The 576,716-nt window shown below is 41.8% G+C and overlaps 10 protein-coding genes and 2 long non-coding RNA genes across 26 annotated transcripts in view; 8 read left to right on the forward strand and 4 right to left on the reverse strand.

The window, feature by feature from the left end:
* Positions 1 to 68,671: 68,671 nt before the first annotated feature.
* On the forward strand, positions 68,672 to 268,306 carry GNAL (G protein subunit alpha L). 2 transcript variants are annotated; one of them, XM_084849862.1, is made up of 12 exons: positions 68,672 to 69,423; positions 143,458 to 143,530; positions 144,357 to 144,411; positions 144,579 to 144,698; positions 224,653 to 224,750; positions 256,800 to 256,854; positions 259,414 to 259,487; positions 260,931 to 260,989; positions 261,241 to 261,361; positions 264,919 to 265,049; positions 267,247 to 267,314; positions 268,101 to 268,306. In XM_084849862.1, exons 1-12 carry the CDS (start codon positions 68,889 to 68,891, stop codon positions 268,245 to 268,247), a joined length of 1,536 nt encoding a protein of 511 aa, XP_084705988.1. In that variant the 5' UTR covers positions 68,672 to 68,888; the 3' UTR covers positions 268,248 to 268,306. The 2 variants fall into 2 exon arrangements, with proteins under 2 accessions (XP_084705988.1, XP_084705989.1); XM_084849863.1 differs by lacking the exon at positions 68,672 to 69,423 and adding an exon at positions 142,678 to 143,172.
* Positions 268,307 to 269,660: 1,354 nt separating this feature from the next.
* MPPE1 (metallophosphoesterase 1) lies at positions 269,661 to 293,312 on the reverse strand. 6 transcript variants are annotated; one of them, XR_014790154.1, is made up of 12 exons: positions 292,984 to 293,073; positions 289,765 to 290,145; positions 289,626 to 289,664; positions 285,037 to 285,145; positions 283,280 to 283,383; positions 281,562 to 281,642; positions 280,248 to 280,356; positions 278,774 to 278,845; positions 278,542 to 278,664; positions 274,214 to 274,266; positions 273,030 to 273,170; positions 271,281 to 271,744 (listed from the first exon to the last, which is right to left on the reverse strand). XR_014790154.1 is itself a non-coding variant. In XM_084849865.1 (11 exons), exons 2-11 carry the CDS (start codon positions 290,037 to 290,039, stop codon positions 271,562 to 271,564), a joined length of 1,236 nt encoding a protein of 411 aa, XP_084705991.1. In that variant the 5' UTR covers positions 290,040 to 290,145; positions 292,984 to 293,281; the 3' UTR covers positions 269,661 to 271,561. The 6 variants fall into 6 exon arrangements, 5 of the variants coding, with proteins under 5 accessions (XP_084705991.1, XP_084705992.1, XP_084705994.1 ...); XM_084849865.1 differs by lacking the exon at positions 274,214 to 274,266 and having other exon boundaries at positions 269,661 to 271,744; positions 292,984 to 293,281; XM_084849866.1 differs by lacking the exons at positions 274,214 to 274,266; positions 289,626 to 289,664 and having other exon boundaries at positions 269,661 to 271,744; positions 292,984 to 293,281.
* Positions 293,313 to 293,395: 83 nt separating this feature from the next.
* LOC146347109 (uncharacterized) lies at positions 293,396 to 300,253 on the forward strand. The gene is made up of 2 exons (XR_014790155.1): positions 293,396 to 293,608; positions 300,022 to 300,253. It is a non-coding gene; the product is annotated as an uncharacterized LOC146347109 (long non-coding RNA).
* Positions 294,417 to 303,762, reverse strand: LOC146347110 (uncharacterized). 3 transcript variants are annotated; one of them, XM_084849872.1, is made up of 7 exons: positions 303,515 to 303,762; positions 302,129 to 302,271; positions 301,108 to 301,194; positions 299,538 to 299,628; positions 297,622 to 297,790; positions 295,937 to 296,034; positions 294,417 to 294,676 (listed from the first exon to the last, which is right to left on the reverse strand). In XM_084849872.1, the coding sequence occupies exons 1-7, from the start codon at positions 303,578 to 303,580 to the stop codon at positions 294,521 to 294,523; spliced, it is 810 nt and encodes a 269-aa protein (XP_084705998.1). In that variant the 5' UTR covers positions 303,581 to 303,762; the 3' UTR covers positions 294,417 to 294,520. The 3 variants fall into 3 exon arrangements, with proteins under 3 accessions (XP_084705998.1, XP_084705997.1, XP_084705999.1); XM_084849871.1 differs by having other exon boundaries at positions 303,505 to 303,762; XM_084849873.1 differs by lacking the exon at positions 302,129 to 302,271.
* On the forward strand, positions 303,624 to 322,766 carry LOC146347111 (zinc finger BED domain-containing protein 5-like). The gene is made up of 2 exons (XM_084849869.1): positions 303,624 to 303,951; positions 320,790 to 322,766. The coding sequence occupies exon 2, from the start codon at positions 320,801 to 320,803 to the stop codon at positions 322,502 to 322,504; it is 1,704 nt and encodes a 567-aa protein (XP_084705995.1). The 5' UTR covers positions 303,624 to 303,951; positions 320,790 to 320,800; the 3' UTR covers positions 322,505 to 322,766.
* An 8,974-nt stretch (positions 322,767 to 331,740) lies between these two features.
* IMPA2 (inositol monophosphatase 2) lies at positions 331,741 to 351,112 on the forward strand. The gene is made up of 8 exons (XM_084849874.1): positions 331,741 to 332,467; positions 339,051 to 339,184; positions 341,233 to 341,337; positions 342,635 to 342,680; positions 346,478 to 346,586; positions 348,231 to 348,339; positions 348,920 to 349,071; positions 350,032 to 351,112. The coding sequence occupies exons 1-8, from the start codon at positions 332,366 to 332,368 to the stop codon at positions 350,145 to 350,147; spliced, it is 873 nt and encodes a 290-aa protein (XP_084706000.1). The 5' UTR covers positions 331,741 to 332,365; the 3' UTR covers positions 350,148 to 351,112.
* A 9,144-nt stretch (positions 351,113 to 360,256) lies between these two features.
* CIDEA (cell death inducing DFFA like effector a) lies at positions 360,257 to 373,940 on the forward strand. Its single transcript, XM_084849875.1, has 5 exons — positions 360,257 to 360,353; positions 364,359 to 364,515; positions 367,256 to 367,402; positions 368,311 to 368,495; positions 373,171 to 373,940. The coding sequence occupies exons 1-5, from the start codon at positions 360,310 to 360,312 to the stop codon at positions 373,295 to 373,297; spliced, it is 660 nt and encodes a 219-aa protein (XP_084706001.1). The 5' UTR covers positions 360,257 to 360,309; the 3' UTR covers positions 373,298 to 373,940.
* A 14,021-nt stretch (positions 373,941 to 387,961) lies between these two features.
* Positions 387,962 to 401,499, forward strand: TUBB6 (tubulin beta 6 class V). Its single transcript, XM_084849883.1, has 4 exons — positions 387,962 to 388,079; positions 388,934 to 389,042; positions 397,899 to 398,009; positions 399,936 to 401,499. Exons 1-4 carry the CDS (start codon positions 388,023 to 388,025, stop codon positions 400,997 to 400,999), a joined length of 1,341 nt encoding a protein of 446 aa, XP_084706009.1. The 5' UTR covers positions 387,962 to 388,022; the 3' UTR covers positions 401,000 to 401,499.
* A 3,068-nt stretch (positions 401,500 to 404,567) lies between these two features.
* Positions 404,568 to 435,666, reverse strand: AFG3L2 (AFG3 like matrix AAA peptidase subunit 2). The gene is made up of 17 exons (XM_084849882.1): positions 435,472 to 435,666; positions 431,760 to 431,859; positions 429,645 to 429,713; positions 427,933 to 428,051; positions 427,044 to 427,196; positions 424,594 to 424,668; positions 422,660 to 422,784; positions 418,624 to 418,897; positions 417,202 to 417,339; positions 414,081 to 414,234; positions 411,927 to 412,034; positions 411,483 to 411,608; positions 408,128 to 408,238; positions 407,707 to 407,822; positions 407,085 to 407,285; positions 406,225 to 406,419; positions 404,568 to 405,378 (listed from the first exon to the last, which is right to left on the reverse strand). The coding sequence occupies exons 1-17, from the start codon at positions 435,592 to 435,594 to the stop codon at positions 405,136 to 405,138; spliced, it is 2,430 nt and encodes an 809-aa protein (XP_084706008.1). The 5' UTR covers positions 435,595 to 435,666; the 3' UTR covers positions 404,568 to 405,135.
* Positions 435,667 to 440,002: 4,336 nt separating this feature from the next.
* PRELID3A (PRELI domain containing 3A) lies at positions 440,003 to 460,204 on the forward strand. 3 transcript variants are annotated; one of them, XM_084849886.1, is made up of 6 exons: positions 440,003 to 440,367; positions 445,663 to 445,831; positions 446,267 to 446,356; positions 447,697 to 447,767; positions 447,859 to 447,961; positions 450,303 to 450,458. In XM_084849886.1, exons 1-6 carry the CDS (start codon positions 440,093 to 440,095, stop codon positions 450,354 to 450,356), a joined length of 762 nt encoding a protein of 253 aa, XP_084706012.1. In that variant the 5' UTR covers positions 440,003 to 440,092; the 3' UTR covers positions 450,357 to 450,458. The 3 variants fall into 3 exon arrangements, with proteins under 3 accessions (XP_084706012.1, XP_084706010.1, XP_084706011.1); XM_084849884.1 differs by lacking the exon at positions 450,303 to 450,458 and adding an exon at positions 456,093 to 460,204 and having other exon boundaries at positions 440,007 to 440,367; XM_084849885.1 differs by lacking the exons at positions 440,003 to 440,367; positions 450,303 to 450,458 and adding exons at positions 441,204 to 441,424; positions 456,093 to 460,204.
* A 10,468-nt stretch (positions 460,205 to 470,672) lies between these two features.
* Positions 470,673 to 576,716, reverse strand: part of SPIRE1 (spire type actin nucleation factor 1) — a 120,276-nt gene continuing 14,232 nt past the window's right edge. Inside the window, exons 2-18 of one of the 5 annotated variants that reach the window (XM_084849876.1) lie at positions 570,728 to 570,762; positions 541,919 to 542,149; positions 521,836 to 521,961; positions 516,988 to 517,071; positions 513,803 to 513,967; positions 512,838 to 512,924; positions 511,653 to 511,782; positions 491,269 to 491,438; positions 488,917 to 489,007; positions 487,762 to 487,904; positions 485,975 to 486,031; positions 483,971 to 484,144; positions 478,460 to 478,597; positions 476,486 to 476,556; positions 475,615 to 475,642; positions 475,039 to 475,175; positions 470,674 to 473,107 (exon numbers count right to left, since the gene is read on the reverse strand). In XM_084849876.1, the coding sequence (XP_084706002.1) occupies positions 472,852 to 473,107; positions 475,039 to 475,175; positions 475,615 to 475,642; positions 476,486 to 476,556; positions 478,460 to 478,597; positions 483,971 to 484,144; positions 485,975 to 486,031; positions 487,762 to 487,904; positions 488,917 to 489,007; positions 491,269 to 491,438; positions 511,653 to 511,782; positions 512,838 to 512,924; positions 513,803 to 513,967; positions 516,988 to 517,071; positions 521,836 to 521,961; positions 541,919 to 542,149; positions 570,728 to 570,762 (2,123 nt within the window). In that variant the 3' untranslated portion in view covers positions 470,674 to 472,851. Of the gene's footprint in view, positions 473,108 to 474,578; positions 474,633 to 475,038; positions 475,176 to 475,614; positions 475,643 to 476,485; positions 476,557 to 478,459; positions 478,598 to 483,970; positions 484,145 to 485,974; positions 486,032 to 487,761; positions 487,905 to 488,916; positions 489,008 to 491,268; positions 491,439 to 511,652; positions 511,783 to 512,837; positions 512,925 to 513,802; positions 513,968 to 516,987; positions 517,072 to 521,835; positions 521,962 to 541,918; positions 542,150 to 570,727; positions 570,763 to 576,716 lie in introns of all 5 variants that reach the window. The other 4 variants (XM_084849877.1, XM_084849879.1, XM_084849880.1 and 1 more) reach the window with 4 other exon arrangements.
* On the forward strand, positions 476,790 to 491,636 carry LOC146347118 (uncharacterized). The gene is made up of 4 exons (XR_014790156.1): positions 476,790 to 476,835; positions 480,481 to 480,586; positions 484,297 to 484,417; positions 491,569 to 491,636. It is a non-coding gene; the product is annotated as an uncharacterized LOC146347118 (long non-coding RNA).

A 576,716-nucleotide genomic window follows, 5' to 3' on the forward strand; every position in this document is an offset into this window, starting at 1 on the left:
GCCTATTGATCTCTGAAGTAATGGAAGGGGAACTTCAGGAATGGCTATCAGTGATAGATGAAAGCTAGAAGATAAGAGTTATGCAAGTAAGGGCTAATGGACAGAAAGCCAACATTTGCTGAAAGGCATAATGGTACCTGATTTCACCTTCTGTTTGACTTCCATGGCAGCTCTGGATCCTGCTCATCTTCAGGAATTAATACAGTTAGGCTACAATCCTGTGCATGTTTAGACAGAAAAAAGTTCTACAACTCCCAGCATTCCCCAGCCAGCCAGAAAGTGTCTTTGAGCACATGCAGGAGGGCTCTCAAATACCAATTTCAATATAGCTATTATGGCTCTACTTAGTAAGATTCATTTCATTTAATGTTGAGGAGTATTTGCAGATATGAAACTGACACACCTCTTCTGTGTTCTAACAGGAAGGTGACAGGAGCTAGCATCCCCTAAGTTCTATAAATGAAAAATAGCTGCCAAAGAAAAATAGTGGGACAATTTGTAATAAACCTGATATTTAATAGAATACAAGGTGTGTGTAATGTTTTGTTCTGTTTTTAAGATGCTGGTCTCAATAAGCTATATGCCATTCCTAATGGTTGGGGACAAGGAGGTATGGGGTAATTTTAACCACTTTCTATATAATAAAAATGCCCTCAACCCAGTCAGACAACCATGTGAGCTCACTGGTATTCCGAGGAGTGGAGGGTGATGAAACGACAGTGTCAATGACAGAGCACAAACGGCAGAAGACTTGTAACAAATATGACTGAGCACCAGAAAGAATCCATTTGCAATCTTATTCTGTGGCAATGATATCAGTGCAGAAACCTTACTTCTCCACCATCATTGAATCTACTCAGTGTCATCCAGCAGAACTTTATTGGGTGGTTAAAAAGCCTCTTGCGTAGGCTCTGGAACACAACAGCTTGGATCTTCAAAGGTCCACTATGACTAATTTTCTGGATACTTCACAGATAAAGTCATTTGTATCAGTGCGGACATGGATGCCATGGTTTTGATAGTGAAAGAGATGGATGGGGTTAGTTCATGATCTAGTTATGTTGTTATGGATACCTTTCAGCTTGTGCAACCTGAGGATGTAGGCAAATTGCTTGGAGCACTGAGGCCTACTACATACTCTTTACATCCTTTCCCATCCTGGCTTGTGAAATCAACCAGAGCTGGGCTGGGTAGTTGGACCTCAGAGGGTGGTTAATGCTTCTTTCAGGGATGATGAGATTCTTGCAGCTTGGAAGAAAGCAGTGGTGAGGCCCCCATTGAAGAAACCAAATTTAGATCCTTTGGTTTACAATAAGGATTGTCCATTATTGTACAGTATACAGAACAATCAGCCTTATGTGCCATGCATTAAAATATTGCTTAAAATTGTTCACAGTTCAATGTATAAGAAATTAGAATTGCACATAAGTGAAACACAGTTTGGATTTAAAAGCGGGATGGGAACAAGGTAAGCGTTATTTGGAGTTAACATCTTAATTCAAACATATCTTGATATGAATAAAGACATACACATGGGATTATTTGATTATGATAAGGCATTCGATAAAGTTCATCAGAAGTGATTGATTGACATACTGAGAAAAATCAATATCAATAGTCAAGAGATTCAGATTATAGAAAATTAGTATTGGAATCAAACAGCCTCAGTTTATATAGATGGAGAGTTATCTGAAGAAATTCATATTCAAAGAGGAGTAAGACAAGGCTGTCTTCTATCACCTATGCTGTTCAATTTATATTCTGAAGCTATATTTAATGAAGCACTCACCGAACAAATGGCTAGCATAAACACCAATGGAAAAATAATTAACACAGTTCGATATGCTGATAACACCATAGTAATGACAGATAATATATCTGACTTACAAAAATTACTAGATCACATTAATAAAGTAAGTAATGAGTATGGCCTTAAAATAAATATCAAGAAAACAAAATATATGGCGATAAGCAAAAAAAACCTTTTACTGCATTTAATATTATGATAAATAATATGCCAATTGAGTCACAAAATACAAATACCTAGGAACTTGGCTCAATGAAAGAAATGAACAAACACAAGAGATAAAAGAGTGGAGATGGCAAGAACAGCATTTGTTAAAATAAAACATTTATTATGTAATTATGTAATTGGGACCTAAATCTTGCAGTAAGGATTCAGATGGTAAGATGCTACGTGTTCTCAATATTATTTTATGGAGTGGAGCTTTGGACACTTAAAAAGAACAATCTGAGGAATATCGAATCGAAAATTGAAGGTTTAGAATAACATCCGCCCAGTGTCAACTTTGCCATTCTTGGGCAAGGTGCTGGAACATGTGGTGGCCTCTCAGCTCCAGGCAGCATTGGATGATACTATTTAGATCCATTCCAATCTAGTGTCACAGCTAGTTATGGCACAGAAACACCTTGGTTGCCCTGGTTATGTTGGGGAATCAACAGAAGGAGTGCAACCATATTGGTTCTTCTAGCCCTCTCAGCATCTTTTGACACCATCAACCATGATATCCTTCTAGACTGCTCACCTGGGTTGGGCTTAGGAGAATGGCGTTAAGGTGGTTTCAGTCCTTCCTCAAAGAGCAGTCTCAGAAGGTGCTACTGGAGGAGTTTTGTTCCACCCATGGCCCTTAGCCTGTGGGGTGCTACAAGGTTCCATCCTGTCCCCCAAGCTTTTTAACATCTACTTGAAACCACTTGGAGAAATCATCTGGAGATTTAGGCTCAAGTGTTGTCAGTATGCAGATGATACTCAGCAGTCTCATTTTCGTCTCCACATCCCAGGGAGGCTGTAGAACTCTTGAACTGTGGAACTCTTAAATCTGGAAGTGGTTCAAGGTGGATGAGGGTGTTGTGGCACCCGTTCTGCTCTCTGGTATACTGGGGAGCTACAGGCAATGAAACAGGCTGGATGTCAGCTAGAGCACAAATGGCGCATGTCTCAAAGTGAAGATGACCGAGCACACTCTGGAGCACATAATAACGCCTAGAGTGTGGTAATGCGGGCAGCAAAGAAAGGTTACTTTGCTGCCTCCATTGCATCCTCAAGTAGCCATCCAGTGGAGCTCTCTCAGGTGGTCTGGGGGCTGTTAACACTCTCTCCAGCGCATGGGGCCCTGGTCCCCTCAAGGACTCACTGTGACCTTTTTGCATCGCACTTTGAGGACAAAATCGCTTGTCTCCACAGCAAACTTGATGCTGTTGTTAGCGCAGTTCCAGCTGAGGTGTCTGATGCCACCATCTGCCCAATTCTGTGGGATCAGTTTCAGTTGTTGTGGCCTGATAACATAGACAAGGTACTTGCAGCAATGTGACCGACCACATGCCCTCTCGATCCTTGCCCCTCCTGGCTAATAAAAGCTAGCTGAGAGGGTATGACTGGGTGGATCCAGGGTGTGGTGAATGCTTCCCTTTGGGAAGGGGTGGTCCCTGCTGTCCTTAAGGAGGCAGTAGTGTGACCACTCCTGAAGAAGCCCACTCTGGACCCAATGGTATTAGACAACTACCACCCAGTTGCAAATACCCCTTTCTTAGGGAAGGTTCTGGAGAGGGTAGCAGCAGAACAACTGCAGGTACTTTTGGAGGATACTGATTAACCAGACCCACTTCAATTTGGGTTTCGTCCAGGTTATGGGACTGAATCAGCCTTGGTCACCCTGAAGGATGACCTTTATTGAGAGAGGGACAAGGGGAGTGCAACCCTCTTAATTCTTCTTGATCTCTCATCAGTTTTCGATACCGTTGACCATGGTATCCTCCTGGATCAGCTCCATGGGATGGGTATCAGATGCACTGTGTTACAGTGGTTCTGGTCCTACCCATAGGGCCGATTTCAGAAAGTAACATTGGGTGACTATTCCTCAGCCCCTTGGCAATTGAGCTAGGGGGTTCCACCGGGTACCATCTTGTCCCCAAAGTTATTTAACATCTATATGAAGCCTTTGGGAGCAGTCATTATGGGATTTGGAGCAAAGTGCCATCAGTATGCTGATGACACACAGCTCTACCTCCCTGTGACATCTGAATCAGGAGAGGCTGTGCAAGTCCTGGACCAGTTCCTGAAGTCAGTAATGGGCTGGATGAGGGCCAATAAACTGACACCGAATCTTAGCAAGATGGAAATCCTGTGGGTGAGTGGTTCCCAAGTCCGGGAGATAGGCTCATTGACAACTACAGCCTCTCCTGTACAGGAATAGCTTGGCCACAGTGGTACAGGCACTAGTAACCTCAAGACTGGATTACTGCAATGTGATCTATGTGGGGCTGCCCTTAAGGCTGCTCCGAAAGCTGGAGCTAGTGCAGAATGCAGCAGCTCAACTATTGTCAGAAGCTGCCCCTTTTCAGCATGGACCAGGATACCTGAGAGAGTGTCTTCTCCCTTATCAACCTGCCTGGTCACTGAGGTTATCAGAAGGCATGCTCCTGGTGGTTCCACATGGACCTATGGCCTGATTGGAGTAGACCAGTAGAAGAGCCTTCAGCGTGGCAGCCCCCTTATTTGGAATTCCCTGTCCCTGGAGGTCAGGCAGGCACCAACACTATACTGTTTCCAGCACATCCTGAAAACAGCACTGTTCCAGGAGGCATTTCTTAATTGATGAGTCACAGTTTTATTGGTATTCTGTTTTTAAAAATAACATAATTTTAATCTGGTGTTTTAATCTTTTTACCTTTTTACTGTTTTATCTCTTGTGTTCACCACTCCAAAATCTATTCTAGATATGGAGCAGAATACAGATATTATAAATAAAAAAACTGAGATTTAATCCATTCAAGACTGAGGTACTACGGGTTGGGAAAATGACTACCCTGGATGGAGGTTTATGACTTGTCTTGATGGGGTTGCACTCCCCCGAAAGAACAAGTGCATAGTTTAGGAGCCCTTCTGGACTCTGTGCTAATGCGGGAAGCTCAGGGAGCTGTGGTAGACTGTGTGCTAACAGCTTAGGCTGGCATGGTAGCTGTGGCCCTATCTGGAGAGGATGGATCTTGCCCTAGTTAACCATGCACCAGTCATGTCCAGGCTGGACTACTATAATGTACTGCCTTTAAGACTGTTCAGAAACTTCAGCTGATGCAGAATGCAGCTGACCAACTGTTGGGGGTGTGGTGGTCAGATCATGTGCAGACCAGGTGCACTGGTTACTGGTGTGTTTCTGAGCCCAATTTCAAGTGCTGGCTTTGATCTTTAAAGCCTTAAATAGTTTTGGGCCAAGTTTCTTGAAGGATCACCTTTATCTGTATCAGCTTGCCCATACTTTAAGATCAGCAACGGAGGCCCTTCTCACATGCCCATGTGTGAGGACAGTTAAGTAGATGAGTGAGGACCTTTTCCACAGTGGCCCCACACCTCTGGAATGGGTTGCCATCGGGAGTCCATTGGACCCCTATCGCTGCAACCTTTTAGGAAGGCCTAAAGGCTTACTTGCATTCTCTGGCCTTCTCCTGAACATTTTTCAATGGGATCTCTGGGGTTTTCCACTGCAATTGTGCTATAGATTCTGTTACCATCTGGGCTAGATGTTTTACTGCTGGTATTTGTTGATTTTATTAATTTTGGCTGTTTTGTCATTGTTGCAGGACTTTATTGTGTAAGTCACTTTGGAAGGGTTTTTGTCCTTGAAGATGGACTAGAAATAGTTTAAATAAATAAAATATGTTCTAAGGCTGTCTTTACGCAAGGCATTTATCGTGGACTTGTGATTGGTCACTCACAGAAGTTTGCTGGTCATTTACATGATACCATCAACCTCCAGGGCACATCCAGCTGTATTTGATCTTTATCCCACTTTTTAAAAAATTAAATAATCCACTATTTAAATGTAAATCCACTTTAATGGCTATGTGTAAATGTGCAGTTCCACTATAACCACAGCCTGGAAAGAAGAAGCCATTGAGAAGAGCAGGAAAATCACAATTGATGTCCCCCCCTCCCTCCTCCAGCATGTCTGCCTGTTGACCTGCCCTAGGAGGAGAGTTTTCATGGCTGGGCTAAGAGAGGCTCAAAGTGAGTGTGGAGCTGCCCAGGGGAGAATATGGCAACTCCCCATGTAAACAGCTGACAGCAACGAAGCCAGCCCCTGTGCACTGCTTTGCAGAGAGAGGGCTCCTTCGGAACTTTTATCCTGCTATTGAGATTGGTTACTCACGGAAGTTTGAGGGTCCTTCAGATGATACTGTTAACCTCCAGGGCATCTCCTGCACTAAATGACCTTTATTCCGTTGTTTAAAAGATCAGAGATAATGAGCTATCAAATTACAGCCTTTGAGTTCCTCTTGAGTTCCCTCATGAAAAGCCGCAATAAGAAGAGCTAGACCACCATGCCATCTAGTGGCTGTATAATGAAACATATGGAAGACTAAGATAAGGGAGGAAAGGAGGGGGGAAGGAAGCACGTGTAAAGGGAGCCCATCATGATCCTGCATTTAAAACGGGAGCAGAAAGCCCAGTTTTAAATGCGGGATTTTAGGCTGGTGTAGAGATGCTCAGAGAGAAAGTGAGTGAGAGATACTTGAATCCCTGCAGAGACCCACTGGTTCACCACTTGCTCAGCTGCAGAGAACCTGTCTGCATAAAGAGCTGATCTTTATCTTGCTTAAAATGCAGAAACAGAAGCCCCAGTAAAATGCGAAATAAACAGCCTTGTGTGATGAACCCCTAAATTGGTATTTTATTTTTCTGGATTAAAAAAAATAATTGTGCTGTGTTTCTTTGCAAGCCCAGGGGATTGTTTGAAATAGAAATAAAAATTTAATATTCCATATTCCACACAGAACTAACTGAGCCTTAATATTCAGCTACTATGCTTCAAGTGTTTTTGTTACTATTCATGGAATGTACTGATGCTCACCAAAGTATGTCCAATGTGACAATTAGGTTGTTAACTTAACAAATGTACCTTGGTGAAAAATATATTTTAAAAATTGAATGTGCTTGTTTTTTGTCCAGTCACCTTACATATCTTACCCCAACTGATATCCTTTCCATAGAAACTACTCTGGCTATTATCAATATTAATGTACAATTATAGGAAACCATTTATTCTGTTTGTTATGGCTAGCTAAATTCTAACAGTATTTTTATCTTTAGAATAGCCTCAGAGTAAAGAGCTAAGAAAATCAGAGAAATGCATCTCCTACTGTCAAATATCAGTGAATTGGTCCACTATTATGTAGTGTCAAAAGTTTAATCAAAACTCATTGGTCTAATACAAAAACCAAATATTAGCTATGTCATCTGAGCTACTGTCTACAGACTCCAGATTAAGAGAAATGGACTTTCTATACCAACTACAAGGCAAATGCAGCTCTGTGTGGGCAAAGGTTTTGCCTTAAGTCCCAGGGTGAATATATGTGTCAGAGAGAGGAGGTATTGGATTATGGCTGGAATACTTTTGTAGGTTTTAGTGAGACCCAGTGGCTGCCAGCAACAGTAACCAGGAATCTACAGTATGCTCTGTGGGTTCTTGCTTAGACCTTGATTTTCATCCAGAACTATAGCATTTGCTTCTGCCAGATGTTCAGTCTTGGGCCAACAATCCCATATAGGCTCACAGGAAAAACAAACCTTTATCCTTATGCGTAACTATGAGACCCTGGCACAGTACTCTATATAGCTCAAAGTTATCCCATGACTGCAGCTGGGTAGTACAGTTCTAAAAAGTTCTTTCTTAAGCCTTCAAACCTGTATTCTTACACAGTAAACAAAGGGGAGCAATTCCTGTTTTTCAAGCTGTGGTTTTAAATGGGATAGTTAAATTACTGTTAACTACTGTAGATCCAGGCCAGAGGACTCAGTCTGTGACAGCAACTTGAAAGGGCAACACATTTGCATTCAATACATAACCCAACTACTGGGCCCCTGTCTATTCATAAGGTAGACTTGGGGCACTACAGACCCTGTAGAAGCCTTGAAGTTCCTTCCCACTTTTTCAGTTCAATGGTATTAAAGCAACTGTTTTCCTTACAATATAATGGGGTTGACAGGGAGACTGGGAAAAGGCAAACCAGCATGTATGCTTTTCATAATTTTGCTTGAATAGTACGTTTCATTTAAAAGATTTTTAGGCTACCCTTCAATAAAACTATCAGAGCAGCACAATAAGAATAAAACATCAGTTAAAAGTAAACACTAAACAGAACACAGCATAGAATTCAGCAGGCGGAAAAGTCAGAATAGATGAAACCATCATTTACTAGTTCATGGTAGGTGATGGAATGCCTGGGGAAATAAAAGTGTCTTTGCCTGGTGTCAAAATGACATCATAGTTGGCACCAGGCAAGCCTACCGGATCAGGGTATTCCATAAACAGAGGGCCACAACTAAGAAGACCTTCTCTCTGGTCGCCACCCACTTAATTTTAATAGCGAGGGGATCTAGAGAACAACCTCAGATGATACACACAGTATACAGGCAAGCCCATGAGGTAGAAGGGGATCCTTTAGGTATACAGGTCCCAAGCTATTTAGAACTTTCTAGATAAGCACCAGCACTTTGAATTGTTCCCAGAAATGGACTAGTGGTCAGTGTAGCTGCTTAAGGCCTGGTATAACCAGTTACAGTTAGTAAAGTAGCTGCTGTCTGTACATTGTAATGAAAGGCTAAATTGGAGGGAAGCTCTTGGGTCAAAATGGCCCCAAAACACATCTATCATCTACTTGCCTGAAAGCATATACTCTCCCAAATTCTTTGCTTATGCCACACCAGAATAATATTCTGTGGCAAGAAAAGCTGGATTCTGTAACCTGAATAAATTAGGTAAATGTGCTTACTTCCTCCAGCATGTGCTGGTTATGAGCAAAAAGCTGTACAATGAAGTGAAGCCACACCTTCCTTCTGACCTGCAGAAATCTTATTTTGCCTGGCAAAGAAACACTCTCTGGGCTTCTTTCACCAGGCATTGCTCATGAACATCCAAGCCTATCTTCGCAACATTAAGGATTAAAAAATTGTTTTAAAAATATATTATATTGTCTGCACCAAGTACCCCATTTAAGGTGCAATCCTATGGGGATTGGTGGCCACCTTTGAACTCAGAGGCAACCACCTATCCAATACAGGTCAAGAAAAGCATGGAGAGGATCATTCCCTCCATGCTTCTCCTGCCCTGCATTTGCAGCTAGACAGTCAATTTTGGCTGTCTAGCTACGGGAAGGTGGACCGGGGATGGAGGGTGCCAGATGACACATAGGATGTGTTGTATCGGCATTTCCGCCTTCGCTGCCCCGGAACACCCCCTGGAATGCCCCGTTTTGGCCGCTCCTCGCTCCTCTTCCAAGTGTGGAGCACGGGGCCTTTCTGTGCTGCTTGCAAGGCAGTGCAGAAGGTGGGGGGACGGTCGGTTCTCCAGGAACCAACCTTGGTGTGTGGGCTCCGAGGTCGGTTCCCGGAAAGCCACATAGCCTATGGCCATCTAGCCGCTGACTAGCGGCCACAGGATTGCTTCCATCTGGCACTTTGAGTAGAATACCCCACAGCCCTGACAATTCTGAGGACCAAGAAAGGATGATGTAAAGAAAAACATGGCTTTATTGTTCAACATCTGGGGGGATTTTTTTCAATGAATGCATACCAAGTGATGATGAACAAACTTCCATCTACCAGAGTCAAGGGATACTGCAGCAGGATATCACAGAACCAGAGGAAATTTCCACTCCAAGTGTTCTCTGGGGCACACTTTAAAAATATTTAACTTCTAGCAAATATCACTAGAAAACAGTCATCACTCCTGTTCCCTTGAGCTGAACATGCTTGTTACACATTTTTTCTTCTTATATGCAAAGACCACAAAAGAAAGCAGTTGACTTCATGAAGGTTGACAGAACACTACTAGGAGAGTTCCAGCATATAAATCCTCTAATGCTGGCTGTGTGCCCTTGGAATTAAGGAAAAAGAGGTGTTTTGAATCCTCCCTCCCCAATACACACTAGATTAACAAAGTATATTGTGCTTTCACAGCTAATGATATGCTGAAACATTTGGCAGTTGTTGGCATCTGAGACAAGGGCTTGCTTTTCTAATCCTTCCTTCTTCTCTTCAAAGCATAAACCAAGTAATACAAGTGCTTGAACAAAAAATAGTAATTGATAACTGTTGACAAAAAATATTTGTGAACACACACTTCTCACCAGTAAAGAGATGCAGATGGATGCTCTGGTGCTGCCAACAAAAAAGGATCTCAGTCTTGGCCAGTTTGCTGCCCGAAGTGATGGCCTCCCCCCACCCCAGTTCCATGTACAGAAGTGGACAACACTGGCAGTTGACTCTAACTTCAACATAGGCAATGGGACAATGTCATCCACTGCACCTGAGGGCAGCAAGCTAGCTAAGGGGCACAGAGCAGACCACATGAAACACACAGCTCTGTCCTCCAGTACTTTTCCACTGCTCCTGCCACGTAAGACAGTTGGCTCACTTCGCCTAATGGTAGGGCCAGCACTCATGACTCTTGGGTTTTTCTCAAAGCAGTCATGGATCTTTGTTTTTAAAACTGTACAGCTCACTTCTTTGAGTTATATTCTACAATGAGTTTGAATATGGTTTCTCACAGGAAACCTATCAGGCTGAGGCCAAAATGGATTTTTTCTCCCCAACATTGTTTTATCTTCCTTCAAAGATGGCCTCCACAACAACTGGAGGTACACCTGTTGTTGGTGTTTTAGTCACAACATTAACCATGTTACTTGCCTTCCATCCCAATTTTACAATAAAGGCAGCAGCTCATCACTTATTACTAGAGGAGTTATGTTATTTATATACGCATTTATAGGACACCTTTTAGGGCATGGCCCTCACAAGGTGGTTTACATAATAAAAATATTTTTAAAAAACATAAAAAGATATATAATACAATTTAAAACCAAAATTATAAACAATTATCTGACAGAAGTGCAAAGTTATTTGAAAACGTACGCTTATTAAAAGTTTTAAAAAGCACCAAAATAAAAATGCAAAAACATTCCAAACAAACTCCATTAATGTTAAACTTGCAACCATTAAATATTCAGGAAAACATGAGCCAGAATTGATGAGTTTTAAAAACTCACTTAAGCATTTGCAAGGGTTGAGGCCACACACACCTCAGTGGCCAAAGAATTTCATAACCCAGGGGCTACTGCTGAGAAATCATGTCTGCCAGCTGGATTGATCTTGCAGGTGGGTCTACAGCCAGGATCTATGAGGCAGATCTTAGCATCTGGGCAGCTTCATGTGGGTGTCGGCAGTTCCTTAAGTCACCTGGTCCCAAGCTATTTATGGCTTTATAGGTCAAAACCAGTACTTTGAATTGGGCCCAGAAATGCAACATTTGCACTCACCAAAGGATCACTACTTGGCCACAACTCGGTACAACTGAAAAGTCTACAGTCTCCGATAACCTCCTTGTTCAGTGTATTTAATTCAGGACAGCTATCAGTTTCATTTCTCAGGCATGCCTTTTAAAGATGCTGTTTAGATTTAGATTTAGAAAAGGGTAGGAAAGTCAAGGAGTACATCATAGTACATATTACATATATTTTGCATAAATTATAAGGAACAGCTCATGATACAATTACATGCATGGGATAATCAGTAGACAAAGTAAGTTCTCTCACAAAACATATTACTCCCATTAAGTTTCTAAACCAGGTTTCACATTTTCCTTCTTGCATGCTTGCTCTATATATTAAAAATCAATCTTGGGTGCAGAGTTTTAAAAATCTAAAAATGTAAAATCAGCATATTATAGTAAACTCAACCCTCATAATTGTTTAAACTGTAGAATGTTTCATTTCCCCCTAGGCTTGTGTTGCATTCCCTTCTCAAAATGATTCTGGCCTTGAATCTATTTTATGCTTTACCGAATGATCATTACATCATTTCAGAAGGTTTCCAAATATTCTTCCCCAATTCTTCATCCTTACTAAAATATGTTACACAGACCAAATTTTCCCCACCTCATTATCATTTTTCCTAGTCAGGTTGTGAACATTGTTAGTGTTCTCTAGTATTCTCCCAAGAATATTGCACTTATCCAACTGACAGGCTGATATCATGAAATTGACTAAATTTGAATATTTGCTTTTAGTACAAAAAAAAATTGCTCTTAACCCTTTTCATCTAGACCAATTCAATCTATTATTTAGCACACCGTCCATTTTTCATTAAACAGAATAGCAGTGCCTGGATTTTAATTTGAATTGTTGGTACATGTATTAAATCACATATCACACATTCATCTTGAAACGATAACTAACTGGGATCACTCCTTTGCTGATGCAGAGAAATTAATTAAAAAAACAAAACACTAGGATACATAGACCCCTCATTTTTCACACTGAACAGCACTATCACAAAAGACAAGTATTTCATTTAAAACAGTTCTTACTGCCTCAAAACTGTACTACAGATTAAGCTTGCAGGGAGAACCAACAAAAAAGGAGATGCAAAACACCCTATGGCACACTAGAGTACATCTACCCAACATTTCTCCCTTTCGAAAGCACAGGAAATTATAAATCTCTTAATGGATCAAGGAAACAGAATTAAACAAAGTAAAGACCCAAAGTGAGTCAGTTGATTTAAGAGGGAGGGAGAGATTTTTCAAGCTTTTTATCAAACTGCCATCTGAAGCCCTATCAACTCATCTGGGGGAGGCTGAGAAATAGACATCTCCAATTCTTCCTCTTACCTTGTCTGTATCTCAGACTTGACAGATGGCTTCCCTTTGAATGTGTTACAAAACATATCACTACAGATGTGAAACTGAGGTGAAGAGTCAGCAGGGGGCCAAAGACCATACAGTTCAAGGTTCATCAATGAAAAGGGATTTGAGCTCATTTGTAACACTCTGTTCATTTGACCATATTGCCTCAAAAGACAAGCCTCGCCTCACCCTCCAAATCATCACTAAAGGAGAGGCTCTGCTACCTACAGTTTGTCATCTAGACCAGAGGTGTTTTATCCTCTTCCTACTAACACCTGGAATTGATAACTAGCCCTGCTTCTCTCTGAAGCTCTTTAAAAGGCCATACTCTACTTCTAGTTTTGCTAACAAGGTCAGAGGATGTTTCACTTTGTTTTTGTTGATAATGAAATTAATTAACTGTTTTGACATTGATGTTTTATTATGTAGTTATGAACTTGTTCTGACTTTCTTTAATATGTATAGGAATGCATTGTTTTTCCATGCTTTGTTGTGAACTGCTTTCAGCATATTGTATGGAAAAGCAGTATACAATGAAAGTGATTGACATCACAACCTCAGCTTTTTCTCATCTCTTTCCCCTTCTCTACTCTGATTTTGGATCTGTTTTCACAGATGGCCACAGGAAGGCTACCCCTTGCTTACTTCCAGCTTCTTCAAACTATGCTGACTGTGCATATATTCAGGCTTATAGCGCATGAGTGTGAACCACCTTAAATGTGGGTAAATGGTAGCATGCCAAAAGTTGAATGCTATATATGGTGACAGATTTGAACAACCAGACTGGCACAAGCTGAAGTGGTTGAAAGCTAGCTGGTACTGGCTTGATTTCTGTGGCAGCTAGAAGCTGAAATGATTATGAGAACAGGCACACTATTCTGCTGGATTGGTTCTGATTTTAAACTGTACTCTGATCCCATATTTAGTCTGTTTGGTCCTAATCCTGCAGAAACTTCCTAATGCAAAAGGGTGATTTTTTTACCAGCACATAGAAACTTATAAATGTAAAATAGAAACTGATTCTTAAAATATACATTTAATTAAGGCCACATTCCTAAAGACTGGATGTAATTAACCTTTTGAAATACATAGAATTAGTTTCTGACTGAATATGCTCCAGAACAGAGTGCTGATATGAAACACATGTTTCTGTCCTGGAAGATTTTAATATTGTGAAGCAAAGCTTGTCTTCAAAAAATCCACTTTGACCCACTTTTTAAACTATTTATCTTAGTGTTTTAGCTGCTCCACATCTAAATCCCTATCTCAGATGTGGGGACCTTCACTAACTATAGTATCCAGTCCAGCCTTCCCCAATCTGGTGCCCTCCAGATGTGTTAGACTACAATTCCCAGCACCCCCAGCTAGCGTAGTCCAACACATCTGGAGAGCACCAGGTTGGGGAAGGCTGATCTAGTCCAACAATACAGCTACTCCTAAAATGAACTTACAGTTTGGTTATAGAATCATAGAACTACAGACTAGTCAGTCTGACATCAATCCCTGGGAAAATTCTGGAGCAGATCATAAAGCAATCCATCTGGAAGCACCTTGACAACAATGCCGTGATTACTCGAAGCCAACATGGATTTGTCAAAAACAAGTCCTGCCAGACAAATCTGATCTCATTTTTTGATCAAGTCACCTCCCTTGTAGACCGTGGGAATGCTGTAGACATCATTCCCTTGGTGGAGGAGGGTGCAGACTTGGAGGAGGAGGTGCAGGGAATGCTGATCAAATTTGCAGATGACACAAAATTGGGAGGGATAGCTAATACTTTGGAAGACAGAAACAAAATTCAAAGTGATCTGGATAGACTGGAGTGCTGGGCAGAAAACAACAGAATGGCATTTAATAGGGACAAATGCCAAGTTCTGCACCTAGGAAAAAGAAACCAAATGCACAGTTACAAGATGGGGGATACGTGGCTCAACCACACTACGAGCGAGAAGGATCTTGGAATTGTCGTCGATCACAAGCTGAATATGAGCCAACAATGTGATGTGGCTGCAAAAAAGGCAAATGCTATTTTGGGCTGCATTCATAGAAGCATCGCTTCCAAATCCCGGGAAGTACTAGTTCCCCTCTACTCAGCACTGGTTAGGCCTCATCTGGAGTACTGTGTCCAGTTCTGGGCACCACACTTTAAGAAGGATGCAGACAAGCTGGAGAGGGTTCAAAGGAGGGCAACAAAGATGATCAGGGGACTGGAAACAAAGCCCTATGAAGAGAGACTGAAAGAACTGGGCATGTTTAGCCTTGAGAAGAGAAGACTGAGGGGAGATATGATAGCACTCTTCAAGTACTTGAAAGGTTGTCACAGAGAAGAAGGCCAGGATCTCTTCTTGATCATCCCAGAGTGCAGGACACGGAATAATGGGCTCAAGTTACAGGAAGCCAGATTCCGACTGAACATCAGGAAAAACTTCCTGAGTGTCAGAGCAATACGGCAATGGAACCAATTACCTGGGGAGGTGGTGGGCTCTCCCACACTGGAGGCCTTCAAGACGAGGCTGGACAGCCATTTGTCAGGGATGCTCTGACTTGGATTCCTGCATTGAGCAGGGGGTTGGACTCGATGGCCTTGTAGGCCCCTTCCAACCCTACTATTCTATGATTCTATGATTCTATGATTCTATGATTCTATTCCCAATTTGGGAATAACTGGTCTCTAACCAGATATTACAGTGCTTAGTACTTCTTCCATTTCAAACTTTATTTTTGGCTTAAATGATATTTGCTATATGATGGTAATGTTTTGTGGGTACCACAAATGGCCCCTCCATCTGTGACACTTGAAAAAAGTAAAGTGAATAAGCTAAAATAATGTTGATTTCCATGGAATTAACCTATTTTGCACCCATGGATGGTCTAGCACTTTAACTTAATTATTTGTATAATATACATTAGTCAACTTTGCAACTTCATATCTAAAGGCATCATTTTTCTGCTACACTGTTGGTTCTGTCGCAGTCCTTGTGTGCAATTCCTCATTCAGCATTTAGCACAGTATATTAGCACCCTCTACTGATGCTTTGGAACTATACCTGTTGAAGCACAGAAATAGCTATTTCAGGAGTAGATTCTGCCATGTAAAAGTGAAAATGACACAAAGGTCAATGGTAGATTTAAAATAGCTTATTGGGAACCCACCACATTGCCTGTAACATGAATTATCGCAATTGACACAACCTCTGTCCTCTCAATCCCCAGCTAATAAGAGCTCAGAACTAGCCATTAAAGGTCACCCTCTCCACCCACAATATTGTCCTGCTATTTCATGAATCTCTCACAAATTATTTTGTGAAGCTTCTATCATTTTCTTTAACTTAAAAAAAACCAATGATAGAAGCTTCACAAAACATTATGTGAACTACTCATCAGAAACACATACAGGGAGTCGTTTTCAAGGGACTGAACAGCAAGCGTAGGTATCCTCCCCGCTGCTATTCCATCTACTATCTGGATTAGAGGGGGTTGAGATTATTGCATATAAAGGTTAGCATATAATAGAGGGTACACATTCACTGAGTATCTGGATAAGTCTTTGGGGAACATATTTTAATCATATTGTATACCTGGCACAGACATTGTTTGTGTCAAGTGTTCTTTAATTTTCAAATGACCTACCTATTTATTAATTTAAGTTGTTGTTTGTTCCACAATGACAGAATGCACCATCAAAATATCTGCATTCAGCAAAAAATGCTGTTGCTTATGGAACTAAATAGAATTGCTCTGACCTTGGGGTCTGAGATTACTAACAACATGCAAGATCAATAAAAGAGTGAGTAGCCGGATATTATAGCTTAGAGAAGCCAATCAATATATCTTAAGTGAAATCTTCATTTATCTGCTCTAAAAACATGTTTTGCTGTAATACCAAAGTGATAAGAATGCAAACATACAATGAAGCTCTAATTCAAAAATACACTGATGCATTGCGTTAAACAATATTACTGAAACAAGAAATCGTTTGTAATAATTGATAATTCCAAACAAAACTTAGCTTCTGATGAATACAGTAAAATACTACATTAATAGAGTGATCATATCATTTAAAGGACATCTCTGGGTGGGATAAGATTGCTCCTAAGCACCCTGGCACTGGCAGACACAAAGCTACGCCAGCCAGAGTGACAGCTGGTGCCCGCTGGGAGAGAGGACAGGGCGGATGCTCAATTCTATGGAGATTGCTGGAGGAGTACAAGAGAAGACCACGTATGGCACTTGGAAACAGTAGAGCAAATGTACCTGGTTGTGGAGGGCTTCTCTCTGCCACAAGTGGGTGGGGGATAGGTAGGGGGTCACTGCCCCTTTTGCCCCAAATATAGAGCTGCCTCTGATGCCAGCAGAAACGATTACACAGGCATAGCAAAAACCTTGGACTGGTAGGATTCCATGGTACAAGGGGGGAAACTAGCCAAAATTAGATGGGTTGTGGAGAAGACTTTCATTAGAATGCAGATCCCTGATGCGGTTTCATGTTATACCTACAAAAGAGAAGGTATATATCAGGGGTAGGCAACCTGGTGCCCTTCAAATGTTTTGGACAGCAACTCCCATCAGCCCTAGCCAGGATAGCCAATCATCAGGAATGATGGGAGTCATCGTCCAAACATTTGGAGGGCACCAGGTTGCCTAACCCGGTATAAGTTATAACACTTCTGCTAGAAGCCTTTCTACATGAGGATTTTATTGTGTGCTCATGGTTGCTCACTCATGGTAGTTTCCGGGTCCTTTACACAATGTTATCATCTTCCTCCGGGGCCTCTCTCGTGCTTTGCAACCATTATCGGGGTGTGTTTTTTTCTTAACAAGGAAAGTCTGGTATTTTTTAGAAATGACAGAATGGGAGTCTCATAAAATTGCATAATTCTGCTATACTGCAGTGCCATCTAGTGGTTGTATTATGAAACATCTAGAAAGGAAGAGAAAGAAAAACCACAGTAGAAGGCGTGTGTAAAAAAGCCGATCTTAATCATGCAAAGAATCCAGAAGCATGGGTAAAGGTGTGGAATAAAAGCCTCATGTAGAACTGCCCTAGGAACAATGGAGAGCCCCCCCCCCCAATGTCCCCCACTTCTTCCCATCCCACATCAGAGCCACAGTGGAGGCAACAGCATTCCAAATAATTCTGCAAGTAGTTGTGGCATAATGGCAGGGGTATTATATAACAGCCAAGCTACATGTGATTCAAGAGATCCATGACTGGATCTTCTGGCATTTTCTTTAATGAAGGGAAATCAGCAAAAACAAAAAATGTATTCCAACCATGGGAACATCCAGTTCAGAATTCCATTCTGCACAACTCTGGATCCAATTAATACTGAAGTAAAAACCATCAGACTCCCCCACCCCACCCCCTTCAGATACTTTATTTCTGCTCAGAGCTTTGACATGTATAAGATGCCCAAATCTGGAAGCCTATTATGCTCTTTCCAAGACAGCTCTGGCCTGGTATATTAAAAAAAAAATGTGTGTCCCATTTCTACCTTGGGCTGAGGTCACTCCTGTGGAGTTCTTACAGCTTAATGGAAGTATTCCACTTCAGATTCATAACTCTACACCTATGATAGACAATGAATTGATCACTAAAGGTTCAGAAGGAGCTCCTTTGCAGCCTTCATACTGTGCTATATAAATATGCAGTAAGACATTTTAAAGCAACCATGCTAATGCGTTATTTACTTCTTTTTTTATTAAGGGAATGTTTTGCTAGCTAAATGTTTTATATGATAGCTAAGTGGACATATCCACATTCATTAGGACTTTACAAACTGTTGAAATTAGGAATGATAACAGTTTATGGTCAGCAAAATATCTACCTTTTCCATGGAGTTATCACAGTTCACAATATGGTAGATCCGTAGAGATACAGAAGTGCATCCTGCCCACCAGTCTACTTCCCTGGCTGTGTAGCAGATTTTACAATAATATTTTCAGGTCAATTAACTTAGCTCAACTACGGCAAAACTAGATGTTATGTGGGAGTTCCATGGTTGGAGTCCTCATCTCTGAAATGCAGCCACATGGACTGCCGATTTCTTCAGTGCAGGAAGGTGTGTGTTGATTGACCCCTTTCCCCCAGGCCATTTAAACCACCTGCCCTGCCACCATTCTGCTGCCTTCCCAGTGGGGTGGGGGGGGGTGGGGTACTTGCACCCTCCCCCTTGTGAGGCAAACAGAAGCTGGGAAAATGGCATGGGGGTTAAGAACCCTCCCTCATCCACTGTTCCATCAAAATTAGCAGCCTCCCATGGCTGCATCTCAATTTAAAAAAAAAACACTCAGGGAATCCAATCACAGATCAAACAACATGTAACATGTTGTTTGGCTTTTTGTTGCAAGTAGGAAAGCACTAAAATTCAGCTGTTGGGTGGTATAGAAATGTAATAAATAAATAAATAATTCATGCCACGCCTCTGAAGACAAACACTAAGCAAAACTAGCTAATCTCACAGTTTGTACATATTTTTTAAATTATTCTGCAAAGGACCCTGTTTCACTTCTTTTTTAAAAAATGAATATGTTACTATTCCTTTTACAATACAAGAAAAACACTTTGAAAATGCCCCACTGAATTATTATAACCTGTAAGCTTTCAAAATTGAAATTAATCCAGAATGCAAGGTAATCACTTGGGGAGGAAACACATGCTGGTTCAGTGTCAGAAAACACTTCCTTTTTGGAAATGTCGCCTTCGAGATTTTAGGACATAGTCCCCCAGGATCTTTGACTCCTTCCTCTCCTTCATCAATAATGGCTTACCTTTTCAGTGGGGGAGTATTTTGTTCATGGGACCTTTCCCATGCTTTGTCTTCCTTGATGGATATATTTTTCATGTTTAACAGAGCCTCCAAGGAAGAGAGACTCTCCATGCATCAGAACATAGCCAAAGTTTCCCCACAAAGATTAGCCAAAACACTCATTATATAAAGGACACTGAGATGTGATTGAGAGAGCTTGGAATACACATATCCCGGGCAGAGGGGGCACACCTCATATAAAGAATGTGAGATGGGGATTTTAAAAGTTCCAGTAATCTCCAAATTATATGTGTTACTATCTTATTACATTACACAATACATAATGATGAAACACTGTGTATGAGCATTTCTATACAAAATAGTTTTTTTGACTCAGCAATGAAGTAAACAGAGGAGCTCAGTGAATGTTGCACCATTGCTGTGGCTGGACAGCTGTGGTCTAGATTGTTCAGCAGTCAGGATGGGAGATCACTTAGAGTTCAATGTTAGTGCAGACTATACATTAAATTTATACTTGAATGTCTAACCAGATGGGACAGCAACAGAACCCCTGTGTTAAAACATGATCCATGCCAAACAGGTATATATTGGAGTGGGGCAATTTAAAGCAGAGCAAATATGGATGGAATCCTTTGCTTGCCCATTTCTTTTCTCTCCAAGCACCTGCTCATCCAGTGTTGTAGCCTGGCCACAGCTGATCTTGTAGGCTAGCAGAAAAGCAACTGAAGGAGCGTTTCAGGAAGGAAATCACAGGTAGGGGGAGGAGTTGAGCACCCTTCTTCCACCTGTCCCATCTCCATATTCTCCAGCTGCACCCTCATCCTGGACAGATAGCCTGACCTCAGTTGTCAGTTGTTTGATAACATCCCACTTGGGTTACTGCCCTGTGTTGCATGTGGGGCTACCTTTGAAAACTGCTTGGGGACCTCAACTGGTGCAAAATACAACAGCTGGATTGCTGACTAGGACCAGATAAATGGAACACTTGCCAGTCTTTAAACAATTGTGTTGGCTACAAATCCATTTCCAGGGCCAATTCAAAGGGCTGGTTTTAAACTTAAAAGCCCTAAATGGCTTGGGACCAGGGTACTTCGTGAACCGGCCTAGACATTAAAATCATCCACATAAGCCCTTCTTCAGGTTTCCCTGTCTTTGAAGGTGAGGTGGGTGGTGATCCAAGGGCCTTTTTCATTGTGGCACCCTAACTGTGGAACTCTCACCAAAGGGAGGCTCACCCAGTGCAGAGTTTCATGTCTTTTCAGCAGCTGGTGAAGACCTTTTCATTTGCCCCAGACTTAAACAAAAACAGATGCTGTTTTAACTTTGACTGGCAGTGCCGTGTTCATTTTTATTATACCAGTATTGTTGGTTTACTGCTTTGAAATCTTTGTTAGCAATTCTGAGACCCCTTTGGTTGAAGATTAGGACAGGAAATGTCCCAGACATACAAAACCACACATATCCAAAGCCTTTCTAAACCTTACGTTGTAATCATGTACATACACATCCTAAAGGGGTACTTGTTGTTCAGTCGTTCAGTCGTGTCCGACTCTTCATGACCCCATGGACCACAGCACACCAGGCCTTCCTGTCCTGCACTCTCTCCCGGAGCATGCTCAAGTCCATATTCATTGCATCGGTGATGCTATCTAGCCATCTCATCCTCTGCCGTCCCCTTCTCCTTTTGCCTTCAGTCTTTCCCAGCATCAGGGTCTTTTCCAGAGAGTTTGCTCTTCGCATTAGGTGGCCAAAATATTTGAGCTTCAGTTTCAGTATCTGTCCTTCCAATGAGCATTCAGGGTTGATTTCCTTTAGGATGGACTGATTTGACCTCCTTGCAGTCCAGGGGACTCGTAAGAGTCTTCTCCAGCACCACAGTTCGAAAGCATCAATTCTTCGGCGCTCAGCCTTCCTTATAGTCCAGCTGTCACAGCCATACATTACTACTGGGAAAACCATAGCTTTGATTAGATGGACCTTTGTACTACAAAGGGGTACTACAGGTAGACAAGCACATGGCTCTCTTCAGGCATTATTGCTCATGTAGGGTGGCAGGATTTGGGAAAGGAGTACGACAAGGCTGCATATTGCCACCCTGCTTATTTAACTTATATGCAGAGTACATCATGAGAAATGCCAGGTTGGATGAATCACAGGTCGGAATTAAGATTGCTGGGAGAATTATCAACCTCCGATATGCAGACAATACCACCCTAATGGCAGAAAGCGAAGAGGATCTAAAGAGCCTCTTGTTGAGGGTGAAAGAGGAGAGTGCAAAAGCTGGTTTGAAACTCAACATTAAAAAAACGAAGATCATGGCATCTGGCCCCATCACTTGCTGGCATATAGAAGGGGAAGAAATGGAAGCAGTGACAGATTTTACTTTCTTGGGCTCCAAGATCACCGCAGACGGTGACTGTAGCCATGAAATTAAAAGACGCTTGCTCCTTGGGAGGAAAGCTATGGCCAACCTAGACAGCATAGTAAGAAGCAGAGACATCACCTTGCCGACAAAGGTCCGTCTAATCAAAGCTATGGTTTTCCCAGTAGTAATGTATGGCTGTGAGAGCTGGACTATAAGGAAGGCTGAGCGCCGAAGAATTGATGCTTTCGAACTGTGGTGCTGGAGAAGACTCTTACGAGTCCCCTGGACTGCAAGGAGGTCAAATCAGTCCATCCGAAAGGAAATCAACCCTGAGTGCTCATTGGAAGGACAGATAATGAAGCTGAAGCTCCAATATTTTGGCCACCTAATGTGAAGAGAAAACTCCCTGGAAAAGACCCTGATGCTGGGAAAGACTGAAGGCAAAAGGAGAAGGGGACGGCAGAGGATGAGATGGCTAGATAGCATCACGGACGCAATGAATATGAACTTGAGCACGCTCCGGGAGAGAGCGCAGGACAGGAAGGCCTGGCGTGCTATGGTCCATGGGGTCATGAAGAGTCGGACACGACTGAACGACTGAACAACAACAACAAAAGGGTGGCAGGGATGTGACCAGGCACTCTCCTCATCACACTGTTGTTAACTGTGTGAGCGATAACCGTGTGAGCGATAAAAGGCCAATTAAGGTTAGTAAGCAATTACCACCACTATAAGATAATGTGATCAGGCCTAGTTTCACTTCTCACCTTTGTTGCTGATGGCATTCCAGTCTTCCCTTGGTCACATTTCAAGATGAAATGGAGATTAAGTATCTTCAATAGGAAAAATATGTTTGGAGCCAAACTTCTTCAGAACTAACCATACAGATTCTGCAAATGGGATGATTTAATGCACGATGAATTATTGCTTGATCAGTCCTTCTCAAATACTCAGATTCCAAAGTATAGTGTTACAGCAGACCTTGCAAGAGTCAATATGCCATAATAATTAAACTAGTCCCTTAGTTTATGAAAAATATTTGTCAGCATCCCATGTATAGACAGTTTTCTTTAAAGCTTATCATATTGATCTGTAATATAGCTTGAAAATGTCTTGCTTTCTGCAGCACAGGAGAATGTAAAACAAAATGGATTTAGGACTTAATGACATATAACAGTCCAAATAAATAATGTATATCCATGGTCAATCTCCAATACCCAGAAGACTATCCATCTAACTTTACTGTTGGAGATAACCATCTATATGTGTTCTTAGATTTATTGCCTGAATCCTAATGCATTTGGCAAAGGCATTAATTTTTAAGTAGCTGAAAAATATTACAGTGAGAGAAAATGAGGCAGATTTACAGTTCTTCCCAGGCAGATGCATACATATAGTATGATGACATGGTAAAGAATGCAGGAAACCAACACAGCCTTTTCTGTAAGCAAATTTGCTTAACCTGCTTTCTTTGTTAAGGTTGCCTTCGATTTACTTTCACATTTTTTCAGTTCAAAACCCCTTTTTTCCTCTCCAAGATCTTCCTGGGTTGTGCTCTGGCTGCCCTTGTGGTGAGGCACTCAAGGGGCAGATAGGAGAGAGTTATGGCTCCTTGGTCCCATCTTGGTGATACCACATGCTCTAGGCAGCCTCCTGAACGCCCCTGTCCCTCCACAATTCCAAGACCTGGCCCAGCAATAAATTCATTCAGGTTAGGCTCAAGCTCTGGCACCTGGCCTTGAGCTCAAGATCCTTAACTGTGTCTGCTGCACCTGACTGGATGCATTGCCTGTGTTTCCAGCTTCCCACTCCCTGCTCTTTGGACAGATTATTGTCGTACCTCCTGACCTTGGCTCCCCTTGACTTAGTTCTAGTTCTGTCTGGTACTGGATGCTATGTTCAGACTGTCTACCTGGCTACTCATGACCTTGGCTTTCTTGTTCCTAGTGCTGGTTGCCCTGATTGGACTGCTTACCCAGTTCCAAACTTTGGCTTGAAACTGATGCTAACACGGTACCTGTCCAGTCCTCCATCCAGGGGGCTGTCTCCACAAGTGATTTAGCGCAAAGTTAGAGCAGTCCAAGTTCCTTTGCAACAGCTGATGTCATCACCAATCCGCTGCCAACCAGCAGCTTTCCTCTTGAAAAGCCACATTTTCTGAAACTCCTTTTACTCCGACTTCTTCATTGAAAGCGGCTCCCTGGCAGTTTTACCACAGTGTGCCATGTCCCCCCACATTAAATCCTGGACGTGCCTCTGTGACCTGGCAGTGACATAGTCAAGGGGGTGGGACACCCCATTCCATCTTGTTTCCCCAACAGAAGTAGTTTTTCCCATTCAGAAAATCCCCAGGAGTGCAGCAGCAACCCCTCACATTGCCGCAGTAGTGGGGCACTCACTCACCTTAGCTAGCCTGCTTTTAATCTTTAGCATATCCCCCCTTCTATCCAAGTTTACTCAGAAGTAAGAAATAAATTTTGCTGCCCTGCAGTGAAAGGGGTAAAGGCTAACTTTAGTAACTCACCCTAAAGCACTCTGCTTCTTTGATGTCCTATAGTTTCTCTGCTGTAAAGTCCTTGCACTGTTGTTATGTAAAGTCCCTTCTCTGTGCAGTAAGGGTCTTTCAGGTTTACGCTGAAAGCAGGGAAAAGGAGAAGAGTGGTGGAAGCAATAACTCCATGGCCGAGTGCTGAAATGGGGCAAAAAATTGGGGGTCTAAGCTGCTCTCAGGGGGAGTCTTCAGAAGTTGCACTGTAGAACTGGGGATTTTGGCTTCTTCAAGGAAATCTGTGCACGTGGGGGAAATTAGTTGCTCTCCATTCATAATAATGTCATAGCGGGGGGGAGCCTGGAGAGGTGCAGGAAACAAGCCTCTCTCATTGGTTGAACAGCTCCTGCCAGGCTGATGACATTCTGTTCTACTCCCCCCCACCTCACCCCAAAGTAGGTTCCTTTCAAGTGCTGTGTGATGCCTGAAAAGCAAATTTTAAAGGTACGGTACACTCGGCTTATCTTGCTTCGTGTGTCCCTGATGGACCAAAGCCGATTCCATGAAAATCCAGGTAATACTCCAAAGCGCTTCTCATTCCATTGTCTGAAGATCCCCCACCCCCACTTGCTGTCTTGCCTCTGATATTTGCATGGCTACTACATTAGTTACATTGGATTGTAACATAAAATGTGTCATTGAAATGTTCAAATTTAATTTGCCATTTAAAATCACATTGTTTTTAAATGGTGAAAAATAAATCGTTTATCCAGCTATTTCTTAATCATTTGTATCAAAATGTTATCTGTGTAGAACACTTTAGCCACTTTTACCTAAACTATCCTTGCAACAGTCGAATTAGGCGGAGAGACAGTAGCTGAAGCAAGTCTAGACCTTCTCGCATGTTATGTAAAGTGAAGGTGCAGAATGACATGCTTAATCTGTGACATGCAAGGGAGGAAAACATGTGTTTCAAAAGATGTGTACCCTGACATGAGACATGATGGACATGACCTTAGCTATTAGTTTAATTACTCATTAATTGCATTTTTATCCCACTCTCCCGCTAAGTAAGTCAGGGTGGCATACAGGGCTCCCTTCTGCCCCCATTTACCCTCACAGCAACTCCAAAAGGTAGGTTAAGCTGAGGGGTGATGACTGAGCCAAGGACACCCAGCAAGCATCATGGCTGAGTGGGAATTTGAACCTGGGTCTCCTCAGTCCTATGGCATGTTTCCACACTATCAGCTTCACTTTGTTTGCAACTTTGTTTCCCCAATCGCATCTTCTCCTTTTCCTGTTTCCATAGCCCTTAAAGACCCGGCTTATCATTGCTGTAGCCTGGGACTCTGTGCTGTTTCCACTGAGCCCTAATCAAATTATTTTCTTGATAACTTGGTGGAGTCTGGGTTGGGTCTGATTACCTCATCAGTGTTCTCGCCTCCTCAGCCATGTTTCCAGGACAACAGAAGGAGAAGCTAATGGAGGAGTATGGGATTTTTAAAAAGGAATCAGTTTTGCTTTGAAGAGAGGCCTCCCCCTTCTCCCTCCCTTTCTCTTTTCCCCTGAAAGTCCAGATGCACGTGCATTTCAGGAGCATGCCTCATTGAGCACAATGGGAGTTACTTCCGAGTGGACACACATATGCTTGTGCTGGGAAAGGGGGGCGGAGAACACAGAGAGGGAAACTAACTCCCATTTTAACCCAGAGGACCTCACTGACCACAGCGGGAGTTACTTCTGACAAGACAGTAACGGGTTTGTTGTGGGAAAGATAGCGAAACCAGCCCCCATTTTAACGCACAGGATTTCTATATGGAAGCTGTGAATGAGTTACGTCCTAAGGCAATGGACTGAAGCCTCGAGATCATGCTTAATCGTATTCAAGGAATTGGACTTCAATATGTGCTGTGTCAGTTGAGGGGCTTCTCTGTTATTTCTGTGGTCATTGAGAGGGCAAACCTCATTCAGCACAATGGGAGAAAACACCCCTTGCCTGGGGTCATGGGCTGTGTTCTAGTGCTTATTTTCAATAATGTTTTAAAAGTTGGTCCCTCGGCATCCTACTCCAAAACAGCGATTAAATTTCTGGAAAACAGGGGAGAAAGGGTTGAGTCACTGGAGTCAGAGCGACACACCCACAAAGGCTGGACTACACACCCCATAGGCAGGACTATGATTCCAGACCTAGTGCGATTGTAGAAACAGGTCAGTAATGGAGGCGTGGTAAGCTGGAAAAGCAGTCTAAGAAGCGTTTTTTCAGCAATAAAATGCGCAGCTCTGCTGAATGGCCACAACATCATGGAAACACGGAGACCTCACTGCGCAGCCAGGTTGGAGTAAATCACTGGTGGAAACACAGCCCTAGTCCTAACCACTACACAACATTTGTCAGTGATGTGTGAAGCTGCCCACAGCTAGCTTTATCCTGAGCAAGGCATTGAGCCTGGATCTCTCACATCCATTTAGCTACCAACTCTCAAATTCTAGAAATTGTATTAAAGATTTTGAATATAGATATCTAAGTTCATATGCAGCCAATTATATTTTCCTAGTTGGATTTTCTTTCTTATACTCTATATATGTTTAGTACTAGCTGAACACTAAATGCGTGTAGACAAACTTGACAGAATATATTGACTGGTGAATACAGTCCTGTAATACCTCTAAAATAGTTACAGAATGGCATTACTGGAATTGACTCCTCTATTCTGTACTGATTCGAATAGACTACCTCTAGTGATTAATTTCAGTCCTGTTCTCTATTTATTTTATTACATTTCTATACTTCCCAATAGCCAAAGCTCTCTGGCTGGTTCACAACAGTTAAACCATAAAATACAGCATGATTAAACATTGAGCAAAGTTAACCATTGGCATCACTCATGTAGTTACTTTTACTACTGTCAACTTCCTCAAATCAGAATCAGACTAGCGTACTGACTAAACCAAAAGTTATAACAATAATATTTTAAAAGAGCAAAGTACAATAAATATATACAATCAATTGTCACAAATCATCAGCAACATGTATGACTAGAAAAAACAGCAGCTCTTTGCAGATGCAGACGCAAAGGAGACAACTATTTCCAAACTGTCTCGCACTGTATTGGCTTACAAAAATTCAGTCCGCCCCACCCACTGAGTGGGTCCTTTCCACTAAGAAAACATTGTACTTATATAGATCTTAACTCTATACATATCCACAAATTCAACAAGTAATATGGTGGAAGATCTTCCACAACCACAAATACATGGACTCAAGCAAACAGGACTCAAGTGTACCAATTATCCAAAACTATATCAACTGGATTTGCAGAGTCAATGCTCTACTAATCTGGTACTTGGAGGCATCTGATAAATAATTTTCACATCCATGAGAACATTTTAACATATCACTCCACTGAGCCACCATTACATCATTTAACTTGGACATATCAGATTCAATTCAGTCTGTTTTTGAGCTGAACCTTAGCCACTGTTGACTCAATAACATTAAAGGATTCCATGGAAAATCTGTACGATTGAACCAAATGTGCTTCCTCTGATGCTAAGTACAACCTCCTTCTGGGGGCTTTGAAAGATGTGCTCTCATTAGCAGAAATGGCTGAACAAAGCAGAATGAATTCAGAAAGTGATGGGCTTGGCAAACTTTACTGAGTCATAAACAGATAGTCCCCTAGCTAAGCAACCAGAAGTACAAAACTCCAGAGCAAATTAGGCCAGGCTTTTAACAGAACGAAACCACTACTACTACAGAACATATTGAATGTGCTTTATACACAATAAACCCAAGCTAAAGAGGAAATTTCTTTCGCTCTATCTGGCTGTTAAGCAACATCCCATCCCACCCCATGACTCCTGCTTGCACACAAGGTTCCCTGACCATCCAGAGTTCTTAATTAGGTCTATTGCACCTACTAACTGCTTTAAAATCTTTAAGAATAAATTAACCCTTAGTTTGCCCCTCGCAACTTATTTTTATTTATTTGCAAATACAGCAATAACAAAACAAAAAAAGGGGGAACCACAAAAAAGAAATGCTTATTTGGATATATGGATTACTTATAGTAACATATATATTTGAAATTGAAGGATTTAACACTGCTTCTGCCCTCTTTTTCTGATTTTTGTTTATGTTAAGGGAGATGTAAATTACTGCTATTCCAGAGAATAGCAAGGAGAGACAAGAAGGCCTTCTTAAATGAAAAATGCAAAGAAATCGAGGAAAACAAATGGGAAAGACTAGAGATCTTTTCAAGAAAATCGGAGATATCAAGGGAACGTTTTGTGCAAAGATGGGCATGATAAAGGACAGAGAAGGCAGGGACCTAACAGAAGCAGATAAGATTAAGAAGAGGTGGAAAGAATACACAGAAGAACTCTACAGGAAAGATCTGAATGTCCCTGATAGCCATGAGAGTGCGGTCACTGAACTTGAGCCGGACATCCTAGAAAGTGAAGTCAAGTGGGCCTTAGGAAGCATTCCTAACAACAAAGTTAGCGGAGATGACAGTATTCCAGCTGAGCTATTTAAGATCCTGAAAGATGATGCTGTTAAAGTGCTGCATTCAATATGCTAACATATTTGGAACACTCAACAGTGGCCACAAGACTGGAAAAGGTCAGTTTACATTCCAATTCCAAAGAAGGGCAACGCCAAAGAGTGTTCAAACTACCATACAATTGTGCTCATTTCACATGCCAGCAAGGTGACGCTCAAAATCCTACAAGCTAGGCTTCAGCAGTATGTGAACCGAGAACTACCGGAAGTACAAGCTGGGTTCCGAAGAGGCAGAGGAACTAGAGATCAAATCGCCAACATTCGCTGCATCATGGAGAAAGCAAGAGAATTCCAGAAAAGCGTCTATTTCTGCTTCATTGACTACGCTAAAGCCTTTGGTTGTGTGGATCACAACAAATTCTGGCAAATTCTGAAAGAGATGGGAGTACCAGACCACCTTACCTGTGTGCTGAGAAACCTGTATGAGGGTCAAGAAGCAACAGTAAGAACCGGACATGGAACAACCGATTGGTTCAAAATTGGGAAAGGAGTATGACAAGGCTGCATATTGTTGCCCTGCTTATTTAACTTATATGCAGAGTACATCATGAGAAATGCCGGGTTGGATGATTCACAGGTTGGAATTAAGATTGCTGGGAGAATTATCAACAACCTCAGATACGTAGACGATACCACCCTAGTGGCAGAAAGTGAAGACGATCTAAAGTGCCTCTTGTTGAGGGTGAAAGTGGAGAGTGCAAAAGCTGGTCTGAAACTCAACATTAAAAAAATGAAGATCATGGCATCTGGCCCCATCACTTCCTGGCATATAGAAGGGGAAGAAATGGAAGCAGTGACAGATTTTACTTTCTTGGGCTCCAAGATCACCGCAGACGGTGACTGTAGCCATGAAATTAAAAGACGCTTGCTCCTTGGAAGGAAAGCTATGGCAAACCTAGAGAGCATAGTAAGAAGCAGAGACATCACCTTGCCGACAAAGGTTTGTATAATCAAAGCTATGGTTTTCCCAGTAGTAAAGTATGGCTGTGAGAGCTGGACTATAAGGAAGGGTGATGCTTTCCAACTGTGGTGCTGGAGAAGACTCTTACGAGTCCCCTGGACTGCAAGGAGGTCAAATCAGTCCATCCGAAAGGAAATCAACCCTGACTGCTCATTGGAAGGACAGATACTGAAGCTCAAATATTTTGGCCACCTAATGTGAAGAGAAAACTCTCTGGAAAAGACCCTGATGCTGGGAAAGTTGAAGGCAAAAGGAGAAGGGGACGGCAGAGGATGAGATGGCTAGATAGCATCACTGATGCAATGAACATGGACTTGAGCACGCTCCGGGAGAGAGCGCAGGACAGGAAGGACCAGCGTGCTATGGTCCATGGGGTCACGAAGAGTCGAACATGACTTAACGACTGAACAACAGCAAATGATTATTGTGTATGGATATATTTTATGATATATTCTTTCTTTTTTCATTCCAACAGTTCTTTAAGACAAAAGCTCTCTTCAGCTACTAGAAAGCCTCTTTCTCTCATAGGAGGGCTGTTTCCAACCCAGCAGAAGAGTGCTGCATGAAAAAAATAACCCCAAATCCAGATGATGTCTTCTTTTACACACACACACACACACACACACACTTGTGCAAGGCCTTCTCACAACCTCTTTCTCGAGCTCTTTTTATGATCCATTAGAGTTTACATGTTGCAGAGACAACAAAAACCAAACCAGAGAATGAGAAACCTTCAAACTATCTATAGCAGCAGGCTGAGTCAGAAAAACAATCACCCAAAGCTCCACCACAGCTCATGAAAAAAGTAGTGTGAAAAAGAAAAAAGCCACAAAATAGCAAGCTGACTCAGGGGACCCAGCAATATAAGGTGTGAGAGGGAGGGAGGGAGGGAGAAATTTTTTTTAAAAGCCACAAGCCTTGATCAAAAACCACAAATCCACTCCCTCTTAGAACAATCCCACACATAGCTCTGTTAGCTCACTCCCAGGAAATAAAGCCTTACTAGAGAGCTCACCTGCTCTGATATCTCCCAGCTGTGGAATGTGGCACCACCCATAAGGGACAGGCCTTATAACAGCAGACTGAGTCAGGTGACCCACCAATCACACATGTGATTGTATGACACAATCATACTCCCCAAGTTTTTGGTGGGTTTTTTTTAAAGCACTCTGAAGATGAGAGAAGTAGTTTGGGGGATGAGGGGGAGAGCAGTTTTGTTGTTGTTGTTTTTAAAAAGCAATTGGGGGAAAGCATGTTGAAAAAGGAAAAAGAGTAGCCACAAAACAGCAAGTTGACTCAAATGATGCAGCACATTCAGCAGAGCGAGAGCACATTTCTACATGAGGCTTTTATTGCGCACTCGTGATTGGTCACTCATGGAAGTTTGCAGGTCCTTTACACAACGTCGTCAACCTCCAGGGAGTCAACTGTGCTTTCTGACCTTTATCCTGCTTTTTTAAAAGATCGCGTTGGTCGGCTATATCAGTGGAGTGTAATTGCACAATTGAGCTATATCCACAGTGTGCCAAGAAAGGACTTGCTTGATTCAAAGCACGTGTCTGCCTGTGTAAAGGAGCCAAGCTTAATCCTGCAAAGAATCTGCAAGCGGAAGCCCCAGTGAGGATGTGAGATTTTAGCCTCATTTAGTGAAGCTCAGAGTGTCAGTTGCCAGTACTGGCAGCATTTTGTTGAGTACTCCCAGCACTGACTGAAGAATGATGTTCTAGTGAGATTCCAATTCAACTTTGATCCCATATTGGACTTGTGGGAGTAAATTTAGCTTGTTAGAGCTTAATGTGTAGGAAGAACCTCTTTCCCCCTTATCAAACTATTTGCTCAATTGAGAATAATCCCTTGCCATTTTTGGATACTAACATGGGTTACCCAGGCTTGGTGTTCTGTAAGAGAATTATTTACATAGAAATTAAAAAGACTTTTTATTATATTTATAGACTTTTCTTCAGCTGGAATTCCAAAAGCAGAGTTGAAGTAAGGGATGATGTCTGGTAATGAAAGGTATGGAGTTCTGTACCGGTGTAGGCAGCCAGTGGCCAAGGATTATCTTTAAAATCTGACCTAACTTTATTACACCAATGCCAGGAAGCTAGGAGGTGCTCTAGCAAAGGCGGCCACTCATTTAAGGGAGCAATAAGACAGAGCAATCCTATGGGGCGGGGGGAGGGAGAGAGAATCCATGGCAAAGGAACTGCCACTTCTGAGCCCTGCCAAGCTCACAGGGCAGAAGGCTGCAGTATGTCAGCTCCGCAGCTGGTATATTTCCCCTCCCTGGTTGCAGGTGGAGGGATGTTGGGGAAATGGGAGGGCTTTGGGTCCTGCATATCAGGGCCCACAGCCACTGTCATTCTGCCCCAATCTGCCTCCAGACATGCTCTTTTGCCCCTATCCCTGGCAGAGCACTAACAGAAAAGGAGAAACTGCTATCAAAACGAGCAAGCCTCCAGGCTGGACCTGCTTTTCCATCTGCAAAGAGGGAGGTCCATAATTTCCTATGGCCCCTGGGATGCCATCCCAGGGATCATAGGACTGTGTCCTAAAGCTCTCCAAGTATTATGAGGTTTGAGAAGCTAAAGATATGTAAAAATGAATACCTTAGTGACTTGCTTCTGTTAACAAGCTTTTAAAAACCATATCTTAAGGAGCGATCTAATATTTGAACATTCACGTGGCCATTCTCTTTTCACCAACAGCTCATAAATAGCAGAGGCAGTATTCTGATACTGTAACTGTTTATATTCTTCAGAAATGCTTCGGCAGCTACATTTCAAACACAAAGAACTTATTGTCAAAGCCACCTGCTTAAGAGGAGTGACCCTAATCAGTGTAACACAAGATGCATTCATAATATGTTGCATTTCCTAGGGGAACTATAAACAACAATTATGGGAGAAACCTCACATTGCCTCATGTTGAGGAGTGCTAAGTTGAAGGCTGACACACAAGGAGGCTTGTGTATGGGTAACACTTTCAGGCACTTGTGCTGAGAAAGATAATCCCTTGCCTACTCCGTATTTTGCATTGCAGAGACTCCTGCTGATGAAAGTACTGGATAAAATGAAAGCTTTTTTCAAGTTCATGCTTTAAAAAATATTAAATTCTGCATCAAGAAAAGCTCAGTTCAGCAGGTTTTGTGTAATAAAGCAAACTGACATTCAGTTGCTTATTTTGCACAGTTTGTTCTGGTTCTGCTAGCTGTGGCAAGAGCCCTAGAGCAACACAGGGCACTGAGGCCTTGCTAGATATCCTACTAAGGCTTCTGAGGTTTCAAAAGCAGTTGCCCAAAGACTTTCAAGCTCAAAAGAATGTTGAGATTGTGAGGATGCGAAATTCTGCATCTGGTACTGAATTCTGTACTTCTGTAGTCCAATCACAAAAGACACATAAGCTATCACTATTTTCAGAAGTCATTCCCTGTGATAATATGGCACTACTTTAAAGATAGCCATGCTGATCCATGGCGGGGCGGGGCGGGGCGGGGCGGGGGATCCAAAATCTACAGCTGGGTAATACCTTTATTAGGACCAACCAAAATGCCACAAAAGATTGTGAAAGCTTTTGGGTTCTCTCGAACTCTTCATCAGGCTAGGTGGTAAACACACACACACGGGACTGAGGAAGAAGAGAAAAGTCCAAAAATTAGGTTGGATGTTGTAGCCATGATGTCTGCAGTTTAGTCCCAGAACACAATGGAGTACGAAATCTCTCCAAGACATTCTGGGCGTTTCTACATGAGGCTTTTATCCTTAACCTTTATTGAGGCTTCTCTTTCAGGATTCTTTGCGGGATTAAGATCAGTTCCTTTAATGTGCTTTTTTTTTCTTTTTCTTTCACTGGCTTTCTACATGGTGCTGTGGCAATCATACGAGATTCTCATTCCGCCATTTCTAAATAATACCAGACTTTTCTCAATACAACAAATGCCATGATAATGGTAGCAAAGCGCAGGAGAGGCCCAGGAGGATGACAACATCATGTAAAGGTCCCGCAAATTACTGTGAGTGAGCAATCACGAGCACACAATAAAAGCTTCGTGTAGAAAGGCTCTCTATTGACTTTATCCATTTTATTCTTGGTGGTTTGTTCATCAAGTAACCTTTTAATCTGTTGCTGGTGTCATAGAAGTCCTGTTCATGTGTTCTTCAGATTGCATGACAGTTCAAAGTGGGGAACAGGAATGGGGCTGCACCTGCTGGCCCCAATGCATACCTCCCTGTGTGTGTTCGGCTCTGCCCCTTCATTCCCCACACAAAGAGGCCTGATGTGGGATTCTGCTCACATTCAGTTGAGTGAGAGTAAAATTTTGTTTCAGATCATGTCATGTCAAGCAGCAAGGTTCAGAGAATAAACGGGCAGGGCTCAGCATGCACAGAAATGTTGGAGTGGGTTTGCCCTCTTTCCACTTTGATCCCTCGCACATTCTGGAGAACATGTGAATAGGGCTAGAGCAGGGGTGCAGAACTTCTTCCAGCCCGGGGGCCAAATTCCATTTCAGAGAAACTCTCAGGGGCCACATTCCAGGTTTGGGCAGGGCGGAAGGCAAAAAGTGTAGCCAAAGGCAAAAGAGGCAGAGACAAAATACCAATAATGCCACCATATTTTAGCTTAAAGCTCTTACAATCAGTAACAAAGCCTTAGGAGAGCCATTCCAGCCTTTTAGAGTGTGGGAAAAACTGCACAAAAGCTGGGAAACCAACAGAAGATTGGTGGTCAGAGGAACCTTGGGGGCCTGGATTGGGACCCCAGGAGGGCCAGATTTGGCCCCCAGGCCTGAGATTCTGCACCTCTGGGCTAGAGAGTGGGCAGCAATTTTTCTAGCAGTGTGCACTGACAGTTGGCTGAGCTAACAGAAGTGGCTGAGGCTGCAACTGAATACTCAGTTTCCTAGCAGAAAGCCCCATTGGACTCAGTGGGACTTAGTTTTAAGTGGTCGTGTTTCGGATTGTACTGTGAGGCACTTGGAAATCTGGACTAAGCCAATGGAGAGAAACTGGGCATCATCCTGCCACACACACCCTACTGACCTACTCATGGATTTAGCTTGAATATACATCTTAAGCCTACTGAAGCTGCTGCTGAGAAAGTCTGTATTAGCTGCTGCTCAATCAGCCAGTTCCAAACGTTCAACATATTCAGCAATCATTTTTGATTTATTTTCCTATCTCATTTATTTAAATGGACAACTCCACATTAATGGTTCTGTCCTGTGCACACTGCGACTATCTTCCTCCATAAATTAAATTCTTATGGGTGCAGCTAATGGACTTTTAGACAATTTCCTGGCTTAAAAAATGGTTTGAATCTGACAGAATACAGCCATCCTAAGCAACACATAAAACTTTCCGAAAATGCCAAACCAATAGCCTGATTAATTATTGAAGCAGCAATCTAATTCTGGTTATAAATTAATGATAGCCCAACTGCACTGGGCTGACACATTGGTAAAAGGGCATTTAAGGCTCAAATGTTAACTGTGTATTACCAGGTGGTAATTGAATAGCTAGCCAATCAAAGTATATAAAGAGCATTCTTATATTTTAGGCTGCAATCCTATATCCACTTACCTGGGAGTGAGCGCCACTGAAGTTAGTGGGAGCTGTTTCTGGGTAGATGCATAAAGGACAGTTGATTGTCTTCAAAATAATTGCCTGAGACATTAAAAACACAATTGTGTCAAAGCTCGATCTCTTCATAGAAGCTTTGCTTGATTTATAGAGCGTCAAGCCTGTCATGAACTCAAGGCTGGAATTTTGTTTTGAATCACCACCTTCTTTACTTTTAAATCTACCCCTGTGTGTTTCAACTGAAAGGACTCAGAAACCTCTTCCATTACCAAAGGCTGAAGGGGAAACCTCAAAATCCTTCCTCAAAGCTAGCCCAATTAAAATTAATGGTTCTTGCTCCATATGGAAGAACCATATGGAGTACTGGGAGGGAGAGAGAGAGAGAGAGAGAGAGAGAGAGATTCTCCTTATGCCCCCACTCCCAGATTTGTCACATCCCATTATAGCTGTCCTTTTTCTATACTCATCACATCTTTGGGGATGATTTTTGATGTCTGAGCTTCCTTAGTTTCAAACAAAGGTTGGTACTTGATCAGCCATGGCAATAATTCTGAAAATAATAAGAATGATTGTCCAGGGGTGGAATCCTACAAATGGTTAGACATGCTGGGAGTGGCAAGACTTTTTCCTGTATAAACATGCATAGGATTGTGCCTTAAACTATTTGATTAGCCATTCTGTGTTTATCAAAGAGAATATAATTTTAGACAGCAGGAAATTAGACCAAAGCAGTTCTCTGTATACCAAGGGGTTGTCAAATATGCTGGTTTTGTGTGGCATGCAACAATAATGGCTACCTTACTAAAAATGCTGCTGGGTACTAGAATATTCATCCTGCACTGAGTATCTGAGATACAGCTGTACAATCAACTCAAGAATGGTTAGCGATTCAGTTTAAGTAGTTGATTAATCAGTTACATTCGCTTATTACAAAAAGGCATGTGTAGATGAGGAGAAATGCTATGCAAGATTATACTTGCTAAAATGCTATTTGGGGGCTGTGAAACAGAGGCATGCGCACACACATCATCCACTTGTACATCAAAAGTCTTCTCAGAATTCCCCTTTCAGTACTTTCCTTACACGAAACAACTCTAGCACCTTCAAATGCCTCCTGAAAATGCGCTTGTTCACCCAGGCTGTCCCCAGGTTGTAATTAAATTAATCATGCTGCTCCATCTTACTGCTCTTTGTATTGCTTTATTGTAATTGGAATTGTTCTTTATGTTGTGTTTTTAATACTGTATTTCAAATGTGATTTTAATATTTGTATGTGAACCGCTTAGGGATTTATTATATTTAGTGGGATATAAATATCACAAATAAATAAATACTGTCAATGCATATATCCCCCATGGGGATATGACCAACCTGTATCCGTATCTTAATGCTGCAGTGCAGGTCAAGCCAAGTCAAACTGATCTGCAGCGTAACATAGATGGAGCTTCAAGTTGATATCTGTGCACATATATAGCACCCCAATGCTGGTGGCATTGCAATACCTTTGGGAGCAGCTGCCATGACTACAACACTACCATGTTGTAGGGGCAATACATGGTCTGTATTGCCCTGCATCAGCAAGAAGTTTGATGTTTTGCCCTGTGTTGCCTCCCAAACTGAGAGTCACCCCATTGCCATCGCCTTGCATGTTTGCAGCATATGGCCAATGGCTAAGCAAATGCTGGCTATCCACACAGTGCGCAAGTAAGTTCTGGCAATGTGAGAGTATCCTTTGTGGCATTTAAAAGTGGCCTTGGTATGCCTGTTTAATGAAGGTAAGCACTTGCATAACGAGCTCGCTGTAATCACTGGTATATACGGTTGGCAATGAGATTTCTGTGTGGAAGAAATCCAGAGCTTGTTTTATAGAGTGTTAGTGTAATCAAATTAATAATATAGCTGCCTGGCTTCTGAATGTCAGCTACATCAGGGGAGGGAGCTATGGCCCAACAGTCTCTGCAATGCTGAGGTCCTAGCTTCTTTCTTGCCAGTCTTCAGTGCAATAATTTCTAGTGGGAACTAGGGAAGATGTGGGGTTTTTTAGTCCTTCAGTTTTCCTGTTAAATGTGTTATTGTGTTCCTAGATTGTTACACTGCTCCAGGCTTTTACTCTGTTTTTTTACATTGATTTTATTCTGTTTTAAACTTTTAGCAGTTTTATATTTTATCATTTGGGATTTGTGGGGGAAGTTAACCCCAAGAATTGCCCTGAGAGCTTTGGCTATTGGGTGGTAGTAAATAAATAAATGTCTCCCTGAGGCTTGAGAGCCACTGCCAATCGGAATAGATAATACTGGGTTGGATGGACCAGTAGTCTGGCTCATTTTAAAACGGTGCCTTATATCCTATACATCTGCTGCACCATCATTATTGAGGATTCTTCACAGTTATTGTAAAATACTGTAGAGCTGGAAAAAGTGCAGAAAAGGGCAACTAAAATGATAGGGGCTGGAGCAACTCACCTATGAGGGAAAATGTCAACAGCTCGGATTGTTTAGCTGGGGAAAAAGGAGGCTAAGGGGAGACATGATGGAGGTGTACAGAATTATGCATGGTGTGGAGAATGTGGATAGGGAGACATTTTTCTCCCTCTCTCATAATACTAGAACCCGGAGTCATCCCATGAAGCTGATTGGTGGGAGATTCAGGACATACAAAAGGAAGTACTTCTTCACACAGCACACAGTTAGTTAAAGTATGGAATTCGCTACCTCAAGATGTAGTGATGGCCACTAATTTGGATGGCCTTAAAAGGCGGTTAAATTCCTGGAGGGAAAGGCTATCAATGGCTACTAGTCCTGATGGCTATGTGCTACTTCCAGTTCCAGAGGCAACGAATCTATGTACACCAGTTGCTGGAGAACATGGGTGGGAGGGTGCTGTTGCACTCATGCCCTGCTTGTGGGTTCCTGGTCAACAGCTGGTTGGCCACTGTGTGAACAGAATGCTGGACTAGATGGACTCTTGGTCTGATCCAGCATGGCTATTCTTATGTTTTTATGTTCTTACAGTTCTGATATACTTAAAAGGAAGTCATTCGTGAAAAGCAGTAATACAGTAAGCACTAACAGTGGGTAGTTATTAAAAATACGGGTACGAGGATCCAGGGTTGCCTCGAAACCATCCCCAATAATTCCAGGGATATACTGATGAACCATGGTGTGGACAGGTTCTGTGGTCAAAATTAAGCCCTACTATAACTGAAGATGTAACATTCAGACTTAGATTATGCAGACCTAGATTGTGGGACCTCCTGATTACTTGATTTGATTGTATGCATCCTTAGGTGTTTACTCAGAAGTGAACCCATGGAGTTCAATGGGGCTTATGCCCTAGTAAGTGTGTTTAGGATTGCCGCCTAAGAGCATTCAAGGGCACAGTCCTATGCATGTTTAGACAGAGAACACTCCTACAACTCCCAGCATTCCCCAGCCAACATTGCTGGCTGGAGAATGCTGGGAGTTGTGGGACTTTTTCTGTCTAATAATGCATAGGATTGCACCTTAAATGTATTTCTACTTTGCATGCTCTTTCAAGCTCCATTAGATATTAGAGATGGTCTCAGATTAAAGCAGCTTTAAAACAATGGAAGGGAAGAGATGAATGTCTTGTCACTTAAGGTGCTTCCAGATGAAGCTTTTTTTCTGCCATCATCCTGCCTCATTCATGGAATTTTTTGGAGGGTCCAAATGATGTCATCTTGGGGGTTTTGTGTGCTGTTTTTATTTATTTTTTCCTAGTTTGTATTTTATGTTTTTAATGTCGTGTACACCACCCAGGGAACTTGAGTTATTGGGCCATTTAAAGGTACAATAATAAACAAAAATCAATAAATGGTGCTAGGGGGCGTCCTTCTGGAAGCGTCCTTACTAACCCCTAAAGCTACAAACTTAAACCTATGTATGTGGAAGTTAATCCAACTGAAATCAATTATCACTTTTAATGATGGTATGGCTTTATTCTGAGCTCTGCAGAGCAAAGGTCAGGATCACAATCCATGTCTATGCATTCCTGTTCTGAAGGACTTTCCCTAGCATATTGGATTTTGTTTCAAAAGAATGGTGGGCAGTCGGGTGTGAATTTACCCAGAATGATATGCGGAATTTAATGAAGTGTTTAAAGGCGTAAGTACACTAATTTGGTAGAGCCGATGGCAATTTTCATGATTTTAGATTGGGTTCTTATAGCTGCATTCAGAAACAGTGAAGGGCACACTTTTTGCTACTAACAGAAGCTAAAACAATGCACAGTAGTCACTCTTCAGACTGCGTACCTTCTAGCTGATAAGGGATGCTTCTTTCCCTATAACGTCCTGAGCAGATTAGCCTGCTACCTGCTGTCATCTGAGAGGGGAAGGTGCGCCACCTGTTCAGATAACCAGCCTTGCGGGACGAGGCCTGTTGCTCCCTTGGGAACCAGAGCAACTGAACTGAGAGTTGAGGGCACATGTAAGCTTTCTTTGCTTTTGCTTTCTCTGCGTCCATTTTCCATTAATAAACTCTGTCATTCTTTCACACAAGTGGACTTGAGTCATATCAGTATCCTTGAATCTGGTTAGTGTGGGTCCTGAGTGCACCCACTTTAAGACACGATTGCTCAATGTCTCCACCAGCTTCATGCATTTGAATAGCTATTCAGAAGGGCAAGCATTGTATATGGCTTTATTCTGAGGCCTACCGAGCAGTGCACAGGATCCCAGCACATTTCAATGCATTGATTTCTTTGGCCGTTCGGAAGAAAACCACTACACCACACTACACCAGTGTGCCGTACTGGTTAAAGTGTTGGACTGGGACTCAGGAGATCTGGTTTCTAGTCCCCAGTTGGCCATGAAGCTCATTGGATGATGTTGGGTTAGCCACTGACTCTCAGCCCAACCTACCCCACAGGGTTTTTGTGAGGATAAAATGGAGAGGAGGACTATGCCTTGCAAGAGGAAATATGGTGGGACATAAATGTTGTTGTAGTAGTAGTAGTAATAAGGCTTTATTCTGAACCCTATAGGGCAATATGCAGAATTATAACCAATCCCATTGCATTTCTATGGTCGTTCAGATGGATGGGGTTTTTTTCTATCTAGGGAAAGCACTATCTGAGGTTCTGTGTGATATGAAGATTCTATCTCTGGTGGCTCATTCACACATGGAAATTATAACTTGAAGCACAAGTCATCAAGTGGTGAATACATACACATAAATGAGCCCATGGAGTAATGTTTACATTCTATTTCAACAGCCCAATCCACAAAGCAGTTAAGGTGGAGTACTTTGATATAAGCTGAGTAGTGTCCATACTCTGTCAACCAGACCAATATTGTACATGGAATTGCATTTCTCAACCAATGAATGGGAAAGGAATTGTGTGAAACTCCTTTCGCATTCATTGCAGGATGCCTGGAGTACAATGACATAGTTAACAGTGCAACTCAGAAGAAAAGTGGGGGGGGGGAGCTCCACTTCTCAGAAACTTGAATTATGTATAGTTTTTAATAGCTTTTGAAAGGAAATCATTTGGTTATAAAAGTTCAGGTTCAAATCATGAAGGAAGTGGTCTAGTCATATTTTTAGGGAAGGGCAAGGATTACATAAACAACTGCGACTAAATTCCCAGGAATTGTAAGATGCAGAAAGATAGAACAAATAGACAGTTCATTGTGAGTTTATAGACACTGTTTATTTGAAAGTGAATCCTCTATTGCATCAGCGAGCAAATCCAGCAGATTTTGATGGTTCCATTTTAATGGAAATGAGAGTAACACAACTCCTCCTAATTGTGGTCCTTGAAAAGTCATGGGAATAATGGGACCTTATTCGTTTTAAAACTATGGTGGGGAACATATGAACTGTAGCTATCATAAATCTGAATCTAAATCCAGTATCTCAAAATGGCCTATTGTTTTGAGTGGAAACAAAAGCCTGGATTAGAGATGGCTTGAAATGCCAGTGACAATTTCAAAGCTGGTTCACTCGCATCAAAATGGGTTGTGATTCATCAGTTTTTCAGCAAAATGACAAAATAAAAACGTCTTGCAAAATTCAAAGGTGCTTTATTCAAAACCTGATCCAAAGACTGAAAAGGTGTCCCATGCCATATTTGGCATGGGAAGTGGGTCAGAGATTAATAGTGCAATCATATGTAAATCTAGTCAGAGGTAAACACTATTGAATTCAGTGGGACTTGGTTCCAAGTAATGTGCTGAAGAATCAGCAAGATATATCAGTGAAACACAGTTGTGGCGAGGCGGGGGGGAGCCATTTCATGAAATAATTTTGCCTTGAATTACTGAGTCAATTAACACATTTTTGATTGAATCACTGTTTCTCACCAGCTCTAGCCTGGATAGGTGTAGGTGTTATGTTATTCCTTTTGTTCAGAGGCCTTGCTACAAGGTTGATGGTACCTTCAGAAGCTGATTGCGTGAACATCTTGGTCTGGGGTTCTTCTCCTTTGCCTTTCCTCAGGGCACACAGGTATTCAAATAGCCCATGGGAAGGTGGGAGAAGGATTGCCCCAAACATTTTCTCAGGCCATTGATGGTCTTCTCGGGAGCTAATGGCATGAGCTCCTTGGCCTGGGTGTCTTCTCTCCTCTCTTCCCTTCCAGTTAGAGAGCTTGCTTCAGAATCCCTTCCAATGTTGCAAAAGATGGTGGAGCACACCTCTTGACTCATGTGTAGCAAAACAACTTGGGCAGGCTATAGTTCTTAAAATATTTCACATGAATGTAAATGAAATGTAAATAAAAACTGTAAGGATTACCTGGTTTGCATGTAACAGCAACCCAGAGCATGAGGTGAGTATGGGTTATTGAATGGATAAAATAAAACAGCCACTCTACATGCCAGTACTACAGTGCTGCAAAGGCATTTGGGATACAGGAAGGGAGCAGGCGAAGGATGAGGGAATCAAACCTTCCAGGAATTGAAAAAATAATCTGCACTTTGGGCAATCATCTGGAACACAAATCATGAGTAACTCTGGGTAGGGCAACAACTCTGGGTTGTCATTACATGAGAACCAGGTCAATGTAAGTTTTTAAATGTAAGAATGTAAGTAAACACTGACTTACTACTAAATAGCTTGCTTAAAAGAGAATTATTGGAAACCATACCATACAAGATGCAAAACATTGTATTATTGACACTAATGCTACAGTCCTAAACTCATTTCCTAGAAAACATATGTTATGAACTCGATGAGACTTACATCTCAGCAAAATGTACCTTTTCCAATAACTATTTCCAAAACTGATTTTAAAAATACAACAGAATGTAAATGTGATTGAGAGGCAGAAATTCTACACCAGCTAGAAGAGTTGGTTAGACATAGCAAGGATTTAATTTTTCCCCTTCTAAGGCCAACAGTGCCACCTTTTGTTACCAAAAGGCCAACACATTTACAGCATGCCTTTATAAAATCAGCACAGTCATTTCTAGTTATTTTAGCTTCATGTGTAATGGTAAACCTTGTCTAATTTCCAAATGCTTTATTTTTCTAATTAACACCTGTATTCCATCAGTTACAAGATCCTCCTAAAAACCAGAAAATGCTATTTTTTAAATGAGTAATAGAAATTTTATAGAAGATGCAAAACATTATTTGATATGCAGCAAATACCCTAACATTAGGCTCTGGTCAGACAGGAATTTCTGAAGAGCTGGCAATAAAGTGGCAAGAGAGTGTTTGTTAAAATTTACAGTTCTTCAATTAGCTTGAGATGCATCAACTTCAAGGCTACCTCAATGGGAAACACAGATACTTTTGATAGTTTTATTAGTAAGTAACTGTAACAAATGAATTCAAACAAGAACAACAACAACAACTTGGAAACACATCACTAACTTCTATTAGACAAAATTCCCTTCTTTGTAGAAGAAGGTTAGACTCTGTCATCTTGGCCTTGAACACGATCATGCTCAGGATAAATGAAGGACTGACCAATGTTTGGAGTCTTTCTGAGTTTTAGCGTACAGGGTGACATCCAACACTGCATGAGTGGAATTCCAGCAAAGCCATGGGATTTCCCCTTCTCCCCCTGCATCCCCATGATGCCCACATTGTATGTGTGTTCTTCTGAATCCCAGCCTAAGAGGTGATTCATACAAATTGCTGTGGCAAGAATGAATCCACATGCTGCAACGATAACATCTGTAACTAAAAATCACATAGCTTGGGTGGATTACATGGTAATTTCCCATGCCACTGACCCCTGGGGAAGATGCAACAGTTTGTATGAATTAGTTTTGCATTTCTAATTTAATTTCTAAATTTCTATGTATCTTATTCTGTTCATTCATCCCAGTTCCAAGCTCAAAACACAATTCAGCATGAGGGGAAACTGTATATTTCTACTGCTCTGTATTCCATGAAAGGGGTATCCATATCATCGGCTATAAGGGCTGTAGTGATTGACTCCTTCACCAGGTACCTGGTTAGGTCTGCTAGTATCTCTGTTCTGCCTATCAGACTCACTCCCTGACCTTACACACATGGTTTCATGCTTCATGCTGATGAGGTCCCCCAACTTCTTTGTATTGAGTGACTTTAACATACATGCTGACACCTCCTTAACACTGCAGCTCAGGACTTCATGGCTGCCATGAAATCATGGGGCTGTTATCAGCCCCAACATACATTGCAGGTCACACACTGGATCTGGTGTTTCATACTAGCTGGGCAGATAGTGCTCTGCAGGTGGGGGATATTCTTGCAACTCAGTTGCCATGGACAGATCACTAACTGGTGAAAGTGGTTATCACTTTGTTTCCAGCCCCTAACTGGAAGTGGATCAGTTAAGACAATCCACCCTTGAATGTTGATGGATCCAAAGGGTTTACAGCCTGCCTTTAGGGGGTCTCCAGCCAACACCAGGAACTGTTATTTTGATGCCCTGGTTGAAATGTAGAATAGGGAAGGCAGTTGACACAGTTGTTTCTTTCCCACATGACAGAGCATATGCGTAGGCCTGATGCTCCAAGGTGCTGTAGGCAATGAAACAGCAAAGACCATGGCTTTAGTGACAGTGGTAGACAGTTCCAACCAAATATAGGCTAGAGCTGGGATGTCTAGCATGGTGCCCATGGGTAACAATGTGCCCGTGGACACCTCTACTGGCACCCGCTAGGCTCCCTGCCCCTCTTGATTTTTATTTTATTTCATAATTTAAAAAAAAATAAAACTTTTTTTTTAATCTGGGAGGCTGGCTTGCTATAAAGGGAAGAGCCACCTTTCAGCACCATCTTTATTTGGGCTCAAAAGAGTGGTTTTGTATTTTAGAGCTCAGACCCCAGCACTGCTTTGTACTGAAGACCTTAGGCTTTTCTTTTAGTCTCACCAGTTTGGCTTCTGGGAAATGAGTGTTCTGTGACCAAGTTTGTCCGCCATGGGAGCCATTTTATGAATGGTCAAGGTGCCCCTATGGCACCATTTTGTAAGAGCACCCGCAACACACTCGCAAAATTCCAGATTTGCCCACTGGCCCAAAAAGGTTGCGGACACCTGGGCCAGAGCACTTTGAAAGCCTATTCTGTGGCAATGATTTCTCCACCAAATCAAAATAATTTGCTATTCCTGTGTTTGTTGTTGTTGTTCAGTCACGTCTGACTCTTCGTGACCCCATGGACCATAGCATGCCAGGCCTTCCTGTCCTGCGCTCTCTCCCGGAGTGTGCTCAAGTCCATATTCATTGCATCGGTGATGCTATCTAGCCATCTCATCCTCTGCCGTCCCCTTCTCCTTTTGCCTTCAGTCTTTCCCAGCATCAGGGTCTTTTCCAGTGACTTTTCTCTTCGCATTAGGTTGTCAAAATATTTGTGCTTCAGCTTCAGTATCTGTCCTTCCAATGACCAGTCAGGGTTGATTTCCTTTAGGATTGACTGATCTGACCTCCTAGCAGCCCAGGGGACTCGTAAGAGTCTTCTCCAGCACCACAGTTCAAAAGCATCAATTATTCGGTGCTCAGCCTTCCTTATAGTCCAGCTCTCACAGCCATTATTTATTTATTTATTTATTTATTGCATTTATACCCCGCCTTTCTCCCTCTCGCAAGGAACTCAAGGCGGCTTACATTATCCTCCTCCTCACCGTTGTATCCTCACAACAACAACCCTGTGAGGTAGGTTGGGCTGAGAGTCTGTGACTGGCCCAAAGTCACCCAGTGAGCTTCCATGGCCAAGTGGGGACTAGAACCCAGATCTCCCGGCTCCCATACGTTGCTACTGGGAAAACCATAGCTTTGATTATACAAACCTTTATCGGCAAGGTGATGTCTCTGCTTCTTACTGTGCTGCCTAGGTTTGCCATAGCTTTCCTCCCAAGGAGCAAGCGTTTTTTAATTTCATGGCTACAGTCACCATCTGCGGTGATCTTGGAGCCCAAGAAAATAAAATCTGTCACTGCTTCCATTTCTTCCCCTTCTATATGCCAGGAAGTGATGGGGCCAGATGCCATGATCTTCGTTTTTTTAATGTGGAGTTTTAGACCAGCTTTTGCACTCTCCTCCTTCACCCTCAACAAGAGGCTCTTTAGATCCTCTTCGCTTTCTGCCATTAGGGTGTATCGTCTGCATATCTGAGGTTGTTGATAATTCTCCCGGCAATTTTAATTCCGACCTGTGATTCATCCAACTCGGCGTTTCTCATGATGTACTCTGCATATAAGTTAAATAAGCAGGGCGACAATATACAGCCTTATCGTACTCCTTTCCCAATTTTAAAGCAATCGGTTGTTCCATGTCCGGTTCTTACTGTTGCTTCTTGACCCTCGTACAGGTTTCTCAGCACACAGGTAAGGTGGTCCGGTACTCCCATCTCTTTCAGAATTTGCGAGAGTTTGTTGTGATCCACACAATCAAAGGCTTTAGCGTAGTCAATGAAGCAGAAATTGACATTTTTCTGGAATTCTCTTGCTTTCTCCATGATCCAGCAAATGTTGGCGATTTGATCTCTAGTTACTCTGCCTCTTCAAAACCCCACTTGTACTTCCGGTAGTTCTTGGTTCACATACTGCTGAAGCCTAGCTTGTAGGATTTTGAGCATAACCTTGCTGGCATGTGAAATGAGTGCAATTGTGCGGTAGTCTGAACACTCTTTGGCATTGTCCTTCTTTGGAATTGGAATGTAAACTGACCTTTTCCAGTCTTGTGGCCACTGTTGAGTGTTCCAAATTTGTTGGCATATTGAGTGCAGCACTTTAACAGCATCATCTTTCAGGATCTTAAATAGCTCAGCTGGAATACTGTCATCTCCGCTAGCTTTGTTGTTAGGAATGCTTCCTAAGGCCCACTTGACTTCACTCTGTAGGATGTCCGGCTCAAGTTCAGTGACCGCACTATCATGGCTATCAGGGACATTAAGATTTTTCCTGTAGAGTTCTTCTGTGTATTCTTTCCACCTCTTCTTAATCTCATCTCCTTCTGTTAGGTCCCTGCCTTCTTTGTCCTTTATCATGGCCATCTTTGCACAAAACGTTCCCTTGATATCTCCGATCTTCTTGAAGAGATCTCTAGTCTTTCCCATTCTATTGTTTTCTTCAATTTCTTTGCATTGTTCATTTAAGAAGGCCTTCTTGTCTCTCCTTGCTATTCTTATTATTCTTATTATTAAATTTATTAATCGCCCATATGGCTGGTCACCCAGCCACTCTGGGCGATGTACAACATACAATAAAACAGTTTAAAACAATAAAATTCTACAATCAAAACATTTTCTAAAATACCCTAACCCACCCCAAATGCCTGCCTGAACAACCACGTTTTTAATGCACGACGGAAGCTCATTAAAGAGGGGGCATGACGGAGTTCCCTAGGGAGGGAGTTCCACAGAATGGGGGCCACCACAGAAAAGGCCCTCTCCCTCGTCCCCACCAGTCTAGCTGTCCTGGCTGATGGGACAGAGAGAAGGTCATCCGAGGCTGATCTTGTTAAGCGGCCTGTCTGGTGCTGCTGGAGGCGCTCCTTAAGATAGGCTGGGCCGGAACCATATAGGGTTTTAAAGGTCAAAACCAACACCTTGAATTTGGCCCGGAAAACAACTGGTAACCAGTGCAACTCCTTCAGCACTGGAGTGATGTGATCTCGCCGGCGGCTGCCTTTAATCAGGCGAGCCGCCGCGTTCTGTACCAGCTGCAGTTTCCGAACCGTCTTCAAGGGTAACCCCACGTACAGCGCATTACAATAATCTAAACGAGAGGAGACCAGGGCATGTACTACCAATGGGAGCAGATGGTCGGGAAGGAAGGGGTGCAGCCGCCGTATCAGATGGAGTTGATACAGCACTGTCCGGCTCACAGCTGACACCTGAGCCTCCATGGACAGCTGGGAGTCCAAAATGACCCCCAGGCTGCGGACCTGGTCTTTCAAGGGTAGCCGTACCCCATTCAGCACCAGGTCAACATCCCCCAACCTCCTCTTGTCTCCCACCAAAAGTACCTCGGTCTTGTCAGGGTTCAGCTTCAGCTTATTCCTCCCCATCCAGCCACTCACCGTCTCCAGACATTTGGACAGGGATTCTACAGCCAACCTTGGTGAAGATTTGAATGAGAGGTAGAGCTGCGTGTCCTCCGCATATTGATGACACTGCACCCCAAACCTCCTGATAGCCCCCAGCAGCTTCACACAGATGTTAAATAGCATCAGGGAGAGGATGGAACCCTGTGGCACCCCACAAGTAAGTGGCCACAGGTCCGAAACCTCCTCTCCCAGAGCTACCCTCTGGTACCTGCCTGAGAGGAAGGACCGGAACCACCGCAATACGGTGTCTCCAATGCCCAACCCCTCCAGGCGGTCCAGGAGGATACCGTGGTCAACGGTATCAAAAGCCGCTGAGAGGTCGAGAAGAACAAGGAAGGAGCATTCACCCCTATCCAGAGCCCTCCTCATATCATCTACCAAGGCGACCAAGGCCGTTTCTGTCCCATGCCCAAGCCTGAAGCCCGACTGAAATTGGTCTAGATAATCAGTTTCTTCCAAGTGTGCCTTCAACTGCACCGCCACCACCCGCTCAATCACCTTGCCCAAAAATGGCAGATTTGAGACTGGGTGAAAGTTGTTCAAAACTTGAGGATCCAAGGAGGGCTTCTTTAAGAGCGGTCTTATCACTGCCTCCTTGAGGGCTGATGGCATCACTCCCTCCTCAAGGGAGGCGTTCACCACCGCCCTGATCCCCTCACCCAGTCTCTCTCTGCAGCCCATAATGAGCCAAGATGGGCAAGGATCAAGTAAGCAGGTGGTCGGCCTTACAGATGAAAGCACCTTGTCCACTTCATCAGGAGGAAGAAGCTGGAACCGATCCCACAAAACCGGTTTGCCACAGGCTGCCTCTTGCTCACTAACTGTATCCACAGCGTTCAGAGTAACACACCTAATCTGATCAATCTTATCTGCAAAGTGCCTTGCCAAGGCCTCACAGGAGGCCTTAGAATGCTCCAGTGGTTCCAGAGCCACAGGACCGACCAGGCTCCGGACCACTTGGAACAGCCTCCTGGGACAGCACTCTGCAGACACAATAGAGGCAGCATAATATTCCTTTTTTGCTGCCTTCACCGCCACGTGATAGGCTGAAGATACAGCTCTAGCCCGTGTCTGATCGTCTTTGGAGCGAGACTTCCGCCACCGGCGCTCTAGCCATCTCACCTCTTGTTTCAGAGCTTGTAACCGCGGATTGAACCATGGTGCAGTCCAAGCCCTGTTCAGGGGGAGAGGGCGTTTTGGAGCCACCCGATCTAATGCCCCAGTGATTGCGGCATTCCAGCCACCCACCAGGGTATCGACCGAGTGGCCGTTGGCGTGCCCCAGAGAATCCCCAAGCGCGTTCAGGAATCCATTTCAATCCATAAGATGCCTGGGGCGGACCATTTTAATGGATCCTCCACCCCTGCGGAGGGGTTGTGGAACCGAGAAGTCCAACGTCACCAGATAGTGATCTGACCATGACAAGGGGGTAGTGGATATACCCCCAACTTCCAGATCACTCCCCACTTCTCCAGAAACAAACACAAGGTCTAGTGCATGACCGGCTACATGGGTGGGCCCAGTTAGAATATGGTGCAGCTCCCAGGAGGCCATGGTCTCCATGAAGTCCCGAGGTGCTCCTGTGAGGATGGCCTCCGAATGTACGTTGAAGTCCCCCAACACCAATAAGTTAGGGGACTGTACACGCACATCAGAGACCACCTCAAGCACCTCAGCCAGGGAGTCAGTCGTGCAGCGGGGTGGACGGTACACGAGCAGAATCCCCAGACTGCCCTTCGGGCCCAACCTCCAGTACATGCACTCAGCAACCTTGGTCTCCTGGAGAGGGGGTCTGGTGAAGACCAAGGACTCTCGGTAGATAACAGCCACTCCCCCTCCCTGATCCCCAGCCCTCGGCTGCTGTGCATACGAAAATCCACTGGACACATGGCTGCAAGGGTTGGAGCAGCAGCCTTGGCCAGCCAGGTCTCCGTAATACATGCCAGGTCTGCACCCGCATCCAGGATCATGTCATGGATGAGGGAGGTTTTCTGGGTAACAGACCTGGCATTGCAGAGCAGCAAACGAAGGCCAGAAGATGGGGTCACGCCTCCCCCAGCCATCCTTTGGCTCTGGACAGGCCCGGAGCAGGGGACAGATACTACACATCTCTCCCTTGTTCCCCTTACCTGGCATGGCCTGCCCCTAGCGCTCTGCCAGCGCCTGCCGCCCAGCCTCGGTATGTTCTGGCCCCCAACACTCCCCCCACTGCCTCCATCAGGTGGACACATGCCCCCTCGCTCCCGCCTATCAGGCAGGGTACCCACCCCTAAAAACACAACAACCCCCCCCCAACAAAATAAAACAAACAAACAAAACAATTAAAATCCCCTTATAAATGCCAGGCAGGAGTCCACAGGGAAGGCCTGGTGGTGGTGGTGGTGGCGGCGGTGGCGGCGGCGGCGGCGGCGGCGGCAGCAGCAGCAGCAGCAGCAGCAGCAGGCCCAGCAGCAGCAAGCACACCTCTTCCCCGGTGGTGGTGGTGGTGGTGGTGGCTTCTCCTGCAGGCCCTGGCTCTCCCAGGCCACCTCAGCCAGCCAGCTTATGTAGCCCCTCCAGGGAGGGGCAGGTGGAGCAGCACAGCTGGCTCAGTACCTGGGGGCCTGGTCCTGCAGGGACTGGCGGTCTGTCAGGCAGAAGTCTACAGGGAAGGCCTGGTGGTAGTGGCGGTGGCGGCAGCAGCAGCACCAGGCCCAGCAGCAGCAGCAGGCCCAGCAGCAGCAGCAGGCCCGCCTCTTCCCTGGTGGTGGTGGTAGCTTCTCCTGCAGGCCCTGGAAATCTGCATTTAGTTGGGTATTTCTTCCCCTTTCTCCCTTGCTTTTTGCTTCCCTTCTTTCCTCAGCTACTTGTAAAGCCTCATCAGACAGCCACTTTGCTTTCTTGCGTTTCTTTTTCTTTGGGATGGATTGAGTTGCTGCCTCCAGAACAATGTTACGGACCTCTGTCCATTGTTCCTCAGGCACTCTGTCTATCAGGTCTAATCCCTTAAATCTATTCCTCACCTCCACTGTATATTTATAAGGGATATGATTGAGGTCATACCTGAATGGTTTAGTGGTTTTCCCTACGTTCTTCAATTTAAGCCGAAATTTTGCAACAAGAAGCTCATGATCTGAGCCACAGTCAGCTCCAGGTCTTGTTTTTACTGACTGTATAGAGCTTCTCCATCTTTGGCTACAAAGTACATAATCAATCTGATTTCGATATTGACCATCTGGTGATGTCCATGTGTAGAGTCGCCTCTTGTGCTGTTGGAAAAGCGTGTTTGCTATGATCAGCATGTTGTCTTGGCAAAACTCTATTAGCCTTTGTCCTGCTTCATTTTACACCAAGGCCATGCTTGCCTGTTATCCCGGTGATTTCTTGACTTCCTACTTTAGCATTCCAATCCCCTATGATGAAGAGGACATCTTTTTTTGGTGTTAGTTCTAGAAGGTGTTGTAGGCCTTCATAGAACTGATCGACCTCAGCTTCTTTGGCCTCAGTGGTTGGGGCAGAGACTTGAATTACTGTGATGTTGAATGGTTTGCCTTGGATTTGTACTGAGATCATTCTATCGTTTTTGAGATTGTACCCCATTACTGCTTTTCCCACCCTTTTGTTGACTATGAATGCTACTCCATTTCTTCTGAGGGATTCTTGCCCACAGTAGTAGATATAATGGTCACCTGAATTAAATTCACCCATGCTTGTCCATTTTTGTCCATCAGACTTTCTTTTCACCACCAGACACATCCACAGGTGAGTGTGCTTTCGGCTTTGGCCCAGCCACTTCACTCTTTCTGGCGCTACTTGGAAATTCCCTCTGCTCTTCCCCAGTAGTATATTGGACACCTTCCGACCTGAGGGGCTCATCTTCTGGCGTCTTATCTTTTAGCCTTGTGATACATTCCATGGGGTTTTCTTGGCAAGAATACTGGAGTGGGTTGCCATTTCCTTCTCCAGTGGACCACATTTTGTCAGAACTCTCCGCCATGACCTGTCCGTCTTGAGTGGCCCTGCACGGCATAGCTTATGGCTTCACTGAGTTACGCAAGCCCCTTCACCACAACAAGGCAGTGATCCATGAAGGGGTTCCTGAGTTTACAGTGTGTTGACTTGCAATATTTTTCAAAACTGTTCCAGACATTCTACATCTGGCTAAAATCAAGATCAATTTCAAACCTTGGTGACACCTAAGCCCTATGCCTAGGGCTGAGGTTCACCTGCTTGCGTATAGGGCTAAAGTGTGGAGCAGGATGTCAGCCCCCAGATAAGCCCTTCCCCCAGTGTCCCTGCATGTCTAGTCCCCAGTTAGACCTTTGTACTTGAGTGTGAACGACTGAAGAGGGCTGTGTAAGTGCGTTCAGCAAAATGCATTTACAGAGTTCCTGCAATCATGAAGTCTGCCTTATCGGGGTTTCCAATCATGGGAACTCTGTAGGTGCGATCAGCTGAACATGCTTACAAGCTGTCTTCAGACCTTCATGCTCAACATGCAAAGGTTTACCTGGAAGCTGGCCATGTGGGAACACTAGGGGCTGGGCTTACATACACGTCCACATCCCCTTCCACTCTTTAGCCCTACAAATGAGCAGGCAATTATGCCTGCATAGGGCTACAGTGACATATTTCTAGGCACTTTATGCAGAGAAATGGCTCACATGCACTCCAGCTTAGACACCACATTAATTGTAGATTTAAGGCAGAAAGTGTCTGAGGCCACCACTGTTCATGTTTCCTTGGATGAGTTGCAGTTGTGATGTCCCTTTCTTTACAAATTGCAGCCACTGCCCTCCTCCTTCAAGCCTCTGAAAATACGGCATTATGTTCTCCTTTAACTCTTTGTGTGCCTCACTCAGTGGCAGCTTTAGAGAAAGACTCAGCACCTATACAACATTGTTCCACTCTAAATCCTGCTTCGTTGCTGCCTGATCCTTCTGAAGCTATCCCTTATGATTGTTTGGAAGTGGCTGAACGCCCAGCAAGCCACATCCAGACCTGACAGATGACCCACTGAGTGATGTAGATTGTGTGTATGTTGTAGATGGGTTTTGTCAAAGAAATACTGAAGAGATATGCTGTCTGCACTTCCCATACTGTCATAGAACAAAATCTGTTGCCTAACTGTACTTCTGCTCAAGTGGCAGAACTTTTTGCTCTCTCGAGGGCTACTGCCTTATTCCTTTAAAGCTTCTGAAGACGTTGCACAACTCCAAAATCAGGCCCAAATGTTGGGGGGGGGAAAGTGGAGACTGACTGGTTACTGATAAGTACTTGTGGACTGTGGGAATGCTGTGGACAAAATATACCTCGACTTCAGCAAAGCTTTTGACAAAGTGCCCCATGATATCCTGATGGGCAAACTAGCTCAAAGTAGGCTGAAACAATGATCCGGTGGATCCACAGTTGGCTACGGAATCAGACTCAAAGAGTGCTTATCAATGGGATCTTCTCAAACTGGTGAGAGGTAACGAGTGGGGTACCACAGGGCTCAGTCCTGGGCCTGGTGCTCTTTAAGATTTTTATTAATGACTTGGATGAGGAGGTGCAGGGAATGCTTATCAGATTTGCAGATGAAACAACATTGGGTGGGATAGCTAATACTTTGGAAGACAGAAACAAAATTCAAAGTGATCTTGACAGGCTGGAGGGTGGGGCAGAAAACAACAGAATGAAATTTAATAGGGATAAATGCCAAGTTCTGCATCTAGGAAAAAAAACCAAATGCACAGTAACAAGATGGGGGATACTTGGCTCAACAACACTACTAGCGAGAATGATTTTGGAATTGTTGTCGACCACAAACTGAATATGAGCGAACAATGTGATGTGGCTGCCAAAAGGGCAAATGCTCTTTTGGGCTGCATTAATAGAAGCATAGCTTCCAAATCCCGGGAAGTACTAGTTCCCCTCTACTCCGCACTGGTTAGGCCTCATCTGGAGTACTGTGTCCAGTTCTGGGCACTGCACTTTAAGAAGGATGCAGACAAGCTGGAGAGGGTTCAGAGGAGGGCAACAAGGATGATCAGGGGAATGGAAACAAAGCCCTATGAAGAGAGACTGAAAGAACTGGGCATGTTTAGCCTTGAGAAGAGAAGACTGAGGGGAGATATGATAGTGCTCTTCAAGTACTTGAAAGGTTGTCACAGAGATGAAGACCAGGATCTCTTCTCGATCATCCCAGAATGGAGGACACGGAATAATGGGCTCAAGTTACAGGAAGGCAGATTCTGGCTGAACATCAGGAAAAACTTCCTGACTGTTAGAGCAATACAACAATGGAACCAATTTCCTAGGGAGGTAGTGGGCTCTCCCAAACTGGAGGCATTCAAGATGAAGCTGGACAGCCACCTGCCAGGGATGCTTTGACTTGGATTCCTGCCTTGAGCAGGGGGTTGGATTCAATGGTCTTATAGGCCCCTTCCAACCCTACTATTCTATGATTCTATGGTTGTCCTCAGTACACTGGCCATTTGAGGCGCTCCCCAGGCAGCCATCTGGTAGCGCCCATGGTCCTTCTTTTCCACCTTGTAGTAGCAGATAAGAAAAGTAGAATCAATTGAGTTATTCCCCCAAGGAGTGAAGGTGCCACAACAATTTAGATCAAGTAAATTGCAAAAATGTGAATAATGTGTTTAATGTACTCAATAACTTTGTTTTTGCTTTGCTTTAGAGAAGTGTTTTTATATCTGTATTTGTTCCTATGGTTCCTGTCATGTGGGGTGTGAGCTTTTTACTCCTCAGAGGGAGAAATCCTATGGCCGCTAGTCAGTGGCTAGACAGCCATAGGATATCTTGTTTTCCAGGAACTGATCTTCTCCCCCGCCCTTCTGCACTGCCTCGCAGGCAGCATGGAGAAGCCCTGTGGTGCTCGCTCGCAAGAGGAGTACAGAGCAGCTGAAACGGGGCATTCCAGGGGGCGTTCTGGGGCGAGGAGGGCGGAAATGCCTGTACAACACATCCTATGTGTCATATGGCAGCCTCCTCCACTGCTCTGCCCTTCTGCAGCTAGACAGCCGAAAGTGGCTGTCTAGCCAAAAAATAAAGGGCAGGAGGAACGCAGAGGGAATGATCCCCTCCGTGCTTCTCCTTCCCTGCATTGGATAGGTGGTCGCCTCCGAGTTCGGAGGCGGCCACCTGTCTGCATAGGTTTGCACCCTTAGTCATCAACTGCCTGTCCTTTGGGTCAGCTAGACAGATTGTCCTATATGCCACCTGAAAGCTACAACAGCAGCAGCTTCTCCCATGTAAAGATCAAGATGGAATGACTATGCGTGACTGGTAATGGAGAGTGAGTGTTGGCTAGCAACCTTCTGTATTGTTATGTATTGGCTAATGTTTTTAAACATGTATTGTAGCTTAGGCTCAGCCTTCTGTGGGTACCAATAAGTGTTACTACACAAAGAAGAAAATGCAAGTGAAAGTGAATGTTTGTTGAAGGATGCTACATGTGCTAGAAGGATGCTGTTGATATTGGAATGAGATTTTAAAGTGTAAACTTTAAAAGCAAGTGTAAACTTTTATTGAAAGTCACTGGCAGAATATATTGGTGCACTGAAGTAACAGTGGATTTGAAATCCCATGTATTATGCTTTATCCCATCATGTTGGTTATTGTTATTTTCTCGCTTTGTCATTTTGCTTTGTATGTAGCCTAGAAAGCTTAATAATATATGATTTGTTTTAACTGTTGATGAAAAACTGCATATGGAATCTGTGAAAATTCAAAGGGTGGAGTGTATTGGATTTGGTTTCAGAAGAATGGCAGGCAGGCGCGAATTTGCCCAGAACCGTATGCAGTATTTAATGCAGTGTTTAATAGCACGAGTACACTGATTTGCTAGAAAATTGGCAATTTTCATGATTTTAGAGTTCATTCTTATAGCTGTATTCACATACAGTGAAGGCCATACTTTTTGCTACCAACTAAAGCTAAAACAATGCACAGTAATTGTTCTTCATATTGTGTACCTTTTAACTGATAAGGGATGCTGAGAAACTTATTTTGCTGCCAAAGGAGAAAGAACTTGGGAAAGGGTTGAACAAGGAGCCCATCCTCCCCTGTGGGGGCTGTTTTTAAATATTCCAATTGATTTTATCCTGATGCCAAAATGCTGCAATTACCAATATGTGCTTGTGATAGTTGACATGTTTTCCAAGTGGGTCAATTTACGGGGCAAGTCATGCAAGAACTGTGTAAAGACCTGAGAATCAAACAGAATCTGCACTGCCCTGACCATCTGCAGTCAGCAGGTAGAGAGGCAGAATGGTATCTCAAAAGAATGAACTGTTAAAGCTGTGTGACGAGCTAGAGCTTAAATGGTCAGATGCACTGTCACTAGCTCTCGTGAGCATGAGAAACACTCCCAACAGGGTTAATGGACTGAGCCCACATGAAATCCTCATGGCAAGGCCAATGAGGCTTCCAGTCTCTTCTCCATGTGCTGAAGAACTTTTTTCTGACAAAACTGTATTAGAATATTACAAAGGACTGATGCAATGTGTCAAAGCCTTTCATTCACAGGCCAAAGAAGCCTTGCTGGCTCCACCAGTACGTGAAGCTTTTCCAAAGGAAGAACACCTTATAACCCCGGTGGAAAGGCCCGTGCCAGGTTATCCTAGTCACCAACACTGCTGTCAAGTGCCAAGTTCTCTCCATGTGGGTCCACACTTCCCACTGCAAGAAGGTGCTGAGATCTATCAACGCCAGTCAAGAGATGACAACAAGGGACAGAGATGCGATCCCCAGGATGATCCAGGGAAACGTCCCCTGAAGCAGACAACTTCAGAAGTGGACTACTGTACCCAAGACTTACCAGGCTCCTGAAAGTACAACCTGAGGTCAAGGAGAAAGGACATGATTGATGGACCCACTTCCTGACCTGTATTAGCAAGGCTGGAGCAGCTGCCCTGCCTGGTTCCTATTTGGACTTTTCCTGTTTGGACTTCTCCTTGTTTGAAAAAGTTACTTTGTAGTTCTTTGGTGCCATCTGAGGACCATAATAATGCCCTGCCACTCCTGAGAAGCCAGTAAAGTTCTGCCTGCTGACAGAGTTGGCAAAGTTCAGCAGTGAGCCTAGTGTCAACTGGTGAACAACTGATCATGAGACCAGAAGATGTCTTAATGATTTTGGACTTTGGGTAATAAAGGAACACTGGGAGGCTGGGATAAGAATCATGTTATAAACATGGGAAATTTAGCAGCAAGGAATGTTAAATTGTCTAAATGTTGGAAATATGTGCACCTCCCAACCCAGTAGATATCCCATAGTGGGGTAATAAGAGTTACACCCTATATAAAGACCACATCGAATGTTTCAGAATAGGTTAAGTCCCTGTTGAGGTATCTTATTGTTGGTATTATTGTTCTCATAATCATATATGTATTCATACAACTTGTGATCTGTGCCTGTAAATGTTGTATCTCAAGGATGAGCAAGTGCTTGCAAACTATGCCTGCCACCAAAATGGAGGTCTTGATAATGAAAGAAATGGAAAGTGAGTGGAAAAGAAAAGAGGAAGTTTTGAAACTTATGCTAATAAACTCTGACGGTTGGCCAGAGGCCTCCCCAATGGAGTAGGCCCTGGCCAAAAGGAGGGACTGAAGTGGGAAAATGCCACTTGGATTGTTAGTATGGGAATGTGTTGCTGAGGCGCCGAGAGTCTCATAGGCAATAGTGATTGAATTAGTGCTAGAGGACGGTGGCTGATTAACTTATTGCACATGAGTCACAATGCCTAGCAGAGCCCTTGTCTCTGGAAACTGAAAACGTCCTTTGAAGGAAGTTTGTAGCCCCTTGATTCAGCGCTGCACCAAATACTGACCAAAATTTATGTTATGTGCCTTGTTTACTTGTTTGTATAAATACCAAAGTTGCCTATTGTTTTGGGTCCAGTCCTGAGGGACCACATTGGAAACTCTTGACTGCACCACACCTTGGTGTTCTGGTAATAAACATCTGCTCAAACAAAAAGTTGGTGTCTGTTCTCTGGCTGAGCCCGGCAGAAGGGTAAAACTTTGAAACACTATGACAAGTGAAAACACAGAACAGATTACTGGGTTCATCACAGAATATATCATCAACCCAAGGCACAGTGAATCACTGAAGATGGAAGCCAAGTATGTTTCTTTAGGGGAAATTGTGTAAAAGGCAAGCTGTGCTGGTACTGTACATCCTAACAAAAACTGTTTCACCTTTTTTACTGCAGGAAAATGGATTTGTAACCACACTTAAGGCTGAGAACCCCTTCCACAATATGAGAGAAAGATGCCTGGCTTTTTTCATTACATGCCACACTCTGACATGGTTATTTTTTCTGGCACAGAAATGTCATCTGTGCCTTTGAATTAAAATATGTATTTTGAATTTATTTAATTCCCAATGTCTTCAGTATAACTAAAATGTAAGGTGGTAGTGCTAAAAAAGGGACTCTAGGTGGTAAAATCACTGGGGATGTGAAATACCTTAAAACAACGGTGGGAATCCCTGGTTAATGTATTAAAAAGGGATTCCCACCCTTGTGGGAGGGATTTCTAATTAAAATACAAAGCACCTATAAGGAAAACCGCAAGTGGTGGCAGCTAGCCCAAGCATAATCACGCAGCCATGCTTAAACACCTCTACATTAACTCTTAGAGAAACAGCCACAGCTGTAGAAGGGCAGTATTTAAAAGACCCATAGCTTAACAGTGTAAAATGTGTGACATTTAAATCAACATATCTGCCTTCTCATACACTCTGTTGAATTCCATCTGTTTCCAGTGAGGTCCTCCACCAGCCAGGATAGCTGCTTCCCCCACCCCTCCCCAAGTGCCCTGGGGAAAAGAAAAGAAGAGTTTCTAGCTCTTTGACAAAATATCACCACCACCACCCCCAATCAAAAATTAAAATGAGCTTGTCTGTAGGTTGTGCTATAATCCATATTTATCTGTGGATAAATAAGCAGAAATAATATTTTTTCTAAAAATGACTTGAAGAAAAAGAGAAAAATCACTGATCGCTTACATGCAGGAGAACTTCTGTCTCCTTCAGAAAGCAAAGGAGCTTTGCAACACATGTCCTTATACACCTTTGGCCTATTGTATGACCCCCAGTTCCAGCAATTGGTTGTCCAAGTTTTACAGTCCCTCATTGGCTGATTTCAAATATTCCTCACCTTCAGGGTCACCTGGTGTACACCTCCATGATGACAGTGCTACCTTGGACAGCCCTCTGAAATGATCACATCCTGTCATCACTCACAACAAGTGATGGGATTATGTCCTAGTATCCTGGAAGAAAATCTCATCAACCTTCTTCCTGCGTACAGCTCTGTGTGGGCCCTGTCTTTTTCTTTTCTTTTTTTAATAAAGGGAAGACCATACTCAGAGTTTTAAAAAATATATTTACAAAACGTAAGAAATGGTTTATAGCATCTATTTTTGAGTGCCACAATTGGATGATTTCCCACCTCCAGAATCTTCTGCGGTGCACCTTCATGATGAAATATTTTGAAGGACCATACAGCCTTGGCCAGCCCCTTTGCCCGCTGCAGTGTCATACCCTGCTATCCTGAGCTGCTGCTGAGAATATGACCTGGGGGGGGGGGGCGGGATCTTCACAACAGTGGAATAAGAAGCGCATTGGAGGATTATCCAGATTTTCATGGAATCGGCTTTGGCCCTTCAGGGACACACGAAGCAAAAAAAAGCCAAGTGTACCATACCGTAACAATCCGCTTTTTGCAGGTCACACAGCACTTGAAAGGAACTTACTTCCAGGTTGGGTCAGGGGAGTAGAACTGAACGTCATCAACTTGGCAGGGGCTGCTCAACCAATGAGAGAGGCTTGTTTCCTGCCCCTGTCCAGGCTCTCCCCTGCTACTACATTATTATGAATGGAGAGCAACTAATGCACAATTCTGAAGGCTAGAAACAGCGCTAAAAAGGCAGGCTAGATAATCGCTCCCCATGAGAGCACCCCAGCAGCACAAATAAGCCCCATTCCAGCAAACAGTTATAGCTGCAACCCCCCTTTCTCCTTCTCTGGCCACTTCTCCCAGCTTGCAATGATAGGCTTCTCTGCTCCTGTGATCCCAAAACCGTGGTAGATTGCTACTGCAATAAAGCCCTTATGTGCATCAAAGAAGCAAAATAATGTAACATCAGAGAAGCAACTTAACACAACATCAGAGAAGCTAAGTATCGCAAACATCAAAGTGCATGATCACGGAGGCTAGTTACCCCCATTGGCAAAAAAGCAGTGCAATGCAATTCTGAAGGCTAGAAAGAGCACTCTAGCACTTTGATGTGTTGGAAAGGCAGGCTAGTTACTCTAGTTACCGGTTACCAAGGTCACCGCTAGGTGAAAAACACACCCCTAGGAATGCCCCAATCATACCAAATTTAAAGCAGAGGGATAGGCCCATAGCAGCTGAACTGCAGGGAAACTGAATTAAAGAAAAACAATGGAATAAAAGTACTCTGCAAAAATGCAGCTTCCCCACAAGTAAACTCTGGGGTGGCTGCAGACTGGCCACAACATCATATGCTGCAAAGGACCTCCGAACAGTCCCAATCCACAGCAAATCACCCATGAAGACAGGCCCCTGGTGGCTTGGGGGGAAATGTAATCAAGCTTCTGCTTGCATGCAGCTCTGCTTTGGTTTGTTTTTTAACAGACAACTGGACAAAACATTTTAAAGGTAAAGGAATTTATTCAGAGTTCTTAAAAATTATATTTGCAGTGGTAAGAAATGACTGATAGTGCCTATCTTTTATTACATGTTGAAGAAAGGCTTGGTCAGATGTCTTCATTATTTTTTCAAGCTGCTTAAGAGCATTTATAGATCCACTAACCTCTGTGGCCAAGATTAAGACCAGGTCCACATTCTCTAGGGTCAAAACAAGACATTTTAGAGAATAAGTGATAAGGGCAAGAACATGCAGCACATGCTGAATACAGATTTTTGCACAGGGGATCTGAAATTTCATGGAAATGTCCATTTCTGTCCATGATGCACATTTGTGGGACCACTGTCCAGGCACTTGCAGGCACTTGCATCCAATACAGCTCTCAGATACTGGTTTAGGCAGTGCTTTAGAAATTAGAATGCCATAAATGGTTGCCCTGACAATGGCACGCATGGCTGCACAGCATTTTCTTGGTAAAACATACTATGTTTTATCAATCTGCAGTCCAAGATTTTTCTGTGCGATATGTGCAGACTGGTCAGTTGCCAGTGCTTTAGGATCCTAAAAGATATTTAAAAAGTATTAGGAAAACCATGTTTATATACAGGCCACAGAAAACGCACACACACGCATACACCCCTGAGTGTGAACGTTCCCTGTAGAAACCATGTTCCAGAGCTCTATAAGTTGGGCATTAGCATCTCAGATCGTTGAGTAGTTACAGCATTTGCAGCTAGAACTTGGAATTTTAAGAACTGTAATTTTTTTTAAAACAACCCTTACAAGTAGTTTTCTCCACAAGTAGTTTCCCAGGAAAAGTTGCTTACCTGCGTTAGAGTTTTCTATTAAAATTGGGTCCAACAAGCTTTACCATATTTGGGAAAATTTGGGAAGTTCTGATGAGTGACAGTGTGAGAGCATCTTTCTTACAGTGATATCTTCTCCTGGGACAGAACTGAGATTTTTTTCCCAAGGGAATGTACGTTATATTTGTGAGCCACCCTGGGGGGCGGGGGAAGGCTTTGCCTTGAAAGGTGGCATACGCATACTTGAGCTAAATAAAAGGAACACATGCAAAAGCAAGAGCAGAAACTACAACAGGAAGTTCACAGAGACTAGACCCATGAACTGCCTGGTAAGTCAGTGGGAAATAGCACTATGATGGGAAACAGGAGGTGGAGATTTGAGTCCTGCTTGGGGGAGCCTGTTGAAGGGACCTGTCAAAGTCAGTAGTTTGGTTATTCTCCCATCCAGAATGATTTAGATGCAAGACTGGGGGCAGGACTAGAATTCAAGCCTCTCAGTTCACAGAGCAAAGCCCTAGTAATCACACAGCCGCAGTCTTTGTATCCTGCCAAGAGGCCCAGCCTATGACAAGCCCCATGAATGGCTCTCGGGGACTGGGTGGTTAACAAATGATGTAGTGGCATACTTACTTTCAGATGTGTACATGTCTACACAACCTATCACATTGCATTATTTGCAACCACAGCAAAGAAAACTCATGCAAGCATTGTGAAGAAAGTGTCAATTGATTACAGAATCACTTTTACAATCTGAGCAAGTTAAGTTAAAGTAATTACGGGAAGATTTTTTGAAGGATATGTTCTACTTATGGTTATGTTAAATGAAAACTAGAAGCCCAGTTATGTTTTATGTCTTTGGTTCAGACATTTTTACTTTTTTATGAACTGCAATGGCCTATAGCTAAAAGCAACAAATATTTTGTATTGTAAATTTGTAAGTGCCAAAGCCTTGTCCGAGGTACAGAGACCCGCAGACTTGATAGGATATTGTGGGGGATAAACCACTGCTTCACTCCCAGTGTGTATGTCCCATCAGAAAGACAACCGAGGTGAGCCACAAGGCAGGGGTTCCTTATCTGCTGCCCCTCAGAAGGACAGAGATACAGATGAAATAATCACAGTGTTTATTGTCCAAGATCAGGTGGTTCTGCCATCCAAAATAGGAACAGGCTCACCAATTTTTCTGTGGAGACAGCTGCGTGGCAAGATGACGAGGTAACAGCTGTCTCTTTCCTCCTCAATGCATCCCCCTGCTGAGTACTACTTGCGCCTGTGATATAGCTTTCTTCCAGGCACCTTGCAAAGCCACACAAGCACACTGAGGACAGAGGTGGCAGCCCCACAAAGACACAGATGGCCTCACACTGGTTACTACTGTATTGCTGAGGGTTTGCGTGGCTCAGGACTATGGGACAGCTTTGTCTCTGTGAGTGTTGGAGGGCTGCCCTGTCCCATTGCCTGTAGAGATACCAAAAAAAACATGCAGAGTGCAATAAGTAAAGGATAGCAGCTGGAAGAGACAGTGGCCGTGAATGGATACTCATTGACAGAGTGATCGAGATAACAGATACTGCCGCCTAGGTGTCCTTTCATTTTGCATGCTCCAGCCCAGCTCCCCTGTTGGCTCTATTCTATGTGCCTTGGCTCTGATCATGCAAGGAAAGATGAGCCATGAGTGTTTGGTGCTCACCATTGCCTTCACGATTGTATGGGGGCGGGGGAAGCTAACAGCCCTCCCCTTTTAAAACCTGCACACCTATTTCTATCACCAGTGGAGTAATGAAGGGTTTTTAAGCCACTAAATATTTTCCCCATATTATAGGGGTAGGGGGAGAGAAGGCAATCTTGCCTTAGGGTGTTCAGACTCTGCTGAATCACAATCTGAAGAAAATTAAACACACTTTAGTCTTGATGAAAGAAATGGAACTTAAGCACAGAATTAGCAGCTTATATTCCACTCAATTTTATGGGAGTTCAATTTGCTTAATTTCCTCTGGATCGTGCTCATGATTGTTTGGGGAGGCCAGGTACAGCATAATCACAAAATATGTGGCAGTTCAGTCCTAAAACATGTGTTTGGTTTTTTTTAATTAAGAACATAAGAAGAGCCATGCTGAATCAGACCCAAAGCCTAGCTAGTCCTGCATTTGGTTCACACAGTGGTCAACCAGATGCCTATAGAAGCCTACAATTAGGCCATGAGTGCAACACCACCTTTTCACTTGTGTTCCCCAGCAACTGGCATACAGAGGCATATTGCTGCTGCCTGGTACATGACTAGTAGCCATTTTATAGCCTTATCCTCCATGTATTTGTCTAATCCCCTTTTAAAGCTATCCAAGTTGATGGGCATAACTATACCTTATGGTAGCAAATTCCATAGTTTAACTATGCACTGTGTGAGGAAATATTTCTTTTATCTGTCCTAAGTCTCCCACCATTCACCTTCATTGGATGACCCTGGGTTCTAATATTATGAGAGATTAGTATTACCTACTTTCTCCATACCATGCTTATTTTTATGTACCTCTATCATGTCTCCCCATTACTTATTCCTTTTTTCTAAGATAAACAGTAAATCCCATACATGCCTACAGAGTTTCCAAATACCAGTGTGCTTAGGACGGCAGTCCAAACCAGTCAGAAGAATGTTAGTAAGATTACTTAGGTACATCTACTGAAAAAGAGAATTATCTATATTTTTGGAAGCTTGAGCATTGGTTCCCACAGGAAACAGAAAAATCAAAAGAAAATTACTGGGAAGCCTGGGAAGCCTATTGTATCTGATGTTTCATTCAGCTATAACATTATTCATGGAAAGAAACCACAAACAGAAGACAACACAAAAAGAGTCATATTTATACATCATGAGTTCAAGCAAATGCAGATGCATGTGGTTTTTAGTTAGTTTCAGTTTTGGGGAGCAGAACTAGTTTTATTTTTATTATTAACAACATTGATTTGGCAGCTCATGTTTGGTTAAATGCTACATTGTTTTTTGAAACACTTGTAATATTACTTGCATTGCTTATTATTTGTGTAACATTATCCTGTCAGCTACCTCTTTCTCTTACATTTATGCCAATTATCATTAATTTCCTGTGCTTTCCCTCCTTTTTCTGCCATTAACTGTTTCCTCATTTTTTAACTGCCATTTTTTAACTGCTGACCTTCATATGACTTAATTTAATTTCCACATAGTGCATTCTGGTGAAAATATATCTGGGCCAATCTTAGATGAATCATCAATTTGTGTAAGATAAACACTCTTTAAAATAAAATTATTTAGCATTCCCAATACATATTAGTATATTTTCTCTTACTGTAACAAATGGACATGTATTTGGATTACTGAGAACTGTCTTTAATAGGAATGAGTAGTCATCCTCTTACGAAATACTGATTGTTGGAGCCACTCACAGAGAAGATCACTGTTATTTTCAATTTAGACTTTATTCAAACATGTGAAGGGTTGTAGAATTTTGCTTTAACTATTATAACTAAAGCATGCAAGCTGGAATATACTCCTTCAAGATCAGTAGGGATTCAACATTTATATAAAATTAACCTTATCTTCTAAATTTAAACATTTTGCCCCAAATAGCATTTCTACTAGATTCCCCTAAGGAAAATTAGCATTAAAGTGCTTTATTTTTTTAGAGTGGAATGTCTGTCTGAACACAGGACACTGTGGAGCCTACCCTGCAGCAGAGATTGCAGTGAAGAAATCATAATTCTTTGGCATCATTGTACCTCACAATGCCAACTGGTAGAGCTTCCTTTGAGTACTTCTGAGCTTTCTCCAAGTTGGGAAAAGAGGACAGGAAATCTCTAGCTCAGGGATGAGGAATGTGCAGCCCTCCAAATGCTGGTGGACTGCAACTCCCATCATCCCTAGCCAGTATAGCCAATGGTTGGGTTGATGAGAGTTGCAAACCAACAACATCCAGAGGACCACATGTTCTCCATCCCTGCTCTAGCTGGACAGCAATTTACCCTTGCTGCATGAGGATAAATTTGGCCCTTCCCAGAGAGAAAACATGATGTGGGCATGTGTTGTCTCCAAAGGAAAAGGTGGTAAGAAGTGACCTAAATATAAACTAAATATGTGTATCTTTGTGTTGGCAGAATAGCAAGTTGCATATATGAGACACATATTTATTTATTATTACATTTATATCTCGTGTTTTTTCCTCCTGCAAGGAAGCCAAGGTGGCCTATGTGGTGGTCCTCCTCTCCATTTTATTCTAACAACAACCCTGTGAGGTAGGTTAGGCTGAGAGTCAGTGAGTGGCCCAAAGTCACCCAGTCACAAAAGATCCCAGCTGCTGCAAGACCTGTGCTTGTTCTTCATGTCTGACTATCCCACCAACGAACATCATCGGGAGATTTCAGGCTGTTTCATGACATGCACTGAAGAATATAGTGTCAAAAGCAGAGGTTATTAATTGATTTAGTATACTTCGATACTTCCCAGTAACCGAAGTTTCGCGACTGACTCCAATGTCCATAGCTAGCTGCTGGTTCTGTTAGACTGCCACCAGTAAGTGCCAATTGCTGAAGCCACGTAAAGGCTGGCACCACATTCAAAAGGTCATGTGCATCGTCTTTTTCAATGCCACTGGGGACTTCTTCACATGGAGCTTTTATCCTGCTATTGAGATTGGTTACTCACGGACGTTTGAGGGTCCTTAGATGATGTTGTTAACCTCCAAGGCATCTATTGCACTAAATGACCTTTATTCCATTTTTTAAAAGATCGGAGATAATGAGCTATCAAATTACAGCCTTTGAGTTCCGCTTGAGTTCCCTCATGAAAAAGAAAAGCTGCAATAAGAGGAGCTAGACCACAGCGCCATCTAGTGGCTATATAATGAAACATATGGAAGACTCAGATAAGGCAGAAAAGTGGGGGGGGAGGGGGAGGGAGGAAGCACATGTAAAGGGAAGCACATGTCATGATCCTGCATTTAAAATGGAAGCAGAAAGCCCCGTTTTAAATGTGGGGTTTTAGGCTGGTGTAGAGATGCTCTGGAAGGCCTCGCGTGCTATGGTCCATGGGGTCACGAAGAGTCGGATACGACTGAATGACTGAACAACAAAGAGATGCTCTAGAAGATAGTGGAGTTCCAAAAAGCCAATACGTGCCAGATGCTGGCCTTCACTCAACAACTTCAGTGGTGTATGGCATCTGTAGCTAAAAGTCACAGCTACAGGTGTACAGCAGTGACCAATCCAGCAGTGTTTGAGAGAATTAACAAAACAAAACAAAGGGCTTCTTCACATGGAGCTTTTATCCTGCTATTGAGATTGGTTGCTCATGGAAGTTTGTAGGTCCTTTAGATGATGTCATTAACTTCCAGGGGGCTGTCTTCACAAGCAATTTAGTGCAAAGTAAGAGCAGTTTGAGTTCCTTCATAACAAATGACATCATCACCAATCCGCTGCCAACCAGTCGCTTCGCTCTTGAAAAGCTGCATTTTCTGAATTGCCTTTTACTCCGACCTTTTCACTGAAAGCGGTTCCCTGGCAATTTTACCACAGTATGCCATGCCCCCCCACACACATAAAATCCTGGATGTGCCTCTGTGATGCAGTAGTGATGTGGTCAAGGGGGTGAGATGCCCCATTCCCTCTTATTTCCCCAATGGAAGTAGTTTTTCCCATTGAGAAAATCTGCAGAAGCATAGCAGCGACCCCTCACATTACCGCAGTAGTGGAGACACTCACTCACCTTAGCTAGCCTGCTTTTAATCTTTAACAGATCCCCCCCTTCTGTGCATGTTTACTCAGAAGTAAGAAATAAATCTCACTCCCCTGCAGTGAAAGGGTTAAAGGCTAACTTTAGTAACTTGCCCTAAACGCTCTTTCACTTCTCTTTTGAGCTCTTAAATCACTATTGCAGTGTTGTGCTTCTTTGATGTTCTGTAGTTTCTCTGATGTTAAGCCGTTTCTCCATGGTTATGTAAAGTCTCTTCTCCGCTTTATCGCAGTAACGATCTTTCGGGTTTACCGGAGCTTCTCATTGCGAGCAGGGAGAAGAAGAAAGAGAGAAAAGGGGGGAGGGGTTGAAGCAATAGGCAAAAGTGCACACATGGGGGAAAATGGGGTGGGAGCAATAACTCTGCGGCAGATTGCTGGAATGTGGAGAAACTAGGGTGGGGGAAGCCTTCATATGCTGCACTGGAGAACTGGGGAACTGGAGATTTTGGCTTTTTCAAGGAAATCTGCACACATGGGGAAAATTAGTTGCTCTCCAGTAGCGGCGGGGGGGGGGAGCCTGGACAGGGGCCAGAAACAAGCCTTTCTCATTGCTTGAGCAGCCCCTGCCAGTCTGAGGACATTCAGTTGTATTCCCCCGACCCCACCCGGAAGTATGTTCCTTTCAAACACTGTGACTGCTGAAAACCAGATTTTAAAGGTGTGCTATGCTCAGCTTATCTTGCTTCATGTGTCCTGACATTTAGTATCTCCCACACTAAATGACCTTTATTCCATTTTTTAAAAGATAGGGAGATAATGAGCTATCAAATTAACACGCTTGAGTTCCCTCTATGAAAAGAGGAAAACTGGCAATAAAAGGAGCTAGACCACACCGCCATCTAGCAGCTGTATAATGAGACACACGGAAGTCTCAGATAAGGGGGGAAAGGAGGTCGTGATCCTGCATTTAAAACAGAAGCAGAAAGCCCTGTATTAAATGCGGAATTTTAGGCTAGTGTAAAGATGCTCAAACTGTTCTATGACAGCGCATGGAGGGTGATTATTGTAGGGATAGTAACTACAGTATGCCAGCACAGTAAAGCCAGATGTGGTTTGTTGGCTAGGGAAGGCTATAGTGTGCCAAGGAGTTTGTATTGGGATGACTATATTTGTAAAGGAGGAGGGAACACCCCAGAGTACAATAGGAAGAGGAAAGACAGGATTGTCTCTGCCTGAGTCTCAAGGAGATTCGTTTTAGAGGGCAGTTCTGCCTCTGTGTGAGCGCAACACCATTTGGGCTGCTTGCCCTGTGTGTGCGGGCGCGCGCGCGCGCATGAGTGAACGTCAGTCCTCCTTGACCAAGGCAGAGAACAGGGCTGTTTGGGCTAAGTACACACATGTGTACACGCGCCTCGGGCACCTTCCAATTCTGCTGTAACGTGGAACTGCGCGGTGGACTCGCTCTGGGGTATTTACGGTAAGGTGGACTCGACGGCGGTGGCGGGTCCGTGTCAGGTGATCTGAGGCGAGGAGCTGCCGCTGCCGCCCAACCGCCGCTTGCCCTGAGGAGGACGAGACGACGACGACGACGACGACGAGAGGGAAGGAAGCAGGGAAAATGCAAAATGGCCCAGCGGCAGCAGCGGGGCTGTGAGGGGGGGCTGCCAGGCGCACCCTCCGCGGCCCTGACGCGCGGGGACGACGGCGAGCGCTGAGCCCTGCCTGCCCTCCCGCCGCCAGCCCAGACGCGCGCCCGGCGGCTCGTCCGTCCCCCGGAGGGGCAGCCAGACATGGGGCTGTGCTACAGCCTGCGCCCGCGGCTCTTCGGCGAGCCCGGCGCAGGCGGCGGCGGCGGCGGCTCCATCTCCAGCGCCGCCGCCGCCACCTCGGAGACCGAGCAGCAGCCGGCGCCGCCGCCCACGGCGGAGCCCTTGGCCCGGGCGCAGCCGCCGCCGCCGCCCGGAGCCCAGGCCGGGGGAGGAAGAGGAAGAAGCGCGGGGAAAGGCTGCAGCGGCGGCAACAGCAGCACCGGCGGCGGCGAGGCGGAAGGCGCCGGCGGGAAGCCCCGCGTGGGGGAGCTGGACGGGCCGCTGGTGCTCCTGCAGAACGGAGGGGGCAACGGGGCGGCTCCCCGGGAGAACGCGCCAACGGAGCCGGCGCCTCAGGCCAAGGCGCAGCCTCTGGCGCTGCAGAGACCCTGGGAGAAGGCGCGCCTGGAGGAGCGGGAGGCGGAGAAGGAGGCGAGGCGGGTCAGCAAGAGCATCGACCGGGCGCTTAAGGAGCAGAAGCGGGAATACAAGCAAACGCACCGCCTGCTGCTGCTGGGTACGTACCACCCCGCCCTGCCTCGCCTCAGAGCACAGGTGGCGCTGGCTGTCTCCAGGGATGGCCACATGACAGTTCAACACACACACACACACACACACACCCGAGCTATGACCAGGTGGGGGTGCTGCCTCATGACAGGGTGGCGTTCAGGAACAAAGGGATGTATGCCGACCCTCGGGCATGCCTTCCCTTGGGCTTCTCCACAGCACCTTTCTGTCACCTCTTCCTGACTCAAACTCCCTTCTCAGTATTTGCACATCTCCTATAAATGTCTTGCATTTGCCCAATCCCTTTAGTCTGATTTTTCCTGTGTTCCTCCAGCTCTGTTCCCCTTCTGTGTGCTCAGCCCTCCATCCCCCTCCCCTTCCTCCAGCTCTCTTCCTTCATGGTCATCCGGTTTCCCCTTGTTCCCCATCTCTTCTCTCCTCCAAATGACCTAGCTTCATCACTTTTCTCCAGTTATGAAAACCATTATTATAAGGTGGAGGTGTTATGTCCAAGCAGCAACAGAGAAATTATGTTGTTTCTCTGATTCTTATTGTATGCATGTATTGTTACTCAAAAAGGAAAGTACTTGTAGTGGCATGTTGAGGATGTAAAAATGTTTGGCTGTTAATGATTTTACAGTTAAAGTTTATTAATAAAGACTATTCTTTTTGCTGCTGGATGCAATTGCTAATGCCCTTGCTGCTGGAGTCAGTGGCTAATGCCCTTTTGAGAAGAGGTAGTATGATTTTATGACTCATAAGTGAGCCAATGGAAATGCAAGACAACGGGCTAGGTAATTTTGGAAAGATGAGGAGTTGATTAATGTTGCATAGAAGGATTACAGTAGTTGTATTTCACCGATAGTGTTTGAAGTGTTATAAGACTGGAGGGGATTGGAAGGGACTTGAGAATCTATGCAAGATGGATTCTTCTATACCATATTGTTCTTCAGAGATTGTATGATCACCTATATAAAGAGCCATACTTCAGTGCAACCTAGTAGAAGTCAAAGTAAGCATCAGGTAGCTTTGTGTCATGTAGGGCAAAATGAAAACCCTTTATAGCTGCCAAGAAACTTGACCTGAAGAAAGATTTTTTTCCCCCCTGATCCTCATGCATTGTGACTAGAATTTAAGCAGTAAGCAAGGACCAATATTTTGTGAATAATTTAAGTTTAGCATTAGATAGGCCTTGGCAGAAGGGAGTAGGGGTGGTAGAGGCTACCAGTGAAGCATCTATCAATCTAGTATTTTAGAATTGTACAAGGTAAGCTATTTTCCCATAAAGTGTAATGTGTGTGTTGGTACTTTTTAATTAATAATTATTAGTTCTCTCTAGGAGCCTCATTATAACTGTTGCTTTTGCAGTGTGAATGCTGTGGGGATAGTTAAGTGAAGCACCAGATTTCCCTGAAGAAATAAACTGTACTCAGGTGTATCTGATTTGTTCTTTTAAATCGTGAATGGGTAGATGTATTCTACAAAGTAAGATTAGAAATCTTTAACTTCTGTTCAAGAGTCACTAGATTGTAGATTACTTTCTTTCATTTATCCAGTATTACATATATGCCAGTGGATTCTCTCATAAATGTTAAGAAGGAAATAGACCAGTTAAAAATACTTTTATTTGTAAAGGTGTCAGAGGTGACTGCCAAAATGGTATCAGTTCTAAAAATAAACCATCGACTGTTATTGGCTGGGTGTTTGTAGTATACACAATAGTATCTATTAGCTGGTAACAAGAAAAATCCTTCCAATGGGTCTTTGAATGGAAATGTTTTTCAGGTGTTATTCTGTATAAGGGTAATATATTCTGTATTGGGTAAGTATGCAGTAAAAGTCAAACAAACTAAACATTGGAATGACTGCTCCATTGTTGCTTTGGAGAGTAGTAAAAGGGTATGTGAGATATCAGTGATGAGGATATATCAGGGTATGTGATATATCCTGTGATGAGGGAATGAATATGAATATATATATATATACACACACACACACACACACACACACAAATACACACACACACATACACATATGAGGATTGCCTCTTCACAGGCAATCAGCTACCCAGCTGATTGCCTGTGGCAAGTAAGAATTGCTCCAAGGTTACCAACCAAATCGTGCAACTGAATCAAATACTAAAGAGTTCATGACTCTTTCAGGCTAGATAGGAGACAAAAGTCAGTATCCTATTTTGCCCCTGCACCAGTTGTGTTGCACCAATGGGACCCACCACTGGTGCACCAGAAAGCTAGCTCTTCCTAGAGCAACCCCAGAAACAAGCTGAAATGCTTGTTTCCAGAATGGGAGAGGTAAGCAGAGCTCCTTTTTGCGAGCTGCACTGAGCTGTGCTGTTCTGGAAATGAGTATTTCAGCTCATTTTCAGTTGCTTTAGGAAATGCTCACTTCCTGTTGCACCAGCGATGGGTCCCCCGGTGCACGGACAACATTAGATACTGCCCAAAGACATCCTAGTGTGCAGAACACAGAATGCATTCTGTGACCACTATGGGTATTTCCAGATGGAGGGTCTCTTAGCCCTACTAATCAAAAGGCATTGTGCAGCTATTCCATCTTTTCTTCCTTAATGGATTTTTTGTGGAAAGAAAAAAGACTGGCGAAGTGGTGGGGAAACACAGGAGGACTACAAGTGGAAGGTGACATTGTCTGGATCCCTCTGTAAAATTCAGTGAATGGAGCAGGTGATTGCGCAGCAAAACCCTCATCTGGAAGCACCCCATGTGTCCCTAACATTTACCCCTTCTTTCAAGGAGAAAAAGGGAGCATACTTGACTGTTTCTTTAGAACAGTCATATTTAGAGGTATGGTTTTTGAAGACTGGATCCAAGGAGAGCATCCCACCTGTACCCTTCATAATGCATCCCTGCTTAACACAGAGACTGTGTCATAGAGACTGCATAAAAAGTAAGAATAGCTCCCATTAGCGCAGTGCTAATATGAACTGTTTCTGCTACCTCTCTCCCTGTCTTCTGAGAGTGGTGTGGCTATGTGGGTGGCCCAGGTGGATCAGCCATTCAGTGGGAGGAAGGGTTGGAGATGGGAAAGGAACTGGGGATGCCACTAGAAAATGGTGGGGGAGCAGTGGATTTAGATGAGTAGGGAATTCCCTAGGTAATTTTATTTGCATGACTGCTATAGAGTCAGATTGTATATGTTGACTTCCTTGTATGATGATGTCGATGATAAATCTAAGGCCTTACAAAAGGCATGCTGCATGCCAGCCTTTAAATAGTATAGTTCAGTATAAATTGCCATCAGAATTCATCATCAAATTTCTCCTATATGTGAGACACATTTGCTGTTACCATCCGGGATATCGTTCAATTAGAGCCTTTTGTTTCTAGTATGTAATCTGCTGGTGGCTAATGTAATACGTTTCTCGCAGGGAAAATGTTTTATGATAAGATGCTTGGAGTTCTACTGATCACTATGCTGACGTTTGGAAAAGTTTTTCTCCCAGATCAGATTGGCTAGTGATCCTATATTCCTAGGAGCCAGACAATGTGTGGTTTAAATAATCTTGAAACATTTGTAGTCATTTGCACTGTAGGAAACTGCCTGGGATGCACTTGTTCTTTGTGATGTATTCTTATTGAGCTTACATGAGATTATCTTTAATAGGCAGGTATGTGGTTCTACCTGTGGAAGAAGTGATGGACACGATGACTTTCTGGCCCAGTGCAACTTTAATTCTAATAGATTCAATTACACTGGAAATAATTGTGTTTTGCATCAATAAATCTTTTGGTATGTCTGTTATAACAACGTGTCCATGCTGACTGGAGATTATGGGAACTGTAGTCCAACACATGTGGAGGGCACCAGGTTGGGGAAGGTTGTGTTATAGGTAATGCCTGACATCTGGTAGATGTTGACATTCACATGTGAATATTGACAATCCCAGAATTTGTGACTGTTGGAAAACTTAAGGTATGTTGGTGAATGTTGGCAGTCACCAAAATGTGATGGTGCATGTCCAAAAATTGGGGAAATGTATACTTTCATACATTTACAAAATTTACTTGAGACTCTCAGCGATAATCAGATATTGGACACTGAGTGGAACACATATTTGCCAATCCAGCTACTTACGTATCCTTCAAGATGAAGGTCACAGTGGCTGCAAACCCTATACATACTTACCTGAGAGTAAGCCCAACTGAAAATTATGGAACTTGCTTAGGTAAACATGCATAGGATTGCTCTGTGTATCGCTAAAAACATTCAGCACCAACATAAGTCGGCTCATTACGTGGCATCAGTCTATTTAGTATCTCACAGGTGGGTCCTGCAAAAAAAAGTTGCAGTGTGAAGTGCTCCTGTTCAGGATCCTTCATTCCATTCCTCCTCGCCCCTGGTTTTCCATGCTCAGTCCTTACTGAGATTTTCTGTTGGATTTCCTCTGTAGCATTTTTGTTTCTAAAGTTTTATTATACTTCTGCAAACCTTGGGGTTCCTCTGAGCCTGCTGATACCTCCCTCTTGTGTGTGGATTGTGCTGTTTTGGCTACATAAGGATCGGCACTCAAAGAATTGAGTTTTCTTTTAGTATATTTGTTGATGTTTATTATCTGAAGGCATGGCAACAGTTATCTTCAGAAAAGCATATTGTAAAGAATTTTCTATATTTTTAGAAAGTAGAATACAAATATATTGTTAACGTGACAGTCTGAGTTTGAGATTATGAATCATTGAAGAAGATATTGGGTAAGAAAATCATTTACATGCAGTGCTTACTATTGTCAGTAATGGTTGTTTTAGTTGCCCTTTGGTCCTGTATATAGGTGGCAAGTCATTTGCTGTTTGAATGATATTGCCTCCCTTCATTGGGTGCCTTTGTAAACACTTCTGCCAGAGCTGGGTCTTGTACAATTTTAATTAACCTTTTTCATGCAGGGAACCGCCTTCTAAAGCCGACGTACAGTTTCCTTATAGAAATGCATTACAGTATATCTCATGGAAAACTTCACTTCCTGAAATAAATACTTTTAATTTATTGTAAAATTGTAATATAAAATTTAAACATTTTATATATTTACTTGTTGCATGTGATACACTACTGTTTTACATAGCGCATGTATAGATTTAAAATCCTCTTAAAAAATCTTAATGTTAAAGGAAAAGAACTGTATTAACAGCATAATGATATTCACGTTTACTCAGAAGCAAGCACCGTTGTTTTCAATGGAGCACATTCATATGAGTAGACATGTACAGGACTGCAGTGTCAGGCTGCAGTCCTAAATAGGGGTGAACGAAAGTCACTTACCTTTTCTCGCAGCTTTTTCGCGGTGGGGGGGAGCGCTTTGCTGCTCCCCCCGCGAAGTTCAGGCCGGGGGGGGAGGCTTCCCGCCTCGCCCAGCCGAAATTCAGGCCGGGGGGGGAGGCTTCCCGCCTCGCCCGGCCGCGAACACGAAAGTAAAAAAAAAAAACACGTCCCCTGATAGGCTATGTGACGATTCACGTAGCCTATCACGGCTAGATCTGGAAAGTCAGCCGTGATAGGCTACGTGAATCGTCACGTAGCCTATCACGGGTGACTTAAAAAAAAAAAGCGCATACGCGAATGGCGGCCCCCATAGGGAGCCGCCATTCGCGTTCCTTATTTAGTTGCTGTAGTCTACGTCAATGTTTACGTAGACTACGGCGAAAATAAGGGCAACGCAAATAGCGTTGCCCTTATTTTCGCCGTAGTCTATGTAAACATTAACGTAGACTACAGCGACCAAATAAGGAACGGGAATGGCGGCTCCCTATGGGGGCCGCCATTATCCGTACACACTTTTTTTTTTTTAAAGTCACCCGTGATAGGCTACGTGACGATTCACGTAGCCTATCACGGCTGACTTTGCAAATCTTGCCGTGATAGGCTACGTGAATCGTCACGTAGCCTATCAGGGGACGTGTTTTTTTTTTTTCTTTCATTGCAATGGCGGGGGCGGCAGCCGGTCGAAAGACCGGCTGCCGCTCCCGCCCCGCTCGAACACCGGACGAACCGCCAGCCGGACCCGCCGCCGGGAGGGACATTCAGGGAAGGTAAGTCCCGTCCCGGGGGGGGGCGGGGGGCGGGGGGGTCGGAGGATTTCTCCCCAAAACTTGTTCAGGGGGCCGAACACGTTGGCGCTCGGCCCCCCGAAGTTTCGGGGAGAAATTCTCCGCCATCCCTAGTCCTAAACACACTTAATAGGAAATATGTCCCATTGAACTTAAGGAGACTTACTTCTGAGTAAACATGCATAAGGATTACATGGTTGGATAACTTTAGAGAGTATTAATACAATAGGTTGGATCCAGGCTTCGTCATCTGCAAATGGAAAGGTCCCTTCTGTCCATGGAAGGCCTTTGATCCATCAGGGATCCTGCTGTGGAAAGTGGGGAAGGTGACTTTTGTTGATTCTCCCCTCCCCCTGCAGCCCCCACTGCCACCTCCCACACAGTTCTGGAGGGTCCCCCAACCCTCTAGAGCCCTTTCAGAAGGGGCTGTGGGGATGGAGGAATCTGCAGAAGTTGCTTCCCCCATTTCCACTGATGGGAAAATGCAATGATTGGTACTGCACTCAGGGAATTTTTTCACCAGCAGGAGCGAAGTCTGAATCTAATCCATTGTTTCTGAGAATACCAAGATTTAACTCTGGATTAAGACTAGAGACATAGTCAGCATGCATAAAACAATGAGAGAGGCAGCTTCAGAACCAGTAGGGTCTACCATCGTTGACACCAAGGGAAGGGGCAGGTGGGTGACACAAGTGATGAAATGATAGAAAATCTGTAAACTACCTTGTGAGGGTAGTCTGTTCTGAAAAGCAGGTTAAAAGTCTTTTAAATAGATAATTATTAAATGTGTATGTTAATGGAACAATATGTTTTGAAAACCGTGGGGTCAGTTATAACACACAAAGTGTTCTTCTGGGTGTTATGTATGTTACATTGTGGGGTACTATTGACCCCAATGACCTCTTAACAATTATATTGTTTTACTGAAAAAGGAAAGTTCTGAATCAAGGTATTTTTTTTACTTGAAATTGGTGTCATGCTTAAGAAGTGTTTTATTTTTATGGACTTCTCGGGGTACTTTTGACCCCGAAACCATATTGATGCAGTAATTTCTTTTGTTGATGGTATATTAAAAGTAGTAGACTCCGTAGCTGTACATTTGTATCTTGTAAAAAATAACCTTTGAGAAGGTCAATTGTATTGCAAATTAAACACTAGAGGAAGCTGTTCGTTAAGCTGGCATAACAACCATAAAAACAGTAACAAAAATAACCAAATGCTGATGTTTACAAGTGCTAGCAATACAGACATATTATTCCAGTGCTGATTTAAATGTTTGGCCAATACATGGTGGCTGCAAAGAAGCACTCGCTGTGTTAGCTCTCCACAGGACCAGCATAATGTTGAAAGGCTTTGAGGCTGCAGTCCAGTACATATGTACTTAAGAGTAAGTCTCATTGAACTCAATGGGGCTTACTTATTAGTAGACATGTATAGCATTATACTTCTAGTTCATGTGTCAGTTCATACATATGCAGTGTCTGTAAGCCAGCATGGCTGCCAGAAACTGGCCTGAAAACATTGCAGTCATTTGGCTCAGTCTTTTACGCTGGTTGTATGGAGTGCCAACATAGGTAAGTGCTTTCAGAGGCCTCTGTAGTGCCACATCACATTTTAATCCGTCATCAGCCTATACTATGATGGCAGACATTGAACAGCACTGACCAAAAAACAAAAAGTAAAAAAAGGGTTGGGTGAGTATTACCAGTCAGAATTACAAGCAAATTCTTTTAATGTGAATAACTTATGTGAATTTTATTGCTTATGTGAATAACTGTAAGCAGAAGGCCTAGATAAGCTTTACTCAAGGATATTGAAGATCATAAACCTTTGTCCCAGAAACACTAGCTCCTCTAAAAGATAATAGAAAATTAGTAGGGCTTAAGAAGAATAGTGAACATTGTGCCTGTTTTAAAAACAGGAGAGGGAGATAACCAAAGGAACTTATAATACCCAAAAGGTGCTGCTGTAATTGCAAACATTTCAGCAGCCTCATATACAAACCTATGTAAAGGAATTGGCACCGCTATGCAAATATATCCTGGTCATAGCCCAATGGCAGTCCATTCATAAGCACACTCAGCATGATCAGGTGGTGGCACAGTGATGTGAGAATTGTTCCTGTGTGTAATTTTTCTCTCTGATGATTCTCCCTGCCCTGTTCCTTAATTAATATTTATTATTGTCCTTCTTCATCTGAGACTGCTTTGCAATCAAGACATTTTGTGACTTTCTCTTTGCTTGCTTTTGTACCTTTCTTTTGACTAATTCCCTTAATAGTTTTTTGCTCCCCTCTACCCCTTTCTGTTGGTCTTACCAAGGATCTTCCCTGTGTAGTCTTCTTTTGGTATTTACCTGTTTTCATTTTTTTAATGTCTTCTGCCATTTCTGTGTTGATTATCTTCAACCTTACTCTTTCCCCCTCTCATTTATATCTTATCTGTCTGCTAATGTCTCTGGTAATGTGCATTGGATGGCCTATAATTTTCTACAGCCAAATCTTCATAGATTTGATTTTGATTTTAATTTTTCTAATGAACTCTTCTATGACCTTCCTTTTGGGGACTGTTTTTGGCTTTAGTGTAGACTGTAGTGTCATTTTTATTGTATTTTACTGACTGCAGCCAGTGTGAGGGATGGCTAAAAATAATAAATTTTGTTTTTGTTCTCTTGCACACAATTGCAGCATCAGTCCGTCTAGTGTAGACTGGCAAAGTATTGAGACTTTAAGGCAGCCTGTAATAAGCCTATAAATAAGGTAAATAAGCCTATAAAAGTTATTAGCCTGCAATATTTTTTAAAGTAGCCTGCTAAGAGGCTAGTATCCTGGGTTTCCATACTGGCCATGGAGAGGAGAAAGTCCTCTCCTTCATGGACAACAATGAAATGCAAGCTAATTACCTATTAGGATAGTAAAAAAAAAAAATGGAGGGACAAAACAGTCCATCCCTTTGCCACCAACCTTCTCACCTGCTTGCATAAAATTCCTGGTCGCCTATGACCACCAAATGAATAGTTAAAATCAAGACTGCTTTAAGGGCTCCTGTGTCTTTAATTAAAAATTACCTGCTTGCAGGTTCAGTTCATTTTATTGCTACTTGATGAGCATGGGTAGATTGAGATGCAATTAATAGGGTATTCATCACTAAACAGCCTCTTAACTGATACAGAGTGAGTTTATGTTACCACAGAGGTGAGGCTTTGAGTCCTGGTTTGCTGTCATTATTTTCTCTTTTGATTATTTTTATAGTAAAGAAATGTTACTATAAATGTACTATAAATATAAATGTACTATATAATATAATATAATTTATATAATATAAATGTACTATAAAAATAAAAAGGGGAAGAAGAAGTAAATCAGTAATTAAAGGAACAGAAACTGCAATTAAGAGAGACTGTCAGTAATCCCTTTAGATTTTGGTTGTGGTGCCCCAGACTTTGCTCATCATAAAGCAATAAAATGGGCTGAACCTACAAGGAGGAAACTTTAATTAACATTGTGGTGAACCTTTGCTTGTGATTAAAAGTATAGCTGTGGGAAAAGGCATTGCTGAATAATATAGCACTGTATGAAATGCTTATGGACAGCCCCTGTTTTAACACTGCTTCCAGTGAATTGTGGAAAAGCAATGCCTCAGCAGCGCTAAAGGACTTTAGAATGGAAGCAATACATGCTTCTTCTTTTTTTATTCCTTACGCAGGCTTTCTCTTGTACTCACTCTAATCTTCTTAAACATAAAGGGCAGTATCCAGTGCTGCCGCTCTGCTTATGCCATTGACTTAGCACTAGCATAAGTGACCCTAGCACAATGCCAATAGTGTCTGCTGGCATTACAGGTTGTGTTAGAGGTCACTTATGCTAGTGGTACATCACCGGCATAAGCGGAGTACAGGAATGGATACTTCCCAAAGCTCTTTATGATTATGCTGTTTCATATCTTTCTCTTTTGCTTTCCCCTCTCAATTCTTCTTGTATTAACCTTCTTACTTTGATTGTTCATGTCTGTCCCTTTTCAGTTTCTGTTTTCTTTCACTTTTTCTCATTAGTTTTCTAACTTGTAATTTTGTTCCTTGTTGTTTTCCGCACCACACCACCCTATAAGTTAAAGAAAGAATCTGTGCATTTGTATGCATTGGTTACAAAATGTTTAAATAAAATTACGTATTTTAAATACTATTTTTGTCCATGAAAGTAAGTTTGTTGGTTTAGGTTTTGTGGATGTAGTTTGCATTATTAGTTAGATCCTTATGGTGGCAGCAGATGTTAGGAGAAAGAAAAAAAATGTTTTCTCTGGGTAGCACCTACACTACAGAAAAAAGTCTTTAAAAAAAAAGCATAGCTAGCTGGGGAATGCTGGGAGTTATAGGACTTTTTCTGTCTAAACTTGCATAGGATTGTATCCTTAATGTACTTAAGTTTATAGAGCCGGTAGGAGATGATCTTTTGAGATAATAGCTGATATTCAGATATAAAACTAGATTATGGAAGACTAGCATTATCTTGGAATTTGGACCCAATGAACCATATCTGAGGTTTTTCCATGAGCATCCTTGATGTCAGATTAAGCAACCATACTTTTAAATATAAATTGATGCACTGCAAAAACCCAGTTCTCTGGAACATACTATTTTCCTCATAAGAGGAACTGTGAAAACAACTTAATCTAAAACCAGTCCTACTTTTTCGCAAACCTTTCTGCAACAGAGATAAACTATCCCACCTGTCCTATATTGTCTTTCAAAACAGAATCAGTAGATATTTTGAACTCCTTGCTTATATTCAGTGACAATTAGCCACCCTTCAAGGTTCACTGGTACCACCTGGAATGTATCTGAATTGAGTTTACATTGTTTGATTCCACAGGCTAGTCAAGGGGTGTGGTGTGGTGTGTTTGCAAGAGATATAGACCTCTGCAAATTAATCAGATACAATTGTGATGGAGTTATTGGTTTGGAGCCCTACCAAACATAAACACAGCTCTGAGGGTTCGTCCTACAGGAAGTCTTACTATTCTAGTTAAATTTAATGAGGTTAAATAGAATTTGATAACTCCTTCTTTGGCTTGAATATTTTCCCCGCATTAGTGTGAATTCTTATATTCCTAAACATTCTAAGTATTATGCAAATAGTGCTTCAAAGAAACTCAGTTCTGGCATTAAATTATTGAAAAGAAATGCCAATATACCCCAATATGCTTCTGATCTCAATGAGATAAAACTATAGCTAAACATTTGGATGTTGAGTTTGAGAATTCGTTATTTAGTTGTCCTAGAAGGTCAAAAGATGTTTGAGTTAATTCCATAGATATTTCTTTTATACCATTTTTAATTTAATTAAATGCAACATCTTTAACAGTTCAGGCACTTTATGAAGGCAATGGAAATTAGATTTATTTATGACAAGGGTAGGCAACTTGTGGCCTTCCAGATATTGTTGGCCTGTAGCTCCCATCAGCCCTAGCCAGTGTAGCCAGTAGTGAGGGATAGTAGGAGCTGCAGGCCAAAGCACCTGGAGGGCCACAAGTTACCCACACCTGATTTACAAGATTGCTGGTATGGTGGAATATATTTTTGTCTCTTTTGGTTCTGCTGATAGATTTTAAAAGAAAACAGTCATTGTATGGATCAAATTATCACTAACATTATTTTACAGATCTGACTAGAAACCTACAGCTGACTAATTGTAGTAAGTTAGATAAATTAAATGATTACATTTTAAAATTATTCTTTGTATTATTCTGTGGTTTGTATTATTACAGAGACATCGTCCTTAGGTATCCCCACCTGCATGTCCCTTAAGTAAGCATGGATGAATGTCAATTTCAGTTTCTCTCCATTTCTTGTTTTTCCGACCTTAAGTTTGTTCAGCCCTACATCAGTTTGCAACTTTGTAAAAACACCTCTGCCTTAAAATTTGTATGCGTTTTCATGAGCATTTCTCCTAATATACACATTTTTGTACACATTTTTCCTTAACACAGCTTTCCCATATCTGGTTCTCTCCAGATGTTTTGGACTGCAACTCCCAGTATTCCTGACCATTAACCATGGTACCTGGGGCTGACGTGAGTTGAAGTCCAAAACATCTGAAAGGCAATACGATGGAGAAGGATGCATACACCTTTTGGAACATGTTTTTTATTGAAAAGCTGCATTGCAAAAGTCATAGAAGTTCAAATACCAAGTGCTTTATGGTTTGTGTATTAGTTTGGGAAGTGTGAATTATGTAGGTTCACATTAAAATGTGAATTGAACAAATTTCTCCCCCTACATACCCATGACCAGGCTCTGAAATGCCTTTTTGAGTTTTATAATGTAAAAATTAAGGCAAACAAATGGATATTCTTCCACATACTTAATTTGGGTTTTTTTTATGGGAACCTCTCCCTATAAATGAAAAAGTTTCCCCAATTTAATTTCATCCGCACCACCACCATTTTACCTTCTGTTGTACTTCCCATGACTGTAAAGCTTCCTCACGTCCCATTGCCTGTGACTTCCTCACCTCCTTGCCTGTCCAGTTACACTGACACAAAATTTCATTCTTCAGACTTGTACGCTTTCCTTCCTCAGATGCTGCTATTGAGGTTTTGGAGAAGGTAGTAGATAATTTTCATTGCAGGACAGGGAGACAGCATGTGTGATGGTAGATGGAAGTCTCTTCTTTAGGGAAGCTCATTACATTTTGGCTGAGGAGCTAACTACTGTTTCAGAAGACTTGTTGCAAATGAGTTTCTCTCACAGGGAATATAGTTTCCTTTTCTGCCACAAGGCAGTGATATGAGTTTTCCAGAAAATGTTGAACTGAAAAATGTTCCAGTCCAAATTTGGAAAATTTTCAGTTTGCATAGGAAAATGATTAGAAAGTGATTTAATTTAGCATGTTTCCTAAATACAAATAAAATAAACAACAAAGCTAAAAATGTATCCCATGTTAATTTCTTGTCCCAATACGTCAGAGATATTTGACCTGAAATATTGGGGGGGGGGGGAATTAAAACACTTTTTAATGTGATTTAAATGTTATATTATGTAGATATTTCTATTGGAATACTTGTAAAAATTCAAACACAATAGTATGCACTTCCTTTACATTGGTTAAATATGAGAAAGAAAGAAAGAAAGAAAGAAAGGAAGGAAGGAAGGAAGGAAGGAACAGAAAATTATTGACACACAAATTCATCCTTCCCCAGACGGGTGCCCTCCAGATATTTTGGATTACAATTCCCAGCATCCTTCAGTCAGGATGGCTGGCCAGGGATGCTAGGAGTTGTAGTCCAACACATCTAGAGGGCACCAGTCTGGGAAAGGCTACTCTTAATTAATTTTAGGACTGTGTATGATATGCTTACAACAACTCATCTATTTCAATAGAGTTCAACTCTCTGCCACTGAGGTTGCCAGTTTTACTGTCACTACTTATTAGTTCCATTTCACACTGAGACATAGATGTATTTCAGTAACATATGTGTGTTTTCTCACATACTTGCTGGGGATAATCACCTGAAAAACATTAATTACAGCTTCGAAACTACCAAGGTTGCCTAATACTACATTTGCAATTGGCATCCATTCATTGTTAGTAATGAACTTATGAAATGGAAAATTTCCTGCAGAAAAATAAAGCACTGCAAAAATGTCCAGAACATTTTTCACCCCATGTCACTGCCACAGGGTTAATTTTGCTACAGTCTGGTTTACAATAGGTGAATCTCTTCTGTAGGAAACAGGTTTCCTTTCTTCCCCAGGGCTAGTAATATATTCAGTTAGCTTCTGCTTTTGGAGGGAAAAGTTGTGTGGCACAAGCAGTCTCTCACAGTTATTGCCGAGTGTAATGATAAATCTCTTGTCTCTTACATTAGGTAGAAATGTCATGGATGAAGGTAGCTAAAGACTACCTGCTGGTTGTCCTAAATGAACTTTAGCCATTTGCTGAGCTGCAGTGATGTTATATACTCTTCACGTTGTCAGTCATAGAACATTGACCGATTATCAGTGCAGCAGTTAGAAGGAAATCAGAAGATCAACCAAATGGTGGGGGAACCACAGCCTGAGGGGGACTGGGTAATGTGATGTTGCTGGGAAGAGGGGAGGAAATGGGCAGAGGTAGGTGGGCCGAGGAGATAGGAAAGAAGCCGAATTTTAATGTTGATTTGAAGTATACATGGACCATGGTGAGCCAGAGACTACAGTAGGCTGTAGTTTTGGGTGCTGTGGCTGCTGCAGAATATCTTAGAGCATCCAAAGTTGCATTTGTGACAAAGGTGAATGAGAGCTCCTTCAGGCTATCCAAAAAAGATTGCTCAAAAGTGAGATTATGTAGTTGGTTAGTGCAGAGGAAGGAAGGTCTTGCAAAATGGAAGCCATTGTAGATGCTTTGCTAGTATTTTCTGAGGCATATCAAGTTCATCCTGAGAGCTACTTTCTCCCTTATGCTATTGTGTTCATTAAGAAATTTATTATAATCTTTCTGTACTGTGGAAGAGGAAGATTAGTATTTGATGCATCTACTTTAGGAATTACAAGGAGATCAGCAACTTCTTTAGGCAAGACATGTAGCTTGTTAATGAGTTTGCTTGTGGCCTTAGTACCTGAGGCACACTGGCATTTAGATTTGACAACCTGTTTAAAGGAGGCCAGAAAGAGAATCTGATGATGTGAAGGGGAGGAGAAGCAAAGGTGTTGGTTACTATGAACGGCCTGAAAGTTGTTGTGGTCTGTTCGTGTGAGGTGCCAAGAGATGCAAGGTGTAATTGCTTTACCAAGGAACTCTCAAAATATCCAGAAAAAGCCTATCTTGCTCAAATACCCCCTATCTCCTTTAGCTTACTTGGGCTTAGGTTCATATACTTCTGAATAAGGAACCAGCTTACTCTTGTCTTGGATAAAAACTTCTAGAGACCCACTCAAAGTATCCATTGGTTTAACAACCAAAGGAAGGAGGAACAATATCTACACATGCAGTTTTTTGTGTTTTTTCCATGTCTTTTGGCATTGATGACATATTTTTTCCTCTTTCCCGAGGAGGAGTGGGTGGAACCCTGAACTAAAATGTTTAGAACAGAGTGCAGAGCGAATACATTTAAAATACTGAAAAGCTATGTGGAAGAAAAATGTTTTAACAACCTACCTAAAACTGAACAAAAGGAGGGGCCAATCTAAAATACTTTTGGAGTGAGTTCCACTGGTGAGATGCTGCCACAGAGAAGGCCCTTTACCATGTTCCCACTAACCTGGCCTCTCTTGGTGACAGGAAACATAAAAGGGCATCTGAACGAGATCTTAAACTATGGGCAGGAGGTGGTCTTTCAGATACCCTGGCCCCGAGCCATTCAGGGCTTTATAGGTAAGCACCAGCATCTTGAATTGTGCTCAGACATATTTTGGCAAACAGTTGATACAAGACCGGTGTAATATGGTCCACAGAGTGTGTGCCAGAAAGCAATCTGGCCATTGCATTTTGGACTAGCTGCAGTTTCCAAACACTCTTCAAGGGCAGCCCCACATATAGTGCATTGCAGTAATCTAAATAGGAGGTGATTAAGGTGTGGATCACTGTGGCCAGATCTGTCTTCTACAGGAAGAGGTGCAACTGGCCCATCAGTTGAAGATGGGCAAAGGTGCTCTTGGCTACAGCACTTACCTAACCCTCCAGAAGCAATGTCAGGACCAGAAGCACCCCAAGCTGCGAACATGACCCTTCAGAGGGAGTGCCACCCCATCCAAAACAGCTGTACCTCCGATCCCAGATTAGCTTTTCTACTGACCAACAGTACCTCTATGTTCTGGATTCAGCCTCAACTTGTTAACCCATATCCAATCCATGACTGCATACAGGCAGTGGTTCAGGACTTCCAGAGCTTTTTTGGCATCAGTTGACAAAAAAAGAGATAGAGCTCCTTTCCTTGTGGTGAGCCTGGGTTTGTTCTGCTTAAAGGGAGACTGATGAGGGACTTTGATTATGCAGTCTGTGCTGCTCTATGGCCAAAGCAGGTAAAATCTGCTGAAGCAGAATGAGAGCCAGTGGCAAGGGGAGGGTACCCTAGCTACCTCTGACAGAATCATACTCACAATTCAGCTTAAAACTACCAGATGTAAAATTTCCCTTAGAAAACCCCGTGAATCCCTCTCCTGGGAATTTTGGTACTCACCCAAACAAAGGTCAGGCTCCCTTGAATGCTGCAGAGGGGATCAAAAAGGTAGATGCATTGGGGAGAGAAAGTGCAGGAAGACTGCCTTCGTTGTCTTCGTGCCCCTCCTGCCCATCTCTTGCAGCTGAGCAGTCCAAGCGCAAAGCTTGCAATGCTGCAGAAGGTGAGAGAACTGCTCTTTAACAAGCCTCATCTCAAGGTGAGGAGTTAGAATTGCAAGCTGCCCCCCTTTGGAGGGAGGCAACAGCTGACCTGTGTTAAATTCTTTTACCAGTTCCTGAACCCTAACGAGAGAGAGAGAGAGAGAGAGAGAGAGAGAGAGAGAGAGAATGAATGAATAGGAACAGGGAAGAAAAATGTAGTAAGGTCATAGAAACGCTGATAATGCCACACTGTCAAACACCTTCCTATGCTTAGGCAGGAACAGACTTGGAACTGGGAGCCCCTCTGCTCTTGGAACATTCCACTTCCATAATGTCCCTTTCCAGAGAAAATTACCACACTGAAAATGTTAATATAATATTGTAAGCATTTACATAATTGGGCAAGCTTTAAGTTGCAGGAAATAGTGCCAAGGTACAGGTTGGGATGAAATCTTACAATCTTCTGATTATAGTCAATAAAATTGATATTATCCATGGGCAGTGATACTTCAGGTGAGTATACTTCAGTAGAGCCAGTGTGGTGTAGTGGTGAGAGTGTTGGACTGGGAGCTGGGAGATCCAGGTTCTAGTCCCCACTCAGCCATGGAAGCTCACTGGGCGACTTTGGGACAGTCATGGACTCTCAGCCCAACCTACCTTACAGGGTTTATGTTGTGAGGATAAAATAGAGAGGAGGAGGAGGAGGAGAAGGATAATGTAAGCTGCCTGGGGTTCCTTGCAAGAGGAAAAAAGGTGGAATATAAATTCAGTAAATAAATAATAAATATATAAGTGTTGCATAACACTGTAGCCTCAAGCAGCAAATAGGTGGTGTTGACATGGATTCCATGCTTTTGACTTACCCATGTCAGTTACACTTTGCATGTTATTAATATGGCTTTTTGATTAAAAATCAATCAAACATCCATTTAGTTCTACCTTTGTTACAAGAGGTCCATAAAATAAAAGTAACTTGGGAAAGGGTTGCATTATTACACAAATACTGATTGCTAGAGGGAGGAGGAGGCTATAGCAGAAACTTCCAATTTGTAGTTAAAGACTTTGCGCACAATTTATCTAGGTTGTCCCTCTGGAAAAGACCAGTTGAATAGTAGCAGAAAGATTAATTGCTTTGAGGATATTTTGAACTGATTTATAAAGCACATAAACTCTTTGTAGCATTAGTAGTATAATTCTTTAGACCAGGGTTTCTCAAACTGCTTCCTCCAACACAGTTTGATTTCCACACACAATGGAAGTGCACACACGACTGGTATGAATTGCTGTGCCAAAGGGATGAAGCCAAGCAAACGAAAGGAAGAGGTAGATGAACTGGTATCTAGCATGATACGATGTCTCTTGAAATCTTTTTATTTCCCCTAGTGGCCAGAGGCGACAAGTCGTATGTAAAATTGGAGATGACTACATTGGTATGCCTATATCTGCCAGTAGAAGAGCGGACACACTTCTGCTTGTAAGCATTCTGCATCCTGGCTGAATCAAAGAGTGCATACAGTTTAGATGGAAGAGTTTAGGGAACACCTTATACCTCCCAGGGAATAGGCTCCTTCCTTTACTTTGTTCTTTGTGGTGTGGCTAGACTACGAGCCAGTGACCTTATATGAAAAATGTTCTTGCAACACTTCACTCACATATGACTATGTCAGCATCTCAGTCCCAGCGACAAACGTTTTAGTGTTAAGCAAGCATAATATGTATATTGGAACAAAAAAATTCCTGATGTAACACACATGCTGATCAGATTTGAACTGGCAGTGAATGAACAAGGAAGGGATCTTGAGGGTTGTGGTGGATAGCTTGATGAAAATGTCGACCCAGTATGTGACTGCTGTGAAAAAGGCAAATTCCATATTGCGGATCATTAAAAAGGAACTGAAAATAAAACTGCCAATACCGTAATGCCCTCATACAAATCTATAGCATGACGATGCTGTGTATAGTTCTGGCCACTGCACTTCAAAAAGGATATTGCGGAGCTAGAAAAGGTATAGAAAAGGGCAACCAAATGATCAAGGGTCTGGAGCACCTCCCCTATGAGGAAAGATTACAACATTTGGGACTCATTTGGCGAGTAAGGGGGGACGTGATAGAGGTGTGTAAAATTATGCATAGTGTGGAGAGGGAGAAAATAACAACAACAACAACAAATACTAGAACCCTGGGTCATCCCATGAAGCTAAATGGTGGAAAATTCTAGATAGGTAAAAGGAAGCACTTCTTTACACAGCACATAGTTAAACTGTGGAAATCGCTACCACAAGATGTAGTGATGGCTATCAGTTTAAATTGGATACATTCATGGAGAATAAGGCTGTCAATGGCTACTAATCATGATGGTACATATTTCCTCCAGTATCAGGCAATGTCCCTCTGTATGCAGGTTGCTGGGGAACATGAGTGGTAGGGTGTTTCTTCCCTTATGTCCTCCTTGTGAGCTTACCATAGGCTTGCCACTGTAGGAACAGAGTGGTGGACTAAATAGGCCTTTGGTCTGATCCAGGGGGACTCTTCTTAAGTTCTTAATGTAATCACTTCTCAAAATATGAGTGTTTATGACTCTTAATAACAGCATGGATGCTTCCTATCCATTTCATGGTGCAGTGATGGGCAACATGTGGTCCTCCAGATGTTTTGGCCTACAAGTCCCATCAGCCCTAGCCAGCCTGGTTGATGATAAGGGATGATGGAAGTTGTAAGCTAAAACTCTGGAGGGCCACAGGTTGCCCACCCTTGTCATGGAGAAACAATGAACTACCTTCTCATTTCTGGAATGCTTTGGACACAACCTGATCCTCTGCTCCTGTGCAACCTGTGAGCCTTACTTGGAATTAAGCCCCACTATGGACTTGTTTTCAGAAAGTGTGCATAGGACTGTAGCTTTAGCCTTCAAGTAAATCGTCTTGGTATCCTTGCATACTGAGAGTCAAACAGAAATCTGTCTGTTATCCCCAAGAAGATATAATTCTACAGTGCAAAAGACATGGGATGCATGACCAAAAGTTTTACATTAGGTTCCTTGATTATATAAATATGTTATTTAGTTGCAAACTAATATGTTTTATTTGCATATGCCAACCAGTAATACGCATGCCTATTTAGGATATATATGCATTTCCGAATGGGTCTTGGTTTAAATCAATGATTTAAATCCATCCTGCTATGACTACATTATCTTCTGTGTCAGGAAGTGGGAGGAAGAGTTACAAATTACAGTCTGATTCTGTTATCAGAAGCGGCTTGCTACAGAACAGCTCAGCATCAACTGCTGCTGTGCAATATGTGCATCTTTGCTAGGCTTTCCTTTTAAAAGCTATATGAATGCTGGTATTTTTGCTGGTACACCCTTTCTCTATCTCCAAAAGAGTTCTGCCCAGCCCAGATATGCAGTGTGTGAACTCATGAATGTATGAGATGTGGCCTAACCAAACAGTATTTTAATAGCACAGCTTGGAGCTCTGGGTGGCACACTTCACTGAGGGATAAAAATTTAAAATAATCTAAATTTCATCTAACCGTATTGTCTCAAGCTACTTGGGAAATGTAAATGGGGCATGGAGGTTGGGACCAAGTTTGCCTGTTCTGGAAGTGTAGCTAAAACATTTTAGACACTTTACAGATTATGTAATGTTTTGCACAATAAATGCAGATGTGCATGTGATACAGATGTCTTTCCTCTGAGAAGTGCTTCTGTTGCAGGTGTATTGCAGTTTCCTAGGACTCAAGCCACAAGGGTTTGTTGCTCAGAACATCTGATTCTGGTCCCTGCTAGTCTGCTCATTTCTATTGTGAATGCTGTGTAGAATGTGGCTGTGTGAAAGGATACCTACTTGATTGTACCTGTGACATTGCTTTTGACCAACCAACCCCCCCTTGTTCCTCCATGCCTGAGCCATTCTTTTAGCTGTTTATAAGTTTAATTTTGTTTTGTTTTTTTAAAAAATATTTTAGTAGCTGAGCTGACCTGACCTCTACTGTATACCACTGTATACCACTTCAGCACAAGAATGCTGTTCTAGTACTTTTTTTTTTTGAAGCAGCAAACCCTGTATTCTCTCCTTTCCAGCACTGTAGCTTATACTTGCCCTGATTAAATGATAATTGTGTGGTGGTTATCAAAATTGTGTAAATGGTTATCCTCCTGCAGCAAGGCAATGTTATGTGCAGACAGGATATCACAATTTGCTACCACTTTTAGGCTTGGTAAAATAGCACTGCGGATAAAATCCAGGGGGAAGGGGTAGTATGGGGGGGATCCTATAGGATGCATTTCTGGAACTTTCTCTCCTGGAAGCTGGTTTGTCAGGGAAGGACAGATAATGAAGCTGAAGCTCCAATATTTTGGCCACCTAATGCGAAGAGAAAACTCCCTGGAAAAGACACTGATGCTGGGAAAGACTGAAGGCAAAAGGAGAAGGGGACGGCAGAGGATGAGATGGCTAGATAGCATCACGGATGCAATGAATATGAACTTGAGCACGCTCCGGGAGAGAGCGCAGGACAGGAAGGCCTGGCGTGCTATGGTCCATGGGGTCACGAAGAGTCGGACACGACTGAACGACTGAACAACAACAAAACTGACATAGCTTGGTATTTTTTGTGGGTACTGGATTGTACTCATATTCAGGCACACATGTATGATTAAATCCACTTAGGCTATAATCCTGTACCCACTTACCCAGGGAGCAAACCCCATTGAACTCAGTGGGACTCACTTCTGACTAGACATATATAGTAAATGTAAATGTAGTCCTTTATGGAGATCATCTCAGTGTAGAGGAAAAGCTGGGGGGAGGGGGGAGTCTTTACGACAATGGAGTGAGAAGTGCATTGGATGATTTTCATGGTATTGGCTTTGGTCCGTCAGGGACACACGAAGCAAGAAAAGCCAAGTGTACACTGCCTTTAAAATCCGCTTGAAAGGAACATACCTCTGGGGTGGGGTGGAGGGAGTAGAACTGAACGTCATCAGACTGACAGGGGCTGCTCAGCCAATGAGACAGGTTTGTTTGCCTCTACTGTCCATGCTCCCCCCACTACTACATTATCACCCCCCCTTTTCCCCAATGTGTGCACTTCTGCCTTGAGAAGCCAAAATCCTCCCTCCTTCTCCTTCCTCCTGCTTGCAATGAGATGAGATGCTCCCGTGATCTCAAAGGATTGGTACTGCGACTTTATGGAGCAACAGAAACTCTTTGAACACCAAAGAAGCACAGCACTGAGACAGCGATTTCATGGAGAAGCGAAAGATTACTTTAGGGCGAGTGTCTAAACCTAGCCTTCAACCCTTTAAACACTTCTTACTTCCAAGTAAACATGCACAGAAGGAGAGGTTGCTCAGGTTTGCTTTACCCCATACAATCTCCCTTCATTTACAATGTATGAAACCTCTGCTGTGTGGAAAGTGCTGCATGAAAGGTGATGAAGCTCTGTTTGCAGCTTGGGAAGGAGACAGTATTTGCAAATGCATTATTTTGAGAGATAGCAATGTTGTCTTAACTGGTGCATACATTGCTTGGTGATACTTTTCTGAATGGGAGGGGAAACCCACCTTGACTTGGCTCAGCAAGGTCACGGACAGGTGAAAGGCTCATCCCTGGGGCTGGGCTACCATGCTGAAGTATATGCAGAGGATTGAGCACACAGCACCAGAAGCGAGGAGAAAGCGAATTAAAGAACTCAATCGGAGTATAACCAGCCTCAGAAACTCCAGTTTTTCCACTGAAAGCTCTGGGGTGGCTGTGGGATGGCCACGATGTCATGTGCTGTGGACAGCTGCGGAGTGCTACAAATTTGCAGCAAAACCTCCAGGAGAACAGTCTCTGCGTGTCCATGCATGTGTGATGTCAGCACATGTTGTTATTTTATTTATTTATTTATTTATTTATTTATTTATTTATTACATTTATATCCCACCTTTTTTCCTCCAAGGAACTCAAGGCAGTGTACATACTCCTCCTCCTCTCCATTTTATCCTCACAACAACAACCCTATGAGGTGGGTTGGGCTGAGAGTCTGTGACTGGCCCAAAGTCACCCAGTGAGCTTCCATGGCCGAGTGGGGACTAGAACCCGGATCTCCCGACTCCCAGTCCAGCACTCTAGCCACTACACCACACTGGCTCTCTTTTGCTGTAAATGCATGTATTGGACACTGATGCAGCCCTTGCAGCACTATGAAGGTGCTTAGTTTTAATGGTTACCAGCAAGAAAGGACAATCCAGCCTTTTTTTTTTTCAACTTGTATGGAATTTTTTCTCTCTTGGTTTATAATTAGTGAAAGCAAAAGTGGCCAGTTACCATTTGCTTTAGCAGTGGTGAGCACTGAGTTCCTCCTTTGTGTTAGTAACCTATTTTCTTGTTTCCTAGTACTGGCTCTTATGAAAACTAGGAAGACCTTTGGTGGTGGAGTGGCAGGAAAGTATTCCTGGGAATGAAGACATTTCAATGGAAAGATTAGTTGGTCTTCCCCCAGAAAATTTGGAACCTAGACAGCTGCACAGGTCTCCCAAAGTACATCACCGCAGCCATCCTAAACAAATATCCAACTGATGGGGGCAAGAGGAATTCTGTATCATCAAATTGATGAGCGTACATAGAAGTAAAGGTGCCATTTTTAGAAAATATTCTGGCTGACTTCCTGAGACTGTAGCCATGTGGTGATGTGCATTTGAATAGGTGGAAGTAGCCTTACAAACCTTACCACACAAATACATTGACTCTCCAAACCATATACATGCAGCAACCAGCTGCTTACAAAAACAGTAGAGGGCATTCTTCCTCTTCTGTAACTCTTATGGTCGTGCTTGATGGCAAAAAGGAGCTGCGGATAATGGAATGCACTTTCTTAACTACATCGTATGTTTCTTTATTCTATAAACCTCTTGTTGCTGTAAACACAGCTTCAGTGGGGAATGCAAGGGATCCTCTCCTCAACCATGCAGTAGGAACATCACTTCCTAATTAAAGTCAGAAGTGCTGTTGGTTTGAAGAGTATGGATGTGGTCCTTCTCCCTCATCTCAGTGCTGTGTAACCCTTTGTTCGTCTCTTCCCTTGATTGGTTTTCTGCATGAACCCCTCCCCACATCCTCTCCTTACTGTCAAACTTTTGCTTCCTCTCAGGATCATGGTGCTTTTACAAGCAGTGCTTCACTTCTGACTGCAAGAAACTATTAGTAGTTGTCTATTAATGGACAACTATTTCTCTTCCAGTGAAATCCCACTATTCCATTAGGCACCCATTTTAGGAAATCTTGATTATGTATAACAAATGCATTGTAGCATTTGATGTTAGACATTTCTGTGGTGCAAAAGAAAATAATAATGTCATGGATTTTATTTAAGAACATAATTTAAGAAGAGCCCTGCTGGATCAGACCAAAGGTCCATCTAGTCCAGCATCCTGTTTCCCACAGTAGCTAGCCAGATCGAGGCTTATAGGAAGCCCTCAGCCAGGGCTCCTGTTGTTTCTGCCCATCAAATGGTGTTCAGATGCATAATGTTTTTGAACCATATACAAGAGCTGTATCCCAAGTAGGGTGGGTCACGATTATAAGACTGTTGTAGGACTCAGTGTCTGAAGGATGCCTCAGTAGAAGCAAACTATAGTGGTGTATGAATGTGTAAGGTGAAGACCAGATAGCTGCCTTACAGATCCCTTCCAGTGGTGCATTGATTTGTAGTTCAGTTCAACTCCAGCCCGTTGATGGGATGTGCTTTCGGCTCCTGTGACCAGGAGCCGAGTGTGAACTGTGTGAGGCAGTGTTCTCCCCAACCCATCAAGCTGACATCTGTCGTCACTTGGAACCAGGGTGGTTTCTTTAGATGATTGCCTTGAGACAAGTTCTTCCAGTGTGACCACCAAGAGAGGGAGCTGGTGACCTCTAGTGGTAGGGTGAGTGTCATATGCTTTCTCAACAATTATTTGGTCCTGAAATTTGAGGAGAAGCCATTGTAGACTCCTCAAGTGGAACCTTGCCCAGGGCACCGAATCAACGGCTGCGATCATCAAGTCCTGGAGGCATATCAAGTCCTGGAGGCTCATCAGGGCTGGGCTGCTAGATGATCTCATGAAGGCCACAGTATCCAAATGTTTGTCATCTGTTCCTGCTCTAGGATTTTTTTCTTCTGTTTAGTGTCCAAAATCACACCTAAGTGTCATACACATTGTGTTGATGGCAGGTGACTCTTGGACATGTTCACTACAAAACCATGGTCTGAGGACAGGTCAAAGTTTTCCTTAGATCCTCCTCTGCCCTCTGGTGCAATATGATGACTGGTCATGTAAATAAGGGTAAAAGTGAACCCTGAACCCTGAGGTGTGCCACAAGGGTCACCAGGATTTTCATGAATAGCCTGGGGGGGGAACCCAGAGGGAAGAGCCTTGTATTGCTATTGTTTAGTGTCATACTAGAAATGTAGATTTCATCTGTGGGCTGGCCTGATTAGCACATGTAGATACACCTCCATTACGTTGATGGACTTGAAGAAGTTTCCAGGTTGCACTGCTTCCGTGATGGCTGAGCATTTCCCTTTTGAATTTTTTCACTGTCAAAAATCAGTTGAGGAGTTTCAGGTCTAAAATTGCTCCCCAGTCTTTGCTTTTTGTTTGTTTGTTTTTGCACACTGAAAAATATTGAGAAATAGCCCAAGGACCTTTTGAAAGAAGGCACGGGTTCTGTGGTGCTGATGTTGAAGAGATTGTGAATTTCACTGCTAACTATTTGATGTTTTCCTTGTTTGTGGGAGTATGGAGAAATCAGGAACTGCTCTCAGGGTTGAGATTTGAATTCTGGCATGTAACTGTGCTGTAGCGTCTGAAGCACTCATTTTTTCGTTGTGGAGAGCAGCCATCCAGGCTTGCAGAAGAGATGCAGTCTGCCCCACACGGGACTGTGTCTGGTGTCAGACGGTAGATGGTTTGTAGTATTGCTTACCTCCATGGCCTCCCTGTTGCTCTATCGACTTGTTAAACTGACAGCCTGACCAGGGGGCTCTGTACTGTTGCTGATACTGATATGGTGCAGTGAAAAGGTGGTTGTGAAAGGACTGCAGAGCTTTCTTTACTTGGCCTCATCCTTCTTTGTCACAGATGGTAACACTTTTTTTCTTTTCCTTCATCTCAATTAGTACAGGATCCAGAGATTTGGGTATTTGGGGCCTGCCCTTTGCCTTTGGCCTGCCCCCTTTGCCCCACCCACTACTAGAATGCAGTCCCTGAAAGCTTCTCTGAAATGTCATTTGGCCGTTGAAAATTCTTCACCCTTGAGCTACACAGTCAAAACGAGGGAGAAAATCTAGAGACATTCACAGCCATGAAATTGTTCTGTATGTCTATATGAGTTTAAGGCTTTCTCTAAGCTGGGTTTTTGCAGCTGGCAGTCTATAGAAAGTTTTAAATCTACTGTAACTATGTTACTAAACACATTTCTCTGCATTGTGCTGTAGAGAGTCTTTATATACAGATGTGCCTGAGAGAGTCTTCTAAATAGCCAAGCCTAGGAAGCCTTTCATTATTTATTGTAATTTGTTCTAGTAGCTGAGAAATCTAAAACAAGCTCTTGAATAAAGTGAATTTGCATTCACACACACACACACACGTTCTATTCATAAAAAAGAGGCAGGGGTATTGGCCAGAATAAGTGTACAGTATTGAATGTGTCAGGGGTGTCTCTGAGCGCAGGGAGTGGGAGAGCACTTCAGATTCTGAAAGAGAACCATCAGACATGGGGGAGTTGTTTTCCCAGGCTAGTCCAGATATGAGTAGGCCAGCTTCTCAGGTTACAAACGTACAGATGGCTGAACTTGAGGGTCCTTCCTCACCCCCCCCCCCATGAGAGGCAGCAAACAGGAGATTGACCTAATAGATGCCAGGCACAGGCGCAGAACAAAGAGAGAGAAGGCAGGGGTGGAACTTAGACGGTCTACCCGATTGGCCTTGCATGAGAAGCTGCACTTAGAGGCCTCATGAGAAGAGAGGGACCTCCCACTCTTAAGTTAGGCTAGCGAGACCACCTCCCTTTTCAAACGGCAGGCAACTCTCATAAATTCCATTTGGATCTCCTGAAGGCATTCCTTGCAGATGGAGACCTTGTAGATGGAGAGTTTCTCTGAGAATTTGCATCTGTATGACCCTGTGAAGTAATGGAATAAAAGCTGCAGACTGAAGCCTCTTGTCTGTGTATGTTTGAGCATTTGAAGTGAAGTGGGGGCCAGGGAATCGTGACAGAATGCCTCTGCAGTGAACTGAGCTGGGTCAGAATAGTCCTGGAAGTTGCCTTTTCAGCTGCATGGACTGTTTCGTGTAAGAGAATTCAGTCCCCAGGGACTGAACACCTATGTGGTTTAATATCTATATGAAGTTACTGGGTGGTATTGTCCAGATCTTTGGAGTACAGTGGCATAAGCTGCCTTGTAAAGTAATTGTTTATTAACCGCTTGTAACAGAGGCCAGCATCCTTATATTGTTTTAGTCCTATTAAAGATTATATCATCAGTGGATAATGCGAGATAACACCAATGGAAAAGAGAAAAAACTGATTGCCACTATGTTTGTGTAAGAAATGGAAAGGAAAGGGGCCAACAGATGTCCTTACCAAACCCTCTCTGGCACAGAATATAATATGTAAATTGACCATTCAGTCCCATTCTTATTTTAAGAGTAGAAACTTTTACTGAAAAATAGTAACCTATGATCAACATTGGTTTCTTGGAGTCTATTCCATAATCTTTTTCTGCTTATGAAAGATCAGCAGTCATCTCAAGTTGTTTCTTTTCATAGGCTGAATGTTTGTAAGTGAAAGCCATTTGCTACAATGTGTTTGTAAACACATATTCAAACATACATGGTTGTTTTGGCAGATCTGCTCCACTGCAGTTGCTAACTTGCTTTTTGAATCAAGGAAGGGTTTTAAAAAAACAATGTGGTGGACATGGTGAAGAGCTGTTAAACACATTGGCCATGAATGTTCTACCTCTATAGACTTTCTGACTGCTGCCATTAGCTGCAAGGCAAAGAAGCAAAATAAGTGGAGGTCAATATCCATATGTGCAATCAGAGCTCTTTTTTTAGTGTTAGCATCTATTATTAAATAAGCCACAGTGGCCTGTTTGATCGTGTGAACCCAGTGTCTCTTAAGCCTCTGTAAACAAATTCCCACAGCTTGTTCCTGTAGATTATAGTTTAACATGCCTTTTTGATCTGACTTCTCATAGCAACATTATTTTTGGTCATCTCAATTTATCTATCCATATGTAAAATTTTAGGATTCTGTCCAAGACCTACAATCAAACCCTGCTCAGCTATGAAACCTGCTGGTTTGTTTTGGATAACGATTTACCCAGCCTCATGGTACTGTTATAAGACTACACTATAAAAGAATTATAGAGCACTGAAATGTTGTAAGTTGCTATAACAAAGCTATTGGTTTTAATGGCCACAAATGATATATGAAGCTACAGGTTTGGATCCAGAGTTCCTGGGAGCAGAACTCCATTCACAGGAGGTTTCCACTGGAGGAAAAGGGAGAGGCATTTTTTGGTGATTCCTCCTGCCCCTTGTGTCCCATAAAAAGCTGCTCTGGTAGGTTGAGGAACGCCCAGAATAGTGTGGAAGGTCGTGCAGAGGGCTGCAGGAAGAAGAGGGAATCGCCAAAAATCACCTCTCATCCCTTCCTCCACATGGAGAATCCGCTGGATTTCAGTCCTGTCTACAAACATAAGAAGCCTGTGGAAGGGACACTGGAGCCAGCTCATAGTGTGTATTGCTCCACATGTTACTACAGTAATGTTTTAATAATATATTAAAATAGTTATAGGTGACTTTTGTTAACTGTGACCAAATACGGACATAGGGTGGGCTCGAATGTAATTTATTGTAGTGTTAATGTGCTGGTCCTGTGAAAATTAGGATGTTACAGCATTCAAACATGCAGCTGCTTTTGAATATTAAACAAAACTAAATAGGTTTTCTTTATAAAGCATTGGAGAGAAGATTGTTCTTAAAAGAGTTAGTTACTATGTGGGTGCCACTGAGCCCCAGGTAGCAGAGAGGTAAAGTTATCTGTAGAGCCTGGCTATGTTGTGAGCTGAGCAATACCATGCTGCCTACTTTCCCTCCATTGTGGAACTATAGTAACAGCTTGCCGTATAGCTGGCAAATATATAGATATTTGTTTCTCCTTGCTCTTAATGCTGTCACGTGAGGTTTTTCTAAGTATGGGATGTGATCTCTTGTTTAGACTCAAACTCTTGGTGTGAATCAAGGAAATTAGTTTTTCATCTAAGGGATGTGTTTTGAATTGCATGTACTTTAAAACTTGTAGTGCGGATTCCAAGATAGGGATCAGGAGGCTGATAAACTTGGCAGTAAGGGACTGCTAAACACTGTATCCTTGCTGGCAGTGGGTGCCAAGAGTCTGGCACCATTTGTTGGAACATCACTGACCTGGTAATTGCAATTACCGTTTGCTGGGCAAAGAGCCTTGGGCTAGATGCAGCCTATCATTTGCTAGGACAAAATGCACTGTTCATTACAATAGCAGTTATTGTATGTAAAAAATATGTGCACAAGTTACTTCTGCAGTATATTAACCTTGTATTTTTTCTCCTGTTGTTAATAATTTGCAATGGTATAACAGGATATTATTTTAAATTTGTAAGGTTTTATTTGTTTTTATTGGCCTCTCTTTCCTTTTACCAAACATCTGTTTCTGGCTTTTGTTTCCTCAGTGCTGGATCAAGCCAAAGATGATGAAATATCCTTCCCTCTTCTTTAGAGGATTTTTGGTTTCAAATTAAACATTTTTCCATTGTAAAGGTTCTTGGGCTTATACCTCTAATACTTCAAAGGGTGGGAACACATGACAGTGTGAGGCAGATGCCACTGCTGTTCCGTTGCCTGGTAACAGGTGCTTAGTTACACAGTTAGTGATTGTCATACATTCTCTCTCTTCTACATTTAAAGCGTTTCACTTCTGGTATGTAAGATTCACAGACATAGTTAACATTATCCCAGTGTTGATTTTCAGACCTATAATTGTTTTAAAACATGGTCTTTGACCGTTCAGGTTAAATATAGCTGTAAGTGATAATGGTCTGGGAGCTGGTGCTGCAACATTGTTGAAATGATGTGGGTGTGGACTTGATCAATGCATTGTAGACAACTGTGATCTCATGTAAGCCACCTTTATCTTTCTAAGGAAAAGAATACAAGTATAGTTAATTTTAAAAATGTAAACAGTAACAGATTGATTGTTCCCTGGGACTATTTTTTTAATTATATGAAGTCCACACAGGTTGTTCAAAATATATTTTAATTCAGCAATGATATTTATCGATACCGAAGAAGGGACATATCTTTTCAAGTGAAAAATTCATGTATGTATCATTTTAGTATTAATTAATATTTATCTACTGCCTTTTGACAAATGTTGTACACCACCTTGGCAACAATTCAAAGAAGAACAATAATACATAAAAAACAAAAAAAGCAATAAAACTGTATTTAAAAACCAGTATTCACAATTTCAAAGTCCACATTAAAGATGTGTGTCTTAACTTCTTTCTGAAAAGCTGAAGGTGGGGACCAGCCTTGGCTCTGAAGGGAGAGAATTCCACAATTTGGAAACGATGCAGGAGAAAGCCCTTTCGTGCATGTCCAACAAATGGGTCTCTGAGAGTGGGCGTGTCCTCAAAAAAAGCCTATCCTGCAGATCTGAATAACTGGACAGGTTCATAAAGAGACAGGTGGTTCTTCAGATAGCTAGGTCTTAAGCTGTTTAAAGCTTTACAGATTGAGACTTTTTGGATTGAGCCCAGAAAATAATTTGGAACCAGTGCAGATTGTTCAATATAGTGGTGATATGATCACAATACTTGGGACCAGTTAGCAGCCTACCTGCTGCATTTTGCACCAATTGAAGCTTCTGGATGGTCTTCAAGGGTAGCCCTAAATAGTGCCAACAATAGTCCAACTGTGATGTAACCAAGACTGTTGCCAGATCAGACTGGTTCAGGCATGGTCAAGTTGGTACATTACACATAGTTGTGCAAACACACTCCTTGCCACCACCACCACCACTTGAAAATCCAGGGACAGTGTAGGATCACGGAGCATTCCCAAACTACAAGCCTGACCTTTCAGGGGGAGTGCAACCCCTTCCAGAAGATTGAATCCCGATCACCACCCCAAGCTTTATATTGATCAATAGCACCTCCATCTTGTCATGCCTCCTCCTCCTATTTGCATTTGTTTAGTCTTTAGGGCACTCCTTTAGGCAACACATTTTAAGAGCCTTTATCATAAGATGCATTTACAGTTAGGGATGATTACATGCTTGTCTGTATCACAGTGAAGATGCACATTCTTGATCAGATTCCAGAAAGATGTTAAGAAGTAGGCATGCACAACTATGTCAATGCATATTTTAAAACAGAGATATAAAAATGGTAGTATTGGAACAATATTACTGTGTGTCTACACTGGATCAGATGAATGCAGTAGAGAGTTCCAAGACGAGAAAATGGCAAAACCTTTGGCTTGAACATTCATAGCTTCCGATTTGAAATCAAAATGAGAATATGTTTATTTTCAACTTCTAAGGGTCAGTTTTACTACTCAGTAGTGCACCTCGGTGTTCAGTCATGCCAGCCACATGACCACGGAAGCGTCTTTGGACAGCGCTGGCTCTTCGGCTTAGAAATGGAGATAAGCACCACCCCGTAGAGTCAGACACAACTGGCTGGGGGACACCTTTACCTTTTAGTGGATATCCCATTATATACAGACACACTGGACTACATCCAGTGTTACACAAGCAGATTTCTGTTCGCACAATGGAATTTTCCCGCCCTGTCCTCTGGAGCAGATGGGGGAATACAGGGGGCTGCAGGGGGAGGGGGAATGTGCTTTGCTGGTGGATGCATTTCTCTTGGGGGATGGACCCAATTGGATGTTTTCCAATATATCATATTCTCATATGTTATACAAGGTTGTTTTTGCATCCTTAATTAAAGATTATTCCTCCCTTATTGCTGTTAATTTTGGTGCTAGTTTTAAGAATTTCCTTGCATCACCTGGGCATGGAACATCTTTTTTCCAGCTTCATGTTCATCAGTTAAAGTTATAGGAGCATAAAGGACTGACCTCCTATTGATGCACATCATTCAGAGTGCAGTGTACCACAGAGTAGGAAGAAACATATGTAATACTTTTGTAGGAATAAATATTTTCTGATGTATTGTGCACATGGGATAAGCATAAAAAACATTTGCTTTTCAAGATAAAATGCCATCTGATTAAAAGGAGGGAAATACTTTCCTGGCCCATTGGAAAGCCATGACATACCAGATATAGCCTGTGAATTTTGCACTGCTCTAGCGTTAAGGAAACATCATTGTCCATTACAAATACATTTTTTAAAATGATCCCATATGTGCTTTCACATGGAATCATTAATATCAATATTCATTTTTCTGGAGCTGCATCTGTGAACAGAGCCAACCATAATCTAGGATCCTGCTCACCAGGAAGGGTTAATGCCCCAGTGCACTATTTCTATACCCAGGTCCTCACTTCTTAAATGTAACATTTTACACTATTAATATAGAAAGTTACATCATCACAGCATGTTACATGTTAACTGGACTTTAGTTTTTATAGTTCCTTTTCCGTTCTGATAATCATATAAAATTGTGTTTATTGTAGTATTCTCATATCCATGTACACAACACTGAAATCCAGTTTTGTGGGTGAAGAACATTAGAACATTTAAAAACAAATATATCCCCCCCCCCCGAAACATTTTCCTATAAAGTTGCTATCACCTGCAATTGAATGCAAGGGGTATTTATATGCTGTAACAGTGTAACGCATCTACCCAATTATTTGTGTGCATATTTATTTGTCCTGCTGCCAAACATTGCAACAGAGGTTACTAGGAATATTGCTAAACATTTTATAAAAACATTGTTACGCATCTGTTATCGTAATCCTTTTCAAGGATCTTTGCATCTTAATGAAATAGCAACATTGGGGGAGGAATTGTGTGTGCAGCACTGAGCTCCGTTATAAGTAGAGTGAAGTCCTGGTACTAAGAGCCAAAAAAATCATGTTTTGCTATTTATTTTTGCTGTTCAGCATGTTGACTCAGAAAGAAAGTCCTCAGACAATTTGTTTGTTGTGCTTGGATCATCACGGGGTCTATTAGATCATCTAATTGAAAAGAAACTACTTTGTTATGCTGGCACCTCTCCAGTAATTGTTCATGTCAAAGCCAAAAAACCCTCTTTTCCTGTAACACAAAAATCTACTGCATGGCATGTAATGCTGTTCCTGGGTTCTGATGTTAGAGTACTTCGGATGTAACACCAAATCATGATTTGGATTATGTGCCCTAGCCTTGGGCTTGCATACTCCCAGGGTTTGATCCTGGTTTCCAATCTTGTTTTGCAAGGCAAAGCATTGTTTGCCTGTTCAGATGAAATATCAAACTATGGTTCTTTTTCATGGTCCCTCTGCAATCCCACATATGGGTCTGCACCTGTGCAGAGCCTATTTCAGGAAGCTTCTATATCTAGACCAGAGTTTTGGTGGGTGCCCTGCTTCCACCCTCTCATCACACATCCAAGGGGGTGTGGCTCCCACCTTCCTTCTCACTTACTTTCTGACACTCACAATGGGAGCATCAGAGAACACACTTTGGTTAGATGCTTTTTAAAAATCGCTGCCTCTTTTTTGCTTTGATTCAGTTATTCTCCCTTCTTTCCTCTTGTATTAATTCTATCCATTTTACACTTTGAATTTTCTGTTTTTTTCTTCAGCGTCTTGGTTCAAGGAATTTGCCAGCACCTTTGTGTGCTCCTACTGCCCAGAAGCTTGCCTTCCTCTGAAAGTACTTTTCATGTGTTGTTAAGTTGCTACTGATAGACAGCCACGGCCTCCTGGGTGAGGTTTACCTCATGGATTCATGCAGGCACTGTCAACTTTTCACGCAGCAGGCTTGAAGAAATAGAGTGTCCTACTTGAGGACTCTTCTTTAGCAGAAGGCACTCAAGGTGGCAGATTCCAGTTTGTCGAAGCCCAAGGCTTTGACCCTTTATTCTTGATTTACTGGTGCTTTCCATTGCTTTATTAATGGATCAGCTAGTTAAGGGGTTATGTGTTGTCTCTATAAAGGCCACTTTGACAGATCCTGCTATGTTGGGACTGTCACTTTCAGTATCAGGCTTGGTATAGCTTCACCGTGTTAGAGCCCTGGTTATACACTCTACACTGAACTCTAAGCTTCTGGTCAAGCTGAAGCTGTCTTCCAAGTGACGCTTGTCACCACCTTCAGAGGTGTCTAAAAAGAAGAAGAAAGAGGGATATATGTTGGCCCCTGCAGATGACACAAAACTGCCTAAGGCAGGACTAAAGATGTTGGTGAGATTAGTGTGTGCCCAATGGGCTCAGCAGCTGTCAATCCCAGAAGCACTTTCTCCTCTGGTATTGGTATTTGGAGAAGTTTGTTACTATGTCCTGTAATATTGCAGTGATAGGGGACCCCACCCACTTTCTTGTTGTATACTGATCAGATGACTAAGGGTCACCCTGGTTCTGACAGAAGATTATTGGCTTCACTCTGAAGGATCCATGGGTGGTAACTTCTGCACCCTCCACCAGATCTTGTCCTCGGTACCATTTTGCAAGAGTGCTTCACTATTCTCTTCTGTCCCCCTGCTCTCCATGTTGGTCACTGTCAGATCAGTACTAACATGAGTATAGTCACTCCTGAGAATATCGGTTCCACTCTCATTTGCCATCTCTGTATTGGAACTGTTATTCTCTGTTTCATTTCTTATCGAATCTTGGAGTTCCACACCCCTAGGGATTAGTACTGAGGGTAAAGTATCACAGTCATTATTGTTCTCATTATTCTCATTGACATCTAAGCAGATCACCATTGCCATGCTATAAGAGGCATTGTTACCCACATTCTGTCATGGTCTCCAAGCTCCCTCTGACACTGCTAGGCTTTTGGAACAGAAAGGCCCTGATCACAATGCTTCCCTCACTTCATAATCCACAGTTCTTACTTTCACAGTGGCTATCCACTGTCAGCTTGCTCATCCCTGTTTCAGTATCAGTGTTGATCCCAACTACTGTGCAACTGAGTGTAACTACCTACCTTGGAGGTTCTGAAGGCTACCTGCAGTATTCATCAGTATCCCCAGTGGTACTACCTTCTACTTCTAGTTTCCACACCTTTTTCCTTGGTTTCAGTCTTGACAATTACTCAGACATTGCCACAATTTCCTTCTGTGTCAGAGGCCCTTGTCCCAAAGCCAGTGGCTGTCTCAGCTATTGTGTCATTCTCAGGGGTGGAGAAGCTGCTGCATTTGTCCTTGGTCACTTCTTCAGTTTCATCACCTGACACGAATGTTGAGGACCAAACCTCCATGTCTCCTACAGCACACACTACGTACATTGAATAGATGTATGCAGCACTGCTTATTCAAGATCCTGTGTTCAAGCTTGTGCATACCAACACATTAGTACTGGCTGCCATCCCTGGGTGACACCCTCCTCTGTACCACCAACCTCAATGAAGACTGAAATGCTCTACCACATTCAACAACAGGACTGTGAATTTCTCTTCCAATGCCCCATGTCCACCTCCCTCATAGTGGAGTTAGCACAGTCCAAGTCTAGGCAGTAAGCGCACTCTGCACCTATGGACAAGAAAGTATGGAAGTGCAGCCCCTGGAATTATCTATTCTACTGCCGCTCTTTGTTTCATGGTGCTAATCCTGCATGTCTCAGTACCTACATTTTTAATGGGAAAAAGCTTCCTTTCATTTTGAGAACTTTCCAGACATCAAGTGGGAACAGGCTCTTGTATTCCATCATGAGGCCTCCTGCTTGGCCAAATTGCTTTATCCCAGCATATGGCCAACTGTAGCTTGAAGTCCATGGTGGCTGCCATAACTTTGGGAGGCATGCTTGGCTATGGTTTACTACTCTTAACACAGGATGCTAAGAATAGCATAGATGATCTCCCCTTTGATGGGAAATATATTTTTAATGAGTCTACTTTGGACTGAAAACAAAGTTCGCATGATTAGTCATTGTATGATTGTTATGGGCGAGCAAGAAACTTATGGTCAGTCCTGTCATTGGCAGAGATCCTCCTCAGGATGAATACCATCAGACTTCCCTTTGCTTCAATATATTATATTATCTGGTGGAGGGCTTCCTGTAATTCAGGTGATGTCAAGGACCTTGCCTTCTTACTGCCAACCATGACCAAGAGACGGAGTGTTCATCATGCAAAACAGAGTTTGATTCATTATAGCAGCTGTAATGATAGTTTTGATGTACTGGTGTAGAGTATCACATGTTGGTAGCAAGTTTGACAAGTTCTGCTGAAGAAATGAGGACAACATTATCCAGAACATCCTATATTGGACATCATTAACATTTGGTGATGAAGCTTAGCCATATAGATGGCACACCAATTTTTAAAACACAAGATAGGTTGATTCTTGTAGTGTGAAGTCTTTCCCATGTTCATTGAAAGTATCAAAGAGTTTATATGCCACAGCAAATGCCTTTTTCTTCCCTTTATTGTAGAAGGCACTTGTTGAATTCCATCCTGTAAATGTGTGAGCTTCAATAAGAGAGAAGCATACCTTGTAGCCCAGACCTGCAGTGAGATTTGCAAATCAACAGCAATATAAGACATCCTAGCACATGGCCAACTAGGGTCAGTCAATGGCTTCATTGACTAACCCTAGTGAAACAATATAAATTGACTGAGAACTGTTACTTTAGACTAATGCTTATGATTGCAACGTCTGTATCTAAGCTCCTGATCATTATGTTCTGCTACTTCTTGACACCATGTTGCACATGAAGAAATATTCTTGTCACATTCTTCATGGTCACAATTTAAATCATCAGTAATTTTGTCTGTGACTGAACCATCTGGAACATTCAAATAATGACAGTCCTTTCCCTGTGCTACATTAAAGTGTGAGCTTTCCTCACAAGAGTCTTTGAAAGGGATCCTTATTCTTGCCATCACAAAGATTCTTTTTTCACAGAGTAGGTTATGGGAGGCGGTTGTTTTTGTTTTGCATCTTCCCAGTGTTTTCTGTAGCTTGTGAACCATGTACTCCTTGGTGGAACTGTTCCACATTCCTTATGCTTACATCAGGATACGGACCTGAGGCAAAATTCAAATGGGTTCATTTGTATTTCGATGCAACTTTAACTCTGTGCCATAAAATGGTATTTGAAAGCTCACCAAATCTTGAGGGAACAGCACACAATTCTTGTATGACAGCCATTTCATCAAATATTAGTGCACCATTTCTTAGAACTTGGTCAATAAGGCAGTCTTTGCTTTAGGACAGAAGATCAAGAAGAGTTGATTTGTTGTTGTTGTTTTTGCAAAGAACCATCATTAGTATCAAGAGGGTATGAAACCATTTCCTCAAAGTATGACAAAATTTCTCTCAGATCAGTTTTCCTACATTGGCCTGTTACTAAAAGTCTTGCTAAGTGTTTCTTCTCACCCTGAATAATTGTGTCTTTGTTAATAACTGTTGTTGTTGTTTTTTACTGTTTTCACGTGATCACTGAATGTTTTCAGATTTTGCCTCATAATGGATAAAAAAGTGTCCTGGGTACTAGAAATCAGTCACTCATTCATGAAGTTCATCAATTAAATCATTTTGTAATGTAAACATATTTCAAATGGATTTATTGTACTTTCACATATTGGTCAAAGACCAAGACTACATGCTCAGGTCCAAGCTGATCTGCTGTGTCAATACTTCACCTTAGAATTGTTTGTGCCATAGACATTTATGTGATGCCTGGAAAGTAATGGATAAGAGTGTAGTTTCTTTGAATATGATTATGAAAACATGTCCATCAAGGAACAGAAGATGATTCATCACTGATAACTGTCAGAAAAATTGTATACCCATGCAGTTGTCAGTCCAGTTCTACAAGATATATTATGTATGCTTCTGTCTGTAGCATAGCATTGTGACTCAGATTTTGGGGACTTTGCTTCTTCTGGTGGTAGTACTTCTCTAAACCCCAACGTTTAGTATTTCTCTAAATTTCAAAATAACTTGAATCAGGTCCTTGTTAGAGCTGATTCAGGGTTGTATCCAATAGGATTGTAACTAGTGAAGTCATTCTGGCAGCAGAAGGGAAACTGCTGGCAGAACAGATTTCCCCTTCCTACCTGCAGCCTCTCATACACCCTGAAATCTGCTCTAGAGGGTTGGGGGACCCTCTCGAACAGATCTGGGCATGTGCAAGGGGGAGGAGACGACAGAGAAGTCCCATTGTATGAGCAGCACTCCCATTGTACAAACAGACTTCTGCTTGTGCAACTGTTGGGTCCAATCCATAGTGGCACAACTTTGCAGCATTATTCCATTCGAATGATGAGTACTGCCCTTTCCAGTTAGCATTTCTTTACCACAACCAATACTGTCCCAGACTAGAATGTCAGTGTTTTATCAGAACCTGCAGTAAGCTGTAATTGAACAAGACTTGTATCATGGCAAACCACTGTATTCTAGATACACAATGACTAACAAGGTTCAATTAATAATGATCTGAGATGATCCTATCAAGTGTCACTTTATCAATCCAAGGCAATGGGGTTTAGCTGTCGGCCTTCAAACTTTTGATGCAAGTAAACAATGTCCTGATAAAGCGATAACACATTAAGATGCACATCTTTTGCAAGAACTTCATGGCCAGTCAATGTAGGTACCTCTGAAGCCCCAGTAACCCAAACTATACAGTTGTAAAGCTCAGCTGGCACAACTGTCTGTGCAGTTACGTTTGTTAAGAAGTGTACATCCGGTTAATGTTTCAGCATACACCATCTCACTAGCATTCCTGTTGCATGATGAGTGAAATATGAGCTGAGGGAAGTCCTGCTTTAGGTGTTTTTTGAGTTGGAAGGTTCTGAAACAAAATAAATTGGAATTATGAAATCAAGATTATAGGTCTTATACAATGCATCTTTCCCCAACCTGGTGCCCTCCAGATACGTTGGACTACAACTCCAGTAATTCCTGCTGTTAGCCAGAGATGATGGAAATTGTAGTCCCAACACATCTAGAAGGCACCTGGTTGGGGGCGGTTGCTATACAAATGTTTCTGGGAACAAGCCTCTTTGACAGTGGGGCTTACTTCTGAGTAGATTTACATAAAGTTGCACTGTAAGACTGGTTAAAGGTATTGGATTCTTCAGGTTAAAATTATTTTTGAAAGAGGTTGGTTGTCAGAATTAAGAGTATAGAAATTACAAGTATATATCTTAATACACATTGATGTGTACACACTAAATACACTGACCCCAATTTCGACATTGCCACCTACCTGTAGAGGAAATGGATCAGGACTGAATGACCAAGGGAAAGGGGGGTTGATGGATTATGCTTTAACCCTTTCCTTAAACTGAAAGTTTTGTTAATGAGGGGGTACTCTGAGGGCTTTACAGGTAAGTAGGGTGTACGGTTGCACCAAGCACTAGCCTTACTACTGTGTCTGGGCATGTGTGTCTGTGTAAGTAACACAGTCACACAACAAACACTAGCAATTTGCCTACAAAAAGGGGAGAAAGTCTTTCTATTCTCTTTGAGAAATCATGGAGGACGGGGGAAGTGCCAGATGACTGGAGGAGGGCTAACATTGTCCCTATCTTCAAAAAGGGTAAAAAGGAGGAACCTGGGAACTACAGACCAGTCAGTCTGACATCAATCCCTGGGAAAATTCTGGAGCAGATGATAAAGCAATCCATCTGGAAGCACCTTGACAACAATGCCGTGATTACTCGAAGCCAACATGGATTTGTCAAAAACAAGTCCTGCCAGACAAATCTGATCTCATTTTTTGATCAAGTCACCTCCCTTGTAGACCATGGGAATGCTGTAGACATCATATACCTCGACTTCAGCAAAGCTTTCGACAAAGTGCCCCATGTTATCCTGATGAGCAAACTAGCTCAAAGTGGGCTAGATGAAACAATGATCCGGTGGATCCACAGTTGGCTACAGAATCGGACACAAAGAGTGCTTATCAATGGGATCTTCTCAAACTGGGGAGAGGTAACGAGTGGGGTACCGCAGGGCTCAGTCCTGGGCCCAGTGCTCTTCAACATTTGTATGAATGACTTGGAGGAGGAGGTGCAGGGAATGCTGATCAAATTTGCAGATGACACCAAATTGGGCAGGATAGCTAATACTTTGGAAGACAGAAACAAAATTCAAAGTGATCTGGATAGACTGGAGCGCTGGGCAGAAAACAACAGAATGACATTTAATAGGTATAAATGCCAAGTTCTGCACCTAGGAAAAAGAAACCAAATGCACAGTTACAAGACGGGGGATACATGGCTCAACCACACTACAAGTGAGAAGGATCTTGGAATTGTCGTCGATCACAAGCTGAATATGAGCCAACAATGTGATGTGGCTGCAAAAAAGGCAAATGTTCTTTTGGGCTGCATTAATAAAAGCATAGCTTCCAAATCCCAGGAAGTACTAGTTTCCCTCTACTCAGCACTGGTTAGGCCTCATCTGGAGTACTGTGTCCAGTTCTGGGCACCACACTTTCAGAAGGATGCAGACAAGCTGGAGAGGGTTCAGAGGAGGGCAACAAAGATGATCAGGGGACTGGAAACAAAGCCCTATGAAGAGAGACTGAAAGAACTGGGCATGTTTAGCCTTGAGAATAGAAGAGTGAGGGGAGATATGATAGCACTCTTCAAGTACTTGAAAGATTGTCACAGAGAAGAAGGCCAGGATCTCTTCTTGATCATCCCAGAGTGCAGGACACGGAATAATGGGCTCAAGTGACAGGAAGCCAGATTCCGGCTGAACATCAGGAAAAACTTCCTGACTGTAAGAGCAATACGACAATGGAACCAATTACCTGGGGAGGTGGTGGGCTCTCCCACACTGGAGGCCTTCAAGACGAGGCTGAACAGCCATTTGTCAGGGATGCTCTGACTTGGATTCCTGCATTGAGCAGGGGGTTGGACTCGATGGCCTTGTAGGCCCCTTCCAACCCTACTATTCTATGATTCTATGACCCCAAACTCTAAAGTGCATTATATCCCTTCCACTGTACAGTGTGCACAATCTGTACAGCAAGAGTGGGCAACTTGTGGCTCTCCAGATGTTGTTGTCATGTTCCTTCGTCCTCCCCCTTCGCAAAACACACTCCAGGATACTGGGCTTCAGGCTCACTACTTTATTAACAACTAGCTTCCTTACAAATGCAAATTCTAGGAAACTCTCAGACTACAATGAAAACAGCTAATCCACACAATTACAGATATCAATAGACAAGCCGGAAGTGGAAGTTAAAGAAGCTGCCAGCAGTCTGAACAAGAAGTGGCTCCCTCCTATGTAGGCTTTCACGCGTAGCCAACCTGGTGGAGCGTCTGAGCTCTGCCTCTAACTTTTCCTGCCTCGCTTGCGACAGACCCTAGCATCCCTCAAGTCATGCCCCTCACTCTCCTCCCCTAAATCCTGGGTTCCCTGGAGGATGAAAGGGGGGGCTGTTCAGGCTGAGCCATCTGTGGGTCTTGGGAAGAAGGGCTTGCCATATCTGAGCTCACTAGGGATGGAGCCTCCCCCTGTTCTGGCCGTTCCCATTCTGAATCTGAGCTGCTAGACATCTCCACATGCTCAGATTCATTCCTGACAGTTGCTGGACCACAACTTTATCAGCCCTAGCCAATATAGCCAATCAGGATGATCAGGGTTGTAGTCCAACATCTGGAGAACCCTATGTTTCCCATCTCTGCTGTATAATTTCATATATTTTCTCAATAAAGTGTCATCCATCCTCTCCATCAAGAATGAAGCACGGTGTTTCTCTGATTTTGGTGCTTTTAATTGAAAAGAAAACAAAACAAACAATCCCCCACCCAAAAAACTGATTTTCATTCATCGTAACTCCCTAACCCCTCTACCTAACCTTCTAAAATTTTGCAGGTTTCTTACCTAGGGATACTATTATGATGTATGCCATTTTCATAAATACATCCTGAAAAATCACAAGGGAGGGGAAGGAAAAGCAAATCTATAAAGACTCCCCTTGTGTACACACACACACACACACTGTATCTATCCTTCTAAAACATTGCAGTTTACCTAACTAGGACTATCTCTGATTTTCATACAAATTGCCCACAAGAAATATTGGGGCGGGGGGGCCCACAGGGAGAAATCAAATTGTTTTTTGATGGCATCCAGACTGTAAAGACTTTGCTTGTACAAACCCCTGTACCTATCTAAATGAAAATGGGCAGACTTTATCCTCATTCAAGGGGCAACTATGGTTGAAAACTTATCCAATTTTGCCAAGAAATAAAAAGTTATACAGGCAGCTTCCTTTTCAAAAGTCAATCATAATTTAAAGGCTATTTGCACACATCTCCTTTCACCTATTTCTCTGAAACTGTATAAGCATCATCCACTTCAAAGGGACCACTATGCCTGCAACTTTCACCTGTCAAAAAGCAAAAACATTAACAGTCAGTTGTTGATTTTCCCATTATAGTCAAAGGGGACATATACAAAGCTTTGGATTTTCAAAAGCAAGGTTCAGATTTGGAACCAAATGTTGCCTTCACGTTGGTTTGAGCCAATTTGGGGTCATTTTTAAAGTGGGTTCCGAACTGGATCTTGTCTTTAGTGGACATCCCTAGTAGTCATATAGCCACCTCTACCATATAAAAGCCAACAAATACCTTTATTAAGAATAACTATTATGTCCACTCTAAAAAATGGTGACAATGGCCAGTCTTTGAAAACTCTCAAGAGAAATATTTTAGCAGCTGTTATACTGTTATATTCCAACAGCACAAGAGACGACTCTACACATGGACATCACCAGATGGTCAATATCGAAATCAGATTGATTCTGTCCTTTGCAGCCAAAGATGGAGAAGCTCTATACAGTCAGTAAAAACAAGACCTGGAGCTGACTGTGGCTCAGATCATGAGCTTCTTGTTGCAAAATTTCAGCTCAAATTGAAGAATGTAGGGAAAACCACTAAACCATTCAGGTATGACCTCAATCATATCCCTTATGAATACACAGTGGAGGTGAGGAATAGATTTCAGGGATTAGACCTGATAGACAGAGTGCCTGAGGAACTATGGACGGAGGTCCGTAACATTGTTCAGGAGGCAGCAACTCAATCCATCCCAAAGAAAAAGAAATGCAAGAAAGCCAAGTGGCTGTCTGATGAGGCTTTACAAGTAGCTGAGGAAAGAAGGGAAGCGAAAAGCAAGGGAGAAAGGGGAAGATCTATCCAACTGAATGCAGAGTTCCAGAGAATAGCAAGGAGAGACAAGAAGGCCTTCTTAAATGAACAATGCAAAGAAATCAAGGAAAACAACAGAATGGGAAAGACTAGAGATCTCTTCAAGAAAATTGGAGATCTCAAGGGAACGTTTTGTGCAAAGACGGGCATGATAAAGGACAAAGAAGGCAGGGACCTAACAGAAGCAGATGAGATTAAGAAGAGGTGGAAAGAATACACAGAAGAACTCTACAGGAAAGATCTGAATGTCCCTGATAGCCATGATAGTGCGGTCACTGAACTTGAGCCGGACATCCTCGAGAGTGAAGTCAAGTGGGCCTTAGGAAGCATTAGTAACAACAAAGCTAGCGGAGATGACAGTATTCCAGCCGAGCTATTTAAAATCCTAAAAGATGATGCTGTTAAAGTGCTGCATTCAATATGCCAACAAATTTGGAACACTCAACAGTGGCCACAAGACTGGAAAAGGTCAGTTTACATTCCAGTTCCAAAGAAGGGCAATGCCAAAGAGTGTTCAAACTACCGCACAATTGCGCTCATTTCACATGCCAGCAAGGTGATGCTCAAAATCCTACAAGCTAGGCTTCAGCAGTATGCGAACCGAGAACTACCGGAAGTACAAGCTGGGTTTAGAAGAGGCAGAGGAACTAGAGATCAAATGGCCAACATTCGCTGGATCATGGAGAAAGCACGAGAATTCCAGAAAAACGTCTATTTCTGCTTCATTGACTACGCTAAAGCCTTTGATTGTGTGGATCACAAACTGTGGCAAATTCTTAAAGTGATGGGAGTACCAGACCACCTTACCTGTCTCCTGAGAAACCTGTACGAGGGTCAAGAAGCAACAGTAAGAACCAGACATGGAACAACCGAGTGGTTCAAAATTGGGAAAGGAGTACAACAAGGCTGCATATTGTCACCCTGCTTATTTAACTTATATGCAGAGTACATCATGAGAAATGCCGGGTTGGATGAATCAGAGGTCGGAATTAAGATTGCTGGGAGAATTATCAACAACCTCCGATATGCAGACGATACCACCCTAATGGCAGAAAGCGAAGAGGATCTCCAGAGCCTCTTGTTGAGGGTGAAAGAGGAGAGTGCAAAAGCTGGTTTGAAACTCAACATTAAAAAAACGAAGATCATGGCATCTGGCCCCATCACTTCCTGGCATATAGAAGGGGAAGAAATGGAAGCAGTGACAGATTTTACTTTCTTGGGCTCCAAGATCACCGCAGACGGTGACTGTAGCCATGAAATTAAAAGACGCTTGCTCCTTGGGAGGAAAGCTATGGCCAACCTAGACAGCATAGTAAGAAGCAGAGACATCACCTTGCCGACAAAGGTCCGTCTAATCAAAGCTATGGTTTTCCCAGTAGTAATGTATGGCTGTGAGAGCTGGACTATAAGGAAGGCTGAGCGCCGAAGAATTGATGCTTTCGAACTGTGGTGCTGGAGAAGCCTCTTATGAGTCCCCTGAACTGCAAGGAGGTCAAATCAGTCCATACTAAAGGAAATCAACCCTGACTGCTCATTGGAAGGACAGATGCTGAAGCTGAAGCTGAAATATTTTGGCCATCTAATGCGAAGAGAAAACTCTCTGGAAAAGACCTTGATGCTGGGAAAGACTGAAGGCAAAAGGAGAAGGGGACGGCAGAGGATGAGATGGCTAGATAGCATCACCGATGCAATGAATATGAACTTGAGCACACTCCGGGAGAGAGCGCAGGACAGGAAGGCCTAGCGTGCTATGGTCCATGGGGTCACGAAGAGTCGGACACGACTGAACAACAACAACATACTGTTATATGCATCTAGATCATGGGTGCCGAACTCCTGGCCTGCCGGCTCTCTAGTCTGGCCTGCAGAGCCTCTTGGGGTTCCCACCTTCTGGAGGGATTTCCCCTAGAAAACATCCCTACTGTTATTATTTCCAATTGGAGATCAGAGTGGGGATGTGGGCACCAGCAGAATACCTTTGCATTGTGTTCACGAGGGTACCGGTGTGGCACCTGAAGCCAAGGACTTGGCCTGTGCCAAGAAGAGCAGTAGCTGTTCCCAGTGCAGGCTAAGTCACTTACATTCAGCCCCTCCGCCTTAAAATGGCTCTACACCCCTTATCTAGATTCAGTAACAAAAGAGCCCTGACAGCAGTTTGCAAATGCCCAGTGTGATAGATTTTGTGAATGTGAATATGGTTACAGTTGGATCATAGAGTCATAGAATAGTAGGGTTGGAAGGGGCCTACAAGACCATCGAGTCCAACCCCCTGCTCAGTGCAGGAATCCACTGATGGACTTAATCAATGCATTGTTATGTCATTTCAACAGTACGTGTTCACTGAATTTGACAGGAGCTCCCTCCAATACATTCGTTCTGCATTTCCTCCCAGAAACCCTGTGAATGGAAGTAATTTCCCAGTTAGAAGCTAGAACTGTTGGTGACAAAAAATATGCTCCCTGCTCTCCCTCTCCCCTATACTGGTGCTTTCCTTATATGGAAAGGTTTGGGGATTTTTCTTAAAAAAACGTTTTTGCAGATGCAGTATGTGTCTTCCCATATTGTGGCTGAAGCTTCAGAAGGAGCCAGCTTCAGTTTAGACAGATTTAGAGAATACCCACTTTACTTCATACAAATCCCAAATCTCTCTGAATTGGTGTCATTCAGTTTGGGATTCATCCAAAGTGTAATATATAGAAATAGTCAAGGATGCATTCTCTCAGACAACCGGAGAGGGCAATAAAGAGTACTACACACTGTTGTAAAGGAAGTACTGGAGGGCTGAATAAAGAGGTTGTTACAAAGACAAGATGTGTCAGCCTGTTTGTGAGACATAGAGATAGAACATGGTGTTAGAAGTAAAACAGAGCTAAAAGATGAACATGCCACAACCGAGAATAAAGATGGCCTCAAGCACCAGGCAAGTACCACCTATGGACTTTGATAATGGGAACAATGCTGAAAATTGGGCCCAGTGGAGGGAGTTCATGGAACTAATTTTGCAGGCCCAGAAGCAGACAAGTGGTCTGAAGAACAAAAGGCTGCATAGTTCCAAATCAGCATTGGGCAGAAAGGCAAAGATATTTGCAGGGCCTGGGGTGGTAGTGGAAAACAATCTGCAGAGGATAGAAAGAAAACTATAATACTATTTGCATTGTTTGAAATGTATTGTACACCTAGAAAATATGACTCTAACACAGACTATTTTATGAAAGGCAGCAAGGGACAACAGAAGTAATGGATGAATGGATCACACAGTTACACCTAATAGCTAAAGATTGTGCTTTTCATGACAGTGATGATATGAGAAAGGACAGAATATTAATGGGATCTAACTCAAAAGAGATCCAGAAGAAATTGCAGGAGGACACCCTGACCCTAGAAGAGGTATTAAAAATAGGAGGAGCACATGAGATGTCCCGAATACAAATGAAAATATTGCAGAGCAAATGCCAAGAAGTGTATGGAATTAAAAGACAAGAAGCAAGTCACAAACAGGCAGGAAGGCAGAGTGCTTGGCAGAGTGCTTGGCCTCACCAGAAAACTATTCCTGGGAAGGTGAGACAACAAACTGTAAAAGTTGTGGAAAGAAACAGAGCAACATGGAGGAATGCCCAGCATGGGGAAAGATTTGCCATAATTGCAAAAAAGAGAAATCATTTTCCACAAGTATGCAGTGCAGGGAATAAAAGACTGAGACAAGTGAATGAGATACAGGGACCTCCAGGAGCAAGAGGCAGCACAAGTTCACGGTTTCTGGCATCAGTACCAAGGTCAGACAAAGAACAAAAAGAAGCCAATGTAGACTTCGTTTAGGCAGAGATAAGAAAATTACTCAGTTTAATTTAGACATAGGAGCTGATGTTAACTGCATACCAGCACAAATATACTATAGAATGCTAGCAGAAGAGGTAGATCTAGAAACTGCTGATATACCGAGCTTAACAGGATATGAAGGACAGTCATTAAATGTGGCTGGCAGATGCACTTTGAGGTGCGATAAACTGAACATCCTTTCGAATTGTATATAGAGGAAACACCCACAAAAGCAGTTCTGGGATATTGCACATGTCACCTACTGAACTTAATAAAGCTTGTGAGACTGGTGAACCCAGAACACATTGAAGTAACAGAAAGTGAACAAATGCTTTGCAGGTGTGTTTACAGGCTTAGACTGTATACCAGGCCAGGGTCAAATAAAGCTGAAACCAGATGCTAAACCAGTTATTCATGCACCAAGAAAGGTTCCTATGCGCTTAAAGAGAGAACTGAGAAAGAACTCAAGCGTATGGAACACATGGGAGTGCTAGTGAAAGTAGATGAACCACCAGAATGCATAAGCTCTATGGTGGCCACCGAGAAGAAAAATTCTGAACAGTAACACATTTGTTTAGATTGAAGAGACTTAAATCAGGTCATCATGAGAGAACACTACAGACTGCCTACACTAGAGGATATTATATATAAACTGTCTAAAGCCAAGTATTTTAGTGTCCCGGATGCACTGGAATTAGATTAGGAAAGCAGCAAAATGACAACTTTTAACTCACCATTTGGTCGCTGGCACTTCACCAGAATACCTTTTGGAATTTCTTCAGTCCAGGATTTTTTTTCCCCAAAAAAGCCCATGAAGGGTTATAGGGTGTGGAAGTCATTACTGATGACATATTAGTGCATGGCTATACCAAAGAAGACCATGATAATAGTCTGAAAGCACTATTGGATAGGTGCAGAGAAAAAAACTTGAAATTAAATCCAAATAAGATGCAGATTGGAATAAACAGTATCACCTACTTTGGCAATCTACTGATTGCTGAAGGAATAAAACCAGATCCAGACAAGATTGCAGCAATAAAGCAGATGGAAACCCCAAAGTCCAGATCAGAGCAAGAAACTATAGTGGAATGTTTACTTAGCCAGATTTGCCCCAGGATTGGGGCAAGTGACTCACCACTGAGGGAGATTCATAAGGACACTGAATGGGTTTGGAATGAGTCCTATGATAAAACCTTCGAAGAGGTCAAAGAACCCATAACAAGAACCCTAGGACCAGTCCTTCAATATTTTGATGCAGAAAAAGAAGTGACATTACAGGTAGATGCATCACAGTCTGAAATAGAAGCAGTATTACTTCAGGAAGGGAAAATCTGCTGCGTATGCATCTTGCTCACTGACTTCAACACAGTGTAATTATGCACAAATTGAAATGTTTGCAATTGTAGCAAGATGTGAGAAATTCCATCAATACACCTATGGCAGAACAGGAACAGTGGAGACAGATGACAAGCCTCTTGAACATATAATGAAGAAGCCTCTACCTGAGGCACCTGCCAGATTGCAAAGAATGATCTTACGTCTACAGAAATATGACCTGAGAATCGTGTATAAACCATGAAGGAGTTTCCCGGTTTATACACCTCAAGGAGAACACCTCCTTGTTGTCCTCAAGGAGAACAACTTGTCATTCCAAAAACGTTAAGATCAAGCATGGTAGAGAAGATTCACACATGCCTTTTTGGCACAGTGTTATGCAAAAGACAAGCATAAGACATACTGTATGTCAGGGTGGAAACTGAGCCCATAGAGCCCCAGAGCAGTTCTGATTCTGAGGAAGAACAGCAATCCATGGGAGAGGAGCTCGCTCATCTCTCACAAGCACAGCAGCTGGCAGAGATTCCTCCTGCCAACATTCCTGAGAGAGATAGTGACCCTGGTAGTGAGGGAGCGGTGGGGGGGCTTGCTGGATGCTCAGCGCAGACACAGGGAGCGCCGACAAATGGAGGGCGCCGAAAGGAGGCGCTCTGCTCATTTGGCACTCAAACAATGGTCGCGTCCCAAGGACCCAAGGGTAAGAGGGAGGATCTCTCCATAGCCCACAAGTTCAGAGTCTTCCTGTACTTCTCCTTCAAACAGGGACCAACTGCCTTCCCTGGAGCTTAGGCTACTCTGCTATCTACCCCAGTGCAGTTCCTTGCTTAGTCACTAGTGATTAGTATCTGTAAGAGTCATTAAGTAATAAAGGAATAAAGCCTTGGAAAGAATCCTCGTAGTCTGTGTCCTGAGTTGGCTATTGGAGGGGACTGTAAGAGGCAGCTAGGGCACTCCTGACACTGTATTGGCCAGACATGACTGCTCAGATAGAAGATATCCAAGTGCTCCACATTTGGAATATCAAAAAGGAAATGCCAAAGAACCAGTGACATTGACATACATATAGCCAATATCCAGAGACTGTACAGTTACCAGATACCAGGGCAAGCACAGTAGTCAATGTTATTAAATCAATTTTAGCACAACATGGAATATGTGATGAAATTATATCTGACAATGGGCCACAGTATACATCAGCTGAATTTGCAACTTTCGCCAAGAAGTGGAGTTTTAAACACAAAGTCACAAGCCCGTACTACCCACAGTCAAATGGATTTAGCAGCAAAGTATGTACAAATTATGAAAAACACGATGCAAAAAGCGAAACAGACCAATCAAGATGTATACATAAGCTTGTTGAACTACAGAAACACACCAACAGTGGGAGATGCAACTCTAGCGCAGCTGTTAATAAGCAGATGACTAAAATCCAATCTTCCAGCTATGAGTAGACAGCAAACATCCAAAAGAGAGATGAGATCAGAAAAAAAAAAACCTCAAGGCTCAAACAGAAAATATATTATGACAGAGGTGCAAAGTTACTCAAACCGCTGAAGGTAGGAAATTCTGTAAGAGTTCAACAACAAGATGGACATTGGGAAGTAGTAATACACGGGAACACCACATTCATACATAGTGCAGACAAAGAAAGGAATATAAGAGAAACAGAAAACAACTGAGGTATAAATGAAGAGAGAAACAAAAGGAATATTATACACATACAGGCAGTTTTGGAGATAGTTTCCAAGAAAAAATCCAAGAGCCACCATCTATTACACAACCTGAAATGATGACTGTACCAAATGAATCAGAAGACAGAGGGGAAGATACAACAAATTCCAACAAAATTATGGCTGAGAAAGTTGCTCAGGGATCAGAAGCAGAATCTATCTCAAATGAGCAGCAAGCAGATCAAAGACAGTATTCCAGATATAGTCAACAACTAAAGCCAAATATTTGGAAGAATTATATACCTACATGAAGGAGGCAGTTACATGGCATTATTTATTTCAGATAAGTAATAAGGGATAGTCTGTTTAAAAAGAGGGGGATGCAATATATAGAAATAGTCAAGGATGCATTCTCTCAGGCTACCAGAGGGGGCAATAAAGAGTACTATGTACTGTTGTAAAGAAGAAAGTACTGGAAGGCTTAATAAAGAGGTTGTTGTTGTTACAAAGGCAAGACGGTGTCAGCCTGTTTGTGAGAGACCAGAGATGGAACACAAAGTAAATACACACCCTACCAGAGGTCCCCAACATTTTGCAGCTGGTGGGCACATTTGGAATTTTGAGAGGAATAATGAGTGCTTTTACAAAATGGCTGACCACCCATTTCCCAGAAGCCAAAGTGTTGAGGCTAAAAGGAAAGCAATTTACCCAAGTAGAAGGCAGAGGTTGAGTCTGAGCTCTGAACCACAAAACCACTCTTTTGAACCCACAGTTTTCTCCTCCAATGCCCATTTTACAGAAGGCAAAGTGATGAGGCTCAGAGGCAAGTAACTTGGCTAAGAAATTGAGTGCAAGGCAGAGTTGAGGTCTTTACCCTAAACACCAGATCTCATATTTGCCCCCACAAAGCACAATCCATTTCACAGAAGGCAAACTGGTGTTGCTTAGAGAAACACACACACACACACACACACACAGAGAGAGAGAGAGAGAGAGAGAGAGAGAGCACACTATGTGGTACCCAGAGACATTATTGGAAATAAAGATATCATTGGAGCTAATGCTTTGCTTTAGAGCATGCCAGCCTCCCTGTTAATTTTTTTTAAATCTAAAATTTTAAAAATCAGGAGGTGCAGGAAGCCTGGTGGGCATCAAAGGAGGTGTCCACTGGCACCTGGTGCCCACAGACAACATGTTGAGGACTCCAGAAATATACAGTTTGCTGGGGCTGGGATCCGAATAGCTCCATGCTCGAGTTGAAAACACTTCTGTGCTTGGAGGATGGTGCTAGATGTTCCCTTCTGGTTGCATCCCTGCATGCTTTATCAAATTTTGCTCTAGAAAGTCTCTAACCTTCAGGAACAGCTTTTTGGGGAGCAGATGATGGATTTTGTAAGAGGATGATATAGAAAAGCCCCAGTGTATGTGCACTAGTCTCTTATATACCCTTGAATCTCAGCCCAAGTCTTAGGCTGACCTTTTGCAGATTTTTGTCTATGAGACAGGTCACATAGAATAAGTACTATTGCCATGGGTTAGGTTACCTGGGGCCCATTAGTGTTTATTTGAATTATAGGCTCTAGAGGAATGGTGATGCAACTCTGATTGGAACATGTATTCATTTGTGTACCTAGGCTTTAGTGGGACTGGAGCATATATCAAACTCTCATAAGATTATGTGCTGTGTTTCTTCATTTGTGTAAAACTGGCCTTGAATACTGTGGTAGTAGAATTTCCCCTGGAAATCGTTATAGATCGTGACATGCCACTTCATGTGTTTGGAGAAGTAGCCTTTAGACTGTGACATTTCAAGAGTAATAAATGTCTTGGTCTTTTAAAAGGTGCTGCAGAACTTTTAGTTTGTTGCAGCAAAAAAACAGCAACAGTCTACTTCCTCTTAGTACTCCCTAGTGTTTGGTCCATTCAATGCTGTACAGTGTACCAATATAATGTTTTGTCACAGTGCTGTTTTTCTCTGAAAGGAAAGAAAACACATGTTCATATTGTGAAACTATATGAGCTATAAATAATCAACTAAAACGTTATTTAAGGGCTCTTGTTACATTGCTTGTTTTTGTAATATTGATCAGCTTTCATTCTTTTCACAAACTAAACGTATTAACAACCCAGTGAACACTTTAGAAAACTAAACATGGAGTTCTAACTGTTTTATTAACAGTTTAAAACAATGCAGAAGAAAAAGGATGAGGAGCAGGACAAGCACTAAGAGATTAAGGGAAGAGGAGAGGCCCAGAATAACTTTAATTTATACAGGAGATGAAGGTAAATAAAAAGCTAGAGTAACTGCTCTTGGGGGCAGGGGGTAGGGAAAGTAAGAGGAAGATTACTGTAGGAAACAGACAATAGGGGGTCTTATTTGGAACAGATTAGCATGAAGAGGTCCACCATATTGCCATGGTCAGAAACCTATCCAGTCTAAAGCTTGATCCCTAGCTCAGATATGTCCTGTTCTGTGTATGTACTGATCATGTATCTCACAGGTCCAGAAAACTGGTCTGGCTGTTGAGAAACACTGTTTCTGGCTTGCCAGTGATTTAAAACAGCCTTTCAAACGTACCTGCTCTCCACCATCTGTAGAGTTGGAAGCTTATTGCAGGGGTCTCTAAGATAATTTTTAGGAGAAGGAGAAAGACTGGAGAATAGAGGTGAGCTTAATTGACTCAGCAACTCATACCCTTTTAAAATGTTGTGCTCCTGTGCAAAATCCTAGTAGCTCCCCCACCCTTCCTCAACTAAGATGTAAAGGGAATCTTTTCCCTGTCTTGTTATAGGGGTCAGCAGCAAACAGCATTTCAGTCTCTGAACAGGAGATTTTTAAAGTGGAGAAGCTGAGAGGCATATTCAAATTCTGAGCAACAGCAGTGTTGTATCTCACAGGCACAAATATCTAGACTTCCATACTTACAACTGTGCTTTACTCTGCAGTTAATCTTTGAAATAGCTGTGTGAAAGGCTCCTACATTTTCTTTCTTTTCCAGCTAGTATTAATTGAAAGCTACAATCACATGCACTTCACGTGCATGCAAATTCCACTGCCTTCAGTAAGACTTAAACATACAGTTCTGTTCAGAAGATTGTAGCACTACTGTGGCACAATGCTCCATCTATTTCAGTGGCACCTGCAAGGTTTGTGTTGAAGTAAGTGGGGAATCTGAAACAGCAGTGCACCTGGATGTGCACTGCAAAGTAACTTGCTGACTCAGAATGAAGACTCCAGCAATCAAGTTTGAACTTGTCTTTTCAGTGTATTTCCATAGTCAACAAAATGTATGTAAATTAGTATTGATAATTGGATAATACAGTTTTCAGTAACGTTTTCAGTCTTTTTGAATTTATTTACCAAACTCCTTAAATTCGGCTGCCATGGAAGTCATTTCTCCTGATTCTGGTGACTGCCCCTTCCCACAGACAGCAGCCCAAAGATTCTTTCCTCAAAGATCACTTCTTCATGAATTGCAGATCACTCACAGGGAATGGGATTTTTCACTTCATGCAGGGCTTTTGCAGAAGTAGCAAAAGCAGCTTGTATTTTTATAATCCACCAAGATAATATTTGTTATTGGGCCAATTAAAAATATAATAAATAATTAAATTGTATTTCTTTAGCCTACTCTAAAAGCACTGTGTAAAGAGCAGGGCCTTGGAGTAGGGGTCTTTTCTTTTACTTCACACTGTGCTTTGGAAAAGGAAAGAAATGACAGCCATCCCTCTTATTGCAGCTCCTTTCCCTGATGCCTGATGTGAAATGAGCCACTTTGCAGTAGGCGTTGGGCAGTGCCAGCCCTACCATTAGGCAGAGTGAGATGGCTGACTCAGGCAGTGGCAGATGCTGAGGGGCAGTGAAGTGTTGAAAGACAGAGCTATGTGCGCCAGTCTGTCTGCCCTCCACCCACTAAGCTAGCCTGTTGCCCTCAGGTGCAGTGGAAGGCATTGTCCCATCATCATTCTGAAGTAAGATTCAACAACCAGTCTGGTCAGCTTCTGTATATGAGGGACACACCATCTTGCCCTTTGCCTCAGGTAGCAAAATGTGTTGGACCATCCCTGGCATTGGGGAAGTGGAAAGGAATGAGAGATACCACTGGTATATGTTTCCTTTTCCAAAGCACAGTTTGAAGTAATAGAAAATGTCCTTTGCCCCCATTCCCTTGGCCTTCTGCTCTTGCTAGAGGACATGAAGGATGGAGGGGTGTTGCCTTCTGCGAAAGCCTTAGATGGAGTGAAAGATCTCTTCCTCTGAGCTCTCTGCAATTGATAGAGACCTTGGGGAAGGGATCTTGGTTTAGCCAGACAGGGGAGAGGTGGTCAGTCTTGCAACCTGGTGATTGAATTGATGGAGTCGTGCTCCTCAACTGGTGAGGCTGAAACCTGGACCTAGAACATGACCTCCATGGCTTCCTTTAGGCAAATCAAGATATTTTGCATCCTATTTGTGTTTGGTCTTTTTTTGTTCTCTTCTGTAGGTTTAATTATTATTCCTAATTTAACAAGTGAGCATTACCTACCACTCACTAAGAAACATGATTTCTTATTCTCCTTCTTTGCTATAAACCTATATTGGCCTATAGCATTCAGTCCTCTGTGCTCTGCTGCAATGTATTGATTTACTGAAAGTGGTGGATTGTTAGTGGACATTCTATTTCAGGTACTGTTCTTTTTATTATTTTTGATAAAGTTATCTTTGCAGCTTCTGCAGAGCCTCAGATTCATTAAATTGCATAACTCTATACCCATACCCAGTCTTGCTTAATTCATCCTCTTTACTAAAAAGTGAGGAAGGGGTGAAGCTGTGGAGGGAATTTGACAGAGGAAGGTGGGGAATAATGCCACCATGGATCCAGGAGCAGGGGAGCAAATGGGTTTTACCACTTTACTATTTTTAGGTATCTGGCATAATTTTTAAAATTTTGTGGGGAAACTTCTCTTCCTGGTTCTTGATTGGCCAACATTTCGGGCCCATTGGGTCTGTCTTAGCTGATTCATTGTTTTAAAGCCCAACAATTTGCTATTAGCTTTAATATGTCAGTCTACAAGTCTGTCATTCAAAAGGCTTTACTTTTTGTACTTTGAGTTTCTACATTTCTGTTTTTCCTCTCAAATGTCTGCTAGTTGTATATCTTCACATGCCTCAATATTTTCTGCAGCTTATTAGATACCAATTGACTAAAAAGCTAATTTAGAGTGAGGTTGGTTCGGGTAGTGAGTAGGGGTCAAAAAGTCATAAGACGAGGAAGTAGTAGTAATATGTCAGTTACATACATGGGTCACCAGTCTTTTTGGGCCATCCCCAAACTTTTTGGGCCCACGGGCACATTTGGAAGTTTGAATGTGTTTTGGGTGCTACCACAACAGGACTGCTGTGGGGGCATGACCAATCACAAAATGGCCACTGTGGAGGTGTGGCCCTTATATAGAGAGGCAGGTTAAAAACGTTCTAAATAAATAAAATATATGGCTCTAAAGACATTAACTGCTGCCCTAGAGCAACAGCTAATATTGTAAAATAGGCTTCCACTGTCAATGTAAAATATTTAGACATGTTTTCCATTGTAGAATAATTAGGGACATTTTCTGAGAAGTAGATGAAAAGGCAGCAAAGTTTCGGAGGGAGCAATCCTATGCCCACTGGTCAGTGGCTAGACGGCCATAGGATATGTGGTTTTCCAAGAACTGACCTCCCCCCCTTCTGCGCTGCCTCGCAGGCAGCGTGGAACAGCCTCGTGCTCCATGCTCAGGGGAGGAGCGTGGAACGGCCAGAATGGGGCATTCTGGGGGTCATTCCAGGGCGGGGAAGGCGGAAATGCCAGTACGACACATTGTATGTGTTGTCGGGCAGCCTCCTCCCCTGCTCTGCCTTCCTGCAGCTAGACAGCCAAAATCAGCTGTCTAGCCACAAATGCAGGGCAGGAAAAGCGTGGAGGGAATGTTCTCCTCCGTGCTTCTCCTCCCCTGCATTGGATAGGCAGTTGCCTCCGAGTTTGGAGGCGGCCGTCTATCCCCATAGGATTGCACCCTAAGAGACTTGAGGGAAGGCTGCAGGCCAGCCAGAGTGGCCCTGTTTCTCACTGGCTTTGTGCCTAGAGATGTGAAGGCCCGGAAAAATTTGGAAAACAGTATTTTCTGATGACCATTTTTGTTTTTTTTCTGAAAAGTTTGAAAAATGAAACAGTTTTGGATTATGAAAACTTTTCTTTTAGAATTGATGACAAACTATTTATATATTGCTTTTGTTGTTGTTGTTCAGTCGTTAAGACGTGTCTGACTCTTCGTGACCCCATGGACCATAGCACACCAGGCCTTCCTGTCCTCCGCTCTGTTACTCCCCCCAAAATGATTTCTAAAAACTATGTAATAAGAACACATTTATAGAAAGGCTAGAGATGTAAATTGTCTGGAAATAAAGAAGCCATGGGGAAAAATGTTTTTTAATACTCTCTGTAAGATTCCCAGCATAGTTAGTTCTTTCATTCCTTATTAAAATTATTGATCTAAAGTATATTTTACTCATAGACATTTATGCTCCGTTACCCAACATGTGAGTAGAGTCACCACTGTGCATTCTTGACAGTAAATGTGCATTCTTGACAGCTTAGGTTTTGTTCTATAGAGTCCTGTGTTTCTGATGCTGTAGCAGTAAATTAATGTTGTTCTAATCTATTCAGACAATAATTCCAAATTTACTAATTGAGTTTACTTTTAAAAGTTTTAAAATATAATGATAATTTTATGAGCGAGAAAAGTTATAATAAAATAATTTTAGCAATAGGAAGACTGCTTTATGTTCCTAAATCAGCCCTCCCCAACCTGGTGCCCTCTGAATGTTTTGGACTATATTGCCCAGCATTCCTGAGCATTGGCCATGCTGCCTGAGGCTGATGGGAGCTGAAGACCAAACTATCTGGAGGGCACCCAGTTTGTTTGTTTGTTCGTTTGTTACATTTCTACACACACACACACACACCCAATAGCTGAAGCTCTCTGGGTGGTTTTAAGACTCATGAACAGGAGGCAACTCTGGCAGTCATAGTGCATGGTGCCCCTGGCAAGGCAAATTCCCTTGTTGACAGTTTCTCACACTGAGGGGGGAAAAGGAGCAAGTGGGAGGGAAGTTTCTGGAGACTATCTGAAGGTACATGGTACAGCAACTTTACTGAATCTAAGTAGATCTGGGACTGGTCAGTCACCTGGATGTGAGACCAGCTGCCTGGGAACTCCCCCATCTACCCCACTGTGAGCTGCACAGAGGACCAGCAGGTTATGACTGAAGTAAGAAAAACAGCGTCCCTTTAACCCAAAGGTTGGGGAAGGCTGTCTTAAGCAACAAAGTTACTTTAGATCTGTAAAGAGCAGTAAAAGATATGTATTACTTATTTTTCAATTTTTCCCAAAATTTCTGTTTTTTTCCAAACCCCCCCAGGAAAAAAATTTTTTTCCATGGCCTCAAAATTTCTGGAAGTGTTACATCTCTATCTGTGCCTGCTGCCTAATACACACAAAACACATCTGGACATTGAATACTGCTAGTGGAGAGAGGCATGTGACTATATCAGCTATTGCTGACTGGACTGCACATCTTGTTCAGTCGTGTCCGACTCTTCGTGACCCCATGGACCATAGCATGCCAGGCCTTCCTGTCCTGCGCTCTCTCCCGGAGCGTGCTCAAGTTCATATTCATTGCATCCGTGATGCTATCTAGCCATCTCATCCTCTGCCGTCCCCTTCTCCTTTTGCCTTCAGTCTTTCCCAGCATCAGGGTCTTTTCCAGGGAGTTTTCTCTTCGCATTAGGTGGCCAAAATATTGGAGCTTCAGCTTCATTATCTGTCTTTCCAATGAGCACTCAGGGTTGATTTCCTTTAGGACGGACTGATTTGACCTCCTTGCAGTCCAGGGGACTCGTAAGAGTCTTCTCCAGCACCACAGTTCGAAAGCATCGATTCTTCGGCGCTCAGCCTTCCTTATAGTCCAGCTCTCACAGCCATACATTACTACTGGGAAAACCATAGCTTTGATTAGACGGACCTTTGTCGGCAAGGTGATGTCTCTGCTTCTTACTATGCTGTCTAGGTTGGCCATAGCTTTCCTCCCAAGGAGCAAGCGTCTTTTAATTTCATGGCTACAGTCACCGTCTGCGGTGATCTTGGAGCCCAAGGAAGTATAATCTGTCACTGCTTCCATTTCTTCCCCTTCTATATGCCAGGAAGTGATGGGGCCAGATGCCATGATCTTCGTTTTTTTAATGTTGAGTTTCAAACCAGCTTTTGCACTCTCCTCTTTCACCCTCAACAAGAGGCTCTTGAGATCCTCTTCGCTTTCTGCCATTAGGGTGGTATCGTCTGCATGTCGGAGGTTGTTGATAATTCTCCCAGCAATCTTAATTCCGACCTCTGATTCATCCAACCCGGCATTTCTCATGATGTACTCTGCATATAAGTTAAATAAGCAGGGTGACAATATGCAGCCTTGTCATACTCCTTTCCCAATTTTGAACCACTCGGTTGTTCCATGTCTGGTTCTTACTGTTGCTTCTTGACCCTCGTACAGGTTTCTCAGGAGACAGGTAAGGTGGTCTGGTACTCCCATCACTTTAAGAATTTGCCACAGTTTGTTGTGATCCACACAATCAAAGGCTTTAGCGTAGTCAATGAAGCAGAAATAGACGTTTTTCTGGAATTCTCTTGCTTTCTCCATGATCCAGCGAATGTTGGCGATTTGATCTCTAGTTCCTCTGCCTCTTCTAAACCCAGCTTGTACTTCCGGTAGTTCTCGGTTCGCATACTGCTGAAGCCTAGCTTGTAGGATTTTGAGCATCACCTTGCTGGCATGTGAAATGAGCGCAATTGTGCGGTAGTTTGAACACTCTTTGGCGTTGCCCTTCTTTGGAATTGGAATGTAAACTGACCTTTTCCAGTCTTGTGGCCACTGTTGAGTGTTCCAGATTTGTTGGCATATTGAATGCAGCACTTTAACAGCATCATCTTTTAGGATTTTAAATAGCTCGGCTGGAATACTGTCATCTCCGCTAGCTTTGTTGTTACTAATGCTTCCTAAGGCCCACTTGACTTCACTCTCTAGGATGTCCGGCTCAAGTTCAGTGACCGCACTATCATGGCTATCAGGGACATTCAGATCTTTCCTGTATAGTTCTTCTGTGTATTCTTGCCACCTCTTCTTAATCTCATCTGCTTCTGTTAGGTCCCTGCCTTCTTTGTCCTTTATCATGCCCGTCTTTGCACAAAACGTTCCCTTGAGATCTCCAATTTTCTTGAAGAGATCTCTAATCTTTCCCATTCTGTTGTTTTCCTCGATTTCTTTGCATTGTTCATTTAAGAAGGACTTCTTGTCTCTCCTTGCTATTCTCTGGAACTCTGCATTCAGTTGGGTATATCTTCCCCTTTCTCCCTTGCTTTTCGCTTCCCTTCTTTCGTGAGCTACTTGTAAAGCCTCATCAGACAGCCACTTGGCTTTCTTGCATTTCTTTTTCTTTGGGATGGATTGAGTTGCTGCCTCCTGAACAATGTTACGGACCTCCGTCCATAGTTCCTCAGGCACTCTGTCTATCAGGTCTAATCCCTGAAATCTATTCCTCACCTCCACTGTATATTCATCAGGGATATGATTTAGGTCATACCTGAACGGTTCAGTGGTTTTCCCGACGTTCTTCAATTTAAGCCGAAATTTTGCAAGAAGCAGCTCATGATCTGAGCCACAGTCAGCTCCAGGTCTTGTTTTGACTGACTGTATGGAGCTTCTCCATCTTTGGCTGCAAAGGACATAATCAATCTGATTTCGATATTGACCATCTGGTGACGTCCATGTGTAGAGTCGCTTCTTGTGCTGTTGGAAAAGAGTGTTTGCTATGATCAGCATGTTCTCTTGGCAAAACTCTATTAGCTTTTGTCCTGCTTCATTTGGTACACCAAGGCCATGCCTGCCTGTTATCCCGGTGATTTCTTGACTTCCTACTTTAGCATTCCAATCCCCTATGATGAAGAGGACATCTTTTTTGGGTGTTAGTTCTAGAAGGTGTTGTAGGTCTTCATAGAACCGATCAACCTCAGCTTCTTCGGCCTCAGTGGTTGGGGCATAGACTTGAATTACTGTGATGTTGAATGGTTTGCCTTGGATTCGTACTGAGATCATTCTATCATTTTTGAGATTGTACCCCAGTACTGCTTTTCCCACCCTTTTGTTGACTATGAGTGCTACTCCATTTCTTCTAAGGGATTCTTGCCCACAATAGTAGATATGATGGTCACCTGAATTAAATTCGCCCATGCCTGTCCATTTGAGTTCGCTGATTCCCAAGATGTCAATGTTCAATCTTGCCAACTCATGTTTGACCACCTCCAGCTTACCTTGATTCATTGATCTGACATTCCAGGTTCCTAAACAATATTGTTCTTTACAGCATCGGATTTTCTTTTCACCGCCAGACACATCCACAGCTGAGTGTCCTTTCGGGTTTGGCCCAGCCGCTTCACTCTTTCTGGCGCTACTTGGAAATTCCCTCTGCTCTTCCCCAGTAGTATATTGGACACCTTCCGACCTGAGGGGCTCATCTTCTGGCGTCTTATCTTTTAGCCTTGTGATACATTCCATGGGGTTTTCTTGGCAAGAATACTGGAGTGGGTTGCCATTTCCTTCTCCAGTGGACCACATTTTGTCAGAACTCTCTGCCATGACCTGTCCGTCTTGGGTGGCCCTGCACGGCATAGCTTATGGCTTCACTGAGTTACGCAAGCCCCTTCGCCACAACAAGGCAGTGATCCATGAAGGGGCTGCACATCTTCCCCTCACCCTTTTTGTGTGTGTATTATAGCTAGTGAGACAACTCAGTGTAAATCAGCCAGTATTAGGAGCTGCCTATCTGACAAATGAGAATTTCAGGAACACTATGGTTATGTGATACATACTCATACGGTACTAGCCCCAGGTGCTACCAGTCATGCTCTGGGAATGATATTCCCTATTTTATATTTTTGCAGTGCACTCCTAGGCGTAATTGCTCAGAAAAAAGTTTAGTTCAATAGGACTTTCAAGTAGGTGTGCTTAGGATTGCAGTAATATCAGATATGTAGCTACCAAGGTTGAGAGGCGTTTTGTATAAAATTATAAAGAGGGAAGTGGTGGCTAATAATTCTTCCCATGAGGTTATGGAGGCATGTAAAGAATTATGAATTGAGGGCAAAGTTGATAACTGTTCCTATTTCCTTGTTCTTTATAGCAAAGTTTGCATTTCTCTGTAAATGGGCATTTGTCGCAAGCGATTAGTTCTAGATGAAACAACCTAGTTAGACGTTTTAAAACTTTCTGACTGATTTCTAGAAATGTATTAATAACAGAGAAGTTTTAAGAAAATGCTGGAGTTTATTATAACATAGAATGCTGTTTACTTAAGCATGGAGCATTTGCATGTTTAAACATTTCACAGTCATGCGGTGATGTTCTGCTTCTTTATATAACTGTATGATTTGATATTCAAATAGAAAAGTAAGCATGTTTTCTCTGAGATATTTGTTATGTGTTTGTTTATTTTAGCTCACCCCGTTCCTAGGGCCCAGGATGCAAAAAAACACACACAATGATATCTTAATCAGGCAAAAATACCCTGGTATGTGTGGAGAGGATGGATTGCTTTGGTTGTGTTTTGCTGATACCTGTTTTCATGCACGTATGAATGTATGTATGCATTTGGGTATTTAAATATCTATCCTGCTTTTCAGACAAATACTGTCTCCCAAAGCAGCTTGCCTCGGTAAAAAATGGGAGACAGGCCTCCCTTCGGGTTTGCAAACTAAATGGGCCTGACACATAAGGGAAGGGAAGTCGAGGGAATGTAGAGTTGTCATAGCAAGCATAGTGAAGTGACGAACAAGGGAATTCCAGCCTTTGCAAGTACACTAAGTCAAGTTAAAGATTACTTTGTTTGAAAAAACATGCAGTCGGACCTATTAATGGGAAAACTGGAGATTATGGTGAACTTTAATAATTATCAAGGGATAGAATCCCTGGTAATTTAAAATCCTCTGCAGAAATCTAAGAAGTTCCCTTAGAGTAGTCCATGGTACCATCTGCCAAAATGATAAGTGCCACAGAGAGGAAGGCCAGGATCTCTTCTCGATCATCCCAGAGTACAAGACATGCAATAATGGGCTCAAGTTACAGGAAGCCAGATTCTGGCTGAACATCAGGAAATCTTCCAGACTGTTAGAGCAAAATGACAATGGAACCAATTACCTAGGGAGGTAGTGGGCTCTCCCACGCTGGAGGCCTTCAAGATGAAGCTGGACAGCCATGTGTCATGGATGCTTTGACTTAGATTCCTGTATTGAGCAGGGGGTTGGACTCGATGGTCTTATAGGCCCCTTCCAACCCTACTGTTCTATGATTCTGTGAAATCAAATAGCCACCTGTGTTAAAATATCAGATAACTCTGTGTTTACTCTGCTTCCTGGCCCAGGTAAAGCAAGTAAAATCTGAGGGCACTGGAAAAAGATGAACACGTTTTTCAGGGGGCTGGAGCATAATGAATACGTATAGATTATTAATGACTTGAACATTATTATCAAAATTGATAGAAAGCCCTAAATAAAACTTTAAAAAATCTGGAGACACTAGCTTCATGAGAACTGAATGGTGCTGGAAAATGAGCTCTACAAAAACCACTGATCTTTTGGGGGCCTTTTTTTTTTGGATTCTAGTATAGATACTAGAGTACAAAATACTTTCATCGCTGTCAACTATGAAAAGTGTGTGCATGCATGCATTTATCAGTGTGTTCCCCTTCAAAATGCATGTGATTGTGTAGTAAGTAGCCCTTATTTAAATTCCCTCAATGAAAGTTACACTTTTTGTTTCTGGGTACTTAAAGGAGTGGGTGAGGAGAGGGAGTAAAATGGTAGAAGCAAAGGGAGGTGGGAGAGGGTTTAGAAATGTTAGAAGAGGCTTGTGGCCAAAAAATAGCAACAGTGGTAACTTTTCTTCATTTTGTTGAGTAGAGATAAGTATGAGTAAGTGCTGATGTAGCAGAAACTGTGAGAGGAGCTTGTTGCAGACAGAAGTGGCAACAGAGATTGCATGTGAAGATTTTAGTGTACAGCTCTTAGGATTAGAAGTTCTGGCCACATGTGGCTTGTAGGAGAGGATTGGAGAGCGTGGGAAGAGGACATAAGAGAGATGTGTTTCATGAATTGCTTGATAAGAACCAGGCCTAGGAAAACAAACTGACCCTATACAAAGTTCACTGTAATTAAACCGAATAGCTAGATTTGCTTCCTCCCATGCTAGTTCTGTGTCTGCCAGTCTTCAGCTGCACTGCTTTGCCACGTTGGCCTGTTTTTCACCTGAAAAGGGGGTTCAGTCTTCAGTTATTTTTTCTTTTAACCATCCTGTTTAATAAATTAGAATACCAAGTATTATATGTAATACATACTTATGGCCTTACATTCCATTTTATAGATGAAAGCAGAAATGCTTAAAAGTGTGGAATTATGTTACAAGTTCTTGAGACCCTTATCTTAAAAGGCATTTCAGTGGGGCTGTTCACATGACACCACAGCCCATCGTGAGTTATTTAACCCATGGTGAGGTTCACCGTGAGGCTCACTGTGGCTTATTTAAACCATGGTGAGGCTATGGTGCCTGCAGGGCATGTGCAGGTGCCATTTTGAATATGCAAACCCTGCTTGGGGTTGTTGTGTCATGCAAACCTGGTGAACATGGTCTGTTTAATCATTAAACAACCCTCGCATAACTCACACTTGTCAGGCTTCCATGACACAACCCCGGAGCAGGGGATACATAATCAATTTGGTGCCCATGGGTGCCATGGCTCATCCGAACCCAGTCATTGTAACCTTTCCGTTCTTAGATACATGTTAATCTGTGCCTATCTTGCACTGAAGAACAGACTTCTAGGTTTTTCTGTGGCTAGAGAGTGTCCAAATAGAGATTTCTCAGTAGTTGTTCAGTCGTGTCCGACTCTTTGTGACCCCATGGACCATAGCATGCCAGGCCTTCCTGTCCTGCGCTCTCTCCCGGAGCGTGCTCAAGTTCATATTCATTGCATCCGTGATGCTATCTAGCCATCTCATCCTCTGCCGTCCCCTTCTCCTTTTGCCTTCAGTCTTTCCCAGCATCAGGGTCTTTTCCAGAGAGTTTTCTCTTCGCATTAGGTGGCCAAAATATTTCAGCTTCACCTTCAGTATCTGTCCTTCCAATGAGCAGTCAGGGTTGATTTCCTTTAGGATTGACTGATTTGACCTCCTTGTAGTCCAGGGGACTCGTAAGAGTCTTCTCCAGCACCACAGTTCGAAAGCATCAATTCTTCAGCGCTCAGCCTTCCTTATAGTCCAGCTCTCACAGCCATACATTACTACTGGGAAAACCATAGCTTTGATTAGACGGACCTTTGTTGGCAAGGTGATGTCTCTGCTTCTTACTATGCTGTCTAGGTTGGCCATAGCTTTCCTCCCAAGGAGCAAGCGTCTTTTAATTTCATGGCTACAGTCACCGTCTGCAGTGATCTTGGAGCCCAAGAAAGTAAAATCTGTCACTGCTTCCATTTCTTCCCCTTCTATATGCCAGCAAGTGATGGGGCCAGATGCCATGATCTTCGTTTTTTTAATGTTGAGTTTTAAACCAGCTTTTGCACTCTCCTCTTTCACCCCCAACAAGAGGCTCTTGAGATCCTCTTCGCTTTCTGCCATTAGGGTGGTATCGTCTGCATGTCGGAGGTTGTTGATCATTCTCCTGGCAATCTTAATTCCGACCTGTGATTCATCCACCCTGGCGTTTCTCATGATGTACTCTGCATATAAGTTAAATAAGCAGGGCGACAATATGCAGCCTTGTCATACTCCTTTCCCAATTTTGAACCACTCGGTTGTTCCATGTCCGGTTCTTACTGTTGCTTCTTGACCCTCGTACAGGTTTCTCAGGAGACAGCTAAGGTGGTCTGGTACTCCCATCTCTTTAAGAATTTGCCACAGTTTGTTGTGATCCACACAATCAAAGGCCTTAGCGTAGTCACTGAAGCAGAAATAGACGTTTTTCTGGAATTCTCTTGCTTTCTCCATGATGCAGCGAACGTTGGCGATTTGATCTCTAGTTCCTCTGCCTCTTCAAAATCCAGCTTGTACTTCCGGTAGTTCTCGGTTCGCATACTGCTGAAGCCTAGCTTGTAGGATTTTGAGCATCACCTTGCTGGCATGTGAAATGAGCGCAATTGTGCGGTAGTTTGAACACTCTTTGGCATTGCCCTTCTTTGGAATTGGAATGTAAACTGACCTTTTCCAGTCTTGTGGCATGAAGGCATATCGTACCTTAATAGAATTGAGGCTTGCTTGATCTTCAGTGCAATTATCAATCAATTCATGTATATTCCTTTACTTATAAAATATACAGTTGGAATTACTAAGGAACTTACTGGAATTATCCTTTCCTAACTAAAAACTACTGTTTCAGTAAAGTCATCAGATTATCCTATTTTCCTAACAGTTTTACTTTGAAAATGTTTTTGTTAGCTCCATCTTTGAATACTTGTTTCTTCACAGCCTTTGTGATGGCCCTTACAACCAAGGTAACACATCAAAAAAGTATTTTTGGTTGCATAGAGGGTTAGAGTACTAATGTTACCCCATATGGTAATAGTTTGCCCATGATTCTCCTTTTCAGACCATATCATCATGGAAACTTTGAAAAAATCCTTGGAAATTTTGGTCAGTTGTGTTCAGAATTAGTCAGGGCTAGGAACACTCCTCCTTTATTGTATAATACATTATCAAACATTTTAACAACTCAGTGGAATGAAAATACAGTTGTCTTCCATCATCGTTGTATGATTGCCTAGAGATGACCTACAGAATTGTACATTCACCACACTTCAGCATTGTACATATTTTTTTTATTTATTTATTAAACTTCTTAATTGCCCATCCGGCCACTCTGGGTGATGTCCAATAATACAAACAGTTTAAAAACAACAAAATTACACATTAAAACGTCATTTTCTAAAATTTCCCTAACCCACCCGAAATCCTGCCTGAACAACCAAATTTTCAATGCGTGGCGGAAGCTCATTAAAGAGGGGGCATGGTGGAGTTCCCTAGGGAGGGGCCACCACAGAGAAGCTGGGAGTCTGAAATGACCCCCAGGCTGTGGACCTGGTCTTTCAAGGGTAGCCATGCCCCATTCAACACCAGGTCAGCATCCCCCAACCTCCTCTTGCCTCCCACCAAAAGTACCTCGGTCTTGTCATGGTTCAGCTTATTCCTCCCCATCCAGCCACTCACTGTCTCCAGACATTTGGACAGGGATTCTACGGCGAACCTTGGTGAAGATTTGAACAAGAGGTAGAGTTGAGTGTCATCCACATATTGATGACACCGCACCCCAAACCTCCTGATGATAACCCCCAGCGGCTTCATATATGTAACAGACTCCAGTTTATCATTGCATATGGGAAAATATACAAGAAAAATCTGCAGGCAGCAAGTACCAATGTTATAATTCTTATTTATGTGGGAAAGGCTTGGGAAACAAAAGAAGCAACTTTAGTACCTAATAGCATTAGTCAGTATTTACAGTTTTAATTTACTGTTTTGAAGATATTTTAAAAATGCAGTAGGGTTAGACTAAAAGTTGGTATTTCAAGGAGTTTCATTTGTGAATGGTCACTGCTAAGATTGGACAAACATTGTAGATATGCTACATTATTGTATGGTTGTATTTTTTTCTCTCTTTTCATATAGCTTACTAGGCATCTACAATTTCTGGCTAGCCATTCTGACCAGCCAAAAATTGTAGTCATCAGTCCCCCACCTGTCAAGGCCCTTCCCTGTTGGTGTTTCTTTTAGTCAGCCAAGCCCAGTGGTCTTCCTCTGGCCTGGATTTTCCCAAGGGGAAAGGCTGGCTGGGAGGGGAGCACGTCTCCTGCCTGCCTTTCTTACTACAGAGCAGGAAAGGCCAGTATGTGTATGTGTGCGTAATACAGTTGCAGTTGTATTTCTGAGCATAAAATAAAACAATGTATATTTCTGTTCCAGAAATAGTATGAACTGGTAGTATTATCTGAGGTAGAAAATGTCACCTTTGATAGTATTTTGGTTGAACATTTAGAGGCTTAAAAAACTTGAACACCTGTTTTGTTAAAAAGCAAAATAAAAAACCAAAGGAGACATTTTTGGGAGTGGTGTGTGTATTGTATGTGTGTGAATGAATGGGTGTATCTGTATGAAAGGGGGGGGAGTGAGAGAGAGAGAGAGAGAGAAGCATAGGGTCAAAATCAGAGGTCTGAGGGATGTGAGCAGAGAGGGGAAAGTAGAGGAAGAGCTTCCCACGATAGAAACAGTGAAAGAAGTGGCAAGATAACCAACCAAGGACAGAATCACAGAGACCTAGGGCAAAAAGGAAGACAAACAAGAGACAGTGACCAACAGCAAAAAAAAAAAAAAGAGGACTACTTAGAGATCTTTGGATTCAGTACTGAGGTCATTATCAGTTACTTTGATGAAGGTGGTTTCAGTGGAGTGCTGGGGTAGAAGCCAAATTCGAGAGGGATAAAAGCAGAGTTAGAAGTGAGAAGACAGCATGAGTAAGCAGCACGTTCCAGGAAGTCAGAGACTAAGGGTAGAAGAGAAATTGGATGGGAATTGGGATAGGATTTTTTTTATTTATTTATTTTAGTATTTGGAGAATAGTGGCATATTTGAATGTAGAAGGGAGAGGCTGATAATGTGGTAGAGAGAAGGGATAATGGGAGGTGACATGGCAATGACACATTGGGAGGGGATAGGATTAAGGACTGTGTGGAGGGGTTAGGTGAGGATAGCAAGAGTAGCGGGATGGGCAAAAGAAGAACAGGTTGAGGATGATATTGGAGAAGAGAGAGCAGAAAGAGAGGAAAAGGTAGAGGGGTCAGAGCAGATGGTTTTAAGTTTAGCACCATGTATAATAGTTATGATTAAACCTCCAGTAAAACTGGATCAAATAAAAATACATTCATAAGAAAGAAAGAAAGAAAGAAAGAAAGAAAGAAAGAAAATCACTAGTAGTACTTTTGTTTGACCAGGTAGTGGCAGACAAGAAGGAAGCGAAGATTAATTTCTACTGGATGAAATCAGTCAATTCATTTGTTCCTCTCTAAAGGTATTCAGCTGCACAAAAACATGACCAAACATATTGAATTGAGGGAGTGAGACCACATCCTGAGCGTGAGAGGGGCAAATAATTAACTGAACAATTAACAAGCAAAAAGAGATGATGAGATAAAGAAATCAGATTTGAACAATTAATTGTTTAGCTAAAAGAGCAGAGCAAATGCAATTGAGCATACACTCTTAGGGAAGAACATCAGAATATGCTCAGGACTTTCTAGACGGGTAGCCATGTTTATTTATTCCAGCAAAAATAACGAGACTTTGTGGCACCTTAAAGACAAACAAATATATTATAGCATAATAGTATTCAGCAGCCGAAGTATACAAATGAAGGAGTAAGCTAGTCTTGAGAAGGACAAGGACAACAAGACTAAAAAGATGCATGAGTGAAGGAATCAATTGAATGAGTGCAATATTAAATCCTGAATATCTCACCACGAAAAGATACAGAAAGAACAGGAGATTATAGAGAAGATAATTAAGGAGAAAAAATGTAGTATGAAGAGCATGAAAATTCCTATGGTCAGACAATGTAGAATCAAAAGGAAGAGAAAAAGGAAAGAAGTTGTGTTCAGACAATGGAAAAGGAGAATTTAAAAAACTGAAATAAGAAAACATTATTATCAAATCCAGACCATGACCACAGAGTGAGTAGAAGTCATAGAAAAAGACCAAAAGAATAAAGAAGATGGAGAAAAGATTGGACCATGAGTCACCAGATTGATTGATATGGATATGAAATCACCCAGAATAAGAAGAGGAGAACTCAACAAGAAGGAAAGCCAAAATTCAAAGCCAGATAAGATTAGCCAAGTGACTAGGGAAATTATAAATCATGGTAAGAAGAATATTAGCAGAACAAACCAGATTGATAACCTGAAAGCAAAATAAATGAATGAATGAATGACAATACAGGAAATGAAAAGATAGAAAATAGCAAATGAATGATAGGACAAAATCCCAAATCACTCTGACCCATTAAATGAGATGATTGTGAAAAAGAGAACTGTAGACAAGAGACAGAGGAGTAACAGAATCAGATGGTGAAATCTGAGTCTCAGTTGGAACAAAATGGGAAAAAAACAGAGAATAAGTCATAAAGAACAATCACCTAATTGGCAGCAAAACAACAGTTCAATAGAATGCAAGGAAAGAAAATAGATGAATAGGGACAGAAATAAAAATAGAGAGACCCCAGGACATAGATTCGAAGAAATATCATGGGCTAGTATCAATAAATGAGACTGATTAGTAGCTAGGACAAGTAGGACCAGCCAATAAGTAAAATGACTCAAAGAGACTCAAAGGACTACTGTCCTCCTTTAAAGACAGTAGTCAGCCATAGTCACAAAAGCCACTTACACTGGAAGCAGAACCCAAATGGATACGACTCCAGTTTGACTGTCCCACTAGAGTCTCAGATAACAGTGTGAATGGCAATGGTAAGATTCTTTCTGGCTCATTTGGTTTATTTATTTATTTATTTATTTCATTTCCAACCCCTTGAATTTGGTTACATTCTTTTAGCAGGGTAATTTGTCTCCTCCACAAAAGTAGGACATCTTGCCCTAAGTATGGTTGTAGAAATGATAGGGTTATCACTGAGTTCCAAGTGATGACCTCCATGATTACATTGATTAAGGCTTTGCTTCAGTGAAGAGAAGCTGTACAGGATCTGTATTCATAAATACTTTGGAGTTGGGTGAGCAATGAGGTAGATAGGTTTGTGAATGACCTCAGATTATTTATAATGGTAAAAGCCCAACCACACTTTGAAGAGCTCCAAAAGGATCTCGCCAAGTGGATAAATAGGTAACAGAATGTCAAATGCAGTTCAGTATGATTAATTTTAAAGCGATGCACATTGGAGAAAAATTCATAACTTCACACATACACAAACAGGGTCCGAACTGGTGGTGGTGACTAACCAGGAAGAGATAGTGGGATCATGTTGGATAGCTCAATAAAAGCATCAACTCAGTATGCAGCACCAGTGAAAAAGTAGAATTCCATGCTTGGAGTTATTAAGAAAGGAAATAAAAATAAATCTGCCAGTATTACAGTGCCTTCATATAACTATAACTCTACAGGGGAGCTACATTTGGAATACTGTGTACAGTTCTGTCACCTCATCTTAAGGATACAGTAGAGCTGGAAAAGATGCAGAAAAGGACAACCAAAATGGTCAAGGGGTTGGAACACTTTTCCTACAAGGACAGGCAAAAGCATTTGGGGCTTTTTAGTTAAGAAAAAGATGTCTATGTAGAAATGTGATAGAATCTAATAATGTATGGTGTGGAGATGGAGGAACGCTTTTGTCCCTTACAGTGCTAGATTTTGTGGACCCTGTTGATCAGCAGTTAAGGACAAACAAAAGAAAGTACTTCATGCAACACACAAAGTAATTTATGGAATTCATTATAACAAGATGTGGTCATAGCTATTGGTTTAGATGGCTTTAAAGTGGGATTAGAGAAATTCATGGAAATAGTTATATCAGTGGTTGTTAGCCATTTTAGTTAAATGGAGCCCCCAGGTTTAGAGGCAGTACTTCCAGGGACCAGTTGCTTGGGCCCAAATAACAGTGAGTGACTGTTGCTCTAAGGCCCTGCCTGTAGGCTTGCCCAAAGTATCTGGATGGCCACTTTGGGAAACAGGATACTGTAGTAGAGAAGCCTTTTTCTGCTCTAGCAGGGATTTTGATGGGGTTGGGCAGAGAATCTTATGCTATCTGCATTGATCAGAGGCAGGGGTGGGCAGAAGGTAGATCAAGATCTACTGATAGATCTCTGAGTGATTTGCAGAAGGTTGGCAACAAGGATTCCTATTGTTTAACAATAGGAGCAAAAAACGACACCCCTCACCTCGCCCTCGATTATACTGCTGAAATGAAGAAAGCTTGTGGTAACTGTTGTGGAATGGATTCTTGTGTTGAAGGATTCTGAGGTGTGTTCAGTTCTGGTACTCAAAAACAAATTCCTGTGCTCAGAATTTTTTCATTCTAAGTGAGTCTTGGACTAGATACTAGCTGGTGGACTTGGGTTCTAGTAAAAAAAACACCAAAAAGTAAAGCCTACAAATCTGAAGTCTTGAATTCTGCCCATTCCTGATCTAAGGGAAAACGGACTGAAATCTCTCTCTCTCTCTCTCTCTCTCTCTCTCTCTCTCAGTAACATATGGGAATTTCAGCTGGCAGTGCCCTCCCCTCATTTTAACAGTTTGTGGGTTTCTGGGGATCCCTTCTCCCAGTTAATCAGAGGGTATTTGAAGGATGATGGCACGCTTACAAAAGGAATGGGGCATTGTACACAGCCTACCTTACAAAGTTGGTGTATGTCCTTCTCCACAATGGTATCAATGAGAGGTCCAGGATAATCAACAAGGTTGCACTCCTTCTGTCTCTGTCCTGGCAAATATCGCCCCACAGGGTGCACAAGGCAGGTTCTGTGACAAAACTAGGCCTGAACCCCAAGTGAAATAAATCCAGAATACAGTTTCATCCAAGAGTACTTGGAAGTGTTGGCTGTCAACCATCCACTTGAGCACCTTCCCCAAGAAGGGAATATTCACATCAGCAGATAGTTGTTCTAATCTTCTGGGTCCAACAGAGGTTTATTCCAGAGCGATCATACCACAGCCTCCTTTAAAGCAGCTGGGAGTAGTTAGAGGATAGAAGAAAGGAGATGATGTACAATCGAGTGATAAAGGTAATTGATGTCGTGTTGTAGTCCTTGTTCTGGTAATACCTAGTAAAGGCGCAATAGTAGCTATAAAATGTGGTGTGTGTTTTTACTGTACGGTCATCAGTTTATAGCTAATAGCAGCAAAAGGTAAATCTCATTTCCCAAGTTATAAGGTATATCAGTACCTTATAACTTATAAATGCCCCCTCTTTAATGAGCTTCCGTCGTGCATTAAAAACGTGGTTGTTCAGGCAGGCATTTGGGGTGGGTTAGGGTATTTAAAAAAAAAAAATTATGGTAAAATTTTATTGTTTTAAATTGTTTTATGGTGGGTTGTACATCGCCCAGAGTGGCTGGGTGACCAGTCAGATGGGCGATTAATAAATTTAATAAATAAATAAATAAATATCAGTGTTGGAAATATTTTGTTGTGCTGTTAAAAATTAGGGTTGGGGCAAATGTTTGAAGCAAAGGTGCTTGACTGTGCACCCCTGCTCTTATTAAAGGAAGCAGAATTGAGATACCACAAGCAGACTGTCCCTGCTTTAGCTCTGCTCACACACCCCACTGCCTGCTACACCATCCCTGTGCTCCAAGAAGCAAAGACCCAAACTTGGGGGCCAGAGATGGAGAAGCAGATGGAAGGCTGTTTGTAAAATGAAGAGGCTGGCAGTGAAGTAATAATGGCATTGTCTTTTTCTGTTGGAGATCATTGGGATTGTATTTACCCTATCTTGGCCTGCAAGATAATGTTTTTCCCTGGAGGATGGGAATAGGATAATAGAAAATGAAGGCAATTTGGCCCTTTAAGCATTATTTTGAATGCTCAAAAATCCCACAAGGGCTTTTGAGTATTTGAATGGAATAGTCAAAGGGCCTGATTCCTTTTTAGGGCGAGCACAAGGCTGCTTGTCAATCTTTATTGAAAATATTGTTCAGTAATCTGAGTGAGGCCGATTGTAACGTGCATGGGCTCTTAAGATCTCATGCTTTGTTTATAAGCTGTGAATGATATATTGTATTCCTGAAGTTCTGATTATTGATACCATCACCATATCCCCAATATTCCTACTCCCACCCGCAAAATAGAAAAGATAGTCTTACAGCTTTCATATGGACTTTACTGATACGGGCTGAAAAATAAATTGTGCTCTCAATGTGCTACTTATTTGACAGTGTGTAAGTGTGCTGTAGCACACATGCATTTGAAACTTAAGAGTCGGATACGACTTAACGACTGAACAACAAGTCTGTTTAACCCAGGTGTTTCTGAAATCTGATAGAATCCGATTGTATATGCGAGCCTCCATCACCAATCATCTAACAGAAAGATAAATAGGCAGGAATTGTCTGCTTTAGCATGGGGAGTCACAGTAAGCTCCTGTAGAAGAAACCATGTTTCTACAAGGACTATTTTTTAGGGACATGAAAATGTATGGTTATTTAGGCTAGGCTGAACTTATTCTTTGCACTGTGTGCATTAACATTTGGGGACGATGGATCAAAATAGAATCCAGACTTTGGAGGATTTACTATGACTAGAATTGATTTTTTAATCAGTAGCTCAGCTAGATTCTCATTTCTCTGTTTTACTTCTCAGTATCCCATTTAAGAATTTATTGTAAAAAAAAAATCATCAGGAGTTGGCACAGCCCATAGAATTCAGCTCTCTTCCCTCCTCCCTCCCCCTTCTGCCTTTACTTCTGCAGCATTTGTACTTCAACTGCTTCCTGGTCTCACAGAAAGAGGCAGTGCTGAGTTAGAAAGACAAAAATAGACCTTTACAGAGAAATATAGGGATTGTAAGTGTGTGTGCGCCTCTCTGTGTGTGTGCGTGTTTGTGTGTGTGTGCGTGCGTGCGTGTGCGTGGTGGTGAGAGGAAGGCAGCATTAGGCTGATTTCCAGGAGGAGCCCTTCTCTCTTTTCACTGTGTGTTAGGCATTTTGTACAGATTTTTGTTCTGTTTAAAAACACTTACCTCTTCCGGAAGCTGTTTGCATCTCTTTGGGGGAGGAAAAAGAAACCAACTGTGATCAGAAAACGACCAGAAACCATTTTATTTGAACAACTGGTGGGGAAGAAAGAGGAGAGATACCATCACAGGGATATAAATATCATCCGTTAAAATTATTTATTTGAATAGAATTATACATAAATAGTGCAATCTGACATCCACCCTAAGGGACAGCAATGGGGTGTTTGGGCAACAGCAAAACGGAGGATCAACGTATTGATGAGAAAGCACAGCGAGAAGCCAACAAAAAAATAGAGAAGCAGTTGCAGAAAGAGCGACTGGCATATAAAGCCACACACCGTTTGCTTCTGCTGGGTAAGGAAGAATGGCTTTTTGGTGGGGGAGGGAGATGAGGGTGCAGTGGTGCAGTTCAGTTTCCCATGGCAGGCAGATAATAGACATACTATGCTATTTATGTGCAAGAGAATATGAGATGAAAAGAATGCAAACCCATTTTATTAAACCGTATCTGTAAAATGCACAGATTGACCTAAGTATGTGTACGAATGTTTTGAGAAGAGAGATGCTTTCAACCTGTCTTCCCCATTTTCCCCTCTCCCAAATGTATACATCACGCATTTTTCTTTTTTTCTCTTTCAGGGGCTGGTGAGTCAGGAAAAAGCACTATTGTCAAGCAAATGAGGATCTTGCATGTAAATGGATTTAATTCAGAGTAAGAATTATTGTTACTTGGGGGTGAATGTGCAAAATAAAAACCCCAAACAACATACATTTAAGAACACATTAACTCAAATTGGAGAATTGATCTTTCTCACCCTTTGTATGTAGTTTACCTGTGATTTACCTTCACCACCCCACCCCACCACAAAGCATGGAAATTACTGCTGATGTATATTAAGAGAAACATGAATTCGTATTTTCCCCCCTCCTGGTCTGGTCCTTCTACTGTATTTTACATTGTTGCTACTGCAGTGCTTAATAGGCCCTTGTGTAGCAACAACATGGCGACTACTTCTTACAACAGTAAATACTAAATATTGTCTATGTATGTACAAGATGTATATCATGAACATATTTGAAATATATATCATGCACATATTTGAAATGCTCCTCTTTTTCAAGCCGATAAAAAAGAAACCAATTGAACAGGAACTGTAATGTATTACAAGGTGTTTTAGGTTATATTATACATCTCAGAAATCTTTTTTTAGAATTTAATATAAGCAGTGTAATAACAACTGTTTATGATTAGATTAATTAGAACATCTGGAATTAAAGTCAACTTGCAGTATAAGTGAGCAGATGACTTGTAGTCCCACCCCTCAAAACCCTTTATACATAGTCATTTGACATGTGTCATGTGACAGTAATATAAATAGTTTATTTTAATTAAACTCATGCTAAATTTTCCATCATGAACTGAGTTGTGAATATTAGGTATAAAATAGCTTTTTAAATTTGAGTTTCGAGGTCTCAACAGCAGGTGAATATTCACTGAACACTTTTTAATGTTGATTTGTGACTTTTGTCTGATACAGAGAAAAGAAGCAGAAAATTTTGGATATTCGGAAAAATGTGAAAGATGCAATTGTGGTAAGAATACATTTTATTATTCTTAAATTGTATATATTTAGCTATTGGATTGGATTGTGCATGCAGAGAAAATCCTATTTTTCAGATGAGGCCAAATCATCTAGCAATCCTGTGTTTGTGATTTATCCACATTAATATGTCCTATTCTTGTGTTTTTCTTATTCTAGACTATAGTTTCAGCAATGAGCACTTTAATACCTCCAGTTCCATTGGCCAACCAAGAAAACCAATTCCGAGCGGACTACATCAAAAGTATAGCCCCACTTTCTGACTTTGACTACACCCAGGTAAGATTTAAAAGTCCTCTTTCACCTTTCTTTGTCCTTACATTTTCAGAATGTATGGAACAACTTGTTTACCATTTGAAGTCTTAAGTTTTGTGATAAATTTATTATCATTGACTTTATCATTGACATTGGAATTGTATAGATTATAGTGCTGCATTTTCTGTTCTTGAAAATCTTTAAAGGAGCATTATAAAAGCAGTCAAGAGCTATGTATAATTTCAGTTTTGTGGATTAACAAATTTTCTGGCAGCTTTCTGGCAGCATTAGTTGGTACAGGATATTGGTGAAAAACGATACGAATAAATAGTGCAATATGTACAGTTTTGAGATGACTTATCTATTTTGCTGGTGATGGTTTGTTCATTGTGGCAAGGTTAGGTGACGGTCAAGTAAGGTACTTTTGGACAATTATCCTTTTATATTTAAAATACTTCGACTGCAGACCTATACCATGTACCTAAGCCCATTGAACTCAATGGGGCTTATTTCTGAGTAGACATGCATAGGATTGTATTGATAGACTTGGATCCTAAGGTATATTAATTGTTAACATTTATATACCACCTTATTTGCTAAAAAGCCATCAAGGTGGTACACAACAATTTAAAACAATAAAACTTTAAAACAATAAGAAACAAGAACATTAAAAACAGTAAAACATTAAAGCAACTACATAATTTAAAAGGTTAAAATAAAAAGTTAACTTAAGGATGTTTCAAGAAGGAAAGTTACCCATCCCCTTCTCCCCTTTCAGTTATCTGCATCCCCTGAAAAGCCTTTCCAAAGCATCAGGGAGGAGCTACTGAATAATTGGGGATAGGACATGGGTGGCTGCTTGGTGATTGAGGGTATGGGAAACTTTTTGTCCATGAACCTCCTTAAGTTAACACATTAGGATCCAAGCTTTAATGGTCATGGCTTGTGAACAACAGCAAAATGCTCATTTCTTGTTTGTGTGTAATGGTATGTTCTTCTGGGACTGGTTCAAAGAGGAAATAGTGAATTTTAAAATAAATTATGAGGTTACATTTCTAATAATGGAGATTTTCATTGGATTGTTTTGAAATTATGTTAAATCATTTGCTTACAGAAAAGTAAACTGAATATATAGTGTTTCTTCATATATGTAAATAACTGTTCCTCTGCTTTTATTGTGAGGTCTGAATGTTTTTTGTTTACCTTTTTTGTTACTAGTATGAAGTGAGCCCCCTCCCTCTTACAATGGAGCATCTTCTTACTTCTGGCAGATAGGGGTTGGACAGAGAACTATTCCTTTAGTTCATGTTTCTAATACTCTGGACTGGTGCATTCCCCATTTGGAGTTTCACTATATTTTTAAAAAAGAAATATGGCTTTGTTGTAGTTATAAATATGCATCAAATGCAGTTATTCAGAATGCTTCTCACATACCACCTGACTGCTCTCTCGATTGATAGAAATTATTAAAAATGATGAACATCTACAAATGGGATCTGATATTCAATTGTATGGCTTTTAAGGTTTCAATCCTATACCAACCTACCTGGGAGTAAGTCCCACTGAACTCAGTGGGACATACTTTTGAGTCAAGATATATAGGGTTGCACTGCTTATTATGTTAAACTTTATTTTGCAAACGTAAATGTTAGTTGCTACTACTTCCTTAACCTTTAGTTGCATCCCCTTGGAACTCAGGCCTAAGAGGCCTCTTCACTTTTTTAATGTGGTAAAATTATACAGGCACTTTGCATTCTTACATATAGAGGCATTTCCATACATAGAAAACTCAATGTTACTGTATCAGAAAATGAAAATTTTGAGTTAGGCCCAAAGGGCCAGATATTATTCCATGTGAAGCTATTGTTTGTTTGTTTGCTTGTTTGATTTATTAGCCGCCCATCTGGCTGGCTACCCAGCCACTCCAGGCGGCGTACAATACTAATAACAAATTTACATAATCAACTGAACAATAATAACAAAAACATAACAAAACAACACTGCTCTAAAAATCCTAACCCACCCCAAATGCCCACCTGAACAGCCTGGTTTTTAAAGCCTGGCGGAAGCTCATCAAAGAGGGGGCATGGTGGAGGTCACTAGGGAGGGAATTCCACAGAGCGGGGGCCACCACAGAAAAGGCCCTCTCCCTAGTCCTCACCAGCCTAGCTGTCCTGGCTGATGGGACAGACAGAAGGCCTACTGAGGCCGATCTTGTTTAGCAGCATCCCTGGTGTTGTTGGAGGCACTCCTTAAGATAGACTCGGCCGGAACCATATAGGGTTTTAAAGGTCAATGCCAACACCTTGAATTGGGCCCGAAAAACAACTGGTAACCAGTGCAACTTCATCATTGGAGTGATGTGGCCTTGCCGACAGCTGCCTTTAATCAGGCGGGCCACTGCATTCTGCACCAGCTGCAACTTCCAAAACATCTTCAAGGGTAACCCCACATAGAGCGCATTGCAGTAGTCTAGGCGAGAGGAGACCAGGGCATTAACTACTGATGGGAGCAGATGTTTAGGGAGATAGGGGTGCAGCCGCCGTATCAGATGGAGTTGGTACAGCGCTGCCTGGCTCATGGCTGACACCTGAGCCTCCATGGACAACTTGGAGTCTAAAATGACCCTCAGATTGCGGGCCTGGTCCTTCAGGGGTAGCCACACCCCATTAAACACCGGGTCAACATCACCCAACCTCCCTTTGTCTCCCACAAAAAGTACTTCGGTTTTGTCGGGGTTCAGTTTCAGCTTAGTCCTTTCCATCCACCCACTCACCGACTCCAGACACTTGGACGGGGTTTCTAAAATGTAAATGAGAGGTAGAGTTGCGTGTCATCCGGATTTTCGTGACACTGCACCCCAAACCTCCTGATGATAGCCCCAGTGGCTTCATATAGATGTTAAATGTTGTATGAGTTTATGAAGCACAGTACGCAAATGCAGCCTTCTTCTATATCGATAATGTACAAAGGTCATTCTTTCCCCCACATTATGTTTGTGTGTGTGTGTGTGTGTGTGTGTGTGTGAATATATGATTTATTTTTTAATCAAGGTGGGCATTAGGTCTTTTCTGGAAGCATGTGAAGCTAGGAGATCAAGGTTGATCTTGGAGTTTCATATTTTGAGCTGGCCTCCCTTTGACAAGAGCAAGGGCACAGAATATGTCATATTCCTGTAAATAAAATGATTTATGGTAGACTTACTTGGATTTATTTATGTGAAATAAATTTGTAAAACATTGTTTTACAGATGAAACTATGCTTATTTTAGGCAAAAGCAAGTCAGTGTTTTGGCTGCAGTTCTGTTGAGTCATGCATGTCTAAGTCTCATTGGAGTGAGCTCTTAGTTGTGATTCTGCACACCATTGCAGCATTTGTTTTCCTATGTGAGATAGTGATTTTTCTTTCACTGTTCTGCTGTTTTTAGTTACTGATTAAAAGGTCTGTCTTGAGAACTAGGTCTGTCTTCGGACCCCAGGCTGCAAGCATACAATTCTTGCAACTAGTTCCATGAGCCAAAGAGGCTTGCAAATGCTTCCTCAAACTGCTGTCCCCTATGCCACATGGCAAGGCATTCTGCAAATGATGTAAGTTTCAAATCCGTTTGGAATAATGGTATGGCGCTCTGATGTTCAAAGAAAAAAAAAAGACAGAATCCTACTGTGCCCTTGCAAGCCCTTTGGCTCACCTAAAGTAGCTCTTGGGATCCTAGCCAATAAATATTTGATACGAACATGATACTGGTCTTTGGAGGAGGAGCTCCAAAATGCCTTAACTTGGATGAAAATGGTGCTTTCTTGTGACACACAGAAATAAAGACAAATACTCAAATATATTATAATATGTAATGTGAAATGTATATAATGAGAAATGTACATAATGTGAAAAGTTACACCATTTCCTCCTATTGCATAATTGTGCTGTCTGTTGGGGGTGGAGGTGGGAGGAAATCCAAGCTCTGAATCTATCAGAAGCTTTTTTACATGTGGGTGAATTGTGCCCACACTGACTAAGAGTGTAATCCTAGGCATGTTTACTCCCAGGTAAGTGTAAATAAAATGTAAATCAGCCTTACTTGGAAATATATCCCATTGAAATCAGTGGGATTTACCTATGAGTAAATACGCTAAAGATTGTGCTACAGGGATCATCATTTAATGTAAAGCTCCTACTAAACTAATGTTAAAATTCATTGAATGTAGAGTCAAATACATTTTATTTACAGGTTACTATGAAAACATTCATATTGTATCTTAGAGATTTTCTGTTTTAATCTTAACAGATTTCAATGTAGTAGTTTTGGCATCTGTAATAGTTATGTCTATTTTGTTTGTATCTTTTTTTTAATGTATGGCTAACAGTTTATCAAATGTATGTAGTTCTGTATGCTGTGCTTAGTCTTGTGAGACGTGTTTTTAGATGAGTGTTTCCTATTTTCAAGTTTTACTAATTTTTATAAAGTTTTATAAAAGTATTGGAAGAATTTTCTTATGTTTACTAACTATATTTTTTAAAATACTGTGCTTTGTACCACAGCTGTAGTATTGTGTTTCTTTGCTGTATGCTTTGCGGATCCATTTTGCATAATGTTGTGTTGTATTGTATTATACTGTTGACAAGTTAGAAAAGAAAATGGCATCGATAATCATTATGTCCATACATTTAAGGACAATGTTTGCAGAAAGATTTATAGTGGAAGTAGGAACACTACTGTTTAAATGGGGCTTTGAGGGCAGAGTGGTGATTGACCTTTTTTTTTTAAGTTAACAGAAATTGACTTGTGCCATTTTTACTCCTATATTGATGGTTGTTTTACCCTTTGTGTGGCAGAGTGAACATATTAAAGACATATTATGCTACTAGCTGTGGACAAGTATAATGTCTCTTTTCTATTTGTAAAAGATTATTAAGCTTAACATATTTGAGTGTTGTATGCAAACATCACTGGCTCAGTATTATCTTTAGACATTTAGAATTTGTAGAAGTACAAAATATTGGCTTGTATATGCCTAAAATAATTATTTGTAATCTGTACGGACATGTACAGCAGGTACTGGGAAAGTTGAACTACATTTAGACTGCAACCCTATACCCACTTACTTAGGAGTAAATACCATTGATCTCAGTGGGATTTATTTTTGAGTACACATTTATAGGACTGCACTGTTAAGAGTTGATCTTGGAAATGTGCAGTGTAGTGCAATACTGTGCATGTTTACTCATAAGTAAAACCCACTGGGCCAGTTCGCACGATCACCGTGGGTTAAACAAACCATGGCGTGTGCCAACCACCATTTGCCTAATCACACACCTGGGAGCAGCCTGTTGTGTCGTCCAAACCCAGGACATGGCTTGTTAGAGGGGGAAACAACCCTCAAATAACCCATGGGCTCTTACTGGGTTATTTGTTTAACACACAGTGATCGTGTGAACCAGATCTCTGTGTTCAATGGGACTTACTCCCAAGTAAGTGGGTATAGAATTATGATCTAAATTACTGATCCGCATATAACATAAAAATGTTAATGGATATATTGTAGAGCAAGTTAAGCATTCTTAGAGTTCTACTCTGAATTGAATGGACTTAGGTGTGCCTAACTCTTCAAAGGATCAGGCTCTTAGCATCTTAACTTTTGCGGGGGGGGTGTACATTAGGGATGTACGAAAGTCACTTACCTTTCCGATGGGGTGATTCGCGGTGGGGGGGAGGCGCTCCGCACCTCCCCCCGAAATCCTAATCCAGCCGGCTCTGCTCCGCAGAGATTCCACAGAGCCGCCGGCTGAGGCCATCCGCAGCCGAACATCGGGCAAGCAAAAAACAAACAAACAAAAAAACAGCATACGCAAATGGCGGCAGTTACGGCAGCCACCATTTGCGTTCCCTTTTCTCGCTGTTTTAGCCTACGTAAATATTTACATAAGCTATTACGATGAAAAAAGGGGAACGCAAATAGCGTAGTGGGCGCTATTTGCATTCCTTTCCCCCCCGCCGTTTTAGCCTACGTAAATATTTACATAGGCTAAAACGGCGGGGGAGGAAAGGAACGCAAATAGCGCCCACTACGCTATTTGCATTCCCCCTTTTTTTCGCCATAATAGCTTACGTAAATATTTACATAGGCTAAAACAGCGACAAAAAGGGAACACAAATGGCAGCCGCTGTAGCCGCCGCCATTTGCGTACGCTGGTTGTTGTTGTTTTTTTTGGCTTGCCGTGATAGGCTACGTAAATACTTACGTAGCCTAACACAGCAAAGAGCAGGACGCAAATGGCGGCCATGGCAGCCGGTCAAAAGACCAGCCGCTGGAGCCGCTGCCACCAGAGCCCCAGGTAAGTTTCATTCCGGGGCTATTCCGCGAGGTGGCGAGGGGTGGGAGGTCGGTCCGCCACGGGTTTCGGGGGACCGAATGCCAGTGCATTCGGCCTCACTGAAATCCGTGGCGGAATTCTCCGCCATCGCTAGTTTACATCATGATTTTACTACGTTTGTGCACTGCCTCCTTGTGGTTTTTCAGAAAATAAATTATTTCCTTGTACATTTATGAATACACACACACTTAAAGGACTTTTGAGCTTCTCTTTCATTGTTGGTGAAAAGTAAAAATCCAATTTTAAATTTACTTGTAATAGGTGTTTTGATTGATGGCCATGCGGGAAAGTGGATTTATATACATTTCAACCTTCCTATGTTTTTGTGACACTTGTGCACCAAAGTATTGTATCTGAAACAAATATTTAGTCCTCCACTTGCTATTTTCCCACAGAGTTCCTCAAAAGGGAATGTCTCTCCTTACCCGTCCACACCCTTTCTAATGTCTCCTTGATTGTATGGAAGTGCCTCCCTGGTCACTTGGATAAATATCTTAAAGGTTAAAAATTGTGCTCCGTGTTTTTCTCAGTAATGTTTACAACCACCTAATAAATACATGTAGTATCAACTGTAAATATTCCTTTCTTTTTCTTGTCATTTTTTGCTTTTTTAAAAAAACTTTTCAAGGATGAGTGCTCCTGTACTCAGCAGTGGTAGCAAAGCAGGTTGCTTGAGGCTAACAGGTTCTTCCACTGAGTTGCAATCAAGGTTCCCCAGTTGGTTCAGTAAGGGGAGACCCAGTGCCCTTATTGGCAAGAAGGGGGCTACTAACTTAACAGTATGCAGGCACATAGCTTCTCAGTAATTACAACACCCAGTGCATGGGGTTGTGGGGAGAATCTTGACTTCAGTTGTTGTTGTTGTTGTTCAGTCGTTCAGTCGTGTCCGACTCTTCGTGACCCCATGGACCATAGCACGCCAGGCCTTCCTGTCCTGCGCTCTCTCCCGGAGCGTGCTCAAGTTCATATTCATTGCATCCGTGATGCTATCTAGCCATCTCATCCTCTGCCGTCCCCTTCTCCTTTTGCCTTCAGTCTTTCCCAGCATCAGGGTCTTTTCCAGGGAGTTTTCTCTTCGCATTAGGTGGCCAAAATATTGGAGCTTCAGCTTCATTATCTGTCCTTCCAATGAGCACTCAGGGCTGATTTCCTTTAGGATGGACTGATTTGACCTCCTTGCAGTCCAGGGCACTCGTAAGAGTCTTCTCCAGCACCACAGTTCGAAAGCATCAATTCTTCGGCGCTCAGCCTTCCTTATAGTCCAGCTCTCACAGCCATACATTACTACTGGGAAAACCATAGCTTTGATTAGACGGACCTTTGTCGGCAAGGTGATGTCTCTGCTTCTTACTATGCTGTCTAGGTTTGCCATAGCTTTCCTCCCAAGGAGCAAGCATCTTTTAATTTCATGGCTACAGTCACCGTCTGCGGTGATCTTGGAGCCCAAGAAAGTAAAATCTGTCACTGCTTCCATTTCTTCCCCTTCTATATGCCAGGAAGTGATAGGGCCAGATGCCATGATCTTAGTTTTTTTAATGTTGAGTTTCAAACCAGCTTTTGCACTCTCCTCTTTCACCCTCAACAAGAGGCTCTTGAGATCCTCTTCGCTTTCTGCCATTAGGGTGGTATCGTCTGCATATCGGAGGTTGTTGATAATTCTCCCGGCAATCTTAATTCCGACCTCTGATTCATCCAACCCGGCATTTCTCATGATGTACTCTGCATATAAGTTAAATAAGCAGGGTGACAATATGCAGCCTTGTCGTACTCCTTTCCCAATTTTGAACCACTCGGTTGTTCCATGTCTGGTTCTTACTGTTGCTTCTTGACCCTCGTACAGGTTTCTCAGGAGACAGGTAAGGTGGTCTGGTACTCCCATCACTTTAAGAATTTGCCACAGTTTGTTGTGATCCACACAATCAAAGGCTTTAGCGTAGTCAATGAAGCAGAAATAGACGTTTTTCTGGAATTCTCTTGCTTTCTCCATGATGCAGCGAATGTTGGCGATTTGATCTCTAGTTCCTCTGCCTCTTCGAAACCCAGCTTGTACTTCCGGTAGTTCTCGGTTCGCATACTGCTGAAGCCTAGCTTGTAGGATTTTGAGCATCACCTTGCTGGCATGTGAAATGAGCGCAATGGTGCGGTAGTTTGAACACTCTTTGGCGTTGCCCTTCTTTGGAATTGGAATGTAAACTGACCTTTTCCAGTCTTGTGGCCACTGTTGAGTGTTCCAGATTTGTTGGCATATTGAGTGCAGCACTTTAACAGCATCATCTTTTAGGATTTTAAATAGCTCGGCTGGAATACTGTCATCTCCGCTAGCTTTGTTGTTACTAATGCTTCCTAAGGCCCACTTGACTTCACTCTCTAGGATGTCCGGCTCAAGTTCAGTGACCGCATTATCATGGCTATCAGGGACATTCAGATCTTTCCTGTATAGTTCTTCTGTGTATTCTTGCCACCTCTTCTTAATCTCCTCTGCTTCTGTTAGGTCCCTGCCTTCTTTGTCCTTTATCATGCCCGTCTTTGCACAAAACGTTCCCTTGAGATCTCCAATTTTCTTGAAGAGATCTCTAGTCTTTCCCATTCTGTTGTTTTCCTCGATTTCTTTGCATTGTTCATTTAAGAAGGCCTTCTTGTCTCTCCTTGCTATTCTCTGGAACTCTGCATTCAGTTGGGTATATCTTCCCCTTTCTCCTTTGCTTTTCGCTTCCCTTCTTTCGTGAGCTACTTGTAAAGCCTCATCAGACAGCCACTTGGCTTTCTTGCATTTCTTTTTCTTTGGGACGGATTGAGTTGCTGCCTCCTGAACAATGTTACGGACCTCCGTCCATAGTTCCTCAGGCACTCTGTCTATCAGGTCTAATCCCTGAAATCTATTCCTCACCTCCACTGTATATTCATCAGGGATATGATTTAGGTCATACCTGAAAGGTTTAGTGGCTTTCCCTACGTTCTTCAATTTAAGCCGAAATTTTGCAAGAAGCAGCTCATGATCTGAGCCACAGTCAGCTCCAGGTCTTGTTTTTACTGACTGTATGGAGCTTCTCCATCTTTGGCTGCAAAGGACATAACCAATCTGATTTCGATATTGACCATCTGGTGACGTCCATGTGTAGAGTCGCCTCTTGTGCTGTTGGAAAAGAGTGTTTGCTATGATCAGCGTGTTCTCTTGGCAAAACTCTATTAGCTTTTGCCCTGCTTCATTTTGTACACCAAGGCCATGCCTGCCTGTTATCCCGGTGATTTCTTGACTTCCTACTTTAGCATTCCAATCCCCTATGATGAAGAGGACATCTTTTTTGGGTGTTAGTTCTAGAAGGTGTTGTAGGTCTTCATAGAACCGATCAACCTCAGCTTCTTCGGCCTCAGTGGTTGGGGCATAGACTTGAATTACTGTGATGTTGAATGGTTTGCCTTGGATTCGTACTGAGATCATTCTATCATTTTTAAGATTGTACCCCAGTACTGCTTTTCCCACCCTTTTGTTGACTATGAATGCTACTCCATTTCTTCTAAGGGATTCTTGCCCACAATAGTAGATATGATGGTCACCTGAATTAAATTCGCCCATGCCTGTCCATTTGAGTTCGCTGATTCCCAAGATGTCGATGTTCAATCTTGCCATCTCATGTTTGACCACCTCCAGCTTACCTTGATTCATTGATCTGACATTCCAGGCTCCTAAACAATATTGTTCTTTACAGCATCGGATTTTCTTTTCACCGCCAGACACATCCACAGCTGAGTGTCCTTTCGGGTTTGGCCCAGCCGCTTCACTCTTTCTGGCGCTACTTGGAAATACCCTCTGCTCTTCCCCAGTAGCATATTGGACACCTTCCGACCTGAGGGGCTCATCTTCCGGCGTCATCTCTTTTAGCCTTGTGATACGTTCCATGGGGTTTTCTTGGCAAGAATACTGGAGTGGGTTGCCATTTCCTTCTCCAGTGGACCACATTTTGTCAGAACTCTCTGCCATGACCTGTCCGTCTTGGGTGGCCCTGCACGGCATAGCTTATGGCTTCACTGAGTTACGCAAGCCCCTTCGCCACAACAAGGCAGTGATCCCATGCTATGTGCTGCTAGCTACTCAGCATCTTTGTGCCTACACTGTGTCTCACAATGGCAGGAGATGGGAGGGAAATACACTGTTTGTATATTAGGCTTGTTAAATGTTTTACATTTTAAAGATAATGTTCTGTTTTTTTTTATCTTGAAAAATTGACTGATCTTTGGATATTAGCCAAAATGAAAATTTTGCCTTATAATGGGTATTTCATGACTGAACATGAAAATTATTTGAAAACACAACCCTTTTCTTTTTCTTTGCTCTGATATCAGAGTTTTCAAAAGGTTGTGTTTTAATATTTTCCCCTTGAGATCATGATGGGATTTAACATTGTTGTAATATTTATTTGGAAACTACATTATTTTTTTACAAACAAAGGGCACAATCCTTCTCACTCACAGGAATTGGCATAGGGCTCAAAGATACCCTCTTTCTTCCCTCCTCACCATCAGCTGATATTTCTTCACCATTGTACACCATGTTGCAGTATGTATAATTTGTGTTCCAGGTCCTGGGGGAGGAGAGGCCAGCTGGATGTGAATATGGGTAGTCTGTCCAGTTCCCCACTGAAAATTAACAGCCAACTCATGGTGCATGATTCCAGAGTAATAGACCAGCTGGAGCATGGGAAGAGAAACTGTGCACACAGCTGTCTCTTGGAGGGGATGGATCATGCCTGTGATTACTAAACGTAGTCTAGTTAAAATGAGAGCTGATGGAATGTTACAGCTAAGACTTTTTCAACTGTGAATCCAGGAATGTCCAGTTCAAACCCTCAGAAATGCGCATACTGTGTAGGTTTTGGTAAGCCATTATTACTCAGACATAGTCCCTCCATCTGCAATCTGGAGATAATAATATTGAAATACTGTATAGGGCTGTTGTAAGGATTCTGAGAGAACATCTATGAAGCATTCTGAATTCTCAAAAAGTGCTAGATAAGTTGTTGTTGTTGTTGTTGTTGTTGTTGTTGTTGTTACTACTACTACTACTGCTACCTAAAAACTCAGAATTAAAAACCAACAAGTGGACCACATTCTCCAATATTCCTATAACTGATGCTTAAATTGAAAAACCCCAGAATTATCTTGATACCATTATATATATGTTTGTTCACATGAGTTCTGTATATTGGGAAAGCAGGAAGGTGTTATAGTTAAAATAAAAAGTTAATAATATACTTAAAGGAAAAAATGGATATTGTTAAGAGATCATTTAGATTTAATTTGATCTGGCACATCCTTAAATCATTATCCTTAAGGGAGGATTCAGGATTAGTGACCAGGATGTTACAATATTTGCTTGAACACATTTCAAGTATTACTATAATAACATAGACTCCTAATCATCACTTTAGCTACAATCCTATACACCAGGGGGAGGCAATTTGTGGCCTTTCTGATGTTGTTGAACTGCAGCTCTCATCAGCCTTAGCCAACAGAGGCAACAGTGAGGGTTGATATGAGTTGTGGTCCTCCAGATATTGTTGGACTGCAAGTTGCCCACCGCAGCTACACACATTTACCTGGAAGTAAGTACCATTGAATTCAATGGGTGGTATCCAATTCCCCCTCCTACTGATGGAATGGCTTCTATCAACAAAATGGGGAAAGGGCAATTCCCCTTTCCCCCACATGCCCTCAGAATCCACTTTGAAGGGTTGGGGGACCTCTAGAGCAGATTTGGGAGGGGCATGGAGGGATGCAGTGGGAGAAGAGGTGGGGGAATTCCTGTTAAGCCTGATGTTGAATTTTGCTTTTGTAATATTACTTTTTGGCCAAAGTGACTTAGTTCCAAGTAAACATATATAGGACTCCTCTGTTAAAAGTCTCAAGATTGTTTTTTTTTTTTTTTAAAGGAAAGAAAGAAAAGAACCAGGAAGGGGGGGGGGGGAAGCTTTTTTTCATGGTTTTAAATGGACCATTGAGGGTTACTTTCCCATGTTAATTTTCCCTATATGAGTTCTTAATATGAATGAGGACATTTTAAGACAAGATCTTCCTAGAGATAGCAATCTCATGTACTTTGTAACATGAACTAGACCTAATACTGAGACATGAGAATAGTGGTTGTGCTCCCAGGAAATTTGCCAGGCACATGTCTTAGATTAACATATGATGAAGCAACAGACATGCCCAGCTACAGTCCTATTCTGGCAGCTGCCCTAGATATGTTAGGATAGTAGCCAATTTGAATCACTGTAAAAATAAATAACACTGTTTTCTAATATACTATTTTTAAAGGAACAGAACCAGCTCAGTAAGATGATTTCAAAAATTACAGTTGAAGCAGGTTATCAAAAATAGCCAATATATAGATGTCAACAGGGAGACTGAAATATTGGCAACATTATTTTATTTTGCCTGAAGATGAACACTGTGAGAAAAACCAAAGTAGAAATCAAATGATTGAGGCTACAATCCTATACCTACTTAGCTAGGAGTGAAACCCATTGAACTCAGTAAACCTGTATAGAATTGCATTGTGAGTATCTGAAAAAGTACAACTTACGTAAATATTGCCATTCGTTCTTTGCCTAGTAGTACTGGTTTTGCAGTACACAGCAAAACAAATAAACAAAATGTGTAATAAATGAACCTTTGGTTCAATTTATTATATCTGAGCAAATTTCAGATGAGAAAGGACATGGCTTGATTTTGCAAAGGCAAATAGGAGATTTTTGCTAGTTCATGTTTATGCGCCAACTCGTGCTCTAAGTTCTTTCTACCAATTTTTACTTAAGAAATTAAAAACATTTGTTGGTTAGGCAATTCTCCTGGGAAGTGACTTTAATGGAGTAATTAATCCAGCAATTGATAGAATGCATAATATAAGAAAAATATATTTGTTTGGGTAAATATAGGCTACTGTAATTTGGAGCAGATAGACAAACACAGTGACTGGGTTTGCATGACACAACACCCCACCATGGGCAGCCAGCCAAGATGAGTTGTTGTGTTGTTCAAACCCTGCACATTCTCTGCAAGGTGGCTTAATTTTCACAAACAAGTCACCCTGAGAACCTATGGCTTATTGTAGGGTTGTTCATACACATGGTGGGTTGCTGCATTGTCCGAACCTAGGGGAGCGATTTATCATGGGTTGTCAGGATTGGCTACGGAAACGCTTGTCACGAGTGGCAAAAAAGACCATGCTGCTCTTTGCAATCTCGCCAGTGCCACTTCCAGCCTTCCCCGCCATTGACTGCCCCTCAAACGGCACTTTGGAGGGACCGTCACTTGTTCTCCACCTTTTAAAAATTATTTTTTCAGTGCTTCAGGAGTATGCAAATGTGTTTGTAACTTTTTAAATTTCCTATTCTTTCACAAGTGTGCAAGAGCACACTTTCACCTGTCCGATATGTGTAGTCTTGCCTTGTCAATGTCTTCCTGTGTTGCAGCTGTCAACAGCACCCAAGTGGAGTACTGGAGTACATACAAGGAAACTGACAAGGCAGAACTGCAGGTATGCTAATTTGCACACAGTTGACAAGGACTTGGGGGTTGGGAATAATACTAAGCGTCAGGAGGATCCCATTTGCGCAGTTGAGAAGCCCTGAAAAAGGGAAAAAAATGCGAGAGGAGTTGATGTACAAAAGGGATGTGGGGACAATATCTCTCACTTGGCAATGTAATCCTCTCACTTTTAAGCATTGAACTGACACTTCTCATTGTCCTCCTCCCATTCAGCACTTCCCCAAGTCTTCAGCAAGTCCAGAAAGGGGGGATATTGTCTCCCCCACCCTTTTGGGGGGTCTTTTTCGGAACAGTTACTGCAGTAACTGCAGCAATAACTGCTCTGTTTGCCAGTCTTTAAAAAAAAAATTACTATGACTCTTGTGCAAGCATGCAGAAGTGACTGACAGCTGCTGGGGACGTCTTGCTAAATCCCCTACATTCTACTGCTCTGCTATGATTTTTGCCTAATTTCCCCGCTCTGTCAATGTCCTGGTCTATGTCAAGTCAAAAACTGATGAATGGAGCAATTCCTGTTGTGGTTACTGCAGTAACTGCTCCGAAATGCAGCTGCGAAAGGCGGGGGAGCCAATATCTCCCCTTTCTAGACTTGCTGGGGACTTGAGGAAGTGTTGAATGGGAGGACACTGACAAGTGTCACTTCAGCACTAAAAAGTGAGAGGACTACATTGCCAAGGGGGAGATACTGTCCTCCCAGCTCCTTTGGTGCACTTACTGCTCTCACATTTTCCCCATTTTCTGGGCTTCTTGACTGCGTGAATGGGTTCCCATCCTCCCTTTTTGTTATTGTTCCCACTGGTTCTTGTCAACTGTGCACAAATTAGCCTATCTGCCATTTCACTTTATCAGTTTCCTTGTATGTTACCTACTGAACTTCAATGCTCCCATTGACAGCTGCGATATACAAAGACATTGACAAGGCAAGTCTAAGCGTATGGGACAGGTGAAAGTGCACTCTTGCAAAAGAATGGGAGGGAAATAATAAAGAAATTAAGAACACTTTTGTATACTCCCAAAGCATCTGGGGGAAAAAGATGGTGAACAAAAAGGGGTAGCAATCGGAGTGAGGAGAGGGCCAGGACAAGGAGACAAGATGGGTTCTGCTGCAAAGGAGCTGGCTAGAGAACTTAAGGGGGAAGGAGGGAGAGAAGAAGCCATGACAAGCCCAATTGTCGGCTGTACCATGGGTTGTTCAAGAACAACCAACTCACCGTGGCTTATTTGCAGGGTAGCTTAGCATGACCTGCAAACCCGCCCAGTATGTATAAGCCATATGAGTCTAAAGGTTATTTGCTTTATTTTTAAATTTTAATATTAATAGAGCTTCATTTGAGGGTGAATTCAAATATAGTACATTTTCTCTAACTTAAAACCACTGGAGACTGTGTGTGTTTGGAAATAAGTATTTTATGAAGTTCTTCTACAAATAAATGCCTTGCATTAATACAGGGGTGGGCAACGTCTGGTCCTCCAACTGTTTTGGCCTACAATTCCCATCAGCCTTTGCCAGCATGGCCAATTCTTGGTGATCATGGGGGTTTTAGGCCAAAACATCTGGAGGACCACAAGTTATCTGTATTAGTAGTTCACATCACTGGAAGAGATGTCAGCATACAATTAATGTTTATTTTTCATGATTACACTTTTTTGTAGGCAGATTTTCTGAGTCTTAGGTATTTGGCTGCCTTGGTAAAATGTTAAAATATGTCCTTCATGCTGGCTCTTGAACTCCAAGACTGCCAGCCACTTTTCATTCACCCTGCTGTATCCTGTGGTATATTAGGCTCTGTTGTGGTGTTCTTCATATAACCCAGTAAAACAACTGCACCATATATCAAGAAAGAAAGTGGATAAAATCATTTCCATTTGCAAGCCCCTGGTTCAGAGTGTGGATGTTCACAACCCATCCCTTGCTCCACTGATTCCTTGTCTCATTCCATTGCTGTCTTGTGCTTCCCTTCATGTTCCCTGCTGTTCATGAGCAACTCTGAAAGGAAAGGCATTTCCATCACTGTCCAAGGCTGCTGTCTAGGATGTCCTAGTAACAAGACTGGCTTGAGTCCAAGCATTAAAGTTTAGCAATATAATAATTATAGAGTGCTTTTTAAATGTGCAAAGTGTTTCTTTAGATTAACTCAGTAATCTTTCCAACAAATGCTGGTAGGTGAGTGTTTTTATCCCCAAACTTAATATTGCGAGGGTTGGGGAGGGGGGCTGAAGCTAACTTGCCTACTGTATTTTGCTGAGATGAGATCTTAATGGAATTTCCCAGCTCATACTATTAGCGTGGACATTACACCAACTCTCAATATGGTTTACTTTATGGGAATATGTTTCTGTACTTCGATCACCCATGTTTGATTGTACAGTGGGGTGGGGGATGATGAGATACATGGCAGTCTGGATAATTTATAGCCTGAATTGAGCTAGTTGGCACACAAAAATCACTCTGCTGTTTTGTTTCGTTTTTAAGTTCAAGGCAAATAGTATCTAGATTACCAAAGAAAAATAAATATTCAGGAAGGAGGCCTTATTGACTTTTGGCTTTGTATTAACCTACAATGACTCCCGTAGAACCTGTGCCTCAGTTACAGGCTTAATTAAATTTCAGCAGAACCTTAGATGCAGTTGAATGGAGATTCACTAGTACGGCTAGCTAACTCCATCACTGCAATTTGATTAGCATCTTTCTTCATGAGGACAAGGTACTTAGCAATGTCGACACTGTAGCTGCATTCAGATGTAACACTAAACTGTAGTTTAATGCTACAGGAACAAATCTAGGCACTCCTCAGACTTACCCACTGATGCAATCATGAGGAGGAGATCAGTAGCTTTTGCTTCTGTTTTTAACTAACCACAGTTACTCAATGGCCCTATTCACAAGTGAAAGGGAAAAAGATATTGGGTAACTATAGAGCAGGGAGGGTTAGGCTAACTATGACACGTGTGCCTGTCACACAATGGGGAACCGTGCAGTGCACCATGGCTTACTTACCCATCCCCGCTCCATGGTTACCACGTCATCCTCTTGCCACCTCTAGTTATCCCAGCAGCTGTCGTGCTGGGAAATAGTGCATGCTGGCCATTCCATTCGTCACTATACGACAGCAACCATAGAGTCTGGCTGCACTGTCTAGAGCGTCATTGGAAGTGGCAGGTGCTCTACGCTACTGTCTCTATGGTCGCCGTGTTTTTGCACGGAGCGGCCATTTTTAACAGCAGAGATCCCACCACATGACACGGTAAACTGCCCTGAGCCCCCTTAACCCCACTGCAGAGGGGTGGTTAGCCGGGGTTGTTACCTAGCCATCGTGGCTGTGGTTTCCTAGCCAAACATGACACACTAAGCCACCATGGTTCACTCAAAAACACGGTGGCTTAGCGTGACATCTGAACAGGCCTATTATGTCTGAACTAAGAACGGTGGTTAGTGTTCATTATGATTTGGGGGAAAGGCAGGATAGTTAAACACAGTTTAACAGCCTAGAGGCTTTTACACACAAGGATAAACCATAGATTAGCATTATGTGTTAACCAGGCCTCAGATTTCCCCACTCTTGATACCCAGGCGAGCAAATCCAGTCTGGATAAGGCTGTGAAGTAATTAGTTGCATCACTGCTCCAGGAGCGCCTTGACTACACTGAATTTCTGTGCTGATATCTATACAACTATGACTGGCAACTAGATTGGCCAATGGGTTATTTTGTTGATGTGACTGGGGAGATGGATGAATCCCCCCTCTTTCATTCTCCACCACTCTTCACATCCTCTCCTCTTCCATATCCAGTTTTCTGAAATCTCTGCTTCTGCGAACGGGAAGAGAAACTGTAAACATGTGGAGCTATTGCATATCAATAACCTTCTGCTTCTGGATAGCCTGGAAGCAGTAGGAGTACATTGGTCTGTTGCCTAGCAACAGCTACACATATCCATACACAGGTGTTTCAGGAAGTGGAGGTGGAGTGGGAAGAGGAGGAGGGAGGGAAGCAAGATTAGGAGGGGCTTCCTCTATATTTTGTTTCAGCTGCCACATGCCAGTCTCCTTCTTTCCTATGCCTACTGCCTGGAATGTTTGCTTACGGAAATGAGGAAAAGAGTAGACATGTGACTGTTGTAGGCAGCAGCCTGGCATGCTCTTAGCCTGACTTGCTCACAAAAGAAGCCCCATGGCTCTGCCTTCTATGGGTCAGCTTTGAATGAAGTCCCCAAAAGCTATTTCCTTGGTGGCTGCTCTCCATCTGTGGGACCTCATTCTTCCAGGAATATGACAGTGCCTTAGCCTGAATATCTTCTTCAAATGATAATACCTGGTGCATAAAAATTTCCCTCTCATCAGCTATTCTAGCAATCTGAGGTGACAAAGGATGTTTGCATTCTAGCTGTACATATCCAGAATCATGAGACAGATTCTTAAATAATATTATTAGTAAAGAAATCAGGAAATTTGAAAATATGAGACATTTGGATTTATACATTTTTTAGCTTTAAGCTCAATACTTTTATAGCTGAAGTGAAAGCTAGTTATATTTTAAGAGGTGTTAGTAAAGCATACTTCTGATCATTAGTAACAAATGCTTTGTGCAATGTGTCTTTCTAAAACATTTGTAATGTTTAGGATTGTCATACTTTCATTGGGTTTATATTTTTAATTGTAGAATATTCTACATTTTCATAATGAATTGTTCAACAAAGAGTTTTGGTATGATAAAATATTGTGAAAATCGACTTCATCTAAAATTAAGAGTGTAACTACATGTTATATGCAAATACTTGTAACACCCCCCCACACACACACACATACACACACACACACACACTGCTGCTTCTATTGGGCCAAAACCTGTTTGGGATGGGCAGTATGGAGCAGAGAAGCTGGGAGGGGCTGTCTGTCAGTCACTTTTCCTCTCAGTTTCTCTCCCCCCCCCCCCCCAGTTGGATCTAAATGCGTGTTTGTGAGATAAACACACATCTGAAAACCCACAATATGGATTGGGGGAGCAGCTGGGAATGTTTTTTACAAGCTTCTGTTGATATACCAGCTTAACCCTTTTCTTGAAGACGAAGCATCTGGCCATTGTCTTGCATGATCTGTTAACCTTTCAACTTGAGTTCTGTAATGCACTTTAGATGGGGATGCTCCTGAAGACAGCCTCAAAGCCTCCAACAGTTTAGAACATGACCAAATTTTTTTTTGTTTCGTGCTAGCCAACAGGATCATGTAACACCTATATAAAATTCTGTGTACTTCACTGGGTACCAGTTCGCTTCTGAGCTAAGTTCAGGTGATGATTTTGACCTTAATGGCCTGGGTCCAAAACACTTTAGGGAGTGCTGTTTCCCACATGGCCCATTAGTTAAGATCTGCTGGGCAGACATTGTCCTCTACTAGAAATATAGCCTTTTAAGTGGCAGTGCTTTTACTGTCGAATTCCCACCCCAGGGCAATGCACTACAGGGATCTATACGGGGTGAGTAACAACATACGTTTCTACCAAGCCTTCTGAGATCTACAAACAGAATGCTTCTGTTTACTGCCATTTTTGTAGTGTGTTCTTAATTATTTGTTTTTATGGTGATCTCTGCTTTGAGGAGCTTGTTGTGGGAAATTGGCTTAGAAATATAAATATAAATAAGAAATGCTGGAGGAAGGGGAAAGTTTAAGCACATCCTACTGCTTCTCTACTCCAAATTGTCCCTTCCTGATGCTGCTTTGGGGTCTGCTGAAGTTTTATTGCATGTGTTTCCATGAAAGGTGCCATTCCATCCTGAAACTCCACTTAAACAGCTATATGACTTTCATGCCTGTTAAGTAATCATGATGCTTGAAAGGAGTCATGTAATTTACATTAGGTTGCTGAGTTTGCCTGGAGCTGTCTGCAACATCTCTTTTTCACAAGGACAGAACTGTGGGGCATTTACTGCACAGCCACCTAGTCAGTTGGCTATTTGCTGGAACAGGTAATTCCCCAATTTCTGAGCTGGCAGAAACAATCTTAGGGTAGTTTTCGCCTCCCAGAGGTCAGTTGTTCTGGGAGGGTTTCAACATCCATGCTGAAAGGCCTCTCAGTCTGCCGCAGTTTAGGATTTCATGGCCTCCATGACAACCATGTGCCTGTGACTTAGTTTCTGGTTCTATCCATTCTGCAGGGCACGCTCTTGATTTTAAGTTTGCTTAGCAGGGGGATGTTGATACGTGTCTCAGAGTGTTTGAGAACTCCCTTGTCATGGACGGATCACTTCTTGAGGGGGTCTAGATTTACTGACCAAACCTCTGCAGGCATGAAGGGCCTATTACATGTGTGGGTGGCCAATGGGCTACATGAGGTCTTCGTCCTGTGACAAACCCCGGCATCAGGCAGTTTAATCAAGCCACTGCCGCAAGAAAAAAGGAAGAGACAGGCTGGAAGACAATGAGGCTAGAAAAGCCTTAGGCGCCACGCTGTCTGGTATGTGCCTCACTATCTTCCTGCTGGTCTCCTTCTTGTCAGGCTCTTTTTTATCATGACAGTGGCTTGATTGAAGGAACATGAAAGAAAATCAGGGGTCACATGGGGAGTGCTTTCACAGAGTTGAGAGCTCCTGGATTGTTAGGTGGCAGCTGTAGTTAGGAGTTCCCTTCTACAGTGTTGGCTAGTGTAATGACTGCATCTTTCCTGGAAACAACAGATCCAGCCACCATTATGCGTGCCTTGGTCACATCTAGATTAGACTACTTCATTGTTCTCTACATGGAGCTGCCTTTGAAAAGTGTTGGGAAACCTCAGCAGGTACAAATTCAGTGGCCAAAATGTTACCTGGGCATAATATTCCAGTTTTGTTCAATCTGCACTGGCTTCCATTTCATTTTAAGGCACAATTAGAATTGCTTGTTATTACCTATAAAGACCTAAGTGATTTGGAACCAGGATATTTGAAGAACTAACCTCTTCCGCTGCAATTTTCATCTGAGGCCTTGTTCCATGTCCTGTTGCCATTGGAGGTTTGGTTGGTTGGGATGCAAGACTAGCCTTTCGTTTGCTGTGCTGAGGTAATGGAACTCCTTCCACCAGGAGGCATGATTGGCTTCATCTTTAGTGGATTTATAATAAAACACAGCACCAGAAGGCCAGGAGTGAGCAGACACATGGCCCTCTCAAGGAAAGGAGTTCCAAAGCCTGGGCGCAGTGGCTGAAAAGGCCCTGTCCAGGTATCCATCTAACTTCTGAAGGCAGGAGGATGTGGACACAGGCCAGCCTTAGCAAAGACTTAAGAGACTGGGCAGACTTATATCGGAGAAGGTGGCCCTTATATCCTGGTCCCAGGCCATTTGCGGTTTTTATGGTAAATACCAGCATTTTGAATAATTGAGTCTAAAAGGCAGGGAATGGATGCAGTTGATATAATATCAGTGTTATATGTTCCCTTACTGCTACAAGTCCCACCGCCCTGTTTTCTACTAGTTGAAGCTTTTCACAAACAGCTGCACATAAATAATGTTAAAGTAATCTAACCTGAATGTTAACAAGGCATGCACAATGGCAGCCTGGTCTGATCTTACCAGAAAAAGTCCATTTTAAGTCAGTTAAGGGTGACTGAAGTGTGGTCAGTTTATGCATCATAAGGCAGTTGTAGCCAATGAAGCCAGAATGGTGGAGAAAGGAAAAAGAACTGGCAACTGTGTGAGAGGAGTTGTGTGCATTTCAAAATGGCAGCTAGGCTCCTTCTACCAGTCTCTGTCTCTGACTTCATTAGCATAATGTGGTAGTGGTGCAGGGAACTGGGAAGAGGCAGCAGTGGTGGGCAACATTTCATCTTTGGCTGGTTTGGTCTAGATAGCCTAACAGGGCATGTCCACTGAGCAATTTCCCCCACCCTGGGAGGATTCTTTGAAAAAGTTACTATGTGGAAGGTCATTGTGGAAGTTCATTGAGGTATAACAGTATGTGGAAGGTCACTGAGGTATAACACCTCCAGAAACTCAGCAGGTGTAACTCTCCCAATCACTTCCCCTTTGGCTCAGTTTCCCTCCCACAGGATCAAGTAGGGGGGCAGTGTCATAATTTAAAGACAACCACATAAGTACAGTAGCATGTGTAGATGCGTAAACCAGGAGGGCAGGAAGCTTGAGTGACCTGGTATTTGTTTATTGTACTAGTAAGTGGTAGGGAAGCATATAGAAATACTGTTTGAGTGGGCTGGTATATAGACGATGGTTACGTAAGTGGTCTGGCTCAGGAGCGTGGAGCTTAATCCAAAATCAAGCTATAGAGAAAATCAGGCAAGAGAGAAAGTTTTCCTATTCAGGCAAGGAGAGGGGAAAAATCTCCTTGGCTGAACAAAAGAATCCATTAGCTCTCTCTTACCTGCTACAGAAAGGCTTCCCATTTAGGCAGAGAGAGGTTAAAATAGCTTTCCCTTGGCTGAATGGGAGAGTACATTCCTTCATTCCAGCTGTGGAGCAAATTGCACAGTTGAGATTGGATGGTTTCCCATTCAGGAAAGGGGAATTGTTGAGGGTCCCCGTCCCCACCAACCTACCCTTGGGTGAATGGTAACGTGCATTCCTTCCCTTCTCTTCTATAGAGTAAATTGTGCTGGTAGGGAAAGAAGATTTCCCATTCATCCAAGAGGAGGTTAAAAAATGGGACACTGTCTCATGGACTTTCTCATTTGTAGTCTGTGCCTAAGTTGCCTCATTACCATAAATGATCCCTTCTGCATAGTTTTTTTCTGTCTGTGCTGCTGATTAAGTCAATTGTAGTCCTTGGCTAAGTGGCCTACCCTATCCTTACGGCGTTGTTATAAAGATTTTGAAGACAATATATTTGGAATGCTCACAGCATCCTAACATGCTGTATAAAGCAAGGTATTTTAGAGCACCAGTGACCTTAGTATTTCCTGACTTCTCTCAAAAATACAGAGAACTTATATATATCAGTGATTTTTCTTTTCAAAAAACATTCTTCTTAAAAAAAAAAAAACAACTTTGATTTAAGAGAAGAGTGACCACTAGGGATGTACGGATTGTGTAAAATACATTCCGTCTGTGTTTCGCGGATTGTCAAGTGCCTTTCTTTCCGTTGTCCACCCGTCAACAAAATGGGATTTTTTTTGTTTCTGAATTTGCGCAAATTCACATCTGTGCAAATTTGCATGTGCAAAAATGCGCAAATTCTCCAAAATGTGCTTTTTCATGTTTTACCCTGTGGGGGAAATGTGCAGTTTTGGCCGTTGTTTTTTTTTAAATTGCTATGATGTATTTTTCTATGATAAAATTTGTGCAAAATATGGGAAAGTTAGAAAATCAGCCCACAAGTCCACAGAATCCTCCCAACAAGGGAAAAGCTGGTCCACTGTGGAATCCATGGGTCAGATTCATGAAAATCTAAACTTACTTGGTTCAATTGCAGATTTCTCCGACACCCCTAGTTACCGCTCCTGCAAATTCATTCATACATGAAAAAACATCAAAATTGTTAATTAAGGCTCCCATTAGCTTCCATGCTCTATAAGCAATAACGGCTACTGGATAAATTTTAGGAAAGGTCTCATATCATGCATTTGTTAGCTGCCTGTGTACTTTCATTTATGGATATATCGGTACCAAATATCAGCAGGGCAGGGTAGGCACTGTGGTGCCCTCCAGATGTTTTGGACTACAGCTCCCATAATTGCTGACCATTGGCTTACCCCTGTGCTAGGAGATAGCTGTACATCACTCCATAACAACATTGGGTGAAATCCAGTGGTGCTCTTCTGTTTGTGGAGTAGCTTTTGATCCAACATGGAAGAAAAGGGAGCAATTTTTTATTATTCCCCCTTACCCCTTTAGCCCCCTCCCCCCGCCAAATTCTGTTCCAGAGGGTTGGGAGACATTCCAGAACAGCGTGGAAGGTGGCATGAGGGGCTGCAGGGGAAGGCAGAATCAACAAAACATAATTCTCCTCCTTTCCATTAGCCGAGGCATCTGCTGAATGAAAAGCTGCTCTGCAACTGGAGTGGTACTTGCAGTGGATTCCAGCCCTTAAATCTAACCCATAACTTTTTTCAGTAAAGGTTTACTTTTAGGAAAGCTGAAATTATTTTTTATTTATTTTTGTCCTTGTCTGTGCTTTCATTTAATATTTGTTTAACATTGGTTTAACTGTACTCTGGTATGAGACTCGTCAGCAGTGGTTTATATTTTCCATATATGAAAGAACTAAGTTAAAGGATAAATTGCCATAGATTAGGGATAATATGAACTGGAATCAAGGGCAGGCTGTACAAGCTTAGTAGCAAGAATCTAAGTTGTAAAAAATGTTCAGTAGTGAGAAAATAGTTATAAAAATTGCATGTGGCTAATTGGTTGTTTCATGTTCTGCAGCACCTCCCTCACGTGTTTGAGGAATGAATACACGATCAGAAGCTGTTAGCTCAGAAGCTGTTTCATATTCTATTTCTTTTTCAGTCATGGAAAACGTATATGTATACACACATGTATGTACCTTGTTTCTTGAAAGTGGTGTAGGAAAGGTTAATTGAAGCAAAAGGTGCTTGGACAGATTTGAGCAACCACTTTTGTATTGGATCCTTGCCCCTTTTGGCCTATAAAAACCAGCAGAGAGGGAACAACCGGCTGGGCCACAGAGGTGATTAATGCCTCCTTGCGAGAGGGCATGGTCCCTGGCTGCCTGAAAGTGGTGGCAGTGAGATCACTCTTGAAGAAATCCTCCCTGGACCTGGAAGATTGTGAACCACCCAGAGAGCTTGTGAACCACCCAGAGAGTTTCGGCTATTGGGTGGTATAGAAATGAAAATAAATAAATAAGTAAGTAAGTAAGGTTTCAACAACTTTTAAGTCGGTGACGGATGTTCCTTTCCTGGGCAAAGTCCTTAAGTGAGTGGTTGCCAACCAGCTCCAGACTGTCTTGGATGAGACCAATTATCTTGATCGATTTCATTTGGGATTGAGACTCAGTTTTGGCATGGAAACAGCCTTCGTCACCCTGTATGATAACTTATGTTGGGAGAGAGACTGGGGTAGTGTGACTCTGTTGATCTTCCCTGATCTCTTGGCAGCTTTCAGTACTATTGACCATGGTATCCTTCATGGCCAATTTTCTTGGGATTGGGAGTTGGGAGTGGGTGGTACTGCATTGCATTGGTTTCGCTTCTACTTGGATGGTTGGCTCCAGAAGGTAGTGCTTGGAAAATATTGCTTGGTCCCATGGATTCTCCAGTATAGGGTTCCACAGGGATCAGTTTTGTCCCCCATGCTATTTAACATCCATGTGAAACCATTGTGTAGAGTCATCCAGAGTCCTTTTCATCTTCATGAGGTAAGGCGATGTGCTAGATTGGTGCCTGGTGCTGACAATGGGCTGGATGAGAATAATAAACTGAAACTCAATACAGACAAGACTGAATTGCTGTTAGTGGGTGGTTCTTCTAAACAGATGGAGGGTGTTCAACCTCTTCTAGATGGGGTTGCACTCCCCCTGAAGGAGCAGGTTTGTAGGGTTTTCCTGGAGTCATCTTTGTCACTTGAGGCTCAGGGGTCCTCAGTAGCACAGAGTGCCTTCTACCAGCTTCAGTTGGTGGCCCAGCTATGCCCCTATTTGGAAAGGGATAAGCTGAATTCAGTAGTCTATGTTTTGGTAACCTCCAAGTTAGATTACTGCAGTGCACTCTTATGTGGGGCTGCCTTTGAAGACTGTTCAGAAGCTGCAGTTTGTGCAAAATGCAGTGGCCTGATCGATAGCAGGAACCAGAAGGTCTGAACCTAAAGCACTGATTCTGACCGACTTGCACAACCTGTCTGAATATTTTCAAGCCCAATTCAAGGTGCAGATTTTGACCGACCTACAAAGCCTTACACAACTTGGGACTGCACTACCTGATGGAAGGTCTCTCCTGGTATGAACCTATCTGTATACTACACTCATGATCTGAGGCCCTCCTCCCAGTGCCTCCTCCAAGGGAGATTCAGAGGATGGCAACAAGGGAGAGGTCTTTCTCAGTGGTGGCTCCCTGTGTGTCCCTCCCCCAGTGAGCTTCGCTTGGAGCCAACATTGTCATCATTTCTGCACCAGGTTAAGACATTCCTTTACTCTCAGGCATTTGACAGTATATGATAAAAGTTTAAATGGGTCCTGGGATTTTTATTGTTGATTGTGTAAAATTGTTCTTTATATAAATGGTTTTATTGTGTTGTTATATTGTATTTTTAGGGTTTTAATCTTTGTAAACCTCCCTGAGTGCTATTGGCTATTGAGCGGTATAAAAATGTAATGAATGAACAAACAAAAGGACACTCTTACTTGTGGTAAGTCGTTTGCAAACCTCAGTGAGTTAAAACTGGATATTTGGAGGTTGGCACTGCATCAGAGTGCCTCAAGTCAAAAGTTGCATCAGAGTTTGCAGAATAAAGGAAGCAGGATTGTGTCAGCAAGCACACAAAACACCTTTCCTACCTTTGGCCAAACATTTGAAAGGTTAAGGGGAAGTGTTAGGACAGAGAGCGGGAGATGCTTTCCTATCACCATCCTTGTTCCTTCCTGCAACACAATATTTTGCAGAACCTCACTTGTCATTAATTAGTAGACTGAATAATATTTATTCCGTAGACCACATTTTTCCTCCTGGCTTAGTAGACTGCCTTTTAAAATTGGTCTATGCTGAATTTTGTTGCTTCCAGTGCTATGGGACCCCCATTCTATCAATAATTGTACTACTTTTGCAGTGTAGGGTAACAGAAACCTAGACTTCTTATAATGTGCAATAGGTGTATAGTTCCCATGTGATGCAGAAATAAGCACAAAACAGATAAAGGGGTGCATGAATTTTGTGCCATAAAAGTTACTGTTAACAATTTTATAATGGAGAGGAACATTTAAAGAACCATAGCTTAATTTTAAAAATACTTGGAATTTTGAGTCACTGTAATACATGAGAACCTGAGTAAATGTGGTTAGGACTGGGCTGTAAATGTCAGTCACACATAGTCACAAATTCAGGTATATTACCAAACCATGGTTTGATTATTAGAAGTAATGGCATGGACATGTGCACCCCTTCTTCCCTCTCGTCCTAGTTTACATGATTCAGATGTAACAGCAAACTAGGGTGTGATCAAACCAGTAAGTGGGGGAGATCAGAGTACATTAGAGGAGGAAGAGGGGAAGCATGGGCACAGACAGATAAACCATGGTTTACTGTTATGTGTGAACCAAGCCATTGTGTTCTCTCTGGAATTTCTTATGCTAGACACTCTGCTGATCAGCTATTAAAATCTTTGGTAGAAAAATAAGTAACCTAGAGCGGCAAATGATACTGGCATATTCTTGGCATAAAACACTGAATTGCTTTTGTTTTTCACAAAAAAGGGATATTTATAAACATTCCCTTGTAGTGTTGGCAGCCCAAATATAGCAGTATTGAGCTGATTCAAGAGTCAGTGAATAGGAGCTTAACTATAAATGAAGAAACGGGGGAAAATAATCAAAAGCATAAGTAATGGAATATATTGTTTTTAATGTGTTAAGGTATTTTTAAGATTGTGGGGTTTTCACTTGAAATTCTTCTAGTTCTGCTAGTAAGTAACTAGGTATCAAAACATTAGCTTTTACTTATGCTAACAATGGCATAATGGAAGAAAAATAGGACTAATCAGTGAGCTAAGACATGTTTAAAATTGCTCTGAAATAGTTTACAAAAGCCCTGTGTGATGCAGAATGCACAATTGGTGCTGCTTTGTTAAAATTCTGTAGGTTATAATATGAAATTACTTGCTTCAGTGCTAGCTTGCTGAATTGCTGTGAAGCACTTCTCCCTTTTCTGTAGTAACTCCTTTTGTGTGATTGTACTGTTCTGTTCCTGTGTAAACCTGTTACTCTTTATGCTGTTGCTGTATAGCTAGTTGTTGCAAAGCAACTGTTCATATCAACAACTTGTTCTGACTTTCTTCCTCATATGCCCTTGGAGCGCTGCCACGGTAACATTGCTAGGGACTCTTCCACCTTAATCCTAGCATAACAGCTGGAGACTATAACTCCCTGACAAATGGTGTTTGCTGGAGGAACAGCACTAACTACTAGTACACTTACATGAGGATCTGGGGGTACATAATACTGTTACATTGTTAAAGCTAAGCAAATCTCAGCATGGTTAGTCCCTGGATAGGAGATTGCTTGGGAGTACCACATATGTTGTTCTGAAACCCCCAGAGGAAGCATGAAATAGAAGTGTAATAAATGACATAGAAGTGTATTTAAGTGCTAGCCTGGTCTCCACAGGTGACCAGGAATTGCATGTAGGTGTCTCTGCAACAGTTATCCATGTGCTAGTTATATCCAGACTGGACTACTATAACTCATTCTACTTGGCACTGCCTCTGAAAACAGTTTTAAAGCTTCAGCTGGTGTAGAATGCAGCTACCCAGTTGAATTGTGGATTCTGATTATATATTTCATTTTATGATTATTTTAACAGGTAAACTGCCTTGAGAGGGCTGTATAGCTTTTAACAGCAGTATATAAATACCTAAAATAAGCAAACAAATAAATAGGTGAGTGAGTGGATTGGTGGAGGAGGGGCAGAGTATTCCATCCCTCCTCTGCACCCAGCGTAGAAACCAAGTCCAGCTTCTAGAGGAGGAAACCCCTCTCTTCCACACCCAGCATAGAAATGCAGCTCTCCATCCCGCCTCTGCCAGTCCCCAGCAGGGTTAGTAACTTGTGGTGGGCTTATTTACAAAACTGAAATGACATAATAATTTTGTCTCTGGATAAGATTCTGCTTCAAGGATAAATGATAGTTATGGGAGAGGCCAATATTTGCTCTTTTACAAATTCCCACTTCGGCCTGCTTTCCTCATGCCAGAAATGTCACCTTTGCTGCTGTTCTGGGATTGTCGTGTGATTGGAAATCCTGATTCGAAGGAGCTGGTGATTTACACACATAGTTTATGTTGCACTTCCTCTTAGAGCAAAGTGCTTTGGGAGAATGGCTTTGAAATGTAGTCCATTTGTGTAAACTCAGCATCAGTTCATTTTGACATCAGTGTGAAACCTGTTTACCCCAGATTTTGGGAATAGTCACTTAACCACACTGATCAGATAATACTAATTATCTGAGTATTAAGTAGAGATGAGATTGTCAGCACAGAAGGATGTAAACAATGCTACTTTCCTGAAAATCTTCTGAAGCCATGGGCAATCAGGGAAGTGCACATGCTTGTTCTGAATAGGATCATACTTCTCCTAAAGGAGCATGTTCTCAGCTGAGAATGCTCCTGGATCAAAGTCCAGAATGCAGCAGCCAGGTTAGTGCCTAGCATGAATGGAGCATTAACACAAATATTACAAATGCCACTGGTTACCTATTTGTTTCTGGACTAAAATCAAGGTGCTTGTTTTAAAAGCCATATATGGCCTAGGTCCAGGATATCTGAGGAAGTACCTACTGCCATATATACCTACTACCATATCTACTTCCTCAGTACACTGAAGTCAAGCAGTGAGACGTTGTTATGGGTGCCACATCCATCAGACTGAAATTTACAGCCAATTGAGTATTTTGGGCAGTGTCCATGTTTATAGAGGGTTCTTCCATCTGATAATAATCAGATCTTATTGCCTGGGTCATTCAAGCAAGCAGTAAAGACCTTTCTTTTAAGAAGGCATTTAAGTTTTACTGTACTAGTGATTAACTCTCCTGTGATGTTTTACTAATTGAAACTATTGTCTTAATACTATTTTTAAATTGTCTACTGTATGGTTGTTCTCCACTTTAAGTTGTAAAAACTGAAAGGCAGATTATACATCTTTCAATATATTAACTTAACAAGATAGGAAATCAACAGAACCCATTGAAGTATATTTCTTCATATTTTTATATGGAAATTAATTTTTGTCCATTTAGACAAATTGTTTATGGCTTATAAAAAGTGGTTTTAAAAAAATGAAAAGAGAAGAAAATTCCTCACCACCAGCTAGAAGCTGCTTGGTAGGCCTGAGAAAAAAATATGAAACTCAATTGCTTTTTTATTTTTATTTTGTCTTATATTTGAAAGGCTCATTGATGTGTTTCTTTTCCATGGTAATGACTCTGTAATCCTTACATTGTAAGGTGCTTCTAATAGTTTTCTTCAGTATTTAATGGTTTTGGGGTACTTTATAACATATAGATAATAGAGAGCAGTTACCATGCATGCATTGAGGGGAGTAAATTGGCTCGAGACACCCATATGTATGAATGCCAGGGAACAATAGGGCTCTTTAGTCTCACCAGCTCCTAGCTGAGAAATTATTGTGTTGTGATAAATCACATCACTTTCTCCCCCCTTGTGGATGCAATTGTTACTGGAGTGGTAGTAAGAGAAACCACGTGGAAGGGGCTTCTATGCCAATGTCAGGAGCATTTGAATTGGCCCTATGTAATTAGCTCATTTTCTGTGTTCAGTTTCACTGTAATTTACCTATTGACGGTATGCACGCGAGAGGAACAAACATGTATATTTTGTAATTACTAAAGCCCTTTCCTAGCTTAGTAGAAAAGCCCACTATTGAAAAGATATATAGTAAATTAAACTATGGGCAAGGTTAATTCTTTGAACAGATGGACAGGAGCCTGTATATATGCAGCCTGTTTGTGCTATTAGCATTTCTGTTTATATGACTTAAAGCTCAATGTCACATGAATTTCTATATTGTGTTGCAAGATCCTGGAAAGTAATAAGCCTCATTTTAACATTTCATTAAACAAGATAATACATTTCCCCATAGAATAAATTGTTATTCAAAGCAAGCTCTTCAGGGAAGGAAGTTCATATAAGTTGGTAGCTGTTCCTGTGGATACCAAAGAACTTTGTACAATACACAGTACATTGCACTACATCATGTTTAGAAACTATAGTTGTAACAGGAGTTTGTTAAGCTTGGTCAGAATGTCAGTGTCAGGTAACAGGTTGATCTTCAAAGCTAGAGTGCTGGTAAAAGTTAATTGAATTTGATGGGATACTTGCCAGTAGAAGTGCTTTGAGATTTGAATGTAAGTTTTGGGATGTGGGCAGTCCTAGGTATTTTGTATCCTTTGACTTTGAAGGGAGCTTTGAAACCTTTTTATGACAAATGGATTACACAGCCCTTGGTATGGCTGAATCCTATAATCACATAGCTGCTCTTGGATTCTGTAGTTCAGTGTCAGAACATGAATTGTTGCCTAGAGTTCAGTCCATAGATCTTTACCAAGCTTTCTGCACTCTCAGCAGTGTACCGTCATACTACCATTGAGGTTTTTGTACAACATTTAATCTTTGGACTCTGCTACCCATACTGATCTACTGCTAGTCCCTGTCTGCTGTTTTTACTAGGAGGAATCAGTACAATCCCATGTGACTAGAAGTATAAGGAGTACTGAATTAGTGTGCCTGACTCCTGGGCCTTGTTTGTGTAAAAGGAAAGTGAGTTTCTAGCTTAGGTGCACCCACCCTGCCCCACTTTTCCCTGACCCATTCTTCCTGGGTAGAAAGCAACATACGATTTGGTGCATGCAAGGCTTTTAAATACTCAAGTCACTTTGAATTTGCTGTCTGCAGTGTACCCCTCTTTCTATCCAGAAAACATCTGTAGGTCTTCATCATTGAATCTTACACAGGTAGTTTATGCACATGTCAGTAACAATATTCCCATAACAAAGTGACCAGTAGTTACAATGTGCTGTCCTAAAAATTAAAGATTCCCTCCAATATATAGTGGAGGTTTTAAGTAATCAGTTTGAGAAACCTTTGGAATATAATTTTTTTAAATGAAAATGGTTTTATGAGAAAAGGTTTGAATGCTTAGATCAAGTTTTTACAAATAATTACAAATAAACAGGTCCTCTGTAAAATTAATAGCTTATTATAGGCTGTATTCAGACCTACTTTATGAGAACCATTTGTTGATTATCTCAAATTAAAAGTGAAAATACTTGCGATTTTCTATTCATTTAGGAAAAATTAGATGAGGAATGTCACAATCTGAATCAAGAGAAGTTATCTACTGAAATGATCGTAGGGTTCCTTTTTATAATTAAAAATTACTCATATCCATTTAGGATGAAATCCTATACAAATGTACCAGGGAGTAAGCCCCATTGAACTCAGTGGGGCTTAAGTCTGAGTAGACACGTATAGGATTGCATTGTCCCCAAATTAAGCACTTTTAAGTATGCTTGGTTAGAAAATGAGAGATTGAAGGCGCAATCCTATGCATGTTTAGACAGAAAGAAGTCCTACAACTCCCAATATTCCGCGGTCCTACAACCCCCAGCATGGCTGGCTGGGGAATACTGGGAGTTGTAGGGCTTTTTTCTGTGTAAACATGCATAACATTGTGCCCTACAGTATATATTTAACTCTAGTTGAAATCAATGAAACTTGAAAGTGCTTATCATAATAACTATCACAATGTTTTAAATTAATTCCAATTATGTTTAATCTTAAAACTTTCACAATGAAATCTTTATTAAATAATCTTTGGATCAGTCTTGGTAGAATAGGTATGTTGAATTTAGGTTCAAAATGAGGGCCTCTGTAAGTAAATGCAGAGAGAAACTTTTTACAGTGCAACTGGAAATGTCCTAATTTAGCAACTAAGGACATGTTGTACCAATTGGTTTGTGTGTTTCAAGCTTCTGAACACTGTTTTTCATAAGAGTTAAGTGTGCATTTGTTGTTGTTGTTCAGTCGTTCAGTCGTGTCCGACTCTTCGTGACCCCATGGACCATAGCACACCAGGCCTTCCTGTCCTGCGCTCTCTCCCGGAGTGTGCTCAAGCATATGAAATATTAACCTGAGGATACCGTTAAGAGAGACCAAACCTTAGTTGTGTAGTGAATCGAAAGAGGAGGAACTGTATTCAATTGCAATTTTCTTAAACTAAAGCTATCAAACATTTTGTCTAGAAATAATTCTGTCTGTTTCAGTTAAATTACCCCAAACCAGGGGTAGGCAACTTTGAGATGTTTTGGACTACAACTCCCACACTCCATGATCATTGGCCATGTTGAATGGGGCTGATGGGAGTTGTAGTTCAAAACATCTGGAGGGCAGTAGGTTGCCCATCTATGCTCCAGACAAAGTGGTTTGAAGACTAGTTTGGGGAGGCTAAGTTCTTATTTTGAGAACCAATCCATAAAACATGTTTTGGAGATCAGCTATAGAGCAAGACAGCAGATACTGCAAAAAATAATGGTCCTGTGAAGTTCCTGCTGTTGCAAGGCCTCTGCACTCTGCAGTCTCTCAGTGTTGGATGGCTGGTCGTTTGCTGGAGGGCAACTTTTCTTCTTCCTGCCCTGCCCCACTTGTGTAAAACAAGTTTTCTACCACTTCAGTTGTTACGGTTTTCTCCAAGGAACCCTAATAACTGAGAGTTCGCTTATCTCTACAGAACTACATTTTCCAACGTTTTCAGGGCAGGGGGTGTTACCGAGGGTGGGAGCGGGAGGAGAGAAGCCAGAATTGCTTATCAGGTTTATCTTGATTGGAATAACACACATTAAAGTTCATCTGTTCAGCCTTCATATCCAGTACATTTGTATATTATAGATAATGTGAATTTTCATTTATGAAAATTATGCCGTATCCCAGGATAATGGAGTCTTTCAGAAGGAGAATTTGTTTTTTGAGAACCTTATTGTTGCCAAAGAAATATCTTACACCACTAAAAATCTGCAGATCCCCCATCGATACAGCAGTGGTTTGAAAGCTTACTACAATTCATGGCAAGAGAAGTTCTCTGTAGAAAAGGATATAAACTGGATTTAGGTGATGGTGTTTATTTACCACTACTTCTTTGGAAGTAACTGTCTTCCTACATTTTGGGGTGTGGATGTGGATATATGAAGATGTTTGTGGTTCAAGGACCTGGAGAAAAGGAGGGTAGGAGAGTATGAAAGAAAAACCAACTGCCACATTGAAGTAGAAAACTGAAGTGCCTCTCCCAGAGGAGATAGCCCCTCCTTTATAGAACTCTACCTCTCCTTCTTATTCTCCCTTTAATCCATAAAGAACCATCACATGTCAGGCCACATCTCCCTTTCTTTAGGACCATTTAACGGTACCATCCCTTCTGTATGGGAGACTCTCCTGTGCTGTGGGTACTTTGGTCCTTGACTTTCTGCTACATTAGGTGGGAGGGATCACTGCCTTGTTGTGGCGAAGGGGCTTGCGTAACTCAGTGAAGCCATAAGCTATGCCGTGCAGGGCCACCCAAGACGGACAGGTCATGGCAGAGAGTTCTGACAAAATGTGGTCCACTGGAGAAGGAAATGGCAACCCACTCCAGTATTCTTGCCAAGAAAACCCCATGGAACGTATCACAAGGCTAAAAGAGATGACGCCGGAAGATGAGCCCCTCAGGTCGGAAGGTGTCCGATATACTACTGGGGAAGAGCAGAGGGTATTTCCAGGTAGCGCTAGAAAGAGTGAAGCGGCTGGGCCAAAGCCAAAAGGACACTCAGCTGTGGATGTGTCTGGTGGTGAAAAGAAAATCTGATGCTGTAAGGAACAATATTGTTTAGCAACCTGGAGTGTAAGATCAATGAATCAAGGTAAGCTGGAGGTGGTCAAACATGAGATGGCAAGATTGAACATCGACATCTTGGGAATCAGCGAACTAAAATGGACAGGCATGGGCGAATTTAATTCAGGTGACCATCATATCTACTACTGTGGGCAAGAATCCCTTAGAAGAAATGGAGTAGCACTCATAGTCAACAAAAGGGAGGGAAAAGCAGTACTGGGGTACAATCTCAAAAATGATAGAATGATCTCAGTACGAATCCAAGGCAAACCATTCAACATCACAAGAATTCAAGTCTCTGCCCCAACCACTGAGGCCAAAGAAGCTGAGGTTGATCGGTTCTATGAAGACCTACAACACCTTCTAAAACTAACACCAAAAAAAGATGTCCTCTTCATCATAGGGGATTGGAATGCTAAAGTAGGAAGTCAAGAAATCACCAGGATAACAGGTAGGCATGGCCTTGGTGTACAAAATGAAGCAGGACAGAAGCTAATAGAGTTTTGCCAAGAGAACACGCTGATCATAGCAAACACTCTTTTCCAACAGCACAAGAGGCGACTCTACACATGGACATCACCAGATGGCCAATATCGAAATCAGATTGATTATGTCCTTTGCAGCCAAAGATGGAGAAGCTCCATACAGTCATTAAAAACAAGACCAGGAGCTGACTGTGGCTCAGATCATGAGCTGCTTCTTGCAAAATTTCGGCTTCAATTGAAGAACGTAGGGAAAACCACTAAACCATTCAGGTATGGCCTAAATCATATCCCTTATGAATATAGAGTGGAGGTGAGGAATAGATTTCAGGGATTAGACCTGATAGACAGAGTGCCTGAGGAACTATGGACGGAGGTCCATAACATTGTTCAGGAGGCAGCAACTCAATCCATCCCAAAGAAAAAGAAATGCAAGAAAGCCAAGTGGCTGTCTGATGAGGCTTTACAAGTAGCTGAGGAAAGAAGGGAAGCGAAAAGCAAGGGAGAAAGGGGAAGATCTATCCAACTGAATGCAGAGTTCCAGAGAATAGCAAGGAGAGACAAGAAGGCCTTCTTAAATGAACAGTGCAAAGAAATCGAGGAAAACAACAGAATGGGAAAGACTAGAGATCTCTTCAAGAAAATCGGAGATCTCAAGGGAACGTTTTGTGCAAAGACGGGCATGATAAAGGACAAAGAAGGCAGGGACCTAACAGAAGCAGATGAGATTAAGAAGAGGTGGAAAGAATACACAGAAGAACTATACAGGAAAGATCTGAATGTCCCTGATAGCCATGAGAGTGCAGTCACTGAACTTGAGCCGGACATCCTCGAGGGTGAAGTCAAGTGGGCCTTAGGAAGCATTAGTAACAACAAAGCTAGCGGAGATGACAGTATTCCAGCTGAGCTATTTAAAATCCTAAAAGATGATGCTGTTAAAGTGCTGCACTCAATATGCCAACAAATTTGGAACACTCAACAGTGGCCACAAGACTGGAAAAGGTCAGTTTACATTCCAATTCCAAAGAAGGGCAACGCCAAAGAGTGTTCAAACTACCGCACAATTGCGCTCATTTCACATGCCAGCAAGGTGATGCTCAAAATCCTACAAGCTAGGCTTCAGCAGTATGCGAACCGAGAACTACCGGAAGTAACAGCTGGATTTTGAAGAGGCAGAGGAACTAGAGATCAAATCTCCAGTATTCGTTGGATCATGGAGAAAGCAAGAGAATTCCAGAAAAACGTCTATTTCTGCTTCAGTGACTACGCTAAAGCCTTTGATTATGTGGATCACAACAAACTGTGGCAAATTCTTAAAGTGATGGGAGTACCAGACCACCTTACCTGTCTCCTGAGAAACTTGTACGAGGGTCAAGAAGCAACAGTAAGAACCAGACATAGAACAACCGATTGGTTCAAAATTGGGAAAGGAGTACGACAAGGCTGCGTATTGTCACCCTGCTTATTTAACATATAGGCAGAGTACATCATGAGAAACGCCGGGTTGGATGACTCACAGGTCGGAATTAAGATTGCCGGGAGAATTATCAACAACTTCAGATACGCAGATGATACCACCCTAATGGCAGAAAGTGAAGAGGATCTCAAGAGCCTCTTGTTGAGGGTGAAAGAGGAGAGTGCAAAAGCTGGTTTGAAACTCAACATTAAAAAAATGAAGATCATGGCCTCTGTCCCCATCACTGCCTGGCATATGGAAGGGGAAGAAATGGAAGCAGTGACAGATTTTATTTTCTTGGGCTCCAAGATCACCACAGACGGTGACTGTAGCCATGAAATTAAAAGGCGTTTGCTCCTTTGGAGGAAAGCTATGGCCAACCTAGACAGCATAGTAAGAAGCAGAGACATCACCTTGCCAACAAAGGTCCGTCTAATCAAAGCTATGGTTTTCCCAGTAGTAATGTATGGCTCCCCTTCATGGATCACTGCCTTGTTGTGGCGAAGGGGCTTGCGTAACTCAGTGAAGCCATAAGCTATGCCATGCAGGGCCACCCAAGACGGACAGGTCATGGCAGAGGGTTCTGACAAAATGTGGTCCACTGGAGAAGGAAATGGCAACCCACTCCAGTATTCTTGCCAAGAAAACCCCATGGGACGTATCACAAGGCTAAAAGATATGACGCCGGAAGATGAGCCCCTCAGGTCGGAAGGTGTCCAATATGCTACTGGGGAAGAGCAGAGGGTATTTCCAAGTAGCGCCAGAAAAAGTGAAGCGGCTGGGCCAAACCCGAAAGGACACTCAGCTGTGGATGTGTCTGGCGGTGAAAAGAAAATCCGATGCTGTAAAGAACAATATTGTTTAGGAACCTGGAATGTCAGATCAATGAATCAAGGTAAGCTGGAGGTGGTCAAACATGAGATGGCAAGATTGAACATCGACATCTTGGGAATCAGCGAACTCAAATGGACAGGCATGGGCGAATTTAATTCAGGTGACCATCATATCTACTATTGTGGGCAAGAATCCCTTAGAAGAAATGGAGTAGCACTCATAGTCAACAAAAGGGTGGGAAAAGCAGTACTGGGGTACAATCTTAAAAATGATAGAATGATCTCAGTACGAATCCAAGGCAAACCATTCAACATCACAGTAATTCAAGTCTATGCCCCAACCACTGAGGCCGAAGAAGCTGAGGTTGATCGGTTCTATGAAGACCTACAACACCTTCTAGAACTAACACCCAAAAAAGATGTCCTCTTCATCATAGGGGATTGGAATGCTAAAGTAGGAAGTCAAGAAATCACCGGGATAACAGGCAGGCATGGCCTTGGTGTACCAAATGAAGCAGGACAAAAGCTAATAGAGTTTTGCCAAGAGAACATGCTGATCATAGCAAACACTCTTTTCCAACAGCATAAGAGGCGACTCTACACATGGACGTCACCAGATGGTCAATATCGAAATCAGATTGATTATGTCCTTTGCAGCCAAAGATGGAGAAGCTCCATACAGTCAGTAAAAACAAGACCTGGAGCTGACTGTGGCTCAGATCATGAGCTGCTTCTTGCAAAATTTCGGCTTCAATTGAAGAACGTAGGGAAAACCACTAAACCGTTCAGGTATGACCTCAGTCATATCCCTTCTGAATATACAGTGGAGGTGAGGAATAGATTTCAGGGATTAGACCTGGTAGACAGAGTGCCTGAGGAACTATGGACGGAGGTCCGTAACATTGTTCAGGAGGCAGCAACAAAATCCGTCCCAAAGAAAAAGAAATGCAAGAAAGCCAAGTGGCTGTCTGATGAGGCTTTACAAGTAGCTCACGAAAGAAGGGAAGCGAAAAACAAGGGAGAAAGGGGAAGATATACCCAACTGAATGCAGAGTTCCAGAAAATAGCAAGGAGAGACAAGAAGGCCTTCTTAAATGAACAATGCAAAGAAATCGAGGAAAACAACAGAATGGGAAAGACTAGAGATCTCTTCAAGAAAATTGGAGATCTCAAGGGAACGTTTTGTGCAAAGACGGGCATGATCAAGGACAAAGAAGGCAGGGACCTAACAGAAGCAGATGAGATTAAGAAGAGGTGGCTAGAATACACAGAAGAACTATATAGGAAAGATCTGAATGTCCCTGATAGCCATGAGAGTGCAGTCACTGAACTTGAGCCGGACATCCTAGAGAGTGAAGTCAAGTGGGCCTTAGGAAGCATTAGTAACAACAAAGCTAGCGGAGATGACAGTATTCCAGCCGAGCTATTTAAAATCCTAAAAGATGATGCTGTTAAAGTGCTGCACTCAATATGCCAACAAATCTGGAACACTCAACAGTGGCCACAAGACTGGAAAAGGTCAGTTTACATTCCAATTCCAAAGAAGGGCAATGCCAAAGAGTGTTCAAACTACTGCACAATTGCGCTCATTTCACATGCCAGCAAGGTGATGCTCAAAATCCTACAAGCTAGGCTTCAGCAGTATGCGAAGTACAAGCTGGGTTTAGAAGAGGCAGAGGAACTAGAGATCAAATCGCCAACATTCGCTGGATCATGGAGAAAGCACGAGAATTCCAGAAAAACGTCTATTTCTGCTTCATTGACTACGCTAAAGCCTTTGATTGTGTGGATCACAACAAACTGTGGCAAATTCTTAAAGTGATGGGAGTACCAGACCACCTTACCTGTCTCCTGAGAAACCTGTACGAGGATCAAGAAGCAACAGTAAGAACCAGACATGGAACAACCGAGTGGTTCAAAATTGGGAAAGGAGTACGACAAGGCTGCATATTGTCACCCTGCTTATTTAACTTATATGCAGAGTACATCATGAGAAATGCCGGGTTGGATGAATCAGAGGTCGGAATTAAGATTGCCGGGAGAATTATCAACAACCTCCGATATGCAGACGATACCACCCTAATGGCAGAAAGCGAAGAGGATCTCCAGAGCCTCTTGTTGAGGGTGAAAGAGGAGAGTGCAAAAGCTGGTTTGAAACTCAACATTAAAAAAACGAAGATCATGGCATCTGGCCCCATCACTTCCTGGCATATAGAAGGGGAAGAAATGGAAGCAGTGACAGATTTTACTTTCTTGGGCTCCAAGATCACCGCAGACAGTGACTGTAGCCATGAAATTAAAAGACGCTTGCTCCTTGGGAGGAAAGCTATGGCCAACCTAGACGGCATAGTAAGAAGCAGAGACATCACCTTGCCGACAAAGGTCCGTCTAATCAAAGCTATGGTTTTCCCAGTAGTAATGTATGGCTGTGAGAGCTGGACTATAAGGAAGGCTGAGCGCCGAAGAATTGATGCTTTCGAACTGTGGTGCTGGAGAAGACTCTTACGAGTCCCCTGGACTGCAAGGAGGTCAAATCAGTCCATCCTAAAGGAAATCAACCCTGAGTGCTCATTGGAAGGACAGATACTGAAGCTGAAGCTGAAATATTTTGGCCACCTAATGCGAAGAGAAAACTCTGGAAAAGACCCTGATGCTGGGAAAGACTGAAGGCAAAAGGAGAAGGGGACGGCAGAGGATGAGATGGCTAGATAGCATCACGGATGCAATGAATATGAACTTGAGCACGCTCCGGGAGAGAGCGCAGGACAGGAAGGCCTGGCGTGCTATGGTCCATGGGGTCACGAAGAGTCGGACACGACTGAACGACTGAACAACAACAAAAATGTATGGCTGTGAGAGCTGGACTACAAGGAAGGCTGAGCGCCGAAGAATTGATGCTTTCGAACTGTGGTGCTGGAGAAGACTCTTACGAGTCCCCTGGACTGCAAGGAGGTCAAATCAGTCAGTCCGAAAGGAAATCAACCCTGAGTGCTCATTGGAAGGACAGACACTGAAGCTGAAGCTGAAATATTTTGGCCACCTAATTCGAAGAGGAAACTCTCTGGAAAAGACCCTGATGCTGGGAAAGACTGAAGGCAAAAGGAGAAGGGGACGGCAGAGGATGAGATGGCTAGATAGCATCACCGTTGCAATGTATATGGACTTGAGCACGCTCCGGGAGACAGCGCAGGACAGGAAGGCCTGGCGTGCTATGGTCTATGGGGTCACGAAGAGTCGGACACGACTGAACGACTGAACAACAACCAAAGATGGACCTGGTTTCTTTGAAGAAATCATTGTAGGATTTTTACAATATAAGTCTTGTGGGGTTTGCCTCTTCTTGCACAGTTCCATCTTCTTTAGAGCTTTTTATCCAAAGGATATCATCTGGAGACAGTTTTGATCATGGTTTTGCTCTGTGCCTATCACTGAAGTTAGACTGCTGTTGTCGCTTCCTTTTCTCATCCTGTCTTTGAAATTCCTTCAGCTCAGGCCACTTGGGTTTTAGCTGAGAGGAGGTTATTGGTAATGGTGTCCATAGCTGATGTCCCATAAGTAGTTCACTTGAAGAGAGTCCTGAAGCCAGATTAATGGATCTGTATGTGAGATATGGATCATCTGTCTTTTTTAGGATGGTTTCTAAGTGGTTAACAAACAGTTCTGAGGAAACTGTGCCAGGTTTGGATATCATGACAAGCCACCCTGAAACAAACAAGGGTGACAACTAGAGAAGTGAAGACCCTGAAAAAACCTGGAAAAATTGGGAAAAAACTGTTTTTTTCCGAGGATCGTTTTTGTTTTTTTCTGAAAAATTGGAAAAATTGAACAGCTTTGGATTATGAAATGCTTTCTTTTACAATTTATGACAATGTATTTATATATTGTTACCTAGCCTTTACTCCCCCCAAAATGATTTCTAAATACTATGTAATAAGACTTTTATAGAAAGGCCAGAGATGTAAAGTATCTGGAAATAATGAAGCCACGAGGGAAAATATTTTTTAATCCTCTCTGTAAGATTCCCAGCATAGTTAGTTCTTTCATTCCTTATTAAAATTATTGATCTAAAGTATATTTTACTCATAGACATTTATGCTCAGTTTCCCAACATGTGAGTAGAGTCACCATTGTTCATTCTTGACAGTAAATGTGCATTCTTGACAGCTTGGGTTTTGTTCTATAGAGTCCTGTGATTCTGGTGTTGGAGAAGTCATTTAATGTAGTTCTAATCTATTCAGACATTAATTACAAATGCACCAACTGAGTTTACTTTTAAAAGTTTTAAAATATAATGATATTTTTATGAGCAAACTAAGTCATACATAAAATAACTTTAGGAACAGAAAGGCTGCTTTATGTTCCTAAAGCAGCCCTCCCCAACCTGGTGCCCTCCGGATGTTAAGTATTGCTAATTTTTCAGTTTTTCCAAACTTCACAATTTTTCCAGGAAAAAAAAAGTTTTTTTCATGGCCTCAAAATTTCCAGAAATTTTACATCTCTAGTGACTACAGTGGGTTGTTGTGTCATGCAAACCAGGTCTCTGATTATTACTGTCCCTTTGGCTTCCCTCTCTAGGAGCTCTTGTTTCCTTTTATTTCACTTTGCAGTGGTTCTTCCCTGCTGTTTTTCTGATTTTAAAAATTTGCTCCTCTTGTTCCCTTTTCATTGAGTTCTCCACTCACCCTTGCAGCTTAGAATTCTTGTTCTTTTTTCCCCTCCTCAGGTCTCCTCTGCTGGGTCAAGAAATGGGCCCACTCTGACACCAGATAGAGCAGGCATCCCCAACGGTACCCATAAAGCTCTCCATTCCCTGCCCCCTTCAAAAATTCATTTTTAATTTTTAAAAACTTGAAAAATGTTAGGGCACCAAGTTCTCCTTCCTGTTCCTGAATCTGCCGCTAATCAGCTGTTCAGCAGGCAGGAAGAGAAGGAAAGAGTTGCTTCCTGACCCCGCCCAGTCTTTTTCTGCCATTACAAACCTTTCCCCTTTGATGTCTCACTGGATTTTCCTGACATGTATATCTTTCTGAGAATAAGAATACATACTTTTAAGTTAAACCATTAGCATGTGCTGGAGCATCAGTTCTGAATGATAGGAGAGGAACTACCAAGTGAACTACCACAGATAACAGTTTTAATTTCGATAGGTTTACATAAAATTTGCAATATTTTTAATACTGTAAATTTACATTACAAGGATTTTTTAAATGTCTTTTCACTTATATGAAATCCTCTGCCATCATTGTGTGCCGTTAGCAAGTCCACTGAAATAAAATATGCGCTTCTTTGCTTATCTGTATCAGTATAATACCCTTCATAAGATATAGGCAGGTACTGCATTATTATAGGGCTGGTGCGTGTGAGTGTGTGTGCACGTGCATGTGAGTGTGTGTAAAATGTACAGTGATTCATAACATTTTATGCAAGCATTTAAAGAGACCCAGCAATTAATGAATTTATTTATACATTACATTTAGAAAGATTATTTCCCCCTCCTGTTTATCCTCATCACAACCCTTTGAGGTAGGTTAGCCTGAGAGAGAGTGACTGGACCTAGGTCACACATTGAGCTTCATGGCTGAATTTGAACTTGAACTTGGATTTCCCCAATCCTAGCCCAACATGCTAACATAATGGCATTCTGAAGAAGATGTAGCCTGTCACACATTTTTTAAGGGTGGAGGTGGAGCCGACAAGTTGGCCTGAAATATTATTTTGTTATATCAGACTAGGAGTTGGAAAATAGTAGCAGTAATCAGATTTTAAAGTACTTCTTCAGTTCTGGTACACTGAAAAGTTATCTTAAACATTGTAGATAATAATAGCAAGTAAGATTGTATAATTGTTATAATACGAAAAGTTTATTTAGGAGAATACATACAGCATGCTTTTAGTGATGTGGTTTGCATATTATCTATCTGCCACAAAAACTATTAGAAAAGCTGATGTAGTTTACACATTAACTTGAAGCTTTTAAAACTGGATCTCCAAGATAGCATGGTCAAATGTGTAGGTTAATGAAGGAGGAAAATATTATTTACAAACTGGAAAGCTGTCTCAAAATGTTTTGTAATACTAATTGAGAAATACTTCACACATAACAAAACAACAAATCACCAGACTGCTTCCAGTAACTGCTGAAGATGGTTCTGGATCAAGGCTTTAATCAATCTTCTGAAAGGATAATGTTCCCAGGAAAATGTTAGCTCTAACTCAACCTTTGTCTCACCCATTTAAATCATTTGACACTCTTCTTATTCTTTTAAGACATCATCAGAAATTGTTGCCTAGGAGATATTATTTCTAAGAATAGTCTCACAGAATGGTACCAAAACCCTGAAATACTAAAATAATTCTTTTGAAACATGCATTGCTGCCATTACTGCAAATTATATTTTACAGAATATATACAAGACTTTGTTTTAAGATAGTTTATTATTTGCATTTATTTTAATTGTTTTACTTCCTGCCCCTAACCCTTCTTGTCTCCTATAGAAATAATTGTATTATCTTGACTGAAAACTGAGTTGACCCAGATTGCCTAATATCTTCTTTTAATCTGAATGTGTGGTTGTAGGTCAACCAAGGTAATTAGGCCTTGTTCATGCACTTGCCAAGCCAGCCCTCAAATTTGCATGATGGAGGAAGAGTATGCATTACTACTCATAGATGATCACGTAAGAACAAAAGAAGAGCCCTGCTGAATCATACCTGTCTAGTCCAGCATCCAGTTTCCCAGAGTGGCCAACTAGATGCCTATGGGAAGCCCCAAAGTAGGACGTGAAGGCAATAGTCCTTTCACTGTTGTTTCCCAGAAAATGGTATTCAAGGCATGATGCCTCTGATTCTTGAGATAGCATATAACCATTGTAACTAGCAGCCACAGATAGCCTTATCCTCCATAAATTTGTCTAATCTTTTAAAGCCATCTACATCGGCAGCCATCATTACATCATGTAGTGCCAAGTTCCACAGTTTAACTATGCACTGTGTGAAGAAGTACTTCCTTTTATCTTTCCTGAATCTCCCGCCATTTAATTTCATTGGATGACCTGGGTTCTAGTATTATGTGAGAGAGGGAGAAAAACTTATCTCTGTCCAATTTCTCCACGCCTTGCATAATTTTCTACACCTCTAACATGTCTCGCCCTCTGCCCCTTACTCAGGTGTGATATTTCCTGTTATAGGAGAGCTGCTGCAACTCCCTTATCATTTTGGTTGCCTTTTTCTGCACCTTTTTCTGCATTTTCCAATGCTACAATATCCTTTATGAGGTGTGGCAATCAGAACTATTAACAGTATTCCTAGTGTGATCACACCATACATTTGTATAAGGGCATTATAGTATTAGTAGTTCTAGTTTCGATCCCTTTCCTAATGATCCGTAACCAAGAATTCACCTTTTTCACAGCTGCTGCACATTGGATTGACGTTTTCCTTGAACTATCCACCACAACCCCAAGGTCCCTTTCCTGATCAATCATCACCAGCATATATGTGAAGTTAGGATGTCTTGCCCCAACCAATGTGCATCACTTTTCACTTGCTTATGTTGAACCACTTTTTCCATTTTAATGCCCATGTACCTAGTTTGGAGAGATCCTTTTGAAGCTCTTTACAATCCTTTTTGTTTGTTTTTATTACTCTGAATAACTTGGTGGCAAACTTGGTCATCCTGCTGCTCACTTCAGATTCCAGATCATTTACCACTCCATGTGGAGAGACCTATGCATGATGCTCTTAATTGAGGAATCTAATCAGGCCATTGCATATATCGGGCTTTTGTGTGGAACATCCATTTTGCATGGTGGGTGCAAATTTGGATCACTGATCCAGTGAATGTGTGAACTGGTTCTTAATTTTTCCAGCAAACAATTAAAATATGCTAAGGAATAGGAAGATTGTTTGGGTACATGGGATACTACCTCAGATTTCTTTTCAATTGCTATTCTACAATGAAATCACTGAAGGGTTTTTTTCTCTTTTTCTTCTCTTTTTCTTCATCTTTCAGACAATCCAATCTTGTTACATCACTAGGACAATGTCTCTCCCTGCTGGTATTTCCAAAAGAGCATTTTCAAGCAGTGACCTGTCTGAGTTCTTTGTGTTTGAGTCAGCTGCTATTATAGTGCTATGAGAGGGAAATTTTTAGTGCCATTCAATAATAAACTTTCCATATATGACATTGTATTAAACACACATAGGAGACATGGAATCATACTTAATTATTCTCTCCACTCTGGCCCCTCTCACTCAAGCCCTTATGCACCTTATGCACCCATTTATGCACTGTTTTTACCTCGGGAATCTGTGCCAGTGGAGATCAGGAGGGTGGACATTGCTCTCACTCTCCTACACATGGACAAATGTAGTGTGTTTTTGGTAACTCAGTATCATACAAATAGGGAAATGATAGTAAAACAGAGTGGTGAGTGAATGTTGTTTTTGTAATTTGTGTTATCAAGAAAAAGAACATAAACTATGCACATACCTAATATACTATTGAACACCAAAAATATTTTGTGCCAGTGCAGCAATAATTTAAAATTTGTAGTCCTTTCTGCACAATCCTGTGGGTATATATTCCTCATTTTGGCTCTAGCATAGGATTCCACCAACTTTTCTATTTCAGTTATATCAAGTACTTTTCTTAATCCTTCAGAAATAGGTGGCCGTAAGATCAATCCAAGCAATCCTCCAAATGTTTAGGAGGATTGGAAATCACCCACAGACTGATTGTTCCCTCTACTTCCTCTCTTATGCATAGCTTCACTTTCAATTTGAAGTACATACCATGACATCCAAATCCACAAACTATGATTAGAGTTTGCCCTCCAAAGCAGATTTGGAAAACATGGCAAACTACAGTTACTTCTAAACTGAAAGTGAGCTTCAAGAAGAGGGAGGAGGAAGAGATTTTCAGCTCCTTTTCAGTGGTTTAGGGGGCAATTGAAATTGAGACTTTCTAGTATTGAGCCCAGATGATTTTAGGTACCATTAGCATATCTCTAAGCAGTACCTTCTCTGTCACCTTAAAATAGAATCCCCTGTGTATGGGGATTCTCCATGTATGCAGAAACCACTACCTTGACTGTGGGTGGCCCCATTTCAACCAAGAGTATACTATTATAAGGAATGGTAATGGGCACATTCAACCAATGTTAAACACAGTTAAGTGCCATTGATGTTAATAGGAAAATTAAACATGACTTAACTCTCTCCCATTGAAAACAATGAATAATAGCACGTGATTAACTCTGGCTGGATTGTGCACAATGTTTGTTTAGATAGTGATATCTTGGAGTGGTTTAAAAGGCTTGTTGGACAAACCAGCTTGCAAACCCCTTTGCCTGAGCAAATATAATGTATGGGTTTTTAAAATTAATCTTATCTTGAAGGCTCAGAATGAGTAGTATGAAAACAAGTTTAAAGTATTTTTTTAAGGATCAGTTAAAAAAAAAAGTCTGCCGGCATCATCCCCAGCCAAGTATGTGGCTGCGCAGTGATACAAATGTTGTGTGTAATGATAAGAAGGCTAATTGCTTACATAGGTTCAAATTTTATTCAGTGGCATGATGCAGTGGTTTGTCCTACGCTGAATAAAAGATCTTTGCTGTTGATTTGTTGTTAAGCTTTCGTATTTTGCAGCGTGTACCTTCTAATCAACTCGCTATTTTGTTCTTTCTCTCTTTTTAAGTTAATACTATATAACTGGAAAAAGTAGTTGAAATTTATATGCAAAACACAGTTGTTTAATAACTGAATCATTTCATTCTTTAAAATACTAATTTATTCATACATTCCACACTTGCATTGCATTGGTATCTGCTTGCAGATGCTACTGAATAGTTAAACTGAATGTCGGATGTTAGCCTTATCTAGCTTTGAATGGTTTAGGCCTTTCTTTCTTTCTTTCTTTCTTTCTTTCTTTCCAGATGTTACCTATATGTTTTCAAATAAATCACCACCATGTGAGTCAGAGGAATTTACTTTCTTTGGTCAACTACACATCACCAAAAGAGAGGATAAAATATGACACCAATTTCCATAACATCTGCATATGTTAATTTGTGTACATAGATGCAAATTTAGGACACTCAGCTGTGGATGTGTCTGGTGGTGAAAAGAAAATCTGATGCTGTAAAGAACAATATTGTTTAGGAACCTGGAATGTAAGATCAATGAATCAAGGTAAGCTGGAGGTGGTCAAACATGAGATGGCAAGATTGAACATCGACATCTTGGGAATCAACGAACTAAAATGGACAGGCATGGGCGAATTTAATTCAGGTGACCATCATATCTACTACTGTGGGCAAGAATCGCTTAGAAGAAATGGAGTAGCACTCATAGTCAACAAAAGGGAGGGAAAAGCAGTACTGGGGTACAATCTCAAAAATGATAGAATGATCTCAGTACGAATCCAAGGCAAACCATTCAACATCACAGTAATTCAAGGCATCTGGCCCTATCACTTCCTGGAATATAGAAGGGGAAGAAATGGAAGCAGTGACAGATTTTATTTTCTTGGGCTCCAAGATCACCGCAGACGGTGACTGTAGCCATGAAATTAAAAGACGCTTGCTCCTTGGGAGGAAAGCTATGGCCAACCTAGACAGCATAGTAAGAAGCAGAGACATCACCTTGCCGACAAAGGTTTGTCTAATCAAAGCTATGGTTTTCCCAGTAGTAATGTATGGCTGTGAGAGCTGGACTATAAGGAAGGCTGAGCGCCGAAGAATTGATGCTTTCGAACTGTGGTGCTGGAGAAGACTCTTACGAGTCCCCTGGACTGCAAGGAGGTCAAATCAGTCCATCCTAAAGGAAATCAACCCTGAGTGCTCATTGGAAGGACAGATACTGAAGCTGAAGCTGAAATATTTTGGCCACCTAATGCGAAGAGAAAACTCTGGAAAAGACCCTGATGCTGGGAAAGACTGAAGGCAAAAGGAGAAGGGGATGGCAGAGGATGAGATGGCTAGATAGCATCACCGATGCAATGAATATGAACTTGAGCATGCTCCGGGAGAGAGCGCAGGACAGGAAGGCCTGGCGTGCTATGGTCCATGGGGTCACGAAGAGTCGGACACAACTGAACGACTGAACAACAACAACTATAATTTAAGTAGAAATACAATACATCTCACCATAGCAGGGAAGACTGAGTAGGTGATCAGTGTGTCTGCTAGGGTAGCCAAGTAACCTACTTTATAGAGGACAGTTTTCTATTTGAAGGGCTGCCAGAAGACTGTCCTCTGTTTTGAAGGCAACCTCTACTTGAAGGGTTGTCCAGTCCAAGTGCTGGTTAAAGATAACGAACCATTGGGAGGAAAAGCTGGACCTTGAAGTTGCCCATCAACAGCACATGGACAGCAGACTGAGCAACAGGTCACCTGGTCACAGTCTTCCACACTTCGGTGAGATGTACTGTATTTCTATTTAAATTATAATAAGCATTTCTAGTTTGCATCTACACGTATAAACTAGCATATGAAAATTGGTGTCCTCCTTTGTTATATTTTTTAATGATGTATTTCCCTTTTTGGGGTGATTCATAAGTGGCCACCCTACCAGCAATGCTGTTACAGTCTTTTGGACAAATTTAAAGGGGCACAAGAAGGATCAATAAGTGGGCCACTGTCCAATTAAGGTTTAAGTGCATAGTGTTGAGAACAATGTTCAGAAGTGGCATTTTCTTTGGGTATCAAAACTGCTGTGATGTTTCAGAGAGGCAATGTGCTTTTTTAAGTAAATGCAGTTTGCTTCTTTGGCATTTGGAACTGCTACAATGAAAATTTCAAATGACGTTCCACCTGTGCATGTGGTTCTTGCCCTATACACATACTGGCTGCGTTTGACTGTTGTGATAGAATATGGTTTATTGTGAGGTAACTAGCCTTGTGAGCCTTCTGCCTGAGGGGAGGGGAGAACCTCACAGACTCACCCTTCCTCAGGCACAGCCACCAGGAAGAGGTTGGAAGCTGATGCTTCTGTTTTACATTAATTGCAGTTTAGCATTGCGTCCAAACCCTGAACTGTGGTTAATCTTAACTATGATTTGTTCAAACAAGCCACCTTCATAACCCATGGTTTCAAACAAACTATAGTTTATATTAAACAGAGTTTGACAGGTTCAGATGAAACAACAAGCTGTGGTTATTCAAAACCAGAAGCAAAAGCTCCTAAACTATTCCTTGCAGCTGTGCTGGAGGAGGGGATGGGAGAGGAGGGGAGCATGTGCCCGTTATGATAAGCCATGCTTTATTGTGACATTCAAAGACAGCTGTAGTTTCTTTAGATTCCAGCTAAAGTGTTGGTTCTTGAATGAATGACTAGTGTGTTTAATTTATTTCTGGTGAGACTGAGATTTGACTGTGTTGTACAAAAAGGCTTGGTCAGTAGTACAGGTCTGTGAATCTTAGGGTGCAGTCCTATGCATGTTTAGACAGAAAAGGTCCTACAACTCCCAACGTTCCCCAGCCAGCACTGGTGGCTGGGGAATGCTAGGAGTTTAGGACTATTTTCTGTTTAAGTGTGCACAGGATTGTGCCCTTAATGTAGGGAACATGTTCACATAGAGCATGCATAGCTTTCAACTGTGTTTGAAGCCAGAATCATCACTGAAAACAAAGGGTGAAATTGAAACATACAGTTGCTGATACTGTGGGCTGAGCATCTATACACTCCAAGTTTAAAAATACTATAATCAAGGCATTTGGCTGTTGAAAGGATAGAGCATCTTCATAGCATCTTGCAGTCCTTGACTTGAAACACACTTGGGTGTGAATATTTGAGAAGAATTCCTTGAGTTAACTACTTTTTTTTTTCCATGTTTCACAGTCCTGTCAATCTATTACTGTGTAGAGAATTTGTTCTCAGATAGTACAGTCTAGCCATTTATGGCCAAAGCTGATTCATAACTAATGAAGTTGTGTTTTTAACTAAAGCTGACAAAGCAGAACTGTTTCTGAGTAGTTTTTACATTACCTTTAACATGCCCGCAATTATAGTTCATAGTTTTCATTCACAATACAAGTGAATGGGAGCTGAGGATATTTTTGAGCACTTTTATATAGAAGTGTGCATATTGGCCCTGAAATATGAATGTTATGTTATGTTATGAACTTAACATCTATCAAACACAAAGGACGGAGTAGTTAATTACTTGATTATTTATTTTACTAATAGTGTGTGGTTTTTAACACAAGGTAACTAATATGTAAGTTATAGTGGAAAATATGCTAGAGTTAAAAATGATGAAGCAATAATGTACTTATGACATATTTATTAGTTCATAATATAGTTACTTAACAAATGAAATAATAGCCACCTATTGAAGTTCTTCTTGAGAGAAATGGGTAGGTGTCATATGATAGCATTTTGTAAACGTAGTCCATCAGATTTCCCCAGGGTTCATCTGGGGAAATTAAATGACATTAGTGTCCCATTTAGTGAACTAGTAAATTTAGCATTAAAAATACCTTTTTTGAAGGTAGCAGTAGTATGAAGCATTATTTTTATTTATATTGTCTACTCCACAGTGATTTCCATAACATGAAGAAAAAGGAAAGGAAAAGTTCCTCCTGTGCAAGCACCGGGTCATTACTGACCCCTAGAGGGATGCCACTTTTGCTGGCATTTTCCCGGCAGACTATAGCGGGGTGGTTTGCCATTGCCTTTCCCAGTCGTGACTACCTTTCTGGGTACTCATTTTACCAACCTCGGAAGGATGGAGGGCTGAGTTGACCTGATCCAGCTACCTGAAAACCAGTTTCCGCTGGGATCGAACTCAGGTCGTGGGGAGAGTTTCGGTTGAGATACTGCCGCCCACCACCCTGCACCACACGAGGCTCAACATGAAGAAAGGTCCTTAATAAATTGAAGAAACCAACAATTGATAAGATTATCAGACCATGTCTCTCAAATGTTGACATATTTCTCCTTAAATCTTAGGCCATTCTGGGTAAAACTAGTAAAAGAGTGGTATATAAATAAGAGATTTATTGCTGTTATTATTATTATGTATGCAATTCAGTTTTTAACGCCTGGGATCCAAGGGAGCCTCCATATTAAAGTAACTTGTGTTGCTTTGGAGAGCCCCCACCATTACCTTGAAGCCACTCCTGAAGTCCAAAGCTGTGATCATAAAATAAAAAAGGGAGAGAGAGCAATCTTATGGTTCTTTGACAACGTCTGGAGTGCCATAGAACGCTGTGGATCTCTTCCTCTGTGCCCATAGACAGAGCTATGAGCATGGAGGAAGAGATCCAATCATGAATCTTCCTGCCCCCTGCAGCCAGCACAGAAAGCTTCTCTTACAAGGTCGCAGCTGCGACCTCATAAGAGAAGTCAGAGAGGGAGGAAAGGGGGTGTGCTGGTGGGTAAAAGAGGAGAGGAAAGGCCAGGATACACAATATCCTATGGCCTCTCCAGTACCCTCCCTACCCACTGAAACGCAAGTCAGCTAGATAGGCTCAGAGGCCCATCTAGCTACTTTCTGTATTTTAAACATAGGAATGAAGCGAACTCACCTCCATTCTCCTCGCACCCTGCCTGGCTCTTGCCAGCAGGGCATAGGATAGGTGGAGGGCTCCGAACTCAGAACCCTCTGTCTATCAGGAGTGCAACCCATAGGACTGCACCCATTATATATCTTGTCTATGTGTAGCCCTAAAATCTGGTGACAGAAATGTCTTTCACAACTGTCTTAGCAACAAATTATATGTTTTGATTGCTTTATGTTTACACTTGCTTCTGATGGGAAAACCAGCCTTCAGTATTCTCCTGATGGTATGTGCATTCTTTAATTACTAGGATGTACCAATACAAGTAGGGTTAGCAAACCTCTGTGTAATTATATGCTAAGGAATTGTTGATGCTAACTTGTAAGTTAAAAGTGAATAATAAACAAAAAAACAAATGAATTATTGGCAATATAGCAACACGATTTTGTTACAGTATTTATTATAAGATTTGGTTTGAATCCATGGAAAATAGTTTCTATATGGATGGATTCATGCAGAACTACAAGAGCCTGGTTATCACTTAAAATCACTCTGTGTATTTGAGTCTTCATATAACTGTGGAAACATTTTGAATCGTCTTCCCATGTGGCTTGGCCAAATTGGATGGTAAGTATGCATGTCACTGCTGTGCCGACTCCTAGGAAGGCACTCCATTGGAATAAGACCTGATCTTGCCAACTCATGTGATAAGCAGGTTCAATTTCAAAACAGTTCCCAACCATGTGGAGTCCCAACTCTCTGGAAGTGATTTTCAGTGGCAGTCATGTCACCACTGGGCATTTCTGAATCAGTGCCATAACTAGAGATGTACAGATTGTGTAAAATCTGTTCCGTCTGTGTTTCGCAGATTGTCAGGCACCTTTCGTTCTGTCATCCACCCATTGATGGAATCGGATTTTTCCTTGAATTTGCACAAATTTGTATTTGTGCAAATGTGCATTGGCACAAATTCACACAAGCAAAAATGCGCAAATCCCCTCAAAATGCCTATTTTCATATTTTAGCCTGTGGGCGAAATGTGCATTTTTGGCCGGGGTTGTTTTTGTTTTTTTTTAAATTGCGCATTTTTCTACAAAAGAATTAGTGCAAAATAACTGGTCCATCAGTCTGTGGAATCCATCTGGCAGGGCAAAGTTGATCCACTGCAGAATCATGAAAATCCAAACTCATTTGGTTCTGTTGTAGATTTCTTCAACATCCCTAGCCATAACGTACATGCTTTTTCAATGTTCAGCACAGTTTTAAAATCAGATGGAGCAGTGTTGTTTCTAAAATATATAGTGTGAAAATAAGTAAATACATTGCAAAGGATAGCAGTAGTAGTTGATTAAACAGAGCTACACATTGCATACAGATATGAGCTTAGTCACATTGTCCTCTGCTTCTTATGCTCCAGTGCATATTACACACCTACAATCCAAGTTGTAGAGCAGGGGTGCCCAAACATTTTGGACCCGTAGGCACATTTGGGAATTTGAAAAACTGCTGTGGGCACCACCACAAAATGCCTAATCAGTGGATCGCTGCTTTGGCATCTGCCTGTTTTGTCTATGGATCTTAGACTGCGTCTTATTCAGCAAAAACTTTTGTTTCATGTCTCTTGGACACCATAACCTCTTTAATAAGGGTTTATCTAATTCGTCTAATTGCTGGCAGTGCAATAAAGCTTTTTAAAAACATATGTTTTGGCAATGTCCAGTAGTTGCTTCTTTTGGGGAAGAGGTTATTACACAGATACATTTTGTACTGGAACAGTCTTTAATATTCACTGGTGTACACGCTGTTTTAAATTATTGACCTGCTTTGTGGAAATTAATAAATGGTCAGTGTAAATGGATTCTTCACGCCCTTTAGATAGCTAAAAGACTGTTATTACAACATTGGAAGGATAAATGCTCACCTCTCCTATAATGCAATGGTTTGAGGACCTTACAATGCTTTCAATATTTGAACAGGTAGCATATAGACATCATCTTCAAATGGATATTTATTTGGATATTTGGTCTGCTTTTGTGGAAGCCTATGTATAATTGCTAAAAGTTGTATACATTTCATATGTGTTAATTGCTATGGATATATACAATTCCATGTGCCTATATTAAAAAAACAGGGTTTTTTTGTTTGTTTTTTTAAGTTTTGCGGGTGCCCATGAGTGCCACATTAGGGACCTCTTCACGGGCTCCATTGGAGGTGTTCATAAGCAATGCATTGGGAATCCCTGAGATAGGGGATCAGTACACAGTCAACTAATACCAAAATCAGTATGGTTTCTCATGTCATGCTTTCTGTTGTTACTATCTACATTTACTATCTACATGACTCAGTGAGTAGCACGTTGAATTGGCGCCTCTCAGTTTTAAGTAGTTCACAGCCTGGGGAGTTGAAGAAGCACCAGAACCTTAGAGATGCCCCTAGTTTATGCTTTGCCTCTGATTAGAAGCTAGTCAACATTACTTTAATCCAAAACAATTGCTCTGAACTGCACTTAGCACTGAACTGCTAAGACTATAGATGCAAATTATACCTATCTACATAAACCTATGATTTATGTAAATAAACATGCATAATCTGATTAATGATGTACAGTTTTTTTTAAATGATAAAAGCTATGTTTTTTCCAGAGCAAAGAATGTAAGTTAGGACATCTTGTACAAATACTGGAGCTAGTAACTTTGGGTAAATTTAATTCCTACCTGTTTGAGCTATGAATTCTTTATTACAGGTGATAGGCATATTGACAGGTACAGTGAGGCTCTTAATATCACTGAGTTTTCATCATATTATCTGAGCTTTACACTCTGTGTATTGCTTTCTTTTCTATAAACTAAAATACTGCCATCCAGGTTTTGGGTAGTAAGTAAGGTTTCAGTTTGCCAGTGAATCTATCTAGGAATATGCCAGCATTCTGTCAAAGTTTGCAGGTAGTCAGAATATCCTGCTAGCATCCAGTGGCTTTTTAAAAGAAATAGATTTTTCTTTATATGAAAAATATAATTGGATAGATTAATATCTCCCACACTATTTGACCCATGCAGAGTTTTAAAATATACAGTCCTACATAGCTCAAAACTTTGAGCTTACATCTTTGGTAACTCACTTGTGACTTTAACACGATTTAGTATTTAGCAGGAGAGGCCCTTTTGAAGACACCCTTGCCTGCTTGTTGGGCGTGAGGAAAGGGCTTTCTCCTGTGTTGTTCCCAAACACGCTCCCACTGGAACTACAACCAGTCCCCACTCTCTCTGCATCCTGGAAGGGGGTCAAGACTCATCTTTTTAATTTGGCTTTTTTAATCGTTACGGTTTTAAGGTTGTTTTTTATGTTTTATTATGTTTGTATTTGTTTATCATTCTTGGTTTTTAAATTGCTGTAATCCACTTTGGTTCGTTCCAGAAGGGCAGTACAGAAATACAATAAATAAATACTATTATAGAGACAATATACTATTAGGATACCAGCATATGAAAGCTTAGTCTCTATATAGTAGTACTTACATTGGTGCAGCATTGCAAATCAAGTGATCAAAACTGCATCAGCTTTCCAGAGTGCGTGTTTCATTTTAAAATATCATACTGTGGGGGCACATACACCAAAAAGCTTAATTCTCTTCTTTCCCCCAGTAAAGAATCCAATATACAAAGGTTTTTTAAAGAAAGCACTTGGATTGTCATGTATTTGTGTAATTTTTGCCAGTTCCTGACTATAAGCAGAAGCTTGTACTACAGAAGCTTAAAGCCTCATTACTCAGAAGGAAGTTCCATTGTTTTCACTGGAACTTCCTCTAGGGAAAGTAAGCATAGAATTGCTCCTGAAGAATGCAGGACTGAGTTGTTTATAACTAATGAGCAATTAACATAAATAGAGATGCAACATTTCCAGAAATTTGAAGCCATGGAAGAAACAGGGGTTTGTGAGTATGTGTGTGTCCAGGGCTGGGGGGAGGGGGGAATTGGGGGGGAAATTTAAATATATGTAATATTTTCTTTCTTATTAAACTTTAACTTATTTTACTGCTTTAACAACATACAGTATATAAACTTGTACTATTTGGCATATTTATGACATTAACAGAACATATTTATGTATTTTAGCCACCTTTTAAGGTAAAAATCCTCCCATGGTGGCTTACATAAAAGATCATATGCATGTTTTACTCATTAGTAGGACCCACTCTGTTTAATAGAGTTTACTCTTAGTTAAGCGTGCATGAAGTTGCAGCTTCAAAAGTATAAATGCCTTAATTTTGTACAAGCAAAATTGTGATTATACCCAATACTAGAGAGAGAACTGTAAACTGCATCCTATGCTATCTAGTTTTGGCCATCTGGGAGGTAGGAAAAACTAAATGTTGAAATTAGAAAACACACATTTTGTAGTAAACAAAATAATTTAGACAGTATATAATTTAGACAGAAATAGTCTCAGACAGCCATAGTATTAATTCCTACAGAGTAATGGATATGGAATTAAACTTTATAACAATGCTGGAAGCATAGAACTTTTCAGTAGTGTATTATTCTGTAATGCTGGTGTTGTCTTACATAAAAATCTTGATACTACACTTTTTGAGTGAGAGGGATTTTTAATGTCACCCCAGATTTCCAGTTTTCTTGTAGGAAAAATTGGAGGAGAGGATCCTTTGAAAAAAGCAGGGGGGAAATATTTTTTTCTGAAATGTTCCCTTTCCCCCCTAAGACTTCACATCTCTAAACAGAAGAAAAGGAGAGTGCAACTTCCAAAATTAGATAGAAAGTGGGGGAAAATTAAAGTAATTTAGGGCACAATCCTATCTAGATAGGCATCCACCTCCAAACTTGGAGGCGACCACCTATCCAAAGCAAGGCAGGAGAAGAATGGAGGAGATCGTTCCCTCCGCGCCTCTCCTGCCTTGCTTATTCTGCTAGACAGCTGTTTTCATCTGTCTAGCTGCAGGGGGGCCGAGTGGGAGAGGATGTGTCATACATGCAGTTCCGCTCTCCCCGCCTCGAAATGCCCCTAGCTCCACCCCTTTTCACATGCTCCGAGCTTCTCTTGCGAGCACAGAGGACGGGGCTTCTCTGCCCTGCCTCTGAGGCAGCATGGATGTGGGGGAGGTCAGTTTTCCGGGAACCAACCTCAGAGCATGGGCTCTGAGGTCAGTTCCCAGAAAAGCAATGATTCTGATAAATACTGAACACAAGGATACTAGCTCTGTATTTTGATAATGCTCCTCCAAAATAAAATACGGAAAACGTTTCTAGGGGGTAGTCGTGTTAGTCTGTTGCAGCACAAATAACAAGGCCAAACTGGTACCTAGTAATAATCTACTTCCAGGCAAATCTAGAAAAGGAAGTGACAAACATCACTTGGCACCTATAGCTTCCAGCTAAAACCACTCCAGCGTATCAACAATGATCTGCAGTCTATCCTGTACAATGATAATTCCCTCTCACAGGCCTTGGGTGGTAGGCCTGTTCTTGCTTACAAACAGCCTCTGATCTGAAACAGTTGCTCACCAGGAACAACAGGCCACATAACGGAGAGACAGATGCAGGAACCAGACCCAGTGGTGCAGCTAGGGATGTACCCTGAGGCCAAGATCCAGGGCCCTACAACCTAGGGGCCTCCAAATAACCAACCAGAGAGTAGGACTCGATGGGGGCACTGGCAAACAGGCCCAATGTCAGCACCTAAGGTAACATAAGCATGCCCCCAGCACCTGCCAGGGCACCCTGCTCATTACAGCATCTTTTCTTATTTTTAAAAAACATAGTCGGGGTGGCTGGCCAGACACGTACATGGATACAGATGTTCATTTTATTGTTTTTACTTTTATATTATCATTTTCTACAACAAAATGGTGTTTATCCCAAGTATATGTATTTAGCATCAGGGCAGCAGAAGCAAACTCCATTTATGTCTTTAGTCATGATGGCTATGTTTTAAGTGAGTTTAAAATGAGAAACTCCACATGTTCAGAGTACTGCTTTTTTTAAGCAGAGTTTTTGTTGTTGTTTTACTCTTAACAGATCACAAATGTAGAAGCCGTTGTAAAGCATGGAATGGTTGGGAGAGGGGAGAGGGGAGAAATGTTAGCTGTGTATGGCAATATAAAGCCCCCTGCCCCCACCTACCCCAGTAAGACTATTAAGTTCTGGGACCTAAAATTACCTAGCTGTACCACTTACCAGATCCTACTACAAGCCCAGATGCAATTCTTTGTCACCATATCTACTCAGTCATCACTGTTACAGGGCCTAATAATATCAGTCAGAACATCAAGGATTTGTTCACCTGCTCATCTTCCAATGTGAAATATACTATCAACAGCCAGCCATGCCTTTCTGCATTCTAAATAGGACAAACAAGTCTTAAATGCATAAACAGACACAATTCTGACATCAGAAAGGGCAATATTCAAAAACCAGTAAGAAAACATCTCAACCTCTGAGGACATTCTGTAGCTGAGCTTGAGGTGGCTATTCTTTTCTTTCTTTTTTATTGATTTTTTTTTAAAAAAATGGCAATGAACAGTAACAAATTTAAGTATACCATACTCACGTAAATTTCTCTACAGTCTTTCTGAACACTCAGGATCTCTATTTGGTACAAGCAATCACTTTTTGGCCCCTTCTCCGTTTTATAATCAATCCTAAGTTAGATGTTACAGTTTTTATTTCAACCATTATAATTCTTTATCATGAACCTATTTTTCAAACCTTTTTGTTTCTTTATTTTTCCTCCTAATAACTGTAATACAAGAACAAGAACATAAAACAAATTCAAACTTCTTCTCTACATAACCCCTTGCTTTAGGGAATTGTGTCAGGACTATTTGCCTCTGACTGCTGAGACTAATCATATTGGAGGGCATAATAGCCATAACCTATCCCATATACAGCCCCACCACCACCACCACCACCACATATGTTTATTATAGTACTCAGAAACAACAGATAGCCATAATAACATTTAAGGATGTCCACAGTCGCCAAAGCCTATTTGACAGTCCTGAAAACTAGTATAGCCTCTCTGTTTTATTTCTTGGCATACTTATTTTTCCAAAGGGGTTGTTTTTTCATTCTTGTGGACCTTAGGTTCCATCTTCTCAGTTTAGGCATTGTCTTGGCAGCCAGCCACATTAGCTTCATCTTCCTCCTCCTCTTCTTCCAGGCTTGATAATAGTTCTTCTCCAGGATCTAAATTCATGTGGATCAAGAACTCTTTCTCCTCCCAATAGATACAGTGGTGAGAAAAAGTTTATGAACCTTAATGATAATTACGGAAATTCTATAGTTTTACCGCAATAGCCTTCATGAATCAAAAACAAGTCCTTTTCTAAATATCCAATAGGGTTTATATTAACCAATTCCATGTTTTATGAAATAAAACGATGTATAAATTATGCAAACAATGAGTACTTAAGAGCCAGGGCATGTGCAAAAGTAAGTGAACCCTCAGTTTCATCAGCTCAATTAAAGGGAATAATTCAAATCAGGTGTTTAAGTAATTAGGTAGATCTTCAGGCCTACCTAATTTTAGGTCTATCTTTAATTAATTAGGTAGTGTTGTTGTTCAGTTGTTCAGTCGTGTCCGACTCTTCGTGACCCCATGGACCATAGCACGCCAGGCCTTTCTGTCCTGCGCTCTCTCCCGGAGTGTGCTCAAGTTCATATTCATTGCATCGGTGATGCTATCTAGCCATCTCATCCTCTGCCGTCCCCTTCTCCTTTTGCCTTCAGTCTTTCCCAGCATCAGGGTCTTTTCCAGAGAGTTTTCTCTTCGCATTAGGTGGCCAAAATATTTCAGCTTCAGCTTCAGTATCTGTCCTTCCAATGAGCAGTCAGGGTTGATTTCCTTTAGGATGGACTGATTTGACCTCCTTGCAGTCCAGGGGACTCGTAAGAGTCTTCTCCAGCACCACAGTTCGAAAGCATCAATTCTTTGGCGCTCAGCCTTCCTTATAGTCCAGCTCTCACAGCCATACATTACTACTGGGAAAACCATAGCTTTGATTAGACGGACCTTTGTCGGCAAGGTGATGTCTCTGCTTCTTACTATGCTGTCTAGGTTGGCCATAGCTTTCCTCCCAAGGAGCAAGCGTCTTTTAATTTCATGGCTACAGTCACCGTCTGCGGTGATCTTGGAGCCCAAGAAAGTAAAATCTGTCACTGCTTCCATTTCTTCCCCTTCTATATGCCAGGAAGTGATGGGGCCAGATGCCATGATCTTCGTTTTTTTAATGTTGAGTTTCAAACCAGCTTTTGCACTCTCCTCTTTCACCCTCAACAAGAGGCTCTGGAGATCCTCTTCGCTTTCTGCCATTAGGGTGGTATCGTCTGCATATCGGAGGTTGTTGATAATTCTCCCAGCAATCTTAATTCCGACCTCTGATTCATCCAACCCGGCGTTTCTCATGATGTACTCTGCATATAAGTTAAATAAGCAGGATGACAATATGCAGCCTTGTCGTACTCCTTTCCCAATTTTGAACCACTCGGTTGTTCCGTGTCTGGTTCTTACTGTTGCTTCTTGACCCTCATACAAGTTTCTCAGGAGACAGGTAAGGTGGTCTGGTACTCCCATCACTTTAAGAATTTGCCACAGTTTGTTGTGATCCACACAATCAAAGGCTTTAGTGTAGTCACTGAAGCAGAAATAGATGTTTTTCTGGAATTCTCTTGCTTTCTCCATGATGCAGCGAATGTTGGCGATTTGATCTCTAATTCCTCTGCCTCTTCGAAACCCCGCTTGTACTTCCGGTAGTTCTCGGTTCGCATACGGATCAGAAACGTTGTGAGTTTGGTCTTCACCATCTGATTGTGTGGAAACATGTCATGCCATGATCAAAAGACGTCTCTGAGGACCTTAGAAAAGCAGTTATTGCTGCTCATCAGTCTAGAAATGGTTATGAAACCATTTCTAAGGATGTGGGGCTCCCCCAATCCACTGTCGGACAGTCTACAAATGGAGAAGGTTCAAGACCACAAACACTCTATCTAGGAGCGGTCATCCTGCCAAAATCTCTCCAAGAACAAATGAACAAACTTCATCCAGGAAGTCAAAAAGAGTAACATCCAAGGATCTGCAGACCACTCTCACCTTGGCTAATGTGAGTGTGAGTGTTCGTGACTCAACGATCAGAAAAAGACTGAACAAGCATGGTGTTCATGGAAAGATAGGGAGGAGGAGGAAACCACTGCTCTTTAAAAAGAACACTGCTGCCTTTCTGAAGTTTACTAAAGATCACATGGATGATCCCCACAACTTCTGGAACAATGTTCTCTGGACAGATGAGCCAATGGTAGAACTTTCTGGCCTCAATGCGAAACATGTTTGGTGAAAAACAAACACTGAGTTCGAACAGAAGAACCTCATCCCAGCCGTCAAGCATGGTGGTGGGAATGTGATGGTTTGGGCCTGCTTTGCTGCCTCAGGACCTGGATGGCATGCCATCATTGACACAACCATGAATTCTGCACTGTATCAGAAGATTCTAGAGGAGAATGTCAGGCCAACCATCCGTGAGCTGAAGCTGAACCAAAAGTGGGTCATGCAACAAGACAACGATCCTAAATGTACAAACAGATCAACAAAAGAATGGCTGCTGAAGAAGAAATTCCATGTTTTAGATTGGCCTAGTCAAAGTCCAGACCTAAATCCCATCACAATGTTGTGGCAGGACCTGAAGCGAGCTGTTCATATGAGGAAGCCCTCAAATGTCCCTGAGTTGAAGCAGTTCTGTAAGGAGGAATAGGCCAGAATTCCTCAAAATCGATGTGAGAGACTGACCAACAGTTACAGGATACGCTTATTTGAAGACATTGCTGCTCAATGAGGTGCCACCAGGTACTGGATCTAAAGGTTCACATACTTTTTCCACACATGGATATTGAATGTTGACTCAGTTGTAGATAAAGAAATGTTGAAAAAGCATCATGTTTGTGAGTCATTTGTTTACTCAGGTTATTTATTGTTCTTTATCTAGGATTATGGGGTTAGATTAAGATCTATTAACATTTTAGGCTGGAAATATGTGGCAATCTTAAGGGGTTTGCAGACCTTTTCTTGCACCTGTAGTTATTACTGTAGTTCTATCGTCAATTATTTTAAAGGGGTAAACCTTGCAGTATGTTATTCTGCTTTTTCACAGCTGTTTTGTACAGTATCAAAAGGCTCTGCATTTCTGAAGAGTTCCTGGTTGGATATCTTGGAAGAGTACTATGTCAGATTGATCATAATAAAACTTGTGGCCAGTGTGGGCACAAGGTAAGATGGCGTCCTTCATTTTTAGGTTTGCAAAGCTGTAGGCCCCACAGTTTATTGCTGCTCAGTGGGTAATTGCCTGACACCCAGTGTGCCTTCTCTGTATCTGTTTGGGATATTTCGAGCTCAGGTGTTACTTCTGGCAGCCAGGTAACTAGGAAGCTGGCTGTATCTCACCCTTCCACCAATTCTGCTAGCCCTCTGAAACAGATTTTGGGTCTGCAGCTGTAGTTTTCCAAACTCAATACATTGCTGTAGTTCTTCATTAATTTTTCAAGCCTAGTATTAGCCCTCCTGTTTTGCTGGATTCCGCTGCTTCATTAGCTGTGTTCCAAATGCATCAACTTGGGCAGCAACTCTGTTGATTTTTTCTTCAAACGGTTGTATTGCTTTAACCCATTCTTCATGGAGGTTTTGTATTTGAGCAGTTATTATTCACAAGGGGTCCATACCTTCTTTTGTCGTCTTAGGTGCTTTTCACACCATTATAGTCCCTTTTTCTCCTACTTCATCTAGGCCCTAGTCTGGAGCTGCAGTTTTAGGATCAAAATAGGAGGTAAGATCTTTGTTTTTATTCTGTGATGTTCCCTGAGTTTTCCCCTTACAGGGTATGGTCCCTCTGTGCTGTGTACTTTCGTTTGGGGCTAAGGTACGAAGATTCTGTACCATTTTCCATAGGCTCCCTTATCTTCAAGGTCACTTTAATATGAGCCTTTCTAATGGACTGAATTTGATTTTTTCCCTCTTTTTTAAAAAAGTCTAGTGAAAGTTACATACAACTGAGTGTCATGAACAATTTGACCTAAGTTGAAACATTTCCTAAGTTGAAACATTTTCCCACATGTATCATATATGATACCCTAATTCTTAGTTACTGAAGACAAATAACTCTCCGCATAGCATGAAAAGTTTGTTCAGCTTATAACAAGACTAGAAAGTGTGAAATCATAGAGTTGAAAGGGGCTGTTTAGGCCATTGAGTCCAACTCCCTGCTTAGTGCAGAAATCCAATTTAAAGCATCCCTAATAGATGGCTATCCAGTCTCTGCTTGAATCCCTCCAATTTTGAAGAGCCCACCACCTCCCTAGGCAGTTGGTTCCACTGTCTGGTTGTTCTGTCCATTAGGAAGTTTTTCCTGATGTTCAGTTGAAATATGCCTTTCTGTAACTTAAGCCTCTTATTTTGTGTCCTACAGTATTGGATGACAGAGAACAGGTTGTGGCCCTCTTCTGTGTGACAACCTTTAAAAAGTGCTATCATATCCCCCCTTAGTCTTCTCCTCTCAAGACTAAACATACCCAGTTCCTTCAATCTTTCCTTGTAGGGACTCAGTTTCTAGTCCCCTGATCATCTTTGTTGCCCTTCTCTGAACTCGTTCCAATTTATCTGAATCCTTCTGAAAGTGTGGTGTCCAGAACTGAATACAGTATTCAAGGTGAGGTCTGACCAGCACAGAGTAGAATGGAACTATTACTTCCCAAGATTTTGAAACTATACTTCTAACATTGTATTTGCCTGTCTTGCAGCTACATCATGCTGCTGACTCATATTCATCTTGTGATTGACTTTGAAGTTGTGGAAATACTGGCTTACCTTTGACTTTTCTGATTGTTGTACATTGTATGTCAAGGTATACATACATTTCCTTTTCTTGCTTTGGTTCCCCCATCTTATACCTGTGTGTTTGATTTCTTTTTCCTAAATGAAGAACTTTGCACTTACCTGTTAAATTTCATTCAGTTATTTTCTGCCCAGTTTTCTAACATATCAAGACAATTTTGAATTTTGTTTCTGTCTTCTAAGGCATTAGCTATCCTGCCCAATTTTGTGTCAATAAGCAATAAGTGATAAGCATTCCCCCCACCTCTTCCTTCAAGTCATTAATAAAAATGTTGAAGAGTACAGGCCCAGGTACAAGCCCTGCAGCACCCCACTGTATACTTCCCTCCAGTATGATGAGGAACCATTGACGAGTACTCTAAGTATGGTTCTCCAGCCAGCTGTGGATCCACCTAATAGTAGTGCCATCCAGCCCACACTTAACTAACTTTCTAATCAGAATATCATGGGACACTTGGTCAAATGTCTTGCTGAAGTCAAGGTATATTATGTCCACAGCTTTTCCACAATCTACTAAAGAAGTTAACTGGTCAAAAAATGAAATAAGATTACTATGACAGGACTTGTTCTTGACAAATCCATGCCGGCTTCCAGTGATCATTACATAGTGTCATGGTGCCTATAGATCGAGTGCTTTATAATCTGCTCTAGAATTTTCCCAAGTATTGATGTCAAACTGACTAGTCTATAATTCTCCAGATCTTCCTTTTTGCTCTTTTTAAAGATAGGGACAACATTTGCTCTCCTCCTATCCTCCAGTATTTCACCCATTCTCAGGATTTCTTGAAGGTAATAAGATGGAGGTTCCAAGAGTCCATCCTGTAGCTCCTTCAACACCTAGGATGCAATTCATCTGGACCTGGGGACTTGAAACCATTTAAGGTTCTTGAATATTCCCTGGTCATCTCTCTGACAACCTCAAGCTACGCTCCTCCTCCTTCAACCTGTTTGTCACATATGCCAGATGAGACACAGATCCTCTTTTGAGAGAAAACTGAGTCAGAATAGGAGTTTAGCAGTTCCAGCTTTTCTTTGTCACTGGTCAGCCTTTTGGCTAGTAATATGTTGAATATGTTGAACCTGACAACTTTTGAAGAGTCATTTCTCTTAACATTAATCAAGAATTTACTGAAATAGAATGATGCCGTAGAAAAGATTGCCAGAGTATAACTGAATATCTGAATTAAGTTAATTTCTGCAATGCTACACCACTAAGCAACAACAGTACTTTATATGCTTAGGGCTGCAACCTTGAACACACTTACCTGGGAGTAAGCCCATGGAACTCAGTGGGGCTTACTTCTCAGTAGCTATGCATAGGATAGTTCTGTAAAGAATGTTTAAAATGCTGTTTGTTCTTGGACTTTTAATAAAGTTATTTTAAAGTTTACTGACATTATTTGTATACATAAAACTGTATAAGACAGTAACATTTGGAACTGGCAAATAATTAAAGGTTTCTGGCTTCTTAACTGATTAAACTACATTTCAATATAGATTCTCACTCGGGTCCTAAGAACTGCAAGCAGTGTTCCCTTCACAAGATCCGTGCCTCCTCCTTTCTGCTGCAGTCCCCTACTCTTACTCCCCACCAAAATCAGTCGAGAAGGTCAGGCAATCCTCCAGAACAGTATTTGATGCAGCATGGGCAGGGGTGGGGAATTGCTAGAAATCCAAGACCTCTTCTTGTGACAGTAGAAACGCACAAGGGTTCCATTGGATTCAGACCAGTATGCTGCAGTTATTTAATGAAGGCAATTATTTCTCTGGGATTAAATATTACTTCTTAAATGCTTTTAAAACAAATCAATGAGGTTGCCTGGCCTGGCCTTGTCAAGGGACAGTGCCGTTTTTGCTTTAAAACTTTCTAAAATAATGCCATAGGCTGAAACATGGAACAAAATCTTGACTTACCACTCTACAAATCTTCCTACAGCTGAAGTCAAAGTAGGTTAGGTTTCAATCCTCTGCCTTAGGTTTCATTCCTGTATTGGCATCCTCCAGAACTGCGTCCCTCTGTTCATAGTAAACTTTGGCCTTTACCATTATTACAGAGGGCAGAACCTATACCTTAGGGGGAGGGCGCATACAGTCAGGGCCAGAAATATTGGAATAAGGATAACTGTTTTGGCAGTTGGCCTCGTACACCACCACATTGAAATTGAAAGGAAACACACCCAGATGGGAGCAAAGTCAGGACTTTCAGCTGTAATTCAAGGGGTTTGACTAAAGTGGGGCACTAACCATTCAGGAAGTACAACCAGTGGCATACACCCCCCTCCCCATCGTTGGTGGCTTAAAAGTAATGGAACAACCCAACATCATTTCAAATTTAAGGGTTGCCTTTAATACCTGGATGAAAATCCTTTGCAGTCAATGACTGCCTGAAGTCTGGAACCTATGGACATGACCCAATGCTGAGTTTCCTCTCTCGAGATGCTTTGCCAGGCCTTTGACTGTACAGTCTGGCCCTGACTGTAGCTCAGTATAACATATGCTCCAGTTAAGGTCTCAAATAACCTCTCCCTCAGACCTTGAAGAGCTTCTGTTAATCCAAGTAGAGAGTATTGACTTAAGTGGACCATTGGTCTGATGGTATAATTTCCATATCTCTTTATCTATCACATTTGTTTCTGCACTTCCACCAAAGAACCCAAAGTTGCTTATACTGGATTACCCCACTTTTCCTTACAATAGCCTTTTGAGGTACGTTAGGGAGAGGCCAGCCACTGAAATACATGGCTGAGTGGGGATTTCAATATAGCCTTCCACAGTAGCAGCCTAGCTCTCATTGGTTAGTATAGAATGTGGTGCCTGGCCACCAGCTTAGACAAAAACTAGACAAATTTGTGGAGAATAGGTTTGTCAGTGGGCTATTGGATATGGTAGATAAATGTTTAGAGGCAGAATACTTCTGAGTGTTGCCACATGCAGAGGGTAAACAACATCATTGCTTGTGATCTTTGTAGAGGCATATAACTAGCCATAGACATAATGGTAGATTAGATGAACCTTTAATCTGATCCAGCATAGCTGTTCCTAAGTACTTATTACAGACAAACATAAACAGTTTGCATCAGTGGAATGTGTACCATTTCATATGAAGTGCAGCTATGTTTAGTTTGAAGTTTAAATTCTGATTAAGAATATATAATTATGTAGTTTGGTTAATAACGCCGTCCACCAAGAGATAAGTAAAAGTTCTGTCTAAAGAATAGGACAAAGTCACAATCAAATCTGCATGTTTGAAAAGTGCTGTAAAAGGACATAAAGTGAGGTCCTGTTTACAGGCATAGAGAGTCACAAATAAACTTTTTCTAGTTTGTATTGAATATGTAGATAATTTGTTTTATCAGACACTTGCAATGGCATGGCATGAAGTATTCTGTCAGGAGTTGATTACGTCATACTAGTCTCTTGGAACTATACAAATATATCCTGGGGAGAAAGGAGGGAATGCTGTTTACTGATTCTCCATGCTAATGTTCGATTGATTAACCCAGGTTTTCTTACAAGCTCATAGTGCAATCCAACAAGTTATTTTTTAAAAGGAAGATTGAGCTGCAGACAAAATGGCCAGGAGAATAATATGTTTGTAGATACCATTTCCCTTTTTTCTTTAGAAAATGAGAAAAAATACTACTACTGTCAGAGATTATAGCTTTCACTAATCAGTAAGGTAATTGCATGATTATTGCACACCTAGAAATTATGTAGAAAAAATGCCCTTCAGGGGGTTGAGGTTATCTTTTCCCAAGGGTTACCATCTTAATTAAGCGTACACTAAAGCAGGTGTACAAGGAGACTTTGAACATCATGTTAAACAGGTCCCTTGGCTGCCAACTTGGCTATTCCTAAATGGGTTTTAATGAGTGTTGTGCCTTAGGTTGTGTGCTAATGAAACTTTTGTTGTAAGTTGTATTGAAAAATAGAGAGAGAGAGAGACTGAGACTCTGTCCTTGTAAAAGATTTATTTGTATATTACAACCCTCTTTGTTTGTCTTTGTTGCTAGCTTAGTAGAGTGGACAGTAAGCTGCTATGTCCCCATAGCAAAATATCTTCCTTCTTTGAACAAACCTGTACATACAGCACTGAGAGATCATGAAGTCAGACCCATGGGGGACATTTCCTATCTCCTAAACAAAAACATGATTATCATGGGACCAGGATTGTTTGTTTGAAATATAGGTGTGTGGATATTTATTTTAGATTATGTTTATCCTTGTAAAATATTTTAAAAGATCAAATAATATATGACAATAGATATAGCAAGTGAACTCTGAACTATGCATTTAGCACTGACATTTGCGTATATTAAGGATTCCTCTGCTGAGAATGACTCTGGAGGAACCCTGGTCATATTAAGATCCATGGTCAATTTGTCACTTTAAATGTAAAGAAGAACCTATAAGACCTAGTCCATATCAGATGCCCACTTTCTGTGATGCAGGTACCAGCATTACCAGCAAGCTGCCATGCTGTATGTATCTTCTCACTCCTCTCCGTTTATGCTGTTGTAACATTAATCCAGTTAGGCAAAATCCTGTCTATACTAAATATGGCAAGTGCTTGAGACAAATTACCATTGATGATCAACTTTGCACCTAAAAATAGTGATATATATATAAACTGAATAAGCAGAAACATACAACTTTGTCAAATTATAAACTACTTTCCTCTAGCAATTTGGCAATTTGTTGTGCACAGTGGGGTGGGTGGGTCGGGCTTAAAAAACTTTCTGTAGAAGGATTTTTTCTACAAACTGAAAAAAAACCCCAACAGTTTATTCAAAAAGTCTACATGATTGAGGTGGGGGGGGTGTGTTCTACTCCATGTGGAATTCTTTGAATTTGAATAAATTTGTCCTGAGTTATAAGAAGGCAAAGATAATATACTTTCACTTTATTAGTAGTAAGGCAACCAAATACAGGTTGTAGCCAGACGTACATACTTCTGAGAATAAAACATACATAAAATAGAGCCAATAACATACAGAGAATAAAACATACAAAATGTTAAGTCTCGAGGTAGGCCAGATAAGCTTGTCTAAGCTGGGCAGCCTTCGTTGCAAAAGATAATATAGTCTAAAACTATGAACTATACTATGTTGGCATAAATTCCTCTGAGGAACTGTACATTGCTGAAGTCATAATGTTACAGATTCTTGTTGCACACTGAGATGTTTACAGGAAGTACTAAAGCATCTGCTCTGAACTGCTGAAATTCTAAATTAGGAAATGTGAAAGTTTTACCCCCACTATATTTACCAAGTCCTTCAGTTTTCAAACTTATGACTAACATAGCAGCAGAGAGCTAACCCAGTCCACATGATCTGAGGTGTTTTGCCGCATAAGGTTGAAAATACGTACACACACTTACAAGAGGCAATATTATAGCCATTTTCAAATATTTGAAGGTCTGTCACATAGATGATGGAGCAAATTTGTTTTCTGTTGCCCAAGTGGGTAAGATCCAAATGAGTGGGTTCAAATGTTTCAAAAAGGATTTTGACTAAACTTTAGGAAGAACTTATTATTTATTCATTTCATTTCATTTCTATACCGCCCAATAGCCGAAGCTCTCTGGGCGGTTCACAAAAATTAAAACCAAATAGCACACAATAAAGCAATGTAAAACATATAGAACATTAAAACCACAGTATAACAATACAACCAGAATAAAACCTAGTGCAGGGATTTAAAATACAGATTTAAAACAGCAAAGCTAAAAGTCTAGAAAGCTAAAATGCTAAAATGCCTGGGAAAATAAAAGGGTCTTCATCTGGCGCTGGAAAGAATACAGTGTAGGTGCCAGGCGAACCTCACTAGAGAGCTCATTCCACAGCCGGGCTGCCAGAGCAGAAAAAACCCTCCTTCCAGTAGCCACCCGCCTCACTTCCTTTGGCAGGGGCTCACGGAGAAGGGCCGCTGAGGATGATTTTAAGGTCCGGGCAGGCACATATGGGAGGAGGCAATCCTTCAGATAACCTGGCCCCAAGCTGTTAAGGGCTTTGAATGTTAATACCAGCACTTTGAATCGGGCCTGGAAATGGACTGGCATCCAGTGCAGCTGAAAAAATACTGGTGTAATATGAGCTCACTGGCCAGTCCCTGTTAACAATCTTGCTGCCCTATTTCGGACCAGCTGAAGTTTCCGGACCGTTTTCAAAGGCAGCCCCATGTATAACGCATTGCAGTAATCCAGACGAGAAGTCATCAGAGCATGGATAACTGTAGCTAGGCTATCTCTGTCCAGATAAGGGCGTAGTTGGTATACCAGCCTAAGTTGATAAAAAGTGCTCTGTGCCAGTGAGTTTACCTGTGCCTCAAGTGACAGTTCTGGATCCAAGAGCACCCCCAAAGTACGAACGTGATCCTTTAGGGGGAATGCAACCCCCTCCAGAACAGGTTGAATATCACCTAGCCGGGCAGACAAACTACCCACTAACAGTACCTCCGTCTTGTCTGGATTGAGTTTCAGTTTATTGGCCCTCATCCAGCCCATTACCGTGCCCAAGCACTGATTCAGAACAGCCACTGCCTCACCTGGGTTTGATGAGAAAGAGGTAGAGCTGGGTGTCATCTGCATATTGATGGCACCTCAGCCCACACCTTGGGATAACCTCCCCCAGCGGTTTCATGTAGATGTTAAACAGCATGGGGGATAAAATAGAGCCCTGTGGATACCCCATGGCACAATTGCCATGGCATAGAGCAATAATCCCCCAGCACCACCTTCTGGAATCGGCCATCCAAGTAGGAGCAGAACCACTGCAGTGCAGTGCCTCCAACTCCCAACCCAGACAACCTATCCAGAAGGATACCATGGTCGATGGTATCGAAAGCTGCTGAGAGGTCCAGGAGAATCAACAGGGTCACATTCTCCCAGCAGAGGTCATCCCACAGGGCAACCAAGGCAGTTTCTGTTCCAAAGCTAGGCCTGAAGCCTGATTGAAATGGATCTAGATATGGATCAACTTCCTGTTGATATGAGCTGTTAGTTAAGCAGTAGCAGAGACTCCCTTGCAAAGAAGTGGTGGACTCATTAGAGGTTTCTAAGCAGAGACTGAATGGCCACCTAACAGGTGCTGTAGTAGTGTATTTCCTACATTGGCATGGGGTTAGACTAGATGACCTTTGAGATCCCTTCCAATTCTGTGGTTGTAAGAAGGTGACCTGTTAAACTCAGTGAAGCCTATGTTTGAGTAAAAGATGGGTAAGATCAGGCTGTACTTATTTTTCTGAACAGATTTCAAAATTATTCAGCAATCTTGGTTGTATTTTACTGCATCTGTAGTTGCTGTTCTGAAAATGTTTCTGTTGGGTATGTGCATTCCTTGGTTCCAGTGGCAGACTCTTTGAGCCGGCACAGCTTGCAGGTTTTCGCCAGCTGAAGGTTCTTTTTCACCCTGTTTTATCAGCTTTATCCATTTCTCTTCTAATTGGACATTGTTCTTCTGTGCTTGCCTTTGGCTAAATAAAGTGATAGATTTATCACTTCGATACATTTAAATAAAGTGATAGACTTATCACTTTGTACATTGGTGACCCTCCTGAAGTAAAAGGCTTTCAGTTCAAGCCCAATCTTTTACCTAGCTCAGCTCAGGCTCTTATGCTGTGCTCCCAACTTGTGTTCCCTTGTTGCCTGGATCTTCCAGAACTGGGGTGGGCAGAAATTAGATTTCCAGATGTTTTGGACTTCAATTTCCAGCATTCCTGACCATTGGCCATGCTGGCAGGGGCTTCTGGGAGTTGAAATGCAAAACATCTGAAGATCTTCCAGAGGAATAGTGAGGCACTCCTGCCTCTTCTGTGTGTGGCACAAGTGCCAGGAGGTGGAGTGAGCATTTTTCAACTCAGTTCATTTAATAGTCATGAGAGCAGCAGCAAAATGAGCCTTCTTTAAAGAAATCATTGTGAACAGTTTTCCTTAGCATTCTTTGTGACATTCACTGATGTTTTACATTAGGGATACTTATTTTTGTATTTTAGGTGCTTTTGCTTTTCACCTTTGCTTTTGCTTTATCAGTATTGTCTCTTTCTTCATTGCCTGTGACACATTAGGTCACCTTTAAGTGGTGCCTGATTTGTGGGTGTAATTCTAATTTGACATGTTCGTGACAATATCTCATTGGCTTTGGAGACAGGGATTAAAGTAGACACTTGTCCCATTAGCCATATGGTTACAAAATAAGCCAGCCGTAGATTGCTTTGTGGGGGAGAGCCCTTTGTCGCTACTTCAAAGCCTCAGGATCAATAACATCTCCTTGAGCAGCCTCAAAACAGGTAGTAATCAGTCTCATAAATGTAATGGCAGGTCAGCTTACAACAGGCCTAGGAAATCTGATGTTGCACCATGGGGCGAAGGGACTGGTGGCGATTTTATACATTAAGATGTAGCTGGGTGTTCACCATGGTAAACGCATAAAGTGTGCTGGGGAGACCTAGACATGCAGGATACGTACAAGGGAACTGTGAAATTCCATCACCTGAACAGCTTTCCGGTCATTCTGATTTTACCCATTAAATGTGCCTCCAAAACAAGTTCAGTAAGTTTTGCCCAGTGCTTCTTAGACCTTCTCAAAAGCACTTGAGGCCAAATCTGAACCCTGCCTCTGTCCAACCTGTCCGTCCCACCACTATGGGACTTTTGAGTGCCTACCATCCTTGGAAGTAGACTTAACCGGTAATACTGAATCAGATTATTCAGGATCAGAGGGCCCATTGGAACCAAGACCGGGAGGATCTTAAAACCAGATTCCTTAAGATGCTACCTGAGGCTGTACAGTGGAAAACTGCTCCAAATAGCATAGACTTTGGGGAATCCAGATGCAGCAGTGTCTTGCAGAGAAAGCAAAGCCAGTGTTTGACGTCCTTAATTCACAGGCTGCTATACCAGTCTTCCTCCTGATGTTCCCAGGTTTTCTTTAGGACACTGAAGTCTCCTAAAGAAGAGTCTTCAGTCAGTACACCTCTCAGACAGATGAATTCCTAAATAACGTAAAGGAAACTCACTCCACTGGAACTCACTGGGAGCTTCAGAACAACCACATCTTTTTTCATTTTCATTTCATAAAGCGAATGGATCACTATTTTGCAATAGAAATTGCAGGCACAGGGTGTCCAATAGGAACCTAGAAAGTTGCCTTATATGAGGTCAGATTATTGGTCCATCTTGCACAATATTATTAACACTGACTGGCAGCGATTCCCCAGGGGTTTAGGCAGGAGTTTTTCCAGCCCTGTCTGGAGAAGCCAGGGATTGAACCTGGGACTTTCTGCATGCAACACATGTGATCTACCACTAAGCTATGGCCCTTCCAGGCCTGGTTCAGATCAAGTTCATAACGGGGGGCAAGGGTTAAACCCTCCTCTACTCCCCACGCTAGAGTCTTGATCCAGGTGGGGGACCTGCACCTACTCTAAAGTAAAAATTAAAGAAAGATGTAGCTGCTAGCTATATCTAGTTAAGTCTGCTTTGGCCTTCATTTGGGTTCTTGTGAAAGGATTTCTTCAAGACAGAGAAAATTGATCAAAAGTCACACCCTAGCCCTGGGTTCTCCAACATGGCATCCATGGGCACCAGTGTTCCCCCTGCATCCTCCTGATCTATTTTTGATTATTTTTTTTTAACTGGGAGGCTGGCATGCTGCAGAGCAAAGCACCAGCCTCCAGTGCCATCTTTATTTCCTCTGGGCCCCCTTAGAAAATAAAAAATGGCGGGTAACTGCAGCTTACCTTCTAGTTTACCTTCTGTGAAATGGGGGGGTGCTTTACAGGGGAAAATATGGGATTTGGAATTTGGGGATCAGACCCCCCCCCCAACTCTGCCTTCTATGCAGTACCTTGGCCAAGGTACCTAACTTTGAGCCATCAGTTTGCCTTCTGTGAACAGGGTATTGGAGCATAAAACTATGGGTCCAAAAGGAGTGGTTTTGTATTTTGGAGATTATATCCCACCTCTGCCTTGTACTTAGGTTTTTGAGCAAGGTACTTTTCTTTTAGTCTCACCAATTTGCTTTGAGGAAATGGGTGTTTTGTGACCAGCCATGCCCACCCCGGCAGCCATGTGGTGAATGGGTAAGCCCCCACCCGCAGGGCAGCCATTCTCTGACAATGCCCACATTACATTAGTCAAAATTCTAACGTGCCCACTGACTGACCCAAAAGAGTTGGAGACCTCTGCCCTAGCCTGTCTTGAAGGATGACTTTTGACTTATCCACCATAAACTATTACATTTTCATAGTTGAAAGCCGATTAATTGAACACCTGGACATTAAAAAACAAAACAAAACACCCTTTCATTCTAACAGTTTGTAGTATTTTAGGAAGACCTGATAAACAACAATGTTGAATCTGCTTGTTACTCATTTTTGTAAGTGAAAAACTACATTACACAACATAACAGGATTGTGAATATTTCATGCCATGCTTTATCTGGTGTGAAATCACTTTTAGAAGATTAGGCATTCCGAATACTAACATCTCCCAGAATTTTGTATTATTATCGTTCATCCCCCGCCCTTTCCTTTCTCTTACCTTTTTAAGTTATTACAATAATATAACAGCAGAAGAAGCAGTTAAAAACTAGGGATGTACATCGGTTTCATACAAAGTCCAAAGCCCAAGCAGAAATGGTTCACTTCATTCCAGTTCTGTTTGTTCCTGAGGCAAAGTGGGCTACCTTCTGAAGCCAACAGAACTTAATTTGCCCCAGAATGAAGCTTCATTAGCACTTCATGTTTCAGAGGCATGCCAGAAAGTATGTCTCTAAACAGCTGCAGGTGGAAGGAGGAAGTGCAGTTGAGAGATTGGCAGGTCCACCTTCTAATTCTAGGGAACATTTTACCAGGGGCTCCAGTCCTTGTGCTTTGGGGGAGGGCAAGCACTGTTAAAGTTTTGCATTCAATATGCCAACAAATTTGGCACACTCAACAATGGCCGCAAGACTGGAAAAGGTCAGTTTACATTCCAATTCCAAAGAAGGGCAACGCCAAAGAGTGTTCAAACTACTGCACAATTGCGCTCATTTCACATGCCAGCAAGGTGATGTTCAAAATCTTACAAGCTAGGCTTCAGCAGTATGCGAACCGAGAACTACCGGAAGTACAAGCTGGGTTTCGAAGAGGCAGAGGAACTAGAGATCAAATCGCCAACATTCGCCAGATCATGGAGAAAGCAAGAGAATTCCAGAAAAACGTCTATTTCTGCTTCAGTGACTATGCTAAAGCCTTTGATTGTGTGGATCACAACAAACTGTGGCAAATTCTTAAAGTGATGGGAGTACCAGACCACCTTACCTGTCTCCTGAGAAACCTGTACGAGGGTCAAGAAGCAACAGTAAGAACCAGACAAGGAACAACCGAGTGGTTCAAAATTGGGAAAGGAGTACGACAAGGCTGCATATTGTCACCCTGCTTATTTAACTTATATGCAGAGTACATCATGAGAAACGCCGGGTTGGATGAATCAGAGGTCGGAATTAAGATTGCTGGGAGAATTATCAACAACCTCTGATATGCAGACGATACCACCCTAATGGCAGAAAGCGAAGAGGATCTCCAGAGCCTCTTGTTGAGGGTGAAAGAGGAGAGTGCAAAAACTGGTTTGAAACTCAACATTAAAAAAACGAAGATCATGGCATCTGGCCCTATCACTTCCTGGCATATAGAAGGGGAAGAAATAGAAGCAGTGACAGATTTTACTTTCTTGGGCTCCAAGATCACTGCAGACGGTGACTGTAGCCATGAAATTAAAAGATGCTTGCTCCTTGGGAGGAAAGCTATGGCCAACCTAGACAGCATAGTAAGAAGCAGAGACATCACCTTGCCGACAAAGGTCCGTCTAATCAAAGCTATGGTTTTCCCAGTAGTAATGTATGGCTGTGAGAGCTGGACTATAAGGAAGGCTGAGCGCCGAAGAATTGATGCTTTCGAACTGTGGTGCTGGAGAAGTCTCTTACGAGTCCCCTGGACTGCAAGGAGGTCAAATCAGTCCATCCTAAAGGAAATCAACCCTGACTGCTCATTGGAAGGACAGGTACTGAAGCTGAAGCTCAAATATTTTGGCCACCTAATGCGAAGAGAAAACTCTCTGGAAAAGACCCTGATGCTGGGAACGACTGAAGGCAAAAGGAGAAGGGGACGGCAGAGGATGAGATGGCTAGATAGCATCACCGATGCAATGAATATGAACTTGAGCACGCTCCAGGAGGGAGCGGAGGACAGGAAGGCCTGGCGTGCTATGGTCCATGGGGTCACGAAGAGTCGGACACGACTGAACGACTGAACAACAAAGAATGGGACAGCAAGACGGCCATTCTTCCAACACCACCAGACATCAGTATGGAAAACATCTTAAATGGGTTTTCAGTAATCATAACTCCCTAGACCATGCACTTATCCTTCAGAAACTTTGCAGGTTTCTTGCCTGGGGCACCTCTAGGATGTGTGCAATTTTCATACAAATTGAACAAAAAACCCTGAAGCAATTGTTCTGAAATTCGGCTGGCTTGATTCCCTCAGAATGGGCAACTATCCCTGCAGTTGTCATTCAATTCTGCCCAGAAATAAAAAAAGTTATCAGCAGTTCCCTTAAAACAAAATTAAAATATAAAGGCCTTTTTCTGAAGTGCCAAAGCAGGGTCCAAGTCGAAGCAAGGATCCATACACATCCCTATTAAAAAAATTTATACACTTACACACACACACACACACGCGCGCGCGCACGCATATATATATATATATATATATATAATATTTGCAAACATTACTGAAGTTTGATAATGAAGAAGGTTAGTCCAGTTGTCTAGTTAGAGAACATGACATGGCTTTTTCAATATGAGACACTGCTTTAAAAAAAAAGTATCCCTATTTGAATTTACAGCTACTATGTTATTTTTTAAAAAATACTACATTGTACCAGACAGAAGAGAGATGAATATAACTTTCACTTACACACCCACACATGTGCATACACATGTACTCACACACACATAATATATTTATTGCATCATTGCAAATAAGTACACAAAAGCCAACAAACTTTTTAGTAGCCCACCTGCCGACACAACTGATTGATAATACATCAACAAACAGCCTATCACTTGTGACTCAGCAGCAGCCTGATAGCAAATAAAGAACCAACTGTCTTTCAGTTGACAAACATTCCTGCCTGGTCACCTGGAGGCAATTGTACTTGCCACAGGTGAATAGCTGTTTTATAAAAATTACTAATAAAATCAAATTATTTCACTCACATATTTTAAGTCAGGATCAATTTCTCAGTCATTTTTTAAAAATATTAGCCCAATGTATGGATTAATAGAAGTGTTGCAGCTGGAGACTCCTTTTGTTGGAGTCTACTGAGATTGAGACATTCGGCAACTTGGGCAGTTGACATGATTGCCCCCAAGCATCCTTTCCCTCTGAGCAGACCCCAGGCAGCTCATTAGTATACCCCTGAGCTGAAGGGAATAAATCAAGAGGGAGACAACTAGAATGCAGGTGAAGGTAGACTCATGCCAAGTCCAACCAAGTTAGAGCACATTATCAAGCATATTTTGTGGCTTTATTTTCAAAGTAGTTTGCATCCATCATGACATAGACTCCACAGTTAATGGCATTTGATTAGTAGAGGCATTCAGAGCACTGACTGGTCTAGTTTTATTAGATGAATTTGAGTTGTTGAGACTCAAGGATGTAGACAAGATGCTTGGCAAAGTCTGGTCAACCAGTCTTGCCCTTCATGGCTTATTGTGTCTAATAGGGAGGAAATATTCAGCTGGATTCAGGAGGCTGTAAATTCTTCCTTGAGAAAGGGGATGATATCAACCTTTTTAAAGGATGCACTGGTTAAATTTCATTTGAAGTAGGAATGTTGCATACCTCAGAGAAGAGCTATCATCATAACTGGAATGGAGTAAGCCAGCCTTCCCCAACCTGGTGCCCCTCAGATGTGTTGGATTACAACTCCCATAATCTTAACCAGCATTATCATTGGCCATGCTGGCTGGGGATGATGGGAGTTGTACAACACATCTGAAGGGCACCAGGTTGGGGACGGTTGCAGTAAGCAATTTTAAGAGAGCCAGTGTGGTGTAGTGACAAGAGTGCTGGACTGGGAGCTGGGAGATCCAGGTTCTAGTCCCCACTTGGCCATGGAAGCTCACCAGGTGACTTTGGGCCAGTCACAGACTCTCAGCCCAACCTACCTCACAGGGTTGTTGTTGTGAGGCTGAAATGGAGAGGAGGAGGATTACGTACGCCGCCTTGGGTTCCTTAAAGAGGAAAAAAGGCAGGATATAAATGTAATAAGTAATAATAAGTAAAGTTAAGTTTGTAGCGGAATTATCTATGTTGCAACAGTGCCAGACGAAGGGAAGGAGTGTGTCTTCAGAATATTCAGCCTGGTTTTGTATAGACTTTTACATAAAGCTATACAAGATTTGTGACAATAAGCTGCTTGATTGATGATTTGTCCATGAGCATTTATGATTTCATGGTACTCAGCTGAAGAAAGTATTGGCTGGCCATATTGGACTAAGAAAAAAATACTTTACAGACATACTTTATCAATCTAAATTTTACCCTGTAGTGCAAGACAGAAGTCATCTTCATTTCACAGAGTTGGAGAGAGAAAGAGAGAGAAGGAGGAAGATGTAGAGTTCTCTAAAGACTTTTCTAAAGTGGTTAGATTTCAGCTGCTACCTCATTATTTACCGAGGGACTAGTAATGAAATATGTTTGATTATGTTCAACACAGGATAAATCAAAACAAAGCATTGTTAAAAGGGATGCACTTTCTCGCAGTCATAGAATGTGCTAGCAAGTGCAACCAGGCTCACAGGCACATCCAAAGTACCCACTATTCTGGTGGTGTAAAATGCTTATTAATAGAGATCTTCAGCCATCTGAACTTATGCAGATAATATTCTGCTCTTTTGAATAGAGTATTTGATTATTTGATTCTATTTACATTTTTAAAACACTTGTTAACCTCTTAGTGATTAGATTATTTTTCCTTAGAATTTTGTTTGTCACTTGGATGAATTAATTCGATTGCATATTTTCAAAATATTTTAATTTGAACTTTGATTTTGAAAATTAAATTGAATTGATTTTAAATAGCAACATTTATATGTACTGCATGCTTTTATTTTCTTATGCTTTGAAGCAGGCAAAGTAATTTTGGAGATGAGTATAATGAAATTCTTGAACCCTGATCTAATGAGTAATATTTGAAAATAACATTTCCTCAATAAAAAAATCTCACTAGTTCTCTTTTCCCCCTTTCTTTTCCAAAAACCTGTTAACTTTAAAGTAACATTCTACCTTCTCCTAGGGCCTATGTATGACTCAGGGTGAAGTTACATTTTAAATGGAAAATGTGATAGACAGCACCTGTAATTACAGCAATTTTTTATCTGGCTCTTTGAACTGTCAAACTAGTCACTGAGTGCATAAAGTACTAGAAACTGTACAGGAGGTTTAAACATACATTAAATTAATCTCTTGCAGCAACTTGCCTCTTTCTTTAAAGCTGAAATATGTGATTCAGAAACATTTCCAAAGCATTTGTAGAAGGAACCAATAAGTTCTTTCTTTCATATTTAGTTTGGGTTGATTCACACGATCATGTTTATTGCATAATTGTTGATTTTATGAAATCAGTACCATATATTAACTATTGTGGATGGAGCTTATTAATCATGTGAATACAGTACCCATAGAGGTGAGTTGTTCCCTTGATAAGTAACATATCACCTGATAGTATGAATTAGCTCCTTGGAATGATGTATATCATATTTTCCAGATACAGTTTTGCTTATGCAAGAGATCCCATTTTTGGAAAACCAGGGGAATTGCTTTTATGAAAGTGTTTTTATATGATAATCAGTATCCAAACTAAAAATTTAACCCTCATAGAGGATATTAATTTTCCAGTCTTATCACAATTCTTAAGTGGTGTGCTTTGTGAGGCACTTGATGACTCTCCTCCAAACCATTTGAAACTCTGTTGTAAATGAATAAGCAAAATGGTTTGCATCCTCAGATGTAACTAAAGCAAGCCAAAGAGATGAAAATTATATTCTTCACTGTAAAAACAATATTCTTTACAATAAAAACAACAGTCTTGTAGCATCTTAAAGACTAACAAATTTATAATAAGTATTAAAGGTATAACATTCTTCCTTTTTTGAAAGGGTATTAAAATACTCTTTTGGAGAAAAGCAGTATGTTTAGAACCTGCCCCTGAATGTTTTAAGATGTGATTTTAGTTGATTGAACAGAATCCCAAAATGCTGATAAAATTTGAATAATTATTGAAATATTTCATCAAAATTAATGTGCTGTTACATTTCCAATTTTCAGGAATTCTTTGAACATGCAAAAAAGCTCTGGGACGATGAAGGAGTAAAGGCATGCTTCGAGAGATCAAATGAATACCAGTTGATTGATTGTGCACAATAGTAAGTGCTGCTTTCAGAAAAATGTACTTTTGAAAAATAACATTCTAATTTTATAAGTGGAGGCCAGTGGAAACTTTCAGAAGATATTTTTTATTTTGGGGAGATGCTTTTCAGGGGGATGGGAATAACATATCTGTACCTATTTTACCTGGATCATATGCATGCCTAACAAGCCTACCTTACATGTTTCCACCCGTGTTAATAAGTATTAATTTTATTTTATAGGTACCAGAGGGTATAGCAAACATACGTGCTTTTTGGTACTAATTGTCATTTACATTATATGCATTCACTTTTTTCAATAATACACATATTTTAAGAGGATGCAGTTTAAATAAGAATGAAGCTCTGCTGCGTGGATAGTAGATTCAGCTTTTTCCTTTCAGCTCATCTGAATTTTATTTAGGTAACAGTCATGTTCGTATATAATAGAGGATTTATGATAAATGGAAAATCTGCGATGAAGCAGGATATTTTACTTGGTTATGTGTGCTTTAGGTATACCTCTGACAAAAACTTGACACATTTTCCTTCTAACTAAAACAGTTCTGTAATTTGCTTGTATCAAACACTGGAAAAATAATTCCATGCCAGATTTTTTTAAAAAAATGTATACACAGTTCATAAATGCAGCATATCATTATTGTCAGTATTTTCTGGGAAAAGGTTGGGGACTCTCTCCTTTTGGGGAGAGGGTGCTCCATATAATAGTAGCTTGTGATCCATTTTGGTTATATGCTGATAGTTGAAGTGTTCTACAAATGAGAAATCATTCTGTATGTGAAGAAGATCCTTCCTTTCTTCATTTAAAGCCACCTTCTGCCCAGTCAAGTGATAACTAATTTCTTAATTATGCAAGTCACCTTTAGCACCCCTATTTTGCAGGTGGAAAGGCTGGGTATAAATGTCTAAATAAATGTTCTAATGTTGTTGTTGTTATTTAGTACCATAAGATTTATCTGAAGAGTTTAGGTTTTATTTCTGCCCCACTGCAGTGACCTAACGGAGCTGTGTGTATATTTGGGTAGTCTTAACCATAGTCGACCTCACATAATTGTCTCCATGTATTGCTTTTATGATAGAGAAAATGTTATTCCCCACTTGTAATGTAGGCTTCAGTTTAATATTTTAGTCCTCTCTTGATATGCAAGCATAAAAGAAGATTTCTACATGCAGTTATTAATTTGGTGGTTGTTGAGAGAAACATGACGTATATGTTATGAATGTCAGAAATTTGAGATTGCTGACATTCATCAGCAGATGTTAACAATCCTCTACTGGTGATGATCATAAACTTGAAGATCTATAAAAGAAAAATGGGCCACAAGTAAGTTTTGTCCATTTCAATGTGTCAAGCACATGCTTTGGCTGGATCACACCAAGTTTCAATAACCTCCTATCTTTGATATAAAATATAGCAAAAATAATATATATTCTAGGAAAAGCCAAAGATTGAATTCTGGTACATTATAGTTCTCATGTGTTTTGGTGGCTGTTTCAGGAAAAAGCATAATTTGCTAGACCTCAGTTAATTGTTTTTGAGAGCAGTCAACTGTCATAGAACCAGGTTAAGATGTATGAGTGCCAACACACATTTAGGCTCAGGCAGGCTTGTCAATCAGCCTGGCTGGGAAGAAAAGCTGCAGCTACAGCCTATCAAACAAGGTGGTGCCAAGACAGAGTTGAAAAGGCAGAGCCAGAGACATAGCGTGGGGGGTGGGGGGATGGAAGGAGGAAGGAAAGGCTGAGCCAGGAACAATTGGAGAAAGTGAAGGAGGAGGCTGGACAGAAAGGCAAGTGAAAGATACCTTTCCTGTGATCCTGATGACAGTGTTGGAATGTGAGGAAATTCCTGAGGTTGCAGGAAAAGGGAAGCCTTGAGAAAGATGGCACTCAGGTCACATTTCAGCTAGAGTGGGGACCTAGGCAGCCAGAGTGGGTGCTCTGGGAAAAGGGGTCTGATGAGGTTCAGACAGAATCTTGGGTTCTGTAGCTTAGAGTAATTTCAGCAGAGCAGCAAGAGCCAGTGGATGCAATGAGGACAACTGGACTTGTCACACAACCAAAGTGATGTCAGCAAAATGATACCTTGCCTTTGGATGGCTGAGGCCCAAGAGGTTTCCACAGCCAATTGGTTGGGTGACCAGGAAAACTGTACCGGACATCCAGGGTTCTTATAGGGTCCTTTCAGAATCCTGTATATACATTCCCTTACGTAATTACTTAAATAAATGACAAGAATTTTACTATGTGGCCAATGACACAAACCAACAATGCAGTATTAAGGAAAATTACTCTGCCCTAACTTCAGTCCTTATATATGGCTCACATTTGACTAGGTTGGCATATAGTTATTCAGTGCAATTCAGTAACCTATGAAATCCAAAATTTCATAGTCAGAATGCTTTGCCTGTGGTTTATCCTGTATTGAGGGGGCAGGGTGGACTAGATGACCGTCAAGGTATTTTCCAACTCTGTCATTCTACATGGATGGTACTGGTTGCCAGTTGGGTACTTGTAATATGGAATGGTAACTTCAGTTGTATAAACTCCATGTGTCTATTCCAACAAACAGAGAAATCTAGGACTTAGGTCCACCACTGACAGCCATCCAGCTCCAAGGTAGTGGTGAAGTAGGAACTAGCCACAGCCTAGGATACCATATCATATACATATTCCCTAAATAATGCATATTTTCCTGGCATTTTGAGCTTGAATGAATATGGAAAACCCTTAACACAACATGTTAAACCAAAAGTTTTTTTTAATTGAATATACTGATGGATAAAATCAAAAGGTGGTACATTTCAATAGGCTGAAGTAAGAACATTCCAAAGTTGTCTATTGGTCCTTTGTTTGAAACTAGTGGGGGTGGAACTTTATCCACTGAAGAATCGATAGGCTGGAGAATATTTAAGGACAAGTTTGACAGAGGCAGGACAGTCAGGAAGAATCAGAGCTGAGAAAAAGGCAGAAGGCAGTGAGAGAAGAAGCCAGAAGAAACTGCAGGAGTGGCTCAAGGAAAGATGGAAGAAATCTTGACATCAGATGAGGCTAAGAGCTGAGGGAAGACCACAAATAGAAGCTAAAATCATTCAACTTAAGTGTTTAAGAAGGTCTGTGAGTGAGGAGAGAGAAGCTGTTGAGGTAGACTTCAAGATAGAGCTATGAACACAGTGTCAGCAGGAAGTGGTAACCTGAGGAGAAAGCAGTTCCTGGACCACAGTGAAGAGGTCTTAAGAGAAGACCTGTATGTTCTTGAGAATACAGAAACCCTATCTGAAAGAAGACAGTTAGCTAAGTCCTCAAAGGCATTCAGTGAGTTAACTTGGATGGAGCATTATAGGATATTTGGCTAAAAGGTTGGTTAGGGAAAGGAACTATCGCTTTAATATAACCATCTTTTTAGAGCTACTGTAACATCTATATGGCTTATAAGTAATCCCTTAAAAAGAAATAGTAATTTGTTGAAAACAATTTAATATTATGTTTTTTGTCTATTGTATATATTGTATGTATTTCAATAGTTATATATTTAAATTTTTAAATAAATCTACTATCCCTTTGTTTTAATTATTGGAACCTTTGGACTGTTTTGTCCCATAGACTGGATAAAGGGTAACCAGGGAATGAGAGTTCATATGGTGGCAATGGAAAGGGAATAAGGAATAATTAGTAAGGGGGTAGGATCCTCCACTTAAGAAGGGGTAGGCAACCTGTGGCCCTCCAGATGTTTTGGTATACAACTCCCATGATCCCTCACCATTGGCTATACTAGCTATGTCTGATGAGGGTTGTAGGCCAAAACATCTGGAGGGCCACATGTTGCTTACCCCTGATATAGAGAAAGTTACTAGTCCTCAATGAGGAGGTGTTCCCCATGTATCAGTTACTGGCGGTTGAGATCCACAATTTCATTAATAGCGGTAGTATCACCATGGCAAGTTGATGTCTATAGGTGGAATAACTGACATCATCGTGGTTATTCTCCCACAACTTGGGGCAACAGTAGTGGGATACCTGAGAGAAGGGGTGTTCCTTGGGGTTGTATATCTGCTTGGCAGGGAGGTGGGGCACTCCCTACAGTGCAGCATCATGCCCCCTCCTAATGGCTGGTACTTTATGAGGACCATTAGGGTGGGACGCTTCTTACCACCATCCCAAACCATCTTATAACCCAGCGCGTGATATACTTTCTACAACTGGTAAATAGCTAGATGTACTTGAGAATAAGATACTTTGACAGGATATAATATCTCTCCTCTTATTTGACAAAATGACAGAAGTACAATAAAAGCCCAGGATGCTTCCATTAAAGTTCAGAGAGCTACATAAAGTTCTAGAAATCATGCAAAACTGTGGAATTATGTACATGACACCATAGACTGAAGTAAGCAGTAATTTCTATCAGACATAATTTCCTTCATTTGGATGGCAAGCTGACTTCTGGATGGCAAGCTGATTGGCTAATTTTCCATTAATGAACTGCCTGCTTAAGTGCTAATTTGTAGTAATCAGGAATAATGGACTGGCTGTTTATGTACATTTTGGCCCCTTCATTTCTCCCTTAAAGGGCCCAACTCAGCAAAACAGTTCTATAAAATAACAAAGAAACTTGGGGCACCTTAAAGATGAACTATTAAGAAAAGTCCCTTTAACTTACCTCTTAAGCAGGGGAGTGAAGTATCTTTCCCACTGTTCCTGCTAGAGCCACTTTTCTAGGAAGACACACATTTTTGAGCTGTTACATTGTTCCATTTCCCTTTTACCACAGTTAGCCCAAATGTGTTCTTGCAAATGATACACAGTAGCTTCAAGCTGTCAGGAAATAATATATTTAGTGATAAGAGCCGGAGTTCTTGTTTGCATCCTAATTTCCATTCTATGGATGGAATGAAGCTTTCTTGCCTCACCCTTCCCTCTGCACCCTCCAAAATCCACTCTTGAGATTTGGGGGGTCCTCAGGAACAGAATAATACATGGTAGCAGATAGGGGGAATTACCCAAAAATCAGCCATCCCTTTGCTCAAATAGAAGTATCTTTCTGCTCATGCTGAACACCTTTAGATTCAAGCATTTGTGTCCACAGCCTTAGGTGAGAACAGATTGAAATTTAAATTCTGCACCAAATAATAATTTGAAACATATATCAGAAGTAGGATTGAAAGGATAAGACAGTCAACTGCTGTATAGTTCTTAAGTTCTCTTAGTAGATAGTGATTTTAACAAAACAAATGGGGGGGACTTCATTCATAAATGATTTTTCCATTATCAAAAGCCGGAATTAATGCTGATGATAGAATCTTAACTGCAAAAAATATTTGACCATGTGATACATAGGTTTTTCAAGCAGTCTTCTAGCAAGTACCATTTTTCCTAAGATGTCAGTAGTTAGAAATTTTTTTCCAAATATTATCCAAATATTGTGTGTGTGTGTGTGTGTGTGTGTGTGTGTACCTCTGAGCCTTCTTTAATATGCTTCTGATGTGTTCTACTCATTCTGATTTGTAAGTGTGTCACTTTGATAGCAGGGTGGTATTAAGGGATAATTAATCTGGCTTCAGCATGTATCCCTTGGTGTCAGTGTGGTGGGACATTTCTTACACTCCAGGAGAATCTTATAATTCCTCAGGTGATTCTTGTTTATGATTCCTCCTCTCTTCCTCCCTCTTGCCCCCAATTTTTTTCCTTTGTTTAACTTCTCCTCAACAGGAATCTGCAAACAGTTATTACCTTTCCCAAATTATGCAAGCCAAAGAGTCTCCAAAACTGCCTATATTGAGTGACTAAACATGTTAAAGTAGAAGATGAAGCAACCCCCGTATATAATCTAATTCACATGATTATTCCGTTTTCTTCCATCTTCTAAAACAAATTAGGTGAATCCAAAATGTGTTTACAAGAACCAACCCTGGAAACTATGGTCTACCCTGAACTTCTAACCTACTGCCCCTTTCAGACACAGATGCACGATCACACAATCACTGCAGCCCGCCATAGCTTATTTAAGCCACAGTGGGTTGCAGCGTGTGACAGCCACCATACACACTCGTCCCTCACCCCTTCTTCCATCATATGGTTTTGTGATCCTGGTTTGCTTAAATCAGGGCTCCTCATTACATTCAAAAAGAGCTCTGGCTTTATGTCAGTTTACTAACTAGGATCTTAAACCAGAATTAAACTATGGCTTGAGATCCTGGTTAGTAAACTGACATTAATCCAGAGCTCCTTGTCTCAGATGTAACCAGGAACTCTGGTTTAAACAAAACAGGATCACAGCATTGAAACCAGGATGCGACAGGAGGAGGGGAGGGACAAAGGAGGACTGTGCAGGGCCAATGCTCATTCCTGGCTTGTCCTGGAATTGTTACATCAGAACTGGCCTACTGGCTTGCTTCCAAACCTGTAGCACAGATTACAGTCTTCATCATATCTGCCACAGTTGTTTTCTCTTATCACCCCATCATCCTCTTCTTTATCTTCCATTGACAGGAGTCCACTACAGGCAGCTCCTGTTGCTTGATCTCCATTTTCTATGTGTGTCTGGTTTTAGGAGCCACACCAGAGAGGCTTTTCTGACTCGTTCTCACCCAGTTTTCAGGAGAGCAAGAAAGAGATTTTTATTTGAAAAGGCATTTGAAGTGTGGGTTTGATGGATATTTTTGCTGCAATTTCTTTATTTCTGAGTTATGATGTGTGGTATGATAGATTTAGATGATTCTGTACAACTTCATACAAAATTAATGTTGTGATTATAATCTTGTTTTTTGAGCTTTCTTGAAGGTCCCACTGAGACTATGAGAAGAAGAAGAGGAAGATGATGATGATGATTTACATTTCTATACCGCCCAGTAGCCAAAGCTCTCTGGGTGGTTTACAAAGATTAAAAACTTTAAAATATTGTATACAGAACTTAGGCATTTACATAAAAAAAAAACATGAACAGACAATATACACAAGAGAACATATATCTAAAACAACTTCAAGCAAGCAATCTCAAGCAGTCAACCATAACCATACAACAATCCAGGATCAATTAGGTCCCAGGGCATAGTCTGAAGGCACATGAGGCAGCCACCTTGCTGAAGTTAAGCAGGTTTGGGTCTGGTCAGTGCTTAGAGGAGAGACCGTCTGGGAACCACATGTAGCCACCTTGAGTTCCATGATGAAAGAAAGGTGGGATATAAATGTAATAAATAAATAAATAAATAATAAAATAAATAATTAAAACTCATCAAATGCTGCCAAACGCCTGGGAGAAAAGAAAGGGTTGCATCAGGGAGATAATTCCATAATTGGGGGTGGGGGACCACCGAGAAGACCCTCTCTCTTGTTGCTGTCTTCCGAGATTCCCTCGGAGTAGGTAACCAGAGGAGGAGTGTACGGGTAGGTTCATGTTGGGAGAGGCGCTCCATCAGGTATTGGAGTCCTAAGCTGTATAAAAGGCTTTATAGGTTAAAACCAGCGCCTTGAATCGGGCTCAGAAATACACAAGCAACTAGTGCAGGTGGGCCAGAGTTGGTCTTATATGTTTGGACCTTCTAGTCCCCGTTATCAGTCTGGCCGCCGCATTTTCCACGACCTGCATCTTCTGAACTGTCTTCAAAGGCAGCCCCATGTAGAGTGCATTGCAGTAATCTAATTTGGAGATTACCAGAACATAGACAACGGAAGCCAGGTTATCCCTGTCCAGATAGGGGCATAGCTGGGCCACCAACTGAAGTTGGTAGGAGGCACCTCGTGCCACTGAGGCCACCTGAGCCTTAAGTGACAAAGATGGCTCAAGGAGAACCCCCAAGCTACGAACCTGCTCCTTCAGGGGGAGTGCAACCCCATCCAGAACAGGTTGAGCACCCTCCATCTGGTCAGAAGAACCACCCGCCAACAGCATTTCAGTCCTGTCTGGATTGAGTTTCAGTTTATTAGCCTTCATCCAGTCCATTATCACAGCCAGGCACCTATTTAGCACATTCACAGACTCACCTGAAGAAGATTAAAAGGAGAAATACAGCTGCATGTCATCAGCATACTGATGACAACACATTCCAAAACTCCGGATGACCGCAAGCAACGGTTTCATGTAGATGTTAAATAGCATGGGGGACAAAACCAGCCCTTACTGGAGAATCCACAGGGCTGAGCAGCATTCCCCAAGCACCACTTTCTAGAGCCAACCATCCAAGTAGGAGCGAAACCACTTAAATGCAGTGCCTCCCACTCCCAGCTCAGGCATTTGTCCCAGAAGGATACCATGGTCAGTGGAATCAAAAGCCGAGATGTGATATAAATGGATGATGAAGAAGAATTTTTCCTTGGTATGTTTTATTTGGAGGGAGGGAGGAGTCTGGTGTCTGGGTCTTGGCCTGTGTCCACTAATATTGGCTTTGGCCATTTATTTATTTATTATAGAGATTTTTGTCCCACCCATCTAGTACCTACGCAATACTCAGGGCAGCGCACAACAATTTAAAATCATGATGTCCTAATATGCAATAAAAATGCATTAAATGAAAATAGAATATATTTAAGAAAAGATGAATATATTTGCTTTCTCTTTGTGGGCATACTTTGGACATTTATACTTCCTAGAATTTCTCTTGGTTAAATAGTGTGCGGCTCACCTCAGTTTGGGTTGAAAATACATAACACAAATGTTCTCTCAAGGGGGCTGGAACATGTTTTCATTTCATTAAGGCATGGTTTTTGGATCGTATTGCATACACGAAGTACACCACAGTGGAGCCCACCAGCCTCTGTGCATGTCCCATTGAAACTGACAGAGGACATGTAGCAGCACTGCTTGATGCTAAAGTCCCATTAATTTCAATTGAACTAAAGTGTGACTATTATCCTCCAGATCCAACCCAATATAGCTGGTATACATAATGTGGGATAAAAAAAGATATCGATGCCCAAAGCAGTCCTAATTGGCAGGAAGTCTAAAGACAATGGGGAGCTTAGATTATGTATTTCTGGAGCACAAAGAATGGAAGACCCATGTCATTGCTTATTAAAATATTTCTTATAAAGTCCAGACAGTGGAATTTTTTGGTCTTAAATCATAAACAAGATATCATAATAGAATATAGGGCAATATCCGATGAGGTGCAACCTCTAATGTAAATTATATTGCACTAGCATAAACTAGGGAAATTTCCCAATTTCACCACCAAATGTTTACCAGCTAATGCTATTGGCATTGTGCTAGAGTAGTTTACAGTATATAATTTAAGTTAGCCATTGTACCCCATTGGATACTGCCCATAATGTAGAAAAAGAAATATTGAGGGATAAAAGTAGGTTTGTGACCAGCAAAGTGGCCCTTTTTTCAGTGGTTGCTTAGACTATAAGATCAGTTTCTCACTTATAGTGTTGAAGAAACTTGAGCATGTTGTTTTGTTTAAATAAAATGAGCCCAACCCAAACCTGCATGTATGTCATCATGATTTCCATTGGGCAGTGGGAAAAGAGAGTGGGAGAGGCAAAATCCTGCTCCCTAGCCTGAACAACTGGTAGGTGCTCTTTCTAAGCAGGAATTACATTCAGTTTCTAACCAGGAGCTACAACACTCAGCAGCCATTTGCATGCTTGGCTCCTCATCCAACTAGGGATGTGCATGTGGGAGCCTGTTTCCACAAACATATAGCCCCCCGACCAGGGGTGGGCAACCTCTTTTGATCTAGGGACTGGATTACCCCCTTGACCAAGCCTGATTAGCCAGATGGTAGAATCATAGAATCATAGAATAGTAGGGTTGGAAGGGGCCCACAAGGCCATCAAGTCCAACCCCCTGCTCAATGCAGGAATCCAAGTCAGAGCATCCCCGACAGATGGCTGCCCAGCCTTGTCTTGAACGCCTCCAGTGTGGGAAAGTAATTGGTTCCATTGTCGTATTGCTCTAACAGTGAGGAAGTTTTTCCTGATGTTCAGCCGGAATCTGGCTTCCTGTAACTTGAGCCCATTATTCTGTGTCCTGCACTCTGGGATGATCAAGAAGAGATCCTGGCCTTCTTCTCTGTGACAACCTTTCAAGTACTTGAAGAGTGCTATCATATCTCCCCTCAGTCTTCTCTTCTCAAGGCTAAACAGGCCCAGTTCTTTCAGTCTCTCTTCATAGGGCTTTGTTTCCAGTCCTCTGATCATCTTTGTTGCCCTCCTCTGAACCCTCTCCAGTTTGTCTGCATCCTTCTTAAAGTGTGGTGCCCAGAACTGGACACAGTACTCCAGATGAGGCCTAACCAGTGCTGAGTAGAGGGGAACTAGTACTTCCCGGGATTTGGAAGCTATGCTTCTATTAATGTGTCAAGGGGGCAGAGCCCTGCCCTAAACCTTGCCCCTTCCATGACATTGGGGTACCACGCCCACTCAGCCAAGGTTTGCAGGACCCAACCAAATTGGACACCACCTTTCTTATCAGGAAGGGGCCTGCAGAAGGTGCCCAACCCTCCATGGGCTGGATTGGACACCTCCACAGGCTGGATTAGGCCCATGGACTGGAGGTTGCCGTCTCCTGCCCTAGACAGATTAGGGCATAGGTGCTGTTGTACATGGTTGATCGGGGATGAAGTAGCTGTAGTGACCTATGGCTAAAACACTTTTTTTAAAAGCTGGTGCACTTTATTTCCTGTAAAGAAAAGATTGAGGCAAATTGTTTGGAATTTCTGAACTTGTGTAGACAGTCCCTGGTAAAGATAATTTCCTGCCCAGGCTACCTAGCATATAATTTTTAACAGCAGTACTGTTTATAAAAATGTGGTGATGATCCCAGTTCTTAAAAAGTTAACACTAATTGTGCTCCAATTAAAACAGGCTTCTATTCATATCAATGGTTCACCCACAGGAACTTAGTTAAAACCACTGTATAGCTGCCCATTGGTCATTCACTACAAGGGAGCCTTTTCATCTCTCATTTCCTATAAAATTAGATGTGCAGCCAAGGCAAGCTGTGGCTATTTTTAGGTTCAGGGAGTATCCCAGCACTGTGCTATAAACAAAGGCCATCAGTATCAGCTTATGGCATACAAAGCCAATGTAACACTGATTACTATTTTAACGTTGTAGCTTCTGGCATTATGCTACTCAACATTTATGTTAAGGAGCAGCAAGTCTTAAAATTGGGCAGTAAATTACTTAGACAACAGTAATTGTAATTGTACCTACTTTCTTCCATATGAACCGCTGTAAGGGGAATGTAAAATGATGCCTTATAGCTTGATCCTAAATGTTGTTGTGCCAGCAAATTAATACGTATACCTCAACTTTGCTTTTATTTTGCAAGGTGTCACACCAAAGGTTTTGCAAGAAAGACTGCGCCCTAGTTCTCATTAAGGTGGTACGCCTGCGTATGGGCTGTACTACTTCAGAGTGCAGGTGGAATTGAATGTTCCTCAATACAAAAAAATCCTTTTGCATAGAAAATTAGCATGTCACTGAGAAGACTGGCTGATTTAGCACTGTGTCAGTGTGTTTGTCAGCAATTTCATATCTTGATAGTTTGTTCTGTTTAATGCACTGATAACCATATTTCCAGTGCATAATCTTTAGAATATGCTGCATAGCTAATCGTTTTAATCTCTTCCAGAAAAATGCCACTCTGCAAAAGTTTTGTCTGTCTTCTAATAAAGAAACCAATTTTTATAATATTATGTAGTAGTTAAAACATAATGATTATTTTTCATATGTTCTCTGGTTTAAAATTAAAGCACTTCTCTCTCTCTCTCTCTCTCTCTGTTTTCTTGGTGATTTTCTTCCCTCCTCACCCCCCCCCCACCTGGTTTTCCACAAGCCCTTCTTTAGCCACCAAAGTGGCAGTTTTCAAGGATTTCATGTATATCCTTGCTGCTGTAACGTGTTACCTGCTCTTTCTAGTTGTCTCTATACATAGTATTTTCACGTTTCCTCTTGTGCATATGCACATACACCTGATTAAGCTAACCAGATTTTTCTGCTTAAGAGATTTTTCTTTATTGCTAAGTTTTCCTTCTGGATTTTTGTACACAGCCTAGTCATATCTGCAGCACTTCAGTGTGCATCATATCTACAAGGTACCTGAAATACTGCTGGTGTGAAATTCTGTGTCAAATTTTGCTGGAAATGAACATGTTTCATGTTCATTAAATTAAATTTGTAATGTGAAAGAACCTTTGTTAATCTTGTCACTTACTAAAGAGTGCCAGATACAAAGATTATTCCTCATGGAAGAATATATTTTACATATAAGCAAAATTTCACTTTCTTACCTGTTATACACTTATTCTTAGTAAACATTTTTCAAATGCAATTTTAAAACATATCATGGTGCCCCAAGATTTATGGTGTCATAAACCCTCACATGGTTTTTACTAATTATTCCCCCAAAAGCACATAAACAATTTTCTTCCTATTGTTAATGTCATATAAGACTGGTCTTGCACTGTGAATGAATGATTGAGATAGGTGATTATATTCTTGACATCAGTCTTCATTTTAAATTTATCACAGATCTCTAGAATAGCTTCATTGCATGGGTTTCCATGTGCTTCTCTCTCTTGTGGTATCAAGCGGTATAATGCCAGAGGAATTTTACTGATAAATGACCAAAAGGCCATTGCTTTTTCAATAGTATCCCAACCTTTTTTTGCAGATAATCTTACTTCAGGTCAATAAATAAGAATGGGATTTATTCCCATAAATGGGATTCTTTGAGCATGTCCCTTTTTGTCTTTTGACAACATTTTAATATCTCATTTGGGATTTGTAATGGAATTGCTATGAACAAGGAATCTCCATCTTTTATGTAAAATTACTCTTACTTGCGAGGAATCTTTAAGAGAAGATTGGCTATAAATGGAGAACAATTAAGTCATGTATGGCGGTTTTTGATAGATACTCTTCTTGCTTACTGTTGTTCACTGAAAGGAAGCTATACTGCAGTCCTGTTTACACTTACCTTGGAGTAAACCCCATTCATCACAGTGAGTCTTACTACTGAGTAGACATGCACAGACTTGCACTGTTAGTCTAACAGAGAATCCTCCATTCACTTTTTCCCATGTGAACACAACAACCTGTACCAATGGGCTGTCATGCACGAATGGGAAAGAGTGGGTGTGCTGCCTGCAACATGCCCACTCTCAAATCCTGGGTAGGGCAACAAACCATGGGTTAACCATGTGTTAAATGAACCATGGGTAAGCATTATGTGCAAACCAGGTCATTGCAACAGTGAACCTAAGCATTTGAGTCTTTGTAGGATCTGGTATCTGATTGATTGGTATCTGGTAGTTAGTATCTGATTGATTTATAAAAACTGCAATATTCAGAGATGATAAGCGAAAAACTGTAAGGCCTGGTATAAAGATATAAAAGTAAGGCTGAAGATTTGCTGAGAAATCTGAAGGTAAAACTGGTATTTAAGGATCTGGAGATAAATTTATAATGATGTCACATTTAGAAAAATTCACAGTTAAGGTCACACTTATATTGTTGTTGTTTCCAATGTATGATCATTGTAGTTATCATTTGAATGAAATAAACAACATCAAAATAATTCCACGTGTTTATAGCACTGAAGAATCAGTCTGTCACTAACAAGCTTTAAGAAATCTCTTACGAGAACTGTCTTACAGTTCTCATATGCCAGTGGATTATGCTCTCAGAGGGAGAATATTAAACAGAAGCACAGATAAAAGCCAGTTGGAAAATTCCCTTTTTCTGGCCCCAACTGATTTAGTTTTTGTGTTCATTGTGCTTTATTAATGATTCTACCCAGAAGTGACAGATGAAATTTGAACTGAGGGTAGAACAAACTGAGATCCACACATGTAAACACAAAGTTGGAGCCAAATGCTTATTTCAAACTGATATTCAGTATTTATTTATGACATTTTATTTTATTTGAATAACAAAAGTTAACTGTAATCAAATACAGTTAACAGCAACATCCCCATCTTATTCCCCTTGCTGAAAAAACAATGGGCCCTTTCCTGAACTACACCAGTAATTATCTGCTAATCATCAGGCTGTAACTAGACACTGCAAATGAGATCTGCAACAAAATGGGGTGCCCCATTACCCCCCCCCCGTTCATTGTGTATATTCTTTTGTTCGTTTGTTCGTTCTTTCTCTCATGCATTCATTCATTTTTTGTCTCTGCTCACTCTCACTTCACCTTTCTCCTTCCCAACTTCCTTCTGCCATCCTGTTCATTTGCTCCCCCACCCCAACCCTTGCCACCCACTCTCTCTCTCTCTCTCTCTCTCTCTCTTTCTCTCTCTCTCTCACACACACACACACACACACACACACACAGTCTCTCTTACTGCATTTATCCTTGGAAGAAATATTTCTTCTCTGATAGGGACTGGAGGTGATGTGCCTTGTGCTTCTCTCATCCCCAGAGCCTGGAGGGGCATCAGCTGAGGTTCCCCATGCCAGGAAAATTGATGGAGAACAACAACCCCTTCCCTTGTTCAGAAAGCTCTCCAGGCTGCTCTGACTCCTTGAGGGTTTGTTTTTTTTTTTAAGCAACCGATGCCCTCCTTCCTCATGGGAGATTCCAGAACAAAAAGAACAAAAAACATCAAGGAGGACAGTGAGGGTCACACACACAATTGTGCAGTCCTAATCTAACATTTGAGGGGGAGGACTGACCCCTTTGAGTGAGCCAGTATTGCATATCTTATACTACCACCTACTGTGCAGTTGTTGCCAATGTGTAGAAGCATTTCTTTTGTTTGTGGGTGGCCTTTTGCTTCCAAACCAATCAGCACAGGATCCACCCACTTTGGCATTAGAAGGAACAAGTGGGATCTGCAACAAAACATAGCAGTGTATCCTCATCTCCAAACAGAAGTGCACCTATTCAGGCATCCAGCAGCCAGTCATGCCTTCCTCCAGGATACTGTAAGCTGTAAGAAGCTCAAGCAAACCTTTCCATGATCACCCCTGACATACAACATTCCATGACTCCTAGAGACATTGGATTGAGGGGGAGGTGGGGCAGGAATGCTCCGGGGGGGTGGGGGGGGTTAAAAGAACTTTTTTCCTTCTGCAAGCCTTGAGCATTCGGACACCTCCCTCTTGTTTCTCAGTGGCCCTCTTTTTGGCTCCAGTATTGTTGCCATGGGGTCACTGAGTTCAGTATTAGAGGGAGTGATGAGAATGATCCTCCCTGTGTGAACTTCTGTTGGTTCAAGGTCCATCTAAGCCAGTATTGTTGACACTGTCTGGCAACTGCTCTCCAGGATATCAGGCAGTAGTTTTTTGTGCCCTACCTGGATATTTCAGGGATCAAACCTTGGACCTTCTGCATGCAAAGTATGTGCTCTGGATGCCTCCAAAACCATATGTCATTTTGCAGTGGTGAATGCTGCCTTCATATGTTATGTAGGCTAGTTCTCATGATATCCCTGAAGATGTATGACTTGAGACTAGAGATGTGAAGGCCTGGAAAAAACAGAAAAATTCAGGGGAAACTCATTTTTCCAAGGACTGCTTTGTTTTTTTCTGAAAAATTGAACAGCTTTGGATTATAAAATATTTTCTTTTAGGATTTAAGACAAGCTGTTTATATATTGCTGTCCAGCCTTTACATGCCCCAAATTATTTCTAAAAATGATGTAATAAGACTCTTATAGAAAGACTAGAGATGTAAAATGTCTGGAAATAATGAAGTCATGGGGTGGGGGGGGGGGAGGTTTCTTAATCATGTGTAAGATTCCCAGCATAGTTATTTCTCCCATTCCTTATTAAAATTAGTGATCTAATGTATGATTTACTGATAGACATTTAGGGATGCTACAAGTCATGCTCATTTTCCCAACATGTCAGTAGAGTCACCATATCATAATATGGAAGAAAATGTGCATTCTTGATAGTTTGGGTTTTGTTCTACAAAGTCCTGTGTTTCTGGGCTTGTTCTGGTTAGGTGCTCTAGCAGTCAATTAATGGAGTTCTAATCTAAAACCCACATGTGAAAAAACACTGTAGCTTATCCCACCACTGTCACCAGATGTGATGGAACAGCATATAAGTTTTCCCACCTATGTTTCTTTTTTAATATTAACTGTGAAGCTTGGATCTATGAAACTCACTGCCAGAGTTTTTAATAAAGTTCTCAATTAGACCTCACTGGTAGGGAATGCTGCTTCAGCTATAAAACTATTAACTACTGCTATCAGAATAAACAGGAATAATAAACAGGTTTAAGAAGTTCTGTAAACTTCCTCACAAACAGGAACAGATGCAGTATACCTGTCTTCCTCTGCCTCCAGTTCTTCCTGCTTCTTCTGGCTTCTAGGGTGATACAGATGTTTTAGGGACTTTTACTTAAGTTCCCTCTCAGACATGAAATAGGAACCAAAAATATGTTATGTTTGCTCATAAAATTATCATGTTTGATATGTTAAATTTAGAAGTATAGTTTATTCAGACAATAATTACAAATTTACTGAGTTTACTTTTTAAAGTTTTTTAAATATAACAATAACTTTATGAGCAAACCAAGTTATATATAATATAATTTTAGGAACATAAAGGCTGTTTTATGTTCCTAAAGCAGCCTTCCCCAACCTGGTCACCTGCAGATGCTTTGGACTACAATGCCCAGCATTCCTGACCATTGGCCATGCTGCCTGATTCTGATGTGAGCTGAAATTCAAAATATCTGGAGGGCACTCACTTTGGGAAGGCTGCCCTAAAGCAACAAAGTGACTTTAGATCTGTAAAGAGTGCTAAAAAAAATAAGTATTGCTTCTTTTCATTTTTCCCCCAAATTTCCATTTTTTCCCATAGCTTCAAAATTTCCAGAAGTTTTACATCTTTGCTTGGGACATGCATGAGTCCAGCCTTTCAGTGGGGCCGTTACATTAGAAGGCCTCTGGATCCCTTTCAACTCCGTGATTTTATTATACTCAAATTATACAAAATAAAACTAGCAGTGTAGAGTTTTTTCTTTTTAAATACAGAAAGTTATCCTTGAATGGGATCACCATTAATTATTAAATTGTGATTTCTGTTTAATAAGTTACTATACACACACACATGGATTTATATATAGCTAGATTGTTTAATAATTAAACAGTAACTTTTGTTTAATAAATTGCTATAAACACATGGTTTTATATATACTCTGCTAGATTGTAAAACTACACTGATTTTTGTAGTTAAACTTAATTATTTTTATTTAAGCAAATTATGCTTTTGGCAGTTCATTTTGAGAAGTCTCGTTACATGAATAAATTCTCTGGGACAGTATTAGAACTGGATTAACTGATATCCAATTATGGTCATAGCTGGCAATCAGTTGGATTACAAGATTAAGCACTGATATCCTGAGATACAGCTAATTACTTAGATAGCAAATACTAGCAAAGATAAATGATAGCCAGGCATCAAGCTCAAAATACTTAACAATACATGAAGTCTTTCCAAAATTAGGATGCATCGGGGTTGTTTTCTCTCATTTGGGCAACCTCCTATTTCGGACTGTTACTTGACTTCTACCCTGGACTGTATATCAACTTGCTAAACATTCATTTACAAATTTATACTCTGGTCCCAGAGAGAAGCTGCTCCATCCCTGAGAGATGAATCCAAAGTTCCTTGAAATTAAATCATTATCGTAGCGCTACTCCCTTGCTGGTGCAATTGCCTCTAGAATGTTCTAGCAAAAAAGTGTGTTGTTTCATGATATGTTTTTATTAGGGTGAGATTTTTGGTAAAAACATTCTTTATCACACAGAATTATTCACCATGAAGGGCTATTAGTAATAAGGAACCATACTCAGCAATAGGTTGGAAATGGACTGATGTGCCTTGACTTTAGTAGAATGTTTCTGTATAGACTTTGGAGTCCTCCTTATACAAAGCTGCGCTAAAACAGTACAGTTTTCTTTCTGCTTCATATGAACTCATGAAGCAATTTTGGAAAATTCAAATGAAATGGCAATAAGTACTCAAAGAGAGAGGATATACTTTATCACCACAGAGCCTATTTTGCACTTCCTCAACTAATTCTATTAATGTGTGTCTAGACTGTTTCCCATTTTTCAGCTCCAAATCCCACACTAAAAATCAGCTTGAAGAAATTGTAAATGCTGATTGTGGATGATGCACCTTTATTTTTAAATGAATAATTTATTTCATAGTTTTAAGTACATTAGAATCAATTTATCAGAGACGGTATACCTCAAAATATAATTATTTTGGAGTTTAACATTCCTAGACTAGGAAGAGTAATCACTAATCTCAATTCCATAGATTATAACTGGATTTAGGACTAACAGAATTCTCTCAGTGCCTGTTCCCCCTGCACATACTACTTTTGAAGTAAGGCTCATAAGTGAAAAGAGCACAATGCTACAGAGTAATAACAGAAATAACGTTATGGTTCACCTCTGATTTTAGTAACTTTGAATACATGGAATTGGAGCTAGCAATAATAACATAATTCTGGTACTTATATTTCAGTGGTTACAGTTGCTGTTAGCATTAACAATTGATTAATTTATTGATTGATTCAGTACAAACAGAAGTATTCCTCTCTTAAATGGACAAATCAATAATCACTAGCTATTTTTCCTGCTTCCCCTCTCTTCAATATGTAAAATATGTTATGAACAGGCACCCACAAATCCACTCACCAGGGGCAAGTGCATCCTGACCTCTGGTGAGCAGGACACCCAACACCATACATATCCCTGCCCCACAACTGCCTGGGGTTCCTTGCGAGAGGAAAAAAGGTGGGATATAAATGTAATAATAAATAAATAAAATTTCTACTGCAGTCTTCAAGCAGGTAAGAAATAGCAATACAAGAGAGATTCCCACTATTCCAAGCAGCACAAGAGAGGCTTCCACTATTTCTTACAGTGTCTGTAACCCACACAAATAATAAATGACGCTGGCTTTCTCCAGGCTGTATGCATGCCAGAGAACCCAAGGGAGGAGAGGGGATTGGTGGCAACCACAAATAATGGCTAGCTAGTAAGCAAAGCCAACTTTCATGGACTCCTAGTTATTAATGGTTACTTCTAAAATGTGTATAACCACTACTTTGTTGTGAGTTTTATAGTTTTCTTTGATGAGCTTTTGCCGGGCTTTAAAAACCTAGCTGTTCAGGCAGGCATTTGGGGTGAGTTAGGGTTTTTTAGAGCAGTGTTGTTTTCTTCAGTTGATTATGTAAATTCATTGTATTTTGTGTTATTAGTATTGTACACTGCCTAGAATAGCTGGGTAGCTGGCCAGATGGGCGGCTAATAAATCTAATAAATAAATAGTTCTGGCTGTTGCTCTTGCTTCCAGTTTCTAAATTACAGGAAAAGACAAATTGGATGCTCTCTAGCCCTACTTTAATAGATTTGACATTTCTACACTTCCTATATGAACATTGTTTTATTCAAAATATAAGAAAAGAAGCCTATGGTTTTAGAAGTAGGAATTATGTCCAAAATACTGTTTTTTTGCGTACATTCAAATGTCACCATAGCCTTGTAGGATCTACTTTTCCATGAGGGATTCTTGTAGAAAAGAGAAGAAAAGAGACCCAACTATGTAGGCAGGGCCCAATTTCTTAGGGTTTTTCCCATGTAATCAGCAGACACCTTTTTGGAATGCCAGTTTCATTGTCAGGATCCATACAATTGGGTAATTTTAAATGTTGCCCCAGCTGATAAACAGAAAAGCAGCTCCCATACCAGAAGGGTGATTTTTAAAGGGACTCTGTGTCAAGTCTAGTGAGCCTTTTCAGAATTCCTGGGTTGAACTATATTTTATTACATATATTTAAACCCACTCTTCAATCCCAAAAGAGTTTCCAGAGAAGCTAACAATGACATCATCAGTTTTAAAACAACAAATCAACCAATTAAAACAGCAGAACATTAGCAGCAGCTAAAACTACTTAAACCAATACCAGTACGATGAAAACACATATCAACCACTTATAAAAGGCCTGGACAAAGTGAATAATTCACTTTAATATTCTTAGGACTAATATCTCATGCACTGTGGCAGTGTTATTTACATGTACAGTGGTGAGAAAATGTTTGGGAACCCTAATGGTAATTATGGAAAATTCCATAGTTTTACCATGATAGACTTTGTGAATCAAAACCAGTACTTTTCTAAATATCCAACAGGGTTTATGTTAACCAATTCTGTATCTTGTGAAATAAAACGGTGTATAAATTAGACAAACAATGAGTACTTAAGAGCCAGGGCATGTGCAAAAGTAAGTGAACCCCTGGTTGCATCAGCTCAATAAAGGGAATAATTAGGATCAGGTGTTTAACTAATTGGGTAGATCTTCAGGGATGGGTTTGGGAGGCCTCACCCTATAAAAGGATCAGAAATGTTGTGAGTTTGGTCTTCACCATGCAGTTCTGTGGAAACACATCATACCACAATCAAAAGACTTTTCTGAGGACCTCAGAAAAGCAGTTATTGCTGTTCATCAGTCTAGAAATGGTTATGAAAGCATTTCTACGCATTTAGGGCTCCCCCAATCCACTGTCAGACAGTCTACAAATGGAGAAGGTTCAAGACCACAAACACTCCACACTGGAGCGGTTATCCTGCCAAAATCTCTCTAAGAACAAACTTCATCCATGACTCAACAATCAGAAAAAGACTGAACAAGCATGGTGTTCATGGGAAGATAGGAAGGAGGAGGAAACCACTGCTCTTTAAAAAGAACACTGCTGCCTTTCTGAAGTTCACTAAAGATCACATGGATGATCCCCACAACTTCTGGAACAATGTTCTCTGGACAGATGAGCCAGTGGTAGAACTTTCTGGCCTCAATGCGAAACATGTTTGGTGAAAAACAAACACTGAGTTCGAACAGAAGAACCTCATCCCAGCCATCAAGCATGGTGGTGGGAATGTGATGGTTTGGGCCTGCTTTGCTGCCTCAGGACCTGGATGGCATGCCATCATTGACACAACCATGAATTCTGCATTGTATCAGAAGATTCTAGAGGAGAATGTCAGGCCAACCATCCGTGAGCTGAAGCTGAACCAAAAGTGGGTCATGCAACAAGACAACGATCCTAAATGTACAAACAGATCAACAAAAGAATGGCTGCTGAAGAAGAAATTCCATGTTTTAGATTGGCCTAGTCAAAGTCCAGACCTAAATCCCATCACAATGTTGTGGCAGGATCTGAAGTGAGCTGTTCATATGAGGAAGCCCTCAAATGTCCCTGAGTTGAAGCAGTTCTCTAAGGAGGAATAGGCCAGAATTCCTCAAAATCAATGTGAGAGACTGACCAACAGTTACAGGATACGCTTATTTGAAGATGTTGCTGCTCAATGAGGTGCCACCAGGTACTGGATCTAAAGGTTCACATACTTTTTCCACACATGGATATTGAATGTTGATTCAGTTGTGGATAAATAAATGTTGAAAAAGCATCATGTTTGTGAGTCATTTGTTTTCTCACATTATCTATTGTTCTTTATCTAGGATTATGGGGTTAGATTAAGATCTAACAGCATTTTAGGTTGGAAATATGTGGCAATCCTAAGGGGGTTCACAAACTTTCTCACCTCTGTAGACGAGTTTTCTGTATATGTAGCTTTGTGAAATGCTTTTCATTATTTTTTTCTAATTGTTGAGAAGAAAGTTGTACCAAATTGTTTCAAGCATTCAGTTCATGTTTTCTGTGAGTTCCAGACTTACCCTTTAATTAATGTTTTCTGTAACATGTAGATTGGCTCCCAGTGTCATCCTCAGCAAGACTCCAAAGTCTGAGAACATGATGCTTCAAGTGAAACTGACATAAGCCGTCTCCTCTTTTCCCCTTAAGGTTATTTAGTTCCTGTTCCCATCCAGTGTCAGTTGGGTAGATTGAGTCACACACAGCATTTTATGTGGTGCGCAGGAGGAAGGGAGTTTAACAGTTAGTCTCAGTGTATGAAAGGCATTATCCAGTAGATGGCCAAGACACAGGAACACAGGAAGCTTCCTCATACTAATTCAGGCCATTGGTCCATCTAGCCCATTGTCACCACTGACTGGCGGCAGCTTTCCAGGGTTTCAGAGTTTTCCCAGCCCTCCCTGGAGAAATTGAACCTACAACCTTCAACTTGCAAAGTATGTGCTCTACCACTGGGCTACATGTGGTACTACTGCATTCCATAAAGTGGTTCTTGCCTAGCACAATATTGTTGTAATACTGTCCTGTTATACAAAGCAGCCCTCCATTTACTCTTTGGTGTGGCAAGAGATGGAATGAATAGGATGTGTATGGTCCCACATTGCACCCTTCTTACACATAATCTGCCAGGCAAAACTTATTTTGGCCTCCACTGAAAAGTGAACTGAATTGTAAATTCAGTAAATTGTATTTACTTAAAGTGCTTCCAGGTGAGGCTGTTATCACCCTGTTTTATTTAAGGAATTTTACAGGTGGTCCAGATGATTATATCTTTCTTTCCTAACCTTCCTGTGTTTTCCCACCATTTCTTCCATCTTTTTTCTTACCACAGAAAATCCATTAAGGAAAAAAAAAGATGGAATAACCAACCGCACAATGCCTTCTGGTTGTTAGTTCTAGGAGACGTCCATCTGGAAGCACCCTTAATTTCTTGTGTTCTTTGCATAAAGTTGTGTTATGGTGGTAAACAATTTCACTTAAATTATGTGGTTAGTGTGATTCCTACGTGTTGAGATTTAGTATGAATTCATAAAGATCTTCAGAATACAAATGTCTTACACAGAAATATCTATATTGACTTATACTGTAAGGGCTCAATTCAGCATCCATACACAGACTCCTCTCACAGGGCTTAATAGAGCCTTGGTTTCCCACCCCCACCCCCACCACATGAGTTCAGGGTGCACAGCAAGTAGCATGGGCCAGCACTGCAGGAAATGGGAGGTCCATGTATAGCTCCCATATCCCCATCCAGCCTCCTCCCTAAGTACATACAATTTTCTTGCACTCTGGAACATAAGTAACTTGAACTGTGCAGAAATGGAAGGCTGGGTGGAGATATAAGAGACATACAGACCATTCATTCTCTGCAGTGCCCCCTTCATGCTTTGTGTAATGCATCCTGTCATGAGGGGGGCAGTGGGAAAACAGGGCTGTTTTGAGCCCTGTAACAGTTCTTTGTGCACAGCCACTGTGCCTAAATTCAACTGGATGGAGCCTTAGCAGTTTTATTTTACAGAGGTCCATGTAACCTTTAAACTATGGAAATAATACCAATAACAGTGGTGTTGGTTCTATTTTTGTATACAGTCTGAATAATGTATAGTAGATATGAATTGAGTAATTTCAGAGGAGCAGGAGTGAGAGAAAATCTGGTGTAAATGTACATTGGAGGTATTAGTTTTTGCTTTTGTGCTGTGATCAGCTACATTGCACTAACTATCCTGAACTATTCTTTATCACCTGGTATTGCAAAATTGGCCTTTTCCCTTCCTTTCTCTCTTCATGTGTGTGCGTGCCTGGAAATTGTGTGGTAACAACAGCAGAAAACCTGAGTAGTCTATGTGAACGGTATTGCTGTAGATACAGATTTTAACCTTGCTACCGTGGGAGTCTATTAAACTTTCTGTGTAAATGACAGTTTTCCAGATATAAATCTTAATATTGTTTGTATTAGAACAAGGGTTAATTATTTGACTCGGAAGCCAAAAATATCTGTTGAGCTAAAATATGGTTCATACACTGAATTTAGCCGGAAAACAAACTTCCCTCAAAATTACACCACTGTCAGTGACAACTTCTTTATTTTTTAAGAAAAAATAACTTGGGTCAAAGAAAAGTAGTTTTGAACACTATTAAAAGGCAATGTTCCCAAAGTCTAAAATGTGTATTAGCATGTATTTATTAGCTTTTAAAATGTGTGACTGTGAATAATTTAGTATTACAGATAAAACTATGAAGCATCCCCATAGGTGTACTATATTAGATGTGCATATTGATGGTTTGCTTGTGTATTAACTAACAACTGATGAAATGCCAACTGGTAAGTATGTGTATGGAGTAGCTGTGCTCGCTATTGCTCTATATGCCCACATCTATTCTTGACCCATTGCTTTGAGGCCTGTTAGTATAGCAGTCCTTTTGCCAGTTGGTGTGAAGTATATTCATGGCTAAATAGGTTTGAGATGTGAATAGAGTTAGGAGTAATGGCTGCTTATGTCACAAAGGCATTGATTGCTCACTAAAACAGTGGGAAGCATTGCTATTGCCCTATTCAGTTGATACAGGGATGGGGGATTTGCATACAGGGATGGGGGACTCTATTTCACAGATGAAAGGTCCTCTCAGCTTTCTGACAGTTCCTCTCCTGCTCAGGCCAGTAAAGCATTTCAGGAAGAGACACTGGACAGATAAAATACAGAGGTGTGGGAAGTTGTCATAGAAGATAACATTGTCTTTGAATAAAAACTAATTTTGTTTTCATGTTTAAGCTGGCTGCTGTTACACCATGTCCTCAAACTGCCCCAGCACAACCCCCTCATGTGATCCCAGAACATACATGACACTCCCACTTTGCCCAGATTGCAAAAAGGGAAAATATAGGCACTGAAACTGCTTAGAAGAACATTGCCTTGACAGCGAGTCTAGAGTGTCAAAACAAACTCTGAAGACTTGTTGCCAAAGTGAAAAACGAAACATATGAAGTGGTCCTAACTCAAGGAATGCAGTGGAGAATTCGTCTCAATGGACCCCACTGTTTCCTCATGACTTTTGAATCGCCCATTTTTAGCACAATGTGAGTAGGTCAATGAAGTCCATATCAAAAGGAAACTATTAACTGGGTCTATAATAGTATGCTTTAGGGCACAATCCTGTGGGGATAGTCGGCCACCTCCAAACTTGGAGGCAACCAACTATCCAGCGCAGAGCGGGTGGAGCGTGGAGGGGATCTTCTCCAGCTGCCCTGCATTTGCGGCTAGACAGCCAGCTGTCTAACCAGGGCGCCTTGGAGCCAAGAGGGGAGAGGGAAGACTGCACATAGGAAGTGTCATAACGGCACTTCCACTGTTCCCCACCCCAGGAATGCCCCCTTTTCCCACACTCCACGCTGCTCTTACAAGCACAGAATCAGAGACAAATCGAGCCGCCTACGAGGTGGGCGAGGGGGCAGGGAGGTGGTTTTCTGGGAACCAACCTCAGAGTGCTGGCTCCAAGCTCCGTTCCCAGAAAACTAAAAATCCTATGGCTGTCTAGCGGCCACAGGATTGTGCCCTTAATTTGTTACAAACAGATGTTTAAATGCTTTGGTACATGTTAGTGAAGCCTAATAACCTTTATGTGTTTGTCCCAAATTAAGGCATACTAATATAAACCTAGCTTTTGTCCACGCTAAAAACATACTTTATTGATTTCTCTGTTATTGAAATATTTGTATTGCTTAATGAATATGCTCATAATTACTTTAAGCTGGGAGGTTCTACATGAGAAAAAAAACTCTTAACTTCACATTTGAGATGTTAAAACTTATGTCCGTTATGTAACATGAATTGCTCTTTTTAACATTAACATAAATGGGTTATGACAAACTGAATTTATTTTTTAAAAAATTTAGAATGATAAATCCCTTTAAAGGTGTCTGTTAATCTTGTCAGTCTCAAAACCAGAAATATAAACTCTTCAGAATGCTAGATGATTCTTGTTTTTTGCCCAAATGTAATGTGAGCTAGCACATTTCATTTAGTTACTGCTGCCCTCTACAGGCTGCTTAAATTATTTATTTTATTTTTATTTATTACATTTATATCCCGCCTTTTTTCCTCTTGCAAGGAACCCAAGGCGGCTTACATTATCCTCCTCAGTTAAATGCTTAGAAACACAGAGATGTGTTTTAAATAAGCAGCCTTCTGGTGACTGAATGTTCCATCCATGTGTCTAAATTATTTGTTATAATCCAGAATCTCAGCTTTTGACTCCAGCAACGTCTTATAGATGTGGCAGAAGACAAAATCATGGAAACATCTTTGTGGTATCTCACATTTAGCAATAAGTTGGCGCTGACACACCCCACTCAAAGATCATACTTTGAGAAAGGGTAGAAAAGAAACAATGCCCAAATTGCAGATGCAAAAAGACTGATTCATACTGTTTGTTTGCTTGCTGTGTTTATATACCATCTTTCTCCGAAAGCACTCAAGGCAGTTTAGATTTTATAATAATGATTTTCAATGTTAGAAACATGATACGAGAGGGGAAAGCAATGGGGAGGGAAGAGGAAAACTAGCAAATTCAGGTACCAGATCTTTCAAACTGCTACATAATGAAGTTTCATAATGACCAGGAGGAATGGTCGCTGCAAGATTCAGTTCTAGAAGGGGAGGAGCCACATGACAATGTCAGCCAAGCTGATGGAAGTGGCCTTACATCTCCCTCTGATGCACCCCTGGAATGAGGGGATGCTGAAAGAAAGGAAGCAAGTAGAGGCACAGAATGGAGGAGAATAACAAGAAAGTGTCTGGGAGCAATAGCAAGACAAGTGGTAGGCAGAGATTTATGGAGCCTCTGCAGAATTCAGATAGGGACTGGACTTGCTATAAACTCTGCTTAGAACATTATTTAAGGGCACAATCCTATGCATATTTAGACAGAGAAAAAGCCTACAACTTCCAGCATTCCCCAGTGAGCATGGCTGGCTGGGGAATGCTGGGAGTTGTAGGCCTTTTCTCTGTCTAAAGATGCATAGGATTGTGCCCTAAAATAGTCCTAAGAATGCACTGAGGATCTGAAAAAATATTTGTATCTATTTAGTAGCATTGTGAAAGGTGCCATGTCTCCAGTAACAAATAATTGACAAAAGAAGCCATTGTTTAATTGGAAGTTCTGTATATTCTTTGAATAGGAATGATGCTTTTGAGGTAAAAACAACAGCAAGATCCAGACTAAGGGCACAGTCCTATGCCAGGCTGGGGCATGCTGGGAGTTGTAGGCTTTTTTCTGTCTAAACATGCATAGGATTCTGCCTTCAGTTAACCATTTTAAGTCCCTTTGATTTCAGTGGGAGAATTAAGCCCACGCTTCCACAATTTTCAGAACAGGGCAGCACATAACTGGCTACTTTACTCCTTTTTTATTCCAGCAGTTTAGAAAGAGATTCCTCACATAGAATGTAAATATTCACTTTATTTATGAGTTCAAAACCTTTTTGGCACTAAAAAAAGTACAGACTGAAATCTGCATTTTTTAGTTCTCTGCCTACATAAGACAAGATTTAGAGATTGCTTGTCAAAGAAAGTGTCAGCTGGGTTTCCTAGGCAACTTGCTAAAGATACTTACAAATCTAAAGATAGATACAATATTATCAGTTGTTAAAGAATATTTTTCATCTTGGCTTTTTCTGCAACCAACGTGAAATATTTAAGATAGATTCAGAAGCCTTATATCCCTACTGTACTTATTACTGTTATTTTTAGTAATTTTGGGCAACTACTTGTGACCTTGTTCATGCTAGAGTGCAGTGATCAAAGAAAACACCATAGGATGTATATGGAAAGGGTGTTCTCTGTTGGCAGGCAGGATTAACTTGTTTGGCCATCTCATAGTTCTCAGCCATATAACTTGATTAAAAAACCTAACACTGTAAGCTGCAAGGAATATTTGTGAATAGGTGTGGGATAAGCACTATGATCCTAAGCACATTTACTCAAAGTACATTTGACTGAAATCTGTGAGACTTACTGCCAATAAAATATGTTTAGCATTAGAATTGCTGCATCATTGCAGTTAGGATTCTGAGGAAGGCTATATGGAGTCAGTTTATGCTTAAACCTTTTTATATGGCAGCCAACATTAATACTGGTAACACTACTGTAGTTTCACACCTAGTCCAATAAAAATTTGAGAGTGAAACAATCCATTAGAATTCTTGTAGGTATTTGTAAAATACAAATTTGTAGATATTTGTAAAATACAAATTTGTAGATGTTTGTAAAATACAAATATCTACAACCCCAATTACAGAAAACAGCACAAGCAATTAACATGTTACTTATGCAGAACTTCGATAAGGATGCCATGTATATACTGAGAGGATATCTGTATCTGATTGTGTTCATTTAGAAGTTTGGTACACATTTCATGCAACTAGAACTTCAGGGTGATATATAATGTCTTTTTAAAAATTAATCGGGTTTAGGTTCCATCAGCACCAGATTTAAAGGCCTATGTGTAGGGAAATACACTTGCTGCAGGAATGGGCTCAGAGAGTCTACTGTTCTCCCTCTTTTAAAAACCGAGACACAGTGCATTCCTGTGCATGAAAAAAGGACCATCTGTCCTGCAGAGGAGACTCATGTGGAAACTGAAACTGATTAGTCTGTAAGTCAAGTATGAAACCCCTTTTACTTCCTCCATTGTACAGATCTTCAGGCACTGCCTTGTGGAGGGAGAGTTTAACCCTTCTCTCTCTGTACAATATGAGTACATGCCTTGTTTCCCTACTGCAGCTAGCAGGAGTTTTGGTAGGGGTGATTTGTATCAGGGAAACAGCTCAGGTGGAAAGGGTTAAACCGCCCTCCCACAGCATCACAGCCCAGATCCAAACCTTGGGGCCCTGCCGCTGCATCTAGGAAAAGTAAAAGTTACTGGAAGGTGGTATCACAGAGGAGCTTGACTCTTTCACAGTTGATATTTATTTATTTATTTATTACATTTATATTACACCTTTTTTCCTCCTGCGAGGAACCCAAGGCAGCTTACATGGTCCTCCTCCTCTCCATTTTATCCTCACAACAACCCTGTGAGGTAGGTTAGGCTAAGAGTCAGTGACTGGCCCAAAGTCACCCAGTGAGCTGCATGGCTGAGTGGGGACTAGAACCCAGATCTTCCATGTGCTAGTCCAACACTCTAACCAGTACACCACACTGGGTCTCCCGCCTTGTTATGTCACAATATGGCGGGCAGGGGGGAGGGCTGTTTATCTCATTATTAATGACCTCACAAGCGTTATCCAATACATGCCCAAAATCACAGCTATATCCAGTTAGCACTCCATGTTACAATGGTTCCACTACTCTGGGAAAGAAACATGTTTTCCCAGTAATAATACACTGCAGGTTATTCCCAGATCTGAAGCAGTTCTTTGAGGGGAGACATCTGGATCTCACAACTGAGCAGTGATGTCTCATGTTGAAGTGGAAGTCAGGGGTATATCCACCACCCCCTTGTCATGGTCAGATCACTATCTGGTGATGTTAGACTTCTCGGTTCCACAACCCCTCCGCAGGGGTGGAGGACCCATTAAAATGGTCCGCCCCAGGTGTCTTATGGATCCGAATGGATTCCTAAACGTGCTTGGGGATTCTCTGGAGCATGCCAACGGCCACTCGGTTGAGACCCTGGTGGGTGGCTGGAATGCCGCAATCACTGGGGCATTAGATCGAGTGGCTCCGAAACGCCCTGTCCCCCTGAACAGGGTTCGAACTGCACCATGGTTCAATCCGCGGTTACGAGCTCTGAAACAGGAGGTGAGACGGCTAGAGCGCCGGTGGCAGAAGTCTCGCTCCAAAGACGATCAGACACAGGTTAGAGCTGTATCTTCAGCCTATCACATGGCAGTGAAGGCAGCAAAAAAGGAATATTATGCTGCTTCTATCGCATCTGCAGAGTGCTGTCCCAGGAGGCTGTTCCAAGAGGTCCGGAGCCTGGTTGGTCCAGTGGCTCTGGAACTACTGGAGCATTCTAAGGCCTCCTGTGAGGCCTTGGCAAGGCACTTTGCAGATAAAATTGATCGGATTAGGAGTGTTACTCCATGCACTGTGGATACAGTTAGTGAGCAAGAGGCGGCCTGTGGCAAACCGGTTTTGTGGGGTCGGTTCCAGCTTCTTCCTTCTGATGAAGTGGACAAGGTGCTTTCATCTGTAAGGCCGACCACCTGCTTACTTGATCCTTGCCCATCTTGGCTCATTATGGGCTGCAAAGAGAGACTGGGTGAGGGGATCAGGGCGGTGGTGAATGCCTCCCTTGAGGAGGGAGTGATGCCATCAGCCCTCAAGGAGGCAGTGATAAGACCACTCTTAAAGAAGCCCTCCTTGGATCCCCAAGTTCTGAACAACTTTCGCCCAGTCTCGAATCTGCCATTTTGGGGCAAGGTGATTGAGCAGGTGGTGGCGATGCAGTTGAAGGCACACTTAGAAGAAACCGATTATCTAGACCCATTTCAGTCAGGCTTCAGGCTTGGGCATGGGACAGAAACGGCCTTGGTCGCCTTGGTGGATGATATGAGGAGGGCTCTGGATAGGGGTGAATGCTCCTTCCTTGTTCTCCTCGACCTCTCAGCAGCTTTTGATACCGTTGACCATGGTATCCTCCTGGACCACCTGGAGGGGTTGGGCATTGGAGATACCGTATTGCGGTGATTCCAGTCCTTCCTCTCCGTCAGGTACCAGAGGGCAGCACTGGGAGAGGAGGTTTCGGACCCGTAGCCGCTCACTTGTGGGGTGCCACAGTGTTCCATCCTCTCCCCGATGCTATTTAACATCTGTGTGAAGCTGCTGGGGGCTATCATCAGGAGGTTTGGGGTGTGGTGTCATCAATATGTGGATGACACGCAGCTCTACCTCTCGTTCAAATCTTCACCAAGGTTGTCCATAGAATCCCTGTCCAAATGTCTGGAGACGGTGAGTGGCTGGATGGGGAGGAATAAGCTGAAGCTGAACCCTGACAAGACTGAGGTACTTTTGGTGGGAGACAAGAGGAGGCTGGGGGATGTTGACCTGGTGTTGAATGGGGTACGGCTACCCTTGAAAGACCAGGTCCGCAGCCTGGGGGTCATTTTAGACTCCCAGCTGTCCATGGAGGCTCAGGTGTCAGCTGTGAGCCGGACAGCGCTGTATCAACTCCATCTGATACAGCGGCTGTGTCCCTTCCTTCCTGACCATCTGCTCCCATCGGTAGTACATGCCCTGGTCTCCTCTCGTTTAGACTACTGTAATGCACTCTACTTGGGGTTACCCTTGAAGACAGTTCAGAAGCTGCAGCTGGTGCAGAACGCAGCAGCTCACCTGATTAAAGGCAACCGCTGGCGAGATCACATCACTCCAGTGCTGAAGGAGTTGCACTGGTTACCAGTTGTTTTCTGGGCCAAATTCAAGGTGTTGGTTTTGACCTTTAAAACCCTATATGGTTCCGGCCCAGCCTATCTTAAGGAGCGCCTCCAACAATACCAGACAGGCCGCTTAACAAGATCAGCCTCGGATGGCCTTCTCTCTGTCCCATCAGCCAGGACAGCTAGACTGGTGGGGACGAGGGAGAGGGCCTTTTCTGTGGTGGCACCCACTCTGTGGAACTCCCTCCCTAGGGAACTCCGCCATGCCCCCTCTTTAATGAGCTTCCACCGTGCATTAAAAATGTGGTGGTTCAGGCAAGCATTTGGGGTGGGTTAGGGTATTGTAAAAAACGTTTTGATTGTAGAATTTTATTATTTTAAACTGTTTTATTATATATTCTGTACATCGCCCAGAGTGGCTGGGTGACCAGCCAGATGGGTGATTAATAAATATAATAATAATATTAATAATAATAATAGTAAACTGATAATCTAGAAAGGTCCTACCACTCCTCCCTGGTTGGTGCCTTCTCTCCTTTAAGCCTTTCACCCAGCACAGTTATTCCCAGGCAGCTAGCCTATCTAGTTGCCGTGGCAACAGGCATTGCAAAATCAGGTAATCAAATTCAGGGCCAATCCTGCTAGTACTTACATCTTCCCTAGGCAATTCACCTCACTTCTGCTTTTCTCCCTTACACTTAAACCATGTCCTGCTGTATCCCCTGTATCTGTTGTGAGAATAAAACTTTTGGTGGATTTGTAGGATCCCTAAATCTGGAAATAAAGCAGGGAAGATACCTTGTGATGAATAATTAGTCCCAGCATTTGGTCGAATGCCTGGCCCCTGCCCTGCAGCAGCTATTGGGCAAATGGTGTTTTGCAGACAGATGCTGATGTTTGCCCATTTTGGCTGCAGCCTTGATCCTATTCTTTAGATTGCCCTTAGCATATTAAGAATATGAATGGAGCAGCAGTTGTTGGAGTTTTAATATTAGATATTCCGTGCTTAACAGTTATGTTTTCTTTCAGCTTTCTAGAAAGAATAGACAGTGTCAGTTTGCCTGATTACACACCCACAGATCAGGTGAGTAAAACAGGAAGCAGCTGGGAATAGACTACAAACCAACTTTGTAAATTATTTGATTTCAAACAGAGTTTACATTTGAAAAATGTCTGTTAGATGAGGGATGCGTTAATTCAACTGCATACTTCTCATAGTTCAGTGACCACAATTACAGACTTGTCAAAGTGTTGTATTCCTGGATCCAGGATCCAAAGACTTGTGAATGTAGTTATGTGAGCCCACTGGCTTTAAACAACATTTATATTACTAGAGGTGCCTAGAGCACTGTCTGGTTCAGTTTTATTGGATGAGTTCCAGTTGTTGAGGCCTGAGGATGCAGACAAGGTGCTTGGCCAAGTCCAGTCGACCACCCATGTGCTTGATCCTTTGACCTTCATGGCTTATTACATCTAAAAGAGAGGGGATGTCTGGCTGGGTCCAGGAAGTTGTAAATTCCTCCTTGAGAGGGGAGATGGTATGGGCCTCCTTAAAGGAGGCTGTAATTCAGACACTCTTGAAAAAGCCTAACCGGGACCTGGATCAAGTTTGTAGTTTGTGGGTGCTCTTGGATTCAGCATTGTCACTAGAGACACAGATGGACTTGGTGGCACAGAACACCTTTTATCAGCTTATGCTGACATACCAACTATGTCCTTATCTGGGCAGAGATAACCTAGCTACCGTTACACTATCCATGCTCTGGTAACCTCTTACCTGGATCACTGCAATAAGGCTGCCTTTGAAAACAGTCCAGAAACTTCAGCTGGTCCAAAAAGAGGACAGCAAAATTGTTAGTTGTTGACTGGCCAACATGATCATATTATGCCTTTACTTTTCCACCTGCACTGGCTGCCAGTCCATTTCCAGGCCCAATTCAGAGTGCTGGTATTAACATTCAAAACCCTAAATGGCTTGGGGCCAAGTCACTTGAAGGATCATCTTCCATATATACTTGCCCAGACCCTACGATTGTCTTCAGCGATCCTTCTCCTGGAGCCCCTACCAAAGAAAGAGACTTGGGTGGCTACTAAGAAGAGGGCTTTTTCTGTTGTGGCACCCTTGCTGTGGAATGAGCTTCCCAGAGAGGCTCACTTGGTGTCTACATTGTACTCTTTTCTGCGCAAGGTGAAGGCCTTATTTTCCCAGGCATTTTAGTCTTTCTGTTTCTGTTGTTTTAAATCTTTTACTGTATTTTAAACCTTTGCACTGCTGCTAAGTTTTATTTTGGTTTTTATTTTATAGTGTAGTTGTAAACTTTAAAACTTTTATATTGTATTTTATTGTGTTGTATTTTGTAGTTTTAATTGTTGTGAACTGCCCAGAGAACTTCAGCTATTGGGCAGTATAGAAATATAATAAATAAATATGACTGCTTTTGAAACTGAAGGTAGTCTGAAAAACAGTTTGTTGTATGGCATGGGAGTCAGCTGTTTAAAGAACAATAGTGGAATGGACTATGACTCCCTTGCTTGAACCTAAGCAGTTCTTCAGATCCTGGCATATATGTAAAAGCAAATTTCAGTTCTTGGAACATCTGTTTTTCCATTATCTGGTGCCGCCTAGAACCAAAAACATGTTAGTCCTTTTTGCTGTTAACTGAGAGGCAGGCATCACAATGATATTTGGCAGCTATTACATACGAAAATGTACATGTGGGGATAACAAAAGTGCTTACTAACAAATTGAGCACTTTGCAAAGTTACAAAATCAGGTTGATACCAGAGATGTTCCTGATAATCAGGGGCTCTACAGAGGTATGTTTTATTGTCTCTCATCTGAATGCATACAGTGGAGTGGGGTGGGCAGAAGGTAGATTCGAATGTACTGGCAGATCTCTGGGTGATTTGACATAGATCAGCAAGGATTTCTAACTCTCAGTGGTTTAATAGTGGCAATAACAAAATGACTCCCTCCCCCTAGATTAAACTGCAGGAATGAAGAAAAAAGGGGGAGGGGATATAACCAGGAATGGATTTTTTGTGTGGAAAAACTATGAGCTGCATTCAGTTCTGATACTCAAAACAAATTATTGTGGTCAGAATTCTTTAATTCTAAATGTATGTCTTTTGTACCAGGCTCCGGTTTGTGGATCTTAGGGTTCTAATTTAAAAAAACCCTAACATAGTAGATTCCAGAACCCTGAAGTCTGCCTTCTCTGCATTAGAATAATTGGGCCAGTTCGCATGTCTTGACAACCCAGTTGTCAGGCCTGAGTGGGAGCAAGTGAATGTGCTCTCTCTGGTGCACTTGTCACTTCCGCTTTCAGTTAACCTACGATTGCCCCATTTGTTGTTAGCATGACATCCGAATGCAGACAGTATGGGTTGTTTAGCGGTTAAACAACCCAAAGTTAGCCTAACAACAAATAGTGGGTAAAATAACCCACAGATTGCCATTACGTGTGAACCAGTTCATTGTGTCAACCCATGTCATGCATCAATTAATGAAATGTTGATACCATGTCATGCATCAATTAATGAAATGTTGATATATCTATTACACGTTCTTTTAAAGTCCAGGTTTGGTGAATGTTTCTGAAGTTGAACATGTCATACACTTCATTGTGTTTCTTGTTTCCAGGATCTCTTAAGATGCAGGGTTTTGACATCTGGGATTTTTGAGACAAGATTCCAAGTAGATAAAGTAAACTTTCAGTAAGTACATTAGTAATAATCTATACTTTGTGCTCAATATTGTAATCAGTGGTAAAGTGAAGCAATTAAAGTAACTTCTAAAAAATTACGAAGTGTTTTTTTCAAACATTCTTGCCCTTGTAGGACTCAAAAGGAGAAGCTCAAAACGTACAGACCAGCATTATTATCTGTTGTACAGGCCACTGCTGATTATGTACTTCTAAAATATTGCTTATTGTTTGGTAAACAATACAAAAGATTAAGGATGGACCTTGATCTTTCGAACTTTAGTGGACATATTTCATGACCATATACTTACCCTGAAAACTAAAGAAAAGAAGTGTAATATCTTGTCTTTCAAGGGTTCCATAGAATAAGCTCACATATAAATGAAGGCTCCCATATAGCAGATAGAAGGTTTATTCTTTGATCCAAATACAAACCAAACACCAGCGTAACCTCTGTGCTAGGAACAGGCTAAGTGAAAACACTTGGTTAGTTAAATACTCTACAGCTGTGCTGGAAAACAATTAATCTTAAAGAGAGATTTCACACAAGAAGTATGTTATTTTGCTGGACTTAATTCAAATGACATATTACAAATCCAGGTTTTCAGATATTCTCTTCCTACTAAACAAACATTGCTTCCACAGACAGAATGTTAATCAGCATATAGGGTATTCCTGTCATTAATATTTTTACTAATCTGGCTGCAGTAATTTTTCCCCAGTAAACCATTTTAATACTTTCACCCATTTGAGTTTTTGATATATTCTGGAATGTTCTATATCCCGAGCCTTTAAGATATGCTATCTGTCTTCAGCATTATTATTATTATTATTATTATTATTATTATTATTATTATTACTACTATTAATTTTATTTATATCCCACCCTTCCTTGCAAGATGCTCAGGGCAGCTAACAACCCATATAAAACAGTACAACATATGAGCACCAGTAAAATCAGTTACTACATTCTAAATAGTGCGTATATAACTCTAGTAAGCCTGAATAAGTTTCTCACCCCGGTAAAAATTTTACAGGAATTCAGAGATCCATACTTCCTTCCTTTCTGTGAACTGCTATAGACATGTAATCCCTGCACTATTCCCAGTAGGTTTGTTTGGTCTACTTTGTTTAGTTTTTGGATCTAGTAAGTTTGTACTCCCAGCCAGACTTTTTTCCCATTCTGCAACTGACTCCTCCCTCCTCAGTTGACCAACTATCTATTGGCACCTTCTTAATGTGGTCAGAAATGTGTCCTTGCTAGTGGGACTTACTAAAAATTTTGCAGCAAGTACAAGAATGTTGAGAGTATTTGTGCCCTAAGATAATGCCCCCTTTCCTTTCATGCAGTATTTACTGCCATTTCATTTGGAACTGCAAAAGGGGTACAACGTAGCATGTAAATTGTGATTTTCCTTATACACGTGAAAAGATAAACTCTCTGGCTTTTCAACAGCATGTTTGATGTAGGTGGTCAGAGAGATGAAAGAAGAAAATGGATCCAGTGTTTTAATGGCAAGTAATATATTCACATTACATGTTTGGTGTCTTTTTCTTGTTCTTCTTCCAAAAGTACATTATTTAAACTGAGCTGACTTTCTTAGCCTTAGAAAACCTTTATCATTTTGTCTAAATAACAGACTGCATTTGTAAATAACCAGTATAAAACTGGGTTGATCATTCAGCATCATACTTTTTGCAATGTAACATTCCTTAGTTAAAATATTATTCTCTCTTAATTCTGCCCGTTGTATGTTCTTCCCCAGATGTCACAGCTATTATCTTTGTTGTGGCCTGTAGCAGCTACAATATGGTCATAAGGGAAGACAACAACACAAACAGATTACGGGAGTCCCTGGATCTTTTCAAAAGTATCTGGAACAATAGGTAAGATTTCCATGCAGAGAGCATATTCATTTGGTGAAAGCAACAAAAACAGTATCTAGCATTTGAAGGAGATTATTGTGGAATGTGTGGTTAAACAAATTCAATGTTTGTATTGTTTTTAAAATCATTTTTGTACTCTTCAAAATAATGTTTAGTGCCGCTAGCATAATTGTAAAGAATCCAGAGATCCCCATGTACAGCAGTAGGCTACAATCTGTTATGGGTAGGAATTTCTCTGACCAGATAGAGAATAGGTGCTGATCCACTTTTGAGGGGTGACGCATTAAAGGCAGGATATCTGGGATAAGTCCCACCTCAGAAGTGATCACTGCTTTTAGTGCTAACAATTCCAACTATCTTTTTGGCAAGGCACATGCAGGATGACATCCATGTGCAGAAGCTTTTTCCATGTTGCCCTTGCTGGATCCATGTATATATGTTCTTGCCTCATCAAGTAGTGCTTTTAAGCTGATTTTTCCAAATAAATTATTTGTCAGTGCTGTTTCATGGAGAATTATCATCACGGAATCAAGTCTGGCAATGGCACCAGTCTGCCATCCTGCAGTCAGGCTTACAACCCAAAAGACATGACACAAAAGGAAAAGGGATTGCAAGGGAGGAGGAAAAAGCAAACTTAGGTACTAGTTCGTAGTTAAAAGATGACATCACCATTCCATCAGAAATGGACCTGCTGCAGGCTGCGCACAGTTCAAAAACAGGCCTTGGGAGGCCTCCAAGAAAAGGCCTTGCATCCCAGCCCTCTTGTTCTCAGTGTAGCTGGTTCTGATGGTCTCTGTGAGGAGGGGCCAAGCTCACCTGGGGAAAGCCAAAGCAAGTGGAGGTGGGGGTTCACCATCCTTTCTGCTGCTGCTTCCACCCAGATGTTAAACAAAACAAACAAATGGGACAGGGGAGAGATTTCTGGGGACACGATACAAAACCCTTAGTCTGCATCATTCTGCCCATTGTATGTTCTTCCCCAGATGTCACAGATACAGTCAGGGACAGAAATATTGGAACAAGGATAACTGTTTTGGCAGTTGGTCTCTATACACCACCACATTGAAGTTGAAAGGAAACACACCCAGATGGGAGCGAAGTCAGGACATTCAGCTGTAATCCAAGGGGTTTGACAAAAGTGGGGCACTAACCATTCAGGAAGGACAGCCAGTGGCATACCCCCCCTCCATTGTTGGTGGCTCATAAGTAATGGAACGAATGGCTGACAAGCAGCTGCATGGCCAGGTGTGGCCTGTTTCCTGGGTACCCCATGACCAAGCAAACAGATAAAAGGCTTGGAGGTGGTTCTAAGTGTTACATTTGCATTTGGTAGCTGTTCACTGGAACTCCCAACATGAGGTTCAAAGAGGTGTCCATGCAAGTGAAGGAGGCCATCATTAGGCTGAGGAAACAACATAAACCCATCAGAGAGATAGCAAAAACAGTGGGAGTGGCCAACACAACACAGTTTGGAATATCCTGAAAAAGAAGGACTTAACTGGCAAGCTCAGCAACAGCAGAAGGCCTGGCAGACCACGGAAGATAATTAAAGTGGATGACCGCAGAATTCTGCTCAGGGTGAAGAGGAACCCTTTTGCAACATCTAGCCAGGTCAAGAACACTGTTGCGGAGGTAGGCATGTCATTGTCAACATCTACAGTCAAGAGACAGCTTTATGAATGTAAATACAGAGGCTTCACAACAAGGTGCAAACCACTGGTAATGCTCAAGAACCGAAAGGCCAGATTAGCCTTTGCCAGCAAACACCTAAAAAAGCCTGCCCAGCTCTGGAATAAGATTTTTTGGACTAATGAAACCAAGATTAACTTGTACCAGAATGATGGGAAAAGTGTGGAGAAGGAAAGGAACAGCTCCTGATCCAAAGCATACCACATCATCTGTCAAACATGATGGAGGCAATGTTATGGCATGGGCATGTATGGCTGCCAATGGAACCGGGTCACTGGTGTTTATTGACCTGTCTGCTGATGACCTGTCTGCTGATAAAAGCAGCAGGATGAATTCTGAAGTGTATAGGGTTATACTTTCTGCTCAGATTCAGCTGAATGCTGCCAAACCGATAGGACGCTGCTTCATATTGCAGATGGATATTGACCCAAAACATACTGAGAAATCTACCCGAGAGTTTCTCAAGGCAAAGAAGTGGGATGTACTTCAATGGCCAAGTCAGTCACCTGATCTCCACCCAATAGAGCATGCTTTTCACTTCCTGAAGACAAGACTGAAGGCAGAAAGACCCACAGACAAGCAGCAGCTGAAGGCAGCTGCAGTAAAGGCCTGGCAAAGCATCTTGAGGGAGGAAACTCAGCATTGGGTCATGTCCATGGGTTCCAGACTTCAGGCAGTCATTGACTGCAAAGGATTTTCATCCAGGTATTAAAGGCGATCGTTAAGTTTGAAATGATGTTGGCTTGTTTCATTACTTATGAGCCACCAATGATGGGGGTATGTGTATGCCACAGGCTGTACTTCCTGAATGGTCAGTGCCCCACTTTTGTCAAACCGCTTGAATTACAGCTTAAAGTCCTGACTTCGCTCCCATCTGGGTGTGTTTCCTTTCAATTTCCATGTGGTGGTGTACAGAGGCCAACTGCCAAAACAGTTATCCTTGTTCCAATATTTCTGGCCGTAACTGTATTATCTTTGTTGTGGCCTGTAGCAGCTAAAACCATAGTCTTTAAGATGAAGTAGAGGAGGTGTTATGCAGATTTAAATTAGGTTAGTAAAGAGAGATTTCAGGTTACACTACACTGAAGGCTCCTGAGACAAAGAAGCAATAGCTGTGCTTTCTTGGAAAATATAAATGCCAGCAATTACTTGGCTCTGTTTCAGCACAAATTGGAACACACAGGTCTCTTGTAAGGTAGACTGCAGAAGTAAAGAAATATATGGTAGTCCTACACATACAACAAGGATGCTATATGTATATAGGAAGAGGAAGCAAGGTTAACCATGACAGAGGTATGTGCACACATGAATTAGCTTAAGTCCAGATGGCTCCACAAGGAAAGTTGGAAAACACCTAGGATTGCGTAACAATTTTATGGTTGGAGGGAGGCAAGCAGGAGAGAGGCTGTTTCTTCACCCCCAAATATAGTTGTCAGATCTTGTTTGCGGAAGCAAAGATGGTTGTAGAGCCACATGCATTGGTCCATCTTCAGTATAACTAAAGTACTGGTTTAAGTTATCTGCTAATGTAAAATGGGAAGTTACATGCAAGATATTTACCTGGAGATACATCAAAGTACATGCATAATTCTCTTATGGAATTAATAACCACAGGATAGCTTAGATGGCTTTTTTTTAAGGATTGGATAAAATAATAGATCTATCTACAGTTGTGAGCCATAATAGCTGAATGATACCTCTATATTTGGAGGTATTATACCTCTGATTGCCCACCAGCGGAGGCATGAAAGGTCATCATTTCCATGCCCTGCATGTGAGTTCCCAAAAACAACTGGTTGGCCCCTGTTGGAAATCATATTGCTGGACTATGCTTCTTTGAGTCTATACTAAATTCTGGTCCTTTGCAGGTGGTTACGGACAATTTCTATCATTTTGTTCTTGAACAAACAAGACATGCTGGCTGAAAAAGTCTTGGCAGGGAAGTCTAAAATTGAAGATTATTTTCCCGAATTTTCACGTTACACTGTACCTGAAGATGGTGAGTTTCTTAACTACATCGTGTTTAAATAGCTAGAGTAATTCTTGCTGTCCCTTAATACACTAGTATGCCATGCACAAATCCCTTAAATAAAATTACGCCACACAGATATGAAAGCAAATATATCCACACACAACAGAAATTAAGTTTTGAAATAATATTTTGTTACAAGCAGTACTAGAAGCCTGTAGCCAGATAATTGGCTGGTTAGTTCAATATGTGAGATTTAGGCCTCACCCTAAACTGCTTCTTAGCCCTAATCATGTCCTTAGGGTTGCCTGGTCACAATGCTGAAGCAACAGTAGACATAATTGGCCAAACTCTTGTCACTGGGGTGGGGAACATGTGGCCCTCCAGATGATGTTGGACCTCAACTCTCAGCCCTAGCCAGCACAGTCAGTGGTGAGGGGAGTTGCAGTCCAACATCTGAAGGACCACACGTTCCCTTTCCGTGTTCTAAACCTAGTAACCCTATGCCCCTTTTGGCTCTGTAGCCAACTGTCCCCAGACATCCACACATCCTGCCACAGATTCCCCTGTCCCTAGACCCTGTGTCTTGCAACATGGTTGCTCTTTCTTCAGTTCCATGTCTTCTCCACCAGCTCTTCTTATTTTGTTTGGTTCCTTCTCTCTGGCTTTTGTCTTATTTTGTCTGCTTTCTTTAAGAACCAATTTGACAAATGCCCTGGCCAGTGGCAAGTGGCCATTCCACTATGGTGAATGCCCATGCAGAGCCCCATGTGGAGCACTACGGTTGTGAAGGTCTTGTGGCACCTTCTCACTACCCTCTGGTGAAGTAAATCCGAGGCCAGAGTTGCTAGGCTGTGCAGTGGCAGATAAGAAGTGCTTAACTTGGTCCTTATAAAAATATAAGAACCAAGAGAGATGAAAGACAGCAGGATGGGAGGAAGGAGTGGCAGAAACCACAACAATTGGGGTGAGCTACAACCCAGCTTCAGGACTGGCAAAGCCAGTAATAACAGCAGCACCCACTGTTTCTGCAGCAGCAGTTCAAATGGTACAAGTTACACCGTAGCCACAACAGCTGCTACAATAGCTGCCTCAGCCAATGTTTCTGACAAGCCCCTCCGTCTTGGAACCCAGAGAGCCACTGCTGTTCAGTGTAGGCAATACTGAGCTAGATGGATAAACAGTCTGACTCAGAAAAAGGCAGCTTCCCATGTTCAAGTGTGCCTCTGAAGCTCAGTGCACATCAGAAACAAGTCTCAGCCCCTTCCTCAATGGAGAAGTGGGGTCACTGGCAAACACACATTTTGACAGGCTACCAAAGCCAGCCAAGATTGCGGGGCCCTGCGCTGACCAGCTTTCCTAACACTCCTCTCTCCCTCGCCCCATAGCATACAGACCCTCTTGATTTTAAGCACTGTGAAGTTTATTCAGAGCCCCTTCTATGACTACCCTGCCTTTGCCTTATTCCCCGTCTCCTATACCCTTTTCCTCACGTCTTAATTTTTCACCTACATTTTTGTTCATTTTCCTCTTTCTCAGTCTTTTGCCTAATCTGCACTCTTCTTTAGCATCCTTGCCTCTGGACTTCTTGTCTCTTAGCATTCCTAATTCCTGGGATATTTTCCCAAGCTCAGCCATCCTGTAAAGTTTAATTCCATGTAAACTGACAAATTTTCCTTCCCTCACAGAAGTTGGACTGCTCACTATTCAGTTTCTTGAACAACTGAGCATTCCATGCCATTCAGCCAATCAGTGTTGGAGGCTTCACTGCCACAAGCATAAAGTAGATAGCCTGGGAGCAAATTCTATATAGTGTGTTAAGCATCAATGTGTTGCACATATTAAATCTCACTTCAGTGCCAACTTGTCAAACAATGGAGGGGCTGTAGCTCAATGTCAGCACACATGCTTTGCGTGCAGAGGGTCCCAGGTTCTATCCCTATCTGAAACTCCTTTCTTCTCATCACCATAAGGGTTTGTGTTAAGATGATAATAATGACAATTTACACACATGAGAATATTGTGGTTGACGTTATTAGAACTATACCAGTTTAAAATTATAGAAATTTATGTACCTAATGCTACCGTCGTAAAGCATATATGCTGTTCAGAAGCAATAAGTGTGCAAAATGAAGTTAGTTTTATTTAGCAGTATCTACCATAAATGTACCACACATACATAAAAGACAGTAAATATTATTACTCATTTATTTAATGTTTACAACAGCAACACCAGATGCAGGAGAAGACCCCAAAGTTACAAGAGCAAAGTTTTTTATCCGGGATGAATTTTTGGTAAGTATTTTTTTTTAACTGAGAGGTTGCATTGATTTACTGTCCATAAACTTGTTCGACTACAAATGATTTTTACTACAATCTTCAAAAGTTATCCAAAGGTCATTACAGCATGAAACCAGCAGTTATTAAATAATTAACCATTATTGTCCCTATTTTATAAAATGCAAAAACTGTAAATGTGAGTTGTGCAAAAAGAGGTGCTCTTCCTATTGTCCAGTGGGCTGCATGAAGTATACCCAGGGCTGTGTCTAAAGGGCCACCAACTACCAAATGCAGCTGCCACAATTGAACCTCCTTATGTTCTCAGAATATTGCTCTATATGTTTGATTGCCTGCAAGAAATATGACCTTATTGTTCATTTATACATTTGCCTGTGCATTTCCTAGTCTTTAGATGTGGAAATAGGCTGCATGGAAAAAAAATAAAGCTGTACGTATATTGGGAAAGTGAGTAAAAACATGCCAAATCAAGTGCCTATAAGGGGCAGAATTATTTACTGTTCAGTCTGGTACTCCTTTCAATGCCTTTAGACTTTTACCTCTGGCCTACTTGTGCGTCAACTGAGAAAGTAGGATTAATGCATATAACCTTCTGGATTTGGTTTGGGGTTTTCTTTACCTGGCATTGAATCCGATATGCTTGCATTTTGTCATCTCTAGAATTCAGACTTCCATTTCTCTAAACAATGCTGTGTTAGTTTGATAACTGGTCGATGGAAAGTGTAGTTAGTGCCTTTTGACTAAAAGTAGTCTTGAGTGTATGTTTTTTCTTGTCCCCTGCAGAGAATAAGCACGGCAACAGGGGATGGAAAGCATTACTGCTACCCACACTTTACATGCGCAGTTGATACAGAGAACATCCGCAGAGTGTTCAACGACTGTAGAGATATCATTCAGAGAATGCATCTTCGCCAGTATGAACTATTGTAATTAAGAACACCATGGAGCCTGTGGTTTTAAACATCTTCTTTCTAGACTTCCTCACATGAAGTAGAGGAAAATACTATATAGATATGTCTGCCTCCTCAGTTTGTTTACTTTGATTAGCCTTTCAACCCAGTCCATGCTTTAGGGGACAATATGTGTGCTTTATTTTTATATGCCACTTCTTTGTCATTCCACTAAGGCCTTTGGCTACCTCTGTTTCCTTAGATTTTGTTGCATTTGTTTGTCTGTTTCCTTTTTAATTGGACATAGCCTGCTAAATTTTTTCAGCAGGCTTGTTAGTTCAAGCTGGTATCTGCTAGTTGGGTAACACCATGTCATACCTATAGCGTGCGTGGATTCCTTTTCTACCATGACACTGAAGAGTACTTGATAGACGGTGGGAAAATGCACTTTGTTTCAGGGTTATGAAATACTGTTGAGGATGTATACACGCGTGATGTAGCAGCACCACAATATTTATTACACAGTCACAATTTTTAACATAATTGAGTTGCAGGTCAACTGATGAAGTGACCTCCTCTTTTAAGCCATTATTGGCATAGGAAATAGAGTAGATAATGAGGCACAGGGAAGATAAGCAATTTTTCTGGAGGTTTGGAGCTAAGAGTCTCTACACACCTCAGGCATTTGAAATTAAAGCTACTTTTTCAGCCTATTGCACCTAGGCAGAAAATCCACCCTCACTTACATTGTTTCTTCTGTCCACAAATGGTCCAACTAGTTTAGATCATTTTTGGACAACAGTCTTCTCCCTATATATATATATATAATATATATAATATATATATTTTGTTTTACTGCTGGTTTATTATTCTATTGTACAGACTGTAAAGTGTAATATTATTTTGTACAATTTTATTGACGAAAAATACTTGTAGAAGATCTTTGTGCCTTGATTATGGCTGTACCTGTAAAATGAGCTAAGATGTAAGTATGTTTTTGATTGCGCTGTACAGCTTGATGTCAACTTTACCGCAGCAGTGACTGGAGGTAAAAAAAAATTATCTGTAGAGTTTAGAGTTTTTTTCTGGTTTATATAAAAAAGCTCTTTAGTATAAAAAATTATAAATTATGCAAATTTTAGTCATTTACCTTTCCAACTAAATTACTGCTGCTACCAGATATTGCAGCAGCATGCCTTTCTCTCACTCTCAGCTTTAAAACACTGAAATTGATTCAAGTGTCCAAATTGCAACCTGGAGTTGTTTTCATGGGAATCAAGAATCTTGTTTTACCTTTAAAAAACTATGTTCAGTAATTCTTTGGTCATTCACAGAACTTTCACAATTGCACAGATTGTGAATGTGTAAAATCACCAATAGATAAAGGCTCTTCAATCTTTGTTGCAACAGCCGCTTTCATTGTGCACATTGCAAGAAAGAAGGTGTAACCCTTATGTTTGGCCTAAGAGAATTACAAGATGACATTATATTTCTCTTAATAAAGAGACCTTAGAAAATGGGTTTATTTTAAATATTGTAGAATTGCAATGTGTGAATATTTCTCAAACTTGAATAATTTATGCAAATGACATTCACAAAATAAGTTGTGGTACAGTACAATATAAAAGCAAAAATTGCTGTAGCAATAAGGCATGCCCTTCTCCGTAACTATAAGATTGCTTTATATTTTATACATAGGTGTTATGTCAGAGTACATAGTTTCCTGTGTACAAGATAACCTGTACAAGCATTTAAAATTTGTAGTTGCAATAACAAATTTAGAAGTGTTAGCCTACATAACTCCATAGATTAATTATCACTTGCATTATCTTCGTCCTTTGCTTTAATTTGAAAGACAAATTACTCTGAAATATTTTCAACCACACAATGTGAATCAGTTTTTAAATAAGGATAGCATGTTTGTTATTTATATAAGCCCAGACTACTTTTCCTAGTAACTGGGCAGACATGTTGTGGTTATAACTCTGCAGAGGGGTCACATTAGTAATCTTCCTAGGTACTGTAACTTTTAAGACCTCATTTAAAAACCACTTTGAAACTGCTTCTTTGACATACTTTAACAATAAGTAATGCGTATTCTCAGGATGTTTGAAAGACACTTACATGGAAGTGATTGGAGATACCAGTGAAAAAATTCTTACTTCCCCTAAAGACAAAGGAAAAAATGTAAATTGTTGCCTGACAAAAGTGGGAAAATATAATTGGGCGGGAGCAGTTAGAAAAGAGAATGGGGGAGCTGTCATTCTGTCCTATTTTATCTCTTCCCAAATGCAACATGGACTATACCCTGTAAGTCAGTCAGCCAAAGGGCCCAACCTATAATATAACTGCCTACAGTTGTGCGATGTTGCATTGCTTCACCCATAACCTAAACACTTATTTAAGTAAATTAATTCAGCTTCAGGACTTCCTGTGGCTTAGCTTAGTGCCCCTCCTTAAGTTTTATTCCTAAACACATTACTTAAAAATGCCATTGATCTGGATGGGCCTTAAGTGTTTAGGATCTGAGTGTGAAGTTCTCTGGCCAGGACCATCTCCTTTAGAAAAATGCTAATACAACGTGCATCACGCCATTATAACTCTGTATGAACCATGTGGGGGGAAAACAGCAGCTGCTTACATCTTATTCCAGGGAAGAATTTCAGCCAGACTTCTAGACATGTGTCTGTGGAATACCCAGACTGCACACAGCTATTTCAACAGTGCAAAAGTCTTGTCCTCAGTTATTTACCTGGTTTGCCAATACTCTGCAAGCCTGCTACCAAGGGGTTTTGATGACTGTCACATGACTGCCATCGAAAACTATGTCTAACTTTAACCAAGTGACTCATCTAAGGCTAGTAAGTTACTTCTTCCCAATAGCCTTTTGTTTTTGTAATATCTTACTGTAAAATAACTCTACATCTTGTATTGCTGACATCAAGGAAAAAAGTACCACATCAGATGGTCACGCAGCAATAACACTTTAAAATTGTTTCCAATTAGAAAGACAGAGCCTCTAACAGCATAGGACACTAGTGCAGACACAATAGGAGGCTTGTAGGACTTACATAGTGTACAGTTACAAACTTTTAATATACTTATTTGATACAAAAACTTTAGCAAGAAAATGATTCATTTGATTGTAGAATACAATATTTTTGTACAGCATGAAGCATTTGGTTAATTTATCCTGTGTAGTAAAGTCATATCAACTGTATAGGACTTTCTGTATGTAAAGGCAACCTGCCTTTGGGCTAGCAATTCAAGTACGCATTTGCTGGCATGAATGTAGTCTGATGGACTGTTCTTTAGCTTTGGTGTGTCAGTGACTGATTACAAGTGTCTGACTCTTCATAGTGCTTTATACTTAGTGATTAAACGCTGAACAAAATGAAAAGGGGAAATGAGAGGCTGAAAGTGAGCTAGGATGAGGACCACAAGCACAGCTCCTGCAGTACAGTAGATAGTAATAACTGTGTTCTCAAAAGGAAGAAAGCACTTGTAGAGAGAGAAGTCTGTCGACGTTATGCTGCCCTGGGAAATGGAAACAACAACACTTTATAAGGCTGAGGACATGCGGTTGTATGTTTTCAAATTATATTAATGTAGACGAGCTTAGTTCTTACAGCATCAGTGCTTTCAACTGTTCTGGGGAGAAGATTCAGACAGCTTTGAAACTAGTTTTGTTAGATACTTCACTGTTAAGCACTAAGCTGCCCTGGGACAGCCCTGTTCCTGAATAAGAGCACAACAGCTGCTACTTGGCTGGACCTGGGCAGGCTTTTCCTATAGCCATGACTGTCTCAGACCATATAGTAGCTACTGGCCACCTTTAAGAATTAAACACCTTTAAGACCATTGAAATCAATGAGATTAAAGGTGCTTAATTATGTTGGATGATGGCTACTATATGCTTGGGGGACCAAGTGTTTGAGATAGCATCAGATGTGACCAGATTAGTTACACGGTTGTAGTATTTGAGGGGAGAAGGGGTTGCAGGTAATTAGGCAATTAGCCAATCATCATCTATACTTCTGAATGCTGGAAATACGACATTCTGAAGTTAACTGGATTATTTGGTAAGTAACCACTTTGAACGAAATAAAAAGGGAAACAAGATGCCTTTCAAGCAGAATTGTTTAACATCATGTTACTTGTTAAATGGGGAAGAACTTTTATCTATGAACTAAAAATTGTAACTAAACCTGTAACTGCTTTGCCTTTCCCCATGCACAAGAGGCTGAAAAAGTAAAGTTAGGTAGAGCTGGTTTTTGAAGACTGAAGTATTTAAATATGTTTTAGAACTGGGAAACTTGTGTTCCTGGTTAATCTACTGAGAGTTGTAATCTAGTATACCCAAAGTAAGCAAACTGTGAATTAGGTTCATCTGAATAGAACTTTGCTGCCCTACGAGATAGCTTGCACTTCTGAAAGACAAAGAACCAAGATATGGTCTTGTGGAAAAATCAGCCAAGCAAAAACGAGTCTTAAATACTGTTTGTTGCAGACTACTGATGATTGTTGCAGTCAAATTGTTTACACTGTATCCTCTTTATAGAAACATACTAAATAAGCTTGTATTTACAAACTGTTGTAAAACCAACAAAAATACTTTGCACTATACAAGCTGGATGGGTCCCCCAGTATGTGCTTTATAAAGTGGGTGCTTTGTATTCAACTTAAGTGTACTTTTGGAGAGGATGGGAAGAGCTGTTTTGTTTTGCTTTTTTACAGGTAGCATCAGTCTGAGAAAATAGCTGATTGCTATGTTGATTTATATTATGAAAATTATCTGAAAATAAAAATTATTTAAATTTACCATTATGAAACTAGGATTGTTTCTATTCCTCCAACTGAATGATGGAACACTGATTTCTGGAATTTTCCCATTATGCAACACTTCACAGGCACTGTGGGTATGACCACTGAGAATCAAGCGAGGATGAAACCACCATAACAACTATAGTAGAGAGTAAAACATTGTAGACATTTAAATTTCCTGACTTAAGAAAACTTTTCCACATAACTTGTTATTTTTACCTTGCTATCAAATTTCCCCTTTAATTATTTTCGTCACTGGTACTACAGGTTTTATACTGTCAATTCAATCAATACAGGGAATAACCCAGCTCTAATACATAAGGACCAGAAGCACAACTGATACCAAGCTTTTTGCCTAGCACAGCTTTTGACAGGGAGCGGGGATGGAAACTCAGCTCTACCCAGGTTTATTGGACTTCGAGGCAAGGGCTAGATCAACCAGCTACTGTGGGGCCAGCAACCAACATGCAGTTACAAGACCCAGAGAACCACTACAGACTATCAAACCCAGGCTTTGCCTTCTCTTTCTCATCTCCTTGAGCACAAGCTGGTAAGTTTAAAACCCATGGTTAAGGAAAAAACACCAAAATTTCTTAGGAAGTCCCCATCAACCTCTCCCTTAGCAGTCCCTACCCAGTCACAGCCTCAAATTTGCATCCTCTATACATGAGTACCCCCAACCACATGGGAGATGGTGGAAGGCGTTCTTGATTAGCCAAGGCAGGACTCTGTGCGTGGACTGCTCCCACAACCTGACACGGAGTAGACCTGCACAGCTTTTTTGACTCCCAATATGCTTGGCTACATAGGATCAATCAATCAGTTTATTGATCCAGTCAACAGACTTCAAAATGAGACCTAAACGGAAAAATAAAAGCCTTTGCTTCACTTACAGAAGCAAAATCCTAAAACATGAGTTGAATATCTCTATTTGTACAATAAAAAAGAGAAAAATAAAGCAAGCAGAAAAATTAGTCTAGTTCAATAATAGTTTAGACAGTATCCTTCCTCACTGCTCTCAGCAAATATTTGGCTACAATTTCTGTAGAACTCTTTTGTATCAGAAAGAAGAAAAAGAACATAGTATTCGGACAATCTTGCAGGATACAAATCAATTAATGGGTTCGTTAAGTCATCAAAGAGAACTTGATAAAAATTACAGAAATGAAGAACATGGCTTACTGTTTTGATTTCTTCTGAGCCACAAGGACAGTCTGTTGGAATAAGGTATCCCCCTAAATCTCCCAAGAGAGTTGAGGGTATCACATTAACACGTGCCAGAGTAAACACCCTCCTATACTTTGAGATCCTTAATATTTGGAAGTATTTGGCTTGAGGGTTGGCAGAAGCCAGATGAATGCTAAAGGAGAGCACGTCTTATTTGCTGCTGTGCGTGAATCTTGAAAACCTGTCTTTAATGCACTGGATTATACAAGATCTAGCCTTATCAGGGCAATATGAGAACAGCCGCAATGGAGAAAACCCTAGATGTTTTTTAATGTGCTTCATACAAACATTTTACATATGAATATGAAAAACATGGCAGAAAAATCACCATGTATGATACCACAGTTCTGTTATATACCAGGAACTACATCTACATGAATATGGCTTCCTATATTGTTGCAGCATAGCTTTGCGTCAGAAGAACAGCACTTCTCCAGTAGTTCTGGGTGGGGCAGGCTTTACTTTTGGGAAGTACCTCCGCTTGGTTGACAGACAGGGCTCCCAGCAAGTATGACACCAAAGGCTTTCCCTCAGCTCCCACACCAGCCCTGATTGACTAGCAAGTTTCTGGCCCAGCTATTCTCCAAGCTGTTACAATACTGAAATTTACTTCAACAGCTGATTTCTTTTGTGGGAGAAAGACACCCTTTCAGACAGGGACTTGGGTTGTGCTTGGTTGCACCCAGACCCCAAAGCCTGAAGAAAAGAGCATCTCTGAGAAGAGTGTTCCTGAGGAAGCAAAGCTTCCTTCTCCTGGCACAGTTTCCTGTACTTGGCTTGTCCACTTCCCATGCAGAATGGAAAAGCACCTGGCACCAAAGCAGAAGACTGGCAGACACTACTTTTCTGCTGCACCTTTGGGCTGGGAGCAAGGCAAAGCGGTTGCTCGGTCACAGCGACCTTTCCTGCTCAGCAGTTGGCCATACTCCATGGCACCCTGCAGCTCCTCACCATAGGCAGACACCGATTTGAGTGTTGTGGTGAAAGTAAGCGATGGTGACTGCTCTCTTCAATCACAGTTGGGGGGAGGGACACACTCCACTCCTGGCTCATCAGCTCATGCCACTTCAGCAGTCATGAAATAGCATCCCCCCAGCAACTAGAGCCCACAGGTGCCATGAGATCAGATATGGTACTGTTAAGTAATACTCCAGAAGAGGCCTCTCCTGCTTTCCTGTCTCTTTTACCTCAGGATTATTACTATAGCAGCAGTGTGATTGCTCTGGATTGCCTTTTTCCTTCAGTGCTTCAGGAAGCCAGAGAGGGCACATTGGAGAAAGATGGCTGCTCTCAGTCTTCTCTCCCATGAGCTAGCAGCTCCCCCTTCCCCTCATGAAGTACAGGGCTGGAATGTGGAAAGGGCCAAACACTAGTACAGAGATCTGCTAAGAATATACAGACATTATTGTTGGCACACTAAGGGTTAATATTTAGAGGAGGGACCCTCGGTTCTTGATGGACCACCCTCTTGTTGTGGTACTTAAGATGGCTACTGAGGTTAAGTGCAATGAGAGGTTTCTAGTCTTCAGTAGTTTCCTTCGTAGAAGCTACTGTCGCTCCTTTGGTGGAAGCTAGACAATACCACCGGAATGCCACTGTAGCATTCAGTAGTCAATTAACAAGACCCCTAAGCATGGCAACATTCAACGCTTCTTAAGCCAGAAGTTGCTCGATCACTACACAAGAATTAATGATTACAAAGTTTTTCCATCCTGGAGTGAAAGTTTGCTGATACCAGGATTCAGATCACTGGCATCCGTTTATTCTTTGAAAGTGGTCTCCACAAATGTTTCCAAAACAGGAAGCTTCCAGTTATCTCCTGTCAGCCGTGAGGGAGTTTGTCAGTTCTTGTACAGTTTATGGCACCGCTTGGCCTGCAAGGGGTGAGTCTTTCCCTACCTAGATTGTATCATTTTCAGGGGGTCCTTCTATCTTCGAGCTATGCTGCATCTATTCCCAGATCAACATGTTCCTGAGGCCTGATTGTCTTGCCTTCTCTCTGCCTAAATTCCTATCATCCAAAAGGAGAAAGAATGGCACTACATGGATGTTGGGAATCCTCCATTTCTATTTTTCCAGGAGCCAAAGTTTTAGAAAGTCTGAATCTTGTTCGTAGTGTTGAGCCACCTTCTTTGAGTGCGGGTTTCTACCTCCACAGTGGCTAGTTGGATAAGATTTTGCATTAGTCTGATTTATCTGATTTAATGAGCGTCCGTCATGCATTAAAAATGTTGTTGTTCAGGCAGGCATTTGGGATGGGTTAGGGTATTTTAGAAAATGTTTTTATTGTAGAATTTTATTGTTTTAAACTGTTTTATTATACGTTGTACATCGCCCAGAGTGGCTGGGTGACCAGCCAGATGGGCGATTAATAAATTTAATAATAAATAAATAAATTATCAGTCCAAGAGTCATTACCAAAATACATTACAGTTCATTCCTTGAGATGTTTGGCTGCTTCTGCAGTTTATGAAATTTGGCTTTCAGCTGAGTTAAGTGTATAGGGCAGCAATCTCAAGATTGGTCCATACATTAATTAAGCACTACCACATTGATAAATTTGCCCCTTCTGATGGTGCATCCTTTGACTGATGTGTCCTCCAAAACGTTGTGTCTAGCACATGAGAAAATATAATCCCATACTTGGGATGAACTGCTTTTCTACATCACAAACATAAAGACTGACTGTCAGGGTTCCCCTTATTTATTCATTCATTCATTCATTCATTCATTCATTCAATCATTCATTCAATTTATAACCCACATATATACAAAATACTCTAGGCAGCATACAGAGTTATGACCTGGACCCCCTGGGCAACTCCTTAAGGATCTCTTCCCTCCTTAAGAATCCCACCTTCCTTCTTTTACCTTCCCCTTTTCAATAACATGGGGTTTAAGCTGTAGGCGTGGGGTGATTGACACTCTAGACACAGGGTTTAACTACAAGAGTTTACTGGTAAATTAAAGCAAGCAAATTACAACTACAGGTATTTATACAATAGAGCTATGTGATACAAAAGACATTAAGAGAAAATAAGTTGCAAAATGCAAGTTCCCTAGCTGTACTTAAGACTTTTTCAGGCTGCTTCTTCATGCTCCCTCTTCAGGCTCCGGTCTCCCCGACTCTGCTCTTACAGGCTCTCTCGCTCTCTTTATATAGCCTCCTCCCTCAAAACCGAAAATACTGTTTCAAATCTGAAGAAATGAAACTTAACTGGGGAAATGAAACTGAAACTTAACTAGGGAAATGAACTACTCTTCTTAAGGATACCACCTCCCAACAAAGAAACCCAAGCCTCTAGGCTTGACCTTTTTTTGTTTTGCATCTGTAGGCTTCAAACCTTCACAATGACCCACTAAGAAACCATTGGGAAAAGGGAAATTTGACCTTTCCATACATTTCTGTTCTACAGCTTCCAGTGGAGGGCAGTGTTCCCACCCATATTTAGAGACTGAAAACATCTGGCAATCAGAGACAGAAGCATGAGCCAATGGCTCTGGATCATTATTTTTGGATGTGTAAATTTATTAGCATCCAACATAAATATCCTGAACCCAGTGGAATCTCCTACTATTGCTTTTTCTTCAGTGTGTATCTTAGTGCAGTTGTACTACTGAATTTTTTGTGTGTGTGTGTTTATTTTTTTTATTTATTCAATTTGTACCCCGCCATTCTACCAAGAAAAATGGCACTCAAGGCAGCTATATATATTGTTTTCACTTATTAGGACTAAGGGGCCTTCTTCCAGGATTCATTTGGGAGATGAGGAGAAACCCCTTCCCCTTGATGTCATTCTTGCTGAAAGCCCTGTCTGTTGACCAAGAGGAGGGACTTCCCAAAAGTAAAGAATGGCTCACTCTGAAACCTGTGAGAATGGAAATTTCCAGTAAGTTCCTATTTTCCTTTTGATAATGATTCCACAAAGGTAGAGTTACTAAATGTAATGTAGCAAAAGAGCAGCACACAAACCTATGAAACACCTTAGAAACGTGTTGAGTGCACAAGGGTGAAGAGGGACTGATTGGGAAATATGCCATCCTAGAAGTTCTTTGCCCTGTTTGGTGAGAAACTCATACATGAACAATATAAACTGCAGCAGCTGATTATAATTACAACTACAATTTGCCAACAAAATAAGAAGATAGACTTGCTTTGCATAAAATACCACTACCGTTATATATAGGATCAACAACTGTTTGCGAAGGTAGCTTGTATACCTCCAAGAATCAGGACAGAAAGCACAGACATAAAGCATCTGCTTAGAACACACTGAACATACCTTTTGGGAAGCTTCTTGAGAAAGCACATCAACCTTCTCTCTAAAGAGGTCATCCTTTTTATCCAGAGGAGCAGAATCTTCTCCTGTACATTTTGAGTCACTTCTTCTATAAAGAGGATAATGCTGAAAAGTTGAAAAACGAGCACCAAACAGGTCATTAATAAAGTCCTTAATGTACTTATGCTAAATAAAATACAAAGATGCCCCATTCTATCATGGTCTCCCAACGCACCTGTAACAGAATTGGAACTGAAGCTGGGAGCTTGTCAATATCGCCGCACCTTTTCTTGAACTGCATTTGTTCCTATCAACAAAAATCAAAGATTTCTTTTTCACATCCTGTATTGCTTTATAGAGAAGCAAATGGAAGATTAGATCTAGAGAATGACATGACAAGGCAATAGCCACGGCTATGTCCTACTCTCCAGCCTGGAAGTTTTAAAAGAAGATATGCCTACCATGTACAAGGAACTGCTGACTCAGGGCTGAGACAGCAGATGCACAGGAGATAAAGAATGGCTGCTTGTGAAAAACCCCAAGGGCTGGAAGTAAGACTTCCAGGCGGTCTTACAACAGAGTAGTAACACCGAGAGAGACATATACAAAGCAATAACAGATAAAACAGCAGAAAGTAGCAGGAAGACACAAATCATAAGATTCAGCAAACAGATAAAAAGTCTTCATTTGGCACTGAAATGAGTTGGTGCCAGGTAAGCACCACTGAAGAAGACAATCCCCAAATGGGATGCTACAACTAAGAAGCCCCCATCTCTCTAGTCAACCATGCACCTAACATGGTAAGGGACACAGAAAAGAACTTCTGAGGATAACCGCAAGGTTCAGGCAGTAGAAGGCAGTCTCTCTCAAATACCTAGGTCCCAAACCATTGGGCTTTATCAGTATTCAGCACTTTGAATTGTGCCCAGAACACAGGCAAAATATGATCAACAGAGCTGGTGTCACTTAGTAACCTGGCAGCATCACTTTGTACTAACTGGAGTTTCAAAGCCAGACCTATGTACAGTGTATTGCAATAGCCAAATCTGAAGGTTACTAGGGCATAGATCACTCTGGTCAGGCTATCGCTACCCAGGAGAGGACCAAGTGGGGATACCAGCCTAAGCTGCTGGAAGGCACTGCATACCAGAGGCCACTTGAGCCTCAAGTGGTAATACTGGTTATAGCAGTACACCAACAACAAAGCTGATCCATCAGAGGGAATGTAATCCTATCCGAAACAGCAAGAGACACGCTCACAACGTCAGACAGACCACTCTCCAATAGTACCTTCATCTTTTATTGGCCCTCATCCATTACTGATTTCAAACACTGATATAGCACTAGATAGGGAGAGGTGATTCAAGCCCAGGTAGGATGACAGTTCAATGGCCAAGGCAGATACAACAACCTTCGCAACTACCATTATTGTACACATGTTCCAATTCAGTGATTTCAGATTCACTTCAATGGAAGAAGCAGCTTTCCAAGCATTAAGGGAAGCAGAACATCTTTATATGAAGGGAAATGCCTAACAGACATAAGAATTCTGTGTACACATTGAACCAACTGAACTCCACAGTAATAATTTGGAAAACGAATGAGGAAGTTCCTAGGAAAAGTCACAACCTAGAGTCTCAGTTTAGGAAGATTCTTTGAACACCTCAGAGGGCTGAAGAGCCTTCCTAATGAGCTAATGATATCCTTACCTGCAATGAGCAGTTGAGTTTGTGAGAGAGTTCAACGAGCTTTGCTTCCGCTGTTCTGCAGATCATACAGCCATCACCCTCCAGAGCAACACTGTTCACCATAACAAAACTAAGTGTAGAAGAGGAAAAGGACTGTAATTTATAGTGTGTGTGTGTGTGTGTGTGTGTGTGTGTGTATAGAGAGATTCCATGATAAAAGCCAGAAAGAAAACTCAACAAGATAGAAGCACTGTATCCAATCCAGACAGAGCTCTTTGATATGCACTCCAATTGCAGTGCAGTATTTTCCAAAATTACTGGAGCAAATTCAAAGGCTCTGAGGGGTCCAAAAAAGTAGTATTCTACATTATTTTATATGCTTACAACAGGAATGAGCAACCCTGGGCCAAATCAGGGCTTCTTCTCCTTCCCATCTCATCCCCTGCAACAATGTGGTCTCAGTCCTATCTCCATGGGTCTCATCAGGCAGTTGTAGGATTTCTAAAGGGACAAGGAAGGACATGCTGAAAGTAAAATGGGAATTACTCCTAGGGGGCATGCATTCAGTATGGTAAAAAGGTGAAATGTCACATTCCTTCCTCTTTTTAGTTTCAGCTTCTTTACTTGGCACAGGTGCCAATCAAGCTGGTAAATGGGAGAAGACACGTATGCATTGGAAGAGGGAAAAAATGTCATAGGAGAGAGAGAGGGTGTGAGTATACACACACACACACACACACACACACACACACACACATATATACATATATATATATATATATATATATATATACACACACACATACACACATTCTCAGATATGGCCCTCTAATTTAAAACTTAGACTGTGTCTCCCTAAGGATGATTCCCTGTCCTGTGTGTGACTTGGCACAGAATAAAAATGTGTTGCATAACACCGAGAGCCTTAAAGTAGAGCTTACCTCTGTTCAATAGGACTCACTCCCACATTAGTGTGCATAGGATTGCAGCCTAAAGATTTAGTTAGGATACAAATGCCATATACAGAACTCAAAATAGCTTCTACAAGTTGTTCTTAAGCGGTTCTTCAATTTAAACTTGATATTAGGTTATCACAACTACAAAAGGAATATGAGCAGTGGTCCTTATCTTTGTAGCAGGCATATATTAAACAAAAAGCCTTCTCAGAATAGCCAGAATATGATCCTTAGATCAGGAAATATATTCCCAGTTAATTGTTTTAATTACAGTGGGATAGGATACCATCACTGTAAAACTGATAGCTTCCTGTAAATGCCAAGATACATGGTGTTAATAAATATTACAAGGTGTCAGTAAACAATATGCCATACTCACTTTACCCCTTTCCGAGTTACCAGCTTTTCTGAAGTGAAGTTGAAAGCTTTAGAAAAACGTTCCAGTTTGAATGCAGTCATTCTGTGTGTAGTAATAAAAAGAGTACTACATTTAATTTAGAATTAGTACAACCTGCTTGTAAGGACTCTTAAATAGGGATTAAAGATTATTAGATAAAGAGAACTGACTTGGCACAGTTGAGCTGGACTTGATGACTTCTGGGTTTCTTCCAGCCTTACAGTCAGTCTATGGTTCCATGACCACAGAATTTAAGAAAGCTCAATATTAAAACTGCCCAAAAAGAAAAAAGAAAACCTCAGGTGTGAGAAGCTGGCTGGAAATACAAAAACCTATTCTGCAATCCTCATGCCACTTTTGGGGGGAAGCTATTTCACTGTCAATTCACCAAGCAAAGCACTTTGGGTCATTTGGCTGCATTTTAACCCTCAACAACAACAGGACTATTCTTTTAGTATAGACTAAACATAATTGGGCTACCTCTGGCTTTGGCTTTACAACTCAGCCAGCTGCATAGGATCACACGCTGAAATGATGCTAATGTATCATATTTCAAGCAAAGGAGGAATATTTTCACTGAGTGGAGCCCTAATGAAACCTTTTCAATTGTGGTGCACATCAGGTCGAATGATCTCCTGATCAAGACCAGGCGGGCTCCTAGTGTGGAATGTTTTATCCAACAACTAAAGACATACCTGTTGCTCAGGCATCTTCCTGACCACTAGCATTGCCAATTAAATGGGATATGTAACAATTTTAATACTGTTTTATTGATTGGTTCTACTGCATTTTGTTAGGTTTTTATTTTGTGAACAGCTCTGATATTTATTAGGGGGTTTTAAATGAAAAGCAATATATAAATTTTCAGAAATAAAAACATGTCCACAATAAAGGATGTCAAATTTTGGAAACGTTTTCACACCCATCAAAAGGTTCTTTCCCTCATTTTAAAGAATTTTTCAGGGTACCTGAAAGGGGCAGGAAACTGAGTAAGTCCCAATCACCTCAGCAACCAGGCTGATGCTTCCCGTTTTGTCACATTATAGCAATGAAACCACTGCAGAACATCAAAACACAGAGCATCTCTCCAGATGCACTTTTGGATACGCACTGCATAGAAGTGGGTCAGAGCTTGCCGATGTCACTATGTAGCTATTCTTTATGGAGCTCTATGACATCATCACATTCACAACATGATCCCTAATTGACTAGGACCACAGTGAAGGAGACAAAGAGCACTGTTAAAAGGCAACAATTGCTTGCAACAGATGTGGAAAATATAATAAGAGGAAGGTGGCAGATTTTCAGGGTACTCTAGAAAGCACTCTTGCCACAAAACTGGTGATAAAATGACAGCACAGCTGTAACCCACAATGGCTACATGGCACAGGTGTCTAAGCACTTGACCTCAAGCATCTGATAGGGCAAAATGGTACACTTATTTCTTCCAGAATACTGAAGCATGATAGCACTGAAACTGGGACAAGGCTTTCCCAAGCTCGCTGCTTATATTTTAAGATGGCGGGAAAAGGGTCAAAAGCCGCATACATCACCTGCATTTGCCAGAGAATATCCTTCCCTCTCCCCTCCTCCTAGTTCAATATATTACAGGTTTTCGTTTTACTGTGGAATCTGGACACTTACTCTCATTCTGACAATTCTCAGCTTTGCACTGATCCTGTTTTTTAAAAGATACTCACTCATAATGAAAGCCAATGTCATGGTTGCCAACAATAACCATTATCTCAGTTTGGGCTGGATGCCTAAACATTTTCAGATAGCGTCTGACATCATCTGTCCAGGCCTGCAGGAAAATGTATAAAGGTTCTAACACTGTATAATTCACTTTAAATGGCTATTAAATTTTATCACTTTCAATAGATATTACTGTTTGTTCCATATCTCTGCTAATTATCACTGACAGTCAAATGCTAAGAGTCATTACTATTGACTGGTTAAGAAGAGCTACTTGTACAATATTAATATTGCAAGTAAAATTATGGAGAGAATTTAGAACAGGGGTAGGCAACCTGGTGGCCTCCAGAATATAACTCCCATTAACCCCAGCCAGCATGACCAACGGTCAGAGATTAACGGGGATACTCCAAAACATCTGGAAGATACCAGGAATTTACCCACATGGAGCTGTGGCGCATGCTGGCTGCCATAATGAATCTGCAAGCCCCAGCTGGGGATAGCTGTGGCTCGTCGTGTGAACCCAGTCGGCAGGGGTTATTTGAGAGTTAAACAACATAATGTAAACATAATGGCAGACACCCCAAGGGTTAATTAACCCACAGTGGGCTGTCGTGCCATCTGAACCAAGTCATACAGGAGCACAAACACCGGACGTTTCTGTAAATTTTCTTTACAATAATTAGTATCTCAGTAGCATTGATCCACATGTAGCATTACACTTCTTTTAACCCAGCAGGAGTCAGGATTATTCTGCTGTTTCCCACTCTGGGCTGCTGACGCATCTGACGCACAACCATTAACAACTGCTTAAGTCAGCATAAATTGATTTTTCCTGATTTTGTGCATGTTGAATCAGTCATATGACTTGTTCAATATGTTTTCAGCTTGCCCTATTCCACATACACTGGTTCAGGTCTCCGAAGAATATGATGAATGGAAATCTGGCTTTAAACACACAAAAATAATCTATCCAGCACATTCACCTAGTTTTACATTGGTGATTTAAAAAAAACTGATGTAGATATCTTTCCATAGAACCCCTGATAAGAGTTGTCCACACTGTTCTTAGCTATAAAGAAATCTTGGTGCCTAATTCAAGGGTAGCCTAATGCCAGTTGGTGAACTCAAAGGAAGAACCCTGCTGGGTCAGACCAAGGGTCCATCTAGTCCAGCATTCTGTTCACACAGTGGCCAACCAGCTGTCGACCGGGAACCCACAAGCAGGGCATGAGCGCAACAGCACCCTCCCACCCATGCTCCCCAGCAACTGGTGCATGTAAGCTCACTGCCTCTGGTACTGGAGGCAGCACATAGCCATCAGGACTACTAGCCACACTACTAGCCTCCTATTGATATCTCCTTTCCTCTTAAACTGAGCAATAGGAACTGGTGGCAGAACACAGATCAGGGCTCCAGTACCTGAGCTTATCCGTGCTAAGAGAAACCTGCTGTAAGTGCTACAGCAACTACCTGGAACATATTACTTGTCAAATCTATCTGTAAGAATTACACAGTTCGATGCACTACCTAGTAAAGATGAAATGTTAGTATTTAAGGTACATTTGGCCCAATGACTTCAGAGATCTTCAAGTACTTTAGCTTAACAGTGTTATGGGTTAGGATGCTGGTTAGTAAGGGCTACTATGAAAGGAAGCTTTAAAAGAACGTTATTAATTTCATAGCCTCGGTCTGTTGTGCACAAGTTCAATAAAACCCTATTTTGCTTCAAGAACACTTTGGCATTTCACACAATACTAACCTGGGAAGAGCTCCACTTTCCTTCATCAAAGACATCACCAAGGATAAAAACTATTTCTGGCTGCAGAAGCCAGAGAGCAGTTTGGAAGGCTCTCTCCATTTGCCATTCTCTAAGGGAAGAAAAAAGGTGCAAGACCAACATATTCCTATTAATATTACAAAGTGCTTCCCAAGCCTGAGCCAAAAGGAAAGGGATGCCAATGTACAAAGAACTGGCTGCTTCTTTTACATTACTTAGTAATACTTTTTATGGTCTGTTTCCGGGCGGAATTCAAAGTGATGGTTATGACCACTAAAGCTTTATATGGCTTGGGACCAGGCTACCTGAAAGACTGCATTCTCCCGTATGAGCCTGACCAGGTTTTGTTGGGAGACTCCTTTCTTTCAGTACTGCCACCTTCAGAGGCATGTTTGGTTGCAATGCAAGAGAGGTCTGGAAGCTAGGTTGGCTCCCTCTCTGCTGTCCTTCTGCTGACAGCAAAGCCATTTTTATTCAAGCAGGCCTTTGGCATGTAAGCTGGTCTCCTGGGTTGGATGCCGTTTTTATTTACAATTTATTGTTGTGCTTTTAATATATTTGTTTTATTATTGTTTTAATCAAGGTTCTATTTATCTATGACTGCCAGCAGTCTTCTGTGCCATTTTCTTGATAGAAATGCAGGGGACAAGTCAAATAAATAACTCCAAAACTAGAAGTGAGCCAATACATCTCTGTACTTCAAGCACATTAAAATACAGCCTCCTCTCCTACAGGATTCCTACCAGGATTCCATTCCGGCCTTCAGGCGTGATTCATGCTGCTGTCCTACAAAGCACAGCATAACCAAGAGAACTGGATTTTATATAGTCATACAACAAGCAGAATCTTTAAAACAAAAGGATTCTGAAGGTTCCAATACAAAATACAAATTTTGTATTGGAACAAGCCTTATTATTTACTGAGTTACATGCTGTTTTAAATTATCTACCTGCTTCCTGGAAGTTAATGCATGATTAGCACAAATGGATTCTCCATGCCCTTCTGACACTGAAAAGACTGATATTGTAACACCGGAAAGAGAAACACTCACCTCTTATAATGCAATGGATTGAAGACCTTACAACGCTTTAATGGGTGGTGTATAGACACCACCTGTGAATGGATACTTATTTGGATATTTAGGGCTGCTTTTGTTGAAGTTTATGTATAGTTCACAGGAACTGTATTTTCATATATATACACACACACACGCTTCATATGTATGCACTGAAATTGATATATTCAAATCAAATCAACCTTTTGGTTGCTAAAGGACTGATACTATGATACTGGAATGATAAAAGCTCACCACCTATAATGCAATAGATTGAAGACTTAGCAATGCTAGCAACATTTGAAAGACTGGTATATCGGTGTAACTTGGACTTATAAATGGACTTATATTTGGATATCTGGTGTGCTTTTACTGACACTTACATGCAACCTATTATTTCTCTCTTTTTTCCCTCTCGCTAGAATATTGTATATTTGAAACAGAGGAGTTTAGAATATGTTTGTTTGTTTTTGGTTTGGGGTTTTTTTGGTCTGTTTTGTTAAGACTCACAATAAAAAACTAATTAAAAAATATTCAAATCTGAGGGCAGTATCCAAATGTGTCATTCTGTCAGTGTAAATGATGTTGAGCTAGTGGAAACTAGGGTCTGAACTATGCGCAAGAGAAGAATCCAACTAGCTACGTTTGCACAAGTGGTTTTGCATAACTCTTATGCAACCCGTTGTACATTCCCATTGTGCAACTGCTTGCATGGGTTGTGCAACCAGTTGCGCAACTACTGTGCACCCACTGTGAACCAGTTGCACATTCTGCTTGTGTAACCAATTACGCAACTGCTTGCACCCATTGCACAACATGTCATGCAACCAGTTGCACAACTGCTTGCACAGCCAGTTGCACAAGCATGGAAATGGGCAACCGCTTGGGCAAGGGAAAGATTCAGTGGAGCTCCACTAGTGCTATTTGAGTTTGCCAAATGTCACTGTTGGATACTACCCTATATAGCCACAATTTTTTTCTTTCTTTTCTTTTGCTGACATTTTACAATAAAAAATAAATTTGAATACATTTCAACTACGCTTTCTCTAGATGTGAGTCTGAACCTTTATTTCAGCATAAGTTATTTTTAAACCCACTGGCTAAAATTGTGCTATTTAAATTTGTGTCCCAAGACTTTTCTGATTGAAGTATGTAGCCCAATCAATCAGCCAAAGCTTGCACTGCTTTTACAAACTTCCCCTGTACAAATTCACATCTGGAAGTGGAATGCTGAACAACGACAGACCTCAAGTTGTAGCGTATAATGCGCAATCTCCAGTAGAGAACATAATGATCTGTCAAATCTGGCTACATCCACAGTCATGACCCCTCCTCTAATTCACCACATAAATATAACCTATTTATATAAACTCTCAAGGGGAGTCCTTTAGCCTAGCAACAGTCAGAATATTGCTGCCCCTCCACCTGACTAGATGACTAGCTGGCTGAATTCACCAAAAGATACATTAATCAAACATGTAAGTACTTAACCCTCTAGATATTGATCTGGTTTGCACAATCACCACATACCACTGTGGCCCACCTGCCACAGTGAATTGCAGTGCATGACGATGCCAGGCAGCTTTGGAATGTTCAAGCCGCAACTACGGCTTGCTGTGTTGTGCAAACCCAGCAGGGGTGGGTTGTTGATGTAGTTAACAAACCGCCCACAACCCTAAAACAGCCCATGAGTTGTGGATGGTTTGTTAACCATGCCAACAACCCACCCTCACCGGCTTTGCATGACACAATAAGCTGCAGTCACGGCTTGAACAATCAAAATGGCCGCCCGCCCACACCACTAAGCCCCACAGGTTAATTAACCCATAGTGGCTTAGCGTGATGTGTGATCTGGTCCACTGTTTTATTCTCCTCAACTCAAGTCGGATGAGACCAAATAAACCACACACACCAAGTTTTCCACACATACAAAGACCCAACATCAACATATTATTAGTAAAACTTACATGTAAACAGTTTTCAGTAGGGGCCAATTTTAATTGATGGGACTACGAATAAAGGGCATTTTTTTGTTATTGGGGGATTTTCCATTCTTTGTTTTCAACTTTTGTATTATAAGGCCAATTTAATATAGCTATAACTTGATGACAGACTGCAATAATGGAATTCCAATATTATATTTGTGTGTACACACACACACTCATGTATAGTATTAAACTCATTCAAAATATTTCAGAATGTGGGGGGAGGCCTTTCTGACCACCTCACAATCCTGCTTCTCATCACCAGGTCAGGTACTTTAGTCAGTGTCTCTCCTCACACTGCCACCTTCAGGCTCTCACCCACAACCCTGTTTGTGTAATGTGATGCTTCCCCACTCTCTCAACTGCTGCCACCAATAACCCTGTTTGAGCTGCTTTCTTTCTTTTTGGTAGCACAGACCAAGCAGCCAGCGCGTGGGGGTTATTCCACGAAACCTTTCTTAATAACTAAAAAGGAAAGTGTCTTTTAAAATTGAAAACAAAGACAGTTTATTTGGTACAACAGGATTGGAAATAGGAACTGGGTTGGGATGAGGAAAGGATATCAGGAATGATAATTAAAATAAGGCAGCACTACAAACTGCACAATATAACTCTTGCTTTTAGTTCTTTTAGTTCTTTAGTTTTGAACAACCTCTCACACCCTCTCTCACACTATCTGACACACTCTCTAACCCACAGACTATCTCACTAGATGTTCTCACTCTTATCTCCCAATCTAACCTCAGACTTATCTAGCTGTTCCTAATCTGTCTTACTCCCAGACTTATCTGACTCTCTAGAAGCAATCACCCCAGCTTTTCTGCACAAGCGCTCATCAATCACACTGCATTCCATTCTCGCTCAGCCACTCCCCCTTTCTTCCACTTGCCAACCTGTCATTCTTGCCCCCACTCTGCCAAACCCCGCCCCACACTCACCTGTCAATCATTCCAGATGCATGCTAGCCACCGTACATATATACAAACCTTTACTATTTACATATCGCGCATGTGGAATTGCCACAGGGGGGTTAGGCTATTTTGGTTCTGATATGTTACAGTAATATGGAATGAACAAGAAATTACTAAAAATGTTTGTTCCTTCAAACAGTAAGTGGCCACAATAAGTTTGCTTATTACATTATAAAAAATAATAATCACATCCAACATCTTCAGAAAGGCACCTATATGGAGGTTTTGGCAATATTCCAATTAAATTTAAATTAATGGATTACAAAGCAGATGCTCAATCAACATATAGGCTTTTAGCAGGTTCTTTAGCAGTGCTCTGTGGGTCCCAGAAAGGGGGGGGCAGGCAAAGATCACCTCTGGCCCCTGCTCCAGCTGCATTTATTCTACATTACCACTAATGGCCCTGTGGGAAGGATTCCAGGAGAGAGTCCGGCAAGCGCCAGCTGGACTCTCCCTCCCTTCCCCCACGTCTCTGAACCTCAACAACCCTCTGGGACAGATCCTTATGCGTTACTTTTAATATTATTCAAGGTGCTTTTTATTAATTTACTATTACCTTACTTGAAAGGATCTTTATTCTGAACAGCAGGATATAAATAACTGTAATAAATAAACAGCTTGTTTTTAGGCACATAATAGGCTGACTGGTAGTTATATATTTACAATCAATTGCAGCATGTTATTGATGTTTAATTCTTACCTCCTTAGCTTGTCCAACCAGTGTCCATTGATTTCACCAAGCAAATGAGTATCTGCTAAAAACATAGCTTTCAAGACAGAATCTGATGTCTGTTCACTAACCCCTGGAGTCTGAATTTTCAACTGGGGCCAATGACACTGAATTATAACTACATAATAAATTAAAAATTCACAGACAATCAAGACAAAAATAGTAAAACACAAAAGTTTAAGGGCAAAAATGCCTCTTTTCCTCCAAGATAAACTGTTCACCATGCTAAAGCATAGAAATGCCATTTCAGCCTACAGACAGCTCTTTCTCCCCATAGATGGTACGAATATCCACCTATTCAGGCCTAGTCAAGCATGTGTTTCAAATAGTTCTTCATGCCAGCCAGGACCCCTGCAGGAGACATAAAATATAGTATTTTACAGAGTATGTTTTGAATACAGGTTTTGAATGTTCAGTCATGTCTCACATATACCCAAATTCAATAACAGAATAAAGTACTTTAGAAGTTCTATAGTACTGAACTGAGACAACAAAGTCACTGAATAAGAAAGCCGACTTATTGTAAAAGGCAAAATCCAACTTGTATTTAATGTATAAATATAAGAAATCATGTGAGGAATACCCATGTGTTTATAGTGCTTTTAACATTTTCTGGTTTTTAAAAATCAGTGAACCCCGTCAAAACACTTAAAGATAGGGTTCACACGACAAGACAATTCACCATGGGCGAGCAGCCAGCCATGATGGGCTGTCATGTCATCTGGAGTGTTTTCTGCGGGATGGCTTATTTTTCCGAAACAAGCCACACCGAGAACCTAATTTTATTGTGGGTTGTGGCAACTGACTACAGAGCCACTCGGCAAGACCAAGAGGGGCAAAAAAGTCCATGCCACTCACTTTTCGTGATCTCTCCAGTGACTGCCCTTCCACCAATGCCAAATGGCACTTTGAAAGAACTGTCACTCTTTGCCCAGAAGCTTTTTTTTTCAGTTCCTCAAAACTGCGCAGTTGGGGTCATAATTTTTATTATTATTATTGTCGGTCTTTCACAAGTGCGCACTTATGGCTGTCCAATACGTGGCCTTGTCTGATCAACTTCCTTGTATGTTTCAGATGTCAAAGGGAGCACCAAAGTGGAGTAGGTAACCTACAGGGAAACTGAAAAGACGAGGTTGCATATCCGCTAATTTGTGTACCGTTCCAAAGGACCAGGAGAGAAATAATACTAAGAGAAAGGAGGGACCCAGTGCTGCAATTTAGAAGCACTGAAAATGGCCAGCGGGGAGGGGCCAAAGATGTCAGTGCAGCAAAAGGGGGGGAGCAATATCTCCCCATTGGCAATGTGATCCTCTTGCTTTTAAGTGTTGGACTGACACTTCTCAGTGTCCCCCACCTTTTCAACACTTCCCCAACTCATCAGCTACTCCAGAAATGGGAGATATTTACTCCCCCCACCCTTTTCATGGCTCCTTTTCAGAGCACTTACTGCTACAACTACTGTGGGGGGAAAACCCTGAGAAGGCAGCTGCATGGGACAGAGTGAATCGGGCCCCATAAGCAACCTCATCTTGTGAATTTCCTTGTATGGTACCTACTCCATTTCCAGGCTTCCTTTGACAGCTTTGAAGAGTGTACTTGCGAAAGACTGACAATAATAATTTTTAAAAACACAACCCCAATCATGCATTTTTGAAGCACCGAAAAAATAAAAAGCCAGGGAACGAAAAGGTGTAGCAATCAGGGCAGGAAGGGGGAGACAAGACATTTTTTACTGCAAAATCCCCTGGGATACATGCCAGAGCCAGCTGGAGGACTGAAGGGGAAAGAGGGGAGAACAAGCCCGATCATTTGTCAGGTGTATACTGTTCGTTTTTTCTACCATGGCTTATTTGCAGGGTGGCTTAGCGTGACATGCAAACCCACCCCAAATGTACTAAAGTGGTCAGCATTATAACCAACCTCCCTACCCCAGAAAGTCACCTCCAAGAAATGTCTACTTTTCTTTCAGCCATCACAAAATACTAGGCAAGATCAGCTAGAAAATATCACTAGACAAGACATTTTCTTAACTAAGAGCGCCATGTTCTAATGAGCCCCCAGTTCAAATTATCTCTCTGCTATGAACACAGTAATGAGTTTGAGAGGCAAATGGCAAGGGCCCCATTCAGTAGAATGAGCATTCTGAAGCAAGTGAAGCATCATCTAAAGGGGGGGGGGGTTGGGGGGACATAGGACCATTAAGTCCAGAGTCCAGAATTATCAAACTGCACTACTGAATGGGAATGATAATAGGGATTTACCTTACAGGACTGTTGTAAGAATTAGTGAAAAACACTTATACGTGAAGCGGTTTGAACATTTGAAAGCTCTCTATAACGATTATCCTAAATCAACAGTGGCATGGCACCTTCTTTAGGAGAAACCAAAATGTCACGAGGCAGAGGGCAAGCTTCTCAGTTCATCAGAATTCTTCTTCAAGGTGATGTTCCATTCCCTCCCCCCACAAGCCGGGGCAAAAAAAAAAAAAAAGGAAAGACAGCAGCAAAGATGTTGCTGGGCATGAAGAACAAACCTCCTAATTTGCAGTCACCCAACTGCAATTCATCTTAACCAGCAACATCTTTTCCCTCCCCATCCCGCTTTGTGTGTTTGGAAGGTCCAGCCTACAGAAGAGTTCTGCTGATCTGAAAAGCTTGCTCACTACTTCGTGACTTTTAATTGGCCTTAATAAAGGCATTTTGCTACAGTCGTTTTGGGGATTCGTTTCTTTGCTTGTTTTGTCTTTTTACTTAACGGATAGTCAAGGATACCTACAAATACAACTTTGGCCTGCTTGAAAGCATCATCCGATGCGTCTTAGTGTGCAGCCATGCCTAAGTACTTGAAGTAGTGGCACCAGACGGGTCCAACACACTCGCAGAATGCCCCAAGAGCTATCCCAAAGAAAGCGACCCCACCTCCTATGGAGCGTCCAATATTCCCCCGCCCGGGGGGGGGGGGAGCTTTTCAGAAGGACCAAAAAGGGGCACCGCAACGAATGGCCAGGCCATTTCTTGCTGCAGACTTGGAAGAGGGGTTCGCTTTGTTTTGTTTAAAGACCTCAAGAAGCTTCGGCCAACTTTCTTCTGCAGAAGGGAAAGTATTTAGAAAAGGCGGAAGGCAAACCTCTTTTCCTTCATAAGCCGCCTCCCTCCTCCACACCACCCCCGAAGAGGTGCTGCTACTCACCCGCGGGGAGGAAAGAGGCGCCCAAAGCAGAGCGAGGAGCCCCGCGCGAAGGAGCCCCCCGGCGCCTTCCAAGCGCGCAGCAACGAGTTAACTGGCGAGCCACGCCAAGGCGTCCCCGGAAGAAAAGCGCGCGCCTCGGGAGGCCAAGAGGAAGAAGCCGCCTAGTTTGCACGTGTCTCTGCTGCACGTCTGCAACGCTCCCCTCCCCCGCCCGCTCTTCGTGGAGCAACAGAAGCCTCGGCTTGGCGTCCCGGAAGCTACGAACGCCTGGCCGCCGGCTGAACAGCGCAGGGGCCTCGCTGGGCGGGTGGCTCTGCGCGCCGCTCATTGGCCCCGTTGAGGCGGCTGCGGTTTGATTGGGCGCCGCGTGGCTCTTGGAGGCAGAGGGGTGGGTTCGTTGGCAGCTGTCGTCACAGGTTGAGACGGGGAACGGGCGCTGCGGAGCTAGGCTTTGAGGGTGGCGTGACGGGGGGATCCCAGGCTCCTCCAAACATACCTACGTATGCTGCGCCAGGGATCTGCCGGAGGGGCGGTTCAACGGGGTGTGTGAGACCAGTCATCCCCAACCTGGTGCCCTCCAGCTGCACTGTACTACAGCTCCCATCAGCCCCAGTCAGCACACTAGGTATTTATTTTGGTTAATTTAATAAAGTAGTTTCCAGATAGGGAATTTTGCTGGTGTGGAAATAAACAAGGCCTCATAAAATAGAACTATTAAGGGTGCAATCCTATGCATGTTTACACCGTTTTAATGTTGTGCAAACATGCATATCTGAAGCTGAAACTTAAAACATAGCTTAAGCTGAAACTTAAAACATTACCACTGCCCCCCACCCAGTGATTCTGAAATAACTTGGTCCAGCATTGAACAGCTTAGCATGAATCATGCCTTAAAAATATATTATGAAAATATACTATGACAAGTGATAAGGCAACTTATATCCACTGTAACACCCATTGTATGGAGTGTAAATAAGCACAATTATATATGTCCTTTTGCAGTGGAGCCATCACCTGGCTTTGTTGATTTCCCTCTTGCATACTGTCATCCATCTTGTGTTATTCCCCTTATCATCTTCATTCAGAGTTTCCTCTGACTCTTCATAATTTCCACTTACTTTCAGCTCAAGGAGCATTAAAACTCTTTGTATCACAATGGGAGGTCATGATGTGGTTTGAATTGTTGTGGGTGATTATTTTCAGTGGGAAACCCCATCTATAAGCTCTGCCTTCTGCTTGCAATGACTCTGATAAATCAAAAGGATTTCCTTTTCTGTAGGGCTTCATACCACTAGTCCTGGAAAAACTGGATTCTATTGCCTTCATAGTCAATTTCTCTTAGGGCGTAATCCTATGCATGTTCAGCACAAGCCCAAGGCTCATCCAGGCTCATTCATATAATGGAATAAAGACACTACAAATCTTGCAAAATATTAAAAATTGGTCAAAGTCATGATTTTATTGCAAAACACAGAATGTTATCCTGATAGCAATTTTACAGAATGCCCTATCAACAGTTTGGTTAAGCATTTTATTTCTATGAAGCTCCACGATGATCACCAGATGTCAACATTTGTGCAAATGTGACTCCATAAGTTGAACTTAGTTGTTTCATACACTTTTCATACTGAGAATTCAATTTTATGGCTTCTTGAAGAGCATATTTTAAATCTTCTATTTCATCAAAAAAATCCTGAAAAAGTAAATACCATACAGTCTTTTAGTTAAATTGTACTTCCCAATTAAACACTACCCCCAAAGTTTGTCCTTTCTTGGGCTCACCACTGAAATACATATAACAAAACATCTCTAAAAAACCAAACGTTTAAATATAACTCAAACAAGATTTGTAAATGGGAGGGAGGGGCTTTAATTTGGATCCAATATTATTTCATTTAACTTCTAATAGATCCAAGATCCAATATTATTTCATTTAACTTCTAATAGATCCAAGACCTTCTCACTACTGGCAGCTTTTGTCACTTGCAATAGATTTTTTGTTTGTTTTTGAAGAGCAGAAAAGCATCAGTGCCAAATCCTATTTCTAGAGCAATTTATTGAGAAGACTCCTGTTCTGGCCAAATTTAGAGTGTGACATTGAAGGCTTAATTACAGAAATTCTTTTCTTGTATGTATTCATTCATTCATTGCATTTATTGCATTTATATCCTGTCTTGTTTCCTCTTTCAAGGAAACGAAGGCAGCTTACATTATCCTCCTCCTCTCCATTTTATCCTCACAACAACAACCCTGTGAGGTAGGGTGGGCTGAAAGTCTGTGACTGCCCAAAGTCACCCACTGAGCTGCCATGGCCAAGTGGGGACTAAAATCCGGATCTCCCAGCTCCTAGTCCAACACTCTCACCACTATACCACACTGGCTCTCATACCGTAATTTCTATAAACAGTATGTACACTGAAAAAGATCAGGCAAAGGAATGACTTCCAACTACCCATACTTCTTGTCCAAATTTAATCCAAGGAATGTAAAAGCTTGAGACAAAACAAATTTCCTTTCTACATATAAACATATGCACATGGGATAAAATACAGATTGCCCAAGCCAAGATGTATATTTGAAATGCAGTCTCCTGCCCCTGAGTAAAGATATACATAATACTGTTGGAGAAAAATGGTTGTGGGGTTCCAAATGTGTAACACATGTTTTCAGCTTTTTGATTCCCCAGTTACATATTCTGATCTACAGTCTAATTTCAATCTATATTACAAACTAGACTGAAGTTTGCAAATTACTAACTCAATCCATAGAACTGTGAATACAACAGAAGGCTGTATGCCTGCTGCTAAACATGCAGAATCTTCCAGCTGCCAAACAGATGGCCAGCACTGTCAGTTCTGAACTGGATGCAAGAGTATTTTTCCTCCCACAGCAAACGTTTTCCATGTGGTACCGGGATCCCTCTCTACATCACCTTAACCTAAAAATAAATTACCTTGTCTAACACAGCAAGCTCATTTCTCAACATTCTTCTTTCTTTGGATAGTGTTTCATTTTCCATCTTCAGACGTTGAATCTCAAAAAGCAATTGGTCTATGATACAATTAAAAATATTTAAAATCAAGAACTGAGTAAAATATAAAATCACGTTACATATTTATACTTTTTAAGAGATTATTATATCTTAAAGCAAAATTTATTTTTGCTTATAAAATCTTGTTTTGAGAAAGCATTGTTAGTCCTGCTAGCTGGAAACTTGCATGTATATTGTAGATATTGTTTCAATTATGACTTTACTGTCAGCTTACAGTCTGAGTCTATGATCTGCTGAAGAGTTAAAGCACTTTTTAGGATTGGTTTTAAGGATCACGTAACTGGTAGGGGAAGTGGAACTGAGGATAGGCAGCATAACACCTAACAGCTGCAAACACTGGCACAATGCATGAGGTTTTGGAGTAAAAAGTAGATATTGAGGAAGAAAGTTTTACAGCATATAAAGCTGGAATGTAGTTTTGACCCAAGCACAATGATTTGCAAGAACCTGACCTGCACATATCTTTAGCTACTCATGCTTTAGCTGCTCTAGTACAAACCACTATCTACATCAGCTAAAGTAGGTTTATATAAACCATGGAGCCAAAAGAGTAGCAGGGATACAATATGGTAGCAAGAAATTCCTTGCAGAGGGAGAGCTGGGGGAGAGAAGAGTGGCTCCACAAAGTGACAGCACTTCCGCTGGACCCATCCTGCATACAGAACTGAGTAGAATTTACATGGAATGGCTAGATAGTACGCACAGTATTGTTACATTTATTTATTCATATCGAGTACTTCCTCCAAGGAACTCAGAGCAGCATACACAGATATCCTCCTCATCTCCTTTTTATTCTTACCGCAACCCCATGAGATACGTTAGGCTGAAGGATAGCACAGGCCCAACGTCACCCAACAAGCCTCAGAGCAAAGTGAGGGTTTGGCTCTGTCTCCTCCTGATCTTAATCAGATGTTAGCCACTATACCACACTGCTCTCCTTCACAGTAGTTTAAACAGTAATCTTTCATGTCACTTTAATTGTGGTATTATAAAATGCAATTGTGGTCCACTTAATGAATAGCTTCCTTGCCTACGACATGGTTGTGTCTTGACATCTATATCAAGTGTCCTTAAATGGTGTTGCAAGTTTAGATAAAAACATTTTTACATCTTTTACAAATCCAAAACAGTGGCATAAAATTCTGGAACATAATAACCTAATTCAGATGCAACAGCAAACCATGGATTCTTATGAGAATAAGTAGGTGCCACCCTCAGGCTCGCTCCTCTCTTTCCCTGCTCCATATATGTATGGAGGAGATCAGAAGGTTCTGAACTAGTTTCTCATTTCATCCAAATACAGGAAACTCTGGTTCGTGGAAACCATACTTAAGTTGTCAAGCCAGAGTTTGATCCTGTTGCAGTAGCCTGATTTGTTAAGTAACTATGGTTTGCATAAACCAAAATTTCCCATACTCTGGCAAAACAGACTAGTTTATTGCAAACCTGATCAGAAGCTTCCACTCTTCTCCCCTTGAGCAAAGATGAGGGTATGAGAGGAGAGAGCACATATGCACAAGAGCCAGTGTGTCAAAAAAAGAGAGAGAGAGAGAGAGAGAGAGAGAGAGAGCAAAGCATAGTATTACCTAAATATTTGCAGGAACAGGTCCCCCTTTTTTTGCACATGCATTTGTGAGAAGATATTTTTCTCTGTGCTGGAACTATTTTGTCCTTTTGTGACATCTTTTTATTTTCCAACTCTTTTATCTTTTGGTATGCTAACTGAAGTTGGCGTTCCAGATCATTAATTTTAACCTATGATAAAATAGAACAATTTTAATAAGCAAGAAAATGAATACCATATAAAGCATACTTGGAAGCACACTTTGTGCACCAGTTCAGGATTATTCTTTATGTGCATCAGTCATTAGCAACAAAAATAAGACAGAAAGCGTCAGAATCTAATCGAAAGCAAGAAATGAAAGAGTGGGATGGAAAAGAGAAATGTCATTAACTCAATGTAAATGCCCTATGTCATATACTGCATAATATCCATCTTGTCAGTCAATCAGTTTCTGCAAATGTAATAAAGGCACCATTGAGCTAAGCACTTTGGAGAATACTGTGACTACAGTCGGTCCCCCACACACTGCGAAACAGATGGGGAGTGCCATTGAGGATGACAGCAACAACCATCTGTATGGCAGAAGCACATACAACATACTGTGCAAGCAGCTCCCGATATAGAATACAACCAGTTGGATCCAGAGTCTGTCTTACATGAGTGGAAGACATGTTGCACATTGGACAGTGACCTCTTTTCCCATTGTGTAACGTCATTTTGCTAATACTGCAATCCTGATCCAGCATACTGGGTTCCGCGAGTGCTAGGCTCTTGTGCAATACGGCACTATGTATAGTGTATTCTTACATTAAAGCCAGATTTCAATCTGTGCATGCTGTGCTACAGCTCGCTCAACGTTTTCATGGAAATGCACCACTGCAACAACTTTTCCACAAGCACATATTTAGATCCAAGGACTTTTATCCAGGCAGAACTTTAAACATACAGCCAGAAAAAGAACTGCTTGCAGAGTTCTATTTCTGTATGTAGATCACCACTGCTACATAAGATACTGATGTTTGATTTATATCCTGCAATTCCCAAGGGCTTGTCAGATAACCAGTTAAAAATGCAATAAGACACACATAATAAAAACAAAATACTCAAAGTAAAGTTAAATTACCCCACACCTGATTAATCCTGGCCATTAAAATGCCAAACCAAAGCAGAAAGCTTTAGAGCTCTTCCAGAACGTATACAGGCTTAGACTTTGATAGACTTCTAGGAGAAGAGAATATCACAATAACGGGTAGCCAAAGAGAATACCTCTCTACATGCCCTTGTTGTTCAAATTTGATGCATGGATGTTATAGTTAAGGACGCTCTCAATTTACCTTAATAATAATAATACTAAGAAAGATATGTAATATATAACAATAACCTCTTATAATGGAATTGCAACTGACAAATGCACGGCTTCTTCACACAGAACTTTTAACTTGCGATTGAGATTGCTCCTTCACGGAAGTTTGCAGGTTCTTTACATGCCGCTGTGACCCTCCAAGGCATCTCCTGCACTAAATGCCTTGTTGCGTTTTTAAATAGATCGCAGATAATAAGCTGGCAAATTACCCCGTTGTGGTTGTGTTCGGCAAGAAGAGGAGCGAGTTCATTGAAAGATAATGGAATACTCAGATATGGGGAGAAGGAGGGGGAAAGGGGAGGGGGGAAAGGGGAGGGGGGAAAGGACGCGGATGAAAAAGGGAGTTGTGATCCTGCATTTAAAACGGAAGGAGAAAGCCCTGTTTTAAATGCAGGATTTTAGGCTGGTGTAGAGATGCCCACAGGAGGGCTGACAAACCAGATTGCCTTGCAATATGTAGCAATTGCTTTAGCAGTAATAACATGCTAAGTAGCATGCAAGACACATACTACTATTTAAAAATATTTATTTCTTTTTTTTTAGAGTTGACATCAAATTATATGACCAAATCTTACAGAAAGTGTTGCAATCATTTCACTTTGTCCTTGGTTTGCTTTTAATTCCTTATTATACCTTTTCTGCAGATTACTATACATCTGGAGTACTCTGAAAAATAAAATATGCAAGAATCAGAAAGAATCACTCATTTTCCAAATACAGATTCAGAGTGCTTCCAGGCAGAGCTTCTAGCACTAACAAAAGGCACTGCGTAGCTATTCCATTTCCCCCTCAACTGAATTTTTGTGGTAAGAAAAAAATATGGCAGTGGTAGAAAGATACAGGACAGTGACAAATGGAACATGATGTCACCTGGACCACCCACCCACAAAATGTCATGTTTGAGACAGGGCAAATGCACAATAAAAAACCTTGTCAGGAAGCACCCATACGTGTTCTTGTTCAAAGCCCACTGAAAAAGAATAGAAGATGTCTAACAGCAGCACTTTGTGGACTCTGTTCTCTATATGTAAAGCGTGTTTTGTTTTGTTTTTCTTTTAGGAAAACTACAGAGTGTGTGAATAAGGAGATTTATGGAGGTGGGGAGCTGAGGATGACAAAAGTGAGGCTGATAAAACAGCAGACAAGTTGGGAAAGGCCTCAGTAAGAGCCAGAGAAGGACCAGTAAGCCCAGAGCTGCCACTGGTACACCAGCACTGGCCACACTTCCAGGTGGAGCTGGACTCAGATATCTCTGGAGATTACAACACTCCCAGGCTTACAACTCTGCCAGCGTATGGAGGAAAAAGAAGCAAGCTGAGACAGGGAAGTAAGAGGCACAGATAGCAAAGGAGGACACCCTGCTTAGCTTGGAAAATCTGAGGAAGGTTGCTTCAATGACAACAACAGGAGGTGAACACTAACCTAAAGGTGGGCAGAAGGTAGATCTCCAGATGTTTTGGGCTTCAATTCCCAGAACTGCCTGCCAGCATGGTCAGTCATCAGGAATCCTGGGAGTTGAGGTCTAAAACATCTGGAAATCTACTTTCTGCCCACCCCGCTCTAACCTACTACCTTCGCCAATAAGAGCTGGGGTGCTTTCAGACAGAGGGTTCCTAACATTACCGCTTAGAAGACAATGAGCAGCTATTCTGTCTTTTCCTTCTTAACATATTTTTCTGATAAGAAAAGAGAAGTATGGGAAAACATGGGAGGGTTATGAACTGAGGATGACATCATCTGGACTCCGTGTAAAATTCCATGAATGAGGCAGAGCCTCAATAAAAGCCTTATCTGGAAGCACCCCTAGAAAAAAGGCAATGTTAACACAAGACTTTGTGACTCATATTTATAGAATGGCCTAGCTAATGAAAGCAAGATTAGTTCATCTACTTTACCAAATGCTAATTATGAGGAAACATAAGAGTCAAGCAGATATTGGATAAATTCACTGTCAACAACATCAAAACAGAAAAAGCTAGACTTGCATTTTGAAACATGAAAAGTGATTGCTTTTGATATCTTAGGCTGCGATACCATGCACACGTACGAGGGAACATTCCTCACAGAACACATTTAGACTGAGTAAATATGCATAGGATCAGAATGTAATGAACATATATATTCAACTATTCTTGCAAAGCTTACCTAGCATTTTCCTTTACTACTTCATTTTCCTTGTGGTGAATCCCATCACCTCTATGGTATAAATGGTTTTCTGTTTGAACCGGCACACTAAATTAAACAAATATGACTTAAAATCTCCTTGGTATGACCAAATTTGACTAATATAATGGTATATTTTGTCTAATCATCCACAATAATCCAATGAAATTTGAGAAAGGAAACTAAGGTTCATTTGTTATCCTTCTTCAGGACAAAATTAAGTATAAATCATTCATACAGAAAAATATTTGTAAGCGTCACAATGGGAAGATAAGGAAAGTCACCATATGGTGACTTTTCCCCCATCATAAATGGTAGTATATATAGTCTCCCTAAGGTCCAATTTAAATGCTTTGTGCATTGAATCAGATTATGTAACATCATGAGGGTTCTGCCAATGATTCCAAGTGAATGCAAACTACACTGTAACTTCAAACCTGACACTTAAGATATTAGGGCATTTAAGGATGCAATCCTAAACACATTTCCCTGGGAGTAAGCCCTACTGAACACAATGGAACTTATTTCTGAGTAAACATGCATAGGATTGTCCAGCATGTCAAGAGTGCTCACTTCCCATATAAGCATAGCCCTGCAGCCCAACTACCCATAAAGCCCTTTACAGAAATAGTTATGTTAACACACTCCAGCGAAACAGCTGATTACAGCATGCTAAACTAGTCTGGCAAGTGCTGTACCATGTCCTGTTTACAACTATAAATATCTTCTAAACAATTTCAAGACATATTATCTTGGTGTTGCCTTATTATACTGTTTCGTACACTTTTCAAATCCTAAAATAACGTGAGGGACAAGGACTGTGTGGATTGGCCTGCTATTTAAGCTGATGTACATTGATTTGTCGATAGTTCCAAGTCAGTTCAAACCCAGTACCGCTTAGCTGGGTTAGCTGTAAAACAGCATACACAATAACAGTTCTGTAAACAAGCCGACCTCTAGGTGGAGTCTCTAGGACACCTAAGCAGCATATATCCATTCTTACTCTCTCTTTGTGACACAGGCAGGCATTAACTTCTTTTGCTCATGCAGTTCTTCTTGTAACTGTCCCAAGTCATATTGCAACTGCTTGTTTTTTAGGCGTACATGCCTCAGCTTTTTAAGCAGCAGCTGGTTTTCTTGACTGAGCTGAAAAGTGAGATATTTTTTTTTCTAAATTTAGGAACAGATGCAGGTTAGTCACCTAATGCAGTCTAATAACTCTCACTGTGTGAAACAAACTGGCAAAAAATGACTTTATCCATTATAATTGAACAAATTATCCAACAGGCAGGCAATATTATGGGGTGAAGTATAGGGCTATGTTTAACTTGACCATGGTCTGTGGAAGATCCATCCAGATCATACACACCCTGCAAAAAAAAAAAAGCTCCCTAGACAGACAGACCCCATTACCTTATCCTGCAATAGCAGGGATTAATGGTATAATTTTAAAATGTTTTCTAGACTACCTTGCATTGGATATAACATTTACGAGGACTTAGAATTGCTTTAACTTTGCTTTCTTCACTCCACTTCTCTTTTGGGCAAATGGGGAGATTTAAATATATACACAAACTATGTTAGTATGCATAAATGAGCAATGACCATGTGCCTTTTCCCCTAAGGTTACCACATTTTTTCCTTTACAGAGCCTATTTCCTTTTAACAGCTACATTGCAGTCATACACATCCAAGATTTTATGAGCTAGGGGAAAAAATAAACTGAAACATACATTTTCTTTAAGGAATTTATATATTGCACCTTCAACCACAAAGTACCCAGGATAGCTTACGATCATAAACATGACAATAAAAGCAATTAAAAAACAATAAAACCTGATAAAACAGCAAATACAAGCCTCATTTAAATCATTTTTAAAAATTAACTGCCTGGGAAAATAAAGAAGGTCTCTGCCTGGGACCAAAACCAAATACAGCCTCTTCAGGGCATTCTAAGAGGCTTCCATCTCCAGCCACTTGGAGGGGACACTGGTCAGACGAGGCCTTCTATAGATGATCTCAGTGCACAGACAGGTTAATGTCAGTTCTAAATTGTAGAAGTGGCAACCTCAGCTCTGGGTAGGAGGAAATGAGGGGCGCTGGCATTCCTGAGACTCTGGGAGGCACCAAGCAATGATGAGGGACACTCTAGGGCAGCCCTCCCGAACCTGGTGCCCTTCAGATGTCTTGGACTACAACTCCCGACATCCCCCAGCCAGCTGGGAGTTGTAGTCCAACGCATCTGGAGGGCACCTGGTTTGTGAAGGCTGCTTTAAGTGCCACTGTCTTGAGGTGAGCAGGAAGTGTCTATCTGTATAGACGGACAAGAGACGCTTGAAGCTCCGCCAGGGCCCAAATAAGCCGCCTCTCGCCACTCACTTGGAGGCACCTGTGAACTGAGGGCAACGCCATCCGCTTCCCTTCTATAACCCCACACCGAGTAGAAACCAAACATCCGGGGGCAGGTTCAGCGGCTCCCCCCGCCCTCAAAGGACGACACACCCAATGGGGCGGAGGGGCGGAGCCTGACAGGTGACCCGCGACTCGCCCGTTTTCTCGGCTTTCAGGTTCAACGGCTCAAAACCACAAGCCCGAGTTTCTGAGACGAGTTCACCACGAACAACAACAAAAAAGGCCCCGTACGCGGGCTGTCTATTTCAGTGCCTGCTCGGTCTAGCCTGATGTCTGCCCTAGGGGAAGGAAGGTTTAATGGCGGCAGCAGCGAAAGATTCGTAGCACGTATTAACCCCCCTCTGATGTGCCCGAAGAAATATTTTAAAGTTCCGGAACTTCACGGGCGGTCTCCACACCCATAATGCACAAAAGGTAGGGCAGAAAGGAAAACAATTTGCTACCTTCGTTTTATGATTATGGGAAGAATTCCGTGACGTCATTACTACGCGACTCTAGATGCAGGTCCCCTTCAGAACTTCCGCTTCTGAGTTCCCATGGTGACGGGAGACTGGATTAACTATGACTCCTTTATTCCCCTACCCACCGGCGCACGCACGCACGCACGCTGGTGGAGAGTCGTAACAAAGGGTTAGGTGCATTCAGAATGAATGTTCTTTGCGTTCAAAGACGGTTGAGTTCATATGAGAGTTCCCATGGGCGGTACAAGAAGGAGGGGATGGAGGAAGAAATAGTAAAGCCCCAAAATTTGGCCAGATGTGGCTATGAGGTCTGCAGGTTTAGACGGGTCTCAGAATGGAGATTTACAGCCTGAATGAATGAGTCATTGGTTGTAGTCTGATACCTGAAACATGTACCAATGGCTAGTTTATTCAGTCTGCAAATCTCAGTGTTGAGACTGGGTCTAAAACTGCAGGCCTCATGGCCACAACACCTGGCCAAATTGTGAGACTTTACTATCTTTCCTGCCATCCCCTGTTTTTTGTACCAGCTAACCTGGTGAAGAGTTTTGGAGATCTTTAAAGCTTGCATATTTTGGTGGCATATTGGTTAGTCCTAATAAAGGTATACCTCAACAATGGGTCTTGGAGGTTTTTCCCCCTTAGACCAGCATAGCTATCTTTGTGGGAGCATTATCCACATATACATAAACATTTATAGAATTAAATATGCCAAAATACTAAAATCCAAGGGGGGAGGTGAAGTTAATTCCATATTGCCATTCTTTAAGCCTGAATAGCAGATTTAAGTATCTTATGCTTGTGCATCTCCTGCTTATCTTAAAAACTATCGCTGACATCTGTGAAGGAGGATGTCAAGCCCCCTTCAAGGAGAATTTCAACTGCCATCAAGTCAGTTGTCTAAAGGAAGAAGAATAGGTCAGCAGAAGCGGTCTTGCTCTCCTTTCCTGGACATCATCTGTTCCCTACCCAAATTTGGTCTGAGGCAGGGTGGGGGTGAGCAGACAGGTGCTTCTAGGAAGGGGTTGCTCTCCAAGACATCTAAACCTACATAGGCAACCAGACATAAAGTGAAGAAGGCTGTTCCCTTGCTTTAGGGTGGAAGATCAACATGTGAACGCCTGCCCCTGCTGAGACTGTAAACAACCTTATTGAAACTTGTTTGCAAGCTACTTTTTCAGTATGTAAACCACTCAGAACTTTTTCTTAAAAAGTGGTATATAAATTAATGAATAAAATTGCTCTCAAAAGGAACTAATTAAAAGAGGTTGCTAAGCATTTTGTATGGCCTTATGTAAATAAAACTACTACTCACTTTTTTGCAGGCTAACAAAACAGTCTGATTTTTTGCTGGAATAACAACAGAAAGAAAAGTCTACCCCTGGAATCTTGGTCTAGCCCATAATAAATAAATTTAACCTCACAATAGTCAGATTACTGTAAAACCCAAGAAACTGGATATCTCTGATCTAACGCCTAGCAATGCAGACTTTTCAAGACTTTAGCTATTTGAGGCACAATCCTATGCGTGTGTAGACAGAAAACAGTCCTACAACTCCCAGCGTTTCCCAGCTAGCTGGATTGTACCCTTAGCAACATAGATTTAGCAAAGTTGTTCTTAATTTACATATGAGCTGCAAAGGTTACAGGAAACTGATACGTGCCTCACTTTGGTCTCATATGCTCAGCTCATATGCTCTTTATTAATTGACAACGTTGCATAGAAAACCACAATGAAATTGAAACAGATCAGAACACGCTCTAGAACAGCCTTCTCCAATCTGGTACCCTCCAGATGTTTTGGACTTCAACTCCCATCAGTCCCAGCCAGCATGGCCAATAGGCATGCTGGGAGTTGTAGTCAAAAACATCTGGAGGACGCTAGGTTGGAGAGGGCTATTCTGATTTGTTGAAGACAGTGCTCATGGTGATTTGGACATCCGTGATGAAGACATAAAAGGCAGGAAAAATGAAATACATTTAAAAAGCAATAAATTAAAAAATGTTGGAGAAATGTTGCAGACTGGCCTGCCCTATAGGGCAGTTTTGTGCCCCATTATCCACAGTAACATCCAATTTTATATGTGTGTTATAAATAGGACTCTCTATGAAAAATGTCTGGAAACTTCAACAGGTTCAGAACAGGGCAGCCAGCTTAGCTGAGATCCAAAATGTTGATAGTATTTTGCCAGTGTTGAAAGACCAGTGCAGTGTTGCATTCCAGTTTGTTTCTAGATGCAATACTAAGTGCTGATTTTTGCCTAAAAGACCCTGTGTTTGTCATGGGATCTCAACTATCAAATACTCTCCTCCAACTTATTCTCCTAGTGCCCTCTTTAGTATCCTTTAGGACACAGGCAACTTGTCCTATTCTCCCAATGTTTGGCAAAATTATAAAAAAATTGTTTAGTCATTTGTCATAACATATCATATGCTGTTTCTGCTGCTTATTTAAGTCTCTTTTATTTGTATTGTATTCTTGCATTGTATTAATTTTTGTATGTAAGCCACCTTAGGCCCCATCTACACCTGGCTTTTACTCTGGGGCGGGTGTGAGCCAAGGTCCCTCATGATAGATGCCACAGTCGCAACTTCGCAGCCATCTGTGGTTTTCGCCTGGAAAATGTGGAGTTCCAAGAAGTCATTTTGCTGTGATGTTTTTCGTTTGCTACAGGTTTCCCCATGCTTGTGAGCTGTCTGTCTCTTCCCCAAACCGACTTCATATTTTGCAGTGGGCGTGTTGTAGGTGTGCATACTTCCTGTGTCACTCTGTGACACCCCTTTATTCCCCCCATCCCTTCGCAGCTGTGCAGTTACAGAGGCACAGAGGGGCGTTTTAATCACACTTTCGCACATTTTTGCAGCTTCATATCTTCGCAACGGTTGCTTTTGGACTAAGTACCCAAGGGCGGGGGGGGGGGTGTCTTGAGGGAGGACTAACATTGCTCCGGCCACCATTTTGGAGCGATAGCTAGGCACGCAGTGCTCACGCTTGTGAGTGCAAACCATCACGACAGTCTCAGGCTGGGGAACTGACAAACTGATGGTGTGGAAATGAAGGAGCACAAAACACCCATTTTTTACCTAAAAAGGGACGGAAAGACACAGCAGAGCCCCTCAAATATAAAACAGCCACTGAAGTGTCGCACCCCCAGACTCATGGGACTGCACAGCTGCACATTTCAGTATAACAGCAAAAAAAAAAGGGGACAGCAAGTCTGCTAGGGAAGCATGCAGTACATCGCAAGTGTTATCACAGAGCTTGCTGATTTGAAGCCACATTGCTGCGCAGTTGCGACAGGGTGGGGGGTCAAAGCGGTGCCATATAGATGGGGCCTTAGAGAGCATTGGTGGAAAGCTAGGATAGAAATCTTTTAAGTACATAAATAACCTCATGAGAAGCTTTCTGGTGGTTCATAAATCTACTTAGGTCCTAGAGTGGGGCCATTTCACTATTCAAAAAGTGAAAAGAAACGAAGTCATGCAAAGAAACCAACAATTACTTAGCATCATCACCACAAGACAACAGGAGGCAAAAAAGAGAGGCTATTCAAGGAGCAACTAAAGGGCTATTCGTCACTAACACCCCCACCCCCCACTCATCCTCACCAGGGCCCCATCTACATGGCACCGCTTTCACCCTTCACTCCATCACAACTGTGCAGCATTGCTGCTTCGAATTAGCTTCTGCTGCGATAAACTCACGATTTACTGTGGGCTTCCTCAACAGACTCTGCTGTGCCCTCTTTTTTGCCATTATATTTTAATGCGCAGCTGTGCAGGCCCATGAGCATGGGGGTGCAACACCTCAGTGGCTGTTTTGTATTTTAGGGTTTCTGTTGTGTCTGTCCGTCCCTCGTTAGGTAAAATGTGGGTGATCTGTGCTCCTTCATTTTCACGCCAGCTGTTTGGCAGTTCCCCAGCCTGAGACTCTCACAATGGTTTGCACTCACCCAAGGCGTGAGAGGTACATGCCTACTCATCGCTCTGAAATGGTGGCTGGAGCAAAGTTAGTCCACCCCCAAGACCCCTCGGCCCTTGGGCACTGAGTCCAAAAGCAACCATTGTGAAGATACGAAACTGCAAAAATGTGCAGTACTGTGATTAAATAAATGACAACTCTCTGTGCCTCTGTAACTGAGCAGCTGCAAAGGGACGGGGAGTAAAGAGGAGTCACAGAGTGACGCAAGCACTATGCACGCCTACAACACACCCACCACAAAATGCAAAGTTGGTTTGGGGAAGTGACAAAACAGCTCACAACTATGGGAAACCCGCAGCAAACTAAAAACATCGCAGCAAAATGCCTCTTTGGAAATCCTCATTTTCCCGGAGAAAACCATGAATGGCTGCGAAGTGGCAATTGTGTCATATGTCCTGAAGGACCTTGACTCGCAGCCACCCTGGAATAAAAGGCTTGTGTAGATGGGGCCCCAGAAGCAATAAACAGGCTGAACAAGGTGGGAACTTGTACACTGCAATTCTATGCAAGTCTGCTCTGAAGTAAGCCCCACTGAGTTGAATAAGGCTTACTCCCAGGTAAGTGTGTATAAGATTCCAGCCTTAATTACCATTGTTGGGAACCTTTACTTAACGGGGCTTACTTGTGCATAAAAGTTATCTGAGGATCTTCTTGGCCATGGACAAGGGGTTTGCAGGATGATATTGCACTATATTAAGTGCTTGTGAGGAACCACCATTTTAATTCCACTTCAAGATTGTTGTGGAAAAGCAATGGCTCAGCAGTGCTGAAGCAGCCATCAGATCTGGAAAAGCACAGAACAACACAATGGGCTGACAGCAAGTATTCATTAAAAAAAAAATAGTGAACAAAGGAAGTCAATTCCAGAGAAAAGGGCTAGTGTGGAAGCAATCGCTCTGGCTTTGCTCAGGTTCTCCCTATATGGGTTGCTGCTATGTTTGTACTCTCTACACCAGCCTTCTCCACCCTGATACCCTCCAGATGTGTTTAACTACAACTCCCATCATCCCCAGCCAGCATGGTCATCCAACATCTCTGAAGGGCACCAGGTTGGGGAAGGTTGGTCTATACAGCTGAAATCTTGGCTACTTTGACCTTGGCTCCTGTTAGCAATTATTACTCTGATTAGATTACTTCCCTGATTCTGGGTTCTGCTTGCGTATTTATTTACATATTAGATGTACAGTCAGGGCCAGAAATATTGGAACGAGGATAACTGTTTTGGCAGTTGGCGTCTGTACACCACCACATTGAAGTTGAAAGATGGGAGCGAAGTCAGGACTTTGAGCTGTAATTCAAGGGGTTTGACAAAAGTGGGACACTAACCATTCAGGAAGGACAGCCAGTGGCATACATGCACCCCCATCATTGGTGGCTCATAAGTAATGGAACGAATGGCTGACAAGCAGCTGCATGGCCAGGTGTGGCCTGTTTCCTGGGTACCTCATGACCAATCAAGCAGACAAAAGGCCTGGAGGTGGTTCTGAGTGTTACATTTGCATTTGGTAGCTGTTCCCTGGAACTCCCAACATGAGGCCCAAAGAGGTGTCCATGCGAGTGAAGGAGGCCATCATTAGGCTGAGGAAACAACATAAACCCATCAGAGAGATAGCAAAAACAGTGGGAGTGGCCAACACAACAGTTTGGAACATCCTGAAAAAGAAGGAATTAACTGGCAAGCTCAGCAACAGCAAAAGGCCTGGCAGACCACGGAAGACAACTAAAGTGGATGACCGCAGAATTCTGCTCAGGGTGAAGAGGAACCCTTTCACAACATCTAGCCAGGTCAAGAACGCTCTTGAGGAGGTAGGCAAGTCATTGTCAACATCTACAGTCAAGAGACGGCTTTATGAATGTAAATACAGAGGCTTCACAACAAGGTGCAAACCACTGGTAACGCTCAAGAACAGACAGGCCAGATTAGCCTTTGCCAGCAAACACCTAAAAAAGCCTGACCAGTTCTAGAATAAGATTCTTTGGACTGATGAAACCAAGATTAACTTGTACCAGAATGATGGGAAGAGAAAAGTATGGAGAAGGAAAGGAACAGCTCCTGATCCAAAGCATACCACATCATCTGTCAAACATGGTGGAGGCAGTGTTATGGCATGGGCATGTATGGCTGCCAATGGAATCAGGTCACTGGTGTTTATTGATGACCTGACTGCTGATAAAAGCAGCAGGATGAGTTCTGAAGTGCATAGGGCTATACTTTCTGCTTAGATTCTGCCAAATGCTGCCAAACTGATAGGACGCCGCTTCATATTGCAGATGGATAATGACCCAAAACATACAGCAAAAGCTACCTCAGAGTTTCTCAAGGCAAAGAAGTGGGATGTTCTGCAATGGCCAAGTCAGTCACCTGATCTCCACCCAATAGAGCATGCTTTTCACTTCCTGAAGACAAGACTGAAGGCAGAAAGACCCACAAACAAGCAGCAGCTGAAGGCAGCTGCAGTAAAGGCCTGGCAAAGCATCTCGAGGGAGGAAACGCAGCATTTGGTCATGTCCATGGGTTCCAGACTTCAGGCAGTCATTGACTGCAAAGGATTTTCGTCCAAGTATTAAAGGCGATCCTTAAGTTTGAAGTGATGTTGGCCTGTTCCATTACTTATGAGCCACCAACGATGGGGGGGGGGGGTATGCTGTACATCCTGAATGGTTAGCGCCCCACTTTTGCCAAATCCCTTGAATTACAGCTGAAAGTCCTGACTTCGCTCCCATCTGGGTGTGTTTCCTTTCAACTTCAATGTGGTGGTGTACAGAGGCCAACTGCCAAAACAGTTATCCTTGTTCCAATATTTCTGGCCCTGACTGTATATCCAATCTTTCCATTCAAAATAGTGCTCAAGGCAGCTAACAATAACATACAGATAAAATAATAAAGTTATAATTAAAACATTAAAACTCAACATAAAAACACATCGAATAAGACATATCAGATAAAAACACATCAGTAAGAAAGAAATAACACCACCCACCAGTTTAAAACATATTTCAGCTGCAAGTCAGCTTAAACATTTTGAACAGTGTACAATGTTGCAGAATTTTACCCTTCTGCTGGGCTTGGCTGTTCTGGGCTCGAACAGACACCAACTTTTGTTTGAGCAGATGTTTATTACCAGAACACCAAGGTGTGGAGCAATCAAGAGTTGCCAGTGTGGCCCCTCTGGACTGAACCCAGAACAATTGGTGACTTTGGTATTTATACAAACAAGTGAACAAGGCACATGGCATAAGCTTTGGACAGTATTTGATGCAGCGCTGAGTCTAGGGGCTACAAACTTCCTTCAGAGGAAGTTTTCTGTTTTTCAGAGACAAGGGCCCCGCTAGGCATTCTGATGCATGCGCAGTAAGTTAATTGCTAGCCACTGTCCTCTAGAACTAATTCAATCACTACATCCTACGTGACTCTCCTCTCAGCACCTCCGCAACACATTCCCATGCTAACAATGCAAGTGGTATTTTTCCACTTCAACAATTACTGTGAAAGATGTGAATCATTGCCTGAGGATCATCACAGTGATTTCAGCTCACAGTTGCTTTACCTTTCTATGACCCTGGGATTAATTTATGTTTTTGGATGGCTGAGTTGACTGTAATGTACTCCAGATGGCGCAGAAAACACTGGCATTGATTTGTTTGGTGCAGCAGCCTAGTGTAGCACAGGAAATGACTGTGACTATCATGTCAGTTAAAATTAGATGTATGTCAGTTATGGTTTCAGTTCTTTGGAAGCAGAGAAGTTTGTCCTTTCAAGATATTTCTATTTAAATTAGAATGCAACCCACCCCCCCACCCCCATAATGTACATTCATTCTCCAGGTGGTAGAAACTGCAGAGCTTTTAAAGACTCTACATGAGCCTTAAAATATAAAGACACACTTGATGATCAAGTGGATTTCAGCAGTGTCAGCTCCAGATTTTTGGAGGGCCCTTAAGCAAGAAGATTCTGTTAGAGCCACCCCGCTCCAGGAGCAAGCACCTCCTTGCCACTATCATCATTGCCCTTGTCCTAGTCCTCTGTCTCTGGGCCCCATTTACACCACTGCAGAGAGGGAGAAAGGGAGGCTGCTGTCCCTTCTCCTTGCTCTTGTCACTGCTATTACAGATAGCACAGATTTTCTGTGGTAAGAAAAAAGACAGAAGAAGTGGTGGGAAAACATGGGAGTGTTAAAAATAGAAGATGAAGTCATCTGAACCCTCCAGATGACATGTAAATGAGGTGGGGCAATTGCACAGCACACGCCAGCTGTGCAGGAGTGGAGCGCAGATGGACAAGCAGCAACAGTGGGGAAGAGATCAGTGGTTCAGTCCCCTGCTGGGATTTGGCCTCAGCAAGTGCTCTATGATGCTAGCCCTCAACTTCAGTTTAATCAAGCTGAAGCTGTTTTTAGTTCACAGCTTTAAATAAGGAACATGTGCACCGCACTTAGAAGTCAGGTTATGAAAGTCTGTGGTTATGAAAGACTGACTTAGAGATTATGAAAAATAGATTAGGGCACAGTCCAAATGCGCTCATTTCACATGCCAGCAAGGTTATGCTCAAAATCCTACAAGCTAGGCTTCAGCAGTATGTGAACCGAGAACTACTGGAAGTACAAGCAGGGTTTCAAAGAGGCAGAGGAACTAGAGATCAAGTCGCCAACATTCGCTGGATCATGGAGAAAGCAAGAGAATTCCAGAAAAACGTCTATTTCTGCTTCATCGACTACGCTAAAGCCTTTGATTGTGTGGATCACAACAAACTGTGGCAAATTCTTAAAGAGATGGGAGTACCAGACCACCTTACCTGTCTCCTGAGAAACCTGTACGAGGGTCAAGAAGCAACAGTAAGAACCAGACATGGAACAACCGATTAGTTCAAAATTGGGAAAGGAGTACGACAAGACTGCATATTGTCGCCCTGCTTATTTAACTTATATGCAGAGTACATCATGAGAAACGCCAGGTTGGATGAATCACAGGTCGGAATTAAGATTGCCGGGAGAATTATCAACAACCTCAGATACACAGACGATACCACCCTAATGGCAGAAAGCAAGAGGATCTAAAGAGCCTGTTGTTGAGGGTGAAAGAGGAGAGTGCAAAAGCTGGTTTGAAACTCAACATTAAAAAAACGAAGATCATGGCATCTGGCCCCATCACTTCCTGGCATATAGAAGGGGAAGAAATGAAAGCAGTGACAGATTTTATTTTCTTGGGCTCCAAGATCATCACAGATGGTGACTGTAGCCATGAAATTAAAAGACGCTTGCTCTTTGGGAGGAAAGCTATGGCAAACCTAGACAGCATAGTAAGAAGCAGAGACATCACCTTGCCGACAAAGATCCGCATAATCAAAGCTATGGTTTTCCCAGTAGTAACATATGGCTGTGAGAGCTGGACTATAAGGAAGGCTGAGCGCCAAAGAATTGATGCTTTCGAACTGTGTGCTGGAGAAGACTCTTATGAGTCCCCTGGACTACAAGGAGGTCAAATCAGTCAATCCGAAAGGAAATCAACCCTGAGTGCTCATTGGAAGGACAGATACTGAAGCTGAAGCTCAACTATTTTGGCCACCTAATGCGAAGAGAAAAGTCACTGGAAAAGGCTCTGATGCGGGAAGGATTGAAGGCAAAAGGAGAAGGGGACGGCAGAGGATGAGATGGCTAGATAGCATCACGGATGCAATGAATATGAACTTGAGCACACTCCGGGAGAGAGCAGAGGACAGGAAGGCCTGGTGTGCTATGGTGCATGGGGTCATGAAGAGTCGGACACGACTTAACGACTGAACAACAACAGTCCAACAACTGGGAAACACCTGCAGTTCATGCTGAATTAAACTGAGGTGTAGGAATGGCGGGGATAAAAGTAATTTGATATTTATTTATTTATTTATTTCATTTCTATACCGCCCAATAGCTGAAGCTCTGTGGGCGGTTCACAATTGATATGATTATTATTCCAGTGAGCTAGGTTTATTTTTTCAGAATCCTTTAGGCTGTATCCAATGGATTGTATCTAGGGCTAGCTTTGGATACAACCCTTAATCTTTCAGGAGGTTTGTGCAGGAATATTTTGAGTTTCAGTACAACCTTTCAACATGTAGTTTCAAGGTCACCATAAACCGCAGTCCAAAAAATATTGCATTGATATTATTGCTACCAACATTGAAAAAGTTCCTCACTGGGAGAGGAAGTTTACAAATGCTTTGAAAAGGAAGTTCTCAGAAGCTTTTAGAACCCTTCAAAAACCAATGCAAATATAATGTTCATGACTTAGCCATGGCTAGGAGCAGGCCTTCCAACTTCAGAGAAAATCTTCTGTTTCCCTTAACTGTGGCTAAATATTCCACTGTACCAGCATTAACTGAGATTAGGTAAAACTGGGACTCTCCTCACCAGGGGCATTGTTAGGGGAAGGCTCACCTGGACACGGGCCCCGGATCTTTGAGCTGTCCTAATTGCCATTTTTTAAAACATCTTCCCATTGACTTGCATTGGAAAACAAAAATGGCCATAACTTTTTTAATTTGTATGATAAATACATGAAGTTTAGAGGTTTAGTAGCCTCCATGGAACTGATTGAACGTGCCAAATTTCAGTTGGTTAGGTCCAGTGGCTTTTGTGCTAGTCACAGGTAAAATTTGCTATTTTCAAGAAAATCTGTCAAAGCAAAGAGCTGTATTTTTTTTCTGCTTCCACATACATGCATGGAATTTGGGGACCTGCCAGCCCCCACAGAAATGACTGGCCCCACAAATTTCAGACAGTTAGGCATAGTGGCTTTTGTGCTAGCCACAGGTAAAATTTGCTTTTTCCAAGAAAATGTGTCAAAGCAAACAGCTATAATTTCTTTGTTCATCCACATAAGTGTATGGAATTTGGAAACCTGGGAGCCCACATGGAGCTGATGGAACCTGCCCAATTTCAGGCAGTTATGTCCAGTGATTTTTGTGCTAGTCACAGGTAAAGTTTGCTATCTTCAAGAAAATCTGTCAAAGCAAAGAGCTATATTTTTTTTGTGCTTCCACGTTGTTGTTTATTCGGTCAGTCGCTTCCAACTCTTCGTGACTTCATGAACCAGCCCACGCCAGAGCTTCCTGTCGGCCATCACCACCCCCAGCTCCCCCAAGGTCAAGTCCGCCACCTCCGGAATATCATCCATCCATCTTGCCCTTGGTCGGCCCTTCTTCCTTTTGCCTTCCACTTTCCCTAGCATCAGCATCTTCTCCAGGATATCCTGTCTTCTCATGATGTGGCCAAATTACTTCAGTTTTGCCTTTAATATCATTCCCTCAAGTGAGCAGTCTGGCTTTATTTTCTGGAGTATGGACTGGTTTGATTTTCTTGCAGTCCAAGGCACTCCCAGAATTTTCCTCCAGCACCACAGTTCAAAAGCATCTATCTTCCTTCGCTCAGCCTTCCTTATGGTCCAGCTCTCGCAGCTATAGGTTACTACAGGGAATACCATTGCTTTAACTATGCAGACCTTTGTTGTCAGTGTGATGTCTGTGCTCTTCACTATTTTATCAAGATTTGTCATTGCTCTCCTCCCAAGAAGTAAACGTCTTCTGATTTCCTGGCTGCAGTCAGCGTCTGCAGTAATCTTTGCACCTAGAAAGACAAAGTCTGTCACTGCCTCCACATTTTCTCCCTTTATTTGCCAGTTATCAATCAAGCTGGTTGCCATAATCTTGGATTTTTTGAGGTTTAACTGCAATCCAGCTTTTGCACTTTCTTCTTTCACCTTCGTCATCAGGTTCCTCAGCTCCTCCTTGCTTTCAGCCATCAAAGTGGTATCATCTGCATATCTGAGATTGTTAATGTTTCTTCCAGTGATTTTAACTCCAGCGTTGGCTTCATCAAGCCCAGCATGTCGCATGATGTGTTCTGCGTACAAGTTGAATAGGTAGGGTGAGAGTATACAACCCTGCCGTACTCCTTTCCCAATCTTAAACCAGTCCGTTGTTCCGTGGTCTGTTCTTACCGTTGCTACTTGGTCGTTATACAGATTTCTCAGGAGGCAGACAAGATTACTTGGTATCCCCATACCACCCAGAACTTGCCACAATTTGTTATGATGCACACAGTCAAAGGCTTTAGAATAGTCAATAAAACAGAAATACATGTTTTTCTGAAACTCTCTGGCTTTCTCCATTATCCAGCGGATATTGGCAATTTGGTCTCTAGTTCCTCTGCCTTTTCGAAACCCAGCTTGTACATCTGGCAATTCTCGTTCCATGAATTGCTGGAGTCTACCTTGCAAGATCTTGAGCATTACCTTACTGGCATGTGAAATAAGTGCCACTGTTCGATAGTTTGAACATTCTTTGGTGCTTCCCTTTTTTGGTATGGGGATTTAAGTTGATTTTTTCCAATCTGTTGGCCATTGTTTTCCAAATTTGCTGGCATATGGCATGCATCACCTTGACAGCATCATCTTGCAAGATTTGAAACAGTTCAGCTGGGATACCATCATCTCCTGCTGCCTTGTTATTAGCAATACTTCTTAAGGCCCATTCAACCTCACTCTTCAGGATGTCTGGCTCTAACTCACTGACCACACCGTCAAATCTATCCCCGATATTATTATCCTTCCTATACAGATCTTCCATATATTCTTGCCACCTTTTCTTGATTTCTTCTGCTTCTGTTAGGTCCTTGCCATCTTTGTTTTTGATCATACCCATTTTTGCCTGGAATTTTCCTCCGATGATTCTAATTTCCTGGAAGAGGTCTCTTGTCCTTCCTATTCTATTATCTTCTTCCGCTTCCGTGCATTGCTTGTTTAAAAATAATTCCTGATCTCTTCTGGCTAACCTCTGGAATTTTGCATTTAATTGGGCATATCTCCCCCTATCACTGTTGCCTTTTGCTTTCCTTCTTTCTTGGGCTGCTTCCAGTGTCTCAGCAGACAGCCATCTTGCCTTCTTGGTTTTCTTTTTCTTTGGGACGTTTTTTGTTGCCGCCTCCTGAACAATGTTGCGAACTTCTGTCCATAGTTCTTCCTGGACCCTATCTACTAAATCTAGTCCCTTAAATCTATTCTTCACCTCCACTGCATATTCATTAGGAATATTAGTGAGCTCATATCTGTGGGACTTCCCTATTCTCTTTAATCTGATTCTAAATTGTGCAATAAGAAGTTAATGATCTGAACTACAATCAGCTCCAGGTCTTGTTTTTACCAACTGCATAGATGTCTGCCACCTTTGGCTACAAAGGATGTAGTCAATCTGATTTCGGTGTCGACCGTCTGGTGAAGTCCATGTATAAAGTCATCTCTTATGTTGTTGGAAGAGAGTGTTTGTTATGCACAGTGAGTTGTCTTGGCAAAATTCTATCAGCCTATGTCCTGCTTCATTTTGTTCTCCCAGAGCATGCTTGCCTGTAATTCCAGGTGTCGTTTGACTACCCGCCTTAGCATTCCAGTCTCCTGTAATGAAAATAACATCTTTTTTTTTGGCATACTATCCAGTAGGTGCTGCAGATTCTCATAGGACTGATCTACTTCTGCTTCTTCAGAATCTGTGGTTGGGGCATATATCTGGATCACTGTGATGTTAAATAGCTTACCCTGAATTCGAATTGAGATAATTCTGTCATTTTTTGGATTGTATCCAAGCACTGCTTTAGCCACTTTATTATTAATTATGAAGGCTACTCCATTTCTTCTGTGGTCCTCTTGTCCACAGTAGTAGATCTGGTGGTCATTTGATGTGAAGTGGCCCATTCCAGTCCATTTCAGTTCACTGACACCCAAAATGTCTCTATTTAGTCTTGACATCTCCCCAGTAATCACATCCAATTTGCCCTGGCTCATAGATCTTACATTCCAGGTTCCTATGGTGTATTGATCTTTAGAACATCGGATTCGTCGTTCACCACCAGCACCATCGGCTGCTAGCCGTCCTTTCGGCTGTGAGCTAGCTGCGTCATCACATCTGGGGCTAGTTGAACTTATCCTCTGTTCCTCCCCAGTAGCATTTTGACCATCTTCCAACCTGGGAGTCCCATCTTCTGATGGTATACCGACATATCTCTGGTTGTACTGATCCATTTAGTTTTCATGGCAAGAATACTGGGGTGGGTTGGCGTTTCCTTCCCCAGGGATCGTATTTAGTCTGACCTCTCTGCCATGACCTTCCCGTCTTGGGTGTCCCTTCACGGTTTAGTTCATGATGTCATTGAGGTGCTCAAGCTCCAGCACCATGACAAGGTAACGATCTCCTTTGCTGGAGTGTGCTTCCACATATGTGCATGGAATTTGGGGACCTGCAAGCCCCTATAGAGATGATTGAGCCGGCCAAAGTTCAGACAGTTAGGTCTAGTGGCTTTTGTGCTAGCCATGGGTAAACTTTGCTTTTTCCAAGAAAATCTGTCAAAGTAAAGAGCTATAATTTTTTTGTGCTTCCACATAAATTCATGGAATTTGGGGACCTAGCAGCCCCTATGGAGCTGACTGAACCTACCAAATTTCAGACAGTTAGGTCCAGTGGCTTTTGCACTAGCCATGTGTAAAGTTTCTTTTTCTCAAAGTCTAAAACAAAAAGTAACAACTGTGAAGTCACCCAGGGGACTAGTGATCCTAATCAGAAGGTGTTTAAGGTGACCATTAGGAGGTCACTATCCCTAATCTCTGGTGTAGGGTTTTTTTGAGGTGCAAAAAACCTCTCTCCCCCTACTTTTCTTTTCTGCTCTTACATGCCCACTGTTGGGAGCTTGCCTGCAATGAAATTTTGAAGAGGGAGAAGGAAGGGAAGAAAGAGCCCCATGTGAAATACTGGTATTTCACACCGCATCTCATTTTACTGCCCCAAACTGGAATCTTTAGCTTCTGTAGAAGTTTAGTAGCTTCAGTACAGCAAAGGATCCAGTCAGCCTCCACATTCTCCCCCTTCACTTTAATTTCTCCTAAATAGCTGTAGGACTCAAATAATCTCAAAGGGAGGGTTAGGACTATGTGGCTTATGATCGAAAAACTGTTGGGGCTTTTAAATAGGTTCTACAGTTTTAAAAAAGCTAGAAAAAGCCCTCAGCCACCTCACCTCATAAAGTTCATTTAAGTACTTGCAATCCTTACAAACCCTCCACAGCCTCCTAAATTCCTCTGAAGTACTACCTCTCTGAAAGGAGCCACTTGGCTTAGGGGATTCTCTCTACTCCCCACCTCTGCACACATTTCCAATCACCATTCTTCTTTTCTTCTTCTCTCCCCTATCCTGTTCTTTCTTTCTCTTCTTTATTCCACCCAGAGCATATCTTGGGGAATTCTTAAAGAGAATTCTCTTCGGTGGGCAAGAAAAGTTCTGAACTGTATTTGACTTTATACAAACAGACAAGAGGGCTGGTTTTTCTCCTTCTCCTCATTCAAGCCTTTGAGAAAAGTGGGTTCACATTGTTGCGAGAAACAAAACTGGGGCTGTTTTGTTTGTCAGTTGCCATTATGAGTGACGGACTGGGAGCCGGGAGAGCCGGATTCTAGTCCCCACTTGGCCACGGAAGCTCACTGGGTGACTTTGGGCCAGTCACAGTCTCTCAGCCCAACCTACCTCACAGGGTTGTTGTTGTGAGGCTAAAATGGAGAGGAGGAGGAGGAGAATGTAAGCCGCCTTGGGTTCCTTGCAAGAGGAAAAAAGGCGGGATATAAATGCAATAAATAAATTATCCAGCAATAGGAAGGGCTGTAGCGGCAGAGCACATGCTTGGCATGCAGAAGGTCCCAGGTTCAATCCCCAGCGTCTCCAGGTGGGGCTAGGAAAAAATCCTGCCTGAAACCCTGGAGAGGCACTGCTGCCAGTCAGTGTCGACAATACTGGGCTAGATGGACCCAGGGTCTGACTCAGTCCAAGGCAGCTTTCCTATGTTCCTCTGAACAGAAAGCTTTAATAAAAATCGGAGTTTTTGGTTTGTTTTTTAAGTGGAAGGGAGATAAATATTGCTAATTTATGCAATCCTGTGGATGCCCACTGAGAAGTCCCATTATGTTTAATGAGGTTTACCCTCAGGAAAGTGTGCATAGGATTCCAGCACAAGTTACTTTTGTAGGGAGGTTTGCACCTTGATGTTCTGCGCGTTTACTCAGAAATAAGTCCTGAATTGTGAGCATGGTACTGTTGCGTAAACGAGACGCTCTAAATCAGCGGTTCTCAACTTGTGGGTCGCGACCCCTTTGAGGGTCGAACGACCCTTTCACAGGGGTCGCCTAAGACCATCGGAAAACATATTTCCGATGGTCTTAGGAACCGAGACACCGCTCCTCTATCCATCTCCAGGCGGGTCCGCCCACATGCAGATACGCCCACATACGAGTACCCGGCGTGATGACATCATCGCGCCAACCCCATCACATACACCCCGTACAAATACAGGTGTATGTGACAGGGTTGGCGCCATAATGTACTTATGCGGACCAGTCACACACGTGTAGAGAGCAGCTACTGTGTAGAAAGCAGCTGCTGTGTTGAAAGCAGCTACTCTGTTAAAAGCAGCTACTGTGTTGAAAGCAGCAGTATTGGAGGTAAAACGACACTTCATGAATTATAATTACTGGGTAAATTTAAAATCATGTATTGTAAAATCATCAACTACTGCAAAAAAAAATATCTGTACCATGGGAACTTAATCTGGATGCTGATCGGTCTTTTTATATTCAGCTGTGGTTGATGTGAATACTGCCCCCTTGTGAGAGTAACAGGCACATAAAAAAACCCCACAGAGAATGGTAAATCATAGGAAACTTTAATGAACTGTATTGACTGAACTATGCCATGTATCATCTTTTGTATTATTAAAGCTATTGTTATATATTATTTTCATTAGCAAACCATCCCATGACAATGGATCGTGTGGAGAAGAACATTAAGAAAAGAAAATATAGTGAGGATTTTTTACAGTATGGTTTTACATCAATAATTACAGCAGGAACTGAGCAACCGCAATGTGTTATTTGTTGTGAAGTTCTATCAGCCGAATCTATGAAGCCGAACAAACTAAAACGCCATTTTGATAGCAAGCATCCGGGCTTTGCCAGCAAGGATACCAACTATTTTAGAAGCAAAGCTGATGGACTCAAGAAAGCCGGACTTGACACTGGTGGCCAGTACCACAAGCAAAACGTAGCAGCCGCTGAAGCTTCATATTTGGTGGCACTCAGAATCGCCAGAGCTATGAAACCTCACACCATTGCTGAGGGTTTACTGTTGCCAGCGGCCAAAGACATTGTTCGAGTTATGATCGGAAACGAATTTGTTACGAAATTGAGTGCAATTTCCTTATCTAACGACACTGTCCACAGAAGAATAGATGACATGTCTGCTGATATTCTTGATCAGGTAATCCAGGAAATTAAATCTGCTCCACTTCCAATATTTAGTATCCAGCTTGATGAATCTACAGACGTTGCAAACTGTTCACAGTTACTGGTTTACATGAGGTATATTAATGATGGCGACTTTAAAGATGAGTTTCTTTTTTGCAAACCTCTTGAAACGACAACTACTGCACGTGATGTATTTGACACAGTTGGTTCATTTCTGAAAGAGCATAAGATCTCTTGGGAAAAGGTTTGTGGTGTTTGTACAGATGGTGCTCCAGCTATGCTAGGATGTCGATCTGGATTTCAATGTTTGGTACTGAATGAGTCACCAAAAGTCATCGGAACTTACTGTATGATTCATCGGCAAATATTAGCAACGAAGACGCTGCCACAAGAGTTACAAGAAGTAATGAAAAGCGTCATAAGTTCTGTCAATTTTGTAAAGGCGAGCACTTTAAACAGTCGACTGTTTTTGCAACTGTGCAACGAGTTGGATGCGCCGAACAATGCTCTGCTATTTCACACTGAAATGAGATGGTTGTCGAGAGGAAAAGTTTTAAAACATGTTTTTGAACTTCATGGTGAACTCAAAACATTTTTTAATCAGAAAGCAAGACCGCAGTTCGAAGCACTTTTCAGCGATAAAAGGGAACTGCAGAAAATAGCTTACTTGGTTGACATCTTTGCCATCTTGAATGAGTTAAATTTATCACTGCAAGGACCAAATGCAACATGCCTCGATTTGTCTGAAAAGATCCGATCATTCCAAATGAAACTTCAGCTTTGGCAAAAAAAATTGGATGAAAATAAAATTTACATGTTGCCTACATTATCTGCTTTCTTTGAGGAACATGACATTGAACCAGACAAAAGGATTACAATGATAATTTCTGTGAAAGAACACTTGCACATGCTTGCAGACGAAATTTCATCGTACTTTCCAAATCTACCTGACACCCCATTTGCACTTGCCAGAAGCCCATTCACAGTCAAAGTTGAAGATGTTCCTGAGACAGCACAAGAGGAGTTCATTGAACTTATTAACAGTGATGCAACGAGAGCTGATTTCTCTACAATGCCAGTTACAAAATTCTGGATCAAGTGTTTGCAGTCATATCCTGTTCTGTCTGAGACTGTGTTGCGCCTTCTTCTTCCATTTCCAACAACATATCTTTGTGAAACAGGGTTTTCCAGCTTGTTGGTTATCAAGTCTAAATAAAGAAGTAGACTTGTTGTGGAAGATGATCTTCGTCGTGCTCTTGCAAAGACTGCCCCGAGAATTTCTGATCTGGTGAGAAAGAAGCAATCTCAACCTTCACACTGACGTTGGCTTTTTACGCATACTGTCGCAAAATGTAGCAATGTAGTTTACTGTTGTTATATTAAGACTGTTACCCATGCTACACCATGCTTCAAGACAAAATTTCATTTATTTGTAATTAGAAATAAATATTTCACAATATATAATTACATATTGTTTTTGTGATTAATCACTATGCTTTAATTATGTTCAATCTGTAACAATGAAAATACATCCTGCATATCAGATATTTACATTACGATTCATAACAGTAGCAAAATTACAGTTATGAAGTAGCAACAAAAATAATTTTATGGTTGGGGGTCATCACAACATGAGGAACTGTATTAAAGGGTCGCGGCATTAGGAAGGTTGAGAACCACTGCTCTAAATCATTCTTCCTGGAGGACTGGTCAACTCACCTCTCAAGAAGGGAACCAACACAGCACGAAGGGTACATACAACTCAGTTTTATTGTTTCGTGAAACAGATCAGCAGAGGAGCTCCTGCTCTGAACAAAGCTGACAAAGAGCAGTTCTTTATTCAGTACACTTATACTTCTGATTTTCAATTATGTACCTATGTGCTAACTTCTGGTTGGTCAGGCTAGGAGTAGCTGCCCTGTAAGGAGATCCTTTTTCCTTTCCTAGCTAATAACTTGCCCATTAGGCAATGGTCAGGCATTGTGCACGAGGTGCTTAGTTATCTGGTCGTGTACTCTTCACGTGGCTAGGACTTTTCTACTACGGTTGGTTTGCAGGCAAGTATTTTAACACAGTACTGCAGGCTTAACACAGTGCCTACCCAATTCTGTCTAATGAATTGACTACCCTTTCAGCTCAGTCCTATGCATGTTTTGTCATTTGTGGGTTTGGGCGGGGGGGGGGTGCATGAACTCTAGCTTCAGTGGTGAGGGAAAGGCACTAAGTACATGCTCCGAGCTTCTCCATAACTTAGCCCTAGTTTTGAAAACAGACTCATTGGCTGAATCCTGGTGAAGTCTTGGCACAAATGAAGTTATGGGGAGGAAGATACAATGAGAGCTTGTGCATAACAAGGAGGAGGTAGAGAGGAGTTGCACAAAACAAGACATCTGTTTTTATGAAGAGTTGCTAGAGGATGGTAGGATGAGGAGGGATGGTTGCATGGAGGGGAATAGAATTGGTAGGGGGAGAATGTAAGCGCTCAGTGGTGAAAGAAAAACATTCTGCACATGCTCAGAGGCACTCTCTATTTAAGAACATAAGAAGAACCGTGCTGCATCAGACCAAGGTCTATCTAGTCCAGCATTCTGTTCACACAGTGGACAAACAAATGCCCATTGGAAACCCAGAAGCAGGACATGAGTGCAATAGCACCTTCCCACCCATGTTCCCCTGCTGCTAACATTGGTGAAATGTAAATAAATTCTAGTAATTCTAAATTAGAACGCATGTATATCCTTCAGAAACTTTGCAGGTTTCTTGCCTGGGGGACACGTCTAATGACCTGTGCATTTTCTTACAAATTTACCCAAAAACTATTGGGGAAGGGGTAAATGGAAGGGAAAGCAAATCACTCCCTCCCCCAAACTGGAGAACTCCCCTTCCACATGAACTGCTGCACCTATCCTTCTGAAACTTTGCTGGTTTCTTACTTAGGGACAACTGTAGGCTGTCTGTAATTTTCAGAACAATGGTCCACAAGAAACATAGGGAGAGAAGTATGTCTTCTTTTGGAGACCTTAAAATGTCAAGGCCACCCTTGCACAAAAACCCTTGTGGCTATCATTCTGAAATTTGGCAGACATGATCTCCTCTGATGGGGCAATGAATCCTGAAATTGTTATCAATTCTTCCAAGGAATAAACATTATTGGCAATTCCCTTTAAAAGAAAATATAAACCCTGCACCTATTTTTCTGACATTGGGCAGGTATAATCCCCTTCTAGGGGGCTACTATGCCTGAAATTATCCAGTTCTGACCAAGAGAAAAAAGTTACAGGGTTTTTTTTCTAATTTCCCATGGTAGTCAACAGGAAGCATAAAGACTCGTTTTTCCAAACCTTGACTCAGGTTTGGTGCTGAGCTGAAGTGATCTGACTACAAATTGGCCAGAGCAGAAGTGGGATGTTTTCCAAAATGCTGAATCGGGGTCTGAGTTGAAGTGGGGGGGTGTCAGTGCACATTTCTTATGTATGTATGTATGTAATCTATACACACACACAAGCACACTGCATGCACGCACTGCACACACACCCGCACACACACACATATTAGACGTGCGCTTAGACTCGTGTGTGTGTGTGTGCACGCGCGCGCATGCGCGCACAAATTTGTGTTATGGACCTGTGCCCCGGATCTTTTAAGACCCTAGCAATGCCCCTGCTCCTCACCAAGATTTTAAATATGATTATTAATATGATGTCCCAGACCTTAATAGGTTATGTTACCAAGTGGTGGAAGAGGAAAGCTGATACAATGTTCATTTCTGGTGGAGTGGGTGGTTCTCCACGTTAAACCTTGCCATGTGCTCCCTGACAGCACACTGTCGGGAAGTCTAACTGCTCTGTGCAACCATCCCAGGTCAGTACCTCCCTCAGCCACAATCTTTGAGGGGATGTCATTCAGAGGCTGATAGGAAGGGCTACTTTAGTCTGGAGGTGTAATGGCTCCCACCTCAAAGAAATGGCTGTTTTCTCTCTTCTTATGGGTAGGAAGTGATGGAAGAAAGTGGTTCTGGCAATCTAGCAGTTCTAGCGATTACAAGCCCTATGGGAATGGGAGAAATCTGCTATATAAGTGCTGCTCTAGCTCTATGGCAGGGTGACGAACATTATTGGGGTGGGGTGGGCAGATTGCCTCTCCCAGGCCCTCAGTGCGCTGGATGACAACTGTGGGTGGCCACACCTACAGATGTCATCATTCCACCCCCAGCCCATTTTCACTTTCTCCATGGTGAAGAGGAGTTCTCTTCACCACAGAGAAAGGGACTCAGCCTTTGCTAGGAGAAGCAATGGAATCTGGAATCTGTGTATGCCAGAGGAAACATGCAACCATCTCCGCATATGTTGAAAAGCTGATAGGCATTTACACCCTTTGTATATTGAGCAGCGTAACAAGGTAAGAATGAAAGAACAACCCGCCTGTTCTATCCAGTCCAGCATCCTGTTTCCCACAGTAGCTAATGAGATGCCTCTGGAAAGCACACCAGCAGGACATGAGTGCAATAGCCCTCTCCTGCTGTTGTTCCTCAGCAATCGGCATTCAAAGGTATGCAGCCTCTGATCCTGGAAGTAGCATATATAGCCCACATGACAAGAAGCCCGATTTAGGCTTGCTGTATAAGCAGCCTTCCCCAACCTGGTCCCTTCCAGATGTGCGGGACTGCAGCTCCCATAATTCCCCAGCCACCAATACTGGCTAGGGGATTATGGGAGCTGTAATCCAACACATCCAGAGGGTACCAGGTCGAGAAAGGCTGTGTATATTTCAATATCTAAATGTGTGGCAAGGAGTGGGTTTACACACACACACACATACACACACACAGAGTTGAAAGAAAAATATTCTTACAAAAGTCGTTAAAAAAAGATTTGCTACAGCCAAACCTTTATTACTGCACACAGGCTCCCCGTTCTAACTTTGCTCTGTTCACCACAGATATGGAAAGAGAATGGCTCTGTCCTTCTATGTGTATGTTGGTACTTTGGAAATAAAATTGCTATTAATAGTTCCCAAACTGTCTGTGATTCAGCATAGCATAATGAATCAATATTTACTTTTATTATTCAGGAACTGATCCCACAACTTCTGCACTGTGAAGAAAACAGAAGCAGTTTGCTATAAACCCAGCTTTCACGTTCCAGTGAGTGACATGCCATTATGTATAATTCTGGCTCCACACAGAATATCCACAAAGCATGCTCTGACAAGAAAAACTGAGGTGGAAAAATGTGTTGGCTGCAGTAGGATCAGAAAAGCTGAATACTAAATTAATATGTGGAAATCTACTGGAAAAGAATGCTAAATTCACTGATAGCTATATTTTTATTTCACATGTGCATTAGTTTTACTAAAGTGTGCTTTGAATGCTAGTTCCAATACTTTTTTGTTTTGTATTTTGTTATTTATTCATGTTTATCATTTGTATCTCGTCTTTCTGTTAAATATACTCTTCAAAGGTTCCTCTGGGATTAATTATTAATGTAAGCTCATGTAGTCTCACACAGAGAGAGAATGGATGCATCAATATCAGATAAGAATAATGGTAAGAACAGATACTTCAATAGCTCTTTAAAATGTGTGTGTGAGTGTGTGTTTCCTCTCGTAATTTGCTTTATTTCCACACATCAGAGAAGTGAAGCAAGGTCTCCATCCCATGTAAGCATGCTCTTGGAGCTTTGTTCAGGATGTTGTTTCAGAATTGCCAGCAGCATGAGAAATAGCAAAGAGGCTTTGTGTTGCATTTCCACAGGTAGACTCTTGAGAGCTTCTCATATTCAAGAAGTCAAGACGGTTGGGCAACCACCAGCCTTCACCTTCCATCACCTGGGACTCTTCTAAAACACTGGTCCATTTAAAATGGGCTAAACACAACAGTGACCTGCAGGGAGATAGCTGAAAACTGGAAAGCAGGTTCAGGGTATACTGTAAACAGCTGGATAGCATTGGTTTGGCATATAGTTTGGCATATGGCAGACACATCAGCGTCAGGGGCCATCCAAGCAGGACTGCTTCCTAGAGACCTGGTTTCCCTTTATTTCATATGCAGAGGAAGAGCAGATTCAGTTCCTCCATCCTTGCATTCCTCCTTCTGGAAAGACAGTACCCCATAAAACTATTTGTGATAAGAACTTCTAAAACAGAAAGAACAAGCAAATTAACACTCCAAATAAAATTGATGTTACGATGCATTTATTATGTTTGTTATGTTTATTTGTAACAATATAGAATTTTTTTAGTGGCCTAGACGTTTGCCAGGTATTAGTAGAACCCAACCTTGACGTCTCTTTCCCATACAAATTAGTGGTTGGTTAAATGTCCCATATATATATTGCCTGAAGGAACTGGCCAGTGATCCAATTACAGGAGGTCAGAGAGGGCCTAGCCTCCTGTTTTAAAAAGTGGGTTATGATCTGGCTAAAATAGGGGAAATCGGAATGGATTAATGATTAAGAGCCCCACTACCTTTCCTCCTACAATTTGAACACTGGATCATCTGGCAGATTTATCTAACAGTATCCTCAAAAGGGTTGGACCTGAAATCTGAGGTCACCTCTTTGGCTATTAATTGTCCTTAGGCACAGTTTTGCCAAGAGAACACGCTGATCATAGCAAACACTCTTTTCCAACAGCACAAGAGGCGACTCTACACATGGACATCACCAGATGGTCAATATCGAAATCAGATTGATTATGTCCTTTGCAGCCAAAGATGGAGAAGCTCTATACAGTCAGTAAAAACAAGACTTGGAGCTGACTGTGGCTCAGATCATGAGCTTCTTCTTGCCAAATTTTGGCTTAAATTGAAGAACGTAGGGAAAACCACTAAACCATTCAGGTATGACCTAAATCATATCCCTTATGAATATACAGTGGAGGTGAGGAATAGCTTTAAGGGATTAGACCTGTTAGAGTGCTTGAGGAACTATGGACGGAGGTCCATAACATTGTTCAGGGGGCAGCAACTAAATCCATCCCAAAGAAGAAGAAATGCAAGAAAGCAAAGTGGCTGTCTGATGAGGCTTTACAAGTAGCTGAGAAAAGAAGGGAAGTGAAAAGCAAGGGAGAAAGGGGAAGATATATCCAACTGAATGCAGATTTCCAGAGAATAGCAAGGAGAGACAAGAAGGCCTTCTTAAATGAACAATGCAAAGAAATTGAGGAAAACAATAGAATGGGAAAGACTAGAGATCTCTTCAAGAAAATCAGAGATCTCAAGGGAACGTTTTGTGCAAAGATGGGCATGATAAAGGACAAAGAAGGCAGGGACCTAACAGAAGCAGATGAGATTAAGAAGAGGTGGAAAGAATACACAGAAAACTCTACAGGAAAGATCTGAATGTCCCTGATAGCCATGATAGTGCGGTCACTGAACTTGAGCCGGACATCCTAGAGAGTGAAGTCAAGTGGGCCTTAGGAAGCATTCCTAACAACAAAGTTAGCGGAGATGACAGTATTCCAGCTGAGCTATTTAAAATCCTAAAAGATGATGCTGTTAAAGTGCTGCGCTTAATATGCCAACGAATTTGGAACACTCAGCAGTGGCCACAAGACTGGAAAAGGTCAGTTTACATTCCAATTCCAAAGAAGGGCAATGCCAAAGAGTGTTCAAACTACCGTACAATTGCGCTCATTTCACATGCCAGCAATGAACTTGAGCACACTCCGAGAGAGAGCGGAGGACAGGAAGGCCTGGCGTGCTCTGGTCCATGGGGTCATGAAGAGTCGGACACGACTTAACGACTGAACAACAACAACACATGCCAGCAAGGTTATGCTCAAAATCCTACAAGCTAGGCTTCAGCAGTATGGGAAAGGAGTACGACAAGGCTGTATATTATCGCCCTGCTTATATAACTTATATGCAGAGTACATCATGAGAAACGCTGCTGGGTTGGATGAATCACAGGTCGGAATTAAGATCACTGGGAGAATTATAAACAACCTCAGATATGCAGATGATACCACCCTAATGGCAGAAAGCGAAGAGGATCTAAAGAGCCTCTTGTTGAGGGTGAAAGAGGAGAGTGCAAAAGCTGGTTTGAAACTCAACATTAAAAAAACTAAGATCATGGCATCTGACCCCATCACTTCCTGGCATATGGAAGGGGAAGAAATGGAAGCAGTGACAGATTTTATTTTCTTGGGCTCCAAGATCACCACAGACGGTGACTGTAGCCATGAAATTAAAAGACGCTTGCTCCTTGGGAGGAAAGCTATGGCAAACCTAGACAGCATAGTAAGAAGCAGAGACATCACCTTGCCGACAAAGGTCCGTATAATCAAAGCTATGGTTTTCCCAGTAGTAACATATGGCTGTGAGAGCTGGACTATAAGGAAGGCTGAGCGCCAAAGAATTGATGCTTTTGAACTGTGTGCTGGAGAAGACTCTTACGAGTCCCCTAGACTGCAAGGAGGTCAAATCAGTCCATCCTAAAGGAAATCAACCCTGACTGCTCACTGGAAGGACAGTTACTGAAGCTGAAGCTCAAATATTTTGGCCACCTAATGCGAAGAGAAAACTCTCTGGAAAAGACCCTGATGCTGGGAAAGATTGAAGGCAAAAGGAGAAGGGGACGGCAGAGATGAGATGGCTAGATAGCATTACCGATGCAATGAATATGAACTTGAGCACACTCCGCGAGAGAGCGGAGGACAGGAAGGCCTGGCGTGTTATGGTCCATGGGGTCACGAAGAGTCGGATACGACTTAACGACTGAACAACAACAAGGCACAGTAGCAGAGAAAATCTACTTAAAGGATAGGATATAAAGTACTATAAAAAGGTAAAGGTAAAGGTGTCCCCAACCAGCTGTGTCCAACTCTAGGGTGTGGTGCTCATATCCATTTCTAAGCCGAAGAGCCAGCGCTGTCCGAAGACGCTTCCGTGGTCATGTGGCCGGCATGACTGAACACCGAAGTGCACGGAACGCTGTTACCTTTCCCGTTGAAGCGGTACCTATTTATCTACTTGCAATGTCTTGCTTTCGAACTGCTAGGTTGGTAGAAGCTGGGACTGAAGACGGGAGCTCACTCCATCACGCGGCGCTCGGGTCTCGAATTGCTGTCCTGCCGACCTTCCGGTCTGTAGTTCAGCGTCTTAACCACTAAGCCACTGCAGCCTTACTATACTATTAATTAATTAAGTACTATACTATTAATTAATTAGGGCGCAATCCTATGCATGCTTGGACAGAAAAAAGTCCTACAACTCCCAGCATTCCCCAGCCATAGGATTTCACCTTAAAACACACATCTAAAATAATAGCATAAAACCTTTTAAAAATCATTTCCAAAATACAAAGAGAAACAAATAAAAATACATCAACTTTAAATCTAATTATTGATAGAAGGTAATAACACTTTCCTCCTTAGTTTTATAGACAAAAGTATAGGTGGAATCCATTGGCTGCTTGGAGGTTTTCTTTATGGTTCTTCATAATAACGAGTTATATTAAGGCTACAACCCTATACCCATTTACCTGGGAGTAAGTCCCACTGAATTCAATGGGATTACTTCTGAGAAAGCATGCAGAGGATTGAACTTTTAGGGTGCCATCCTATGTGTATTTGAACAGATAAAAGGCCTACAACTCCCAGCATGCTCCAGCCAGCATGCTTGGCTGGGTTATGCTGGGAGTCATAGGACTTTCTTCTGTCTAAACATGCAAAGGATTGTGCCGTTAGGGTGCAATCCTAACTAGATAGGCGGCAGCTCCGAACTCAGAGGTGACTGCCTATCCAAAGCAAGGCAGGAGAGGCACGGGGGGCATGGAGGGGGATCGTTCCCTCTGCACCTCTTCTGCCTTGTTATTTTTCGCTAGACAGCCGTTTTCGTCTGCCTAGTGGCGGAGAAGGGGGGACCAGGAGAGGAAGCTGCCGTAGGCCACATAGGATGCGATGTACGCGCAGCTCCACTCTCCCCGCCCGGAACGCCCCCAGCCCCACCCCGCCCCTCTCAGTCACTCCACACTCCTCTTAGGAGGGATGGGCCTTCCCTGTGCTGCCTCTGAAGCAGTGTGGAGAGGGGCGGTCGGTGGTCGGGGAACCGACCTCGGCACACGAGCTCTGAGGTCGGTTGCCGGAAATGAGCATATCCTATGGCCCTCTAGACAGTGTCTAGCAGGCCATAGGATCGCTCTCTTAGTCTCTTTTCCATAATCTGAGGAAACGCTTTGACAAATATTGCTGCCTATATTCCTAGTTCGTATGTAAAATAAAATCATGCCATATTTTGCGAAAATCAGATATTTTAATTTTGCCTTTAATTTCAGCTGGTAAAAAAATAATAGCTTAATTCCAGTGCTCTGCAGAAACTGCTCTGCAACGTCAAGCGCAAGGAAAGGTTCCTCCTGTGCAAGCACCGGCTCTTACAGGGTTTTTTTTTGGGGGGGGGGGGGTTGAATGAAAGAAGCCAGGCACTTCCTGTGAGCCACATCCTACCTCATACACAAACGCGCGCTCGAGCCCTGACTCGTTATCTGCTGAAGGGCCCAGCCTTTGCGGCCGCCACCAGGAAACAGCCTTGAACCGCGTCCTAAAATTAGCAGCCAGCGAGGGGCGGGTTGCGCGGCGAGGCGGCTGCCGCTCGCTTGGAGGGGTAGGAAGCGCCGCCACTCTGCTGGAGGAGGCGGCGCCCGGGTGGGGCCTGTGTGCCAGTCCGAGCCTCTCCCCGCCTTCCCTCTGTGCCAGGGAGCGAGGCGGGCACGGCAAGCCAGGGAAGGGCAGGGAAGGGAAGGGAAGGGCAGGGCGGAGGGGCAGCGAGCAGCAGCAGCTGCGCAAGAGGGGGTTCTCCGGCGCTGCGCTCCGCGGCCGGGAAGAGACGCCTCGTGCGGCCGAAGTAAACACCTCGCCCGCTCCTCCAGCAGCGGGAGGAGAAGCCCAAGTAGAGCCGGAGAAAGTTAAAGGAGCCACGAACGTCGCGCGCTCTGGACCGGCAGCTGCACCCCGCGCCGAGCCCCCCCCAGTTCACCCCAGAGCGCCTCTTCTGGGCATTGGGAGCCGAGAGGCGTCGTCGCAAGCGCCCCAAAGGAGGCGGAGGCGAAGAGACCGGGGGGGGGGGGCGGCAACGGCTGCCATGAAACCCTGCGGGGAGCAAGAGGCGGGCGCCGGCGGCGCAGACGACCCCTGGAAGGAGTGCGCGGAGGTGGCGGTGCAGCTGGCGCTGCGGGCGGGACAGGTGAGCGGGACCCACGTGTCTTGGCCGCGCTGGGGTTCTCCCACCCAGGCTCCCTCCTCCCTGGGGGCGCAGAGCAGAGCAGAACAAGGCAAGGGGGGGGTTACTTTTCCTCCTCTCCACAGCTCCCCACGGCGTGAGTATACGAGGGGAGGCTCCCAAAATGGATTTTCACGCCCTTCCCCTGTAAGGAGTGCGTGTTCTTGTGCTAAATTGCTACATACCCCGCGCACGGGGTCCTTTGCTGGCAACCAGGGGCCAAAGCTTCTGTCTATGTGAACAGATCCTGAATAAGGCAGACCTTTGGCGCGTAGCGTTGTCAATCCGGCAGCTCGATCTTGTGCACGTTGTTTCGGCTGCGAGTCCTCTTTGATCCAGTATTTATTTTGCCTTTTATTATTACGTTTATATCTCGCCTTTTCCTCTCTTGCAAGGAACCCAAGCTGGCTCACATGGTCCTCGTCCTCTCCATTTTATCCTCACAACAACCCTGTGAGCCAAGTTAAGTGGAGAGTCAGTAACTGGCCCAAAGTCACCCAGTGAGCTTCTGGGTTCTAGTCGCCACTGGATCATGATCTCCCACGCCCCAGTCCAACACCCTAACCACTTCACCGCTCTGGCTCTCAATAGATCATTCTTACTTCCAGGTAAATGTGCATAGTGGTCAAGCTCTGTTGTGTTCTTTTGTGAAAAGAAAGAGAGGAGGAATCTGGGGAAGAAGAGAACATATGGAACACTAGTACTTCTTTCAGAAATGACCTGGGAGATAATCAAGGTTTGGATTAAAAGAGAATGTGAAAGGTTCCAATTGGGTCAGGTCAAATGAAGGAGCAAAGACAAGTTGCCTTACTTTTGGGGGGATGGTTACAGAAATATCCTTTCCTGAGTACCTCACCTACAAGTACCCCACATGAAAATGTTTTAAAATATCAAGGATAGGGTTGTAAGCACACCTACTTTTTCTTTTAGAAAAGACCATTATTTGGTGTGTGTCTTAAACTGGAGTAATCTGCATTGCATTATGTGGGAGTCAGATGCAATGGTTTATTAAATGTAAATATTTTGTTAATGTTCAACAAGAATTTAGGTAATGTTCTGTAGTTCTGACTTCACTTCATTCAATGCCTCCTTTTTCTTTTGCCAGCTTTGGATACTGTTGCCAAGTATCCACAGTGTTAAGACACACCCTTTTTAGTAACAACAAAGTACCCGCTGATATAAATTAAAGTGAACAGAAAGTGATTTCTAGTTACTGGCATTCACAGAAATCATTCATAGTGGGGTTCGTGTATGTGTCATTCAGGTACATGGACAACACTAGTATAAGAAATCCCAGTAAACTGAGCAGAATTACATTCACATGCTCAAAGCAGAATTTTATTTGAAGGGTTGACAGCACAGTCTCTTGCTTTCTCTTTTTTAACCCAAACATGTAGTTAGAATAAGACTGATCCTATGTAGCAGTAATCACTCTCCAGGCCAAGTTTCTGAATTTGTTTTACAGGACGAAGCCCTAACATTCAGTGGAAGGTCATATTAAAGCAGAAGTAATAGGAAAGAAAAGAGTGTCCCTATATTACCTTGTACAAGTCACAGATGTATACAGGTAGAAATGGTCAGTGATTTGGGCAGTGTACTCTGCATATTTTCAGGAGTGTGTTTCTTTCTTTACTGTTATTTCTGCCTTACTCTAACTTTTCACATTGCAGCGCTAAGACCTAACATTTAATAAGAAATGTGGAGGTCAGCCTGACCTGGAAAGCATATCTGATGGTTATTACATACTGGATAAATTCGTATGCTTCCAAGTAAGGGAAAGAAACTTCCTTAGAGTAGTCTTCTATTGCTAGTGTGTGCTAAAATTAACTACGATGGGTTTCCTATTTTAAGTTGTCTTCAGTTTATACACCATGTTTCTGTTGGATAAACATAGTTAATGTTAAGAATTATACAGTAAAATTTAAATGAGAAAATCAACTTAGCTTGTTGCTAAATGCATCACAGTGGAGTAGTGTCTATTCCACAGGAGAGAGGGCCTTCTTGGTGGTGACCCCATGGTTCTGGAATTCCCTTCCAACTAATCTATGCATTACCCCTATGTGGTGGTGTGATTTAGGCCAGGAATGGGCAATCCCCCCCAACCCACCAGGGGGCCACACACATCCCATGTTGAAATAGCTTCTGAGCTGTCAAAATTCGGTGGTGCAGCAGTGGCAAAACGACAGTTTTTTTCCTTTAAAACATGGTGCACGGGGATCACATGGCTTGTTTCAAAGCAAAATCATGCTCATGGGTGCCCTCGGGCAGTGCAATTTTGCTTTAAAACAAAGTGCATGCTCTCTGCACATCATGTTTTAAAGGGAAAATGCTGCCTTTTCCCCCATGCTACTGAATTTGGGGGACAGATGAGATGGCAGGGTCCCCCCAAAAGGCCAGGGGGTGCATGCAGACTGCAAATTGCCCACCCCTAGTTTAGTCCTCTGTTTTAAGCTGCTCTCTTTAAAACTGTGTATTATGATCTGACTATGATTTTAATGTATCGTATTTTGTTGTGTACCTTGTGAGCACTACGCCCTAAAAGGCAAACTAAAAATACTTAAATTCACACAAATATGAAACCTTTCATTTAGACATTTCTCCATAGAATAAACCTAATTCAAAATTGGCTAAAGGTTAATTTATTTTAAATATTTATTAGCTGCCTTTCTGGACCAAGTCCGCCCAGGGTAGCAAACAAAATATAAGTATAAAAATACAACACTATGACTACTTAAAATTAAAAAATGGAAACATTGGCCTTCAAGTAGATTGTTTGTGAGCCTGTCTTGGGCAGGCAGAGCACAGGAGTGAGAGGTTAAATTGTCTCCCCCCCCTACACATACATGCATACATACTTGCTGTAGTGCATACTTAGTAGAAGTATGCACTACAGCTTTTTCAGCTGCTGAAGCTGAAAACCACAGATAACCAGCTAGCTTTCATCAGAAATGATAGGGGGTGATGAAAATGTGAGCTACACATCCTGTGTGTTTCTGACAGTTTCTTTCTCCTCTTGCAGCAAGCTGGCAATGAGGAGTTTGGCTGTGCCTATTATTATTATTATTAATAATAATAATATCCTCCCTTTCTGAAAATGGTGTTCGAGGCAGCTAACAATAATAAAATACGGATTAAGGCAAAATCCTAATTAAAACATAGCATAAATACAAATTAAAATCACAGCAATGAAAGAAATAAACAGCACCCAAACTATTAAAACCCCATGCAGCAACAGACCAGCTTACATGCCAAAGGGCTGCCTGAATAAAAACATCTTCGTCTGCCAACTAAAGGGGCCAACCTAGCCTACCTCAGCAGGGAGCTACAGAGCCTGGGAGCTTCTACCAAGGAGAGGTCTCACAAACCCACTGAATGTACCTTGAATGGTGGTGGGACTGAGAGAAGCCCCCCCCCCCCAATCTTAGCCCTTGGCTTGGCTCCTGTGGGAAAAGATGGTCTTTCAAGTATCTTGACCCCTAGCCATATAGGACTTCCTATGTCAAAACCAGCACTTTGAATTGTGCCCGGAAGCAGACTGGTAGCCAGTGAAGTTGTTGTAACATGTTATTGGGTAGGGGGCAGGCAGTACAGCAGCAGTGTCCCCATTGTGTCCTGAACACCCACTTTAAGGTCTGCACCCTCAAACCTGGAAGACTGTGGGTTGGGACCCCTTGTCAGGGGGATAGAATTGTGGTAGAACACTGCAACTCCACCTCCCCGTCTACCAGGGTTTGGTAGTGCTCAAGCATTTATTTTACAGAGTCATTCATTCATTTATTACATTTCTATACCACCCCATAGCCAAAGCTCTATACCAGAGCTTTCCAAACTTTTCATGTTGGTGACACACTTTTTAGACATGCATCATTTCGTGACACGGTAATTCAGTTTTACTAGCAAACTGGAGGTTAAACTAACCCGTTATAAGAGATACGGACACATACATAAATTGTAATAACGAAATGTATGGGGATAGAACATATCTCATGAAAACCTTTCATTTAAATTTTAAAAAATATATGACTTGGGCTTAGTGGTTAAGACGCTGAACTGCAGACTGGAAGGTCGGCAGGTCAGCAGTTCGAGACCCGAGTGCTGCGTGACGGAGTGAGCTCCCGTCTTCAGTCCCAGCTTCTGCCAACCTAGCAGTTCGAAAGCAAGAAATTGCAAGTAGATAAATAGGTACCGCCTCGGCGGGAAAGGTAACAGCGTTCCGTGCATTTCGGTGTTCAGTCATGCCGGCCACATGACCACGGAAGCGTCTTCGGACAGCGCTGGCTCTTCGGCTTAGAAACGGGGATGAGCACCGCACCCTAGAGTCGGACACGACTGATTGGGGACACCTTTACCTTTTTTAAGATAATAACATACATTGTTGTCATTTATGAGTAACAGCATGTAAATATCTGCAAGAAAATGTGAAAAACAAACAAAATTAACTAAAGTATTTACAATACATATTAGGACACATAGGCCCAGGTAGGAGCTCAGCTGCAAAAACACATGAAGTAGAGAAGCAAAAGTCCAACAAAAATGGTGCAAATATATATGTCTCACTACAAGGCTATATTGCTGTAAATATTTGCAATGCCTATGTCCAGAGTCCAGTTCCAGCACTCTCCGGTGGTACACTGCTGGTGGGTGGTTAATCCACAATTACAGCAGAGTAAAAATAAAAATAAATGGCAGAAATCAAATTATAAGTGCCACGTGGTGGGTGGCTTGCTGTTTGCCACACTGGGTTTGGGACGGTGGCCTCCCTTCAGCCAGCAACAGGTGGGTTGATTGGGTGAGAGCCTGCAGCTGCACTCACCCGGGTGATTGGGAGCACACTGATTCTGAGGCTTCTGGCCTCCACTGAGCTCCGTTCTGACTGGCCAAGATGGCAGACGGCCCGCTTGGTGCAGTCCCAGTCCCAGGTGGCATTTCTACCCGCGTGTTACTCTGGCCTGGCCGCGCAGGAGCGCGGTGCAGAAGTCCACGAAGGGCGCGCTCGAAATCTCGCAGGGCTGGTGGCCGCTGCCACTTCTCCGCGCTGGCGTCGGCCAAGCTCTGCTCCCAGGGCGGCGCCTTCCCTCCCCTCTCTTCGCCCCGCGCCTCTACCTCGCCATGCTGCTCCAACACCACCAATCACGTGCACCCTATGTCAAGACGCCACATGATCCTAAAGCAGCTAATGTTAAAGCAGCTAAGCCTTAGCTGCTTTAACATTAGCTGCTTTAGGAAGTTCTGGGGGAGGGGCCAAGGGAAGCAAACGCGAGTAAGGGAGCTCCGCGGTGCCCTTCTGCACAATTTTCTGCATTTTGGGCGACACACCTACACACTGCCGCCGACACACAAATGTGTCGCGGCACACAGTTGGGAAAGCTCTGCTGTATACCATGGAATAAGAAACACTTTATTCCTGGTTAATTCACATTTGCTTCATAAAAACACATTCTATTTCTTCTGAGTTCACTTAGACAACTATTTCTACCAACAGGCTTTTAGAAAGTACTTCAGTATTATGGGTCGTGTCTGGGTACTCTACATTGTCTTTTTGCTTACATTATTTTTTTAAGCTGGAAGAAAATTAAAAAGGTTAGAATGAAACTCTTTTGGCAGTGTAAGTTAGGGGAGCAGAAAACAAAGGCGGGGGAAGCTTGGCTATTTTTGTTTCACTTTCATCTCCCTTGGCCTCTCAATAACTACTTATCAGTTGCCATTCTTATTTCCCTGTAGCAAATGTCTTATGTAACTCCACATCCAGTTTAAGTGGCAAGCCAAAATGTGAGTTATAAGTGTGTTCAATCATTTAACAATTATTTCCACCGTGTATTCTGCACAAAATTCTAAGGCTTCACTTGCAGTGGTTCATATTTGTTACCACTTCAGGGCCAGATTCTGAAACCGTCTTGAAGGAAAAAGGCCTAATTCAAAAGCAATCCCTTTGATATGAGTTGGAATGATGTGTAAAAATGCCATCTCCTTGAAGAAAGTTCCTCTTTTTTTCATCAAATATGTACGGCTATCAAGATGCTAACGCAGGATCTGGTTTAATGCTATCACAGTATTGGTAAGGGGGAAAGCATTCCATTGCTCAGTGGAAACAATTGTGCATGTTTTAGGCTGCATGCAGAATTTTTTCTCTACCTCAGTGGATGTGTGGCTTTAATGATAAAACGTGTCACCTGCTCACTTGATGCTAATTTTGCTGTGTAAACTTGAAACACTGTGGAAAAAATAATGGTTTTATAATTATTCTGAGGCCAAAAAAAGGTGGCTTCCAATATAGTGATCAAAACGTAACAGAAAATTAAAATCAAAGTTGCACTGAGGTTGACTTTGGCATCCTAATCCTATATGTCAGCACAGAGAGATCTACCTAGTATCATGTTACATCAACACCAGCACAGCGTCACAATTAACTGTGCATAACTGAGAACTAGATTTCTTCCTTATGGTTGTATATTTTTTGTGATTTATTTGAGTCATATGAGAGATTTATGTGCCACTGGCTTTTGAGAGTTTATGGGAATAATTTGTATACTTTATATACTCTTTCTAGATCATTCGGAAAGCTCTTAATGAGGAAAAGCAAGTGTCTACCAAAACCTCTGCAGCGGACCTTGTTACAGAAACTGATCACTTGGTGGAAAATTTAATTGTTTCTGCTCTGAAAGAAAAGTTTCCCTCTCACAGGTATGTCCAATCATGGTATTATTCTAGGCGTGGTATGTTTTGCCTTGGAATTGAAATCTTAACTCTATGAATACAAGACGTCAGGGAGTATCAGTAGTAATAGGGCCGCTTCATGCATCATATATATGAAAGAGACAAACATGTTCTCATACAGGTACACTGCTTGGAGATCTCTGTGCCGCAATGTTACAGGCTGTAGGTCACAGTGCATCCCTGGAAAAGGTGAAAATACAAATACAACAACAACATTGTTCCTCTCCATTTTATCCTCATAAAAATACTGAGAGTAGTGACTGGCCCAAAGTCACCCAGTGAGCTTTTTGGCTAAGTGGGGATTTCAGCTTGGGTCTCCTCGATCCTAGTCTGGCAGCCACTGCGTTACACTGGCTCCGGTTAAGCTGCAAGAGAAAGTAGTTGCATATAATTGCTCATGAACAGGGAGACAACATGCACAGCAAGTCATCAGCTAGTCATGTAGAAGTCAAGCAAATCTGCCACCACAAAGCCCCGGTAATGCAGCTGTGCACTGAAAGAAGATAGTTAATACTCTGCAGGCAAGGAGGGGAGTGGGTCTTAACGTTGGATCTCATTTTGAGAACTTCTATAGGAAACCGTGAGAAGGATACTGTTTTCCAAAAGAGATTAGAATAAGGATCCTAGTGCTTTGAATATTGCTTAAACTTGTAGATTAAAATGAATCTCTTTACAATAATGAACACTGATTTTAGTCTGTGCAAACAGCACAGTAGCTTTCAGACTGATACAGTATGGAGATATGCAAAGGGTTGTTAAATTGTTAGAAGTGTCTGTGTTTAATACTCCTGCCTCTGTCTTCTCAAATCCAGATTAGACCTCCTTTCATGAAATGAATATAGTAATTTTAGACTAGTTTAGTGGACCTCTGTTCACAGAATTAAAGAAAATCTCTGTAAAGTTTGACATGACTGAAATTCTAAGCTAAAATATTTATAAACAGTTGTCCAGATAAAGAATAGAGAGACAATAGCTGTGTTGAGGTGAAAAAATAGTAACTCTTCCAATTCTGGATCACCTTGCAAAGCTTTATGTCTGTGCTGGCTGGAATTGAAGGCTGTTTTAACAAATGAGACAAACTGAATATTGCATTGCCAGCATCTGTAATGCCTGTGTTGATTAGTAGAATGTGCATGTAGTGTAGCAGAAACTGTATTACACTTTCTGTCCCATATTAATAAAATATATGTGTATTCATAGATAATAGAAGACATAATAAAAAATGCTTTCAGTGTCCTATGTAAAATAATGCTTTTACTCTGGGGAGGGGTGTGACCAGCAGTTCTCAGGGCACTTAGAATGGAATAGTTTGTTTGCAACACCTGAAAATAAGCAATATCAATATTGTAGTTTGGCTGTAGTTCAAAATATGAAATGGCCCAAAGTTTAGATAGTGTGAACTGGGAATCCACATTGCTATTTAGAGTCAAATAAGATGTGATGGATATGTTTCTCTTCACGTACCTGCCCTGTTCACATATAAAGTGTGGGGTGGGGTCTTCATTGTTCAATGAAGTAAGCATTGTTCAAAACTGGACTTATGATCTGAGCCTCTGATCACATTTCAGTGATTTGCTGCTTTGTATGTTACCCAAAGAAGAAGCACAAGTGATTGTGCTTCATCATCTATATGTGCTTCCAGGTGTCATCCAAAGGGGCAACTCTCTCACATGGTGAAATAAACAGGCTGTCACTGCATTGGATGCACATCTATCACGCCATGGGTCAGATGTGTAGGCTTCTCTCTGGGGTAAGGCCCTGAAACGTATATAGAGGACCTGTCAGTCACTTGGATAATATGCCAAGCCTCCCTAAGATCCCGTTATCATAATTTTGTTAGGCTTTATATAATGCCTCTTCAAAGTCAGATAAAGCAGGGAATAACTGCAAATGCCATTGCCTAAACTGCCTTCAGGCTGAAAACCTTTTCTTTTAACAGACACAAATATATCTGCCTACAATAAGATTTGACTTTGAATTTTCTCATCCCTGGTGTTACTGCACATTAATGACAGGTTTATTGCGGAAGAAGCTACTGCTGCTGGTTCAAAGTGTATACTCAATGACAGTCCTACTTGGATTATTGATCCTGTTGATGGCACCTGCAATTTTGTACATAGGTAAAAACTTAAATCTGTCTTTCCTCATATCCAGAAAGATATCTTTCTGTGTCCAGCCTGTTCAAGCAAGGCTTCCTTGCATATAAGGTAACCTTCTTGAGCATCTGTCAGTCTCCGTACTTTGCTTATCTAAATGTGCATAGTCTTGCAACTCCCACATTCTTTCAGTATATTTTACATCTATGTGGCTTTTTACTATGCACGTTCTAACACTGCAATAACCTGGGGAAATGTTCTGTAAGGTATTGGGATAGGGAAAACATGCCAAATAATTTGTATGTTCTTCATTGAAGAAGTTCTCGAATGATAGCAGTCCTTAGGATCTGGCACTTGAACTGAACTCTGACCCTCATATTGGAGCAGCAGTTGCCACTCTATCTTAGCCCCTTCATTGCAAAGCTGTGTTGTTCAAAAGATGTACCATTGGGTGGGTGGGATAGGAATAACTCCCAATTATTCCCACACACAGCACTGTGAGATTTAAAGCAAGAGTGGAGAACCAAAATAGGGTGGAGGGCTGGTTGACCCCATCCCCACCTGGCCCTCTGCAGGTCTTATGACATCAGGGTAGATGTGCTGAAGGGACCAGACTTCACTGTGGGAAGTGCTTCTCTGATCGGGGAACGTGCAAAGTGGACTTCACCAAGGCTTCGCCTGCCCTGCCATTGTTGAGGAGGTGGGGTGGGTGAAGCTGAGCCAGCTGTGTTCCCATCCCTCATTCATTGCAACGTCTCCTCTCCTTGCCTCCCTGGGGATTCTGCTGTGCACTGTTTCCCCCTCCCAGTTGGGCGGGGAAGAGGTACACAGGGAAATTCATGCTGTTATCTCCGATCTGTGATCAGAGGTAACAGTAGGGATTCCTCTGCGCACCTCTTCCCCAGACTCTGGTAGAGACAGGGTTTGTGCAGGGAGCAGGGCTTGTAGAGCTGAAGGGGCAGGGCCTGTGGAGGTCGCACAAGCCTCTGAGGGCTGGATTTGGCCCATGGCCTGAAGGTTGTACATCCCTGATTTAAAGGAAGTGAAAGGGACTTATGGAGAATCAGGGCATCGCTATTTCTGCATTGTTTTGTGCTTCACCTACAGTGGAAGAGTCACACTGATTCATAGAATCAGGATGCCACCAATGTGTGTTTTAAAAAGTAAAAAATTATCAATGGAAATTCCTTGACATACAAAAAAGTAAGAATATATCATATTTCTTTGCTGAGGACCGAACACCATCATGTTACTGGTAGCTAGGCTGAAAATCATTGTTTTGAAAGTGTATTAACAGATACAATTTATTTTATTTATACAGGTTTCCGACTGTGGCCGTTAGCATTGGATTTGCTGTTAACCAAGAGGTATAAGATAATGTTCTGTAAGTTGGTATCATAGGCTTTAGCTGCAGCTTTCAAGAATAAATGATGAATGTAACAAATATCTGATGATACTGAGGTTAATAAAATGTCATTTTTATGAACAAAGCTCATGGAAAACCCTTCAGGTTATCTAACCTGCAGTGTTAATTTGTGGAAATCTAGGTTCTGTAACAAGCCCACAAACCAACCCTTCAGTGTTCTGAGCAGTCTTATTATGAGCTGCCTTAAATGGATGCATATCTTTACTGGAAACATTTCTGACAGTTAAAGAATGTATTAAGGTTTTCTAGTTAGGCAGAGCACCTGAGTTGCAGAAAGCCAGTTGTGGAGAGTTATGTTTTTTATTAGTAGTCTTGCATGGTGATTCTAAGCCTATTTTCTTGGATGAAAGGTCCATTGAAATCCATGGAACTTATTGCCAAGTAAATGCATTTAGGAATAGCATAATAGCAACAGAAAAGAGATCTAGATCCAGCCATGCTATTTGCTAGTCTCCTGATGTTACTACACAAGGGAACTGCTGATCAACCAAGTGGCAAAATTGCCAATTCTTTTTTCTACTGGCATCTCCCTGCTCATGTTGCAGGAGAATTTTACATGCTTGTGTGGAAACCTTACAGCCAGTGTTGGCAGCCATCCTATCTCTGCCCTTGATCCTATTCCTTTCAGGGCAGAATAGCTGACCTTCCACTGCACTGTAGTTTGCTAGGAAAACAGAACGGAATGCTCTTTTTTTCCACCCTGAGCCCTCAGGCTAGAACAGAAAGAGTACCCTGTGGGGAAAGCCACCAAAGCTGTGAGTTAGTCAAGATCCACCCCTGCATCTAGATAATAGATGGAAAGGACAAAACTGTTGCATAGCACAAACTCTGGCAGATCCATGCTGGGGAAGGATGATTGCGCTGCATTTCATTCTTACGGACTTCTAAAACCAGATGTTAGTAACCCCTTAAGGTAGAACTACATGTGACAGTGGCAGATTTGTGTTTTTAAATGTAGCTCACTGTCAAACAACTGTAAAGCAGGGAGCAGTGGTGATGTGAAGGGGTTAAACAAGGTAGGGGTACTGAACACTTAGAATCATAGAATAGTAGGGTTGGAAAAGGCCTATAAGACCATCAAGCACTTTGCCTACTGCTTTTCCTCTGCAGCACCTCTTCCTCTTCCCATCCACAGCTCTGCTCATTCTAGTCTCTGCCTCTGATGTGGGTGGGTGGGGGGCAGCAAGGGAATTGAGAAGTGGAATTGGGGAGAAGTTCAACAGCCACCTCCTGCCTGCTGCATTTCCATTTGATATTGGCCTAACTGAGGCTTAGAGGTGATTTGTGTTTATTATTATTTATTTATTATTTATTTGTTGCATTTATACCCCGCCTTTTTTTCTCTTGCACGGAACCCAAGGCGGCTTACATTATCCTCCTCCTCTCCATTTTATCCTCACAACAACAACGCTGTGAGGTGGGTTGGGCTGAGAGTCTGTGACTGGCCCAAAGTCACCCAGTGAGCTTCCATGGCCGAGTGGGGACTAGAACCCAGATCTCCCAGCTCCTAGTCCAACACTCTTGCCACTACACTACACTGGCTACACTGTTTGAAGACATAGGATTACTGTCATCACGCAGTTCTGCCATAACAATGGGGCTCACATGTACTGGCGCAACAGAATGGAATACAGTGTTGTACTGTAAGCAGAATGCATCTGTGGTAATAATGGGGGCAGTACTGTACTATTGCACACTTTCATTGTTAATGAGTATTGCAGCTACAGACCAATTACAGTCAGGGCCAGAAATATTGGAACAGGGATAACTGTTTTGGCAGTTGGCCTCTGTACACCACCACATCGAAGTTGAAAGGAAACACACCTAGATGGGAGCGAAGTCAGAACTTTGAGCTGTAATTCAAGGGGTTAGACAAAAGTGGGGCGCTAACCATTCAGGAAGGACGGCCAGTGGCATACACGCACCCCCATCATTGGTGGCTCATAAGTAATGGAACAAATGGCTGACAAGCAGCTGCATGGCCAGGTAGGGCCTGTTTCCTCGGTACCCCATGACCAAGCAAGCAGATAAAAGGCCTGGAGGTGGTTCTGAGTGTTACATTTGCAATTGGTAGCTGTTCACTGGAACCCCCAACATGAGGCCCAAAGAGGAGTCCATGCGAGTGAAGGAGGCCATCATTAGGCTGAGGAAACAACATAAACCCATCAGAGAGATAGCAAAACCAGTGGGAGCGGCCAATACAACAGTTTGGAATGTCCTGGAAAAGAAGGAATGAACTGGCAAGTTCAGCAATGGCAAAAGGCCTGGCAGACCACGGAAGACAACTAAAGTGGATGACCGCAGAATTCCGCTCATGGTGAAGAAGAACCCTTTCACAACATCTAGCCAGGTCAAGAACGCTCTTGCGGAGGTAGGCATGTCATTGTCAACATCTACAGTGAAGAGATGGCTTTATGAATGTAAATACAGAGGCTTCACAACAAGGTGCAAACCACTGGTAGTGCTCAAGAACAGACAGGCCAGATTAGCCTTTGCCAGCAAACACCTAAAAAAGCCTGCCCAGCTCTGGAATAAGATTCTTTGGACTGATGAAACCGAGATTAACTTGTACCAGAATGATGGGAAGAGAAAAGTATGGAGAAGGAAAGGAACAGCTCCTGATCCAAAGCATACCACATCATCTGTCAAACATGGTGGAGGCAGTGTTATGGCATGGGCATGTATGGCTGCCAGTGGAATCAGGTCACTGGTGTTTATTGATGACCTGACTGCTGATAAAAGCAGCAGGATGAGTTCTGAAGTGTATAGGGCTATACTTTCTGCTCAGATTCAGCCAAATGCTGCCGGACTGATAGGACGCTGCTTCGTATTGCAGATGGATAATGACCCAAAACGTACAGCAAAAGCTACCCGAGAGTTTCTCAAGGCAAAGAAGTGGGATGTTCTTCAATGGCCAAGTCAGTAATCTGATCTCCACCCAATAGAGCATGCTTTTCACTTCCTGAAGACAAGACTGAAGGCAGAAAGACCCACAAACAAGCAGCAGCTGAAGGCAGCTGCAGTAAAGGCCTGGCAAAGCATCTCGAGGGAGGAAATGCAGCATTTGGTCATGTCCATGGGTTCCAGACTTCAGGCAGTCATTGACTGCAAAGGATTTTCATCCAGGTATTAAAGTCGACCCTTAAGTTTGAAATGATGTTGGTTTGTTCCATTACTTATGCGCCACCAACGATGGGGGTGCGTCTATGCCACTGGCTGTCCTTCCTGAATGGTTAGTGCCCCACTTTTGTCAAACCCCTTGAATTACAGCTGAAAGTCCTGACTCCGCTCCCATCTGGGTGTGTTTCCTTTCAACTTCAATGTGGTGGTGTACAGAGGCCAACTGCCAAAATAGTTATCCTTGTTCCAATATTTCTGGCCTTGACTGTATGCTCTTGATAGTAACTGGGTACTGGCTTGGATACTCTACTCCAGGCAATGGTGTGATTCAAAAGCTGCTCTTGTTTGTCGTGGCCAGCACTGTGCAGAAGATATTTCCAGTGGCTTCCCTGTGGGGGCTGTAATGTAAACGTTAGCCCTGATGTCTGTATAAGGAGCTGGAATTATTGAAATTTGATAATAGCAGACAGAGATGAAGGTCTGGAGTAATCAACCATTTTTATTATAAGTATCATAAACTGCTGTTATATGCATTTAAAATAGTGGTAAGCTGTTTATACTGATACATATTATACAAGTTGCATTCATATTCATTTTTCTTTTCTCAAAATCCTAAAGCTTGAATTTGGTGTAATTTATCACTGCACTGAAGAACGATTATACACTGGTAGAAGAGGTCAAGGGGCATATTGTAATGACAAAAGGCTTCAGGTATCAAAAGTGACAGGTTGGTTTAGATTTCTGTAAGCACACTAAAAGAAATATTTTGAATATTATTATTTTAGAGAATTGCTGCTAGTTCTAGATCGACATGGGGTGCAATTCTATTGATTGCGCCCTTGATGACCAGAAGTAGTTCACTGTAGGCTTTATAAATCACTGTAAATTTGGCTACAATAGAACTGATGACTCCCGTTTAATCTTATTGTTGGGCAGCTCTTCAGGGGCAGGTGGGTAAATTATAGTTGACTTTGGGCGGGTTCAAATGTAATGACTGATGCTGACATGAGTTTCTGTACAATTAGGAAAGCAGCTTTCCATACATTGAAAGCTGCTTTCAAATGTTACAGGTTATACTGCAAGGAAACTTTTAAGCAGCCTCCATTCCACTTTGGGATTATAATATATGAAGCAGCCCTTACCTTTAGATAGATTAGCCCTGGTCGACAGAAGAGTTGGTGGCATTCTGGATTAATTTTTTAACACTTGTCTTTTGTTTAAGGAGAGGTCTACTGGATCTATTGGTTACAACTCTTAAGGGTAAAAATACTGTTTTTACGGTGACAATGTGAGGGCTTGAAGAGTTCTTGGTGGGAAATACCAAACTTTTAATAGATATTTGATGTAAAATAGGTATTCAAATGCTAATGAGAAATGTCCCCAAAGCTTCAGTACAATAGGAAGTATGCTGCACTGTCGCTGCACCTCCACTAGTTCTCTTGCGTTAGTGGAACAGACAACCAGCGCAACAGGAATTAATGGTTCCTAAAGTAAGCATCAAAATGAGTAGTGATGTTCAATTCCAGAATGAGGCAGGTCAGTGAAGCTTCCTTCCATGAGCTCCGCAGACCTGCCCCATTCCAGAAACTAGCATTGCCACTTGTTTCCCTTTTTTTCAGGAACTGCTAGTTTCTGTTGCGCTAGCAATCCATTCCACTAGCACTGGAATGCTAATTAGTTAATCAGTTCTAATCAGTTCTAGAATATTAGGACTTTGTAGCTGTTTCTAAACCAGCATTGGAGTAGCTTGCTAAGCTATTACGTTACCTCATGCTTTTTGTTTTCAAAGAATATATAATGTTAATTCACAGTATGACATTAAGATGGTATTTTGCCAACATATGATAGTAGGGAAGTATCTTCACTGCAAGATCTGAAATGCACTTCACCAAAGACTTAGTGTTCATAAGATGTAGAATGCTTTTGATAAAAATAGTTGCAGATTCCGTTGTCATGATTCTAAAAAAATGGAAAAATACTTAAAAAAAAAAAAAGTTTAGAGGTGAAAGTAATATTAAGCAAACCTGTTTCATGCAGTTTCAAGTTATGGAATTTTGCTGGTGTGGAGCTTACTAGGAGTAAACAAGGCCTCATAAAATAGAACTATTGAGGGTGCAATTCTGTGCATGTTTAGACAGAAAAAAGCCCTACAACTCCCAGCATGCGGAGTTATAGGACTTATTTCTGTCTCAAAATGCATAGGATTGCGCCCTAAATTATGTACTTACTTGGAAATGGAATTTTACTGTAAAACTTCAAAAGATGCTTCACAATAGAAATTGGAAAGGGCCTGTTGCAAAAGTACAAACCAAGCATTTACCTTGCAGATATTTCAACCATTTATCAACAAATCAACCATTTTATCTTGCAGATGTTTCAAAGGCCTTGATTTTAACTGAGATTGGTCCAAAACGAGACCCTGACACCTTGAAACTATTTCTCAGTAACATGGAGCAATTGCTCAAGGCCCAAGCGCATGGGTAAGGTTTTTTCCCTCCTATGAAATTCATAAATCTTTGAAAAGAAAAAACTGGCAACCTTACTAACATTTCAATTATGGAGACATCCACTTAAATCCAGTGAACCCAATCAAAAGCTTTGTAAGCATTCTGATGCATGTGCAGGGCTCGTGCTGAGCCAGGCTTGCTCATTTCATGGGGCGCTATCAGGGGAGCTCCTTCTGCACTAAGGGAATTACTTCCTTCATGCTGTCTCCAAGGTTGAAGCCAAGAGGGAGGTCTTTCTCTTGCTTGCATGAGGTTTATGAAGGCAGCCCTACATTGCATTGGGCATCCATGATAACATTGTAAAGAAGGGGAAAAGATGTTAGGTTGAATAGCTGGAAATGTACGGTTGTTTTTCCAAGGTAATCATGTAACGTGTTTTGTATATACCAATTTGTGTGTGCAACAAATCATTGCACAAAAAAAGTGACTTCTTTTCTAACCTTTGCTCATGAGTAGGAAACTCATGGGTTCTCTCTCTTATTTTACGAATAGTGTTTGTTTTCACAAGTTTTGTGCCTCTTTTGCCCCACTCCCTTGCCCTGATTTATTGTAGGGTGCGTGTAATTGGAAGTGCTACTTTGGCGCTCTGTCATCTAGCATCTGGTGCTGCAGATGCATATTACCAGTTTGGCTTGCACTGCTGGGACTTGGCAGCAGCAACTGTTATTATCAGAGAGGCAGGCGGTGTTGTAATGGATACTTCAGGTAAGCAAATATGTTTTCAAGAGGAGGAAGTATGGACTTTGTGTTTAGAAAACACATGAGACTACTTTCTGCCTTCTAGGACATAGGAGGAATGCTTTGTCATACTCTTGATTATAATGTCAGTGGCAGAGTTATCCATTTCTTTCAGCGGATCAGGATTATTTACCTTGATTATTATTTGGGACCGGGGAGGTGCTGGAAGACAAGGGAAAACTAAGATTCAGGAATGAGAAGGAAATATAAGGTTGTATCCATTGTTATATGTGATCATGCAAGTTTCCTCCAACCAATTTTCACTTATTTTCTTCCCCCGCTCCCCAATACTACATCCCAGGCCTTTCTTGAAGGGGCTGCATTGGGGACAGAGCAGAAAAGACCCTTTGCATAAGTTCTTTTCCTGTATTCTGTAGCTCAAATTAACAGTATTAAAAACTTTGCTATTACTATGATTCCTATAATCATAGGAATGATTAACTCTTGCATTGTTAGCTAACAATGCTAACTCTTAGGCTGGGTTCACATGATCAGCAGGGGAAACAACACAGGTCGATTGTTTCCCCTGCCCCACACATGCCGGTTGCATGACCAGGATTGCCCTAATTATCTGCACTGTGTTGTGGTGCTGTGTCGTCTGAACCCAGTGCATGGCATAGTGACGGGTAATTAGATTAATCTTGGTCACATGACCAGCATATGCAGGTGGTGGAAACAACCAACGCTGCACTGTTTTCCCCACGGATCCTCCAAGCCTGACCTTAATTTTGCAGTGGGTTGTTCTTCCTTACCATGGGGGAAAGTGGGTATGCTCCAGTAAATGTTCCTTGTTCATGTATCCCATTGAAATGCGGGAACTGCACCTGATGAATTATACAAGAAATGACTTGAGTCTTTGTAACAGAGGGGGAGGGTCTCACATTACTTTTGAATCTTACATTTTTAAATGAAATTCTTCTTTCATAGGTGGACCTCTAGACCTAATGTCATGCCGTGTGATTGCAGCAGGTACCCAGGAGATGGCTACATTCATAGCTCAGGAAATACAAACTATTCACTATAGAAGAGATGATGAGAATTGACCAGACTTAAATGTTTTTGAAAATAATATGAAACCTGCCCTTTTGGAACTACTTCACTTCCTTCAAGATGGATTGCTTATAGGATAAATGGTTTGGGGGGGGGGGTTGTAAAGTCTATATAGCAAAGGTATTATGAAAAGGTTTTACTTGCATTATAGGAAGGTGAAGGGAAACTTTAATTTTTGTAAGCTTCTTGATCCCTTTTTAATGAGAATTATTTCAGCTATGCTTTTTAATGTCACAGGCATCCCAGAGTGAGTGTGTTTCTTGCCTCTTTGAGGCTGAAACGGGGGGGCATTTTTTGTTAACACATGCAACTAGAAACAAAACTTAATTTATGCAGATCTCAGGTAGTTTTTTTTTTCCACAGCAAGCAACAAGTACTTTTAAATTTTGTGCCTAAAGTATCCTTCTCAAACAGTACTTGAGAAAAATTGTTACTTTTTCTAAATTTCAAAGTACATGCATTGAATACATCTTTAGATATTTACACTCATTTATATGGTACACACAAGTGTGGTAATGGTACATATCCTTGAACTGTGTATTATCCTTGTGTGAGTAGTAATGTAAATTTGTACTATTAGTGCTGATGAAAAGATGAAAAGCTGTATTTTTCCAGCATTCAGAATTATTTAGCTTGATTGAAGCAGCAGAACATAATCTTAGCAGAGTTTTAGAAATGCCCTGAAAGATTCAATAGGGCACTAGTATTCATTATAATACAAGGGTGTGATGGCTTTAGCTTAAATATTAGCAGTGAGCACAAAGCTAGCTTGGTGCCTAGTATATGATCCTGTGTTTTCAGCTGAAGGGTGCAATAGCCATTCTGGTCACTGCTATGCTTGAGTCATTACTGTGGGAGGAAAGAAATCTTATCAGGGTATATTGAACACTAGCAGAGTCGTGCAGTGCCAAGTGCTACTATTATCTGAATAGTACTTTATAGTTCACACTTTGGGAGGTGTATTCAAAGTAAAGAAAGAAGGCATCTAATCAATATACTAAAAATGGTGGCAGAATTTTCTTCCTTGGCAGCACCCATTCAACTGTGGTGAGAACCATAGGATCAAACCCTTGAGTGGAAAAAAGGCATAACTTGGGTTTAGTTCTTACAAGCAGCAGAAAAGCAGGTAACCCTTTCTGTGGACTGTACCAGCTGAGGCTGTAGGTGAGGTCTCACATGACTGAATGCTTCTCCATACCAAAAGAATTAAAATCCGTGAAGTTAAAAAAAACTAGCATTTCAGAAGGACTCTAACTTTGCCTTTTCCTGACACACCAGTTTTCTGTATGCAGGGTTTTTGTTTTGGGGTGTGTGTGTGTGTCAGAGCGTTTAGTCATCTGAACCTGCTCCTTCAGTTTCAACTGATAAAGTCCAGGAAAGGTTTACTTCCTCATCTGCTGTTTGTGAGAGCTAGGCCTTAGAACTGATATAAACCTGCAATTCTCCATTGTAACTGTGGAGATGAAATGCTGATGATTTTTAGTATCCTGTGCAGATACCAGAAATCAGCGTAGTCTGTCTTTCAGGAAGATCCCCCAATCCTAAACACATTGGAGATAAAGTGCCATTCATACTAATTATACTTTTAAGTAAATATATTCTGTCCAGAATTGGGATTTAAGACTGAGCCAGTTGCCCCAATATGTAAATCTCAGGCTAGACATTTCCTTTTCTGTGTGAAATACTTCATTTTTCCAAGTACTGTGACTTGAGTGCTGGGAAAATGTATCTCCAGCAGAAGTGAAATCTTGAAGAAAGACCTGAAGAATGTGCACAACAAGAAAGCATTTATTGTGTAATAGAGGGAGCAATCCTATGGCCACTAGACAGTGGATAGACGGCCATAGGATATGTGGGTTTCATATCAGAGGTCGGTTCCTGGAGAACCGACCTTCCCCCTCTTCTGTGCTCAGAAGAGGAGCGTGGAGCAGCCAAAACAGGGTGTTCTGGGGAGTGTTCCAGGGCGGGGAAGGTGGAAATGCCAGTACGACACATCCTATGTGTCGTCCGGCAGCCTCCTGCCCCGCTCCACCTTCCTGCAACTAGACAGACAAAATCGGCTGTCTAGTCACAAATGCAGGGCAGGAGAAGCGCGGAGGGAATGATCCTCTCCATGCTTCTCCTGCCCTGCATTGGATAGGCAGCCACCTCCAAGTTTGGAAGTTCAGTCCCCATAGGATTGAGCCCTAAGCCAGTTACACAGAAAGGTCCTAAGAGTGCAGAGTCAACAGACTAGAATAATTTTTTGATTTCAAAACAAGTCAAGTTTTTGATTTCAGTGTAGTCTCTTGTGTCTTGGCAAGGTGAGTGGGGACAAAACTCTAAACCTAATTGTGCTGGTGTGTAAAAACTCATGCTCTACTTGAACCCTGTCCTAGTAACTTACCTTCTGGCTCAAAGCACCGCCAGCTTCTCTGCTGATTGATGCTTCTGTTCATTTGCCAGCTGTGGGGGGAAACCCCAACAGGTTATAACCATTCTCATTAATGCAACCTTTATGACTGGAAGATCTCTTGCTGCTTAATTTCTTCCATCTGCAGTCATTAAGATGCAGGCACCTTAGTTAAGAAAGAAGCTGGAGGCCTTGGCAGCTAGAACACTTAAAAGTTCTGAAATAACAAACCGATGTGCCAATAGGCAATTAGGACACAGCCATAAACCATGATAATACACAGCTGTTGCACAAATATTTAAAATTGAGAATTTGTGTATTTTTACACACTGTTGATTTAATAATACTTATATAGCACTTCAGAATGTTCAAAGCACTTCCCATACATCATTTGTAAACATTACAACAATCTACTAAAGTTAGTATTAAAAGTTAGTATTATTGCAGATTGGGGTGTGGGTGGCTGAAGCTGAGAGAGTGTGACTTGCCTAAGGCCAACAAGTAAATTCATGGCAGATGCAAGATTCAAATAGGGTTTTTCCTGATTTGTAGCTCAGTATCTTAAGGTTAAACTGCATGTTTTGTTAAGGCTGTAATCCTATATGTAGTACTTGGAAATATAGGCCAAAGCAGACATTCCCTAAATCTGCAGCATGCAGCTGTGGTCTCGTTTTACTTTTGTTAATTACAGGCATGCTAGGCAATCCTTATCAGAAATGCTGCATGTGTGTGTGGGGGGGAGAGGCTTATATATTTACTCCTCAGTGCAATCGAAGTCTAAAATGCCTTCATGCACATCTAGAAAGTGGAGGGGGGGATCATATTGCCATTAGGACTTACTTCTGAGTAGACATACACAAGATTGTGGTGCACATACATTTTTTCCCCTTTCCATCTCTCTTTTTTTAAATAACAGCGTGGGTGCCAAATCAGGATTGGGACCATGGCACATGGGTACGGGCAGGGATGAATCCTTTTCCTTTGGGGTTTTGGGATACTTGTCAGGATTATGACGCAAGGAGGAAATGGATTAATCTACCCTTGATTTATTTGTAAACGTTGGTTTTTGACTGAAGATAGTTAACGGCACCAAATAACCAAGGAATTTAGACCTACTAAGTGCATTGTTAATTTATTCTTTAAAAATTCTTCCTCTGAAAACAGTAGTAATTTTTTATGGAAGCCAAGTCTCTTAACAACCTTGCTACTGTTTTCTTGTATATACTTTATGGGAAAGTTTTTCACTAGAAAATTCCATATAGCAGAAGGGATCTGGCCATCCTGGCAACCAAAATGCTAAAAATAGCAACAAATTGTGCCATTGTGTAACGCTAAGTATTTTGTATGTATGAAGTGTTCAAGTGCTACATGGTAAGGAGTCTTTATTACAACATAAAGAACTCAAAAGTCTCAAAAGGATATGAATTTCTTTTTAATTGTGTCTTAGTTTACAATATTTAGACACAAGTTACGAACCTCTATTTGACTGTTTAGTTACAAACTGTATCATTAGCTGCCTGCTATTAAACTTGTTCAGATCTGTAAAACACTGTCATAAAATCTGGTGGTCCAGACACTTCTACCTCATAGGGGGCTATGAGGAATAGCTAACATTTGTTGTAGAATTGTGTAAATGCTTTTTACTATGGGTAAAGAAATACACCCTGTTATCCAGAATTCTTAAGAGTATTACTATCTGTGGTGTCAAAATGCTTGCATTCTTCAATGAAACTGATTGGCAGTAGGTTCGAGAAGTGTAGTTTCACATAATGTATACTTAACTTATAGAGGTCACTGCCACCAGATATAATGGTGATGGCCTCTAACTTAAAAATATCCAACAGAGAATTGAATGAATTCATGGAGCGTTAACCCACTGAAACCTACTAGCTGTAACAAGTATCCTCAATTCAGGAATCAGTTCCTTTGGTTTTTGTGAGCTGTGGCCACTTGCTGCCACACAAATTGGTTTCTAACTAACCCCTGCTTCCAAAGTGCAGGGACAAACAAGAAGGGATTATTTGCTGTCATTGCTTTTGAACTTTCATGAGGCATCTGGTCTGCCAGTGTTCAAGGCAGAGTGATGGACTTTTGGTTTGATCCAACAAGACAATTCCTATCAGCAGCTCAAGCCATGTCATTTGTTTTGGTCACTGACTGCAAAACAAAATAGGCCAGACAGATAAATTTAAGTGTTCAAGCTGCAGTTAGCTATATGATCAACAAAAAAAGGTGACAGTTTGTGGCATCCTCAACATAGTGCTAGTACTTATTTTGTTCTCATTTACAACTCAAAATTATAACTTCTGTAATATGGATCAAGTTCCACACTTGGTTTTTCCCAACTCTCAAAATGTTTTGGATTAAAATTTCCAGCTTTCTTGACCGTTGGCCATGCTGGCTGGAGCTAAGGCGAGTGAAGTCCAAAATATCTGGAGGGCACCAGGTTGGAGAAGGTGACCTTAAGGATTGGCCGAACACATCTGGTACACACACTTTTCAGTAACAAAACAAAAATGTGGGAAATGTTTATTGTTTCTTCTCTGCAAATGTTTACTATTTCTTCTCTTAAATTGAATAGCGCACACTGATATCTCCCATCCAGCAGAACAGATAGCACGAGTGGGAATCTTAAATGCCTTCCTTAATGCAAATAGAGCAGATCTTTTTTAAAAATAGCAGCTGTGCAGCTGACATCTATTATGGCATTTTATTAATAAAAAATGCAACGTAATCTGAACATTTACCTAGAAACAAGTTCTGCTGAGATCAGTGGGCTTATTCCTGAGTAACTGTGCAGTTACCTTAAACACTTACTAAACATGTTGGGATGTTGAAAATACTAAATGATCAAATGTTCATAAGTAATTTCCAAGGCTACCTATTCTGGCAGGTCTGTATTCCAACTATGTCTTACTTTCCACATCAGTTGGAGTAAGTTGACCACTCAGTATTTAAATTTAGTGATCGCATCAAATATTTATTTGTCCCTTATGTTTGCAACAAAACAGTGCTAAACTATTATAACTGCATGTAAAACCGTTTACCCTGGGGAACGCTTGTTTTTTCCCCAAAAAAACATTATCTGAAATGACTTGATTTGCTAGCAGGTGTGCTGTTCAACAGAAAGCTTACAAGTGTAATCCTGAACACAGTTGTTTTCTAGTGTCACTTGCTTTAGTAGAGCTGTTGTCTACATCATGTTTTTCGTTTATGGTTATCAGCCCCTTTCAAGTATTCATTGGGACTTTAATTTGTGAGGTAATGTGTGGGGCTTCTGTTCTCTTTGTAAAAATAAATGTGCTATGTACCTGCAGGGGCTCTGTGTCAAGTACTCCCTGCTAAAATGAAAACAGGGAGGCCCCCAACCATAATGTGCATACAGACCTGTATCCCACTGTAGTATGGGTACAGATGTATATAACTTTGAGCAGGAAGACCACTGAAGTCCACTTGTCATGTTTTATTTAGATGTAAAGTCTTCTCTTCTGACACAAGCACAGAAGAAACAGGTTCTTTGTATTTACAGCAGAAGCCAGCTGACCATAGCACTGATTGGCTGGAAACTGCTTACATCACCAGCACTCCTCCCTGACCCACTGCTTTAAAAATAATATTCTAATTTTTAGGAAGAGGGGGAGAATGCACATTTAATTGAATCTGTGTACGTGTTTCACTTCTTAAAAAGGTGAACAGCTGAACTCAAGTACTGGGGGGGGGGGGAATAAAAAAAGACAACCAAATAAGCATTTGATTTCCTGGCCGATACATCTATTCTTCAGTTGTAGAGTAGGGCATCTGGGCTTGAGCTGTAAAGAAAATTGCAATGAATTCTGATCTTGTATCTATTTCCAGAGGATAGCCATGTTAGTCTATTGCAGCAAAAACAATGAAGTGTCTTATGGCACCTTCAAAAGAAAACAAATGTATTCTGGCATAAGCTTTCATGAACTAAAGCCCATTTCTTCAGAAGCAGGGAGTGTTAGAGCGAGTTTCAGATGTATAGCTCATGTATTGGTGGTGGGGGGAGAAATGTAAACAACGAAGTCACAAGGAAATTAAATGCAGAAAGTACTGACAAGTGACAAACACATTATTAACAGTGGTCATTCACATTACAATTGCAATGAAACTTGAATAAACCTAAAACTCTTTAGAACGCTCCATGCATCTGAGGAAGCAGACTATTGTCCATGAAAGCTTATGGCGCAATAGATTTGTTAGTCTTTAAGGTGCCAGAAGACTTTCTCTTGGTTTAGTATGTACATTTATATTGGCCCCCACTGTGTTAAAAGGAATATATTTTTAATGTAAGGATGACTGTCCTTGTTCAAGTGTTCTAGTAAGTAAAGTCAGGTTAAGATATTATTATTGCACACCTATCTGTTTGGTCAGGTATTCTGGCAAACTCTTGCAAACCAGTGTTATCCTTTGTGGGAATCAGCCAGTTGTTTTCTCAGTGAAGATGAACATTGCAACATTTTACTGCCTAATACTTTGAGTATGTACTATATCATGTTATATAGTACAGGGGGATGGGGCAGAGAGATCCAGTGCTAGTCAATTTCTCTGCCAGTGAATTTAAGGTATCGATGGATCCTGTAATTAGTCGTCAAACTTAAGCTCAATTGCTTCGGTCTAAGGGAAAGATAATAATTACATTGATTTCCAGTCTTTCCACTGAACATATTTGTGAATCTGCTACTCATACAGTTTCTAGTAAACATTTTATTTAGCATTCTGTGTCAGTTTTCTTTACTTAAGAGAACATTACTTTGTTCATACAGAAAGGAGGGTGGAAATAATTTTTAAAAGGACATGTTCATAGAATAATTCAATTGTCATTATGTTAGTAATCAGATCGTGTCACTGATACGCTTATGCTTGGCTTTACCTTTTTTGATTTAACCAATTGGGCATCCTAAAAGAACACTATGGGGAAAGTAGATCTCCCTGTATGAGTAGAAAGTAGACCAAGGCACAATTTTAAAAAGGGAAAATGGCTGGAGGGTATGGATTATGTTCCATTTCTCCACATAAACTCACAACTTGATGAGACTGTTTTTAGTTAAACAAATAAAGTGTAAGACCAAGCACTGAAGATTACTAAGAAAGCATAACCCAGCAAGAGAGAGATCATACATAGCTAGAAGAATAAAGAAGCTAGGATATCATATGTAAGTTGTTGAAATATAATATCCAAGTCTTGGATCAGATTTAGATTTAATAAGTCATTTCGCTTTTTTAAAATGTAGAGGCCAACGAACAAACTGCTGGTAAGAGATGGATATCACTTAAAGACATACCCAAGCATTAAAGTTCTGGAAAGTGTGACATTTTATTATAAATCCTCTATAAGGATGGGTAGAAATGAAACCACAAGGTGGTTGTTGGTAGAACAAGTCCAAAATGTTGAAGAGACCATTGAAAGACTGGTTCGCCTTAATCCTTTCATTTTGTGTCCATTTTCAAATGCCATCACTGCACATCACATACCAAGAGATCTGGGTTGTATCAAATGATATGTTCCACTGATGGCCACCAGTTTGGAGAGCTTTAGAAGGAGGTTAGACAAATTCCTGGAGGAGAAAGCTATCAATGGGTACTAGTCCTGAAGGCTCTGTGCTACCTCCGGTATCAGAGGCAGTGAGCCTATGTACACCAGTTGTTGGGGGACATGGGTGGGGGATGCTGTTGCACTCACGTCCAGCTTGTGGGTTTCCCATCAACAGCTGGTTGGCCATTGTGTGAACAGAATGCTGGACTAGATGGATCCTTGGTCTAATCCAGTATGGCCCTTCTTATGTTCAGTTCCTTCAGTGAACCTGAGAGGAGGGCATAAATCTGTTTTGCACTCCTGCTTCTCTGAACAATGGAAGGTTGCAAGGTACTCATTTTCCTTTTGAATATGAGAACACTGGAACTGTATGTTGACTTTTGAGAGGTGTTTATTTGCAAATATACACAGGGGCTGAGACCAATCTTCTCCATTTTTGGTAAGTCACTAGTTATGATTTCAGTGAAGCATTTGACAACATCTCATAATACCCTTGTTGACAAAATAGTAAAATCTGGCCTGAATGACACTACTGCTGGGTGGATCCACAGCTGGTAGAACTACCATAACAAACAAAGGTTCTGCATTATTAATGGTTCTACATCAACCTGGAGGGAAGTCATGAGTAGTGTGCTTCTGGGCTCTGGCCTAAGTCCTGTACTGCTCATCATTTTTATAAATGACTTGAATGAAGGAGTAAAAGTGATGCTTATCAAATCTGCAGATGACACAAAGCAGGGTTGGGTAGCTGAGACCATAGAAGACAATCAAGATTGAAAATACTCTTGACAGGCTGGAACACTGGACTAAAACCAGCAAGGTGAGCAACAGAGATAAATGTAAAATCCTGCATTTAGGTACAAAGAATCAAAGGAATAAGTAAAGGATGGGGGAGACCTGACTTGGCAGCAGCATATATAAAAAAGATCTAGGTGTCTTAGTTGATCATATGCTGAACATGAGCCAGCAGTGTGATATCGCTGCTAAAAAGGTAGTGTAATCTTAGGCTGTGCTAACAGATGTGTAGTGTCCAGAGTATGAGAAGTAGTAGTTCCACTCAATTCTGCATTGGTCATTGCACATCTAGAGTACTGTGTTCAGTTCTAGGCAGCACATTTTAAGAAGAATGGTGACAAATGTGTCCAGAAGAGGGTAACCAAGATGGTGGGAGGCTGCAAACAAAAGTCCTGTGAGGAATTGTTGAAAGCACTGGGTAGTGGAGAAGATCACCTGGAGAAGATCAAGGGGAGACACCAAAGCGGTCTTCAAATATCTGACGGGCTATTATGCACAAGATGGGAGCAGATGTGCTCTGTGTTGCTCCAGGGGACAGGGACCAGAACTGACGGGTGGAAGTTGCAGAGGAGCCACTTTCCCCTAAACATTAGAAGAAACGCCCTAATGGTGAGAGCTTTTTGACAGTGGAACAGACTACCTAGGGAGGTGGTGGGCTCTTTTTCACTGGTATTTAAGCAGAGGCTGGATGGCCACCTGTCAAGGATGCTGCAGCTGCATCATAGATCCTGCATCCAAAAGACCATCCAAAGTCTCCCTCAACTCTTTTGCAGGAGCCAATCAAATCCAAGCAGCATCAGTAGAGCAGAACAAGTAATCCGAACAAGCAAACAAGTATTCATCTTAACCTTCCTCCAAAACCGTTCACGGTCCAGCCCTTCCAGTGGAGTCTGCCCCTATTCTCTCATTTCAAATGTTCTACGGGATCTCTAAAGCTGCAATCCAGTATAATCACTTACCTCAGAATAAGCCCCATTGACCCCAGTTGGATTTACAGCTGAGTAGGAACGTAAGCGATTTCTCCGCAGACCCCCTACCGCCGACTAGAGGATGTACGAGAGCTCCCTCATGCCCATACATGAATAAAAGAAAAATCAGCACATTCAGAATGCAGCGGGGGCGCCGTCTCTGGCCCCACCCCCACCGGCCCCCGAGATTGAGCTGCCCCGAGCTGCCCCCACCCCCGCGAGACCTGCGGCAGCATGCCCTGTCCGCGCGCACAGGCGCCGTATCCCGCTCCCCCAGCTTGGGGGCGGAGGAGCGGGCGCTCCCGCTCGGCGACTCCCCGGGGGGCGGAACTGCCTCGAGGGGCGGTTCCACGGGGCTCGTCTCATAAGGGGGAGTGCCGGGGGGGTTGTGTTGTTGGCTGGGAAGCCGTCAGCGAGAAGCTTTGCAGTCGCTGCGGCGCGCCATGGCCGTGGAGAGCGCCCGCGATTACGCCGTGGTTTTGTTCCGGTGAGTCATCTTCTAGCCGGCGCTAGAACGGCCCAGGGCGCTCCGGGGCAAGTTTACTCGGCGGCGCGTCCCGCAATATCGACCTGGGGTGTAGGAGCAGAAACAGACATCAGTTGAAATACGTGTCTGGTGGCTACGGCGTTGTTCTCGTTTCTGCTCCAGAGTAGGCGCAGCCAGGGCCGGGCCCCCGATCTGGATCGAGACCTTCGTGTCGTATCTAGTGTTAGTCCTACTTAGAGCAGGCCCACTGAGATGAACTGGACATGGCTAACTGAAGTCCCATTTATTTCAATGGGTCTACTCTATAAATAGGACTATGGATACTGCCCTTTGCATGGACGGGGGGGGGCTTTAAGATCGGCATCGAGCCCCCTGCGCCTACTCCAGAGTCAAAACGGAAAGAAGAAATCGCTGCTCGACACACATTTAAAACTGTTCCTGTTTTGGCCCTTATGCATTGCTAAGAAAGTACGCTTAGGGTGAGTCGTGTGGGTGGGTGCTGAGCTCTAGTATCCTCTCGTCTGCCCCCTTTCCCCCTGTAGGGTCTTGAATCCCCTGCCTGGGAAGCCGCCTTCGACTCTAGCCGCCATATGGCATCTCTGTCTTTCCCTCCCCCACGCCGCTCCGGAATCCCGACCGCGCCGCCGCCGCTCCCGGTTAAATCCGGGCGGAACGGCTTTGTCTCCTGTAGGAGAGAGGGCGGCGTTTGTTGCCTAATGAGTAACTGCTACCAGCCGGTGTTGCTATGCCTTCCTCTAGGCAAGAAGTTCGCCCTGTTCTATTGCTTTAAGTAGCACTTTTCCAACATAGGCTCGGCTTTCAAGTGAACAAGCAATTTTACTAGAATACCTTAATTTATTATTAAGGTGGGGGTGAAGGACCCATGTGTGCGTCGCTGAGCTCGAATGATGGGATATGAAGAAAGCTTACTACGTGGTGCTTACGCTTGTAGGATAACGTGACTGCCTGCACGACGAGAAAGGGCAACCCGGCTCGCTGTAGTGTTATTTCTTAACCTAAAACCCCGTATTTCTGTCCGTCCCTCATAGTATGATACTTCCCTATTGCCTTAAAATAGCCTCTTGTCGGAGTAACTGACTTGTGAGTACAGCTGAAGAGGGGTTTGGTGTGAACTAGCCTTTTGAAAAGCTGTTGAGCTCTTGAAATACTTTGGAAACTGTTGAATGTTCGTTTTTTGCATGTTAATCTTGAACTGCTTTTGAGCCTTTGTCCTGTTAGCAGCTTGGTGAAGGTTAATGTGAAAGTGACTGCAATAGGTATTCATTGTAGGATTTTTAAAATAATTGGTATAGTATACTAGATGCAATTAAAAGTTGGGAATACATGTTTCATTTACTTATTTTTATTCATTTTTTAAAAAAAAATTGCATCCTTTTAGTTGAAGACTCTCAAGGCAAAATTTAAAACACTTCAACCCATAGAATTTAAAAACTTAAAAGCAGAGAAACACAACACATATTTGCATAGTACTGAGATAAATGGGACTTATTTCCAAGTAAACATGTTTAATATTAGAGTCCTTAATCTTTGAAAACACTGTATTTAAAGCTAGTTCAGTTACAAGATGTGATGCCATATGGGCTTTAATCTCTGGTTATGACCTCTTCCTGGCTTTTCTCCACTGATAACTCTGGCCACAATCTTCTAATATGTTCATAAAATTACTTTTTGCATAAGGTTGTGAACCCTTCAGGGAAACAAAGCCTTTCTGGAAATAAATGTCACATGAACTAGTCCCAAGGCTAACTGAGTTAGGCAGCCTTTATAGTTTGAACTATAATGAAGTTTATGCAAACCTCTGTTCTGTAAGCCTTGGGTAAATAACCATTAAGTTAGTGGCATTCTGCTGTTGTACATTGTGGAACTCTTCTGAATGTAGTGCTGAAATACAATTTCAGCAACGGAATTTCAACGGAAAGCTACATATCTTTTGGTGGCTGCGGACTAATATGGTTCTCATAGTGAAAGAGTTGCTAACAAGGTTATTGTATTATAGGGCTGCAATCCCAGGCATGTGTGACAGTTTGCCCCATTGAATTCAATGGGCTTGTTTTACGTCTGGGGTCTCCAAGATGGTGCCTACTGAGCCCCCTTGACCCTCCTGATATTTATTTTATTAAGTTTTTTTTAACTGAGAGGCTGGTGTGCAGCGAAGCAAACTGCTACCCTACAGTGCCATCTTTATTTTGGCTCAAAACAGTGGTTTTGTGTTTTGGAGCTCATACCCCAGCTCTGTCTTGTAACTAGGTTCTCAGGCAAGTTACTTTTCTTTTAGTCTCTCACCAGTTTGCCTTCTTTGAAATGAGTGTTCAGTGACCAGCCATTTACACCGTGACAGCCATTTTGTGAATGGGTGAGCCCCCTCCATGGCAGCCATTTTGTGAGATTGTCGATGATATTCACTCAAAATTCCAAATATGCCCACTGACCCAAAAAGATTGGAGACTCTTGTTTTATGTAAACATGTGTATGACTAGGCAAAGTAGCTAGCCCAGTGCTCTAAATGAGGCCTTGACTCTGCCCTGCCAAATTAAAAATTACATAATTAAAAAATGAGAACTACAGATGTACAGAATATGGGGAAATTGTGATACTTAAGGAAGAACTCTTAAGCCTGTGTTTGCCCAATGACTTAATCATGACTGAACTAATCAAAAACATGATGTTGGATGTAGGCCACTAATCTTTAAGTTGTAATGATTCTTCCATTGCGTTGCCTAAACAAAGTTCTTGAATGCATGTGTACAGTGTGATCTACGTCAAGTATCCACTGGCAATCAAAGTGTCTGGCTAACTCTTAAAAATTAATCTGAACCAAGACCTATATAGACAACCTATAGAAAGCACTACAGCAGAAATTACATTGGACAGTGTATGGAATTGGCCAGCTAGCTTCCTATGTAGGATGGGGTTTTTTTTCTTGCCATTAAAACTGATGGGGAAGCTTTTTCAACCTGAGGGCCAAATTACAAAATGGGAGAGGTCTTGGGGGCCACATTCCATCTGTGAGTGGGACCAAAGGCAGAGTGGGCAAGGCCAAATGTGATAATTACTATTTAAAGTCTACTCAAATGTAAGGAGGACCAGGCTTCTGCATGTCTACTCAGAAGTAAGCAGTAGTCAATTACTCCTCAAGCACATTCAAATAGCATCCCAAATATCAAGCCTCTGCATGTCTACTCACAAGTAGGCAGGTCTCCTGCTGACAAGTTTCACACCTCAGTTTTGTGCAGTGGGTCAATTCTTTGTAGGGTATTTCAAGGTTAACTGCCTTTTAAATGCTATCTATTATGATATGTTTTGCCACATAGATAGCTACACTAAGTTTACAGGAGAGAGACAAAAGTATATGGTAGATGCCAGGCAAATCAGCTTAAATGGAAAAAATGTGCCCAGTCAGCAGTAACAAATTATAATTGCCAATTTTTTCAATTGTGGTGGATATTGTACCCAAACTGTTGATATCCCCGTCTCACTATATCCTCATATCCCCTCAAGAGGATGTGACTCTTGTGGATATAGGGAACTGAAGAGCAGGGAGCATCATGCCAGGCCGTTCTAGTCTTGGCATTTAGCAAGCATTAGGTCTAAAGGGTGAAGGCAATACATGAAAACCTGAGGTAAGACTTTCCCTTCTAAACCAAAAAGTGGGTATTGGCAAGAATCTAAAGGTTTGCTAGAGTTTAACTTCTCTTGAATATATAGGCTGTAGATCAAAATAGTTGATACTACAAACCAAAACAGTCTCATGAGCATTGGCTCAAAACACTCCTTCTCTTAAGTTTAATATCACTTACTTTGGAGTAAGTAGCCTGTGGAAGAAGCTGTGCATTTAGCAATGCATCACTTGCTCTACTTCTGAGAAAAACGGTTGACTGGCTTAAACTGTACACATACTGCTACTGAGTATTAAATATGGCTTTCTTAATTTAAAGTTTTGCCATACAGTAGGCATGTTGAATTAAAGAATGCTTTCTCTTCTAGATCTCTACTATCTGTGGGAGCATCTGTAGGATCAGTAACAAGACAGACCCTGTTTGCTCCCCTTCCATCTGCAGCTCGGCCCTTCCGTGTTTGTAACCATGACAGAAGCAGTCGGAGAGGAGTTGTTGCCAGCAGTCTACAGGAGCTTATTAGTAAGGTACGCCTCCCTTCAAAAGCATACACCTGGGTATGCCTGAATTTCTTGTTCCAGACCTGTATGAAAAAAACCTCTCTGCTCTTGAGTCTAGACAAATGGCTGGAAAAGTATCTGCTCAGACTCTCCAGAGAAAGAGTGTACAAACCGTGGCCCAGGGACCTCATGTCGCCCCCATGGGGGGGGGGGGGGCTATGTGCTGCTCCCACAGCTTGCACTGTAGCCCCCAATGCATGCCCCGATGCCCTGCTGCTGCCAAATGCCCTGCTGCAGCAATCCTGATAGAGATCACTCTTTCCTCACTTGTAGCAGTGGCAAGGGAAGAGTGATCTGTATCAGGATAGCTGCTGTGCCCACATGAGGCTCTCAAACCCCAAGCCAGCATCACACGCAGAACCTCTTTTTACTGCAGCATTTCGAATCTAGCTGTACTGTTTGCTTCTTCTGCAGCGATAGGAGTGCTAGATGCTAAATATGCTTCTTCCATTTAGCAAGTAAAGCAGAATTGTGGCGATCCTCCCCACGTGCCCTCTTGCTTGCAGAAAGCAAAGGTTTAGGGCAGATGTGGGCAGAAGGTAGAACTCTGGGTAATTTGCATTAGATCATCAAGGGGTTCTGACTCCCACATGTCAAACGCTGGCAACAGTTAAAATGTTCCCACTTAAATAAATCACCTAAGAAAAAAAGTTTGGTGAAAACCAAGAGTGAATTTTCACATGAAAGGGCTTGTGAGTCTTGTTCTGCTACTGAGCCCAAGTTCTTGGGCTGAGCATGTACTCAGAGGCACCCTGTTTCTTGATTCTTAGTATGTGCCTGAGTCACTATTTTGCCTCTGGCTTGTGTGTGTGGGCCTTGGGGTTCTAAGTAGACAACGTGAATCCCATAGACCTAAAGTCTGCCATCCTGAGGTGTATAGTGGCTCTCGACTGTCATGGCTAGGCAGATTAGGGAAGTAGGGGATGGCACGAAGTCACACCACCAGGTCCCCCAGAGCATAAGGCACATGGGAGGGTCTGTAGCCCAGTTCGTAGAGCGCCTGCTTTGCATGCCAAAGGCCCCAGGTTCAATCCCTGGCATCTCTAGGTGGGGCTGGAAAAAGCCTTGCCTGAAACCCAGTAGAACTGCTGCCAGTCAGTGTCCACGGTACTGGGCTAGATGGACCAATAGTCTAACTTGGTATAAGGCAGCTTCCTATGTATTGAAGCTAAGCAGGTCTGGCTGTGGTCAGTGCCTGGATGGGAGAATACCTGGGAGTTCACTCAGGTTGCTTCACGAGTTCAGTCATGAAATAAAAGCGGGGTATAAATGTAAAACCATTCAGGTACTTTGGGTAATTGGGTAATAGATAGGCTGACCATATTTCCTTGAGACAAAAACGGGATATTGGGATGACAAAAATGGGATGGAGTTTTTATTACAGCGGAGGGTTCCGCTGTAATAAAATAATAGCTAACAGCCTGTTGAACCAAAATATGAGTCTGAAAAGTCCGAATCAAACTGAATGTAGGGCAGAAAGAATCTCTATGGGCAGAATGATGGTAGAAATAACAGTAAGACTCACCCTTCTGGCTCCCACATGCTGAATGGGGCTTACTGACCGCCTCTCGAAGTCCCCGCCATTGCAGACAAGCAAGGGGGTGGCGTCTGATCGTCGCTAGCTCAAGAAGCCTGGCTCTGACTAGATAAAGGAAACGGAACTTCCTCTTCCGTCGCCATAGTAGTTTTACTGCACGCATTGATTAGCGTAGAGCCTTATGATAAACGCGTTCCGTTTTTTACAAAAAATTAAAAATGGGACAAAATTGACATATTAAAACGACGGGACGGTTGGGAAATATGAAAAAATGGTACTGTCACGTTTAAAATGGTACGTATGGTCAGCCTAGTAACAGAGGGCATTTCTCATGTATGTATGGGGGTGGGAGAAAATGCCGACCACAAGTGTCACTAATGGGCCTTTTCCTGGCAGCACAGCTTTAAAATCATTGGGCTTGAGTGCCAACAGGACCAAACTTGATGTGACACTAATGGCATGCAATGAATGTGCACATCCTCGGCCAGCATGGCCAATGATCAAGGATAGTGGGAGTTGTAGTCCAACATCTGGGGACCCAAGGCCTTCCCCAACCTGCTGCCCTCTAGATGTGTTGGGCTTCAACTCCCATCATTCCAGCTCAGTGTGCCCACAGGCAAGAGGATGATGGGAGTTGTAGTCTGGCACATCTGGAGGGCACCTGGTTGGGGAAGGCCAGTCTGCACTGAAAGGCAGTAGGTCTCCAAGGTTTCAGACAGTGGTGTTTCCTGGCTGTAGCTGGAGATGCCAGGGATTCAGAAAGTGCTCTACCACTGTGCAATTGTCCTTCTCCAAAATTGCCCCTTCTCAGAGCTGTTACTTCCTTTGGGAGGAAACCTTCCATTAGCTCCAGTGGATGCTTTCCTCCTGACACAAATAGCAGCTTTGTTAGGGGGATTTTGACTTAGTGTAGGTTTTGGAGCAGATGGAACAACTTGTCCCTAACATTTCAAGAGTCGGGAACACCTAACACCTCTGACTTCCAAAATGGTCTCCTTTCAAAAGCATTTGGCTTCATGTTGGGTGATAATACAGCTTAATCTTTTCTGGCTAAGTTATTTGCAATGCATGAATGGTATAGCTGCTGAATAATGAAGATGCATATGTATGGTATATTATTTCGAGGGGGTGCAAGATGGGACTGCTTTCAACATAGGGCATTTATTGTAGGCCTTGGATGCCTTAATGATTACTGCCGGACTGATAACACTGGTTCTGGAGGAAGATGGCACAGTGGTGGACACAGAAGACTTCTTCCAATCCCTGGGAGACAACACACACTTCATGCTTCTGGAGAGGGGACAGAAATGGAAGCCAGTGAGTGTTGCTTTCTAAAGTAGATCACAGAAAACAACAAGCTGAGTACATCCACCTGCTTCTGGATTGGAATGCAGGTTTAGATCTTACTAGAACCTAATATCTGCCATCGCAAGATACATCCCCACAGAAGGAATTCCTGAGCCAGGCCAAGGTTGCTCCTGGTCTTGCATGCTGCCTGCAGTAGCAGCTTTAACTCTCAGAAGGCTGTATTTCTATTTCTTCCAGCATAGGCTGGGAAGAGAATTAACACCTTGTGTTATGGTGTCAACATAATGGCCTAGAGTTCCACAGAAGAGTTCCCAGAACAATGTAGCACAGTGTCTACCTTGCCTCCTTTCTTAATTCTGGCTTGTTCAGATTGGTTCCTGAAATTCAGTAAAATGTCTTTCATAGGATTGCCAGTTCCGCACCCTGATCCCTTGGCTCACTGGCCCATAGTCCTTCTCTTTCCCAGACTCTGGTTGCCTGTTCCTTTAGCATCTTCTATCCTTAAGACTTGTGAGCTTTTTCGATGTCTCCTCCTTCCAAGACGCTCTATGTAGAAGAGCCACCATTCATCTGATGTTTGGTGAGAACAGTATTTCCCACACAGAAAAACAATCTGTTCCAATAATCATGAACTTCCAAGGACCCTTAAACTTAATTAGAAATATATTTTTGTGGATTGGTCGTAGTTCAATGGCTAGTCAGTGCTATTCTCAATCATGGCAGCCAATTTTTAATAATAAAATTAATGTTTCAGCCATTGAGTATAACATCACACAACTTTCAGTACAGCATCTCTGTACAAAATACCTGCCATCTACATCTATTGGAGTGAATTCTCCAGTATTCCAGGATTACTGGACAAATGCAGGTGGTACAAGGTTAATGTTTCATGCATGTTTTTCTGCCCTCTGATCTAGGGGCCAAACTATGGTATTGCAGCAGTACAGCAGCCAAAGAAAATGGGGGTAGCAAATATCACCTTGGACTTGTACAAACTGAATCCTAAGGACTTCATTGGGTGTCTAAACATCAAAGCTACTTTCTATGAAATCTATTCTGTGTCCTATGACATCAAGTGTATGGGAGCAAAGACTATACTGAGGTAAGAATACATTTCTAGTAACAATGTGATATACAAGCAAAATAAGCTGGGATATTCCAATAGAAACCATTTCTGATTCTCTTTGACTTGCATAGTCAGAAATCTAGCAAATACTAAATATGGCGTACGGAAGGACTTACAGAAGGCAGTAGGTGCCTATAAGTTACATTAAAGTGATTTTGGGTCTTCTTCCTACCTTAAGCAGGCTAAAGTTCTTAAGAGCCCTATTGGATCAGAACAAAGGCCTATCTAGTCCAGTATCTTGTTTCTCACAGTGGTCAACCAGATGCATATGGTGTCAGGAACGCCTTGGCGGCCTCGCTCAGTAGATTCCAATAGCCAACTCAAGACACAGACGAAAGGGAATTCTTTTTAAAGCTTTAATTCCATTACAGCTTAATGTCTCTTTCAGATGCTAATCACCAGCGGCTAAAGCAAGGAACAGCAATGTGGACTAAGCTTCAGGCAGGCAGTTGATCCCCGTTTGAAAGAGAGTCCCTTGAAGACCCAGAACTTATGGACTAGGGAGAGATCCTCCCTCTTTCCCTTGGGTCCATGGGAGGCGGCCGTTGCTTGTGCGCCAAACGGGCGCTACGCCTCCTTTCCACGCTCTCCATCGCTCGTCACTCTTTGCGTCTGCGTTGAGCGTCTAAGAAGCCCCCCTCCCACACTCTCTTACTACCCGGGTCACTAACTATCTCTGGAATACCGGCAGGAGGAATCTCTGCCAGGTGCTGAGCCTGTAAGGGATGAGCTGGCTCCACTCCCACGGATTGCTGTTCCTCCTCAGAATCAGAACTGCTCTGGGGCTCTCTGGGCTCAGTTTCCACCCTGACATATGGGAAGCCCACAAGCTTGACATGAGGGCAATACCCCTCTCTCCAGCTGTTGTTTAGCAACTGGTCTTCAGAAGCTTACTTCCTCTGATCCTGGAGAGTAGTGCTTAGCCATCATAACTTGTAGCCATTGATTGCTTTACCCACTTTTAGAGCCGTCTAGATTGGTGATTGTCACCACATTTTGTGGTAGTTAACTCTATAGTTCACTATGAGCTGTATGAATAAATACTTTTGTATGTCCTGAATCTTCCGCCATTCAGCTTCATTGGATGACCCCAGGTTCCAATATGTTGACAGAAGCTGGGGGGAGTATCTCCCCCCCCCCTCTCTCTCCACACTATGCGATGCATAATTTTATAGAGCTCTATCATGTCCTTTCCATCCCAGCCCTTTTTTTTCTAAACTAAACAATGCTCCAAACATTGTAATATTTTACTATAAGGGAGGAATTCCTCCCGTCGATCATTTTGGTTGCCCTTTTCTATGCTTTTTCCAGCTCTACAATATTCTTTCTAGGCTGTGATCAGAGCTATACACAGTACTCCATGTGGGTGCACCATAGATTTGTATAAAGACCTGACAATATTGGCATTCTTATTTTCAGTCCTTTCTCTAATAACCCCTAGCGTGGTATTTGGCTCTTTCACAACTGATACACACTACGTCAACTCTTTTATTGAGCCCTCTGCTACAACTAAAATCTTGTCAGCCATTGCCAGCTCAGACCCCATCAGCATAAATTTGAAGTTAGAGGATTTAATTATTTTTTTTTGCCCCAGCGTGCATCACTTTACACTAACAGTGAATAGCATTTGCCATTTTATTGTATGTTCCCCCATTTTGGAAATATCGTTTTGGAGCTCTTCACAATCTCTTTGGTTTTACCACTCTGAATAATCTGGTGTTGGCAAACCTGACTACCTCACTACTCACCCCTAACTCAAGATCATTTATAAACAAATTAAATAGCACCAGGCCCAATACCTGTCCTTGAAAGACCCTATACCAATACTACACAGATAATGCAGGATATAACAACTAAATGTCAAAGATGAATTCTTAAATGTTGTGGTATAAAGGAGTTTATCATAGCTGAAATACTAAATCCACCATTTCCATAATGACGAGCAGAAAGTTACTTCAGTAAAGCAATAAGTCTCCTAAAAACACTTCTCAGATTGATGAAATCAAATCTCAGGAGCTCAGTAGTCTTGATCTAGTTTGCAAATGATGCTTGGCAAGCAGCACCTAATGACACTTACATATGGTGTCCTGCCTAAGAGCTTGGATAAGATGAATATGAGGGAACTGGCAAGCTTCCCTATGATGAAACCTGACGGTGTTTGAAGTCTCTGACTCTTTTGAGACACTAGTTGGGGATAGTGCCCACAACTTCTCAAATGAGCGCTGAACGAATATACATTTATTACTGAAGTGCAATGACAACAAATTTCCCGGGACAGTGTGGGACTTACACTGTAAGTGAAGCAGGAAATGCTATTGAAAAAAACCTCTTGTGCATATAGCAACATCTTTGTGTAGTCAACTTGGGATAGTGGCTTTTCTCTAGAAAGAGTAGCTTTGGAGCTATTAAGTCAGGCTACTGGCCTGATCTACTGTGTATTAATCCTAGGTCTAGTAGGAGGGAGCAATTGGACAATTTGTCTTGGACAATAATTTACTTTAACAGTCTTTATAAGCAAACATGAGCCTAGCTGTCTTCAAGAGAACTTGACTATGAAATAAACACACTTAGGACTGCTGCAAAAGGATCACTATCTTGGTATTCAGCATGATAGAAACTTTTTTTAATGCTAGTAAATTTTTATGTTGACATACTTATTGCTCTATATCAAAATTCTGCGACTGTTCAGAACTACACAAGCACAGCAATAGTAAAAGGCAGCAGATAAAAACTAGAGCAAAACTCAAAAACTATCCATCTTAAACCCTTACTTGACACATGAAAGATAACAATGTTGGTGCCAGGCAAGCCTCCTTGGGGAGGGTATTCCATAACTGGGGTGCCACAGCTAAAGAGGCCCCCTCTTGTTGACATCCAACTTGTCTCAGACAGTGGACACACGTGGAGGTCATCAGCAGAGGATCTGGAACGCAGGCAGGATGATGTGGGAACAGATGCTCCTTCAGGTATCTGGAACTCAAGCCTCTTAGGGATTTAAAGGTGATAGCACATTGAATTGGGCTCAGAAGTGAAAAGGGGTGCAGTGCAGCTCTTTCAAAAGTAGCATAATATAGTCAAAATTCTGGCAGCACTACTCTACTAACTGAAGCTTCTGAGCCACCTTCAAGGCAACCCATGTATACCACCTTGCTGTAATCCACGCTCTGGTAGACTTCTGGTTGGACCTATCCCTTTGCAGGAGTGGCTGCAGCTTGAGAACCAGCCGTAACTAATAAATGCATGCCACACCACAGAGGCTGCTTGGTCCTCTAGTGGCAAAGCTGGATCCAGGTGAATCCCCAAGCTGCAAACCTGCTCTTCTCAGGAGGAGTGCAGCCCCATGCCAAACTTTTTAGATCCCATCTCCTTAGACATGAGAACTATCCACCCATAGTCCCTTCATGGACAACACTTCAAAATCCAGTCTTCTGCAGACTGCTAGTATTCAGAAAAGGGGAAGATCAGCCTTTTGTGTGAAACCAGGCTTCTAACATGGTCACCCTAGGAGATGGGCATTTCATTTTTTTTTTCTTCACTCCTGGAGCATTCCTCTTCAGATTCTAAGGGTCAGACAAAACATTCTCCTAATAATGCACGGTGTAACTATGCATGATAGTTTTACTTACTCCTGTGTAAGCATGTTTGGCTCCAATTCAGATTGGGACCACCGTGCTCTGGGAGTGGGGAATTAAACCTGTTCCCTCACCCATTTGTTTTCCTCAAAATTCCACACACACACCCTAGATGATAGAAAAAGAAGAAGAAAAGCATCCATTGACTCCAGTTGAGACTTTTTTCTTTTTTACCTCATCCCTGTGTGTGGAATTTCAGGGGGGAAACGGGGGGGGGGGTTAACTCTCCTACTTCCCGGAGTGTAATGGTCCCAATTTGAATGTCCGTGTGTGGTTAGATGAACATTTAGTTTGGCCTTAAGTGGAAGGAACAAAACCTGAGTGGCTTGTGATGGCCATATGTCTCCAGTTGTGCTGAACTGGAAAGCAAGTAGAGTACAACTGCTACTGTTCTAGGACAGTGTGTTCTAAAACATATCCTAGAACTTCTTGAGATGATGTGAATTTCTGCAAGGCCATGAAATGCTAACCATCAAATTGCTCAAGTAAACTCCTAGTTATTAGGCTCTTCACAAATGCCAGGGAAAGTAATGAATCAAAGGTGGCTTATTGCAGTGCTTATGTCAGTAATCAGGATCTCAATTTATTACTAAAATAGCCCAGTATGGGAATTTCAGGACAGGGGGTGGGATGTTGGTCTCATAAGCACAGAGTAAACATGTACATGATCCTTGCACACACAAAAGTGCGTTGGGCTTCTTAACTAATATAAGATAAAACTTGGGAAGCAGCCCTGATTCAACTAGGAATCCCCCACTGAGGTATTGGCAAGCAGCCCAGTGCATGATGGTAGGGCATAGCATGTGCATTAAGGCTGCTGCTGTATCCCCACAGTTCCTTGTCGATATGTCAGGACTATGCACAATCTGGAAGCAAGTGTACATTGGAAGGAAGCTTTGTTGCTCCAGTGTGTGCTGGCATAAATCATGCATGACCGGAAGGGGTAGAGTGTGTGTGCATGCGTGCTCTTATGCAATGGGTCTGACTTCTGACTAAGTTAAATGTTGTCATCTTTGCAGGAGGATACTTCGATTTCTGTCACATGTTGCACAAATAACAGGACAACTCCTTCTCTACACGGGAACATATGTGCTACAGTTAATGGGCGACTATGAAGAAGATCTGCTTACAGATGCAAAACATTAACTAAAATGAGCAGAAGAGCCTTTTAGTACTGGTTGTCCAGCAGAAACTTGACACATTTGGGGGGTAAACATCATTTCGCGTATTAAATGTCTCAGTTTAGCACTCAAATGATCACTGTATAACTAAACTAGCCTTCCTCTCATGTTCAGGTTTTTATTTAAGATAATGATGTCATTACTGTAAATATGATTGGAGTCTTTTTAATGCAGTGAAAGGTATTTAAGCAGAGTTCTTGTGCCATAAACTTCCAAAACGAAGTGCTGTGCATGGCAAGCAGGCACTTACCGACTTGTATCAACAGATGGCTCTCTTCATTGATCACTGTGTGAACAGCCATGTCGCAAATTCTGATTGGAGTCTGTGACTTTGTGTAGAAGCTTAACACTAACTTCAGCTACCTCTTAAAACTCTTTCACTTTTGCTAACCTGTGAATAAAATACCCAGTTTCCAGTATTTAAAACGACAGTGTTATGCCTTGCTTTTCAGAAATTGCCGCTGTGCCTTGCCTTAGTAGTTCAAGCACACTTGTCATAGTTGTTGGTAGTCTAAAGATTAACCTGCTTTCAATAGGGGAAAGCATTTGTCTTGGTTGGAGTTGGCTTAATGAATAAAAACACAAGCTGCTGGGTCTTGACATGTCTTAACATTTGTATAAGAATTTTCTCCCTCGTGCCTTTTCTCGAACTGCTTTGCCAGGAAGGGAAAAGTAGACTGTGCTGGGGAGCACCATATACCCTCCTCACCTCCCCATCCCTTCCAATTGTATAGGAGAACATCGAAAGGAAGTTGCACTTTAGGCAGATCAGCTAGTGTAACACCAGTCCCCGCCTTCACCTTAGACCTAGCACGCCCTGCACTAAGGAAAGGTGCAATGACTACTATGTTTAACAGGTCTGGCAAAAAAGGATCCAGACTGTCTGTGGGCATACAAAAATGAGAAACAGTTGGTGTAAGTAAAGGGAGTGAGTGGACAGGACCTGGAGTGTCTTCAAAGAACAGAGGGGAGGAGACAGGGCTTAAAGAGGGAGCAAAGCAGGATTGCAAGGGAAACAGGCTAGCGCCCACTGCAGCCTCTTTTTCTGGCCACACTTCTGTAGGTGTTATTGCAACTTGGTATAGGCTGAATGTAGGGAATCCTCCTGTTAGATGCAATGAGCCACTGGCTTATCAGTTCCAGGTGCTTTTGGGTTGGAGCACATCTGATCAGTAGGACTTGCTCAAACTTTTGTGCCCTTTCTCCCCATATTTCTTTAAGAAAGCTTCTCTTAAAACTGGAGTTATGGCAAATCTCCAGGAACAGGCACTGTGGAAAGATGAAATGGCAGTGACAACTGGAAACAAAGGAAGCAATGCTGTTTGTTGTCATCAGCTGACCATGTAACAAATGGAAGTAAGCTTATTATGTAGTCCTGGCAGGAGAGGATAAAAGCATTATGGCTGTTATAAGAGAAAGTGTGCTGGATTCTGAAGCTTGGCCCTAAATTGTCATCACAGTGCTGTCTTGTTAGCTGCATTTATATAGAATCTCTTCATGGAACTCAAGGAGGCGTATATAGTGTTGGCAGAGGATTTCCCACCAAGGCAATGCCCAGATGCAATTCTGCTATATTTTGTGCCATGATCTGGGACCAATTAAGTTTCTTTAAGGGCACAATCCTATGCATGTTTAGAGAGAAAAGGCCTACAATGGTTGTAGGCCTTTTTTGCTGTCTAAACATGCATAGGATTGCACCTTAAATCTAGTCCTGGATGAGGTACAGGAATCTTGCAGTATCCAAGGCCACCCAAGTTCAATCCAACCCCCTTCAGTGCAACTACCCACCCACCTTTATTTTTTCAAAGTGAAACAGTTATGGAAGGAGCAGTGGCTGCACAAATTGCACACTATGAGCTTACTCTGAGTGGTGAAGATGGAATATGTGTCCCCATCCTTTTCTTTAAGCAATCCTTGCATAAAGCTACCTGTTGATCAAGGGCCTAATCTTCTTTAATAAAGTGCCTATTAAACAAATTAGCAGCTGAATAAACAGTGGCCCAGTTTGCACATAACGATATGCCAAAATTGTAAAGAAATCCAGCTTGTCATGAGTGAAGCTGTATGCTCCCTGATCACTCCCATTGCAGGTGGGAGCAGCTAAAATTGCGGATCTTCTGTCCATGGTTTGCTTACCGTGATGTGTGACCCTGGAACTTGGGCCTGTCTCTCCCCTGACAAGCCAGAAAGTTCTAACTTGTGGTTTGTTGTTGGATTAGAACACTGGCTTGCTGGAAGAGAGACTAGCCAGAGTTCTGGGTTCACATATCATTGTAAGCAAACCACAGATGGATGGTCCATGGTTTGTTGAGCTGTTCCCACTTGCAGCAGGAGAAATCAGGCAGCATGCACAAGCACACTGCTGGTAAATGAGAAAATCATTATGTATGAACTTGCCCTGTCTCAAGGCAGCCTACCTCATCTAAAATGATAATTTGAGTGTAAGAATAAAGAATATCATGGTCTAAAAAGTGCAATCATACATGTCTGCTGAGAAGGAAGTCCCATTAAGTTTAATTGGGCTTCCTCTCAGGTGTTGCAGCCTAAAAGACTTAAATCTGAAGGGTTTTTACAAGTAAAATCACCTTTTTGAAATCTTGTTTCGAAAGCACACTTGTTTCAACAGGTAATTCAAACAAAAACCTGTTGCTTTCTTGCTAAGCAGAGACGTTGTCAAGTATATTGTGATATGATGAAAAATGCATGGTAAAGGTAAGCATACATGACTGAACTAATCACCAATGTGTGGCTTCATATTGAACTGCAGGCCTTAATTTGTAGTCTTCAGCCACAGTTTTTTTGCAGAGCCAGTAGGGAGAAGAGAACACAAGGTACTAAGAATCATTTCAAGCATAGTAATCAATTCATTTGCATTGTCATGCTTAAGTCTGCGTGATAAATTGCAAACAGCTTTAGCAAGATTGATTGGATTAAAAAATGGGAATGTACATAAAAGTATAAGAATGGTTCAAACGTTCTGCTGCTCCATAAAACAAAAGTAACAATTATGGTCAAAAAACATCAAAGGGATTTACCTAAAATGAAAACGACAAGAATAAACTGAAGGAGTGCTCTGAGGTAATGACATGGATATAACAAATTGAGTTAGTGACAGGTTGGCACACAGACACACCAGGATTACATTGCCTACCTGTTAGGTTTTGTGGCTTATGGAACCGCCTGTTTTAGCTGTCTTCTTAGGACTGCAAAAATAAGATTGTCAAGACACAGTGGACCAGGCTGTGGTTGAAAAGGTGGATCACAAGTTTTGAAGGCGTCCCTTAAGATCACAGGTGAAGAACTGAGGGAATTGATACCTGCTGTGTCCCTCCCAATAGCATTAAGATGCTTTGTATGTACTGTGTGGTGTCACAGAAATGGCAGCGGTTGGACATGTCTCCGCCATAGTTCTAATTTTTTTTCGTATTGAAAGTAGTCATACTGTAAACTAAGCATTGTCCTGCTTAACACACACATACCCGCATATAATAGCTTCTTAGGGCTAACATTTTTAATGGTGCATGGGGGTGTCCCTTTAATTCAGGTGAGCCACAAAAAAAAAAAAGTTCTGCCATTATAAGCTTCAATATTCTATAGCTTATAGAAATTACAGCTGTTGAGCATTGAAACTTAGCATCTGTGAGCTATCCCATGAGGCCTACAATTGCACAAACTTTTAAACCGATCTGATAAAAATTGCCACAGCTATAGCAAGTTAAAAAGTGCTGAAAATAGACACGCTTGTCCTTTTTTAATTTACAGTATGGCATATCATATATTTCTTTTAAATTTGGGTGAAAAGTACTGGTGCGGTTTATTCTGGCTTGTTGAGCAGGTGTGCCTTTCATTGGTTTGGTGAAGTTCTGAGCAGCGGTTCAAATGTTAAGGTTTTTCTGCCCTATTAAACCCTATGGCAGCAACTGTTGGCAGAGTTATGTTGTGCATGCAACACAACATAAGGGAGGTTTAAGGGGGATTTTAACCCTTTACTTCTTCCCCCACCTGTGCATTCCATAACCACATGCTCCTCCCCTCACAGAATTTCCTGAGAGTAAAACTACATGTTACTTTAAAGATGTAAAGCTCAGCGGGTGGGCAGGCAGCTCAAAAGTAAGTGTATGGGACCCAATATGTATGTGTCAAAAGTAAGTGTATGGGACCTAAAACTAAATGTATGGGACCTAGTATTATATTAGAACAAAAGAGAATACACAGATATGCGTTACCTTTTTTAAAAAGTGGAAACCTTTTATTGATCATTGTAAGAAGAATTTAATATATCCTAATATGATACTACTATCTTCCTTTTGGTTCTTGCTGAAAGGCTTACTAGCCAGCACACCCAAAAGCAATGCCAGATGGGGATGCTAGGAGTTGTAGTCCAACACAACATTGGGGAAAGCTGGTTTATGTTAACAAAGCAATCTGATATGAATGGAAGTATGTGACAGTCTAGTTTCCAAAAAAAGGAATTCTGACTGAAGTACTCCATTTGACTCAGTCACTGCTCATATTCTGCGGACAAAATAACCGTTTCCTGGTTTTATTTTGTCTTTGCTCCTTTTGGGTAAACAATACTAATTTAACAATTATTAAGTATTCTATAGTGTGTACACACTATATATCTGTATACATGCACACATATGCATCAGAACTACAACAAAGGTAGTTGTGTTGACTGTAAGAAAAAATTCAAAATCCATATTAGTATCATACCTTTATTAAGCCAACAAAAGGATCACAAAAGAGATGCAAACTTTCGAGATCTCCGTATCTCTTCATCAGGCAAGATGATACAAAAAGCAGGTGGGAGGCAGTAGGAAATGGAGGTGGGGGAAAATCTGACTTGGTAGTGAAGTCACAGTGTCTGCATGTTCAGAGTCCCAAGATGAAGTGGGGGAGCAGTGGTTTGCAGACATTCAAATTAGGCTCTGCATGACATGTGATGGTTACAGGTTGGACCTGCAGCTGTCACTAGGATTGCTCAGAACCAGAAAGCGGAAAATGTCAGATCCTTTGGAAGTATAAAATCCCACTGTTATTCAGATGTGCATCCATACTGAGTGAAGCACATTGGCCCCTTTTCCCAGTAGATCACAGAGAAAAGCTAGGCAGTCTTTATGTTAACCAAGCTGGAGATAATTTTAGATTCCGTACTAGGTTAAAAAAAAAAAAAAGTCAGTTGCAGCCAAATTGGGTAGCTTTACCTAGTAGCTGGATGGGATGATAAAGGATATATATGTGTGTGTGTGTAGTCACACAAACATATCTACGCATGTGTGGGGTGTGTGTGTGTGTGTGTATAGTATGTATACTCTACAACTACTCTGTTTAAAAAGTGTTGCTTTACCACAACTATGCAGCTGGTAATGTTCCAATGCTAACAGTTCAATTTTATAAAATTATTGGGCCAAACTAGAATTATTATTCAGAAGTAGAAACCTGTGACAGAGGTTTCACACAGGTTTATTCTAAATTCAGAACTTATTTCTTCACACCTTTCCCAGTAAAATCACATAGAATCATCTGTCAGTAGGCCCTATTTGATTCCCCCCCCCCAAGAACATTTTAATAATAGCTTAACTTGTTTAGATTGAGTATTAAGAGGGAAATGTCTGACCACATTTGGATCACTGCCAACCACTGGAATTATGCCCCAGGACTGAATCTGTAGACAGGATGCTTTCATCTAGGGTGACCAGATGCAAAACAGGACAGAGCTCTTACACCTGTAATAGTTATGCAGAAGAAGGAATTTCAGCAGGTGTAGCCTGTCAAACTCCCTCTTCTACACAACTATTAAAGGTCCTGTTTCGAACCTCTGTCCTGTTTGAACCTGGCCACGGGTACAGTAATCTAAAACTTCCAGTTGTCTGCAGCTGTTTATCCTCATTCTCCTGTGAGTTTGAAACATTCTGACAGTACAATCTTATACAAGTCTACTCAGAAGTAAGCCTCACTGAGTTACATACTAAGTAAGTATTATAGGATCGCATCTTAAACCACATAGAATATCTACAAATTAGAGATTTGTTCTGGCATTATAGAATTGCTATGAAGTAATCCTGCCACCACCATTCTAGATTATAGACCAGTTAAGAGCTAAAGATTCCATTTCAGCTGGCTAAAGATCTTTTGTTAAAGTTCAGAGTGTTTTACAAGTTGAGCCTATACAATCAGAAATAAGTATGACTCACTTTAGTGGAACTTACAGGTAACTATGCATAGCATTGCAGTCATGATTTAACTGTAATATTTTATTAGTGGTTTGCTTTGTTTTGGATATCTGTGTTTTATGGTGAAGTTTCTAACTAAGATGTTAGCTTGTTTGAGCATCAATAATAGAAAAGCATGATTTATATGTCTTCTAGGGACGTGGCTGTGAATTCTCCTTATGGTCACAGCTATGGAGACTCTCAGGCCAAGCTCCTGCACTTCCAAATTTGTCACTACACCACTGAGTAAAAGTGATAAAAATAAGTTACTAAGTTCTAAACACTTCAGTAGCTCTAATGCGCAGTTCTCCTTAAGGGGGTCAACCTGCATCTGCACTGTACTACCTCAGATTGTGCGGGGCATGATTGGATGTTCCTCTTACGTTCTCGGCACATGAAAAACTAACATGTCAAGAGAACGCTAAATAGAAAACTTGACATCTACTTTTCTGTATGAAGAAAATCTTTTCCATGGAAGAGCATTGAATTCCATGAGCTCCCACCCATATTGCAAACGACTGAACAACAACAACAACAACAACAGCCCATACATCTCTGGGAGAATAAGGCTTTTGACTGGTAAAACTTTTAGTATCGGCTTCAGTTGCATAATAATTGCTAATCTCGTGGTTTTATGGTGAGGCTTAGCATATGTTTGTGAAGTTCTTTTAAAGAACTCAGATGAAAGATGCTATGTAAGTGAAGGCTAATTGCTCCTTGTGACGTCTGTGGGATAGTTATGGTCTCTTCTTAAAAGTAGAAGGAATCTCAAACATGTATTTAATCTTTAATTGTTGTGCGCAACAGATCTCGTTTAACTATTTCTACCAAATCTCGTTTTCTCCCTGACTCCCCATTTTATATGTTTAGTGCTAAGTAGTATTGCAATACTGGCCTTCATGCCATCAGATATAACATGGGTGCAGAATCTGTTTGACCGTGAGGGCCACATCTGGTGCTGCCAGGGGCCACACATGTGCACATGCATGTGCACACACACGGGTGTCGGGGAAGGCATGTGCGTGCGCCCACACGTACACACACTGGGGTGGGGGCAGGCACCCCTGCAAAGTTTCCCAGATCACTGATTCTGCACCACTGCTAGCGATAAGAAAGGAGCTATGCCTGTGGGGTCCTATGAATGGGAGAAGGCTGAAACAGTGAGCATCGTTGCTTCAATGCTGCCACTAGTAGTGAAGAAGCAGTGATTCTGGCTGCTTCCGGACCTGCCCCAGGGACCCTGATTGCTGCTTTACTTATCCCTTTAGTGGTGGTAATGCAGCAATCCAGGCTGCTTTGTGGTCACTTGGGGAGGGAGGAGGCTGCAGTCCTGTCCGAGGATCGCAGACCTGATTGCTGCCTTACCATTCCCATTAGTGATGGCCGGATTTCTGCAGTGGTGCCAACTTTCACAATTGCAGCTGGGTTTTTTAAGGGGTCAGCAAAAAGGGCTTGCGGGGATGCCTGCAGGCAACAGGTTGTGCCCCCACCCCTATTCACATAGCTTTGAAATGTGTAGCTTACTATGTGTATTGATAGATATTGATCCCGGTGGAAATCTCCAAATATTAAGAACATGGTTAAAAACTAGATCCTTAAGAGCCTATGCAAAATGTTATTTTGGAAAAGGCCAGCCTATTGCTTGTAGGTGAATATTTCTCCAAAGTGACAGCACTCTCTGTGACTTTGTACTCAATTCCTTCTACAGCACCTTTAAAATGTGTGTTTGGAAAGTAAACTGCATGATCATGCTGGATTTCCAAAACTATGAATACTTGCTTCAAATGGGAGTATAACCTCCTGCTATTTTATCCCTTGTTGATCCTTATTGATAGGCTTAGTTGTCATGCATGAGACAGCTATTAATAAATGTTCACTGCTGCTTGCTTGTGTGTTTTTACAAGCTGTAAATCATCATATTTCCCCATTTCTTCATTTTGTCATAAGAAGAGCTTCATGAAGCTCAAAGCTTGCAGACTCTTAGACAATTTGTGCTTCTCATCTGCTTTATTGGCATTCGCTTAGCTTTACATGCTAAAAAATGTGCTGCGTGATGGTTATGTTGAGGCAGTTTGGTCAGCCAAGTTAATTATTAAGTTAGTCTGTAGTTTTGTTTCCAAATAGCTCTTCTTCTCTGTTTTGGTATGTTTGCAACCGTGAAAAATTACACCTTTTGTCACGGTGACAAACTAATTAAAGGGCCCATTTGTTGATAGTTGTTTTGAATCAATATAAAGTGTACTGAAAAGCTGTCCTTGACTTCAAATGGGAGTTTCTGTGTTTATTGCCTCTGATGTTTGCATCATGTATGCTACATTTTACAGGGGGGAAATTGAAGGTGTCATATTTACTCAAGATGTAAGTTGTATTCAAATTTTAGGATGAAGCTGCTCTTTGTTCTCCCTTCAGAAACAGCAACTAGTTGATAAATGCATTGATCTGGTTGCACAACATGACAGCCCACCATGACTTAATTTACCTGTAGGAGCTGTTTTGTCGTGCCAGGCACCTGCAGATGCCATTCTTGCATGGCACCCATAGATGCCCAGCTTGGCATGGCTTGCCATACATGGCTTGTCGTGCATTGTGAACCCAGGTGGCAGGGGTTGTTTGAGGCTTGGAGAATCCTCAAATAACGCATAGCTTGTTTTAGGGTTATTTGACATTCATCTAACCCTCAAACAATCGCTGCTGCTTTGGTTCGCATGACACAACACAAAAATTTGACTCCTGTTTTAAATTTAGATAGGATGCTGCAGGATCTAGCAGTTTAACGGATTCTGGTCCTCAGTAATTGCAGTATCTGCACGAACAACAGTATAATATGTGAGCAGCAGGCACATACATGGTAGCATCCTTCCACCACTTCCAGCCGTGCAACACATAACCCCCCAGAAGAAATACAAGTTCACCAGTCCTCTTCCCAGATGTTGGCATAGTTCGGTCCTGCACAGGGATAGGATGCTCCATCCCACTCCAGAAAGATTTCCCTTTCTATACCAGTGTATGGGGAAATAACAGAGAGGTAGTCCTAATACAAACCCTGTGAATACCAGGTTGCATCTAGCAAGCACTGTTATATGCTAAAACATATAAGTAAGCCTTGAGATTTTGTTCTACTTGAATATTATAAATATGCTTTTTAAGACTTCCAAATTAGTGACGTTTATATTGTAGCAGATCAGAGCAATTTATCAAGTGACAGCAAGGAGAATTAATTTAATACTTTATTTTAACATTAAATCCCATGTGAAACAAGGAAGGGCAGCCATGGTTTTGCAAAAGAAATTACCATCCTCTTTTAATGTTGCCAGCATGGAGATTTCAATTGTGCCTTTGCTCTGCTTTCTCAATGCAGTACATTCTGTTGAGCAAGGAGAATTAATTTAGTACTTTATTTTAACATTAAATCCCATGTGAAACAAGGAAGGGCAGCCATGGTTTTGCAAAAGAAATTACCATCCTCTTTTAATGTTGCCAGCACGGAGATTGCAATTGTGCCTTTGCTCTGCTTTCTCAATGCAGTGCATTCTGTTGAGCAAATAACATGAATGTAACCCCATGTTCTGGGCACACTGTTTAACAAATGGACCTTGAAATTGATTTTTCAGGGTGGGCAGGCTGTAGGATAGGCCCTGGCTAAATAGAAGCCATACTGACCTGTTTAGATTCTCAGCATTCATTTGCCTTTAAATCATGGGTATGGTAACATTGCTAATAGTTTTTGTCTGTGTGTTAACAACTGGTTTCATCTCTGAAGAAAATGTTTCCAAAATAAATCACATGCTAGTATGTGACAATTCCTCCCTGTGTGAACTTTTACCATACTCTTTCAGTGCTCTGCTGAGAGACATGACTTTCATCATCTCTTTATCTGTGGTCAATGCTATCTTGTTTGACAGTGGGGCTGCGGTAATTAGGGTATTATCACTATGATTTCACAAGTCTATATAGTCACTTAAAAAAAATAGTTTTGGAGTTGTAGTTTCTGTTGCTGTGTTTGTCCTGAATCTAGCTGGTTAGGAATTGCACCATTCTTTCTGTGGATGACATATGACCAAATAATTTTTTCAAGAGGCTTCAGAGATATGTTGAAGAAACTGCCTGATGCAGAATGAGGTAGAGATTATCCACTAGATGTTGCAGGAGATGAAGAAAATTATCATGAGAAACAGTTGATTGAATAAGCAGGCCCCATTTAAAGCCATATGAATCTGGAAAACTAAAGCTATAGTGGTGCACTCTCCCTCTAGCTATAGAATACAAGGAGCTTGCATTACGATTAATCCTTTTCCTCTGCAGCCTGCATGAACATTTAATAATTCATATGATAATTGTTCTCTGCCCTGACCCATGAGTTCATTATGTGTTTGTGGGGGGTGGGGGGCTAGGACAGAGTAGTGCCTAATCAAAACAGCGTAAGCAGTTGCATAGGCTTTGTATGTCTGTCCAGATGTTGAATTTAGCTGATAGTTATTAGAGTCAATAGTACAAGCAGATTAAAAAAATAGGCTCCTCCCTTCAGGAACATAAAGGTTATCAACACAACCGTGATCCCCCCCTCCTTTTATGTTTGTTACGCTTCAACTGCTTTGTCTTTGGTTTATCATGGTTAGCCTATGGGTAGCTCAAACTAGGAAGATACAAGGGGAGGGGCAGGGAGAAGATCTCCCTCTTTTATCTTATGGTGAGAGGGTCTGGCTCCTCCAAAATGAACAGTTAGCTACCTGTTCTGCCTTGTACCTCTGCCTCCAATGAAAAATAATGTTAGTGCATCACTGTGGGCCCTAATGCACGGCATCTCAGTAATGCAGCAAAAGAAAAGAAAAAAGAAGCGAAGTGTATTGATTTCTACTGAAGTGGCACTGGAAACGATGCAGAAGTGAAAAAGCTGATGTAAATTTGAGAACTTCCCCACTGGCCTGTGGCCTGTCCCACCACCAAGAGAGGTGAGGTTGTGAGTACACAAGACAGGGCTTTTTCTGTAGCTGCACCTCAACTGTGATCCAACTGGATCCATCCCTATTGACTTTTAGACAAGCAGTAAAAACTGTATTGATTTGCCTGTTCAGGGCCGGCATCAAGGGTAGGCATGGTTGGACACCTGCCAAAGGCCTACAGCCAGCAAGGGCCCACTGACAAGAGCCCCCTGGACTTGCCCTTGCTCTTCATCACTGTGACCTGCCTGTTCACCTGCCCCTTGCTCTGGTTCAGACAACAACGGTAGTGAGAAGGAGGAGCAGTAGATGCTGCTATTTGCTCACTGGCTCTCTGCCTGTGTCAAGCAAAGAAGTGGTAGCAAAGATGAGAAACAGGGGCAGTAATAGCTAGTGGCACTGCGGGTGAGAAGGTAGACTCACCCTGAGGGACGGGGCCCATGAAGGGTGTCTTGCTCAAGGGCACCCAAAAACCCGGAGTCAGCACTGCACCAAGCTTTGGTCTTGTATCTATTTTTAAAATAAGTTTCTGTTTTTGTTTTTATGGTCTTGTGATTTTATTGGATTTTTTTGTACATTGTTTTGCGGGCCCTGTTGGGCAGAAAAGCAATATACAAAAATTTTCAATAAATTAAGTAAATTGAATGACTGCTTTAAAAGTTAGGTGAGGGTTTTACCATGAAGCCAAGTGGATATTATTTTCATCAGCCCCTTCTCCCACCTAAGTTTCCAAGTGCAATTCTGTTGATGGCCTTTCTTCACTAGCTTTGATAAAGTCTGCCAGCAAGCAGGAATGCTCCAAAGAACAATACCGCACAGAATATAAACATATTTCCTGAAAAGCAGGAAAAGTCTTAGCAACACAGATCTCATGACCAGCTAAATAGGGAAGAACTGCAGTACTGTTTTTTTCCAGAACATTAAGCAACATTTTCCATGGGCACTTTTTGTGTGTGTATCCTACAGAGACTGCTTGAAATGAGGTAACTGTGTCTTTGGTTCCCCAGCAATTTACTACTCACCGTTTTTTGTATTTTACCAATACATCAGAATTTTATTTTTTTAATACCAATTATGTATGCCTCATTCTTTAATGTTTAAGATATATATGAGATAGCTCTTGTGTACATTATTCTGTCTCAGGACTATGTGTTTAGGCTGGAATGAAGGGTGCCAGCTGGTGTATTTTTCTGTGCCTTTCCTTCCTTGACATGAGGGAGATTCATACCACCCAACCTCCCACAATACATATTTATTTATAATACTACTTTGCCACTTAATATGAAAAACACACACTAAGCAGTTCACATCACATGTGTATATATAATATATTAGAACAATATAAAATAATAAATAATTTAAAAACTTTACAGCAAGAATGACAATACAACAGGGCAGTGACATAATCCATTACAAGACAGGGAAAGCCTGTGTGACCAAGTATGTTTTCAAGAGGCATTTGAAACTTGCCACAGTTTCTGCCTTTTGAACCACACATGGGACAGTGTTCCAGAGGGTGGGTGCCACTACTGAGAAGGCCTCTCTTATGTGCTGTTACCTGGCCACATTCTATTGGTTGTGGAACAACCAGTAAGGCCTCCTGAGAAGATTTCACGTATACATGGAAAGACTGTGGGAGGGGGCAGCAGAAACACATGAACTGGCTTTGTGAAGAGTCCTTCCCATGCTGGCCAACTTCATGGATGTGGCGCGGAGAGCATTTCTGCTGTGGGTATCAGCACTGGGGTGTGTGGTCATGGCACATGTCAGCTGCAGGGAGCAGGACCAGCCATGTGCCCCCCCTCCAGTCTTTCAATGCATTGTGGGGAGTTGTATAAACTTCCCTGAGTTACTCTAAATTTCCTTTACAGAACAGAGCATTTGAGAATTTAAGGGGACAATCCATTCAAAGTTTAAACATTTTATGTGCAATGGATTTCAATAAGATAATGAAGTGCATGCTTAAACTCTCCCTTTGAAATAAGTGGGACTTTGAGAGATTTAACTTTGGCTGTGTCATGCCCGTAGTGTTCTTGTAATGATCTGCATATTTACATATGTTCAGGTTGGTTGAGCGGGCATTACAGGGATGCAGGAACAGGCACACAGACCAGCAGTGCTAGTCTTATGGCAACATTTGTCCTGCTCCTCCTTCCAAACCTGCGTGATCTCGCTACCAGGCAATGCAACACTCTTGCCTTCAGCTTTTCTCACAATGCTCCGCCGGATGAATCTCTTTCACACCCCACCCTAGCAGGTGGGTATGACTCAGGCTCCAAGTGCTTGGAATAGCCAACCGCCCCTCAGCGTCCACTGCACTTAGACCATAGAATCATAGAACAGTAGGGTTGGAAGGGGCCTACAAGGCCGTACCAAAGCCTAAAGGAAGGGCCCATTTTGCATAGCAGCGTGACTCAAAAGTGTTATGAAATGGACATTTGTCTGTTAAAAAAGAAAAGGAATACGCTGGAGCCATTTCTGACATATGGGAATGTCTGCACTAGCACACAACTGCAGGTGAGTTTTGCAACAGATATGTGTTTATGTGTAAGTAAGAGGACATGGTTGGCTGGGGAATGCTGGGAGTTGTGGGACTTTTTCTCTGTCTAAACATGCGTAGGATTGAGCCCAGGAGTGGCTGATGGCTCCAGTTTCGGTGGGGCGGAGATTCCATTCTGGGTTTTAGTTACAACCAGCTAGAAGTCTGAATGACCTATCCAAGGTACTGGGCCCATATTGGGGATAGGGCTCAGCACCTTGGATAGCTCCTTTAGACTTCTGGCTGGTTGTAACTAAAACCCAAAATGGAATCTCCACTCCACTGAAACTTGAGCCACCAGCCTCCCCTGATTGTGTCTTTATGTGTTTTTTGCTGTAGAGAAGATTTTGCGTTGTTGCTTGCCACACCATTCCCAATTTAAGGTGATAATCCTATGCACACTTACTTGGGAATAAGTCCCATTGGACTCAGTGGAGATTACGTCTGAGTCAGCGCACATGGGGGCATCTGGTTGCATGAGTTAAGTGCATATTACAAACCTTTCTTTGATTCTTCCTCTCTTTGGACCTGCAGGTACCATTAATGCAGGCTAGGCTAAGCACTGAATTACACCCTCCAGATATTTAGTGAAAATATGATATCAGCTACTGGATTTTGGCACAAGTCCACTACAAGTGTGCTGCTAACATTAGGAATGAGAATTTGGGTGGCAATGAAAAATACAGAAACCTGTAGTTTCCAAATGTTAAAATGGGGTTTTTGAAACAATGAGATGAAATGCCATTCACATATAGAGACAGTCCCAGTAAAGGCTGGGCAGGGGGGCAGAGTCAGTTGCTTCTGCTCCCCCCCCACCCCCACTGCCATTCTTCTGTGAAATTGCAGAGTGAGCAGGGCTGGGAGGGTGAATCACAGACCGTGAGCCAATAAAACGTTCCTGAGGCAAGCACACTACACATAGCTGAACTCTACAAAGTATAGTCAGGAAGAGAGAGAGAAGCAGAGGCAGACAGACTGGGAGCTGGTATAAATATCGCCATGAGGGAAATAGTTCACATCCAGGCTGGCCAGTGCGGAAACCAAATTGGAACCAAGGTATGGGGAAATGTCTCCTCCTCCTCCTCCTTCTCGTTGTTGTTACTGATGTATCTAGTACCTGGTAGTTCCAGCTGTAAATCCTGGTGGTTCAAGCACAGGATGTTCTACTTGTAGTACCATGCTTTCTCTCTTAAACATTTAAGGGCAAAACAAGATATTTTTGGAAAGCTATGTTTATTTAATACCTTAATTCAAGAGGAATGTGATAAAGTTTTCTCTAAAAGTTTCACTTCTGTTGGGGAAGGTTCTTCTGCTGCAGCAAACTCTATTTGCGTGTGTGTGTTTGTGCACTCATAGACTAGTGAGCTGGAAACTCGCCAAAACGGGAACTAAATAGCTTGCTGCTTTCATGTTGACCATAAAAGGCTTTGGAAAAACTGAAACCAGGGGAAAAAATACAGAGGCAGCAGAATTTTTTTTTTTAAAGGAAAAGAAAAAGAAAAGACAGAAAAGAAGGGTAACCCAAAATAGAAAGGGCGCTGAGATCTTAACTGTTTTCTCTTTCTTTTGAAATCCTAATGTGAATCTGACTAGTTTTTGTCTCTCTTTCCAACCCCACCCTATATCTTCTCTGCTGTGCAAACCAGGAGCAGGGAGGGGCTCAGAGGAGCAGCTCTCAAATATGTCAAGCATTCTGCAGCTGTTGCTGCAACACATGCCTTGAAGGCCTGATCTGTCCTTGCCAAGGATGGGTGGGTTTGGATGACTTGTAATTAGTGTAGTGGTGGGGAGCATGAGTGAGGGGGGAAATACACACACACTCATACACAGTCTGGTGAGAAGAGAAGAGCTCTCGTGTTTATTCTTTCACACAGATTGTCTCATTTTTTTCCCCCCTTTGCCACTCAAAGTTTTGGGAAGTGATCAGTGATGAACACGGCATTGACCCAGCAGGAGGCTATGTTGGTGACTCACCATTGCAGCTGGAGAGGATCAATGTCTACTACAATGAATCATCCTGTAAGTGTGGAGTTATTGGCCAAGGGCAGTGATGTGATTTCTTTACAGGAGGAGAAATGACAAAGAAAGCAAAGAGGGTGCTCACACGTTTCCTCTACAAACTTTATTAGACAGTGTGTGTGTTGTTTTGTTCCATGAACCAGCCATCTAGTCTTTGTCATTTTGAGCTCATTGTGTTCACTCTGGGCAGAGGGTGGTAGTTTAAAAGAAAAAGAGAGAGAACAGGGTGTGGAATATAACAAGTTGATTCCAAACGGTCTCTTTTCCTTAATATAAGCAAAACATCTGCCTTATTTGTTGGCTGCTGCTTGGCCACATGTCTGCCATGTTAACTGGTTTTGGTTTTCTAGTTTAATTGTGGCTGGAGAGCAGGCCCATGTTTATTCTGCCGTTCTACCATCATGCCACACAAGTGCAGAAATGGGCACTTGGTCACATAATTCAGCGTTCGGAGGATTTCCGCTTTATTTTATTTATGTTAAAAGTTTGAAGTGTCCTGTTTGTAAGGTGATGAAGATTGGGTTGTAAAAGCACATGGGCAACCTGGGGTGAAATCTGAGAAGGAGTAGGAGGAAGAGATAAACTGGATTTTTAGAGACCAGGAGAGGGACCCATGTCCTGTACTGCACTTTGTCTCGCCCCTAACATTAGTGCTAATCTGCATAGTTTTTTTTACTGGTAGAAAAAAAAATCTATTCCTGTCTTTTATTTCTTACACAGAGTATACCCACAGTATGGCTCTACTGGGTTCTCAAAGTAGGTGGCAGGCCTAAAGAAGTATAGTCAGTTTCTAGGGGAGACACTGACTTCTTGTTTGGTTTCGTCCCTCCTTCATTTGCTGTGTGCATTGTCTCTGAGGCAATGGAAGGCTGACCTCATTGCTGCCAATCACTGTGGCCTCCACCTTTGACTGATGTTTGGAGTTAGTATTACAGCCCCTGTTTTTCATAGGCATTTGGCTTTTACACCCACAGGAAGGTTTCTTCTTCTTCTCCTTATAGAAAGCAGTGTGCATTATTTGGCACTCAGTCTTCCATCCCTTTTGTGGCTGGGACCAGTGCTTAATTTCTAAAAAGAGAAGAGCTAGAATTTAAGAGTGCAAGGGTTTGCTCCCAGATGGGTAGGAGCTGACTTGTTATTCAAGGTGCTTCCAGACTGGCAGTGTTTAGTACCATCCAGTCACTGTAATTCTGCTGAAAGCTACAGGTGGAATTGCTAATGGGTTGGACCCAACTAGGCTGGCGGAAGTGGACTTCCTCACCCCCTCTTCTCTACAGCAGCCACTGCAGCCCCCTGAAAATACTACACAGAGGGTCAAGGGACCCATCTGAATGGGGGGAGCTGTGTGGGGGAGCCCATCTTGATGGAGGCATCTTCCATGAGTTGAGCCCTTCTGTCCACGAAAGACAGATCCTGGATCCGACACAATGACTTTCCACACTTTAGGCGATCTAGCACTCTGTGTGTGTGCGTGTGCATGTTCCATCCACACGGGACATGGCAGAGCTGTGTAAGTTGTGGAGGGACGGTAGGGATGTACGAAAGTCACTTACCTTTTCACAACTTGGCTTCGCGGTGGAGGGGAGGCGCTTCACTTTTCCCCCCGAAGTTCAGGCGAGGGGGGGGAGGCGTCCCACCTCGCCCGGCCGAAATTCAGGCCGGGGGGGGAGGCGCCCCGCCTCGCCCGGCCGAAATTCAGGCCGGGGAGAAGCGCCCCGTCTCCCCGGCTGCGAAACAAAAAGTAAAAAAAAAAAAAAAGACCCCGTGATAGGCTACGTGACGATTTACGTAGCCTGTCACGGCTAGATTTCCAAAGTCAGCTGTGATAGGCTACGTAAATCATCACGTAGCCTATCACGGGTGACTTTAGAAAAAAAAAAAGCACGTACGCAAATGGCGGTGCCCATTTGCGTTCCTTATTTTGGCATGTCTAGTCTACGTAAAGATTTACATAGACTACGGTGAAAATAAGTATTTATTTTCGCCATAGTCTACGTAAATCTTTACGTAGACTAGACGTGCCAAAATAAGGAACGCAAATGGTGGCGCCCCATGGACGCCGCCATTTGCGTATGAGCTGTTTTTTTTTTTCCCAAAGTCACCCGTGATAGGCTACGTGACGATTTACGTAGGCTATCACGGCTGACTTTGGAAATCTAGCAGTGATAGGCTACGTAAATCGTTACGTAGTCTATCACGAGTGTTGTTTTTTTTTTTTAGTTTAGTTTTTTTTTTTGCAATGGCGGCAGTGGCAGCCGGTCAGGAGACCGGCCCCCGCCCACGATGAACCGCCGCCAAACTGCTGCTGGGACCCGCCGCCGAGAGGGACATTTGCAGGAGGTAAGTCCCGTCCTGGGGGGCGGGCGGGAGGCCGGCGGAGAATTTCCCAACCAACTTCGGGGTCCGAATGTGTCGGCGCCTGGCCTCCCAAAGATTCGGGGAGAAATTCTCCGCCATCCCTAAGGGACGGACAGTGCACCTGAGCTTGCCATTGTACAGAACGGGGTTTAAAAATAAAAATTTAAATCTGCAGCATAGCACTTTTTCATTTAATTGCTCTTGTGCAGCTAATTTGATTTTTTTTTAATGTAGGGTAATTTATTTTACCACATTTTAAAAGATTAAAAAAAAAGTAGCCATGCTTCTAAAATACCACTGGTTGGAAATGCTGAGGGTGCTTTTTAAAAAATAATGTTTAAAAATGTACACAAAAACACATGTTTCATTTAAGCACTATTGTTCAAATATTTTATTTTTTCATAAATAATTTAAAAGGTATTTCAGTGCATTGTCATGACTAAAAAATAAAAATAAACGTGCTGCTAAAATGGTGCTGATCAGGAAGTTAGTAGTGAAGGTGTGCTGAAATGTAGATGTATGGCAGTAGGCGAGAGAGCACCTTCTTCTTTACCAACCTGCCTGGTCTCTGAGGTCACCAGAGGGCTTGCTCCTGGTGGTTCCACATGGACCTATGGTCCAGTTGGAGTCCATCAGGAAAAGAGCCTTCAGTGTGGTGGCCCCCTTCCTGTGGAACTCCCTGCCTTTGGAGGTCAGGCAGGTGCCAATGTTGTGTTGCTTTTGGCACCTCTTGAAGACATTGTTATTTTGAGAGGCCTTCCCTGAGTGACCAGCTGCGGTTATTAAGTTCAGAATCTGTTCTTTTAAAATGTTTGAATTGTTTTCATTATGGCGTTTTTTTTTTCTTTTATCTCGTTGTTCACCGTTCCAAAATCTTTGATGTGGAGCAGTATATGAAATAAATAAATAAATAAATAATAAATAAATAAAAAAATAGCGGGAGGCTCAGCCACGAAATTTGTCACTACATATCTCAAAACCATATATCTTTTTTATTATAATAGAAGATGGAGATGTAGGGTTAAGGCAGGGGTGGAGAACCTCAGTCATGGGGGCCACATTTGGCCCTCCTGGGTTCCCAGATGGCCCCACCTCCTTGCCTTGGCCCCATCCTTTTCCCCAACATCCAATCATCTGATGTGCAGTTTGTGTCCATTCTAAATGGTTCTAAGGCTTAGTTGCTAGTACTAAGAGCTTTAAGGTACAATGTGCTGATCCTTTTTGTAATTGGGGGGAGGAGTATTTTTGGCACACCCCTTTTTCCCATGGCCCCACCCGCCACTGGAATGCCCCCTGCCCCAGCTTTTCTGGAACTGAATTCGGCCCTCAGGCTGAAAGAAGTTCCCCACTCCTGCACTAAGGGACTGACACCTGTAGAGATTGCGCCGTTATTCTGTTCTTTCCCCAAAAGTAAGATTTTCCAAGATTTGAAAAGAGACAGAAGAACCATGGAGAAAGCACAGAAGAACATATCTGTTACATGATGTCATCTGTCTATGTGGTGCTTGTTAAAGGACAAGTATGAGGGAGTTCCTACACTGAAGAGCTTACCGTCTAAAATAGAACCTGGGAAATAACAGAGGAAGAGGGAAATTTAAATCTCCCCACCTCCTCACACTCAGATGAGGGAGGGTGTCTGGGTGTATTTGTGTTTCTGTGTCCGTGTGTGCTTGCAGCCCCTAACATATCACACATTGTTTATGTGGCCCTCGGGTGCGAAAATAGTTGCCCATCTCTGCTGTAGGGTCTCAGGCAGTGATTCTTTTGATTCAGGCAAGCTTGAGAGGGCAACATTTGCAGCACTTCAGTTGTAGTTAACAGTAGTTCACTAATGGCAGGTCCCTAAATGCCACGAGCCATTGTCCCAATCCAGTAGCATGAAATCCCACTATTCTTTACAAATGTGAGCCTGTTAAGCTTTTGTCCTGGGTGAATTCCAGATTGGGTAGTTCATTCTTTTCCCCCCTAATATAAAGGCTCTCAACATTTTTAGTTGGGTGAGGCCTCCCGCCCTTCCATTCCTGACTCTTCATTGTTATGCAGTGTTGCAGTATCTCTCTGTTCTAATCCCCCCGCAGCTTGATGTGTTGTTAGCAGACAGGAACTGTGAAAAAGATTCCAGTCATGGTGGAGCCTGGTGGAAGGGATGAGGGTGGAGCTATTCCCTCCTTTCTGGGCTAACTTACTCGTTGCTGTTGTTGTTGTTGTCGTTGTTGTTGTTGTCGTTGTTTTTAAGAGCCACAGCTATGGACTCTACTTGCTTGAGTTGCTTTAAGGGACAACAGGGATAGGGAGCTTTGTGGGGGAGCAGAGAAGAGCTAATGGATGCATGCTACTATGCCAATGCCTTCCTTTGCTGTTTTCCCTAGCAGCAGCAGCTTTGCCCATGTCCTACTAGAGGGCCATTCCTGGTGGGAGAGGAGAAGAAAAGGACTCTGGCTCATTAGCAGCCATTACATCAGCTTCCCTAACGTTACCAGGAAATTAATGGCAAGTAGCAAGCAAAAGGGGGTTCTTGAGAGTGCCAAAATGCTGCATAAGAACATAAGAGCCCTGCTGGATCAGACCAAAAGCCTATCTAGTTCATTATTCTGTTCCCACAGCGGCCAGCCAGATGCCCATGGGAAGCTTCCAAGTAGGACATGAGTGAACTAGCCCTCTGCTGTTCATGTTCCCCAGCAGCTGGTGTTGGGAGGCATAGTGCCTCCAGTACTGGAGGTAATATAGCGCCATTATGACTAGTAGCCATTGATAGCATTATCAATAGCCATTTGTCTAATCCCCCATCATTATATTTTACAGTAGCAAGCTCCACAGTTTAACTATGTGCTGTGTGAAAAAGTATTTCCCTTTGCCTCTTCTGAAACTCCCACCGTTCAGCTTCATTAGATGACCCCTGGGTTCTAGTGTTATGAGAGAGGGAGAAAAACTCGCCTTCCACTTTCTTCACACCTCTGCCTTGTCCCCTCTTACCTTTTCTCTAAGCTAAAAAGCCCCAGATGTTGTAAACTTTCCTCATAGGGGAGTTGCTCCAGTCCCTTGATCATTTTGGTTGCCCTTTTCTTCAACGTTTCTACCACTACAATATCCTTTTTGACCAGAACTGTACATGGTATTCCAATTGTGGTTACACCATAGATTTGAATAAAGATATTACGGTGGTGGCAGTTGTATGCTCTGTTCCTTTCCTCATGAGCCCCATCATGGAATTTGCCTTGTTTTTACAGCAGTTGCACATGGGGTTGACGTTTTCATTGACCATGACCCCAAGGTCCGTGGTCAGTCAATGACAGCTAGATTCCATCAGCATATATGTGAAGTTTGGAATTTTTTTTTGCCCCAATGGGCATCACCTAACACTATCTTACACTGAACCGCATTTGCCATTTCAATCCCCATCTTGCCTTGCCAATCACCCCACTCCCTTCCTCTCTTGTCTCCTGGGAGCCCACCTGGATGCCAAGTAACCCCACCACTTTGGGATCATTTATGGTTCCATGAAAGCTGGGAAAGAGAGAGATGGAGGAAGTTGCAAAGCAGTGCTGGGAGGCATGATAATCTAGTCTTCTATGATTAGCGTGTCATCTGAAGTCTAACTAGTAGGAACATTTTAATCAATAAGAAAACATGAGTATCTTCCATAAGATTTAAAAGCAGATGAAACATTAAATGTAATTCATTTTCATTCATTCATTCATTACATTTTTGTACCACCCAATACCTGAAGCTCTCTTGGCAGGTTACAAAGATTAAAAACCATTAAAAATACACAATACATAGTATAAAACCCCATTACATACAAACATATAAACAAACAGCACACACAGATATCTAAACAATTTTTAAACAATAAGAAAAATCCAGGACTTTATTAAAATCTCATCATTTGCTGCCTGAGGCAAGAGGAGCTCCTAATCTGATGCCAAAAAGATAACAATGTTGGCGGGAGATGGGTCTTGTCAGGGAGATCATTCCATAATTGGAGGCCATCACTGAGAAGGCCCTCTCCCTTGTAGCTGCCTTCCGAGCCTCCCTTGGAGGAGGCACCTGGAGGAGGGCCTTAGATGATTAACATAGTGTACGGGTAGGTTCATGCTGGAAGAGGCACTCTTTCATTTTGGATCTTGCAGCTAGGTAGAAAAATTGTACATACAGGAACAAGAAAACTCCATTAACTTTATTATTAGCAAACTAACAGTGCAACCCTATGCATGTTTGTTGTTGTTGTTGTAATAATTATTAACATTTCTATACTGCCCAATAGCCGAAGCTCTCTGGGCGGTTTACAAAGATTAAAAACATTAAAAATACAATATAAAAGATTAAAAACCATTTACATAATAAAACACACAAACAGATAATATACACAAAAGAAACATATATCTAAAACTATTTCAGACAAACAATCTCAAAAGCAAACAACCATAACCATAAGACATTCCAGGATCAATTAAAACTTATCATATGCTGCCGAATGCCTGGGAGAAGAGAAAGGTCTTAACCTGGTGCCAAAAATATAACAATGTTGGTGCCAGACGGGCCTCATCAGAGAGATAATCCCATAATTTGGGGGCCACCACTGAGAAGGCCCTTTCCCTTGTTGCCGTCTTCCGAGTTTCCCTCGGTGTAGGCAGCCGGAGATGTTCAGCTTGGTATATGGGTAGGTTCATATCAGGAGAGGCGTTCCATCAGGTATGTGGTCCCAAGCCGTGTAAGGCTTTATAGGTTAAAACCAGCACCTTGAATTGGGCTCGGAAACATACAGGCAGCCAATGGAAGCGGGCCAGAGTCGGTCTTATATGTTCAGACCTTCTAGTCCCCATTACCAATCTGGCTGCCATATTTCGCACAAGCTGCAGCTTCTGAACTGTCTTCAAAGGCAGCCCCACGTAGAGTGCATTCAGGTAATCTAACTTGGAGATTACCAGAGCATAGACAACTGAAGCCAGGTTATCCCTGTCCAGATAGGGGCGTAGCTGGGCCACCAACCAAAGATGTTAGAAGGCACTCCATGCCACTGAGGCCACCTGAGCCTCAAGTGACAAAGATGGCTCAAGGACAACCCCCAAGCTACGAACCTGCTCTTTCAGGGGGAGTGCATCCCCATCCAAATCAGGTTGAGCACCCTCTATCGGGTCAGAAGAACCACCCACCAACAGCATCTCAATCTTGTCTGGATTGAGCTTCAGTTTATTAGCCCTCACCCAGTCCATGATCACAGCCAGGCACTAATTTAGCACATCCACAGCCTCACCTGAAGGAAAGGAGAAATAGAGCTGCATGTCATCAGCATACTGATGACAATGAGCCCCAAAACTCCGGATGACCACACTCAACGGTTTCATGTAGATGTTAAATAACATGGGGGACAGAACTGACCCCTGCAGAACCCTATACTGGAGAATCCACATGGCCAAGCAATATTCCCCAAGCACCACCTTCTGGAGCCGACCATCCAAGTAAGAGCGAACCCACTGCAATGCAATGCCTCCTGCTCCCAGCTCAGACAATCGTCCCAGAAGGATACCATGGTCGATGGTATCAAAAGCCGCGGAGAGATCAAGGAGAATCAACAAGGTCACACTCCCCCTGTCTCTCTCCTGACATAGGTCATCATACAAGGTGACCAAGGCTGTTTCCATGCGAAAACCTGGCCTGAACCCTGACTGAAATGGATCTAGATAATCAGTCTCATCCAAGAGTGTCTGGAGCTGCTTGGCAACCACCTGCTCAAGAACCTTGCCCAGGAAAGGAACATTTGCGACTGGCCTAAAATTACTAAGATTTTCCGGGTCCAGGGAGGGTTTCTTTAGGAGTGGTCTCACTATTGCTTCTTTGAGGCGGCCCAGGACTACTCCGTCTCGCAAGGTGGCATTAATCACCTCCCTGTTTATGTTTATGTTTATTCAGAAGAAAACCCCACTCTGTTCAATGGGACTTATAAAAGTGTTTAGGATTGAAGCTCTAGGAAATGAATACACCTTTTCATTACATTTTTACTTTATTGTTCCAGTATTAATCTCCACACATTTCCTGTTCATATTTGCTTCTTCTTCTGGATTGTGGGCTCAGAGTTTCTATTGTTTTGTTTTAAAAATAACACAAGTGTGCATGATTATATCGATACACTCACTAAGAACTTTGATATGGTATGTAAAGGGGAGGATATTGAGAGAGGTCTCTGGGATGGTGAAGTTATCAGATATCTGTGGTGACTGTAAGAAAAGTTGCCTCATAAAAAAGGCTTTGATTCTAAAGGAAGGGGCAGGCCAGTGCCCAAGGTTGATGATACTGGTAGTCAGATGTTTTTCTAAACAATTGTGGGAAAGTTAGCACCTGTTTCCTGAGATCATGTAAAAATTGGCTAGTATAGACATAAGTTAAGCTACCTAAAAATAATGATAAATAATGAAACAAATGCACTTGTATGTGATAGAAATGCGATCCATTTTTATAGCCTAAATCCCAAATAAAGATTCATTTTTATTTTTTTTATAGCCCAAACATATGTGCCCAGAGCAATTTTGGTGGACTTGGAACCTGGAACCATGGATAGTGTACGATCTGGCCCATTTGGACAACTCTTTCGGCCTGATAATTTCATATTTGGTATGTTAATGATTTTCTGTTGCAAGCAGTAAACTTGCCAAGTAGATAATGTGTTGAAATGCATGCAAAAGGCTAAGCATGTAACCCCTTGCTTACTGGCAGTTTTGGTGAGTTCCTCTTTCCCATTAAATTAACTCAGGAAATGCAAAATGTTGCCCCAAAACATATAGATTGCCAATACATTTCTGTGTGACCTGCGGAACTATTGCAGAATTTATTGGACTGGGCTCTAGCCCACAACAGCTTATGGCAACCTTCTCCAACTTGATGTCCTCCATTTGTTTTGGACTACAACTCCCAGCATTCCTGACCATTGACCATGCTGGCAGGGGCTGATGGGAGGTAAAGTCCAAAACATCTGAATGGCTTCGGGTTAGGGAAGGCTGGCTAAGTTGTTAGTCTTTAAGGTGCCAGAAGACTCTTGTCTTTTTTGCTGCGACAGACTAATGCAGCCGCCCCTCTGGAAACCTAGAAACTTACTATCTTTTTTTCTTTTGCTTCTTTAAATAAAGAAGTAGTTTCCTGGCCAAATCGCTGCAATGCTTAATTTGAAAAATAAATAAATAGAGCAATGTGTGCTGGGCTAAGAAAGGAGGGGAGGGAGAAAAAGAGATGCTCAAACTAATGTTAGAGAAACGTTTAACGGCGTGTTGCTCAAAAGCAATGTTGAGAGTTTTCCTTAACATTTTTATTTTATGTTTTATAGTAAACCAGAAAAAATACTTGTGCATGAAAATCCACACAGTCCAGTTGCTGGGCCAAGTCTAGATAATGTGAGCTGATTCATTTGGCCATATCTGGAGTGACAGAATCATTGAATCATCGAATCATAGAATAGTAGGGTTGGAAGGGACAATTAAAAGGCTCTCCCCCACCCAATTACACTGCTGAAAAATAACACTTGAGGGGAAACAGGAGTAGATTTTTATGTGGAAGGACTGCTGAGCTTGGTTCTGGTACTGATCACAAGCCTGACGTCTGCCCACACCTGTACTAAGACAAGGGTGGACAGAAGGTACATTGGGATCTACTAGTAGATCTCTGGGTGATTTCAGGAGATCGGCAAGGGTTTCTGACTCCCAATTGCTACTGCAAAGTGACCTTTTCCAACTAAATTAGGCTGTTGAAATGAAGCAAGCTAGGGGTAACGAGGAGTGAGCTTTAATGTGAAAGGACTGTGAACTCACTGCAGTTCTGGTACTGAAAACAAATTCTTAGGTTCAGAATGTGCTCAGAGGTACTCTGTTTTGTTTGGTTTTTAAAATTCTAATACCTGATTAGCAAGATCAAAATAAGCCACTGTGGCTTATCACTGCCCATTTGCGGCTTGTTGTGTCATCTGAACCTGGATGGCATGGCTTGTTGGAGGGGGAAACAACCCTCCAATAACCCAGGTGCGGTGATAACCACAGTGGCTTATTTTGATCATGTGAACCAGGTCTTTGAATTAAAAAAAAAACACAGGGTACCTCTGGGCACATTCTGAGCCTAGGAATTTGTTTTAAATAAGCTTACTTTGATCATGTGAACCGCCCCTAGGTATATGACTTTTGTACCTGGCACTGTTTGGTGGATCTTGTGGTTCTGGTAAAAAACAAAGTAGATCTGACAAGCCTGAAGTCTGCCCACTTCTGCACTAAGGGATGCTGCATGGTGGAGGAGGGGTGCTCTGCAGCCATGGTGCTTCTGTGGTGCCCTCTTGCCTCTAGGTACTTGAGCATAAGTTTACACATGGCATTTGTAGGATGCTTTGGATATTATCTGGCAGTTAACTGAGGTTCTTGAAAAGTATTTGCTCAAATACATAATGCCAAAATGTTAGAGTTTTCAATAGTGAGGAGCAATTGCTACTGATATTTCGAGTCCATTGTTCCGTCCTGTCTTGGTAAACCTATTCTCCTCTCTCCTTTTGTTGTGTTATCTCAGGACAAACGGGTGCTGGAAATAACTGGGCCAAAGGACATTACACAGAAGGAGCAGAGCTTGTAGATTCGGTGCTTGATATAGTAAGAAAAGAATGTGAACACTGTGATTGCTTGCAGGGATTTCAGCTCACTCATTCCCTTGGAGGAGGAACAGGCTCTGGGATGGGAACGCTACTCATCAGCAAAATCCGAGAGGAATATCCTGATAGGATAATGAATACATTCAGTGTCATGCCATCGCCTAAAGTCTCTGACACTGTGGTTGAACCATATAATGCCACACTCTCAGTCCACCAGCTGGTTGAAAATACGGATGAAACTTACTGTATTGATAATGAAGCATTATATGATATTTGCTTCCGCACTCTGAAGCTCACCACTCCAACATATGGCGATCTGAATCACTTGGTGTCCGCTACAATGAGTGGGGTAACAACATCATTGCGTTTTCCGGGCCAACTAAATGCAGATCTACGCAAGCTGGCAGTAAATATGGTTCCATTCCCACGTTTACACTTCTTCATGCCAGGATTTGCACCATTAACTGCCAGAGGCAGCCAGCAATACCGGGCCCTCACAGTCCCAGAGCTCACTCAACAGATGTTTGATGCCAAAAACATGATGGCAGCTTGTGACCCAAGACACGGACGGTATCTGACAGTAGCTACAGTCTTCCGAGGTCCTATGTCCATGAAAGAGGTTGATGAACAGATGCTGGCCATCCAGAACAAGAACAGCAGCTACTTTGTGGAATGGATTCCAAATAATGTCAAAGTGGCAGTTTGCGATATAGCACCCCGTGGCCTAAAGATGGCCTCCACTTTCATTGGCAACAGCACAGCTATTCAAGAGCTCTTCAAAAGAATCTCGGAGCAATTTTCAGCCATGTTCAGGAGGAAAGCATTTCTTCACTGGTTTACAGGTGAAGGAATGGATGAGATGGAATTTACAGAAGCAGAAAGCAACATGAATGACCTTGTGTCTGAGTACCAGCAGTACCAAGAAGCTACAGCCAATGATGGAGAGGAAACGTTTGAAGATGATGAGGAAGAAATTAATGAATAGAGTCTATTTAATGCTGTTCCAGTAATGCTCAAGTCTGAAGAGCTAGCTCTAGTCTTTTCCAGGATAGTAAAGAATATATAGGTAGGGCTTATTTTTCAGGGGCTGGGTCTTCTTCACCGCTACTGACTTTGGATGTTGAATGCTCTGCACCAGATGCTAACTTAAGATTCTGCTCTGGTTGATACAGTAATTTATTCTCTTGGTTTGAGAATTTTGGCTTAAATTTTAGATGCCAAACAAGGCAGGGGATTTTTTTTTTTTTTAAATAGGGCTATATTGAGTTCCGTCAAACTGCGGATCAGAAAAATGATCAGCTCTGAACTTATGCACAGTTACTTGAAAGTAAGCACTGTTGATACCAGTGGGACTTACATCCAAGTAAATGTATTTTAGAATTGCAGTGTTGGTGAGCCTTTTGAGTGCTATTCTGTACTGGGTGTACAGTACTGAGTTGCTGGGAACAAACTCTGTTAATAAAAATAATGGAAAAGGTCTCTTTAATCTTTTGCATATTACATGGTTGTAAACTAATGCTCAAACACATTGGGTTGTATCCAGATTTAGGCATGTGCAACTTGGCTGGCAGAAGCAGACTGCCCTGGCCCCTCCTGCCTGAAAAGGCTACATATAGGGGAGGGGGATCCCTAGAAATCAGGTAGAAGCATTGTCCATGAGCAGACCACTTCCATTCACCGATGGCAGATCCTGGATCTACTCCAACAACTTCAATTAATTCCTTGCCATCTCCATAGAAAAGACCATAAACTGTGGGGGTGAGGATTCTTCACACTGAACTACAGAAATATGTAAGGTGGGTATGGCAAACCAGTCTTTTGACAGTGCCCTTGTGCAGCACTTTTCTGACATTTCAGCATGGCTTTTTCTCTCTCCCTCACCCACCCCAGCTTGCAACATTCATAATACAAATCCCCAAAGAATGTTAAAACAGCCAGCTGCTCCACAGAACAAACAGTTGCTGCTGTCTTGACAGTTATTCAGTTGCTTATTCCCATTCATAAAGAGACAAGAATCACCCTGCTGGATCAGACACCAAAGCTGTATCTAGTCCAGCATTCTGTTCTCACAGTGGCCAACCAGATACCCAAAGCAAGGCATAAGTGCAATAGCACTCTCCTAGCAACTAGTGGTCAGAGGCATAGTGCCTCCAATACTGTAGGCAATCTGTAGCCACTACTACTCTTATCCTCCATGAATTTGGCTAAGCTGTCCAAGTTGGTAGCCACCACTACATCTTGAAGTAATGAGGTCCGCAGTTTAACTGTGTGCTCTGTGAAGAAACAGGAGAGCTGCTCTAGAGCCGTCTTCCCCAACCTGTTGCCCTCCAGATGTGTTGGACTGCAACTCCCGTAATTCCCAGCTAGCATAGCCAATGGCATGATGGAAATTGCAGTCCAACACATCTGGAGGGAACCAGATTGGGGAAGGGTGCTCTAGAGTCTAGCCTGTTGATAATTTTGGTTGCCGTTTCTGCAACTTCTCCAGCCCTACAATATCCTTTATGAGGTGTGTTGACCAGAACTATATGCGGTATTCTAAGTGCGGCCACACCATGGATTTGTATAAGGCCATTATGTTGGCATTTTTTTATTAATTCCTTTCCTAATGACAACTAATGGGGAATTTGCCTTTTTCACAGCAGTCACACACTGCATCAGTGTTTTTCATCAACAAGAAGATTCCTGGTCAGTCATAACCAGCATAGACCCCCTCAGCATATATATGTGCATGACTTAACACTTGCTTACATTGAACTTCCTTACATTCAGCATTTTAATGCCCAGTCCCCACAGTCTGGACACAGAAAAAGCTTTGTGGAGTTCACTTTTAAACCACCTTAACACCAAATTAAGGGGGGGGGGGGGTTGATCAGCAAACTTTACATCCCTAACTCCAGACAATGTACGAACAAGTTAAAAAGTACTGCCTTAATAATCTCCACGAGACTCTACTGTTTACATCCCTCCATTGTCAGAACTGTCCATCTGCTATACTTTCACCAGTTATTAATTCATAAGATGACTTTCATCTCCTTTTCACTCCCTAAGCTAGTATGCCATTTGCTAGTATGAATGCTTTGTGAATGTGAGTAAAGGGAGTCAGTTAGACCAGGGGTGAAGACCTGGTGGCCCACCAGATGCTGTTGGGACTACAACTTCCATCATGCCATGCTGGCTGGGGCTTGCTTGAAGTTGGAATCAGGAGGGCCACAGATTTACTACCCCTGTATCAGGCAGTGTCACCAGTGGTAGAACACCCACTCTTCTCCAACATGTGCGCCATTTTGGTAAACTGGTACCTCCACTCACCCATCCATTCTATATGGGAGAAACACTATTTACACTGAACTGGGAGTACTTCAAATATAGCAATATGGGATCTATATTAACCTCTGGAAAGTTGCTGACACCAAAGGAACCTGAGTATTTACAACTTCATTGGCTTGCTCAGAGCCCCCTCGTGACTTAAGACAGATTGAAATAAATTTGTCTGGAACTAATTGTGCAGACAAATATGTACATATGCACTCTTGTAATGCACCTGCAGGATCAGTTAACCTTTACAAATATTTGCTACCTTTGTGTAGCAAAACGGCAGATTCCCCAACATCCTCCTACTAGGATGCTAATTAATAATAGCAATAACCAAGTACACTGCCTGGGAGGCATTAGGAGGTTATGCTCCCTGAAATTGGCATACCTGTTTGTTCCTTTATTACATTTCACTCTTGATTTATGTCAGCAACTGTGACATTTGGGCTTAAGTCTCGTGGTTTAACAAAAATAAAAGTTTAATGCCCTCCTTCAAAAGTTTAGACAGCCCTGTTGTCTTATGTTGTTCTGCCAGTAAACTGCATTCAGCAGATGACTATATAGAGAGTTCCATGTTTTCCTTCTTAAAAGAAGAACTTGTAATTTTCCCCCTGGAAAATCTTTAACACTATTTACTGCAAACCACATCCTTTTTCTTTGGATGCATATGTATTTGAAGGCAGAACATAAATGGATTAGGCTGATGACTGCGTCCCAAGCACTGTTCGAACAACTGAATATGTGCAGCGAGTTGTATCTTAGCATTGATTTGGGAATAGACAATTTTGGATGATCCTTGAAAGGCATATTTAATGCAAGGAATAAATTCTAGCTCAAACACTGTTAAGACAATGGTTTTCAAACAGTGCTCTGGCAGGCACAGCTAACCTACCTGTGAGAGATATCCATCTGTACATCAGTCTGTCTTCGGGCGTATCAGCATTAAACCAACATTTCTACAGCATTTGCAGATCTAACACATTAGTCTGTAGTGTCTCATACTTGGATGAAGGATACAACAGAATTTGTGCATTCGCACAGCCCAGTGCACTGATTTTATTGAATGTTTCCAAACTGTATTTACAAAATACAATACATTCATATGTTCACTATCTTACAACTGTCTGTAGAAAAAAATTTTTTTTAATTAAAACTGCAATATAATTTAGATTTTACACTTCATCGTAACCACTGACCCATAACTCAATGGAAAAGTTCTTTAGCAAGTTTCCACTTCCATGCCTGACACCTGCACAGGTTTTCATGGTTTTTTTTTGGTTTTTTACAAATGGCAAAGTGATACATTTAAATAGGATGAAAAGTGAGTGTTTCCGTACAGCAGAAGAAGCATCATAAATTACCTGAACTCCTGGTAAATGTCAGCAATGCATTTTTGCATGCTAACTCGCAAGGCGACTTAACACAGGCAATGATTTTTTTGAGTTATCCCTGCTAGATTCAAGTTCTATGTCAGCTTACATATATCTTGTAATGGGCAAGAGTTATGCCACTCAGATATGGATCTGAAGAGCCACAAAGCTAGAAGGGAGCTCAGTATAGGCCCATTGGCTGTAAGATCTCCACTTTTTTGTCAGGAGTTTTAGAATGCAGCATTCAATGGAATTTGAATGCTCCTCTGTTTAAAGAAAAAAAAATCTTTCTGGCTCCACCACTTTTGCAGGCTTGCTTATTTTCATAAAGCGGAGGATTCTTAGACGAGATTAAACCCTTAAGGGTTTTCCCCAATCTTTTTCAGCGCGCAACACAAACACTGTGCCAGTTCAAACACACCATCCTATTTCAACACTAAAAGGGCATGTCTCCTGTAATCTGTCTGGCAGTCTGCTCATCAGTTGTCTCCTCTTTCTCTTTTTCACGATCTTTGTTCCAGTCTTTAAGGCCTTCTGGAAGTGAAGTGTCTTCATCTAAGCTGCCTGTGCCTTCGACAAATTCTTCATAAGTAGATTTTTCAGCAAATGGTCTGGGGCCAAGCATTTCAATCATATCACTCTTATCCAAAACCTCCTTCTCCAGGAGTTGTAAAGCAACCTGAAACAAATTGCACACACACATCACATAATACAATACAGGGTAGAGAATGTATGGTAGCCTGGGCTTTAATATTTCGCTAATCACAGACAGCATACTACGAACAGCTATTATAATAAACTCCAGACCCTTTCTTTTTAGATCCTCTGGTCAAGAATCTAGCAAGCACCTACTAATAAGATTACTACTTCAAGGTCTTCCAATGGTGATGATACAGTTATACTGTTATACCACTGCATTTTGCCTTTAAGCTTCCTAAAGGTCAAATGCATATGTCTTGCAGTATAAGAGCAAAGGCTGCCCCATTAATTTTAGTGTTAGGGAAAGGTCCACACATACATCCCCACTGCATGAATGGGGAAATTTCTGCTTAAGCAGAGCAAGTGTTACAGCTTTTGGACTGTGGTTATGGCTATTATTTCTGTATATCTAATAAAGGGCAAAGAAGAACATAATGTAATAGCTAGTAGATAATGGTGCCACATCACTAACACATATATTGGGTTGGATCCAGAGTTGCATGGAGCGAAACTCCACAACTGGATGATCCTGGGGGAGGCAATTTTGGCTGATTTTCCTCCCCGCTGCAGTTCTTCACAGACCCCAAAATATGTTCTGGAGGGCTGGGGAACCCCTTCCAGAACAGTGTGTGATATGTTGCTGCAGGCTGCAGGAAAAAAGAATAGGAGGCTCTGTGGGAACCTGATCCCCTCTGTGAACAGGAGAAGCCCTTCCATCCTTGGAGGGTCAACTCTGGATCTAACCCAGTATATAAAGCAACAATATTTTAACAACATATTGATTGAAGAACCTTGCAACCATTTCTAGAAGCAAATGAGCACATACCTTTTCCACCTCCATCTTCTTTTCATTTAGGAGAGACAATGTCCGTTCATAAGCTGTATTAATAAGTATTCGCACCTCTTCATCTATCAATCTTGCAGTTGCCTCACTGTATGGTTTTTCTAAGACCATGTCGCCTTGCCGAGGAAGGTCAAATGAGATTTGCCCAACTTTTTCATTCATCCCAAACTGAACAATCTGAAGATTGAATGACACAGGAGATATACTGGTGCAATTTTCTGAATAAAGTCAGGGAAGACACACTTGTAGGAACAACTTCATAGTTCTTATTCTAGCTATAATAATTTCACCTTAGCAGTCAAAACTGATCTAACACTACATTATTGATATGATTTTAATAAAAAGTCAAAATTAGCTCTTGACAATAGTTACATTTATTCCTTCAAAACTCTATAAACTCTTACTGGGCAAGGTTAATTTTACTCATTAAATATGGTCATTACTCATACTAGAAATCTATTGCCTCAATAATCTTGCTCTTTAAGTACATCAAGCATTCAATAAGAGTAATTAGGTATTAATTAATGCTGTAAGAATTGTAAAACACTTCATACAATACAAAACGATAAGATCTGCATGCGATTTATGAATGCTAACTTTTATTTTTTTCTTGAAGAAACACAGTACTCCTAACTCCAGACTCTGAGGCAAAAAGCAAGCTTTCACCCCAAATCTTTAGTATGTAACAGATTTCAGAAGTATCTTTTAGGGGATTTGTGGTATGACTACAGTATAAACTGTATGTTAAAAGCAAAGAAATACCAACAAGTGTTCAACAATAACCTTGTACAGTCATTTCTATTCTACAAAGTTGTTGAGAGGGTCATGCAGGAAATACAAACCTGAGCATATGCACTCTGAGTAACTTTCCTTAGATCGTCTTGAGCCCCTGTAGTAATTCTTCCAAAGAAGATTTGTTCTGACACACGTCCTCCGAGAGTCATGCACATTCTATCAAGCAGCTGCTCTTTGGTGTACAGATACTGTTCTTTTGGTAAGTATTGAGCATAACCCAGTCCTTTGCCACGAGGAATAATAGATACCTTGTGCCAGAAATGAAATGAAGACATTTAACCTAAATAATCTATGTTTGATCACCACAGCAATCTGCACTGCACATGCTCCAATCATTCGTTCAAACATGCCTGTACATATTTCTGCAAGGATGCATGCAAATAAGAAATTGTTAGCCATAGCCACAAACTTTTAACTAGGGAAGCAAATGTGTCAGCTATATTCTAAATAGTTAGAATATAGCTGACACACATTACGGTCTGAAGCTGGTTTAATATTCTGGCTGGTTCCAAAGCCGGTAACCCTAGATTCCCAGTTCAGGAGAAATGGGAAACTATAGTCAGAGGCTTCCTGGTCTGATTCCGTGCACCATGATGGGAGAAGCAATGGGGCCATGTGCACAGGCAAAAGATTGTCCAATTGCATCCACTATACAGCAAGCTAACATACCTTCAGAAGTGGATCAGCATGTTCCAGAAACCATCCAGCAACTGCATGGCCAGCTTCATGATACGCTACTGTCTTTTTCTCCTCTGGCTGCAAAACTTGTGTCTTCTTTTCCAACCCTTTGATTATAAAGCAAACAATCAGGGGCTATTTGATTTTCGTGTGCGTTCCCTTCCACCTTGGGATAGCTACACCCCATACCTAAGAGTCTGTCACAAGGAAGAGGAAAAAAATACTTCCAGGTAGACTGAGCTCCAGCTCCTTAGCATTAATTTCCCCTCTCCACCATATCATGGTAAGACGAGGCAGATTATTGTTGCTGTACAGCAATCAAGTTAAAAGTTGTATGTAAAACAAGCAACCTTAAGAACAAAAGAAGCAACTGACAACATGACAATGTAATCACAATGTTTTGTCCTCTCACCTCCAATCACTCGTTCAATTGCTTGCTCAAAGTGCTTTTCGTTTATGGCATCTGAAAGATGTCTTGCAGCAATTAAGGCAGCTTCATTGCATACATTAGCTATGTCCGCACCTAAAACAAAGAGGGGGTCAGGTCAATGATCAGAACTACTTCCAAATGTAATATTTGTCACCACAATGAGGATGACCAGTTATTTCAAGTTAAAAAGCTAAAGTGCCAGCAAAACTAATGCTCCTCACCAATGGCTGATTAGAATTTCAATAGAAAAATTTGGTGCCATCACAATTTATAAGTTATCTATTAAGAACCATTTGTTTTAGCAATGCCCAATAGTTGCCTCTTTTTGGGAGGAGGTTATTATACGGATAAACCTTGTATCAGAACACTCTTTAATATTTACTGTAAAGTATTTATCTGCTTCCTGGAAGTTAACGCACAGTCAGCACAAATGGATTATCTGCGCCCTTTTGACAGCAAAAAGAATAATGTTACAACACTGGAAAGATAAATGCTCACCTCCCATAATGCAATGGACTGAGGACCTAGCTGTCAGGAGCACCCTAGCTGCCTCTTGCAGTCCCCTCCAATAGCCAACTCAGGACACAGATGACAAGGATTCTTTCCAAGGCTTTATTCCTTTATTACTTTATGACTCTTACAGATACTAATCACTAGTGACTAAGCAAGGAACAGCACTGGGGAAAGATAGCAGAGTAGCCTAAGCTCCAGGTAAGGCAGTTGGACCCATTTGAAGAAGAACCGCGGGAAGACTCTGAACTTATGGGCTATGGAGAGATCTTCCCTCTTACCCTTGGGTCCTTGGGACACGACCGCTGTTTTAGTGCCAAATGAGCAGAGCACCTCCTTTCGGCACCCTCCATCTGTCGCCGCTCCCTGCGTCTGTGCCGAGCGTCCAGCAAGCCCCCCTTCCTGAGAGAGATAGGGTCACTATCTCTCTCAGGAATGCTGGCAGGAGGAATCTCTGCCAGCAGCTGTGCTTGTGAGAGATGAGAGAGCTCCTCTCCCATGGATTGCTGTTCTTCCTCAGAATCAGAACTGCTCTGGGGCTCTGTGGGCTCAGTTTCCACCCTGACATCAGCAATGCTTTCAAAATTTGAACGGGTGGTATATAGATGCCACTTGCAAATAGATACTTATATGGATATTTCTTCTGCTTTTGTTGAAATCTATGTATAATTCTTAGAAAGCCATATTTTCATTCATTCACACACACTACACTGACATTGATATATTCAAATTTATGCAGCTGCAATTTTTCTTTTTCCCCTTTTTGTTTTGTTGAAATTTTACAATAGAAAATTTAAAAAAAGAAAAAAAGAACCATGGATCTGGTTAATGTACTGCTAAAGCAGGGGTTCCCAACCTTTTTGAACCCAGAGCATTTGGGAATTTGAGAAACTGCTGTGGGCACCACCACAAAATGCCTAATCAGTGGATCGCCGCTTTGGCGTCTATCTTTCGTGTCTATGGCTCTTAGGCTGCATCTTATTCAGCAAAAACTGTTGCTTTGTGTCTATTGGACACTGCAGTGTCTCTTTAATAAGGGATTGTCTAATTCAGCTAATTGCTGGCCGTGCAAGATAACTAATGCTTTATTTAAACACATGTTTTGGCAATGTCCTGTAGTTTCTTCTTTATGCAGGGAGGTTATTACCCAGATAAATTTTATACTGGAACAGTCTTTAGTATTCACTGATGTACACGCTTTTAAAAATTATTTTTAAATTATCTGCCTGCTTCATGGAAATTAACAAATGGCCAGTGTAAATGAATTTTCTGCACCCTTTTGACAGCTAAAAGACTGATATTACAACATCGGAAGGATAAACACTAATCTCCTATAATGCAATGGACTGAGGACTTTACAACACTTCAGTATTTGAAAGGTTGGAATATTGATGTCACCTTCAAATGGATACTTATTTGGATATTTGGTCCCTTTTTGTTGCAGCCCATATATAATTCCTAGAAAGTTGTATGCATTTCATACAAATCCATGTATGTATATTTTTAAAAGGGGGGGGGAGGAATTCAGGTGCGTATGGGCACCGTGTTGGGGATCCCTGGGCTAAAGGAATTCATTCTGTATAACTGTCTAACATCTAGGGAAGTTTATTGGCCAGGACCCAGACAGCTATTTTAGGCATGCCCAGTGGTTTGTTAGTCTGGTTTTTATTTTTTTGCTTGAACTAGCAGACCACCCCTATGCCATATCATATAATCTTTATCAAACTCTCTTCAGTTCCAAATGAGATTTGCCATGTGGCATGGGGGAGCGGTGCTATTGTTCAAGAAACTGGTCCAAACCTCCCTTGGGTTGCTGAACAACACAGATTGTTCTTTGGATCTAGACCATTATTCCCGAAGAGAGAGAGAGTGGATTAATAAACCTTACAATAAATAGTCCAAACTGATCAGAGAAATAGTCTGCTGCATCAGACAAGGTCCAGAGTTGGGTGTTTTTGTGCTCCATAAATGCAGACTCACTGGCTTACCAATGGCAAGTGAAGATTGTCCCAGTTGAGTGGCAGCCCTGTGTCCAGGCCAATACAGCAATTTCTCCTAAGCTAGAAAGAGCACCAGTGTACGTCTTTCTACCTGGGGAAAAATATATATGGCCCTATCATATAAGCATGCAACCACTCTTGATCTGCAAGACTAAGAAGGCGAGCTGGAATGGGTCAGATGGGGTGGCGTGCAATCAGTTTCCTTTCCCAAGCTTAAAGGGCCAAGAGAAAATGCTTCAACAGTACACACTATTCCTCTCAACCTGGGAACGGAGCACCAATTAAACCTTAATTGATTTGGGAAGATTGCTGCTTCTTTTTACCGGCATGGATGAAAGGGACAGAATGAAAGAGAAGGTGTGCAGACAGGCATAGAATTATTTGATTGTCATCAAATGCAACCAAACCAAGTCTGTAAAGGTGGACAAAGAACCAAGGAAACATCAAGGCTTGGGCGAGTTCCCTACTGCCATTGACCACAGTCAGTTTGGAGCTCTCAGTTCTGACCGCTCAAGCAGGGGCTGAGTGCAGAATGTTAATGCGGACCTCCCTGATCTGCACGAGAGCCAGTGCAGTGAAAGGGCTGGAGTTAATTCAGTTCCCCTGTGTGCCTAACTTTATAAATCACTGACTTTTTTTAAAGAATTCAAACTGTAAAGCTTAAAGACTATTAAATCTATGGGGGTTGGACTTGATGGTCTTGTAGGCCACTTCCAACCCTACTATTCTATGATAAATCACCATTTTCTCATAAGAACTAAACTATCAGTGAAGAACATTTCTTACACAATGTACCAGTTACACGTTAATTGTTGTTCTACACCTACCTGAAAATCCAGGAGTAAGTGATGCAAGTTTTCGTGCCAAATTGTCCTTACTCATGCTACTATCCAACTTCAGGGGCCTAAGGTGAACTTTGAAAATCGATGCTCTTCCCTTTATATCAGGTGGACCTTGAAGAGTTTAAAGAAAAAGCCATTTATTTTAAAAAATGCTGTTTTAAAATACATTTGAGACATATATGCTTTTTACTAATCCTCAAAACTGTAGTTTGAGCCAAAATTTTAGCCAGGCTCTCTCCAACACACTAGCTTCCTGTGTACATAGACTTTAGTGCAAGCATTCTTTCAAACAAGCAATCTGCTTTGTGTTTTCTAAGGTGTTAGAGGCACATGATGGTTCTACCCAATTTCCTCTCTGGTAGCTCTCATATTTTTGGGCTAACGTCTTGAGGAGGTCAAAGTTGTCTGCCAGGATGGGGAGTAGCTTACCAATAAAGATCTGTCTATCAAAACGTCCTGGCCTCATAAGTGCAGGGTCTAAGATATCTGGTCTGTTGGTGCCTGCCAGAATAACTACGTTTGTTGTAGTATTAAAACCTGTAATCAGAATAAAAAACAAAATGTAAGTATTCAATACTACACTCACTGTTAGCAAATGTATTATTTTCCAGAAAGCCTTCATGAATTTTATGCATGTTAGTTTGGAAATGTTCTAGTGACCAGAGTATTGGCTATTCTTCCTTCTATCCAGTACTTAAACCGGATCAAAATACTCTCAACTTAGTTCGGTTTGTCTCATGTGGACACTGGATGTCCTTGTGCAAATTGTAGTAATTTCACTAAATGAAGAGGAATAGCCCATGTTAAGGAATGATGAAAAGGTGCACAACTGTTACAATATAATCTATGTAATACAAGCACTTACAATGCAGCACCATATGCTTTCAAAATCCTGAATGAACATCACCACAGCTTACAACAGGTGTGGCCAATTTGTAGGCCAAAACTTCTGGAGGGTCACCACTCCCATCAGCCCTAGCCAGAATAGTCAATGATGAAGTATGATGTGAGTTGTAGGCCAAAACATCTGGAAGGCCACACATTGCCCAGCTCTGGCTTACAACATATTTATATGATAGACATTACATTACCCTATGAAATGGGGAAAAGAGTCAAAGAGACTTAGGGGGCAATCCTATGGTCCCTAGACAGAGTCTGGGAGGCCCTAGGATAATTCAGATTCATGGATCCAAAGTCAGTCAGGGCTCTGATCTCAGATCCAGGAATCCCTGCCAGCATGGAGAGAACTGTGCCAGCTGCCTCTCTGACGTCACAAAGGTGACTTTGGGGAGGAGGTAAAGGGGGCGTGCTGGTGGGCAGGAAGAAGACTGGGGAAGCCAGGGTTCGATGTATCCTGAGGCCTTCCCAGTCTCATTCCCTCCTGCTCCAATGTGCCCCAGCTAGATGGGCGAAAAAGCCTGCCTAGCCAAAATGCATAGCAGAAAGAGCGTGGAGGCAAATATCACCTCTGCCACTCCGCCAGCTCTGCACAGGATGCCTGTAAGCCTCCAAGTTAATCTCCATAGGACTGCGCCCTTACTTGCTCAAACCCAAATCTGTGTCAAGGATGACTTTCTACTCCTACTTAAAATTCAGAGTAACTGTATATTAGGGTTTAAACATTGTAATTATTTTGCATAAGGGTTAACACACTAGACTGAAAGTTGTATTGTACTATTAAAGAGCTTTGGTCAGCCATTCCCCCTTCCTGCTGCAGCTCATCATGCACCCTCAAAATTTGTTTTGGAGGGTTGGAGGACCCTCAGATTTTGGGGTGTATGGGGGCAGGGGAGAAGAGAAGTGGGAAGTCCTGTTGTGTAAGCTGACTTTTGCTCACACAACATTGGATTTTGCCCTAGGAAAATTAATTTACTACTTTTTGACATTAGCCTTTGTGATGAACAATAAAGATCACCTGAATGTCCATTCATACACATCTAATCAAAGCTAGCTTCATCTCATTTAAATATACTTTAGAAATAAGGATGCAACACAAAAAGAACAGTGTGGCAGAAATGTAGTTTCGGCTACGTTCATTCACTACCATGAAAAACCCACTATAACCACACTCCTCCCTCACCGCCCAATAGTAATGAAACAGGTTTTTTTGGCTTACTATCCTAAACACCAGCATTTGTATCTTCAAATCAACTTTGAGAGTTAGAAGTTACAATCTTATTTATTCAATTAGCTAAAAAGGAAGAGAACACAGATATCTGAACACAATTTAAGATGTCTTATTTCAAATGTATGGAAAACTAAATAAAGTGATGTGGTTTTGAAGAAGCAATGGAAGTATTCTGGAGTAAAAACTGGTTCTGTTAAACTCTGATCAAGGACATGACTGACTAAATAGTACTGATTGCTCTAACTAGCACCTGCCAAACTTTCACTACTATATAGAATGATTTAACCACTGCTTAATTTGTCATAGTTCTTCATTACAACCTTTGCTCATGTCCTCAAAATAAATTACTTGGTACCACTAGGAGTCTTTTCCAGATAGAATGTTTAAGACAGGAGTGTTACTCTGATACATAAGCTGTGGTATGCACCAAAAGGTTTAAGAAACGAAATAGTTACCATCCATTTCTACTAGTAGTTGATTTAGTGTATTTTCTTGTTCACTTTGCCCTCCAAAGTTACCCCGTCCTCTTTTCCTTCCCACTGCATCTATTTCATCAATGAAGAGAATGCAAGGGGCATTTTTACGAGCCAAAACAAATAAATCACGAACCTTTGCAAGAGAACAGAATATATTTTCAGTCACGTATTGCCACACAGCTTGTTCTCTAATCAATACTACTGAATACACCACACAGCTATATTTATGACATTTTTAAAGGAGTTGTTTTTCAGTAACACTGGTTATGAAACATATTCGATGCTGGAGTTTAACAAGCTCTAGAAAGCAACTCTAGAAAGAATGAAGACAATTATTTTATGAACTTGAAACAAATGTCCTATGCTAGGAGAGCCAGCAAAATGAACAAGAACGGGACCCAGATTGTGTACATCTTAGTTCTATTGCTGCCACAGAGCCAGGGCCATTTCTAACAGAAATGCCCTACACATCTCTTCGAAAAAGAAGTGTGCACAGCCTTCATGTACACTGCCCTGTGCAATTATTATACTTGTCTATTTTGTTTTGTGTATACTCAGTGGGAAGCTGCAGTTGTATTCCTATACAATTCTATATATACAGTGTTAATGGAATATTTTTTTACACTGAAGGTCTACTATGCAAAACTCATCATCTCTGAAGTGACCTTCAGCAAGCCACTGTAGCTCAACCTTCAAGCAGGCCATTTTACGGATGGTGAATTAATACTACACAGGATAACATGGAGGAAAGAGTGCATATAAGAGAGAAAACATTAGTAAATGCAGTGAAGTTACTTACTTACTTACTTACTTATTCATTCATTCATTCATTTCATTTCTATACCGCCCAATAGCCGAAGCTCTCTGGGCAGTTCACAAAAATTAAAACCAAACAACACACAATAGAACAATTTAAAATATACAGAACATTAAAACCACAATATAACAATACAACCACAATAAAACCTAGCAGCAGTGCAGGAGTTTAAAATACAGATTTAAAACAGCAAAGATAAAAATTTAGAAAGCTAAAATGCCAAAATGCCTGGGAAAATAAGAAGGTCTTCACCTGGCGCCGAAAGGAGTACAATGTAGGCTCCAGGCGAACCTCACTAGGGAGCTCATTCCAGAGCCGGGGTGCCACAACAGAAAAAGCCCTCCTCCTAGTAGCCACCCGCCTCACTTCCTTTGGCAGGGGCTCACGGAGAAGGGCCGCTGATGATGATCTTTAGGTCCGGGCAGGCACATATGGGAGGAGGCGATCCTTCAGGTAACCTGGCCCCAAGCTGTTAAGGGCTTTGAATGTTAACACCAGCACTTTGAATCGGGCCCGGAAATGGACTGGCAGCCAGTGCAGCTGGAAAAGTACTGGCATGATATGAGCTTGCAGGCCAGTCCCTGTTAACAATCTTGCTGCCCTATTTTGGACCAGCTGAAGTTTCCGGACCGTTTTCAAAGGCAGCCCCACGTATAACGCATTGCAGTAATCCAGACGAGAAGTTATCAGAGCATGGATAACTGTAGCTAGGCTATCTCTGCCCAGATAAGGACGTAGTTGGTATACCAGCCTAAGCTGATAAAAAGTGCTCCGTGCCACTGAGTTCACCTGTGCCTCAAGTGACAGTTCTGGATCCAAGAGCACCCCCAAACTACAAACCTGATTCTTTAGGGGGAGTGCAACCCCCTCCAGAACAGGTTGAATATCACCTAGCCGGGCAGACGAACCACCCACTAACAGTACCTCCGTCTTGTCTGGATTGAGTTTCAGTTTATTGGCCCTCATCCAGTCCATTACCGTGCCCAGGCACTGATTCAGAACAGCCACTGCCTCACCTGGTTTTGATGAGAAAGAGAGGTAGAGCTGGGTGTCATCCGCATATTGATGGCACCTCAGCCCACACCTCCGGATAACCTCCCCCAGCGGTTTCATGTAGATGTTAAACAGCATGGGGGATAAAATAGAGCCCTGTGGAACTCCATGGCACAATTGCCATGGCACAGAGCAATAATCCCCCAGCACCACCTTCTGGAATCGGCCATCCAAGTAGGAGCAGAACCACTGTAGTGCAGTGCCTCCAACTCCTAACCCAGACAACCTATCCAGAAGGATACCATGGTCGATGGTATCGAAAGCCGCTGAGAGGTCCAGGAGAATCAACAGGGTCGCACTCCCCCTGTCCCTCTCCCGGCAGAGGTCATCCCACAGGCCCACTGTAGCTTATTTAAACCATGGTGGGTTGCAGCATGTGTAGGTGGCCATTTTGAATACTCAACCCCTGGCAGGGAGGTTGCCATGGTTTGTCATGCTGTCTGAACCTGGGTAACAGGGGTTGTTTGAGGGTTAAACAACCCTCAAATAACTCTAAAACAAGGCATGGCTTATTTAAGGCTTGTTTAATCTCAAACAACCTCCGCCGCCTGGATTCACATGACACAACAAGCCATGGCAAGCTGGGCGCCCATAGGCACAATGCAGAAATGCTCCCTGTGGGCGCCTGCCACAATGCGGCAACACCCACAGGTAAATTAAGACATGGTGGGCTGTCATGCTGTGTGATCCAGGTCTCTCTGTAAAAATAACTCTTTACTGGGGTTGCACGGTATGAGGGAATACTTTTTGGAAACATCGAACCATTGTAACTAGCTCTTCCCTAATGCATTGTTAAAATCACACCCTGAACAGTAAATAGCTTTTCCAAAGAGCAGTCTTGTGGAGATGTCAATTAACTGATTGCTTCAGTTTCAGCCCTCAAGTCTTTTTGTTGCTAATATGCGGATAAGAAATACATTTAGACTTCCTGTGACAGTCAGGAAGTTCAGAATATTCTTCAATGCCCTTGTCATGATCAAATATTAGTTATAAAAAACACAAATAATTATGACCCAGAATACAGTCAGAAGTGATAGCTCTGAAGCAACAAAAATTCTTAGCAATGAAGCGGGGTATAATTGATAGTTCTTATTTATAATAGCTTGCAGCCATCTACTTAAGAAGAATTGTAATCTGGATAATTGCTATTATCAAGTTTTGGCCTACCAACCTTGACAGGGTCCTTTTAACAACTGACACGGCAATAACAGAGCAAGGCCATAGACTTACTCTAGCAGGACCCACGCCGACAAACATCTCTAAGAACTCAGAGCCATTGACAGTGATGAAAGGGACATTGGCCTCTCCGGCTGTCGCTTTAGCTAGAAGAGTTTTCCCTGTGCCTGGAGGTCCTGTCAGAATCGCTCCCTGAAATAAGTGAGGTAGGGAAGAAAAAGCTTAACTGTGGTAGTGTAATCATTGTACATTTTCTTTGTAAGATTGAACCATTTTAGGAATATGAATTATAAAGTATTTAGAGCTGTGTTTTGGGGAAGTGTAAAAATGTGCAAAACTTCCAATACAGATTACAATCAGGAGACTTAATTTGAAATAAACCAATTCTAGATTACGTAATTTAAATTTCATGAGCAAGCGAATGAGAGCACAAAATAAACATTATTTTGGAATGAATACATAATTGCTCAATTTATTAAGTTGATTATTTAATAAATAATAATTATTATTTTATCCACTGTTTATTATGATCCACAAGGAAAGATACTCTGAGACAGGGGTGGTTAACTTTTTTGGCCCTAAGGGCCACACGGAATACTGGGTGGTGGAGTGGGGACTGCACACGCACATGCCTCTCGGCATGTAGGGATGGGGAGGTATAAACCTCTCTTCCCTGCCAGCTGAGAGCAGAGGATGCAACTGCTGTTTCCTCATTACTATTCACCGTGAGGAAACAGCAATCCGTACCAGGATCACTGGGAGGAAGTTAAAGCCTCTCCCTACCCCAGTGAACTTAATACAGATTGCTGTTCCCTCATTACTCATAGCAGTGAGGGAACAGCAACCTCTGCATCAGGAGAGAGAGAAGCTTTACCCTGATGCTGATCGCTAATCGCAACAAGGATATAACAATTTGACATGAAGATCAATGGGAATGTTGAGAGGTTTAAACTTCTCCAGGTGATCTGCTTCCCACCCTGCAGTGGAAAGCTGATCTGACTGGAACAGAGAAGCAGGTGGGGCACCCATGTGGATCCATGGGCAAAAGAGAGGGCAGCCCATGGGCTGTCCATATGTGCTCCTAAGTTAATCTTGGCTCTTTTCTAATGTAGTTCTTTTAAAACTTGGCACAAATAGCTTTTGCCTGCAGGTAAATCTCTGGATAAGAACTAGCCACTGTCTTCATTTCACTGAAAGGGAAACAAGGAGATCAAGTGAATTCCAGGATCACACAATGAAGATTGATCCAGTAGGTGCAAAATGAGTTCTAATGATTCCACAAGCTAGTCAGACTTCTTTTTATTCTTGTGGACATTAAAAAAAAAAAAAAATTCTGATGTTAGGTTAGGACGTGGGAAGAGAAGGAAGTGTCAATTTGAAACAACTAACCTGATCCTGAAAAATATGACTACAGCTGAAACAGCTCAATACATGTCACAATCAAGTTAGCATAATAATATTCATGAGATTTCTTACCTTTGGGATCTTTGCCCCAAGATCCTGATACTGTTTGGGGTTTTTCAGAAAGTTAACGAACTCCATTATCTCTAGTTTAGCTTCCTCGCAGCCAGCTACATCTTTGAACTTCACATCTATTTCATCCTTCAGGACTTTGGCTGTCGTTTCACCCACGCTGAAGAGTCCACCCATTCCCCGTCCCGTCCGGCCCATTCCAGAAGGTCCTCTTCTTAACGTGTACAGCAAAAAGCCAACTATGAGGACTGTTGGCAACATACTCAGAAGAAATGAACTAAAACAAGGGCAAATGCTGGAAGTTAGTGAATGGCTTTTTCGTAACAAAATGCTGGGGCGGGGGGAGCAACCTGTAAAAGGCCACTGCATTTGTATTTTATGAACAACGGCCCTTAGCAAAGCATAGTTACAACCAAAGCATGCTGAGGCGCTACAAGCAGTAAGTTCTTCATAGAACCTTTCTGACTTGTAATTCAACGTGCACAAGATTTAATTTAGCTTGTGTTAAGGATTAATTTTCTAGATCCAGCTTTTGTTTTTTTTAAACAATACTTTCCTAGACCTGGCTTTTAAAAAGATAACCATTAGGGTCGGAGGTTATGTGAATAAGTGAGAGTGAGCAGATAGCTGTAAATGAGTGGAAGCAAAGGCGCATGTTGGCTCCTGGCTGCTTGATTGCTCCCTGGGTTGTTTAGCATGATGTCCAAACGTGTAACTCTGGGTTGTTGGGGGAGAAACAACACAGAATTGTAACCCAAGAACAAACAATGGATTACAACTCTGGGTTGTCTCTCCCCCAACAACCCAGAGTTCTGTGTTCGGACATCATGGCAAACAGCCCAGAGATGGGGTGTCCCTGGATTGTTTAGCTCCACCCAGCTGTGGCAGGAGTGACTGGGCAGCAAGAACCAGCACACTTGCTTGCTCCTGCTTCTTTCACAACAACCCAGGGTTTAAAAATAGCTATTACTCTGAGCTCTATACACAACACATTTTTGTGAGCATAAAACTAAAATATGGCCTTTGTTATAAAATTTTTAAAAAACTTTTAAGTTTAGACATCTACAAGTCTCCTTGCAAGGGGCAAGCATCCCTAAAGGATGCTCAGCAGCACACATCCTCTCTTATTTGCCCTGTAGCTTAGAGAAAGAAAGAAACATTGAATCCACTGTTTTTCTCCTCCTACCCTACAAGGTAACATCCTAACTCTCTCTTGAGTTCTCTGGCAGATGCAGTAAGCTCTAGGGAAGAGAGACAAGGTAGTATCTCACATGCCCCAAGATCTGAAGATGAATAGAGAAGATACTCATGCCGTTACATTTTTTGAACTGTTCTCCATACTCCAGTGCAAATGTTCTCCATACTCCAGTGCAAATGAGAGAAATCCCTGCCTCTCCCCAATGCACATGTCACAGGACTTGGGGCAAGGGTGAGCACCGAGGCTGGTCAGTAATAAGCTAGTCAAGAATGTGATGACAAAAAAAAAAGGTGGAGTCATGAACTATCTGCTCAAGGCAATGTGAAGTTATAGTGTGGGGTATAGAGGTGAACCGAGCCTGATCTCATCTGATCTTGGAAGCTAAGCAGGGTCAGCCCTGGTTAGTACTTCGGTGGGAGACCGCCTGGGAATCAGGCTTCCTGCACTGAGCAGGGGGTTGGACTCGATGGTCTTGTAGGCCCCTTCCAACCCTATGATTCTATGAACTCTATCCGGAATCCAATTAACATATCCTGCTTACAGAATGGCTTCTGTCAGCAAAATGGGGAGGGGGCAATCCCCCTTCCCCTGAGATACCTTCAAAATTCGCCCAGAAAATGGGGGGACCCTCTGCAGCCGATCTGGGGAGGATGCAAATGGCTGCAGAGAGGTGGTCGAAGTCTCACTGTGCAAGTGGAAGTCTGCTCATGCGACATTGGAGCCTGCCCATAAGTTTGGAAGTCTATTCAAAGAGACAACTAAAGAATGGTCAGTTTTAGAAATCACTGGCCAGGACCCAAAAAACCATCACACTTGTTCAGTGAGTCAAAAGGGATGTTAGACTTATGTTTTTTGAATTGCAGCATCCCTGTACCTCATAGCAAACTGTATTTTCTTAAAACTAGAGAAGTTTCAGATATGGAATTGGCCTCCATCTGTTCCCCCCACCCCTAAAGTCAAAACATTCCACTGAGCTTGTGCAAGCTCTTTGTGTGAACCTAAATAGTTATTTGGATCCCAGTCAGTATTTCAAATGATTTAAAACAGGAATTTTGGATTTGAACTAGAATGTAATGGTCCATATCAGAGAGTGCATACTACAGCGTGTAATGGCTGTGGAAACATTTCTGAGACTACCTACGGAACACAGCAGCAGCTGCTCAAAGACATCTACTGGAAGTTTATCTTTGCTCTCAGTTATGATGGCTATAATGCCAACATGGGCCTGCTAACACAGTCACTCAGCACCTTTCACGAGCAGCTGCTCTTGCGGGGATATTTATTTATAGTTTCGTTCAAAAAGCTCAGTCTTCTAAAGACCAAGTTCAAAGGTTCTATAGCAAAGGTGAGACATCTCTTTCAGCCCAAGGGTGGAATTCAATTTCAGAGAAGCTCTCAGCGGCCACATTCCAGTGGTGGGCAGGGCTGAAGGCAAAGTGGGGAGGCAGAAGAAGCCACGCCAACAAAACATACAGTACCAGTGTATTTTAGCTGAAAGCTCTTACTGCCAGTAAATAAGTCTTAGGAGGGGCATTTCAACCTCTTAGAATGGGGGGAAAACAAAAGCCGGCAAGCCACCAAGTGACTGGTGGTTGGGAGGAAGGGGGCATGACCTTCTGGGGAACCCCAGAGAGCTGGATTTGGTGCCTAGGTCTGAGGTTCCCCACCCCTATTCCATAGGAATATTGCCATCTAGCTGTTTTAAAGGTAATCTGCAAGAGATTCTGTTATAATGCACCTGCTGACCTCTTTGAAGGTTTTAAGCAGGAATTAAAGACTCTACTATCCCAAAAGGCCTTCCCTTTTTAGAACTCTTGTTCCTTTTTGTTGACTCTTGTATACTGTTTTTATGCTGTGTTGTTTTTTCTGTTGGATTTTTTATTTTATTTTTTGAAATTGAATACTTTTTATTTATTTTGTCTTTATAAATGAAATAATACCAACAACCTGATCAATAACTAGAATTTCCCAGCAATACAATATTCTTATGAGGACACAACAATGACGAAAAGAAAAAGAAAGGAAAAGAAAAGAAAAAGAAAAGAAAGAAAAGAAATTTCTTTTTCTTTCTTCTCTCTTCCCCCTCTCTTTTAAAGGGTTACATTTAAACACCAAAACCCACGGGCCTCAGATGCCATTCTATTTTAAAAACTATACCTATAACTTTAGCAATATTACAGTTTGATAATCAACTTTACATTTCAATATCATATCATCAATCTTATAACAAGGAAATAGGCCTACAATTCATTCCCAGTAACCATATATTGCCCTTAAGTTAAAATAATAGTAATAATAAAGCTTAACAATTCAACCAACCAAAAATCTTACTAAGTAATCTTATAGTAATGATAATAATAATAGTAATAATGATTAAAAAAGGATGAAATTATAATGTTATATAATAATAAAGCTTAAAAGCAACCTTACAACAATCAGTAATATATTTTATACTAGATATATAAATGTGTGTGCACAATACACCCTCAAACAATATATTTAAATACAACATATCATATCTATCTATTTTGAAAACAAGAATTTAAAGAAAAATAAAAAAGAGAAGAAAAATGAAAGAAAATAAAGGAATATATGTTATTCCTTTATAATCAGATATCTTCTCACCTAGCCTGAAACATGTAGACTAAACATAAGCAGTTAACAAAACTTGTTTAAAGATTCCAGTTCATGGGGCTGTAACAGAGATCTCACGCATTGTTGTAAAAAATCTGTGGGATTTTTAAAAAAATTGTTTTTAACTTTGTATGCCTCCTAGAGTATTCGTATATAGGCGGGATATAAACTGAAAAAATAAAACAGTCTAAAATTGAAAACACGTACCCATCACTCTCTGCTGCATATACTACAGGTATCCTGTTCTCCCCTTCTATCCCCAGCTCAAGATGTGCAGTTTCCAAGTTCCGTTCGAAAGTGTCCACACTTCCAATATTAAACCAGACATATTGCTGTCAAAACAAAAATCATTTATAGTGCCTAAGTTTCAGCATTTCTAATTAACCTCTGGCAGACTGATAAAGCATAATTTGAGAGGAACAGAAGGTTTCATCAAGCACTGAGTCAGTCGCAATGTATACTTAGCTTGCCACCTATCAAGAGCCACAGCTTTGACAAGTGGGGCCTAAAAGATAGTTTTAGTTCTACTGAAAAGAATGCCACTGGATGCATTAGGTACATTTGTGAATGCTAGAATGGCCAAATGTATCAATATTAAAGGACTTCTGCCATCGTTAACAAGAATATACAGTACCCTTCCCCAAGCTGGTGCCCTCTAGATGTGTTGGACCACAACTGCCATAATTCCTAGTGAGCATGGCCAATGGTTATGCTGGCTGAGAATTATGGGAGTTGCGGTCCAATACATCTGGAATTGTGGTTAACATCAACTGTGGTTAGTTTCAACAAGCCAGCTTTATAACCCATGGTTTGAAGTTGACTTGCTTGAAACTTACCATAGTTTATATTAACCACAATTCGCCATGCCAGACAACACAGCAACCCATGGTTAACCAAAACTGAATGTAATCACTTCTGAATTTGTCATCCTGGCCATACAGGATGAGCAGAGGGTGGGGGGAGCATGAAAGGCCTGAGGCTTGCTGCTGTTTATTCCCGTGCATGCACGTTGCACTAAACCATGGTTTAGCATGATATGCAAACGCATCTATTGTGTTACATCGACTGCTGTTTATGAAAGTCCATGTGTACTGCAGATGGCTTGCTGAGCAGCTTCGGCGGATACATTTGGAAAGGAGGCCTAAGGCGGCCAGCTGAGCATTTGGAGTTCATCACGGAGCCCTCAATTAATTAATTATTTCTATACAGCCCAATAGCTGAAGTTCTCTGGGCAGGTCATCAAAACTAAAACCACAAAGTGCAGCATAACGGACCCTCTCTAGATTAGGGCTTCTATGCTTAAACATTATCCGGTTGAGAAACAAGGTTTATGGTTAAAGGGCAGGTATCAAAATCGACAGAAAGTCACATTTCATCTCCTGACGAAACAACTGCTATTGATTTCAGCATCCTTAGACTTTCATTGTGTAAGTTTAGACTAGAAAGGAAGCCCTTGGGGCAACATTTTATTTTTGAAAAGCTTAACATAGAAGCATGCCTTCAACAAGTCCAGACTAATGTTTTGTGTTCAGAGATGAAGCCAGCCATATTACATAATACTTCGACAAAAAGTCAACATGATGCCACTGCAACAGATGCTTGCATAACCTTCTTTAAAAGTTGTGATTGAAAACGAGCACATCATCTTTTGAAACACTGTTGGTACTAGAAAGGATGTCATAGTTCAGAAAAAGAATAACAGCTGCCCAGTGGTACGACCTGCACAATTCTCTATAGCTGTATTTTAAAAACAAAACAAAAATGCAGCCACACTTTATCAAGAATCCCTTCCATTTTTGCCAAACCAGATTGTAGTTAGGAACCACTTAAACCAAACAGTTCAACATGCAAATCAGAAAATAAGGACATCTCATGGTATATTACTGAGCTGTTTACCACATGCTGCTGCTCCAAGTTAAAAGCATGTTCAGATTGCTATATTTTCTGGAGATGCACTAGTGACCAGCTTCTGCACAACCACAGTCAACACCAGTTTTGTCATTATTTACAAGGACACAGCCCCCAGCCCCAATACATCACCTAATGTATGAATCAGATGTCAATTTAACTTAAAGAAATGCTCACAAACATAGACGGTTCACCCCCTTGATGCATTTAGCCAAGTGAAAAATGCGATTTACCCCATCAATAGGAGACTTCCCTGAGGTAAACACCACTCGAACAAAGCGCTTGTTCACCACTTCTAACTTGTCCACCTATTAAACACAAAAAGATAAATTATTCCCAATATTATTTGCTTGAATGTCTATTTGTTCCATAATAGCACCAAAGCATTCATGTTAGGACCACCCTCTCCCAAGATGTAGAGCACAAAATTGAGCTTTTTAATTATTTTCCCAAATCACTTTCATCACCCACCCCTGGCTAACTGCAAAAGGTTTTAAAAACTGAAGGGCAAAGCCACACATGATGGCTGCAGATCCATGTCTTTAACCACAGGGCTGCCCCAAACACATGTAAAACTGGGTGGTGGTGGTGATTTAAAGCGCGAAAAGGGGTGTGGAGGTGCTGAACTCCCCCTCTCATTGGGCTGCTATATCTCTTGCAGTTCACCCAGTAAGGTCATGCCACCCCCAGTCAAGTTCCAGTATAAGACAGGCGGAAAAAACAGCTGGGGAGAAAAACAGCCTGGGATAAGGGAGAAGGTCTGCAGGAAGAAAATGAGTCCAGCACTCCCTGCCTTTGTGCTCCTTTTGAGCTTTAAATTGAACCACAGACCCTATTCTTTATGTGCATAATTGGGGAAGAATCCTGAATTTCTGAGCCAGGAGTTGCACTGGCTAAATGGGAGGGTGCCAATTTGATTTTGAGGATCATGCTGTTTCTCTCCCATGTAAAATTGAAACTGGAATACCCCATATTCTCATGTATAATATAATTATTGTTCCCTCCATTTTCCATGTTCAAGGATGAGTGGCGATGCTAATGTAGCCAAAACAGCACCACACACACAAGCGGAAGATATCAGCAGACTTGGAGGATCCCTGAAGTCTGCAGAAGTATATCGATTTTTTTAAAAGAAAGCAAATGGGGCTCAAAAGCCCTGAAAATAGGGGAAACAGGATGTGCATTAACTCATGTAGAGAAGGGTATGAAACAAATGCCTATCAAGCCCATTACCCAATCCGCACCTTCAAGGGCCCCCAGCCTTTCCTTTCATGTATGTGGGCTCTTATGGTAAGCTCCAACATGGTGTCACAACAACAGCAGATAAATGAATCCCTCCACCCATCCCGACTTCCGGTCCTTCTTGTCCCCCAGCCGCTCCGTACCAGCCACCCTTCCAAGCTCACTGCAGCAGAAGGAGGGTATCTGGCTGGGGCCCCACTGGACTAGCTCACTCAGCACCTGGCAACCTGGTCAAAAACCCATGTAGTGCTCATGCAACGTGTGCCAAGACCACTGAGCTGCTGCCAGCCCTCGTCCCCTCAGAATGGTCCACCATCCATTCGTCTCTGTCTCCCTCCAATTGCCTAACATGGTAATGGTGGCAGCAGCACCCCGGTGAGGGGAGGCCAGTATCCTGGTGGAAGGGGCAGAGCACCCACTCCACAAGCCTCTCGGTTGGGGGGTGGGAGGCAAAAGGGAAGTGACAGAGTGAGAGAGGAGGCACATTTCAAATAGTTATTAACAATTTGTTATTCTATTGTATAATGTGCTCTACCACTGAGCTATGGCCCTTCCCTTATGTTGTCTGAATATGTTCTCCTGAGGTATGAATATACTGAATTTGCTGAGAGCTAGGGTTTGAGAAAACATCCAAAAGGTGCTCAAGGAGTCTGGCTCCTTAAGGAGAGATGAGGTTTTGTCTCACTTGCACCAATGCTTATATAGGAAAGAAACAGCAGCAGCAGAATTGCTTGCTGTTGCTTTTCTTATTTAAACTGCAGTACAAGTGACAGCCCTACTTCTGGGAAGGACTCGTCCCCAGCAAGCTGGAAAGCGGAATTATGGAAGTCTGTTCACAGACATACCCATTTTGCAATTCCTTCCTGAGAAAAGAGGTTTTCAAAGCAATAAAAAGAACCTGTCTGCTCTAGAAGGAATTGCAATGTAGACCTGCGATTTGCATTTCAACCCACTACATCAAACTGCTTACTGTTGGACTCTGATCTGTTTTAATGGCTGCTTATCTTTTTTCCTTGTGCTGCTCTTAAAAATATCTGATTTCATCTGTTTTAATCTCTCATTGTTTGCCACCTTGAGCTTTTTAATGGAAAGGCAGGATAGAAATGTTTTAAATAGTAGGAAGTGCTTAAAAAAGAGCTCTGGAGCTCAAAACACCTTGGGCCATCTTCTAACAAGGCCCGCATTCTTCACCATCTTAGTATGTTTTTCTCTTGTTTTTGTCATGGATTGGAGCAGTACTCTGGTTTCTGGAATACACATTCTAACCATAGGTAGTAATGTCTTTGTTCTTTTAATGTAAATTCAGATTAATGCAAATCCAGACCCAAATGTTCTAGCATCCACTAGATCAGCCTTGTCTTTGTCTGAACTCAGCCACAATGATGTTAAAGTTATTCGGTGAAGCTATCTTTCACCTGAAGGTTTCCACAGTGCTACATACCACTCCTTTGGAAAGGTAGTTGTTGACAAAGTCCTTCCATGTGATTTCTCTCCCAGAATTCCTGAAGAAAAAGTAATATGTAACAGCAGCCCAGAAAATAGAACTGCCCATGAAATAAAAACGGAATTCTTTGTCATCCCAAGGAAAGTCACCCTAAATGTGGAGGAAAAAAAAGGAATATTGGATCCAGACAAGTGTTTCACATGTGAAGATCATAAATTTCCTACTTTACACTCACAAAAGCAGGGCCATACCACAAACCTCCCCTATTAACCACAACAGAGAAGACAAATTCACATGTGACACGGGATGTACATGCGGAGCTGCACAGTCTGTTGAAGTGAACGGGGATGTTTGCTCTTACAAGAGCTCACCATGCACATTGAACCACATACAGGGCCCTGGATAAGGGCCACTATAAGCTCAACATGCTAGTGAATAAATTATGTAATCTTTCAGGGTAATTTAAGGATTTCATTTTAGTAATGTTTTGAAGAAGCATCCAAGTCAACAGCATTCCCAGATGAAAATAATCTGACTATCATTTATTGAAGTGATGAATTAGAAAGGTCCTTTATTTGGTGCATTACATAATCATGGGTTGCATCTAAAGCTGGCCATCCACCAGCAGAACAGTAACTACTGGCGGAACAGATTTCCCCTCCTCCCCTGCAGCCCCCACTGTGTGCCACAAATCTGCTCTGGAGGGTTGGGGGACACACAGAGCAGATTTGGGATGCGTGTGGAGGGGTGCAGTGGGGGGAGGGGAGGACAGCAAGCAAGTGGAAGCCTGATTGTGGAATCTACTCATGTGACATTGGCTTTAGCCCCATGATACAGAGTAAAGCAAGCTGACAGCAAATGACACCCAAAAAAGCTGAACAAAGACCTTTTGTAATCTGGACCACCACCTAGTATCTTCTTTCTTGCCTCCTTTTTTTCCTCCACCACCACCTCCTCCGCCACTGCCAGTCTTGGGAGGCTGCTGGGAATTAGCTTGCTTTATATCTACAAAAAATGTACACACATGTGTTTCTACAACAATTAGATATATTTAAAAGCAGGTAAGATAATCATTTGAAGTCCTTTATTTTGTTGGTTCTTTATAAATTCTGTTTACACAACACTAATTCTTTTAAGGGGCTGCGGTGGCTTAGTGGTTAAGACGCTGAACTGCAGACTGGAAGGTCGGCAGGACAGCAGTTCGAGACCCGAGTGCTGCGTGACGGAATAAGCTCCCGTCTTCAGTCCCAGCTTCTGCCAACCTAGCAGTTCAAAAGCAAGACATTGCAAGTAGATAAATAGGTACCGCTTCAGCGGGAAAGGTAACAGCGTTCCGTGCACCTCGGTGTTCAGTCATGCCGGCCACATGACCACGGAAGCGTCTTCGGACAGCGCTGGCTCTTCGGCTTAGAAATGGGGATGAGCACCACACCCTAGAGTCGGACACGACTGGTTGGGGACACCTTTACCTTTAATTCTTTTAAGATGAAGAGCCAGACTAGATGTTACAGCAAACACACAGTTGCCTACGAAATATCCTTTGTACATCTAATCCCACCCCCCACACTATAGCATCTAGTAAAACTTCCCTCACGTCATGACACTAAAATGCTTTGCATGTCCCCACATCATTGGATGCTCGTGGTACAGTGCTGGCAAACCCAGAATGTCAAAATGACACAACAGTCCTACAAGAAGCGCGGGGGGGGGGGGGGTAGAAGTTATTTTCAGTGGAAGCCACATATTTACTATAATGTGTTCTTTAGTTTTAACCATCTGATCCTGGCCTACTTTACAGAGATGTTACCAAGATTACTTATAAAAACATATGTGAGTCCTTTGAGCATCTAGGAAAAGCACTATTAAAGCTATTTATTATTAAAATATACTGTGTTAGCACATAAGCTATTAGGAGGGGGAACAATATTAGCTGTATAAGAAATAAAAAATAGTGACAAATACTCAGGTGTGAACTGGTTATGCTTGGGGTGTCTCAGACAAATGCATTCTGGGCCGTTCAGATACTAATTTATGCTTATTCCAGAATCCAGTTCTCAGTGGCAAGATGTTCCACGCTTAGTTTTTCAACTCATTTCTAGTTTTAATCCTCCTTACCTAGCTCTATTTAGTTATTAAGATATGAATGACTATGTCACTGTAAAGGTATCAAGACAGCTGTGGCTTCAAGGGGCAAGCTCGGTTTATGCCCCTCCATGTCACCCCTCCTGCTCTTTCTGAATGGATACATGGAATGGAAAAGGGGCCAGTCAATGTAGAACTTTCACCAAACTGCCCAAGGTATATAAGCAACTATCCAACAAAGAACTTAGAATGAACATGGTGATTTGAGACCCGAAACACAGCAAGCATAGGATGTAGACACTGAACAGCTAAAATGCCCCAGCAGAAGCTACAAGACAGAAGGAAATCACAGGAAATAATAACGTTTTCAGGGTCACTTCCTCTGGTTCAAGTAATCTGTTAAGGCTCAACAAGAAGAGCTACCAAAGCTTTGGGTTCATGAGTGATCAAAACATATAACCATTACATTATTACTTATTCTACATACAGGCCCCAAATGAAAGAGCTTCTTGGTACCTTTGGTTTCTTCATTTGAACCTTTTGTTTCATTAGGTTTCTTCCCATCAGGAAAATATTTTTCAAATCCTGTTAAAAGGAAGCAGCGACAGCAAAAAATCATCTGCATTGTACTATGCCGGGGGAGTGAAGTCTTGCCATAATTAGCCCATCTGTCAGGGAGGGGGAAAAGAGGTCTCTCTCTCTCAGGGCAGCTGAAGAGGGTGGAAGCCAAAACATTTTGCTTGAAGATTTGAATTTTTCTTTTTTTTAATCACACAGACACACACCAATTTTTTAAATCTTCCCATCTCAGAAAACCATAACCATCTGAAGTTCCTACCAAGTGTGACTGCCCTTCTTCAGAACTCTGTTTTTATTTTGGGAAAAACTTTGCTGCTGAAACTAGGGGAAACAGGGAGGGGCTCATAAACCAGGAGAAAAAAGAAAGGACTGTTTTTAGGGTTCAATAAGACTTGGTATTGAAAACTGATTCCGCAGCTGAGCCCTAGCACAAATATAGCTTGGTATAGGGGCAAAGAAAAGAGAAGACACCTGTTTAGGAAGGACATAGATGGTTGTGGGAAAATGTACTTTTGTAAGAAACTACTAAAAAGGGGGTAGGAAAAAACATGAGTGGATTTGGGTGGTGGATTGTTCTCTGATCACACATTATGCTGGAAAGATAGTGGCGGAATGTTACTTAACTTCTGAACAGAGAAGTGCTGGGGCTCAGGCCTGTAGGAAAGTAAGGCCATGTCCTTATAAGCCTTGACCTTTAATTCTAAGTGGCAGCAGTTGTGCAGTTAAGCTGTTATTGTTCTAAAGTGAGGCAAATGCACAGAAGCATTTTCACATGCACAGAAGCATTTTCCTTCGAACATTCCAGGACTCAGTCCTGGCTTTGAAAAACACCTTCCAGGGTTTATCTCTGGTAAGCCTGGCAGAACTGAAGCTATGGCCAGGGCACCTTTTGCTCTGTGGCTTGGGATAATTTTCCACACACATGACATGTACGTGCAAGATAATTCCTTGGTTCCTGAGAAGCAGCGACTTAAGCTGAGTGTGTGGGTTGAAAGAGATAGAGATACAGGCAATAAATGAATGACATATTCTGATCAACCTAGTGACAGCAATGGCTCTATGGTTTTGGCACAGTGGGGTGGATAAATCAGGGAAATATTTAAGCTGTGGAACCCAAATGGGCAAGCAGAAGGCAGGAGAAGGGGGTGGTTGAAGATAATCAGCCTACACCTGGCTGCAGACCACTAGTTTTCAGTTATATTATTTTATAACTTACAGACTTTCAGAAGGGTAAAACTACTAAACACAATTAGTCTTTTATTTTTATAGCTTTCCCCATCAGACTCCTCCATCATCAGTCACTAGCAGCAACCATCCTAGTGGACTACTGCAGAGGGAGATGAGAAGGCAGGGCCATTCCATCAGCCCTGCTAAAAGCCCACTTGATTTTTTTGCTTCCCTCCTCAACCCTTTTTCCATTTGTGTTGTGTTTTTTTCACTGGCAGGTTTTTTGATTCTAGACAAGCCATTCTGGGAGCCTTTTTGGCTGTGGAGCAGGATAACAATGCATTAAATTAATAATGAATAAATAATATAACTGCACAATATGATAGAAGGCATTTTCCAAAATTACAAAGATTTTCAAAAAAAACATTGAGCCTGTAACAGTTTAACCAAAGATACTACATGGAAATCCAATTGAGTATAGCTCATTAGCATCTAAAGTCTGCTGCATCTCTCTTCTATCAGCCACCTATGAAAAATACAAGGCATACTTTGTGAATTACAACAGTGTAGGCAAAATAAAAGCTCCAAATATATATCACTGCGTTAGATCCAGACTTTGACATACTTAGACTAAACCCACTGAAATCAATGGGATTTAAGCTGGTCATGACAAACTTACGTCCCATTGATTTCAGTGGGTTACTCCAAGTATGTCAAAGTCTGGATCAAACCCATTGTCTTTACAGAGTACGGTCTGCAGATCATTTTCAATTTTCTCTCGCACTATCCGGACTTAGCACTACAATTTATTGTTAACAGGAACTGTAACTCCACAATAAGAACGGCCAGTAGTATGTAAGCTTTGTATTATATAGCAGCAATTACCTTTTGGAGGCTGGGAGAAGAGCCTTCTGTAAGCAGCAATTACATTTACAAGGAAGTTGTTTCTGTTTGTAGGAATTTGGGTGGCTACTTGGTCATGAAGCTGAAAAATTAAGAATGATCAGTTTACTTTTCCAAATACTTTTCCAGTACATTTTTGGCACAATCTATGCATGTTAAGTTGAACACAAGTTCTGCTGATTTCAGTGGGCCTTACTTCCTACTAGGTGTGTAAGACTTGCTGCCTTAGGCTGGATCCTACACACACTTACCCAAGAGTAAGTCTCACTGAAGGCCTATTCCTACAAAGTGAGAGAGAGAGTAAGCATTTGCTGAAAGTAGCTACCCTCCCACTTTCAACACAAACACCTCTGCACATTTTTTGGTAACTTCTTATCTCATTCAAGGATTCCAGTAAAACTAGCAATTGATGGTTTTGATCTTCCAGCAACAACATAATACCAAAGTACAAAGCATATTATTATTATTATTATTATCCCACCTTTTCCCCAATACTGGGACTCAAGGTGGCCTTACAATGTTAAAACTGCTACAATTAAAACCTATAAATAGAAATAGAAATACAACTCTATAAAAGTTAAAAATATAATTCAATCATCAATATTAAAATTGTAAAGATATTAAAACATTAAAAGACAACCAGAACAACAAAAATGGTATCCATACGTCGCATTTTCCCAGGTCCAGACTAGTTATCCCCAAAGGCCTGCTGGAACAAAAATAATTGTGCATGCCTACGAAAACCTATCAAGGAGGGCGCCACTCTCGCCTCCCTGGGAAGGGAGTTCCAGAGCCTTGGGGCAGTCACTGAGAAGGTCCTCTCCCACATTCCCACCAGGCATGCCTGTGATGATGGTGGGATGGCGAGAGGGGCTTCCCCTGAAGATCTCAGGGCACGAGTAGGCTCATAAGGGAGAATACGGTCTTTCAGATAACCTGGACCCGAGCCGTATAGGGCTTTATAGGACATAACCAGCACTTGAATTGTGCCCGGAACAGACTGGGAGCCAGTGAAGCTGTTTTAACAGGGGAGTTGTATGCTCCCTGTAACCAGCCCCAGTCAGCAGTCTGGCCGCAGTTCTTTGAACCAGCTGAAGTTTCCGAACACTCTTCTGAGGCAGCCCGACGTAGGGTGCGTTACAGTAATCCAAACGGGATGTAACTAAGGCATGTGTCACTGTGGTCAAGCATACTCTTAATCTCCAAATCTCCAACAACAACGATCTCTTAATCATTAAGGTAGGCTTATATTTAAAAACTCTCAAGTACGTCTCCTGGGCAGGGATAGCCTGGTTGGGTTCCTTCAGGAGGAAAAAAGGTGCGATATAAACATAATAAATAAATAAATATATTGGCCAAAGTGGTACAGGTGATAGTAACCTCAAGACTGGCTTACTGCAATATGCTCTATGTTGGGCTGCCCTTAAGGCTGCTCCGGAAGCTGGAGTTAGTGCAGAATGCAGCAGCTCTGCTGTTATTGGGAGCTACCCCTTTTCAGCTTGCAACTCCTTTGCTGAGGGAACTGGCCTGGCTGCCTATTTGCTACTGGGCCAGGTTTAAGGTTTTGGTACTGGTATAAAAGCCCTAAACAACTCAGGAACAGGATACCTGAGAGAGCGCATCCTTCTTTACCAACCTGCCCGATCACTGAGTTCATCAGTGAACATGCTCCTGGTGGTTCCACATGGACCTAAGGCCTGACTAGAGTCCACCTGAAGAGTCTTCAGTGTTGTGGCTCCCTTCCTATGGAATTCCCTGCCTCTGGAGGTCAGGCAGGCGCCAACACTGGGTTGTTTTCAGCACCTCCTGAAAACAGCTTTTTTCCAGGAAGCCTTCTTTGGTTAACCAGCCTCGGTTTTATTGGCACTCTGCTTTTTAAAGAATAACTTTAATATCATGTTCCATTCATCTTTTTATCTTTTGTTCATTTTATCTCTTGTTGTTCACTGCTCCAGAATCTGTTTAGATGTGGAGCGGTATACAAATGTTGTAAATAAATAAATAAAGTCACCCAGTAGCCACAGGTGACTAGGAAATCCACACAGGCAAGTGAGTGTCAGAGGACGGAGAATCACTCCATTCTTCCTCTGCTAGCCCACTTTGTTTTTGTGTTAGCCACAATGGAAGGAAAATCTCTTCCTCCACAATCAGCATGTAAATGCAATGCGGGGGGGGGCGGGCAGAGTGATCCATTCCTCTGATGCCAGCTCACTTGGAAGTAAATTTTTTTCACTAGCCTAACAGGCTTCCATACTTGTTGTGCAGAAGGGTGCTTATCTCCTCCACTGCCAGCATGGGAACGCAGGCTACTACCCTCTCAGCAAGCTAGATTTTTTTTTTTTGCAGACTAGTAATTTTTCTGGGCTTTTTTACAAGGCTGGTTTAAAGCAAAACTAGAATGTGTTAAGTGATACTGACTACTCTTGCTTGAGAAGTTCCTTGCATTATCAGATCAATGTCCACCTAGCTCAGTAGCACTCCTTGCAAGAATCAGCTATCCCGGGATAACCACCATTGAAGTAATTTCAGACTCTGTTTTGCTTACACATTCAAAGGGCAAATCAGAAGCTGGAACTGAAAGACAATCAAGAGCCTTGAGCAATATGAGAAACTCAAAACCCATCTGTATGAGGAACGAGGACCTCAAAACCCTACATTGAGCAGGGTGTTGGACTCGATGGTCTTATAGGCCCCTTCCAACCCTACTATTCTATGGTTCTATGATTTTTAGTGTAAGAGACTGAGCTACAAACCAAGTTGTCACCAGTTCAAATCTGACCTCTACCATGACCTCAGTAGGTGGCCTTGAGTAAGCCACTCTCTCTCAGCCTCCTCATCCTAATCTACAACAGGGGAATAATAATGACCTACCTTACAGGGTTATTGCATGAAGATAGTGCACATGAAGCACTCTGAACATTCAGAAATATGATACAAGTGCTTCTGTACATAATAGACAAGTGCAGCTCAGTAGTAAAGCACATGCTTTGTATGCAAAAGCTCCCAGGTTTGTTCCTGTCATCTCTAGGTAGGACACGGAGAAAGACTCTTGTCTGAAACCCTCAAGAGCTGCTGCCAGTCAGTGTAGACCAACCTTCCTCAACCTGGTGCCCTCCAGATGTTTTGGACTACAACTCCCAGCATTCCAGACCATTGGCTATGCTAGCTGGGGGGGCTGATGGGATCTGAAGTCCAAAATGGCTGGGCCACACCAAATTGGATTAGGCTGGTGTAGCCCAGACATCTGGTGTTGACATCTGACTTGATATAAGGCAGCTTCCTATCTTCCTAATGCTAAGGTTGTTATTATTCACATCATGTTGAGATTATTAACATCGTGGCAACCACAGTTTTTAACCTTTGGTGGGTAGGAATGCAAGTTACACAATGACTCAATAGGGCACCCTTCCCCAACCTGGTGCCCCCCCCCAGTTATTCTGGACTTCAACTCTCATCAGCCCCAGCCAGTATGGCCAATGATCAGGAATGCTGGGAGTTGTAGTCCAAAACATCTGGAGGGCACCAGGTCGGGGGAAAGCGCAAGAGGGTTTCCTCGCTGCGGCAGTTGCCGCGCCCGACTGACCGGATTTAGGGAGGCGGGGGCGCAGAGAGCCTACAGCGGGCGCTGCTGGGGAGGGTGGCGGAGCGGGCGTACGAGCTTCCTGCCCTCGCCTTGCCTGTGGCTGTGACTCACCAATCTCAGGTAGCGCGAAGGCACTGCCAGGCCTCGACCCCAAAGCAGCTGCTGAGCTCCGGGGGCCCCAGCAGGGGGACGCCGATAACAGCCCCGCGACAGCCACAGACAACGATGAGCCATGGCCCGCGCCTCCACAGGCCCGGCGCCCCGAAGCGCCGCTCTCGCTTACGCTCGCACGCACGCAGGGGGACTGGGCCACGCCTCCGGCGCCACGCGTGACGCCATCCCGTCGCCCTCCGTGACCCACGCTGCGCGCGCGCGCGGCCTCCGTCCCGCTCTCCTTTGCAAGCCCCGCCTCTCTCCCTCTTTGCCTGCCCCTTCCTCTGGCGCGCCTCGCCGATGCCCCGCCCCCCCACCCCCGATTATCGAAGTCCGGCCACCCGTTGGAAGCGAGTCCGCTGTTTCCCGAGGAATTTCATGCAACGGCGGTGGTGGTGAGGAGTTCACGCCTTCATTCTCCGGCGCACAGATAGAGAGGCTCAAATACAGCCATAGAAAAATCCAAGAGCAACAGCAGCAAAACAGACAGTTGCACAAGTGTGTAATTTTGGATTTTTAAAAGCGGGTATAAATGTGGATTGTATTTCTAGGGATTTTCCCGTTAGGCTCTCCTCGAAACGCGTTGGATACCATAGCTCCTTGTATAGCTGCGTTTTTGTGTTCTTGGCTTCCCAGAAGCATCTCGTTGGCAGCTGTTAGAAACGGGATGCTGTGCCGGACCAGCAGACCTCTTCTTATGGCAAGTATGCCTGCAGCCTGAGCCTATGAATGTTTACTCAGAAGCAGTGGAGGCTGGTGGCTTCCATATTAATGGGGCAGTGAATCCGTGCCAGCTTTCGGTCATGTTAAGGAAATATCCGAGGCAGCTTAGGTTGAACAGTCAGAAATTTATTAAAGCACATCACGGCCGTGGGAGAGACAGACGAAACTGTGTCTCTCCCCACAAAAGAAAACAGGATGCATTTATACAGGCTGGAAGTTGGAGAACAAAGAAAAACACACTACGCATGCTCAGAAACCAATTAGTACTCCGCACAGTCTTATCAGCACAGCAGCCTTCTTATCTTTAGGGATGAGTTACTTAGGTGGATAGGAATTTCTTGCTTATGAGCAAATTATAACTACCTTCTCATGGTCACACACGTGCACACACGCACATACAGACACACTCAATCCCATCATGCACTTCACCTGAACCTAACTACTTACCTAGTCAGGCCTACTTTCACTGTCAGAATGAGTCAGAACTCTAAAGGAGCTATTCAAGGTGCTTCTTCACCTTGGATAACTCCTTTAGAGTTCTGACTGAAACTGGGAATGGATCACTGCCCCACTGACATCGGAGCCACCAGCCTCTCTCAGGTAAGTGTGTATAGCAGGGGTGGGAAATGTGTGGCTTCTGGATAATGTTAGACTGCCATTCTCATCAGCCCTAGTCAGCATAGCCAGTAGTGAGGGATTAGTGGGGTCCCAGGCATGGTCTGATGGCACATGAGGCAGCCACTTTGCTAAAACTAAGCAGGTTTGGGTCTGGTCCATGCTTGGAGGGGAGACCACCTGGAAATCCCATGTAGCCACCTTGAGTTCCATGATGAAAGAAAGTTGGGATAGAAAAGTAATAAGAAATGTAAAAGTATGGGAGGTACAGTCCAACATCTGGAGGGCCACATGTTCCCCATCCTTGGTGTATAGCAGTAAAGACTTTATGTCCATCTGTAACAGCCTTTCCCAGCCAGGTGTCTTCCAGATGTTTTGGACTTCAACTCCTATCAGCCCCAGCCAGCATAGTCAGTGGCCAGTAATGTTGGGAGTTGTAGTCTAAAACATCTGGAGGGCGCCAGCTGGGTGAAGGCTGATGTCTAAAGAAGCTCACTCCATCACTCCAGCTAAGCCATGCCCAAGTTCCAGAAGCCACACCCACTTGGAATTTAGCTCCACCTCCAAGCCCAGAAGAGGGCCCTTTCCCCCACACTTCAGTTTCAGGCTGGCAGGGTGGGTGGATGCGTCTCTTGCTGTGGAGTCAGGTTGATCTGGTGCAGTGGAGGCTGGTGACTCCGATTTCGGTGGAGCAGTGGATCCATTCTGGGTTTCAGTCAGAACCAGCCAGAACTCTGAAGGAGCTACCAGAAGTGCTGAACCCTATCCCCAAAATAGGTTAAACACATTGGATAGCTCCTTTAGAGTTCTGGCTGGTTCTGACTGAAACCCAGAATGGATACACAGCCCCACCAAAACGGGAGCCACCTACCTCCACTGATCAGGCGTCCATGAGCTCGACGGTCACATGGTCTCTAGGACACTTGGACAAGTGCCAAGGGCATGAACAGCTGGCTGTGCCTGGGCCGCTATTTGTCCCATGAGCCACGTGGCTCCACTACAACCTCCAGCCTGGAAAGTAGGACAGAGGTCACTGCTTGTAAGGGTAGAATCTGAAGGTGCTGTTCTTCACTGGGGGGGGGGGGTTATACCAGGTTGACATGGAGGTACTACCGTCAGATTACCCTTTCCTTAGCCCCACAGACCTCAATGAGACTCAGCGATAAGACCGTTTGGTGTGAACTGCAACTCAGGATGTAACCTTACCATCTTCGCCCAATCTGATGCCCTTCAGATGTGTTGGACTACATGCCTGGGGATGCTGGGTATTGTAGTCCACCACATCTGGAGTGCTCCAGGTTGGGGGAGACTACAGGAAGCAACCTCCTCCAGGTTGGGGGAGACTACAGGAGGGCTCCACTGAACTCAATGGAACATACTTGTGAGTTGACATGTGATTGCAGGCAGGGTCAGGCTGTTACAGTCCTAACTTCATTGACAAGGGAGCAAGCTCCATTGAACACAGTAGCTTGTTCTGGATTTTTGAGGACTTTCAGTAATGGAGTTGGTTTACCCCCAAGGATATGAGTTTGGGAATAGAATAACCTTGGAAGAAATTTAGATATTACCATATTGTTGTGTGGAAATCCTGGATTCCCACACAAGTAAGTGCTTGTAAGTAAGTCCCAGATTTGGCAAGTAAGTGGTGTTTCACAGGGCATATTTTCCCAACACTCAACTGCAATATATTGTGTCAAAATGAGTTGTGGTTCCACTTTGTCCTTGGCTAAGAGGACAATATGCACTTACCTGGGAGTAAGTCAGTTTTCGTGAACCGCCCAGAGAGCTTCAGCTGCTGGGCATTATATAAATGAAATAAATAGATAAATAAGTCCCACTGAACTTAGTGGGTCTTATTTCTGAGTAGACATGTATAGGATTGTGCTGTGTAAATCTGTTAGTGTTTTGCTATAGGACTCTCTTCTGTGACTGACAATCCAATCCTATGCATTTTACTGGGAGTAAGCCCCACTGGATACAATGGGACTTACTTCTGAGTAAACATGCATAGGACTGCTCTGTAAATGGAGCTGAATCTGACAACTGAGTTGAGTGAATACCTGAAAAGCAAGGCTGAAATTCTTCCATGGGAGCAGGCCTCTTAAATTCATTCCTAGGATCGGACTATAATTCTAGGGCTCTTTTGTTGATTCCTCAGTGATTTCATCACCATCTGATGGCTGCTGAGTTAAGGCATAATTTCACATCGAATATAATATTTTAAGATCAAAAAAAGCCCAACTCCCAACATTCCCCATGCTGGGAGTTGTAGGATGCTTTTCTGTCTAAAGATGTATAGGATTTCAGCCCACGCAGTTCACAAGTTCAAATGGCTGTTGTTAAACCAGGAGACAGGGAAGTCTCTTTAATGTTGCCATGCTATACCCACTCACCTGGGAGTAAGCCCTATTGAACTAAATATGTTTTACTTCTGAGTAGACATGTATAGGAGTCCACTGTTCGTGAAGGACTGCTGGAGACTTAAGATTCCCACTTTTCTCTTGTAATCCCTGTAAACCGACTTTATTGGGACCCGAAAACCGGTGTGAGATTAACAGCACAATGTCTACTCAGAAGTAAGTCCCACTGAGTTCATAGAATCATAGAATAGTAGGGCTGGAAGGGGCCTACAAGGCCATCGAGTCCAACCCCCTGCTCAATGCAGGAATCCAAGTCAGAGCATCCCAGACAGATGGCTGCCCAGCCTCGTCTTGAAGGCCTCCAGTGTGGGAGAGCCCACCACCTCCCTAGGTAATTGGTTCCATTGTCGTATTGCTCTCACAGTCAGGAAGTTTTTCCTGATGTTCAGCCGGAATCTGGCTTCCTGTCACTTGAGCCCATGATTCCGTGTCCTGCACTCCGGGATGATTGAGAAGAGAGCCGGCCTTCCCCTCTGTGACAATGGGGTTTACTCCCAGATAAAAATAGGGTTGTTGCCGAAACCAACGGGAGACAGGGTCAGGACGCAGATGCATTATTCCGCTTTCTGTTCGGGGAAAGAACGACTTCAAGGGCGACCTCGGAGCTCCGCGCGCGGATCCCTCCCATGGCGGTCGGGGCAAACGCGTACAGGGGAACCAGGAGACGCGAACGGGGCGAGGAGTCACGCGCTCGACAGGGGCGGGGGCGAAAGAGCGGCGCCAGAGGACACCTGGCGCAATGACGTGAGCACACGCCAACGGGGAAGGCGAGCCGGGCACCCCGCTTCAAGGGCCAGGTGAACGTGACGCGTGTCCCGCGCATGCGTCCTTCGCTACTCCCCCGCCCCCCCCCCGGGCTTCGAAGCGGAGCCGCCTCGTCCCCTTGCAGGAGCAGCGAGCGGTTGACGCAGAGGGGCGTCCTGCCGAGGCGGCGAAGAGCGTCGTCGTCGACGTCACCGCCCTCTCTCCCCACCCCCTTTCCCGCGGGAAGGCCCGCCCTTTCCTCTGGGGCCGCGAAGCCGGCTCCCGCCATCGAGCCGCCGTTGTCGCCGCTGCCTGGCAGGATGAAGATCTGGAGCTCCGAGCACGAGTTTGGGTAAGAGGGGGAGCGGGCGGCAGACGCGGGGCTGGAGGGAAGCGTGTGACAGTAACCGGGATGGGGAGTTCGAAGGAGGAGCGGGTTCGCCCGGCCCGCCTCCCTTCTCTTGCCTGCCTCCTAAGCGCTGCCCTTTCGGGGGTCTTGGTCGTGGCTTCGCCTTGTGACGCGCGCAGCCTGTTCCGTTCCGTGCCGGCGCCGGCCCTCGCCCCCTCCCCGCCTGACCTTCGGTGTGGCGGCTGGAGCCTCCTTGGCCTCCGCCTTAGTTCGCTGAGCTCTGGCAGAGAGCTTTAGGCCGCAGTCCTACGCATGTTTAGAGAGAAATAAGCCTTACAACTCCCAGCATCCCCCGTGCAGCCTTCTCGCTCCCGGTTATTATTTAACTTGTCTAAAACATTTGTCCCTTTCCAGGCAAGCCTCGCAAAGTGTTTTGCATAAAAAAAATACCGAAACCATAAGCTTCTATAAAAGCCATAGGAGAAAACGGCAAAGGCAAATGACAAGGAATGTTTTTTGGAAGCTCCATCCCTCCCTGTACTGCATCCTGCTCCCTTGTCTCAAGGCAAGATGGTTTTTTAGTTACCCTTCGGTGGCAGTTGGGGATGGAGAAGCCACCTCATCTAGAGTATTGGGAATGTATCTGGCTATTCTGCCGTCCTTGCCAAGTGTTTATGATCCCTATTGGCTTTATTGCTGGTCTTAGAAATCTCTTACCTCCCCTGAGCCTTTTGGAATGGGGTTCTGATAAGTAAAAGTCCTAAACAAAAAAGCATGACATACCAGTGACAGTAGTCAGTGGAAGCACTCCTATGAGCATAACCAACTGTAGTAAAGTCTCATAAGTCTCTCTTTCCCAGCGTTTCCTAAAACTCCAAATTCTAAACATAAGGAGGCAGGGTCTTTGGTTCATGATTGGTACCAAACACCACCACTCCAATCTGTTTCTTAAATGGAGGGAGGGAAAAAGAGTTTATCTGTTCAGTGAGCTGATCCTGTTTTTTTCTCCCTTGCATGCAAATGCTGGAAATAGCTGGATGAGACAACTTCCTTCTCCAAGGTCAGGTCATTATAATGAGGTTTTGCCACTGGGTAGAACTGGTTTCTGAACATAACTCGGTATAAATAGGGTTAGGCCACCTGGTTCCATCCAGATGTTTTGGACTAAAACTCCCATAAGCCCCAGCCAGCATGGCTAATGGTCACTGATTATGGAGTTGTTAGTCCAAAACAATTGGAGGGCACCAGGTTGCCTGTTCCTGGTGTAAATTATATTGCGGATGCCATTGGCAACAAGTTGGTAGACCTTTACTAGTGCATGCCTTCTTCAAGGGCTGGAGCTCTATCCAGAACCAGATAAATAAATAAATAAATAAATACAGCATATTTTAAGCTACAGCACTTACTGCCTTAGCTTAAGCATTTCAACATTTTAGAATGGGAGGGGGGGAAATGCACAAAAACCATACAACTATCAAGAGATTGGTGGTTGGGGGAAATGAGTGAGGCCAAGAGGAGGAGATGTGGCCATCTGGGGACCCCAGGAGTGCTGGAAGGAGAAACCCCTGCTCCCCTGGAACAGGAGAGGGGGATGGGTAGGGTCCTCATAGTAGGACTGAGGGTTAGAGGGCCTCAGAAGCTCATCATAACTATGGGGATGATCAGTGCTCCTCCCTGCAGCTTCGAGCTGGGACGTCTGTTAACACTGGGCAAATGAGGTGCTAACATGGCCATCTCTAGGCTTCTCTGGAGTGAGAGGGAAAGGCTGGGAGCTGTTTTTCTGATAGGTGGCAGAGGTGCTTGAAGAGCCTTGAGCATCAAAATGGGAAGTGCCAGTCCTCCTTTCTGCTTGGCGCTAGAGCATGGGATGGGATTTATTTTTTTATTTATTTCATTTCTATACCGCCCAATAGCCGAAGCTCTCTGGGCGGTTCACAAAAATTAAAATTCATCTCCTTGGCTGTGTTATACCCTCTAAAAGTTAGTCTGCCTGCAGCAAACAATCCCCGACCCCTCCCCATCTTCAAGCTGTCACCCTTTCCAGAGGGTGATGGAAAGCCATGGTGTTCCCTTTTTTCCTCTAAGAAAGTGAGTTATAGAACATACAGCAACCCTTGAAAAATAATTAGGTTTTGCTGTTGAGGGGCCTGAGGACCATGGTGCAATTCTGTCTAGCAACTTCAACAGGGAACTCTCTTTAGCATTATAGTAGCTGGCAGCGGGAGGAGATGTTGCTCCATCTTGCCTCTATGTGTACAGATACATAGGAAATAATTTCATGACTCGGTTCTCCTGGAATTATGCAATGACAAGCTGAGACACTGCCTGTGAAAGCTTGTTTCATTTAATTGGGAGAAAAGTAGGTTATGATGTATTGGAAAATTCTTGTTTGGTATTACCAGGAAGAACGTATATCATTCTTCCTGAGAAAGACAGGTAAGACCTTATTGTATAAGCACACTAAATCATTACTATGGCTTTGACAGACTTATGAGTAAAAGCTGTAATATGCCTTTTAAGAACTAGCTGTGGCTGTCCAGCAATTAAATATAATGCCAGCTATGGAAGGCAGTCCACAGAAATCATTCCCTTTGAGTAGTATAGCCTACTTGCCAGGCATTCTGCTATAAAATAGCTTTGTGGAGTGCTCATAATTAAGCAACCACAGAACTCTTTTTATACTGATCTTAAAAATGTCCTTGTGTTTCCTGAAAGTGACCGATAGAGACAGAGCTGTGCAGACTGACGAGGAAAATGTGTGCAGTGCTACCTTTGTGTGGTTAACATGGTGGATTTAAGCATGCTACTCTCATCCTCACTAGGTTGTTTCCTACGTGAATCTACAAGGGCAACCAAATGTTAACATGTCCACCTTTGTCACCTTCATGAATATTGACTCTGTCAGGTTGCATAAGCCTTAAGATAACCAGTACTAGCTGGATCAAAATCTTTCAGTACTCAGTTACTGTCACTTTGAGACTAATGAATACTCTCTGAAGAAAAATGAAAGATCTACATTGCTACTTATTCTGTAGTTGTGCATATTATGTAGGCTGCAGTCCTGTGCACACTTTGGAGTGTCCCATTGCCATTGATGGTGATGGGACTCACTTCTGATTAAAAATAGATAGGATCCACCTGAATTGGTTTTTATTGGTGCATTAAGTGATACTTTTTGAGAGGGGAATTTGTGTTAAATAAGTTCTGAAAGTTGAAAGTGGTGTTACTTAGATTTAATAACTGGTGTTATGCCCAGTAATAGCTACCATCAAACCAAAGTTTACCTAGCACCATATTCTGAAACTTTCTAGTTGTGATTATCATTTTGGGGTGTGTGACTTAAGCTATATGAAGCTTGAAGGACTTGTACCACATTTAGCATTTGTATACTTGCATTACAGAAGTTGCTGTTTTTTGTGGCACATCTTTGGTTTCTGGCACACGATTTCAACCTATCTGGAACCAAAGAGTACACTGTAATGTAAACATGTGTGCATTCTTTCCTACAAGAACCTTTAGCTGCACTTAAAATGCTGAGTGCAAGAACAGTATGTCTCTCAAGCTCTTGGCAACACTGAACAAGACTCTGTTGAGGATATCATCTGTGTGAAGGTTTTGCAGAAACTTCACACAGCTGATATCCCTGGCTTGTGGTTGCATAACAGCCATACCAGCATGTCTGCTAGCTGCTTATTTGAACTTTCTAGGCTACATCAGAAATGAGAGAGCATTTAGACTGTAGTACCTTTTCCCTTGGTAAGGCCCCTGAGCTTAACCTCTTCCCCTGGTAAGCAATTATGGTTCTTTGCTCCAGCCAACTGTCATCACAGAGGCATTTGAGCATGTGCAAAGTGCAGCAGGACTACTTGGAGGGAGTATATGGTATTGGTGATCCTGGAGAGCAGTGCTGTGTCCGTCCCCCCCCAACAAATGGAGTGCTTCATTACCCCTCAAAACCAAGGTCTAAGTCACACAGTCAGAATCCCTTACATGTGATGCATGCAAAATCATCTCCACCTGTAAGTAGATGAAGGTTGCCGCTGTAGTTTAGTCCATCTCTGGACACATCCATAGCTACCTGGCAGCAATAGCACTCCTTCAAGCTGAATCATGGTATCTGTCTGTGTTTGCAAATAGACTGGGTCACACATTTCATTTATTCTGTGTGCAAATGTGTTTCTGGCAATATTCAGAACACAGGGTACACAGGAGAATATGACTATGTGAGTAGGCTTCCAGAGTGAAAGTCAGCGGCTGCCTTGGAACAGGAGGCTTCAAAGCTACAGGAAATGTAGTTGTGCTGAATGGCTGAACCAATCAAATTCTTGTAAAATGTTGACAAACGGGCTGTTAGGAGAACATTGGGAGGCATATGGCCAAGACTGATTAGATACAAGGCTAAAAACTGCTTACAAGCTTATAGACATAATTGAGATTGTTCCTAAACACATTACCGGCATTGGCTACTAACGATAACTTCTGCTTTAAGTTGTTTAAGAAGACTGAGTTGGTTTTGCTTACTTCAAGAAAATCTGATAAAGAACAACTTAGTTATAGCATTAAGCTTGTCAACTGAAAGATTTTCTTCCAGGTACAGTGGCCCATTACTGGCTAGTAAGATGTTCCTGAGAAAAATCCTTTGTTGGTTTTTACGAGGGGTAATACTTGCACTAGTTCCCTAATAGCATGAATTTTCTGCAAATGCTACTAATATAATGCTGGAGCTTAGATACAAGTTTTTGATTAGGCCTGTTCTAAGTGAAGAATGCCGGCTTGGCTGATCAGTTTGAGAGAATGTATTCTAAACCAGAATTGGCAGTTCCTGTATTTTGTATAAGGTTATAGGATGATATTTATCCTATAACATCAGCATGTGGTTTGCATGCAGTTTGGTCTGACTTGTGCCCAAAACTTTCAGAATTGCAAGTTTAATATATAACCCCCAGTTTACTACTTGGTAGTTAGAATATTTGTTGTTTATTCATTTTTATTTATGTACTCGATATATACGCGTGTACACACACACACACACGCGTGCGCGCACACACACATACCTTTTTCCCAGTGTACTTAAGGTGGCTAACAATCTAATACAAAAGGAAAGGGTTGGGGAAGGAAGAGAAGAATAAACAACTTCAGGTACCAACTCTTATGTGATATCAAACAGCTGTGTTTTGGAATATATATTTGGTATATGAAAGAGATTCAGTTTGAACTAAACAGTTCTTAAAAAGAACTCGCACGGAGTTTGTAAAAACATGTGTTGATTATTTCTGTTCTGTTACATTTTTTTTCTAGCCATCCATGGGACACTGTAATAAAAGCGGCTATGAGAAAATATCCTAATCCTATGAACCCATCAGTGGTAGGAGTTGATGTCCTAGACCGAAGCCTTGATAATCAGGGAAGGTTGCACAGTCACCGACTACTTAGCACTGAATGGGGCCTGCCAAGTATTGTAAAAGCGGTAAGATATAAATGGAAGGTGGACAGTGGTATGCTGACACAGGAAATGAGTAGCATCTTTATAGGAAATAACATTCTGAAGTATTCTGTGAACTCTTAATGCCTGCCCTGCCCTTGATTGCATTGCATATCATGCAGTAAATTATATACTGCATTAAATGCTCAGGCTGAGTCTCCTTAAGAGTTGCAGCCTCCATTAAAAGCTGCTGCATTTGAGCATGTACAGGGTACAGCACGATGACTTGGAGCGGGTGTTTGGTAGAGGTGATCCTGGAGACTGCTATGTTCCTCACCCTCTCATAGAGAATGTAGCACTATGAGACCCTTAGTTTTGTCTGGGCCTATGACAGTAGTCTTTACAGAAATATATTTATCACGGACCTTCTTGATCTTGTAACTTTGGATTGCTATATTAGTGCTTGCTTTTCTTTTTTAGATTCTGGGAACAAATAGAACTGTTACATACATTAAAGAACATTCTGTGGTTGATCCAGTAGAAAAGAAAATGATACTTAGCTCCACAAATGTAAGTAATGAAGCATAGTGTATTGCATTTGCTGGCAGGACAGAAGAACTGCTGGCTGGTTGTTGTTGTTTTTTACTGACTGACTATTCAAAGCTATTCTTGTATATGAAGGGAAAATGCTGCTGTAAGGCCAAAGCAGATTTCAGGCCTCTGGGATCGATTTTGTTTTTTTACTACAACCTCAATATCTACCAAGTAAGAGCTTAGTGCAGAAGACATACACTCAGAATGAAAGAATTCTAAGCCTGGGAATTTGTTTTGGGTACCAGAACTGAATGAAGCTCACATCCCTTCCACACAAAAATCCACTCCCGGCTACCCCAATCTCTCAGTGACCCAGTTTGCATGTCACAGTGGCAAATCGTGGATTAATTAACCCATGATTTGCTGGGCTGCGTGCTGCAGGTGAGCTGCTTTCACCTTGCATAAATAAGCTATAAATGCCCCTGTTGTATGCTGTTGCAGGACGTCTGGGCAGTCTGAGTTGTTTATGGATTAAACAACCCAGAATTAACCTAAAGTTTGTTGCCATGACTAGTAGATCTTTGAGTGATTTGCAGTAGATCAGCAAGGTTGTCTGACTCGCAAGTGTTTAACAATAGCAATAACACAATGACTCCCAGCTTCCCTCTACATTATACTGTTGAAAGTGACCTGGTTCGCACCTCAGAACAAAAACAAATTGTAGGTTATTTATGAGTTAAACAACCCAGAGTTGTTGCCATGATGTGTAGACTGGATCAGTTTCAGCAGTATAATGTAGAGGGGGGCAAGGAGCCGTTGTGTTATTGTTATTGTATTGTTAGACAATTGGGAGTCAGACAACCTTGCTGGTCAAATGCAAATCACTCACAGATCTACCAGTAGATCCAGATCTACCTTCTGCCTGTCCCTGCACTAGATAGCTTTAGGATTTGTCCTCAAAGGGATTATTAGCATGCCTTTTCTAGTACTAATTCTAGTTTTCTAGTTCTCAAGTACTGCTTGAGAACTACCGTGCAATCCTAAGCATGTGTACTCACTAGGAGACTTAGAATTGCAGCCTTGACCACTAAAAACAAGCACTTAAAGGCAATCTTCCCCAATCTGGTGCCCTCCAGATGTAGCTCACATCATCTCCAGCCAGCATGGGCAATGGCCGTACTGGCTGAGGATGATGGAAGTTGTAGTTCCACACATCTGCAGGGCACCAGGTTGGGGAAGGTTGCTCTAAGGGAAGTTACAGAATCCAATTTTTAGTTTTGCTAGTTAATACCAGCTGTGAATTTCAGATTGCAGTTATGGGTAAAAAATGGGACTTGGCAGTAGGAGGAACTAATTGTTTGTTTTCCTTTTCTAAGATAACACTGACGAATCTTGTATCAGTTGATGAACGCTTGGTCTATACACCTCATCCTGAAAACCCTGAAAAGTAAGTTGGAACATGCTATTTCTTTGTCTTTCAGTTAAAAACCCGAGGACAAGGAATCCTTTCTGTACTGATTTTTCCCCTTCCCTTCCAGAACTCTGCTAACTCAAGAAGCAATTATTACAGTAAAAGGCGTTAGTCTCAGCAGTTACTTGGAAACTTTAATGGCAAGCACAATATCCTCTAATGCTAGAAAGGTACGTGTATAAAGTCCTTATATTGGGTCACTGTTGTTACTGTGAGAAGGCTCACTTAAGACCTAAAGCAAGTACTATCTTGCTTTACTCAACTCATTGCATTATGCCCTTGTAGCTAACTCATTTTCTTTGATAGGTGGAGCCCAAGATGCTCTGGGTTATACACCTTTCACTTAAAACCGAACAGTACCTGAGAAATGCAGCACTATAGAACAGCCTTCCCCAACCTGGTGTCCTCCAGATGTGTTAGACCTACAACTCCCATCATTCCCAGCCAGCATAGCCATTGTCTGCTATAGAACAGTAACTAAGGGTGCAATCCTATGGGGATAGGTAACCGCCTATCCAATGCAGGGCAGGAGAACCACGGAAGGGATCTTTCCCCCCGTGCTTCTCCTGCCTTGCATTTTCAGCTAGTCAGCAAGTTTCGGCTGTCTAGCCATGGGAAAATGGAGTGGGAGAGGAGGCTGCTGGATGACCATAGGATGTGTTATACCAGCATTTCCGCCTTCCCCGCCCCAGAACGCCCCGTTTTAGCCGCTCCGTGCTCCTCTTCCGATAGTGGAGCTGTTCCACACTGCCTGTGAGGCAGCACGGAAGGGGGCAAAGGTTGGTTCTCCGGGAACCAACCTCAGAGTGCAGGCTCTGAGGTTGGTTCCCAGAAAACCACATATCCTATGGTCGTCTAGCCACTGACTAGCGGCCATAGGATTGCTCCCTAAAAGTGTAACATAATTCTATGGAAATTAATCTTTAGGATATAGAATGCTTTTTCTTGCATCTATGGTACAGTTTTGTAGAGCCAGTTATGTACTCTCAGGTATGTAGATTCTATAAGGATCAGAACTGAGCATGGATGCGGGATATGGTGTTCATGTACTGCTGGTGGGAGCATTTTGCCATGCCTTCTTCTTGGTATGGTGGAGAATCACATTTGTGTTTGTGACAAGAGAAGACAGGAAAAGTGACTGATTTGGAGATATATTATATATAAAAATAATGTTTTTGGCCCTGGTTGAAGCAGTAGAAGCTCAGAGGCAGGAGCAGGCGTGATAGAGGCAGGCCATTTGATCAGATTGATCTCTGGAGATGCAACAGTTGGCCTGTTGAAGATGAACCACAGAATAACATCTCAAGTTGATTGTTGGCTTCCACAGTGGGTTGCTTGAGTCTGGTTGGTTTCCAGGTGAACTCGCCCTCTTTAGCACCAAAGCAGGGGTGAGAAGTAAGAACAGTGCATATTTTAAATTTCCTTTATTTATATACAAATGCCTTGTATCTTCTCCCGTGTATACATGTTCTAGTTGCCTGATATGTAGTGTTGGGAAGAGAACATAATCCCACTTCCTGTGTAAAATAGCAAAATGCATACTTTGGGTTGTTAGTCTTAGTAAATTTAGAGTGGGCGGGGGGAGCCTTTCTTCTGTTGAGGGCCACAGGAGGGGGTAATCCCCCAGCACTGGATGGGGCTGCATGCCAGTGCTGGATGGGGCTGAAGCCAAATGTCGGTGGGACCACCCCCTTCTCTCTCTCTCTCTCTCTTTCTCTCTCTGCCCCTTTCCCTCCACACCCAGTGGATTTGTACATTTAGGTGCATCTTCAGAAAGTAATACATTATGAGTGGATTGCCCTAGTCAGCTTCATAGGTGTCCCTGTAATAGGTTGGGGAACAGGCAGAATAAAGATTAGATCTGAGGCTGAAGTCCCCTTCCTGTCCCAGCCACCCCAACCCAATCATTAAAAAAATGATAAAATGCCATAGGATCGGGATCTGTGGTTCCTGCCATAGAAGCTTTTTTTCCTAGAGTGTCCCCAGAGTGTCCTAGGAAGCAGGGAGGAACTTTCGAGCATTGCTTCCTAGGATGCTTCTGTGGGAGCTCTAGGAATGAGGCTTCTATGGCAGAAGAACCATAGAGGCCATTCCTAGAGTGTTTTTTCTTTCCTTTTTTCAGTGGCGTCAGAGACTTGGGGCCTCAGGGGCCACCAGACGGGGCTGGGGGAGGAGGGAGATGTGTCTGTCTATGACCTGTGGGCTGCACGTTTTGCACTCCTGATAACATGAGCTGGCCCTGAGTCAATGATGAAATGAACCTGGCAGAAGTACATATGCTCATTTGAACCTCAGCTTGCCTCTGCAAACCTTATTGTGATGGGATGCATCTTTGTGTGCCATCAGATTCCTGCTTTAGCACACAGTTAAACCTTTTCTAGGGTATAATTGCTTTACACATTTATGCAGTCAGTTAAAATGTTTAATTTTGCTGGAGGCTCTTGAGATTGCAGGACTGATGATGGAATGACCTTTTGCTGTAAGTTGTAAATCTCTTCTGTGTTACTCCAGGGGTGGGATGCTATTGAGTGGACAATTCAACATTCTGAAAGTGTTCTAAGCTAGCAGTCTCTTTCTACAGCTGCATTTTGTACTAACTAGTGGTAATACCAGCATTTATCTTGGTACAGCATTTCAGCTTCTAGCAAATCTCTGCATGTTGTTGTGATGTTACTTTAAAAACTTGCATGCCTTATATACATATATACACACATTGCATATAGAGGAACAGCACTCATATTCGTTAACATTGGAATGTGGGGGGGCATACCTTGATACAGGAAAGTCAAGAGGCTCTTAACATAAGTGTGAACCATTAATAATGCTTATCTTCTGTTCTTCAGTCTTCTGAGTAAGCAGAATGCTGTTAGAACAGGAGCAGAGATATTTTTTGTTGAGGCCTGCATTCCCTTGGGGGTAATTGGTCAGGAGCCATCGACTGGTGATGGCTAGAGCCGAAGTAAAAAGTCCTTTTTCTCTCTGACCAGGTTTGGATGATCAGCAGGGGAAACAATGCAGCTTTGGTTGTTTGCCCCGCCCTGCCTGTGCGGATTGTGTGACCAGAATTACCCTAATTACCCACGCCGCTGTGCTGGCCAAACCTGGCGCAGCACAGCCATGGTGACTTTTCACCCACCTGTGGCTTGCAGTAGGGGTTGTAGGGTGGATCAAGTAACCACAGGCGTGCCGAGTTTGGACAACATGGCAACCCACAGTGTGGATAATTAGGGTAATCCCGATCATGCGATCAGCATGGCGGCGGGTGGGAACAACCAATGCCTCATTGTTTCTCCTGCTGATCGTCTGACACCCCCCCCCCCCCCGTGCCTGTCGTCCCCTTTTGTAGAAGAACTGCTGCAGTTCAGGAGAGAGTATTTTGGGAGCAGGTGAAGCTACTGCTCAGTGAGTCACCTTGACTGAAGACTTGCACTGTTTGGGGGGAAAAACACTTGAGGTTGATGCTGGTTTTAGATACTGTTAGGCTTGGACTGCAATATAGCAGTATAGTGGTTGTTAAATATTGGTGTAGAAATACAGTGCCTCTCCTGCATGGGCAGAAGGATTTTCCTTTAATAGAACATAGTTCTATATCTTGTGTTTAAAAGACATAAACGTGTTGCTTGTACTCAGGTTGTCTTATTAGGCAGGAGCCTGTCAGATGTGTGACTGCTGCTGAAAACAGTCCTGTTATGGGGCAAGCAAACTTTCAACTCAGTAATATCGCACCACATGTTTCATGTTTCCAAACATTATCGCAGTAGAGGAGAGGCGAAGATCTGGGGCTGCTGGGTTTCGGCAGCAGCCATGCATCTCTGGTCATATCTAGGGCTGGCCATATATAGATATGGTTCCTTCACCTGTTTACTCTGCCCTTGTTGGCTGTAGCTTTGCAGGAGGTTTAAAATTTAGGCAGGAACAATCATGTAAAACCTCTTGGCTGCGTTCAAATGCAACAAAGCATTGTTCATTATAAGCATGAGCTGCAGCGACCCTCTGGTTCGTACACACCCTTTCTCTCCTTTCACCCTCCTTTGTATGTGATGGGAAATTGCGAATCGCAGCTGGAAATTTCTAGCAAGATGGAGTTGGCTATTTTGTACGAATCCTGGTTTGAGGACAAATGATGGTTTGAACAAACCGGTTTGTTTCCTCAAACAATGACAAATTGCAGTTGGTTGCAAATTTGAAGTTGAAGCTTATTTACTTCCCCACACCCATGAGTGGACAAGGGGAGGGGGAGTGCATGAACCTCACCATATCTTGTGCTCTTTAGCCACAAATAATGATTTATTACATCTGAATAAGGCCCTTATCTAAATTCCTACCAATGTGTGCTGTAATACATTTACTGCATACAGCTGGTTTTGTTTTTCCTCTAAATGCATTTTCAGAAGCATTTTAGCATCTGATAAATTGCTGTTTATCTGTTTGAATTACGAGGAACTTAAGTGGCCACCTTCTTTATAACTCCTTGACCTTGTCAATGAATGGTATTTCCTACCAATCTTGAGATATACTAGTTTGACTATCAGTTCTGTTCTTAAACCCTCATTTTCCATTTGCAGAATTCAAACACTTATCAGCCTGTCTTAGTGTTGTCATATTTAAATACTCTGAATTTTGGAGTGTGTGTATATATTACAAAATATGGGTAAACTCACACTGTATGCTTTCAGTTTTACCATTCAGTCTGTGAAACTTTTCCAAGTTTTAAAACTTTGTGCTCTTAATAGTTTTTAAAGTAGTAACCACTGATGTCATGTCCAATTTATAGCCTCATTCTGTATGCTCAATGTACTACCACCATAGTCATAAACATATTGAAGATGCATGTTTGGTTGCAAATGTGCTTGCTTAAAGTCATATACTAAGATGATGTCTTAAGGTACATCACAAACTCTGTAAACCAATCCTCTGTCAGATTGTTCTTCGTTCCATACATACTTATGTCATTTAGAACTGGACAAAATCTCCAATTTCTATTTAAAACTATTGATCCTTGCAAGGAATGCTGTCAAGACTCAAGAATCCACAGAATTCTGTTCAGAATGCTGCAACTAGTTCACATTTATCCATGTGATTTTAATTTGGAATCTATTCAAACCAAATTGTCCATTCACTTGCTAGAATATGCTTAGACCAACACTCGCTCTGTTTCAAACCCCAAAGCTTGTGTTTAGTGTGAAGTTTTTCACAGTAGCTGTCAGAATCAGTGTCTAAAATTGCTGAGAATTCCCTTTAACTGTGCAACTGATTGTTGATTGCAAGCATTTGATACTATGAGAATGCAACAGTTCCTGCTCTCTGTTCTACAACAATCCTGTGAATTCCCCCTCTCAGCATGCTATGTTACCATGTTGATGAGTCATTTTTAGTGTTATCTGGCACTTTGATTCTAGATCCAAACTATGCAGTTTCTACTGTTCAAAATGCTATTCAGCTGGAGCATGGGATTGTAAGTGATTGACTTGATTCGTATGTAATGACAATCCATGGCATTAAAAACCAATGGGTTGTCAGGGTGAGTGGGAGATGGGTTGTTGGGGTGAGCGCCTATGGTGCACCCATCTCTTCCACTTTACAACACAACCCATGGTCAGCTCCTTTGTAGGTTGTGCAGCATGACATGTGAACCCACACTGCTAGCTTGTTTAGGGGCTAAACAACCCAGCAGTTAACCCAACAACAAACCATGGGTTAACTGCTGGGTTGTTTAGTCCCCAAACAGCCCAGCGGTCCAGGTTCATACATTAACACTGCACAACCTATGAAGGAGCTGATCTTGGGTTGTGCTGTAAAGCAGAAGATGTGGGCGTGGTGCAGGCAGTGTGCCCACTCGTGCATGACAACTCATTAGTTTTTAAACCAGTGGGTTGTCATTATGTGTGAATAGGGCCATAGACTGGCTTGAGACCAGAAATAAGAAACATGTAAAACTGGATGGTATTTTCAAAAGTATAAAAATATGAAGAAATTCATGTGACTTAGAAGAGGTGCTTTGGGTTTCGAGGCATATCTATAGCAGAGACTTCTCTGTAGGAAGCCCTGTACACTGTAGTTTTGAGTGGCATCAACACCTTCACCCAGTTACTATTACTAGGATTCTTTGGGGAAAGCCATTTCTAGTTATATTACTAGAAACCCAATATAAGGTTGCAGTGTAGATAAGCCCTGCAGCTGGTTCTTTGATCTGTTCTGTTTCCTTAGTGCTTTTTTCTTCATTTCAAAACTTAAGTTTCTGTGAAAAAGGCAATTTTTTGCAGTTTAGAAACAACACGTGCAAATGATACAATAATCTTTCTGTTCAAGGGTGTTACTTGGAAGGCGTTAAATCTACACAAAGTTAGAGTGAGCACATTCCAGTCGCTCTTCCTGTATTTTTAATGTCCTTTAATCAGTCATTAAAATCAACATCTCAAATGTAATGGTATGTAGATAAATGAGTGATAGCGTAGCACAGGTTGGAAATAATAGTTTTAATTAAGCTACTTATATTCTGCACAAGGGCAATCAAAGTACTGTGATTAGACTTGATATGCACATTTCTGCACATGATTATTTTGCATTGTCTATTCAGTTTCTAAGGTCATGTTTCAAAGAGAATTAGCCACAGCTGAGGTAATAACTGGGAATGCAAATGCATTGAGGGAAATACACTGCCACTTCATAAGTATCCCTCTGTATCTGATTTGCCAAGTGGTGAAGAGGATGTTACCACCTTTAGCCTGCAATTCTATGTACACTTCCTTGCAAATAAGTTTATTTGAACTCTCTGAGGCTTACACAGGAATGCCCTGCTATCAAACCTTGGGATGCAGAAGAGTAGTAAACATCTCCTTGCCACTTGGTAGGATGATACTAACAGGCTTATTACGTGGTTGCGTGTTTACACTGTGGTGAGTTCAACTTGGTTAAGTGGCTGGGTTCACCTAGTGTTGGTGTTTAAAAAGACCAATGTTAAGGCAGCCCAGCCATTCATATCTCTCTTATCACTGTAAAGAGGTACAGTACAACATGGATTTCAAACTGTGCTAAGTACTGCTGGCAGAGTAAGTAATTTACAGTGCATTCCTATGCATGTCTACTTGGTAGTAAATCCTGTGGTATTCAATGGGGCTTACTCCCAGGAAAGTGTGCAAAGGATTGCTATCTCAATGTTTCAGGATAGGGAGTAAAACAAAATAGGGAAGCAACCATAAACTGCAAGTTCATTAAAATAACTATAAGGACTAACCAAAAAAATGGTGCTTCAGCAGCTCTTCCTTTGGCACAGTGAAGAAAAAAATCAAAGTGGGGGAAATATGGTTGGTGAGACAAAGCATAGTGATAGGCCTCGTGTGTACTCTGTACAGTCTTAATGTGGTAATGGAAGAAGCCAGAGATTAATTAGGTTAGAAGTGTGCCTTATGAAAAGGCTTTAAGTTACACAGATAAGTTGGGGACAAGAAACAAATGATGCTTCTCACTCTGGAAATAGCTATTAGTCCAATTTGTCTCTAGCACTCATCAGAAATGCACTGGTCCCTTGAAATTCTGTCTTGCTAGGCTGATCTAACAGTTGTACTCTGCAACAGAATTAGGGAGCAATCCTATGGCCGGTAGACAGCAGCTAGACGGCCATAGGATATGCGTGTTTCCGGGAACTGACCTCGGAGCCCGTACTCCAAGGTTGGTTCCCGGAAAACCGACCTCCCCCCATGTCCGCGCTGCCTCAGAGGCAGTGCGGAGAAGCTCTGTCCTCTGCACGGAGCGGCTGAAAAGGGGCAGGGCTGGGGGCATTCCAGGATGGGGGAGCGGATCTGCCTGTATGACACATCCTATGTGTCGTACAGCAGCCTCCTCTCCCACCGCCCCCCTCCTGCAGCTAGACAACTGAAAACAGCTGTCTAGCAGAAAAAGCAGGGCAGGAGAGGCGCGGAGGGAATGATCCCCCCCCCATGCTTCTCCTGCATTGCTTTGGATAGGTGGTCACCTCCGAGTTTGGAGGCAGCTGCCTATCTAGATAGGAGTGCGCCCTTAGTTTGAAGTCTTGTAACTTTGTTGGCATAGTATTACTAATAAAAATGTGCTGTCTGAGCTATGATCAGTTTTCAAGGTTGTCACTGTAAGGAGGAAACGTGGACTATTATAAAATGATCTTGTAGTGGAATTTCAGTACACAAGTCATTAAAAAACTTCATAATGCAAAAGACAACAAAGCTGTTTGCTTTGGAAGCTCTTTTGGTGTCTGACAGAGGAAAGATTTAGAAGTTTAACATTATATTTGGTAAATCGACTTAGCTCTTGTGCCTTTCTTAACAGGGTCGAGAAGCCTTAGAATGGGTGATTGGTGAACTAACATCGACACGAGAGAGCATGAAGTCTGCAATGGCGGCAGCCTCGACAGAGGACTGACGAACTGTGACAAACTTTATTTTTCCATTAGATGATTTTTCTTGCAGAGACAGATACTCCATAATTTTTATATATATATTTGTTTATATAATGAGACTTTTACAGGAGAGGAGCTACATCTTCCCCTAATTTTTGAAGCTTCTGTGGGACCCTGTGTTTGCCTGCACTGCAGATTAACAACTATATTTTTTGTTTTTTTCCATGGCTTCTAAGTGCAACCGCTCAACTTCCCCAGAGTAGAGACCTAACGTCCCACTGAAGTAAATGGATGTCAAACTGCCAGAGTGGCTTGAGGAACAGAGTCTACATAAATACCAAGCCATGCGTTCATAAAAGAGCTGAGGGAATAGACCTATTTTATGTCCCATTTTCTTGTGCTTGCTACTTAATATTTTTTCCTTTAAACGTGCAGCTGCAGTTCTTTTGTAAAGGACACAGGTACAAAAAAGCACTGGAGGTTTTGTCAGTCTCTAATGGCTAATTAAGTGGGGGTTGGGGGCACGACAGCACAGGAGGTTGACAGAGGCTTACTCTGATAATCTACCTAGTTTTGTAGCACAGCCTCGTTTTGTTTAGTGGAGCCTGTATGGGAGAATTGAGCAAGCCTCACTGAAACAGCTTCATTTCTTGGTGGAATGCGCTCTCTGATAAAGGCCTCCTGAAGCTTGATTTTTGTGGGTACTAACATTTCTTGCACTGATCAAATGCAGAGTGTGAATAAGGTATTTAGTATTTACCTCCTAGTATTTAAACTCCAACCACTGACAAGGGCAGAGATGCAGTCATTTTGCTGGGATAAAATGGTTTGAATCTCTCTCTCTCTATGTCATCTCTTGTTTTTTGATCCAGTAGGTAATTTATTTTTATATATATGAATACTTTGGTCACTTATGTGAAGACAACTGATACGTCAATGGGAAGTGTTAGAACTCTTTTCTTCATGCAATTTTTAATTCTAAGAGATTTGCATACATTTGGAGTAACTTTTCTTCGCATAATGGATTACAAGTCTGCAAAGGGAATTTACAGCCCAATCCACGTTTTATGCCCCGCTTTTCGAACTTTGCTTACCAGTTCCATGGTGATACCTCTTTTGTGGCAGGTGGGAGCATGAAGTTGTGAAGCTGAGCTCTCTTGTCCCAGAGAACCAGCAGCCTTCACCAAACCAATTTAAATTCCAGTTCTAACTTCTGATTTCAGTGGAACTCTCTTCCAAGTAACATTTTAAAAGTAGTTCTTTTGAAGCTAATAAGGAGAAATCTGCAAACACTTGCTTAACTAAGTAATGATGGCTGTAGCCCTCGATATTCTACACAGAAGAGAAAAAATAATAGGAAAGGATATTTTTTAAAAAAATTGAATAGTATTCATTTTCAAGCATTTTGGAAGCTTGGTAGGTTTGTGTAGCTTCATAAACAATTAATGGCATTGCATTTTGTATAATTTAAAGTTTAATTGGATTATTTTTTTTAATCAGTCACCACTGATTGGTGAAAACATGGTCTCTGGCAACTTCTGTAGAAGAGGAAGCTGGAAATATCTTAAACCCAATGCATTTCCAAGCATTCTGTTGTTCAAAACTGTAGCAGAAGGAAGGGGGAAAAACGCTGTTGAACCATTAAAAAAGACACATGTCTTCAAGAACCTCGGTTGTCTGCCTACATACAGTAAGATGAAAAAGATGCCTTCGATCTCTGTCTGTCTGCAGTTTTTCCTTTCTAAATTTCTAGCAAGAAATTGAAAAGACTGAAATTCTGTTTCTACGGTGGAGCATCTTGAACTCTGACAAAAGTATGAATAATGCTAAAGTGCCACATGGTAGAACTCTTCATGTGGGCACTTTATGTGATATTATAAGATAATATGGGAAGCAACTAAACTTATATGAAGTGCTTGTGTATGTAAGTGGAATGTTGATTAATGGTTACTGCAGGTTTTTCTCTTTCCCACCCCACCCCAGTAATTTAAGCATTATAGATTTGTAAGGCCTGACATGGTGTCCATCTTAATGAAAGGAAAAGCACACACTTTCTTTCAAGACACATTATACAAAAAATAGTTTAGCATTCAGTTAAAAATGGCCTGCCATCCATGAAGGGTATGTCACTGGAAGTTCAGCATTCTAGTCCATATGCACAGGACTAGCCTTTTTCCACATGTAGATTTTAAACTTTTCTCCTCCCACTTTCTTTCAGTGTTTGTTCATGCATACTTACCAGTTCTTCTACAGCCAGTAATTATTGTAGTTTTATTTCATTCAAGAGACCTCCATTTGCGTACTAAAGGCGATTGCACTTGCTCCTTCAGCTGCCTACTCTTGGCATGAACCTTCGCTGAAGAACTCCCATATGACTGTAGCTCCACAGATCGTGAGCCAGTTTTTTGCTGTGGTCTCTGTAGCTCTTTTCCTATGTCTCTAGTTTTTCTTGTAGCCCTACTGCCATCTTCTCCTGGACAGGCAAGCCATGTATGTGAAAGGTTAGGGGAAATCTGGTTGCTTATGTGCCCTAGGCCAAAAAGGTCTATTTTAAATAGTGGCTTTCATAGTGTTTAGCTACTAAATACTGACCACAGTCCTCCATTCATCTTGCTTTCATAGAACTTTAGTAGGGCATAGAAATGCTACACCTTCATCCCCAAGTAGAGTGGAATATTTATAATAGAGTTTAGTCTATGCTATTTCTAGCATGGTTACCCCCTACCCTTATCTCTTCCCCCTTCACATTTAAGGTACCTTCAGTAAAAACACTCCCATGATTTTCCTTTGTCCTTCGTGCACTTGATGTTCTTGGCTCAGAGTTAAATCAAATAGAATACTGCTCTCCCAGGAAATTCACCTTCCTGTTACTTACCCAACATCCTGCTGTAGAGATTCCCTCTTTAAAGCTGTCTGTTTTGCCATGCCATCTCCCATCTCAACATTATTCATAGCTAGAATTGTGTGTGAATCATTTGCATACATTCCTGATTTGCTGTTTAGCATTAATGTCTATAATTAACAGAAACCGTATCAATAAGTGAAATGTTAATTGTCTTGTTTGTTCCACTGACGGGTGAAACTATCATCCATTATTAGTAATAGGCCAAGATCTCAACCTTCCTCACCTAGCCTCGGTGGGGTGGGGATTCTTTACTAGAATATGCAGTTTGTCATAGTTGACTTTGTGGTTCATGCTAACAAATTGCTATATCTGGAGCCTATATAGGGTACAAAAGGGAAGGGAGAGCAAAAACGTACCTGTCCAGTCTTGCACTCTCTCCCTGTGCTACTGGGATTAACTTGCTTAACTTCAGGAAAAGTTATTTCTGCCAATGACAGCATTCTGAAGAGTTTTGAAGATCATATGGAAATTTGCATTTCCAGTCTCTAAACTGCAGAAAATTAAGACTTCTCCATTCAAAGCTTCAGCTTTCATTATTTTTCACTAGCATATCTGCAGTAGTGGGAAAAATGGGTATTACACCTTCTCTAGTTCTATTATAATGTCTTTATTGCACGGCCACATTGTAACCTCACCACCACCTATTCTTCCTTACATCTATATCCTTTGTGCAAATGAAGACACAACTTCTGTACCTTTAAGAGCTATGTAGCGGAGGGAATTGGAACGGGTGAAATTTGTCATACAGAGATGAGCACTTGTGTAAACTGCATATTCTGTGCAACTGTTAAAGGTGCAGAAGCCCTATTTTCCTTGACACCTGATCATACTTTCTGGGATCATGTCTTAATGTTAATGCAGGCGACCAGATAGTTTGAAAACCATAGGTTCATTTTATTTTGAAACCAATTTTAATACATCGTGATCAATATTGCTTTCTTGTAAGTTTTATTAATATGAAAGGATTGGGGGAAGGTGATCAATTGCTTTCAAAAAGAGAAGTGTATTTCTGCCTGTATGCCTTCATCCACTTGTGTTTAGACTGTAAGCTCTTCAGTGCAGAGAATCTTTATCTGAAATATTAAATACGATGGACATCTGGGGCCTAATTAAACACAACCTAATTAAAATAGCAAACTTCGTCTTGTTTTTCTTTATGGTAAACCAAGCCTGCTTTTGTGCCAATTGTTAAACAGGATGTTTATGTAGTACATAACAGAGTCATGTTTACTGAAAAAAGCACCTAGGAAGGTAGTAGGTGCCATCCTAGAATTAACCAACCTGTAATCTTGAGACCGTTGAGAGCATCTGTGCATTTATTAGTTGTGGCGATTATTGGTTTAAAGCAAATATGCGGAAACACTGCCCCGTGGGCTGGATAGAGCCTGCAGGATTTCTTCATCTGGCCCAGCAGCGTTTTCCAGGATGGGGAAAAGCTGTTCTCTTTTATCAGCTCTGTTGATCAGAGATAACAGCTTTTCGGTGTTTTTGGTGACAAAGGAAGCCACTTACTTACTACACAGCACTGAAAAGCTGTTGTCTCCAATCAGCACTACTGCAGGGCTCTTCTTCCATGGGAAAGTTGTTGCCTTTCCGTGCAGCATAGTGAGAAAGAGCCCCATTTATAAGGTCAGGAGTCTTACAAAAGGCACGTACCCTTTAAGAAAAAACAACCCCTGAACCGTGTTTTTCTGCTCTTCCAAAAGCTAGAAACCTAAGGCTGCACAGTTGCCTGAGAATAAGCAGTATTTAATACAAGGGGATTAGACCTAAATAAATATGCATAGGATTGCACTGTGACTTTGAACCTATGCATTAGCTTTGGGCATAGAGTTGTTTGGTACAGGAAAAATGTGAACTAACGAAGTACAATACAGTGACGGAGGACAAAAGATTAATCTTAATCCTTAAATCATCAGGTGACTTTAGTATAACAATCCTTTAAAACTTAATCCTAACCTTTGGAAAAAGTCATACTCCCACCGATTGAAAAAAAAATATGCTTCAAGGTAAGGATGCCCTGGCTTTCTTCTTTTATGTATATATTTTATGGCAGGGATACACAAGGGGTTCTGCTCACTGTGCTAGCAGAAAATCTTGTTAATCTGATGAATAAAGCACTGAAGGCATCAATAAAACTTCTAGAAGAGCTTTTATTATTAGTAATGGATAAACTGCATGTCAGTATTACATAACAGGAAAACAAGCAGAAAATTTCTATTGCTTTTTTTATTTACAAATGGCTACCCTGGTGCATCAGAAGCCATACAAAAGACATGCACAGTGACATCGCATAGGAAGGGTAAATAACTTTATTTTGTGCTTCCTTTAAAAAACAACACTGATGCTGTTCTTGAATCCTGAAAATATACATAATTAAGGAAACCTTGAAAGATGTAGTATGTCATACTGAGGCAGATTCCCTTTCTAATATGCAATTACACAGTCATATGAGTAACTATACTGAGATGAGATGGGTTGGCATAAAGTGCTATGTGTAAATGAGAAGGAATTCTCTTCCTGAACTTCACTACGTTCACTTGACAAAGCATTGGCTTATGACTCTAAAAAAAATTATAAAATATGTTTAAATTTATTTTAATCACATAGGATAAAAATCAAACTACCTTAGAGTTTCCCATTGGATAGCCTTAAGTTGTTTACTTAATTTAGTTCTGAAAGTATATTATGCTTTAGTATTTAATGAGCCATTGACTGAGCAGGTTCTTCAAAGATAAAAGAAAAATACTGTAGCTAATGTGAGATTTGTCCCGTGACCTGGGCCTAATAAACTTCAGCTTAGTTTACTATTCGCTTATCACATCTGTGTACCAACGTTCCCCAACCTGGTGCCCTCCGGTTGTGTTGGACTGCAGCTCCCATCATATCCAGACAATCTGGAGGGCACCTAGCTGGGGAAGGCTGGTCTATACCACTCACCAAAAAAGGTCCTCATTTTAACAACCCTAACAGTCTATTCGGCTGAGAGATAGTGACATACTCCAGGCTACACACAGCGAGCTTCATGGCTGAGAAGAAATTTGAACACAAACTTCCCTGTCCATGATCCAAACTAGCTTCATCATGCTTTAAAGTTAAAATTATCCACCACTACCACTGAACAGGTATTACTTGATACTATAGAGGCCATATGACAGAGGCCTTACATTTCTTCATACCTGTTTTATTGCTGTAAGAAGTTCACAGATACTTAGGTCTAACATTATGGATCTGTGCTTGTCTTCTAAAGCCAGCTACACAAAATATGGGAATGGAGTCACGCATGGGAATATAAAATGGGACATTGCCCTTTCTTCCCTGAGGCTATTGCTCCTTTAGCAGGGAGAGAAACTTCCTGCTAAAGGAACGCATGGGAAGGCAGTAGATAAGCCTCATCTACTGCCTTTCCATGTACAGTGCAGGATACAGGCTATGTAGAAATCACTGGGGGGACTAATAATTGAAGGAAACAACCATCACTGACCTCACCGTAGCATCTTCTGTAGATGCTCAAACAATGGATACCACTGTCTGAAAGTCTTATTTGAAGGCAGCTGATACTACTTTAGTAGAGATACTTTACCTCAACAATGGGTTTGCTAAATGCCTTAAATATCTACCTGTTATGGACACAACTCCTCAGGAAGCCTAGATCTAATAAGTCCATTCCTCTGCTTTCCATTTTGCCCCTAACTTTGCACCTATGTTTTCCATTTATCCCCTGACTTTGCTCTAGATGGGCTCTCCAGATGGCTTACAGTCCTGTTTCATAATAGATAACACAATAGATAACACAAGACAGAAGATAGAGGAATGCTAGTACAATAATTTCCCTCTCATAACATGCTACTACAAAGTCCTGCAACAAGAAAATGGGCTTCCTTTTTCTGAAAGCCAAAAGAGCCTTATGGAGGTTGCTGGGATGTAAATTCCATGAAGGTGCCTATATAATCACTCTACTCATAGGCTTGGATCCAGGGTTGCAGCTCTGTGAACAGAAGGGCTGCTTCCATTGGTGGAGGGAACTGGGATTGAGAGAAGGCTCCCTGCTGGTCAAGTGGGACAGTGTGGTGATTTTAACTGATTTCTTACCCCTGTAGCCCCTAGCACCACCTTCCATGCTCTTCTGGATGATCCACAACCCTCCAGAGTAGTTTTGCAGGGGCATAGGGAACTATAGGAGAGAGGGAATCTGTTCCCTATGCCCCTGCAAAACTCATGGGATTATCCAGTTCACGGAGTTCTGCTACATGCAATTCTGAATACAGCCCATAGTCTTTGAAGCAAGCCTAGGAGTTCATTATTCCTAGTTTCTTTTAGATAGCAAAAAAAGTTTATAACAGCACAACTCCATGCATGTACTCAAAACTGCCATTCCATTCAATAGGGGCCTTATCTCTATGTAAGTGGAGATAGGATTGTAGCTTAAGGGTGCAATCGTATGCATGTGGAGGGAGCAATCCTTTGGCCGCTAGACAGCGGCTAGACAGTCATAGGATATGGTGTTTTCTGGGAACCGTCCTCAGAGTCCATGCTCCGAGGTCAGTTCCTGAAGATCCGACTCCCCCCCACTCCCGCACTGCTTCGGAGGCAGTGTGAAACAGCCCTATCTGCGCTCACAAGAGCGAGGAGCAGCCAGAAAGGGGCATGGCTGGGGGCATTGGGGGTGGGGAGAGCATAACTGCCTGTAGCCTCCTTCCCCGCTCCGTGCTCCAATGGCTAGACAGCTGCAATGGGCTCTCTAGCCGAAAAAACAGGGCAGGAGAAGTGTGGAGGGAACGATCCCCTCCATGCTTCTCCTGCCCTGCTTTGGATAGGCGGTTGCCTCCAAGTTTGGAGGCGGCTGCCTATCTAGATAAGATTGCTCCCTTAGATAGAAAATAGTCCTACAACTCCCAGTATTCCCCAGCTAGCCATGCTGGCTAAGGAATGCTAGGAATTGTAGGACTTTCTGTTTAAAGAAGTATACGAGTGTACCCTAGGTGTACTGTCCATTTTATATTATAGAAACGTGTAACTTAAATAGTTCACTGTCAGGTACATTCCTCTTTAGCACTGTCATTGGATTATGAAATCATACAGTTCAAATAGCAAATGATGTGACCACATAGTTCTTGCCCACTTCCAGTTTTGTAACACCACAAATCAAATAGACAATATTGTTAAGATAAGTTGGTGCTTTCAAAAATCAATGTGGTGTGTGATTGTGGAAGTTGTTCTTTAACATCCAGTCCCTCAACCCATTTAGGTATGGAGAACTAGTTGCATTTTTTGGCGGGTCCAAGCACACACTCATGTGTGAGTGACCTTGAAAAATCAGCATCACAAACACAAAGCAATATGGTAAATTCAATTTTTGTGTGAAACAGAATGATAAAAACAAAACATTTCCTAAGAAGATCTACACAATGCAAACAAAGTGATTTGGAGTTCTGCAGTCACTGTAGATTATCTGATCAACTTTAGTATATAGTTTGAACTAATTTTCTAACAATATTGAACCTTCAACATTCTGAAAAGCAAGCATTTGAACCTGGGCTAATAAGTTACTTTCAGAAGTAAATAGTGAATACACAAGTTACATGCAACGATATTCATGATTTACTCCAATAAACCAGATATCTTGTGCCTGTGGGCTGGCGGGAGTGACTGCTCACACAATGGGGCTTTCACGCTTCTAAAACTAATCTGAAACTAGTGTTTCTCCTCGTTTGTAGTCATTCTTAGAAATGCGAAAGCCCCGTTGTGCAATTGGTCGCACCCACAAGCACAAGAGAACCAGAGGAAGTGGAGTGACCCTGTTGGATACTAAACACTAAACTAAACTTAAAAAAACCCTAAACACATTTACTAGAGAGTAAAAACAGAAGGATTCACTGAATAAGCATGCATAGGACTATGCTGCACATCTTGCATTTTAGTCTTTTTAATTATCATGTAAGCCACAGTATAAACTGCTTCTCTACAGCTAGCAGCATGGTTGGTAAGTTGTGATCAAGAAAAGAGACTTGTGATTAAAATTGCAAAAATAGTTTTGGAAATGGGGGAGAGAAGGGCGTTGCACAGTTCAAATATTTGTGCAATTAGAATTCAAACATTGTGCTAACACCCAGATGTTGCACCATCTTTTGCCTAATCCCTATGCAATGTCACGGTTTTACAAACAAGTTTTCAATCACAGATGATGTTCCTGAACTAAGTTATGCATGACAGTGGCAATCATGAGACATTCATCTGGAGCTGGTTTTGAATCACACCACATGTGGGTGATAAGTAACCATAGGGGAAGAACTTATGATGGGGAAAGGCAGAGAGAAAAGAAAAAAGGGGTGATGGGAATGTTAAGTTTGAATTGATATTTCTTCTTCTTTTGATAGCCATTTCCACAGTAGAAATCTATTTAATTCCATTAATTCTGACAGCATTTATACTATGAATTCAATGAATGTAGAGTAGTTATTGCAGAGACTGTAAGAATTCAGCACAACTGATATGTATTTAGAAAGGCAGTAAAATTATCTACTGACTTTCAAGCTTGAGGTATGGAAACGTTTTTGGTAAATCAACATTTTTTAACTTCAAATTGGTAATCTTTGCCTACATGAGGACTGTATTCTTCAGTGCTTATTTCAATGAACCAGACAAAGTTTTATTGCTATTCCAGAAACTGCTATTCTATGTTGACATATTTTGTTCCTTTCACGCAGCCCAAGTACTAAAATATTAATTCAGTTCCACAAACAAACCAAAAGGAGTAACTAACCATTTGACCATAGGAAAAACTAAGTATATTAAGCTATTGTAAAAATAGTGTTTAAATAAATCGTTAACACAAACAAAAGCTATGACAAAGGCATTTTTATTTCCCCAGATATTTCATGTTTAAATAGATCATTTCAACAAAAACAAAGCAACATTGCCACCAGGGATGCATAAAAAAATTAACGTTCTGCACATCAAGCCATAGAAAAGGCAGACCTAAGCTGGCTTGGAATTTCCCACAGAAAACTTTCATGTACATAAGACACAAACATTGCACTGGATGCAGGTCTTCTACTATACACTTCAGATACTTTCTTGTTTCTTAATAGTTAGAAAAATAAAAGTCTTAAAATTCTCATGGTGGCAAATTTAATGTGCCAAATATCCTTTCTCCCCTTTAAAACTCAAACATAGCTCTATGAATTGTGAATTTCCATCTTTAAGCATATGATAATTGACAAATACATAACTGTCAGGCTTATTCTTTTTATTATAATTTCTAGTCTTCACAAAAAGCTCGATTCCCACTTTTCACAGAGTGGAAGCTTTCCAAACTTAACATATATTACACATACTTACAAGTTGTTCTGACAGTGAAGATGAACATGTTTAAATTGTAAGGGCACCAAAAGGCTTCAAACCAAGGGCACCTTTCTGAGGTATGGAGAGACACAGGTCATGTCCTTAATACTTGGAACATATTCAGAATGCTAATGGCAAGGTGAAAGCAACGTTATGACACTCAACACAATAGCCAAGTAATCAGCTCCTTCTTAGGCTCCAAAATGAAGAAAAGTAGCAACACAGCAGAACTGACTGAATTGTCCTTTCCCAAACTAAAAGCTGGTATATGTTCTTTTATGTAAGACAAGAATAACCAAGGAGGAAATGAGGAGAAAAGAGAAGAGCACCTGGAAAGTGGCATTAGAAAAAGATGACCAAAGAATATCAGATTGCTAGTGGAAATTTCTAGTACAATCATCATATTGGCCTGGTTTACCCATAACACTAAGCCATAGTGTGATTTGTTGAAATTTGGCTTGTGCCCAAACCTGTCCCTACAAACCAATTATGGTTTGTTAACCAGCTACAAACCATAAACAGAAGCCATGTTTGTCTGTTGGCCAGTGAAGTCTGACTTGGTTAAACCATGGCTTGTCTTGGCTTATCCCTGGCTTATTTGTGCTGCTGTCCTCCTTGAAACAGAGGTCCCAGTAAGAATAGCCTGAAAATGAAACCATTCGGAGGGCTGACAAAATGGGTGGGAGAGAAACAAGCCAGAAATAGGGGAAACAAGCTGCAGTTTCCTCGTCTGCAAGACAATTCATGGCTAAAGCAAAAGACCATGGTTAACATAAGCCATGGCTTAGTATTATGTGCAAATGCACATATAATGTTATATGTTCTTATGAGTGGTTGGACATGGCAGAAAGGAGTGAAAGAGGGAATTGGTTGCCTGGGTGGAGAGTAGGCCTTCTCCAGCAAGGCAGGTAGCTTTCACTAATATGATTATAATATCTATTTATTTTTTATTTAAAATATTTCTTGGCTGCCTTGCAGCGCGGAATCCCTCCCAAGGTGGCTTACAGTAATAAAATACATAAAAACAGTTAAAATATTAAAAGTGATAAAAACATAAAAACAATACAAGCAACAATAAAACCAGCAACAATGTTAACAGCAGTACCAGCAACAATAGCAGTCATATCGCGAGAAGACCAAGGTAAAATAATATGTTTTCAAGGCCTTCTTAACAGTCTGCAATGACAGAGCATGGCGGACCTCCGATGGCAGCTTGTTCCAATGGTGTGGGGCTACTGCAGAGAAGGCACTCTCACGAGTGTTCACCCACCTGACTGCTCTCACAGGTGAGCAAGTGAGAAGGGCCTCTCTTTCTGATCTTAAAGTGCGGGCAGGCTGATATGGGTGAAGGCAGTCCTTCAAATAACTTGGTCCCAAACCATTTAAGGCTTTAAAGGTCAAAACCAGCACTTTGAATTGGGCTTGGAAATGCACTGGTAACTACTGCAGCTGGCACAGTATAGGCATCATGTGATCGAATCTCCTCGCTCCCACCAATATCTGGGCGGCCGTGTTCTGCACAAGCTGGAGTTTCTGAACCGACTTCAAAGGCAGCTCCACATATAGCGCATTACAGTAGCCCAGCCTGGATGTGACTAGTGCATGGATACCTGAGGCAAGGTCCGTCCTCTTCAGATAGGGCCACAGTTGACGTACCAGCCTAAGCTGGTAAAAAGTACTCCTGGACACTGTAAGCTCAGAGTCCAGGAGGACTCCCAGACTGCACACTTGGTCTTTCAGGGGAGCGCGACCCCATCTAAGACCAGTTGTAAACCTCCATCCGAAGTATCTGGTTTCCCAACCCACAGTACCTCCATCTTGTCTGGATTAAGTATCAGCTTGTTCACCCTCATCCATTCCAAAACAGCCTCCAGACACTGGTTCAAGAGTTCCACAACATCCCTGGGATGTGCAGATGGAAACGAGAGGTAGAGCTGAGTATCATCTGCATACTGATGACATTTCAGCCCAAACCTCCTGATGACTTTCACCAGGGGTTTCATGTAGATGTTAAAAAGCATGGAGGACAAGATAGAACCTTGCGGCACCCCACAGGCTAATGGCCATGGGGTGGAACTGAAGTCCCCCAGCACCAATCTTCTGAGACCGCTCCTCCAGAAACGACTGGAACCACTTTAAAACTGTGCCTCCCCAGCCTAATCCAGATAAACGATCCAGAAGGATACCATAGTCAATGGTATTGAAAGCCACTGAGAGGTCCAGAAGAACCAACAGGGTTGCACTTCCCCCATCCATTCCCCACATAAGTCATCAACCAGGGTGACCAAGGCTGTTTCCATTCCATAACCAGGCCTGAAACCAGATTGGAATGGATCTAAATAATCAGTTTCATCCAGAACGGCTTGGAGTTGTGAGGCAACCACACGCTCCAGTACCTTGCCCAAGAATGGCAAATTTGACACAGGGCGGTAATTATCTGGAACTATAGGATCTAAATTTGATTTCTTCAGTGAGGGCCTCACCACAGCTTCTTTCAAAGCTGGGGGGACCTCACCATCCCTCAAGGAGGCATTTACCACCTCAGAGGTCCAGATATCCATCCCAGCTCTGGCAGATTTCACAAGCCAGGAAGGGCAAGGATCTAAAAGGCAAGTAGTAGGCCTCAATCCTCCAAGTAGTTTGTCAACATCCTCAGGTTGCACAAGCAGAAAGGTATCCACAGCATGACTAGATGGTGCACCAGCCCCATCCATATCAAACTCTGTCAAAACAATGGCATCCAAGTCAGCACGAATATGAGCGATTTTATCTGCAAAGTGTCTGGCAAAATGCTCACAGGAGGCCTTTGAGGGTTCAAGTTCTTGTATAAGGCCTATGCCCAAGAGGCCTTTAACCACATGAAAGAGCTCTGCTCGATGACACTGAGCAGATGCAATGATGGTGGAGAGGTAGGATTTTTTCGCTGCTATCACCACCACAGAATACACTCACAAGTGGATTCTTACCTGTGTTCAATCGTATTCATTCCAAGTCTTCTGCCGTTTGCACTCCAATCGTCAACACAGTCGTTTCATCACCTTCAGCTCCTCAGAATACCAAGGAGCTGACACTAGGTTGAGGATGTTTGGGAGCGATCATATCGATAGCTCGGGTCATCCCCTCATTCTGAGCAGTGACTAGGACTTTGGAAGGACCGCTGGCTAAGCCTGCAGGAAAATCCCCAAGAGACCTCAAAAATCCATCCAGATTCATCAGTCTCCAGGGGCGGACCATCAAATTTGGTCCCCCACCCCTGTGGGGGGTTACAGGTGGCCTGAAGGTCAAAACTGGGGTCACTACTGGCTCCCCCACCTGCAGATCATTTTCTCCCAATCCAGCACAGAAAACCAGGTCCAAAGTGTGTCCTGCCACATGTGTTGGGCAAGATATTATTTGAGACAGGCCCATGGTTGACACGGCGGCCATGAAATCCTGAGCCGCTCTTGACAAAGTAGCCTTGGCATGAATAGTAAAGACCCCCAAGACCATAAGCTTTGGGGTCCTCAACATCACGCTCGAGACCACCTCAGTCAGCTCAGGCAGGGAGACGGTTGGGCAGTGGGGTGGGCAGTACACCAACAGAATCCCTATCCTGTCTCAGGTGCCCAACACCAGGTACAGACAAAACTGGTTGACTGTTGGATAGGGAATCTGACCAGGGGAATAGAATCCCTATAGACCAAGGCTACCCCTTTGGTAACTATATCTCTGGTATTCATGGTGGCTCATAACTGTTCCCACTACAACCTAAGAAACTCCTCATCCGAGAATTTCAGGGACTTTTAGCCAGAAAAATTTCCACTCCGCTCCCTATATTCTCCTTGGACTCAGAAAAGCACAAAAGTAAATGTGTACAATAGTCATAAAGCTTATTTAATAAAAGATGGAGAATGAGAGTCCTAGCCTAGGTTTGAAATGCCCTTTGATGATTTCTTTAGAAAATTACTTATATCTCTATTTACATTTTTGCTTGAGCTACAAAGTACCCAGCCTGAAGAACCATAGGAGAGTGGCTGCATGGAAGGAGAACAGACAACACAGAAAGCCTGCAAGGGTGACAAGCTTCTGGCTAATACTTCACCCTATTGCAGGGAAATAATAAGAGCAGTTCCTGACATATTTGTGGGCTATCAGGTGACCCCTTGCTTTCACACCACAATTGTGTGCAGAATTTATAAGTAAAATGTACAAACCAATTTAAGGTATAGGAGTTTTCAGCCCACTTTTTTCAATTGATCAATGAAAAAAGGAGACTCCAGCCCAACTTTTATATTCTTGATATGATAAAGTAATCACAAGTTAATTTTGTCAGGTCAATTCACAACGTGTTTATCATTTCATGGCAAACACTTTAAATCTAGAGTTTGTTGTGCCATGGCCTATGTGAGGGTCCAATCACATCAAATATCACCAGGGAAATTTGACATTATGAAATATGTGATTTTGCAACATCAAGGAAAAAACTGAAAAATTAGGACAAAGTGATTTCGGTTGTGTTCCTTGACTCATTAATATGCCAATAGTTAGGTAGCATAGGAATCAGTATAGATTGAATCAGAACTACATTAGAATGAGTTAGGGGTTCAACAACAGCAACAGTCCTCCCTAGGCTAGGTCTACACTAAAACATTTAAGCTGGTTTTATTTTGATGGAATGTTTATGGCTTTCCCCATGGAACTGTAGTCTTGCTTGAGTACTGAGACATCTCTATGGGTGTTTTCAATCAGTTTCCAAGTACGGACAGAGTTCCAATCAAGGAAAATTTAGGATTGTAGTGCAGATATGTACTGCAGTCCTCTATCTAGTGATACTAGAGTAGTTTCACTGTTGTGGCTGAACTGCTTCAGACTTACTGGGCTGAAGACTGCATCTGAAGACCCCAAACATTAGTGCCAGCATATCTACTTAAACACTTATATGTTAGAGCAGCAAATCTTAAAATCAGGTTATTCATCTTAAAGTAATAATTATTGGCCACTAATGTTTTGGTTTGTTTAAAAGATGTAGATTAGTTTCTCAATAATATTTTCATTAAATAAGTGTGTGGTTAGAGACTACATTTGAGCCGATTCTGCCTATTTTGGAAATGAGCTGAGATGTCACTCATCAGCCTACAATTGGAAAATGAAAATACAAAGAACTTAAGCTTTCCTATCACATAATCTATTCTTATATTAAATATGTGTCTAGCCATTAGAAACTTGGAAGGGTTATTGTTCCTGTCCACCAGATGGTTTGCAAATATTTATAACTGGGCTGTTATAAATACAAAAATAACCCAACTCCATATTCTACACTAAGCTCCAGTTTAATTTAAATTCAAAAATCTGAATATAAAAGAGTGCAAAAAATGTGATGTTGGTAGTATTATTGGAATTTCAAAACAGCTAGACGGCGTTTCTCCAAACCTTTTAAAAAAAGAAGACAAAAAACCTTTCAATCCAAGACACTGCTGTCTCAAATTTTTGCAGGGTATAAAATTTCTTTAGAGCCAAGATACAAACCCCTGTAAAAATGGGGTTTATAATGGATATGCTCAGACTCTTAGTTATAGCAGTACTTATGTATTCCATTATAATACAAATATACATAATATCTATTTTCTCAGGATTGTTTCCCAGAGAACATTCTTTATTTTACAAAAACTCACTAATCTTAAAAGCTTATAATTAGTTGCATCGTCCCCATAAAGAGTATGATTTCACTTATTTCTAAAAGCTACAACTAACAACTACTACAACAACTAACATTCAGAGTACATTCAAGATAGGGAAGAAATTACTACTACTTAGAACACACTGATCGTTATAATGAAACAGCAGCAGCTGAGGGAAAATAGTTATTCATTCAGGCATCCAGCTTATTTAATATTTTATATTAAAATTCAGGACGTATAAAGTCTCTAGCTTGGATTGATAACCATTATAAGCACATCAGCAAATCATTCTGAATGTTGTGCTATCCTATAATCAATAGCCATGGCCTCCATCTATTTTCTGTACAACATGGGCCTGTGTACCTCAAAGACTGAGATTTAGATGACATTACTTGGTGGTAAATTCTAACAGGGTTTAATGATTACAACTGTACTAACACTATCACCTGGTTCTTTAAGTATATATTTTGACACTCTTCCTGAAAATTATCACAGAATGCATATCAGAAAAAAATACAAATAAAGGCTTTCTTCGTATGCTGCAGACATACAAAAAGGCAACAGTCTCTAACTGTTGTTTTCTTCTAGTGCAAACAAATTTATTGGCTGAACTGCTGCAAAGCCCAATTTCTGACTTGTTTTTGTAAATTATATAAAGTGGCAAAACTAGTGACCTAATGCAAATGTAAGCTCTCAAGTAGAACAAAGGAAAGAGAGACATTCTGGTTTCATTGATTTCTCTCAGGACCTCATGAAGACAAAGCAAAGAGAAAGGCACAAGTTTCAGATCTCATTGATAGTCCTCTCAGAAGGACAGTACTCTGAGGTGCCTGGGGACGCCATGTAGAATGACTGGGTTTTCCTTTTTAATCTGGCTCGCTTGTTAGCCAGGGAGAGACTGCGACGGCTTGAATTAATGATTTCTGAAATGAACTTTTTGCAGTCCACACACACCTCCATGGTGCTCCAGTCCTCCATTAGCTCTTTTGGAAATAGCGCTTCATCTGATTTATCTACAGACTTTGACTTTGAGGACAACCTGAAAACAAAGGTACAATTCTGTTCTTATTAGTGTCACATCTTTCCAACTATACTAAAGAGGTAAACTCTGCTTACCCCAAAACAACATTTTCTCTCTCAGGTCTTCCAGTCCTAGTGTAATGGTCTGATTCACAAGTAACAACAACCCATGGGTTGTTTAAACTATGGATTGTCGGGGCCGCATGGGAGCAAGCGAGCTGCCTTCTCCCTGCCTGCTTGCCACTTCCACTTTGCATCTGCTTTCAGCAATGTGCGAACCCAGAACTCTGGGTTGTTGAGGAACAGCAAGCCAGAGTTTGAACCCATGGTTTGTTGTTGGGTTAAAACTCTGGACTGTTGTCCCACAACAACCCAGAATTCTGGCTTTACACATTGCATCAAACAACCCAATGGGGTGTTCCTGGGTTGTTGCTGGAAATGGATGCAAAGCAGAAGCAGTGAGTGTGCAAGAGGCAACGTGCTCACCTGCTCTGCTACAGCCCTGCCAATTAATGGGTTGTTTAACGAATTAGCGTTACGCGAGAACCAGGTCAAAGAGGAGAGAGAAGAAACAAATCAGGTTTGCGTGATCACTCACATGCTGGTCCTAGGCTTGCATGATGGCTTGGGTGGTTTACAAACCACCCTGAAACCCAATAGCTTTTTCTAGGGCCTCAGGGTGGTTTGTAAATGATCCCAGCCAGCCACCCTCACCAGGTTCAGACGTCACAACAACCCATGCCCAGCAAGGGTAATTATGCTAATCAGGCAGCTTACAATTGGCATGCATGGGGAAGGAAAATTAGTCACCATGGTCGGTTTTCCTTCGTGATTATGCAAACCTGGCTTATCAGGGTTTCTTGTAGCCAGTTATAATTCATAAAAGACACAGTTTGAATTGTAAGAAAATTGTTGTGTTATTTGGTTAGCATTTGTGGAGGCATTATGGTCTTAGAGAAAGGACTTGTACAAGCAATATAGAGAAAAGGGAATGTTTGCAACTGGGCTTGCAGAAACAGACTGCCCTGCTCCCTCCAACTTTCTGAAAATGCTACACAGAGGGTCAGGAGATCCTGCTGAATTGGGTGAACTGTGGTGCAGGGAGATCCTCCAAAACCGGGTGGAGACACCTTTGGTGAGCGGAGCCCTTCCATCCACAGAGGGAGGATCCTGGATCCAACCTTAGTTTGTTTGTTTTTAAATCCACCTTAGTGATACGATTTGAATGGCAAACATAAGTTTGGAGAGTGAATTATATCTGTTTCTCCAACACATTATGAAAAATTTTACAGAAAAACACAACTCCTGTAAACCCCAATCTATAACAGATAATTTATAATTTAATTCAGTTCCAAACAAGTAACGTTACTTTCTTGCAGCCAAAGCAAGTAAAAGTTCTTTCGCACTCAAAGACTAACAAATTTATTATGACAAGAACTTTTCACAGGCAAAAATTAGTCAAGATAATTAAAGTATTTCTCTCAACCTACCTGAAGACTGGAAAAATGCAAGATTTTTCTTGCAGATGAAAATTTTGGATGCACCTGTATGGTTGTATAGTTAAAGATAAACATTTTAAATCCAGTTTCATCCAACCTCTTCAGGCCAGGATCTAAAGAAGACCATATGTACACCAAGGTTGCCTTCCAGGTTTTTAGTTTTTGCTGATTTCCCCTTCCAGCACCAACCTCTTATGCTTCATGGAATTCCACTTCCAAAAGTCCACCAACCTTTTCAGGGAGCGCTAGGGTCTGTCACTGAAAAAGGGAGGCTGAAATCCTTCTCTAGATTGCACACGGCCCTTTGACATATGCATGGACATTTGTTGAAAGGGTTATAAATGGCTAAAATACACTTCTAAACATGTAACAAACTATAGAATATAGACTATGAAAGTAGCTGTTTGTAGATAAAATATCTACCCTGATCTTAATCAGAAGCATTACTTACCTTGGCATGCCCTTCAGTGACCGGTGATGGCTAGTGGAAGGTTTATCTGGCCTCATAAAACTCTCTCCTTTCTGTAAAGCAGAAGGTCCCAGAGAAAAGATGGGAAGAGTGGAATATGGTTTTGATGGTAGGCGCATCTGTCACAAGGCAAGAGGACAACAATGAGATACCATTACCCTGAGATCATGTGTGCCATCGCATGGACTTCTGTAGCAACTTAATCCAGCATATCCTCAAAGGTATTAACCCAAAGTAAGTGAATTGTAGACTCAGCAAAGCACTATGGCTACATGGACTCCATCCATTTGTAATGGAGACTTCTATAGGAATACTATAAAAACAAATATTGTAAATGTTACCAGAACAGTAAAAGGAACACATATGTACTAATATGTATATATGACAACTATTAGATTCAAAGGAGGGAATATTGTAAAGATGTGTTGGTGGAGTGTTACAATTTAATTTTTTTTATATATTTTGTTATTTTTGGGTGGATGTAGTGAAGCAGTCATGCCTGGTGGATTACACCATCAACTTTAAGAAGGGAAAGGATTTATAGATTTCTTAACTTACCTTTTTACAGCATTGTGAGCATACAGGCCTGTATAAGAGAAAGGAAATACATGGTTTACTCAGCTGAAAGTAGTATTATTGTGCGTCTCTCTTCAAAAGCTGTATTGCATTTTTCTCATTAAAATGTTTTAAGAACTACATACTACTTTTTAATTTAATTGGCTATTTCACCTTTAAGTTAAATACCACAAACTCAGTAGGAGGCCAGAAAAAGGATCGAGATTGGGAATGGGATCCAAAGGATCCTGTGCACATCACTTGGATCTTGCCCAATTTCCTGTTCCAAATGCAACTTTTGTGCTGCAGAGGTTTGCCTAATGTTTGGGCATGGCTTGGAGGGGACCTGAGAAGCCATGGTGGGTATGCTTCATAAGCAGTCCTACAAATCTTGGCCAGTATCTGGATATCAGAAACCTAAGTGAAATGAATGAAAATTGACTGCATTTCCATTCTCCTAAGAAGAGGAAAATTAACAATAATTTTCCTTTTCTTAGGAGAGCCAGTGTGGTGTAGTGGATAGAGTGTTGGACTGGGAGTTGGGAGATCTGGATTCTAGTCCCCACTTGACCATGGAAGCTCACTGGGTGACTTTGGGCCAGTCACAGACTCTCAGCCCAACCTACCTCACAGGGTTGTTGTTGTGAGGATAAAATGGAGAGGAGGAGGATTATGTATGCTGCCTTGGGATCCTTAAGGAGAAAAAAAAGATGGGATATAAATGTAATAAATTAAAAAACCTGACATGTTTAAATTCTGTTTAACGTCCAAATACCACCACTTTTCCTCTTTCAGTTACATAACCAAATGTGAAAATTATTTTTAAAAAGTCAGTCCTCTATCTAGGACTCTGCTGCTACAGCCAAAGGCTTACCTTTTACAAAACTGACAGGTATAGGACCAGGTGAAGAAAGAAAACCTTCTTGTTCGGCAACAAAAACAGAGCTACAAAAATTAAGAAGAGCATATGGCATTAGGAGGCCTTTCTAGAAATCAATGTATATATGCCCATACAGGGACCTCAGTAAAGATAAACTGTCTGAAGTGGAGATTTAACCACCCTTTTGATTGAATTAATCAGTGAAATCAAATTTGTTAAAAGGGGGAGCTTCCCCACTCTTCATAAAGTGTGTGAAATGTTTCCACAATCTTTTGTTAACTCAAGTGTTTTCTTCCAGATCAAGTAATCTGACTGCACTGTCCTAAAAGCATGCTTACTCAGAGGTAAGTCCCACTGAGTTCAGTGGGTTGGATCCAGTGTTTCACCTAGCAGAATTCTGCTGGTTCTAGAAGGAAGAGGTAGGGTGGCAATTTCCGCAAATCCCTCCTTCCCTCTGCGGTCCCTGTGCCCTTTAAAAGGCTGTTACAGTGGACTGGGAGACCTTACAGAACTGGGAGGTGGTGCTGGGGGGCTGCAGAGGGAAGGGGGAAATGGTAAAAATAACCACCCTGCTCCCTTTCTCCAGCAGGGAGCCTCCATTGGATCCTAGTTCCCTATGTGAATGGAAGCAACCCTTCCATTTGCAGAGCAGCAAATCTGAATCCAACTCAATAAGTCTTTCCTACTTGTACATAGGCTTGCACCCTGAAGCATTTCCATGATTCTCAACAGAACTGAATTACATGTAACACTCTTTTAGGAGGCAAAGTCCACCTTTCCGCAACTTTTAACTACCTGTTTGTATATACAAAAGAATGGTTTAAGTGTGTGAACAAGGTAACTAATTAATTTAGGGTGCAATGCTATGGATGTTTGGACAGAAAGAAGTCCTATAACTCCCAGCTGGCTGGGGGATGCAGGGAGTTGTAGGACTTTTTTTTCTGTCTAAACATCCAGAGCATTGCACCTGGAGGGAGCAATCCTTTGGCCCCTAGACATTGTCTGAGAGGCCATAAGATACTGGGGATTCCCCCCTCAGAGGTCAGAGACAGTGCTCCAACCTCAGAAGGGGGAGTCAGAGATCTGCCCCCCTTCCCCTGCCCCCATGCAGCTGGTGTGGAAAGAACTGCATGGTTGCCCTCCAAGATCAGGAACTCGACCTTGGAATGGGGGAGAAGGGGGTGTTTTGGAGAGTGAGGAGACCAGAGAGGCCAGGATATGAGCTATCCTGAGCCTCTGCCAGCCTCCTTCCTCCCCCTCCAAACTGCTCTTGCTAGATGAGCTAAAAGGCTTGTCTAGCAAAATATGCAGGGTGGGAAGATGAAGATCACTTCTGCTGCTCCTCCTGCCCTGCATTGGATGACCAGAATCCTCTGAGCTGCACCCTAAATTGATTTAATTAGGGTGCAATCCTATGGCTGCTAGACAGCGTCTAGATGGCCATAGGATTTTTCATTTTCTGGGAACTGTGCGCCGGCTCTGAGCTCGGTTCCCAGAAAGCTGACTCCCCTCCTCCTCCCCCACCTTGTAGGCTGCGTGGTTAATCCTCAGCTCCATGCTTGGAAGAGCAGCACAGAATGGCCAAAAAGGGGGTGTTCCTGGGGGAGGGCAGAAGCGCTGTTATGATGCACCATCTGGCCTCCCTCCCCTCCCCCTGCTCCGAGGCGCTCTGGCTAGACAGCAGAAATCAGCCATCTAGCCACAAATGCAGGGCAGCCACAGCACGGAGGAGAAGATCCCCTCTGCACTCTGCCTGCCCTGCACTGGATCGTCGGTTGCCCCCAAGTTCAGAGGCAGCCGACTATCCCCGTAGGATTGCGCCCTTAAACAATGAATTTAAGAAGCATAGTTTTAAGTGCTTTGGGGATATTCTAACTTGGTATTTTAGAGCCTTTAGTAACATTTGACTGAATTTCTTCTCCATACCCACTATCAGTTCTCTGGAAAAATCAGTGGAATTAGTCATACCTTTCCCTTCTTGAGGGCAGTATAGACATCTTTATACTGCTGGTACTTCTCTAGCTCAGCCTTCACCAGGACTTGACGGATATGCATTACTTCTTCCACAGTGAGAGCCAGGCATTCCACTGGGTAACAAAACTCCTCCTGAAAGCCAAAATCCTCTATTAATATGCACCTCATAGTATCTCCCAGCCACCAGCTTAGAGGGTCAGCCACCTGGTTAGTAATTTGAGGGAAAGAGATTTTACCATCCAAACTGGAAGAGCATTTTCTGATCTATAGGCATCACGAGTTTCAAGATGTCTAAGAGTTTGGATGTGTAACCAAAAGCAGCCCAATATCTACTAAAAACTTATTATTATCTGTTAAGCCAACCACTATGTTATAAACATCATAATTGTGATTTGATGCATAAAGATGCAAAACAATGTCACCTGCCTCTGAAAACACAGGTGCTCATTTTTACTGAAATTTCTTTGACACTCTGTGATGCCTAGAGCAGCCTGAGAAATGGTTAGTAGCCCAATCCAAAAGAAATCTTTATTCTGTGGTCTCATATGCAGGTAACATGCAATTCTAAATACCGACACACACAGATTTCAGTTACCCCACAGAATGTAAAAGCAATGACATTTTAAACTTCAAAGATCTTTATAGTTCTGTTAATAGCAGAAATACTAATCCAGAAATGAAGGTTTTGTGACAGAAACTAGTATTAAGTAGAACTATTTTCTGATACTAAAACTCACTAGCACGTTAGACCATCAGTATTGCTGGTACCACAGAATAAAAATGTATATTCCCAATTATAATTTAGCCTATTGATTGCATAAATCTAGCTAAAAGACAGAAATCCTTGGAATATTCGACCATATTATACTTTGCAATCTGGCATGTAATTTATGCAACATGGCATGTTAACCCTATCTTCACCTTGCCATAGGCAGATCACAAGGCTGAGGTTGAGCGACCATGGCTTGTGCACAGGCAACCAGTGATCCATGGCTGAGCTAAGACTTTAATCTAGGTCCCATATTATTAGCTCTCAGGTAAAAATGGTAGGAAATTTCACTGTGAATGCAAGCATAATGATGCAAAATTGCAATTAAACAACCAAAACTTAAAATGTAAATTAATTGCAAGTTATTTCATTTTATATAGTTTTAAGATGATTCTGTCTTTTAGTTAGAAAGGAAAAATCATTTATGATGCACACCTGGTAAAAATGAACATACAGAAGACACCATATTTTTAAGAACTGCTGTCTTACCTATCTAGAAATGGAACATACACAGAAACTTCATCCTGCTTAAGGTGCCCGCAAAAAGTCTAAAATTGAATTAAATCTGCCTTTGCAAGCATTAACTTGTTTGCCCTTATTGAAGATGCCTTGTTTTCTGGAGAGCAAAATTTAATAGAGTTTGCTTTGAACTGTGCTTCAAAGCAAATAGAACACCTTTCCTTATCAACAAGGTTTGTGATGTCTTCCCAGTGCCAGATGAATTTTTGTTTTAAACTTTCCCAGGCTTTTTAGCTTTTGTTGATCTGTTTTATTTGGATGCTGCTGTTATAGAGATATTATTTGTAGCTTAGTTTAATGTATTAGTTACTTTAATTAGTTACTTTTAATATTTTACTGTAAGCTGCCTAATACTGGATTGGATCCTGAGATACCCTTCTATTTGTGAAAGGGGCTGCAATTCAGTGGAGATTTCCTCTGGAGGAAGAGGGTGTGGGCAGTTTTTGGTACTTTCCCCTTCTCCCTGCAGTCCCTACCACTGTCTCAGGGGGTCACCCAACCCTCTAGACCAGATTTTCAGGGGGGCTGCAGGAGGAAGGAAGAATCAGCAAAAATTGCCACCTCCTACTTCCTCCAGCATGAGCTGTCCCATCAGTGGAGTTCCACTCACAAGAACTCTGGATCCAAGGTAATGTATTTGGAGGGTGGGGTATAAATCTAAATAAGAAAATGAATAAATAAATGTGATGGCAGCTGGCCCATTTGTTTAAACTTGTGTTTGCCCCAGCTGTAAATGGTCTAGGACCAAGATATTCAAAAGACCGCTTCCTCCACATGAACCTGCCCACCGTTTTAATCATCGCCTCACTACAACTTCAGCCACACCAGGAGAGGTATGTTTGGCTGTGGTAACACCCTGGCTGTGGAACTCCCTCCCAAGAGATTTGATTGGTCTCATTACTGATGATTTTTACATGGGTGATTATTTTTTTTAAAAAAATCTGCTAAACTTTTGATTTGTTTTACTTCCTACCTGCTTATGGATTTATTTGCTGACTTACTTTAATGCTGATTTCATAACTTTGTCTAATTGGTATTTTAATGTAAAATGCTTGCGGGGAGTCTTTTGAGGACTGAACGGCGGTATTTGTTTTAATTAATGATATAATCTATCAAATGGAGCTTATGGTCCCATTTTTATCACAAAAGTGGTGGATGTGTGGGGACACTAAAACCTCCTCTACCTGTGGTTTACTCCCATACAGTTATGTCCCCATTCCCCAAGAACTATTCTTCATAGAATCATAACATAGGTAGGGTTGGAAGGGGCCTACAATCTACTGGGATTTTCAACCTTTTTCTTTTAACATCAGACTCTTTTGACCCACCTCCTTTTTCAAAAGCAGTTTGCCATGCAGCATAAGAGTGAGAAACACAAGTTTGAGAAGCACAAAACCAGTCTACTTGGACATGCCAAACTAAGTCTACTCGGATGTGCCAAGGTCAGCCTGTGAATATCATAGGTAAATGGAGAGTTGAAGGGTGAAGGGCTGTAGTTCAGTGGCACAGCACATGCTTTGAATACAAACGGTCCCAGGTTCAATCCCTGGCATCTCCAGCTAAGGCCGGAAAAACTCTTGCCTGAAACCTTGGAGAGCCATTGCCAGTCAGTGCTGACAGTACCATGTTCCTAATCTGAATCTCCTAGTCTGACACTCTAAACAATACACCATTCCAGCGCTATAATTTCTTCTGTGCAAGCATGCTTAGAATTACAGCCTCAGTGTTAATTCACGATTTTATTTTTAGGAATACACCCAAGGGTTTTTTTTAAAGTGCACACCTACAATATTAATGAGTGATTGAGAAAATCACATATTTAGAAATATTTGTACCATACAGATCTACTCAAGACCCAGGATAAGCTGCAGCTCACTGTCAGGTGTACACTCAGTGGCAAACCCAGCTTTCTGCCATATAATATGTAGAACAGCCTTAATATTAATACTCAACTGAAACTTTTAGTCTAATAGTATTTACTTAAATTCTTCCCTTGGATGTCATTACTGACTGCAACCAATTAAAATACCAATTAATGTATATGTTATTACATATACATTATTATAACATAATGTATATGTTATAATGTATATGTTATTATACTTTCTAGATATTACACTGAAGTTCTCAAACAGTCTCATTTGACTAACTGATAAGTGGAAATGTGAAATATGCTATGTCTTTTTGTTTGTTTCTTGAATATATTATATTGTTCTGTCATTGTTTTCCACTAGAGTAGGTAGTGAAGAAATATAATTTTGTTCTGTCATAAAAATTAGCTTTCATCAAAAATATGAAACACACATGAGCAAAAAGGGGGGATATATGTTTAAATGCTAATATTTTCATTTTTAATAACTTACACAAGGACAAAGAAACTGTAATGCAACATTAAACAAGTATAATAAATACTGAGTTCTTACTGGAATAAAAATTGAGATGCTGAAATGAGATTCCATGATAGGTAAAAAAACCCACGTTTTATTGAAACCAAGTCATGGAACAATTCCACTAAGGTTTATTAAAAGTAACATTTAGCATTACCAGTTCCATACATAATGGATCCACTGTCATGAGGATTACGTGTAATTGAGGTAATCCTCAACACTGCCTAAGATCTTTTTCAGTTCTCAGATTCAGTGGAATTCAGCAAGCTTAGCAAACTACTGAAACTCCATTATTTGCTGGATTTGAAACTATATTAACGTTGAAGACAATTTGATATAAGCATAAGTAATTATAAGATTAAAATGGCACTGAATCTATTAGAAATGTTTGTATTCTCAGAGCATAACACAACCTGAAGCCCCAGGAGGAAAATGATGTATATTGGGATTTTAACTTGAAAAGGGCCACAAAGTCTTTAGTGCTTGAAAGAGGTTCTTGTATCATGCAATACTCAGTATAGCCCTGTTCACACATTACTTGTTGAAGCCCACCCCTGACCCGGCATCTCTTTCCTCCAAGATCTGCATGTTAAGTGCAGCCATCTGCAAAGGAACCCCATTGCACCAACAGCTACTCATGTGTGATCAAGACACATGTGCAACCGTGTCGACTGGCTGCACGGAGCCCCAGGGATGATTCTACTGATATGTCTACTGCACCAAAGAAAATTAAGCTAGCTGTAATGTTTTCCTAGTGGGCTGGACCTTTGAAGATAATCCTTTAGCACTGCTGTCATGGTGTCATGACTTAATGAACTGGACTGAAAATGTCTTAAATGCCACACTTATATGGCCACCTAATGAAAATTAATATAGGAATAACTTTTATTAAATAAAATATAAATATTATTTATAGATTAATAGATGAAGGTCCCAGTTAAATAAAAGTCTATGGTCATATCCAATGCTAGCGCAAAGCTTCTATTACTTTCAGAAACCCTGTTTTCATCTTTGTGGAATAGTCAAATCCAATACTTTGGTTCTGCTTGCACAGTGCTCTGCAAGCAATCCCACAAGGTGTTCCACAACGCATTACAACATCATTAGGCTAGGTGTTGCTTGTGTTAGTTGTGCAAGTTCCGCTAGTGGTTGTGTAGAAAAATGTGTAATTTTTCTGCTAATATAACACTGCATATAACTCCTGCATTGTAAATGCATTTATGAGAAGTCCAAAGATGTTTATCTTCTGCAACTCAATTCCACTGGAAAAATGCACCAGTTAGTTTCTGGAGAAAAATGACCAAGAGTTCAGATATACTTACATGAACCCCCATAATCAAAGATGCCTCTTAAACATCTTTGATTAATAAACACTGGTTTGTGTTTGATTAAAATTTGCTTTACACATGGTGAGCATGTTTACGCACACACACAATTTATAAATGTCTTAATCTGAGCAAAATGGGCATGTGTCAATTCAAATATAGACGAGGTTAAACAAATTTTTAATTCTTCTGAACTGGCTTATTTTCTAACTGTGGTTCCCTTTTTTAGGCTTCACAGATTCTGAAAACTCCTTCCCTAATAATCTTGTGATGTTGCATTTTTAGTTTGCTGTCCTTTCAAATGTAATCTCTGCTACTCAGCATATTGATTAGAGGATCTACACATGCACAGAAGAGTCCTACAGATGTTTAAATCAATTTCAACCAGAATCCAGAGACAACCTAAGCTGTTAAATCTTGCCACAGGTTAGGAAGCTCTCCCCCTTCTTGATGGGAAAGAAAGACTAATCCATAGGATTTATAAAGCCAGCAGCATGAGGCAAACCTTTGAGGGTTTCCATTTGTTGTTAAATGCTCTCTCACATAGGTAATATATAATTCTCGCCACCCCAAATAGGGCTGCTTCAAAAGGATGGGAGCTAAGATGAGAGGCTGTATGTATGGTTGAAAACAGTGTTTTGAGCATCATCCTTGGAAAGACACCTTTTTTCCTGGGAACCTGAACAACAGACAGGAAGTAGAAAAAGGAATGCTGAACACAAATAAAATGTTTATCTGATACTTTGGATTATGTAACTCTAGCTTCAATATTAATTTCCTCAGCATACTAGGAAGCCAGTTCAATAAAACCATCGTTGGTATGTTCCATAGGACAAATTCCCTGCTAATTCAGCTGAAAAACCAAGCAACTTTCTGTTCATTGGAAATGAGAAGCATTTAAAGATGGGGTTTCTTTCACCTTGGGGACCAATTGCCATCATTGGAGCAGAAGGTAAGCAATGAAATTCCATCAGTCCTGAGGGAAGGGATGAAGAAGTTTGCTGTTAAATTTAAGGTACATAATATTTTGAGCTAATCTGTGTCATTTTCTTCTTATTTTGAGCAGCTCTTGTCATGGAACTGTAGTGTTAGAGACATATTTTAGAAATAGGTAATGCAGTTTTTAACAATGTTAAATGATACTGAAACAGTGTTCAATGACAGTTTGAAGAATCTGCTTTAATAACTTCGGATGTTTCTATCTGGATGGCTCCTAGAGCTACCAATCAAAAGGGATTGTGTAGCCATTCAATTTCCCCCTCCTTAATGGCTTTTTTGTGGTAAGAAAAAATAGAAAAAAACACAGTGAGAAAACATGGGAGGATTACAAATGGAAGACATCAGCTGGACCCCCTGTAAAATTATGTGAATGAAACAGGGAGATTGCACAATAAGCCTCTTCTGGAATACCCTTTCACAGTTTTTCTTGACAACATTTCATAATCATTTATTCAGGCATTTCCCCTAGGAGGCACTGTTGTACAACAGATATTCACACATACACTTATGAACAAAGCACCATAATCTCAATTTGTTTGTTTTTCCCCATCACCTTTTTTGTATTAGCATGACTCATACTCATATACAAAAATGTATGTATAGTGTATAAGGCTGCAAGTATTAAGACACAACTATATTTAAGTGCCAATATATATATATTGTTTTTTGAGGCACATATCAAAGAAACTCATACAGACATTCTTGTATTACATTAGGCATGTTCCCCTCATACAAGAGTATGAATCTCCATATATAAAAAAACATGCACACAAAAATGAAACATGAAAAGAGTCTTTCACTCTATACATGGGGAAGCAAAATATATTTTTGGATTAGTTTGATTACTACAGCTACCTCTACAGGGGCCTGCCCTTGAAAAGCATCCAGAAACTCCAACTGGTACAGAGTGCTGTTGCCAGTTGGAGTGTGTCACTAGGAGCATATCACACTGATCTTTTTTGATTTGCGCTGGTTACCTATTTGTTTCCAGGCTCAATTTAAGGCACTGGTTTTAACTTATAAAGCCCTAAATGGCTTGGGATTTGCATACCTAAAGAGAAGAGCTTCTTCTAGATGAGCTGCTCCCATACATTCTGTCCAGCATCTGTGCCACCACTAAATGGAGGCTTGATCTACTAGACAGATCATTTTCAATTGTACCACTGATTATGTGGATTGCTCTCTTCAGGGAGACCCATCAAGCCCAGACATAATATGAGTTTGGGCACCAGGCTAAATCCTGGACCTTCTAAGAAGCCTTTTGGCTGAGTCGAAACTTGCATTTTTATTTCCCCCTGCTTTCTGTGTTTTGACTAATTGTTATGGACTTGTTATGGGTCCTGCTGGGTTTTTTTGTTGCTCATGCTCATGCTGCTTTGGCTTTTTCTTGTTAGTTTTATTTTTTGTATTTTGATATATTGTAGCTTTGATTATATCTTGTAGCCGCCTTGCATTGTTTTACTAGAAAGGCGGGATATAAAGGTTTAAAATGAATTAAAAAAATACTTACAAGAAGCCTCCTCATTTTCATAAGGCCAAACAACAGAACTAGGGTGTGCTCATTTACCTTTCAATGGTACAAGATATAAAATATGAGATTATTATGGAGAAATATAGGTTTAAGGGTTTTCTTTCTAGCAACCTTTTACCAGTTCACCATATTTGCTGTAATTTTGTTATCAGGTATTATTTTCATACCACTTGTACCAATCTCACCTTAATTTCATTTCAAGGTCTAAAGTAATAATACAGGTGCCAAACAACATCTTTCTTCTAGAGACTGAGTTCTAAAAGCAAAACCAAGCAAGCACCTGATTTCAGCTGGCAGTACCATAAAAAGGCAAGGTATGGTCTCCTTTACTGTTTTGTGTTCCAACAACAGTATAAGAGACTTCACAAATCCATAAACAAATAGTAAAAATACATGAAGAATTTAAAAAATTTTAAAAGTCAAGAATATCTTCAAATTATTTTAAACAAGGGTGAGACAAGATTTTTTGAAGGCACAGTCTCTCATTTTTGAGTAGGATAAGAATAATGTAACACGTTAATCAGAAATACCAAACATTCAAACACCTCAAAGCTATATTTGTCTGTGAAGACTTTAGCGTGCAACAGACTCAATGAAAATAAACATTTTTGTACCGCATGAAAAATAACGGCTGCAGGTTTTCTGTATGCTAATTATTTTCCTCAGCCATACTTTGAATTAACTCTCTCTCTCATATGTGCAAAACAATTACACTCTGAAGTAAATTCTTGGAAAATAATTCCTTTTGTACTGTAGTCTGCATATTGCACTGACAAATGAGCTTAAGGTTGCTGGAATGCTGTTTACCTAGAATCACAAGCTGTACTCAAGTTACAGTCATATGACAAAAGCCATTTTATATCTTCTTGGGGAAAAGGCTGCGCCCTCTCAGTATTAGTGAAGTATATTATTTAATACAAGTTAACCTCAGTACCTTGAAGAATTGGCATCCAAATCACAGCCTCTTGAGCCAAGGAGAAATAAGAAGGGCTCTCTTGAAAGGCAATCAATGCCACTCAATTTACTTGAAGAGCTAGCAAGTGGCCCTTTTCTCTCAAAACCTGAATTCTTTCAGTCTCTTCCAATTCTAAGGGACACGTTAGGGCCCTTTTGGCAAGGAACAAGAAACTAAAAAGTGAACTTGGATCTCTCTTATGAAATTGCAAGGCATTTAAAACACTGTGCTAGCCTCAAAACAGGCATTTTGTTCCCCCATGACACTTATGGGCTGTCGGAAAACTGCTTTCAGTTAAAGCCAATTGACTGAATGTGCTTTACTTCCTTTTCAAGAAGAACCTTTTTTTTTGTCCCCAGTGGATTCAATATTGTAATGTGATCACATACTTCTCAAAGTAACTTTAAATATGTGGGAGGAGAAAAAATCTCAAACTTCAATAATAAATTAAAATGCTGCAAAAACAGAGAAAGCATTCATTTCATTTTCATTTGGAATATGCCTATTAAAGAACTGTTATTTGGAGACATTTGTTTTGTTAGAATATTTAAATAGGAATTTCATCAATGCTTTAGCACAACATTCAAAACCCAAATCAGAAAGTTCAGAGTTATTGCATTTTGGAGCTTCTATTCAGTCCATTGGAGACAAAGCTCAAGTGCTGATCCAAATTCTCAGTTCGAGCTGGTATTGCATCTGGGGTGTCATCACAGCACTATTTTTAAATTTTATTTTTCTCTTCTCATTGCTGTGGAGTTGCTATATCTGTACCCTTGAACCAATGCTGAAAATGATCTACCACAATACTTACAAGTGATCTAGAGCTCTGTTTTGTAGGGGGCAGGAATTGTCGTACATTGGTTGGTGTTTCCTTTTCAATGGAGTGTCGCCTCTGAGGTGGTTGTCTCCTCTCTGGCTGTGGCGTGGATGATATTGGCAAGAATTTTGGAGGCACTATAAATACAATCAGCATTAATCAGATGCTAATAACGAGATGTTTTCCTTTGAAAGCAGGACCAAAGAAATCAAAAGGAAAGAATATAGGTTACTGAACATTATTATTCTAATGAGACTGTTCTGGTGCTCCTACAAATGAGGTGCACCAATTGGTGAATGTAATTTTTGATACTCTGGTAACACAGATTAAACCATTATACACTTATAATGGTGTGAACTATCCTTGTTAAGTAAAATTAGATCATGACACTGCAAGCCAAGATAGATAACCAGATCATCATTCTGTTTATAAAGACAAGGACAAATTCAAGAAAAACAGCTTCCAAGCCAAAATCTAATAACTTTCTACTGTATTCAGTAAAAGGTGTCCCCAACCAGTCGTGTCCGACTCTAGGGTGTGGTGCTCATCTCCATTTCTAAGCCGAAGAGCCAGCACTGTCTGAAGACGCTTCCGTGGTCATGTGGCCGGCATGACTGAACACCGAGGTGCACGGAACGCTGTTACCTTTCCCGCCGAAGCAGTACCGATTTATCTACTTGAAATTTCTTGCTTTTGAACTGCTAGGTTGGCAGAAGCTGGGACTGAAGACGGGAGCTCACTCCGTCACGCAGCACTCAGGTCTCGAACTGCTGTCCTGCCGACCTTCCGGTCTGCAGTTCAGCGTCTTAACCACTAAGCCACCGCGTCCCCTTTTACTGTATTCAGTACATTAAGCTAAATTTTCTTCACAATCCAATACAGCTCTCAATACATGCTTAACTATCAGAAAACTGTAACATCTCCTCACTACGTCTGTATCACTAGATCCAAAATCTCAAGTTCTCACCCTACGATTTCCTGTATCATAGCTATCTTTTCCTTTAGCCTCCTCCAGACCAGACTCCATGGCCATCAGAACTTCCTTTTAACTGAGTAAGTTGGATATACCTTATTTGAACCATCTGCTTCAAAAGTTTTCTTTTACAACATTCAGCACAATCTTTTTCTTTTTGGGTGTTGGACTCTTACCCTTTTTCCCAGATGTAGTCTCTGGAAATGTATCTTCCATTTGGGAAGGAGATATACTACTGCTGCTAGCTGATTTGTGTATAGACTCCTCCTAAACATAAAAAAAAATTAAGGGAATTAGAAATCTTGACAATCTGTTGCCTCTCCCCACTTACAAAAATCATACAGTATTTTATCTAACAACTTAAATGTGGAAATAAATGCTACAGCACTTGTGCCCTTGTTATTTGCAAACAGATCAGTAGTGGGAGAAATTGAAACTTTACGCAAGAGTGAGGTGCCTTCTGCCCCCCCCCCCCGCCACCCTATTTTTTGTATCACCTTTTGTAGGGCAGCAACTCTTCCTTCTGAACTTCTCACTCTCTGCCTCCCTGCTGCCCTTTCTTCTCCATGGCTGGCTGCAAGGCTGCTTCTTCCCAGTGCATGCTGCAAAGTGCTGTGTGGCTCACTTTAAGGCTGTAACCATGTGCCATTTTGATTTAAATAATTTTCCCTAGAGTGAGAGTGGCAACAATCTCAGCCAATCACCCACTATCTTTTAGGGTACAGGGTCAATGAGAGCACTAGAGCAGCAAAAGGTGGGTCAGGTGGCTCAGCTCATGCTGTCATTGGTTGCGTGCATCTAAAGGTGGCTTGTGATTGGCTGAGGTTACTTTCACCTCATTCTGGATAAAAGTGTATCAATTAAAATGGTGCATGGATGCAGCCTCAGCTGGTGCAGTGCTTCTCTTTCTAGTGCACTGTGGTTTTCTGCTGCTGCTGCTTCTCTGGCATTGTTTGGGGGCCCTCTGAGCAGCTACCATACTGCAAGGTCCCAGACTTCCATCTAGTGGTCTAGTGCTAATGGCACTACTGCCTTTACTTCTTTTACCAAGACCCTGAGAGGAATTTCCAGCTACTGCTGTAAAATACTATACTTCAATAAATGCTTAGAAGATGAGGCCCCTCTCAACATGTGAGCAAATAACCACACAATCTCCAACACTGCCCCCTGCATCTTTCCAAGCAGCAGCAGGGTCCCTTCCCCTACACCCGAAGTATTTTTAGCACTTGGCCAGGCATACTTCAAAACAGACGGAGGCATACTCTGGTCATGAACACCTGCCATGTTCACTTCATAAGAATGTATCTGGGCTCCATGGGAAATGATGATGGCAGGCAGTTGGAGGCCAGAGTCTTACTTTGCAGCACATCTAGTCACCTGCATTTTTGGTAATCCAATTTTTTAAAATAAATTCAATAGGGCAGGGAGGTTGAACCTCTGGCCTTTGCTCCAAATTTGGCCACTCCAGTATCCAGGATTCCACAAATGGCCCCACCCCCTTTCCCCTACCTTTGTTTTGTGGTTTCCTGGCTTTTCCCTTCATTCTAAAAGGCTGAAATGCCTCTCCTAAGGGTTAGTTACTTGCAGTAAGAGGTTTAACCTAAATATCCTGGCATTTTTGTATTTTGTCCCCATCCCTTTTGCCTTCGTCCCTGCCCACACTAGAACGCAGCCCCTCCAAAACTGAATTGGCCTTCAAGCTAAAAGATATTTGACCCCTCTGTGATAGGGGCAGGGGTCCTTGCAGGCACCATGTTGGGGGAAGCCAACAAAATGGGAAAAGCAAAAAGTGATGGGGTAGACAAGAGGGATGTTTTATTCAACAAAAATGAGTAGTTTCAAAAAGTTTTGGACTATATATAGATCTTTCTTCAGGGATATTCAGTATGATCCAATCAAATAACGCCTGCTCTTCAAACCCATCTCCTATGCTATACCTGTTGGAGGAGACAGGTCTAAACATCTGCACCGGTACATTTGCCTGCAACATTAGCTTAACAACATAGTTTACAATATCCTGGTAGTGCACGTCTGTCAGACCTGGCTTCTATACAACTGAGAGTGCAGTGAGAGGGAGGTGAATGTACTTTATAGCAAGCCAGCCTGACTTAGACATTTTTATATATATAAGGAGTGTCACCTGGCCTACTAATGCAGGAAGCTTCCTTGCTTGATGCTGCCGGTCTGTCTGCAATTATCTCTGTTAGTGAGACCAGGGTGATGGCACACAGGCTGAATCCCCATTTGACATCCCTTAGGTCACCACTTCAGGGCCTGCATTAGGCTTGCATCCTGACCAAGTTTCTGGGCAGCCTAACTTAAATTAGATTTGGTACACTAAATTTTAGATTTGGGTCGTCAATCTTAAAATAAAATGTGTCCAATGTGGATAATCTCATGTTTTGTCAAGACTGATTCTTTACTTGTTTTATTTAGGGAAGGGATTATAAAATATTATTATAACCAACTTTAGTAAGTTAGTAGTAAAACAGAACGGAACTAAGAGAAAACGCTGCCTGACAACTTACCTCTGAATCTGAGCTATCCAGCTCAGCCAAAGTGGGAGCTTTCAACAGTCTCTTCCGTTGCACTGCCAACTTAGTAGTACCAACACCATTCAACTTTGCGTCAGATGCCAAGCTCCCATTTGCTACACAGCTTTCTGACAGTTTTTTGGAGGCCTCTGGTGTGGATACATCTAAAACAACAACACAGAAATGTTTGTAGTGGCATATTAGAAACAGCACGCGTACTTCATTTATATCTTATTATAATAGGACAATTACTATATAAATTCCACAACTGTAATATTTTTTTTTAAACTGCAGACACTGGTGTATAATACAGATGTGATGAGACAGAAAGGATTAGTGGAACTGAAGTGGTGAGAAACATGGGGCTTTCACAAAGGTACCTTCAAAAATTATCTCATCCAAATTATATATTTATTTGTATTTCTGGCAGATAACACTAAACTCAAAGATCAATAAAACCAATAGAATATTAAGATTTGTGGAGTACCTTAAGTGAATACCTGCTTATTTAAAGAGTCCCCACCCCCGCAAATCTTTGATTGTACAGCTAGATTTAACTGGAATGGCTGATCCTTTAAAAATATATTTTACAGTGGTTTTATTGTATAATACTGTATTGATATATTATAATAAGATGCTCTGAGTTTCCTAGCTCATTAGAAAAACTACAGTTATAATAACCAAAGTCATGATAGCTGGGAGGAGACCCCGTTGTCATAAAGGGTTGATGGACAGGGCCATGATAGAACAAGTTCAACACTTAAATCTGGGTATGCTGTTCAGTAAATATTTGTTGTAGAAAAAATAATATAAGAGCTATAAGATAAATGCAGCTTGAGTGATAAGGCTGTTCTTTAAATATAACGGAAGAAATGGTGTAGTTCAATTTTTAGGCCATTAAGGTCTTTGCAGGTAAATTGTATCCTACTATCCTACTTATTATATGTTGCAGATATGTGGATTTAGAGATCTACTTCTTGTTAAGACTTTACAGAACCAGTTCCTTAAAAACCTTCTTGGTCTTGTCAATGGTACATTCAGCTGCAATATTGAGAGGTAAGGCAGGCTTACCTTTGTTGAAAAGTTAATTCTTTGTTAAAAGTTAATTCTTTTCTGCTGGAGACTGAAAAATCATCCAGAGAGCTGATACAGCACAAAGTATATCTCAGAACACACAGCTAGATGAGAATGGACTATCTAGTGTAAGAAGTTAATGCTGGGATATGATTTATTGCCAGGCCATTAGACTGATAGCCAGTGATCACGCCAAAAAAGAAAATGGTAAAAAATACTCAAAGATAAAACCTTAAAATATGCTGCCAATGTGGGTCTGGCAAAAATACAAAGTTCTGTTTTCTTGCAATGGCCCTATTGTTACACAATTGACCATTACATACAAAGATATTTATCAGAATAATTAACAGATTATTTTTCTATTCCTCTGGCAGATGAGAAATATAGAAATACTCTGTGGATTAAGCCCTTCTGTGAACCAAATTAATACAGGATCTAGTGCATTATCTATTTTACTGCATACTTTATAAAGAGCCAAGGGATTTATGATCCTATAATCAAATTATCTGACTTTAGAAAAGAATAGAAAATTTGCTATCTTCTTGCAGACACAAATTTGTATCTAACATATACGTAAACTCCACTTGCTAAAGCTGCATCCTAGTCTTAAAATTAAGATGATGAGAGAGACTGCTGTTTGTTTTGATGATCTATGTATATAATTCTTATCCCTATAAAATTATTTTACATCTATATGTAATTTTTTTTCCTCAGGGGGAATTGCCATGACATTTGATTGATGAAACAAAATATTTTACTGAATGATAAACCAGAACCTTCACCCAGCCTGCAAAATACAGGTTTCAGTTTTAGAGCTGGATAATAATGTGATGTTTTTATACTGACCCAGAGAACTCCACACACACATACAAAATCAACATTGCCAATATGCACATTAGCAACTGTAAACAGTCAGAAACCTATATTTTAAGGACAATCCTAGATTTGTTATTTTAATTTGTAGTCAAATTAGTGCCTCATCTTCACCACTCTAACTCCAAGCATGCTTAGATCATCTAATGAAGCCCTGTTCTGCACACCCTGATCATCAGAAACTAGGCTGGTGGTCACAAAGAGCATAGCTCTCTCAGTGGTGGCACTATCCCTTGGAATTCCTTTTAAAGAATTCCTTCTTGAAAAATACCTATTTGAGCAAGGTATTTGCAAGATGGTGGCTTTTAGCTGCAGGGCTACTGTGACGGATTTGTGAAAAATCTGTTAACGTTTAATGGGTTTAACATTGTTTTAGAATTGATTTTATTGTTGTATTTTGTTTTTATTGCAGGTAGTCTTGGATCATCTGCCAGACAAAGATGTAGCGTATATTCAGTAAGCCAACTGAACAGAAATAAGCTTAACTAAAGGGAATTGTGCCTGATAAGCCTGAAACTGATCTAAAAGCTGGCTCATACTATAATGGCTGCTTGAGTTCTGCTCTGTGTCATCAAAACAGAAAAGGATTTCAATGCTTTTTCAGAAGAAATGTAGAGAGGGTGAGCAATCATTGTCTTTGTTTTTACTTCAGCTATATAAATATATACAGCTGTATATAAATATTGAGCTCTATATAAATATATAGAAAGTGTGGGGCTTCAAGATGACTAGAATAAAAATCATCATAACTGGTGCGTGCATGTGTGTGCGCACACACACCCATGTGTATTAGGGACAAGGGGAGCATTCAAATTGAAATTATTGATCTGAACTTGTAAACAAAACATTAAAAATACACCAACAAATGTAGGGTACTGGATCCCACCCTAAGGGAAGAATCAGGTCCCTTTTCTTCAGAGGCAAATGCCCAGCTCCAACCAGGGCAGGCCTTACTATTAAATAAATTGAGGAGTTTGGGGTACCATTACAGTACAATAACTGGTCCATTATTTCATTATTATAGTCTTGTTGCTATGGGGAACTTTTCTGTCTCAGGCATCAAAATGTCTTGGGTTGTCCTTGGCCCCAGTAGCAGTAGCATCTTCTTAAACAAAGTGCACAGCATGCCAAACTGCCATCCCGAGGTGGGGAGAAGATAGTAAAAATAAATGCACTTTTATTTTTTACTGAGTGGGGTATTTGCCCACAAAATGGCTCTTGAGAACTTTTTTTTGTAGGTAGAGTCTGAAACAAAAAATACTTATTACTTCATTCAATACATGTTGATTTGGCCAGACAAACAGGGGAGGCAGCAGTTTTTACCTCTGTTGTCAGTCAGTAATTTCAAGCCAAACAGTAGCTTGGCTGTACAATAAACATCTCTCATGTTGCCAAGAAAACGATCAAATACTATAGGCTATCTTCCTTTACAGAAAAGTACTGGGTTTGATAATGTAACAGTGCAATTTTGAACATGTCTATTAAGATGCAAGTCCCATTGCTTTTAATGGGGCTTACTTCAAGTACGTGTTATAGGTTTGCAGCCTTACAATGAAACCCTATGTATGTTTACTCAGAAGTAAGTGCCACTCAGTTCACCTACCATGAAAATGTGTATAAAGTTACAACCTTACGCTCTCTTTTTTTAAAGCGGACTGTGTCACTTTCGTATCAGTGACTACTACTAAGGTATAAAGCAAGAGAATACAAACACAAAATGGAATCCATCTTTTTCCCAAGTTACAAAGGATTAAATCCAACACTGCATGAGTGGACTTCCACCTGTGCAATGGGAATTCCCCTTGCTCTCCTCCCCCTTGCTCTCCTTCCCAATGACCCCAAATCTATTCCAGAGGTTTTCCCAACTTTCTGGAGCTGATTTGGGGACCATATGGGAAGACGAAGAAATCCGTTCCATCAGCAGTTTTCACTCCAGTGGCAGATGGCATGGGTTGGATACAACCCAATTACTGTGCCTACCAAATGAATACAGAACATAAATTATATATGAGAATACAAGCAAGCATGTAACCACGTGCTGTTTGCATTGAATAGCTTCCACTGACACACAATTGGAACAGAAGCTCAGGCATTGTATAGTATGATGTTTGCCTAGAAATATATGCAATCTGGGAAGAACAGAAAATAAGAAGTCTCAGAATTGATGCAGATCTCCCCATTTACACTAAGAGTATAAGGCAGCTTAAAGAAGAATAATGTGAAATCTGTTTTTATTTTCAATATGCTTGCGTGGCTAGTCTGGACAAGAAAAAGTTCCGAATTATATATTGAAGCAAGTCAACCCAATACCTTGCGTTATGAAGCTGACTTGTTTTAAGAAACCATACTTAAGATGAACCACAGTTTAGGGTTTGCGCATAATGCTAAATTGCAGTTAACCAAAACAAAAATGAAAAAATTCCGATATCTTTGCAGCCACACTGGAGCTTGTTTCTATACACAGCTGATTATCTTGGAAGATAGATGTTATGGAGTGCCATGTTCCAGTGTCCTGACTCCTTACAGGAAGTAGTCTGTGCTCTGAATCTAGTGCTTACCAAATTATTTTGTGGAAATTACGTTTGATGGGCCTGTCTAGGCATACATTCACATTATCAACATCTTTGCACTTTAGACTCCTTTTACCTGGAGAAGGCTACTTAACCGAATCAGGAATTTTAACCACAAATGAGAAGGCCTAGAGTTCAATGGGGCTTACTTCTGAGTAGACATGTATAGGATTGCACTGTTAGTCCAGTCATAAATCCCTTCGCCCTAGTTCTAGATCAGGGATGAGGAACTTCAAGCCTGCTGGCCTTTATAAGATTTCAGTAGGTCTCTGCATGTTACTGAGACAACAGTTCTTCCTGAGTGCGTTCCAGCCAGCATAGATCTGTCCAGGGTCCTGAAAGGCCTACTCATCCTGCATAGTCAAACTTGCTTTGCTCTGCTTTGTCATTCTAGTAATTGCAGCTGCTTCACATTGGCTGCCTTGGGAATGTTGAGCCAAGCTAGACAGGGCACACTCCTCCGGCCAGAGCTTTGGCCAGGCATCTGATGATGTCAAGGAATGGGGACCCATCCCTGATATCATGGATGGGGCCTCACCTCACCTCATGATGTCATCTGACCCACAGGAGCCCAGGCAGGTCTGGCCCCTGGACCCAAAAAGGTGCCCCACCCCTGTTCTAGATATCGTTCCTGTTCCCTAATGATCAAGCAGTTGCTTGGAAGATAAATTAGCCTCATCTTTCCGCTGGGCAACATGCTGCAGTGGGTGGTGAGCAGGGGATCCCAGTGCAGGAGTAGATATTCCTAACTGGAGATAACATTTTTTCCTTAACTGATATCCTCAGATTCTTGGATCAAACCCAGTTCCCTAAGGTGGGATTCTAGTTTAGGTATCACCTCCTATCATTGTATCAGTATGAGATTGGAGAATCTATAATAGTGGTTATTCTTTTGGCCTTCAAACCCTTCTCACTGGAAGTTAAAATTCCTAATTGAATTAAGTAGTTTAATTCCAGGAATTGTGCACTGATTATTAGACAATGTTTCCTTAATTTCCATGAACTGCTTCCTCTGCCTTCCCTGTTAGTATACAAAGGGCTCACAGCATAAGAGTTATCATTTCTTCTGAAAATAAGAGTTCCCCTGTGAGGAATTCATTAAATTATTAATTACTGAACCTTCCTTGCTGATCTGAATATCAAGTTAAAGTAGTCTATCTGAAGCATTTGAAGATCAATTGAAGCCTGCAGCTTCAAACTGGGGAAGTATTTCATCTACAAGCTCTATAGGAGTGAATTTCTGATTAGATTGGAGGAAGGGGAAGTTCAATAATAGCTTTGCTAGGGAAGCACTCAACACATATGAAGTATTATTAATTATATATAAGAGAAAATACAATCTTATAGATAATACCACTTAAACCAGTGTTCTTCACTGCAAAGCATGAGGGTCACTGGCAGCTCTCAATCACTTCTAGCATGGCTCTCTGCCTCTCTCCCATTCATTCACTCTCTCTTTTTTTCTTTTTTCTTTGCAGTAGCTGCACAATCTCAGCAGGGGCTCTCTAGCTTTGCCTTGTTGTTTGCTTTGGCGGTGGGCCAGCTGCTGTGATTGTGCTACCAGAAGAGGCTTCAGGGGTGGGGAGTCAAGAGACCTGCTACACCTCAGCTGTAAGGTGGCTGGGGGGCTCTCCAGCCAAGTCTGGTGCACAAGAGTTGCTGCTTTATTAGTGTGGGAAGAGGTGACCACCTCCCCACCCCAGCTTGTGAAAGGTAGCCTTAATGATAGTTCCTGGAGCCAAAGTGGTTCCTGCTTCAAAAATAGTGAAAACCAATGACTTAGACAAACACATACTATTTAAATCAGAAAAAATAGCCCCAATACCTCTGCCTCCCCAGGTGCTAAAACTAGGTGGGAATATCAATTAGGAGCAACTTCTAAAAATAAGGGGCAAAGAAACCACAAGTTGTTGGCAAGCATGACCAATGTACCGACATTTCTTGGGAATTTTAAGGCAATGTCCCCATAAACATTCTCAATGCACCTCTCCCCCCAGTTATGCCCAAATGCACACTTTGGCAATACACTCTGGCAAAAATAAGGTACTCAGCAGCTGTGCGTCAGGTGGTGAAATTGGAATCCAGGCCTTATGGGAGAGAACAAGTATGGTACCAAAGGCTTAAAACTTCATCCTTCTGGTGGGTATTGTCTGTACCTTCATGCAAGACTGCTGCTTGCAGGGTGGTAGCCAGTCGCAGGTGGGGGAACTAGATCAATTCTCTTCCCCTCCTGTTTCAATCACTCACAGGTTCCCACAAATTGAATAATTAGCATCAACTTTTTCTTGCGAGTGAAAGGCAGCTCACTGGAACTGGCTCCTGCTGAAATGTTTGGTAGACCATGAAGAAAGTGAGATTTTACTCCCTCCCACAAATGCATCCTTAAAAGGTTCCATTTTCTATATCTGTGATTAAAAAACCCCCAAGTACAATCAGGTGGCAAAAGTTATGGAACTGCATAGGTTGTTGCCTGGCAACTACAGTGGGCAATATCCAACACTGCCCTTGCACCTCTGCTGATTGCGTTGCACCATCAAAGCCCACCATCGGCACAACAGGAAGCCAACGCTTCCTAGAACAACCCTGGAAATGAGTGGAAATACTAGTTTCCGGAATGGGACAGGTCAGTGGAGCTCTCTTCTGTTCCGTTCTAGGAACAAGTGTTTCAGCTTGCTTCTGATTGCTTTAGGAAGTACTAGCTTCCTGTTGCACTGGCAGTGGTTCCCACTGGCACATAGGCAGTGTTCAATGCTGCCCAGTGTCTTTCATCTGATGTTGAGAGCCTACTGGTGAGTTGAGGTTCTGCAGACAACCAGTGTGGTGTACACAAAACAAAGGCCTCATTGACTCACAAATCGTTCCATCCTGTTGGGCAGAACTCGAATTTGGTCTTTCCAAGTATCAACCTAACGGTTGATACCTCAGTATATCAACTACTGCCCCAAATCCTTATGGTGTCTGAAACAATGGGATTGGGAAGAACAGCTGGAACTCTTTTCAGACCTTGATAGAGGTGTCACCTCCCCTTGCTGGCAGCCTCCTATCAATCCTCTCACCTCTAGAAGTTACAGGATTTACTATCTAAAGTTACAGGAAGGCAATTTTTGGTTGAACATCAGGAAAAACTTCCTAACAGTCAGAGCAGTCATACAATGGAACCAACTGCCTAGGGAGGTGGTGGGCTTTCCATCACTGGAGGTATTCCAGCAAAGACTGAACAACCATCTGTCAGGGGTGCTTTAAACTGGATTCCTACACTGAGCAAGGGGTTGGACTTGATGGCCTAAATTGCCCCTTCCAACTCTATGATTCTAAACACTGCTGCTGAAAGCATTCACATCTACTGTTGCTCAGGCTATAGGAAATGATTCTGTATCCAGCACAACTCATTCATATGTTTAAAGCTCTCCGTGGTCTTGCCCCACTCTGTCTTTCAGCCCTTGTTTCCTGTTATATGCTTTCCTATGACTCCAATTCCTCCAACTCTACTAGCCTCAGCTGACCAAGGTCTCTTACTCTTTCACAATTTCTTTCTTTCTGCCTCTTATGCCTAGAACATCTTTATTGAATTTGTGCCATGTTTCTTTTTTTTCTTCATATTATTCTCCCAAACCCACTTTTCCATGAGGCCTTTGGCTTAACCTGTTAATTCTAATTTCAACACAGTTTAAGAAAGCTCTTGAACACAGCCTATTCTTCCTACATCATAATTCAAGCTTATGCTGATCATATGCTATGCCATTTCTCCCCACAAGACATATTTCATTAAACTCTCTCAATTTGTTTCCAAAAAGGACAACTCAGAAGAAGATTCAGACAATAAAGTACCATCACATTTCTGTGTGAATCACATGTCTGTTATAAAAGTACATTTTTAAGTAGGGAAAAACAAAGAGCTTTTCAGAGATCAGTCAAGCCAAAGTATAGTTTAAATCTGTAAGAGAGCAATATTTTCATCTGCCACCCAGTCAGTTTTTGATCATCTTGCCCCAGCCAGGTCCCAACTGCTCCCGGCATGTGACCCTAGACCTTGGCTTTCTGCAGAGCTTAGGTTAGAGAGGGCACAAGTTCGACGCCTGGAGAGGCAGTATAGGAAAGGAGAGGAACGTGTTGTTACAGAGTATATTGCAGCATGAAAGGACTATTTCAGTCATGTGGAGGCGGCGAAGCAATCATTCTGTCAGGCCACCATCGCTGCTCAGGCTCACGCCCCCTGCCAGCTCTTCAGAACTTTTAAGGGGCTATTGTTCACAGCCTCTTCTTCTGATCCCCCTGGTTCTCCAGTGCTTTCAGCAGCGGAGCTGGGGGAGTCTTTTTGTGAATAAGGTGGCAACGATATCTGCCACTTTTCCAGATGACGCTTTCCCCTCATCCCTCCTTCCTGTCTCTTACCCTCCAGGTGGCGTTGAGTTTGCTGAAGTAACTGAGGATCAAGTTTTCCATATCATCCTCTCCTCCCCACTTACTACCTGTTCATTTGATCCTTTTCCTTCATCTATTTACACTATTCTCTGTCCTCTTCTTCTGACTTTTTTGACTTGTCTAGTTAATTGCTCTCTTTCCACTGGTAGTTTCCCTGGTTCTTTTTGGCATGCTCTTCTTTGTCCCTTGTTGAAGCAGCATTCTTTGGACCCGTCTGTTTGTGCAAGCTATTGTCCTATCTCATTTCTACCTTTTCTATCTAAAATCCTGGAAAGAGTGGTCCTCTCCCAGTTGGCACCTTATCTAGTTCTTCCTAATTTTATTGCCCCTTTTCAGTCATGGTTTTGGGTTGGTCACTCAACAGAGATGGCATTATCTCATGTCTTGAATGATGTTGTTGTTGTTCAGCCATTCAGTCATGTCCCACTCTTCGTGACCCCATGGACCATAGCACGCCAGGCCTTCCTGTCCTCCGCTCTCTCCCGGAGTGTGCTCAAGTCCATATTCATTGCATCGGTGATGCTATCTAGCCATCTCATCCTCTGCTGTCCCCTTCTCCTTTTGCCTTAAATCTTTCCCAGCATCAGGGTCTTTTCCAGGGAGTTTTCTCTTTGCATTAGGTGGCCAAAATATTTGAGCTTCAGCTTCACTATTTGTCCTTCCAATGAGCACTCAGGGTTGATTTCCTTTAGGATTGACTGATTTGACCTCCTTGCAGTCCAGGGGACTCGTAAGAGTCTTCTCCAGCACCACAGTTCGAAAGCATCAATTCTTCGGCGCTCAGCCTTCCTTATAGTCCAGCTCTCACAGCCATACATTACTACTGGGAAAACTACAGCTTTGATTATACGAGCCTTTGTTGACAAGGTGATGTCTCTACTTCTTACTATGCTGTCTAGGTTGGCCATAGCTTTCCTCCCAAAGAGCAAGCGTCTTTTAATTTCATGGCTACAGTCACCGTCTGCAGTGATCTTGGAGCCCAAGAAAGTAAAATCTGTCACTGCTTCCATTTCTTCCCCTTCTATATGCCAGGAAGTGAAGGGGCCAGATGCCATGATCTTCGTTTTTTTAATGTTGAGTTTCAAACCAGCTTTTGCACTCTCCTCTTTCACCCTCAACAAGAGGCTCTTGAGATCCTCTTCGCTTTCTGCCATTAGGGTGGTATCGTCTGCGTATCTGAGGTTGTTGATAATTCTCCTGGCAATCTTAATTCCGACCTGTGATTCATCCAACTTGGTGTTTCTCATGATGTACTCTGCATATAAATTAAATAAGCAGGACGACAATATACAGCCTTGTCGTACTCCTTTCCCAATTTTGTACCAATTGGTTGTTCCATGTCTGGTTCTTACTGTTGCTTCTTGACCCTCGTACAGGTTTCTCAGGAGACAGGGAAGGTGGTCTGGTACTCCCATCTCTTTCAGAATTTGCCACAGTTTGTTGTGATCCACACAATCAAAGGCTTTAGCGTAGTCAATGAAGCAGAAATAGACGTTTTTCTGGAATTCTCTCGCTTCTTCCATGATCCAGCGAATGTTGGCAATTTGATCTCTAGTTTGTCTACCTCTTTGAAACCCCGCTTGTACTTCCGGTAATTCTCGGTTCACATGCTGCTGAAGCCTAGCTTGTAGGATTTTGAGCATAACCTTGCTGGCATGTGAAATGAGCACAATTGTGCGGTAGTTTGAACACTCTTTGGCATTGCCCTTCTTTGGAATTGGAATGTAAACTGACCTTTTCCAGTCTTGTGGCCACTGCTGAGTGTTCCAAATTTGTTGGCATATAGAGTGCAGCACTTTCACAGCATCATCTTGTAGGATTTTAAATAGCTCAGCTGGAATACTGTCATCTCCGCTAGCTTTGTTGGTAGTAATGCTTCCTAAGGCCCACTTGACTTCACTCTCTAGGATGTCCGGCTCAAGCTCAGTGACGTCACTATCATGGCTATCAGAGACATTCAGATCTTCTTCTGTGTATTCTTTCCACCTCTTCTTAATCTCATCTGCTTCTGTTAGGTCCCTGCCTTCTTTGTCCTTTATCATGCCCATCTTTGCACAAAACGTTCCCTTGATTTCTCCGATTTTCTGGAAAAGATCTCTAGTCTTTCCCATTCTGTTGTTTTCCTTGATTTCTTTGCATTGTTCATTTATGAAGGCCTTCTTGTCTCTCCTTGCTGTTCTCTGGAAATCTGCATTCAGTTGGATATATCTTCCCCTTTCTCCCTTGCTTTTCGCTTCCCTTCTTTCCTCAGCTACTTGTAAAGCCTCCTCAGACAGCCACTTGGCTTTCTTGCATTTCTTTTTTTTGGGGATGGATTGAGTTGCTGCCTCCTGAACAATGTTGCGGACCTCCATCCATAGTTCCTCAGGCACTCTGTCTATCAGGTCTAATCCCTTAAATCTATTCCTCACCTCCACTGTATATTCATAAGGGATATGATTGAGGTCATACCTGAATGGTTTAGTGGTTTTCTCTATGTTCTTCAATTGAAGCTGAAATTTTGCAAGAAGCAGCTCATGATCTGAGCCACAGTCAGCTCCAGGTCTTGTTTTTACTGACTGTATAGGGCTGCAAAGTACATAATCAATCTGATTTCGATATTGACCATCTGGTGATGTGCATGTGTAGAGCCACCTCTTGTGCTGTTGGAAAATCATGTTTGCTATGATCAGCGTGTTCTCTTGGCAAAACTCTATTATCCTTTGTCCTGCTTCATTTTGTACACCAAGGCCATGCTTGCCTGTTATCCCGGTGATTTCTTGACTTCCTACTTTAGCATTCCAATCCCCTATGATGAAGAGGACATATTTTTTTGGTGTTAGTTCTAGAAGGTGTTGTAGGTCTTCATAGAACCGATCAACCTCAGCTTCTTCGGCCTCAGCGGTTGGGGCATAGACTTGAATTACTGAGATGTTGAATGGTTTGCCTTGGATTCGTACTGAGATCATTCTATTGTTTTTGAGATTGTACCCCAGTACTGCTTTTCCCACCCTTTTGTTGACTATGAGTGCTACTCCATTTCTTCTAAGGGATTCTTGCCCACAGTAGTAGATACAATGGTCACCTGAATTAAATTCGCCCATGCCTGTCCATTTTAGTTTGCTGATTCCCAAGATGTCAATGTGCAATCTTGCCATCTCATGTTTGACCACCTCCAGCTTACCATGATTCATTGATCTTACATTCCAGGTTCCTAAACAATATTGTTCTTTACAGCATCGGATTTTCTTTTCACCACCAGACACATCCACAGCTGAGTGTCCTTTCGGCTTTGGCCCAGCCACTTCACTCTTTCTGGAGCTACTTGGAAATTCCCTCTGCTCTTCCCCAGTAGTATATTGGACACCTTCTGACCTGAGGGGCTCATCTTCCGGCGTCATATCTTTTAGCCTTGTCATACGTTCCATGGGGTTTTCTTGGCAAGAATACTGGAGTGGGTTGCCATTTCCTTCTCCAGTAGACCACATTTTGTCAGAACTCTCCACCATGACCTGTCCGTCTTGGGTGGCCCTACACGGCATAGCTTATGGCTTCACTGAGTTACACAAGCCCCTTCGCCACAACAAGGCAGTGATCCATGAAGGGGCTTGAATGATGTCCTTGTGGCCAAGTCCCAGCTCCGTACATCGGTGCTTGTACTGCTGGATCTTTCAGCAGCATTTGATACTTTGGACCACGGGATACTCTTGGCTCAATTGGCATCTCTGGGCATTGTGGGCATTGTTCTTTCTTGGTTTACTTCTTTGTCAAATTGTTCTTTTTCCGTTTCTTTTTCTGGCACTGTTTCAGATCCTTTTTTGTTCACAGTTGGAGTGCCTCAAGGGTCTGTCCTTGGACCTCTTCTTTTTTCTCTCTATACCCTTCTCTTGGGCTCCCTTATTTCTGATTGTGGTTTTCAGCATCGTATGTATGCCAATGATACTCAGGTTAACCAGTCCTTTGACCAGCTTGGGGAGAGAGAGTGGGCATCAGTGGGAGACTGTTTGCTACAGATTTCTTTGTGGATATCTGCCCACAGCCTTAAGTTGAACATGGACAAAACTGAAATTTTGATTTTCCACCCTGATCGTCCTTCTTCTTTTCTGTCCTTACCTCCCCTTTGCCTTCAAGATATTCAGCTTGTCCCAGTCCCTGTTGACAGGGACCTAGGGGTCCTGGTGGTCACTGTCTCTCGCTGTGCTCCTTTATTTAGCGAGGACTTGTAATTTCTACTTAATAAATACCTGCTGGATCTGCAGGTGCCTGTCTCAGGCGACTGCAGATATTTTGGTTCAGGCCTTTGTGGTTTCACATCTAGACTATTGCAATAGTCTTCTAGCAGGCCTCCCTCTTTCCTCTCTTCATCCTTTAATCCTGGTTCAGAACAATGCTGTTAGGACTGTTCTCGATCTTTCCCATTTTGTTCATATCACCTGTTATTGTAGTGCCTTGCACTGGCTTCCATTGAAGGCCAGGGCCCTTTACAAGATTTTGGTCCTGGCCTTTAAGGCCCTAAGGTTGCATTACCCAGCCTATCTATCTTCTCTTTTGACCTGGTATGTCCCAGGGAGGTCCACTAGATCCATGGGCCAGGCTCTTCTGACCTGCTCTACTTCACGGATTGCTGTGTCTCATTATCATGCATTCCAGGACCTTGTCCCACAGCTGTGGAACTCCCTCCCCCTACCATTACGGCTGAGAGTTTGGAGGTGTTTAAGAAAGGTTTGAAAACTTATATTTTTGAGTAGAAGGGGAGTGGCTGGTTGTTTCTGAAGTAAAGTATGCTGATTACTTTTATGTATATTTGGGTTATTAAGACTACAGTTATAATATTGTATTTTTGAGTTAAGTTGTACTAGAATCATTGTAATTATGTATTTTAAATTGTTGAGTTATTCTTTTATGTACAGCACTTTGTAACGAAGCGCTTTATTAATAACAATAATAATACTATGGTCCCTGGGCAAGCAATATAGGGACCATAGGATTGTTCAGATTATACCCTCTGAGGTCAGAGACAGCAGTCCGAACTCGGGATGGGATGGGAGTTGAAGATCTGACCCCTCACAGCTGGTGCTGAGAGAACTGCACTGGCTGCCTCTCTGAGTTTAGAAAGTTGACCTTGGAGAGGGGGGAAAAGGGGGTGTTCTAGTGGTGGGGACGAAAGGCTTTATCCTGAGCCTCCTCCAGCCTCTTCCCCTCCCCCTCTGAAGTGCCCTTGCTAGACAGGCTGAAAAGCCCATGTAGGGAAAAAATAAAAGATCAGAGGATGGGGAGGCAAAGATCGCCTCCACTGCTCCTGCTGGCTTCAGCCCGGCAAGACATAGGAATGTCGGAATTCATAGAATTGCACCCTAACTTGTTGAATTCTAATGTACAACAAATTAATGTATTTGTGTAAAAGACTGTTTATATAATACGTTTAAATATATTATTGGAAAGCAAAAAGTATTGAAATTACTGCATAAGTCTGAGATCAGAAAAGGACAGGAGGCACTTTTACTTGTCCCCCCAACCCTCCTTCCCCTCTTGCATGTGATTTCTGCCTCTTTGCTTTCCAGAGATAGACATGGTGCAAGGATTTTGGCTATCTGTTTAGTAAATTGTTGAATGTAAATTTAATGTTGATATTATTGGTATTGGATATTGTTAACTGATCTATTGGTCATTATTTAAATTTTTGATATGTTTTAATGAACTATAATTGAGTTAATGTTATATTGTAATGCCTTATAGTTATGACTATCGTATTTGTTCTTTAAACAACTTTGAGCACAATGAATCATGGAAAATGTGGTAGACTAATAAATTGACCAGGACTAACTCAAACCACAGTTTTGAAATGATGGTTGAGAATGGTGATTTGATGCTAACTACACCTGGATGAAATAACAGTGCAGACTACACCATAGTTAACTCTGAAATGAAAGGAAGGGGGAATTCACATGTGAAAGGGAAAAAGTAACACATTAGAGGGCACCCTTAATCACGGTTAGAAGATCAGGCAGCATTATGTCTACAGTGAGTCCATATATGAAGGGAGTCAGTGCCGGCTCCAGGTTTTTGAGGTCCTTTGGGCAAGACACCCTCAGTGACCCCCTCCTTCAGTGAGGCTACCTTCTCACCACCATTGTCACTAGTTGCTATTGCTCTTCATACTCTTTCTTATCTTTGCTACCACTTGCTTGCTTGACAGGTAGAGAACCAGTGAGAAAGCAGGGAGTGGCATTTACTGCTCCTCCTTCTCACCACCACTGTTGTTTGGGCCAGAGTGACAGGCAGGTTGCAATGGTGAGGAGCAGGAGCAACTCCAGGGGGCCTTTGTCAGTGGGCCCCTGCTGGGGTGTGGGCCCTTGGCAATCGTCCAGCAACGTCTGCTCTTGATTCCAGCCTTGGAGGGAATTGTGGGCCATCACTATTTTTGTCATTGCACTGCTAGTGTTTCAACAGAACTACATTTGTACAAATGTTGAGTGAAGTCAGAAAACATTAGTTTGAGGAATGGGTACTTACTAATATACATTATTCTGTTTCTGCTCTCATCTGAGTGTAAATTTTTGTGATATATATCTCAGATAGTATTTAGATGAACCTAAGTTCTACCAACTAGAATTAGAAGGTGACCTTCAGGTTGCCTTATTACATGAAAGTAAAACAAACAAATGGAATGGAACACATTTTACATTTATCACAATAACCACGTCAGGTGCTGTAGCACTTTTTACCTGACAAGTCAAAACTGTAAGATATGCTAAGAGGCCGGACTGCTGGAAAAAAAGAAAGGAATAGGAAATAAAAAGGACAAAAGAAAAACAATTCTGTTGTTACGGAAACAAAGGAAACATAAACGTTAGTTTTATGAAAGACATTTCAACTTCTAATATACCAACTGATCTAAATATGAAATGTCAGACACTTTTTCTTTACAACTGTAAAGGTGTAAGTGTAAACATTGCAACAGCACCACTGGAGTGCTGGATCCAGACATGCTATTTTCATAAACAGAAGTGCTTCTTCCATTGTCGGAAGTGACTTTGACCCAGCAGAAATTCCGGCTGCAGGAAGGGAAGGGAGACGGTCTTTTTCTATTTCCCCTTCCCGCTGCACCCCCAGTGCCACCTCCAATGCTGCTCTGGAGGATCCCTCATCCCTCCAGAGCAGGTTTTCAAGGTTCACAGATTAGGGGGAAGGGTTAATTGGCAAAGATGGCCTCCCCACCAACACTGGTGGAAGCATCCACTTAGTGGAGTTCCCCTCCATGGACCTCTGAATCCAACCAATTAATACCAGGAAGTAAGGGCCAGTTTAGTTATTATTCATGCAGACCACCTGAAATTCCTTTGTTATGGCATCCTACACATAGGGAATGTAATGTTTAAAAGATCCTTCCTGTGGGTGCACCCTTCACATGTGTATCATACACCTGCCATCACTACACATCCCCATCAGGAGTGGTGCTAGTGCACAGATGCTCTGCACACTGCAGCTGTGCATGAGGTAAAAACTTTTAAATATTACTCTGCTTGCACTTGGTAGTGCTATAAGAAGGGCTTTCTTAAAGCCTTCAAGAAGGATAAGCACCTTCTAATTTGGCCCTAAATCACACTGATTCAAGACAATAAGAGCTGTTTAACACATGACACAATTTCCTATATAAGTATACAAAATTGCACATTCATCTTTATGTACTTTGTCATATATGGAAAATACATGTTTCTGTCGCATCACATGTATAGATGGCAAGGAAGCTTGACTGGTGATAGGTTTCTGTAGCATATACATGAGGCAAAATAGACATGTGTGTATTTATCACCCTTGATTGTGTATAATTTATTTTCTATTTGAAAATTATATTGGGGTAGGAAACTTGTCATGCTTGAAGTGGCACTAAATATACTTTGGATCACTGGTAAAATATTTTTTAAAAACCCAAAGATGTAGCCAAAAAATGTCTACTGTAACCAGAGTACATGCAAACTTACAGTGGGTGTGGGGGTGGACAGTACAGCACTACATTTCTGTGATCTGAAATGCTCATACAATTTTGAAAGCGAAGTCTTTTGTGATGTATAATTACTTTACTAAAGAATGCCATTCAAATCAACTTGAGCCATTCGATGTCTTAGTAATGGTCACATCTTGCTACTCTTTAAAAACTATAATTTAATTTTACCTGAGATGTATGCAAGCATCATAAAACATATTACGTCAATTTCTAAGGCAAGATGTATGTCCAAGGAGTACTAGATATATCTTCCCTCTGTTTCATATAAATTACATTACAAAAGAAACAGCCATTCAGATGTATTGCTTTTCTCTTTACGCAAGTAAAAGACTGCAAGCAGAGGTGGTAGGCATTATTCTTATTATTTATTCAATCTATAACCCGCCTATATATGAATACTCTAGGTGGCGTACAAAGTTAAAAACAATTTAACAAAAAATCCAGCAATAAAAACAACACAGCTTAAAAAAGGGGAAGTCCTGCCAGAATAATAGAATCTTTAATTCCTGCTTAAAAACCTTCAAAAAGGTCAGCAGGTACATTTCAACCAGCAGGTCATTTCACAACTGAGGCATGTGTAATGGGAGTTGAATTTAATCAGTTTAGCTGATTTATCTCAGTACTGACATACAACTCCAGACAACTGTAAATTACCAAATATATAAAGTAAGCCTATTCTTCAAAATTATCTAAGAGATATCCATCGCTCTTCAGAACAAGATGAGATTATCTTGACTGAAAAATAGTAAATTAATATAGCATTTTTCCTAAATGCTTAAAGTGCTTCACGTGCTTCCCTTAATCCTTACAAAACCCCCAGAAGGTAGGCCAGGATTATCCCCAAATTACAGAAAGGGAACTGACTGAGAGTGACTTGCCTAAAGTGAGGTGAGCTAACATTTGAAATGGTAGTTTCCTGACTCACAACTCATGTTTTTAACCACTAGACCTTGGGTGGGGAACTTGTGGCACTCCAGACTGGATTCTATGTCTCATCAGCACTGGCTAGCATGGCCAGTGGTCAGCAATTATAGGAATTCTAGTCCAGCAACATCTGAAGGACCACAGGTTCCCCTCTCATGCACCAGCTCTCAAAAAAGTGAAATTAATAGAGAAAAGTAGTTAATATTATTGAACATTATGATTAATTAACACTACAATAATAATAAACTTTTGAATTAACTTCTAGTTGTTAATTATATCACTTTATATAAAGGTTCTGCAGGAAAAAATCTATTAGCCAATATGTATTTAGATATACTTTAGCAACGAAAACTGTTTTCAAAACTGTTGATAATCAAGGTTATGCACAGCTGGTGCATAATTATGGTTATGCATTCTAAAGGTTGAATGTGAAAACTGATAACTTGAATGAGAAATAGCATTTTTACAGAATATTTTACCTGCCAGTGTAATAGTTTACTATTCTTAACACACAGGAACCTGAGCTTTATATGTAGCCCAATCCTACACACAATTATTTGGAAGTAAATCCTACAAAGCTCAGTGGAACTTACTCGAACTGCACATATATTTGGGAGAAGCTTCACTGAACTCAGTAGGAGTTACTTGTGAGTAAGCATTCATAGGATTGGGTTGCACGTCTAAAGTTTATGTTGCAAAGTGTTAAGAACAGTAAACAATTAGTTACCACTGCAACTCAAAGCCTTAATGCAAAAAATAAAATTAATGAAATATGTACATTAAAATAAAAATCCTCATAAGACAAAATGATTCTCTAAATTTAAATTAGCTGCATCTGTTCATTTTGGTAGTAAACACAACCCTTCAGAGCTCTCATATTTTTCATCTTATCCATACTTTTAACAACTGATTGTCATTATACTGTTTTATTCCAATGCCACTTTTCTGTGCAGTTAGCAGGTCACAGCACAATCAGCCATATTACATTTATTTAAACTCATGTTTATTGCAACTCATGTCAAATTGTGTTATCCATCTAATGTTTGATATGAAAAATCTGGGCATGGATCATGTCAATTCTCTATTGTGTACAGCACTGAGCAAACTGTTTGCATTAATTAACCATTAAATATTTGTAACAACAGTAAATACTTTGCCAAACTATGTGCAAGCATATCTCTCTGTGAACCAGGTCAATCTGTATCTTCTGAATGTGATAGTTTATCTGCTGTTCTTTTCAAGTGCAAATTCTGTTTTAAAAAACATAAATTTAGCTCTGGAAGAGAAGAATGAACTTGAATAAATTATGCCTTTCAATTTGGTGGATGAACCACTTCCTTCATGAGAAACAGATTTCTCTTTTTTTACGTTCCAAAACATTTACCCTTGTTTTAGTCCTTTTCCAGACATCTTCCTGGCTTTACTGCAACCTGTATTTTAAAATCCCTTGTGCAGTGTTGTCATGTTCTCACATCTTGTTTTTGAGACATATAACTTAATGCGGAGTGTCTGACAGACTCCAAAGGAGTTTTTTTGTTGTTGTTTTTTGCTATCCCTCCCTTTGTTATAGGAAACCTTAGCCAATAGAAGTGATACCTGAGCAGATACAAGTTTACCTCAATGAGGGGAAAAATAAGCTCTGAATACAAAACTACTTTCTGAAGCTCAAAATATTTTAATCTTACTCATAGAGTAAAATGAAGTTATGGTGTACTTCATTAATTTTCTGGATAAACCTTAAATAATCTGGTGACAACAAGTTATAGAAATATACAATCAGAGTAAGCGAAAATGAATCTCCAGAATGAGTCCAGTAACTACAAGAAAAAAATCACAGACCAACAAAAAACCAAGAATAAGGTAAAATTGTTAGCTGCAATCCAAAAAAGTTTTAATAAGTTAAATAAAATGCAAAGACTTAAGTATTATGTTATTTTATATGGTAGGACAACTGCTGCTACTTGTCAATAAATTAGTGGAATATTACTCCTTGTGGTCCCACAATCAACGTTATGGCAATTATATTTTCTTAGACTGACATTTATTTATTTATTCATTTCATTTCTATACCGCCCAATAGCCGAAGCTCTCTGGGCGGTTCACAAAAATCAGAAAATTGAAATCATTGTGTTTCATTACAGAATATTTTGCCTTCATCCAGAATGCTATTTGTCTGCCAACATGCAAACAGAGCTGGCAGGGATCTACTTTCACTACAAGGGAGGAAGGAACTCCATTTTGCTTTTCTATGAAGGGAGTTCTGTATACACACTGGAACTGTCACATCTAAAAGAATCATTGCCTTTAGGTGCAATCATCACCAATAAAAATTAGCAGATTTCATGTTGTTTTATTTCAGTAGCTGACTAGTAAGAAATGCATCATTTCTAGAAACTGATTTCATTTAAACTAGAAAAATAGGGGGCATAAGTTCAGCTAAGTAGTAAGGTTTATGAAAGCTTTATGTATAGATTAGCAAGGTGGAATAGCACAATAGTATACAAGTCTAATGTGAAAATCAAAATACTCACCTAGCCTGCTATGCCTAATCTCATCAGGAGAGACAGGTCTCAACTTTCTTTCAGACTTGATTTCTTCCAGTATTCTTTCATGGAGGCTACGTGGTCGTGGTGGGGTAGGTTTCAGTTTTCTTGCAGATGCCTTGAGAATATTAAATACAAAAGTAGAAAATTTATGCCACACACAGATGTCCATCAGTGACATCATGGTGCAGTCATACTTAAACTAAAAAATACACACAACTTAGAGGTTTCTTAACTATGTCAGCAAAACATCTCTCGATTAGAGTCTGGCATTTTATAGTTTTCTATAAGCTTCTTTGTCTATTTAGTTGTTGTTGTTGTTCAGTCGTTCAGTCGTGTCCGACTCTTCGTGACCCCATGGACCATAGCACGCCAGGCCTTCCTGTCCTGCGCTCTCTCCCGGAGCGTGCTCAAGTTATCTATTTAGTATATATTAGCAATTTTGTACACACAAACAATATATCACAATTCGTTGTTTTATATTTAGGCTGAGATTTAGAAAGACCTGTGCACTTGGCTGATGGATCTTTTCGAGTGACAATTCCTTACACCTCTTGGCGTGCTGCTTGGGGGAGCCCTAACCTTAAGGGGTTTTCTGGGGAGCAACCACCAAAGGACAGAGCTGAAAAGCCCCATGTGTGCTTAGACCACAACATGTGGTGGGTTGACATGACATGACAAGCCACAGCAAGCTGGGCACCAAGCAAAAACTGCGCTCATGGGCGGCTGGCACTAAACAACAGCTCCTGCAAGTAAATTAAGCCATGGTGGGATGCAGTGTTATGCAAACCACATCATAAGAGTGTGAGGGGTTAAGAGAAATACTCTGGGTCAGGAACTAGGCACAGAGGAGAGGAAGAGTATAAGACCAGGGAGTGAAAACCTACTGAGAGCAAAATATGAGGAAGGAAAATCAGGTTAGAAAGAAAGCAAAAATACCTGAGGGTTTTCTTTTAAAGGAATTCCTGGAAGCTTTATTAACTTTTCATAAATGCATTTTACAGATTACAGGGGCTAGACTATATGGAAAATATTTGTGTTTCCTTGTATTCGATAGCATTTTACAGGTCAGAAGGGGAGAAGCCTCATTTAAAAAGTGGTTAGTGAAAGTGAAACATATGAATAGCTGTATGTTTACTAGAAGCAGGGGGGAACACATCTTGGATTACATACTGGATTTAATGGAGGTCGAGATCGGATAAAATCCAAGATAATTTCGTGGGCACTCTTTTTTAATCGTGGAGGGATATCTCCATTTACCTGAAAGAGAAAGAAAGCCATTATTTTGTCTGCACATCCAATATCACGTGGCAGTCTGACAATCCAAACAGGGCAATACATCCTAAAATAATCACCATTAACAAAATGTATCAACAATTTTCAGTAACGTAGGAAATGCTGAAGATAAGAGCGTTTTGTCTGAACATAAGAATTAATTTACTGTATCAGATCAGAGTTTCAGCTCTTCTTCTGCTACAATAGTCAATGGAAAGCACTGTCTCCCATTTTGTTTCCATTTCACATGCATGCGCACACAAGCACACACACGCGCAACACACACACACACACAATTGCCAATACACTGCCTGCAAATGGTGAAATGGGTGTGTATATGAAATGGGGGAGCATTTTAGCTTGGCCCTACATGAAATGGATTTCTAAGACTGGAAGGACCACATGAGCAGATACAAATGTATGACACATAAATCAAACAAACACCTCCCAAGACAGTCACTGTAATTTTCAGTGTAGACATATTGAGTAAGTTGGCTTTATTTTGATCTAAATACATATGACAGTATCCAAAAACCTCTGCAAGTAGTCCCATATGCCCACGGGAACATTAAATGTGCCTCTCCCAAACAGCAGACCCCTCTACCACATGGTAACTACTTTTAAAACTGAGGTAAATTTCAAAGGCAGCGATATGATCTGAGGTCCTTCCATCCTAAGAAAAAACATTCAAAACTTTCACAGGGCATGATGCACAAGCTCTGGAGCTTATCTAAAACAGCTCCATGGGTATCAGTTCTATTGTCATGGTTCTATGGCTATGTGTGAAATCATAAAAATGACTTTTATTGAAACACACAGTGAAAGGAGACATTTTCATTTTATCTTGTGTTGTCACAGCTTACCATAACCTTCCGTAAAGTATAGCGTTTGGATCGAATATCATCCATCAGCATCTCATATGGAGTGAGCTGATACTCTATAGGCAGAGGGTTGTACTGGCGTTCTTGAACCTTCTTCAATTTCACACCATTTCGCAGGTCTCGCATGACCTGCACCCAAAATTGGGCCTGAGGAATCAAGAAGAGTAATATTTTTCAGAATCCTTAATAAAACTCTGGCCTATTAAGTAAGATAACTAAGCCAACCCAAAACATAACAATCACTAACCTAAATAAACATACTGTGATAACTTCTTCATGCTTATGTTTTTAAACTACAAAACTTTATGGGAACTTCATTGTCAGGCCCAACTTTCTGACACACTCTGGCAACCTGACACAAATTACAACTCTCTTTATTGTTAGACCTACCAGCTTTCCAGTACACATGACAAAGCTTATAGTGTTTATAGACCCCAATAAATCAGATAGCCTAGGCAGAGGCTATCGGCATAGTGCTTTGTTCAAGAGGAAGTTCCAAGGCTAGAATCCACACACAGTCAAAGTCAGAGTTCAAGTCCAAGCCAGAGTCTTAACGATACAGGATTCAAGACAGACAAGATTCAAGATTCATGAAAAGTCCAAGCAAGAAAGTATTCTGGGTGATTAAGACATTGTTCCCAGCAGAGGCCCTTCAGGCTCTGAACAGGCTTAAATATAGGGAAGGGCTATTAAAGCTCCCATTCTGACAATCTGTCCTAAGAGGGGAATCTGGCCCATAAGCAAGCACCATGTCTAAAAGGGTGTCTCTGATCTGCCCTCTTTAGTCGATACCATAACCTGGGAGACACCCCTGTGCCACCCTCCCCTGTGGAATCCTCCTCCTGCTTGGTTCTCACAAACCCAGCCTGTAAATCAGAGGCCTCACTCAAGGGCGAATCTTGCAGCTGTGGCTGAAAGGGAGTATCATCCTCCTTCTGCCGGCAATCAGATGGGAAGCTAGGCAGAGCTGAGCTCTCAGGCCCGGGCTTCCCATGACTAGATTGGGTTCTGAAACATACTGATCTAACTCTGAATCAGACCCTGGCTCAAAAGTCATAGGGCCTATAGCACTTCGGTTAGGCCCAACATTTGTGGACTTTTATAAATAATTATAGACATATGGTCTGCACAGATTAATTTTGAACATCACACACTTTAATTGTACAATACAGAACCCTGAGGACTAATAACTTAAGAATTTACACAACTAAGTATTTAGTTCCATCATCTTTCTTGGCCATGTCCAGAAGCTTTGAGAAAGTATTCTGAGAGAGTACTCTGAATCCGGGGAATGAGTGTCCCAAATGTATGTGCAATATATCTTTCATCTATAGCACAGTCTATTCTTTATCTACTTTTTTTTGCTTTCCAATCACAAGAAACATGATGAAAACATAATGGTGTCTAATGTGCCCGAAAATGCAAAAATGATCTCTTTTCCCTGACTTTGTTGTCCATTTTCCTGTGTGTTAAACAAATCCAGATTTTGCAGTTTTACATTACCACAAAAAACAGACAACAATGCAATTGTAAAACAAGCCAAAAGGTGAAGATGGTAACAAAATGATGCCAAATTTTAATTACAACAATGACAAAAGTTGGTTTGTATCATTGTTTATATTTTAATTATAAGTCATAAAAGAACTTATATACCTGGACGAGCTGTTTACATCACCCCAAAATATCATAAAAGTGGTGCAATGCTTTGTTACAAAATTGGTTCAGTGGATGTTGGAACAAATACTTCTGTTTTAGAAGTTATTTCTTTACCTCTCCCATTAAGAATGAACTCATTTTTTTAACAGCTAGTAAGAAATCCTACCTAGGATAAGGGCCAAATAGCTCTTTAAAAGTCTGTATGAAGGGCAAGAAAGATGATAGTAACCAAGTTTATTACTCCATACCACATAATGAAAACGTCAATTCCAAGCCTTCATTTCTGGAATTAACTTCTAGAGCGCAGTGTGCAAAGCTCTAAAACCTTTCCTTACTCCTCTCTCTCAGTGCAATCCTAAGCATGTTTATTCAGAAGCACAACCAATTGTGTTCAATGGGACTTACTCCATAAGAACTCAATGGGACTTACTAGTGAGTAAACAAGCAAAAGACTGCAGTCTTAGTTAAATATTCTTCTATCCAGGGCCATGTTTATAATAGCAGAGAAATGGCAAAGGTTCAGAGAATTATACTGCCACAAGAATTTATTTATTTGTTTTATTTATTTATTTATTTATTTATTTCTATACCACCCAATAGCAGAAGTTCTCTGGGCGGTTCACAAAAATTAAAACCAAACAGCACACAATAAAACAATTTAAAATATATAGAACATTAAAACCACAATATAACAATACAACCACAATAAAACCTAGCAGCAGTACAGGAGTTTAACATACAGATTTAAAACAGCAAAGATAAAAGTTTAGAAAGCTAAAATGCCTGGGAAAATAAAAAGGTCTTCACCTGGCGCCGAAAGTAATACAGTGTAGGTGCCAGGCGAACCTCACTAGGGAGCTCATTCCAGAGCTGGGGTGCCACAGCAGAAAAAGCCCTCCTCCTAGTAGCCACCGGCCTCACTTCCTTTGGCAGGTGCTCACAGAGAAGGGCCACTGACGATGATCTTAAGGTCTAGGCAGGCACATATGGGAGGAGGCGATCGTTCAGATAACCTGGCCCCAAGCTGTTAAATGTTAATACCAGCACTTTGAATCGGGCCCTATTTTGGACCAGCTGGAATCAGATTCAAAGGCCCACACAACATTCAGTACACATACCAGAGCTTTTTCAACCTTTCCCAGTACACCTACCCTTTCTCCCCACATAATTGCCCCTGAATTTCTAAGGACACTCCGGAATGGGATTCAGTGCAGTGCATGGGGCTGTAGCTGGAAAGAAAATCAGTACAGTCCCCAAAGACTTGTAAATAAAAATAAAAGTTTATATAAAAATAAAATGCAGGTTTTTTTACAAGCACCAGAAGTTCAATGCATTTTATGTTAAAGTTTTCAAAATGAAATATGCATTTCTCTCTTTCTCCAGGCAAACATACACATGTGTTTAAAACAGCAAGAATATATGTACGGTAAATGTTTCTCCTCACAAGCACACACAGTATTAGCCATTATTCCATCAATAATATGTACTGTATTATTCAAATACAGTCTTACCCAATCAGCATTTTTTAACTCATCAAGATCTGTGTTGGATTCCTCTTTCCCTTCTCTGTCCATTTCCTGCATCTTCTTCAAATTCTGGCAATTAAAAGAATGGATATATTTGTTTAAATGAAGCAACAGCTGTGCAGTGAGTATTAGAAGAAAAACAGAATATTTAATAAAACTCTAACATGTTTCTTCTGATATTTATCACCGTTACTATATGGCTCATATAATTCTAAATAATGTTTGTCAATATACATTGAAAAATTCCAAGATAAATATGTAAATACTGTTAATTTAATATAAACTCTTCAGTGTATATCAAAATGGATTAAAACAAACAATGTCATCATTGAAATGTGCAGCAGCCCAGCAAGCAACATTTATACATAGAAAGCTGTTATGCATGGTTCATCTTGCCAACTTAAGAACCAGGCATGCCAATGGTGCCTAATTCACTGTCTGAGTCCATTGCATATGATAATTCTGTGCACTCAACTTGTATCAATGACTATCATTGGATCAGGGCCATGACCTAAATTATGCTATAGGTTAGACCTGACATTTGGAAACATCTTCTACATTCCAACAGCTCTCTTTCAATATTTACATGATTTATTTATGACATCTGTATGCTGTGCCATAACAAAGTTCTCTGGGAACATTACAATAAACAAACATAACAGTTTAAATACAAATTAGAACATAAACCATACAATCAAAAGCAACATAAAATATGACAACAAAACAAGACTCACAACACTTCAACACTAAACATACAGGGTCAGATCCCATGACGTAATTCTGCTGATAAAACTCCCCCCACAGCCCCCCACACACACTCAAAAACTGCTCTGGAGGGTTGGGAAACCCTTTGGAGCAAATTTTCAGGCAGAGGACTACAGCAAGGAGGAGAGGAGAAAGTCCTGTTGTGTTAGCGGACATCTGTTAGCGCATGTCACAAAGTGTGCCCCCTCTGCCAAGGGGAACATGTCCCTCTGTCCTCTTTCCATCCCAAATGACAAGGACCACATAAATGCAGCAATTATAGACTTTATTAATTCCTGTTATAGCACAGTATCAGTCAGATCAGTAGCTGCAGGATCAGGATCTCCTCTCTGCAACTGTAGTAATGAGTCCCAGGATAAGGCACAGAGTCTCTGGATCAGTAACAGTAAGTATCTGCAGGGCCTGGATACAAGGTCACAGCATGAGGTAAGTAGCTGCCGGACTGAGATAGACAATCTCAAGGCAATACTGGTAAATATCTGCTGGAGCAGGTTGAAGGTCTGCAGTGCAGGTAGCTGTGGGTTTGGAGTGCATAACCCTAGAGCAGTAGCTGTAGAATCTGAGGGACTGCTTATATACTGATGCTTGAGGTTGATGAGTAGCTGCAGAATCAGGATAATCTGTTCCTGAGTTTGCTAGGGAATTAAGCAAGTCTTTTCTCATCCACCTGTTCCTGTAGGCTTCTCACTGCTGCTGAATGCACAGGTAGGTTTCTTCTAGGTTTGCTAACAGCCCCTCCTCTGCTTTAGGTTCCTGGCCTTCAAGGAAGCCCAGCTGCTCTTCTCCCCTTCCTCCTATCCCCTTCTTTACCACTCAGTTCTTGTTCCTTCTAGTTACTCTTTTCAGCCACTCTTCTTGACCCCCTTTAGTTCCACCCCATCTTTCTTCCTTCCCTGAGCTTCTAGCCTTCGGCTTTTATCCTGTGCTTCTGCCCCACCTCTTCCTCCTCCTACAGAGTTTTGGACCCATTTAAAGAGCCCCTGTCCTGGTTTCTTTTTCTTCTGTTTAACCAGCCCTAACTGTGGCTGGCTACTGCTGCTAGGCAACCAGGAATACCTAGAGGATTGTACAGTGACCCCTGATGCCTCCTGATAGCATGGCATTGGAGTTAACTCGCAAATTTTAAAACTGAGAGGCCGAGACTACACGTGTTATTTAAAAGGCCTAGATGAACAAAAAGGTTCATCTGGCACCGAAAACACCACCGTGTTAGTGCCAGGTAAACCCCTCTGGAAAGTTGTTGTTCAGTCGTTAAGTCATGTCCGACTCTTCGTGACCCCATGGACCACAGCACGCCAGGAAAGACTGTTTCATAAATGGAGTGCCACTTAATATATTTCATTACAGTGTGTTTTAAAACTATTACTACTTAGAAAGTCTACTAACTAAATGTCTTAAATTTACATTACAAGATTAAAAGAAGTAGATGGCATTTAGAAAAATGTAAATGCTTCTATTTATGGAATACCTATCTACTCATTTTAATGGGGCTACTCTCATTGAAGCCAAACACTAATTTAAATGAAGGTATTTTTACCTTTCATACACACCCGTACCCCCTTATGGAGAGAGAGTTCCAAAGTTCAAATTATTAAACCAGTATAACATGTTTGGGTGCATTCATTAATGGAATTATTTAAGAGGGGGGAAACCACAGCAGGACTTGCTTTAATGTTTTAATTTCTAGAGAAACTTACAAAGATGTTTTTCACCTATATATGAAGAACTGCTGATCATGGGATCATTTCCTCTTAGGAATGTATGGAAAATAAATATGGATGGGTTTTCTTAATTTTCCTACTATTTAAGCAGTCAGCTGTGCTTAATTGCTCTACTGCCTAAGCGGGTTTAATTGCTCTAATATTTAAGCTCTTCCTATAGGGAAGTGTGCTATGTTGCCCACTTGGAAGATGGAAAGTTATGCAAGATACCTGTCAGAACAACAACAAAATCTAAACATTTTCATATCTTAGGAAGCTGAGCAAAATAACTCTGATTTCTGTCCAAGTCATAATCTGCCACTACAGTGGTTTGCCTTCTCTATTTCTGATGACTTTTACTAATTATTATAATTCTGATTCTAACTCTAATGCATGTACATATATATTTCTGAGTACTCTCTCCTGTTCATCCCACAGAAATAGCTCCAGGTCTCCAAAAGCACAAACATTATTTGCTGTGCCACTGGGTGACAGTTTCCAGGCACAGTTAAATGTGCAGTTTATTACCTTTACAAGCCTTATGTGGGCTAGGTTTTGGGTACAGTAGGGACAGCATTATTCTATATGTATTTCCAGTCCAGACCATTTAAAAAGTATCTTATTTATCTCATGCAGTAAGGCACTTCAACATCATAGCAATTACATTTTTTTTGCAAAATGATAGGAAGATTTGATTAAACCTTGCTCTATGTACACTAGATGTCTCAGTACTATTACCATATTAAAGTTCTGCTTAAATACCTCAATACTTTCCATTATAATTCACCTAAGTGAAACTAAAATGTCAGTCATTGCTTTTTTAAATAAAGAAAAGAAATTCCTATCTCTAACACATACTGTTAATAATAGGTCATAAGTTGTTCCTGAAAAATTAATGACCCTAAAAAGGGTTAACATCCGTTGGGTAAGACAATATAGAAAAATCTCCCTAGAGAGATAATTTGAAAGCCTGCGCCATTGAGAGAGATTGTCTTTCCTTCTTTCTTTTGAAGAACATTTGCACTAGTTCTGCAGTTTTCAATCTTCATGGAAAATGCTTAGTCGGGAAAAATACAACAGGACAGGACATGTAACAGATTGGTTAGAGGCTTGCTGAGCAAAGTCTACTGAATAAGGATTAATTTTTGTATTTCACAGTTGTAGAACCAATTCACTCAGCAGAATTAAAGACAGACATTTCTGCTGGTAGATCAGATAAAGAACTGTGCCTACCCGAGCTCTATTATGATCAGGTCCTAATAGAAGTGAATATCAATGCACTAAGTTTCACAGCAAGTAAAAAGTAATGCCAACTTGGGTCTAAATGAATGGTTTAAAGAACGAAGATCAAGTTTGGCATTACAAATGCAATTATAGGTACAACTCCACATAATAGGCGGGGAAAGCTGAACTATAGTATACATAGGAATATTCCCCCAAAGTATTTCATTCATTCCAAAATAGAAAATATTTATGGGATTTTTTTCATTGTTCCTTGAGGGAAAAAGGTCCCCCCGCCTTTTTTTCTGGGCCTTCACTACTCATCATTTAAACGATGAGTAGTTTGGCTATGAGCTTCGGCTTTTGGGTGGTATAGAAATGAAATAAATAAAAAATAAATAATCAGATTGCCATTTTGAGATCTAACAGAGCAATCTTATGGTCCCTGGGAGAGTGACCCAGGGACCACAGGATATGGCTGATCCCCCACCTCCCAAACTATAGACGCTGCTATGATCTTGGGTGGGGGCATATGAGATCAAATCATTCCCCACACCCCACCCCTACAGAAAGCACTGTGGCAGCTGCTCTTCTGAAGTTGAAACATCGGGGATATCATGATAAACCACAGTTTATCATTACAGGAATGAGCTGCAGCGAGTTTTGAGCTTGCATGCTCTCCACTCCCATCTGCAATAGGGAGATTGGAAGCTTTCTGTTTTGATTATCCTGCGCTTGTAATTTCTTCCAAGCTTAATAAACTGTGGTTATTATTATGGTTTGTTTGAAAGAAGAGTTCAAACCACAGTTTAGGGTTCAGACATAACACTAAACTATGAGGGCAATCAAAAACAGAACTGGAAGTTTCCCATCTCCTCCCCATTGCCGCAGCAGAGGGGAGGAGTGCATGAGCCTGAGGCTCACTCCGATTTGTTCCCATCACAACAAGCCATGGCTTGAAATGATGTCTGAAACAGCTCATAGTGCTGCCCAAGTTAATCGGCATTTTAAACTGTGAAAGCATACTCTTATATACTATAAAAACGATTAAAGAAATAAGTATGTAACACTGTACTAGCGTACAGAAGTCCAAAACAATGCTCAGAAATTAGTAAACCAAACACCAAGTGACATTTGTCCTGCTTACCTCTCTTGCACTTTTAATTCTGGCTAAGAATGTGTACAACTCCATTGTTTCAGCAAAAAGTGCCCGACATACTGCTTGATAGTGATTAGGTGCATCTGATCGTGTTGGTAGATGAGCAGCACAGAGCTAGGAAAAAAGAAATGGCTTTAATGACAAAATATCATTATTCTGTACTAGAGAAAAAACTTAAAATACCTATACTTAGAATATACCAGAGAAATATAATCCCTTTATATACATATGCCATATGTATTGCAATACAGGTTTATCACACATTTTCATTATTCTACCACCCAGTAGAAATGGATGAATGGGTTACAGAACTGTCATCATCCAGGAATGCCTAGAGTTGCAATGCCATAATTTGCTCTATCACCCTGGTCAGGAATGGGATACAAGTTAATAGAAAGATCTCCTTGTCCAAGGTTGTATTTCAACGGTCTTCAGCCAGGGGGTTGAGATTTACAAACAGGTTACAACCTGACCTAAAGTGGGATGAACAAGTAGTGCGATCCTTTATTGTTGTTGCTTTGAAGCACTGAGTTATGGTTAAAGAGGGAGATGCGAAGAAAGGCAAGTTCGGGGCAGTGGGGTGGGGAGAGGAATCTGAACTGGGCGTACTGGAACACTTACACTGCAACAGCTAGTGCAAAAGGCTTGACTAGGCTGGAAGAAGCACAGAAATTTGAGATGACAGATACACAGAAAGAAGAAAGGTAAACAATTAAAAGTCAGCCCACTTTAGAGAGGCACAGCAAGAGAAAAAGTGAGGTCAAAATAATCTACTGACCCCCTTAGGATTGCAGCTGTGCTGACTCCTACCATCATATATAATGGCATTTCTGTCTCCACAGAACCTGATAGAGGTGGAAATTGTAAGCAGATAGGATTGATTTTGATGAGGGACTGAGAGGTGAACAGAAAGGATACCATATAAATCAGCTCTTAGACCAGGTGCTGCAGTGCTGAAGAAGTACACTCCATGATGTGCCATGTGATGCCCTGATTCTAAAGTCAGTTCTGCACTGTTTCACAAGTTATAGTATTTAAGTTTATTAAGCACTTAACTTGCACTAGGCACTTTATAAAGTCAAATAAGTTTAGATTACAGGTAGTTATCTCCTTTTGAGGATGTTGTTAGGTGCCCACCCCATTTGAGTGAAACCACACCCATTGGCACCTGCTACAGTGCACCCCTACAGATCCTTGAGGGAAGGCTCTGTCCACTCCATTCCCCTAAGGGAGGGGGAGCTGACCCACAGCAGGGCAGAAGGGGCAGTCATATAACTCTTTTTAGAACTACTAATTTCTCCTGGCTCAAACTGTATTGAATGCAAAGCTGTGTGCTGGTTAGGGAAGTCTGCCATCTAGTGAATAAAGATGGTACTGTAGGCTTGAAATATACAGACACATTTAAATTAATTAAAATCAATGACTGCATTTAAAACATAAAAGAACTCCAAGGTACACTAGGGTCCCCTTAGTATGCATGCCACGTTTCAGGTGTTTACATTTCATGGTTATTATTTATTATTACTTTTTTTATTGCATTTATACCCCGCCTTTTTTCCTCTTGCAAAGAACCCAAGGCAGCTTACATTATCATCCTCCTCTCCATTTTATCCTCACAACAACAATCCTGTGAGGTGGGTTGGGCTGAGAGTCTGTCAGTCAATCCTAAAGGAAATCAACCCCGAGTGCTCATTGGAAGGACAGATACTGAAGCTGAAGCTCAAATATTTTTAGGCTGGCACTGGCTTATTCTTCTTCTTCACTACTACAGCCTTGCCAAAGCTGACTCTGAAGGGAGAGAATATTTGGAGCATCCAGAGTATTGCTTGTAGTATTTATGTTACTGTGCTACGTATTTCTTGTGCTATTTTTAACAAACATATGAAAAGCGCACATTTGAAAGGAAGGGGGGAAACATTACAGGGTACTAATCAGCACAGAGATGAAGTATGCAAATGGAGGTGCTGTGTAACTGAATTTCTATGTGAAGCTTTATTTTCTGGGCTGCCTAGAAACTAGGTTGCAGTATTCACTTTTTGCATAGATCCCTAAGAAGATTAGAGAATTACCATCTACATTCAGAGGTCACAGAAAAAAGCATTATGTAAACAGAGGAGTCTTGCCAGCTCCTCTCTTTTGTTTCATTCTCATTGAGTAGGGAGCACAGCTCACACGGGCAGCCTGGTGTTAACGGAAATCACAACTATTAGAAGAGATCAAACAAAACTTCTGGGTCCATTGGAATATACTCCATCAAGAGTGAAACCAAATTACAACAAAATATTCACAGCTGACTGACCTGTCAGTCAGAGCTCACTTGGTTTCCACATAAGCATTTTCAAATAAAGACTTGAAATCTGCACCACAACAACTCAGTCTGGCTGGGATCAGAGTTCAAAAGATACACACTTGTTTCCACTTCTATTTGTAATCTGAAAAGAGCTGTATTGCTGTTCTCTTTGCTCTGGAGAATGAAAAATACTTCCCATGGGATCTAAAATACAATTTAACTATTGATGATTCTCTAAGCAATTAAAAAAATGGCCTGAATGCTTATGATGCATTTGCCCTGGAACGGGAAATAAAAGACATTTTACCCAAAATCCTCCTGCAAGAGACAAAGCCAAGCCCTTATGTGAGCCTCTCTCTTCAATTCTTGGGGATGCAATTTTGCCACACACCTGCCATGCTGTGTCCTTTACCACACAGCCCATATTCACAGTTTCTTACCTTTCCTAATTCTAAAACATATCACACTGAGGCATTCAATTACATTGGCATTTGTGAAGGGAAAAGCAGGCAGACATCTGTTAGGGTGGACACTGAGCCCATAGAATCCCAGAGTAGTTCTGATTCTGAGGAAGAGCAGTCGCTCCTGGGAGAGGAGCACACTCCTCTTTCCCAGGGCCCACAGCTGACGGAGATTCCTCCCACCAGCATTCCTAGATTAGAAAGCAGTCCAGGCAGTGACCGAGCAGAGATAGCAGACTTGGTGGATGCGCGACGCAGACGCAGAGAGCGGCGCCAGATGGAGGGCGCGGAAAGGAGGCGCAGTGCCCGGTTGGCGCGCAAACAATGGCTGTGCTCCGAGGATCCAAGGGAAAAGGGGAGGGACTCTCCCTAGTCCTTAAGTTCAGGGGTCTGCCAGTAATTCCCTTTCAAAGTGGGACCAACTGTTTCAACTTAGGGCATAGGTACTCTGCTGCTCAGATCTAGTTGCTACCTGTAGAGTTGTTAAGTTGTAAAAGAAGAATAAAGCTTTGAAAGGAATCCCTTTGTCTGTGTCTGGACTTGGCTACTGGATTAGACTGAGAGAGGCCTCCAAGGAGCCCTTGACAACATCATTTCCCCTAAGCTGCTTTCTTACACACACACACACACACACACACACACTTCCCAAGTGTCCCTCCTGCAGAAGATTTAGATCTCCAGATGTTGAAAATGTTGCACTAAGTACTCACCTAGGGCCAAACTAGATGGGATGCTGGAAGATCCATTATTGGATTTCCTACATTTTTTAAAGTTACAAGCAGCCACCAGTGTGAATTAGGGCCATGGCACTAGGGGAAGGTTATCCTTTCCCTCATGCAGTTTTCCCAATCTAAATTGCCCCACCCCCAGCAGCTGCTATTTGCCCCACAAGGGAAAACATACAGGTATCTCATAGCAGTTAGTAGCATACAACTGTAGTCTGTGAATGCTCAAGAATGTGGCTAATTTCCAGACCTTCCAATTTTTAGAAAATGTCACCACACAGAACAATGGTGGAACTATAACAGGTAGCTGCCAAAAAATGAACAGCTTATTACTGTAGAAACCAGGCACAAAGAGCCTTTGAAATCAGGTAAAAAGCTTACATGTAATAGGAAGTGGAACATCTCAGCTGGAAAGGTAGGGAGGGACAATCCAAGCCCATCTACTGAGTTCATAATTGAATTAAAGCTTGTATCTAGGTCCAAGTCCAATACACGGTCTGCTTAATGGGTCTCATGTTTATATAATAACAGATTCCACATAATCACATAGGCTGAAATGTTCTGTTTTAAAACATTTTCACGTAATTGAAGGAACAAGTCTTTTGGACTTGGAACAAGGGCTCACCTGTATAAAAAGTTATTTTGAAGTCTGCATTATTACTACACTCCCTAACATTGGGCAAGTTTGCATGTAATGGCAAACTGTGGGTTAATTAACCTATGATTTGCTGGGCACAAGCAGGAGTGAGCGAGTGCGCTGCCTCCCATGTGCTCCTCACTTCTGCTTTTAAATCAACAACCTACATTTGGTCAGGTCTTGAGATGTGAGCATGACATGCATACCCAGAGCACTGGGTTTTTAGGGGCTAGACAACCCAGTGGTTAACCAAACAACAAACTATGGGTTAACTGGGCCAGTGATTCCAACATGTAATGGACTTCTTTAAAAAAAAAATGAAGAGACATTTCTTCTCTCTACATTTATGGTTTATATTGGGCCATTTCACATGATCAAAATATGCCATGGTGGTTTATTCAAATCGCAGTGCATGCCAGGCACAATTTCTATAATCACCATCCAGGCGCAGCTTGTCATGTTATCCAAACCTGGGTGGCATGGCTTGTTGGAGGGGAAAACAACCCTCCAATAAGCCATGGACTGTTGGAGGGGGAAACAACCCCCCAATAAGCCATGCACTGTTGTAGGGTTATTGGAGGATTGTTTCCCTCTCCAACAAGCCATGTCACCTGGGTTCAGACAACATGGCAAGCTGCACCTGGGCAGTGATTATGGAAGTCATGCCTGGCATGTGCCGCAATTTAAATAAGCCACCTTGGCTTATTTTGATCGTGAGAACCAGGTTATTGTGTAACCAGGTTATTGCGTAAGGACAATGGGAGGATAAAAAGATACTTCAAACATTCCCACTGATTTCATTCTACAAATATTTAGTCTTCTGGGGAGAGACCAATCATCAGATTATGGTGACTATTATTGATGAATGCCATATAAAAATGAAAATACCAACATAATATTAAATGTGAGAAATATGGACCAGAATGCAGCTATATTCTATCATTTCAGAACTCAAAGTTGCAGTTGGCATATATATCCTTATGTAAGACACTAAAATGCTTCTCAGTACGTAAAACAACCTGCTCTCATGTTTTGTCCTTAGCTTGATTTTTCTCTCAGCCGAAAGACAGATTTCCAATTGCACATCCAGATGTAAGTCATTATTTTGCTTTTATAGGACAACAGAACAACAGAAATCTATTTCTGTATGCACAGGATAACGCCTTACTTGTCTGGAGGGTTAATTTATTCACTCCAATTCTGTTAATAGGGTCCAAAACAAAACACTCAAACTTTGTGAAGCAAACTATAGGGAAAAAACACAGTTGTTATAAATATGAAGCTTCCCATTTTATGACAGTCACAGTAATAATGTGTTGCTACTTATGTGCTGTCTGAAAATGAAATGAAATCTTTAAACTTTGAGTTATAGTACCCTAAACATGCCTTGTAAAGACTGAATGGCTTTACAGAGACAAAGTGACTAAGACAAAGTAGGTCCTGAAGAAAAGACAGACAACACTGGGATCAAATAAAATGACATTTTGTTTCAGACTGGAGTTCAGTGTGATGAATTTTACAGGGCTGATGCATTCTATGTATGGGGGGAAGGGATTCACCTCCTGGGAGATAGCAGATGGTGTACAGAATCCCTGTTAAGAGGGCCATTCCAGCATTAACTCAAGGATATAGCAGTGTAGAAACTACACTGGTAGTAGATGTCAAGTAATAACACTGTGGTTATGGGCTGAAATGACTACCTCTATCCAAGGACTAACATGGGCCCATTATACTGAAGCCACTGACTGCAAACCTGTACAGCTGACTGGCAGTCTCGTAGGAGCGCAATTTGCTGCTGCAGTGAGGCTTGGGCTACACTGAAGTCCTCCGAGGGCTGTGCGACGCTCACATGTGCTGTACAGTTACATGTGCAATGAAATCAGATTTACTCTTTCTTATACAGCATCAACTACTGTCTTCAACTAAAAAGGTAGTACAGTGTAACTAGGAATCTAACAAAGTTTGAGAAGCTTTGGAAAGACCTAAAAAAAACTAAAAGATTGTTACCTATTATACCCAGGTGGCCCAAAAGTAGGTATACAGTTGTTTAGAATGTTGATGGGAGGGGAGAGAATGTATGAGTAGAAGATGTATGGGTGGAGTCAGAATAACAGTTGGGAAGAGTGCGTGACAGGGAGTGACAGTTAAATCAGCTAAATGTAGAGAGTGAGGGGAGTGAGGCCCTTAAGTAGGTATACAGTAGTTTAGTTTTTTAGTTATTTTTTTTACTGATATTGGCAGCGAACTTGAGTCAAGAACAAAGAAAGTGAATTCTAAAGCAGTACTGGAAGACTGAAAATGCCGAGCAGTTGCGCACACCGTGGCAAGAAGCATCTGACACTCCTCAACCGACACGTCTGACAATTTATCATCTTAAGAGACAAATTTGAAACAACAGGTGCAGTGGCTAATGCACTGAAATCTGGACGTCCTAGGACGTCTATGACAGAGGAAAATTAGATGAGAGTCAGGCGTCACAGTGTGGGGTGCACTGTCCAGCAAAGGTGTTGTAGGACTGGTTTTCTTCGATATAACTGTGGATGGTAACAATTACCTAAACGTGTTACGCGATGTAAAAACGTCTATTTCTGCTTCATTGACTACGCTAAAGCCTTTGATTGTGTGGATCACAACAAACTGTGGCAAATTCTTAAAGAGATGGGGGTACCAGACCACCTTACCTGTCTCCTGAGAAACCTGTATGAGGGTCAAGAAGCAACAGTAAGAACCAGACATGGAACAACCGATTGGTTCAAAATTGGGAAAGGAGTACAAGGCTGCATATTGTCGCCCTGCTTATTTAACTTATATGCAGAGTACATCATGAGAAACGCCGGGTTGGATGAATCACAGGTTGGAATTAAGATTGCCTGGAGAATTATCAACAACCTCAGATACTCAGATGATACCACCCTAATGGCAGAAAGCGAAGAGGATCTCAAGAGCCTCTTGTTGAGGGTGAAAGAGGAGAGTGCAAAAGCTGGTTTGAAACTCAACATTAAAAAAACGAAGATCATGGCATCTGGCCCCATCACTTCCTGGCATATGGAAGGGGAAGAAATGGAAGCAGTGACAGATTTTATTTTCTTGGGCTCCAGGATCACTGCAGACAGTGACTGTAGCCATGAAATTAAAAGACGCTTGCTCCTTGGGAGGAAAGCTATGGCAAACCCAGACAGCATAGTAAGAAGCAGAGACATCACCTTGCCGACAAAGGTCCGCATAATCAAAGCTATGGTTTTCCCTGTAGTAACATATGGCTGTGAGAGCTGGACTATAAGGAAGGCTGAGCACCAAAGAATTGATACTTTGGAACTGTGTTGCTGGAGAAGACTCTTACGAGTCCCCTGGACTGCAAGGAGGTCAAATCAGTCCATCCTAAAGGAAATCAACCCCGAGTGCTCATTGGAAGGACAGATACTGAAGCTGAAGCTCAAATATTTTGGCCACCTAATGCGAAGAGAAAACTCTCTGGAAAAGACCCTGATGCTGGGAAAGACTGAAGGCAAAAGGAGAAGGGGACGGCAGAGGATGAGATGGCTAGATAGCATCACTGATGCAATGAATATGGATTTGAGCACGCTCCGGGAGAGAGCGTAGGACAGGAAGGCCTGGCGTGCTATGGTCCATGGGGTCACAAAGAGTCGGACACGACTGAATGGCTGAACAACAACACATAAATTGAATGAGTGAGAGCACAATCTTATGCATGTTTAGACAGAAATAAGTCCTACAACTCCCAGCATTCCCCAGCAAGCATGGCTGGCTGGGCAATGCTGGGAGTTGTAGGAATTCTTTGTGTCTAAATGTGCATAAGATTGTGTCCTAAATCCATTTTTACATAGAAACTAGGTGATATTGAATGGAAAAAGTACACATGACATTAAATATGTCTTTGCATTTAATGTGCACATTTAAAAAAATGTATGATGCTTCCTTGGAGCTGATAATTACTGCTGAAAATTACTGGGATCGCAGCAGGCAGGCAGGGAAAATTTAACCCTTTCCTCCCCTGATGCAGTCCTGAGGAAAACCCTTCCCTGGAAGCGATTGGCATTGGGAGAAAATCCCCCATTAGTGCCAACAAGGGATTTCATCCCAATGTAAGTAGTTGCTTCAGAAGAGTGATCTTCCTCAGGATGCACAGCAAGAGAAGAAAAGGTTAAATACTCTCACCACACTTCCTGCGATAACTATCATTCTCTCCCCCACTTCTAAAACCATAAGAAGAGCCATGCTGGATCAGACCAAGGGTCCATCTAGTCCAGCATTCTGTTCACACAGTGGCCAACCAGCTGTTGACAAGGAAACCACAAGCAGGACACAACTGCAACAGCACCCTCCTGCCCATGTTCCCCAGCAACTGGTATACATAGGCATATAGCCTCTGGTACTGTACTTCTCTCCCCGGCCCCTCCAATGGATGTTATCTGCATTTAAATAAACATGCATGTTAAATGCAAACATGTATTTAATGTCACATCTAGTTTGGTCCTAAGCTTTGAAAATCAGGTATGGGACCTAGGTAGTGCCTGCTGAGCTGGACTTGGTAGTGTAAGATATTTTAATACAGGGGGAACTATCACCCCACAGTTTGCAGTACTGTCTGCAAGCATTGGGACCCCATTCCTCTTATATTTACTTAAGAAATAAGGATAAGAGCAGAAAAGCAGGTTTGCACCTGCAGATTAATAAGTGGAATTTTACACACTATGCGAAATCTTGGACCTCCAAGCTAAGTGCTGCCGCAGAGGCAACCACAAAAGCACCAAAACTCTATGCTGAGAGCTAGAGTTTTCTATGCACTTCTATGGCACACTGATTTCAAATTAATGTTCACATAGAATGGTATTAGCAACAAACAGAAACAGCTTAGGCAATAATGTAGATAATATGAATCAAGCAGCAAAATGTATGACAGAAGATGGCAATGAGCAACAAGCAACCTTTTTTCTAAACAGTCAAATAAATTCTGAAAAAAGTATAACTTGTTTTGATATGTTCTCTTTCTGTGTTTACTAGCAATCATGAAAGCATATCAGATGTAACTAGCTTTACTTCCAGAAAAGATGCTACTATAAAGTTTTCCTAAAGATCTGAGCATGAATCAGGAATATTCAGATAGAAGGGAGTTTCCATGGACAATTATTGCTTTGCTATTCTATGATGCATAGTTGCTCAAGATACATAGATTTCGTGGTCATTGGTACTTTGACAAGAATATTTTTCATTTTGCTGAACATGTTCCATATAATGCCTGGTGACTAGAGACTTTCTAAAAGATGAGGAACCTATTTTCTGTCGACAGCCACATTCCCTCAAGGGTAATCTGTCACGGACTGCATGCTAGCAGTATGCAGTGCTTCTCTCTTTTTCTTTCTGACACCTCCCTTCTCTCTCTCTCTCTGGCATAGCCCCTCTCTCTTTCTGACACTCCTTTCTCCCTATCCCCATTCCTCCCTACCCAGCAGACTGCCAGGAGAGGGGCAGATGGCTCTTGACAGAGGTCTGAATAATAGCTTGCAGAGGCCTGTTGAGGGCCACAGGTTGCCCACCCCTACCTATAGCTGAAGGTGTGAAAAGTATATCCTATTTAACAATGCTGCCAGTCTGCTGCTGATATTATGATTAATAATGTATTGTTCATGTATTATTTTTCATTTCTTGTTGTGAATTACTTTGAGTGTAATGTATACAATGACTATGACCATGAATAATAGAGCAGATAATACAAGCTATTTAAGCACAGCTAAATAATGTACTTTGACTTTATTTTTTTGAGATAAATGGATTAATATACGTATTACAAATAACATGCTCATCCCCTATTTCAGTCATAGTGGTAATCACCAAAAGATTATTGTGTTACTTTTATTGATTTCTGTGATGTTTTTCTCCAGAGCATCCCTTTAATCAGTACAGCTGAATCTTTAAGAACAGTAAAGTCTATGCTCAGGAATTAAAAGATTGACTTGCTGATCCACAGTCCAGATTATTTGCTGTCTTATCCAATTTGCCTAGGTAGATTTAATGCCATCATTATGCTGCTAGTGAAACTGAAAAAAAATACATCACACGACACACTGAACTTATTAGCCTTTATGGCTGGATAGCAGAGGTGTTTGTACCAAGAGATGAAGTCGGACAGATCAGTTTGGCTTTGGAACTGATCTGTCTGATTTGTCTGTCTGAAAGCCAGGCACTTCTGACTGCTTTAGTATTAGAAACAGCTTTCATGTTATATTTTTTTGTTATAATAAATTACTTTAACACTGTTATGTCACAAATGGCCAAACTAGATAAGACAGATATCTGTGAACTCACCCTCCACATTTTTTAAAAACTTAAAAGTGACAGCAGGGAACAAAGAATCAGATTAGGGCAATGATCTGCACTTTCCTCCAAGCCAGTTTTTCAATTTAACCAAAACTGGCATCTTCCCAACACAGGTAAACATACAGGTACAACATAAAACAGACAGCTGCAAAGATTGGTAAGTTCCCAATGCATTTTAATTGTTTCACTTCCATGAAAATTTAAGCAGAGTCTCCTTAAGGTAAATATAGCATACTGCCTTTTTGAGTAGCTTTGATGTTAGACTAAATATGAAATGTTTCCCATGATAAAGATATATTCAAAACATAAACAGAGCACATTATAGTAGTTGAGATGTGAGGTTACCAATGCATGGCATTACTGTGGCTAAGCTATCCCTATCTAGCAATGGCCGTAAATGGCATACCAACCAAAGCTGGTAGAAAGTGTTCCTTGTCGCTACAGCCACTTAAGGGTTCAGGGGCAGTGATGGTTCTATGAGCACCCGCAGAATGCATACCTGCTCCTTCAGTGGGAGTACAACACTATGCAGAATGGGCAACATGCCTAACTCCTGGACTTGAGAACTTCCCAGCCCCAGGAACTCCAGGTTACCAGGATTCAGTCTGAGTTTATTAGCCCCAGTCCAGCCCATCAATGCATCCAGACACTGGTCTATGACCAGCATGGCCTCTCCTGATTCAAATGTAACAGAAAAATATATCTCCTAATGACTGCTCCCAATGGCTTCAAATAGATATTGAATAGCTTTGGGGACAAGGTATTACATTGTGGCACTCCCTGGCATAATTACCAGTGGGACAAAAAATAGTCACCCAATGCTACTTGCTGCAAACAGACCTGCACTTAGTAACAGGATAAAATGGTGCCCCCTACCCCAGCTCACACAGATGGTCCAATAGGATACCATGGTCAATGGTATCAAAAGCTGCTGAGAGAGACTGGGCAAGAGTAACAGGGTTGCACTCCCCCTGTCCCTCTTCCGATAAAGGTCATCCATCAGGGTGACTAAGGGTGACTCTGTCTCAAAACCAGGTCTGAACCCAGACTGAAATGGATCTAGAAAATCAGTTTCCTCCAAGAGTGTCTAGAGCTGGGCCATCACCATTCTCTCAAGTACCATGCTGAGAATGGGGGTGTTGGCAATAGTTGTCCAATACCTCTGAGTCCAGAGTGGGCTTCTTCAGGAGTGACTATATGACATCATCTTTAAGGATGGTCAGCACTACCCCCTCATGCAGTGATGCATTCACATGCTCTGGACCCACCCAGCCAACCATGCTCGGGCCAGCTTTAATTAGTCATGATGGTCAGGGGTTGAGAGAGTAAGTGGTAGTCAGCCTTACGGCTACGAGCATCTCGTCCATGTCCTCAGGCTGCAGCACCTGAAATTGATCCCACAAAACCGATACAGATGGCAGATTGATCACCCCAGTTGTCTGTCTGAAATCTTGCATCTAATGTATAAAATGGCCTTGAAATCCAGACATTACATTGATACAAAGTGTTCAGAAATGCAAATAATTCCTGCAACAGCAATACTAATTTTTGAACCAGGTCAGCTGCATGCCCCTTTTAGTCTAGTTTAGCCCTCAGTTCTCTAAAATGGATTTGAATCTAGTTCCTGGACTAAATTTCTTCCAATGACAGAGAGACCAAGATTCCTCTCATCAAACAATCTCAGTGTTCAGTGCACATTTGGAACCCAGGGATTTACAGTGTCATTTGCTTCTTTGCTGTCAGCAGAAGGTATCTCTGTGAAAAGCATACTGGCAGCAGAGCTCCTAGTTTATGGAATGTCAAATAGCAACTCTTTAAAAATGAAGTTGGATATCTACTTTGCCAACTGAAGATTTCAAGCCACAACCCCACAGGAACTATGATGCAATTTGTTTTAAAAATTTGCCACATTAACTGTTGGAGCTGTATACATTGTAATGAAAGCTTTGATTTCAAGGCCCCTTCATACTGCAGCGGTAGTCTTTGGTTTCTATTAACATGCATGGTTTGCCAATTTTTAGACAACTTTTCCTGACGTGTCTTAAAAGCTACCTGCAAATTTTCCCATTGTAATAAAGGTGAGTCAAGAAATCATATTCTTTTTAGTCAGCAAAATGAATGAATCTCCACTATTCCGAATATCAGCACTGTTCTGAAGAAAGTGGAATAATTATATCTATATCTAGAGGTGGGAGGATATAATGATTAAACTAGGATAAAATCTAATATAATGTTAGAAATCCCATAAGAAGTAGTATTTACTCTCATTCCTTTCAACCCTTACCCATGAAAGATCACATATGAGCTTGAACCATTTTAAAATTTATGAGCCATCAATCTTTAAATCTGACCTTGCTACCTGAAAACACATATCTGAAAGTTAATTGTTAACAACCCAAACTAATAGTGGTTCAAAGGAACTACAGCAGCTTTCCCAATCTGGTGCCCTCCAGATGTTTTGAAATACAACTGACATCAGCTCCAACCAGCATAGGAAATGGTCAGAAATGCTAGGAGTTGTCGTTCAAAACATCTGGAGGGCATGATGTTGGGGAAGTCTGAACTACAACTTGATAGAGTTGAAGGAGAAAACAAATTTTCCTTTGAACAAACATGCAAGCAAATTGGACAATTTAAGCAGATTACTTTACATAACATTATGTAAAATGTCCATAATAGCGCCTTACAATGGCACTATGTTTAAGATATGACTAGATTACATATCCTGAATACACTAAACCTCAGGAAATATTAAAAATAAGGGAAAAGGAAACAATTTTTGCCAAATTTATGGTGCAAGACTATACTTAAGATCTTCTGGCTGAAGGACTTCAGGAAGTGGTGGATATCTTTTGCTGACAGGACTTGAAATACCCTCAGCATGAGGATATGCTGGCAGAATGATCCTGATATGCTAGCAGAACTGTGGCTATCTCTCTCTGTCCTCACGTCACAAACAATTATTACTCACAAGTGGTAGAGCACATGCTTCGCATGCAGATTCAATCCCCAGCATCTCCACGTGGTATAGGAAAAACCCCTGCCTAAAACCCTGGAGTCAGTGTTGATAATAATGGGATAAATGGTCCCCCCAATGGTCTCATTCACTATAAGGCAGCTTGTGATGATGAGAAACTATGGAGAAAGGGCACTTTACACAACAAGGGAGCACTTTGTAAAATGCTTTTCTCTTGAACACACATGGGAACCAGTGCACATTGCTAACACTTCTTCTAGAACCCTAACAGGTAGCCTGCTTCAGAAATCCAAGCACAAACATCACAACTTCCAGTCCAACATCTGAGAATGTCAGAACATAAGAAGAGCCATACTGGATCAGACCAAAGGCCTATCTAGTCCAGCATTCTGTTTGCACAGTAGGCCAAGCAAATGCCCATGGGAAGCCCACACATTATCTGCACAACTGGGAAAGCTATAGGCTGAGGGGAGGGGCAATGTCTGGGGATCTGGGGCTCAATTCCCCTCACACACACACCCAGAACCCACCAGGGGCTGCACCACTGAATTTCAGCACTACAACATCGAGGAGAAAACCCTATTCCCATTTAAAACAAGGCATGCAGAGAATGTGTACCTTGTTTTAAAGCAAAACCACACTCCCCGGACAGGAAGTGTATATACTCCCACTGTACCTTATTTTAAAGGGAAATCTGAGTTTTTACCCTGCTACCACAAGGCAGTAAGAGCTGCAAAATTGGCCAGGGGGTGTATGTGGCCCCTGTGTTGTTCACCCTGGTATATAGGCAATACTGGAATATTTCAGTGGTAAATACAAGTAGAAAACATATGTAGTTTCACAGCTATCTTAGCCAAATCATTCCATTACTGCAAAGTAAATGCTAACATTAACCTACAGATTGATATATTAATCTTTTTCCATCACTGACAATGTAAACACTATCCCCAGACAGAGGAATGCCTGACTGAAAGAAGATACATTTACAGTACTAAATAAATATAGTAGAAAAACAGGTTGCGTACATGTAACTGGTTCATCATGTAGTAATTTGTGCAGTCACACATATGGGTTTTCAAAAACGAGGCTCAGTGTAGAACCCATATGGCCACAGAGACAATGTAGAAGAATTAGCTATATTCACAAGACGTTTTAAGTGTTGTGCATCTTGTTCTATTTAATCTGATGGCATAGCTAACGATATTCAATACTGGCATTCGCCTGGGTACAGTGTAAATGACCACATTTCTTTTCTGCCTCTCACACACTGCCTCCAGTGCATTTACAGATGGCTGATGCAAGTGATAAGCGATTATCCCCAAATGAGATTTGACCGATTGGTGGGCAACTGGTGGCATATGGTCCCCATGCTATTGCTTGCTTACAGTATTTATTCACAACTGTACCAAGTTTGTTAGCACATGTCTTCAATAATAAATCTGTTAAAGTGATAGGACTGAAACAAAAACCACAAGACAAACAAAAAGCAAATACCATCATTCACCACTACAGTGCAAAACTGCATAAATTTACTTGTTTGCTGCCACACAATGCGTATATTTAGGATTTTAATTTGACTCAGATATGCAGATTGCTCTGTTAGAATTTTGTAGGAAAGTGGAATGTGATAGAATTGTGTGGGCTGGGGAAGAATATTACATCAATGCAGTGGTGAAATTCTTGACTTCCATTCGAGTGACTCCATCTGAGCTCCAGACAATAAGCTTTTGAAAACCATAATGGAACCAAAAGAAAGCTCTCTGTCCCTTTAAAAGCAAATATTTGAAGAACAGATGGTTTCAAACCAGCAAACAAATACACTGCAGGAGTCTCTACCAGCAAAGGGGAAAGATCTGATGATGGAAATTACTATAATAGTATGTCACGAGATCACATGCTTCTATGAGATAGTTAGAGAAAGAGAAGATATAGGCAGCTACAATGAGCTAGAACTATGCTTTAGCATCACACACACACTCACAATTTTTTGCTCTCCCTACAAAGCATGTGATAAAATCAGTCTCACACCACTAATTTCTCTGTCTGTCTGTCTATTTGATTTCTATACTGCTCAATAGCGGAACATTTATTTATTTATTTATTTATTTATTTCTATACCGCCCAATAGCCGAAGCTTTCTGGGCGGTTCACAAAAATTAAAACCAAACAACACAATAAAACAATTTAAAATATATAGAACTTTAAAACCACAATATAACAATACAACCACAATAAAACCTGGCAGCAGTACAGGAGTTTAAAATACAGATTTAAAACAGCAAAGATAAAAGTTTAGAAAGCTAAAATGCTAAAATGCCTGGGAAAATAAAAAGGTCTTCACCTGGCGCCGAAAGGAATACAATGTAAGCGCCAGGCGAACCTCACTAGGGAGCTCATTCCAGAGCTGGGGTGCCACAGCAGAAAAAGCCCTCCTCCTAGTAGCCACCCGCCTCACTTCCTTTGGCAGGGGCTCTCGGAGAAGGGCCGCTGATGATGATCTTAAGGTCCGGGCAGGCACATATGGGAGGAGGCGATCCTTCAGGTAACCTGGCCCCAAGCTGTTAAGGGCTTTGAATGTTAACACCAGCACTTTGAATCGGGCCCGGAAATGGACTGGCAGCCAGTGCAGCTGGAAAAGTACTGGCGTAATATGAGCTCGCAGGCCAGTCCCTGTTAACAATCTTGCTGCCCTATTTTGGACCAGCTGAAGTTTCCGGACCGTTTTCAAAGGCAGCCCCACGTATAATACATTGCAGTAATCCAGACGAGAAGTTATCAGAGCATGGATAACTGTAGCTAGGCTATCTCCGTCCAGATAAGGGTGTAGTTGGTATACCAGCCTAAGCTGATAAAAAGTGCTCCGTGCCACTGAGTTCACCTGTGCCTCAAGTGACAGTTCTGGATCCAAGAGCACCCCCAAACTACGAATCTGATCCTTTAGGGGGAGTGCAGCCCCCTCCAGAACAGGTTGAATATCACCTAGCCGGGCAGACGAACCACCCACTAACAGTACCTCCGTCTTGTCTGGATTGAGTTTCAATTTATTAGCCTTCATCCAGTCCATTACCGTGCCCAGGCACTGATTCAGAACAGCCGCTGCCTCACCTGGGTTTGATGAGAAAGAGAGGTAGATCTGGGTATCATCCGCATATTGATGGCACCTCAGCCTGCACCTCCGGATAACCTCCCCCAGCGGTTTCATGTAGATGTTAAACAGCATGGGGGATAAAATAGAGCCCTGTGGAACCCAATGGCACAATTGCCATGGCACAGAGCAATAATCCCCCAGCGCCACCTTCTGGAATCGGCCATCCAAGTAGGAGCGGAACCACTGTAGTGCAGTGCCTCCAACTCCTAACCCAGACAACCTATCCAGAAGAATACCATGGTCGATGGTATCGAAAGCCGCTGAGAGGTCCAGGAGAATCAACAGAGTCGCACTCCCCCTGTCCCTCTCCCGGCAGAGGTCATCCCACAGGGCGACCAAGGCAGTTTCCGTCCCAAAACCAGGCCTGAAGCCTGATTGAAATGGATCTAGATAATCTGTTTCATTCAACAGTGCCTGGAGCTGTCCTACAACCACCTGCTCAAGCACCTTGCCCAGGAAGGGGATGTTGTCCACTGGCCTATAATTGTTAACATCCTCTGGGTCCAGGTTAGGCTTTTTCAGGAGTGGTCTAATTACCGCCTCTTTTAAAGCAGCAGGCACCACTCCCTCTCTCAAGGAGGAATTTACAACCTCCTGGACCCAGCCGGACAACCCCTTCTTGTTTGATTTAATAAGCCATGAAGGGCAAGGGTCAAGCACACAAGTGGTCGATCGGACTTGACCAAGCACCTTGTCCGCATCTTCAGGCCTCAGTAACTGAAACTCATCCAATAAAACTGGACCAGACGGTGCTCTGAACGCCTCTACCAATGGAACTGCATTAATGGTGGTGTCCAATTCATGACGAATCTGAGAGACTTTATCCTCAAAGCGCTGTGCAAACTTGTCACAGCGTGCTACTGAGGGTTCCACCTTCTCTCTCCCTGGCCCAGAATGTAACAGGCCGCGAACCACTCGGAAAAGCTCTGCTGGACGACACTGAGAAGATGCAATGCTGGTGGAAAAGAACTGTCTCTTTGCCACCCTCACCGCCACAGAGTAGGCTCGATAGTGGGCTCTTACCTGTGTTCGGTCAGACTCAGCACGAGTTTTCCTCCACCTGCGTTCTAGCCGTCTCCCCTCTTGCTTCATTGCCCTCAGCTCAGGTGTATACCAAGGAGCTGGCCGGGCTCTGCTCAGAGGGAGAGGGTGCTTGGGCGCGATCGTGTCAACCGCCTGAGTCATCTCTGCATTTCACAGAGCGACCTGGGCTTCGACAGGAGCACCAGCCATACCAGCAGGAAAATCCCCCAGAGCCCTCTGGAATCCATTGGAAGCCATTAATCTCCAGGGGCGAACCATTTTAATAGGTCCCCCACCCTTGCAGAGGGGGAAGGCTGCCAAGAGTCTAAACCTCAGCAGGAAGTGATCTGACCATGACAAAGGGACAGATGTTAATTCCTCCACTTTCAGATCACCATCCTCCTGCCCAGTCGAGAAAACCAGATCAAGCGTGTGTCCTTTTATATGCGTTGGGCCGATGACATGTTGGGACAGCCCCATGGTTGTCATGGCGGCCATGAAGTCCTGAGCCACCCCGGATACAGCGGCCTCGGCATGGAAGTTGAGATCCCCCAGGACCATCATCCTAGGGGTCCTCAACACCAAGTCCGAGACCACCTCCGTCAGCTCAGGCAGGGAGTCTGATGGGCAGCGGACATATCCAGTTCTGTTAGAAGATTGTGGCCAAATACTTTTATAAACAGCAATGCACTCAAATATACTGTAGTACAACATCCTCAAAGAAGACAAATGAACAAATCACAAGACCAAGGTGTTATGTTCAAACTAGATATGACAGTGACAGACTCACAAGTTAAATTGGGTTGCAGTTGAATCGCTATAAAGTTGGGATTCCGGAAGAGACAATTTAAAGTGCAGAATGGGAAGATAGGAAGAGGTTGCTGAACTCCTTCTCCTGCCTGCATTTTCCTTCTGGACCCACTTCTCCCCAGCCATTTTTCTTGCAGGGGTTCTCTGAGATTGAGAGTAACTCTATCCAGAAGAAAAAAGCTGCAAAGGAGGTGTTGGGATGGGTGAACTACAGGCAAGGGAAGGTTTCTTCTCTCACCTGCTCATTCTGTGGTTTAAACCCCACCTCCTCCCACTTTATTTGGCACAACCAGAATTGTAACAGATGGGATGTAGCACCATAGCACCATAATGTGTAATAGGAGACTACGATGGACCTCACAATTTGATATCCACAAGTAATCAGTAAAATATACATTTTTCAGAAATATATGAAGTAACAGTTTTTTTGAAGTTATTTCATATAGTTCATCTGCAGATGTGTAAAAGACCCACCAAACTGTCTTAACTGGATAGTAGTAGTCCTATTATAGCAAGATGATTTCATGGGAATGAATGAAGGTAAGGTAAAATTGTAGCAGGCCAGACAGCACTGCAGAGCATAGCTGCAATCCTTCCTGCCTACCTTTGAGGGGTGGGGAGGCTGTAGAAAGGTGCACTAATGAAATAGATAAGGCAGCACATTAAGTGAAAAGGTGGGAGGAACGGACCATGAATGATGAAATATCCCTGTGATGGAGAGGGATTGCTTTGCTGGCATTTTCCACCTTTTGCAACGGATTGCTCCCTTACCCCGGTAATATATTTGGAACTATCAAACTGCTTTTGCTTTACTTTTGTTCACTGGGTCTAAAGCAAGAGCTACTAACTGCTTACCATAATCTTCTTACTTACTGTCACTTCTGGCTCACATAACAAATCTTTCAAATTACATATCACAGTGAACGCTGTGTTCAAATTATTTTGCAAGGGCAGGAATTCCTATGTTCCCTGTACCTAAACATCTGATTTCATTCAGTAGTATTCATATTTTATTCCTTTGTGTTTTTGTGTTAATCATGCGTATTTTAACAATATAGAGGAACATAAAGTCTTTTTCACACCTAATGGACAAATGACAATAAAGACGGCTTTAGCGAAAGAGATTTCCTCCCTTTCTCTCTGATTCCCCCCCCCTCGCATGCTGAACCCCACTCACTATGACAACTTAAAAACTCAGTGTAAAAACTGAGTTTTTGCTTATATTAGTGAAGGAAACTCTAAAAGGTCTTAATAAATAAATAAAAATTAATAGTGTTTTAATAAGCTGTTATATTATTTTAGAAGAATGATATGATCATATGAAACAGTCGAATCCGGAATGGAGTATTAACGGAATACCATAATATCAAAGGTGTTCATTAGATATTCAAACCTGATCATCTTTGAGGGCAAAAGTATAGAAACCTTCAGCAAATATCATGTAAAGAAAAATGCCAAAATCCATTATCAATGTAATACCTTTATTAGGTCAATCAAAAGATAACAAAAATTGTGCAAGCTCTCACTTTTTTTCTGGTGACATCTAAAGAAAGCTTTATACACATTGGTGTCTATGGTCCAACAAAATGCTAGGCACATGCTAAAGCCTATTGAAATCATCAACTTTTAAATATGATTATCGGATAATCAGATTAATACTGTACCTTCATGACATCTCGATAAGACTGTACAACTTCAACAACTTCTTTATCATTTTCATCGACTACACCTTCATCCAAAGCCTCATAGCCTTCATCTTTGGTCCCATCTGCTTCTATCGTATTGGTCATATGATCAATAAGCTGCTCCAAGGGAGGGCTTAGCTCTCGCTCTTCATTCTCTTTCAAGCCATAATCCAGTGCTTTATAAATTATAATTCCCAATGATTCTATTATCTGAAAAGGAAGAATTATATCACTTTTTAGATAAATGATCTTTTTGTTACTATGAGCTGATAGGCATTGTAATTCAAAGTATCTGAAGGGCACCAGGTTGGGAAAGGCTGGGTTATACAATATCAGCAGCTAACTAAGGAAAGACAGTCCCTGCTAAATCTGTGTTGCAGAAGAAGACGACATCATGTATAGTACAACAATGGAAACATCACAATTAATGAGGTGCTAATATCTAAACCCTGCAAATTCTGCTCCCCATGTCAGTAGTTTTGAAAACACCAGAACAGAAACAGGTGTATGTGTTAAATGTTTATATCCTGAGTAAGACTGCTTCCAGACAGGTGGTTTCTAGTGCTACCCAATCATTGCTCATCCATTGTAACCTACCAGTAGAATTACAATTGATTTTTAACAGTATTTGGAGAACTGTGCTTTTTCTATGTGTATCACAAAGCACACTATGTTCCATCAACACCTGTGGGCATGACATAGCTGCTGTGGACAGGACAATTTGAAGCTCAGCACACATTCACTATAACTTTTGTCGTGGGTGCCTTTTTATAGCCCCATTAATTTTAAAATTATTTTAATTAGCTTTAAAACACTTATCTAGTATTGATTTTTTTAATGAGACAGGCATAGCACTGTATCACCATAATGCTATAATGTTAATATTTGTATTATGATGTTATAGTGCTATAACATTATAACACAATTATCCTCATTTTTAACAAAGTTAAAAAAAACCCAGTCAGGTTACCACCATTTTAGCATTATGCTCTTATAGTGCTATCCCCGCTTTCATTAAAAATATAATTAGAGGAGCATTTTAGTACTACTTTAAAGCTCAATTAGAAGTTATTATGACCATTTATTATTGGGGTCATAAAATGGTACATAATATTTATAATGAATGTGCTAAACTGTGACATGTTAAAACCCTGTTCTTTGAAAAAACTAGGAGTAGCACTAAAGGCATCTACACCCATGGGGATTGTACTCTTCCATTCCCCTAGAAAGAGTTGGAGTTTCTGCAGTCTGAGAAAAGATGGAATAACCACAGGGAAAATACAAGATGACAATGATTGGATGAGACATTGTATAGATGCCCCATAAAAAATGACTCACTGAAACATGCAATTCCACACTAAATGCCTAGTGTGGAAGCATCCTAAGACAATGACCTGGTTTGCACGACACAATAAGCCAGGGTGGGTTGTCACTGTGGGTTGGTTCCAAATAGCTTGTCATGATGTCTGAACCTGGAGTGGTTTTTTCATCATGGGTTGTTTTCCAAAACAAACCACCCGGAGAGCTCATAGCTTGTTGTTGGTTTGTTCAGGGTGACTTGTTTTTTGGGTGGCTTGTTGTGGCGTCCGAACCCAGGAGGGCAACTTTTTCATGGGTTGTCAGGAATGGCTAGAGAGCCACCCAGCAAGAGTGGCAAAAACCACTTGTGATTTCATTAGCGCTGCTGCCATCCTCCCTCATCCCTTGTCAGCGCCCTTCACCCCATGCTCCTAAAAATTAAGAAAGGATAGTGGAGAGTGTCCCGAATGCATTCGCAAACTTTATTTTATTTTGTTTTTTTGGTCTTGCGCAAGTGTGTACATTTAAAAATCCACTGCTATGAAATCTGCATAATTTCCCCCTCTGCTTTACTGCTCTGCCATGAAATCTGTGTATCTTTATTGATCCCCTTCATTCCCTGCTCTGCCTTGAAATTTGCATACTTTTACGGATCCCCATCATGGCTCTGCCTTGAAATTTGCATATCTTTACCAATCCACCTCACTGCTCTGTGTTGAAATGTGTGTATCTTTACTGATCTCCATCACTGCTCTGTAACCCATAAATATGACAGCTAAGAATGGAGACCAATGGACAGAAGTGACAAGCACGAAGGGGTGAGGGGAGCCAAAAGCAGCTGGTGGCTGCAAGAGAAGGAGCTTTTCAGGCTGGTGTAATTACTTCGGTAGTATGTGAAGCAGCCTTTTAAAACAAAGGTGTTCGCTAGCAAGACAAGCTTCAAAGTGGATATTGACAAGAGGGGAATATTGGCTTGCTGGGCTAAATGGCAGACAGGCGGTCTTGCACTCCCACACACTTGCGCAAGATCCCAAAGAAAAAAAGAAAAAGTTTGAGAACATATTATGTTCACGAGGGCTCAGAAATGTACAGTATATGCATTTAGCGATCTAATGCGGGGGGGGGGGAGGTCCCCTTGTGAGCTGGCAACCCCAGCAGACCAATTGCAGAAAGGATGCTGCCATAGGGAACGAGGATTCCAGCCCCAAAGGTGCCTGTGATATGTGCTGGGAGCAAGCGGGAGAGAGAAACAAGCCACAGCAAGCCACAAAACAGGAGCAATGAGCAACCCACCAACCCACCGTGGCTTATTCTCAGGGTGACTTAGCGGGAAATGCAAACACGCCCAACATAACAAAGCTGAGTATTCTGAAATAATAAGGAATAAGATGTAGAGAAAAATTCCTGAGGAAACAAAGGGTAAAAAAATCTGAATATATTAAGCAAATACAGTAATATATACTTTCACATTAAAAAGTGGTATGGCCTTTGTGCCATCTCAGTAACAGTCACTCTTCCCAATACTAAAGCGGGTGTCCTTCTTTGTGCCTTAATGGAAGAAAGGAAATGGTGGGGTCAATTTCTATAGCCAGGGGGGTAGGGCACACAGAGCATACAGAAAATCTTGGGGTTTTTTAAAGCTCCAGGCTTAGTTGCAATCCACTAGTCCCAACAAAACCTGCAAGGACAAGGGATAGTATAAGCTTGCTGCTAGCAAACAAACATTGGCAGAGGAGAGCAGCATGCAATGGCAAGCCTTAAGCCTATCACTGGTAGTTAGCTGAACGGAAACAGGTGGACTGCAGCCTGCTTCTCTTCAACCAAGGTCTGAAAGAGGAGGGGAAGAAATTGGATTTAGAGGACTCTCAAGTACTCATCTTCCAAACCCAATTCCCTGCCCCATCCCACCATACAATAGGAAATGGCTTCAGGGGCTAAGGGGAGCGAGCCCAAACTCACACCTCCAGCATTGAGCACCATGAACTCAGGGATGAACATGTCTTGCTGTGTTCATCTCCTGAGCTTGAGACAAGCCTCTGAAATAGCTGCAAGGCTGAACAGCAGAAGCAAGCTCAGATATACTCTGTTCAGTGCCCAGAGTCATTGCAGGTGCTGAACAGCTGCCATGGCAGCCCCTCTGCTCAAGCCCAGCTTCAGCAGAAGGGTTGTGGTTGCCTTCGCTGGAGACTTCTCTAAGGATAGCTACTACTGCTACAGCCTCTCTACTTATTCTGGGAGCTTCCTTCACAAATGAAGCACAGAGGTTTTTCCTGGAAGCAGTCATTTTTCCTGGGGACAGCTCTGTGAAATTAAGTGCAGAAAGAACTAAAAACGGCCCCCTCTCAAATGAGGCAGTGGCAGCTGTCCCCAACGCCAGTTCTGCAGAGATGAACCCAGGGAGATCAATCACAGTCCCTCTGGTGGAGCCAAGTGCATTCTGGCTCAAGCAGAGAGGCTGCAGCAAAAGGGTGGAAAATGGAGGAAAAACCCTCTTCTTAGCCCTGTTCCTGTACTCCTCCCTCTACAGGAGATTTTTGTGGGGTCCCACTTGTATAATAAAAATTAACATAAGCTGAAAGTTGTAAAATAAACTCCAAAGTGTTAGGTAAAGCATATGTACAGAGTTACATTTTATAATAGGAATGTTTCTTTACATTAAGGAGCATTACTAGACTACATTTTTGTTCTTCACTCCATAATTATGTATAAATTAGAACTACATAATTCAAGGTGGATTAGTCCAAAAGCACTTGAGGAATCTAGGACTGCTTTATGGTCCAAATTAAACATTTAAAAAAGCAGAAGGGAAACATTCAATTAATAGTCAGGGTTAATCCTTTCCCCACCATTTCTTCCATAGTGGATGGAGGAAAGGGTTAAGCACCCCTCCTGCTCCCTTCTCCAAATTACACCGTCCCTTGCTACTTTTTAGATACTTGGAGGCCTAGTCTCCAAGGTCTGAATGATATGTTTACGTTAATGAATTAAATGAAGATTTTAGAAAAAATAATATGGGAAAGCTCTCTATTTTATTATTTTGTTATTTTACATAGTGGTTAAATCAGTTTTAAAGTGCTGGAATTTATTCTATTTTTACAGTGTTTCAGCAGTTTGTTCATTAGGAAAGGCTGTAACAAAGCTAAAGCAAATTAACACTTCACTGGTATTTAGTGCAAAATTTCAAGTTGACTTTATAGGAAATGACAGTTGAAAAAATAGCTTGTGGAAATGCTTCCTAACAATATTGTACATACTCCAGCTCTGATCTACACATTGATACATGAGTGAAAATGGGTTTTGCCTTACTTTAGTACAAAAGTGTGCCGCACAGGGCCCCCACCTCCAGCACCTGTGGTACATCTGCATGTGCAGAACAACATGCAGCGTAACTAACATTGACAAGTCTGATGCACTGATCACCTGTTACGCCAATCCCAGTACCTCTTACTGGGTGATGGCTGTTATCTATCTATTAGGAGGATTTTGAATTCTCCTTTTAATTCTACTGAGGCCTTTTACTTTTCATGTGCTGTATTGCAATATATATTTTCTACCCATTTAAAGTGCAATTTAAAAATTGCTTTTACTTTTCAATCATCTTGAAATGTGTTAATATTTATCATGCGTGCCATTCCCCCACACTTACAAGATATAAAAGGGCATTGTCTATACACTTGCCCTCTTCCTGAGGTTCCCGAGGTTCATAAATAAAGTAACAAAGCTGCAATGCATGGCTGAACTCATAAACATTAAAAAGGCAGTTCTCAGCCAAAATTCCTGTCACACTCCTAATTCTCCAACTTCTCAATTAGTCATCCCTTCATGAGTATGAGGCACAAATAATCTTGCTAGCAAAAAGTCAAAGTAACTCAAAATCCTTTTAGTAAGCTCCTAAGGAGTCAAATTTAATTTATAACGGCAAATACTCTTCACCCTGCTAAAGGACTTGCCAGGTTCTGACACACTTGGTTCTGGTGATGTTTGTAAGCTCAGTTTGTAAGCTCAGTAAGCTCAGAGAAAAATCATACCAAGGCAAAAACTGGAACAAGCATTCCATAAAAAAACCCCAAGTAATCCTTAAGTCCTTAATGGTGCTTCCATACTATGGTTTTATTGTGCAATTGCCCTGCCTCATTCATGGTATTTTATAGGGTAGTCAAGACGTTGTCATATTCCATTTGTAACCTTGCTGTGTTTTTCCACTGCTTCTTCCATCTTTTTTCTTACCTCAGCTATTCGTTAAGGAAGGAAAGATGGAATAGCTGCACAGTGCCTTGTTCTTGAGGCTTCAAGCACTATTTAATTGTTAGTTCTCCATTCAGGGTTTACAGCAGGGGACCTCAAGATTTTTTGGTCTGTGGACACAGTTAGAAAATGGCTGCCATGGGGTGCCTTGCCAATTCATAATCTGGCTATGATGGTGGACATAGCCAGTCATAAAACACCCATTTTCCAGAAGGCAAAACTGGTGAGATTAAAAGTAACCTGTACAAGAACCTAAGTACAACATAGAGGTAGAGTCTGCAACACCACTTTCGAACCCAAATAAAGATGGTATTGGAGGGGAGCAAGCACGCCACCCTTCCAGTTAGAAACAACATTATTTTTTTAAAAATCTTAAGTAATAAAATGAAAATCAGGAGGGCCAGGGAGCCTGGTAGGCACAATAAGATGTGTCCATGAGTACATTGGTGCCCATGGGCACCTCACTGGAGACCCCTGGATATATGGTGTGGGGGAGAGCAGTACCATGCCAGCCAGCCCCACATGATACGTTGTTGCGATCACCAGATCATCAGAAAGGAGAGCACATAACCTCTCAATCCAGTTGGGTATCAGTGCCCCACTAGGTGGAAAGCATTCTCAAAGGCTTTCCTTTCCAAGTCCCCTAAATGTGTAGGCACTGAGGGTGGGTGAAGAGGCTGCAGTGATGAAGGAGACAGAGATGAAAGGCACAGTCCTACTTCTCCCTCCATGTATATGCCATACATGAAAAGAGCTATAGAGTGGTATTCAGCAGCATAAACATAAGAGGAAGTATGAAGTATGTCTTCCTTTAGTTGAAGCAAAGGTTACTTTGCTCCTAGCAGGCTTGTAGTCATGATGGTTTGCACCATGACTTTGACCCGGTACTATCTTTGGAGATGGGTCCCAGATGGCTTCCCTCCACTTGCCCAGCAGTGAGCCAGCGAGGGAGGGAGGGAGTGTGCCGGCCATTGGCCTTGCTTTTGTTCTTCCCCCTTGACTGGGGCCTCCTGAGAAAGACAGGGAAGGGGAGAGGGAGGGTGTGTGAGGAAGGGAGGTGGAGGTGGCACTGCTGCTGCCTAGCTGCGTTCAGCTGAGCTAGACCCTCCCCAACACATTGGGCGGTGGCAGCTGCAGCTGCATGGGTGTGCCAAGCATGGCTTCCTAGCTCAAGTGAAAATCGTGGCCTCCAGAGCCAGCTTATAAGGGAGGCAGTGGAGTTTTAGGGGTGGTGGCTGCAGCGCAGCCGGGGAGAACCCGCTCGGTGGCGGGTGGAGGAGTAGAACATGAAGTAAAAGTGAGCTAGGAAGTGGGAAGGGGGCTGAATTTCTCAGATCGGTGGGCGAGATCACTTTGGGGAGGACAGTGTGTGTTTGTGTGTGTGTGTGTAGCTCATGCTTTAGCCCTTTTTGTATGGGCAGTGGAGTGCCACCTCAAATAATAATTTTGAAAATTCCCTACCTTGTACAGCTATTGGGCAGAATGAAGTGGTTGACTGAGAAGAGGTGCTAGAATTGTTTTGCTTGGCTTCTAAGCTGTGCTTTACATCTCTATTCAGAATTAAGCCCCAATGAGTCAATGGGACTTACTTCCAGATAAGTGTGCATAACAGTGCAGCTTAAATATCATTGTTTGGTAACTCCTTTAAAATGCAGAGCAATAGTTTTTTGATAGTACTGTTCCCCTTTGCAAACCTGTAAAAACTAGATGACATAATAAAAAAGGGGTTTTAACATACACCTTTGCTGTTTAGTTAGGCCCCACATTGTTAGAAGTTGAGAAATAGGAATGTTGTCCAGCTCTCAAAGATGTTTTTATGCAGTCCTTTGGCATATAAGCTGGTCTGTTGATGAAGAGTTTTTAATTGGTCAGCTGCTGTTTATTTTTATTGCTGTTTTTATTTTTTGTAATGTATTTGTTTTTATGTTATGTTTTAATTAACATTTTGTTTTTAATCTGTATTTTATTATCAGCTGTATAGAGTGCCATTTTTTGTCGGAAAGGTGGAATATAAAGTAAATAATAAATACACAATAAACAAACAATGGGGAGGAAATATCTAGGTTATTTAGCAATCTAAATAATAAAATAATAGATATCTAGGTTAATCTAGCAATCTGTGAACAAGTCAACTGAAAGGGGATTTTGCCACCTGAATCTCTTACTCAGCCTCCAGTCTGTCTATTTAAGGTACAATATAATGCATGCTTAGACAGGAAAAAGTCCAACTTTCCCTGTGGTTTGACCGCAGAGTCTGGTCCTCAGAGGTATACTGCCTCTGCACATGGACTTTCAACATCACCATCATGGCCAATAGCCACTGATGGAACCATCCTACATGAATAAAAGCTATCAATGAGAGTGGCCATTACTACATCTTTGTGTCAGGGAATTCTGTATGTTAATTGTACACAGCTGTTTGTTGTTTTCTTTTGCAAATCACCTGCACTCATTGTATGATAAGAATATGTCGTATGAAGGAGAGGGTGAGATTTCCTTTTTCCTGTTCACTATCCTTGGTGCAAGCAGTGCTATTGGGAGGCAGGGCTGTAGCCCTGATCATCAGAGGCAGGGTACCTCTGATTGCCACCAGATCCTGTGGGGTCCAGCAGGAGGGGATGGCTTTCTCCATCTTGCTCTGTTATGAGCTTCCTGGAGGCATGTGGTTGGCACTGCTGGAGACATGGTTCTGCATTATTACTTTACAAATACCAGGGATGAAAAGTAAGATGAAGACTGCAATCCCACACAAACTTACATAGGAGTAAACCCATTGAACTCAATGAGATTTCTGAGTAAACAGGCATAGCACTGATTTGCACTGAGCACTGAAATAGAATATGGTGAAATCACAAGTAATTGCACAAACATAATTGGGAAAAATTATGGCTTAGAGATAAAGTGGCTGAAAGCTCATTTTTATTGTATAAGGTTGTATAATCTTAGAAAGGGGTGTGGCTGTGAGGGGTGTGGCTATGAAAGGACCCTGCACTTCTGAATTTGCCATTACACTACTGGTTCCTTGTGTCAACATTTCTGATTCTTTTTCACAGAAGCTTCCGATTTTAAGGATTCCCTTTCTTTGTACACCTGCACAGTTTTTCACGATACACTCCATTAGAGAGCAAAGACTCTTTATTTTAAATAAAACCAAAATTAGATGCCAGCTTTCATCACTGCTTATTTTAACTTTACCAAGATCTCGTTATGGAAGTTGAGTCCCTGGCCAATCATCTTCCTTCCAAAAGCTCCTTGTTGGAGCTGGGCAAGGAGGAGTGACACACAACTAGCACTGTTTTAGAATTTGTATGAATTCAGCATGTGAAAGAGCACCGGTAAAACAGAGAAAGTATTCTGATATTTAAACAACCTTTTTTTAATAAGGGAAGGGGACAATGAATTCATAATTGTTAATTTCTTAATATTTTGGGTATTGTGTAAAAGAATGTAACCTATGCCAATTGATGAAAAAGTCTGTAGTGAGAGGATAGGGCAAAGAGTAAAAGAAGAATCCTATTCACTGGAATTTCCTTCACCTGGTAAAACTGAGTAAATACATACAGCAGTACATATAAACCACGGCTGTCCCGCCAGTCACAGCAAAGGAGAGGAAAGATGGTTTCCTGAAGTCTGTTCCCAGGGAGCCATCTGTATAGTTCTTCAAAGCACTGGAATGGTCAGGGTATTTCTCCACCCCCAATTATCTACAATTTTTTTGAAGGTTTTCACATGTCCATACAATAATTGCTTTTCTATTGTTCTCCAATCAATTGGCACACTCCAGCAAAATGTTTATATTACAATAGGTGGATGAATATTATTATTTAGTAACAGAATTAGCTTCAATTTGGGGGTATTTTCATTTATTGACTGGCGTGTGATAAAGTTGTATTTGGGGAAAATATGTTAACACAATCTACAGAGTTTGGTTACTGAAGCTGCAATCCTATACATACTTGCGTTAGTCCCACTGAATTCAACTGGGCTTTCAGTGAAGTAGACATATATAGGATTGCACTATATTTAGGCTAGCAGAGGATGAATATAGACAGCATTACATGTACAAAGTCAAAACAAAATCAAAGCAGCTATTCCAGCACATCCATTGTTCTCTTTATTGGCATATGACTTTTCTTCAACATCCTTGAGAACAGTATGTGCAAGTAGGAAAAATATGTGTTTAAACACTTCCAAATAAAGGACAGCTAATCTTTATGTTTAGAAAGTACTCATGTGAACTCCCTCAGCAAACCAAGAAAGAAACCGAAGAGTTTTATTAGAAAGGAGTCAAACATATTTAAAATTACTAACTCACTGTTATTCTACCATTAACCCCATAGTGTATGCCTATTGCCTATTTAATTATAGATATTAACAAACGAGGTCCAAAGAAAGTTAACCAGTGGTATTACACCCCAAAGAATGTTCAATGCAAAGAACCTATAGAAATTTCCCATTCCAGTTTCTCACAGCCTTATAAATATTAGCAAATGGAAAACAATGCACTTTACATGTCTCATCTAATATCACGTTCATTGGCATTATATATTGGTCAGTGTCTGTGCAACACATGTCTCTACTGCCATTAACAACTGCAGAAAGAGAACATCGTGGAGATAAAAAATATTTGATCTTTTTTCTTTTCTTTTTTAAAGGTATGTCTGCACTGGTACTTCCTGGAATCACTGTGAATTAGTCCAAACTGAGTGCAAAGGGCCTACATATCTGCCATTATACTATGGATTAGCTGAGCATAGGCTACAAATTGTAGTGCAACCAACCAAGGAGATTCAGACTGCTGACTGGCAGATGAATCTTTACTGGCTCACTCACCATACCAATGTTCCTATCAAAAATAAAATGTACTAATGAAGCAGTACATTTGCATTATGCCAAAGTATTGTGCAATGTGAGAAGTATTATGTAATCTGTCATGCAAATTCTGAATGGCTGTCCATATGCCATGCAGGATGAAACTGATAATGATCATGCAGCTAACCATTTTAAGTCCCTGGCATTCAAACTCATGACGCCACATGATTCATAAAGTGGGGTGGTGTATCCTGTGCCATACAACAAAGAATCTGGATATTTGCATATTATTTTCTTCCAGAGAAATAAAACTTTTACATTTTAGATGAACTGTCTCGTAGATCTGTGGTTGCAAATAAAATACCCTTTCAATGCCTACTGAAGTCCCATACGCCAGGAGCTTGGATCTCAAGTATTAGTAGGGAAGGACATAATTCTAGTCCTCATCCTGCTGAACAGGAAACATAATGTTAAGTCCTCTGGAGTTTAAAAAAATGATTTATTTGGGAAGCGGGGAGAGGAAGTGGTGCAGGAATAAAAATGTAAATGAAAACGCCCAACAGAATGCATAGACTTAGTTCGCATGAAAAAAATAAACCACCGTGCTGGGTGCAATCTCCATAATCACCACCTGGGCACAGCTTATTGTATCATCCGAAACAACCCTCCAATAACCCATGGCCTGGTTTGGATGACACAACAGGTTTGGATGACACAACAAGCAGTGTCTGGGCAGTGATTATGGAAGTCATACCCCGCACACACCTGGCATGCGGCGCAATTTAAATAAGCCATGGTGGCACAAATAAGCCATGGTGGCTTATTCTGATCATGCAAACCGGCATACCATTGCTGGTGCATGCAGTAGGTATTTGCTGAACAGAATAAGATACACATTTCATTTCTAACGAGCAGCCTTAAACCACTTCTTACATACAAATTTATCCTTACTAATTTCCTAGTGAATATCATGGCCCTGCAGCATCAATCGAAGGTATGGAAGTGAAAAGGGTTAATCACTTAATTATCAAATTAAATTTAAAATATTGTTAGAGGAACTAGTGGAAACAAAAATAGAAAAATAAAAATAAAAAGGAGATCAGAGAAAGTAGGAGCAAAGAATACTTTGCTGCACAGACAAAACTCAAATAAAAGACAAGCAGAACTGGGAACTGGATAGAACAAAGGGAGCTTTCATTGAGTGTTGCATAAACAGTAAGAAATATAAAAATCAACCTCTTCATGAAAGAAAAAACTATTAATATGGAAGCAGCAAGGGATGTCAAAACAAGTCAATTAACAAGGCTGCCTCTGGGGACTCAACTCTTTGATGTTTTAAATATCAGTGAATAATTCCAACTCCTGAATTACAGAATACACAAGTTTTCTGTTTCATTTCACTAACCCCACTGTGCAGATTATTTTCTTAGAAAATAAATAACAGACCAAAGGCCAATACAGAATAACCCAGTAGTAGGCCGTATATTTTTGGTTGTCAGGCAGGAGTCTCTCTCAGGCTAGCCACTAGAGGTATTTTAACTGGAGATGCTAAGATTAAATCTGGGTCCTCATGAACATAAAACAAATAGTGATGATGATGCTCTGCCTCTAAGCGATTGGTCCTGTAATATTTGCTGCTACAACCTTTGTAAAATGATGCTGTAGGAGACTGAAATGCGGAACAAGCTCTACTTAGCACTTTGCAACTCTTACTGCAACTGAATGCAAAATGGCTACTTGTCATTTCTCTGTGTTCCCCAAAACTGCTTCTCTCTGTGCACCCACTTATGGAACACTATGGTTCCTAGTATTATAGCATACCCACTCCTTATATCAATGTATTGTTAATCTTCTCTATTATCTGTTGGCTAAGTCACTATTTCTATTTCACAACATTAGGCCACTGATGAAGAATTGAGGTTAACATAAGCTTTCTTCAGTGTTTCTAGAGAAGATGTGATTTTTTTTTAGTTAGCCAGCTAGGATTAGAAACATGCCTTTGTTGAATCTGAATAGAATTAAGAATACTTGCACAACTATAGTGAAAGGCATAGAAAAATAATTAAAGCAGATAATGAGTATCAAATAACAAGCCATTATAAAGAGAATGAAAATAATCAATATTTCTGAAACAAATACAGGTCTATACTCAGCTTATTTTTAAAAACACTTATTTGAATGTTACTACTGGGGCAGGGAGGGAGAACAATTTCCCACAAAAACAAGGGATGACACCCTATAAAGCTAGAACTAAACAAACTAAAAAGGAGGCTCCCTAAAACTTACTCGCAGAAGTAGTATGGAGCAAGTTCCCAAAGCTGCTAATACAGTGGTAAAAAAAGACAAGTGAGCAGGAGGTGTTTATTCCACCCCTTGAGGTATGCCCTATTGGATAAAAGTGCTATATTGGGCATGGGAGAAGCTATGAATTGTAGCTCCCTGGCTACAGCTCTAGAGTTGCTTTTCCTTTCCTGAGGATAGGGATGGAGGACCACAGGCTTCTGCCTGCACTTACAGATCAGAAAGAGCACCAATAGCCAGGTCAACATCACAAAATGAATTGCAACTAATTAGTCACACTTGCCTGTCACACTAAACCAAAGTTTAGCGTGACATGAACAAGCAGAACCAAACTGAAGTGAGCCTTGGGTTTCCCACTCCCCCTCTTGCACGACCAAGATGCATTCAGCAGCTTTCATTTCCACTTTAACTTTAGTCTATTTTGCTGTCTGGATCAAAAAATTGTGGTTAACATTAACTATGGTTAGTTTCAAACAAGCCAGCTTCAAACAATAGTTACTGATGCTGGTTTGTTTGAAATTAACCATAGTTAATGTCATTACAGCTCTGGGTTCACACACTATACTATGTGGTTAATCAAAAACATAAACAAAAGCTTCCAAATTACTTCTCTTGGCTGTGCAGAAAGAGAGGGACATTTGTGCCTGTTTGTAACCATCGTGCTAAACTGTGGTTTAGTGTGATATACAAATATGGCTAAATATACTCAGCAAGTTGCTCCAAATGAAACCTATAATTGAACATGTACAAATGCACTGGTATGTGGTGGCTACATAAACCTAAAATACCAAATATTTATCTGTTGTCAGGTGAGCATGGAAGGCTTTGAAAATGGAGCACCGCAGCCTTCTACTGAGATAGGCTCAGGCTACAACCCTGACACACCACAGGCTTGGAATGATGATGATGTCTTTAGTGTCATCAATGTTCATGCTGCTTCACAAAATAACAAAAGATACTAGTTCCTTGATGAAGTTGAAATCTAAAATTCAACACGGGGGGAGGGAAATCAAAGGAAAGGGGAAATCACACGAGGCAAGGATAAATAAGTAGAAAATGCTTTTCAGTTCAACTGCATGTACTTAGGTTGAATTCTATTACTCAGTGGTGACTAAGGGGGTATACCAAATGATTCACAGGAAAAGTGGGTTGAGGAAGAATTTGAAAGGGGGAGAAAGGAAGAGGTGACATTGGCTGTATTCAGATGATCACAGGGGGGAAAGAAGCCACTGTGACTTCTTTTCCCTGCCCAGCACATGTCACTCGCATGACCGCCATCTCCCTAATTACCCGCGATGAGGCATGTCACGTCATCCAAACCCATCGGGGGGGGTTGGGGGCTTCTAAACCACCCTACAACCCCTACAACAACCATGGGTTGTGGGGTGCTTTAGAAGCCATCCCCGCCATGCACCTCGCTGGTTTTGGATGACACGCTAACCTGGGTAATTAGGGAAATGGCAGTTGTGCAAATGGCACGCATGGGGCAAGGGAAAAAAGCCACAGTAGCTTCTTTTCCCCCTGTGAGCATCTGAACCTGGTCATTGTGTAGGTGCTCTGCAAGACAGTAACCAGTGGATACAAGAATCTGAGTATAGGGGACGGTCTTGCAAGGTTCCCCAATTTGATTATAAGGATTGTTAGAAAATAAAGTATCAAAGATCTGTTACAAAAGCACACTTAGGCTACAATCCTACAGCCACCTACCTAGAAGTAAGCCTAACTGAACTCAAAGGGACTTACTTCTGAGTAGATATTTATAGGATTGCACTGTTAGAGATTTACTGATCCCAGAAGGGGCTTAGTTAATGTCCTCCATAGATGACCCTATAGATCCACACACATATCAGATCATTTACTCTCAAGGGGTTGAGTAACTTTGCTTGTCCAATAGTAAAGACTGGGAATGGACACTAGCCAAATAGACGATTCATCCCATGCAACAGTGTTCAACAGTTTTTAAAAAGTATTCCACAAACCATCATTAATATCTGCAGTCCAAAACAAGCTTCAATAATCCATGCAGCATTCATTAATAAAATTGTGTTTTCAGTCCATTACATAATTTAACAGCATGACGCTTCTGTTCTGTGCCAATAAAAGCTAAGAAAATCCTAATGGATTGTGCTTAATGCTATGACATGATGTTATGTTATTAAACTGTTCTAAATCAAGTGAGATATCAAGTTGTAATTTCAGATAATTCAGAGAACCAGCATCATACATTATTTCTTGGTTCATGCAAACGTAGTTAACGCATTCTGCAATGTTGTTTACGTCAAATATAATTAGTTTACCACTGTCATTGCTATAAATACAATAATATATATTAAATAACTAAGAGCGGAATCCTATGCTTGTTTAGACATAAATAAGTCCTACAACTCCCAGTGTTGTCCCAGCCAGCCATGCTGGGAGTTGAAAGGACTTATTTCTTTCTAAACATGCATAGAATTGCACCCTAAGGGTATGTTTGGCATTACGAAGTGTTTACATCAGTGTCTAGATACTCAGGATACTACAGTCTTCATCATAATAGGGCAGGAAGTTCCACAGCACTTTTACTAACAGGCTGCTTGTCTCATTTTAACAGTGTAATCCTATACATATCTACTCAGACGTCCCACTGAATTAAACAGGGCTTACTCCCAGGGAAGTGGGTATTGGATTCTAGCCTAAATATCATTGTTGCTATATAGGCCTTTTAGTAATTTTCTGGTCATGTTTTCAAACTATCCCCATCCCCACTACCATAATGTCAGAAATTTAGTGGGAGTCTGTTTTCTCGCTAGAATGGTTATAAAAACATAGTATTAAAACAAAATTGAGAAAAGTCCTAATATTGCAAGAACTAGCAATAAATCAGCAGTATCAGAGAGCATATGCGATGACCTTGTATCTTGATATAAAATGTGTGTCTAGACTATCTTACATTTTTGTCATATCACGTATAAAACCCAGAATATTAAATATTGTAGGATGTCCAATAAAATGTAAACTTTCACCCTTATAACTTAAGATGGCCAGCCAAAGGGCATTCAAGTTCATGAAAAAATAAACTGATGAGAGTAGCCATCAACTCTATTTTAAAAGTACAATTATGGATTTTAACCAGCAGTTCTCTGTTCCTAGCATTAATCCAGTCTGTCACTTTATCCCCAATATCCCCAGCAAAGATGGTATCTGAGTAGTAAGCAAAGCAGTCACAATAAGCAGAAGGATGAATGGGTGCCTACCAAATCGGACAGATTAATAATCTCCTTGCCAAATGAAGCTGAAAGTACAACATGATTGCTGAAGATAAGCAGCTGACTGCTCTGATTAAATCAAAGAATAATGGGAGGGGGTACTAAATAATATACTCTCTTACCTTCACAGCCCTTGCAGTTGGCTGCATATTGAGTTAGGCTGCTAAATAAAACAAGTCTCCATCCCTTTTTCACAAGAAACTAAGGTAAAGTGTATTTCTGGCAGATAAGCAGCATTTGCCCCATATCACTAGTTCCCCATATCACTAGTTAATTTCTACATTAAGAGAAAGAACACTCCACCACAGACTTGTAAGAGTGCAACAATGAATTACAAGCTTACTATACAAGTACCCAATTGTAATTAATACACAATGACCAGACTATGAGATAGAGGTCTACACCTGTTCTTCAGGATTTTGATCTGTCAAGCTCGGATATTTCTTGGACTGGTTGCAACTTGAATCCAACCACTTTCAGATAACTGCAGTTACACAAGATAAAATGCCCTTCTTCTGAACATCCTTACCATTCAATTCTCTTTTACAAACAAATGAAAAACAAAGGTAATATATGTTTATATCCAATGAACATCAATCCTTTATTTTTTCCTGTATTTACTTCCTTTACCCTAAGCAATTCTATTCTGTTTTACCTTTAATTTTAGAAACCTCTTCCTCTCTAAAATATTTTCATGTAAATAGAACACTTCACCTGATCACTGAGAATGTTCACTTAGGGAATAATAATTTTGCAAATAGTGAATTTACAAAATTCACTAAAATTCACAAAAAATTCTGACAATCTATATGTTTACACAGTACTCTAGATTTCAGTGTCACATTGCCTTAATATAATGGCTATGTTCAGATGATCAAATCCTGGCTTAATAAACCAGGATATGCATCAGCACATAATTCCTTTGCTCCTACCTTTGCGCGAGTGAGTAAGCCAGGAAGTAGCAGTTAACCATAGCTTCCCATGATGACTGAACTAGGAACTATGATTAATGCTTTCCAAATAAATCAGGATTTGCAAGCGAGCTTTAAATATGGCTTCATATCCTGGCTTGTTTGGAAGCCATTCATCATAGTTTCCCAGTTTGGCTGTTAACAGGACGTTATGGTTAACTGCAACTTCCTAATTTATTTCCTTGCTTGTGTGAAGCATGATCAGAGGGTTGTGTGCAGGTGCCCAAAGCTTGTACATATCCTGGATTATTAAGCCAGGATTCAGTCATCCAAACACAGCCATAGTGTCAACACGTCAGACTTTGGAAGCTTTCTTTCTTTCATTCCATCTCTTGCATAATTTACATTGGAATGTACATAAAGGATAATGACCAAGCTGGACCTGGTTAAATATGTAGTCATCTACAGTGTCAGTTCAGAAGCACAATTAAATACCAGTTACTCTCACTCCTGGCATGGAGTGCTTGCTTTTTCAGGAGTAGACGGACTGGATATACTTTAGTCATGTCTACAATTTATGTTCTGTAATTTCAGATTCAGGCCTTTAAAGCAAATTTCTGGCATTTGACAAAGGAAAACCTCCCTGTTAAGACTGCATAAATCTGCTCAACTGTGATTTAATTCAAGGTTTTGCTTTGGGAAAATATCCCTCTCTTTACATCTCCACACCTGATATATCACTTTGATATATCACAAGGCTGCATATTGTCACTCTGCTTATTTAACTTATATGCAGAGTACATCATGAGAAACACCGGGTTGGATGAATCACAGGTCGGAATTAAGATTGTCGGGAGAATTATCAACAACCTCTGATATGCAGACGATACCACCCTAATGGCAGAAAGCGAAGAGGATCTAAAGAGCCTCTTGTTGAGGGTGAAAGAAGAGAGTGCAAAAGCTGGTTTGAAACTCAACATTAAAAAAACGAAGATCATGGCATCTGGCCCCATCACTTCCTGGCATATAGAAGGGGAAGAAATGGAAGCAGTGACAGATTTTACTTTCTTGGGCTCCAAGTTCACCGCAGATGGTGACTGTAGCCATGAAATTAAAAGACGCTTGCTCCTTGGGAGGAAAGCTATGGCAAACCTAGACAGCATAGTAAGAAGCAGAGACATCACCTTGCCGACAAGGGTCCGTCTAATCAAAGCTATGGTTTTCCCAGTAGTAATGTATGGCTGTGAGAGCTGGACTATAAGGAAGGCTGAGTGCCTAAGAATTGACGCTTTGGAACTGCATTGCTGGAGAAGACTCTTATGAGTCCCCTGGACTGCAAGGAGGTCAAATCAGTCCATCCTAAAGGAAATCAACCGTGACTGCTCATTGGAAGGACAGATACTGAAGCTGAAGCTCAAATATTTTGGCCACCTAATGCGAAGAGAAAACTCTCTGGAAAAGACCCTGATGCTGGGAAAGACTGAAGGCAAAAGGAGAAGGGGACAGCAGAGGATGAGATGGCTAGATAGCAATGAATATGAACTTGAGCACACTCTGGGAGAGAGCGCAGGACAGGAAGGCCTGGCGTGCTATGGTCTATGGGGTCACGAAGAGTCGGACACGACTGAACGACAACAATGTGTACCTGACTACATGAGAACTGTCCCTTACTGTTTGACTTGGTATGGTTCAGTTCAAGTGGATTCAGGGACAAAGGAGCTGAGCAGGGAGCTGCTGGCTACTGTACCTCTTGCAGATGCCATTACATCTCCCACCACTGTCTCTCCAACCTTGCCTGCTGTATTCAGCTGCTACCTGCCATCACCTGTTTTCAACTGCAAGAGCAGGAATATACAACAGTAAACATTACATTTTGTTATCACTAATAATGCATGAAATAAGATTCGACATCTGTTATTGAAAGACTATCAGCACTGGTCAAATCAACACAAATTGGAATTCCTTTTGACCTATGAAGTTTCTCTTTCAACATTATATTTATCTTTGGATTTTAAAACCTTGCCTGAATGTACTATATTTTCTTAAACATGTTAACTACTTTATTCATACATTCTGTAGGGTGTGTTTTTTCTTTCAACTTACAATTCTTTGAATAACCTTTCAACAAGTCCCATCACTTAGGTTTTATTCCTGCACTCTTTCCCAGATGAAGTTCAGTCTGCTGCGCCTAAGGATTTCTGAGCATCGTGATAATCACGAAAGTACTATCCAAGCTGACTATATGGTGAACAGCTTTTATATTTAGGCTTGCCAGAAGGTTTCAAAAATTGGAAATAATGGTAGGAGATTCTGTTAGCACTCAGGCACTTCAGCTGGAGTGTTAATTTTAATAGTACTTTGAACCTTAAAAGTACTTTGCATGGACTACCTCTGCTACTTGCCATATCATGTAGTACCTCCTTTCAAAAGCCAAGCATAATGTTTATGCTGAAAAAAAGATTATACACTGCTATTTTTATTGAACTGAAATGTTAAATTTAGTGATTTTACATATTTAGATTACTTGCCTAAAACTTTGTTTTACATTAATCTATGGGCTTTCTACCTGTTCCTTATTTAGTTTTGCTAAATGTGAATACTAAATAAAGAAGCATTCCTTGAAATAAGGAACAAGAAGCAAGCCCAGTTATCTGGCAAACTGTAATAAGGAAATCTGAAAGCTTTATTGTTTGGTTTTATTATTGTATTTATTAATCATCTATGGTTTAGACAAATGAATATCTTACACATCTGTTAGACCTACAAGCTTTAATCAATTAACAGCACAATCCTATTGCATGTTTGCTCAGAAGGAAGTCCCTCTGTGTTTAACGTGCTTACTTTCTAATAAGTGTTTTTAGGACTGCAAGCCTATATCTGTAGATTAATCAGAGCAAAAGCACATGTGACAGGGGCAACCATGTTTGTTGTTGGCATGTCTGCCTATTCTAGCCTTCTCCAAACTGGCACCTTCTTGATGTGTTGGACTCCAACTCCCATAATTCCCAGCCAGTATGGGGAAGGCTGGCCTATTCATATATGAAATGAGGGGGTCCTATGCATCTAACTGTGCATGCCTTGAGTTTTATCATGGAATAAAGTCAGGATATAAATGTAATTTTGAACATTAAAGAGGTCACAATAGTGAGGGGAACTGAAGTCTCCCTTGGCTTACTTCTCTGCAGTCTGTCATTCCAAGTATCTTCCTCGCAACCCAACCTCAGGCTTACAGGATTATTTTTTTTAACTAGAATGTTGAGGTTTACCAACCAGAGCTACCAACCAGATCCACCAACCTGAGCCAGACACAAAATAGCAGCTCAGAGAGTGGAGTCTATTATCTACTATACCCCATGAACTATGCAATGGAATATATCCAAACCTACTTGTGAGTTACCAGAGATCAGGGATTTTATCACTGCTCTCTAAAACTGACCACCAGACCTGAACATAGACCTAGTCAAAAGCAACTAAGTATCACTTGCATTCTACAGTGTATAACAGTGAGGCTAAAAAATCATCATTTAGCACAAGGACAGCTATGCCAAAGACTTTTTTTCCTTGCAATTGTACTTTTTCTTTTTAAGTATTGAGAGTAAGAAACCCTTGGAAGCCCACTATAAACTACCCAGATATCTGACAGTAGATCCTAAGTTATCTTCTGCCTGCCCTGAATTAGATCACATTCCATCCCTCACTTTATGCAAGAACAGGGCAGAACTTAATTAAATCAATGTGGCTGCCCCCTCCTCCATCAAGTCTAGTTTGATCTAACATAAGTCACCAACTTGGAAATAGCTGAATGCAAAAATGTATGCACTCAATTAGCCAAAAAGTAACTTAGGGTGCAATCCTATTCATTGCGCCCTCGATGATCAGAAGCGCCTGAACTCAGGGAGAGAATGAGGCTAGAAAGGCCTCAAGGCAGTTTATATCCTGGCCTCTCCAGTCTCCTCTCCTCTTCACCCACCAAGACATCTCCTTTTCCCCCTCTGCAATGTTGCTTTTCTGACCTTAGAGGCCAGCCAACGCAGTTCTTTCCGCACTGGCTGCGAGGGGCTGGATCTCGGTCTCCCCCTTCCAAGGTAGGGTGTATCTCCGAGTCCCCCTTCTGAGGTTGGATCGCTGTCTCTGACCTCAGAGGGGGGAATCTCCATTATCCTATGGCCCCTCAGACAATATCTAGGGGCCAAGGATTGCTCCCTTATATGAAGAATTAGCAACATGCAAATTTAATTTAACCAACCAATAACCAGATTATAACATAAATGTTTAATTAATGTAAGCAGCAAACATCTATAATAGAATAATCTGAATACTTGTTAAATATAAACAATTATTTTTTATAACCCATCATCTATATTGCAATACACTAAGGCAGGAGTGGGCAGATGGTAGATTTGGATCTACCGTTAGATCTCTGAGTGATTTGCAGTACTATCATCAAGGATTTCTCACTCGCATTTGTTTAACAATAACAACAAATGACTATTCCCACCCTAAATTATATTGCTGAAATGAAGAAAGATTGGAGTAACAAGGAGTGGAAAGACTGTGAGCCCTGTTCAATTCTGGTATTTGAAACAAGTTCCTTGACTTAGAATTTTTAAATTCAAAGTCTAAGTCTTTTGTACCATGCTTGCTGGTGTATCTCAGGGTTCTAATAACTAAGTAGATCCTGCCCAGCCCAGCACTTAGGAATTTGGTAGTGGTAAAGCCTCCAGTAGTGATTGACTAAGCAGCCCTAATGTCACAATGCAATAGGTCAGGCAGAGTGTCTTTTGCTGTCACTGGCAGAATTGCTCTGGTCCTTAAAAGGGGCAGGGCAGGCACTGGAGAAAGGACTAAAGAAGCAGAGGCCCAGAAATGACAGATAAGGGCCTAAAAAGACTAACAGAAGACATAATCCGGAATGGTAAGTGGAAAGGCTAAACAAAGGGAGGAAAACCGAGAATCATTAGAGAGGACAGTGTCCATGGCCAGGAACTGTGAAGGTGAAGAAACATGAAGTTTACATAATGATTTGAAGTAACTATCCATATCTTTGGTTTCAAGCCTCCAGTTTTGATAGCACTAGCAGATTTCACCTTCTTGCTTTATGAAAGGATATACAAACAGGGTTCTATTCCACTCACATGGCATGCTTGCTTGCTTGCTTGCTTGCTTTTTTTCTTTCCTTTTTAATAAAAGGCTATTCTGGATTTTATGCATGTCAGATGACAGGAGTTGCTGTAGTTAATGGTATGGTTTAAGGTCTCAAAGAATGATTCTCTGTCTTCTCCAATAAAACTGATGGTTACCATCAAGAACTACAGACATCAAATTCTAGTCATATTGGTCCTAATGGGGACATATACTTAAAATACTGTTTTAGCAGTAGGGAAATTTTGCTCTCTACCAAAGGTACTTTTCCTGCCATGTTTTTAGTCCATTTAACTTTTACATAATAAATTATACAACACTTACACATCTGGAGCATTTTGGTTATTTTGTTAAATTAAATTATACAACCTGAATATTTATTGAATGTTTTATAAAAGGTTTAAAACTATAAAATTAGTAGCCAGGCAATGCAATGTTGCCCCATGACTAAAGCCATTCTTCCTGTGCCTTAATATGTCATATCTTGGTATAGCTTTAGATAAGAGGCAATAACATACTAATTTGAGTCTCTTAGCTAAATCCCATAACCCGTTCAGAGATACGTTCAATGCTACCCACTGAACTCCTGCCCACTACACAGTGCCCCAGTACTGACTGCCCACCACCACCACCACAATTTCAACACTGTCATGCTCCAACTGCTGTAAATCAATATGCATCTGTATTTAGTTAAAAATGGTGACAGGAGGAAGATAACAGTGATGTGACAAATCCCAGCAGTACCACAGAAAGCACAGGGGCACTGGGATGAAGAAGCCAAGGACACCAGTCAGAAGCAGTACATCCAAAAACCTAAATCAGGGGTAGGCAACCTAGTGCCTTCCAGATGTTTTACGAAAACAACTCCCTGACAATTGGGATGGATTTCTAAATTCTAGAAATTCAAGAACCAAATCTGTACTTCAAAGTACAACCCTAATCCTTTTATTCTATTTATTTCATAATAAATTAAAACTGCTTGCTATCAAATATCCCCCTCCCCCTCCATATGTGGCACCAGTTCATAAAATGCAGTCAACTGTAACATTCCATACTTCCAAAGGAAGAACCCTTGAGGTGAGGTAGTACAGGTACAGATCAATCACACTAGGCTTCCAGTTTAACCTGATTTGATTGGTGGGGCAAAAGCTACAAAAGAACTCTGTCTAAAGAGAGAGGAGTATTCCTATAAAGAATAGATAAGACAACTTTCCTGACAATTCTAGTACTGTTGCCACAGGGCTTAGTTTTTAATATGGTGGAAACCCCATCTTTAAATTCCTGCAAAGTACACAATTCATTGTGTGGCTTGGGCAGATCACCATCTCTCAATCAATTTATCTTTCATCAATGTCAGGCTAAAATGCCATCCTGAACTCCGTGAAGGAAGAGGCAGGATACAAATGTACCAAATTAATAAATAAGTGCTCCTGGGTAATTCCTCTAGGATTGGGTGTAAACCAGATACTAAGACACTAAGTGGAATCACAGATTTGGTTCAGAGCTAAAATTAATCTGTATGTGGAAAAAAATTAAGTATGGATCAAACACTGTCCTCATATTTCTAAAAAAACACAAGTTTCACCTCCTGAGAAAATAACTGACATACATGTGAATTGTGATCAAACCCAGTTGAAACAAACCCATGAATCCCATGCTGTCTGAATGAGGAAATGAAGTTAATAATAGGGGAGAGGGCATAGCTCAACAACAAAGCACACAATTTGTTTGCAGATGATCCCAGGTTTGTTTATTTAGTTACAATATTCATATGCCACTCCACATCCAAAGACCTCGGAGTGGTGAACAGCAGACAGTGTAAAGAATAAAAACACCATGTTAAAAAATTTATTTATTTTTTCAAAAAAGGAAACAGAGTTTTGATAAAACCAGATTTAATAAACTGTGGCCGGTCGAGGAAGGCTTCCTGAAATAACAGTGTTTTCAGCAGGTGCCGAAAGCAACACAATGTTGGCGCTTGCCTGACCTCGAAAGGCAGGGAATTCCATAGGAAGGGACACCACACTGAAGGCTGTTTCCCCATCTAGAACAGGTAATGAGCCTATCTCCTGGACTCAGAAACCATTCAACCACAGGGCTTCCATCTTGCCAGGATTCACCGTCAGTTTATTGGCCCTCATCCAGCCCATTACTAAGTCTAGGCACTGATCCAGGACTTGCGCTGCCTCTCCTGATTCAGATGTCACAGGAAGCTGTGTGTCATCAGCATAGTGACTGCATTTGGTTCCAAATCCCCTAATGACCGCTCCCAGAAGCTTCATATAAGATGTTAAACAACATTAGGGACAGGGTGGTACCCTGCGGCACCCTGTAGCTCAACTGCCAAGGGGCCAAGGAATAGTCACCCAGTGTGACTCTCTGAAATCGGCCCCGTAAATAAGACCAGAACTACTGTAACACAGTACTTCCGATACCCATCCCACGGAGTCGATCCAGCAGGATCCAATGGTCGATGGTATCAAAAGCTGATGAGAGGTCGAGCAGAATTAACAGGGTTGCATTCCCCCGTCCCTCTCTCGATAAAGGTCATCCATCAGGGCGACCAAGGCTGATTCAGTCCTGTAACCAGATCAAAACCCTGACTAGAATCAGTATCCTCCAAGAGGTTAAATTTCTAACTTCTCTAGTTAAAGAATCTTACGTAGTGGGCCTGGGGAAAACACCTACACAAGATCTGATAGAGCTACTGCCAATCACAGCAGACAATTCTGGGCCAGATAGACCAATTATCTGTCCTCAGTATAAGGTGACATCATATGTAGAATATTGAGAGTTAATAGTTCCAGTGGCTCTGAGCTCTGATGAAGAGAAAAGTCTGAGGGAAATATTCCATGGCTAAGATGATCCTTAAACAATGGCCAGGACTGTGTCTCCACAACAACGGAAGGAGAAGGAAGGAGTTACTTACCCTCATTTTTCAAGGAGCTAGTTTTGGTCTGGTCAGGGCTCCATGAGCGGGTGCATCACTCCATTCTAAGCCACTTCACATAACATATATCAGGGGCGGGGGGTTGAAGTAAATGTCATCTGACTGGCAGGGGCTGCTCAACTAATAAGAGAGGCTTCCCCCCATCCAGGCTCTACCCCCCATCCAGGCTCTCACCCCACTTTCTCCTTTGATAAAATCTTCCTCCTGTGTCAAAAATCACTCTTCTCCTCCCCCCCCCCGCAGTACTTACTTTCTTAAAACAACAATCAGTGCAGGAAATCAGCGTTCCCTCTGCTTTGAAGCTGCCGAAGCTAGGAACAATGTGTCTTTCTCTCCCCCGGCATTAGTTACTCTCTTAAAACAGCAATCATAAGGACACAGTGTGCTCCCTGCTCTGCTGCGATCAATCGAAGCTTTGTAGCTTCATAGCTTTGACATTAAGACTTCTAAATGTGTTATTTCGATTCATGGGAATCTCAGTAACTCTGGGAGTGCATTTCAGGAACAAGCCTCCCTGAGCACAATGGGAGTTACTTCTGAGTAGACACAGTAATTGGTTTACACTTGGAAGGGACAGGAAACATAGGGGGACGGGGAAACCAGCTCCCATTTTAACTCGATGGTGTGCAGGATTGCTGCAATGAAGGTGTGAATTAGTTACTTCCAAAGGCAATAAACCAAACACTGGAGAATCGCAGCTTCGGTGAAGCCCTTTACAGCCTTTAGGGAATCAGTGCTTTAAAATCTCCTATTTCCATCGAGGGGGATCTCTGTAAATTCTGATGTGTGCATTCAGGAACAAGCCTCATTGAGCAAGATGGGAGTTACTTCTGCGCAGACATGAACTGGTTTGATCTGAGGTCATGGTGAAGGGCACAACCCTGGGCAGGGCTAGCATACCTGAGGTAAATGCGGGGGTTGGAGCACACAAGAACTACACCATGGAGAACCCGACTTAAGGAAAAGAATCAGACTTTAAGCAGTCTCTGGAAATTCGGTTTTTCCCTAATAAACTCTGGGGTGGCTGCTGGATGACCAGGATGTCATGTATCCCTAGCGACCTCAACACGCAGCCAGCTCGGAGTAAATAGCTGGTGAAGACACCCCCCAGGACAAAAGAACTCTACAGAGTCCATTACCAAACACTCACCTCTATAATACAGATAACTGAAAATGACAAGATATTGGGATGAGATTGTGTTCAAACCCTACTAATAAGTATTGGTAAAATTAACAAAGATTTTCTCCATTTCTGCAAGGTCTGGAGAAGCTTACCAAGTAGGTCAGGCATTTTCAGATCAGTGCCTCACTTTCTAAGCACCATCCTTGTATGCTCTTTGCTTTCTTTTTCTCCAGTTAAGGAACTACAACTAGAGACTTGGTAGGCAAGACCACCATAGGGACAGAGCAACAGAGATACTTGATCTCCACAAGGGTGCTGCTTGTAGAGGGCAGCAAGAGGGGGCAACTGGAAAGGAGAGAGGGCTACTCTGAGTGTGGTTCCCTTGGCCTGCCCTTCCTGACAGTATCTGTCTAGCTGTGAAGACTAGAGATGTAATTAGTGCTGAGCACTAGGGCTACTATAACATTTGCAATACAAAATAAAATTGCTGAAATAGTTCTTCCCAATGAGCTAGTGCTCCAAAACTTGAGTGATTCACATAATGTTGACACCCCATTTACTAGAAAAATATGAAAATAGGGCATTTGTACACCTCTCTCAAAATGGAAGATTGAAAGTGTATTACCAAATGGTTAAGATACTTCCAGGCCACCCAGAAGGCTGAAATCTTTCTACCTATAGCATCAAAACCCTGGTTGCCAGGAAAATATGAAATGAGAAATTTTTTTGTACACCAATAAAAACCCGAGACAGTTGAACTCATAGCAAGAGTCAGCATTCTACCATAAAGCAAGCCACGCTGAGACAGAATGTTGGGCTGCAGAGGTTACATTGCTTTTTCATACTTGGACTAGGGGACAAAGAACTTTCAGTTGTAGTAAGGAACATATATTTGAGTGTAAGCAGAATACAAGCTTCATTTACTAGTGTTTCGTAAGAGAAAGAAATGTATATCTAACTTAAAATGCATCTCAGAACTTATTGCCTCATTGCAGGTAAATGCCTCTTATCATTCCACTTCTTGGCATCTTTACTGAAAATATATAGTTTGTCTAGGATGCTATCTTGCTCCTACAGAAAACAATTAGGCAGCTAATAAGTGGGGCAGTGTGTCAAAACAAAACCTGACAGAAGCTATTCTATTATTATCCCCCACTGGCAGGGTGGGCAACTCTAGCTATTTTGGCCTACAGCTCCCATCAGCCCTAGCTAGCACAGCCGATGGTGAGGTATGATGGGAGTTGTGGCCCTCCAGATATTTTGGCCTACAACTCTCATCATACCTCACCACTTGCACAGAGCTACCAATAGTGTTTCAGTTCAGCTTTGTCCCCTATAGAACTACATTGCATTTGGATACCTAACAGAAGGCAGAAAGGAGGAAGAAACCCCTTAACTACCTCAGCCTAAACTCTAAACAGCGAGAAGTCCTAACGAGGCAACTTTGAACAAGGTGGTCGACAGACAACTGAGGGAACGGGTGGTAACACACTGGGACGTGCGCAGTGGAGGATTCCCACCAAAAAATGATTTCCTCAGGTATAAAATGTTCCTGAATGAGGCTCCGCACAGGAGCAGAGCCCATATGTGTGATGCACAGAGACTACGAAGAAGAATGCTATAGGTATTATTTATTTAGTATAAATTAAAATAATTAGTAAATAAGTATTTGGAGTCTACAAAATGAGGATACCTTTTTGGGACAGAGCTACCAATAGGGTTTCAGTTCAGCCTTGTCCCCTATGGAACTACGCTGCATTTGGATACCGAACGTTGCAAAGACAGAAGAATTTTTGGGTTACCAAAGAGAAAAGTAATAAATACATTGGACTCTGTATTAAAAATGTGTGTGCCTGTGTGTATATTACAGTTTATTTCCCCAAATATAACCAATATCAGAATACTGCAAAGTCAAAACACTGCTATTGCTTGAACTAAGCTAAATGAAAAGAACAACTTTTAAAAGTCTAACTAGGATGGCTGAGCTTACTATATAACATACATAACATTCTTGACAATATTCTTGCAATATTTTTAAAAGAAAACAAATGTTAATACTTGCTTTAAAAACAAAATTGTCTCTTTTTTAAAACTCCAGATCATATCAAAGCCTCCTGACCATTCACTTCCCCCACCCCCAGACACTGGGGTATATGTGGGAGGACTACATGGCTGCGACAAGTAGCCAAACAATATTGCTAGAAAATACTGATTCTTCCTGATATGGAAGAATCAAATATCTAAACAAAGTTGTTGGTAAATAACTATTCCTCTGCACCCTACCCAAAATGCAACAAGACCAACTGGGGCATATTGTTTGAAGGTAAGTAAGTGGCTGTGATATGTCATGGGAGCAAACTGTATGGTTCTTGTGCCATCGGCCAAAAACATCTTAGAAGTCCTTTCCTTGCTTACCCATGGCATTTTGAAAGCCCTTTAGTCTGATCCAGCAGGGCTCTTCTTATGTTCTTCAAGCGTTTTTCCTTTTGTATTCAGAGGCTGTATGCGGACAGACAGCACACCTCTCTTTAAAAATATCTCTCTCCTCTGTGGCAATGCTATCATTGCAGATAGCTAGCACTTAACAGAAGCTTCTGGAAAAGCCATGGAAAAGTTCCCTAAGTGTCATTTGAGTGTAAAACACAAAAAGTAACACTCCATTAATAAAATAAATAAAATAAAAACACTTGTAAGTTCTTCTTACAACACCCCATTAATAAAATAAGTAAAATAAAAACATGTGTAAGTTCTTCTTACCTCTGTTTCTGGACAGCATGAATGTTCTGATTTACCTGAAATTAAATATATATATATACATGTTATTTTCACATTTAAAAAACAAAGATCAACTCAAAAACAAAATTAGACAATCTCACTTGCATCCTCCACAGACACTCACTGTGACAATCTCACTCACAATAGTATGTTAAAAGGAGTCACCTAATTATCAAGTTTGAATGCATCCTGCAGTAACTACTCTAATGTGTGTGTATGTGTATACAAAGATGTGGCTTGTAAGTAATAATTGGTATGTGAAACAACCTACTCCAGCTGCATCCACCTCTTTGAACTTTTTGGTTCCTAAGGCTACAACCTGAGCACACTTCCTTAGGAGTAAGTCCCATTAAATTCAGCAGCACTTGCATCCTAGGAAAAATGCAAATGATTGGGCTGCAAGTAATTGTGCAGAGGGAGGACCATACAGCTATTCTGGGCAGAGAATGGGAAGGTTAGAGGTACTGCTTCCAAGACACACACTCAAGGCTGACACTGTACTCCTCCATGACTACAGCTGTCAGCAACTCCTGTGAAACTAAAACGAGAACAGAAAAGACTGAAGGAACTTTGTAGGGAGTTGCACTGCAGGTCAGAAATATCATGACTTGCAGCCAAAATTCCTCCAGTTCAATTTACTTCTCTAAGTTGAGTTCTTCTCTAAGTTGAGTCAAGGTGGAGCAAGTGCTCTGGATTGCTGCCTTTTTCTTATCCTTGCATGTTGCAAAGAGGCAGAGAGGAAGATGATCCTTTCAGTTTCTACAAGTATCTAAGGAGAGAAGAACCTGTGCTGCTTCTCACTTCCCAAGAGCCTGGTACAATGCATGATCTTTCTACTACTCTGTGATGCAGAGGGGAGCGATACTAAACCATTCACTTCACACAGGTAGTACCTGGAAGAAGACAAAGCCTCTTCCCTTCTAGGTTGCCTGCTCAAAGTGATAATTTTATATTTCTGCTGCAGGGCACTTCCTCCAGCTGTGGATTGGAAGAACAGGGAGCAATGATCATGGCCCTGGTTGTGTATGTGCTGTTCATGATGAGGCTTCATAGCAATAAGTACATTACTGTATGCATTAATTTTAAAAAATCTTATATGGTATCTGTCCTCCATCTTCCCACTGAGCCACCTCCCCCCTAAGTTCCTCTCCCACTCCCACAAGGACTAATAAAAAGGAAAAAAAAACCCATTGGCACCAATAGATCTTATTTTTTTAGCCCATGCGGGGGGGGGGGGAATTGAGGGGAGGAAGTGGCTGGGTGGGGAAGGTTTAGACCTCCCCTACCCATATGAGATGGTCCAGATCTGGATCAGAGCTCCACATGCTTAATTTGAAGTTTTAAAATGCTGGGAATCAGCTTCACACTATATATTTGATATAGCTTGAAGTTTAGCCCCAAGTTTCTTGAGATCAGGGAATGAGCTTATGCTCTCTTCCAGACTCACTGAGAGGGGAAAGAAAATTATGAAAGTGCCTTATACCAAGTCAGACAATGAGACATAAGCAGGATTATACCTCCTCCTTTCTCCACACACACTGTGAAATAAACGGGAAACCCTGGGTGTCAGTGAGAAGATGCAATTAATGTGATTGTGAAATACGGACTAAAGTAACTTGTCAATCTCCACTCTATTTTGCTTTTGAAGAAATAGATACCAGCAGAAGCATTACAAAAAAGTGAACTTTAAAAAAGGTATCCACAAATTTTGGTTGGCCTTGGTAACCAGCCAAAATTTGTGCTGGGCCTTTGCTTCAGAGGGGTAAAGTGCTGGTATGATGAGTATCTGAGGCATTTCCCCCAATGCCCTTCCCAGCTCTATGCTCAGAAAACATGTGAGAAATTGTTCATGTCACACTGTGAAGTAGTCTCTGAAGTTTGGCACCCTATGTAAGTTCAGCACCCAAATACTGCCCTCCTCCTAAGCTTGGAGCTGGGGAAGAGGTCATCACTGCTTCATCCTCTTCCCATGCTACATCCACTTGCCTCCGCAGCTGCCATAATTCCTCCCTTTTATTTCCCTTTTTTACATTTTATATTATTACATTTTTGTTCAGAACAAGAAGTTCAGGGTGGAATACATGATTGATCCCCCCTTATCTTCAAAATAACCTTTTTTTTCTTTCCCTCCCACCGCAGAATATCAAAAAATTAGTCAAACATTCATAAGTGTTCCTCTTCAGGAAAATTATTTAGAAAAGGACCAAAGATTTATACAATTCAAAGAGAAATCAAGCTATTTTCTTCACAATAACCTTTTGAGGTGTGATAGGCTAAGAATTGATTGGCCTGAAGTCAGCCAATGAGTTTGTAATGGTCCAAAATTCTGCTGGGATTGTAAAGCCAGCCTTTACAATTGCAGCAGCAATCAGCATTCAAACCACCTCTGCCTCCTTTCTTAACACATTCCAGCACTACCCAATTCTCAGTGCATAAGCCACTTCTGTTGCCCAATGCATTGCACCCCCTGCCTCACTCAAAGCAACTTGGACTCGAAAGGGGTGGGGATACACTGATGGTTGGCAACAACACTTCATGCACTAAGCAATCTGTAGTGCTAAAAGGGAATGAAAAGGAAAAGGCTCATATGCTCATCACTAGCTGCTGGACAGAAGGTAGAAGAAAATAAGAGCCAGGTAGTCAGTACACGTAGGTGGATGGAAAGGGGTCGTTCTTTATGTCAAAAGGGACCATCTTCACGATGAGCAGGTTTGTAGACACTTGCCGTTAAATTCAGAAGTACAAAATGTTTTAATGTGGCAACATTGCAAGTATTGCTTGTCAAGGTTTTCAATCTACAATTCTAGCCCAACTTTTATTTTTCCCACTCTTCAGGAAGTTATGACAATATACATCTGACATTCTGCTCCACAGACACGGAAGACTTGACACTAAAGTGAGTCATACAAATTTATGACTCAGTTTCAATAGAAGCACTTATAAAGAATGCAAACATGGGCCTCTCCCACTCTCTTTCCTCATTCATATTCCTTTCCATGGTTTCTCCCCAAATTGAAAACATGAATTAACTGGAAACATACTAATTGATTTCCAATTTCTTTTAGATGCAAAGTAAAAAATGATACCCACTGAAATCATATTTACATCTATTAGATAATGGCATCCTTAGATAACTAATGGATCTGAATAAAAATATTAGGTATAGATCTAGAAAGTGTGCTTAGGACAGGTGCTCTTTCAGCTGCAGCACTCCAACTGGAAAATATGAACAGAAATAATTGTTTTTTACTCAAACTAATGCAACAATGTGTACAATATTCTGCACTATATAAATAGTGATTAAAACATCTGACACTCTTACATAGCCCCATAAGGTGTATGTAAAATATAATGTCAGCAATAATTCAGCTTATTATTTTTCGTTAAATAAACCCTCTGATTAATGGTGCATTCTCTAACATTGATGAGAATAATTTCTTAATTCCTTTTGCTATGTTGGGGTTATCAGTGTTACCCACTGAAAATGCAAACAACACATGTTTCAGGATTTAATGCAAGAGCAAGAACAGCAACCTGTCGTATTTTCAAACAGTGAAGAAATAACTGAACTAAATCAATTATAAGCCACTTTTAGAAACTTTTTCGATTGAACAGTGGGGTAAAATTCTTTCAAATACATATATAATCTAAGAAATGTGAAGTGATTGGTGGGCCTTAGGCACGGTGGCAAACAGGCACCACAATTTTTTCCAGCTCTGTATGTTCTCACTAGTATACAGAGAAGCTGTACTTGCATATAAAATATTTCTGCGGGTACATAGCAGTGTGTAAGAGTGCCTACTGTTTCCTTTTGGCAGCTGCCTCTCATACCTCATGGGGTGTTGCGCCAGATAGGTGATTTTTGATGGGAAATGGTGCAGGAAGGAAAGGGTTAAGCCCCAACCCTGTGTACCATGGTCATGATCTGGATTGGGGTCCCACATTACTGGGCGGGGGGGGGGGGGTTCCTAAAAAATAAATGAAGTGGCCAGTGCTAAGCATGCTTTTAAAAAATGCAGGATTAACATAGTATGCATATACAGAATATGTTAACTAGAAGCCCCCACCAAGCATAGCTTTTTGAATTCTGCCATCAGAATCTGAACTTTGTCATATTTGTTGGCTGAGGATGACAAGCATTTCTTAACAGTCCTTTAATATTTCACAAATCTAAATATAATCCAGTCTATTAGATGTACAATTCCATATAGTTCCTATCCAATTGATTTGGGAGGTCCAGGGGCCTTTTTCAACTCTCAGTTCCCCACTGTGGGCCACACCCACCCACCACCATTTTTTAAAAATAGTGTCTGTAGTGGCTACAGTGTGCCAAAAGGGTCAACATTTGCTAGAACACAAGCTAATTTTGATCTTTTTGGCACTCTGTAGCCACTGTAGATGCCTTTAAAAAATTAAAATGAACTTGGGGGACAACAGGGGTTGTATGTTGCCCACCCCTGCAATATATGAAAGATCTAATGGCATGAAGGGGGGGGGGGTAAAATGAGTGTGTTTATTACAATTTGGCCTCTGAAAAAACTGTCTTCAATAAGAAAAGCCATGTAGTATGTGTTTTCCATTAACTATTTCTGATATTCAGACCTGCCAACTCTTCTACTTTAATTAGCTACCAATTATCTGAGCTATGTTGCAAAGTGAGTTGTGAAGAGCACTTTGCAGTTCCCCTAATATTTGGTGTGATCTAACAAGGTCCATTACATTCTTGAGCCATAATAAGCCCTGCAGACAGTGAGCCACTGAATCAAGCAGATTATGTGAGCTCAGGTACTTTGCAAACCAGTTCTGTTAGACCAGAGCTTTCCAAACTGTGTGTCGCCGGCAGTGTGTAGGTGTGTCGCGCGAAAATTGTGCGGAAGGGCACCGCGGAGTTCCCTTATTCACGTTTGCTTCGCTTGGTCCCTCCCCCGGAACTTCCTAAAGCAGCTAACGTTAAAGCAGCTTAGCTGCTAAGGCTTAGGTCAGCGGTTCTCAACCTGTGGGTCGCGACCCCTTTGGGGGTCAAACGACCCTTTCACAGGGGTCACCTAAGACCATCGGAAAACACGTATTTCCGATGGTCTTAGGAACTGAGACACCGCTCCTCTATCTGTCTCCAGGCGGGTCCGCCCACATGGAGATTCACTGCCTTACACCCTTCCGTTCATGTTCTCGCCCGCCGCTGCTACTGCGGTCTTAATTCGCAGGGAAGACCCAGTGTGCGGAGAAACACACAACACGGCTCTGTTTCCAAGGGCTGCCTCGCAACACTGTGTGTGTGTGTGTCTGTGCTTTGTCTCCCCCCGCAGCTTTCTCATCGCGTCTGCTCGCTCTCTCGCTCTCTTTCCCCCTCCTATACTCTTTCAGCCATCCTGTCTCTCGCCGGTGTCTTCCATGCCTGTTTCCCGCACACTCGCTCTCTGCACCCTGTTCTCGCTTCTCGCTTGCAACCTCTTCTCACGCGTTCTTTCTCAGTGTGCACCCTCCCCAGCCTCCCCCCCCACGAAATTCCAGGAAATCTCTCCACTTCCCCACCCGCCTCTCGACTACCCAAGAGTGCTTCCCACAACTTATTAACAGCGATGCATGCTTCAAGACAAAATTTCATTTATTTGTAATTAGAAATAAATATTTCACAATATATAATTACATATTGTTTTTGTGATTAATCACTATGCTTTAATTATGTTCAATTTGTAACAATGAAAATACATCCTGCATATCAGATATTTACATTACGATTCATAACAGTAGCAAAGTTACAGTTATGAAGTAGCAACGAAAATAATTTTATGGTTGGGGGTTACCACAACATGAGGAACTGTATTAAAGGGTAGCAGCATTAGGAAGGTTGAGAACCACTGGCTTAGGTGCTTTAACATTAGCTGCTTTAGGATCACGTGGCGTCTTGATGCAGGACGCACGTGATTGGCGGTGTTGGAGCGGTTCGGCAAGGAGTGTGGTAACGCTGGCT

Source organism: Heloderma suspectum, chromosome 4 (assembly GCF_057233095.1).
Source record: "Heloderma suspectum isolate Gila_16-S chromosome 4, 16-S_ref, whole genome shotgun sequence".
Taxonomy (NCBI): Eukaryota; Metazoa; Chordata; class Lepidosauria; order Squamata; family Helodermatidae; genus Heloderma; species Heloderma suspectum.

Coding starts and splice junctions, on each gene's coding strand:
- GNAL (XM_084849862.1), top strand. CDS start 68,889: ATGGGGCTGTGCTACAGCCTGCGCCCGCGGCTCTTCGGCGAGCCCGGC. Junction 265,050..267,246: donor TTACACTGTACCTGAAGATG/GTGAGTTTCTTA, acceptor TGTTTACAACAG/CAACACCAGATGCAGGAGAA. Junction 267,315..268,100: donor TTATCCGGGATGAATTTTTG/GTAAGTATTTTT, acceptor TGTCCCCTGCAG/AGAATAAGCACGGCAACAGG.
- AFG3L2 (XM_084849882.1), bottom strand. CDS start 435,594: ATGGCTCATCGTTGTCTGTGGCTGTCGCGGGGCTGTTATCGGCGTCCC. Junction 427,197..427,932: donor GGTGGTCCAGATTACAAAAG/GTCTTTGTTCAG, acceptor CTCCACATTTAG/GGTGACTTTCCTTGGGATGA. Junction 407,286..407,706: donor ATGCTGATCCACTTCTGAAG/GTATGTTAGCTT, acceptor TTCTGGCACAAG/GTATCTATTATTCCTCGTGG.
- PRELID3A (XM_084849884.1), top strand. CDS start 440,093: ATGCGTCCTTCGCTACTCCCCCGCCCCCCCCCCGGGCTTCGAAGCGGA. Junction 440,368..445,662: donor AGCTCCGAGCACGAGTTTGG/GTAAGAGGGGGA, acceptor TTTTTTTTCTAG/CCATCCATGGGACACTGTAA. Junction 447,962..456,092: donor TATCCTCTAATGCTAGAAAG/GTACGTGTATAA, acceptor CTTTCTTAACAG/GGTCGAGAAGCCTTAGAATG.
- MPPE1 (XM_084849865.1), bottom strand. CDS start 290,039: ATGGCATTTCTATGCTTTAGCATGGTGAACAGTTTATCTTGGAGGAAA. Junction 283,384..285,036: donor GAAAGTGGAGCTCTTCCCAG/GTTAGTATTGTG, acceptor ATTTTCCTGCAG/GCCTGGACAGATGATGTCAG. Junction 278,665..278,773: donor CAGTTCCAATTCTGTTACAG/GTGCGTTGGGAG, acceptor TCAACTTTTCAG/CATTATCCTCTTTATAGAAG.
- IMPA2 (XM_084849874.1), top strand. CDS start 332,366: ATGAAACCCTGCGGGGAGCAAGAGGCGGGCGCCGGCGGCGCAGACGAC. Junction 342,681..346,477: donor GATTTGCTGTTAACCAAGAG/GTATAAGATAAT, acceptor AAAATCCTAAAG/CTTGAATTTGGTGTAATTTA. Junction 346,587..348,230: donor TCAGGTATCAAAAGTGACAG/GTTGGTTTAGAT, acceptor TTTATCTTGCAG/ATGTTTCAAAGGCCTTGATT.
- TUBB6 (XM_084849883.1), top strand. CDS start 388,023: ATGAGGGAAATAGTTCACATCCAGGCTGGCCAGTGCGGAAACCAAATT. Junction 388,080..388,933: donor GAAACCAAATTGGAACCAAG/GTATGGGGAAAT, acceptor TGCCACTCAAAG/TTTTGGGAAGTGATCAGTGA. Junction 398,010..399,935: donor GCCTGATAATTTCATATTTG/GTATGTTAATGA, acceptor GTGTTATCTCAG/GACAAACGGGTGCTGGAAAT.
- LOC146347111 (XM_084849869.1), top strand. CDS start 320,801: ATGACAATGGATCGTGTGGAGAAGAACATTAAGAAAAGAAAATATAGT.
- CIDEA (XM_084849875.1), top strand. CDS start 360,310: ATGGCCGTGGAGAGCGCCCGCGATTACGCCGTGGTTTTGTTCCG. Junction 364,516..367,255: donor TACAGGAGCTTATTAGTAAG/GTACGCCTCCCT, acceptor CATTTATTGTAG/GCCTTGGATGCCTTAATGAT. Junction 367,403..368,310: donor GGGGACAGAAATGGAAGCCA/GTGAGTGTTGCT, acceptor CCTCTGATCTAG/GGGCCAAACTATGGTATTGC.
- LOC146347110 (XM_084849872.1), bottom strand. CDS start 303,580: ATGTTTGGTTTCTACTCGGTGTGGGGTTATAGAAGGGAAGCGGATGGC. Junction 301,195..302,128: donor GCCTGTGTCACAAAGAGAGA/GTAAGAATGGAT, acceptor TGTTTAATTTAG/TGTGCCGGTTCAAACAGAAA. Junction 294,677..295,936: donor AGCTTGCTGTGTTAGACAAG/GTAATTTATTTT, acceptor TTACTTTTTCAG/GATTTTTTTGATGAAATAGA.